Raw genomic sequence first — 474,073 nt, 5'->3', positions numbered from 1 at the left:
GGACCTATTGAAACATCATTGGAGAGTGTTGACTAGTGACCAGTAAAACTTGCAAACTCCGCTTTTATAAACCTTGTGGAGCTCTTGGCTCCCTGCATTACTGCTTCCTTTAGCTAACAGCGTCGTCGGGTGACTCACCTCCCGTTGCTGCACAGAGTCGGGGTTGGGGTCCTTGAGTGTACGGGTGCCCTGCCGCGTGCCCCATGCATGCGGAATGAGCTGGGGGAGCGAGCTGGAGGAAGGGAAGTGCTTAGGAGACCCTAAAACAAAGTCCTAAACTTTAGGACGCATGCAGTGCGATGGGAGACCATGCTCATTGTGTGTGTGATTGTTTGTGTGAATGGCATTTTATGGCTATGGCCCAGAATAGCCTGACACGATAAGACACCAAACACCGTTCAGGCCTGATGCTCACGGAGCCTTTGCACTGTGGCTGTGCGGTGGACACCGTGCACCCCATTTTGCAGTTGGAGGGACCTGCAGTCACAGAGGTGAAGGCAGAAGGGATGAGAGTTGAACTTGGTTTTTTAGTTTATTTATTATCATTATTTAATTCTCACTGGAGTCTATGTTTATTGAGCTTAGGGAAAGAGGAAGGAACAGGGAGAGAGAGAAAGGGAGAGAGAGAAATGTCAATGTGAAAGTTAAACATCAATCAGTTGCCTCTCACCCATGCCCCAACTGGGGATTGAGCCTGAAACCTTTTGGTGTACAGGACAATGTTCCAACCAACGGAGCCAGGGTGACCCTGGTTCTTTTATTCTGAAGCCCTTTGTCTTAGCCACTACTGAACAACTCCCTGGGTCTCAGCCAGAGCAACATGTTAAAAATCAAGTGTATCAGTCTGGGTTCCACCAGGGAAGCAGAAGCAGCAGGAGACAGACATGGAAAGGCTTGTTGCACAGGTTGGCTTTCTCGAGCAGCGCAGGGCTGGCTGGGCAGGTGTGAAGGCCATGGGGCCCTGCTGGGAACGGCAGCTGGAGCCCTCAGCCCGGGTTGCAGCCCTATGCACAGGCAGGATGGCTTCTTCCTTGGGGGAGCCTCAGCTCTGCTCCAAGGGCCTTTCCAAAAGTTGAATCAGCCCCCCTCCCAGACTTAGTTTCCTTTACTTAGAGTCAACTGATTATGGACTTGAATCACAACTACAAAATGCCTGATTAGTGCTCGATTAAATAAATGAAGGCTGTAGCTGTCCTGGTTCAGGCCACAATAACAGAACCCCAAAGACCGAGAGGCTTATCAACAACAGCAGGAATTGATTTCTCGAAGTTTTGGAGGCTGGGAATCCGAGATCCAAGGGTCAAGATTGGCAGGTTCCAGGGAGTGACCCCTTCCAGGTTCCACGCTGCGGCTTCTTGTTGTGTCCTCACAATTCTGGTCAGAATTGGAGTCACACGGCTGCAGTCAGGGAGGCTGAACAGGCACTGGCCTCCCTCCTGGTGCCCCACCCCTCCAGCGTGGTCTGCACACAGCTGGTCTTTGCCAGTAGACCTGGTAAAGCCCCCGTTTTTGTGGACGTGAGCCTCCCTCAGGAGACCAGGTAGGGATGAGGCGGAACCCAGGAAAGCAGCCAAGAGCAGGGTTGCCCAAGTTCATTTCTCCGTCGCGTGGGTAGGTGGTAGGATAGGGATTAGGGATGCCACCCTGGGACCATCAAAGTGTGTCAGAAAGGTGGGACACTGCCCTCTCACACGGCTTTTCTGAGGTTCACTTCCACCCTTTCCCCATCAGCCAAGGCCAAACCACACCTAGCTCCAAGGACCCTCCTCTTGCCCTCCATAGCAGGTGCCAAGCTGGACTCTCTTCCGAAGAGCTGTGTTCTGGGAGAGTGTGTGTTTGTACGGTTGATGGGAATGAGGGTAAAGGGCAAGAAATCAGAACTTGTCCTAGCGCTGGGACCTGAGCCTCTGACTAGAGAGTCCTCCCGTCTCCTGATTTGGGCTCCTTGCCTCAGAATTGCTCACTACTTCCAAGACAGTCCCGGTGCCCATCAGGGGCCCGCTCAGGAGACCCGAGGTCCCACATCCCAGGGCTGCAGCTCCCTGCAAGTCTCTGCAGCTGCGATCGGGTTCAGTGTCGTCTCCCAGGACACAGGGACAGTGTGTGAATTTCTTCCATCTCCCCTGGGGAGGGTTCCGAACGTTTTCCAAGGGCGCGTTCAGCTGCAGTCTAAATCTGGGGCTTTGGCTCCAGGCCAGGGAGGAGCCTCGTTTACTTTGGCACCTGGGCTCTTCCTGTTTGGTCCCAGGCTCAGAACGGAAGGAGCAGGGCTTTGCTGGGAGGCACAAGGTGTGATTCCGCACTGTCAGCACCGAAGGAGACTGACTGCCTTCCGGAGCCACCAGGGACCGTGTGTTCTTGCTTCCTCAGAATTGCTCCCTCGGTGCCTTTGAGGTTGAAGAGAACTGCCCACAGAAGAATGTTTGATGAGGGGTCCACGGTGGTTGCATCGTGTTACGAATACTCAAATTTTCCTTGCAGATATTTTTCCCCTCCAAAATTAGAGAAAACGTGTAGTGTTCGTTTTGGGTAATTTACTCAAGAGGTACATGGAGGAGTGATGTCCACCAATCAAGGAGTCAACATTTTTCTTTAGGCTCATGGTTACCGTAACCTGGAGAAGCCAAATCTGTGCCCAAAGCAGAAATGCTGGTTTTGCTCAGAGCGCTCTCGAAATGTGCAAATTGGACGATTAATTCACTCTTTCAGTTTTGGCAAGGGAGGGAAGGAGGACTTGCCAGCACCCGTTACGTTGCCACAGCCCCTCCCAGACATGTGGCAATTGCTTGAGTGCTATGAAGGCGACCAATTGTGCTAGTGCCCAAGTTATCAGCTCCAGCTTCTCTCTCCCTTTTTTTTTTCTACCCAGGAAGCAATGTGTCATTAAGAAGAGATCTCCGAGGCTGTCCCTCCATCAACACTGGTGGAGACACCGGCACAGTCACTGGGTGGCCTCCTCCCCCCATCCCCTGCTGGATGTGCTCAGGGAGCAGGGGGCTGGCCCACCTGGGTGAGGACCACATCGCCCCCCTGTTCAGAGATCCAAGTCTTTGTCACAGTTTATTTATTTTCTTTTTAAAATTATATTTTATTGATTATGCTGTTACAGTTGTCCTGATTTTTCCCCTTTTGCCCCCCTTCCACCCAGCAGCCCCCCAATCCATCAGGCAATCCCCCCCGCCCCCACTGTTCATGGCCATAGGTCATGCGTATAAGTTCTTTAGCTGCTCCATTTCCTATACTGTACTTTATATCCCCATGGCTGTTCTGTAAATACCTATTTGTACTTCTTAATCCCCTCACCTCTTTCCCTATTCTCCCATGCACCCCTCCCATCTTGCAACCATCAAAACCCTCTCTGTGTCCATGATTCTGTCTCTGTTCCTCTTCTTTGCTTAGTTTGTGTTTTAGATTCAATTGTTGATAGATAGGTATTTTTGCAATTTTATTGTTCATAGTTTTGATCTTTTTCTTAAGTCCCTTTAACATTGCATATAATAATGATGAACTCCTTTAATTTCTCTTATCTGGTAAGCTTTTTATTTGCCCTTCAATTCTAAACAATAGCTTTGCTGGGTAGAGCAATCTTGGTTGTAGGTCCCTGCTTTTCATGAATTTGATTTTTCTTGCCAATCCTTCTAGCCTGCAAAGTTTCTTTTGAGAAGTCAGCTGATAGTCTTATGTGAACTCCTTTGCAGGTAAATTTCTGCTTTTCTCTTGCTGCTTTTAAGATTCTCTCTTTATCTTTAACCTTTGGCATTTTAATTATGTGTCTCAGAGTGGGCTTATTTGCATCCATCTTGCTTGAGAATCTCTGTGCTTCCTGGACTTGTATGTTTATTTCCTTCACCAAATTAGGGAATTTTTCTTTCGCTACTTTTTCAGATAGATTTCCAATTTCTTACTCTTTCTTTTTTCCTTCTAGCATCCCTATGATGTGAATGTTGGAATGCTTAATGTTGTCCCAGAGGCTCCTCATTTTTTTTTTGGATTCTTTTTTCTTGTTGTACTGATTGATTGTTTTTTGCTCCCTTATGTTCCAAATTATTAATTTGATTCTCAGCTTCATCCACTGTACTGTTGTTTCCCTATAAATTGTTCTTTATTTCAATTAGTGAATCCTCCATTTCTGAATGGATCTATCTTATGCTGCTGAGGTCCTCACTAAGTTCTCCTTATAACCAGTGTTTTGAACTCTGCATCTGATAAATTGCTTATCTGCATTTCATTTAGTTCTTTTTCTGGAGTTTTGATCTGTTCTTTCATTTGGGACATGTTTCTTTATCTCCTCATTTTGGCAACCTCCCTGTGTTTGTTTCCATGTATTAGGTTGAGCTGTTATGATTCTCTGCCTTGGTAGCATGGCCTAGTGGGTGTCCTGTAGGGTCCAGTGGCACAGCTCCCGCTATCACCCAAGATGGGTACTCAAGGTGCACCCTTCACATGAGCTGAGTACACCCTCCTCTTGTAGTTGAGCTTTGGTTGCCATTGGCAGACCAATGGGAGAAATTTACCCAGGCCAGTCAGCTGCAAGGACCGGCTGTGACCACAGACCACCAACCTGCCCCCTCTGTGGAGGATCAGCTGTTCAGGGGCAGGGCAGTAGTCATTCAATGTTGTCTATAGCTGTCCACTGGATGTGCAGGCTCTGGGGTTTCCTGGGTGGTACAGGCCAAGGACATCCCCCACCTGTGTTTTACCTGGGCCCACCCTACATGAGCTATAAAGCAATCTGAGGTGGCTGCTACTTGTACTGGGCTTACAGATTCCAAGGTGAAGCCAAGCTGTGAAACTAGGCTGGCTGCTGCTAATGCTGGGCCTGGGGACACTTAGCGAGAGGGAAGGGGGCTGGGGGCTCACTGAGGTCGGTAGTTGCTTGTTTAAGAATATGTAGGAAGTTGTGAAGTGTCAGCCAAGACCAGTCATTCATATGGAAGCATCTGTTAGCAACTTCGGTGGACAGTCTCAGGGGATCTCCAGAGGGTCTCTAGGGGCAAACAGCGTTAGGTTAATGGAGTCCAGATATGGCACCCACCTGCCAGCTCTGTGGCTCTGTTAGGGGACGGTTCAGAAAAGGGACAATGGCCTCTGCCTGCCTTTCTGTCTAGGAGAAAGCTGTCTTCCAGCTCCTGCCTTGAAGTCAGACACCAGTTCCTCCCCATATGCTGCTGCTCCTTTTCAAGCTGCTACCCTCGTGCTGGAGCTCAGAGGGAGTGAGTGTGTGTAAGTCCATGTGTGGGCTCTCTGAGAGGCACTGCTTGGATGGACTCCAGAAGTTTCTTCCACTGACTGAGTCTCTACTGGTTTTTGCAGCCAGAAGTTATGGGCACTTATCTTCCTAACACTGGAACCCTGAGCTGGGGAGTCTGGTGTGGGGCTGGGATTCCTCAGTCCTGAGATAATCCTCTTGACTTTTTATCCAGCACATGTGGATGTGGGACCAGCCCGTTCCACATTTGCACCCCTCCTACCAGTCGGATGGATGTGGTTTCTTTAATTCCATAGTTGTCAGACTTCCATTCAACTTGATTTCTGATGGTTCTGAGGGTTGTTTTATAATTCAGTTGTAATTCTGATGTGGTTGTGCAAGGGGGTGAACCATGTCTGCCTACACTGCCATCTTGACTAGAAGTCCCTGTCACAGTTTCCCTCATTTGTCCTACCACTGTAACCGGCTCACTTCTCTCAGAAGGATGGCAACCAGAATTTGTTCTCAACTTTAATCGCTTTATGGAATTTTATACATCGTTTCATTTTTTTCTTGTTGGAATTTTTGTTGGCTTTGCAAGGGAGTGAGGCTGCAGAAAGGGGTGTTGGAAGCAGGGCGGGGTGTACAAAGGGTGATGACGAGAGACTGTGTCCCTGTTTTCTCCTCTGAACTTGATACTTGTTGTTGGTTTTTCTGTCTAGGGTAAACCCCTGCAAAGAAAAGCCGCCCAGGGCTTAGACAGTTTCATTTTAATAGTTTAAAGTAAAGCATTCGCATGCCATTTTTCTCCTTGGTGTGTGTGAATAAAAGCACTAACTTTGCATATATCTCCCTTACATGCATCCCTCCATTTTATTAGGATATCATTGACCTTAAAGCACTGTAGTAGTTTTAGGTGTACAACCTGGTGGTGGGATACATGTGTAAATTGTGAGCTGATCACAAGATTTTTAGTTAACATCCATCACCTCACAGTTACAACTTTTTACTTTGCCATGTGAACTGTTCAGATTTACTCTCTTGCCCTGGCCAGTGTGGCTCAGTTGGTCGCGGCCAACCAGAAGGGTTGCCGGTTCCGTCCCTGGTCCAGGTACATGCGATCCCCGGTCCAGGCGCACATGACAGATGCTTCTCTCTTGCATCAATGTTTCTCTCTCTCCTTTCCTTTCTCTCTAAAAGCAATAAAACATGTCCTCAGGTGAGGATTAAAAAAAAGAAGAGGAATTAGACTGATTCTCTTAGCAACTTTCAAATCATACCATTTTCTAAAAGTGGAGTTCTTTTTTAATGGAGTAAATAGGCCGTCCCACCTCCCTGTTTCCACAGCACTGGCTGGGCTCCTGAGCCTATAGAGTCAGTCATGTTACTGTAACTATTTGCCTACTTGGCTGGTTCTCTCACCAGACTAAACTCACAGAGCCTTCACTACTTCACCAGGATTTTCCCAGCACTCAGCACGGTGCCTGGCATGTGCCAGACTCAGTAGATACCAGTCTGGCAAACAGAACACACTAGTAAAGCATGCCAGGTACTGTGTGTGTGTGTGTGTGTGTGTGTGTGTGTGCAGGAGGCCACCCCAAGCTGGAGCGGCACTGGGGCAACAAGCAGATGCACAGCCTCTGCCCTTAGGAGTGTGGTTCCTCCCTCGCTGGCCAGCCCAGGCTCCTCCGCCCTGGACGCTGGGTCTGGTTGTTAGGACACAGGCTTGCCTGGTGTGTAACACAACGAGGGAAGTCAGCCTTGTCTCCATCCCCATCAGCCAAGGGGCCAGTGGGTCAGTTGTCCCGTCCAGCACCACCCGTGCAAATACACAAGCGTTTCCTCTTCAACTAACTCACTTGGCCAAGATGTAGGCAGAACCACGTGGCCCCTCCACCCCAAACTATGAAGTACGTCATTGTGTTCTCATGTGAGTGAGCATTGTGAGGCCAGGAACTTCCCCTTTCCTCACTTTTAAGGCCCCGTGGGTTTGTGTTTTGAACAGGCGCCCTGTGTGGGAGGTGGGGACTATGATGAGGGCAAAGTGGGAGGAGCCCCCAAGGCCTCCAGTGGGAGGCGCCCTCGGCTCCAAGCCTCATGTGTGCTTGGGAATGGCTGGTGCTGAGGTGGTTGGGCTTCCCGGCCCGAGCCTCGGAACCACCTTCCCGGGGCGTAGAGAGGTCTGGGTCAGCCTCAGTTGCTGCCATTACCTCTTCACAGGGGTTCTACCTCCGAGGGTCCACAAACCGAAATAGAAGACACTTAGAAGTAACCTCAACTGAAACTTCGCGTTTTCTTCGATCATGACGGTGAGCAACACCACCAGTAACAGCACCATCCATAACGTTGTCACTGGCACAGGCTACAGGTATTTTCATATCACAGTGCAGTGGTTACAGATACCCCCCAATGTCTTTTCAAATAGTTGCTCCTTAGAAATTAGGTAGCTGTTAGACTCACTGGTAGCTCTTGCTTTTTAATGCATTTGGAGAGACTTACCTGTGTCTTAGTGAGGGTCCTCTACAGAGACAAATCTATCTATCTATCTATCTATATCTATCTATGCATATATATATATATAAAGGTATTATGGGGAAGGAGTCCACATGGTTTTTGGAGACTCAGAAGTCCCATCATTTGCCACCTGCACACTGGAGACCCAGGAAAGCGGTTGTGTAGTTTTCAGAACTGGAGGGCTGCCATAACTAAGAACTATAAACTGGAGAACTTAACAGAAATCTATGGCCTCCCACTTCCGGAGGCTGGAAGTCCGTGGTGCAGGTGTCAGCAGGGTGGTTCCTTCTGAGGACTGAGAGAGACTCTTTCGTGTTTCTGATGGTTTTACTGGCAACCGCTGGCACTCCTTGGCCCGTAGAAGAATCACCGCAGCCTCTGACCTCACCTGCGCACGGCATTCTCCCTGTGTCCTTGTTGGTGTTCAGATATCCCCTCTTTGTGCATGACGGCAGACATGTCGGATTAGAGTTCCACCCTTCTCCAGGGTGACCTTATCCTAACCTAATCGCATGCAATGATAGTACAATAGCTTCTGGACAAAGTCACATCCTGGTGCTCTGGGCGTTAGGACTTCAGCATGTGGATTTGGTGGGACACAAGTTAAGTTTAAGTTTGCTCCTGCTGCACTACTCCCTCTCAGCCTGAGGGTGTTGTCTAGCAATGCTTTGTACCCCTTTATAGCTAACACCTCTGTCACTAGACAACTAACTATTCTCTTGTTAAATTTCTCACTCCTGACCGAACCCTGACAGGAGAGGGAAGGGAACTGAGTATGTGTCAGACACTTTGCTTCTTTTAAAAACATATTCTTTGATTATGTTATTACAGTTGTCCCATTCCCCCTGCTTTATTCCCCTCCGCCCTGCACACCCCCTCCCACCCTGCACACCCTCTCCCACCCTCCCTTTAGTTCACATCCATGGGTCCTACATAAAGTTCTTTGGCTTCTACATTTCCTATACTATTCTTAACTTCCCCCATTTACTTTCTATGCACCATTTATGCTACTTATTCTCTCTACCTTTTCCCCCTCTCTCCCTCTCCAGCTACCCCACTGATAATCCTCCATGTGATTTCCATTTCTGTGATTCTTTTCCTCTTGGTTTGCTTAGTTTGGTTTTTGCTTAGTTTGTTTTTTCTTTTTGCTTAGTTTTCTTTTTCTTTTTTTTTTAGGTTCAGTTGTTAATAACTGTGAGTTTGTTGCCATTTTACTGTTCATATTTTTTATCTTTTTTTCTTAGATAAGTCCCTTTAACATCTCATATAATAAGGGGTTGGTGATGATGAATTCCTTTAGCTTGACTTTATTTGGGAAGCACTTTATCTGCTGTTCTATTGTAAATTCATAGCAATGCTGGATAGAGTAACCTTGGATGTAGGTCCACATGGCTGGGTTTATGTACCTTCTAGGACCCTGTGGGTCTCTCTAATGAACAATCCTGGGAGGCTGGGAGTTTCTCCCACTGCCATCTCAACCCCCACAGGTGTTTGCAGTCAGAGGTTTGAGGCTTTATCTCCTTGTGATGGACCCCTGGGTTTCGTGGTCTGTCTCACTCCCCAGTTGTTCCTCCTGGTTTATCTGCACAAGAATGTGGGACCACCTGGTCCATCAGCCATCACCTTGCCATGAGTCCTCTCCACCATGCTGCTGGTCTCCACCCCTCCTACCGGTCCGGGTGAGTGTTTCCTCTTTAAGTCCTTGGGTGTCAGACTTCCATACAGTTTGATTTTCCGTCAGTTCTGGTTGCTTTTTGTTTTTAAATTTGTCAGCCTTCTTTTGATTCTGTGAGGAGGCACAGTGTATCTACCTATGCCTCCATCTTGGAAGTAGACACTTTGCTTTTAATCTTTGCTCAACATGATGCAGCAGGTGCTATCCTCACGCCTATTTATTCACAGGTTGTGTAACTTTAGTGACAGTGTTGAGGGTCAAATTCAGTTTTGTTTTTGTTGTTGTTTCATTCCAAAGGCCAAGGGCCTTCCACTGTGCGATGCTGCCTCTGTACTACAGATGCCTGCGTGCGTCTCCAGCAGGCTGCTCTGGCTTCACCACCATGGCCACAGTCTTCATCCACTGGAACTGTGGGCTTCATTCATTCATTTGCTTATTCATTCATCCAAAAGACATTCACTGTGTATATGTGCATATGTCAATGAGTATATGTTAAGTTCTGTATGCTCAGGGACATAGACATGGCTGAGGCCCCACTTTCTCAGAAAGTGTTCTGGAGAGCCAGACAAAGGAGAAACACATGTTAGATGCTGTGTGAGTGCATCTCTGAGAAGGTGGTGCTGGAACTGGAGCGAACCAGAAGGAAAAGGAGGGAAGGATGTTTCAGACAGGAGGAGCAGGGACAAACGATGGGTATAGTTGGTTGGGAAATCCACATCAGGAGTGGTTGAAGGAAGTGAGAAGGTTAAACCTGGAAGAAAGATCACTGTTCTTAATATGCAGGATTCCTATGTCCCTAAATTGCTTGGGGACCAAAACCAAGCGTAGTGGCGATAAACCAGTTATGATCCCAGAAAGCCACCCAAGTGGACACAGGTGCAGTGACCACTGCATTAAGACTGTCGCTTGACCATGAGCAGGAGGGAAACCCCATCAGGTGCAAGAGTTGGCCTGATTTCCCAATTTTCAAATGTAAAACAATCATACGTCTTAGGGATGGCAAGGCAGAGTATTCATGGGACAAAAGGATGGAGTTGCAAGAAGGCCACCTGGATGCAGAGTCTGGGCAGCAGAAAAACGAAAAGAACAGGTGCTTTGGAGTCAGTATGACCTGAGTTTAAATACAGACCATGTCACTTACAGTTACAGGATATGGCGCCACTTACTGAACCTCAAGGGTCCCAGTGTCCTCATCTGGAACATGGGACTAATTATTATTCACAGATGAGATAACGTATAAAAAGCTCACATTTGATGTTAAGGCCATAGCTGTGAACAAGGGGAGGTGTGGAGGGTGCCAGCCGGGAGAGCAGTCCGCGGGGCCACGCCTCACCTCTCCTGAGTGGTTCTCCAAAAGTGACACTTCGTGCTACCAGAGCCCCCCAGATTCTTTTGACCTTGTATGCTTGTTGGTTACAAAATTTCGAACACACACCACAAATACAGGGTTATTTATTTATTAACAGATTATGAAAGGGTGTCACCATACTAATGTGCTACACCCATTACAAAACATAAACAAGATTTAAAAGTGTGAGATTTAAATAAATGGTTTTACTTCATCCAGTCAGAAATGCCATTTTCCACGAGAGCACTCTGATGACTCATACTTTGTTTCTGAACATCTTGATTGACATTTGGTGACGCAGTGATTCGCAGGCTTATTTATAAGCTTGGACTTGATGGCAGACTGGAATGTGTCATAAAAGAAAGAACATCATTGGCTGAGCTTACATAATTATGATAACTATCAGTGGCTTAGTGAGGCCATGCGGTGCCCAAGGGCAATATAAAGATGCCCCATTTCCCTCAACTTGCCTAGAATTGAATAAATACATATAAAACTAGGGTGTATTCATCCTAGGGGGTGTGTTCACTATTCACCCAGTGGAAGAATATTAACTCAGTGCAAAACTGGAATGAAAGGTTCTCTGGTGGGTGTCTTCATTGCTCTCCCAGGGTTGACACTGGGGACAAATGAATCTTTACACTGTCTTCCCCATCATGGGCAGGGCATGTGTCTGTATACTTGACATAGCAACTGACTCCCCACAGAGCAAGCCAGTGACTCAAGACAGACAGGCAGGGGCCACGGGAGCCACAGTGCTCTCCGTGACTCAGCCCCGGACACACCATCCCTTTCACTGTCCTCAGTTTGCCACGAAGGTCAGTCCCGATTCAGTGTAGGAGGGGACTACACAAGGGTGAAAACCTCGGGGAGCATGGGCGGTTGGGGGCCATTGGAGGTTGGCCATTGGTGGCAAAAAGAAAGAGAGAGAGAAAGGGAGGGAGGGAGGGAGGGAGGGAGGAAGGGAGGAAGGGAGGGAGGAAGGAAGGGAGGGAGGGAGGGAGGGAGGGAGGGAGGGAGGAAGGAAGGAAGGGAGGGACTGGGGAAAAAGAAGACAGCACAGCCAGAAATCAGAGAATCCAACTCAGCACAGTACCAGAGGGGTCCCGGGCGATGCTGTACAGCAGAACTAGGAAGCAGCCCAGTCAGATCTCAGGTGGAGGTGTGGGGGATGGAACACGCTGAGAGGGAGGTCTCCGGGGAAAAGACAGGTGACAGAAAGTCAGAGAGACCATCTGATATGCTTTAAAGTGTTTTAAAAGTTGCTTGATGCTGCTAAAAGATGACCTGAGGCATATTAAACATTTTAAGAGTTTGAGCGAAAGTCAGCTCTAATGGGGCAGCACCAGAGCAGAGGCACTTAGGTGAGCTCCGCCCACAGGAGCGGGGCAGACCCTGGCCCAACAAGTGCGAAGCAGGAGCAAGAGAAGTATTTGATTGGCTAGGGCTGGAAGGCTGGTTGGCTGTTTGAGGTGGGTTGTCCTTCTTCTTTTGATTTCCTAATGTTGAGGCATTTATAGGCTTAGAATTTTTTAAATTGGTGCTCGTATTTTATTTTTTAATGTATGGGGGTGACATTGGTTAATAGAATTACATAGGTTTCAGGTGTGTAGCTCTATAACCCATCATCTGTATATTGTATTGTGGGGTCACCACCCCAAGTCAAATGTCCTTCCATCACCATTTATCTCCCCTCTACTGTCTTCTACCTCCCTCCACCCCGCTTTCCCTCTGGTAATCACCACACTGTTGTCTCTGTCTGTGAGGTTTTTTTTTTCTTAATCCCGTCACTTTTTCACCCCGCCCCACAGGTGCATACCCCGCTGGCAGCTCTCACTCTCTTCTCCATCTATGCGTCTGTTTCTAACAAACAAGATGGATTGGCTCATAGAGGCCCCCACCTCGTTAGAGCCACCCAGTCTGGCCTCCCTGGTTAATTAATTTAACACTATAAAATTTATAGGAGAAAATTAGGCCTTCAAACTGTAAAGGCAAAAAATAGACAAGACAATTATAAGTCCAGGAAAATAAAACACTTTGCAAGAAAGACAACATTATAATAGGTTGCTTAAGTTTTACAAGCAGATTATTTATGTGGACATACTAAAGTCAGTGCCTCACTGACCCAGCTCAGAAGGCGGCGTGCATATTGGGAAGACGGCAAGAGAGAAGTGGGGGCAGGGATATAGAAACCGTGCGTCTTGCTGTAGCAGAAAATCGATAGATAATGTCCAAGTTTTAAAACCTCACATAAGCGTACTATTTAGGAGCCTAGAAATACATATCAAACAAGACAGTTAGAGAATTTGAAGTGCTCTCCTCTGAGGGATAGAATCGGCGGTGGGGGAGGAAGGGAGGTGAGGACAACTGTCGGTTGTTATGAACCCGTTAGTACTATTTAATTTTCTTTCTTCCTGTAACAAAGGAGACTAATTCAAACAGTATGTGCAAAGTAGAGCTCCTATGAACCAACAACTAGCATTTCTGAGTTTCTTCGTCATGCTTGAAAGTCACAATATTGATGGCTACAAGTGTATTTGGAGAGGAAACTGCCACTGCGGCGGATATAAACATGTTTTCACCACACCACGTGTCACCTACACTTGGCTCCCAGCCCTCTCTCTGAGTCAGAAGAAGTCTTTCCTTCTGCCCCTCCCATAGCACTGGATCCACGCTGCATTTATGACATGCTGTGTGAAGCTTCGGCCTTGGATTGTTTGTGCCCATGTCTTGAGGGTGAGGAGTGTTTTCCCATGAGCACCTTAACCCTGTGAACAATGCATTTCTAAAATGAGGGGCCTCTGCAACAAGGTAACATTGACTCAGAGCAAAATGAAGACAACAAGTGACCCGGGCAGTGTCTCTGCTGCTCCCCCACAGACTGACACCTGGCACTGCGTGTCTCATTTACACCCCTTTGCTATATGTTTCATACCCATCTTCTAAGTTGCTGAGTTATTATAAGCAGCCAAATGGTGACCCGTGGTTAGTGTATAATGAAAAAGTAGCTTTGAAAAGTTATTATCTGGAAGCTTAAACTTCTTATTACTATTTCAGGGGAGTTAGATCCTCCTGGGGAACGTTTCAATGAATGCTTTGGTCAATAGCTGGCTTTCTTCAATGATAAATTCAAGGTCAACATTACTCCTTTATCCTTTAATGTGCTTAAAAAATGATGTACTTGAACAACAAGCCAAATACAGGCCTCTGCCTGGATTATGACTCTGAGTCCAATTTACCTGACTCTGTTGCACACACATGTGAATAAAACATGCATAGGTACAATGCTCTTAGGTGGACAAGATGCGAATAAATTATTGGGATGGAACAAAAGAACTCATGGAAATGTCTTGGGTGCGCTGCACTGGTCAAAGCTCACCTTTCCGTGAGACCCACCAGCCCAGGCTCCCTCCTCCTGCCTCAAGGATGTTTAGAAGAGACTTCAAGGTGAGTCCATCAAGGTGAACCCTCCAAAGACAGACCCAGGGACCCTCGCAAGGGACATCAAAGGCAATTCACTAGAATAAAAGGTAAAAATATTAAAACTTCTATTTAACTTTTATGTTAAAAATTATGAACCATGATGAAACATTATATGTAAGGCATCACTGATGTCATCTTGAGGTCCACATGTGAGATGCCTCACGTCACTTGGAACCTCTAGGAAAGAGTTCCACAACATGGCCTCTGTGTGTGTGTGTGTGTGTGTGTGTGTGTGTGTGTGTGAGAGAGAGAGAGAGAGAGAGAGAGAGAGAGAGGACGCCCTTATTTGTTCTTTGGAAGACTCTGAGGCGTTGCCTTCCCTCCATGACTGTGGAAGCAGTCAGTGTTCAGGCTGAATCACCCACCTGAAGTGAAATGACCCTCACAGAGGAGACAAGTGAGAGCTGATGGGGCAAGAACAATGGATCACCAGAAAAGGGAAGAGTGGACAGCTGGTCTCAGGATTTCTTGGTTGACTCTGTAACATAAGGTAAACTATAATGATTGTCTAGTTCTGTCTTATTAGAAATTGATCAAAAATTCAAAAATTTTAAGAAAGACTCAAAAGAGAGATTCACATCCACTATCTGTAATAATCAACCGTAACCTAAGTGCATATTGTGTCTTGGGATATTGGCTATTAGCTCAACAAAGATTCCTGGAAAAGTAAGAAATTTTCCAACTGAGCATCCAGAATGTGGAAACAGACCTCTCTAGTCAGTATACTGAGGGGAATGACTTACTTCCAGAGTTCTAAGGAGTATGCTTACTGAATTATCATTTTCCAAAAACTGGATATCACTCACTGACGTTCCATTAGGCCAGGTGTAGATGTGGTCTCCCCCATGTGCCCTCTGCCAGCTCCCAACAGGTTTATATCTCAGTGTTAGCTAAGCAGATAAAAGAGGTGTTTTCATTAGTACGTTCTTGTAAATATTCATTGTGAAGCCCAAGTAATTCACTATTATCATGTTTTCATTCTTGCAAAATGCTTTGTTTCCCTGGAGTTAGAATTGTTTTGCTTTCTATATACTGAAACAATTTGTTTCTCATCCAATTATGTATATATCAATTGACTTTTTTCTTTAAATGGCCAAGCCTTTCAGATGCTGGATCTTTATTATTGTCGCCTTTTCCTGGAGACCCCCTCTCCCGGCACTTTCCATCCTCCACACCCAGTGAGGACCGTTTGTTTTCTACACCTGCTGCAGTGTGCCATCCTGTGTTATCCCAGGCTGACTGGGGGGCTGGGTGGCAAAGGGATAGAGCAACATCGTCAAGGGGCTGGTTTGCTACAATGAGGAATTTGGATTTCATTAAATTATTGAAGTGCCGAGATGCAATCTGTTTGAGAGAGTCATTGCACCAGAGCGACCCAGGGTCAAGGACACTGTCCATCCTGAAATTCAAACCAGAGCTGCAAGTCATTCTTCCTTGGAACTACCATCCACACATACACTTGGGCTACAAAAACAAGGACTTGGAATAATTGAACAAATGCTGGTCCCAGATCTAACTTTGAGGCATTTACAATGGGAGAAAAACAATCTCTGATAGCAATTAAGTGTAAGAAATTTTCCATGTCACCGAAATTTATAGTTCAGGCCAATGTGAGTCTCAAGTGAATTTCTTTATACATTTAACTTTCCAACATCCGTGTAAGAATAAGAGTTTATCTAAAATAAAGCCAATCAGGACCATTCAAGTGACTACAAAGACAATTTGAATTTCAAAGGGCAGGGAGAGCAAGGGAGATTTGTTCTGCTGGCCACGTCTCACTCGGAAGGAAGAACCAACAGCCGCCCCTCCAAGGCCACCCTTCTTTGGGCCCCCTAGCTTACTTCTGACCTCTTCTATGCTTTTTTGCATTTACATTAGGAAAATGATATTATCATAAATATCTTACTGTCTTATGGTACTTTTAATTTTCCAACGCTGTCACAAAAGTCCTAGTAAGCCTTTTGAAAGCATGTAAAATAAAGATAAATAATTGGGCTGGCGGTTGGAGTCCCACTGTGCAGGTGCAGAGCTGAGACTACGAGAGGTTTGATGGCTTCCCGAGAGCTGCGTAGCCGGTGGCAGCCTCAACAGCTCTGATGGTGGGGCTTTTCCAACCGTTAACAGTGTGTCGAACTCTCCTACCACTCCTGGTCTTTCTTCCCCGTGTCAGTCCCAATTCTTTGTTATCTTTCTCTCACAATATGATATCTGTATTATCATAGCAGAAATCTATTGCTTTTTATATTCTTAACGTGTCGGTTATCTGTGGTCAGTAGTTTTAAATAAGTGATACAATAATTTTAATAATTAAAAATATTGATATACTTAATGAAAGTTTCTTATGCTAATATAAGTTAAATATGAATATAAGTGTAACACAATGGCAATTTATTTATTTCAATGATTATATACAATTTAATGATTTTAAATAATTATATAATAATTTTAAATAAGGGAATAGTCTATTCATTTATTTGTTTGTTTGTTTATTGGTGGGAGGAAATATGCCCTTTAATAGAAACCGACCCATTTAATCAAAAACGTTTACTTCTTCCAAGTGGAAATCCAGTGCCAAATCAATTTTTTTAAAAAATGAACATATAGTGCAGAAGCAGACACAGGATATTTTTATACAACACACGAATGTCTGTGCCAGGTTGCAATTATGTACTTTAAAAAATTGTTTTTAATTATGGTAACATACAGTACTGTATTAATTTCAGGTGTACAGCCTAGTGATTCAGCATTTACATAGTTTATAAATCAGTCACTGCAGTAAGTCCAGTAACCATCCATCTGCCCTGTACTTGGCTATCACGATATTGACTCTGTCCCCTGTGCCGTATGTCACATCCAGGGACCTGCTTTACAGCTGGAAGTCTGTACTACTCAATCCCCTCGTCCCTTCCCCCGAAACCCACCCCTCCTCTCTGGCAACATCAGTGTGTTCTCTGTCTGCAAGTTTGTTTCTGTTTTGTTTGTTCACGTTCATTTTTTTTAAGATTCCACATATAAATGAAATCATACGGTAATGTAATGAATAGTTTTAAATATAAAACTTTTTAAAAATAAAGCTCATTCTTTTTATTTGCATATGGTTCTATGCTTTCTTTCCCCACCCCACCTGGAGAGTCACGGGGCTACTGACCAAGGGAATTACCACTCCTGAACCGGAGTCCAACCAGATCGCCTCGGCGTCCCCACCCCTGCCCACACGTTCCTGTTTTAGGTTCATGGGAACCTTAGGTTCAGAAAACCTGGTTTCACAATTCTTAATGTGTCCCAAAAACGAGACGAGCTGAACTGGGGTCTGGTTTGTTCCTTTGCCCAGAAGATTCTTTGATTTACAAAAAGCTTGCCCACAGGGTTGGTGTGAACATTAACCTTTCTAAGTGTCTGTTAAATTCAATCCAATTGCCATAATTCAAACTGAAAAAAAAAATCACTTGCGTTTCTAGGCTTGTCCATCCCACGGATGGCGGCAGAGCTGACCAAACCCAACCACAGAGGGGAGCTGGTGCGCTTCGGGTGGCTCAGGACACTGGAGCCGCAGCTGCAGAGGTAAGTGTCTGTGCGACTCTCACCTTCAGGGGTGTCATCATGTCATGGAAACCAGGCAGCACGGAGCTCTGTAGACTTGGGGAAGAAGGAGGACTCCCTCTCCCCTGATGAAAATTTGTGCAGAGGTACACCGTCACCACATTAGCTTCGTCATTCCTGACTCCAGTGTACTGAGTCCCATGGCATCATTCCTGCTGACCCTCAGGGAAAGGACATCAGNTCATTTTTTTTAAGATTCCACATATAAATGAAATCATACGGTAATGTAATGAATAGTTTTAAATATAAAACTTTTTAAAAATAAAGCTCATTCTTTTTATTTGCATATGGTTCTATGCTTTCTTTCCCCACCCCACCTGGAGAGTCACGGGGCTACTGACCAAGGGAATTACCACTCCTGAACCGGAGTCCAACCAGATCGCCTCGGCGTCCCCACCCCTGCCCACACGTTCCTGTTTTAGGTTCATGGGAACCTTAGGTTCAGAAAACCTGGTTTCACAATTCTTAATGTGTCCCAAAAACGAGACGAGCTGAACTGGGGTCTGGTTTGTTCCTTTGCCCAGAAGATTCTTTGATTTACAAAAAGCTTGCCCACAGGGTTGGTGTGAACATTAACCTTTCTAAGTGTCTGTTAAATTCAATCCAATTGCCATAATTCAAACTGAAAAAAAAATCACTTGCGTTTCTGGGCTTGTCCATCCCGTGGACGGTGGCAGAGCTGACTAAACCCAACCACAGAGGGGAGCTGGTGCGCTTCGGGTGGCTCAGGACACTGGAGCCACAGCTACAGAGGTAAGTGTCTGTGCGACTCTCACCTTCAGGGGTGTCATCATGTCATGGAAACCAGGCAGCACGGAGCTCTGCAGACTTGGGGAAGAAGGAGGACTCCCTCTCCCCTGATGAAAATTTGTCCAGAGGTACACCGTCACCACATTAGCTTCGTCATTCCTGTGCACATGTTTTATGAAACTTGCAGGTTTAAAAAAAAAAAAACAAACCTCAAACAGTTTCTTAGTCCTGTTAATTTACTTTCTTTTTCTCCCAGCAAGCCCCAGGCATCAGGGGGATGCTCCCAGTGTCCCTCTACCCAAACAGGTGTCTTGTAGCAGTTACTGGGTAACTAATTGAAGATTTATGCACATCTAGTGTGAATTTCGAAGGCAGTTCCCAGATATGCCATAAATAGCACTGGGAGAAGACAACACACTTGCTTAAGACAGACTTCTCTCGCCTTTCCCAAGATGAGACATTCCGGGCCACATCTACAAGGTCCAGAGAGTCCCAGCGTCACCAGAGGCCTGGTTCATGGCAATGTCACTTCTGGCTTAGATGCCTTCCTGAGTTCAACAGTGGTCCGCCTTGCCTCTCTCTAGGTCATGCCACTCTCCTGTTCAGATCAGCCATTGGATCGAAGGTCATAATTGCAGGACCCAAGGTCACGTTCCTTAGCTTGGACGATACAGGCTTCCATCTGCTGCTGCCTGCCTGCCTCTTCATTGCATCTCCCACCACTCTTGTCTCACTTTTTCCTCAATGAAATGATACTAGAAAAAGACAAAAACTTCACCCATTTCACCTATTCTCACCCCATTTTTTTTCTGGATGTACGAGGAGTATGAGCTTAACTTTTTTGAGATTTCATGTATAAAGATCATGTGGTATTTGTCTTTCTCTGACTTACTTCATTTAGCATCACGTCCTTGATCTATCCACGTTGTCACACATGGCGAGATGTCCTGTTTTTAATGGCCGCGTGGCATGCCATTGCATACACACGCCACATCTCCTTGATCTGTCCACTGGTGGACACAGGCTCCTTCTGTGTCTTGGCTACTGTAGATAATGCTGCAACGAACATAGATGGAGGTGCACATAGCTTTTGGAGATAGTGTTTTTATGTTCTTTGAATAAATACCCAGATATATAATTGCTGGATCATGCGGGAGCTCTAATTGTAGGTGTTTGGGGGAAGCTGCATACTATTTTCCGCGGCGGCTGCACCACTGTACATTCCCACCAACAGCGCACAATTGTCCCCTTTCCCTTTCACCTTTGCCAACCCTTGGTAGTTCTGGTCTCTTTGATAATAGCCCCTCTAACAGGTGTGACATGGTGCTTCATTATTTTATGCAGTATCTGACATGCCTTGTTTAACTTGCAGTTTTTTTTAACATGGTTTAAGACAGGTAACAACCATTTAGAATGAATAATCACAGAAAGTTCTCATTTTCCATTTCTTTTGAGAAGTCAATATATCTGGCCACAGTGGCCCCACATTCTTACAGGAGCTGGACTGGACATGGGCTGCTCAGTTCACTGCTGACCTCCCCCCGCCCCCACCCTGGCCAGCCTGGCACATTGAGGAGCTTGACGGGTCACCATGAGAGTAGAGTAAGTGATTCCTGTCCTGAGGTTTTTTTGCAAGGGCCTCACCCCCTGCTCAGCCCAGACTGCGCCAGCTGCTGGCTGTCTGTCCACCCGTATTCTGGCTCTTGTTCGCAGGTATTTCATCCCCAAGATTTTCGCCATCTAGTCCTCTGAAATTGCTCCTATCACTCCATATGTGGTTCCCTGAATAAATCAGGGACCTTCTGCTAAGGCCTGAGAACAACAGGTTGCAACCTGGACCTTAACCAGTGGGGAAACTGAGGCCCAGAGCAACGCTGCCCCAGGTCAAATAGTGCTGAATGGTATCGGGGCTGACAGAAGCTGGGCCCTGGTCTCCCCCCAGCTCTTTTGCTGCTCCAGAAAATGGCATCTTTCTCCTTCCTCCTGAGAGCCACCACAGTGAGGGGACCCAGCAATGCCCGCAGTCTCCCTGCTTGGCTTTACCCATAATGTGGGCCCGAGTGGAATAAAACAAAGAAGACAATGAAAGTGGGAAAGAAGACAGTGAGGCTGAGTGGAAGGAACAAGCGCAGAAGTCAGGGAGAAAAAGGAAGGAGAACGAGTCGCTTTTGCACACTGCCTGCCTGTGCCACCGGCACAAGCAGCGTGGTCCGTGGATTCTGCCTTGAGGCAAGTGGCTGCAGAAAAGGCCGTTGCGGGAGGAAGTCCCCACCTGCCATCATTTAGCCTTCCCAGAAGTGCAATTAAATACAATTAAACACAGTAATTGCCAAGTGAGTTGAGTATGTTGTATACTCCTTTTGCGTCTGTCTCTATAGTGGAAGCGATGGCTCGCTGCCCACCCAACTTTATCCCCTTCCTCCTGGGCACACACTGGATTGCATTTCCCAGTGTCCCGTGTAGTTAGGCATGACTGGGTTTTAGCCAGTGAACTGTGAGAGGGCACAGGTCAGATAGGGGTCAGTCTTTTTGAACTACTTATTTCATGTGCAGCATTTAATAGGCTTACATCTCTTCTCTACTAGTAGGGGACAAATTATTTAAATTTTTTGCCTCAGTTTTCCTTATCTGCAAATTGGGAATATCAGTAGAAACTAACTCTTAGGGCTATTGGAATTATCAAATGAATTAATACCTGTAAGTCACCTAGAAGAATCCTCTGCTTATAGTAGGCCCTACATAAAGAATGTGTTAAATAAAATATTAAGAGCTTTATAAATATTATATTAGCTTTTCCAGTTATTCTAGACATTTTAATAAATTTCTTTAGATAGTAATATGAATCACCTTGGCTGATCTTTTTTTTTAGGATAGCATAGAAGCCACGAGTTGTGGCTTATCTGTCAGATGGACTGACCTGAGTTCAAACCTTACCTTTGCAGCTCATTAGCTGTGAGACATGAACAGTGGGTCTGCTCAGTACAGCTGGGTCATTTACAGGACTTGAAGTTCTCTAGACTGTTTATCCAAGTTCTAACATTTTATGACCATGAGGACTAACTAGCATTTGGCCATGAAATAAAAGCTGGAGTTCAAATCATCCTAACAATAATTGCTTCTCTCACTGCCTCTCATACTCACCAGTTCGACCCTGTCTTTGAGGGAGCAGTGCCTTCCTTTCCACCTGCTTCTGCCACGTGGAGAGAGGGGACAGTAAGCCGAGTTGCGGCCACTGCCCAGCTGCCTTGGGTCCCATCTAGGGGCCTGGCCTCTCAGGTCACAGCGGAATGATACTCCAGTCAGAAGCTGAATTTCTGACACATAAGGCCCTTGGCCAATCGCAGGGCATGATTTTAAAACAAAATAAAGTATCTAGAGAAAGACGAGCTCTCTCAACGCTTTAGTGCTTTCATTCAGTTCAAAGCTGAACTCTCACTCAAATCTCTCTTCTCTATCCCTAGTTATCTGTGCAGGTGTAAACTGTCCTTGAAACTGCAGCCAGCTCTGACCGGTCAGAAGCCACTCCTTTCCCCTGGCATTCAGAGCAGGTCACTTTGCAACTCAAAGTCACACTGAGTTCCACTCCCACTGAGATGAATTCCAACCTTTCCCTCAGCCTCAGGCTTTACATTCTACCACTCTCTTCCTGGCTCCTACCACTCTCCTGGCCCTGGCTGCTGTGATTACACTTGAATCTTTGTGGTTCCTTCAACATGGAAAGTGTCATCTGTTCTCAGGGCCTTTGCACATGCTGTTGCTATATCTGGAAGACTTCCACTCCAGAGAGCAGGATGCCTCCATCCTTCATCAGCTTCCTCCCCAGAGAGGCCTTCCCTGGCCATCTATGTACAAGTGCATCCCCAGTTCCTCTCTGTACTTGTACCCTGCTCTCCTTTCATAGCCCTTCCCTCCATCCTACATTCAGTGGTTGCATAGATTGGCTATTGCCTGCCTCCTTCCCAGGACAGCAGAGACTCAGTCTACTGAGCTCACAGCTGTATCCTTAGTTTTGGAACAGGGCTTGGCACGTAGGTGCTGAACCTGTCAAATGAACGATTAGATGATCTCAGCTGGTAGTTGTGCATCTGCATTAAGGTTACACACCCACACAAGCCTACAGGGGTGTGAGATGAACATAAACACATGCATAGGAGGAGTAAAAGGTAGTGGCTTTTGGCTGTTTGCATTATGTTCAGGTTTAACAATGCCTGCCTTTGTGGCCTTTTTAAAGCCCATGCAAGCCCAACAAAATAGACCGAATGAAATATGTCTTAACAAGCAGACTGCTGAGACCACAGTGCAATGGTCACACTTCTGGTCTCCATTCTTGCCTGGACTCTGTACTTCCCATCCCCTAGTCCTTAGCTTTGCATTTTCTTCTGATGGTATGCTGGCTTTGTATTGTGTCAGTGCGGCTCATTGGAACCACCTTTCCCAGAATCCTCTTCCCAGTGTGGTTCTGAGTTCATAGTGGCCTAAAGAAGGTAAGCCGGCCAAAGCACACTCTATGAGAAACAGAATTGAGATGCCGGTGACTGCCAGTTTGCCTTCACACTTTCCTACTCTGCATTCAGGTCATCTTTCCCAAATGCTGGCCCCACTCATCAAGAGTGACTCGGTCCAGTGCCTGATGGAGAAGCAGAAGAAGCTTGCCACAGACCCCCACTGTGGTTCCCTCCGCTGCCTGCATGTTCCTGGCCTCACAGACCCCTGCAAGGTCAGCTTGCTCCTCTGCACCGGTGTTTCAGGGGGGCTGGTAAGGGAACTGTCCCTGAATCTCCAGCTCCCCCTGTTGGGTTATTAGCTCCCAGCTCTTCCCACAGTTGTGGCAGGTCTAATTTCTACAGTAAAACCCAGTTCCACAGTACTCTCCATCATTTCTCTTTCTTGATGCAACTTCCACTTATATACATGAGAAGTGCCCTGTATTTGACCTGCCAGTTAACAATGGTTTCTTTAATTATCAAGATCACTTTGAATATCCATACCTTCTGTCTAAACACTTAAACCCCCTACCTTCTTCTTCTTAGTACCATGATCTTAATAATAATGTAATATAACATATAATGTATCTATCTGCCATTGACCCTCCATATCCCAAAGTTTTCCATCCATGCATTCAATCAACCACAGATCAGAAATATTTGGAAAAAAACCCAAAAATTTTCAAAAAGCAAGATTTGGATTTTCCATGTACCGAGTACTATGCTGAGCCCACGCAAACAAAGTGATATGAATGTGTATCCTGCAGTGGCCTACTTGCAAACATAGGTTACATGCACATACTATGTACGCAATTTTATAAAAGGGACTCACATTTTGGTATCCATGGGGGTTCTGGAACTAATGCCCTGTGGGCACAAAGAGATGACTTTGTATAATGTAACTTGTTATTTCCCCAGATATGCTCTGATGATTTTGGATGGAATGTAGGCAAATGCAGTTTAAAAATTATTTTAATAATTTTTCTGAAGCAGAAAATAGAACTAACATGGAAACTAATTTCATGGGTGTTACTGCTCAGGACGATGCCAAATTTACTTAGATTTTAAAAACGAGCGAGTGGAGAATTACTGTGAAGATAAGACAAAAAAGCGTCAAGATGCTGCGAGAGTGGCTGACTTTGGGATGCTTAGATGCAGTTCCACAAGCAGGGGACGCCCTCACCTGGGGCTGGCAGACCTCAGTTGTACTGCCTCCCAGAGGGGAGGCAGTTCCAGAAGCAGGAGGTCTCTGCGTGCCACGTGCCGGGCTAGCTTCTGGATCACCCGGACCCTCCTCCCAAAGGACCAGGCCATCTCTGCCCCCCTGCCAGCCCCTAAAGTTTTTGGCCTGCACATTCTTTTCACTCCACATTTCTTGCAACACTTGCTGATACTCATTCCTACCCGCTGCTTCTCCCACTACTCCGTGCCCCAGCCACCCACAACTCTCGTCAAACTGACCTTCTGTTTTCCCATCTTCATTTTTTTGAAATTAATATTTAAATTAATTTTAAATTAATATTTAAACTGGGGATTAAAGACAAAATATTCTTAATCGCAAAAGAAATAGATGCTCAGTGAAGAAATTGGAACAGTAAAAATAAAATGTAGAAGTTTATCTTTCTCACCCATTACTTTCCCTTGAATTCCATTAATCAAGGGCAACCTCTTCTCCAATTTGATGTAGATTCTTCCAGAATTTACTTCCTTTTTATGTATTTGCATATAGGACTTTTAAGCAGATAAAAATTGGGGTATTCTGTACTTAAACTATTCAAGATGATCCCTTTTGAATTCAGCAATAAATCATGGACATAATTCCATGTTATATAACTAGATGACTTTCTTTTAACAGCTGCATAGAATTTTGTGATCTGTTCTTTTGAAAATGACTCCTGAGGGCCATTGAACTACTCTCTACCTGACGACAGCAGGTAGCCCAAGTCCTGAGCCAGGCCCTAACGCCCTTAGGCACCCATCATGTATAGTGAGTGGATTAACTTCCTAAGCCTCTACTATCATAGTAGTATGTAACATCCATGGAAGAAATAAAAAAAAAAGTCACTCAGTTCTCCGTGTTCTGTGGCTCAGATGAGTCAGCGACTTGAGAAAAGCTAGATGTCAGACGAAACTTTGAATGTCCATCCCTCTCTTGCCTGAGCTTTCCCTCAGCTTTCTCAGTTCCGCCTCTTCCAATAAGCCATTGATTCTGTGACTTTTCACGTCCAGGATCGTTAAAGCCTCCCAGGGTCAATAGACGAGACCGAAGTCCCTCTGTGATCACATTTGCACACCCGTAGTATATACTGAAGGAAGGGAAAACACTGCCCTGTCAGGTGCCGTGAGCGGGGCCCTGAAAATTAAACTGACAGAAGTCAGACCAACAAGAGAAGAACAGCGTGTGTTGACTCCGTGATGAGTAACTCAAAGAGGTGGTTACAACCTGGGTTCTTTCTCGAACTTTAAAGGAGAATAAATGTGTGCAGAAGTGACAAGACAAAGAAAAAGCAGTTTAGAAGAAGCAAACTGTGGGGAGCTAACTATATGGGGGAAACTAAGGAAAGATAAAGGTTATCTTAGTAAAATGACTCATACAGATCCTGCCTCTCTGCTACGAGTCCCTGCTGAATAAGAGAATTAAGAGCTTCCTGCTACAGGGTAGGTACCTCTTCATGGGAAGTTCTCTGCAGAAGGTCACAGGGCCCTTTCTGCATCTGCTGTTTCTCTCAAGTATCTTTAGTGCAAAATAATCCCCGTGACAAAGTGGCGTATTTGGGGGGTGGCATTTNTAGATGTCAGACGAAACTTTGAATGTCCATCCCTCTCTTGCCTGAGCTTTCCCTCAGCTTTCTCAGTTCCGCCTCTTCCAATAAGCCATTGATTCTGTGACTTTTCACGTCCAGGATCGTTAAAGCCTCCCAGGGTCAATAGACGAGACCGAAGTCCCTCTGTGATCACATTTGCACACCCATAGTATATACTGAAGGAAGGGAAAACACTGCCCTGTCAGGTGCCGTGAGCGGGGCCCTGAAAATTAAACTGACAGAAGTCAGACCAACGAGAGAAGAACAGCGTGTGTTGACTCCGTGATGAGTAACTCAAAGAGGTGGTTACAACCTGGGTTCTTTCTCGAACTTTAAAGGAGAATAAATGTGTGCAGAATAAGAGAATTAAGAGCTTCCTGCTACAGGGTAGGTACCTCTTTCATGGGAAGTTCTCTGCAGAAGGTCACAGGGCCCTTTCTGCATCTGCTGTTTCTCTCAAGTATCTTTAGTGCAAAATAATTCCTGTGACAAAGTGGCGTATTTGGGGGGTGGCATTTTCTGATCACTTATATTGCATACGAGGTAGACTAAACTCTACCTCTAATATTAGCTCTTGCTATTAATACATTCGGCTAATACTCATTTAGCACACTCTGTATGCCAGTGAATGTGCCAAGCATGCCACATAATCTATTTCATTGAATTCTTTCAACAACTCTATGAGGCTCCAAGAGGTTTAAGTAAACTTGGCCACGATTACGCACTAGTAAATGGAAATAGACCAGGAGCCTAACTCGACTCTACATGACTGCAGATTACTTCTGGTTCCCCACAGCCTCACTGCTACCATTAGGCCAGACTTAGCCAGGACTTGGAGTGAAATGATCTTTCCTGGGTTTGGGTTTTGCCATGCCAAGCTACCCATAAACCTAAGAGAGACTCCTGTTATCCATCTTAACTCATTAGCCCTGAGAGGTGAGGAAGGTCTTGAGACACAGCGGGCACTTCAGTCCATTTGAATGGTGACTCTGTGGCCTTTACGTCCCTGACCGGAGTCCGGCACTCCCTGCGGCTCTGCTGCCCGATGAATCCCTGTCAGGGTGATTGCTGATGGCTTGTTTTCTTTCCTTTCCTGGAGTATTTATAGAAGAACTTTGAGCAAGCTCCAAAAATGTAATACCCTTCAGAGATACTTTTTGGACCTTGAAACTATAGTCTTGCAAAGAAAAAAAATATCGCTAGGATTTGGAAAAGGCTCAAATATTGATTTGTAAGTACTCTCTGAGAGCTCAGCTAGGCTCGGTTGAGTTCTGTATTATTTCTACCCAGTTCTACCAGTATTTTAAATAAGCTGGTAACATATTTAAATAAATTCTGACTAAAGTAAAAATTTTGAAATCATTTTAGTCATTTTATTGCCAAAAACAAGTCGTTGTATTACTTCAAACTCTCCTCAGGATCCAAGAGTCAAACAGGAAATTTACAAACCATGCAGTCCAATTCTGTTATTTTTCAGAATAAGACAGAGCTACAGAGAAGAGAGTGAATTCGCCTGAGGTCACAAAGCCAGTCTTTGTCTCCTTTATAAGTAAACAAATCAAACTCAATCTATAATAGATGCTTTTGGATGTAGTTGCCCTTTTCCTGAATTTATTGCTTTTTCTCTTTTGGTATCTTTGGTGCTTGGCATAGTACAGGCACAACACACAGTGCTCAAGAAATGTTTACTGAGTTGGAAAATGTGTTAAAATATGATGTATTTCCAGCTCAAATATTTGATTTTATTAGTTATTGATCTGAATTTTTAAAAAATAAAAAACCCACACATAGTGTAAAAGAAAAATTATACCAAACAGAGTTACCCAGTCAAGGAAGGCTTGGTTCAAGGCTATTGCAAGAGGGGAGAGAGTGAACTCCATCTGCTGAAACAAAAGGCGGGGAGAATTCTCAGACACTTCGGTGAGCCGGTGAACAAGTATCCGCAGGGCTTAGTGAGCAGGCGCGTCAATGGGATCCAGACGCCGTGATGGCTGCTGGACTTCCCCTACCCACAAAGACTGGGCCATGGGGGCACTATCCTTCTTAATGATTATATTTCAAAGGAATGATGCCCAGGTCCTTGAGAAAGACATTCCTGGGTGAGGCAAGGATCTGGAAGAAGATTTGCTCACAGAGGACAGGGAGAGGAGTCTGTGACAGCAAGCTTGCTGGAGTGAATGCTCTAAGCCAAGGGAGGTCAAGGGCCTGGAGTAAGCGTGTGTGAAGTTCAATGGAGCTGAGGGGAACACTGAGGTTACTTTGGTCAGTACCCCTTGGCAAAGAATGAAGAGTAACACAGGTGTTTACTTTTACTATCTCTCCATACCCCAATAAAATGGTAGCAAAAATATTTTTGTTAATGCTCAAAACCACAGGGACAAGGAGCACAGGAATGGAGACAACAGTAACAAACTTTTGGAAACTGGAAAGCAGAAGAAATAGCAGAAACTGATTCTTGAAGGGCAAGAAGCTTTATTCTTTAACTGGCTAGGGGAAAACCAACATGCAACCCTGTTTATGTTGCAAAACTCCCTCACAATGTTTAGGAATTGGCAATATCATGAATATCTAGATATAAAGACACAACTAAAAACAGTGATTGTTTGAATAGTGAAAAATGAAGAACTCAGTTAACTAGTTGGAAGATAAATTTGAGGAAATCTAATAGAAAATAGAAGAGAAAGACCAAGAGATGAAAAAAAAAGAGACAGAAGTAAATATAAGAAAATTAAAGAACTAATTCTTGAAGTCAAATATTAAACAAAAAAGGACAGAGAGTATAGAGGGAGGAAAGAAACAACCAAATAATTCAAGATAATTTGCCAGCAGCTTCCAGATTAAATGGGACTACTGAGTGCCCAGCACCATTGGTCAAAAGGCTTCCATGCTAAGATGCATCATTGCAAAATTTTAGAATATTAGATACAAAAAGAAAATACTATACACTTCACAGTAGGAACAAGACAGGTCATACACAAAGAATGATGCACCAGAATGCCGGCCACATTTGAAAGTGAACAGGAAATGGAATAGTGCCTTCAAATTCAGAAGGAAAAATAATTTCCAATGGAAAATTGCTGCCTAGTCAAGCTATCCATAATTAATACCTTAGGTTAGGCTAAGGGGAATTTTGGATGTTCCAAGTCCCCAACATTTTCTTTCTTTTTTTTTAAATACTTTTTTATTCATTTATCTTTAGAGGGAAAGGGAAGGAGAGAAGGAGAGAAATATCAATGTGTGGTTGCCTCTCGTGGGTCCCCTGCTGGGAACTGGCCTGCAACCCAGGCATGTGACCTGACTGGGAATCGAACCATGGTTGTTTGGTCCACAGGCCCGTGCTCAATCCACTGAGCTACACCAGCCAGGGCCCCAACATTTTATTTCCTATGTGATTTCTCTGGAGAAGTTAATATGCAACACCAAATGGGGGAAGGCAGCTAGAGAGAAGAAGGCATGGAATGTAGGAATGGGGAGAAAGAATATTTAGGAGAGGAGGGAAGTTTGATCTGAGGATCACAGGTGTGCCCAGCTTACATGGCAAATGGAGACTACAAATACTGTATGATACCACTTACATGTGAAATATAAAAAAGCCAAACTTGTGAACACAGAGAGTAGTGTAGGGGAAGAAGAAAATTTCCTCCACCTTTCAAGGTTCTTTCTGCTGCTCTAATAATTAAATTGACATGAGACAGATTAATAAGAGAAAGTGATACCCTATGATTGCATATGTATGTATGGGAAGCCCACATACATGATAGAGTCAGAGGCCCCCCACACATGAGACATTCAGAGACAGAAATGTACAATGAGGTAAGTATGATGTTTTGAACTCAGGGTGACGTAGGGTGTCTGAGGCTGCAGAGGAGAGGAAGTCATTCACAGAGCAATCAGAAGAGCAAATACTCAGTAATTAGAACTTTCCCCCGCCCTATAGATAGGTTATAAGAAGTTATTTCTGGTAATACCTCTTAGGCACAGCCCCTAATCCAAATTCTTTAAGGGAAAGGTAAAGAATTCTCTTGAGCCTGCAGGGTCTTGATTACCTTCAGCTCAAAATAACCGACAGGCCAAAGCGGCCCATCTTGGGGAGACCTGTTCTGAACCCCATCGGTAGAATGGTGATTTCCAGTGGCTGGGGGATCAGGGAACTGGGGAGATATCACTTAAGGGTGTAAACTTGCAACTTGTAGCTAAATAAGCCCTGGAGATGTAATGCTCGGCAAAGTGATTATAGTCAACAGTGCTCTGTTATAAACTTCAAAGTTGCTAAGAGATTAGGTTTTGATTGTTCTCACCATTAAAAAAATTATGTGATGGGATAGAGGTATTAGCTAAAGTTGTGGTGGTAATCATATTGCAAGATATAAATGCACCCAGTCAACACACTGTGCAACTTAAACTTACACGGTGTTATATGATGACTGTACCTCAATTTAACAAATAAATTTAAAAGGATGGACTAAAATATTCTCAGTAGTTTTTGTTGTGAAGATTAAAGATTACAGTGCCTGAGAAGACATTTAGCTATTTGATGATGATTTGGGGCTTAAATTAAGGATAGAGTTATAGAAGGTGGAAAAATTGTATATGCAAATGAATAATGGCCAGACCATATATAAAAGGCAACTCTGACCCATAGCCTGCAGCAACCAGCCCAGAAAACCAGCCCGTTAGCAACAGTCCCAGGTCAGGAAGCCGGCCAGCTGTGCACAGTCAGACTTGTAGGCGGTCAGACCACTGTCTCTGGCAACTGGTCCAGGAAGCCAAACAATCATCCTTATGACAATCAGCCCCAACCAAGGAGGAGGGGTTTACTAACGAACAGCTTCCCTAATTGTTCCCACTTCCAATTTAAGGCCAACCAAAGAAAGCCCACAACCCATCACAGGCTAGCTAGCCCACCACAGCTTCCCCATCCAATCAGGACATCACACCTGAAGCCTTTTCTTTTTTCTCCATAAAGCTTTCCTACTCCTTTGCCTCCCTTTGAGCTTCTGCTGAAACACAAGTGATGGTGGCTGACTCCCCTGCTACAGCAAACTTGGCATAAATAACCTTCACTTTTTCTCATTTGGTTGGTCTTCATTCCACAGACTCAAGCCAAAAAAAAAAAAAGCAGTTTTTACATGCATGGAAAAGAAAAAAAAAACAATAACAATCTACTATATGACTTAGCTGTAAGTAGAAATTTCATAGTGAAAAAAATGTAAGAATTAAATATTATCCCATATTTTTGTTTTCATTGGTTGAGTTAAAAAATGTATCTAGTCCATTGTATTGGAGGAGACAGAAGTCACTAGAATCTTTTACAAAAAAACCCACAAGATTATTGTGATATAATGTGTATACAATAAAATACATTCATTTAAGGGTAGAGATTAACGAGTTGTGACAAATGTATTCACCCACGTGCTCGGCACAACAATCAAGAACAGTTGAGCACCAGGAAAATTCCCTCCTGCCTCGTTGCAGCCAGCCCCCCTCCCACGCAGCCAGCTCCGGGCAACCACCGCTCTGCTTTCTGTCCCGATAGATTGGATTTCCTGCGAAGGATTTCGTATAAAGAGCCACACCGTACCATTATTGTACCATTTTACATCCTCACCAACAAAATGCAAGCATCGCTTGCTTCACATTAGCTCCAATCAGTCTTGTCAGGCTAATAACTTTTAACTCAGCTAGCGAGTGCCTGGAGGTGTCTCTTTGTGCTGCGGTTTTGTCTTGTTTTAGGTACACAGAACGCACTTTTGTTTTCAAGGTTTTCTCTCTCACATGGACGTTCAACTCCTTCAGCAGACAATACATTTTAGGGTGTTATTCCTACGTGTAGGGTTTAAGTGAATGCAATTGGGTTTAAACGGAAACCTTGTTTTTAATAGGAACTTCTGGACTTGTCCAAAGGTAGGATGAGAGGTACTCAAAGCATAATTTTGAAGGTAAGATCCTGTGAACCTTCATGAGTCTGCCTGGCTACCTATACTGCACCCATCACTCCATGTACTAACAATTTTCTTTTCGTAATCTTCTTTACTTTAAAGTTAGATTTCTTGAAATGGAATTTATAAACAGGAAATATACATTTTAAAGGTGTACTACAGTTAAATAAGTTTTGGCAAATATAGATAGTCCTAGAACCATCACCACAATCAAAATATAGACGATTTCTGACAAATACCACATGACACCACTTATTTTGGGAAACTAAGAACAAAGTAAATGAGCAAACAAAAGTAAAACAAACTCATAGACACTGACAACAGGCTGATGGTTGCCGGAAGGAGAGGGGTTTGGGAGGCTGGCTGAAAGAGGTGAAGAGATTAAGAACTACGCATTGCCAGTTACAAAATAGTCATGGGGAAGCAAAGTCCAGCACAGGAATTATGGTCAACAATATTGTATATATGGTACCAGGTATGTTCTAGAAATATTGGCAGGAACACTTTGTAAAGTACATTAAAATAAAAACTTAATGCTGAAAGAAATGAAAGCCCAACTGAAGCTCAGTTGCCATTGCTTATTAAAAATTTAAAAATAGATTTTATTGATTATGCTATAACAGTTGTCCAATTTCCCTCTCTTTATTCCCCTCCCTGAACACCCCCTACCACCTGCATCCCCCCCATTTAGTTCATGTCCATGGGTTGTACATATAAGTTCTTTGGCTTACATTTTCTATACTACTCTTAACCTCCCCCCATCTATTTTCTTTTTTTTAAAGATTTTATTTATTTATCTCTAGATGGGAAGGGAAGGAGAGAGAAGGAGCGAAATATCAATGTATGGTTGCCTCTTGTGAGTCCCCTGCTGGGAACTGGCCTGCAACCCAGGCATGTGCCCTGACTGGGAATTGAACCACGATCGTGTGGTTCGCGGGCCCGCATTGAATCCACTGAGCTACACCAGCCAGGGCTCCCCTATTTATTTTCTACTTACCATTTATGCTACTTATTCTCACTACCTTTCCCCCCTCTCTTCCTCTTCCACTCCCCCACTGATAGCCCTCCATGTGATCTCCATTTCTGTGATTCTGTTCCTGTTGTAGTTGTTTGCTTAGTTGGTTTTTGTTTTTGTTGTAGGTTCGGTTGTTGATACTGTTTGTAGTCATTTTGCTGTTCATAATTTTTATCTTCTTTTTCTTAGATAAGTCCCTTTAACATTTCATATAATAAGGGCTGGGTGATGATGAACTCCTTTAGCTTGACTTTAGCTTGGAAGCACTTTATCTGCCCTTCCATTCTAAATGATAGCTATGCTGGATAGAGTAATCTTGGATGTAAGTCCTTGCCTTTCATGACTTGGAATACTTCTTTCCAGCTCCTTCTTGACTGCAAGGTTTCTTTTGAGAAGTCAGCTGATGGTCTCATGGGAACTCCTTTGTAGATAACTGTCTCCTTTTCTCTCGCTGCTTTTAAGATTCTCTTCTTATTTTTAATCTTGGGTAATGTAATTATGATATGCTTTGGTGTGTGCTTCCTTAGGTCCAACATCTTTGGTACACTCTGAGCTTCCTGGACTTCTTGGAAGTCTATTTCCTTTGCCAGATTGGGGCAGTTCTCCTTCATTATGTTTTCAAATAAGTTTTCTATTTCTTCTTCTCCTTCTCCTTCTGGCACCCCTATGATTCACAAGTTGGGACATTTAAAGATGTCCTGGAAGTTCCTAAGCCTTCCTCATTTCTTTTAATTCTTCTTTCTTTATTCTGTTCTGATTGAATGTTTCTTTCTTTCTTCTGGTCCAAACTGTTGATTTGAGTCCCGGTTTCCTTCCTGTCATTTGTTGGTTTCCTGTATATTTTGCTTTATTTCACTTTGTACAGCTTTCATTTGTTCCTTTATTTTGTGACTGAGCTCAATCAGATCTGTGAGCATCCTGATTACCAGTGTTTTGAACTGTGCATCTGATAGTTGGCTATCTCTTTATCACTTAGTTGTATTTTTTCTGGAGCTTTGATCTGGTCTTTCATTTGAGCCATTTTTTTTTTGTCTCAGGGCACCTGTTATGTAGTGAGGGGTAGAGCCTCAGGTGTTCACCAGGGTGGAGCAACCCGAGCTGCTGTGCTGTGATGCCGCATGTGGGGGAGGGGTCCAAGAGGGAGCAATGCTGCTTGCTTAGCTCTCTGCCAGATTTCAGTCACTTCCCCCACTATCCACAAGTAAATTGGGCCCTTTTGGTGCTGATTTTTGGTTGGGTGGGTTTGTGTATGTTGTAGGACCCTGTGGGTCTCTCCAACAAACTCTCCTGTGAGGCTGGGAGTTTCTCCCTGCCTCAACCCCTGCAGGTGTTTTCAGTCAGAGGACTTGAGGCTTTATACCCCAGCACTGGAACCCTGGGTTGCTCCATCTGTCTCGCTCTCCAGTTGTTCCTCCCAGTTTATCTGCACACAAATGTGGGACAGTTCTGTCCTCCAGCCTCTACCTTGCTGCAAGTCCTCTCCACCCTGCTGCCCATCTCTGCCCCTCCAACCGGTATGGGTGAGTGTTTCTTCTTTAACTTCTTGGTTGTCGGACTTCCATACAGTTTGATTTTCTGTCAGTTCTTGTTGTTTTTTGTTTTTAAATTTGTTGTTGTCCTTTTTTGGGTTGTGCAAAAAGGCACAGTGTTGCTGCCTAGGTCTCCATCTTGACCAGAAGTCCTGCAGCCATTGTTTCTAATTCCAGTTTTAAATAGTGTACTTCTCGGATTCAGATTCTGGAGGTTAAACACAATAAATATGGCGGGAAAGGGGTTCATGCACTGAGTGACTGTAAGAACTAATTCTTTAATAACTAAATTGAATGTGTTTTTTTAAAAATATGGACTATTTATATTATTCTAAAAAGTTCTTTTGGGCACCTGTAGTCAATTCCCTTTCCCCCCCATTCAGCTACTGACAACCACTGATTTGCCTGCCTTTCCCAGAATTCCCCATATAACTGGGTGCATGCACTATGCAGTCTTTTCAGATTGGTTTCTTTCACTTAGCAATGTCTTTGAGATTCATCCATGTTGTCAGTATTAGTCATTTTTTTCTTTTTGTTGCTGAGTAGTATTCCATGGAATGAGTATATCATAATTTGCGATCCACTTATGTTGGTGGATATTTTAATAACTTCTGTTTTGAGAAGCTATAATTAAAGTTGCTAAAAATAGTTGCATACATGTCTTTCTGTGGATATGTACTTTCATTTATCTTATGTAAATACCTAGGAATGGAATTGCTAGGTCAAACGATATGTCTAACTTAAAAAAAAACATTCTCTGAGGTTATTACAGTTTTGTATTTTTACCAGTAATATATGAAAGCTTCTTTTGTTCCACATCCTCATCAGCAATTAGTACTTTCAGATTTTAAAATTTTAGCCATTCCAATAGATTTGTCACTGTGGACTTAATTTGTATTTCCCCAATGACTCATGCTATTGAGTATCTTTCAAGTGCTTACTTTCTAACAGTATCTCTTTAGTAAACTGTCTGTTTAAATATTTTGCCCATTTTTATGGAATTGTTTTATCTGTATTATTATTACTGAGTTCTAAAGGTTCTTTATATATCCTGGATATTTGCCAAACACACCTCCCCAAAATACCATTTTTGATGTGCGTTTTGCAAATATTTTCTCCTAGTTTGTTCCTTGTCTTTTAAATTCTTTTAAGGTAGCTTTGAAAGATCAGAAGTTTATAATTTTGACATAGTAAAAGTTATCAGTTTTTTTCTCTTTTGTTCTTGTCGTGTCATAAGAAACCTTTGCCCAACCCAGTGACACAAGGGGTTTCTCCCAGGTTTTTCCTCTAGAAGTTATATACTTTTACATTTCACATTTAGGACTATCACCCAATTTGAGGTACTTTTTATATTTTTGTGTATGATATGAAGTAAGAGTTGAGGTTCTTTTTTTTCTTTTGCACTTAGATGTCCTTTCTCCATTGAATTTCCTTAGCACCTTAAAAAATGAATTGATTGTGTATGTGTGGGTCTTTTTTTCTCTGAAGATGTCTTTGTCATAGTAACTCTGGTCTCAGAGAATAAACTGGGGAGCAATCTCTCCTCTTCAATTTCCTGGAAGAGTTTGGGTAGAACTGGTATTCTTTCTTTCTTGAATATTCAACAGAATTCCCCTTTGAAACCACATGGGCATGGAGTTTTGTTTATGGAAAAATATTTAAATACAAATTAAAATATTTTAAATAGCTATAAGGCCATTCAGGTTATCTATTTCTTTTTGTGTGATAAGTTTTGTATTTCAAGAACTTGTTGAGCTAATTAAAGTTGTCTAATTTTTGACATGCATTTGTTAGTATAAAGCAGTTCACAATAATTTCTTATTACCTCTTCTTAATACTTTCTGGTACCACTTTAGCTGCCTCCCACAAGTATGAGATTCTTATGTTTTCACTTTCACTTAGTTCAAAATATTTCTAATTTATCATTTAACTTTTTCTTTGGCCTATGGGTTACCTAAAAGTAAGTAACATGGTTTCCAAATATTTGAAGATTTTTAAATATAACTTTCTGTTATTGATTTTAAATGTAATTCTGGTCAGAGAATATACTCTGTATGACTTAAATCCTGTTCTATTTTTTGAGATTTGTACGGTGTTATGCACCCAGAATATGGTCTATCTTGGTAACTGTTTTCAGTGTTTGTGAAAAGAATGATTGACTTTCTATTCTGCTGTTACTCAGTGGGGGGTTTTGGAAATGTCAATTAGACCACTCTGGTTGACAGGCTTGTTTAAATTTTCTGTATCCTTACTGATTTTATGTCAACTCGTGTAAACATGTCAAGAAAGGAGTGTGGAACTTTCCAATTATATTTGCAGTTATCTATTTCTCCTTGTAATTCTAGCAGTTTTGTTCCATGTACTTTGGAGATCTGTTATCAGTTGCACAAACATGTATGATTGTTATGTTCTCTTGGTTAGTTAGCCTTCATCATTATGAAAACAAACCTTTTTATCCTTGATAGCATTTTTTTCTGTGAGATCTATTTTGTCTGGCATTAATATACAAAATCCAGCTTCAATTTGTTCTGATTTATTTATTTGTAGTATTAGCATGATATAGCTCCGGGTGTTTAGACTATTTATATTTAGCATGATTTTTTTAGCCTTTTGAAGTTTTCTGAAACTGTTTCTCCACACACTGTCCCCTCACTCCACTGCCAAACTCTGCCTCACAAGTTCTTGCCAACTCAGTCGTGTCAATCTCTATCTCTGCCTCCTCCAATACAGTAAGATCAAAAACTCTACTTGGGGTAGCTCTCTCTTTATGCTGCGTGGTCCAGAAAGGCACCCAAACTGATAGTCAGGGTGATCCCCAGATTCTCCTCATTTGTTTCCATTCTCTGAGATCACAGTCCTGTGTTGCCTATTGTGTTAATATCCTGGAACTATTTCCTTCCATATTTTGTCTAGTATATAAAAAAGATTCTATTTACTTACCTTTAGAGAGAGGGAGGGAAGGAGAAAAACATCAACTAGCTACCTCTTGCATACCCCCAACTGGGGGCCTAGCCTGCAGTCCAGGCATGTGCCCTGACCAGCGATTGAACCAGTGACCCTTTGGTGTTTGCAGGCCGACACTCCATCTGCTGAGCCACATCAGCCAGAGCTTGTGTCTAGTTTTGTTTTTCTTTATGGTTGAGAGGTAAGTCTAGTCTCAGCTATTCAATCATGGCTACAGTAGAAATCTTTCTCAGAATTTTTAAAAATAAAAACATAAGGAAATCTTGACGCGCATGCTCTCAAATGCTTAGTACAAAATGTTATAAACAGATACAAATATCAATTTAATATAAAACAATAGAAGTATGATACTACAAAGCTACATCACTATCATTCCCTCAGTTACTACCTGCATCTTAGCACTGGATTCTCTGCCAAGAGTCTGGGAGGGGGCCTCCCCTGGTCTCTTGCACCTTCAAGCATTTCAAGTTGGGGTGCGCATGTGGGCATTGCCGTCTATCCCGTTCTCAAGGCAAGCTTTTTCAGGGGAACGGAGCAGTATTCCTGTTATAAACACACTAGGAAAATCCCTTTAAAAACAAGATTTACAATATAAATATTTGTTGTTTGTGTTTCTGTCTTGATGAACGCATGAGGTCCTTAAAAGCTGTTTTTAAGTTTATCTGTTCATGAATCCAAAGCATTACTTTGGAATCAGTTAAGGTAGCCACATCCATGAAACATTAGATTTCTCCAGAGAATGTGCCTATTGGGGACATTAGTTCAGAATTTTGGACTTTCTTGGCCACTTTCTTATTACTTTTGTCAATTTCCAAAACCTTTGCACCTTCTGGGCAGGACAGAGTTAATGATGTTAGTAAACTAACTCAAAAATCACAAAGTAATCTGGCCTGCAGATGTGGGTGTGTCTAGGCTGCGGAGCACTTTTATAAAATGTGAATTAGCTTCAAAATTCAAAAGCCAGGAAATTTTACATAAGAACTAAGATTTTCACACCATCTTGAAAACCTTGCAACGGGTGGGTCCCCAAACCTTCATGATAACCATCAGCTAGAACTTGGATTTTGCTGCCCTGTTTTCATAGCCAGGTACCGCCCGGTCCTTCACAGCTTTTATCACGCTTTGTGGTCTTACCCTGGCATCACTTCACTCATTTACGTTACCTGCCTAAGTTGATGGTGTTGGCCACAGGCTCCCTAACTTTAGCCGAGACTAAAACATGTCTGAACAATCCTGGTGCCGTCTGTTGGTGAAGAGCGAGGATGGTGGGCTTTTGCTTTGAAAAGTAGCTTTGTTTATCATACAGATGGTTGTGAGTTGAAAATTTGTGAATAAAGAAGCACCTATAATGTATTAACTAAGAATATGTAGCAGCCTGGTTGCTTTTTATATATTTATAAAAGCCTGGCTGCTTTTAAGCAACCTGGTTGCTTCCCACACCTCTGCACCTGCAATGGACTGTAATTCAACTCCTGACCTGGACAGGCTGTTCAGGAGATTTGGGTACATGGATGTGTGTGCACACCCACATGTTCTGGGGGTGTAGGAAGCAGAGAGAAGTTAGCAATCCGCTTCTTTTGAGGATATTTTTGGAGCTCTAGCATTGCAGGAATTTGTTCATCTGGCTTTTTGGAAGAGTTCCCACCTTCAAGCATTGATGTTGAACATGACCCCCCAGTCACATAGCTCAGAGTACAATGTTGGTGTCAACCCCCCTTGCTACAGTTTTATTTCCACCATTCACTATTTGATCTGGATCAAACTACCAGGTTTCTGTGGTCTTTGGTTTTCTCATCTATGAATCAAGACGGTAACAACTGTGCACTTAGCAAGGTAGTTGCGCATGAATCTAGGTCAGATTTGAAACAGAGGTTGCGAAAGACATGTTTATGGCGGATTTACATAGTGCTTCAGGCTGAGAGGCTGACATATCCCATATCTCAAGTTAAGTTCTCTTAACTTGAGAACTTACTTTTTAAATTTAGCGGAAGTTAACACATTTTAAAAACAGTTCCCTCACAGAGTTTCAATAATGAAATGCCATTTGATCACGTGTGATAGGCCGAGGTACACAGTTCTGTTACTATAGCATCTCCTGGTGCAGGGCGGGCCTTCCGCGTGGACCACACCTGGTCCTGTCTTAAGGGATGAGAGCAGTGAAGCTTTGCCCTGGGCACAGGCTCTCTTTCTTGGAGTCGTCAGCAATTGCCATGGCTTTGGTATTACACCCTTGCAGGTCATTCTTTTTTAAAAAATTGTTGTTCAATTACAGTTGTCCCCATTTTCCCCCCATTACTCTCCCTGGCCTACCACCCCCCCCCCTCAACATACAATCCTCTCCCCTTCGTTGTCATTGTCCATGGGTCCTTTATACATGTTCCTTGACTTGACTCCTCCCTCCTTTCTCCTGTTATACCTCTGCCCCTCCCCTCTGGCTGCTGTCAATTTGTTCTTCATTTCCACGTCTGGTTCTATTATGCTCGATTGTTTGTTTTGTTGATTAGGTTCCACTTATAGGTGAGATCATATAGTATTTGTCTTTCACTGGCTGGCTTATTCTGATTCCTTTTTCCTTGAGATTTTATTTTTTATTTTTAAAGGGAGGGAGAAAGAGAGAAAGAAAAACACCTATAAGCAAAATAAACATCCATTGGCTGCCACTTACACACATCCAGCCAGGGGCCTGGTCCACAACCCAAGCATGTGCCCTGACTGGGGATCAAACTGGTGACCTTTCAGCTTGTAGGATGATGCCCACCCCACTGGGCTGCACCAGTCAGGGCACAGGTGATTTTTTTAATGACCTCTCACCTGAGCTATATGTACCTCTCTATTTATCTAAGAGAAATTTTAATTTCCCTTCATCAACTCACAATCCATGAATTTGAAGCCCAGTTCATTTCCTTTCCCACCAGGGGCGAGTTTGAAGTCATCTCTCTGTCAGTGGCATGAGTGTTGTCTCAATTTGATGGAACTAGATGTATTCCATGATTCCCATGAGCATCATGGCTGGGTCTGGATAAGCTATGAGCCAGTCTTCCCTTGATTCTTATGTGGTCCTGATAGATCTTTTTCAACATCATTCCCATCTCTCTTTCCTTTTCCATTGCACTTAAACCAAGTTAGTCTCAGGCCTCCTTAGTGCCACTTGAATCATAATGGAAGATCTTCTAGCCAAAGGGTTATGAAATTAAGCTTTTCATTATAAGCCTTCAGTGGTTCCCTGTAGACTACACCACAAAGCCTGAATGTTTCTGCCTACCTGAAGACATTCCGTAGGCTAACCTCACATAGCTTAATTTGGTGTCTCATTTCTCCCAGCCAAGCCCTCCCCTCCTTCAGCCTTGCCTTCTCATGCATGCCCACCACAGTCTCTTTGCTTGCATAGACTCTCTTCCTCCGTGTCTACCTAAGCCAAATAAGACCTTAGGGGTCTAGTCATAGGCCACCTCCTTGAAAAGTTTGTCTGTTTTTTTCCTGTAGTTGTTTCTTTCTCCCTGAACTCGAATAACAGTACCAATCAATGCCACATAACATCAGTTATCACGTTTATTTATCCACACTTCTTATTCACAGCCATTCATAAGTGCCAATGTGCCTCTTCAGCTACACTCCGAACTCCTCAAGGAGAGAGATTACACTGTGCTGAAGCTCCATCTCTCAAGTGCCTTGCACGTGATAAATATTGATAGAAGGAAACATTGACTGTCTTGTTGATTTATTAGGGATAAGTAGATTGAACAATATACTCAATTAGGTTTTTTAAAATTATTTAAGATTTTTTGATATTTAAAAGACTATTTGATTATTATTTAAGATTTTTTGATATTTTATTGAAACTTTAAGTTTCAATAAAAAGTAAAAAGAAGTGGTTTTTCAAAAACATTATATCAACACTTAAAACATAGCTTGGAAATGTTAAACATTAATTCTTAATTCAAAATAATGACACTGATTCTGGTATTGACTAATACGGGGTTGGCCAAAAACTCCATGGTTTTTCAGTAGAATAAAAGATGTGCTTTTCATTTTCACAATAACATTATTGATTTGGGTGTTTGGAGTATGTTAGCTATCTCCCATATGCTACAGCGTTGATTGTTCTCAATTAATGTCTTGATTTGATCACTATAAACTTCTGCTGGTCAACCTGACTGTGGAGCAACATCCAGCAAGAAATCTCCAGCATGAAGATTTGCCAACCACTTTTGACGCTTCAATCAGATACAGCACCTTCTCCATCCACGGCACAAATCCTTTTGTGTGTGTGTGTTTCAGTTGCATTTTTGCCTTTCATGAAATAATAAAGCATAATATGCTAAAATGTGGCTTATTTTCTTCCATTTTCAATATCAAAATGGCTACACAAAAATTTACCCATTTTGATAAGTTTTTTTAATGCACTTTGATATGACAACTGTCACAATACAATCCAACAAAACTGTTTCAAGTGAAGTCAAACATGACTAAGCTCTATTAAAGCCATCTTACAGAAAAAACTAAACAAACTTTTTGGCTAACCCATTATGAAGTTTATTTAAAGCTAGTAGTTTATGTAAGGTTAATCCCTTAATTCTTCCTAAGATTCAATTATTATAATCCAACTTTGTAAGGTTAAACCAGTGTTCTTTGTCAAATCCCATATAACTTTTTGAAATATAATACATTTACATCAGCAAGGAAATTATAAAAATGTAAATAAATTATACAGGGCTTGATTAAAAGGAAGCGCACAAAACACGTAATTGACTGTAGACACCATTCCTTTCTCTTGCACAGCAGACTGCATGATTGCAAATTGCCTTGTATTATGTATGAACTGGAAACGATATATGTTTTTGAAAAGTCCTTGAAGACAGGGTAAGCGGAACATGCCTGTGTTAAGGCAGGAACACAGAGGCTTTTTCCACGACTTCACCAAGCTGCCTGTGTGCAGCAGGCCTCCGGACCCCTGAAGTCACTAGCCTTAAAAAGACAGGATGGCCTAGATAGTGATTTCCAGGGACTACCAAGTCTCATCGTCCTTGATAACAAGCAGAGGTGCAAACCTGATGATGTCGCCAAGCTTTGGGTCAGTCCATTATCTCAGTCCATTATCTCAGAGTCAGTAATCTTTGGTCTCTCTGATAGCAACAACAGTACTTACAGTGTCAGAGAGGGTCGCTCCAGGGGTTCCCTTCCTAAGATGGCACCCACTTTGTCTGCATTTTCAGCAAAGTTTTCTTCTCTCAAAACCTCAAGGCATGTTGTGCCTGCTCGGCTGTCGAGTGGATTGTCCCTGTATATTGACCCGTGCTCCCCTGGTGTAATGGTCAGCATTATTTCCTCATCACACAATGCTGCAGAGACAGGGTGTAAGCCAACAGATAGTGCCGTTCCAAGAAGGACTAGATCAGGTCTGACATTTCATAATCAGTAACCAGCCATCTACCAGTTTTGTCCAATCCTGTCTCTGTTTCATCAGCAATAAACAGAACCTGATGCAGGGTGCAGAAGTTCTGCATGCCTGTTAGCTAGCCTGAATAGGAAAAAGTAATGCCTGCTTCACCCTGAATTCATTTTATCATGAACCCGGTGATGTCTGGATCCTGAAGAACATGCTCAAGAGCAGGCAGATCATTACATGGAATGATTCTGAAATCTGGCATAATTGGTCCAAAACCATCATAACGCTTGGGTGTGTGGAACTGGAGATAGCAGACTAGTTCTACCACAAGAGTTTCCAGCTGCAAAAATCATCTTTGCTTTGCATTTTGGAATACCCTTCATGGCATATCCCCATCTCTGAGCCAGTTTGCATGCAGTATCTCCAGCCTCCACTCCTATATTCATAGGAAGAACTTTGTGGTAGTTGAAAGTTTAGTAACATACTCTTCATATTCACCAAGTGCGTTACTATAGAAAGCTGAGTAGTTAAGGTCAACTTGTCTGCTTGACTTTTCAGAGCATTCACAGTCTTTGGACGACAATGTCCTTGGTTCACAGCACTGCTGAGCACTCCAGAAATCAAAATATTTTCTGCTTTCTACATCCCACAGGTAAATACCTTTCTCTTCCTCCGGGGCTATAGGTAAAGGGTGGTAGTTGTGCACACCATATTTGGATTATGGTTCAAAAATGTAATCAGAGGATAGAGGGCTTTGGACTGTGTTTGTAGTTGCAACACATGTAGCAGAAGTCACTGAGGAGTGAACTCGCTGGCGAGGCACAGCGACAGCCTGGAAATGTGCTGGTGTGGGAAACCTCGTGTCCTTCAGGCAGAAATGCCACTGATCAGCTCCCCTGTCTTCCCACAGTTCAGATGAGAATACAGATTGTTAACTTGAGATCCAGGGGTGGTCTTCAGGGTTCAATAACTCCCGGCGGCACCTTCATGATCTGCCCAGGACTCACAGCCTCGACTGAGCTGGAGCCTCAATGAGGTTTAACTTATTTTTCAATACATACATCCCTCCTGAGCAGGTTAGTTGCATTCTTTAATAAACTGAATAGAAGAAATGCTATAACGTATATTTAAAGTAAAAAGTGGGACCCAATTTAATGAATACAAAATTTACTTTAAAAGGCAGTGGGACAGGATATTGGAATCTAAGGATATTTGGAAATATATCAGGATATATTTCCAAATCTAAGGATATTTCCAAATCTAAGATATTTGGAAAAATTATTAGAGCTCTCAAATTCATTGTATTTTTAATACTTCAATACCCCTACCCCACGAGAGAGGAAATCAGGACAATATTGGCTTTGAAAGCTGACGATGGGATTGATTACCCCCCAAAAGTGACAGGAACCTTCCGCCCACACAAGTACCATGTCATTTTTCCACGAACTGGGCCTGCAGTGATGAAGTATGTGTACTTGAGTGTACTTCCAAGGGTTTGAGCAATCCATCTGGCAGAAGCATTCGGCACTATGGGGTTTGTTATTGTGCTGCTGTGCCAGCGCCAAGACTTATTTAATTGCGTTAGTCATCAAGCAGCGCTGCCACTCATCTTGGATCTTACCGAGCGCCGTCTGGCTTGTGTGTTCCAAAGACCAAACAAACAAAGCTGAAGCACTACAAATGCCTTCCACATCTGAGTCTGCAGCCTGGAGGTTCCAAGCCCAGACCCTGATGGTCCTATCGTAAGACTGGAGGGATGACCCCCATGCAAAAAGGGGCATCACTGAGGTTAGAATGACAAGAGTTGAAGCCTTCCAAAAGGCCTTGTCTACCGAAGGCACAGTTGCCCCCGGTCACGTGCCAAAGCTCTCCAAATTCTCACCATTAGAGTGACATTTGTATATTTGAGCAATGTCTCCAAGAAGCCCCAGGTTAAATGCAGATACTTTACCTGGAATTAGTTACAAAGTGACCCCTTAGTTCTCTGCTCACATCTGTTGAGAACTAGTTAGCTTCCTCAGGTTGGCTACTGAGGGAGTTGATGTCACGTGGGTTGGTTGTTTTGGTAGGCTTGAAAATGCAAAGGCTGTCCCCATGGGATACTGCTGGCTGGGGATGATTGGGTTAGATGTGTCCTGAGACGCTGGCCATAGGGCAAAACCAGAAGAGAAGGAAACTTCCTAGGTCATGACTTAGCCTACATCTGACTTGACATTGGTACCTTCGCATACCAGATATTAGACTAGAGCAGCGATTTCAACCTTCTTCATCCCATGGCATACATAAACCAGGGACTAAAATTCTGTGGCACACCAGAAAACATACCATGTTTTTTGCAGATCTGCCCAAAAAGTAGGTATAATTTTGATTCATTCACATTGGATGGCTATTGTTGTTGTGTTACAGGCTTTTGCCATTTAAAAAAAATTTGACAATCTAAGGAAAAAGAGCTCAGTGCCTTTAACTAAATAGTCAGGTAATGCATGTTTTTAAAAAAATTCTTGTGGCACGCTGGTTGAAAATCGCTGGACTAGAGAGTAGCCATTATTTCATGAAGCCCTTTAGCTTTGCCAATTGACACATTAGAAACTTACTCAAAACTTCCTCCCAACTCTATAGAAGTTCAGCCAAAAAAAGAAGTTAAAAGGGAAGGCATAGAAGATAAAAGAACAGACATTTTGTTTCCCCGAAAAAAACCAACCTTTTTTCTCCTAGAAATTCCCTTTTCTGCAAAATGCCCTGTTGTGAAGGATTGCGTGCTTCCGCCTTAGTGCCCCCGTGGATCCCTCCCTGCACTTCTTTGGGGTATCTCCAGGGTAAGAGGATGCCAACACAACCGAACTGCTGTTCATGTGCAAAAGAAGAACTAAAAAATATGTAGACATCATTGGGCAAAGTCCATGATGGAGGCCAACATGGGCGGGTGGTCTCCCAGTAGAGAAATAGTCAGCTAGAAGCGTCTGCAGGACTCAGATGGGCGAACATAAGGGAGAAGGTGGGGACACACAGCAATGAACAGTGAACAATTGCTTCTGTAGAAACATCATACCTGCCCACTGTTGACTTGAGACCTCTGATTTAAGGTACAGAATTGCAGTATCATCTGAGTATAAGATTTTGGTTCATTTTAGTGGATACATAGTTGAGGTAAAACATCAAATTTTGTGAAATTAATCTTCATGATATAAAGTAAATATTACCACCCACCTACCCTTTTTAAATGGCCCCATTTCTGGTTCATGATAGAAGTGGCTCTCCTAGCAAGGCTCGGAGAGGGAGAATATTACTGAATATGATTAAAACTATAATTTACATGCCCATGAATTTTTTTCAAAGTAGAAATCAAGGCAAATTTCATGCAGGAGCCCCCCAAATTATTTCTCCACAAAAATAAACTTTTAGATGTCCTGATTCCTTTAAGAGAGAGAAAAATGAACTTTTCCCAGCCAGTCTCCTCAAAGAGCCTCCTTTGGCTGGAATGGTGTGCTCATTTGCCCCCTCCGGGTTGGCCCACCTTTGCCCTCTCTGCTAAGCACAGAACAGAGCAGACTCTCGGCTGCTGGTCCACTGCAGTCACTGGCTCATCCAGGCAGAGCTTATGAAAAACTTCAGCTTGGATCTCTAAGATTTTTTTCCTCAAAATGATCCCACAGAGCAGTGGCTCTGACTATACCAAGAAGGTCTTTGAAAAGAACGTGGTTTGGAACACTACAGAATCGTATAAGTACTTCCTTTGCAACTCATCCTTCACCTTGGCAGACATACACCCTCCAGTTCAGTTCAGGACTTGCAATGACCAAAGACTGAGATGAAATAGATTTGGCTCCATGAGCCCGGAGTGAATTCCTGGCTGAAAACCCAGAGCCATGACTTGTGTAGTCAGATTCCCAAAATACAAAAGGAAATATCAAGGGAAAGGGAGAAAAGAAAATGGGGTGTGTGTGCAGTGTCAGAGGTGTGGGTGGGTGGGAAAAGAGCATGAAACAAACAGATCAGAAACCACCCCTCGCCTCCCACATTGACCCCCCTTATTCCCAATGCTGGATCGTTCCTGTTCAGCTCTCCAGATTCACTGCCCACTCTTCTCTAATGTGAGCTTGCCCAGGAAGGCTTGCCTTTTTGGATCTCATCAGTGGGTCTCCATGCCTTCTGACTTCCGGTGGGTTTGGCTGATGTAAGGCACTAGTGGGACTTCTGAAGCTGGAAGCGAGTGAAATCGCAGTTGTCATGGGTTGACTGTCCTGTGAAGAAAGCCACAGTTCCTGCCAGGTGGCTTCTCCATGCCACCTGCTCTGGGTTCTGATAACTTCACTCCCATTTTGCCCTTCAGACCTAGTGGTGGTAATGGTGATGCTGAATCCCTGCTCTTGCCAGTTCTGGCGTCCTGTAGTGTCCTCTGTTGGTCCCTGAAACCCTGCTCACACCTCTGTAAATAACACCTTTATCAAACTCTACCTTAATCAATTTACTCAAGTTGTCATTGGTTTTCCACCAAGACTTGGGCTGATACATGCTCTAAATGCAGAAGTTTTTGCAAAGAAAGTGATGGAGACCAAGCCTAGGAGAGGCAGGTTCAACCACAGCACAAAAGATACTGATGGCAATAGAACAGGCCAACACAATGGCAATCCTCTCATCCCAACACATAACACAACATAAACAAACAGAAAAAGCAGTGAACTAGGGGTCGGAAATCTCAGGATCAAGCCTGGGATTTACTCCACCTTGGCTATGTGGTCTTGGTCAATTAATTAAACTGTTGTGGGATTCTGTTTTCTCACTTAGATAACAGAAACAGTCTGCTCCATACATCTCACAGCACTGTTAGGAGAATCAAACAGCATAAGGCTTTGAAAAGAAGGCTTCTCTGTGCCTGCCTGTTGTAAAAATCTTGCAGGTTTTTCCAGACTTAGTCATAATACCAACTCCTTTGAAGATTTCTCTGAACCACTCAGGGGGCATTACTTCTCTTTTCTTTGTTTTCACACGGGAATTGATGCAAACTGCTGTGAAAGCACCTATCCCATTTTACTACAGATGGGTGTTTATAAGTTTAGTTTAGTGAGATGAGAAGTGCTTTAGAGGTTGAATTCAAAGCACAAGCATGGTGCTTGGTGCACAAAGATCTCAACACATGTTCATGGGATGAACGCATGTGCTCTTCTCTTTTTCCCCCACGTCTTACATCATGTTTCTGTGCTGCCATTCATCTCACCGTCACCTAGGTTTACCATTCAAACCGTCACCTAGGTTTACCCGGCCATAGCCTTGTTCCGTGATGCCTGTCCTATGCAGAACTTCTAGGAGTAGCCCTCATACCTGGTTTAGACAAATGCGTTCTCCCAGGAATTTCTGTTCCTCAAAATTTGGACTCTTTCCTACGTAGATTACTGTTTTAGGGGAGCTTTGAAGCAGGAAGGTACTAGAAACCTGAAACTCAGAGTGGGCATTTTTCAGACTGTGTGAAAGCTAAGAAGGGGAGAGAATGGAGGATGCAGGCAGAGACAAGGGAGATGAGGGGGTCGCACCGCCACGGACAAGTGGAGGGCTTGCATGACCTATTTTGGAGGGCTTTTTAGACCCTAGAAGGCAGAGTTATGTTTTGGTTAGCAACCTCACACCCTGGGACACTTCTCAGTGTCCTTCTGTGCTGCCTATGTCCTTGAGCCAGCTTTGCTGGGAGTTCTTGGCTACCCAGTGAGCTTTGATTGGAAGATCTGCTCTCAGTTCCCTCTCCTGACCCTGACAAGGCTGCCAAGGTAGTGAGTTAAGCCTGGCATTAGACCCACCCACTCTGCCCCTGCTGTAGTTACTTTCCACTTGTCATGTGGCTTGTGCCTTGCCTAATTTCTTTTTAATTCTCACGCAAGGATATGTTTATTTTAAAGATTTTATTTATTTACTTTTAGAGAGAGGGGGAGAAACATTATTGTGCAAGAGATACACAATGGTGGCCTCTCCATTGGTAAATGGGGACCTGGCCCACAACCCAGGCATACACCCTGACTGGGAATCAAACTGGTAATCTTTCTTCACAGGCCCATGTTTAAACCACTAAGCGACACCAGCCAGGGCTAGGGCTGTTTATTGACTTTAGAGAGAGAGAATAGGGGAGAGACAGAGAGAGAGAGAGATCGATTGGTTGTCTTCCATATGTGCTCTGACTGGGGATCACTCTTACAAACTAGATCTATGCCCTAACTGAAAATCGAACCTGCGGCCTTTTGGTGTACAGGACGAAGCTCCAATCACCTGAGACCCCTGGCTAGGGCTTACCAAATTTCTTATATTCATGGGCTTGCTTCTTGTTCACAGGGGTTTCACAGCCAAGATTAAATCTCTCTTGCATATCTGCTAAGCAAATGGATGTCCCTTGTCTTTGCCATCAAGTATCACAATCTTATCTTTAACCACCTTATTCCCATAGCTCGTTACACCTTTTCTCTACTTCATAGGTTCTTACATGTCACACAATTTCTGATACCACACAAGTCTCTAGCAAAAACAAAAAAAACAGGATAAGGCCCTGGCTAATGTAGCTCAGTGGATGGAGTGTGGGCCTGCAAATCAAGGTGCAATGGGTTCGATTCCCAGTCAGGACACAAGTCTGGGTTGCTGGCTAGGTCCCCAGTGGGGGAGCACTGGAGAGGCAACCACACATTGTTGTTTCTCTCCCCCTCTTTCTCCCTCCTTTCCCCTCTCTCTAAAAATAAATAAATAAAATCTTTAAAAAGAAAAAAACAGGGTAAGAAGAACAAGCAAAAAATAATGCCTTTAAGCAAATAGCATAGGCAACCCTCCAGTCTGAACCCTGTCTTCTGCATCTGAGTTAGCCTCTTTGTTGTTGACAATAATTCCAGTGAGCCCAGCCCACCTGAATCAAAACAATATGATTGATTTGGGCCCCCCTTATTGATTTGCCCCTGGGATCTGATGAAGGAAACTTTGAACCATGCCCCTGGGGCAGCTGAGAGCTACTTGAACTCCTTGGAGGGTTAGAACCAACCAACCCTTTCCCAGTTTTCAGGAAGTGCAAGTTGCTGGGGGCAGTTCTGGTACCCAGAGATGCTGAGAATCAGAACTCGCCATACAGCTCCACACTGAGCATCAATCTCTACAGCCGTGGTTCGGGATGTACTGAAACAAAGAGGGAAAGCAAGAACCTAGAAGAGGAAGAGCAGAAACACTGCTCATAGGAAAATGGCCTCAGGAGTGCAGCGTTCTTATTGTGAATGTGTTAACTTTTAGCAACTACATTGCTTATAATGTAGTTTCTGTGGGAAAATCACATCCTTTGAGTGATGGTGTAGGTGCTTGCATTTTGCTTTTAGAAACTTCACGCTAATGGTTTCAATAAATAATTATCCATAGTAAAAGATTCACTTAATATTTGATTAATTTTTAAAGAAATGAAGTCATGCCCAGTTACAGAGCCTGCTAATTACCTTTATAAATATTGTGAGTTGCAAACTTTCCGAGAGCAGTGGAATTTTTATTTTTCTTTCTTTTTGCTCCATAATGGTGTTCACAATAAAAAATGATAATGCAGAAAAAATATAGATAGCATGGCCACTGACTCAGCTTTACTTTCAAGGATTGTAAGTACTAATTGAGGGTAACATAATGGTACTTGAGGGGGGAAAAACCAAAGAAAGGGAAAAACCTAAAATCTTTGACCAGAAGACTGTGTTTGTCTTGACCAGAGCCTTTCACCGTCTCTTCCCCACGTCTGCGATCAGGGATTTGACACAAGCAGTTTACATGTCCTTTCCACATGTGAGCAAACCACAGATCCTTCGGACCACGGGGTGGTGCACGTCACCGCCAGTTACTAGGGCATTTGCTCCTTGCTTTCAAGTGAAGATCCAAACCTTGATGTTTATTAAAAGCCTTATTGAAGAAACAGTGAGTAATAAAATAAAGTTAAATGGCTCTTAAGAAAAAAAATACTGTGGGCATTTTAAAAGGAGGTAACAATAAATATGTTTAACCTATTAGTCCCTGGTGGCTATAAGTCAAGTCCCGAAATACAGAGCTCGGGTACTCAGGTGAGCCCTGCAATGATGGCACGGAGTCACATTCCGGCAACACCACGATTTCAGCATTGACCCAAGGCTAGTTAGTATGTAACACGTCTAACCCTCAGCTTCTTGATCTGTAAAAAGAAAAAAGAGGGAGAGTGGTAGATCATTTCTTAGGGTTATTATGGAAATGAAAATACACATTTTATAAAATTTCAATAGTTTGCCCAAGGAAATTATTCCCATATATATGAGGATATATTCCAGTTCATTTGAAGCACATTCAACTCCCTAAGTTATAAAATCTGAATAGTGGTGTTTTACTCCTTTTGAGCCGCCATACCAGAGAACTATGCTGTGGCTCATAACAACAGCAACTTACTACTCACAGTTCCAGAGGCTGGGAAGTCCAAGATCAAGACACTAAAGATTAGGTGCCCGGTGAGCCCAGCTTCCTGAGTCATAGTTCACTGCCTTCTGATGAGTCTCCAATGGTGAGAGGGATAACCCAGGAAGCTCCCTGGGGTCTCTTACAAGGGCACTAATCTCAGCCCTGAGGGTTTGACCCTCATGACCTCACTTAAATCTAAGTACCTCCCAAAGGCCCTACCTCCCCATACCATCACAATGGAATGTGGTCTCAACATTTGAATTTTAGGAGGACACAAACATTCATTCTGTGGCAAGTGGTCTCTCCTATGTACTCGGACAGTTTACCTCCTCTCCATCCTGGAGTCCAGTTCACAGAAGCCAAATCAGAACTTTCCTTGTGCCTGGGCCATTGGATCAGGAAGAAGGTGATTGGATTCACCCACTGGGGATCAGACAATTTTTGTGCCTTCTGTTCCCAGAAGGTTTGGTCCCTCTGTAGTTCATTTTATCCCATCTCAGCCTGTGTCCTCTATTTTTCTATGCCATCTCCTTCTATCCTATCTATTTATTGTCTTCCAGCTTTCTAATCATGGTTTGTAAGCATAAGAATAATTCTAAGGACACTTCTGTTTTTTAATGAAACCAAGTATTGGTTAACAAAAACCAATGCCACCATTTTATACATTTTTTAAAAGGTTGAACTAATATTTGCCCTGGCTGGGGTGGCTCAGTGGATTGAATGCTGGACTGCAAAGCAAAGGGTCACTGGTTTGATTCCCAGTCAGGGCACATGCCTAGGTTGCAGGCCACGTCCCCAGTAGGGGACACATGAGAGGCAACCACACAATGATATTTCTGTCCCTCTCTTTCTCCTTCCCTTCCCCTCTCTCTGTAAAAATAAATATATATAATCTTTAAAAAAAAGGAAAAAAAGGTCAAACTAATCTCTTCTGAATTACAGCAGAAATCTCCATCTTGCTTTCTCTCCCCTACCCCCAATGCCTCTTTTTTCTAATTAATTAAATTTTCCTCAATCATTAAGATGCAAGATAAAAAGAACATTTAGAACCTACTTTGTAACAAATAACGGACCAGGGAAACATCAATATGCTACGATAGACACTGAGCTTGGCCGCCTCAGGGATCTGAGTCTTACTGGAAAGACAGACAGTGACAATTCAAAATGACAAGTTCTTTGGAAGAAGTTACCATGGGAAAGAAGTGAGGGGATAATGGATGCCAGGCACAGTGGGTTGTTACTTTTCTCTTTTAAAAAAGGTATTTTTCAAAGTCTCCTTTGAGATTCATTATGGTTAAGATGGTGAAATGTAACCTGGATTAGAGAAATGTTAGCCAGTTTTGCTGCTGGCTGGCTAACTAGACCCAAAAGATATTAATGAATAGTCAGATTAACCTGTATAAATTTCTAGTGATGGGCCACAGGGCTCTGAGGCCTCGTCTTCCTCAGCTTTTGTATTAATAGTTTAATAAAACCATAGAAGTCATTCTCATAAAATTATGCAGAAGATACACATCTGCCAGAAACAACTCACTTAAATGATGACAGAATAAAGATTTATAATAATGTCAGTATGTTGAGACATTGAAACAAAATAAATCAGATCCAACTCAAAGGAGAGGAAGCCTTCATTTATGTGTACTATTGTATCCTTCCAATAAGCATTCTTATTCTTTGTGCTGATTATGCCAGTTTCTCTCCTTGCAACCAAGGGTTCCCAAACCCAAACAACTGGTAACACCAGCTTCTCAGGCGCCTGCTCTCAGGGGAACAGGGTTGCTGCTGGGGAGTGGAGACAAGAGGAAGTTGGACTCTGCGTCATGATCCGGTGGTCTGGCAAAGGTAAGGGAGGTGAGTTCATTAATTTTCTTCAGAGTTGAAAGTGACAGAAACAAACCTCAACAACAACAACAGCAGCAACCACAACAAAGCCCCGGATGTCATATGAATTCCAGAGATAAACCACCTTGTAGCATGTTGGAGCCAAGTGCTCACTGCGGGGGAAAAAATCTGCCCCTTTCTGGTCTGGACTTCTGTTCCTGTGTGTGGGAGCCACTGTTAGACGGGTGCTCACCAAAGGGTAGCAAACATCTCCCCAACATTTAGGACTCACGTTCTACTAAAGCAGCAGAATGAAGACCTCTCTCCCGTTAGTTCTAGCAAAGCCCTGAGGTGAACTCTCACTAACCTGACTGAGGTCACCTCTCTGAGCTAATCACTCTGGGTGGATGGGGGTGGCCTTATGTGGGCCCCGTGCTCACTCCCAGTTTGGAAGAGTTAGTTGCAGCAGATAGGATTATCACCATCTAAACCACAGGAGGTTGGTTCCCATGTGAAAGAGGAATCCACTGAACAGAAGCAGAAGGAAACGGATACCGGACAGGCAAACCCAACAGATGTTCATCCTGGAGGTAGTATTCCTATTGTACTATTCATGACCATCCTTCAGAAAATGAATGAAAAAAAATGGTTAGAAGAACTAGAGATGAGAAATCCAACAGGTTTTAAAGCTTGTGAAGGGTGAAGAGTCTTCATAGAGAAAAGGAGGCTGACTTGAGTTCTTATCTTCAGAGGGACAGAAATAAGATCAGTGAGTACAAGATTCCGAGAAGTAAGTTTTAGTTCAACAGGTGAAAAATCTTTTGTTCAGCAATGATTCAGTCACTGGTCACGCTCTCCAGAAAGAGAGGGACTAACTAACCCGGAATTCTTGCTGCTAAAGAACCTTCCGTTGCTTGGGAAGCTAAACTAGATGATCATGAAGATGCCTATTTTATCTTTAAGATGCTATAACTTTTTGATCTTTAAATGGCATGACAAGAATGCAATGCACTACCTGGACAGCCCCATTGAACTCTGGCTGCTTCAAGCAACCAAAGCCCATGGAAATTCGAGCCTTCTGACAAAGCTGATTATGGGTGTGGTACATAAGGGTGTGTGTCAGCGTTTGTGTGAGTGTAAATTTTATGCGACTGTGTCTCACTGCTGGGAAGGCCCAGAAAGCTTCTGGGAAGTTTTTTGCATTTCTTGGTTTAAATTTAAGCACTAAGAAGCCTCAGCAATGCATCCTATAGCCTGCCTTGGAGGTTTCTATTTATAAATACTTTGATCATATTATGAATAAAGGAAGTTGATTAACAGGGAAGAAGATTAATTTTATGTTCTGCAATGAGCAAGTCTGGTGGGTTTGGAAAACTCCATAACAGATGTTTCTCTAATTCACTTAGAGTCTCCGAGTGATGATAATGATAATAGTAATGATCATGATTACAGCTTTCATTTATTGAGTGCTCACCCCTGATATTCATAGCTAACATTTATGGCTATCTCTATAAAAAACAGCTCACATTATTTACTGGGCATGATTCTAAGTTCTTTCCATGTATCATATCACTTAACACTGACAAGACCCCTAGGAGGCAGGTACTGTGACTTCTGTCATGTTTTCAGTGAGCTGACAAAGGCACAGCGTTTGATAACTGGCCCAAATCCTGTAGTTTCAGCCGTAAGATGGGTGTACCCCACCTAGTTGCATATATGTTCTTTATAAAAGTTTAGTTTGTATTTATATGTGTTTCATATAGTTTATGGCAGCTTAAAAAGGGTGTCTGACTATTTGCAGGCAAAATCACCTCCAATGATATAGCAACATGTATCAAAAGAAGTCTGGAAAACAGAAAATGATGTGTGTATATTACACTTTTTCAGATTAAAAAATGGTACCATTGCTTTACACCTAGAGCTCCTTAACCTGAAAAGCTCGCTGAGGTTGAACAAAAGTATATTGAGTACATTCTTTGAAAATATAACCAATACGCTCTTTAAAAATAAGCTTCTTCGATTTCCTAACTCTTCAGGTGCCCTGTGTGTGTGTGCACAGGCCATTGTTTGCTGCAAACACACATGTGTTTAGGCCAGAGGTAGCCCAGAGGCTTTCCGGTTATTACATCAGATACAGATCTCAGAACACACATTTTCAGACATGTAACTACCTGGAGAATTACAGCTATCTTGTTTCATCCCTGTCATCAACTATATGTAAATGGCAAAAATATGTTTAAATTTTGGATGTTAAGTCAGAAAAGCACACCTTGCTGTTTTAGGTAATGTTAAAGCCTACTGAGTCTAAGAATAAGGGGATTTCCATACGTTCATGGAAAAAGGTCAAGGCTTCCCTTGCAAAGACCAAAATGCGTGAATATCTGTGTGGCTAGCACAAGTTCTGTTATCTTTACCCAATCACGCTGTAAAGAGCATATGAATAATTCCACTTTATAAATGATAAAATGGACATCAAGAAGTCACTTGTGCAAGGTCATGTCACCCAGTTAGCAAGCAGCAAATCAAAATTTGAGTCAGTCTCTCTCTGAAACTTGTGCTTTTGCTACTTCCCATGTCCTGGAATCCAGGATGGACAATTCACCTCTTCCTGAACTGGTCCTGGATCCTGGTGTGAACCACTTCCTTTTCTGAGGGGCGGATTCTGCCACACTGCCCCCTGCTGGTTTGGAGCATAGTGGGTGGCACCGAGTGCCCACTCAGCTTCTCCTGGTTCCAGAGTGTGCTAAGAATAATCCTCAGAGTTCTTACCTGCTGTGTCTCCCGGTGGTAAATTCCTTGGGTGGTATCCTGGGTTTTAGGGACTCCCCCCAAAGTGGAGTTTCTTCATTTTCTGCTGCTGAGGATTATTAACAAAAGGAACCAGGATCATTGCCAGAGTGACAGATTCTATTTTCCTAAAGCATGTGTTTAGGCAACAATTGACAAGAAGTAGGAGGCAGGAGTGAAATGTCAGTGACCATGACTCGTTAGAGTGTCTTATGTCTTGCAAGAAATCTGTTGCATTTTTAATCCTGTTCAGAAGAAAATGAAGCACCTGGCTACCCAGGGGTCTCCATATCTTTATAATTAATCTTTCAGTGGCTCTGAGGTGCTGAGCAATATTATATAGATGAAGAATTTACGAAATGAAATAATCCCCCTGAATTCTCATGGTTTATGTATCTATCCTTTATTTGCACATGTGGAAACTCTGCTAAAGTGTGTGTGCAGAGTTTCCGTGTGTCTGTCTGTTCTCCTCTTTACATTTCTTACTGCATATTTTATTCCACATTTCATAAATTTTATTGTGCTGAATACAATGACTTTCCCAGTGGACAGGCTGGAATCAGTTCTAAAGTGGTGATAGTGACCTGGGCTCTGGGGTGGAGGGTCATTCCTGAAATGGGGCCAGTTGGAAAGGGTCTTGAGCTGTGAAATAGCACAACCAGTGTGGGGAGTTGGAGCAAGGTCATGACCAGGGAGAGGAAAAGGCCGGGAAGGGGAAGAACAGAGGTAAGTAGAGAATGATCTGTGATATCAGCTCCCCAATAGTAAGACCCTACGACATGTGCCACAGAAAAAAAGTGCCTGACATCAGCTGCACTTTGCATTTGCATTTGTTTCTGTACTATAATTTCCTTAAGGTACAAAATAAGAACAAAACTTACGAGCTCTTTGTAATAATTTTTCTCTTGTGCCATCTCTACTCACATACTACCTTTCTGCCAGGCTCACTTCTTGTGGAAGACAGTTTTTTCAAAATGAAACTCGGTTCAGACCTTCCCAATGAAGGAACGAGCAAGTGCACACACACGAATTTATACTCAATACAAATAAAGTCTCAGCCCTTGATGTGTGGCTGTTATCCACTTAGTCCTGGCGATTGGTTTCACCGCAGGGCCATCTGGGCCTCAGAGGCTGTACCATTATGTGACCTCTGGGGGCCAGCTGAAGCCTTCGGAGAACACGGGTCCTTGTTATTTCCAGGGATCTAAAAAAGCACGTCCTACGATCATGAAGAAGGACAGCTCAGGTGCTGACTGCTAATTACTCATCCAGAATTGGTAACTAGGTTGAAAAATATAATATCATGCAGCGATATTGCAGAGGAGTTTGCCAAGTCAGTTAAGAGATACATGATACTTTATGTATCGTGATATTTCATCTCACCTTAAATCAATGGGCTCTTTGGTCAGCTTACTTTCACACTTTGTTTTTTCAATGTTTATCTCAGAGATCCTAAAGCTTTCTGGTTTTGTTTACAGGAGACATGGTACAGTATGGTGAAAATAAACCTGCTTTCATGTTACTGAAAATACAAGCTGTTTGAGTAACATTACTGTGAAATTTCTTTTTTTCCCTAAAGATTATTTATTTGTAGTAAGAGGGGAAGGGAAGGGGATAGAGAGGGAGAGAAACTTTGATGTAAGAGAGAAACATCAATTGGTCACCTCTCGTCTGTCCCCAACCAGGGACCTGACCCACATCCCAGGCTTGTGTCCTGACCAGGAATTGAACTAGTGACCCTTTGGTTTACAGGACAATGCTCAACCCACTGAGCCACACCAGCCAGAGCATTACTGTGAAATTTCCAGTAAAACTTCTGGCTGGCCTCTGTCCACTTATGCAGAGACTTAGCACTATATTATGAGTAATCACACTTCCTCCATGTCACTCCCTCCAAAATTACTTTACTTCCTTCGTTGTTAGTGAGGTTCAGATGCCGAATGGGATGAAGCGGAAGGAGTGGTTAGAAACAAGCAGCTTAAGGCAGAGTTTACAAGCAACCGCCACAACACGCTGCGGGGCTGGCTGCAGTGGTTACAGCACGCGTGCTGTAGATGAAGAGGAAACTAAAAGGGAGTCGTGTCAAATTGTAGTTACGTTTGTTGGTTCCTCAGTAAATGCAAGTGTATTCAAGTGCCGATTGTATGCCGATCACCATGCTCACTGGCCGGCGTGGTGACGCTTCCTGATGGAGTCTGGCAGGCCGCCTGCACGGTACACAACACCCTTGTGACTCGGTTGCGCATGCGCAGGGAAACAGCCTTCTCTGTCTTAGGGACTGTTTTGAGCTTGGTGTTAAAATAATTTTATCATTTTTTAAATTTTTCGTATGTGATTTGGTACTGAAGTTTGTTCTTTAATAAGTGATTGTCTTACAGTACTGTTTTTTAAATCATAACAAAAATATTACCAGGGAAATCAATGGTAAAAGCCGTGCAAAATAAGTATTTTTACATAAATGAACCACAGTTGAGCCTTGAATAAGATGGGCGGGTGTGAACTGTGTGGGTCCACCTATACACAGAGGGTTTTCTTTTAGTTTTGTTCTTTTTCGGTTACAGTTGACATGCAAAACTATATTAGTTTCAGGTGTACAATATAGTGATTAGACATGATATAACTTACGAAGTGATCACCCCCGGTGAGTTTAGTACCCACCTGGCACCATACATAGTTATTGTAATGTTACTGACTGTATTCCTTTTGCTGTGCTTTACACCCCTACACAATTTTTTTTCAATAAATGCAGTTGGTCCTTTGCATTCCTGGGTTTTGCTTCAGTAGATTCAACCAACTGTGGATGGAAAACAGTATTTTCCCCTTCCCAACTGTGAATTCTCAATCGCAGATCCCCAATCTTGGATGAAAAATGCTGTATATTTGATCCACTGTGGGATTCTGAATTTGTGGATGCAAAGGGTATTCGGTGGAATCAAAAGTCGTCTTCACAGTGACTGGTGCAGATTTCCAGCTCTGGGGGACTGGTTGGCACCTCTGACGGACCCTTATTCAGGGGTGACCCGCAACTTGAAAATGTAGGTGAGAAAAAAGCCAGAATGGGGTGAGAGTGCAGGACAGTTAGGGGCCGGCAGGACCAGTGAGCGTCCAGCTAGGCCAGCACCCGGAGCGCGGCTCCAGGGTCCAGCAAGAGGTGGGGGGCAGCACCTGCTTAGGACTAGACGGGCTTTGATTTATTCTGAGGTGAAGCAGGGATCCCGACTCCAGGGCAGAGGCAGAGAAGGCGCTTCGGCCACGTTTTGCCAGTTGCTGGAGCTGACTTCTGTTGGCCCAGTCCCGACTGTGAGTACACTCACCCCAAGTAAAGCAGATACGTTTTTCATGTCTATTTATGAAGAGTTTTCACATAGATTATCAAATCGAAACTTCACACTGTTGTGTAAAATGGGTGCCATTTCCCAAATTATGCCTAAGAATCTCAGTTGTGACTAAAGTTCCCATTCTAACTCAGGTACCCTGACTCTAAATTTAGTGTTTAGAGTTCACTTATGCTGTCCATGTCCCTTCGAAATAGCCATATATTAATAATTTAGGTCAATTTTGAATGTCTTTAGAAATAAACAGAATCAGGATGTCCCACAGTAAGGGTTATTCTTGTGACGTTGGTGCAAGAGCCTTCCGCTATGAGGAAAGTTTGCTTTGCAACAGAAATTGCTAACAATTTTATAAATTAAGTTAACGGAACCATTTGGATAATGTTAAAGAGTATTTACCTAAACATGTTTTAAAACTTCATTTCCTGGAACCCAAGTGTTTAAATGACTGCAGCATGGTAAATACACAGTGTAATTTTGCCAAAGAGTTTATTTTGGCCAGAAACCACCAGATTGGTTAATTGGTTAAAAAAAGAAAGAAAGAAAGAAAAGTGTAGTCTTTCGGGAGAAAGTACTTTAAGATGACATTTGAAAAACCTTTTTAAACTTCCATGTTAAATCTTTAAATATTTAGAGAGAAAAATTAGAGGCTTGTAACAGTGGGGGACTTGCATAAGTTTATCTGACTGAGCTCAAAATCACTGGCATGTATAATAATTCCTGTAATGTATCCAGCTCTGAAATAAAATATTAGTATGACGTAAATGCAGAAGATTGGATAACCAGAAGATTCCCTTTGGGACAGAAAAGATTTATTTTGACAGAACTTTTATTTGCACCAACGGCATTAATAAAGATAATTTTTGCATTTAAAAAAATTAGGAGGTTCTGACTTTTTTCTTTATGGCACAGTTGTCAAATGGAAGAACTTATGGTGCCCTCTTAAGAGTTTTTCATCTTTCAAGTTATGCCCACACTTTGTCTGTCAATCACTGATAGTTACAGACAGTGCAGCACTATGGCAACAGTCTGAGGTTGCTGTGATAACTGAGTGAAAACAAAATAACACACTTGAAAGCTCTGGCTACACACTAGACTCTCAATAATCAAGTATTCAGTTCTTCATAGAGCTGGAAATTTATGGGGAAAAGTAATTATTTAAAAATTTCACTTTCAAAAATTCTTAAAATGTACAACATGCTTCAAATGTACAATAGGCTCCAAACTGACAACACACATACATGGTGTGCTTATGCATTTAAAGATGCCTTGCCCCAAAGTGGTATTTCCCCATAATAATGTAGTTTATGTGCCAAAGATTAGCTGCAGACGTTGTTTGTTTTGTCTTCATTAGCAAGAGCTGATGAGACTCGGTTTGTTTAGCCTCAGCTAAGAAAAGAGGAGGAAGCTTTGATTAACTCATAACACTTCAGTTTCGGTGAAACAGTAACCTGGAGGCAAAGGCAGCCCAGGAACCGACTGTTTCTGGATTCATGCGAAGGCCACCTGGATCACTCAGGTGCACTACTCTCATGTACAAAAACCACGCGTAATTCTTAGCCCAGATTCTTTGTCCCAGTTTTTCCCTTTTATACAGAGAAAAGGAATCTATGTTTAAATGAAAAATTAATAACTGGTGACTAGCTTATTTAATTATTTTAATGTCTTCATGAAACAGCATGTTAGTTTTCATTTGAGAAATCAATTTAAAGTAAAATAAGCATACTCAAATGTGTATTGAGAAGAGAACTAATTTCTAATGAACAGTAAATTTTCACTGAACAGTCGTGAACAACAATGTCCAATGGCAATAACTGAACAATTAGACGATAATGTTCAATGACTTGTAACCTTGACCAAAATCCATCTCCTGAATCTTTCAAGCTGTATCAAGTCATGAATACAGGGTTTATACAGATTTCTTTTTTTTCTTTTTAAGATTTATTATTTATTTATATTTAGAGGGGGAGGGAAGGAGAGAGGGAGAGAAATATCAATGTACGGTTGCCTCTAGTGCATCCCCTGCTGGGAACTGGCCTGCGACCCTGGCATGTGCCCTGACTGGGAATCGAACCATAATCTTCTGGTTCGCAGGCCCACACTCAATCCACTGAGCTACACCAGCCAGGGCTTGTAGATTTCTTAATTTAAAAATATTAACATGGTATTAGGGAAGTAAAAATAAGTATTCCTCTAGTTTCAGTCCTGTAACAGCTAGATGTTAAACTTAAATATCTCTTATAATAAATCCATCTATCCATCCATTCCTCCACTTGTAATTAATTGTACTAGATAAAATGGGAAGGTTGAGGGAAATTTTAAGATATAAGACATGAAAAATTAGAGATCATAGTTTAAGGAAGGAAACACTTTTTAAAAAAAGATTTTATTTATTTATTTTTAAAGAGAGGGAGAAAAAAGAGGGAGAGAAACATCATTGATTGTTTCTTGCATGCCCTCAAATGGGGACCTGGCCCACAACCCAGGCATGTGCCCTGACTGGGAATTGAACCTGTGACCTTTTTTGGTTTATAGGACCATGCTCTAACCAGCTGAGCCACACTGGCCAGGGCAAAACAACCTAAGTTGACCTTCTGTTTTTTGTGACAATGCTCAACCCACTGAGCCACACAAGTCAGGGCAGGAAGGAAATGCTTTTACCTTACCCTCTTAGGTACATGTTACATGTGAGGTGAACTGATGAAAGTCAGGTTAGAGAGAATGGGTTAATACCATCTACACCTGTGGAGCCTCACAGAACAAAAATGGTTGGCCCTGGAAACTTGTATGCCATGTTAACAAAGGATGGTAAATCGTGGAGAAGTGACAAGGTCAAGGGGTTTGGGCTTCTAGGGCAGGAAATCATAGGGAAGTAATTGTATGGGACACACTAATGGAAGATGAGCGTTATCTGTAAGGCAAGTTATGCAGACTCAAGTCAGTACTTTCTCCAGTGACAAGTGTCTTTTCCTGACACAAGAAAAGGGAAAGGGGACAGCTTCACAAAGGGAAGTATAAGCTTTGTTTTTAGGCAGAAAGGGGGAAAACAAAGTTTCTTCTACCTGTCCTTTCTCAATTGCCATTACCTTAAAATAACCCCTATGCCAAAGTGGCATATTTGGGGGTAGGATAGTCTGATCCCCTTCAATAGCATAGTACAGAGGACAACAAACTAAATATAGACTACTCAGGTGTCATCACAGATATTGTTTAACTTCTCGACACTCAGCTCTCTTGCCTAAGGTAGGGATGATAGTGCTGACCCCACCTAAGAGGTTGCAATAAGGACCTGATGAAAACTGTGTGTGCACCCTTTGTAAACTGTTAAGAACTTCCTACATGTTGGGTATCACCTCGTAAGGACACCGTGTGGTGTAGACTCCACGTTAGTCTTTCTCAATTGGAAAAAAAAAAGCATTGTACCTGGAGATTCTGATACAGAGAGGGGTGGGTGTGAGAGAGACGAGCTTCTACTCTCTCAAGAAGATTGTTTCTTTTATATCCTTACAATGGTATTAACAATTTTTTCTTTTATTTGAAAATACACTGTGATATTCTTTTAAAATTATGCTTAAGATTCTTCTGTGCTTCTCCCCCCCTAACTCTTACCTCAGTTGACAACCTTAGTTTAAAATGTAATAAATAGTTCTCCAGAGAAGTGTTAGTGATGGGGAACAAATTTGGGGACAAGGTGCCCTAGAGGAAATGGCACTTTAAACTGGCCACAGAAGGAAGAGAAGCCTTGGGCCCCGAGGATGAAAGCGGGAGAGTGGGCTTCCAGAATAAAGGGAAAGCAAGGAGAAGGCAAGACCAGGTGTGCAGAGAGATTTAATGGTGAGAGTGTCTTAAAATATTTTAAAATATAACCTAAATGGTAATTTAACTCTTAAAAATGTTTCCTTCTGGAAAGTCAGTTTAATGAAGATTTTTAATCTACTTTTGGTCTGGCTATTTTGTTTTATTCTTTACCTTTTTGAAGAACATGATCTAATTAATCCACAATTTTGAAGGTGAAATTAAGTGTTAAGATGGCCCACATGTAAAGTCCTTTATAACAATTCTATTCTTTCCTCACAGAAGATAACCTTAATTTGGCTGAAGGCAAATTTGGTGATTTTTTTCAGTGAGAGCTTTGTGTTAAAAAAAAAGTTATCCATTCTTCTGAAAAATGCTGCAGACCTTTTAGAATCAAATGAATATTACCTTTTTCCACCCAGGCAGCCAAGTAATTCATGCAAGTGCCCAGCTCTGGTTTGGCACTGAGCCATGAAGATGCACTTTGACAGTTTGTTTTCAAGTTGGTAGAAAGGATATGTCAGTGAGACGCTGTCCTGTACTACGTCTGTAGAACGAATCTGTCACTTTGCCAGTCTTGATAATGAGATGGGCTAGCCTTTCTAGAGGCATCTGGGATATAAACTATTATGGCACACATAAATAGTATCCTTCAAGTCTCTGCATATGATATAAATTCTTCCTTTTCTCTGGAAGCTTCTGGGAGTGCCTGGCAAGAAGAGGCTGCTCACTGGAGTCCAGGACCAAGCTCATCATCTCTCTGAAGTCAAAACAGTGTGTGACCGATGAGCCTTCAGGCAGATTTCAGGAATGCAGAACATTTGGTGTATTTGCATATTGTACCAGGACACTCTTATTTGCTTTGCTGGTTAAACCAAAGCCAAGGACTTCCTGGGGAGCCAGAAACACTTGGGTCCTACTATGGTTGTTTGAAAAGCCCCCCTCCATTCACTTACTCACAAATGCAGAGCAGATTCTTACAGTGGAGAGTACATTGTGCTTGGGGCTAGGGATGACAAACCAGTGTAAACACATAAATCTCTGTGCTAGAGGACTGTTCAATTTCTAGGGGAGATGGGAGTACACACAAACAAACATAATAAAATTTTAAAAACCACTGCCATGAGACGTATTCATTCTATCTTTCAACAAATTTTACTGGTCATTTGTCATCAGCCAGAAACTCTGCTTGCTTTGTTAAGAAGTTGACACTTCAACTGGAAGCCACTGAAATGTTGAAACAAGGACTAGCACAACAAGATTATGCTTTAGAAAGGCCTGTCTTTGGCAAAATGGTAAGGTTAGAGTCAAAGCAACCCCAGAGTGGATGTTTCAATATCAAGGCAAGAGGTGAGAGTTGCTTGAACTAAGACAAAGATGTAGAGGTGGAGAGAAGGGAACAGTCTGAGGAAGTACAATTGGAGAACTTGGCCAGTGGTGAGATGACAGAGAAATGAAAAGGGGAGAAACCCTTGTCAGGGACTTCTGTCAGAAGAAGGGTGTGAGTACTTGTCTGGGAGAGACATGGACATGACATTGGGAAATGAAACTGATGGCGTGGTTCCAGTTGGGGCAGGAACTGGAGAAGTTTAAGGGTGCAGGGGAGTTTGTTGATTCTAAGACAGGGCAATGTTTTCCACAATGGACCAGGGTCCAGTAGTGGGTCAAGGAATCAATGTAGTGAGTTTTGACCAGCATCATTTAGAACTTTCTAAGCAGCTTTAATAGAGTATAATTTATATACCATAACATACACCCACTATCCAATGAGTTTTAGTAAATTTATAGTTATAAAGCCATCACCACAATCCACTATTAGAATATTTCCAACATCATAGCAAGTTTCCTCATGCCGTTTGCTGTTCATCTCTGCTTCCATCCTCAGCACTAGGCAACCATGGATCTGCTTTCTGTCTCTTTATATTTGCCTTTCTCAGATACTTCACATACACAGAATCATATAATATGTAGTCTTTTGGGTCTGGCTTCTTTCATTTAACATAGTGTTCTTGAGGATCATTCGTGCTGAGTGTGTACCAATAGTTTGTCCCTTTATTGCTGAAATAATATATCCATGGTACGGATATAGCACATTGGGTTATCCGTTCACCAGCTGATGGCCATTTTAGTTATTATTATCAGTTTGGGGCTGATACAAATAATGCTGTTGTAAACACTGGTGTGTCAGGCTTTCAGTGGACATGTCCTCGTTTCTCTTGGATATATCCTTACGAGTGGGCTTGCCATGTCATAGGAAAAGTTTATGTTTAACTTCTTAGAAACTGCTATGTTATTTTTCAAAATGGCTGAACCATTTTACGTTTCCAGCGGCCATGTGTAAGTGTTTCAGCTGCTCCATACTTGCTAGTTGATAGTGCTAGTCTTTCTAATCATAACTTTTCTAGTGGATGTGTAGGGGTACCTCAAAGTGGTTTCTAATTTTCCTGATTACAAGTGTAGTTGAGCACACTTTCATGTGCTTATTGACAATTCATATATCTTTAGTTCATTTGTGCATTTTAATTGGGTTGTTTTTCTTCTTATTATTGAATTTTGAGAGTCCTTGGTATATTTCTTTTTTTTTTAAAGATTTTATTTATCTATTTATTTATCTTTAGAGGGGAAGGAGAGGGAGAGAAACATCAATGTATGGTTGCCTTTTGTGCGCCCCCTGCTGGGAGTTGGCCTGCAGGGAACCAGCCTGCAACCCAGGCATGTGCCCTGACTGGGAATAGAACCGCGATCCTCTGGTTCGCAGGCCCGTGCTCAATCCACTGAGCTACACCAGCCAGGGCCCTTGGTATATTTCTTTATCAGAAACACAATTAGCAATTTTTTTCCAGTCTGTGGCTTGTCTTTTCATTTTCTTAATGGTCTCTTTAAAAGCACAGAACTTTTAAATGAAATCCAATTTATCAATTTTTCTTTTATGGAGTTTATCTAACATCTCTTTGCCCACCCCAAGGTCACAAAGATTTTTGTCTGTTTTTTTCAAAAAGTTTTATAGTTTTAGCTGTTATATTTAGGTCTATGATTCATTTTGAGTTAAACGTTGTGCAAGATATGAGGTAAGGATATGGCTTTATTTTTCTGTGTGTGAATATGAAATCGTCACACAACCAGTTGTTTTTGAAGAGATGGACTGTAGCAGGATTCTCTGCACATTGTTTTGTAAAATATGAATAAATTCCATGTGTTTTCTGAAAAGAAAAAGATTTCTTTTGTTGGTTCATGATCAAAATGCATTCAAAGCTACTGCAATGTGGCTTCCAGAGTGCACAGCACAAGCACCTGGGAAGGAGGAACGGGGAGGAGGTACAGAGCAACTGAGAGTGATGGTCACGAGAGGAGAAGCCCACGTGAGGACTGGCATCTGGGGCAGCAGTATAGCTTAGACGGATATGAGCTGGTGAGGGTGCTGTGTGGTGTGGCACTCAGCCATGGGGGTAAGAAATGTGTGGAAGTGTGATTAAGGAAGTGTAATATTAACATAGAGGATTAGGATAATTTCCTCAAGGGATAGAACATTGGAGCTGGTCTTGAAGGATGAAAGACTTTATCAGGCATCCCAGAGAGGAAGGCATATTACTCCAGGGAAGAGCAGGGGTCTGAAAATGAACAAATCCATCAGAAATAAAAGAGCTGTGGCCCACTGTGGTGAGAGAGGATAGGAAAGGAACTCAACTGTGATGAAAATTTCACTAAAGAAGAAGTCAGGGTTTGAGCTTTTTAAAACCGAAAGCTTCATTGTGTTTCAACACCCAGCAAAATAAGGATGAATATGTGTTTTTCAATAAAAGTGTGACTAAAAATAATTATTGTTTGTTATATATATGTGTAGAAAACTCTTTTATCCATTCACTGTTCAGTCATTCAAAATGTGTGTATCTTAATTCTCTAAGACTCACTTTTTTCCCAAGCAACAAGCTTCTTAAAATTGACATTGCCTGTAATGACCTGTTCATTCTATTATTTTTTAGTTTACAAAATCTACAGCATTAGGAGAAATTAGAGGCCCATCCCTTTATGCTGTCCTTCTTCCCCAACCTTGGTAACCTATGTCAATATTTAACCCCCTTTAGAACTAGGCCATTCTTCACAAAGTTAGGCTAACGGTCCTATATTTATGTAGGACCATTAACCTCTCCATTTGTATTTTGAATTACTTTCTGAAAGCTAATTTAGCATGGAGGTCAAGAAAATCAGAGGTGTGGGCAGGTGCATGCATTTTTACAGCTCACAAGTAAATTTTTTAATCCCTATTCGATAGCTATCTCACATGCAGATGTCTGCCATTACCTTACTCTTGACCTTGAACAGATATAATTACAAGGCCCAGATTGTCCTACCTATAAATTAAGACACATGGACTATTCTTAGTTTCTCTTGCTACATTAGAAGCGTGACTATTTTAGGCATTTCCATAGACCTCTTCAGTGTAAATCATATTCACTAACATAAGCCAAGATACAAAAGCAATGAAGAAATACACCTACTGGACAGAAAAGTATGATTAGTAAGAATAATGGCCATATACCATGTTAAGGAATAACCTATTCTCCCATCCTACATGTTTAAATGCCTAAATACATCAAGGATGTTGTGGGTTTGTTTGTTTTTTTGCAACTAGTTTGTAACAGACATGATTTTTCATCTTAGGCAGCGCACACTCAGTCATTTGTTCACTCAACAGATACTCCTGGGCCACTCCTGAGCACTGCCCTGGGTCCTGTGGTGGGCGCAGCACCTAGAAGTGGTCGTTTTAAGATCTCAGTAAGGGAGGTCGGACAGGGACATAGAGAGGGATGGCACTAGTCAGTATGTGTGGTCAGTAGAATAGGGGAGTCAGACTAATACCCACTCTAAAGGGAGTGGGGACTCATTTTCAGGTGTGACAAGGAAGACCCCAGATGGCAGGGCTTGAGAAAAGTCCTTTGCATCCCAGTAAGCACCTGCTCCGCGGAAGGATGCTGACCACCTGCAGGTGTGAGTGCCCTGGCCTAACAACAGCAACGTGGCTCATGTCGGTGTGAGCCCCTGGCCTGAAACGGACCTGATCCAGGTCCGGAACACCTGACAGTGTCCCCTCAGACCATCTGAGGGTGCCTCCTGTGCATGCCCCTGATTTGGGCGCTGCATTTGCTGCCCAGTATTTTCTCTTTCAGCTGTCAGTTCAGAGGCAAAGCTCTGTCACAGAAATACGGGAACTACACATAGAGGTTTAAAAATATTTATTCTCAATTGGAAAAAGAACTTAGGAAATTGATGATATTTTAGTATGCTGTTTTAAATATCACATTTCCTCTTTTTGAAGCTGGAAGAAGTCATAACTCAGTTATTTGAATGCCTTTAAAGAATCACACACAGTTTTTTTCTGACTTATTTTTAGTCTTCAAAAACAGTGCTTTTTTAAAATCCAAATTTGGAGTCAAGTGCAGATGATTTATAACCAGCATGTGTATGAACCTTCATGTATATTCTGGGCGTAGTACAACATGGTGCCATGGAGGGAGGCCAGGACTTGAAGTCCATGTCTAGTTCTGTCATTAACTAATTGGGAAGCCTTGGCTGAATTATCTAATTTTACTAACCTTGGGGTTTTTTCAGCCACAAAATCAGGGAATTGAAATAAATGATCTTTAAACCCCCTTGCAGTTCTAATGATTTTCATCTATATTTATAATTTATTCTGTGTACAGGCAAATACCCACGTTGTATAGATTAATATTTATTCATTAGTGCTCATACTGAGAAAGTCTCCTTAAACTGAAATAGATCAGCATGGGAGGGCTGCCGGCATAAACAGACATGAAATAATGCATGTGCTGGTATGGAAGAACTCGAGAGGGAAATGCAATGACTCTTGTTTGCCTGTGTCAGCCTGGTACTAATCAAATTGTTGACCCTTTGCAAATCATTATAACTCCTTTGTACACAGGGAGATTCTAAGGAAGCATTTGCTTGTATTTAGTTTCAGAACTGGAAATGGAATATGATGTAATTGCTCAATAATATAAAATAATTTATCTCACAGCAACAGAGTAGAAAGATTAGGCATTCGAAAGAAAAACAACCCCACAAAACACAAACGTGGTGTCTGGTGGGAGACAAAGCACTCCAACCACTTTCCGGGTACCCTGAAATCACCCCAGAGATAGCTGACTCCTCTGCCTACATTCAGGTCTCCTACTATCTGTGGGTTTCAAAGAAGCAGTGCAAAAGTTTCACAATGTGTTTGCTTGTGATAGGCTTGTACTCCAGGATTATTTTGCCATGAGTCTTAGTTGCAAACAATGTGCTCAACTCAGAAGAGGTATTTCTAGGGCGCAGTGCCTGGGGATAACAGGCATTCCTACAGCGACTGCCTCAGACTGTGGCGCCGGGTCCCTGGGCACTGGTTTGCTTTCAGTGCTGCCTGGGGCATCTCAAATGGGGACAACACATCCAAGGAAACTGCCTTAGCCAATGCCCTGCCCTAGTTATTGAGGGTGTTCTGATGGAGAAGTTGTTTAGAAGGGCTGAGGCTTTGGGTTACTGTAGGACAACAGCCCATTACTCTAGTGACAAGCCATTTTCATTTCCTCAAATCTGCTGACTGATTGATAATTTGATCTGGGAGTGGGCAATGGTACCAAAAGGACAAGTCACTCAGTAGAGGGGCCAAAAGGGGCAAGACACAGAGGAGAAGAGTTTCAGACAAAGCAAAAGTCAGGAATGGGACATGATGGGCTGGACATGGACTTTGGAGCTAGACAGAGCCAGCTGTTCATCTTGGCTCCACCACTCTCAAACTGCCTGACTTGGCATTTCAGTCTCCTCGTATGTACATTGGGAATAGGAACCCTGCTTTGAAAGACCCTGGGAGGATTCGATAAGGTGTGTAAAGTGCCCTGAATCCAATTAGCATTAAAAAATGACGTTTCTCTCCCTGCTTCAAGAACTGCTATTGAGTCCCCCCAAAATTGGTATTGAAGACTTAACTCCTAGTACCTTGGGATGTGACTATGTTTGGAGATAGGGTCTTCACTTAGGTAATTAGGTTAAAATAATGTCGTCAAGCCAATATGATTAGTGTCCTAATAAGAAGAGGGAATTAGAACACAGACACACACCAAAGAAATAACCATATGAAGACAGAGGGACAAGACAGTCATCTGCAAGGGAAGGAGAGAGGCCTCAGAAAAAAAACACCCTGTTGACACCTTGATCTTGTACTTCTAGCCTCTAGAATTGTGAGAAAACATATTTTTGTTGTTTAAGCCACCCAGTCTGTGGGAGTTTGTTACAATAGCCTCAGCAAAGTAATAGAAGTGCCAACCCCCACCCCACTGCCTGCAGAAGGGCATATGGCAAAACCTGGCTGCTGTGGGGGACACATCTAACATTCAGGAGCAGCTGTAAGTGGTAGCTGACAGTGTACTAAGGACCTAAACTCATGCCAGACCATTTGAGATGTACTGTGTGAAGGACAAATACTGTGAATGCGAAGCTAGTCAACGAGATCCTAACATGACGTAAGCCTCTGATAAAACACAAGCTTTTCCTTATGACAAAATAAAATAAAAATTTTGATAGTGAGCATGTTATATCATTTATATATAAAACCATACACTGTTGGAGTTACATGCTAAAGCAACTGAAGTGTTTATTTTTGCTGTTACTATCATGATGACGAAGAATGATGATAGAAATCTTGACTTAAAAATCCATGTGTGTTGGTTTAATAACGTGCCTCAATCTGAACCCTGCATGGACGTGAGTAGTCATCTGAGAGCTTTTTCTACCAGTCTCACTGATTGAAAATGCTCATTAACTTTATTTCTTCTTGGAGGGAAGGCAGGTAAATCGGATGAGTAGGGAATGGTTTTCAAAGCAAGGTCTTCCCATTTCGAACACACTTCAGGGTTAGTTATTGAAATGTCTTTAACTACATTTCCAATGTGCCAAAGGACTATTAATGAGCTCTGGGGGTCTGTGTGCTTTCTTGCTGATTTGACTTCTGCAGGTCTTTTTATGGAAACTGAAGCCAATTTTATTTTAATGATGGCAAAATGAGGCTGGAATGTAAATTCAGCTCTCAGTGAACATGACAGCCTCCTCAAGGAATGGCACCACCACTGCTTCTAACCTGCATTTAGGGGACTGTGAATCACTGAGATTAAACAGATATTAACATTTTGCCATATCTGCTTCAGAAAGAAAGAAAGAAGGAAGCAAAGGAGGGAGGGTGGGGTAAAGAGAGAGAGGAAGGAAGGAGAGAAAGAAAGAGACTTCCAGTCAGTGCCAACACGTGCAGAGCTTAGAAGTCATCACTCCCATCCTCACAACAAGAAAACCAGTGAACGAGCTGAAGATCAATGGTTTTTGTTAGATCCATCCGAGAGCTGAGGTCATAGGGCAAACTGCCTCCACAAAACTGGAGAGATGGGCAAATATTGAAAACCCAGGCCAAGACCAGGTTACTGGGAATGGAAGCTGCTAGAGTCAGTCACTTAGATGATAATTTTGGCATATTGCTAGAAGCTGAGTGGAGACTAGCTCGAGGGGTTCAGTCTTAGTGGTGGAGGGTATAGTTTTATAGGCTTTGCCTCCAGGAGTTCTACCAGGTTCTCCCGGGAAGATCAGAGGAAAATCCCTCCCTGTTTCAGGAAAGAGGAGGGGGAAAATAACCCTTTAAATCACTCCCAGAGGAAAAGTAATCATTTTGAAATGCATACAGAGTGTTATATCTGAAAAGACCAATCATTTAGGGCAAACTGCTTTACCACAAGGGACAATCCAACAACTCTATGACCCTCCAGCCTTCTTGTACTGCATAAGGGGGTGGGGGGGGGGGTTGGCTAAGAAACACTTCTGAAAGTCAAAGCCCAGTCAAAGATTTAGATTTAAGCATGAGATTATAGAAGCCTTCCCCTCCCCATCTGAATATCAGCAAGGCTGCAGTATAATCATGGTAAGCTACAACTAGGAGAGCTGTAAGGAACAGACTTTATGTAAGAAGGAGTTCATAGAGAAACCCAAAGACCACAGGGGAACTAGAGGAAAATGAGGCACTGGCACTAAGAGCTAAAGAAAACATTACACGTAGGCACATTAACATAAAACCTCACACTGAAAGCCTAATTGCTTCAGTTCCTATTACCCAATACATCATGCCTAGCGTTCAACCTAAAATTACAAGGCATGCTCAAATGCAAGAAAAAATACAGCCTGAAGAGGGAAAGCAAACACCAAAAACAGACTCATGTAGGTCACAGATGGTTGAGTTATCATATATCTAATTTAAAATAAATAAATATGACGAATGTATTAAGGGCTCTAATGGAACAAGTATGTACATGGAAGAACTGATGAGTAATATGAGCAAAGAGATAGAACTTATTTCAACAAGGTCCACATTACCCTAATGCCAAAATCAGATAAGACATTACAAAATGGGAAAACAATAGATCAATATCTCCCATGAACTTTTATGAGAAAATACACTCAACATGATGTTAGTAGATCCAGTCCAATATATTTTCTAAATGTAACACATAAAATCTGTAAAACATCTAGAAGACAACATAGGAAAAAATCTAGATGACCTTGGATTTGGTGATGAGCTTTTAGGTACAACACTACAAGTGTAAGGCATGACAAAATTGATCAATTAGACTTTATTAAAATTAAAACTCGAAAGACACTGGCAGGAGCCACATATGATTTAGAATTCAGGAGACAGCATCTATCTGACTGACTGAGCTTGGCCCCTGAGGGAGGGACTAAAAGGGCTCTAGCAATAGAGAGCGTCTTCTTTCTGAGCAAAGCTGTATCAATACAGCAAGTGGGTGATTCCCTCCAAGGCAAGGCTTCGTACTGCTGGCTGGTGACAAATGTGGAGAGTGGGGGCACAGAAAGCTAAACAAAACAATTGCAAGGAGCTCCAGAAATAAGTTTTTATCAACTGCATTCCAGCCTGTCCCTGGATTACCCTCTCTAGTCAACATGTTGAAGAAAAGCGAGGACACCAAACACAGGAGTGAATGACCAAGATACAACGTTTCTATTTGGGGACATTCTCATGAGTGTTTACATAGAGCTTTCTGGAGGGAAGTTTGACAATATATGCCAAAAGCCATTTAGTAATATATACTCAACTTAACTGCCTAGAAATGGAGAAAGGTAGTGTGACATTTCTGTATTTTCAGTTTGCCTCAGGGGTAGTCATGTTTATTTTTAACTCTTCAAGGATAAATTTTTTGTAAACTCAAGAACAAAGAGTGATTTTTTTGTGCTCCATAGTAAGAACATCACTGTGAGTGCTAAGCTGTGGTAATAAGCGAACTGTGTATTGTGTTAATTCACAATTTTTATTTTGAAACAAGGCAGAATTTGCTCTAGGAAGTACTTTTTTTTTTTTCAGCCGATCTGTTCATCAAGGTCACACTGTGTGATCAGTAGTTTGACGAGCTAAATGGCATGTTCTGTGGTTATTTGTCCTGGGCTGATGAGAATGTGGGTATATTGGGAAGGGCATTTAAGGAGTGACCCAAGAAAAAATTTACTGGCTAATAGTTGGTAACAGGAATGATTAGGGTATGTAATACACAGTTTTCTTGTTAAACCCAACATTTGCAGCATCTACTGTGTCCTTACTGTACTTAACCAGGAAGGTGTAGACAGAGATGAAATAGATACAGTCTCTAGTCTAAGGACTTTGCAATTTAGTGGAGAGGGCCTGTTCTTTTTGGGAGACTCTCAACTGCTATATTGTCCTTTCTATCTTCCTTTGGCTTTGATTATGGATGTGGTACCCAGCACTTCAATAGCCATGTTGTGATAATGAGGCGGCAGCCATGAGGATGCAAAGCTAACACACTAAGAACAGCAGAGTGGAAATTTGGAGTTTGGTTCTCTGATGACACTATTGAGCCGCTGTACCAGCGCCAAGACCACTGACCTCTGAAGTCAACAGCAAAAACCAGGTGAAGAACAAGCCTTCGGTTACTTATAGCTGAAAGAGTTTCTGACTTTTGCAGATGAAATACCTGCTTTTGAGACTAAAGCTATAATTTAAAATGGTATATTAGGTTTAACTTTCCCCAGCAACAACTTGCAATGTTTTAAAACATTTCTGCCCAACTCCATTGGTGCCGCTTTCGCTACAGAAGTTCCCTTTCTCAATTTGGGTACATTATTTCTGAAAAGACTGAGCCTGTTCCTTTTCCTACAGTGAATAAACTAGACATCTCAGTAAGAATAAAATAAATCTGAACAGAAAATAAAGCTGGAGATTTTTCCTTCCGCCATTAGGCAGATAGATACATTTTTCAGCACCATCCTTAGAATAAATCAATGAAAAGAACATGCTAAGTGTTCCCAAGGCTTGTTCCGAAGTGACTCTTTTAATTAGAGGCTCTTTGCTTTTGGCTTCTTGAAACCTTCCTAGTCCATTTCTTTATACTTCAGTGAAGAAGCTTTTACAATTTTCTGGAGCTTCAGGCTATTTTGCTGCCACAGCTGCCACACGAAGGGCAGAAGAGAAGTATCGAATAGATCCAGACAAAAATTCCTCATTTCCTCTTTCCCTTTTTGGTTTTCAAATTAATGACCCGTATACAACTAGATGGGCAGGCCATTTGGCACAGGTTAGCGTCTCCCTTCATCGCAGGTATCTCATGCTTACCCATGTCACACGGCAGGCTGGAACCTGCATAATTTTCCATTAATGATCCAATTTGGTCCATGTGAATGTCACCTCCTGTCTGCATCCACAGCAGCTCCTGCCTGGGAAGACTTCACATTTTGTTCATGACTGGGGATCACAGTGGGCACTACTGTGAAGACAGCTGTAGAAAAATGAAGTAGTGGGCCTCTAATATGCCTAATGGCCTCAACAGCATTGGAAGTTAATGTGCTTAATGCTCATCTCATTCATAGCTGCCCTTGCATTATGATGGCAAGACCATGCATTATGCTGAGATAAAAATGGCCCAAATGTCACTGCCAGTGCAGAGGAGGAGAGAGAGAAACAGCGCAGCAGCATTATGAAATTTCAGCTCAAACTCATCTTTATAGGAGAGAATTACATTATCTGAGGAAAAGGCAGCCAACCAAGAGACTGTGGCTGGCTTAAGGGAATTTAGCTCATGTGTGGAAGGGAAGACATCCTGAAAGGCTGTGCGGAGTCAATGATCTGTGGTTGAGACCTATCAGAGGTCGAGATGCTCCTGACAAACAGAGACTTTTCACTCGGGAGATCACTCTTCCCTTTAGTAGGTACAGGGTTTTCTCCTCCCATAGGGCTGTGTTTCAGGCCTTTCCGGAACTCCCCTTCTTTGTTCTATCCCATATTCTTAGGGAATGAGTAGTTATAAGTAATTAGGTTAATAAATTCAGATCCTACTTCATGAATTAGCCCTATGTGAGAAGATGTTTCAGATGGGGCTCTCTCGAGAAAAGCCTCAAGGATCACAAAGAGTCGGGAGAGTTGGTGTCATCACAGCCCCTGTAGGACCCTCGATATTTGGGCCAACTCCAGAGGGACTCCACGCAGGGACACAGGGATGGTCCTGGAGAAACAACTAAAAATAAGGTTTTAAAATCCGAAGATAAACTTTCTGACGACATCTCTGAATCCACCACCACCTCAACCCTCAAAGAACCCTAGTGGGAAGAGGGTGATCTTTCCATCCCCTTCGGGGATCTGAACATGGTCAGAGGCCCAGGCACAACATTGAAGAGATGTCCGCACCCACGTGTTCGCTGCAGCAGCACCACAACAGCTGGGCCACAGAATCAAACTCAGTGTCCTTCGATGGATGAATGGCTAAAGAAAATGTGATACACACACAAAAACTGAATTTTATCTGCCATTTGTAACAGCATGGGTGGGCCTCGAGGGCATGATGCTAAGTGAGATAAGTCAGACAAATACTGTGTGTTCTCACTTGTATGTGCAACCTAAAAAAGCCTAACTCATAGAAACCAAGAGGAGAACAGTAGTTCCCAGGAGGTAGGAGGTGGAGGAGGTGGTGGAGGGGGGAGGGGGGACGGTGCTGGTCAAAGGGTACGAACTCCCAGCTATGAGACAGATGCGTTCTGGGGATCTAAGGTACAGCATGCTGACCACATCAACAACACTGCATAGAGACCAGAAAATTATTAAGAGTGTAGACCTTAAATGTTATCACCACACACACACACAAATACAGTAATGAGATGAATTGATGGAAGAGTTAATAACTAAGTCTGTTTGGAGAATCAGTATTCAGCATACCTGTATTAAATCCTCACATTGTACACCTTAAATTTACCTATATTACATGTTGATAATATCTCAGTAAAACTGGAAAAAGTAGTTTGATTTGATATATTATGGTAGAAATGATTTTCTAAAGGTGAATAATTTATATATAGTATTGAAATGTTCTTTTCCACTCTGATAAAATCAAAGTATAAGGATCAATTTAAAAAAAAATTCTCAGAGTTATGGAAACCAATTGTGGACACCAAGGAACTTTTTTACTTACTGATAACAGGCATCTGTTCGGAAACGAACCGCCGAAGGTGGGTGCAGAGATGCAAGCCACCTGCCCAGCGCCGGCAGCCAACATGGCTGCCACACTGCTGTGACGCAGCTTTGCAGGGGGCCCGCCTCCTTCACAGCACTGCGGAATATCCCTTCCCATCAGTTCACACGGGGGATCACGCGGAAAGAAGAACTTACCGTTTTTCTCTCTTTTGAGCAACGTATGTAATTATTAGAATTTGTGAAATATTCAGGTTTAAGCCTTCGCATATGTATTATAGCTCTTGCTGGTTCAGTTCTGCAACATTACATCCCAATTTTACTTTGGCCATAGCATCCCTTACGCCGCTCAGCATTTGTGTTCACTCACAACTGCTCACTCCTGGGTCCTAAGAAAAGCATCCTGTATTGGTTGGCTTTTGAGGACAGGCAGTTCAGAAATTTAAAAAAAAATTAGGGAATAAAGAAAATGATGGAAGCAGTGAGTCTTCTTAATGGCTCTGGGTAACCTGAAAAAGCCATGCTACCACAGCCCGTCAGAACCCAGACACTTCACTTACTGCCCCACCACACGGAAACAACTGCGTTCACAACTGACACCCGATCTCATCATGTATGTGTTTCCTTTGAAATGAGTTTATAAATAAACTCTCCCAGGTGAAAATAAAATTGTCTTTATTGACTTTATTTTTGAGTAGTTTGTTGATACTCTTCACTCATCACTCAATTGGAGCACGTATTTAAAAGGGGGAGGTAGCCCTGACTGGTGTGGCTCAGTTGGGCGTTGTCCTACAAAGCGAAAGTCATCGGTTTCATTCCAGCAGGCCAAGTCCCCAGTTGGGGGTGTGGGAGAGGCAACTGTTTCTCACCCTTTCTTTCTCCCACCTGTCCCTTCTCTCTAAAAGTAGATAAAGTCTTTTAAAAAGGAAGCGATTATTCTAAATTAGAGAACAGTTGATATTCTTTTCTCCCAGCAACTATAAGAGGAGCTTCATTTTGTTGACGACTAGGAAAACAGTCACCTTCAATTTATAATTTAATAACGCTCTTCCTTTACTCGAAATAAAAGAGCAAATGAAACTTGGTGTAATGGCCCCTGTCTTCTGACACCTTCAGTTACTAATCTAGATGTTTGGAGTTCTAGCTGCATAGATTTAAAATTTAGAGAGGGTTTTTCTATGACCAAAAATGTGTGATTTAGTGAAGGGCAGCTAACCCACGTTAAGAACAGCAATTCTTTCTTTAGGTACCAAACACAAGCACATGTACTGTTTTAAAATGCCACCGTGAAGTGCAAATTGTAAAAGTGGAAAGACAAATGGGAACATTTTACAACAGTACTACATTTCTTTTAGAATCTTTAAACAAAATAGGTGGAAGTACTATGTGCCTAGTATTTTAATGTGTTATGTTAGTCTCCCAATTGCCATACAAAGGAGGTATCATTGATTCCATCTTACACAGAGGAAACTCAAGGCCAAGAGTGTGTAAGTAACCTTGTCAAGGTCCACAGTGTTACTAAGGATCAGGCTGGGACCCCAGCTCAAGTTCATTATCTTCCCATTACACCATGTTCTTGCTCATGGGAACAGCCACAGAAAAATCGACAAAATTATCTCTTTGTCACATACATTATATGAAATTAAAGGCAGAAAACTTATCAGCCATTTCTACCCAGAAGAAAAATTGGTTTTGCCTGAGCTGTCTTTCATCTCCGAATTTCTATGTTCCCTCCTTTTATCTGTCCATCACCATGTGAGGCATGTGGTGCTGCAGACAGGCAATGCCCTTGGCCTTGTGGTGGTACAGAAAGGCAATGCCCTTGACTGAAGAAGCTCAAAATATTAACAATGGTTGTGTTTAGACTAGGGCGATACTTATTCTGCCTGTCTCTATTTTCATATTTTACAATAAACATATACCTTTTAAAAATAAGATAATAAATGTATGTTTTTAATTTTTTAATTAAAAATGTCTGTTGATGAAAAATAAAAGATTAGATAAACAATTGAAATGTAAAAGTTTTGGGAAAGTCCACTGGTTATGAAAGCCCAACTTGTAAATATCCTCAAATGTCAACAATCAGCATTCACTTAGCTGTCATCACTTACATTTCATTTCTCTCACCGCCTTTGCATGTACTTGCATGGGTCTTGTGAGGACATGGGACCATGCTCAGTCCTCATTTCTGGGTATCAGGGCGCTTCTTGCTTAATCTTGTTGGCATTAACCTTCCTGCCCTTCCCAGATACTCATTTGCCTCCAGGGTTTTCCTGGAACAGTGATGGGTTGACAGTGATTTTTTTTTCTGTTTTGAAGTATTAAGTCAGATTATGTTCAGTAGTTCCAGAGTACACTCCTTCCTTAAACACACATATTTTTTCTCTTATTTCAAAAGTAATGTTTTGGAAACCTTAGAAAAAGAAGTAAAGCAAAGAATGCAAAAAGACTTACCTTGCCACATTTAATTTAATCACTCAAAGATACGTTGTGTATTTCCGTTTATTACTTTGCCTACTTAAGTATGGGTATATGTGTGAGTGTGTGTGTGAGTGATTCAGTCAAGATATAAAATGAAAACTTAAAATATTTTACCATGGTTTTATTTTACCATGATTGCTTTAAAAACATCCCTCTTTAATAGTTTGCATAAAGACAGCTCTCTAGTAGTTACATAAAGTATCGAAAATAAAATTTGCCTCTTAGCTTCAATTATTCTATTCTGAAGGAAGGTATTTTTCTTTCTTTGAGCTCCCTTTAATGGGGAAAATCAGAGCTTCCTTTCTCTGCATCCAAAAGTCCATCACCTCCAGGACTGAGTGGATGAGGGAGCTGCAGAATTCTTTGCACCTCTTCACCAGCTCCTTGCGTTGGAAGTGGTGACTTTCGTGACTGGAGGGATGGCACAGCCAAACAGGCTGTGAATTGGGCCAATGCCCAAGTGTCATAAGAAAAGATGAAATAATGCCTTTTGTGACACGATGGACCTTGACAATATCATGCCGAGTGAAACAGGTCAGTCAGAAAAAACTAAGAATTATATAATTTCACTCATATGTGGGACAGAAAACTGAAACTCATAGACACAGACAACAGTGTGGTGGTTACCAGAGGAAAGCGGGGTGGGAAGGTAGTAAAGGGTAAAAGGGGCCACTTATATGGTGACGGAAGATGATTTGACCTTGGGTTGTGGGCACACAATGCAACATGCAGATCATGTACCATAGACATGTGCACTTGAAACCTATATAATCTTATTATCCAATATTAGCCCAAATAAATTTAATTAAAAAATGAAGAAAGCAGGTCCACATCTCTATCTCCGCCCCCTTTCATCTTCGCTTGTGGTGAGAGCTGCAAGAAGGGCACGTCCTGTCTGAAGTTCTCACTTCTCAGCTGCAGTGCGTGTGGCTGCATGGGCGGGGGCGGGGTGGGGGCAGCTGTGTGGTTTAAGTCAGGTTCATCTGGGGAAGGGAAGGAAAGAAAGCCACACTCTCCCTCTGGCTATGCAGCCCCCTGGGTCCTCCCCTCTGTCGCCTCTGCATACAGCAAAGTGGTTAGAACCCAGAGGGAGAAAGGAGTAGGATTTGTCAACATCCCAAATCCCAGTGTTGTCCCCTGTAGAATAACTCTGTATTTTACAATGCACACCTGTTTTCTGGGGGAAGGGATTGTGTGTGTGGTAAGTACACATTATTTCTCAGAATTTGAATTACAAGTAGACTTCTGCAAGTTGTGGAGAGATGTTTCATTCCTTTAGACTCCATAATTAAGCTTCCTAGAATAGCTCAGAAAACAAATTTGCAGTTATGTCAAAGCAAAGCTCTAACTTTAGATAGAATTTAGCAAAATATAAGTTGAGTAAAGAGTCATTCAGATATACTCAGAAACCACCAACACATGCTCATTTAGATGAGAGCAACAGAGCAAATTCAATTTACTTCAAGTTAGTAGAGTTGTGTTTTAGTCAAGGGTTTGGCTAAGGCTCCTTATACCTCCTGTCTTCCTCACACCTCAGTGTTTCTAGAAACCATGAGGTGCTCCCTGTACGGAGCTGTGCAGGAACATGCCATCCCATTCTGCGACAGGAATTTCACATGTCAACTTGACCAGATCATGCCATGCCCAGATATCTGGCTAAATGTCATTTCCAGGTGTTTCTATGATGTTTCTAGAAGAAACTGGCATTTAAAATAGCAGGTTCAGTAAAGCAGTTTGCTTTCTCCATTGTGGGTGGGCATCATCCAATCCATTGAGGACCTGAGTAGAACTAAAAGGTGGAGGAAGGAAGAAGTCAGTCTTTCCTCCCTGGTTGCTTGGGCCGGGACCTCAGTCTTCTCTTGCTCTCTGTGCTCCAGTCTCTCAAAACCTTCAGATCCAGACTGGACGCCCCCCCCCCCCCCCCCCCGCCCCATCGGCTCCCTGGTTTTCAGGCCTTTGGATTCTGATTGAGTTACACCTCTGGCTCTCCTGGCTCTCCAGCTTGCAGACAACAGATCATGGGAATATTCAGCCCCCATAACTTTTTAGAAGTCTTCTAATATATATTATATATGAATATGTACCTCTAAGTCCCAAGTAGAATCTGTTCTTTTCAAAGAAAAAGGGAGCTCACCTGAGACAGAGCTGCCAGAGGTCCAGACTGAATAGATGCAGAAGTAAAACCAGAAACACTCAGAATTATAGAAATGAAATAAGGATGATACTAGGCCTATGTACTGACCCAGACCTCAGTGTGAACAGATGGCAGAGAATCTGAAAACTCACCTAACACGACTCTGGGCACATGGGGACTCAAGGGGAATCTGCACAAGGAGGCTCTGTGGTGACTGTCCACATTAGCAGGTGGACACTTGTTTCACTAGAACAAGAATTACTGCAGAAGCTACACAACTGGAAAACAGGAACATCCATACTACCTAGAAAAAGTGGACATGAGAGAGAGAGTGAGAGCAATTGTCAGGACTGAGTTATGACTGCAAACTCAAAACATGTTCTATTGCAGAGCCTGGCAGTATAGATTTGCCCATTTATGTAATTTAGAGTGTTTTGTTCAACCACGGTTTGCAGGTTGGGCAGAGGTAGAGTAGGAGACTGAAAGAGATTGATGGTCATTGTTGCATCCCCTCTGAAGATATCCTATTTTTCTAAGATACCTTGAATTCATCCTAATAGTGCATCTTAGATGGGACTGAGAAATATGTGCTTGGAATAGCCTGTGAATGAGAACTACAGTATAAAAGGAATTGTTCTTTGCTCTGGTTCTGTTTTCCTTTGGGAAATAAAAATAATATATGAAAATTCCAGCTGTCCCTTAGCACTAATTGCATTAAGCCTAAGCATTGTATAAAGTCACACTACAGTTACAGACAGCAATTTAACGCCTTGTAAACTTACTCATCTTTATGACTCTTGCAACAGTGAAGATCCCTCCCCCCTTAGGTCTTGCATTACAGGAGAACCTAGAGATCTTTGTGAACAAAAAGGATAAATTCATTGTCTTAACAAATTGTATAACTAGCATACATTATGAAAAATAAATCTCCTTAGTAAATTCTTCCCCTGAAATTTTACTTAGAGCTGGAGGATGTAAAATTTAATTTAATGTTACCAGGCTAATGCTTTTTATCTTAAAGTTACTTTGAGTAAATACTTTTTCTTCTTAACTACTAGAGAGACAGTGGTAGATTCCCAGCAGGTATCATGGAATCTTGTTGAGCTGTCTCTGAGCCTCAGAAGGTTTTTCATGTTGGGTGGATGGAGACGGGAGGGCAGCCCAGCCAAAACCCTCTTTAAATATCAGACTCCAGTCAACAGGGGCCAGTAGACACACACTAGGAGTTACAAACTATTTAAAATGCTAAAGATGATTTCTCATCTTCATATTTTCTTTAAAAAAAAATCTTCTTCTTTTTCTAGTCTCTCTTTTCTCTTTCAACTCTGGCTCTTACTTCTCTCTTTACAAATTGTTTTTACTCTTATTTTAGCTACTCTAAATATGCCACTTTAAGGTGTGATGAAATCACTGGCTTTAAAAATGTTGTGACCAAACTTTCAGGAGAGTCGTTTCATGATACCATCAAAGCCTCATGAATACTCAGTGTTTGAACTGGCAGTTCTGCCTGTAGAAATTTGTTTTAAAGAAATAATCAGAGCTAATAAAAATAATAGTATTTATTGAGGTCATGTCATGAGCCAGGTACTGGCTTTACAAAATAATTAATTTAATCTTTACAGCAATCTGTGATATATCATTCCTGTGTTGCACACAAGAAAACTAAAGAACAGAGAGTTTAAGTAACTTGCTCAGGAGAACACAGCTAGTGAGTGAGGGAGCTAGGATTTGAACAATAGAAGTTTAACTGCAAAGCCAGCACTCTCAACCAGCGCAGTCCTCAAGGTGTGCAAGTTCTAGGCAAATATTTTGATGGGGCCTTAGCCTATATAAACAATTTTATTAAAAAATGCATTCCACAAGTCATGTATTCATGTTAGGTACCACGAATAAAGATTGCCAATAAAGGGTTGGAATAATACATAGAGGGAAAGTCCTTACCTATGTGTTTATGGTCCAATCCATCCAATTGGAGAAAGGTTCTTCATAGGGGCCAGACACCATCTCTTCCTGTGCAGATCCAGGAACAATCTTTTCATCCTTTCTTATGAAATTTTCATTCCGGGCTAGTTTCTTGACTCACACCACAAGAAGAAAGGAGCCAGACTGTTGTTACTCACCATGCCATGGCTCTTCTGACATAAACAACACAAACCCAGTGTCTTCTACAGGTCACTAATGCCGTTTATTTAATGCCGTTTGCATTATTCCTCACAATGATGAACCATTATCTGTCCACTGCAGTGAAGCCTGGCTTCCGGTGCTCTCTCAACAGTTGTTACCGGGCCTTGTGGGGTGACTGAGTTGGGTGCCAGCTGCCGGGTATACACAAGGCAAAGGAGTCCTGCCACCACCCTCTGCCAATGGGTGGCTCTGTGGTTGAAACATACGTGGGAAGAACTGGAGCAAGCGCCCTGCCCTCCACAATTTGTCTTCTGTCCTCAGTGAGCAAGATAGCCCACTGTCAAAGTGGATAATAAAGGGGCTTATTTGTTCCACTACAAAAACATATGCTGCTCTATGAATATTTAAAGTGAAATTTGAGTACTTCTTGTGTACTTTGCTTAATTAGGTAAATTGCAGGGATTTCATATAGGTTAATATGAAGCTGCTGGAAGTCCTTCTGAGAAATCCCTTCCATGGTGTTGCCCTTGAGGCTGCAGTTGCTTTAGCAATTACTGCTTGTGTTCTATGTGTCTTTGAGGATTTACTTAAAAACAATTATTTGTGCACTTGCTATGTGTCATCACAATTTTAGTTGCTTTACAAATACTAATTCATTTAATTGTCATAACAACTATACTTGATAGTCACCATTACTATTCCTGTTTGTAGAGGCAAAAATGAGGCACAATATTTGATGGATCCAAACACAGATGGAAGTTGAGGGCTTATGCTAGCGAAATAAGTCAGATAGAGAAGAAAAACACTATGTTCTTGCTTATGCAGAACCTAAAAAAGCCAAACTCATAGAAACAGAAAGTGGAATGCCAATTTTCTGGTCATCAGGGGCTGATGACAGGGTGAGTAGGGGAAATGGGAGGTGTTGGTCAAATGGTACAAACCTCCAAGGGCAAGACGCATCACCTGTGGGGTGTAATGCACAGCATGGTGACTATCATTCAGCACACTAGAGTGTACACTTGAAGGTTGCGAAGAGAATAAACCTTAAATACTCTTACCACATACACTCCCACACACAAAAGATATTTATGTAAGGGTGTGTTAAGTAACTTTATTGTAGTAATCATTTCAAAATATGTATTTGTATCAAATCATCATGTTGTATACCTCAAACTTCTACCATGTTATATGTCAATTATATTTCTAGCAAGCTAAAAAAATTGTTTTTGAGTTGAAAAGGCCCATCAAAGAGCCTAGCCAAATGGTCGAGAATGGATTTAAATCATTGTGGGATTTCAAATCACTGGGGACAGAGAGAAGATCTTAAAATTTCCAGATAGATCACGTCACACATAAGTGATCTGAAATCAGAATGGCTTTGTAAGTTTTTTTAAGCATTTTTAAATTTAATTATTGTCCAAGTACAGTTTTCTGTCTTTACTCCCATTCCAGCCCAACCCCCCAATGCTCCCCACCTCCCTCCCATTTCCACCCCCCTCTGTTTTTTTTCCATGTGTCCTTTATACTTGTTCCTGTAAACTCTTCACCTGAAATTCCCTTTTCCTTGGAAATTCCCTCCCTTCTCCCCTCTGGTCACTGTCAGCCTGTTCTGTATTTCAGTGTCTTTGGTTACATTTTGCTTGCTTGTTTGTTTTGTTGTTTAAGTTCCTGTTAAAGGTGAGATCATATGGTATTTGTCTTTCGCTACCTGGCTTATTTCATTCAGCATAATGCTTTCCAGTTCCATCCATGCTGTTGCAAAGGATAGTAGCTCCTTCTTTCTTTCTGCTGCATAGAATTCCATTGTGTAAATGTACCATAGTGTTTGGATCTACTCATTTACTGATGGGCATCTAGGTTGCTTCCAACTCTTGGCTATTGTAAATTGTGCTGCTATGAACATTGGGGTGCCCAGGTTCTTTTGGATTGGTGTTTCAGGGTTCTTAGGATATACTCCTAACAGTGGAATTGCTGGGTCAAAAGGCATGTTCATTTTTAGTTTTCTTAGAAAATTCCATACTGTTTTCCATAGTGGTTGTACCATTTTGTAATCCCACCAACAGTGAACTAGGGTCCCCTTTTCCCCACAACTTCTCCAACACTTGTTGTTTGTTGCTTTGTTTATGATGGCCATTATGACTGGCTAAAAAAAAAAAGTATCTCATTGTGGTTTTAATTTGCAACTCTCTGATAGCTAACGATATTGAGCATCTTTTCATGTGTCTCTGGATCCTCTGTATGTCCTGCTTGGAGAAGTGTCTGTTCAAGTCCTTTGCCCATTTTTTAAATTGGGTTGCTTATCTTCTTAGAGTGGAGTCGTGTGAGTTCTTTGTATATTTTGGAGATTAAACCTCTGTCTGAGGTATATGCTCTGTAAGTTTTAAAATAGCAACACTGGTGACTAGAAGGTGGTGGTGGGACAGTGGTTTCAAAATACTGAAGGAAAACAAGTTCAAAACTTGTTCAAAACAAGTTCAATGGGACAACTGTAATAGCATAGTGGATAAAACGTATTTTAAAAATCAAAAAAAGTAAAATATGTACATATGGAAAAATGATCACACAGCTACAAAGGCAGATCTGGGACCCAGACCCAGAGAGTGGCTGCAGTGTCTGTGGGCTTCACTGCTGCATTAAGCAGTGTCTCTAGGATCCAGGGTGTCCAACTGTTTGGTGTCACTGGGCCACACTAAAAGAAGAAGAGCTGTCTTGGACCACACATTAAATACACTGCAACATATCATCACACAAAAAATCTCATACTGTTTTAAATAAATTTACAATTGTGGGCTGGGCTGCATTCATACCCATCCTGAGAGGCATGCAGCCTGTGGGCTGCAGGTTGGACACCCCTGATTATGTCTTCCCAAGGTCACTGACAAACCAGAAGTTATCTTTCCTCTCTATAGATACATGTCAAAGAGAAAGGCTCACATCCTGCCATGTTGAAACAAGTTCACAGCCATCTATTTTTCATTACAGGCTCTTTCTTTCAGCACTCTTAAAATTTACAGGGCAATGCTATTTAGAATAAAATAGCCACATTGGAAATGTCAGCAGACTATGCTAAAACAAAATAAAACTGGCATGTCTTTCAAAGAATACTCAGTGTGTTTTTTTCATTGTACAGACTATCTCTTTCTATGGCAATGTAGAAAACAGATTCCTTTCCTTCATATTGACCGACTTTGGAAAAAATGTGCAGAGTAGAAAAGATCAAGGTTTTTCAATTACTTTTTAATAGACGGGCAAAGATGCTTTGTTTTTGGTAACAACGGCTCTGGGTCTTTCCCCATCCATCCACACTTCTCTCAACCTTTCTAGCATGCAGAGGTATTCTTATTATCTAAACATTTATTACCGAATCCCTAATGTTCTGAGATTGCAAAACAATGTCACAACCCCAAATTTTTAAACAATAAGCTGACCGCATTTATAAGAGTTCCTACTCAGTTTTACACATGTTTCAATATCATTGGTTATTTCAGTGTCGATGGTGGTTTGATTTTATTACCATTCTACAATATAAGGCAGATGAACTCCAAAGAAACCTGGTGAATCTAGCCAATTATGCAGAGTTTGATGATGTCATTGAAGAGAGCGCTTGGGAGGTAGGAGAGCACGAAGGGATAAATGGTGATGGAAAGAAACTTGACTTGGAGCAGGGAACACACAGTACAATACACAGATAATGCCTTATAGAATTGTACCCCTGAAACCTATATTAACCAATGCTACCCCAATAAATTCAATTAAAAATGTAGAAAGAAAAGAATGCTAAAGAACCACTCCACTCGCGCACAAAGACATTGGCAAGTAATGATCTGGCAGTAACAAGACTTGACAACTGAAGAAGAGGAATTTGACAAGGATGGTGATATTTTGAAAAAGAGTGACCTGAATATGAAAGGAGTAAGAAAAGGTCTTATGAAATATGAGGAGATCCTTGAATATATTGGCAGAGAATAATGACTCTTTTTTAGTTTGCCACAGTCAGTGTGAAAAATGTCACATTGTGCTATCAAGTAACTTTGCTGGAAAAATTACAGCCATCCTCCACCCAAGGCAATTAATACTTAATTTCTCCTTCATCCTAAAAATTATCACATAGATGTAATTTTAGCCCAAATTTTTAAATGTAATATAAAACTAATTGTCATAATTTTAGCTTCATTTTTCAAGGTAGGATGCTAATCAAACTTTTTGGTTTTCTATTTACTACTAAATGTTGGTTCTCATTTGGTACAGATCCTCTTTTTTTTTTTAAGTGACTCTTCTCTGGTACCAATTATTCTTGGATAATGAGGACTTTCTGTACTTTATGCTGACAAGGCAGAGGCTAAACGGGGTTAGCAAAGCTAGATTGCTTCCTCATCTTCAACTTCAATAAAACAAACAAACGACTCTGCTAAGGACCCACAGAGTCTGGAATCCAGCAAGTTGACTCACTTTTCACCTTGTTTCACATCCAAGGTTTATCTCCTCATGGCCATCGTTGCAGAAAAACCCTACAGCCCTGCAGACACAGTCCTGGACTTAGAAGAGAGTTAGTAAACACCCAGCTCTCAAGAATGACCCTGGTCAAGGTCAGGGTCCTCAGTTAGAAAGTCGTCCTCCTCAGAAAATGCTTCTAACTAAACAGTCTGCATTGCCATACACATAGAAATATTGATTAAGTGAATGCTTAATGCTCCACACTAATGCTCCTATTACCTTCTTACATACCATGGATATTACTACAAATGTGGATGAACTGTTCCTCTGGTTAAATCAGATATTTTAATCGCTTACGGCTGCATGATGGTGCTATCGCCTTGCAAATAACTTAATAACAGGCAATTATTTTTAAAACTATCTCTCAAAAATGATTTATTACAAATACATCCAGTTACGAAAACCACTATATCTTTCTCAAGAACTAAACCTTCCACTAAATTTTACCATTGATATTTTATGCACAATAATCTTAGTTGACAAGGAAGCATAACAAAAGTGACCAATGTTAAGAATTAATCCTCAGTTTAAAAAATTTCTTGTTTAAAAAACATTTTATTTATTTTTAAAGAGAGGGGAAGAGAAGGAGAAAGAGTGGGAGAGAAACATCAATGTGTGGTTGCCTCTCATCTATCTCCTACTGGGGACCTGGCCTGCAACCCAGGTACATGCCCTGACTGGGAATTGAACCAGCAACCCTTTGCTTCACAGGCCAGTGCTCAATCCACTGAGCTACACCAGCCAGGGCAGTCTGGGTAATTTCTTACTCGGGACAATTCTATTGAAACTGAGTGAATACCTCTTTTTAAAAAAGAAAAATTATATTTAGATACTTAACAAACAAACAGAGAAGTGGAAGTCTTTCATTTGGTTATAGACAGACTGTTTCTTAGTCAATTTAATTTTTTTTCCTTTTTGGCTGCTAAAGCAACATGTGACTCATATGTCTATAGCTCCTTTCCTAAAAAGCCATTACCAAAAATTTAATCTTTGTTTCTGCTGAACATGAATGCTTTGCGTTTCTTGATGACAAGCCATGCTACCTTTACATCTAGTCAGAAACTACATTGCATGTTAAAGAAAAGTTAATATTATAGAGGACCTGGAGGCAACAGTACTTAAAATGACATCATTGAAAAAGGATCCTTAATTCAGAAAATGGAGATTGAAAAAAAAAATCCATTCAGAAGTAGAGCTATAGCTAAGCTGTCACTAGTATTTATCAGAATACAAGTGGTGCTTGCATTAGAACATCTTAATATTAGCTTCCAGTAATTTAGATGTTGGCTTGCCAGTCGGCCAATTATCTTGTCTGGTTGCCAGTAGGCTCCACCCTTGATTTTCTTTCTTCCTAAACACATGGCTCATTAGAACATCCATTAGGAGGATAGAATAAATAAGAATTAAAATTTGAATTCATAATTTCAACCATTGTCTCTAACACTAATTCAAAGAGCTGAATTTAAAATGTTAATAGATTTGGGACTGTATTTATGCACTTCAATCATTTGTTCCATCCCTGGTGAATTTCCTTATTGTGTGATTGATGCCTACCCTCCCATATCAAGTATTATGAGATGAAATACATCATTAATTTTATTTTTCCAAAAATTAAATTAAATCTCACTATGAAAGTTAATAACAGTCACTACTGGGACTCGATTCTCTGTTACCCACTGTCTTCCCACACTGACAGCCACGTTCTTTTGAGGGCTACTGAGGACTTACAACAAGGGACATTTGGGAAACTCCAGTGCTTTGCGGCCCCATCCTGACCACACCTCATATTACAGTTGTCTGTGGCTTCAGAGGCTTTGGAAACTGCTCCACAGTTCCAGTGCCACCCTAGGGTGGGGGACTCAGTGCCCAGGACCCAGCTGCCAGGGGCGGACCCTCACTCATGCTCTTCCAAGGTTCTGTACCCTCCTTTAGTCACTAAATTAAAGTCTAATGACTGGTCCCTTCTTGGGTGAATTATTTTCTCTTGTCTCTCATCTTCTCCCTTACTCCCAAACACCTGTCTTTCTTTTCATTTTCAAAATCTCTTAATTTATTTTTTATTTTAAAAATCAAGAGCCACAAAGAAAGGTTGTCTTCAGGAAACTTCCACTTGATTTTGAAATATAAACTCACCTGAAAAAGAAAAATCCCAAAGTCCATATTTCTTCTCGGAAAGGATTAAAAAAATAAAGAGGAAGAGCCAACTCTAATAGATCATAATAATTATTATTTATGATGTGTTTGTAATTAAGTAAAAAATAAGAAACATACAAATGCAAAATAAATGTAATGACTTCAGATGATGAATGAGGGTATAAAATGAAATTGAGAAAAGTTCTTGGCAATTATTAAAAACTAAGATGTTTTTATTTAATCTGACCTCAAATTGTCGACAAAGATTGCTTGCATTAACAATGACTGTGGGATCCCCATCTCTTCCCCTCCTCCCATTCGAAGGGGACTTTCCAGCATTGGTATTGAATTTTCGGCCTCAAGACTCAATTCCAGCAACGCTGACTGCAGGTGGGCATGTAAGACCAAATACCCTGTTAGAATCACCAAGTATAGATTCTTAGGCCCTTTCCAAGACTATGGCTTCCTGCAATAGTGATGACTAATTTTTTATTGACTTTATCAGGGCAACATTGATTAATATAATTATATAAATTTCAGGTGTCCAATTCTATAATACAGCATCTATATATTGTACTGTGTGTTCACCACCCCAAGTCAAGTCTCCTTCCATCACCATTTATCCCTTTTTACCCTCTTCCTCCTCCCCTCCCTCATTCTCGTTCCTTCTGGAAACTACCAAAGTTTTCTTGGTCTCTGAGATTTTTTTTTTTGCTTAATTCCTTCACTTTTTTCACTCAGTCCCCACATTCAGGAGCAACACATGACCTAGTCAAAGACGAGTACCTTTTACTTTAGTCACTGGCGGGTTAAAACTTTCCACCTCAGGACATCCATCTTCTCAAGCCTATCACCCCCACACCCCTCTGGTTCTCCTAATTGTGTGGGCTGTCTCCTCGTCTGATGTCAGTCCCTGAATTGCCGTGAGCATTCATCTGTCTTACTCATCTCATGAGTAAGTCTTTGCATATTCGGGGGGAAAAAAGCAAAATGAATTACCCACAGAATTCTTAACTTGGACTCTTTATCCCAATCTGTCCACCTGACCCAGGACCATGAGCAGGCGGAGCTCTTTCCCAGCTTCTCCCAGGAGATGCTCCAGGTCCTGGCTGCCCTCGTGTCTTGCGCCTCTGGGAGCTCACCTCTGGGGGCAGCTCTCCTCTTGATGGCTCAGCTCCATTTTGATATGGAGAGTTGTTTGCTGTTTAGGGGTGCAATCCTGTGTACAGCTTTGGGAAACTGTACACAAAGCATTTAAAATTGAGTAGGGGTCAACCAGAGTGTTTTTGCCATTCACCCAACTTGGAGCTCTGTGGAGAGGGAAGTGACATTCACCTTCATGGTAACAGGCACTCTGAGAAGTGCTACCATGGCCATTTTTTCTTGATTTTTTAAAAATAAGTTTTTATTTATTTATTTATTTTTAGAGAGAGGGAGGGAGGAAGAGAAACATCCATCAGTTGCCTCTCACACACCACCAATTGGAGGCCTGGCCCACAACCCAGGCATGTACCCTGACTGGGAATCGGACCGTTGACCATTCAGTTCCAAGGCTTACACTCAATACAGTGAGCCACACCAACCAGGGCTCTTGATTTTTTTTATAACTCATCTCAACTTTTCTTGAAGCCTCTATTTCTGCTGATAGTTGGGGAAAAAAACCTCAACTTTTCCATTTAAGAACTTGATGCCAATTTAAAACTTAACCCAGTCTCTCTTGGTGCAAATGCTCAAGCTCTGAGAAATTCTCGCACATCTTCCCTTCCCTTCTCCTGGTAACATCTGGGTGTTCCTGAAAATTGTGCATTTAAGTGAGGATCCTCTTGTCCAGGAGCCATTTGGACGTCCTTTCTGTCCTCGTTGACCTCTGATGGGTGAGCAGCTCAATCCTCTTAGTCATCAGACCTGGAGCTCTGTCCCTGCTACGTCTGCTGCCCCGTGGCTGCAGTGGAGTGCTTCCCACTTTGTTCTCGGCATTCGTAAGGCATACACCACACTGTGTGTATGTGGTCGCCTGCCCTGTTATCTCCACCCCATCTGGGCCCCCACAGTATGCAGTCCCTCTGAGGTCCACCCGTACTTAGAATCAGGCCAGCTTGAGAGGGTTCACCTCTCAGTCCTGCTCTGGGGTCCTCTTGACTTCTTCTGGAGTACTTTCTGGCATTCTACTGTCCAGTTAAAGTCTGTATACCCTGCCAGGGCACAGCAGAATGTCTGGACCTGCTGAGGCACATCCCATGGACTCTGCGTGGAAAGGGTGTGTAGAAAGTATGTTGCTTCCTAAGTTGTTAAATCCATGATATACTGCTCATCAGTGACGTGCTTCACTGTTTTAAGGGAGTTTCAACTCTTTTAATCTTCACTGCAACCTTCTAGCATAGGTCCTGCAGGTTATGGATGAAGAAAGAGGACAGAGAGTAAAAAATTTGCCTGAGGTCACCCAGCAAATAAGGGTCAGAGCTGGAATTGGAGTCCAGGAAGCCTGATATCAGGGTCTGCACCCTGAACCACTATGAACCACTCTGCAGGGAGAATTTGGGGGTTAGGCTGATGAAATGACTATTAAACCAGAAGTGTCTCATCTACATAAATTACTTAGGTGTTAAAAATTCTTCTAATATGAATAGATACTGTGACTCTCAATCTTTTGGAGAATCTAGGTCAGCCCTTTTACTTTGTTAACTCAACTCTGCATTTAAAAACAGCAATTACTGTCATTATTACTGATAATGAAAATAATAGCTTGATTGACTTTCTGCTTATAAACCCCAGTGCTATGCTAGTTAAAGAAATAAATGTGATTTCTTCAAAATGTATTTAAAAAGGTATAAATAAATTTATTTAAAAGGTATAAATAGATAGATAGGTATGCTGATCTCTGGTGGCTTCCTCTTATGATTTTAATTAATGGGATGCTGGCAAGTACAGAATGATTTTTAGTACTTTCAAGAAATACTTGTGTTTTCCTTCCATAGCAAAGCAAATGGGTATTTAAAATACAGAGAAATCAGTTACACTGTCATAGATATCCCCTGTTCTTTACATGTCTAATTTAATCTTGTACTGATTCCAAAGAATAATTGTGAAATTTCTGGATCTTCTGAAATATGCCCCATTCATTTCCTGAAGCCTTGGAAACTTGATTTCTGCATAATGCTCTCCTCTACATACCTCATTCATTTTTTAATTCCCTTTCTGTTTTTGACCAAAAGTTTGTCATTCTCCCAAACCTCTATGTTTGTAAAATCTTTCAGTCATTGGGTAAGTTTTATTTCTACCATTTTTTTCCCTGTATTTTTTCCCCTGAATTGTTTTGGTGATTCAATTTCTGGGTTTCAAATACATAATTGTCCCATTTTTACTGTGACTAACTATAAAATTCTGTCCAGGCACTAGGCTATGAAAAAGCAGAAACGAAATTGCTCCTACTGTCTGCCTCCCATCTGTGTGGCCCCAGGGCCAGAGTCTGAGAGCAGGAACCTGTTCCACATGCGTCATGTATGGGACCACCCGATGACTGCCTATAGATAACCACCTAGTGCTTCTTATTCATTTAAATAAAGTTTCGTTTTCATTTTGATTCAAACTGCACCATGCTATCACATAGAGAATGTTATCTTTTTTCCATTAAGTTGAAATAGTTGTCATCCTGACCCCGCAGGTCCAGAGAAGTTATCATGGTACGTGGGAACTTTCAAAATAAGCAATATTAGCTTGCTGAGCCGCGGCTGGAATTTGGAGACCCAGACCTGGAGCCCAGGACAGAGTGGCGCTCTGTGGAAGACTTGCGGTTTAGAGCCTATTGACAAAGAGGCCGGTACCTGTGCCAGGTCACTGCCTAATACATTGGAATCCAACGTTCTCTGGCTTCAGGGCCTTCTACACACTAAGTATTCTAAGGAGATTGGGACAGAGATTCAGTTTGCTGGTTTGGGGTTTTTTTTTTTTTTTTTAGGATTTTTCTATTTAATTCATGAGAAATATTGGCCTACAATTTTTTTCTCGCAATGTCATTATCTGGTTTTGGTATTAGGGTTATGCTGCCTTAGACCTCATGTCAAAGAGCAGGGACAACTATTCACTTTACATCATTTTGTCACGTTAGGTTTCAGTACTGTGACTTCTTTTAATAAAACTCCTCTTCAGGCCAGAGTGTCTTATTATCAGCAATGGCATAATAAAATTTTTCTGAGAGTCATCCTTGCCTTGGCCATGGTCCTGAGATTAATTGTCAATGAATATCCGTTTGTTTGGTGTTACTGTGAATCAAGCAAAGCATCTTTCAGAAAATGTCCTTTTATAACGATCATGCTAGACTGAGGAGATGTATACTCAGATAATAAGCTGCCCTTTGTAAGAAAAAATTTCTTGGAATAAAACTGCCTTCCAAACACTTTGCAACAACAACAACAAAGAGCTTCTGCTGGAAAAAAAACAAACCAAAACAAAACTCTGACTCTAATTCCAAGGCCAGAGACACCACACTGTATGTATAATACAGTTTCTTTGTGCAAAAGTATGAGCACGAGGACAAAGGGAACATTTATGAAAGCCAGCGGGATCAATTTGAAGAAAATGGCAGCTAGAAACTGCAATCCAATTTTTTCTATGTGGAAAATCAATGAACCACAGGCATCTAATAAATTGGCCAATTATACACAGATACCAGGCTCTACAGAAGATGTAATACGAGGTTTTGCAAATCATTACTGTCTCACAGAGGTTTTACGACAGTAAGTTCCACTGATTAAAATGTCAGTGTAAAACACTGCCTTTCATTCAGATAGCCAGCACAGGCTCACTCTGTAATGACGGAATGTCATAATTAGACAGTGGGCAAAGCCCATGTACTAGTAAACAACAACAAGAACGAATCAGACTTCCCAAGAAAATGAAAGAGTTGGTGAAGCACCACCGAGGTGGTTTCAGACCATTTTTTTCTCCCAAAGGAGAGAAACAACCAGAGCAACACTCAGGTACCTCGGTTGGCGTGCACTGGGCATATTTCCATAGCAACTGCAAGGGCTTGGCTAAGGACTTATCCCTGGGGTTGCAGAGTTGGGATTTCTCTCAAAGGGAGATTAAATTCATTTTTAATTAAAGAATTAAAATTCATTTTTATTTTTTAATCTTTTAAAGATTTTATTTATTCATTTTTAGAGAGAGGGGAAGAGAAGGAGAAAGAGAGGAAGGAAAATATCAGTGTACGGTTGCCTCTTGTGTGACCCGTACTTGGGACCTGGCCCTCAACCCAGGCATCTGCCCTGACTGGGAATTGAACTGGCAACCCTTTGGTTTGCAGCCTGTGCTCAATCCACTGAGCTACACCAGCCAGGGCTAAGATTCTTTTTTAAAGAAAAAATGAAAGTGTATCCCTAATTTTTAAAATTGGGGATCATTTCTAAAGTCTTTGAGCTCTTCCTCAGCCACATTGTCCGGGGCACCACTGCACTGCATAGTGAGTTCCCCTTTGTGTTCTGTAGTCAGACCTTCTAGAACTCATGCAGCGGCTTTCCGAGTTGACAGCAGGGTTGGCTTCCTTTTGACTCACTAGCCGTGAGGCCCTAAAGGGACTCTGTCTGGGCTGAGGGAAGAGTCCCTTTTGCAGGGGTGGGTGGGGAGGTGGGGGAATGAGGTGGGCAGCGCTCCAGCAATGAGGGAGCAGACCAAAATGGTTTCATAGGGTTCATCCTGGCTCCACCTTCGTACCTTGTCCCTTTATTTATACTGTCTTTCCCCATCGTCCTCAGTTCTGACTACCCGAGAAACGACAGAGAAATCTCTGTCTTCAGTCTCTTCTCTCATTCCATGAGAAAACTCAGCTGAAAAGCTAGACTAGGACTCATTTTCAATAATGAGGGGGGCTGTGCTCAGTGCTTAACCCCACTTTGTGCATGAAACTCATCCCAGACAGGGGTGGACAGTGGCTATTAAGGATTAAATGTTGGTGTTTATTTGTTTGTTTTTAATTATATTTTTCCATTACTATTTATCTCCCTTTTATTCACTTCTACCTTCAACCACCCCCAGTCACCACATTGTTGTCCATGTCCATGAGTTCTTTTTCCTTTTTCCTCAATCCCTTCACCCCTTAACATCCCCCACCCCTAGCTGTCTCTCTCTATCAGTCTGTCCCCTTTTGCTTGTTAATTAGATTTCACATATCAGTGAAATCATGTGGTATTTGTCTTTCTTTGACTGGCTTATTTCACTCAGCATAGTGTTCTCCAGGTCCATTTATGCTGTTGCAAAGGGTAAAATTTTCTTTTTTAGAGCCACATAGTATTCCATTGTGTAAATGTCCCATAGTTGTTTTAGTCACTTATCTACTGATGGACAGTTGGACTGCTTCTAGATCCTGGCAACTGTAAATAATGCTGCAATAAACATTAGGGTGCATATGTTCTTCTAAATTAGTGTTTCAGGTTCCTTCAGAAAAATTCCCAGAAGTGGAATCACTGGGTCGTAAGGCAGTTCGCTTTTAAATTATTTCAGGTATGTCCATAATGCTTTCCCACAGTGGCTGCACCAGTCTGCGTTCCTACCAACAGTGCAAAAAGTGTTCCCTTTTCTCCACATCCTCACCAGCACTTGTTGTTTGTTGATTTGTTGATGACGGCCATTCTGGCAGGTGTGAGGTGATATCCCATTATGGTTTTAATAAATGGTGTTGGGAAAATTGGACAGATATGTGCAGAAAAATAAAACCAGACCACCTTCTTAGACTACACACAAGAATGAACTCAAAATGGATTAAAAACTTAACTGTTAGACCCCAAACCATACAACTTCTAGAGGAAAACATAGGCAATAAAATCTCAGATGTTGCTCATAAAATATTTTTTTCTGATATATCTCCTTAGCCAAGGGGAGCAAAAAATAAATAAATAAATGGGACTACCTCAAACTAAAAATTTTTTTGCACAGCAAAGGAAACAATCAACAAAATAAACAGACAACTCACAGAATGAGAGAACACATTCACCAATACATCTGATAAGGGGTTACTATCTAAAATTTATAAAGAACTTAATGGGCAAAGGACCTGAATAGACACTTCTCTGAAGAGGACATACAGATGGCCAATAGACATATGAAAAGGTGCTCAACATCACTAATTCTCAAGGATTAAATGTGTCTCTCCAAGATTCTTATATTAAATCCTGATTTCCTAGTGTGGTTGTGTTTGGAGATGGATCTCTAAGAAAGTAATTAAGGCTGAATTAAGCTATAAGGGTTGGGCCTTGGTCTTGAGGATTAGTTTCCCTGTAATGCACACCACAGTGCCCGTTCTCCCTCTCCCCCTCTCTCTCTCCACGCATGAGGACATAGTAAGAAAGCACCTGTCTGTAAGCCAGGAGAGTTGTCTTGACAACAACAACAACAAAAAAACAAATCACCTGGAAGATTGATATCGAACTTCTTGTCTCCAGAATTGTGAGAAAATAAGGTGCTGTTTTTTAAGCCACCCAGTCTAAAATGTTTGCTTAGAGCAGCCCCAGCAGACTAATGTAATGACATAACATTCCCTCAGAAATGGAGATAATTATCGCTTAAGATTCTCTCTGTCAAACACAGATGGTATCAGCCTAGAATCCTGCAATAAAAAAACACTATATCGTTGACCTTCATGTTTGGATGGTATTTTCTCTCATATGTATAAATATGTCTGTAAATCCTAAGGTGAGATAGCATTTTTAATATGACTCCTGGGTAATGACTGCCCTTGTGTCTGCTTAGATTGCTACGGCAGGTGCTCAAGCCTTATGACACAAATGACACATTGAACATTGTCATAGCATCTTGCAGATGGGACACAGATGGTCAGAAACTTTCACCAAGGCTAGGAAACCTGTGAGAGAGAGGGGAGAGACCAGAAGGGATAGGATATTGAAACTCTGCTTTTCTGTTTGGTCTTGGGCGTCACTTTTGGCAACAAAGTAGAGATTTGACATTTTTACCTCCATCAAAGCTTGTGGTTCTCCCTGATATTCCTCGCCGCCTCATCTGTTCTTCTGCAGCCTGTGCTAAGGGTGTGATTGAATGGACCCTACCCATTAGGAACAGCCCCGGAGGAGTTTCCACAGGTTGTACAAGGGGAGAGAGACTCGCATGCTTTGGGCTGGTTGTGATTTGTTTATTTTTTAGAGTTATCAGTGACATCTTGGTTGATTTATCCCTATTTCGGCACTCTGGTTTTTACCGCTTTCTGAGAATATTTATTTCTTCCATTTTTGTCTCCTTCCTGTCTTTCATGCCCAAAATGAACATTTCTAAATAGATTTGTTATTCTTAAGATCTTGTGAGCCTATTATGTATTGTTCATGAAACCTAATGACTTGTATTGTGAAAGTGTGCTTCTGGGGACACTGCTCTCGTTATTCATTTAAAAAATTCCGAGGAGTTTGAGATTCATTTTCTTCCATGACTTTCCAGATGTTAAGTGAATAAGCACAATAGAGATACTGTTGGGGATACGGTGTCAGGTTTTACATAATAGAAACACTGTGAGCGAAGCCCCTCCATTTCCATGCTAACAATACTCAGTAGATAGTACACCCACCTAATAGGCAAATGTTTAACCATTGGTGTTCTGGAGGCATTTGCCAATTTCCTTGGTGTAAACACTCCCCCATGACCTATTTTAAGCCACGGATATGTTGTCACTGAATGTGGAGTTGGGAAGTGATACATACAGTTAGCTTTCAAGCTCCTACTCGGTGCAGGTTCCAGGCCTAAATATTTCATAGGAAAGGAAGATTAACTCTCGGCACCTTATCTTTGATTACAGCCCTGGCCCTAGGGGTTCCTGTCCCTCTGAACCAGCCTTTGTTACCTAGCCCTGTGTTGCTGGTTCATGCACTAGTCTCCAAACATGATGGAAAAAATATAACAAAGCTTTAAAAACGCAGCCAAATCTGACAGTCCTCCGGCATCCCTCCCTTACACCACACCTTTCACCTCCTTGGTTCAAAAACAGTATTTCACCATACAGAACCATTTCCACCATGGCTCTGTGAGCCAATGTATTCATTACACGCTGATAAATACGACTTTCTGTGTCAGTGGAAAATGGAGTGCCACTGTGAATGTGATACATTGTAAATTTGGTTTTTACAAATATTTAAAAAAGAGTAAGAGAGACTTTCAGTTGTCTGCTCATGTCAAAAGTTAAAAAAGGTTTATTACACCTCGCCTATGACACACCCGGTGGCCAGTGGTGGCAGCAGGACAGTGGTTTCTCACCAGGCAGCGCCGCACTGTGGTTTCGCGGATTGTTCCCGGCTCTCGGGCCTTGCGTCTACTTCTCAGCCTTCACCAAAGTTCTGTGGGCTGCCCACTCTTCTTTGAATAAACTTCTCTTCTGCTGTATTGAACAAAATCGGCTTTTGCTTGCTACCGAGGGGAGCTCAGCTTCTAAGGCTAGACAGCTTTGGTTCCAACCGCCAACGTGCCACCTACTAGCCCGTGTCCTTAAGGAAATTCTTCTCCCTGATTCAGGTTCCTCGTCGGTAAAAGTGGAATAATACCACTCATGGAGTTGTTATGAGGCTTAAGTGACCTAATGCGTGTGAAGCCTTTAGAATAGCACCCGGCACATAGGAAGCCCTCAATAACAGTTAGCTATTATCATTGCGCCAGGCACATTGTAGCAAAAATGGGCTGATGTCAACCAATGCCAGATGTAAAGGAGGCACAAACAGCCTTTAAACCATCATCTCTTCTAGCGTACATTTTACATGTTCTCCAACATAAGAAATGTCATCATACCATAATAGCTTCAAAGCTAATACAGAACAGAGAATATGTATTTAGTTTTTCCATGGTAATCAGCAGTTTAGGATTTGATCACTCTTTAAATCCAGCATCTGTTAATGTTTAAAAAAATTCATAGTTTTCCTCAGAGCACATGATTTTGGACAAAGACGACAACAAACCGAAGTGCCAACACGGGCTAACCGGTTGGTTTGCATATAACGAAATGATTCGAACAAAATCTCTGTGTGAACTGTACTTATTCAGTCCTGTGTTAGCAAAACCTTTTCTTCTCCTTCTCAAAAATTCCCCTGATGTTTGTCTTTTCAAATTCTGGAATGCCTGTGCTAATTCTAATGTCACATTCTTGTTTCCTTCTTGGCGAAATTCATTGTTTTGCTTTAGTGTTCAAAAATTGTTTTAATGTTTCCAACATTTTTAACACATGGGCAATTTTTAAAACTCTGGCCTTCTACTTTTTTCGTCGGTTTGTTTTGATTTCAAAGAGTAGGAAGGTGGGGACCCTTTGCATCTGTTAACGTATATCTTACAATTACCACACTTGCTACTGGCTCTTCTAGAGACGATTTATTTATTCATTGGACAAATAGACACAGGGTTTTTATCTTGAACAGTACTGGGTTGGCTGCTGGATAGATGTTGGTGAATAAGGTATGACCCCATCCTCAAAGGGTTTACTGTTTGGTAGGAAGAGAGACAGGGAAACAGGCAGATGGAACACCCCTCCGTGAGAGGTCAATTCATGGTGCTAGGGATGCACAGCAGAAGGCACCTCACCCAAACGCAGGGTTCAGGACAGGATTCTCGCAGGAAACAACGTTTAAGCCAAGACTTGTACAATAAGTATGAGTTACCCTAGTGAAGAATAGCATTTTTCTTTCATCTGTTTGTGGAACGGTGAATAATGAGACCAAATGATGCTATGAATGTTTTTTATACATCTTTTCCTTTAATAAAAGGACAATCACAATTTTTAACATCCTATAAAGGTGATTTCTTTTGACAAGCAGGAGGTGAACATAGCAGATTCCAAAATTGAGAGCTTTACATATATTTGCAAACTAAATTGTACTCCTGATTTCAAAATACTTCAAAAAGTTCTCTTAGGCAGCTTGGGCTGCTGTAACGAATACTACGTATATTGGGTGCCTTAACCAACACACACTTGCTTGTCACAGTTCTGGAGGCTGGAAGTCCAAAATCAGGGTGCAGTTGAGTTCTTGGTGAAGGCCCTCTTCCCCTCGTGCTGTGTCCTCACAGGGTGAAGACAGAGAGCTCTGAGCTTCTCGTTCCCTTATAAGGGTGCCGATCTCATCATAGGGGCTTCACCCTAAGTATTCTTGTCTAAACATAATTGCTTCCCCCAGGCCCAGCCTCCAAATACCACCACTCTGGGGATAAGGGCTTCAACGTGTAGATTTGGGGAGTTCACAAGCATTAAGTACATAGCAACATGTATTGTGTAGTTATTCTTATATTTTATTTTCCTTATGTGAGAAATAGATGTTCACTTCAGTCATATAGTTTCCTAAGAATAAACCAAATTCATTAAGAACTAAACAATAAATGTTTAGGTCTAATAAACAGAATAAACTACAAAGCAGATCCTTTCACACACTTTGAAAATTCATACATAATATTAAAATCTATTGCTTCTAAGTTACAAATTAGAGGTAAAAAATTATTTTCTATTTTTGCACAAGATATTTCTAAAATGTACCCAGTGGTTATTTTGAAAGGATAACATCCACAAGGAGATATTTTATCCATATCTTATATTTATTTTGAAACATTACATTGCATTTTTCAATTCTAATATGCTAAAACATGACATATCAAAATTGTCAACTGTAATCGAACTTGCCTCTCTCTTCTTCTCTTTGTACAGTGCTTCACTGGCTAACCTGTAACCTAGGTCAACCTTCTCACCTGCAAGTTGTTGAAAATATTCTCTCTACCAGGTTGGCTACTGACACTTTATCTATAACCATGGAACTCCAAAGGCACTCAGTACTGCTCAGGAACCCTAGGTTTCCCTAGAAAGTTTGTTATTCTCCTCTGTTATGACTGTTTTAAACCTCCCCTCTAAGCATCCCATCCTCCCCTCCCCGTCCCCATTCTCAGCTGATGACCTTGCCTTATTTTTCATCGAAGCAACAGAAATATGGCAGAAGAAACTCATAATCACAAAAGCGGTGTGATACAGGACTTATTTTTCTATAACTGAACTGAGTTTGACCTTTAACTCTCATTGCACAGGTAGCAGAAAAATGAATTCCGGGTTGATTTTCTCAGTCCATTTGGGGCTGTTGTTTTTCCTTGATTCTTCCCAGATTTGCCCTTAAGATCCAGAGCTGTTATATGGTACAACCAGGAAGAACCATGCACTGCTGCCCTGAACACTAAAAGGACTGGAAAGAACGTCCAACCTAACAGCAATTTTGACTTGGAAATAGTGTTTCCTACTAAAAGTTATCAGGGCTTCTAAATGGAAGACTATAGAGTTTTAATTTAATTTTTTCAATATAAAATTTGTTTCCCCTTTTACACAAACTACAAATCCAGATTGATGAACAATGGAGATGATGAATTAGAATTTCACATAATTACTCATCTGATTTACTCTCAAGTACATATACAGTGATGTGATATTAATAATACCAGTTTCTTCAGCAATATAATTATAAAAACACTTAAAATTGTTTTTGTAAGTACTCATCCCATTTTTTAGTGGTACTATTATTTCTGTATTGTCAGACCATATTGTTATTACATTTTTATTCTTTCCCTTCTATTTTCAATTAGTGTTAATTCATTTAAAGCTTACCATCATTCTTTATGTTAATGTCTTTCCTACAAGTTGGTTGTCTGAAACACATTCTCCAGTTTCTTAAGAAAGGACTCAAGGAAAGAGTAGTGCCTGAGTTCTTTAAATTTAGTCAGTTCATCTATAGTCTTTAATACTTGAAAGTCATTTTGACTGGACATAAAACCCTTGGCCCATATTTCCTTTTCTTGAGCACTTTAGAATGTTATTCCATTTTTCTTCTAGCATAGAGCACTATTGTCAAAATTTTATGAAAAATATGGTTGAAGTTTTTACATATAAGTGATTTATTATTTTGGTGGGTGCCCAAAGGACTTTTTCTTTTTTTAAAAGTCTAATAATTCTATTAGAATATACTTCAATATTTGTCACTCTTGTTGAGTTTTCCTAGGATTGCACTAGGCCTATTCAACATGCTATATCAAATATATTATTGTTGTTATTTAGTATAGGAGAGTATTTCTTCTTCCTCTTCTTCTTCTTCTTCTCTTCCTCCTCCTCTTCCTCCTCCTCTTCCTCCTCTTTGGGTAACTATTCTTATTTGTTCTGTTCTCTTGATTTAGTTTTCTTCTTCAGAGCCTCCTAGTATATGTATGTTGGGTCTTCATTTCCTTCCTTCTAGAGTTGTTATTTACGTTGTAATATTGTTTCTTTAATTTTATATTAAAATTTTACCCTCCAAATTTTTTTCTAAAAGCATTATATATTCTACTTATTCATTCTATGTTTTTTCTGGCTTAGATTTTATTCTTTTAAAAAATTTTTATTCTCTCCTTTCTGTCTCCTCATTCTTGAGTTTTTATTCTCATCTATTCATTTGGATATTGCATCATTTTCTTAATTTTTGTATTGTTTTAAAATATTTGTTTCTATTTTTACCTGTTTGAAAACATGTCTTTTTAGCTTGCTTTCATTGTTTTCAGGGATATTATCATGCATTTTTTTATAACAACTGTATGAGATTTGACCTTAGTCACTTTACATCACTCATTTTTATATGAAACTCATTTTCTTGCACTTTACATTAACTTTCCGACTTTACAGATGTAGGACTCTCTCTTGTGTTGCTTTTGTGATGTATCTGGGAATGTAATGTCTTACCTTATGAGATTTTTCGGCTCTGTTCTCTTTTTCTATTTCTATCCAGACTTTTCCTTTTCCTAACTCTATTGACCTTGTTCTGTTCAGTTCTGATTTGATTTCCAAAAATTTTACCCCAGTGTAGGGTGTTGTTTTGGAAGGGAGCTTTTGCTAGTTAGTTTTGAAAGTTCATAGGTTTAGACTACTCCAGCAACTTAACACATTATAATCGACCTGCTATCGTAGTGTGAAACAGTTCAACTTTTCAATGCTATTTTCAAATTGCTTTACAGAGCTGTCAAGTGAATGCCTATTTGGAAGTGCTTAGATCAGTCAGTTGCTTCATTACTTCCTTCTGATTTCTCCTTTATAAACTCCAATTTCATGCAGGTTTTCAAGTTGTCAGGGTAGAATTTATCTATATTTTTGGATTCATGAGGTTACGTTTTCACTTAATTTTATCATAGATGCTGTCCATGGATTTTTGTTTGTGCTATTCTAACTTCTGTATGCTTTTATGGGGGTCATTTGAAAAGAAATCTCCCTAAAACAGGAGTTTCTTCCATAGCTATCTGTCCCCATTTCTATCAGTAAAGTCCTTCAAACTTATGACTGGAAATTGTTACTCTCTTGCTGATAACTATTTAAAGACTTTGCACTCTATTTAGAATAAAAGGCAAAGTCCTCACCATGACCCAAACGATCATACATAATCTGGCCTCTGCCTACTTCTCCAAGTCCATTTTTATACTCATTTTCTCATAGTCTCCATACTACAGCTTTCACTGATCTTTTCTATTTCTCATGTAAACCAAGTTTAGGGTTTTCCACTTGCAGTTTCTTTTGTCTAGAAAGCTCTTTACTCAACAGTTCTCATGGTGGAATCTTCCCATCATGTTCACATTGGCAATTAGTCCAATTGTCATTTCCTTAAAAGGATCTTCCCTGAACACTCTTTCTAAAGTATTACTTCCCTTCCCATTGAGTCATTCTCTGTAATATCATCCTGTTAATTTCCTTCATAAAATTTGTCCAACATTATCTTATTTCTGTGTTTAGATATTTATGTTCTTATCTCTATATTGGTATACTGTGTTGCATCTCCAAAAATCACCTTTAGAAATGAAGGAGTTAGTGGTCCAGTTAAGGAAGTACCTAGAGAAGAACAGCCCTCAGTTTCCAGATCTGTTCGGGAAGTGCCTTTCTAGTCCTCCAGGGTCAAGTCTAAAGGACCATCTCAGCTTCACAGGTCCCTGTAGGGTCAGCTCCACTGAGTTTCCATTGGTGCTACATCACAGCCTTACTTAGCTAACCTCTGTCCCCAGCCACCTTACTGCCAGTGCAATGGGGACATTAATATAACTGTGATGGGGACAGGGACAGAGGGTCTGCATGAGTTCAACAGCGTGACCTCTGATTTACCAAGTCTGGCCTAGCTACTTGTATAGCCTGTAGTCCAACTCATCAGGAACAAAAACTAACACCACTTCTCCAATAAAACATTGTCTTCCAGAAGGCCACATATACACTGAATCAGACCTTTATATGGTGCTGTGTCCCCATTGTCAAAATACAGGGTCCATGAACCAATGAACAGAAACAGAAGTGGCCCTGCTTATCATCATTCTCAGTGATCCACTCAGGGAATCTGGGCTTCTCATCTCCCCAGTTCTGTGCTCTGTGGGCTTGGAGATTCTGGTTCACAAAGAGAAATACTTCTACAGGTGACATATCAATTGTCCCCATGGATCTACAAGCTATGACTGCTGTCCAGGCATTTTCATATTCAGGTGCCAAGGAATCAGCAAGAAAGTAATGTTGCTCTTATATTTTAGAGACAATTGACCCTGGTTATTAGAAGAGGGTAAGGGTACTCTTACACAGTGAGGAGAGGGAAGGAAATGTTTGACACTTAGTGATCCACTGGGGCATCTCCTGGGAGTCTCCTGTCCAATTTTGATGATTAATAGTCACATGCAGTAATGCTCACCCGAGGAAGGCACATGGGTCAGCAGCTCAGGACCCTCATTGATGCCAGTCTGGGCCACACTGCCAAGTAAGCCACTGAAAGCAGCAGACATGCCACCTGGGAATGATAGGAATAAAAATGGGTAGTGGGGAAAAGATTCAGTGAGCTTCAGTTGTAAATCCAAGATCAGTTCTCCTTCTCCAACAAATATTTTGGGAGCTGTAGAGCATTCCATTGACTCTTTGCTTACAAAGTTCTCTCAAGAAGAGAGGCCTAATGGAGTCCCAAAGGGCTGTTTGAGGAACTTATATTAAAACTTGTATAGAGGGCCATCTGTGGATGCCCAGATTTTCCTTAAGGAATGAAGGGCTTGCTCCTTCAGTTGCTGGCAGACAGCCTCCTCTGGTCGGCACTCTTTATGAAGTGACTCAACTGAAAGAGCTGTCATTTTTTACTCCCTTTCTAGGGCAACCCACATGTTATTACTGGTCATTGTGAACATACAAAGACCCAGCCCCATCTACACACCTTGGACCATGCCTGAAGGGCTGCCCCAGGCTCAAAAATAGCCCAGCTTTTCCATCTACCCCATCTGTAAGTGTTAGTCCCAAGGGCACTCCCTCATAATCTTCCTGCAGGAAAATCACTTTTTTCTGAGTCTGCTTCCAGGGAAACCAACCTGCAACACTCAGAGTTGCCCTTAGCTTCATATGACAGAAACCCTACATCCATAGATACACCAAGCATGTGTTTATAGATTTCTAAATAAGCGAATAATTTTCTCCATCCTGGCATCAGGAACTAGGCTCCTCATAGCTTCCTGCTATACCATTATTAGATGGTGGCTTTTATTCCCATATAGGAAGACAGCTGCCCCACTTCCAGGTATCACTTTCATGTTCAAGGTGAGAAGAGTGTAGAGTAAAGAGCAAATGGCAAAGGAGCATGCTTTAAAAAGTTTTAAAGAAGTCTTGCCTAGTAATTTATTTTTTTTAATGGACAGAATGAATCACTTTGCCATCCTTAGCTTCATGGAAGACTAAGCAGATATTTTCAACTGGGTATATTGTTGTTCTGAATTAAATCAAGGTTCTGTGAGTTAAGAGTAAGGCAGAATGAGGTTACTGGAAAAGCAACTAATTGGGTCCTCCTTTCCTCATAGGATCAAAACTCCCAAAGGGCGGGGACTTTCTCTGTCCACTTCATCTCCATATCTGCAATGTCTAAAACAATGTCTGATCTGTGATGATAGACCAGTAGTTGATGAATGAATGATTAAATCACTTTTACTTTGGTTAGGATGGGTTTCCTATTGCTACATCTCATTGAAGATATAACAATCCGAAGAATGTGTTATTTGACAAGGGGAGAGAAGAAGAATAGCCTCAACAGAAATTAAATTTAAAATATTCCTTGAGGAAGTGAAAATATTACGATTGAGTAATTTCATTTTTTCTTTGTTGTTCCTAAATAAAAAGCATTGGAAAATGTCAAATCAAAAACAGACAGTATACAAAGACTTTAAGCAACTTATGAGGAGTCAGGATGCTTTGACCTTGTATTCCTGGCAATGGTGTAACAGGGAGCCCAGGAAGATTGTGGTGAGCGATGACAGAAGTGAGTGTTTAACAAATGAGATGGAAGTAGTCTGGCAATTCTCACGTTCTTTTGGAAAATAACCTCTCAAATATTTGAGAGAATGCATGTAGAGTTTAGTATTATAAATTATAATATGAACAGGGATATAAGCCTAAGAATATAGGAAATGGAAGGCAAGTTGACTCCAAGAACTTTGCATTAATAGAACATTTTGAAGTTTTAATAGGAATGTATTTTTATAAAGATGTGCTAAGTAAGATTTCTTCAAAATCTTTGCATCTTATTCCAGTGATATAAAAATAGGAGTTAGTTTAACTAAAAAGGAAAAATGAGGACAGTTAATTGGAAAACTAAAATCTCTCTCTCTCCTTAATATCTCGAAAACAATTGTTGGCAAGAAATAAAAACACTGAAAAAAATCAGATTTATAATTCATCATTAATAATTCATGAAAATGCAACTTATAAATCCTTTAACTGGGTTTGTGTTTAGGAAAAATGAGAAGAGACATGGGGAAAAAATATTTTGTACCAACCAATGCACTTAGTTTAACTTTAAAAAACACTGTAGTCCTGGTTGGTGCAGCTCAGAAGATGACTGCCAGCCTGTGAACCAAAGGGTCACTGGTTCGATGCCCAGTCAGGGCACATGCCTGGATTGTAGGCCAGGTTCCCAAAGGGGGAGTGTGGTGCATAAGAGGCAAAGACACGTTGATGTTCTCTCCTCCCTTGCCCTCTCTCTAAAAATGAATAAATAAAATGTTAAAAAGAAAAACCACTCTAGTGAGTGCTTTTGTTTTTTCAAACTCCTGTATATTTCAGTGAGAGTTAAATTTGTGTGCTTTTGAATGATGAAAACATTAATCATCAAAATACAGCTTTGTAAGATTTAGTTCACATCTAAAAAGAATTCCATTTTATAAGCAGTTGGCTTTGAATAACAGGGCATTTAATCTACAGTTTGAGAGCCTAAACCTAGAAGGCTTTTTTTAGATCAAGTTTTAAATTTGCAACCACAAAAATTAGTGTTTGTTAAAAACTTTGGGAAATGTCTGCTATTTCTGTTAATAATTTTCTGAAGTTGTATTTGAAAGCAGATGCCTAATGTATTCAAACAAACTAGAAAACATATTTAGAGTCAGGAATCTTGGACCCATATGCAGCTGGACTTCAAACTGTGGGCCTGAAAGATGTAGATTCAGAAGTCCTCACCCGTCTGGGCACCGGTAAAAGGCACTGTCCTTTCCACTCTATCTCTGGGCAGATGGCTGTTCTCAGAAGCTGAGGCCAGCAGTTGTTGAACTCATGATCTGTCCTTTTGGCTCAGACTCTACTTCTGGCACCACTCCTCATTTTGACTTAGCTTCACCTTGGCTCCTGCATAACCTCAACCTTTGCTGGGTTCTCCAGCCAGCCAGCTAGAGGGGCTGTCCACCTCCAGTCTTTATTTTTGGGTCCCCTGACCCATTGCCCACCAGCTACATTATTCATTTATAACTGAGGCCAGCCTCTTCCTGATCATGCTGCAATATTCTATGGTTACTTGATAAAATTCTTCTAGAATTTGAGTTACACACAAGCTTTAACTCCTATTTAAATGTTCACTTTTAAAATCAATATCCAGAGTTAGTCATTGACCATTTACTCTTTCCTTGCCCCCAAACTCGAAGACTCTGAGCACATTTTCCCTTTGTCCCTCTCTTGGTTTACCTGTGCCTAACAAGACTTCAGGTCCTCTGGCTCATTCTGATTTGTGATCTACTAGATCTGTCTAAGCTTCATCTAGAAATCAGTATTTTTAAGAAGTTTACTGTTTAATTCACTCTACTATGCCTAGGAACGCTTCCTTATATGCTTGAAAATTTTTAGTAAAACTAATGAGCAATATTTATGGAGGGAACATTTGTAGATAACCTGTCACGAGCTGAACACTGTGGTAGATAATGGAGAATACAGCTTCTTACAAGATAGCTAAGGTCTCTGATTTCACGGAGCTTATTGTGCTCTTTTTCCTCAATGAACAACCACCACCATCATGGCTTACATTTCTAGTACTGATTAGTAGTTCCTAGGCCTAACCACTTTTAACTTGTTGATAAAGGGTAAACAATGGTGAGTTGATTAAAGTTCTTTGAATATGGCTACTCTAGGAGCTAGGGTGTTTTGGCTGTAAATTATGGACCATTCAATTAAAGATATTACTCATATTTCAAGAAGTCTGATGATAGGGTTATGCTAGCGTTGGCTAATGCGGTAGTAGAATAATGTAGAGAGACTCTCCTTCTTGGTTTTCCTAGGGCTTAGAAGTTTTCTGGGACATATTTTCTGAGGGACAATTTTGGGTGAGACAGGATCTTTATTTTTCATTTGGGCATATATTTTATTTTCTACCGTCTAGTGTTTCTACAGGTGTTAATTTGGAAGTGGCCGATTTTAGGTGACATCACTTTTTCCCATACTCCCTGCCCCCCAGATACAAGAAGAAATATGTTATTTAAGTGATGCTTTATCTTAGTGAAGTTGTTTAAAGTTTCTTTTTTTAATTGAATTTTTGAGGGTGACATTGTTAATAAAATTATATAGGTTTCAGCTATACAGTTTTATAGTACATCTTCTGTATATTGTCCCGTACGTTCTCCACCCCAGTCATCTCCTTCCATCACGATTTATTCCCCTTTACCCTCTTCTACTTCTTCCCACCCCCTTTCCCTCTTTTGATCACCATACTGTTGTCTGTATCTGAGTTACTTATTTATTTTATTTACTTATTTATTGTATTTTTCCATTACCACTTATCCTCTGTATACAGCAACCCCCTTAGAGCTATCAGCCTGCTCTTTATGAGTCTATCTCTATTTTGCTTGTTGGTTTAGGTTGTTTATTAGAGTTCACCTATGAGTAAAATCCTATAGTAATTGTCTTTCTCTGACTGACTTACTTCACTTACCATAACGTCCTGAAGTCCATCCATACAGTCACAAAAGATAATTTTTTTTTCTTTTTTAAGCCAAATAGAATTCCATTGTGTAAATGCAGCACAGTTGTTTTATCCACTCATCTGCTGATGGTCACTTGGGCTGCTTCCAGATTCTGGCAATTGTAAATAATGCTGCAATGAACATTAAGGTGCCTATATTCTTTCAAATTAGCATCTCGGGTTTCTTCAGATAAGTCCCAAGAAGTGGAATCAGTGGGTCATAAGACAGATCCATTTTTAATTTTTTGAGGTATGTCCATGCTGCTTTCCACAGTGGCTGTACCAATCCGCATTCCCACCAATAGTGCAAAAGTGTTCCCTTTTCTCCACATCCTCACCAGCACTTGTTGTTTGCTGATTTATTGATGATGGCCATTCTGACTGTTGTGAGGTGATATCTCATTGTGATTTTAATTTGCATTTCTCTGGTGATTAGTGATGTTGAGCATATTGTCATATGTTTATTGGCCATCTCTATGTCCTCTTTAGAGAAGTGTCTATTCAGGTCCTTTGCCCATTTTTTAATTGAATTGTTTGTTTGTTTGTTGGTATTGATTTTTATTAGTTCTTTATAAATTTTTGATATTAACCCCTTGTCAGATATATCACTGGCAAATATGTTCTCCCATTCAGTGTGCTCTCTTTCATTTTGTTGATGATTTCCTTTGCTGTGCAAAAACTTTTTAGTTTGATGTAGTCCTACTTGTTTATTTTTCTTTTTGTTTCCCTTGTGTGAGGAGAAATTATATGAGAAAAATTATTGCTATGAGCAATGTCTGAGATTTTATTGCCTATGTTTTCTTTTATTATTTTTATGGTTTGGGGTCTAACTTTTAAGTCTTTAATTCATTTTGAATTTATTCTTGTGTGTGGCATAAGACAGTGGTTTAGTTTCATTTTTCTGCATGTATCTGTGCAGAATTTTGTGCACATATTTCCAACAGCATTTATTGAATAATCTATTTTCAGCCCATTGTATGTGCTTGCTTCCTCTGTCAATATTAATTGGCTGTAAAGGGGTGCATTTATTTCTGGGCTCTCTATGCTGTTCCATTGATCTATGTTTATTTTTATGGCAGTACCATGCTGTTTTGATGACTATGGCCCTATAGTATAGTTTGATATTAGGTTGTGTGATTCCTCCAACTTTGTTCTTCTTTCTCAACATCGCTGTTGCTATTCAGTGCCTTTTGTTGTTCAATATAAATTTTTGAAATATTCGACACCTCTCCTCAAGCTATTCCAAAAAGTTCAAGAGAAGGGAAGACTCCCAAGCTCATTTTATGAGGTCAACANGGGACATATTTTCTGAGGGACAATTTTGGGTGAGACAGGATCTTTATTTTTCATTTGGGCATATATTTTATTTTCTACCGTCTAGTGTTTCTACAGGTGTTAATTTGGAAGTGGCCGATTTTAGGTGACATCACTTTTTCCCATACTCCCTGCCCCCCAGATACAAGAAGAAATATGTTATTTAAGTGATGCTTTATCTTAGTGAAGTTGTTTAAAGTTTCTTTTTTTAATTGAATTTTTGAGGGTGACATTGTTAATAAAATTATATAGGTTTCAGCTATACAGTTTTATAGTACATCTTCTGTATATTGTCCTGTGTGCTCTCCACCCCAGTCATCTCCTTCCATCACGATTTATCCCCTTTACCCTCTTCTACTTCTTCCCACCCCCTTTCCCTCTTTTGATCACCATACTGTTGTCTGTATCTGAGTTACTTATTTATTTATTTTATTTATTTATTTATTGTATTTTTCCATTACCACTTATCCTCTGTATACAGCAACCCCCTTAGAGCTATCAGCCTGCTCTTTATGAGTCTGTCTCTATTTTGCTGGTTGGTTTAGGTTGTTTATTAGAGTTCACCTATGAGCAAAATCCTGTAGTAATCGTCTTTCTCTGGCTGACTTACTTCACTTACCATAACGTCCTGAAGTCCATCCATACAGTCACAAAAGATAAATTTTTTTTCTTTTTTAAGCCAAATAGAATTCCATTGTGTAAATGCATCACAGTTGTTTTATCCACTCATCTGCTGATGGTCACTTGGGCTGCTTCCAGATTCTGGCAATTGTAAATAATGCTGCAATGAACATTAAGGTGCCTATATTCTTTCAAAGTAGCATCTCGGGTTTCTTCAGATAAGTTCCAAGAAGTGGAATCAGTGGGTCATAAGACAGATCCATTTTTAATTTTTTGAGGTATGTCCATGCTGCTTTCCACAGTGGCTGTACCAATCCTCATTCCCACCAACAGGGCAAAAGTGTTCCCTTTTCTCCACATCCTCACCAGCACTTGTTGTTTGTTGATTTATTGATGATAGCCATTCTGACTGTTGTGAGGTGATATCTCATTGTGATTTTAATTTGCATTTCTCTGGTGATTAGTGATGTTGAGCATACTGTTATATGTTTATTGGCCTTCTCTATGTCCTCTTTAGAGAAGTGTCTATTCAGGTTCTTTGCCCATTTTTTAATTGAATTGTTTATTTGTTTGTTGGTATTGATTTTTATTAGTTCTTTATAAATCTTTTATATTAACCCCTTGTCAGATATATCACTGGCAAATATATACTCCCATTCAGTGTGCTCTCTTTCATTTTGTTGATGATGTCCTTTGTTGTGCAATAACTTTTTAGTTTGATGTAGTCCTACTTGTTTATTTTTCTTTTTGTTTCCCCTGTGTGAGGAGATATTATATGAGAAATTATATGAGAAAAAATAGTGCTATGAGCAATGTCTGAGATTTTACTGCCTATGTTTTCTTTTATTATTTTTATGGTTTGGGGTCTAACTTTGAAGTCTTTAATTCATTTTGAATTTATTCTTGTGTGTGGCATAAGAAGGTGGTTTAGTCTCATTTTTCTGCATGTATCTGTGCAGAATTTTGTGCATGTATTTCCAACAGCATTTATTGAATAATCTATTTTCAGCCCATTGTATGTGCTTGCTTCCTCTGTCAATATTAATTGGCTGTAAAGGGGTGCATTTATTTCTGCGTTCTCTATGCTGTTCCATTGATCTACGTTTATTTTTATGGCAGTACCATGCTGTTTTGATGACTATGGCCCTATAGTATAGTTTGATATTAGGTTGCATGATTCCTCCAACTTTGTTCTTCTTTCTCAACATCGCTGTTGCTATTCAGTGCCTTTTGTTGTTCAATATAAATTTTTGAAATATTCAACACCTCTCCTCAAGATATTCCAAAAAGTTCAAGAGAAGGGAAGACTCCCAAGCTCATTTTATGAGGTCAACATTATCCTAATCTCAAAACCACATAAAGACACTACAAACAAAAATATAGGCCAATATCTGTGATGAACATAGATGGTAAAGTCTTCAACAAAATACTAGCAAACTGAATGCAGCAATACTTCAAAAAGATCATACACCATGATCAAGTGGAATTCATTCTGGGAATGCAAGGTTGTTACAACATTTGCAAATCAATAAATATGATATACCATATAAACAAAATGATGGCTGAAAATCACAGGATCATATCAATAGATACAGAAAAAGTATTTGATAGAATCCAGCATATATTTATGATAAAAACTCCTAGCAAAGTGGGAATAGGGGGAACATACCTAAATGTAATAAAGGCCATATATGACAAACCCAGTGACAGCATCCTACTCATGGGCAAGAACTACTAATGTTCCTCTTAAGACTGGGAATAAGACAAGGATGTCTGTTTCTACCTCTCTTATTCAACACAGTACTAGAAATCCTAGCTATAGCAATCAAATAAGAAGAAGAAATAAAAGGCATCCAATTTAGAAAAGTTGGAATAAAATTGTCTTTATTTACAGGTGACATGATATTGTACATAGAAGACCCTAAAGATTCTTCCAAGAAACTACTGGAACTAATAAAAGAATTCAAAAAAGTAGCAGGTTACAAAATCAGTATCCAGAAATCAGTTGCATTTTTATATGCCAGTAATAAACTACCAGGGAGGGAAATTAAGAAAACAATCCCATTTACAATTGCTTCAAAAAATACGTAGGAATAAATCTAACCAAGGATGTAAAAGACCTATACTTGGAAGATTATAAGACACTAAAGAAAGAAATGAAAGAAGATACAAATAAGTGGAAGCACAGACCGTGTTCATGTATAGGAAGAATTAACATCTTTAAAATGTCAATAAGTACCCAAAGCAATCTGTAGATTCAATGCAATTCCTATCAAGATACCAATGAAGTATTTCACAGAACAAGAACAAATATGAGTTTTTTTCTTTGCTCAGTCCCTTCCCCTTTTTCACCCAGCCCCCAACCCCCTTCCCTTCTGACAGTTGTCAGTCTGTTCTCTGTATCTATGAGTCTGCTTCTATTTTGTTTGTTTGTTTATTTTGTTCATTAGATTACATATAGAAGTGAAATTATATGGTACTTCTCTTTCTTTAACTGGCTTAAATTTTCAAATTCAAACAATTTCCCTTAAATTCCTCATTTGATAAGTAGATTCACCTTCCAAGTGTTTTGTTTTCTGGGGAGAGTGGGAGGTGACAGAACTATGCTCAGAGACTGATTCTGCCTTTGCCAGTGACTTATTTATCACAGGTTCACTGTGGGAATTATGATAATTCCACCAGCTAATAGTATATGGGATAGCATTTCTTAATAAGCCAAATAAACAAATACCATACTCCAAACAAATGATGGATCAATCACAGTATTGCTGCAGGCAAGGGAAAGTGAATGAATAGATTAAAATTTGACATGAGGTGTGCCTTTTTTTATAGGAAGGAGGCACTCAACAAGGTAGGGGTTGAACCAAAAGATGATTTCCAGTTCCCCACAAAAGCAAAAGTCCTCTGCTGCTAGAGTAGCTTGGGAATGAGACACCAGTGTTGGTGTGGGGCTGATCTCTTTCACTGAGCCGTTGGGTGGGGTGTCCCCAAGGTCTTCTGCTTGTTCCTGCAGGGTTTTTGAAAAGTTGTTAGGTTAGCAAAGAGTCACCTAGTGCAAAGTGAAACTCATGAACAGTCCCCACAAACTCTCAGCACTTATAGTCTAAATGCCCACTTACTATAGTTGTTTCTCCACTATGTTCTTGTCCATAAGCCCCCAGCAGGGCTTCCCAGCAGCTGGGCTGCTGACTGCTTTTCAGAGAGGACAGATGTAGAATGATGACATCCCATGATGGCTCAATACTATTCATACGTCAAGGTGACATTTTTTTCCTTGTCACAAAGAAGTGGATTAAAACAATGTCACTTAAGTCATAAACAAGTGGATTTGAAATCATATTAAACCTATACACAATACCCAAGCATCTAATAAGACAATATGATAAAATGAAGGTTCACATTTAGATTCATGTTAAATGGTGAAAGATAATTTGTTTTCTGCTGTTCTTGACACCTTCCTAGTACTTCATTACCCTTCGCTTTCCAGACTGTGTGTGAGCATCAAACCTTCCTTCTTTCTCTCACATTTCATTAGCACCCTAAGTAGACGGCTAAGCTGGCTTTAGACACTAAACCAGGTCAGTTGTATGTTCCAGTGAAGCAGCCACATTTTATCGGGCCTCTTGGAAGAACTCAAGGGGAGATTTTGATGTGCAGAATTTCATGTTGATCTGTGATGCAGACATTTCTGAAGAATCAGGTTTTTGATTGCTCTCATAAAACAAAATGGAGTGGAAGTCCACTTCGAGACAGACAACTCAGGCAGCAAGGCAAACCCTGTAGAGATTCAATTAGACCCTCCGTATCACCAGCACTAGCTGCTACACAGGGCTGTCCACATTTTAAGCAATCTAATACCCATGAGCTTTTTTAATTCATTTGCTCAGTTATTCAGGATGACATTACAAAGTACTAGTATAGTTTCCTTTTTCTATGTATTTCTCTGCTCATTTCTGCCCTCACTTATACCCCATAGAAGGAACTCCAAGGCCATACTGAAGGAGAAACCGAGTCTTAAAGAAATTTTTGGTCCAAGTGTGAGACCCAGAGGTTTGGATTTATGCTTTTCTAGCCAATCTCAACCTGTTCTCCTTCCTTCCTACACAACACATACACCACACTAGGAGGGCAGGTAGTGCTGGGACCAGAAGGGAAAAGTAAGGGACAACTGGAGAAGCAAAGGAAGCTGGGCATGGACTGGACTTCTCAGGAAGGGCAGCAGTCCTTCAGAATTTCATCGGTGCCTCTGATCTCTTGGTCCCAGCCAGAAATACATTTCTCCAAAAGCTAATGAAGCCCCTTTCAGAGCCCCACCCCAGCATGCCCTCTGCCACGCCTGGAAAAGGCCCCAGCAAAGTATTCACACGGTCAGATGTTTCTGTGGTGAGCAAGTTCCCAGAGTGACTTTGGGGCCATACTACATGTCTGAAAATATACCAAACCAAAGTGTTAAGATTGATCACACTTAAAAATTAATAAGGAAAATGACAGTCACTTCAAGGGGGGGAAAAAAGCCAAGGACATTAACTGAGACACTTCAGTAGAAGCTGTTAGATGTTTAACAATGCCAAAAAAAGTGATGTCCCCTTCACTCTGTCTCGCCTGCTATCACAGTTCCTTTTCAGTAAAATGGTGTTGGAGAGGCTGTGAGTATTTTTAAGACAAAGCTAAGGGAACATTTAGGGGGGTGTACATTTATATTGGGTTTAGCTGGGATATAGGGTTCACAATAAACTATGAGTATACATGTAATCACTAGCTGTTCTAATGTAGTATGACTTCAAGATCCTCCTGCTGCCTGAAACATCATCTCCCCTGGGTTCATAACAGGGGACAATTGCTACATGATCTTGTGCCACAAAATGTGAACTCTGAGAAAGAAGACACCTACTAGGAGGAGTTCCCGGTGGCCAACTGGCTAAAATTTTACAAAACAGTGCCCAGCGACACTTCTATAGAGGGGCCTGTCACTCAAACTGCACTTCAGGGAGAAGCCTGCTGTACGTTTCTGCCATCTGAGGCAGCGCTTAAAAATGAGTTCCTGGAATCCTATTTCAACCAATAGGATTGAGGCTTTCCCCATCCAATTGGAGACGTATAACTCTGACCAACCAGAGTGGCTCTATTCTGTACAATTAGGACAGTGCCTTTGGACCAATCAAACTTAGGTGACTTGGAGTCCTCTTTTGCATAATGAAGGACCAGTCAGGGACTAGGGGCGGGCACTCCTGTCCACATAAGCTCCCCTTGGGCTCTGAAACAGCACTTTCCATTCCCATGATGACAGAACCTTGTGTTTCACTGGCCGTGCTGAAACAAGGAAGCCGTCTCACTGGAGCAGCACAGACCTCATCATTTGTCTTCTCACTCCACTGAGATTCCAGGGTCCAATATCATACTCCTCCTTTGCAAAGACACTAACACCACTGCCTTCTCCCCATTTCCCTAGTAAACTCCAGCCAAGACTAAGCACAACTGAACACCTACTCAGTCAGCATCTGCATACAAACAGCTACACTGGGCCACACAAAAACAACACTGGTGCTGGCTTGACTCACTTCGAATCAGAACCACCCATTCCAATGAGATCGAAGCTGCTCAGCAACCCAAATGCACTTCCTTTGCATGTGTTTTTCACACTCTGAAACAATCATGCCACAGCGTGTTTTCTCTTTTTAGCGATTTTATTCATTTATTTTTAGAGAGGGGAAAGGAGGGAAAGAGAAAGAAACACCAATGTGTGGTTGCCTCTCACGAGCCCCCGACTGGGGACCTGGCCCACAACCCAGGCATGTGCCCTAGCCTGGAAATGGAACCAATGATCCTTTGGTTCACAAGCTGGCACTCAATCCACTGAGCCACACAGGCCTGAGCAACGCAGCACATTCGCTGTATTCAAATCTCCTACCCCACCTCCTGCCCACATCTTCGCTCTCAGCTGCCTCATATTTCATTGATAAAACAGATGTCACTACACAAGAATTTCTTTATTTCTTCATTGGTAAATTTCAAACACATGCCTCTTTTTTCAATGGACAAAGTGTCTTTGCTCCTATTAAAGATCAAACTCTCCACCTAACTCTGCATCCAACCTCTGGCAGATAACACCTGTCTTTCCTGCAACATCAATTTTTCCCTTTCTATTCAAACATCCCCATCACCGCACAAGTTCTAATATTTCCTACCTTTAAAAGAGAAGGGGGGGAAGAGATAGAGTAACAGAGACTTTCTAGCCCCCTATACACTTCCTAACTATTTCCCCATTTCTTTGCTCCCCTACATAGTAAATCATCTCAAAACCATTTCTGTAGCCATTCTATAGGCAATCCCAGCACACACACTCTCCAACTTAGACCACCTCTCACCACTGTTGCTTAAGTCCCAGCCACCACTGTCACTAGCCTGGATCACATCAGTCAATCAACTGCTTCTACCCTTACACCTGCATCCAGTTTTTCAAATAATAACAAGATTAATATTTTAAAATGCAAAATCTGGTTGAATCCTCTCTGATTACTCCACAGGCTTCCTATCATGCATATGATAAAATTAAAATCTTTTGCCCCGGTCTACAAGAAATGTCATGACCTTGCATCTTTCTCTCTAGATTCATCTCCAGATTCTTTCTATCTCATTCACTGTGCTCCAAAAATAATCTTTTGTTTTCCAACTTAGGTGCACCGGCACTGTAAAACTGTATTTGGATTCATTACTGAATGTTAAGTGCTTTACTGCAACTTGGAGATAATGACAATGAGGCTCAGAGCATAGCCAGGCCACTAGCCCAAGACCTCATTCCCCAGGGAAGTTCTAGACCATGATCCATGCTTCTTCCTCCAAACTCTGTGCTCTTTAAAAAAAGTTTGCTCTGCTATACACTCTGCAGCCCAATTTCCCTAGGGAGGATAATTTCTTGGAGCACTTCACTGCACGCACTCTAGAAAGAACAGCAGCTAGCTGACAATGCACTTTTCCTACCAGGTAAGTCTCACCCGGAGCCAGTCAGGAGCCCTGTGAGCCCAAGAGTGCAGTCCTTCTTATCCATTTTTTTACAACAGTGAAAACTGAGGTGCCAAGAGGTCAAGCGTATAATTGACATGAGGTCAGAAAGCTAGTAATTTGCAAAGCTGGAAGATTATACTTCAAGCTCTATTATTTTCTCAAATAATCTATTAAAATGACCTTGAGAATCTTTACTGTGCAAAGATTTTGAACTGGAGAGCTGACTCTCCAGTCTTTCCAGTTCAGTTTTTGGCTGCTCTTCAAAAAACTATTTTAAAGTACTTCACATAGCTTGAGCAATATTTTTCTCTAAGAGGACAGGAAGGTATGTGATCTGCCCATTGAACAAGAACTAATGACATTGTTATGGAGGGAGAAAAAAAAGGATATCACTTCCATATCACTTTCAGCTCTTACACATTAACAACAAGCAATGACCTTTAAAATGAGGAAAGTACCAACTTAACGTGAACTGACAAGAATCTCGGAAACGAAGAATTAAAGTTGGCCAGACATTCAGTTCTGTGGGTACATGGCTGAATAAGAGGAAATTAAAAATAACAAGAGAGTAACTCTTGAGTATTTGACTTAATTTTTTTTCTTTCACTCTATCTATACCAGTAGTCTATTACAATTTGTAAAAAATGGAAGAAATATTAAGATGATACTAAGACATTGGCATTTAGGTAGCCGATGATACCATAGTGGCCAGTTCTAGGGAATAGCTGTGCAGGACAACTTTTGATTTTAAATACATTTGTACTTAAGTAAAAGTTAAAAGCTATTTTTCATAAGTCATGGCATTGCATAGAGTTTAAATATAAGCAACAGCTTGCTGGTCATTGAGTACACAGTTTTTACTGTCCTTCCATGCCAATGTACCTCTACGTTGCATAATTTAGTCACTAGGCTTTCCAGATACTGTTCAAAAAAGTACAAGTGTTACCAGCTCCTGACTGATTTCAGTCCATTTCTGACCCATATACCAGGGCAACTCCCCAATTCCTTCCTTCCTTCCTTCCTTCCTTCCTTCCTTCCTTCCTTCCTTCCTTCCTTCCTTCCTTCCCTCCTTCCCTCCTTCCTTCCCCCCTTCCTTCATTCCTCTTCTTCTTTTGCTTCCCTTTTCTCTCTTTTATCAGTGCCTACTGAGGAATAGCCTACTCTACTGAGCAAATAGCTCATCCACTTTATTCAACTGATTTACCTAGAGACACTTTTGTCCATCTCTATAAATTAAATCAGTCTTTGAAGGATGGAGGTACTTTTCTTTCAGGTAACTTCCAACACAAATAGAAATTCAGAAATAAAAGGCTCAAAAGTACATAATGAGGGTGATATTGTTTGAACTAATTCCCTGGCCTTCAAGTTTCTTTCCCTGCAGCTCCTTTGTCAACAGTGACAGAGAGAACACTTCAAGTTTGTGGGGGCCGAGGAGGGGAGGACAGAGAAAGAGAGAGAAAAAGGGCATGTCATGAGAAACAGCGGTCATGGTTGTCCCTCTCCAGGTCCAAATACTGCTGGGCAATAAATCCTATTCATCTTGCAATCCAGTTCACATGCCATCTCCTCCCAGGAGCCTTCCCAGACTAGGTCTCCCATGTTGAGGGCAAGGGGGTACTAGCCAGAGCGTAGCTATAAGGAAGTAAAAGTTGTTTTGCTAACTAATGCAAAGAGGCTCCGGGACACACCCGAAGAACAGGGTGTGCCAGAGCAATGGTCAGTCAGGCAGATAGCCATCTGGACAGTCACTAGGGGGAAAAATTTTACCCCTGTGCACGAGCTCAACTGACCAATCAAGTAAAGGATCACAAGCCAGTGCACAAGTTAACTCACCAATAATCAGTGACCCTATTGTGCCCCTGAGCCAACCACTAACCGCCACATCTACTTCTGTATCCAGCTTGCTTGCGTGCCTCCATAAAACCCTAAGCCTGTAAGCGTTTGGTGCGACTCCCGTTTACAGCCCTCGCGGGCACCGTGTCCTTGGATACTTTGAGAGTTCGCCCCTGCGCAGGTTAAACTTGGCCAATAAAGTAACACCTTTGAAACCCTGAAAGTCTCCGACATTTGTTCTCGCGGTTTCGAATGCAACATCCCATAGTTGATATCCACTAGTCTTATTGTTTTTCCCCTCATGTGTAAAATGGGGAAAATAAAATAACCTGAAGCATGAGAGTGTTGTGAGGATTAAAAGACTTCATCCATGTAAAGTGATTAGATGATAAGAACATAGTAATTCTAGCTGATAATTTAGTAACTGTTATTTATTACAAAACATCTGAGATTTTAAAGCTGTTTTGTTTAACGCTTTCCTTGTTGACTTGCTTGTTTATGTGTTTATACTTTGTTCCCTCAAGAGAGGAGGCAGGGAAATGAGGGTGCATAGGTGGAGAGCACTTCTTACTCTTTATGTGTGGGTAGCTATGTTTAGGATGCACACTGGGGAGCACACGGAGAACCTGTAAGACCAAGTTGCCATGGTCACAAGGACCAGATATCCACAAGACTGGAAACAAGCGGTATTTTAATCTTGTTATTAAAACCTAGTCTCTCATTTGAGTCACAATTTCAAGACAGAGAAACAAATCATGGTAGCTTGTGATTTACCATTATTGTGATACGGGTATGTCAACCTAAAAACTTTCCTAAAACAGCTCTACTCTTAGCCACACAGTAAAAGGAGAGGGTTGGAGTACAGCTTTGATGGTCTCCTGAGGCCAGAGCACAGAGAGCTTGGCTTTCTGAGAGACTGAATGCCCCAACCCCTGAACTGGGCAAGAGTCCTGAAGATAAGGGCACTTCTGCAAAAGTGGATGGTGGCACCAGGCAAACCCCATGGATTCATATCCTTTCATGGTTTTATGAAGTTTTCATAATCCCAGGGAATAGCTGAATTGATCATTGGACTAGATTTCTTGGAGATGATGGATTCTTTCTTTCTTGTGGGTCACAAAGGGCCTGGAAGGGCACTTGAAGGGCCTTGAAAGAAGGAGTTCAGCTTTTACTCTGAATGCGTTGAGAGCTATTGACAAGTTGTGAGCCAGGAGTAACATTCCACTGTTGTGAGAGAAATGGAATATAGACGGAAAGGCTAGAAGCAGGACTGAGGATGGCTGGCGGGGACTGCTGATTGGCAGGTATGAGTCATCTGTCCTTTCTTCCTTGAGTAAGAGCAAGTTTTTACCCTGATTTTTGGTGGCTGCAATGTACCCCACTGAGATCTCTATCTATTTCTTGGTCCTTATAACCAAACACATTCCGGTGACTATAAGCTGGCCAAAGAACTTTAAGAAGATAATTGATAGCATTTTTTGGAACCCTGATTAAAAGGAACTTTCATGCCTGGGAGCAAGTCTTCATTCTCCCTTTTGGTTCCCCCTGTTGCCAGCCTGGAACATAAATGTAATGGCTGGAGCCTCAAGGACCATCCTGAATCATGAGGTGACCTTTAATGAAAGCCCCATAATGGGTTCAACAGAAAGCCCCAATAGATCCCTGATGGGAGCGTGGAGACGCCTCACCAATTCTGGATTGCCTGTTTCTGGACTTGTTTCATATGAGACAAATGAACTTCCATTTTGTTTAGGCCATTGCTATTTTGGGGTCCTTGAGTTTCCATAGCTAAACTTAAGCATAACTGATGTAGGAGCCATTGCAACAATCTAGGTGAGAGAGATGGTTTCTCGGACCAGAGTGGTAGGTAGGAAACGAGGTCAGGTTCCGGATTTTTTTTTTTTTTTAAGTAGAACCTATAGCATTTATAGATGGTTTAGATACAGAGTGAGGGAAGGGGAAACACTAAGAAGACTTCTGGGTTTTGCGCCCCAGTGACTTGATGTTGGCATGATTTACAGAGATGCAGAGGCAAGGGGAGAGCATGTATGGGTGTGGGGCTAGGGTGGTGGCAGGTGGGCCTTGCTAGAAGCAGGGAGAGACACAGTAAAATGAAGGGAGAGGGAGACAGCGTGGGACATAGATGGTGGGGAATGAGGGAGCTTCTGTTTTCTCAGGAAAGTATGAAGCCGGGTCCTCAGCTGAGACTGCAGGGATGAAAAGCCGTGGGTGAAGAGAGAGAGAAGTGTGAAGAACTCATTGTAGAGCGGAATTTCTGGGCAGTAATGGCTGAGGAGCTATTTGAATTTGTGTTTATTGAAAGTGAAGCAGTTTGCAATGTTGTGTGTCTTTCTACACTCCTGCCCAGGGGCCCTGTTGTGTTTAACTGGGTTTTGCCAGGCCAGGACTATACATAGAAGAAAAAGGGAGTAAGGGACTGAGGGGGTGTTTGTAAGACAAGAATCAGAATGATGGATCGGGAATTGAAACTGGATAAAGAAGGAAGGAAACACTCAGGATGGGCGATGGATTAGAAAGTTGAGGTTCTTGAAAAGACTGAAAATTGCCAGAGTGTGGGCACTTGGGAAGCTATGCAGAAGGACTGGAGGTGATGATGGTCAGAGGGTGTGAGAGTTAAAAGTGAGTGGCTTGGGCAAGAGAGGTGAAAAGTCACCAGAAGAGGAAAGGATGAAGAGCCCTTTGGAAATATTGGAAAGCCTTCAAGGTGTTAAATAAAGTACATTAAATAGTAAGACTAATAAAGAAATTTGTTCACCAATTACTATAATCAGTAGATTTATTAACTGGTTTGAACAAATATACCATTCATCAGCACAAGTACTTTAAATTAAAAGGTGTTTTTATGAAGGAACATTTACAGGACTTCAAAGAACTAAGTTTTAGCCAAACATTTAAGCTTTTATTGGGTGAAAATACAAAGCATTTTTTCCCATGTGAAACTTCTTTGTATTTAGATGGGTATCCTTTTTTTCTTCTATAAGGTTTTTTTTTCCTTTTCTTTTCTTTTTGGCAACTAGTCCATTAAATTTTTTTTAAACTAACCTTTTTTTCCCTCTGAAATTATTCATCGTAACTTGTTTCTTCTGAGTTTCAACTTGCCCCCTTGTGCTTTCCTAACTATTCACTCTTTAAAAAATAACTTTTGTTCCCATATTTACTTTTTTAAATTATTTTTTTCTTTTACTGATTCTAGAAAGAGGGAAAGGGAGGGAGAGAGGGAAAGAAACATCAACGTGACAGAGAAACATCGATTGGTTGTGTCTCCTACCTTCCGCTAGGACCGAACCCTCAATCCAGGCATGTGCCTTGACCGGGAAGCAAACCCAAGAATTTTCTGTTTGTAGGATGATGCCCAAGCCACTGAGCCACGCAGGCCAGTGCCTTTTTTTTTAGATGTTTATTTCCCTTCTTCCTGTTACCACCTCACTGTTTTTTTGATTTCTGACCTTAGGAGAAAGAACCGGAGGTTCTCAATGCATTCTGTGAGAGCAGTGTCTCGACCTGGGGTGAACCTCGTGAGCACAGCACATCTTGCGCATTATTTTCTAATTGAAAACCATTCACGTTACGGGGCCAGGCCTCAGGTACAAGTCCTATTTGACAAAGGTGGTTTTGAAATATCATGGAAATTGCTTTGCTCCGTTCATATCTTAGTCCCTTTTCATTAACTCAAAAATTACTAATGGAGAACCTCTTCTGGCCACTCAGTGTGCTGATTCACATTAGTGGGCAATGACTGATTGGCTTAAATCTCTCCAGGGCATTCACATTTCTAAAATGTGTGTATTAATCTAACCGAATTTCTGATTCATGCAATAAACGTGAAACAAATCATTAACACCCTATTTGGGATTTCCGGGGACAGGACAGAGGCTTCCTTCGTCTGCAGGCCCCACTCAGCCTTTCCACCCCTGAGAGAGTGGTTGGAGCAACAGAAAACTGGAGACTTTGTGTGCACACCACCGCTTCATTTATAAGTCTCTGTGCTTCGTGATCTATATGTCCCTCCTCCTCTTTCAAGTCAGGAACCAGAGATACTCGTGCATGTATTGGGGTTCAAACAATTTTTTCTTAAATTGTAAGCTTTTAAAAAAATTTTAATTGTTGTTCAAATATCGTTTTCTGTCTTTTGCTCCTATGCCAGCCCACTCCCCCAGTGCTCCTCTCCTCCCTCCCATTTCTACCTCCCACCTAGTTTTTGTCCATGTGTCCTTTATACTTGTTCCTGTAAACCCTTTCCCCTGAAATTCCCTCCCCTCTCCCCTCAAATTGTAAGCTCTTGACCTCAGAATCCTAATGCCCTATTTTTTCACAGAAAATTTTGAGCTACCTAATTTGATAAAGGTTTTCAGGAGAGTCATAGAGCCATCCTGGTCACTGGCTCCTGGTTCTTCCTTATTCTGGTGTCAGTCCCGGGAACGTACCATACAGTGAGTAGGGAGCCAGAGATGACAGGCACCAGTGATGGAGGTTTCCCGTTTCTCATTGTGGCCTGGGCTGAATGAGTTATAGCTCATCTTCCAATCACCATGCAAATTATGAGGAAAAAAAGGATCCTGGCTGGGAGACAGTACTGTGCAGTGGGTGGTATAGTGAGGTTGAGGGTCGAACAGGTAAGAGTGAGTGCATCTCCCAGCCGGATTCCTAGTAGTTCTGTGACCCTGGACAAGCCGCTTAAGCCTCAGGTGACACAGCTTCTATGCATAGCAATAAATTGTTCTCCTTGACACTGTGGCTGTTGAGAGCAGCCCTTTCCCGCATCACCCATCCCCATCCGCGCATCTGTGTTTGATGCAGCCTCGCTGCCCAGGAGGTCCCCTTGGAGGGAAGGGAGGCCTCGATGGCATGGGAATGTAGGGGCTCTTTCCCCTGGTATCTGCCAGCAGCATAACCTCCTCGAGTCCGCTCTGCGCCCCTCACCCCTGTCTCTCCGGTAGCGACCGTGGATGAGTAGCTGCAGCACGAGGGACGAGCAGGAAGAAAGCTCTGTGTCTCCTCCCCGAGTCGGTCGAGAGCCTGGGCGTGTTGAATTCCGAGTTACACCACTTGTTCCTTTACCGTCTCAGCAAGGTCTTGACTCTCTATCCCAGGATGTTTTATCGGTCTTTTGTGAAAAGCTCGGGATACCGAAAGAGAATCAAGTTTCTGAAATGAAGAAAAAATTATATATATATGAAAAAAAGTCGTGCTTCTTCCTGCCGGTGACTGTTTACGAGAGGGAAGTCAGCGGGGCCCCCAAGAGGTCGCTGGTGGCGCAGGAACTGAGGCCACATTGTAGAAAAAGGGGGAAGGAAAAAAAACACCCAGAAACTTTCTTCCTTGTTGCGAATAATCGCCGTGCACCCCGCCCCTCCCTAGGCAGAGGCAGTAATGTGACACCGGAGAGAAACCCGGAGACCCAAGCTGGGAGAGGGAGGGAAGAAGGAGGGGAGAGGGCTGCGGAGAGCCGGAGGGGGAAAGGGGAGGAGAAGGAGGAAAACCCCTGTCAAGGAGGTGGAGCGAGGGGCTGGTGTCCGCCTCCTGTTCCTCCCTGCCGTTTTTTAGAGGAGCCTAAACCGGGACAAAACACGCCGAGACCGACAGACACAAAGCCGGGGGTCCACGCTGGCGCTGGAGGCGAGCCCCGGCGGCCGCGAGCGAACCCGAGGCACCGCGGGACGCAGGGCGCGGGGGCGCTAGCGGGCAGGGCGCGGGCAGCGCCCCCGAGCCGGGGCCAGGCACCTCCGCTGCTCAGGCCGCCGTGGCGCGGACCATGCCGAGGAAAGTCTCCTGAGCCCGGCAACTTCGGCCCCTCCCCGCCCCCACCCGGGCTGCCCTCCGCGCGGCCCTGCCCATGTGCAGACGGCCGGCCGGGCTCTCCTGCTTGCAGACGGATGGGTGACCTTTTCCTGGCACGGGCAGACTGTGCGAGGCGGCGGAGCAGGCGATGAAGAAGAAGCAGCAGCATCCCGGCGGCGGCGCAGATCCCTGGCCCCATGTGGCCCCTCTGGGGGGCGCTGCTCCTGGCCTGGGCAGCTGGAAGCGCCGGGTTTCCCAGCTGCCTTTCCTGCGCTTCTCCCTCCGGGACTACGGTTTCTGCATGGCCACCCTACTGGTCTTCTGCCTGGGCTCCCTCTTCTATCAACTCAGCGGGGGACCTCCTCGCTTCCTGCTCGACCTGCGACAGTATTTGGGTAAGGAAGAGAGGCAGGCACTAGGGGGACGCTGGCCGGGAGAAGTTGTTCCGGGGGGTGGTGGGTATGAGGCGCACCTGGGACTTTCGGTGCTTCCCGCCCCCGCCCCCCCACCCGCCTACCCGCTGATGCGAGGCTTCCCAAGTGGGATGCCTGCGAGCTTCAGTGAATCAGCCCGAGGCGTCTGCTCCCTCCCACGTGGCTGTCTGCCTCGGTCGACAGGCCGGACAGGTACCCCAGGGCAGGGCACTGCCTACCTTCCCCGCCTCCACCTCCCCATCTGGGCGGAGTGCCGGAGTGTGTTTGTGGGTGTGTGCGAGTGGGTGTATATTCAGTTCTGCCGGTGGGGAGAGAGGCAGCATACTGCCCTGTCCAGCTCTCAGGGTCGTGCGGGTGGGTTTAGCTCCTTTCCATGGTGGGTTCTGCAAATTTTGCCCCTAAGTTCCCCTTCTGCCGTTGGTCTGGGTGACCCAGAGGCAGTTTTCAGGTTCTGCTCTGTCCCTGAGCTGGCTTGACCTTTGGCAGCCCCTGCTCAACCCGTGCCCAGCAGAGAGCGGGACTTGGGGAGCGGGCTGTGCAGGCAGATCTGGGGCTGTCGGAGGGCATCAGTCAGGCTGACCGGCAGTGTCGCCTGTCTTGACTCCACGGTCCTCTGCGCTCTGTGTGTTTCAAGTCCGAACTTTTGTAGAGGATTGTGCTTGTTTTTTTAGGAGCAAGGCTGACTGTTTTTAGCAGAGGTAAGGAAGAGGTTGTGCCGCGAGAAAAGAGAGGCTTCAGAGAGAGGGCGTGACCCGCAGCTCTCGGTCTGAGCGCCGGAAGCTAGCGGTGCCTGCACACCCAGGTCCCAGGTGCTGCGCTGGCTCGAGTGCCCAGGCCAAGGCAGGATGCAAATCTGCCACAAGTCTGTGGCCAGAAGAGGTCCTGCGAGGAAGACGGGAGAGTCTGGGAGGGCTCCAGCTTCTTGCAGACATGCAAGGTGATAAAACCAAAGCCACCAGCACACATCCGGCATCTGACTGACGCGAGCGGGTGCGCAAAGAGAAACCGCTAAAGCTTAGGAACCGTAATGGGCCAAATGACTCCAGCGAGCTGCAGGCTGCCACACTTCCCCACCCGAGTCCCGTTTTCAAAGGAAAAAACCACTTCAGCAAAGTGACACGTGTTAGAGCTTTTTGAAATGTAAACTCAGATCAAATAATGTTCTTTCTATGTAGAGAAGCTCAGATTTTAAAAGTAGCACTTCCATTTCTGTAGAAACTTTGGGGAAGTATGGTTTTGTAAGATGCTTTAGGGAAAATTAAAGGAAAATGTTGTCCAAGTAGAATTCCAAAACACGATCTTAAGCATCTGGTTTTTAAGGAGACTTGGGGTCATGCACTTCTAGGGGGTCGGATCTCTTCTTTCCCCGAGTTCCGGAGTTTGGAGTCTCATAGCTTCACCTGCTCTCAGACACCTGCTAGTGCCACAAAGGTAACCATGTTTTACCACCACCAACAATCACCGTTATCTGGCTTGGGAAAAGTGATTGCTTTTGAAGCTCGGGGGTCCTTGTCCATAAAATCTGATAATGAATTCTTTGGACAAGTTTCATTTCAGCCAAATATGGAGACCAGTGGTGCAGGGAACATACAGGGGATGGGGAAGGAAGACATTTGTGTTGAGTGTGCTCAGCAGCACTTGGCTTTGGGCAGGGTACTCCAACGTCACGGGCCTCAGTGTTTTAGGTAAAATTGGGCTGGGCTGAGTTGTCTCACACCTGTACCTGGCTTCTGAAATGTTGTGGTTTTGATATTCTTCTTGGGGTGGACAAATCTGGGAGGAAGAAAGAACACAGGTATCATTAAGGTAAGATGAAGAAACTTCAATATCTACCACATTAATCGTCTGAAAATTCAGATACATGTTGTATCCAGAATTTAGTGCATTCATTACATATTTCAAAAAATGACACCCCGTACACTTGGGCTCCATTGGTAGAAGGGTAAACGCACAGCATTCACTCAGGGAAGCAGGAAGAACTAACGGGTTACACATCACTCTTATTACGAACTGATCATTAAATTTCTGACTGACGTGATCCGTTACAAAAAAATGACATCACTGTGAACTGAAAATAGTATGTCCTTGGCCAAATTTGGCCTTTGTTGTTTTGTTATACAAATAAAATAATTTTGGGGCAAAGTGGGCTTGTGGTCCTTAAGAGGGTCTAAAATATGCCCTTAATAATCTAAGGCCAAGGTATCTGTGGCATTAGTTTCCCCTTACTTCCTCCATTCTATTATTTTAGTGTCTGTCAAAACAAAATTTGCTGTTAGTAAACATATCCTCTCAGTTTTGGAGGTAAATATTTTTCCTAAATATAAGTTCATGTAAAGCCATAATTTTCTAAATCAAAATAACATTTATAACAAACATTTTTCTTGACAGGATATTATTTTAATATACTTATGTAATATTATGCATCTGACATAGAGTTATTTGATAGCTATTTGTTGAAGTAATGACTGAACCTGTTGTATCAGATTGGCAGTGTACTTAATATATTGGATATTGACTATTCTCATACGGAAGCCAAGAGATAGGACCACTCACGAGAAAAACTACATTATGGTTTATGTGCCAGCCCACGCAGGAGCAGGATGAAATTGTCTCAGCACAGTGACACTATAGGTAGGTTCTACTGCTATTCCCATTGTTTATATGGGAGAAGTAAAGGCAAAGAGGTTCACTGACTTGCTGGAAGACACACAGCTCGTAAGGCAAGACCTGAACCCAAATCTGAGTCAGGACTCACTGTATAGCACTGAGAAGTTTCAGAGATAAAATGGAAATACAGCCAAAATGCAAGTGGGAATCTGAAGAGCTGACTGGCAAAAAAAATGGTCATACTTATTTGCCTAATTTCACTTTCCTTTGCTTGACATTTTTACTAAGTATCTTGAGGGACCAACAGAAGAAAACTAATTCAAGCAGCAGGTCTAGTCAAACTCCACCTTCCTGTATTCGTCTCCGAGTTGCTGCCTCCATGTGCTAGGGAACTCGACACCCCAGCGCCGCACAACTGGAGGTGATGTAGATTGGAATCGTGAATTCTTGATCTTTCTCTCTTTGTTCTTTGTCTGGGCTAGTGCTTCTCAGTGTGGTCCCTAGGCCTGCAGCATCAGCATCACCTGGGAGCTTGCTACACATGCGCATTCTCAGGTCTCATCCCAGACCCGAGGAATGAAGGAGCTTGGGTGTGGGACTCAGAAGTCTGTGCCTCAGCAGTTCTTCCAGGTGATTCCAATGCCTGCTCAAGTTCAAGAACCATTGTTCTGGAGTACGGTATTGCTTTCAGGCAGCTTCCTGTATATTTGAAAGGGGAGATGAGAGAGAGGAGAGATTTATAAACTATTTTAAAGGTGCTGTACATGGTTTCATTGTTTAAATTAACTTTTGAAATATTTTTAATTGGTTGATTTTAGAGATGGGGTTGTGGGGAGAGAGAGATTTATTTGTTTGTTCCACTTATTTATGCATTCATTGGTTGATTTTTGTATGCGCTCTGACTGAGCGTGGAACCTGAAACCTTGGTGTATTGGGATGATGCCTTTACTAACTGAGCAACCCAGCCAGGGCTAAATTTTGACTTTTAAAAATGCATCTTCTTTGCTGCTTTAGCTCCATTGTTTCAAGGAAAGGACCAGCCAACAGCTGCAGTCCCAGCTGGCTCTAGACATTCTGAAGTTGGGGTGAAGCAGGGCAACCAGCAAGTACAGTGTGAAGAAGGGGGGCAGAGGAGTGAATAAGGATGCTTTTTCTTCCTACAGGAGCCAGGGTCAGACAGTTCCTTCTTTCTAGTCACTTTGGGGGAAGGCAAAGTCTGTTCTCCTTTAAGATACTTTCTGCTACAGCATATTCAAGAAATGGGAAAGCAAGTTAGGGGAAGGAAAATTATGCAGGGGTAACTGTTGCCCTGACTTTTTCCCTCCCTGAAATGGGTGGAGAGAGAACACAAACAAAAACCAGGGGTAGTTAGACGAATACAGCAAATTGCTGTACTTAGAGACCATAGTCTCTTCAATTCGGTGAAATGATTTCTTTTTTTCTAAGCAGCATTCAGACTTTGATTTGCTATGGCAAACAAACCAAAAACTGACATCTCCCCCAGAAATTAGGTTATGTTTTAGCCTCTGCCAGTAGCCTCATTACTTATGATCTGTGAAAATATCAAAAACTTGGAATAACACTCACTACCCTGATGTAAACTGAATAAGCCAGATGGCTTACTACTGATCTTATACAACCAGCAAACTCTAATGATTTATCATCAAGCCTTGGATTTGTGATTTAGCCTTTATGGGAACTGAGTTTGTTGGGTCGATCTCAAGTTAATGTGCTTTCCTTTCTATTTTTAATTTATACTCCTTTAAACGGGGGTATACTTCTCTAGTTTCTAGAATTGCTGATATCGCGTGCTTTCTCTCTTTCCATATATATATATATATATAACACATAACTATCGAATTTAGAATTTTCTACATTTAAGTGAATTTAAAGAAAAATATGAAAATAAACATCCAGATCTGTCACAAAATAGTTTCTCTAAACCTTAAAAGCCAAATTTAGTTTTTCTTCTGCACCTCACGTATGGATTAAATATAGTACTCCAGGCCCCAGACAGCAATCCAGGAAGCCACTGCATAAAATATGATGTTATCAATACAAATTGTTGACATAAAAAGAAAATGACATTCTTGTTCATAGCTGAAAATTTGTCTTATAGTGTTGGATGGGGACACAGTAGCACTGTATTAGAGGAAGAACAGAAAGTAGAATTTGACTGTGGTGGTCTGTTCCATAAACACACAGAATGGATGGTGAAAAGCATTCCGCCTTGTAAACTATTTTTAACGTAGACTAGTCTTAGTATGAATTGTTTAAAAATATGTATAAATATGTATTATCCGGATACCTTCTTTCTTCAAATTCCCTGTCATCAAGCCAGGCTTAAAACACTAGTTGGTTTTGTATTTGAGAAACTGGAATAAAAGCGCTCAAGTGTTTTGAGTCCCAAGAGAAACGGTATGTTTTGCTTCCCCGACGGGAAGCTGCAGGAGAAGGACAGGAGCTGGCCCTGCAGTAATACTCAAAGGTACAGTGACGGGCAATGATAAGGCCCTTTATCTGATGAATTGTACCCACTAAAATTACTAAGAGTTATAACTTGCTAATTTGTTTTGGAACAAAGTAAGACAACGACAAATGTACTTTGCTTTACCTATATTCATTTTTACTGTAGAAACTCAACTTTAAGCAAACAATGATGAATGTAAGCCCCTTTCTTTATCAGAAATGGGGACAGAAACACTAATATTTCACCTAGAGTTCTTTGCACAATTGAAGAGTGTAGCAATTATTGTGCAAGAAAATGCCAAATGGAGCACACTTTAGTATATGCTGGTCATGATTAAGCAGCTTGACATATAATTTGCAGACCACACAATTCACCCATTTAAAGTTTCAATAGCTTAATAGTTTTTAATAGTTGTTTTTGGTGTAGTCACAGGCCAGTGCAACCATTGCTATAGTGAACTTTAGGGTATTTGATCACCACAAAGAGAAACCCGGTACCCTCTGGCTAACTCACTATTTCTTCTTCCCCCTTCCCCACTCCACCCTTAAGGGCTTACTAATCGACTTTCTGTCTCCATAGATTTGCCTATTCTGGATATTTCATAGAAATGGAATCACATAACATGATATCTTCTGGGGCTTGCTTTACTCACTTAGCATTTTGTTTTCAAGGTTCACTCGTCCATGTTGTAGCAGGTATCCACACTTTATTGTTTTCATGGGTGAATACTATTCCATTGTATGAATGTTGTTTATTCATTCGTTGACGGATATTTCCATCTTTTGTCTATTTTAAATAGTGCTGTTATACATATTCATGTACAAGTTTTTGTTTGAACACTCATTTCCTGTCCTTTCGGGTGTATACCCAGCAGTGGAATCGCTGGGCCATATGACAATACTGTGTTTAGCTTCCCGAAGAGCTGCTAAGCTGTTTTGCACAGTGGCTGCCCCATTGTGCATCCCCACCAGCAGAGTATGAGAGTCCCAGCTTCTTTACATCCTCACCGACACTGGCCAGTTTCCATTATTTTGATTATAGCCGTCCTAGTGAGTGTGAGCTGGTATCTTACTGTGGTTCTGCTTTGTGCTCCCCTAGTGGCTAGTTACATCCAGTGCCTTTCAGTGTGCTTGTTGACCACCTGTGTATCTTCTTTGGAAAAATGAAGATACACAGGTATCTTCACAGTATCACAGGTATGCACCTCTCAAAGCACAAGAAACTCATTTCATGCTTCAGTCACTTTCGAAGTGCTAAGTACAGTGTCTAGGGTGATATAGTAAAACCTAAGGAAATTCCTAATAATTGATTGAAAGCAAGAACCTCATAGAAAGCATCTGGGGGGTCTTTTTTACAGTACTTCAAATCTTAAACACTTTGGCTGTCTGCAGTTAGCTGTAACATATGATAATTTATGGATAGCTAGCACTTTGACGTCACAAAGATTCCTGCAACTTGGATGTGGAATATAAGCATGGCCAATTTTGAACAACAGATTACGGTTCAGTGGATGGGAGTATTTGTCTTTGTATTTGTTCATGAGAATGGAGCTGACGAGCTCAGCAGGGGAAAGCATTTGGGTGCATTATGTTCTTTATACGATGTGCTACAAGGCTACCAAGGATCTTGAGTGCTCTCATAAAACTGGAATTCATACACAATTCATTTTGTATTCACATTGTTTGTGGTTTAGCGTACAGGACAAATATATAAGGACAATATTTCCTGTCTCTGTTTCTCTGAAGTAGAATAACTTACAAACTTTAGGAAGAAGTGTTTTCCAAAAGTGTTTGAATTTTTTAGTAGGTTTTAAAAATATATAGTGTCAAAATAGGAAGCTTTAAAATAAGGACAGCCAGTTCCATGCCGCTTGGTATAGCTTCAATTTGAATAATTTGTAAGTTTCATATTAGTACTTACCAGGGAGCCACATTAGCTGTTTAGCATTTAGGATGTGCTATTCCACTTGAGCTGTCTCCAGTTTTCTATCACCTATCTGCACTTTCCCAAGATAGCCACCAGCTCATTTTTCTTGCCCACCTTTGCCTCACTGCCCGCCGTTGCTTCTGCTGTTGCTTCTGTGTTGATGGTTTGGGGAAACTAAAGTTCCATTGACGATCTCTGAACTCCTGTGGCGTTTATGTCATGATCACTTCTGAAGTTTTGACATTCTACCTTGTACTATGATAATTTGAGGGCGAGCTCCTTGAAAGGAGGAAGCTTATTCAGTGCTTTCCATCTCTCCTCTGACCTCTCTCTGGGGCGCTCTGCACAGGCCTGCTGTAAGGGTCTGTGGATTTGGTAGAGTATTCACGAAGCAGACTGCTCTTTGTAGGGTTCCTTAGCCTGTTTTGTTTGATCACTATTTTAAGCAGACAACATGGAGAGGGGTGCCAGGAAAAACTCAAACTCAGTTGATGTCTACAGCCCATCTCTTCTAGGCTGTTTGAAGTGTATGCTCCAAGCAAAGGCATTAAAACCACCATGACATATAGTTTGCTAAACGTTGCCTTCTGTGCACAGGGATCATGGTCCACCTCTGACCTGTAGGGATTTTGAGGTGCATTCGCAGGGCTATCCCTGTAATTAAGAGCATCCAAGGTCAACCTAGAGCTTTGGCTGCATACAAACAGAATGCAAAATTCTTGTTTCTTGTCATTTTCTTGAACCCCAAGCCAGCTGCTTTGGGAGTGTGCAGAACAGCAGTTTATTTCTCTCTCTAGGTCAGTGTCTTACCTGGGTAGCAATTTGTTTTAAATTAGCTAGTACATTTCCAGCATGACTTTGAGTCTTTAAGCAGAGGAAACCATAAAATGATGTGATTTTTGATAGCAGCTGCATGGATTTTAACCTAGAATTGCAAAGTGGTAGACTGTATAATTAAGGCTCAGTGCACAAACCCAGTCACCCTATTTTGATGAAAGATATTAAAATAACCTTAAGCCATGGCTTTAAATAATTCTTTCTCCATTCACTAATAGATGATTTAAATAACCATTTACATTCAACCATACTGCATTTCTGGGAACACCACTGATATTTTTCAAGTTCAGTGAGCATTACTTTCATAGTCTTGATGAAAATAAAAATGAAATATTCTGAAACATAAATTCCTTTGTTCAAGAATCATTCATCAAATATTCATTGAAGGCCTTCTGTGGGCCAGAAGCATCAGGAATTAGAAAAAGTATACTTTAGAGCGGTGACCTTGGCATGAATCGTTGTGTTACCACTTACGTGCTGTGAATATTTGTGCCAATTTTTTGATTCCTCTGAAACGTTGGTATTTTGATCTATACAATGGGATTAATAATTGCTATTTATAGAGCGCTCTCTAACTCAAGGCCCAGCATCCAAATTCAATAAGTGTCCATTTTCTCACCTTACTCTTTGCCTCTCTCAGACTCCCTCTTCTTCTGGCACACATGAACTTGTGCACATGTGCACACACATGCACACATACTCATACAAACATGCATACTAGTACAGTATGCAAATTCACTGTGGCTTGGCTTCTATTGAAAGGACCATGGTGACCAAGAAATATGAAATTACCAAACTAGTCTATTGTTTTGTGGTTTATCTCGTCACTCTCACCCTTAGATTGGCAAAGGCTCTTCAGCAGCTAATGAACTCTTGTCATTTGCCCCATTAATCACACACACACAAACCTTCCTGCTTTTTATCTTCTCTTCTGCTCCCCAGAAACAGTCTTGAAAAAAACACATTCTTTTCCCAGCCTACTTTATTTCATTTTGAATTTATACACACAGTTTCCCTGCTGCGTTCAAGAAATAAAAATAGTTGTGCAGAGGGAGTGTGCTGAAGTTTACTCTCTGGGATCACCAGCTGTTCTAGGGCTGGACTAGCGATCCAAAAATCACACCTTTTCAAACAATTGTAATGCCAAGCATACACTATGATGGTTTGAGAATGGCCACTTATGATGGACTTACTACACCCAGTAGTAAGGACACTTTCTTTCCTCTGCTTCCGCAGGAGGTCAGGGCAATAGCTGTGAACCAAAGCAGTAGATCCTGTCTTTGTCAAGAGGCCGGTGAACTTGCTTCTGTTTTCCTTTCCCACTTTGTGTTGCTTTGACCTGCTCAGTCTCTGATGGGTGTTGGGGCAAGTGAGAGCTACAAGGCCATTACCAGCCATTGCAGCTGGTCACCAATCCCTTGAGAAGTTGAAAGCAAAAGTGATTTTATGTTATTTAAGAGAAAGTTAAATTTTGTCCAGGGAAACCATGACCTTGCAATTCTAGCACAGAACTTCCTGCTTTGACAAGAAGGCTTCTTGCCACAAATGCCTTCCCACTGGGGTAAGAGAACTGTCAGGCAACACGTGTGGGTTGATGGAAGAGGAACTAGACCTGGGTCTGGAACGAGTCCCTGAAGAATTCAGTGGTCAGTGCTGTTATGTCACACGAGCCTCCTAGGCTTAAGTTTCTGAATCTCTAAAATGAAGAAGTTTCATTATGTCTGGGATTCTCTGTTGGTTTTTTTTGCCTAGGAACCCTGTGAGCAGCAATATTTTTATGTGGCCCTGATGGTCCATCTGGGAATATGTCCCAGTACCAGGAAAGGGAGAATGGGTTGGTTTGGGGGTTCCTTAAAGAAGTTTTCTAGGTGATTTTCACAGACAGCCCCCAAGGGCTGGTGCCTCTTTTTCTCTTTAGCATCACTGAATTAGATGTTATCTGAGGTTCCATCTCCTCTTAAAATCATATATTGAGAGACAAGAAACAACTTAACTATAGCAAATGAAAATGTAAGGCTATTTCTTTTGGAGCCAGATGCTTATTTGAAAGATGGCAAGAATCAAGTGACTAAGACAAACTGAATATGCAAAAATATTTTAGCTCAATATTTTCAGAGTTTTAATCATAATTGTTTTTTCCCAAAAACCCACCAGTTTGCCCCAGCCTATCCAGGCATCCATGGGAGAATCTCGCTCTAGAAATTGTGGGGAGTAGAATGTCCTTAGCAAGGCAGAGTGAGAGAGAGAGAGAGGAGATAGACTAAGACATGGCTTTGCTGAATCCAGGGTCTACCAGGATGGTAGGAACAAAGAAGGAAAACAAAGAGGATTAAGTAGTTTGTGTCGTTCAAAGAGGATTCTCACAACCTCAACTGCTACTGGTCATCCCATTCCGTGGTGGACAGATCCACTGGCTGAGGGGATTCATTACCATGGGGTGAGCTACTTCCCCGTAGCTTCCAGCTACTTCTCCAATTCTTCTTCTGGGAACTGTGTAGATTAGTCTATTGGATTTCTTCCTCTTTCAAAGAATTGAATATATGATGATGATTGTCATTGGTAACCCCCCCAAACGCATAAATCTTGTCCAGACAAATAGGTCTATTTTTCAGTTCCTCATCGGAAGTCACTTTCAGATGCAGAAAGCACAAAACAACAAGGAAAAAACAACATTAAAGGGAAACCTTCTGAACAATAACACCCCATAAACAAAGCAAAAAATGCCAAGATTGGGGACAAATATTTCTCTAGGAAATGGGATTAATATACAGGTGGATCAAGAAACCAGTAAGAAAAAGAGAATTCACAAGATTAATGGGCAAAGGATATGAGCACGCAATTCACAGAAAAGGAAGCTCAAGTGGCCAATAAGCATGTGAAAATAGGAAATGATGTTTATTCCCTTGTGCATCTTGTTATTTTGCTTTGTCGATCTGGTCCTTCACTGGCCTGAAGAACTGAGAAATATGCCAGTTCCTTTTATTGGACAGCCTACTTCGTGGACAGAAGTTGCTACCAGAAATGGCTGTCTTGGAAACTGTCTTCTTTTGAGAATGACTGCCACATTCACCACTGTCCTGTAGTGATGACGGGAAGTAGACCCAGGTTTCAGGACCTAAGTACAAAGTTTTGTTGAGATTTTGGGGGCCACACTTGTGTTGGGCCATCTGCCAATGGAGATGCCCTTCTGTACACCAGGAACCACAGCCATCAAGCAAAGGGCCCTTTGCCTTTGTCCCTGCTTCCCTCCACCCCTGAGACTTTGATGAGTCAGCAAGAAGCACGGGAAAGAAGGAACTGACGTAGTGCTTAGACTGCAGCATCTTATCTTGCCGGGAAGTATTTTCTCAATATACAAGAAAGCGTGGTTGGAGCTTTCCAGAAACGGGACTGCAGATTTCTCGTGAATTCATTCTGCTGGAGTGTCAAGATTCATCCAACGACGTGCCAAAAAATGTGTACAATCACGTACAGATTTAGTCACCTCAAGAGGAAGTTATTTTTACCACAGCAGTGCAGAAACCAATGTGGCAACTGGCAGACAGGCCGAGCCAAGGCTGAGGAAGGTGTCTGAGCAGCTGGGGCCTGGGCACACTTGCATCTCCAGTCTCGCCAGACCGTCCTCGGGATCGTGGTCTCCTCTGAGCAGGTTGAGTGAGGAGTTCCCGTGTGCAAGACCTGCCCGGAGGAGCGGAATGTGGACGTGACTTCAGAGTGTGGTGCAGTTGAAGCAGTGCGGGGCTCACACTGGTTACTCCTGCAAATGTGCCGTGTGCCCTCCAGATCGGTTCTACAGAAGCCACTCTCTACCTGAGGTCTGCAGAGCACATGGAGATGAAAATGGAGGAAGAGATTCCGGAAAGCTACATACGTATAAAAACTAAGTGGCGCAGTGTCTTTATTCTGCTTCAGCAGATCACAGGATGGAGGCTGTATTATTTTCTTTGCCTGTGTTTTTCCCAGCTCCAAAGGTGGCTCTTGTTTGCTTGCCCAGCAGAGATCCAAGGCCTTAAGGAGTCTGCAGTGTTTGGGGTTATGTTCCTCCAGTCCTGCTGCGAGGTGAAGCAGTTCCCAGAAATTAGAGGGAGGGAGGAGGAAATATCTGTTAGCATCCCCAACCTCTGTCTTTTTGTTGCCCTTTTCACCTAGACAAAGGATCTCTCGAGCTACTACTTAGGCAAAATATTCTGAGTCTCACAGTTTTCTCGCTTGACAGTGCACTTTTCAAATGCATTTGGACAAGCTTTATTCAAGTATTCTTGGGTTTGCTCTCCTGTTTCTCATAGTGGGGGAGAGGTCAGCAGGTTCTATGTGCTTGTGTCCTGATAATTAACAATGGTGTCACTCTCTGACCTGCCCTCTGGCCTAGTGAGTGTGTGTGTAGGCGTATTGTTAGGTTTGCTCCTTAGCTTGGTAGGGAAAACATACTAGAACATGCTTTGGTTTCTGGGTGGGCTTCTGTCTTTGTGTTTTGTTTTTTTTTATGGCATATTGCATCCCTGTTTCAAAACACAGCCCCCTTATGCCAGATTAGCCCTGGCTATCCAGTGGGAATGATAGGCGGCTTTTTGTTAATTTTAGAGTAAGTCTTGCCCACATGCTTGTACTTCATTGAAGTTTCACATCAAGGAGACATAGAGGCTCAGAGAACATATGTTTTCCTATTGCTTTCATATGCCCTCCCTCAAGTGTGCTTGGCGGTCATCCTCTCTGTCCTCTTTTCCATCTATTCAGGTTCATTCTTTCAACCCGTGCTCAGCAAATCCAGTCATGTGCTGGGTCCTGGAGATAGTGTGACTTAAATCTATAAGCTTTTATTTGGCTGTGACTTATGACACTTTAGCCTTTAGCTTCCCCATACCAGCTCATCTCAAACTTTAATGTGCATTCTGATCACCAGGGGATTTGTTAAACTGTGGATGCTGTAAGGTAGGTCTGAGATGGGAGGGTGGGGTGCCGAGATTCTGTGTTTTCCACTAGCTCCCAGGTGTTAGCAGTGCCCCAGGTGGAGGGCCACACTTCCAGCGGCAAGGGTCCACATGGTATCATTCCTGGAAAGCCATTAGTACCCATAAACAGACAAATGGGTCAGGGTTCAGCCTAGCTTGTTAAACACTGTGCTATGAAACACTTTGTAGATTTTTTTAACAGAATTTTCACTCACCAATTTGATCATCTGAATTTAAGAACGTTAGATTTTTCTTAAGGGATTTCACATACTTGTCTGATTCAAGTTTAGAAGTGCCTGTTTTTATTAGTTTTGGCAATCCACAGTATTGAAATGCATGCAGGCTATTTGGAGATTTGGGAACATACAAATTTTGATCTAATGTCAAGTTCATTAGTAATTATAGGAAGTAAAACAATTGGTCTTGAGTGGGAAGTTTCTTCAAATAGTTCCTGAAGATTCTCGCACTGTTTTAAAATTTGATGTTTAAAAAAAATTAAAATTTGATGGTGAGGCATAGTATCAGGATTCACTGCCAAGTGTCCCTACTATCCAAATGTCCCAGGTAAAGTTTTCTTATGGCTAGAGCAAATAATTGGATGCAAACAGAGCAAATAATTAGAATGACTTTGTAGAATACTTTAAAAGCACTATTTAAGAAATAATGAAACCCATTAATACCCGATCATTGGAGAAAACTTGGAAACAGAGAAAAGTACATGAAGAGAATAAAAACATGTTGATTCCTTTATCACAATGCGTTGGTTTGGTTACATGGTTCCTTCCTGCACTTGGCAGTGTCGCAAATGTGATTCCACGTGATTATGTGTTTCTTTTTACATTGGTTTTCCTGGTGGCAGAGTATTTTGTGAAAGTACAATAATTCCTTTCACAAAACTTTTTTTTATTTTTAGCCCAGTTCCAGTTTTTAATGATTCGAAATAAAGCTGTGGTGAACATTATCAAATTTTTGCACACTTCTCTGCTTCCCTGGGATAAATTCCTAGACTTAGAATTGCTGGGTTAAAGTGCGTACCCATTTTTAAATTGCTTGTAGCACAAATTGCTGTATTTTGGGTGTATTTCACCAGCAGCCTATAGCCTGTTTGTGCGCATACTCTTATAAGCACTGGACACAGTCTTATAAAACTCCTTACCCATTCCACTGGTAAAAAATAATATCCTTATGCTGTAATTTGCATTTGTTTGAATATAAGTGTAATTGAGCAGTTTGATGATATTTATAAGTTTATAAGACATCTTTTTTGAATTACAGCTTTGCTCTTTCCCTTTTTCCCCTATAGATGTATTCTTTCTTTTATCAATTACAAGAGTTCTTTAGAGATGTGTATTTGCCCTTCACCATATGTGCAAATAATAATCTCCTTATTTTTAATTGCCTTTTAGGTTTTTTTAAAACAATATCTTTTTTCCTGTGCACTAATGAACTTTCTCCATTTATTATTTTTTCTTTGGTATTGGGCTTAGAAAGGGCTTGTATTTTGATGTCAAGTGCATAATCTTTATATTTTCTTCTAATTCTTTTGTTGTTTTATTTTCATTTAGTTTTAAAATCCTTTCAGCTTTTATTGTGATGTAAATTAACTCAGTGACTTTCCAAGTCTAGCTAGAGACAAAGTCATCATATCATTCTTTAGTAGTACATTCATTTTTCAAAAGTCACAATGGATTGACTTGAGCTTAACTCTTTTTAGAGGATTTGTAACCTCCGTGTACCATTTAATACTAAACTTTCGGGGATAGGAGGGCTTCTCAGACCACCTGGGACCTCCTCATAGCACAGTTGGTCCTCGGCATCCACCAGAGATTGGCTTCAAGACCTCTGATTACAAAAATCCTCGGATGCTCAAGTCCCTTAGCCTGCCCTCCATGACCATGGGCTCCGCGTCTTGGGATATGGAGGGTTGACTGTACGTGTGCTAGGAGCTGGGCCTGCGCCTCTTCTGTTGCTGCCCTCCCTGCTGTGCTTTGCAGCGGTCCCCCAGCCCCCCGCCTGCTGCCATTTTGTCTGGAGAGAACTTCGTGCGCCAGTGCATTGCGTCGTGGCTCCCGTGCTGCCAGGTGGGTACGACCAGTCTCCGCTCTCCACTCTCCTGGCTTGCCCTGCCTGCTGTCCAAGTGCAGATCTCTGCCTCTTGGATTCCTACTGGGTCTCAAGCAAAAAATGAACCAGCACCCTTCCCATCCCCCACCCCACTACCTGCCACCCTTCTCAACAGTCACGTGCGCCCTTCTCAGCTTGGCTAAAAACCTTAGCTGGGAGTGATGGGTGAGCTCCTTAAGGAGAGCCTGGCTCTAGCAGCCCTCAGCCCTTCACCGCATCTGGGTAATGGGGGCAGCTTTCATTCTAACACTACTTTTATAAGCAGCCTGATGATAAGCTATTTAGTTCTCCTAGGCTGTTATTCTTTTTAAAGCTTGCAATATTCAGGGGACCACAATTTGAAAACACAGACATTTATAGGTCAACCATATGGTCTATATTTTCTTTTTATGAAATCACATTTCTCCTGTGAATTTGTCCTTAACAAGATGTTTAATATCACAAGAGGCAATGCAGTGTAACAGGGCATTGAGCTGCAAATCAGGGGTCCTCTGTGTGAATCCTGGCATGGCCACCATGCAGCTGTGTGACCCTGGGTAATTCACTTAACCTCTCTGAGGCTCCCTTGGAACTTTAGAGGGATTCTTTCAATTCTAGAACAACCACCACCACATAAAGACAATGCTATCTGGAACTCTGCTGCCTGGAGCACTGTGAAATTTGCATTTATGTGCGTTTGCTAATACACATCTTCATTGTAATTATCCATCCAGAAGCCTAGCTAGAGCAGGTGCCACTCCAGGGTATGGGAGCCAAAGGGATGTTACTTACTGTGTTGTGTGTGTGTGTGTGTTGTACCAACAAACAAATCCATCAAAACTCTGCCTCTAGGCTTTCACAAACAGGGGTTATTTGTTGTGTATATTCCTGCCCTTTCTGTCACAATTTTTTGTAGGAAGAACCTCCTAAGATAATGAAATTATTTGTTATTTTATTGGATATTTTTCTTCTTTTCCCTATTCTCCTAAAGGACAAAAGATGTTGTGTGTGTCTTAAGACCTCTGACTTCTTCACTTTAAGTTGTGAAGAATAATTTAATGATTAAAAGTTCTAAGATATCTACCTTGTCATTATTTGATAACATTTTAACTGTTAGGTATTTTTTAAAAAATACAGTGTGCTGAACACATAAAGGTTCTCACAAGAGTTGCTAGTCTAATCTCTGATATGTTATATAAATTTATTATTTTCATGCATATATTTGTGATACTAGAGATTCATCCACATGCCTTGGGAAGCACAGAGGAGGGAATAAATCAGGGAGAACAAGAGAACTTCATGGAAGAGGTGACACTTGAACTGGGTACTGAAGCATACATAGAAGTTTGCTGGCCAGAGATGTGGGAAAAAGTTATTCCAAACAGAAGGAGCAACATTGGCAAAGACAAGCCAGTGGGCAAAATGGTGGCACCTTTGGGTACACCAAGCACTGCAAAGTGGCTGGTGAGAGATTGTGGCAAGAGAAAGGGAAGGGGGGGGGGCTTGTTGCAAGGGGGGCTCCTAAGGTAAAGAGTAGACTGTGAGGGTACTCACCTGTAATGGGGAAACCACTGAACATTTTCAGCCCACAGATTTGTTGTTCATGAAGATAAGTCTGGGAACAAAAAGCCATAAAAGGGCCTCAGCAGGTGTCAGAAATGGTCCGCAGATTCAAGCAGCGTGTTCAAGCTCACTAAGCGCTAAGTGCTTGCCCACGTGCTATCACACTTGCTTCTTCGCTCTCCAGAGAGGTGGATGTTAAGCTCACTTTGCAGATGAGGAACCTGAGTCCAGAGGTGTTTGAAGGGCTCTGAGTTGCTCAGCTGGTAAGCAGTGGGGAGTGTGGGTTGGGGGGAAGACTTCTGCACCTAGTCTGGGCCTCCTTTTCCTTTTCATCCCTTGCCTGATGGAAGCTTACTATCTCAAAAGCACGGAAGTATTTTTCTAACTCTTACCAAGAACTCTCAAAGGTGTTTTCATCTTGATAAAGCAAGTTTGATAGGAAAATCAACTTCACTCTTATCAGGCTTTTATTTATTGTAATATAGGCATGTCAGTTTGCCTCTTTGCTGACATTTTCTTATGATAGTATGCTCCAAGTTGATTGGTTTTTTTTTTCTCTGATTAGCTAAAACGGGAAGAAAAATCCCCACCGCGCTTGTATTGGGATAGGATAGGATATGCCATTATCTTGAATCAATGTTCATTTATTTCAGTAACTTCGATCATGCCATTTTGTCATAGATTAAGTTGGCATTTAGGCTATAATTTCTTGCTGCTTTAAAAATGCTGTTTTCTGAGTATTGCAGGATTTTGTTTTCTGTTGCTTTACGGAAAGCTCTTTAGAGGTGCCTTCGCTTACATCTTACTCGAGTTCCGTAGGCTGGGGCTGCCAATCCTGAGTTCTGAATGTGACTTTTCCCGGGGCAGCTCAGTCCTCCCACCCCTGCTGGAAGACGTCCAGCCTACCTGGGCTGCCACCTGCTCTGGGGGGTTCAAAGCAGAACGGTCTAATTATTTTGTTTTGGTTTTAACCAGAAACAGGACCCTAAATCCTCAATTTTGTTAAAACACAATAGGAGGAGCAGGGTGTAGGGCATCAAAAAAAAAAAATAGAACTGTGCAAAGATTGTAGTAGGAGGGTAGGCATTCTTTGAAATGACTCTGTGCCCACTTGAATTTCAGGACACCTTTTAAGAGGGGAGGTGCAGGGGAAAACAGAACCCCAGATGGGTGCACCATGCCCTGAGTGGACTTGTCTGAACTTGCCCTGGGTCAGGCCCTTACTGGGTGATATATGTTTTATTAAGGTAATTGTGACATCTGGAGTAGAGAGGTTTTGTAGCTGCACATGAAATAGATACCAAGGCAAAAGGGGAGTAAAATGTGCCATGTTGTCCTTACCTAATATGAGCAGCATACCTGTTCATTGGGAAAGGACAGCCTGCCTTTTCCCACCCACAAATAATAGGAGAAATCTATTGGATCTTGTAATAGACAATATCCTCTGCGGCGGTTCTTTCTTTCCGTCCCTCCCTCCCCCGGCCCCTCGAAAATGACCCATTTTCATGAGGCTGGGCCAGACATTGGCCCTTTATAAAAGTAAAAAGCATAGTATCCAATCACAGCGCAGTGATGACATTTCCCTGGAAGCTGAGCTGCTACAGTTTGGGTGTCTGCTTTTCAGTGGGTTTATGTGTTCAGAAAGTGGGTATTGAACGTGGCCCTGTTGTTTCTCTCGAGTATCAGTTTCTTCAGCTTTACTTTTGGCAGGAATGAGGGAGCAGTGGGATGACTGATGTCGAGTGCTGAGGTGTAGAAATTCAGTGTGGCTGGGAATGTGCACGCTGTGATGGTGGATGACTAAGCAGCAGGAGCAAGGTTCTGGCTCATCCCCCTACCCTGGGCAGGCTGCAGGGATCAACTGGGCCGGCGGAGGCCTCGCCTTGGATGAGATCCTCCTGGACTCTCTGCATTTTTTCTGATCAGGAGGATCTGAGCCCTGGTAACTGAGGCTGGGCCAGAACCTTCCTCAGAGGCAGACGTTCCGAATAAACATACTCTGAATGCCTTTACAGCTGACCTCTTAGCTGACCTTTAAAATAATACATCTAACATCCTTACAATTGTCAATGAGGAATTTGTTTTACTGGCTTTTCTACAACTTTTAAACTTATTGTTATTGACCCCTTTAACCAATTCAGCCAACTTTTGTTAGTCTTGCTGTATTTTAAGCATTCTTGGGTATATGATCTCACAAAAACATGTGAGGAATTTTGAAAAAATCATAGAAAATAAAGGATGTTATGAGATCAGTTATAATGTGCGTTATGTAAACTGGAACTTCTATTTCTTTCCATATGTTTTAATTTCACCTAAATTTATATGAATTAGAAAATGGTAGCTCTGGCTAGTGTAGCTCAGTGGATTGAGCGCAGGCCTGTGAACCAAAAGATTGTGGTTCGATTCCCAGTCAGGGCACATGCCTGGGTTGCAGGTCAGTTCCCGGTGGGGGGACACATGAAAGGCAACCATACATTGATACTTCTCTCCTTCCCTTCACCTCTAAAGATAAATAAATAAAATCTTAAAAAAAAGAAAATGGTCAATTTTTGCATGTTTGGAATAAGATGACATGTATATTAAGAGTCTAATGTATTTTTCAAGTGTAAATAAAGTAGATATATGGAAACAACAGAAGACAGACCCACATACTCACACACACATGTATGAACACATGCATGTGCACAGATGCACAGGCACATTTTTAATACACAAAATGGTACATATTCAAGTCCTGTCCATTGGATGACACCTTGTTTAAATATTTTATAATATGTTCATGCTGATTTTTACCTTTGAAAAGACCATGTAAGGGACAGGCAGGAGTAAATCTGTGAATTAGCACCAAACACCAGGTGTCAAGGTCTGCAGCATGTTAAATCAATAGGGTTTTGTATACCTTTGGTCACCGCGCACTCAGACTCTCCAGGGGGAATTGAGTGGGGGTTGTTGGAGAGAGTCAAATTCTCAATGGTCAGCTGCCTGATTATTCCTTCCTAAAATCGATCTCCCTGAGAACTTGTCACCCAGGCTCTCCTTTCCCACCAGTCCTCCCTCAATGCCCGGCCCACACTTGGCAAAGAGTTTTGCCTGAATTTACTCTGCTGGTGTCAATCCCACCACCTGCGAAAGGAGGAATTCACAAGACTGGTGCTGGGAAAGTGCGTGACTATTGAAGGTCACACATCTCACTGCAAGTCAGGGCGTTTCAGTTTTTTGCTTTCAACCCAAGTGTAGGAGTTCAAGTTATTCAAGGAATCAAGATCACTACAGGATTTAGAAAGATGTTAAAAGAATGAGTGATGTCGCAATAATATAACTGCTTCAATTCCCATCTGCTGATTTATGTCAACAAAGTTTACTGGCACTCATGTTTATTATAATGAAAAACAGGAATAAAATTGAAATAAGTAAAATTTAGTACAGATATATTAAGTGGTTAAACAGCATAGGCCTGTTCATCTCATTACTATATTTATTTTCAATCAAATTTTACTTTTTAATAATTATTTGCAAATTCTGTATGTAGTTTTGGTCAATTATGAACCAGTGGTAATCTCTATATTAAATTCAGAATATATATTTTAAGCTCTTCGAACATGAAAAATACCATGGGGTCTCAGCTATGAGAAAAATCTAATGAACAAAATAAACTAATCAACAAAATAGAACCACAAGCATGGAAACGTGGAGCAGACTGACGGTGACCAGAGGGGAGGGGGAGGATTATGATGGAAAGAAGGGGAAGAGACTAGACAAAGAACACGTATGAACGGCCCATGGACATGGGCAGCAGTGTGGGGACTGACTGTGGGAGCAGGAGGTGGGATGGGTGGAGGAGGGCAAAGGGGGAAAAGTTGGGACAACTATAATAGAATAGTGGTAAAAAATCTTTAAAAATGAATTTTAACTTACATACATATTTTTGTTGTACAAAATAGAATAGAGTGATCACATGTAGTCTCAAACATGAAAATACATTTAGTTAGAACAAAGGTCTGTGGGGGAAATGGAATGAAAATACAAATTACTAAAGAACAATGAATGAATGAAAGAAGCCTGTTAATTCCTCCCTCCTTCCTTCTCTCCTTCGAGATGACTCACCTCTACCAAGGATATTCCTGTACTGCAGGCATCTTAAATGTACCTGTGTTTATCCTCTTCTACGCTCTCCTTCTCTCCCTGTACTTGAGGTAACTAGTGTTTTCAGTCTTGTGTTTACTGTTCTCTGTCAGGTTGTGAATATTCTGCAAAATTGAAAGCTTTTTTAAGGAAAAAGAATAAACAATTATGGGCTTAAAATGCCCAATCAGTGCAAATGTCACCCAGTGTGAGAGCGAATAGGAGGAAGGGGAGATTTGAGTGGAGAAAGTGGTCTTAACTAATTATACTTAAATAGCTTATCTTTGCAGATTTTACCAAAACATGTGACTAAGTGAGGTTATTGCTTAGTTTATTTATGCAAGTAGAGGCTCCTGAGGTTTAAGCCTCAGTAATTTCACTGAATCTTACCTCTGTGTGCGTGGTGTGTGATGTACACAAACATGCACATAGACACCCACACACACCTACGTCCCAACTTCAGTTGATTTTAACTTTATATGAAACACATTTTTTAAAGATTTTATTTATTTTTTTTAGAGAGGGAGGAAGGGAGGGAGAAAGAGGGAGAGAAACATCAATGTGTGGTTGCCTCTCATGTGGCCCCCACTGGGGATGTGGCCCGCAACCCAGGCATGTGCCCTGACTGGGAATTGAACCAGCGAACCTTTGGTTCGCAGTCCGTGCTCAATCCACTGAGCTACACCAGCCAGGGCTGAAACACATTTTTATATTCACAATGGCAGGTATCGTATCTCTTGTGTTTGTGTGTGTGTATGTATTCTGTTACATATGTGTATTAAATGATATAATTGTTTTGTTTAAAAATGTTGATATGTATCTTGCTGGAAATTATACCCCTTGCAGCTTTTTAAATACATGGTGAAAAATTCTGGAGGTTAGCTTAAACTGGTCTAGGATACAGAAGTTCTTCACAATTCTTATGGGGTTATGTGAACACAGAAGTTTAGTGACCATCACAGTACTCAGTAACTGTCCTTGCTGTTCCAACATGTGGGATTCTGTTGAGAGAGCACCTAGTGGGCCATCATAGGTGGAAATGAATCCTGCGGTGTGTTCAGAGGTTTCTGAATGCAGGAAACTGCCCTGGTCACCAGAGGCTACGACAAGTCTTGGGACCTGAGAGCTTGGCTGCACTTTGAGAAACGTCCTTGCCAGGGAGGCCTGGAAAACCAGTTTCCTCCGTGCGTCTCCCCTTCTCCTCTCCCTGTCTCTGTGCTTCTCTCTGTCTCCCCAACCTGCCACTGTGCTGAGTTACACCCTTGATTAAGAACAAGAGATCAAAGGATTCGAGCTTCTATCCGCAAGGTTATTTGTTCTCATTTGGAGCGTTTTAATGCTGAGCACTTCCAGACTTGACATTCTCACACCCATCTCTTCACTTAGAAAATGGGAAGCCATGGGGTTGCCAGACTTTTTTAGGGTGGTAGGGATCATGTAAATAGCACATCCCTTTTTTTTCGTTGTTGCAGTAAAACTCATGTTCCATTTTGGTGGTGGTGGTGGTGGTGGTGGGCAGAATTTAACTGGACCCCACCAATATTTGTTGGGTGTTATTTCACTGTGCTACGCACCTTATTCCATTTATGTTTATAAATTCTTTGATGACAGCAGAGACTGTGCCTCACACATCTTTTCTTATTTGTCATGGCATCTGGGGTCATATTAGTACTCAGCAGGGAAGGGCAACACAGATAGAATGTTGTTGAATTAAAATCTTATTGATACCGTCATTTATTCAAAAAATATTTATTGAATACCTACAATGTGCCAGGGGGCTTCAAGGAGGTCATAGTCCAGTGGAGAAAAAATTCTAGTGTTAATTGGTTGACTACTCTGGGCTCAATCACTACATCATTCATTTTATTTGACTGTTACAAACTCCTCAGTTATTGGTACTCCAGTTTACTGATGGACAAACTGAGGCTTAGAGATCTTAACTAGTTTGCTGGGCAAGTGGAGAGGCAGGATTGAACCCAGGCCCTATTGCTCCAGACCACACGCTGCTTCCTCAGCAGTCCCTGGCAGGGAAAGGTAGCCGACCATGGTTTTCACCTTCTTGGAAAGGAATCCCAAGTATGGGGACTGTTTCAGGATGTCACAATGAATTGTTTACACTTGGTAAGATAGGAATTTTACACTTAGAAAGCAGAAATCTCCAAGAACACAACATACATCTACCTCTAATTGTCTTTTCTTTTTTTAACTTGGAGGAACTCAGAGCTGAAACGTTTGTTATGTATAACAAACTCTTTTTTTGCATATTTTAAAGGACACATGAGCTTCAGAGAATGGCTTTTGCTTATTTTGGCTGAATTACAGGGCAAATTCACTTCATCTCAAGGAAGCAAATGACAAGGACAGATTCTGTCTTTAGGCTCCAGCACAAGGCTCTCCTCTGGGCCAGAGCAGCCGTGCTGTCTGCGCTTGTTGCTTCTTATTCAGCGTGAATCTTTTTCCAAATAAAAAAAAAATGACCATTAGCTCACGTTTTACAACACAATCAACTTTTTTTTTTCTCAGCAGAAGTGTTTGTGGTGGAGTCCGGTGGGTGGGAGTGCAGTCAGGGACGCAGCCGGAATTCAGGCCCTGGGAACTGGAACTGTTCTATCAGACTACTGGTTTTGCACAGAAGCATCTGGTTCTCTGCGTGTGGTTAAAACCTACATTTTAAGGAGATACAGCAGTTGGAGTTGAACAATTTGAAAAGAGGTAGAGAGACCTACTTGTAATAAAAGGCAGCGTGAAGCCTTAGTTACCTACAACCCCAGTTGTTGGGAGGCCCGCTCCAGGAATCTGTTTTCTAGAAAGTGAACGTTTGCACCTTTAACCCTCATGCTCTCCCTTTTCTTCAACTATTTTTGTTGGAAGTCTCTCTAAAACATGTTGCACATTTTTTTTTTTTACTTCTCAAATGGAACTGTTACTCATCGCTTGGTTTTTTGAATGGCCCACAATCCTTGTTCAGGCCCCACGTGGGGCTGGTGGCTGTGACTCAGCTGTGGAGGGTGGGGCTGGCTGTTCTCACCATACCTCCCCTGGGTCTGCTTTGCTATGTGGATTTGGGTTTGTCTTCATAGTTTTACAGGCTCCTGTCTTGTCCTGGGTGCTGTTCCCGGCTGTCAGATGGCTGGCAGTGACAGCTGTTCTTCCTCTGCTAGCTTGCTGCCTCTAAAATGCAGTGAACTTAGAGAACAAATAACAGCTTGCTGGAGTTGTTCAGAAAAAAGGGGACTCGCTCTTAGTAGAGCCCAGTGCACGTGAACGCTGTCTCTGTTATCCATCGTTTCATCCTCCACACATGTCCGGCTCACTCACCAACCCTTAATAACCACGCTATTCAACGAGTAAGTGAACAGTATTCATGACCTTTATCTCTGAGACTGTAGGCCACTAGCTCACAAGAAGCCTTTTTGTTCACGTGTTTGTTTAGCGCCTATGTTCAGTTGTGTTTTAGATGGGCAAACCTGAGGGATAATTCTGAATAAATAAATACATACAGTTTCACTGACTGGTGCAATTTCAATAGATTTTTCCTAAGGGAATACTGAATCAAACATAAAGCCAAACAAACAAATGGTTCTTCTTTCTAAACTAAGGCACGGTATGAATATTTTAAATCAATGTATTTGTGTTTAATAGCAACAAAATTAAAATATCAAAAATAAAAAGAGTGCAAAATACTTTAATTAACGTTCAGTCTAGAAAGCTGGCAGGAGACGGCTCTCTGGAGCAGGGGGCAGGCCTCGTTTTTTCTTTTGCAGGTCACTCCTGCAGGGCTGTTGGCTTCTTTATTTGTGCTCTTAAACAATAATTTTAGAAGCATGTTAAGAAGATTTTTGCCTATCAGAGATCCTTTCTGTCTTATTTTCTCCCATCAAGTGATTTGACTAAATGATTTCAAGTCCTGAGGCTCCCGGGCCCCTATTGGACATTCTGTACCTTTGTGGAAGGTGGAAGATCACACCCCTCTGCAACTAATTAATTATGTGAGGGTGCCTTTCCCTGGAGGCTGTAGGAAGCATGGCCTGGTGAACAGAGTGTGGCCTCCCTCTCGGCCCTGCCCCCACCTCACAGGCCATCTCACCTCGGACACACAGGTGTGGGCAGTAGTCCTGCAAGGGTCCCAATGCACGGTGGGGCCTGGAAGGAGAGTCATCGTAGGGTCACAGGTTTGAGTCTACAGGCATATACGACATCATCACTGACATTGTGTTGACCTAGGGACTGAAAACCAGGGCTTTTAGGCAACTTGCTGAGGATTATAAAGCCTGAACTTGGTGGGGCCTTGAGCCAGAGCTCTTCTTCTCTGACATCACCCTCTGTCTAAAAAGCTCTCTTCTCTGTTCTGCCCCCTGGTGGGCACAGTATCCCAGCTCCTCTGCCCAGCTGCAAGGCCCTGCCCCAGCCCCAGGGGCCCCCAGCCCACAGCTGTGGTTGTCCTTACCAGCTGAGGCGCCACTGGGGGACTTATCTCCTTTTCTTCTGAATAACTAAGCTTTTACTTCACCAAAGAATGTTCTTTGTGGAACATATTTTCTTTCAACCACAAAGTGCTACCTAAAACCTCCTGGAAAATTCCTTGCTACTTAAGAAACAGCTCTGTACTCAATTGACTCAGCATTTTTTGTCTAATTTTCAAGGATGGATTTCAGGCTTACTCCATTTCATTGAGGAAATAAAACAAAGACAGGAGGGGAAGCATTATATTATTTTTTTAAATGTCATTACATGTTTTTGTTCTGTTTTTAGATTTTATTTATTTATCTTTAGAGGGGAAGGGAAGGAGAGAGGAAGAGAAATATCAATGTATGGTTGCCTCTCATGCGTCCCCTGCTGGGAAATGGCCTGCAACCCAGGCATGTGCCCTGACTGGGAATGGAACTGCGATCTTCTGGTTTGCAGGCCCGTGCTCAATCCACTGAGCTACACTAGCCAGGGCCGGGAAGCATTATATTATTAAAATACCATCACCCTAACCCTCTTTTTGAGAGTTAGGGTGTTTTCCAGGACGTCTTCTTAACATTATTTCCTCCTCCGGGTTCCTCACTGGGTGCTTTCAAGGAAATCTCCAATTTTCTAGAGGAGATAGGCCTGAGGGACAGGAGAACTGAGTTCACGGACACAGGGAGAATGCTGACATTCGGAGGAAAAAGCAAGGGCTGTGGGGGTTCTGGTCCTGGCCCTGCCTCTGTTTCTTCCACTGTCACAGGGAAATAATCACTTCCAGACAGCCCGTCCCAGGAGGCGTCATGCACATGAAATGGGATGCAAACAGTACATGCGAAAGCACTTGGAAAATTCAAAACTTAAAGGAGCTCCAGAAATCATCATTCCTGAAGACGTAACGGTGACAAAAGGGTGATAAATTGTGGGCAAGGGACTAGACAAAGGAAAAGGATTTGGGCTTCTAGGGGAGGGCTGTAAATTGTGAGAAGGTAACTGGGAACCATATGGTAAATAGGGTTGTTTAGTAGCGTCTGTTACACAGACTTAAGGACTTAAGTTGTCTCTGGTGGTAAGAGCTCAAGTTTTAATCAACCTTGCAGAAACTATTTTTCTTCTGGAGTCTGGCTCCTATATACCTCTTCCTTAAAGAAGCAAAACGACTATTATTTTTAACACTTCTTCCTTGTTTAGAGAAATTATGGGCCTATCTTATTCTCCTAGCTACCGAATGGCCCTCATATCTTAGCTCTAACACTTACATGTAAAGTCAGAGCTTCTTCAGGTTTTCGAGCTGGAAGAAGCCATAGAGGTTGTCTTGTTTGGTGATTCTCAACTCCCAGGACATGACGTCAACTCACAGGACATGTCTCTTCTCAGCATGACGAAGAGAGTATGCTTGGGGGTGGAACCCTGGGGAACTTTGAAAAACTACACATTCTCTTCTAATCTAATTACTGCTCACTCTACCAGCATTGCCAATAGTGAAGTCACTCTGCCCCATGGGAGCGTATCATATGCCGGGCGGGGCGGGGGGGGGGGTTGGGGACAGAAACATGTTACTCAGTAGATTACAGAATCAACAGATTGAGTTAATAGTAAGTTGCTATGTTCTGTCCAAAGTCACCTTGTAGCATCCTAGCAGTGGACATGAAGTGTGGGAGACCCCGTAAGAGCGGAGAGCGGCCATGAATATTTAACTCACTGTGAAGAGCCCATGCGCATTCCAGCACTAAGAAGACTTAGGCCATTAGCTTTTATAGTCTGTGTCACACTTCCCTGTATGTGATCTTGGAGAGGCAGTGGTGTGTTGTGAAGACAGCAGTGGCGAGGACCCAGATGTGAATCCTGATTTTGCTACCCAATAGTGTGATAAATCATCGAATCTGGGGTGAACTGTATAATCTCTTTATGAGACACCTCAGATCTAAAACTGAGGATGGTTATAATGCCTACCTCAAAGGTGGTCATGAAGATTAAATGAGACAGTGCATATGAAAGTCACGTTTTAAGTACTGAAGTACTGTACTGATTTGTCTTTATTGAAATTATATACTATTACAATGACTAGTAAACTGCTATTTATACCAAATGGATGGACACTGTGGCATTCTCATTGTTTGAATATTCTGGATAATAGAAGTAGAGTAAATGCCTTTCTAGTTAAAAAATATTACAATAAAATATTCTTACTATCAAAGCTATACTGAATACAATGAATCATTTGAATGAAAATTCAAGATATTTCTATATATTCCATGACCAGCACTTGAACACTAGAATTGAATTAAAGATATAAAAAACTATAGGAAAAGCACTAACTCTAAATGGGTGCTCCAAACAATACACTTAAAAAGAGTACTTCATAAAACACATATTCATTAATTATTAATTCCCTGATTATAAAAAATATGAATTGAGGAACTGACATATCATAGTAGAATGGCAGTATTTGCTTTTTGTGGGGTGAAATTTGACAAGAATTGTTTTATTTTGACCTGTTCAGACAAGAAAAAAATTATGTCAGTTTTCTTCATAATATAATACAACTGAAATCCAATCTTAAGACTCTTTTCTTTTGAGTGATATAAATTCTGCTGTCACAAATCTCGATAATTCAGGTAGTCTCAGTGCTATTTAAAAAATTATGATCAAAGCTGCTCATATTACACGGTCAATCTTTGTGATGCTGTCCTATTGGGCGATTTTAATAGCTTATCTTCCTAAAGTTTTGTTAAGTTTTAAAAATAGATTGTTCAATTAAGTATATACACACACATACTTAGTGCTAGTTATTTTTTATTAACTGGTCAGGATAAACTTTATTAGGTGTTTATACAATATAAATGTGAGTCACTTTGAAAGGAAGGGTTGTTGTATAAACAGATCTCTAAAATGCATTAGAAGTTTCTTTTTAAAATGCTGTTATGCTATTACTCCTTTCAGAAAGTTTTCATGTCCACGAAGTCGAATCATTTTCACAGAGCACTCATCATCCTCATGTAGTACAGTAATTACCCAGCACAGTCCATCTGGGCTGTGGTAAAATGTGATCCAAGATGCTGATTTATAATCTACGAGCTCTTTAAAACACAATGAGATTCTTGAATGATGCTAGTCATATAGAATAAAACTGGCAAGAGAAACTCAACTACTTTTGGCTCTAACAGTCTTTGTTCAGTTTGAAGATCAAGTCTTACTCCTTTATTAAAAATGTTCAGTAACTATCACGTCTACATCATGTCTGTAGCAAATTATTTTCACTGAAGGGCTCAGCTCTGACACTTGAAGAGAATAGCCGTGAACGCCCGTTCGGTTCAGGAAAATGCTGTGGTTAAGGGCTGGCGCATTCTCACAGGGAGGAGCATTATGCAGGTCTTGTTTTGTGGTATTTATATAGTAAATAATATATCCACAGTCCATGTAACTACCTGTGTCTGCCAGCAAATGGTACCTACCTAATGTCACCTTAGATCCAGACCCATATTGTTTAAATGCTGAAGGAAATATCTTTGGTTTGTGGAAAGTTTTAATTAGGGTTTGCTTTGCTACTAAGATGCCCACTAGATTCTTGGTGCGATATTGTCTCTACATTTCTTTTTCTTTCTAGGATGCTCAACTATTTTTTCACCTGAACCTTCACAACTAGTTGAGCTGAATGACCTGGAAACTGGCTCCTCAATGTGTGGTCTGAGAATCCACAGCATCAACGTCATCTGTAAATTTACTAGAAATGTGGACTCTCAGGCCCACTCCAACCCCATTGAATTCGAATCTGCATTTAATAGAATCTTCTATATAAAGACTGCACTATTTGGACTACACATATATTTTGATACCACAATATTAACTTTATTATAAAACACTGTTTTCTTTCCCCCTAGTGCTGATAATATGTAGAAAAAAATTGGCTTGGTGTGAAGATGGATTTTTCTCTTTAGAATCAGCAGCTTGAAAACTTTAACAGTGTCCATGGTGACTATGATTGAAGTGTTCTTGAATCCAATGACTCTGTGTGCCAGCTTTTTCTCAAAAGTAATGTTTCCCAGGAGTGGAAACACCACAAATTTCCACTATCTATGTTGCTCCCTCATCTGTATTAGCACCCAAAATAGCTAATCTGTATTTGGATAATAAAGAGATTGTATGTTTTCTTTATTAGTGGGTGACAGTTAGCATGAGAGACTGATAAGTGGAAATCTTTGGTTGCGTTGGGGTTTGGGTTGAGGCCTCAGCAGACAAAGTCGGGTGATATGTGCACACACGTTATAAAGAAGGAATGTCAACATATCTAAGCAGAGCTTCAGAAGCGTGACGCCATCCCTCCCCTCCTGCCGTATATTTGAGTAGCATGCATCTCGGACTCTTTCACAGATTGCACACACAGGCACTGTTTTCCAAAAGTATTTCAATTTTATTTGTCTTGATCAATGGGTTCAAAGAAAAATGCGACACTGAAAATATTTCAGTAAGAAAGACTCATAAATAAATATAGTAATCTCTCCTTGTCCACAGTTTCACTTTCCATGGTTTTAGGCCCCCAAGGTCAACTATGGTTTGAAAATATGTATTAAATGGGAAATTCCAGAAATACACAATTCATAAGTTTGAAATTACATGCTATTTTGAGTAAGGCAATGAAAACTTGCACCGTCCCATCGTGCCCCGCCTGCTACGTGAGTCATCCCTTTGTCCACTGTACCTACATTGTGTGCGCTGCATTGCCATTCACTCAGTAGCCCCCTTGGTTATCAGATTGACTGTCGCTTATCACAGTGTTTGTGTTCAAGTCACCTTCATTTGACTTACTCATGCCTCCAAAGCTCTTCACATAACTTTTATCACAGTATATTGTTACAATTGTTCTTCTCATTTATTATTTATTGTTATAATTCCTCATTGTGTCTCATTTATAAATTAAACTGTCTTAAGTATGTATACATAGGGTTCAGCGCTACATGTGGTTTTGGGCACCCATGGAGGGTCTTGGAATGTATCTATCCCCGGCAGATAAGGGGGCACTGTTGTGTCACACAAGTCAATCAACAGCCAGATTTTTTTTCACTCATCAAGATTTCGAAGTATTTTCAGCTTTAAGCTCCTACTGCTTTTCTCTGGGAAAACCTAATACCTTTAGCACTTTCCTTTGGGAATAATAAATTCACATTTTCTGTCACGTTGATCTTTAAAGTGGTTTCAGATTTAGCCACACACAGTGATTTCTTCGCTGATAATGTTCACTGTTTCTTCCTCAGGCTGCAGCCCATCTGGGTTCCCTTAGGTCACTTCATGCCCACGCTAATCTCACTCCTTGTCCCTTTATGTCTGCCTGCTAGGATGAAGGCTTCTGGGAGTAGAGACTCTATTTTGCCCCCTGAGATATCTCCAGCACCTGACAATGCCAGGCACAATCATCACTATATATTTGCTGACTGACTGGAGTAGTAGAGACCACAGGGTCCAGTTCAGAGGGAGACAGGTCAGCATGCCCAGTGGGAGCAGGCGTTCCTACCTAGCTAATCTGAAGTCCTTGCTCTTACTCCCCTCCATGAACCTCTCGTGCCTGGTGCCTCTGACTTCCGCATCATCCAGATGCTGTAAAGGATGCTGTGTTGCGCCACCGTCAGAGAGGCATTCAGGCCTTCCAGCCCTTAGGTGCTGGCAGCTTACGGCTCACAGCTGGGTCCCTTTTTCACCCTCACCCTGTGCTCAAGGTTATGTCTCTTCCCTGGGGGCAGCCCACTTCCAGTGCCTGGTTGATGTGGGATGCAGAGTCTTCATCCTTTTGCCTCAATTTGGGACAGTTCTGCAGGGCCATCCCAGTTCTGGGGCTCCCTGGGGGGACCAGATGAGGTCTGCATTGCAACTGCTTTTCAGTTGACCTTCTCTCTCTGCCCAATCCTTCTTCCCTCGGTTCTTTGTAGGTCATGTCTGAGTGCATGCACATCTCTGCCTTCCAGTCTGAGCATCAGCCAAAACAGATGCTCTGACTGAACCTCAATGACCAGGGTATGAAACCAGTGACGCTGCCACAACTAGGCTAGAGCCCTTCTCAGTAAAAGCTTTTCCAGTCCCATCATTCTGACTCCCTCCAATGCTGTGGTTCTCAACAGGGGTGATTTTATCTCCCAGGAGACATTGGCATTGTCTGGAGACCTGGAGGTTGTTGCTGGCATCTAGTGGGCAGAGGCCAGGGATGCTGCCAAATGTCCTAAATACATAGGACAGTCCCCACAACAAAGAATAATCCAGGCCCAAATGCCAGTAGTGCTGGGGTTGACAAACCCTGCTCAATGGATGAGTGAGACAATTGAATACTGCCCTTCCACCATCTTTTCCTAGGCTGTGGAGTCGATGTTTAAAAACATCTCTCATATTAAAACTGTTATATGGACAGTTGTATTTTTTGTTACGCATGCTTGCATAGTTCACATTTACAAAGGCCTGTGTGTAAGAAGTGGGTAGGCTTGTAGCAATGCCATGGGCAGTCAGCATTCCTACTCATGTGCTCTCTGGGGGGCAATGGGTTCTACTCTGTAATCCTGAGGTTGGCAGCAGTTCTGATCACTAAGTACCCTGAAAACGCACATTTAAATACAATATTTCTGTTGTCATAAGTCTTATGACTACTTCTCCTAGATTTTCTGTTTTCCTTGGGATGGAAATGGTGCTTTCTGTCTCATGTAACAATAAAGAGTAAATGGGAATCCAGGAATGCCACATCAGGATTCTGGAGCTGAAGTTTCCTTCTTTTTCTTTGTCAAGAAAATGCTTGACAAAGCATTTGTCATGCTTTGTCATTTCTCATGCTTTCTATTCATTAGCACAAAGCTCAAGAAGTGATCATTGAAGAAATGAATAAGCCAGCACCCAAGCTTCATTCATGGGACACAAGATGCTATAGCTAAGCCTATGGGTTGACATTCAAATGGAAACTCCATTCTCAAACAGTTCATCTAATTCTTTCTTCGGTTCTAGAAAGAGGCCTCCAAGAGGGAATAGACTGCACAGTCCTCCAAGGAAGGGGACAGAGGGTGCCTGAGAAGAATGTCAGGGCTGGAGGAGTCAGCAGGTAGCCCAGAGGAGAAGATGGGCAGGCTCTCTCTACTTCCTTTCAGATCTTATCAAATTTCAGCTTATTGGGGCTCACTACTGAGGATGACCTGAAGGGTAACCTGCTTCCCAATAGTGGGATTGTAAAAATATTTGTCACACTTATATAAACTGGCCTTGGTACTGTACAGATAAAAATATAGTCACGTTGTATGAGTTTTATGTCTGCAAAAAGCAAGAGGCTGCGCTTTGTCCGGAGCTGATGCAGTGCTGGCAGTGAGGATGGCTTGTGAGCCTGAAGTGGGGAAACTCCCCAGCCTCCTAGAGGCTCCTGATGGACGGATAAGACAACTAGAACATCCTCCAAAAGGGAATGGATGGGTGAGGGCCTTTGGATGTCAGCTGCCTCCCTCACAGCCCTTTTCTTGCCCTCAGCCTGTGACTCAGAGATACTGTCCAAAACTGCCTGAGCTCACGCTTTTGGCTAAGACTTACTTAAGTCTCATGTAGCTGGTGTTTTCAATTTGATGAGAAACTTTATGGTTTAACTTTTTAAATACATTTTCTGGGATCTAGCTTTAAAATCTTTCGTGTAAGCTGAAGAAATCTAATATGTGAAGCAGCCTTCCTAGGACTGTATTTTGTTGCATTCTTCAAAAATTAACGTCATCTGAGTAGGAAGTCTCTTTATTATTTTATATTTTAAATTTTACTTCACTCTTGTTTGTTCTATTACAGTTGTCCCAATTTTCCCCCTTTGCCTTCCTTAGCCCCCCACACCCCTGCTTCCACAGGCCACCCCACACCGTTGTCCATGTCCATGGGTCATTCATACATGTTCTTTGACTGGTCCCTTCCCCTTCTTTCTGCTCTTCCCCTCACATCCCTTTTCCTCTGTCAGTCTGTTCCCTGCCTTTACGCCTCTGGTTCTGTTTTGCTCATGAGTTTATTTTGTTCATTATGTTCCTCTGTAAGTGAGATCATATGATATTTGTCTTTCACTGACTGGCTTATTTCACTTAGCATAATACTCTCCGGTTCTATCCATGCTGTTGCAAAGAGTAGGAATTCCATCTTCTTTCTTTCTGCTGTATATAGTATTCCATTGTGTAGCAGAACCACAGTTTTTTAATCCATTCATCTACTGATAGGCATTTAGGGCATTTCCAACACTTAACAATTGTAAATAGTGCTGCTATAAACACTGGGATGCGTATAAGTTCTTTTGAATTGGTGTTTCAGAATTCTTAGGATATATTCCCAGCAGTGGAATCACTGGGTCATAAGACAGTTCCATTTTTGATTTTTTTGAGGCAATCCTATACTCTTTTTTATAGTGGCTGCACCAGTCTGCATTCCCACCAGCAGTGGGCTAGGGTTCCCTTTCCCCACATCCTCTCCAGCACTTGTTCGTTGATTTATTAATGATGGCCATTCTGACAGATATGAGGTGATATCTCATTGTGGTTTTTAATTTGCATCATTCTGATGGCTAGTGATGTGGAGCATCTTTTCATATGTCTCCGGGCCCGCTGTATGTCCTCCTTGGAGAAGTGTCTATGCACATCCTTTGTCCATTTTTTAATTGGATTGTTTGTCTTCCTGATGTTGAGTTGTATGAGTTCTTTATACATTTTGGAGATTAAACCCTTGTACGAGGTATCATTCACAAATATGTTCTTCCATATGGTCAGTTCCTTTTCATTTTGATGATGGTTTCTTTAGCCATGCAGAAACTTTTTAGTTTGATGTAGTCCCATCTGTTTATTTTTTCCTTTATTCCCCTTGTCCTAGGAGATACATAGGCAAATATATTGTTACATGGGATCTGAAATTTTACTGCCTATATTTTCCTCTAGAACTTTTATGGTGTCATGACTTATATTTAAGTCTTTTATCCATTTTGTGTTTATTCTGGAATATGGTGTAAATTGGTGGTCTAGTTTCATTTTTTTTTTTTGCATTTACCAGTCTAGTTCTCCCAACACCATTTATTACAGAGGCTGTTTCTGTTCCATTGTGTACTCCTGCCCCCTATGTCAGATAATTGACCATAGAGACATGGGTTTATTTATGAACTCTCTATTCTCTTCCATTGATCCATGTGTCTATTTTTTATGCTAGTACCAGGCTGTTTTGATTACAATAGCCTTGTAGTATAGTTTGATATCTGGTATTGTGACCCCTCCTAATTTGTTCTTCTTTCCCAAGATTGCAGAGGCTATATGGGGTCTTTTTTTTATTCCATATACATTTTTGAAAATGTTTGTTCTAGACTTGTGAAATATGCCTTTGGTATTTTAATAGGAGCTGTGCTGAATCTATAGATTGCTTTGGGTAGTATAGACTTTTAATGATGTTAATTCTTCCAATTCATAAACATGGTATACTCTTCCATTTATTTGTATCTTCCTTTCTTTCTTCAGTGTTCTGTAGTTTTCTGAGTACAAGTGTTTTACTCCTTGGTTAAATGTATTCCTAAGCATTTAATTTTTTTTGTTGCTATAATAAGTGGGATTTTCCCCTGAGTTTCTTTTTCTGATATTTCATTGTTGGTGCACAACAATGCCATCAATTTCTGAATATGATTGACTTTGTATCCCACTATTTTGCCAAATTCACTTATTGGGTTGAGTAGTTTTTTTGTGGAGACTATAGGGTTTTCTATGTACACTATAATGTCATCTCTGAATAATGACAGTTTCACTTCTTCCTTTTCAATTTGGATGTCTTTTATTTCTTATTCTTGCCTGATTGCTGTGGCGAGGACTTCCACTACTATGGTGAATAAGAGCACTGAAAATAGACACCTTTGTGTTGTTCCTGATCTAAAAGGAAAGCTTTTATTTTTTGCCTGTTGAGTATAATCTTGGCTGTAGGTTTCTTGTATATAGCTTTTGTTATGTTGAGGTATGCTCTCTCTATTCTCACTCTGCTGAGTGTTTTATCATAAATGGGTGGTGGGTTTTATCAAATGCTTTTTCAGCATCTATTGTTATGATCATGTGGTTTTTGTCCTTCACCTTGTTTATGTGGTGTATTAGTAGGAAGTCTTAAACACAGCTGTCGGGAATATAAATAAACAAAAATCCTTTCTGGGGATAATTAATATTTTATGTATCATTTGATCCACACTGTCTTTAGGGAATTTATATTAAGGGAATAATTACAGATGTAGATAAAGATTTATCTAATTAAGATATGTTGAGTTGTTTTGACAGTATTGATTATAATAATGATGATTAACTTTAATAACCTAAATGTATAGCAAAGTACGTATTAGTTAAATGATTTATTGTACATGTGTGGTATTGGTTGTGATACAGCAGCTGAAAAGATGTAGTAGAAGATTATTTAGTGACATAAAGTGACTTCTGATATGAGGTGCAATAAGATTATGGTGATAGGGAATGCTTTCTGTGTAGTTACTCTGAAAATGTAGCTAGTGGTTAGTTACCTCTGGGTGATGGGATTTTTTTTCATCATCTGTATTTCCTGTATATTCTACATTGAGTAAGAGCTTCTTTTGAGTACGTATTACTTTTTTGGTAATACTAAAAAAAGTATTACTCAAAATGAAAGTCGTCTATGTGAAACACATACAGAGAAGTTCACAAATAATTAAGTGTTCAGCTTATTGAGTTTTGACAAAATAAATGCATCCCTGCAGCCAATACCCAGCTCAAATAGGATATACCTCAGGGCCAGGAGGCGGTCCTCTTGGGCCACCTTCAGTCACTAATCCTCCCTTCCTCTTCTCTGTTAGGGATAAGCACTGTCCTGACTTCTGAGCTGCAGAGCTTAGAGCCTGTTGTTGAACTTTGTATAACTGACATCATATATTCTATGCCTTGTTGGGTTTATGGCTTTTTTCTGTTCAACATTATATTTGTGAGTGATTCATATTGTCATGTGCAACTGGAGTCTTTCAGTTTCATTGCTCCACAGTTTCCATAGTGTGCATACACTACTTTTAATGCATTCATTCTACTGTTGACGGACATCTGGTTGTTATGCACAGGGCTGCCATGAACACTGTTTTGGTTAACATAACTACACATTTCTATTGGAGAACCTTAGGAATGGAATTGCTGGTTCACAGGGTATGTGTTTACTCAGCTTTAATAGAGATACTGCCAAACAGTTTTCCAAACTGTCTGCACCAATTCACACTTCCACCCTGCATTTTCCCTCTATTTTCTAATAGTGATCACAAGATTCCCCCAAGCTGTTTTTAGCTCTCCTGATTCTTTGATGCTGTTGAAATAACTTCTACTTCTAGTATGATTGTGGCTATACTTTGAATATCAAATAGATGTTCTAGAAAACTCTGATGTCATTATCTACATTTTTAGGTAAGTGGTGTTTGGTGGTTCAGGATGAAACTCCTCTTTGCTTACAGTGGCTTTAAGTCTCTTATGATTAAAGAACAGGGGACAAAGTTTTTCCTCTAATAACTATATTGTTTAACTTTGAAGAGAATCACTGCTCTTTCATTACCACTAGCAGAATTTTACTTCTAATGAATTTGCTCTTTAGAGGTAAAAAATGCTAAAGTGATATGGTTACGGGGACAAAGTCTTGTAAGATTTCTCTCAGATTAGGAGCCAAAGATTTGGTGATCTCGTAGGTGACTTTATTTTTTAAGCAGATGGTCCCCCACTTAGAAGTAGAAATACTTGATACACTTCTGGAAGACCCGCAAGACCCCCCTGGCAGAAGATTCACTTCATCTAATGCTCACCCCAGACCCCCCAGCCAAATACGGCCCTGCTCTGCCAGACCCGGAGAGAACTGGCTGCGGGTGTCATGCACAGAACCTCCGATGAACTAACAAAAGCTGTATGTGGAAGGTCTTTCATCGGAGGCCATAAATACATGGAATGATGAATCCAGCATGGAGGTTGGGGCACCTACTCCTTCTGGTTTTACGATGTTCTCTGCACTGCCGTGCACATCCTGCCCCCTTTTAAAGCTTCTTTCCGTCTGAGCGTTCAGATCTACAGCTCCCTTTGAAGGCTGCGTGGTCTTTTCCACATCCTAAGGAAAGGCAGTCGGTCATGCTAAACACTGACTCATGTGGGTTTTGGCTTTTAAATATGAAAGGGCATTGGTTGTTGATGCAAAGCCTAACGAATCCGGGAGTTTCCTGGCTTCTGTTCCTAGTCAAATTGCAACAAATCATTTCCTAATTTTCTGTAATGAGATTTGTAATACTTTTTTCATAATGGAAAAATAAATCTCCCAACTTTGCAAAGGGGCCATAAGAAATATTTGAAAGTGTCAGGGTCGGGATGGAGGTGGGGGCTGAGTAGGGGAGCTCTGATGACAAGTGGGTGTTACTGGCTCAGGTGTGAACACAGGGTGTGGAGGTCGGACATGACACGAGGCCCAGCTGGTTGCGGGCCGCTCCCATTCCCTGGGAGTTCACAGCTGAGGCAGGGAGGGGCCCTTTCTCGCTGGTTGACTTTGAAGGTTACCTTGCTCATGAGTTCATGCTTGTCATGGATGTGCTTTTGATTTGTAATATAAAGTGCCCCCTTGTTTAACTTTTTGGACTTGGTATGAACATGTTTTCATAAAGAGTAGGTTTTGGGCAGGGCTCAAACCTCTGTACTAGGGTTTAAGAAGTTTTTTTTCTCTACCACACCTAAAAAAAGAAATCCACACCTGCTATATTTTACCCAGGGATTAAAAAATGAAACAAAAAAACTATACCCTTAACTGGAAGGACCTTTTCAGATGGGATTGTAGAATGGATGGGCAGAGTCTGTAGTCTATGATCCACCGTATCTTCACTCAGATTATGCATTTTTGCATTCTAATGGAGCTATAAAACTGTGTCCTATACTTGATTTGTGTAACTGTTATGTCAAGTGTGAGCAGTGTTAATGTGGTGATACTGATTCATTTATTCTGCCTATTCATTTTGGGCTGGTTAAGGCAACATGCGGCCACTAGTTTTATTTTACTTTGGAGGTAGCTTATTATTATATAAGCAAACGAAAAGGTTGGCTCTTAACTATGCCTGTATATACTCTATCATCAGGAAAATATTTATAGTTCAGTTCATCTTGTTTAGGCCTCAAATAGCCATGGTTTAATCACAAGAGAAGCCATTGTGGTGGTTAATTGTGCCAATATTCCCGCCGAGAGGCAAGGGCAGAGTGCTCCGGGGACCTTTCCCAGCCCAGGACACCAAGAGCTGGGTGTGAATCCTTCTCCGGGAAGAGAATCGAAGTGAAAATCCACTTAGAGCTTTGTTCTTTTCTCCAGCACAGGCATCCACATGCCTAGAAGGGAAGCAGAGTTTTGCTTTAAAGACATGTACGTATTTCTTGATAATTGTCTGCAAGTTGAAGTTCTGTAAATCATGGCCATAGTTTACAAGCTGAAAGGAAGACAGTGAAGTGTGCTGAGATTAAATGGCGTGTTCCTAGACCTCAGAGGTGAAACTTGGGGACACTTGGTTTCAAAGTACAGGCTCTGTCACCATGAAGTGTTGCTCCTTAGGAACTAATATAATACTCTGTCATAATTTAGAAGAGTTTAAATAGTACTAGCATATACACTGTTTGTTTATTTTAATCCTCACCGGTGAATCTAAAGATTAATACATTAGAAAAGCAAAGGGTCATGCTTAAAATTTTTTTAGCATTTTCTTCATTTATTCAACAAACTTATTGCACACCTACTATGTGTCAGGTATTGTGGCATCCATTGACAATGCAGAATCTAACAAGATTCAACACCTGCCCTGAAGAAAAGACAGTGAGATCCCTGAGGGCTCGAGGCACAGACTGATGAAGTATATGGTGGAAGATGTGTTTACAATGTGTCAGATGAACACAGAGGGGTTGTGGGCTTTTGTGGAAGGAGAAGCAGGGAGGTATTCCCAGAAAAGTTGATACCTGCATTGAGCTTTTAGGATGAGAAGGAGGTTCCCATATGAAGGAGGGAAAGAAGGCAGTCCTACAGAAGGGATCTGCAGGTGAAGGTCAAGGTGATGATCTTTGAGGACTGCCCATCATTCAATATGCGCAGAGCCTAGTGGCTGAGGAGGTGGGTGTCAGGGAGGGGGGAGTGGTGGTAAGTGAGGAGGCTGGATAGGTAAACAGTGGCCATGTCGGGAAGAGCATGCCGGTGTGTTCCAGTAGGAGCGAGGGCTTTGCCAATCATCCTAAACGATGGCAGACCTCTTCAAGTGCTTTGAAAGAGGCTGGTACAGGGACCGAGAGCAGATACAGGAGTGGCCCAGAGGAGAGAAGGCAAGAGCCTGAAGCGGGGCAGGCGTACTGGTGAGAGCAGAATGAGATAAGAAAGAAGTAGAACTGACAGGGCTTGGGGGATTGAAAGTGAACTGGGGACACATCTGCACCATACAACTCAGCTTTGAGCTGCCTCAGAGCCAAGATGAGAGAGTGGCTTTTCTTAGAAAGAAGGGACTTTGTTGGTTTGTTTTCCCTTTTGATAAGATAGGAAATACATTAAAAGAGGCAGGCTAGACAATGGGGAACAGGAAGGAGACTAATGGGTTGTATTTGGGGGATATTAAATTTGAGGTATAAATTGTTTGGAGGAAATGGTACACAGGTGGTTGAGTACTGGCCAGGAGCTCAGAAGCCTGCCCTGCCCAGAGATACCATCTGAGGAGACATCAGCGTAGGATTGGCATGTAAATTAGAAGAATGGATCCTTGGAGACAACGCACTTTTAACTGATGAGCAGGGCAAGAGGAGCCCCAAAGGGGCATAGATGCAGGGGTCAGCCAGGACAGTGGTGTTCTGGAAGCCAGGGGAGGGCAGAGTGTTGATAAGAGATGCTCACCAGGGTCTGACACTAGCAGGTGCTTGCCCTGTCTGAGCACAGTATGAATGCTCATAAACATGTGTTACCATTGACTCTTAAGATCACAGAAGACGGAGGCATGACAAGCTTGGAAGGAATGGTCAGGAAGAGCAATCAAGGAGGATATAGGATTGAAATGAAGACTTTAAAATATGTACAGAATTTGGATGATGGAGGAAAGGCAGGCTGACACCCCACGTCGAGGTAACAGCACAATCATGGAGGTGACAAAGTGACAGTGGTTTATGGGGAGACTATTCTAGTAGGAGGTGAGGACATATATTGGGATCTGTGGGAAATGAGGACCAGCTCTGTCCTCAGAGCCACTGCAGTCTGAGCTCTTATGTGAAGTCTTCTGCAACCCCCATCTTGCCTTTCCTCTGCTCAAACTGGAAGCCATCTGTTCTTCCTGCTTGCCCATCATGCTTCATTCAGACCACCACTATGACATCGACCACTTTCTCTCTGTGCAGTTGCTATTTGTTCACACTAGGTCTCCGCAGACCTAGTAGGTCTCCCCAGACCTAGTGTGATGATCTTTGAGGACTGCCCATCATTCAATATGTGCAGAGCCTATTGAGTGTGCTGAGGCTCACTCAGTATGTGCTGAGGAGGTGGGTGTCAGGGAGGGAGGAGTGGTGGTAAGTGACCCCACCTCCCCAGTAGCCAGGGCGATGGTTCTCCTTTGTATCTTTCATCATGTGGCAGTTTTGGCTCTGAGTGGTCCATTAATAGATGCTAGTAGAAAGACTTGATAAAGTGGGAGCAGGTGGAGATAAAGCAGAGGGGAAGCACTCAGCTCCCATGGTTTCCTTCTTGGTCAGGAAGTCATTTGTGTGCTCTACCTACCATTTGTGTGCTCTCTACCATTAAAAAAAAGACTTGTTCTATCCAGTTGCCTCTTTTATCTGCACTTTGTCTCCCTCACTCGTTTTCTCTCTTTCCCTCTCTCCATTTCTGTCTTCTTCCCTTCCTCTCTCTCTTCCCTCTGTCCCCACCTGTCTTTCTTATCCTTTCTATCCCCTTCCTCTCCTTCCTCCCCCCTCCTTCCCTCTCTCCCTCTCTCTTCATTCCTAGTGTCTTCTGTCTCTCTTTCCTCTTATCCCAATCGCTATGTGCATACTTGTTCTTATCAGAATGTGCCCAGAAACCCATCAAATGTGTACTCAATCTTTATTTGGCCTGTACACATGTATAGGTGGCGGCCCTTTGTTGGGCACAGTGTTCACTGTGAAATATTTTGGATTTCACTTAGACCTATATGTGACATAGAACATTAGGAAGTAATGGGGCATTTCTCTCCCTCTCACACACACACGTTTTGTTTGTTTGTTTATTTGCTTGTTTTGTATATGTGTATGTTTCCAAACACCTTTGGAAGTTCTTATCAGAATCTCTGTGTGTGTTTGTTGGGGGCTGGGACAGAGGAGGAGGAGGCTTGTGGACTTTTAATGGTTCTCCAGGTGGGGCCAAATGTCATCTGCAATGGAGTGCTACCTTCGGGAGAGACTGAGGGTGTGCGTATAGGGGAAGTGGGCTTTTGGGTGCCCAGAGGTGTGAGGGGAAGTTCCTAGTTCATCTTCACTAGGATAACGTTTTACCAAATCTGAATCAAGCAGGAATGTGGGGAGAGTGTTTCAGGGAGCAGTCCTTTTCAGCCAGGCATCCAGGGTCGCTCACAGAGACAGGCAGATGCCTACCCTGTCTCATGAAAGGTCACCTCTCAGGTATGTTTGTCCATGGGCTATCACTAAGTAGCCTTTCAGAGTGTGACTCAGGAGCCACACTTCCTGGATTTCCATCCTGCCTCCCGGTTAACCAGCCATGTGACCTTCAGGAAGTTCCTTAACTGAGTTTCCATATCTGTAAGCCGTGGGTTTGTCATAGTGGTCTTTATTATGTTAAAGTATGTTCCTTCTATATCCAATTTGTTGAGGGACATATATGTTTTAATTAATATAACTGATATCAAACCTGTTGGGTATCAATATAAAAACACTTTGTTAAAAATAAAACTCTAAAACAACTATCTGAGATTTCTGAACCTGGAAGAGGAAGAGTTCTTCCCACCACCCCCACCCCCCACCCCCGCAGCCTTTGTGAAACTTTGGTGAGAATATGGGCTTTATGGACAGAGTGGAATGAAAATCCTGGATTGTGGAGTCAGAAAGACCTGGCTAAGTTTCTGTCACTCAATGTCTGTGGCTGTAGGCCATCACTGAACCCTCCCTGGGACCCAGTGACTCTCACCTGTACTTTGGTTCAGAAACCATAGGATTCTGCAGGGATTTGGTGGAAAAATACTTACAAATTATTACAAGGTAATTTGTAAATTTATAAGCAGCTCTTCAAGTCCCCTTTTGTCCCTCAATTTACGTTTTTCCTTCACCCTTCTTTTTCTCCCATCTTTGTCCTTACTTAGAACAAACCATTGAAAATCGGTCAAATAACCTTTTTATTCAGGGAAAAGCCTCCCTTGCCCCTTATTTACTTAAGGATCTGGCTTTGAGTTTGAGCTGGAAAGTGTCCTGGTCTTATGGTAGCCACAGACTTGAACCATTGTCTGTGGCCTGCATTAACAACTAAGAGGAAGGATTACAGTATATATTTGTTTACAACAAGCCTCTTTGGATTTCTTCAAGGGATATTTGTATCTCTGTGATTCACAATGACAGAGATTGCCAAATACAAAGGAGTTGAGTTTTTCTGGTCTAGTTACTGTTTTGCTTGGCAAACAACGCAGCCTCCTCACCCACCCTCTTTTTTATTACAGCCAATGATTGCATAACATTTTCAGATTAGATTTTTTTTGGAAAGCTGATTGAGACACGTGGCTCTAAAGGAATCCTCATAGCAACTTAGGACTCTAAGGGAATTCAAAAGGAAAACTATTCCTCTTGCTTGTATCCAACGAGGTCTGCCATTAAATTATCTAAGGAGGGTATTGACAATATTGTTAAGCCCTTCTCTTTTTAAGATTGAAAGCCATGTCCACTTTCTCCTTAAAACCAAATTCAAAGAAACTTTTTTGAATAACTGAATAGATCTTTTAAATTAATGACATAGAGCATGGCTTGCATTTCCATGAATAATGTGGTTCAGGAGTGAAGCTACCTAATCACCTTGGTATCTTTAAAGTTAAATAGCAGGAAGATGCTTGGACTTTGAAAACAAGGATCTAGTTTTGCAGTTTATTGTGTCTATTGATGCAGTCATAGTGGAATTTGCACCCCTTTGGTATTCCACTCTTTTCATTTGTGGGCTCATCTTCAGTGGGCTCTCTCTGTGGGTTTTCTTGTGCTCTGGTTCAGAGTATTTCTCTGCAGAGAGATTTTACATTTACTTCTGACTGGGGCTCCATAATATGACTGACCTGGGACCACTTACATTTAGTCTCTTATCCCAAGGGTTTCTAGACTCACCAGTAATTTAGATTTGACTTTCAAACCCTATGAAGGTCAGCTCTCAATTGTGAATTCTCAGGGATACCTTTCCTTTTTCTTGTCTTCTTTTCCACCCAGAGTGCAAACAGAGACGGGCATCCTTACTATCTCATGTGCTATTGGGTCGACTTTGTTTCTAGTTCATTCTTTCAAAGTTGCCCTGGGAATTTCCTGGCTTTGCATGGGGCTCTCAGTTATTATTCCACTCTACTTTTGGGTCCAAGAGTAAACCCTCAACCCTCTTCAGCCTTTAAAACCCAACTCCTGGGCTTTCTGCCCTCATCCCCCTGGGCTTTCTCAGCAGTAGCATGAGCTCACCACTTACTTCCCTCTTTCTTTTTGGCTCCCGGATATGTCCTGTTCTTTCTCTGAGCTCAACCAAGATTGTAAAATGATTTTTATTATCTTTTGTCCAACATTTCTCGGCGTTTTCTTCCTGAAAAGTTTTCAGGGTGTCAGATCGAATATGCAGAAGTTGAAGTTGGATGATGTGGGTTAAATTACCAGCACTGCTGAACCAAGGCCCTGGCTGGTCTAAGTGACTTTGCCTCTCTGAGTTTCAGCTTTTGCCTCTGCCAAGGCGGAGGGGCTTAAGAGCCTCACAGGTCACCCCGCATGCTGAAAAGGTTCATGAGAAAGCAAGTTCACACTGTGAAAACGGCCTGCTGTGTGTGCTGTTGTGTCCTGGCCGGGCCTGTCTCTGGGTGGGTGCCCTCAGGCCCCAGCCTCTCTGAGTGTCGGCTGCTAAGTCTCACAGCTGCCCTTTTCCGAGGAACTGCAATCCCAGACGCTGCCTCTTGGGAACTTAACCCAAGGCATCATCACAATGCTTATTTAAACAAGTGCTCATAGTTCTCTAAAGTTCAGGCGGAGTTTAATAAACCAGTGAGTCAATGAGCTACTGTCACAGTTTTGTAATTATCCGAATTTTTGCTATCTTAATGTTTTTACTCATGAGCACACATGCATGTGTGAGTTTATTTGAGATTCCATAGAACTTGGCTTTGGTGGGTCTGGGCATAAAAATATATGCAGGAAAGATGATCTAGACCAATTCAATTCAGAATTAAGGACTAAGGGGTTCTAGAGACCACTTTAAGACACACAGTAATTCTCTTTCTGTGTGTGTCTCTCTCTAAAAGATGAAAATTATGGAGAATTTTTTATATCCTCTCTTGGACCTCAATTATAGCCAGACTGGGAAAAGCTCTGTATTGAGGGCCACGGTGGAAGGAAATATTCATGTGCCTGGGAAGCACCAAGAGCTTCAAAGGGTCAAGGTATGTGTACTCAGGCGTGAACATGGCCCTTTACCCAAATAAGCAAGAACAATTTTAGGGCAGAAATTGTGAAAGAGAACTTGGAGCTCCAAGATGAATGGTGGACACAGAAGGAGGCTGTTTCAAACCTTTACCAGGACAAATTCTGACTAACATCTCTGCATTTCATTTGCCTCAGAATTCTATTACATGCTAGTAATTTTATAAGGATTAAACACCCCTGATCCATGACTTGCTATAGGCACTCAAGAAAGGGTAATTTTTTTGTTATCATTGATGGTCATAATGGTATGAAAAATTTCACTATCATCACCATTTCCATCATCATTTAGAGACCACGTCTTTGCAATAAGCTGTAATAAAGGCCTGCAGCTCTGGCTTTGGGAGTCTGCAGAATAAGAGAATGTTGTACTTGCTGACTTTTCTGATAATAGGATTTATGCCGGGGAAGCCTGTTATGCCATTGACTCATAGACAAGAATAGTTCCGTCTCCCACCCCCTCCTTTCTCAATTTATTTCTACTTCCCCTCTTGGAAAGGGAAGAGTGAAAGTTTAGGTACGGTACCAAACTGAATGCAGGATCCTGATTTCCAGTTCTTTGCCTTTAATGTGTTGTTCTGAGATGCTGTGACAGTTCTTCATATATTGCCCCAAGTTCACATTTATGTTTGGAAATCATTCCTAACAAAATGTATACACAGTCTATCATTAGTCCTGTGGATTTTACTTCTTAATTACCTCTTGAGTGTCATTACTTTTGTCCAGTTTTAATTTTGACACCACAGTGTAAGCCACAATATTCTCTGACCTTCAAGACAATGGAACGGGTTCTGCCAGGACCAGCTCTGCCTACCCTGGTGTCCTGGCACTGGCCTTCTTGATTTTGCCCTGCTCTGTCCTGCCATGGGGCCTTTGCACATGTGGTACCTCTGTAGGAAGGGCTATTACATTACTTAACCCCTACTTGTCCCTCAGATTTTAGGAGGCTTCCTTGAATTCTTGACTGGATCAAATTACCTAATTATATACCTTCCTAGCTCCTTATCATCTTCTCCACTTGATTATATGCCCCATGAGGTCAGAGAAGATGTCTGGTTTGGGTCTCCACTCTATCCCCAGGGCCTACAAGGGCCCAGCACCTAGGAATCAATCAGTATCTGTTCATAAGAAAATTAAAGGTAGTGAGGGAAATGTAGGAGCTGAGCAATACAGCAATTGGCTCACTCTTGGGCACCCCTCCTGTTACAGAACAGGGCCAAGAGGGGTACAATATACTATTACCAAAAGGACCCCCACTAGGTTCATATTGTCCACCACCAGAGGAAAGACATCTCTCAATGCCAGAGATTTGTGAAAAGGAAAGGAAATGTTTATTTAAAGCTATACAGACTTAAAGTAGTGACCCAATGTCTTCAATAAAATATTAAAGTCTTTTAGGATACCCACAAACACACACAATCCTTCCTTCTCCCTCTGCCCTAATCGGGGTACCATATCTCAGGAAAAGAAGCAGAAGTCCGTGATTCAGGCTCCCAGCACCATCAGCTTTGTCGCCGCCAGGATCTCCAGCTAATCCAAAGCCATGTGGCACCTTCTCAGGGCCCACCAGCAAGAGTCCTTTCACCCCTTTTCTTCCAGGCAGTCTCTCCCACTTCTTAAGCCACGTGGCCAAGGAGAGCACCCCAAAGCCGTGTGGTGATTCTCTCTCACATGGCTGTGGGAGTCCCCCCTCTGGCCAAAGACACGTGGTTCTTCCTAGCAGGGCTGCTGCATCTGGGTTTAAATCCCCTCGCCAACCTTCCTCTGCAGCCCCATTTCCAACTCCTCCCACAATCAGCTACACTTGCCAGCATTCCCATATCCTTCCAGCTTTACTGGGCTGCCATAGTTGAGTCTGGGCAGGTGAGGCCCAGTGGCGTGAAGCCAATCATCTCCAAGCTCTCACACAGGCACTGTAACCAGGGGGAGTTGCCTTCCAGTTACATCTTGGGTAGAAGCCACTTCCATCCCCCTGGCTCAAAGCATGGCCACAGCTATTCAACATATCTATGGAACCAGTTAGAGGCTATAGATGCATTAAATGACCATGCCAGAGGTTAGCTGCAAAGCTGTTGCTATGCAAAACAGCTCCCAATGGCCCTGCTCCATGTGTCCCTTCCCCCCAACTCACACCTGTGAAGGTGCGGGGGGCGCATCATGAGAACATCCTATATATCTTTCTAATATTTCCTGGACACCTTGAGTTCTGTACCGCATTCCAAATCCCTATTTGGTCCCCCTCTTGGCTGCACCCTGTTACACTCCTTCAACTCAAGAGATGACTTCTGTGACTCTCTGGGCCACTCGCACATCAGGAGGGGTCAGGCGGAGTGGCTGGTGTAGAGCTTTGTCGCTGGTCCTGCTGCAGTCTCAGAAATGGAGTGGTGGAAACTCCTCTTCCCTTCCCATTCAGGAGACTCAGTTCAGTTGTGCTTCTCAATTCTCCCTGTAAGACTGTCCCTTCTCAATGCTCCCCCTTCACCATGCAGCTCGGTGTCCTCTGCTGGCTTCCTGCGCTGGGAACTTGGGGTCACAGGCTTCCACACCTTACCCTGGAGCAGAGCCCTCTTGATCGCCCGCTGCAGGGCTTACTCTGGTGACTACAGTGTCACACTCAAGGGCAAGGTGGCCTGGTCCACCTCTACTTGTTTACAAGGCTTAATGAGTGAATATTGCCTATAAACAACTTGCATGAAGTTTGTGCCATGATTATATTTAGTCACTAAACAGATGAGGCTTTTTGGAAAAGTGTTTCAGAGGGGGTAGTCATAGCTGGAATTTTATAATTTGTTTTCTGATGAGTGTCAAAGACATTTGTCTTTAACATTTATATGAGCATACGATACACTTCCAATGTAGATGATTTCACATTATTTTGAAACCTGAGTTCAGGTTTGTAAAGCAAATATTTAATAGGAAATATATAAAATTATAATTACTATGTGTTTTTCCAGTGTGCTTGATGTTTGCATATTACATAGGTCTATGTGATTCATAAAATAAAACATTTTTGAATATTGTGAAATGATACTTGCAAATGTGTGAAATTTTAATTTTTAAACATAGCATTTTTTCAGCGTGCTGTTCCTCATGGATGTGTGTGTATCCATTTTTAGATTTTCCCTATGACCAGAGTCCTCTTATAGAGAGTTGGTATAAATATGTGCATAAAACATACCATTTTATGGAGCCAAGGGTTTCAAAATGATCTCCCAGATCATTTTGTTTGTTTCCTGTCTCACTTTTGAAGGGTATTCTTTAGTATCCCAAAGTCATTAAGCAGTTTGGTTGCTTATGTAAATGGCTTCAAGGGATTCTGCAGAAAAATTATTTCGGTGTTTGTTATGTTTTGTAGAAATGTTCATAAATCATGTTAATTAGAAAAGGAATGGGGAATGAATAATCTGCCTGCAAATTTGATTCCGTGATCAGTCATCCAAAGTCAAGTGGGATAAAGCTCGAGATACCGGGGAATCAGTGGAAGTTTTTTGTTATGTTTTGCCTTTCTTCTAAAAGGTATGTAGAAAAGACATGAGATAGGGGTGGTGGATAGTTTTCCCTTAAAAACAGAGTTTTAGAAGTCATTTGATTGTAAATGAAAATACAAATAAAGTGGTGAGGATTTCTGGTATAAGTTTCCCAGCACAGGGACCTCATCTCTTAAGGTCATTCACATTTGGAGAGGAAATTGAAAGTTGATATAATTTTCCAGCACTGTTCAGAATCCAGGCTTTAAAGTTTCATTTTCTTAAACTTTTCATATTCCTTAAAATCAGTTGGCACTTCGGAAATTTTAACTTTACTCTGTCGTATCTTGAAACCTGAGTGAATATCTAGAAAACTCAGATTATGAAGGAAGTCGGAGACATGTTTTGTAACTTCAAAACATTTTTACAGTGTTATCTCTACAAGGAAACTTCATGGAGCGAGGGAATGGAGACTTTAACTACAGGAGTCTCCTTTGGGTGCTTTGAGCAATTCCTGTTCGCTTTTCATTATCTTTACAGAAATACTAGAGCTTATTCAAGGGGAAAAATGGGGACTCAAGTTTGTAGGACTGGAAATATTATTTTTGCTAGCCTCAGTATGCATTTCAAGAAATCTAAGGGACAAGTTTTCTTCTTGTTAACGTTTGCAGTGTAATTGCTGGTTCATTTGAAAGCAAAGATGCTTAATTGTCTATAATCTGAACCAAGTTTATTTGGATTGAATTTTGAGGAGAATATTGAATTTGGTTAACTTTTACTCTTGTGGGCCCATTTAAAAAAAATTGAGATATAATTTATATATAATAGTGTATTAGTTTCAGGTTTATTCGGGTTGAATTTTGAGGAGAATCTTGAATTTGGTTAACCTTTTTGTTCTTGTAGGCTCATCTTTTTTTAAATTGAGATATAGTTGACCCATAACATTATGTTAGTTGCAGGTGTACGACACAGTGATTCAATATATATACACATTTCGAAATGGTCACCACAATGAGTCTAGTTAACATCTGTCACCACACATAGTTACAAATTTTTTTCTTACAACTTGTTTTCTTCTTTTAAGATTGACTCTCTTAATCTGGCCAATTTTTAAGCATTTATTCTGTCATTAAATGATTATAAAATATTGCTATCCAAGCTTATTCTTGAAATTAAAATGGGAGAGGATTTACCTTCCCAATATCTCTAATGTGTTTCCTTTTCTCTTTAACTTCTTTGTGTTGAAAGTAGCTCAGTATTGGAGTTTTGAGGATATAAGGGAGGGAAGCAGTTGAGAGACCTCTGAAATGAGGGAGAGTCACTTTGTGGAAACCCAGGGAACCTCTCTATTTGGGTCTGCTCAGTGCCTATTCAGCTGCCCAGGGAGGGATGCACTAACTTCTTGGCAAGTAAATTGATGCTGTGATTTGGGCAGGTGGCTGGAAAAAACATCTGATGAAGTCTCTGCTGCGTGGCCTAGTTGGGATGGAGAGATGCTCTGTTTTCCTCATCCTCCTCACCTCTTTGGGCCTTCAAAGGAGATGTGGAGGAGTGGAGGGAAAGTTAAGGACTGGAGTCAAGGGTTTCAATTCCAAGTCTCTACCTGAGCCTTTGTTTCTTTGGGGCAGAACAGGGACAATAATGAAGTTCTGAGAATTTAATGTCTGTTGAAAGCAGTTGTTGCCTAGTTAGTACGTGTACAGTAGATACTAGCTTTCTTCTCTGCTCTAGAGGTTAGCAGGTCAGGAGTCAGGAGACAGGGGGCTGGAGTGGCAAAATGAATTGTGCCAAGGGAACTCAGGGTAAGGTGTCACATGGGGACATTTATAGAGGTAGCTGTAGATATATTTAGCTAGGCTGTTTGGGTGGTTTGGGTAAGAAACAGGAGGGAAAGGCTATATTTGCATATTCAGAGATAATGATGGGTGGCCTGTGACCACAATGTCACATATACTGTATATCTGAAAGAGATTACAAGGTCCCCATGGATGATTGTGTATGAAGACAAGATGTCAGGGATGGATATCAGTGCTGAGGTTTTAAAGACACCAGAGAGGAATGTGAAGAGGCCCACTGAACTCAATTTCTGCCTGAGAAGAAGCCAACTGACAAGGAGGATTAAGATACTGTGGGGATTTATAGCACTGTGCTGTGGCCCACTGGATGAATGCATACCTGGAGCAGTGGACAGCGGGTGCTGAGGGGGAGCCGCGTTGGCAGGCAGGGCTGAGGCTGCCAAAGAGCAGGCTCCCTCATCCTGGAGGGCTGGAGTTCCTGTGGGTGTTGTCGAGTGGATAGATGTCAGGAGAATGAATGCTGGCATCTGTGGGTGTCAGCCCACAGAGAGGGTGTTCCTGGCAGGCCTCGAGGGAACCAAGTACCTGTGTTCCAGCAGGGTCTCCATGGGGGTGGTACGTCTTCTTACCCTGTCACTCCTGTCCTCTGACTGTAGGTACAGCAGGCACCTTGGTTTTCCACCCTCCTGGGCCCATGCTTATCTGCATTTTCTCTGATGTTTTGTGCCAGTACAGGGCACCCAGGGGCAATGGCTTTTGCTCAGTCCCAGTGAGGGGAGTGATTTTCCCCCACTCCACAGTGGAAGCAGCCATCCTTACCTGGGGTCGGTGGAGAGGTGGCTGAGAGGGCTTCTTGGTCCTTCCCTGGTGGCATGCCAATTTTGTCGTGCCAAAGCAGGGTCAACTCTGGAACGTGGGCAGTTTCTTACCCTGTCGCAGCAGCAGATGGCTTTTGTTTGACTTTTATTTGATATCAGAGAGGGTTTGGGACACGGGCAGGTTTTGTGGCAGTCTGTTATGGACTGAATGCTTGCGTAAGCCCCCTCATGCCAATTCGTATATTGCAACTCTACCCCCCAATATGATGGTATTAAGAGGTGAGCCGTTTAAGAGGTGATTAGGGTTAGATGAGGTCATGAGGGTGGAGCCCCCATGAAGGGATGAGTATCATTAGAAGAAGAGGAAGAGACACCAGAATGCTTTCTCTCTCCACCATGCGGGAAGGTGGCCAGGAAGAAGACCCTCACTGAGAACCGAATCTGTTGGCACCTAGCTCTTGGACATTCCAGCCTCCAGAACTGTGAAAAATAAGTGCTTGTTGTTTAAACTCCCTCGGTCTGTGATTTTCTGTTCCAGCAGCCCGAGCAGACTAAGACACTGTCCTGCATGTGCATTTGGTCACCTGTACTCACAGAAGTACAGGTGACCAGCCTAAAGGGCTCATGGGCTTCTCCAGAACCCCCACACTGCATCACACCTCAGCAAGCTGTAGACATGGAGGGCATCTCTCAGGTGTTGGCTGTGTCCCAAGAGATGAAAATGCTTCTCATGAGCATTTCAGTGGAGGCCTGTGAAAAAGTGTTGGGAGGTGGGGGCCAGACAGCTGTTTGTAGGGGTCAGGATTTCCTCAACCATCCCACTAACGCACACAGAATTTGCTGAAATCTCAGTTGTTTGCTTCTCCACTGCTTTTCTGGCCACCCCTCATCCTGCCTAGCTTTATCAGGGGTGAGGCACTTAGTGTGTCTTTCCCCCACCCCCCAGGAGGCACGTGCCTCCCTCGTGACTCCAGTTCACTCAGATGCCTTTTGACTTCAACATTCTATTGAGCTCCAAAAATGATGATTTTTTTTTTTGTGGATGACCTGTTTTTCTTTTTCTTATGGTTAGGTGGGAGCGGCATTCTCTGGCAGCTGTCTATACCAAGCAGAAACAGATCTGGGGATGGGATTTAGAGAGCAAGAGCTCAGAGCTGCGATAAGTGCGTCGAGGTATCGTTGTTTCCGGCAGGCCTGGCTCTTCTTGAGCATCTCAGCCTGATGCAGGCTCTCTCGCTTCCAGGCTCTCTCCTTTACCACTCCTGTGGCTAGTCGTTCGTCAGTGAGTCTCAGGGTTGGAAGACCCCAGGAGTGTCATTTTGAGCATTCCCACACTTGGTTCTCATGTTCACTTGTACGGCCAACTGGTGTCTTTCCAACAGTTGTCTCGACCTGTTATTTAAATCTTACATTGTTCGGGATAGTGCATACATCTACAGCTCTGCTGCTCTGTATCAGTTGGTGTCCGCAACGGGGTCATGTGCAGAAAATTCGCAATTGGTTTGATTGGGAAGGAATGTTCCTGCTGGAAGACAGGGAGGGAACAGAGCCATCTGATCTGTTTTGATCGCATTTTTAAATGTATTGCCAGAGTCAATTTTGGGATGTTGTTGGGTTCAATTAGTAGCTAGAAGAGACAACCCAGTAGCCAGAAGTAACTGGAACATTACAACTTTTGACCTCTGACCATAATATTGAACATTATGGCTGACCATCTTGGGGTTAAAAGGTTATGGAGAGGGTGGACTGAATGGCGATGTATTTTTAGTCTGTTTAGAATTATAGCTGCTTTGGAAATTTTTGGTACACTGCCATGGATCAGGATTAAAATAAAGGCCATAAGTGTGGTTCCAAAAATGTCTTTTGACACTTCATTATATGGTTTGCTATTGGTTTTAGCAGTAGTGCATTATCTGAATCGATGTAAATAGTATTTATGTTTCTCTTGCCTGTGAATAATAAGTATTGTATGTAGACATTTCCGTTTCTATTACTTAAATAGATCACCACAGCAGTTTGGTACATAGTTGCCACGCACATAATTACTGCATGGCTATTATAAGAAAAAATGTGTGGGTAAAATCAACCCTGCTATTTGGCTGTGTCTGAACCTTACTGACCCACTGCTAAGAAATATGGGGTCAAAATACGGGTAGTTCTGACATTGGCCTCTTTGGAGACGGGGTCAGTTCTCCTCTCTACAATCCCAAAATTGCCCTAGTAGGTGTTACTAGAGAAAAAGCAGTAAATAAAACCCAAGCCCACCAAATTGTTACTTCCAGTACTGTGCTTTGCCAGTGAATCTTACTTTGAGGTTAAACTACTTCTTTTAAACTATATCCCTTCATATACATCATTATGAGTTACAGATCACCAGCGAAGCTACAAAATGACCCCCCAAACAAAGTTGGGAGTGTTGTATCCTAATTAGTCTGCATTAAGTCCTAAAAGAAATTTTGGCATATATAATGTAACGTTATTGAGCTTTTACGAGCTCCTGACGTTTCCATGTTGTAAAAGGGTACACTGGTTTGTCAAAGACACTGCCTTTATAGGGTGATTGTGTCAGGTTCCTATTGCTGCAGGAGTGCTGTGTAGTACCCAATCACAAGCACTCGCTAATGGTCAGCTGGGCAGTTTGTCTGGTCTCATGTGGAGGGCTCGCTCATCTGTTCGTGGTCAGCTGGGAGCTGGTTGTTCTGGGAGCATCTGGGACCATTTGGTTCCCCCCTACAAGGCCTTTCATCTTCAGAGGACTGACAATGGGCTGTTCTTCTGGCACTGCATATTGAGGGTGTGGAAGAGTAGAAGGCCATTTGAGGCCTAAGCTTGGAACCAGCATACTGTTGCTTTCACTGCATTCTCTGGCAAAAGCAAGCCACAAGTCAAGCCCAAGTTCAAAGGTGGGGAAAGACTCTGTTTCTTGATGCCATATGGCAAAGAATATATACATAATAAGATTGGTGGGAATTGGCACCAAATTTACAATCAAGTTGCTCTGGTTACTATTGCTGCTTAACACATTTCCTAAAGCTTAAATGATATAAAATTATAACTTACTTTTCTCACAGTTTTGTGGTTCAGGCATTTGGGGAGGTCTCAGATGGGCAGTTCTCCTTTTGGGGGTTATCCAAAGATTCAGTGGGACACCCGGTGGCTCCCCACATGGCTAGCAGTTGGTGCCTCTGCATGGCTTTCCCAACATGTAGGTATCGTATGTCTTACTTGATGATGGCTTCCTTCAGAATGAGTTTCCGAGTGAACCAGTCAGAAGCTGAATGTCCTCGAATAATGTAGCCTGGGGGAGGCCAAATGTCTTCACGTCCAGTGCCTTATACTGGTAACAACAAGCCACTGATGTCAGCTCAAGTTCAAGGGGAAGTGAAATAAACACCCCACTTTGGTGCAAGGAGTGTTGGAGAATGTGCAGCTATGTTTAAAAATCTCCAGAAATCTACTGTAGTTATTCGTGGAAAGAAATTAGTCTCTCATTCTGAGATATTAAATCACAGTACTTCTGTCTTTCCGTCTTTAGCCCTCTTCATTCCCATTGTAATAGTGCACTCACAATTTACATGCTCAGATTTTTTTCTTGTTTTGTACAGTTCTATTAATTATAAAGTAACCCAGGAAATGACTAAGGGTAGCTGTTTATTTCATTCCAAATTCCCAGTGATCTTTAAGAAAATGCATGCATCCATGCTTTCTATATAATTTAATTACTGTATGTATTTGTGCTTTAGTTCTTTTCAAGTTATTTTATGTACATAAAATGCTTGTAATTTTTATTTTAATTATCCAAGAGTTCATCAAGTTAATTGGCTTAGCAGTTTCTCAGCTTGGGTATCTTGATTATTTGCAATTACACTAACTTGATAGCACCGTGTATTGGATATCCATTGCAATGTGGTCAATTACTCAAAAACAGCAGCTTAGAACAATAACCGTTTATTACTGCATGTGGTTTCTGTGGGCCAGGAATCCAGCCGTGACTTAGCTCCTCATTCCGTCACTCATGAGTTTGCAATTAAGCTGTCACCTGGGCTACTGTCCCAGCCTGGGCTGCACTGGGGCCACAGGATCCACTTCCACCTTCACAAATGGGGCGGCTGGCAGGGGCCTTAGTTTCTGACCACACAGATCTCTTCCTAGTGCTGCCCGTGACATGGCAGCTAACTTTTCCAAGTGAGTGATGAGAAAGAGAGAGAGAGAGAACCTGAATGGAAGCCGTGTGTTTTCTCAATAACCTAATCTTGAAAGTGATATACCTTCCTTTCTGTCATATTCTATTAGTCACAGACCAATGCTGGTTCTGTGTAGGAGGGGACAGCTCATGGGTGTGATTGCTGGGAGAGGCGGCTTGCCGACGGGGTCATCTTGGAGCCGGGACACTATCCATTGCTGTTGCTATAGACAACGTCCACAGATTGCTTTTTAAGGATGAGCAGGAAGAAGATATGGACTCTGGGCACATCCTCTTAAATGGCAATCACCACATCAATAGATATCAACAATTCAGTGGGACTCTTTTTACAAATTGTAAAGTATTCTTAAAATTTTTTTGCATTGCAAGGTATTTTTGTATTTTACATGACTTCATTACATTGTTAATGCGTACATAAAGTGCTTCAAAACATTTTACAAAGCACATTGTAGCTGGCAGACTTCCAGAAAGTGCCCCAAGCAAGCTCTGGTTTGGGAGAAGGAGAACTGAGAGTGAGGGAGACGGCTGGGTTCCCTCATCCCCCAGAACCTTTCCATTTTTAAAAAATTTAGTGCCTGGTTTTCATAAATTAGGCCACTGCCCCCAAGCTAATATAAGTCACTGCCATTAATAGTTCCTTTAACGGAAGAAATTTTAATTGGCAAGAAACTTGACCATTACAAAATGTCCTTCAGCATTTATGCTAAGTTACAGTGAGGCCATCTTGACCACTGTGGAGGCAGCGCAAAGGAAATGGGCTCCCGACCTGTGCACAGAAAGGGCTGCTCTGTGGCAGGTGATTTTTAAAGCCTTTATTACAATCTGTGAACTAATTTAATATGTTATAAATGAACACTCGGGCGTTTTGTGAGTTCACACCACCCCCTTGGCCATTTATGTGAGATAAAATATAACGGATTCATTTTCATGTCTGTAAAAATCTTTTCAGCCTTTCTCTCCAGAAATACATCTGGATTCATTTACATGATGCACTTTCAATCATTTCAAAATTTAATAAATTTTATAGCACCTTCCGTGTTGTGGGCGCTCAGTAAATTGCCATTACCAAGTTAAATGATGGGGTAATAAGGACAGGACTCCGGTCGTTTATACTAATGACAAGGTTTGCATTTATAATGAAGTCCTGGCCACCGGGGGCAGGAGGCGCACCTGTGAGGGGCCGGTGTGAGGAAGGGCTGCCTTTTAAAGCTTGCCATAAGGATTATGCTGTGCAAATAAACCAAACCGTGTGTGGGTGGTCCCCTCTCTGCCCCCTTCTGCTTTTAAAGACTTAGAAGAGCTGCCAAAGTACCTATAGAAGGTGTTTGATTTAAAAGGTTTAAAAGGAAACACTCCAGTTTGCTTTCTTGTAGGGGCATGCAAGCTAGCAGTTTGCAGCTGCCTGGAGGGGGAAAGAACAACTCTGAGTATTTAACAGCATTCTGAAAAAAAAATCATGCCAAGAGGGCCTTTGACCAAGAAATTCTTACAGATTTATGGCTCCTGGTGCCTGAACTCCATCTGTGACACCAGAGTTACAATTCTGCAAGCACCTCACCCCGAGGCTGATCCCAGGGGCTTTTGGCTGCACCAAGGGCCCGATGCAGTTTGCTGCGGTTGTCTGTAGACCTCAGAAAGCCGAGATGATTATTTGCAGATTTGCAGAGTCTATTCTTGGTTTTTCACTTTCGCTTTTTCACAAGGAAACTCTCCGGGGTACACAGTACAACGGGATCCGAACGGCACTGCGTTCTTTTTGACCCAGCTCCTCAGAGAGTTGTGGGAGCTGCGCCCGTGCAGAGTGGGTGGGCATCAGCCCAGGTCGTTTCTGCTCCTGGGTCAGCGACTGCCCACCTGGGCCAGCGACTGCCCACCTGGGCCAGGAACACAGTAAGCCACTCCATTAAGGATGGCTTTATACACTAGCAGAATGTGAATGATAAAATGTGTGTTAATAGTTTGTAGTAATAAGATTGAAAGCAACGTAACTGTCCATCAGAGGCACTTGTTAAATAATGCCCACACTGTGGAATACTATGCAGCTACAAACAGCATTTACTAGTAATGGATGAATTTTTATACTCATCAAGTATAAAGAGAGGAGTATATACTTATTTGCTTGAGTAGTATAACACATTCTAGAAGATTGTAGGAGGGATAATACTGGTTGCCTCTAGGGAGGGATCTAAGTAGGCGGAAGACAGACATGAGAGGCATACTCTTCATTATATAACCTTCTATGACCTTTGAATCTTGAACTAAGGAAATAAAATGGAAAAATATATTGAAAAAAGTGTTGAAACAAAGCTTGGTGGGAGTGAGACTTGGGATGAAAGTGAGCCCCAAGGTGCGGAGGATAAAGCAGTCTTCCCCCCTTTTCTTCTTTTTACTGTCGTATTCCCAGTGCATTGTGCCTGGCACATGGCAAATCTTCAACAGATATTTATTAAGTGAAAAAATACTGTGTGGAAGAGCACCCTTCAATTTTATTTTAAAATATATATGAATTCTTTTTTAAAGATTTTATTTATTTATTTTGAGAGAGAGGAGAAGGGAGGGGTAGGGAAAGAATATCTATGTGTGAGAGATACATCAGTTGGTTGCCTCTTGCACGCCCCCAGCTGGGGACCTGGACCACAACCCAGGCATGTGCCCTGACTGGGAATTGAACCTGAAACCCTACAGTTCGCAGGCTGGCACTTGGTCCACTAGGCCACACCAGCCAGGGCTATATATTAATTCTTAAAAATCAGTGCCACTCAATATGAAAATTGTCTTGGTCAGACAAAAATAAAAAACAAAAATTGGAATTTGCGATGACAACTTGTTTGGTCAAAAGAAAGTGAGTTTGGGTTTGGAAACAATTTTTTTTTCAGTGTTTCTCAACAGTTTTCCTATTCTGTCCAAAGTTCTGTCTTCAGATTTAAATAGTTGATTATGGAAACTGAAATTATAGAATGAGAGAATTTTATTGCCAACTGGGTACTCATAGACTTTGTAGTTACAGGCAGGCTGACTCCTGAGTCCACTTCTTTTTTTTTCCCATTGTGCTTGAATTCCCACCTTCCTCCCCACCTCCCTGCCTGGGACGTTTCATTGCTCATGAGCCATAGACATGATGGCCTCCCATGGGAGTAAACTCTTTAAGGGGGCTTGCCTATGACCTGCCTGGTGCCATGATTCTGCAATGCAGGGGACTGTTGCAGGGTGCCTTGGGATGGGCTGGCCCCATGTAAATGGAGTGGTTGAATTTGCATTCTCTGTTGTCTTCACCCAGATTTGCATGCTTGAGTCGAAATTCAGTTAAAATTAGGAGAGGCCAGACCACTTCCTTATTGGTCCCACAGTGTGAATTCCGACCAACCAACCAGTCACTGTTGATGGGGGAGTGAGTGACAGCTGATACTGACAAGGTGAAGTACAACTGTGACACCCAGGCAAACAGGTGGACTGCGCAAGGAGGGGACACTTGTACCCACTTGAGGAGTGTTTTTGCCTTGGGTAGAAGAAAATTAAGTTCCAAATTAAACATGCATTACTGAACAAAGAGATAGGGCACAATGGAAATGTTCGCTGTGACCTCAGGGGAGGGCTTTTGTACTAAGTCTAACATGTAAAGCAAGTACAGAGAGTTCTATGCAGCTGTCTGTGTATGTTATGCAGCTGACTTTAGATGAAACAAAAGTGTTCTGAATGGAAAAACAAAGCAGAACAAGAGTGATGCTACCAAATACATAGTCATGGGTGTAGGAAGAATGGATTATAAAGTATTACACAATTAAGATTTACAACTAGTTATTTACATACAAGAAAACCAAAGCTGAGATTACATGACTATTATATAGTAGGGACTGAGAATAGGATATAGAACATTGATTTCCTTTTTGTTGAATTTAAATTTCTTAAACATTCAGTTCATTAGTGGGGTCATGAATGGTCCTTAAGGTGATGGTCAATCTGTCTTTCGGGCTTAAGGATGGAAATAGAGTTTTACTCTAAACTGTTACCCACAGCAGATGCAGGATTTTATAATATATACTATCTTACCTTGAAGTCATGGCTGTTAAGGTCTTAAATTTGGTGCCGTCAGAGTTAACTGCTTGTAAACTTGCAGATTCCCAGGCCCCACTGCTCGGGATCCTGGTTCAGTAAATTAGGATTGAAGACCAGGAATATGAATGGTCTTCAAAGATGTGAGGAGGTTGGGATGCAGGTGATGTATAGACTACTATTTCAGAAAACCTGTTCCAGGGTTTCTAATTCTTTGTTGTTTTCCTCTTTGCTATATAAAGGCTAGCCTTTACTAGACGACAAAGCCAAGAAATATTAATGCTGGGTCAGCAAGCTATAGCCTACAGGCCAAATCTAGGCCTTCCTCCTGCATTTGCAAAAAAAAAAAAAAAAAGTCAAGTCTCATTGGCACATAGCCATGCCCCTTTGTTTATGAATTGTCTATGGCTGCTTTCCCGCTGCAAGCCGCAGAGATGCGTGGTTGGGACAGAGACTGTATGAGCTGCTAAACGTAAACTATTTCCTGTCTGACCTTTTACAGAAAAAGTTGGCCAATCACCATGGTAAAGGATGAACGCGTACCTTTATGTATAGGTTGCACTGATTTTCCTGGGAACCAATAAGACCTTGACCAGAAGACTTTGATATTTAGCCAGTCAGTCAGTAGTTTGTTTCCAATAACCACAAAAACTAAAAAGACCCAGAATGGAGCAAATTCAAAATAGGAGAGTAGTGACATAGATCTTGAAGGGGAATATCTGTTTCAGGCTGCTAAAATGAATGATTTATTTCATTTACCAAAGTGTGACTTGAAGTGAGGGGCACACCTGGACCTTGCTGGGGTTGACCCTTGGTGTGTACACAAGACTTGTACTAACCTCACTTTTCATTGGGAGCGGACAGGTGCATTAACTAATCTAGAAAGGGGGTAATACACAGGCTTCATTTTCCATCGAGAGAGAATGCTGTCCCTAATTCAGCCAGTGGGAGATGGATTTCTTGGCTTTGATAATCAAGCTGGCAAAGCAAATTTGGTTCCAACATTTTAATGAGAGAGTGTGGGTGGCCAACAAATTGCAGGTTCAGACATAAATGTTTCAAACGTGGGTGGCTGGCTTTTAACCCCAGGGCAAATTCTGTGATTGGTAGGAGGTTTTAGGCTGGTAGCCAAGTTCAAAGAGTATTTGCCAAATATTAAGAAAAATGTGAACTACTCGAAGCAATATTATATAATTTGAGGACAGGATTATGTTACACATTGAATATGGTTGGGATGATAAAGTACTTGAGCCCATTCATATATTTGTGTGAACATTCACACGTGTGCATCTGTGCTTGCACTTCCCACACAGGGGTTATCTCAAAGGATAAAGAGAAGTAAGGAGCAAGGAAAGAGGTGAATTTGCTCCTCTTTTTCTATTTTCTAGTGCCTATGGGTGAATGTATTCAGACCCACGTAGTACTTTATGTCTGGCTCTGGTTTTCTATCTGGGACGTAATCAAAATCTGGGCTCTTATGTAATAGTGTAAGACCACTGTTTGGAAGAAAAATGAGTTCAGACCAAGAAATGAAGGGTTCATTGAATTTCCACTTCTATTGGGGAGCCACATTTGAAGCAGAATCCTGCTGGGTTCTGGGAGTGAACCTTACATCAGAAAGATAGAGCAGATTTGCAAAAGAAAGTAATAGATTTCAATTTAGGTTGCTTTTCATCCTGAAAAATAGTCTGAATTCAATCTCTGATCCTGTTAGCAGAGATTATAATGAAATGCAAAGCAAGTATGGTCTGAATGTTAAAAGAGACTGCAGAAATGCCACTGTGAGTTCTTGATTTACTCTCTCTCCTATTACTCAGTAGAACAAAATATGATTTGACATAATGATCATTGTGTACTTACCCCAGGGTCAGAAAACTAAGCCCTGTTACCATATATGCCAAGTAATCAAGACTGTGACTTGAATTGGACTGGAAAAATCTATCGACTTAGAGACTGAAAGAAATTAGGCATTGAAATATTCAAATTTCTAATCTTTTTTCTTAAAAAAACAATTATTTAGAAATAATTTCAAACGTATGGAGAAGTTGCAAGGATAAAAGTTGCAAGAATAGAAAGTTCTCACATACCTCTCAATCAAATTTCCCCCAAATTAGCAGTTAACCACGCTTGCTTCTCTCCTCCATCCCTCGCTTTTTTTCTTTCTGTGTATATATGTATGTGAGGTCTGTCTGGAAAAAGCCCAGCCATTATTAGTGTAAGAGAACGGTTTGTGCGACATCAATATGATATAACCTGGAAGCCAAGGAGAGTGGACTGGAATGCACATGCGTAAACAATGACAACTTCATTGTACTAGTCAGTGGGGGTGGTAGATGCTGTTGAGTGAGCATGTGCACTGTGTGGCCATCACATTCAAAATGACTGAGCGAGTAGAGCAATGAATCTGCATCAAATTTTGTGTTAAGCTTGAACATTCCTGTGCGGAAACTATTCGGATGATTCAGAAGGCTTTCGGGGACAATGCAATCAGTGTGGCACAAATAGAAGTGTGGCACACATGCCTCAAAGCTGGTCAAGAATCTGTTGAAAGCGAGCCACATTCTGGAAGGCCTGCAAGCAGAACACCTGAGAAATGTTGAACATTTCTCCCACTGACAGTGGGAGAAATAGAAGCTGATCTGAGGATTCCCATAACTACCACGTCTGCGATTTTGACACAGGATCTTGGCATGAAATGTGTCGTGGCAGAAATCATTCCACGGCTTCTGCTTCCAGAGCAGAAGGAGCATGGGGCTGCAGGTGCTAATGACTTGATTCAAACCACTGTCAAGGAATCAGATTTCCTCAGGAAGATAATAATCAGAGGTGAATCAGGGGTCTATGGCCATGATCCAGAAATGAAGGCCCAGTTGCCGCAGTAGAAGTTGCCTGGTCCTCCACACCCAAAGAAGGTGCAGCAAAGTTGCAGCAAGACCAAGACCATGATGACTGTGAGTTTTCTTTTTGGTATTGGGAAGGTGTTGTCCATCACGAGCGTACCCATCCACGCCAAACAATTGGTAAGAAGTACTACCTCCATGTTCTTTGTCAGCTGAGAGGTGCACGATGACGAAAACGGCTGCGGCTGTGGGCAACTGGTGATCGGCAGCTTCACCACCACAACGTGCCTGCTCATGCATCACGTCTTGTGCAGAGTTTTTTGGAGAAACATCAAACCACCCAGGTGACTCAGTTCCCATACAGCCCAGATTTGGCGTCCCATAATTTCTTGGCTTTTCCCAAAACTAAAGTCATCTTTGAAAGGGAAGAGATATCAGACCATCAGTGAGATTCAGGAAAATCTGAGAGTGCCACTGATGGTGATTCGGGGAACCATTGGAGGTCCCAAGGTGCCTACTTGGAAGGGGACTGAGGCATCATTGTCTTATGTGCAATGTTTCTTGTATCTTCTTCAATAAATGTCTCTCTTTTTCCACACTACCAGGCTGGACAGTTTCTGGACAGACCTCACATATACATATTATCTTCTCTCATTTAATTTTGCAAACTAATAGCGACTTGGTTGAAGATGTAGTGTCCATGCTTTTTTTATTTTATGGTCCAAAAAGGTGTTCCAGGCTCATCTTGTTCTTTCCCTGCCTTGGAATCAACCATTCTTCAAGTGACCTCTGATTATTTTTGTAGAAAATAGTGTTTCAAAACCAAGGTCTGGGTGTTAGGTACGTGCATTGCACCTGAGGGCTGTTGCTTAGTCTAGGCCCTGTCGGTGAGCAGAGCTAGAAAGTGTGTGATGCCACCCACACCTACACATGTCCGTCTACTGATGCCCACATCGGCCTACCTATTCAAAAAACCCCGTGATTACACCGGTATGCCAATTTCAGCGGAACACCCTGGGTTTATTCTAGTCAAATGAATAATGCCCTCCCCATGCTTATAACTCCTTCTCTGACTGAGAAGCAACTGACCCCAATTATCTTCAACATAGAGCCCTCCTTGCTCAATTGTGATTAACCACTCCTCACACCTGTGGGCTACCTCCTTGCCTCTGGCTCCACTGGCCTTGAACTCCCATTAGAAAAAAAAATGTAGTAGTCTCTAATTGGCAAGATTTGTGAAATAGAAGTGTGAGAGAGAGAATATAGTATTTTTCACAGTCTGTAAAACCAAGTCTGATGTATAGCCTCAAGGCAGGCTTTTGACATAAAGAGCCTAAGTAACCATGAAACACTTCTGTAGGGAAATATGAATAATTTATTATTTCTTAAATGATACAAACAAAACTAATTTCCTTTGGGAGGATGTTTGTAATATCAAAGGTAAAAAATAAATAAATAAGCATAAAACATTACTTTTGCATTCAAAGTAAAAATTGTACTAAAAAAACCCCAAAGCAAACTATATCATACATGGTGGGGAAAAAAACCTTTTTGTAAAGAACAAATAAGGTTTTAATTGTTTTATTAACAAGCTAATTAAATAAACTGACCGTCACAAAGAGCTGATGAGCCTGGAATGACGCAATGTAGTCATTCATGGCTCTTACATGACTCATGGGTACTTGCATTTGTGTGCTGTAGGGGTAGGAGGTGGACCTGAACATGTGCGCTCACACTGAGAGGAGGGTGAGTGTTCCCACATCTGCCTTTGTTGCCAAAGAGGTCTAGGTAATTGCCTTTAGTTTTAGAGGAGGGTGTTGTGAGACGCCGTCATTTTAGTTGAAAAATGTGGAATATCATATGTATGTTGATTTTGATGTTCTTTTTTCCCTGAAAACTGCATGCTTTTCAGACTGTATGAAAGTTGACAAAATCTAAAAGAATGATTTAGAGAGCTTTCTAAAAATCTAAACAAAAGAAAGGAAGTTTATCACTGACAATATAAAATTATCCTTGGGGAAAAAACATAGCCTATAAAATAAGCTGTGGGCTTTTGCTCTACAAATGCCTTTTCTATCTCCAGCTAACATCAGGTATTCCTGAAATCAATAGCAATCCAATTGCCTAGAGAGAACAGTTACCCTCCTGTGTTTTAAACTACAGAGGACCTGTGCGCTTTTGTGATAAACATAATTTAGATGAGGATTATATTTTCTTCCTTAATGTAATAGCTACTGGTGCTGCCTTATCCTGTTACCCATATTTCTTTTTCCTCATTGAACTGCCAGTACAGAAAAAGAAATGTGATATGAGGGCTGGTAGCAGTGCACCTTAAAGTGGCAGGGTTGAGAAATAAAAGCTCTCTTAAAGCTGCCTTTTTAATTAGTAGAACTTTTAGCCTGTGTGTTTAGAGTTTTGTTAACAGTGCTTTCTGATGGATTCTATTCTGCATATTGTAGAATGGGGATAGGATTCTACAGTAATATAGACTTTTGGATTCAAAATAGAGTTATATCACCAAGATGATGGACTTGGGAACACCATCCTCCAGCCCCCAACAAAAAAAAAACAACAATGAAACCACAATCCACAAAGCTCTGAGAGAGTTCTGTAGTCCACTTAAGAAACTTCAGCAACACAGTGGAACAAAGCCAACCAACCAACCAAACAAACAAACAAAAAACCCTTGAGAATAACCCCACAGAAAAAGAGGGGGAAAAACAGCTTCATTTACCCTGCATCATCCTAAGCTGGCATTACCTGTATCCCCTAAGCTGGCATTACTCAGTTTCAAGAGGGAAGCCCCAGCTAGAAAAGATCTCTCACTGGGAAAGAGAGAACAAGGTAAGCAATGAGCTTTCTAGCCTTTCAGGACATCACATGAAGAACCCATTTCAGTTTCATTCCAGCAGCCCTTGCAGCCTCTGTGGACCATCCACAATGTTCCCTAACGGTTACACAGTTGTAGTTGCTGTGGAGACCAGTGGCCTGAGGCGACAAGACACCATGCCTCTCTGGACTTGGAACTACCATGCCCCCCACACTTGGTATGCTGCATCAGTAGACCCCAGGTAACAGCACATTCCAGTATGCTCTCAACTACCATGTAGGTCTTTTCTTACCAAAGTCAGTCCCTAATGTCTGCAAGAGGTGACTGCTTCTTCAAATGCACAGACAGCATCATGAAGAAGTGAAGAAACATGACTCCACCAAAGAAGTACAGTAAACCTTTGTCACTGCCCTAAACAAATGGAGATATAGGAATTGTATGACAAAAAAAGTAGAATAACTATTCTAAAGATGCTCAGAGAGCTGTAAAATTTATAAAATAGGAAAACAATACAGGAATAGAATGAGAATTTCAACAAAAAGAAAGAAAACATTTAAAATAATCAAACTGAAAGTTTGGAGCTGAAGAATACAATGAATGAACTGAAGAATTCAGCAGAGTTTCAACATTTAGCTGGACAAAGAAGAAGAAAGAATCAATGAGTTCAAATTCAGATCATTTGAAATTATCCAGTCAGAGGAGCAAAAAGAAAGAGGAATGAAAAGGAGTGAAGAAAGCCTATGGGATATAGGGGGCACCATTCATTGAAGCAACCTACATATCAGCAAAATCCCAGAAGGAGGAGAGAGGGAGAAAGGGGTAGAAAGCTTGTCTAAAGAAGTAGTAGCTGAGTATTTCCCAAATCTGGGGAGAGACTTAGACATCCAAGTTTTCAAAGCTAATAGATCACAACAAAATTTCAATTCAAAACAATCTCCAAGATATATTAGAATAAAACTGTCTAAAATCAAAGAAAGAATTTTAAAAGCAGCAGAGAATTTTGAAACTTATAAAAGAAACTCCAATGCAGTTATTAGCAGATTTCTCAGCAGAAACCTTGTACCATATTTTGCCGTGTATAATGTGCACTTTTTTGCCCAAATTTTTGAGAGGAAAATAAAGATGTGCATTGTACATGGGTAGTACTAATTCTACATCTATATAAATGTTTTCGATTCTTTTATTTATGCTTATGCATTAAAAGTGTAACTCTAGAAAGCAATAACAATATCTGTATGCAAAATAATAGCCTGGAATATGATCATTGGTTTTGTTTCTAACTATAAATAAATTAAAATTGAATTAAAACAAATTACTTTTTTTCCTGAAAGTTTGGGCCAAAACCAAGGGTGCACAGAATGCATGGGAGTGCATTATACACAGCAAAAAAAAAATGGTAGTTAAGAAAGAGAGTGGGACGGTATATTTGAAGGGCTGTAAGAAAAAACTGCCAACCAAGAATACTTTACCTAGCAATGTTTTTCTTCATAAATGAGGTGAAATAAAGACATTCCCTAACAACCAAGAGCTCAAGGAGTTCATCACCGCTAGACTTGCCTTATAAGGAATGCTGAAGGATATTCTTCAAGTTGAAACAAAAGGATGCTAAATAATAACATGAAAAAATACAACACACTGGTAAAGGTGAGTATATAGTGAAATTGAGAATACTCTAATACTGTAATATGGTGATGTGTTAACCACTTCTCTCTAGTATAAAGGTCAAATGATAAGTATTAAAAATAGCTATAGTAATCTGTTAATGGATAAACAATATAACAAGATGTAAATTGTGACGTCGAAAACATAAAACATGAAGAGGGGGAGTAAAAAGGTAGAGTTTTTGTATGTGATAAAAGGTAAGTTGTTATCAGCTTAAAATAGACTATTATATCTATGTTTCAAGTAAGCTCCAGGGTAACCACAAAACAAAAATGTGTATTAGACACACAGGATAAAGAGAAAGGAATCAAAGTATACCACTATGAAAAATCATCAGTTCAAAAAGGAAAACAGATAGAGAGGAAGAAACAAATGACAAAATAATAAACACTATGGTCATAGTAAGTCTTTATGTATAAATAATTACTTTAAATGACTATACATTAAGTTCTCCAATCAAAAGGCATAGAGAGGCTGAATGAATTAAAACAAGAACCAACTATATGCTTCCTAGAAGAAATACACATAGACTTAAAATGAAGAAATTAGAAAAGATATTCCACAAAAATGTAAAACAAAAGGGAGCAGGAGTAGCTATACTTGTATCAGACAAAATAGATTCAAAATGACTGAAAGAAGAAAAATCTAACAAATAAATCTTTAAGTGATAATATGGTATATATTTCATGATTTTACTCTTCTAGGTAGATTTATAGTCTTTCACTATTTGCCTGAAAGCAATTTTCCTTTCACTTATAAATGTTAGATTTAAAGAGAGGATTTGGAAGCCTGAGGATGGTTTTGACTGATACAAGGAAATAACACAAAGAAGCTGAAATAGAGGAGGAAATTAAAATAAATGACCAAGAGTGCCAAGGAAATCTGAAGATGTACTTAATGTTCAGAGGATATTCCCACTGTAACTCTACTGCTTGGCTTTTTTATTAGGAGCATCTGAGCTCACTTTGCTTCATAAACTCTAGATCATACTCCTGGAGCTCTAAGGTACAGTTATTTTGATGAAGTGCATTCAGGTGATCTGGGGAAGTTAGGTTTTGGGGGCTGAATCTCAATGATGTGTTGGATATACCTGGCTGTTGTCTAGCTCTTAAAAGGTGAATTGGGACAAGGTCTGTGCCGCAGCTACTAGGTGACTGTGCACAGATATAGTAAGAGGCAATTCTTTGGCCTCTTGCTTGACAAATTTAGGGCCACCATACTCTACCTGATTATCACCAGTGTACTTTGAAAGTTTCTGTTGTGCAATATAAGCAACTGGCCACTAATGGGGAGCTTCAGAGATCAACTTCTGCACACTCTACTGAATGGATGGGCTGGGTCCCATTTTGAAACATCTAATCACCATCATGAGGCGGTAACACTGATACACTAAAGGAGCCATGGCTACCGGGTGATGGTTTTTTGTTAAAAGGTACACTCCTCTTTTATTTTCACCTTCTGGACAACTGTGATGCAGATAGATAGTATTTTCTTAGCAACAAAATCTGGTCAGTAGAGTTGCCTGGATTACCCAAGCCATTGCATTGTATAAGGGTACAGCATCTTTTTTTTCTAGATAGCTGGAAGCCTGGGAGACTGAAAGTAAGAGAGATGTGGGTTGGCAGGTTGGTCTGACTAATATGTCCTGTAATGGTTGGCCAGTACATTCTGCTACTCTAGTTGGAGCCCAAAGAAATTTTATTGGGCAAGATGTCTTGAAATTGCTTATTTGGCTTCAAACATGCCAAATATGGGGCCACATGTCTGATCTAATCCCCTTTATATTAGCACATTATTTAAGCAATGAGGGCCTACTTACTACAAATAAAGTTGAAATGTGATACAAAACATTATTTTAACCTAGGACTTGAGCCATTTAGGCACTTAAGGCAGAAGATTATACCTTGGCATGGTTGCTAATACTTTGTTGTTTATTTTCTTCACTTTCCTGAGTCCCAGTTACCTCCTGGGACTCACAACGTCTCTAAAATTGTCCCAGGAGAGATTTCTGCTGGGGTATTATGGAACTATCTCTCCATCGACCTGCTAGTATCCAAATGCCCTGGACACTCAAGCTGGTGAGACATTGGCTAACATTACCAGGAGCTCAGCTGGAGCTAACTCGGACAGCTTTTGTGCCCAAATGAGATGCATTCCCAGCCTATGAGATGCAGAGGAAAGTGACCAGCATCTCTGTTTTCTCCTTGAAATGAAGAAGGTTCTCTAGAATAAAGTAGAATCTGACAAGAGAGGAAAAGCAGGGAAGGGCAGACTCAATGTGGATTTTCATAAAGGGGATCTATCTCCTTCATGTGGGTTGTGAGTGGAGTTGTGGATGGGGTGTTGTGTGGACAGGGTTGGGAAGGGGGCAGATAGAACTCTCGAGAGACACAGAACTACCAAGCTGTCCTGAGAGATATCATTGATGGAGTGCATCAATATTGAGACATGGGAATCAGAGATGAGAATAGATTTGACTGTGGACAGATAAATGAGTTCTATTCTTTTAAAATATTTTATTTATTTATTTTTAGAGAAGTTGGAAGGGAGAGAGAAAGAGAGGGAGAGAAACATGGATGTGTGAGTGGTTGCCTCTTGTATGCCCCTAGCTGGGGACCTGGCCAGTGTACCCCAGGCTTGTGCCCTGACTGGGAATCAAGCTGAACTCTATTTTTATTCATCATGATTTCTAATAGGTCACCTACAATAGATAGTATCAGCATTTGCTTCACTGGATATCAAAAAAGACACGTGCTAAGGCCCTGACTGGTGTTGCTCAGTGGATTGAGCGTGAGCCTGCAAACCAGAGTATCATGGTTCGATTCCCAGTCAGGGCACATACCTGGGTTGCAGGCCAGTTCCCAGCAGGGGACACATGAGAGGCAACCATACGTTGATATTTCTCTTCCTCTCTCCTTCCCTTCCCCTCTCAAGATAAATAAATAAAATCTTTAAAAATAAACAAATTTTAAAAAGGACACATGCTTTTCATATTAGAATGCTTTACAACTTTACTCTCCTTGGATCAATTGCCTCCTAGATATGCAAACTTCATGAGCTATTTGATTCTCCATGAAATCATTGGCCATGAACCTAACTTTCCACTTTATGTGCCTGTATGAGGTGTATGCTGCTGTAACAAATTACCACAAATTACTTAAAACAACACCAGCTTATTACTTTACAGTTCTAGAGGTCAGAAGTCCAATGAGAGTCTCCCTGGGCTGAACTTAAGAGGTCAACAGGCCCGTGTCCCTTTCTGAAAGTGTCCTTCTCACACTGCATCCCCCTCACCTCGCTTTGTTCATCACATCTCCTTCTCTGCTTTCTCTTCCACCTCTCTCTCTGCAATGACCTTAAATCCACCTGAATAATCCAGGGTAGTCTCTCCACTTCAAGGTCCTCAGTTGAATCACATCTGCAAAGTCCCTCTTGTCATGAAAAGTAACATAGTCACAGGTTCTGAGATTATAACATGGACAATATTGATGGCCATTATTCCCCTACTCAATAAATGCCAATAAATAAGGGCATTGCTGATAATAACTAAAATGCAGATGAGCTCATTTGCTTTGTTGTGTAATTCATATATATGGCATACTTTGGGACTGGCTGGCAAAGAGACTTTTGAACATCCCAATTCTCATCCAAATAGGTTCAATGATTTAATTATACTTATAGAGTAGAACAAGATTCTGAATAAAAAGAACGACGTAAGATTTGTTCCTTCATTCTGAGAGAGGAGTTTGTGGCATCTTATTGAAAAAAAATAAAGTCTACACTTCCAATGAGATGATCTCAGCAAGAATATTTGAAGAATATTTGTCATGATCGCAGAGACCTCATTTTTAATTGTAAAATTATTCTAGTCTATAAAAGAATGTAGTTATGAGTTAAAGAGTTTACTCTCTTATCATTTAAAAGAATAATCTGGGTATAATATTATGATGAACATATGTGGTTTTCTAAACATATGAAATGGAATTTTTACACTTAAGCATATACATTTTTAAGTGTTTTTTTTTTAATGCCTTTTTTGAAGGGATTGGATTAAGGAGAGGAGGAAATTCCTCCTCTAACAATGAAGTTTTATTTTGTGTGTCGGTGGGGGGGCTTTTTCACAGAGATGGCCAATTGTTTCCATACATTTAAGAATGAGTTTGAGCTGCCCACTTTCTGGATTTGGGTCTCCTGTGAATCGTGCCGGGTTTTGATTTCCGTTAAATCATCCATTTATTTAACTTGGCCAGACAGATGGATGCTCCCAAATACTTTGCTAGTTCATATTTTTTTTAAGAAAAACCTGTAATTGTGCTGTTCAGAAATTTGATTCCTATCTTAGCACCAGATTTGAAGTCAAGATTATATATAGGAAGAGCTGAGAAAGAGCAATGTCAAAGCTAATAATGCTATTACATTATTGTTGGAAAAATTAAGCTGTGGGGCTAGAAATATAATTTCAGGAATATACTTAATTGTATGCACCTTAGGTTTAAAAATTCTGTTTCTTAAGAGGGACAGGATAATGTGACATGAAGGGCTCAGACTTTGGACCCAGATTGCCAGGGTCAAAATCCTTGGCTTTGTCACTTACTAGATAAACTGGGCAGACCATTCTACCCCACTTGGCTTTATTTTTCTCACTTGTCAAATGGAGAAGAAAACTAAACCAATTGATGTACATAAAGCACTTTGAGAAAAGGCTGATCCACAGTAAATAAAAGTGTTTGCTAGGAGGGTTATTGTTGTCATTATTATTAAGCTTTAGGGCAGAAGTATTCATTAAGTAATCATTACTAAGCATCTACTAAGTAGTAGCCACTTTTTATGGCTTAACAAATCATTAAATTAACCAGATTGGCAGTAGAAACAATTTAATGTTACAATAACATTTCATAACCAGTAATACATTGCGGTTACCTTTTTATTAGTACCCATTTAAATAAGTCAACTAAAAACAGATTTGCCTCTTTCTTAAAAATTAGAAAGCAGATGCTTATTATTTGGGAGGGAATAAGCAAGAATTACTCAAAATATTTGTCATCTACCAGAAGCATGGTGCCACCCATTCCTTAAAAGTAGAAAATCCATTTCAGATCTGTGTCCCTGATCAAGTTGAGGGTTTCAAGTGAAGCCCTGGGATTGTTTTTTTAATCCTCACCCAAGGACATGCTTATTGATTTAGAGAGAGAGGAAGTGGGGGGAGAGAAATATTGATGCAAGATATGCATGAAATATTGATGATTCAATATTGATGAAACATCAGTTGGTTGCCTCTCATACACACCCCAACTGGGAATCAAACTCACGACCTTCCGGTTCACGGGACAACACTCCAACAAACTGAGTCACACTGGCCAGGGTGAATGGGTTCAATTTAATTGTTAAATTGAACACTAACTGTGTTTAACCATGGCAAAGAAAGTAGATCCCAATTTAGGCCTTTCTATGTGTGTGCATCCTCTGCTCCCAGGCTCCCTTTGCCCATGAAAGCATGTCACCTAGTTCTGCCTTTCCAACCCAGCATGAGAAGGAACAGGGCACCTGCACTCTAATGACACTCTGTGTGCCTGGCTTCCCAACCTGGGCACAAATGCAAGCGTTGCCAGCCATGCCCAGGCATCATAGCGAAGCTGGGAGGGCACATGGGACAACAGCATACTGCATGAAAGCCCAGGTGCTAGTATTAGTGAATGTGCTCTGTTCTGTTCATCTGCTTCCAAAATCCAGCTCTTCTGGTCTTTCCTGTTCTCATCATCTGCACCTGCTTGTTTTCAGTCCGTCATTTCTTTCCTGGGCCCTGCACCAGCCTTTCTTTCCCTCATGGTCACTGTGTTCTCCTCATCTTCACTAGTTTTCCTAAGTTCAAACACATTCATGACTTTATCTTATTCTTTTCTGTGTTCTTCTTCTTTCTAATACTGACTTGGAGCTGCAGTTCCCAAAACAAAACCATCTCACCACACCCATCATTATGTATTTCTCTACTTGACTTTGGCGGGACCTACGGAATATTATTTTGGAAGTTTTATTTTGGAAGCTGTTATTTTTAGCCATTTCATAGTTTGTGACCTACAGTGCAGAACATGCTGGAATTAGTAGCATGGATAAAGATTTTCACACCACCTCCAAGCCATCTAAAAAGCACTGGGCACAATACTTCAAATATGTCTGATTAACCATTGCATGAAGGCCTACAAGTTCTGAAGCACCCTGCCTGTGAGGCTGGTTATTTAAGAGTTGAGTGCACAAGAGGAAGGCTTGAGAATTATGGCTTTTAAAGTAATTGGAGGAACTGAGACCTCCCTAAAAATAGTTCCCTTAATGAAGCAACTTAGTGAATTGTTCAGAGGCAGCCATGAGGAGGTGCTTTGGAAACTTCAGTGTGAATTAGATCAAACCTCCAATCTCCTCTGGCCAGTTTGTGTTTAGAGGCAGTATTTTCCATTGCCCTTCCATTTTTTCAAGTATAGTATAACTAGTTTAGAGCATAAGAGAGATATGGTAGTTAAGATGGGAGGTGATGGACTCAACACAGGTTCAATCCAGTTCTACCCCCGGAAAGATGACAGAGCAGGAGCCTCCGGGACTTGCCACGTCGCCACACTATTTCACGTTTATTGAGCACCTAACACAATGTGGAAGTGTGGCAGTTGGCCTTGATCATGAGCCTGCAGGAGTGCCACATGAGAAGTTAAAGGTTTTCCAGTCCAGTGGGTTCCCAACTTTTGGATGAGAAACTAGTTAAGAACATTACTTGGGAGCTGTCAGGTACATGCAGAAAAATCTGATTTTGATGATACTAAGTGAAATAAGCCAAACTCAAAGGACAAATATAGGATTCTGCTCACATGATGCACTTAGCCTAGTCAGATTTGTAAAGACAGAAAGTAGAGCTGTGGTCGCCAGGGGCTGGTGAGAGAGGAGAACGGGGCGTTGGCATTTAGCAGGTACAGGGCTCCCATTTGCGATGGTGAGAGCTCTGGAGGCGGATGGCGGTGATGGTCGCACCACAGTGTGAATATGCTGGTGCCACAGAACTGTTCGTTAACGGTGCTTAATTTTATGTTATAGATCTGTTTTACCACAATATAGAGTCTACCATCCACTTTCATCACTTTTGCCTAAAAAGAAGTTTTCACATTAAGAAGAAAAGGAGGAAAGACAAGAATGAAAGGACAAAAGAAAGGAAAGGAGGGGTTAAAGAACATTCCTTGAAAATTATCAAATGTAACTTTATTAAAAAAAAACAATTCATTGGTTTTTATTTTTCCTCCATGTCACAGAATGGATCAGCACTTACTGATTCATGACCACAAACCTGCATTTAAAAATTATTATTGTCCAATTCTCTCATTTTGCAGATAAAAACTTAGGTACAGAGTGAGAAGGTGTCTTATGCAAATACCACAGGGTATATTTGTGGCTGGGGTAGTCATTCCATGACTTACAGAAGAATGTTTTTTCTACTACCCTACCTATTATTGTAGGAAATTTGCTTTGTAGCTTTAGTGTTTTATTAAGGCTGCATGACTATTGGTTTTATTTATTCTGTGTGCCAGACATTGTGAATATTTTGTCTTTTCATTTAGCAGATGTTTATATAGTGCTTATTAGGAGTAAGGCATTGTTCCAAGTGCCTTACAAATAAATAATAACTCACATATTTATAATAGCAGCAAGAGATAGGTACAGTTATTAACCCCATTTCCAAAATAAGGAACTGAGGCCCAGATTGCTTGGATGTCAAGTTTCAGTGTATGTCTTAGTCATCTTATGATGCCATAACAAAATACCATAGACTGGGTGCCCTAAACAACAGACATTAATGTCTCATAGTTCTGGAGGATGGGAAGTCCAAGATCAAGGTGCCATCAGATTGAGTTCCTGGTGAGGGCCCACTTCTTGGCTTGTAGATAGCTGTCTTCTGTTGTGCTCTCACATGGCCTATCCTTGGTGTGTGCCTGGAGAGAGCAAGATCTCTCAGTTTTTCTCCTCTTAAAAGGGCACTAATCCCATCATGAAAGTCCTACTGTGACCAAATCTAACCCTGATTACTTCCCAGAGGCTCCACTTCCTGATACAATCACACTGGGGGTTAGGGCTTCAACATACAAATCTTGGTGGGGCGGGTGGGGGCACACACACATTTAGTCTGCAACAAGAGCGTACATATTAATTTTCTGTAGCTCTTAAGAAATCCATAACTGAACTGTTGCTTACAGATGTAATTTACTTATCTTAGTATGAATATGAAGCCTTTAGGATCCCAGTACAGTGGAGGTCTGACTTAAAGGTATAGTTTCAAGAGACCTAAAAACAAATCCTACAGAGTGAAAGGACAACATACAGCAAGGACATCCACAGGTCTGTGCTGCCCAGTTACCATAACACGGTGGTAGAGGAGTGAACGTGAGTATCAAGACCATTGCACATTGAGTTGGCAATAACCTTGATGGTGACTTACTGGTAATTGTTTTGAGGAATATTTTCCAGGAGGAAAAAGTCCAAATATTCTGTACAGGAAAGTGAATCAGAAAATGCAAACCCAATTGCATCCGCAGAACCCTCTGTTTTATTAGAGTTGGGATACCTAGTGGAGAAATGTAGCCAATTTATATCTGGACCTCTGTCAGATGAGGTTTTTTAATTGTTTTCATCTTTTGCTATTTAGGCAAGGATTCAAAACTTCTGAAGTATTCCTTGATTTTGTTTTCAACTTGCTTCTCATAACCAGCAATGCCAAGTCAGTATTATTTTTCTGTCTTTTCTTTGTCATAACTGTCAGAACAAATAATCGGTAGAAAAGAATGAGAAAAAGCCTTTACTTGAGACATTCATAAGAAGAAAAGAAGTTGCAGGCATTCACCTCTCCAATACCATTTCATGGAATCGTTCTTGACCTTCCTGTTTTTCCCAGAACAAGCATCAGACTATCGGAGACCTTCTCACACTGGTTTATTTAGTTCAGTGAAGACAGTATTGCCAGTGTGTAACAAAACAGTTATTTGCAATGATAGGAAAACATCGCAAACATCTTTAAAAACCTGTGGAGCCTATAGAAAGAAAAAAAAAACAGACACCCTGGATTTTATGAAATGAGAACCAGAAAGTTCCCAGTAGAAAAAGCATGTGTCCAAGATTCAAAGGCTACCTTGTGGTCAAGGAAATTTAGGTGGAGGACAAGTAGGCTATAGACGTTCTAAGCTTGCTGGAAATATTGTCACCTCTCCAGCCAGCCGCCCACCCATAAACTTCACAGAGTTGTCCACTGTGCAGACCTCCAGCTCCAAAGTGGAGTGAGTGATTGAAATTCAACATGTATGCATCCAAATATTGCTTTTAAAAAACATACCTTCACAACCAGCCATTTCATCAAACAGGTTAAAGGAAAAAACATGTTTTCCAGATCTAAGCACAGTCGTGAGAGTCTGTGTCGATCTTGGTGGTTGGAGAGCAGAGCCCTTCAACCATGGAGATATGAAATGTCCATATCTATATGGATATTTTTGAAGTGGCTGATTCAGGGGGAAAGGGTGGCCACGTTGACCTTTTCCCATCTTGTTTTTCATTCAGAAACTGGTGCCGTTACCGGAACAATATTGGTAAGAGTCTGTCTCAAACGTGTAATTTTTTCCACCTATTGTCTCCATGGTTTTACATTGTTTAACAGCTTTTAAAAATACCTCAGAATAGCAGTGATACAGGAGGGAAAAAATCACAACTGCTGTAAGATTCATTTCATTTAACTTTGAATGGATTCAAAGAAAAAAGTATCCAATGTTGAAATAATTTTACTTCTTTGACCACCTTATCCAAACATTTATTACCATTTAGTCACTTCTTGCAGGAAAACTCTTACTAATAGGTAACCTTTAGATTTCCCAGGTAAAAGTAAACCATTTTGAGAAAGTGTTCTCTTTGCTGAAACAGCATTATTTCCAATAAGCAAGCCACTCGTTCATTTAGTCCATTTAATAAGCCATTGCTGAGGGCATACTACGAGCTTAGGGGCTATACTGTATATGAGATACTTAAAAACATGGATCTTCATATCATGGAATTCCCTCTTCAAAGATAAACTTCATGTGAATTTTGCTAATAGAAAATGGCTGCTAACATAACCTATCAAAGTGTAATCCCCAAAGTATACAAATGAATAGTCCATCTATGAGGTGGTGTGTTGCTACCAATTAGAAATTCCATCTTGGGGAGCTCAGAGACATTTTACTGCATTAAAGATGAATACAAAATGTGTAGCGATTCCTGTGCCGTACACAGAATGTGGTCAGTGGCCTTTCCAGTTGGGAGAAAGGTAAGGACTTGGTAAGCTTTCCCAGAGAGAACGAGTCTTAATCAAGCACGTCTCTGGTCCCCGGGGTTGGCCCTAGTCATGGCTTGTTAAGATTTAGTGGATTTATTAGTGACGTGGTCTTGTCATGAAGGGCTCAAGTGCCATCATTTCCTGAGTCTCCAGTCTGTCACTTGCCATGTTACAAAATGGGCACCTTGTCTGCAGTGAGCAAGACCGGCCCCTGGCACCCATAGATTTTGGCCCGCCCCCATTCTTAGTGGGGGGCCTTCAGGGTTTTCCAAGACAACGCCTGGTTGATTCATTTCTGAATCTTAAGTATTGACACTTGTGTAAAAACATGGGAGTGTGTAGGGGCAGGAAGTTCAGAGCAATCAGCTTTCCTCGGAAAATATTTTTTTCAATGTCGTGGCTATTTTTAAAAAGGCATGTTACAAACTGTAGTTAGTTTAAAGATGAGTATGTGTTTTCCTTTCCCGATGCCACACAATCATTTTCAGTAAAGACTAAAAGAAACCACCCTTTTCGTTGTCTGGCCCAATAACTGACTAAAATGAGCGGTGCTGATTTACAGGTCTGGGATGTGGTGACGGAAAGCAGAACTGGGGAGGTTTCGTTTATTTTCCTTTGCTGTGAATGATCGGAGTTTGGGATGGACCAGGAGAATGGGTCCCGAGCACACACAGCAGGGGGTGGGGTCTGCTTGACAGCCTTCTCCGTTAATCCCCGCAGCTACATGTGCTCACATACGTTCTCGCCAAAAGCCAATGCTAATTTAATGTGTGTGGAAATGACCTATTCTGAGTCATGAGTTACTTTCCTTGTTACTGGTCCTGTACTGGCCTGGCAGCATTTCCCCCTCTTACATCTGGCTCACGTTAATGTGTGTTAATTCCATCTCACAAAAACCCAAACAAACATAAATTGGCATCCGTCAGTGTTTCACACAACTACCTAATTCATTTGTTGAGATTTATAGTAAAGATGGCCCATCTTGAGATGATACAGTGTTTAGGCCCTGCCACACTCTAGCTGGTTTCCCTTGGGCGAATCTCTTAACTTCTCTGAGCTCTGCATTCCTGATGTGGGATTAAATGAGAAAATCTCTAAATGCCATTGAGCTCCTAAGGAAATCAGAGATTTTGGACTTCATGTATCTATTCCCATTGCTCCTAGGTTATATCTTCAGCTTTCTAAGAGTTGTCATCCTTTTCAAATGCCTTAGGAAACACTGAGAGACCCTGCAGAAAAATGCACATTGGGTCCACCAAATAAATATTTAGGATGGGAGGCAGGAGCTGGGGTACACAGGTGATCCCTTGGGGAGGCAAGACGTTTTCCCCAAGGTGGGTGAGAAAGCAGGACACTTCTCAGGGAAAACAGCTGCTCCCCAGAGACACTGGTCTAGGGGGCTGCATTACGCCACAGAAAAGAGATCAGCAGTTCTCTCTAGAAGTCACGGGAAATCACTTGAATCAGGATCATTTTCCTCAGCTGATAACTCACTAGGACAGTTTAAATAAATTGGAGGTGAAAACGGAGTTCTAGATAGTTCCGTGGATGTTTGAGTAAGATATTTAACTCTCTCATGATGCCATTTATACTAATAGCTATTATGAGTATACCTAATACAAGTTGTGATGTGCGCTAGGACTTTAAAGCAGTGTAATAAATAATACTGCTTTAGTTCTCTTCTGCATTCGGGGCCATTTTGAACCACTGGAGACTAGAGTATTTCAGCAGATACATTGGAGACAGGCCACTGAAGATCAAAATGGCTCTAGATTTGCACCCCGGGGGGCTTGCTAACCCCCCTCCAAATTGGAATTATCCTCTGAACCCATGGCACTTCCCCACCCCCTTACTGGGACAAAGCCTGCTCCCTGAAGAGAAGTTAGGGACAGAGGGTATCAGAATCAGGGAGATAGGCTGGCTCCAAAGGCCAAAAATGTGCAGTTTTTCCTTTTAAATCTCATCCATCAAAAAAGTTGCTGACAGGCGGTGGAAGAGTTGTCAGGCCAGGAATGTTCTCTGGCTAAAGTTCCTTCACTTGGAATTTCAAGGTGTGGGGAAAGGAGCTTCCTTCTAACAATTAGCCTCAAACTCATTGTACTGGGAATTGTGAAGAAAAAATATAAAGGAAGTAAATATTCAACAAGTATTTATTAAATGCCTACCAAGCACTTTTCTGGGCTCTGAGATATAACAGAGAACAAAACACACAAGGCCCCTTTTCTTATGGAGCTTACATTCTTGGGTGGGAAAAGGTGGTAATGAATAAGTAAATATATAAACAATTTCAAATATTCATAAGTACCTAAAGAAAGAAAAACAGGATAATCTGATTGAGAACAACTGGACATAGGGTGAGGGAAGGGGACTCATGATACAGGGTGACCAATGAGCTGAGGAGCCAGCCACATGAAGGCCTGGGGGACAAGGGTCAGAGGGAGCAGCCAGTTCCAAGCCCCTGAGACAGGGATGGGCTTGGTGGAGGAAGGAAGGAGCGGAAGGAAGGCCGGTGTGTGTGGAGCACAGTAAGCGCTGGGACTCAGATACCCGGTCAGTTGGGGAAGAGGGTGGGGGCAAATCACCTGGTGTTTGAGCTTCCCTTCTAGTGTAACAGAAAGACACTGGAGGATTTCAGCAGATGCATTTGAATCACCTGAAGAACTCATTAAACTGGAGACTGGTTCAGTAGGCGTAGGGTGGGGTCTGAGATTCTGCATTTCTAATGGCCTCTAGGTGATGCTTCTGCCCCTGATCCACGGACCCACGTTTGCAAGGCTCACTTGGGCTCCCTGCAGAGAATGGAGAATGATTTGCAGAGGAATAGGATAGGAGATAGGAGCTGCTGTAGCTCGTGTGAGGGCACCAACTGTCAGGATCGTACACCTCCCAGAATGGAGGTGCTCCTAGGTTCCACTCAAGGGTACTGCCCAGGTGTGCGCCTGGCGTTCCATTTCAGTGAGTGCTCATTGCTGTTCAACAAGTAGGCTACTTGTTTAATAAGGCTACTGTTGGTCCCCAAGTGTCTTCTGTGGTCCAGATCAGTGCCCCTCAAGCTGGCGTGCACATAGGTATATCACCCAGGGGTCTTGTAAAACTTGCATTCTGATAGAATGGTGGGAGGTGGTGCCCTGGAACCTGCTTTTGTAACAGCTGTTGTGGGTGCTATTAGTTTGCAGAGCACACACTCAGCTCTACCCTAGGGCCTTTCAGATCGTTCTGTGAAGGTGAGTCACCTGGGGAGATTTGAAAACTTCCAACATTGGCATCACAGTTGAGAGGAATTATCTGACTCTCTGGGGGAGGGGCCCGGCGTGGATTTTTAAAAGCAGTTCCCCACATGACACTAATGGGTAGTCAGGCAGAGAACCTTGGAGCTAGAAGCTTTCACCCCATTGTCCTAGGACATGGCTGGTACTATTGTTTCCCCTGCACAGACTGGGTAAGTAGGGGCTAACTCACTTGCAAACATGACCCATTAAGTGATGGAGAGAAGAGTTCAAATTAGCGTTTCTAAACTCCAAATTCGGTAATTCCCTACTTTCCTATTTGGGGTAAAACTCACCATGCTAGGTAGTAAGGAACACAAGGTATGAGGCAGGATCCAAGGAAGAGAGAGAAATACAGGTATTTCAAACACAGGGTATCTTATACAGGAGGTTGGGTTGAGAGGGCCACAAGGACAGTTGCAGAAGAAATAGAAAGGAAATGACAACTGTTGCAGAAGGGACAAAAGGAAGGGACATTCCCAGAGGTCAGGAAACCACCATGGTCTTGGGCTGGCTATGAACTTGCTGCTTCTGATGGTCACACTGTGACCTCTGGACCCTAAAACCCCAAGCCCTACTTGAAGCCAAGCCCTGTTTGAAAAAAATGTGCCAGTAGGAAGATAGGATTTGACCTATGCATTTGGTGTGAAGGTCGTGTATCTGGGGCACGCGTCTCCTGTACATGGAAAAATGGGTTAGGTGCTCTGAACATTGAAACTTTGAGCTGTTGGTTGTGTCCTAGGGGTCACCAGCAAGACAAAGGTGGCTATTGTTCTTTGGCACCTGAAGCCGGACCCTCTTCTGCTCTGGGCCCTTCCCTTGTGAGCCTTCCCTCCCCTGAAGCCCCAGTGACTGGACTGCCAGCTCTGCCATGGTGCCTTCATCCTACATTCCTGGTCTTGACCCCTTTGGAGAGCACCCTTCTCTGCCGTCCCCTGCCGGTGTTTGTTAATGACAACTTGCCTTTGTACTTGACCATGCCTGCCTTCTGAAACTTGAAAATCTTCAATGACCAAGAAACTTTTGAAAGGAAAAAAAAAAACTTTAAGATGACACTAGCTCTTCTTGTTATTTTGGTGGATTTAAAAAAAAATAGACTAGTAAAATTTAAAATAGAATAAAATGTCTTTCTTATAACTTGTGGACAAAATGCTTTCTTTAAAGCGGGAAAAGATNTGACCCCTTTGGAGAGCACCCTTCTCTGCCGTCCCCTGCCGGTGTTTGTTAATGACAACTTGCCTTTGTACTTGACCATGCCTGCCTTCTGAAACTTGAAAATCTTCAATGACCAAGAAACTTTTGAAAGGAAAAAAAAAAGAACTTTAAGATGACACTAGCTCTTCTTGTTATTTGATGGATTTAAAAAAAATAGACTAGTAAAATTTAAAATAGAATAAAATGTCTTTCTTATAACTTGTGGACAAAACGCTTTCTTTAAAGCGGGAAAAGATCACCTTTTATTAAGTGATACATTAAAAAATGAAGTTACAAGATTTCTTATGGCATCAGTAATTAATTTGTATCCATTGAAAATTTCTATACCTGCATTTATTTACATGATTTCCTTCTCAAGATTAATTTAATACTTAGGGAAAAAAGAAATTATTGCAGTAATATATATATACACACACATATGTATGTCTGTATATATTTGGTCAGAATGTCACGCGGTTGCAATTTCTATCTTTAGGAAGAAATTCTATTCCTTGGAACTAGGGAGAGAGAAAATTCTCAATAAATTGATAGGTTTCCTTTATGGTTATATCATGTCCCACTTTGATTGATAAATCGTTTGATAATTGCCGTCTAAAAGTTTTAAAGGACTTTTCACTGTCCTCGCTGTGCGTTATGATTTGCCCAGGAAAACCTGGTTTTGCTCATCAAACGTCTGAACAGACAGCGAATGGCGGCCAGCCTTCCCGGCTCAGAGGCAGCGAGAGCTCCGCCCCTCCGATGCGCACGTCAGAGAGCTCAGATGTGTGCGTCTGAGCAGTTTTCCTGAGTTCTTTTATTCGGCCCACCCAGAACAAAGAGCAGTCTAAGAGGAATAAGAATGATGGCTTAGCATTTAAATACTCTAAGTCAGTTAGTGGCAAGTCAGTCCAAAGGGCTTCACAGATCGCTAGTGGGTGCTTTTGGACTCATCTCCAGGATGTTTAAAGTCTGTCATCAGGGCAGAGAGAACATCAGCAAAATAGTGAAGATTTGTTTTCATTGCTTTCTGTGGGGAAAAAAGTTAATTTGTTGTATAGGCAAGAGTGGGCTTTCTAACCATCCTTTCTCATTTGAGTTTTGAAATACAGGTCAGACAGTCCCATACACGTACCTACGATAGGCAATTGTCTTATGCCAATCACGGTCTTAGTCACAAAATATAGCCGTCTGTGAGATATTGTTGCAAAAACTATGGTTTTAGTTTCTTCTGTTTTAAGTGAGAAGAGCAAGACGATGACACAGGTTCTGACCACTCGGAGTTGCGGAGACAGTTGGCTGACTGTTAAGATGATGCGTCACCTTTCTGAAGGGAACTAAGAGGTGCCCTGCCTTTAAAGGGTTGAGGAGCCCAAGGAAGGCCGTGGGGAGCTCCTTCCCATCTGCAAATCTCTCCACCTGTGGTCATCCTAACAAAGCGAGATGTTATTTCAAGCATGTACTTTATTTTGCCAGAGTACTTGATATGTTTAAAAAGTGTAAAGCCGTTTCCTCGGTAGGCACATGCTTGCACTTGGCCTTAATTCATACCCCTGGAGGCAGCAAATTCAGCATGGCCTTAGTCTGTGTATTTTAAGAGGTTTCTTATAACAGGGCTGGTCTGTGGCGATACTGGTGAGTAGCACTTAGAGGGTTTACAAACCACTCTGTCACGGTGATGACATACCCAGTGTGGTTCTGGAAGCTAAATTAAACACAGGAAAGAGATATTAAATAAAATAAAGAACACACCTATGTAATTATTGCCAGAAATGAAATTTTGAAACCCTAAATTTGAGTGTGGCCCGGGCACCTGAAGATTCCTGTAGATAAACAAACTTCATTGCCCATATAAAAATTTCAGGAAAGAAACATTATATATCAAGAGGCTTATTTAGATCAAATATTCTGAAAGCATTTTGACGGATCCCAGGAGAAGCAGGGAACAGAGGTGGCGTGAGACAGGTGCTCACAAAAGAAAGGGTCCCTTTTAGTGACTTCGTTTACTGTGGCTAAGACCACAGAGCGGCCTGCCCTTGCCAACGCCACTTATTTTGGGCCAATTTTGGTCAAGAGATACTGACCCTTTCAGTAGAACGGTTTTGTGTTTTAAAATACAAGTCTCTTTAAAATCTGAAACTGCATTTTTTTCTTTCGAGGGATTAGTTCTTTAATGACAGGGATCCAATCAGCACTATGACAGGTGGAGGGGAAGGGACACCCTCCTCCTGCAGTTACATTCGAACTCTAGTCTGGAATTTTCTGCAGCCATTTCCATGGGAAGTTTGTTAATGTAGTTCAAGCTTCTAGTGTACTAAATGCCCTACTGTACGGGCTGTTTTCCGTCGGGTTATCTCACTTAATCTCCAAGATTTAGATGTTTTGCAGGTAAGAAAACTGAGGCTCTCAGAGGTGAAGGGATTTGCAAAATGCCACAGAGCACATAGGTGCCCAATTCCAGATTCCAGACCCAGCTTTGTCTGCTGAAAACAATACACTCTCCCTTAAAACGCCTCGACAGCCATGATTCAGTGTGATGTGAGCCTGGCCGGTTCAAAGACATTCATAATCTGGCCAGGTTTCCCATTGCTCCTGAAGGGAGCCAGGCTTCCAGTATAATCAGTGTCCATGGTCACGTGGTGTTTGATCGCTCCCACTGGTAGTACAGAGCTTGATGTGCTGATTAATGAATAGTGGCTGAATTAACCCATTCGCAAATGCCTTGAGCTCCACGAAAGCTGCTGAATTTGCAGGGGTCAGAGTAACTTGGTTATAAGAGGTGCAGGGGTGGGTCACCTCCACCCCTTCTCCCACCTGGGGAAACCCTGTTTCAAGGACTAGTTCACACTGTCTCCCCATTCATAGAGCTTTCTCAGGCCCGTTTGCCACTGAGGCAGAGTTGCTTTTTCTGGGTAGAACCTAGCACTTTATACATACTTCATGGAGTTGTTTTGAAAGTAAGAAGGATAATAGCTTTTATTTATTGTGCCCATGTGCCAGACATGCAGTGGAAGGCTCCACAAATGTTACCGCGTTTGAATCCTCAACACACCCTGAGAGACGGCAAACCTTAGACAGTGTTACCTGTGTCCCAGGTGAGAAAAGGGAAGCCCCGAGGGATTAAATAATTGGCCGGGTCACGGCGAGTGTATTTCAGAGACACAGCAGGAACCTAGATCTGATTCTTAAATCCTGTGCTTTCAATTTATTCCTTTGTTTTGAACTGAGCCAAAATTCACGCACAGTCAAGTGCAACCCATCAAAGGGTATAACTAGGGCGTGCCATTTGATGGGTTTTGTTGAGTGTGCACATCTGTATAGCTGTCTGCCTGATCAAGCTGTAGAACCGTTTCACTTCACAGGAAGCTCTTCATGCCCCTTCTCTGTAGGTTCCAGCCACTTAGGAAGACTAGGCTGCCTATCCTTGCACTTCATAAAAATTGAACTAGAGAGTATATGTATGTTCTTATTTATCAGTTTTTCATTCAATGTGTTTGAGAGTCATCTACGTTGTGATAGGTGCTGATATCCACCATATCAGTGTTTCATTCATTTTTATTGCTGAGTAACATTCTGTTTTATGACTGTATCACAGTTCGTTTGTCCATTCTCCCATTGATGGGCATTTGGAGTCTTTCCAGGATTCGGCTATTGTGAATGAGTCCCCTGCAAACATTCTCGTACACGTCTTTTTCGGGAAATGTGTTTTCATTTCTCTTGGGTAATTGCCTAAGTGTGGAATCCCTGGGTCATAGCGTAGGGACATGCTTAATAAGGAACTGCTCATTTACCACAGTGGCTGTACCATTTTACATTTTCGTCAGCAATATATAAGAGTTCCAGTTCTCCGTCTCTTCAACATTTGATACTGTTGGCCTTTTAAAGTTTTATGCTGCCTTTTACAATGCCCCTTTTCCTACTTGACTGAGCCTCTCAAGGTCAGGAAGGGGTGTTCCTGGATCCTGTATCCACTGTGCTTAACTCATGTCTGGCACAAATATGATGCATGTGAAACTAATTTGGGGGATTGCAAAAAATGGTTGTCAAGGTTTCCTTCTAACAATGAAAATCTATCATTCCACCCCCATGCTACACGGCATACACATAATTTTAAACTGGAAAGGCTTTGGGCAGTCATCTCCAGAAGGTAGCAGCCTTTCAAAGGGAGGTGGCAGATTGGCCCTCCTTAACAAGGACGCAAGTGTCCAGCTTACTAGCCTAGCTTCTCTCAAACCTCACGAAACGGAGGTACTGCCTTGCCTCCTGGACTTTATTTTTCTCTCTTCTCATTCACACGGGTATTCCAGTGACACTCACATGCCCCTAGCTTTATGTATTGCCAACCACAGTACTAAGGACCTTGACACCAATTAAAGCCCTCACTTCTCTCTGCTGGCCTCCAAAGAGTCTTTTAAACTCCCCATGCCAGGCCACGTAGGAGGACAAGTGACCTCAGGAAAATGATCAACAAATATAGAGAAGGGCTGACAGCATCTTTTGGGAGCCATTATACATTCTTCCCTCCAGGGTCTAACAGTGCCAATACGCACAAGCCTTCTTTTTAAAAATGCCTCTTGAGACTCAAGGCTTACTTGGAAATTGAGCTGGCCTAAATTTAGTAATAAGCCTGTCCTCTAACCTCAAGGTCAACTAAATGTCTAGTCTCTTTTCACAACGTGACCAAGTCTTTTATCCTGTTGGTGGGGAAAAGCTTATTCAGTGTTTATATTATATTCTTAAAATAAACCTGAGCTTACGAAATAACATATAACTCCATTCCTATAACAAAACATGGAAGAACTGCTGAGTGAAAAAGCTGACCAGAAGCAGAAAAATGGAGATCGGTGATCTGCATTGGGGGAGGAAATAACCAGCCAGGCATCACCTGTCCTGAGCAAGGTGGCCTGCTAGGCCCCACTATTTGCTGGGAGGCTGTGCTTCCTAAGCATGACTATCTGACATGGGAAGTCCACTTGGATAACTGGATGTCACTGAAAGCACAAGTGTCAGCCTCTGACCTATTATTGTCTTGTAAGATGATGCTTTGGTTACGTATGGCCACACAACAATATGACAACGAACTTGGCAGCTTTAAAACCATGCGTATTTATCATCGCATGGTTTCTGTGGATCAGGAGTCTGGGCTTACCTGGGCCTTCTGCTTCACCGCGCTGCAATCCAAGTGTCAGGTGGGGCTTCGCCTCCAAGTTCCCATAGTTATTGGCAGGATTCAGGCTCCCGTGGCTTGTTGGATGATGGGCCTCAGTTTCCTGCTGGTTGTTGACAGAAACCAGCCATAGTCCCCTGCTATGTGGGCCTCCCTGACGTGGCTGTTTTCTTCTTCAAAGCCAGCAAGAGAGCATCTCCTAGCAAAGTGGACATTAGAATTTTATGGAACGTAGTCACTGAAGTGATGGCCTGTCACCTTTGCAATAATCTATTGGCTAGAAGCAAGTCACAGATACCACTCTCATTCAGAGAGAGAGGACTGATTACACAAGGACACAATACCAAGGGGCTGGGGTCATTAGTGTCTGGCTGCCACAGACGGTCAATTGAAATTTCTTTTAAAAAGCGGGAAATACAGATACTGTGAGGGAAACAGTTGTTTTGACCCAAAGAGGGTATTAAGTTTTCTACTCCTCTATTGAATAGTTTCAGAGGCTCCAACTTTGCCCCAACACAGAGATGCTAATCTGGATAAATTCTCTGCAGTTAACGTCCACCACGACAGAAGACTGATAGAGAAGCGTGAAGTGATTACTGAAGAAACAGTTCTCAGTGGGTCCTTTCAGTGTAGATGAATTGAGTCTTTTCTGTGATCTGCTACTGGACAGAGCTTCTGGTCTGAAATTTGCCATGGATTAAAGAAGTAGAGAGATTGGAAGTGTGAGCTCTGTATTCCAAACTTTTTGGCAATGAGTTGCTTATCTGGAATAAAATGATTGACCCACACCAAATGCAAAAGAAACCTTAGGGTCATATGAAACTAAATTGTCTGTACATTTTGAGAGAGCACTTTTAATTTTAAATGTAAGTCACATGTATATAGATCAGTGCAAACAGAATGTTGTAGTTGTTAGAAGATTCCTGGAAGATGTTCAGGAGTTAACCCCCAGCTTTGCTGAGTTTAGAGAGTCAAGGAAGAGCCCAGAGCCTCATCTGAACTTGGCCGTCCAGTGTTCATTCTGCCTATCCTCAATCGTTAAGGATTTTGAGTGCCTTCAATGTTTCTCCAAATTTAAACCAAGCACAAAATTTCACTTCCAGAGTCTTGAAGCATCATTATAATTCTTTAATAGTTTAGAAAGCTTTGAAAAACTGAAGGCTGTGGTCCCCACCGTGGCTGGGCTGACTCCTGTTCCTGGACATCTTGAGCCATGGACAGCTACTGTCATGGACATTTAGTGTCACTTGTCCCTGAAATGCAGTCTGGGAATGGTCTAGCCAGCTGCCTATTCAGAGTACCCTAGTTTACTTTATTTACAAAAGAAAACTATAAATAAATTTTATGATTATACATGCATAAATAAATATGTGAATATATACATATACCTATTTATTTATAGCTTTAATAAATATATCTGTTTATACATTAAAATTTATATATAGTTTTGTATATCTTTATACAATTTATTTATCTTTTTTTATTTACAATAAAATAAAACATTCCCATCATAACAGTTCAAACATTGCAGAAATTTATAAAGAAAAAAAAGGTTAAAATCCAGCCACTCACAAATATTTGCTTTGTTTACTGAACTAGAAGCATTAACATTTAAAATACCTTTCATGCAAATCTCTATGGACCTATACCTGCATTATAAACATATGCCTGTATGAGAATTTAACCAGACTAAAACAGCTGCTGGTAAATTTTCCACCCAGCGAGGCATGTGGAGTTCTCTCATGGTCAGTAAATATTGATACAAATCATCTCTCTAGTCAACAGGAATAAGAAGATTGCTGGGGCTAGGCTTTCCTGGTGGGGAGGAGACAGTGGAGAATTGTCAGAACATCTAGTCATGTGCAGATTTTCTTTAATCTTTGAAAACTTCCTGTGTGCATGGGGACGAGGAAGGGCCTGCAGGAAGCCAGAAGGAGCCTTCCGGCCCCCTGGCTGGTTGCTTCGGGGCCAGCGCATGAAGAGACAGAAGGTCGATGTTCACCGAATGTTCCATGTAGTGCTGCCCCAAAGCTGGCCCTGAAGCTGGCCCCGCGGTATGGAGCCAGAAAACATTTGCGATGGTGACTTTTTACTCCTGTTCATACAGGACACGACGAATCCTGGGGTGATGGCTGTACCGGTTTGATTATCCGCAGAAGGAATCAAGCAGCTAGACCCTTTCATCTCCGTCCAGTGAGGACCTGTTTAGCTGTACTGGTGTTATGAGTCCGTGATAAAAGCCACTGTTGTCGTTAGGAAAGGACCAAATGTAAAGCAGAGTCAAGACCATTGTGTTCACAATGTTTAGAAACGAAGGGGAACAAAGACCACCGATTCTTCCTTTGGGAAAAAGTGACACTTCATGTAAATAGATAAATTATACCGAATCTATTAAAAACACATGCTGTGTTTGGGGGAATGCGAATCTCTTGTTTTCCCTCCTGCTGCCAAGGCCTGTGGTGATGTCCTGGATCTGAACGTATGTTTAGACTGTTGCCGTTCAGGAAAAGAGCCACGTCTCGTTTATGTTACACAGAGGCTCCTATTCTCAAACTGACTCGTGTTCAACCCGGGGATTCCACTGAGATAGAAATGATCGTGTATCACTATGTAAACCAAATGCATATTGTTCTTCATCCATTTGTACGAGGAAACATTCTAATATTCAAAACTCCGGAAGTTTAACAGATTGCTTCCAGGGTATATAAGCTGCCCTAGCAATCTCGGTTCCCTTTTTCTTGAACATGCTTCCCTCTCACCAACCTCCCCCCCACTTTATCTTTTAATTCTTTTTATCTTATATGTTTGGAAAATAGTTAAAAAGTTTTCTTTTTCCATTCCAGCTGACATATTATATTTGTTTCAGGCACACAACATAGTAATTAGACACTTACATATAACTTATGAGGTGATCATCCCAATAGATCTAGCATCTATCTGGCATTGTACATAGTTACCACAATGAGATGTCACCTCGCACCAGTCAGAATGGTTATCATCAATAAATCAACAAATAACAGGTGTTGGCAAGGATGTGGAAAAAAGGGGGACCCTTGTGCACTTTTGGTGGTAAATTGGTACAGCCACTATGGAAAATAGTATGGAGACTGTGAAAAAATTAGAAATAGAACTGCTTTATGATCCAGTGATTCCACGTTTGGGTACTTATCCATAGAAATCCGAACAGTAATTCGAAAAGATATATGCACCCTGTGTTCACTGCAGTATTATTTACAGTAGCCAAGCTATGAAAGCAACGTATCTTTCTCATCAGAGCACAGCTAGCACTTTGCCCAGGAAACCTTTATGACCCCTCCGAGCCTGAGTTGGCTATCCCTCGTCTGTGTTTTCCCATTCTTCCACTTCTCACACCTGATTACAAATGCCCGCAACCCGTCTCCCTCTTTTACCAGGCAGTTGGTCTGTTAGGATCAGACGCACATCACCTAGTACCTGCCACACAATCTCAGTAAACATCCTCAGTGAATGAGGATGGTGATCTTCTCCAAGGCACACCACTGGCACTTCCCATGCCTGGGGCCACTCCCCAGCCCATGTGTGGAACCTTGGCATAACAGTCGAGAAGATTTCCACGCTGCTAGATACATAAGGACAGAAATGTGCAGCTTTGGCATCAGGTAACAAACTCTTTATTCCCTAATGATGTCGGACATGATTAAGTCTGAAAAGTCATGGCAAATATTTGATCAAAACACTCATACACGAAACTTTAAGACAAAAGCAAACCTGTGGTTTTCATGATAAGATCATTTTGACTAGATTATAGAAATATGACTTGGAAACATTGCAGTGGATATTCCAAGTCCTGTTCCTCAGCCGCCTTCTGGCCCGGAGCCCAGCACCTCCTCTGTCCCACTGAGCCAGTTCTGTGGGATCTCAGAGTTGGGGGCTGGACCTGGGGCATTGCATGGACATGGAGGGTGGACATGGTTGTTGGGCGGCTGGGGAGTAACTTGCCCAATCTATTTCAAGATGATAAATTACACGCTTACAGAGATGATTCCATTTCCTCCAGAAGATCTTGACTGTTCTTTCTTTTCTCTTTTTGCAGAACTGAGAATTAAACTTTGCCTGAATGTGCTCTACTTCATGGTTACCTATGCTCATAGTGCCATGTTAATCCCATCTAATGTGTTAGTTATGACCCTGGTTTTGTCTTCATGTTTTATTGCAGGAAAAGGTTATTTGCCGAGGGCCAAATCTTCATTTTAGCATCACCTTGCTTTGGGAGAAGTCCATGTAGTGAAACTTTAGACAAATATTGCACTGGCACAGAAGTGTTGGGGCGGAGGAGGAGCAAGGGTAGTGGGAGATAAAAGGTCCTTATTCTGATTAATTATATTAATACGTGGATGGTATAAGTCCCCATGTAATGGGCAACACTTGGGTGGAGAGGGTAGAACTTAAAGGTAGAAAAATCTTCTAGTAGCCTCTGTCGTTGAACATTTTGGCATTACGCTTGACATCACTCACTGTTCGATGACAATCCTACATTAGTGGCCTTTCCAGTCTTTTGCACTGGGCTTAGAGGAATCGCTCTTTTACAACCTACCACCTCAGATCCGTTCCTTATCTTCTTTCTTTGTATTCCAGCCATGGCTCTCAGAGTACTCAGTTCTCCACAGAGGAGGGGTTTATGGCTTGAAAGCAGCAAAGACCATTTTAGCTGAAAGGTACCACCCCTTGGGAAGGTTGTGGGGAAGACCAGCAGGGATAGGCGGGAGTAGAGGGATGTGTCACCTTCTGGAAGGGTCTGCTCACCTGGAGAGGGTGTATTTGGAATCTGAGAGCCAAGTCACTAAGGAAGTTAAATGTCAGTTTCCATTTTGAGTGAAGAGGAGTCTGAGGCAGGTGGGAACTTGTATGTGGAAGCAATTTTGGCAGAGCCAAACTTCAACCCTTAATGCACATATGCACAAGTGGAAATATATTTTTTTCACCTGAGTTTTGGTGATGAATGATTCTGTTACTCTAGGCAAACAGTTGACTCCTAGAGACAGATTAGCAAGAAAGCTGAGCAGGGCATGGCCCCTGGGGTGAGGTCGTGGGTCCCACCGAGGTACGAGTGGTGTTGCGTGACTCCTGTGTGCTTGAACAGGCAGCACCTAGGGCAGCACTCAGACCTGATCTTTTTTTAAGTCCTTTGACTGGGGAAATGTTTCTTCTTTGTATTTGGTGGGGAGGGGGGGAATCCAGTTTTCTGCGATCTAGGCCAATTACCACTTTGAAAACTATCTTTTGACTAGTATTATATTAAGTAAATGCGGTAAACAGTCACAGAAATGATTCGTGCTAAACAGTAAACAAAACCAGAACCAAGTGCATTAGCATAATGTTGTGCAATCAAGGTAGGAATAAGGTAACTTCACAGGAAGTTCTATCCAGAGGAAGCAGCCAGACCTGAGATACATGCGTGGGGTCCCATGTATGTAAATGTCCTCAGCAGCAGCTTTTCCTTCAGTCACATAAACGTCAGTGACTAAGGCACAGCCACCTCTTGAGGAGACGGGACTAGAGCTGGGGGTGGGCCTCCCATGTAACCCCTTGTGTAATATCAGGGATTGATTAGGTAAAGCAAATATTTATGCATAAACTGTTTGACCTGGCTGGGAGCACTTCCTTTGAACTGATTAATAGATGAAGGATGAGTCAAGACTTGCTCTCAGCTCCACTTCAGGTCGGTCTTCATACCAGAGCTGATTGAGAGTTGGGATCTAAACTGCATTACTGTGTTCAAATCCCTGGTTTTTTATTCTTTTCCTCCTTTTTTTTTTACTCCCAGAGATAACATTTTATAACAAGTAATTTCTTACATTGAATTAGAGAAATACCGACATTGAGAACTTGATGATACATATATGCTTTTTCATATTTGAAGAAGGGAATGTCTCTGAATGTTATGTTTTGAAGGTTTTCGATGTTTATAAAGAACCTCGTTTAAGAACATCTTGAAACTGGCTAACACATTCAGTGAACCGAACTTGGCTTCAAGGGTAACTTTTCATCCACAAGCTCCAAGACGAACTGTAAATTGCCCGATGAAAAGCTGCAGATGCTATTTTGAGTTCATCTTTCCTTTGCAATGTATCTCCGTCTGTGTGCTCGATGTCCCCCTAGCCCACAGACACCAGCCAAGCTGATACTGCCTGTCATTCTGGTGGCTTATGCTGTTCCCTCATTGTAAATGCTCTTCCCTTTGTCACACCTGCACTGAGTCATGTCTACCCTTAAGGCACAACTTAAGCATTGTATACTTCCACTAAAATTTCTGCCTACATAGACCTCTAGCCCTTCCTGTGAATTGAATCCGTCAGTCCATTAACACAGCTTGATAAGTACAAACGGAGGCTCTAGGCAGGTGCAGAAGTGGTGTTTACATCAGGACTTTAATTCTATTCCTCTGAGCCCCATGTTTGCATATGAGGAAGGGGAGACTCAGTGATGCTAAGTGGCCTGGCCCACATTACACAGCTTGTTAACAGTGAAGCCAGATCCAGATTCCAGGTGTCCTTGAAGGGCTTTCACCTCTTACAAAATTTCCCAGATGTTGTAAGAGGGTAGAAGCACAGCAAGGCTTCTCCACCTGTGTTTGTTTTCTCTGTCTGATCCGGGCCTGGAGACTAGTGGTTGAGAAACCACAGGGTGGTGGTTATGCTGTCAGTGGACAAGGATACTCACCAGACGAGAATCCAGAACCCGGGTGAAAATGGAAAAACCCAAGTGCACATTGATTGCGAAGAGTAGTGTTTACCGGCAGCCACGTGGTGGAATGATGTTGTGTAAAGCAAACTCATGTGCTCCAGGGGCGCAGCGAATCAGCGTGCGGTCCTCAGGCGGCAGTGCGTGTGCGAGGGAGGTGAGGCTGTGGGTGAAGCAAACTCCCGTGCTGACTGACTTCTGAGACCGATTCTGCAGGAATCCGGTGGGAGTTCTAGTATTGATGTAGTGATTAGTACCGCCCCTCGCCCGCTTCCCGGAACTTCATAATCATGTCATAGCAAAGGAAAGGATGGTAACTTGGCATCAGGGTGGCCCAGGGCCCAGGTTTCTGGGTGGTGACGCGGGTCAGGAATTTTTCCTCTGGTTGCTCTTGTTTTTCCCTCAGCCCACAGTGTTCCAAATGGTTGATGTGAATTTTCTCTGTCAGTGCTAATAAAAATATTTATAAATCGGTTTGCATTATGTATATTATGGTTTTGTTCTTAAAAGATTTAAAATCTAGATTTTAAAGATTCTAAGTAAAAGATACTACTTCATACTTTGCAGTATTTAGGTCTAGAAGCGATTCTGATTGTGAACGTCCTGTGGGCTCTGAACCTTTAGAAATTAATTGGCCTCTACTATAAGTGTCACTCGGGTGGCTCAGCAAAATGTAGGTGATGCATTTAGTGCTGGGATGGCTCTGTTTGGTGCCGCCCCTTCAAAAATGATTGATGTTAGAGGAATTTGGCTCAAAATACAGCCCTGTCTGCTGGTATTTAGGCAATTTTTGTAACATTAATGATTGGAATAGGTGTTCGACATGATCCCTGGGGAGGCATAGCAAAAGGACCCACTTTTAAAATTGTCTTTCAGGTGCCCTTTGGGGCATGGGATTGTGGTATCCAAAGCTTAGGAATGACTCTCCATAAACATGAATTAAGCATTGAGTTTTCAGTGTGGGGTTTAACTCTGTGGTACAGCAGGGAGAAATCAGTTCTTTTTAAAAAATTCCTTGACTCTCAGGAAAAGTTGTTTACTTTTCATTTCTAGTATAAAGAATGTAAAGAAAGAGAAAACACTTGGTTTTGGGAACAGCTGGGCCCGTGCCTAAGTGACATGACACACGCAGCAATCACATCTAGCTACTATCAGGACTAGTGCAAACCCTTCTCTCCTTGTTGGAAAAAGATACTTTTAATGTATATACTTATAAGAATATGAATATATGAAAGTATATATAACTATATTTATATAAATATTACATTTTTCACCAATCTCCCTTTCTCTTTCTCCCCTCTCTCTCCCTCCCTTTCTCTCTAACGGTGGAAATTCAAAAAAGAGATGAGTGAGTGTAGCTGAGTTTTGAAAAGTCACCTTAATCAAAGAAGTAAGATGGGGTGTGAGTGGCTGAAATGTGGGTGGGTAAAAAGTAGTAATAAAACACTTTCGATGAGGAAAAAACAAACTATCCACTGTGGTTGCAAACGTCTCTTAAATGCCTTATAAACTTGACTTAAATGTTTTGGAGACTGTGCGTGGCACTTATTTGAAAATAAAATGAGTCTCTTCGATTGAAACAAGTTATCTTCCCTAGACAAATACCTCTTACAAATATGTACAGCCTTGTGTGGCATTAGTTATATGGCTTCAGACAATATGTGTGGTACGTAGCGGGAGTTTCAGAATTCATCCCCACTTTGTCGCAAACATTGATTATTGTTTGTGTTAACTGAAAAAATAAAATGACATGCTTCTTAAAGCCGCCAAAATCCCCCTAATCTTACATCCTTCGCTGATTTGAAAGACTTTTCGGACTCCCCGATTTTATTTAATCGCCGGGGTTCGGCAGGCAGAACCAACAGCATGTCGCAGGCCTGAATGTGTGTGTGGGGGGGGGGGCGGGGGGGAGTCTGCAACGGGCTCTGGAAATGCACTGCTCCAGGTCCCGGCCCTGCTGGTGGCTAGCGCTCCCTTCTTAGGACAGGGACAGCTAGCCAGACTGTCAAAGGTTTTGACATCCCCAAGGCTTTGTCTCCTCCTCTACAACCTGAAAAAACAATATCCACCTGGAGACGGAAGAGAGAGCCACATGTAATGATTTGCCCAATGCAGCATTCGCAACTGGCACCCACAAGATATTCATTTCCTTCCGTATTTTTCTCTATTGCAGAAAGGATCAAGGGTTCCCTACTGAAAAATCCATTTACCACTGCTTCCTATTTCTATTAGGTAGTATAACCTAATGCTCTATTTCTAGCTCTCGTTGTTAGAATTTCATTAGCATATTCAATATCTCATATTATTTATAAGCCTGCATTATTGTTTTTATAATCCTTGTAAGTTATTTTTGCTCCAGTGCCTCCTCGCTCCAGCACGAAATCTATTTTCTCCATTGCTGAGTGGTTTCTTCAATTATTCTCGGCTACATGTAAAAGCAGTCACATCCCCTCCTGTGATTTATCTTTTCACAGCCCTCAGGGAGCTTTTTTCTTTTTTTGTTTTTAAGGTTTGTAATGGCTTTGCTAAAACCTGAAGTGTCCATTGTCTCTAGACCAGCCAGAGTCTTGTTCATCACTTTGCCTGGTCTGTGGCTTCTCTTGTAAACTCTGAGCTACAAAATCCTTAACAAGAAGCCTTCGGTCCTCCTTACTCTTTCCATCCCACGTCTTGAAGTTAGACTAGCCCCTCTCCATGCGGCACCAGTTCCTACCACCTCAGTGGGCATCAATCAGGGCATGTTTGCCTGGCACTCACAATAGAGAAAAGTCTATGACACCTATGTCCTTTGCCTGGCATAGAGTTCCTGACAGAAAAATACGTTTTGCATTAACCAGGTTTCCCCTCCTTCCCATTCCTGCCTTTTTCCGAAGCACAGTTGAATATATATGTGTATATTCAACCTTATCTGTATTATATAAAAATATATTAATATGTAGTATTTACATGTAATATTAATATATTTATAAAAACACGTGTTGATTATATTTGTAATAAGTATATATACATTTACTTTTAAAGCCATTTCATATATCAAATACTGTGCTAAAAAGAGCATGCCCATATTCAAATGACTTCTTGATATTATCAATATCCCTATGTTTTATATTATTCACACTTACTTGTATGACTGAAATCTATGTGATAAATAAAGTGACTTTCAAAGTCATTTGCTTCTGGCCCTAAGGGGCCTTCAGAGGACCTGAGAGCTGGAAGGACGGCCAGGAGGTCACCATACACTTCCTTCCGTCCAGTCCAGTGAGGGGGTCTTTCCTGTAATGTCAGACGGCGCTGGTCATCGTGACTTCATCTCTGCCACTAGGAGGACCCTGCTCTGAGACACATGCCACCACAGACAGCTCCTTAGACGGAAAGTTCTGTCTTTTGATGAGCTAATGCTCCTTTGCACTGTAACCATTAAGTTATTTGGGGGAAGCCCAGATTCATTTATGTGATTGTTGTTTTCTGCTGTTGGAGAATTTTTTTTAGTAAGAAGTGACCAGAAAGGAGAAGGGAGGGAATTTCAGGGGAAAAGGGGAAGGGTTTACAGGAACAAGTATAAAGGACACATGGATAAAAACTAAGGGGGGTGGAAATGGGAGGGAACTGGGGAGGGCTGGGTGGGTGGGCTGGGATGGGAGTAAAAGACAGAAAACTGTACTTGAACAACAATTAAAATAAAATTTTAAAAAAAGAAGCATTTTCCAACAGGCAAGTTAACATTAAGTAGGCTTGAATATATTTGGCATTCTGAAGTGTGAAGACCAGGAAACTAGCTGTGGGATTTAATGCAAAGGTGAACCCTGCCCAATTTTCTTCTAGTGGAACTCGACCTTTACTCCCAAGTCCCATGTCTGCCTCTGCCTTCAAACGCAGCCCTGCAGTGGGCCAGCAGAGAGGCTCACTGACGCTTGGAAAGACCGTCGCTATTTCCAGATCTGTGATGAAGTCAACTCATCCAACCTCTTAGGAAGGATTCCTCTTCTGAGTGGAAGAAAGCCCACCCCCCAAACCACTTTGTTGGGGGAAAGCATGAGTAAGACTTTGCTAGAAAAGAAACTGGTCTACTCTGTGCTAGAGAATGTGTATGACCTCCAGTGCACTTTATCTTTCAGGATAGTAATGCAAGTGTAGGAATACCTAAATCCTGCCAGGGTGTTAAAAATCACGTTTCATTCATGCCCAGGTATAACCTCCCATCATAAAACCTGAAAAATGTGGAGGAAGGCAGTGACAGGCCATTCTAGTGCATAATGAGGGATGTATATTTCAGTATATTTCAGCCGGGCTGATGTTTATGTATGTAATTACTCAGAAGGGGTGTTCTTTAACCTACCATGTCTTTAAATTAAAGTCTATTTTAAATATAATCATAACAGCTACACTTTATTGTGTGCATGCCATGCAGTTTATAAATGGTAATTCGAATCTCCCCAGCCCTGTGAGGTAACTTTTATTCTTCTTGCTTTACCTATGGGGAAACCAAAACTCAGAAACTTGAAGGCCTTGGCCAAGGTCACATCCAGTAAGTAGATTTCACTGCAAACTGACAATCTTTCTCTTGCATTTTTCCCCTTGTACCTCAACTCATTTTGGTGAGGATTTTATAATTTTTAAGCATCTATTTGTTTAGCTTATTTTTTTTGGAAGGAACAATGTGTTTATCTGTGCCTACAGAATAACATATGGAAGTATAAGAATCCACTTTTATCTTCCAAAACTTTCATATTATAGTTTTACCAACCACAAAATCTTGCCTAAATCCTATGAAATCTGATACAAAACTAGAACTAGAGAGATGGTAGAAAAAAGGAGAGAGATTGCAACTTTGAACTTACTCTTTTTTAAATAGATACCACCATTTTCATATGATAGATTGCTAGTCAATTTTCTGAGGATTAGTGTTCTGAATAATTTCAATAATTCCTGCTCCTCTATTAAAAATCCTTTTCAGACTTGAAGACCTAATAAAGTAGAAACTAAGGCCCCTTCCTGGTCTCAGTTTATAGACTTGAGGGTTTATGGGAACGCCTCATGCAGACGGGGTAGCTGTGTCCGCACCGCACCGCGTGTGTGAGACCGGCTTTGCCCTCTGCCCCTTTTCACCTGCACGCTTTCTCCATCAGCCTCAGCATTTAGGGGCCACTCTTCAGGTCTCTTGTTGGCGTGCATAGTGTTAGTGCATTTTATTTGGAACATCCTGTAGCATGTTCCTTCTGACTTGTTTCCCTAAAGCATGAGGGCAATTGGCAAGTGATAAATAATTTCTATGTCAAACATACTACGGTTTCACGTAGTATATGGAAGACACACTCATTTAGCAGTGGCCTTAGGCCATGCCCTAGAAACCCATAAGGCAGGAGGCAGAGCTAGGAATGGAAAGTCTTTTTTATCCATTAAAAGATATGTTTGGATACCAGCCTTCAAGCAAGCAGTGATCTGTAACCCACCAAGAGTTATTTTGCTCCTGGAATGTCACCAGGGCCTACTGATGAGTTTCCCATGGGGCTTCCTCACTTAGTCCTCACAGACTTCTTTCATCACATTGTGGGTTCAGCCTCCTCCAGGCTCACAGTAGTGATTGATGTTTTGGTCCACGTGGTAGGTACCACAAGATACTCACCAGTCTTCCCATTGTTGCACAGAACCCTGAGGTGGTATGCTGTGGGGTTCCCAGGACCTTCAACTCAAGTCCAAGTCTAGCTCTGACACCTCCCACCATGTGCATTTGGGTTCAGCTTTTTTCCCCGTCCTGCTTCTCTTTCAGGGTTGATGGGGATGCTGCGGAGATGACGCAGAGGGACATGGGAGCTCCATATACACATAGCTTATTTCAGATGTGCCCTGAAGCCCTTGGCTTTGCCCTAACTTCCCTTTGCCCCTCGAATGAAACTTCTATCTTCTTTTCTTGATTTTAAGATCATGAGGATACTGTGAACTTAGACTTGCCATTCTGCAGGGATATGCAGATGCCCTGCCCATCTCCGAGTATTGCATCCCAGGCACTGGGCACCCTGGACAGGGGTGCCTGCCACTCTTTTAAGACTTAGCTGGGAGACATCCTCTACATGCTGCTGTGCCTGACTCCATTACAACAGTGCAGCTCACATTTCTGCACAGGGCCAGATCTCATGTGTGTTTGATTCATTCATAGAAGTTGATCTGCACAAGTATTTTCAACAAAGCATGTTAAGACTTGAACATCTAAATGCATTAGTCTTGAGAGGTCGTGAGCCCCCTGCAGCCACATGCAAGGCATTTAAACTATTCTCTTTGGGAATGTTCTTTAATGTTGGAAGTGTATCTTCTTTTTAAGTTTTCTCGATGATGATATATCTTTTTCCTGAGGGAAAGAATTTGATTATGTAAGAACAGCCCAAAGTCATTCCTCTTCAAGTTTGGAGATTAAGCTATGTGATCAAGCTTGAAAATACCATTCAGGGTAACACATGGCAGGTACAATGATTATTAGACTGTTCTGTTGTGGAAGGAACACCAGGGACCTGGGTTGATTCTTAACCTCTGATACTAACCAGCCATGTGTGTTGACCTCTCTGTGATTTAGTTATTTCCTCCATAAGCTGAGGGGTTGGACTATATGATATCTGTGGTTATTTTCCTTTTCTGAAATCATATGGGGGGGTGGGGTGGGTGCATGGTGTAGGTGTATGATTAGGTGTGGCCCACACTGGCTCTAATAACAAAGCCAATGATAACATAACAAAGCTTATGTTATCATTTGTCTAATAACAAAGCCAAAGAGAAACTCTGAATTTAGATCGATGGCAATTTGGTTGGACTGAAGCCCTTCTTCAAAGACAGCCCTCTGTTCAACTGAGGCCTGATGTGTTTGTTACGTAGAGCAGTGTGTTGCACCTTTTCCAATCATGAAATGCTTAGGTAATGATGGTTTTAGGGTACACTGAAATGAACTGGTAAGGACTGGCGGTGGCGGGGTGGGGTTTCTATATGAAGCCTGGTGAAAGTATTTTATTACATTTTCTTCATGTTATATAAATTTCTAGAAAAACAAAATGTCATATATTAAAGGAGATACATAGTTTTGAAGTTGTGGCAAACTTTTAAATGAAATGATCATAGAGAGTTATGAGCTTTTTTTAGGTTTCAAACTTGCAATGCTTCATCCAATTCTTTCTCTAGCATTTTTCATGAAAATTTCCTCAAACTTTTGACCGTCACCACTGATGAGAAACTTTATTCATATAAAGAGATTTTTTAAATGTGCAGTTGTTTTAAAATTGTGTTCATTTCCTCTTGCTGTTATAACAAATCACCACAAATTTAGTGGCTTAAAAACAACACAAATTAACTATCTCACAGTTCATCTGAAATTGATTCTAATGAGCTCATATCAGGGTGGGAGCAGAGCTGTGTTCCTTCTGGAGGTTCCAGGGAAAAATCTCTTCCTTTCCTTGCCCAGCTTCTAGAGGTCATCTGCATTCCTTGACTTGGGGCTGCTTCTTCCCTCTTTTGAGAATGTCAGTCCAACCTCTTCTTAGTGTGTCATGTCTCCTTCTGACTTCGACCTTCCTGCCTCTCTTTTATAAGGACCCTTGTGATTATATTGGGCCCATCTGGATAATCAAGGGTAATCTTCCCCTCTCAAGATCCGTAACTTAATCATATCTGCAGAGTCGCTTTTGCCATGGAAGTTTACATAGTCACAGGTTCCGGGGATTAGGATGCGGGCAACTCTGGGTTCCATCCATTATGCCACCTATCACAATTTGCATCAGTTTATTTAAAGAATAAAGCACTTTTGCATTTAAAGAATCAAGCACAGCTTCTGTTTCTGTACTTTTATGTAATGTTGACATTTCTTACAATAATATGAATGGATTTCTAAGACAAGCTACCTTTTTCACATCAAGTATTTCAAAATAATGATGACTCTGAAGAAAAGCACACACTCACAGAGTGGACATCTCATAATTAACCAGGACCCACTACGATGGAACATCAGTTAGAAATGAACCTGTGGTAGCCAGAGGTTCTGAGTTGCCCCTGGAATCTGGGGCCACTTAACTTGTCCCCTCCTCACACCTGAGTGCTATGTTGTTGGCTCCTTGGGCTCTTCAGTAGCCTGCAGGCTCATGTCCTCAGTGGGTGGGTAACCCTCTGCCTGAGGTCCTGAGAACTCAGACCCTACTCTGCTTTGGCCACCCCAAGTAGCCCTGGGTGACCATTGTGAGTTTCCCTGAGAATTGAAGGGTTCCACATCTTCAAACCCACTGTGACTCCCTGACTGGAATCTCTGAGCGAGGCAAGGAGTGTGTGGGCGCAGCTGTGGTCCAATCCAGGAGCTCCTGCTGATTAGCTGGCTGACATCCTGCAGGTCACTTCACCTTCCTGAGCCTTGGATCCCTCTGTTGATAATGGGGGGTGATGGTAGTTCCTACCCCAGAGGTTGCCATGGAAACCCAGTGGGAAGAGGTGTATAGAGTGCTCAGCACTAAAGCCTCAATCAGCATGATGCTAAAACCACAATGGTGATGCTGGTATTTTGGCCTTTTTTTGTTTGTTTCTTCAAGGTTAGATGCTTAATTATCTTCATCTTGCCTATTTTTCACTATAGTTATTAGGGGAGCTTTATACAACAAGCATGTGATTGAAAATGTCAGTTCTCATGGTGCCTGCATGGTGGCTAGATCCTGATATAGAAGAGGTCTTACCTGGCTGCTGGGTAGAGCCTCACAGTGAGCAGGGATGGGGCTGTGTTATAGTTACACAGCGGGTCAGTGGGCAGTAGTGATTACTCTGAGAGGAAGGCCTCCAGGACCGAAACAGAAGCCGAAGTGTTTCTGTCTCCCTTTGCTACTTCATTCGTATCTGCATGAGATTACATAATATGATCGTGATGGGCTCCAGAGCTAATTTGGCAATCATTCATATTTATATTTATAGGTTTTTATTACAGCAGTAGTGCACTGATCATTTGATTCCTAAAGTAATTTCCTTCTGCCAATGTACCCTTGGCATTCTAAAATGTATATTCACATTTAATGCAAGAAAGATATGTTATAGAAAAGGCAGTGTTTTTGAATCAGGAATACAAAGAGAGAAGCATTAATTTCCTTTTAAAATTTATTAGAAATGGAAGCCACTTTCTAAATCATAATTGGTAAGTTTAATTTGCATCTTTCAGTGTCTGATATGCTCATTTTTACCATTCAGAATCAAGAAACATTTTCAGGATGTTTTTGCCTTTGTTAACTCATCAGGTGGACATTCAAGATACTTTTAAAGGTATTTTAATAAATATATTTAAGTATTAATAGTTAATAGAGCCATTGGTCTGAATTCAGTGGCAAGTAATTTTATTAAAGCTTAAAGAAAGCTGTGCAAACAGTTTTCTTCCATCCCAGTGTCTTTGGGCGGCGTTAATTATAAGAACTGGTGCTATTGGAGATGTTTACCCAGCATACAAACTCCTCATTGTTAACCGTGGCTGGTGCGTGCTGACAGCTGCCTCTCAGAGAAATGTAACCCATGGTTAATGGGGGAAAGGCTGGCATTAGCATAATTTTTTGGCAGAGACTAGCTGGGGTTTCAGTGTTGCCTTCAACAGTGAGTCCTTCATTAACAGTGTCTTATCAGGGGCCCAGACTCCACTGGGGCTTGGGGGACAGGGGGAGACACAACCTTCTGATCGTGTGGTAGGTAACCAGAATCCTGTGTGAAATGTCTGCTTCTGAGTCACAGGGAAAAGGATTTCAGTTGCGTAGGATTATAATTTGAAAAGAAGCCCAGGGAAGAATGACTCTCAGAACTGCTGATGCCTGATCAAAACTGACACAGTGTAGAGGTGGCTTTTTTGATATTGACACTAATGCATATTAGGGTTTCTATAAGAGGAATTAGAATTAAAACATTTTTGTTCCTCAGGGACCAATTCAGACAAAAATAAATCTGCTAATGCAAGACTTAAGAGTCAAGAATACATTAATCCCCTGAAGGTTTCTGTAAGTTCATTTGCACATTGCTAAAGGTATTTCAAATGATTGGGGGGAAAATTGTGTATCTTTGGAGACATATTAAGCTAGTTTCAGAAAGTAATAGGAAAGAATAAATAATTATGTTAATATTCATCCCTAAAACAATAAACTACTCCCCAGGCCTCAGGAGTCTCTTTGATTTTCTCAATAATAAAAAAAATACAAAATTAAATGTAAATGAAAAAATTGGGAAATATATGATGAGGAAGTAGCTGTCATCCATTGAGCACTTACTGTGTGCCCAGTCGGGGCTATGCTAAGTGCTTTTATACATGTCTTTTTTCATTTTCATAACCACAAGTGGGAACATGAAACCCCAGGGAAATTAGTGATATTTCCAAGGTCACTCGACTGGCAAAGGGCAGGATGGAAATTTGAAGACAAGTCTTTTGTTCTCCAGCCCGCAGTGCTCCCTCTGTCACCCTGAACTGTTGTCTGTCATCAGTGGCAGTCACTTCTATTCACGGTATCTTCCTGAGTCCATTAAATGACTCCACCCAGGGCTCCCTTCCACTCTTCCTCCCACAAGAGCCACTGTTGCTGTTGCACGTGCCTGGCACCCTGAGGATTCTATGCAATAGTCCTTCTTCATGCCGGTGCTTCTAGCAGTGACTTCTTCATCCAGTTGTGTTGGTTTCTGCTGGGCTTACGTGGGCATGTGTTGACCAGGTGCCCCCCCTCCTCTCCACTCCGGGGAAACAGCCTGGAAGAAGGGGTGCCTCACTAGACTGGGACCAGGCCGTGTCTTTGCTTCAGATTTTCTTGAGGCTTCTCCTTTCAGATCCTTATGGACCTTTAACGTGTGTGTAAGGATCAAATATTAGTGTCTTCAAGGACTAACAGCATGTCCTTTGTTTGTTCTGAGAATACTGTGGACAGATGGAGGATTATGCTTTTATTTCCCCTTTTTACCTTGAAACAACAGATCACAAATATGTCCTGAAACCATAACTTCTGGAATTTAGTTATGAAAAGATGTGTGGAGTCTCAGGGAGTTTTGGGCAACCCGTGTGGTGTCAGGGGTAAGTCAGAGTGCCCTGTGCCAGCCCACTTTCGGGAAGCTTGTGATCCATGGCTCTTTTCAGTTGTGTTATGTCCCCTGGAGCAGGTGCACCCCAGAGCTTCCCAGCCAGCCTCCTCTGTGGCTGGGAGCCCTTCCGTGAGCATCGGCACCCCGTCAGCATTCTCCTTCATGTTATACCATCTCTCACCAGAAATGTGGGGAAGACCAGTGATTAGGATCAGCTTGAATAAGATCTGTTACTTTCTACCTCTGGAAAATGAGATTTGACCTGAATTGTGGAGTACATTAACTTGTATTTTATAGCTCAGTGATTCTCAACCTTGGCTGGACATTATAGAGTTACCTGAAGAACTTCAGAAAATACCAAATGCCAAGTGACTTGTCTCAGAATAATTATATCAGGATAAGACAAGGACCTGTATCGACATTTCTTAAAATCATTGCAGGCAAGTGGGATGTGCAGGGGAGTAGGAGTTGAAAACCACTGAGTAAGAGGATGGAGGGACTGTGAGGAAGGGTCTTCGACTGCTCTGGCTACTATTCACAGTAAGCTAGTGCTGCTGGTGGACTTACCAGGTGCTGATTCTGTGCAGGTTGGTCCTAAGTATTTTCCATGGAATGAAATTACCCTCGGGTACTCCTTACAGTGATCTATGTGCTTATTTCATCTTTATTGATGTGTACATGGAAAACTTTAAGAAGGTAGAATTATTCAGAGTAGAATGACACGTCTTGGCAATATTCTCTATTATAAGTGAGATGTAATCTGTATATGTAAGTATATAATACATCTGTTTTCTTACTGCTTTTGTCACAGAAGACTTAGACAATTTTTATGGTTAGCATGCCTTGGCTATGCCAGCTGAGATCCAAGTATACTATAATAATTGAGGAATCTTCAAATTCCACATCACAAATGTTGGCCTCCTAACTCCTACTCAGACTTCACATGAGTATCCTGAAACACTTCTTTGTGGCAAATAGTTTATATGATGCCTAAAGTAGGTAGACGCTGAAAACATACTGTTTGGCAAAGACTCTGGTAATACATATATGGTCTAGTAAGTCCACAGATTGTAATCCCATGTACTTGGATTTAACCCCTTTGCATGTTCACACACAATCTCTAAGGTTATATTTACAACCTTTCTGTGAGGTCTCCACCATGAAGGGTTGGATGTGTAGGGTGAGATGTAGAATGTATTGTGATTTAGCTTGTTGCAAAGGCTGAGATCACTGAGATCAAGGCTGTCTAACCAGGGCATCTTTAATGCCATTAAACCACAAGGATTTTGTTGGTGGTGGTTTTGGTGTATAGCGCTATATATTTTAACCACATACAGAGCCACATAACTACCATCAGATTAGTTCAAAGGGCTGGGGTGTTGCTTCAGGTCAGTAGCCATTCGTGTCCTCCACCCACCTGAGCATCCTGGACAAGCTTGACTTCTGTCAGAGGGTTAAGTCTACGCCAGCTCGAGCTAGCAATTTCTTGGCAGTTTAGAGACAGGCCCTTCTGAAAGTTTACTGATGGTAGGAGTAGAAACATGGTGGGTATGCTGTTCCTTTTTGCTTTTCTGGCTTGACAAGATGCTGTAATCCTTGATTCCAAAAGAATAGACTTCAGACACAAAAAGGAAGCTAGAGGCAGAGTTCTAAGGGCATAGGAATTTTCTAAAAGAAAAAAAAGGAATGATGGAGGCCTCTCTAGGCCTCCAAAAATAAGAGGTACTGCCTCGCAGGGTGCTGGGACCTGGGATCGGAGACTGGGGTCAGAAGTGGAGATTCACAGGGCAATGGAAGTGGGTGGCAGGTGAGCACTTATCCTCTGTCCTGGCTCCAGACCCTTCATCAGCCCTCCTCCGCCTTTTCTTCTCAGATTTACATCCTGACCGCCAAGCTCAAAGACCTGGAGGGCTTCGGTCTGATCTTCCTTCCCCCAAACTTGACAGCCGCACTAGAATTCTCTGTAAGACTGAACAGCAGGAAGTGTCTTTGATGTTCCAGGGAAGCGCGTGTGATAACAGCATTCATCCTTTGATCTCTACAGCCAAAAAGCTACCAGCTTCAGGTCTGAAAATTCTGACAGTTTTGTTTACTTTGCACAGGTAAAGCGTAAGACCCTAGGGTGAAAAGCTCTACCTAAACACCGTATAATAATGTGGTCATACTCTAGGAAAAGAAATACTTGCTGTCTCCAACGTAAGAAATTCAGGGAGCTTTTCATTTCCCTTTCTGCACCTCTGTTATGAGCAAAGGGCATTTAGAGCCTCTGTCCTAAGAAGATGCAGGAACACAACTGTGGATACAACTCCCTCCTGGTCAGGGAGCTGCTGGTAGAGAGAGATAACGATGTGGTCCATGGTCAGGTGATGACACTGGTCAACCCTGTTCTTTTCTCTGTATAGAAAGAAGTGAAATCTTCTATAAGGGAAAGAGGGAGAGAGGACATTTGAGCTGAGCCTGAGTGAAGGGGGTGAAGAAGAGCTTTTTCCAGCAGAGTAAAGAACTACGTCAAAAGGTCCCTGGCTGACAAGAGGCTGGTGTGTCCGGAGCAGAGAGAAGGCTGTTGTGGCTGGTGGTGGGTGTGGTGCGAGGCAGAGCTTGGGTCATGTAGGGTTATAGACCATACAAGGAGTTGACTGTTTTGTTCTTAGAGAAACAGATTTTAAGCAGAGGGTTAACATGGTCTGATTGATAAGGTTAAAAGATCCTTCTGATTGCTGTGTGGATTGGGAAAAAACATCAGTGATCAATGAAGAGACCCAAGGGTTTTCCTTGGTGGCCCAAAGGGACGAGTGAAATGTGATCAGACTTGAGGAATACTGTAAAGGCTGAGTGCATAGGACTTGCAACTGAGTTATGTGGATGGCATAAGGGAAGGAGATGAATCAGGGATGGCTCTTGGGCTTTGGAGCCAGTGGGGAAGGGGTATATCCTGTAACCCAACAGGAGAGGCAGAACTTTGTGGGGTGGAATCCAAGCAAAGAAAGAGTTCTGTTTGGCCTGGCAAATCATGAGTTGCCTGTAGACAACCAAGATGAGGTACTCATGAATCAGGGGTACTGACTTTGGCATTTGAAGTAGAAGTCAGGCATTTGTCGGTCCTTTCTGGAGTTTTTAGTGACTTTGGTTCCTATGGAAACTTTGAGTACTTTAGAAACATTTAGAAGTTTGAGCCCTCTCTGATGCTTGAGATTGAGCCCTGGAGGGCATGCTGGAGCATGCTGGGATTTCTCACATCCCTCCTGGGAAGACATATTGATGGGGTGAGCACGCGGGACCCCTCTGCAGCTATCCCCATTGCATGATCGATGAACAGTTCTGAATATTTCTCTAGACGTATGCAATCATTTTTCTGAATTATTTCATGCACCTCCTCTTTATTTAGTCAGATGTAGATATCATTTCCTGTTTGTGTATGTTCCCCAGAGAGGCCAGCACGGTCATTTGGATGTAACAAATTGTCCACATTTTGAAGGTTCCTGAAAATAATGCAATCACAAGTATGCCAGGTGTTTGTGCTTAAGAGTCTTGTACATGAATGCTGGAACCTGTCGTCCTTTTCCCATGCCCAACTGGCCAGTGAGGAAATAGCCCTCCTTGACGTCAAGTGGGTGATACATCGGTAGATTACAAAGCAAAGGGGACAGATGATGCCTCAGTACAAAAAAAAAAAAAAAGACTTTAAGCCAAACCCACTTACTTATGTTTGGATCAGTTTTCCCACTTGAACTGTTCCTGGATTAAGCTCTACTTCCCTTTTTTATTCCAATTTCTTAAGTCACTTTTGTTCTTTCCTGAAATATCATCTTTCATCTGCTCCAATGAGGGCATTTACCTCATTCCCTCAGTTACTGTTCTAACAATCCTGTGTTTCCTGTATTTTCCATAGTTTGTTTCTGTTTTCTTCACTTTTTGTGGAGATGATTCCCCCTGGACTAACAGGCATTACCCTTTTGGAGAAAAGTCTCCGATTATAATGTCCCTATCATCGGCCCCCCCACGTGATCAGGCGTGTTGCCGGGTGGTCACATTGGCGGTGCCCAGGCTGCCAGAGATGTGAACACCCCAGCAGGCTTTTTGGATATGCAGGCACCCGAGCACCTTCTGGAGAAAAACAGTCTTCTCTCTTCTCTGCAGTTTAACAGCAGTGTGACCATGAGCAAATTATTGGATTTCTCCAGGTCTCTATTCTCTCCTCCGTAAGCGGGGATAATTCTAACCCACCTCTGATATTTGAATTCAGTGAATGAATACCTGTGAAACACTGAGCTGAGTACCAGCTACCTAAAAGGAACTCAACCTTTAGTTCCTTCCCTAACCCCTCTGAGTCCTTGTATATCAGGAAACAGTAACCACACTCTCTGAAATCACACCAGCCAGACAGTGGCTGTTAGCGCAAAGGCCGGTCGAGCTTCGGAAGCAAACTGGACTGGAGAGATGAAGGAAGCTGACAGTCCAGACGAAGTGGGGAAACAGTGCAGTGCCTCCCCAAATGTGGCCCTAGGATCCGCAGCCTCCACGTCACTTGGGAGCTTGTTAGAAATGCAAATACTCAGAGTTATGGAATCAGCACCTCCGCGAATGGGGCCAGGCAGTCTGTGTTTTAGCAGCTTACATGTAACTCTGATGCCACTGGTCTAACGTAAATTCAACAGATATTGGGTGAAGAATAACGCTTATTTCTGCATGTGTGTGCCTGTGTGCATACACACCCATGTACATAGAATGTTTGTAAATGCATATGTAGTACAGCAAAATCCCCCTACTTTTCTTTGGTACAGTTGGCTGAATAGAAACATGTCTAGAATGCTTCTTTGCCATGATTTTGTCCTGAATTCATTTGGGGGATAAAACTATAGACTCATCAACTTTCCTCTTTTTCCTTTTTCCCTAGGAAATTCCACTTACTTGGATGACCACGGACCACCTCCCAGTAAGGTAGGGTATCCGCTTGTGGTGTAAACCCTCTTTTCCTTTTCTTCGCTCCTACAGCTTCCAATGACCCCAACCAGATCCCCCCTGGCCCCGAATTGCTCGCAAGAACATAAGAGCTGACAGATGTCAAGTTAGTCTTTGACGTACAGGATGGAGAAGAAGAAGCATATGGAGGCAGCCGAAATGGTGAGAGAGGAGAGCTGTTGTTTCATCAGCAGCTGTAGCTGCCCCAGCACTGGAGCCTTCGGCTGGCCTAGGTCTTTGGCAGCTTCTCTTGTTTGCTGCCTCCTTTGCCTTGGCGTCCGTGCTGGCCTACGATGTTATTCCTACAGCCTGGCCTTACAGCCTTGGCCAGACTCATCTCTGCCCACTCCTCCCTGGCCTGCCTTCATTGGGACACCCCACCCAACGCTCAGCCCCTTAGACCCAGATTTCTCTGCCAGTGCCCTCTCCAGTTTATGTTTTTAAGGCTTAGAACCATCCAGTGAAATAGTAATATAGTTCCCCACCACTGTTCACTCCCTTGAAATCAATGAAAATGAAATGCCTATCTACAAAGAGAGAGCGAGAGAGAGATATAGTGTCTTTGACTATTGAAGGTAATGCCTATAAGGTACAGCTTTAAGTGCATCATGAGAAGAAAATCAACCACTAACCTTAAAGGCTGGGAATTTGCCCTAAGGTTCGCTTTTCAGTTTTGGATTTGAAGACCCCAGTTAGGACCATGAGCTTCTGAAGCAGGCGTTTCTGGGTTCATCACTGGCTCTGCCACTTTCAGTGTATGACATTGGGCAAGTTACTTAATGTTTTGAGCTTGAGAGTTTTAATGTGCAAAGTAGGATTAAAAATACTGGCCACAGTGCAGGGCGTCTGAAAGGGCTGAACGTGCTGATTTATGACAAGCACTCAGCATCTGGCGTGCTAGGAGCATTAAATAAGTGGTGGTGAATGTCAACTAGCCTGGAGTAGCATTAAGCTCATTGATAAATGTATAGTAGCACTTAGCAGAGTCATGAATGTCTCTGCCATGTGGTCCACCGCATACCAAGTGTCTACAATGATATAGGCACTAGGAATAAGTGTCCACAATGATATAGGCACTAGGAATACAAATATGAGGCCAAACAAAACAACAGCAACAAAATAGCCCCTACCCTGGAGGAAAAGAAGGAATATATAGGATTTGATGCCATCTGAAGTTAAGAACCACATCTAGCTCATCTCAGGATCCTCCTGTCCTTACATTAGTACATCGTGGCTATTCATTCAGTTTCACTGAGCTGGACCGTGCCATCAGAGCTGGGATCTAAACTAGGTCTCCTGGCTCCTATTCTGGGTCTTTCCACTAGGCCAGTGTTCTCAAACTTAAGGTTGCTCCTGGGTTTCCTGGAGGCTTGTTAAAACACAGGTTTTGGGGCTCAGGCCTCTGGGTGTATGATTGGTAGGCCTGAGATGGGACCTGAGAATTTGCATTTCTCATAACCTCTCAAGCAATGCTGGTGCTGCAGGTCTGGAGACCACGTTTGAGAATTTCAGCTCTGAAGGCCACAAATATAAAGAAACTATTTCCTGGATATTTTCTGTGTTGGGTTTTTTACTGCTAATAGCCTACAAAGAGTGGTATGGCTTGTCCTATAAAAGCTATTTATTAATATCACAGTGAGTTCCACTGTAACTTTTCTTGGAGTGAAAACATTTTGTTTGGTCAATAACCTGCATAGGAGGGAGAGTAAGTCGGGGTGGGGTAAGTTGCAGATGGCCTGCTAGGTTCCTTTGCCACCAACTGTACAAAAGTTTCCAAGTGGGGCTGAGTGCTCTCCAAGGAAGAGGAGTTGGGTGGGACCCCTAGGAATTAGCTGTTTCTCTCAATGGCATCTCAGGACATTGCTTTGTGTTCCAGGTTTGATACATGGGGTTTTGCCTGTTCAGAGGACCCAGGCCCACTTCATATAAACTTGTGTTCTTGTACTCAATCTTCAGTGACCGGCCCGGGACCACTCCTTTAGTCTGCCTGGGGCCTTACTCTTGCCAGAGTGGCCATCCTGTCTGTCCCTTTGCTAGTCTCCTCAGTGCCTGGGTTCTGTGTATACTGAGCTTTCTCCGGTCCCCTGATGTTCTTTCTCTGTCAGTGCGTCTCCCTGCATCCCCCCTGCCGTCTGTTCTGCACCCCTCCCTCTTCCTCCACCCTTAACTAAGGCTCCCCGTGATGTATAAAACCCATCAGGTCATATCAGATCATTTTAGACCACTTTCAGAGCAGAAGAGTTTAAAGACTTTCCCAAGTTTGAAAATTGTGAATATAATCTCTTTAAACAAGCAGAAGTTTATATAACACAGATTCTTTCCCTATAACTGCATTTTCATCATCTAGAAGTGGAGTAGCAAAAACCCTCTTGACTTTCTAAGCAGTAGCCAAAATAAGAATACAAAAATGGATAAAAATAATACCCGTATGTGAACATCTTTTCATCCATGCTTATTGTTTCTGACAGGGTGGAAATGAGTCCCAGCAGCGATGAGGTCAGACTTCCAGATGAAGGTCCCTTGGGTATCCCCTGCAGTGGGGCTTTGGTTATTTAGGTCTACAGACCACTGGCATAGCCACCACTGGACATGGTGGTGCCCAGGGAATAGGGACTGACACTCGTGCGCCTCCACAGTGAGCCCCCACCCAACAGGGGACTGCCGGACTGAGTCCAGACCCACAGTTCTCATCTGTGTTTAGCTTTCAGAAGCCACTTTTTGTGCCAAGACCGAAAGAGCTGTGATCTAGATAAATATAAGACTTTTAAGCCCTGAAAATGCACTAAGGTTTATAGGCGAGTTCTCATTTTATTAAAGGTACAATTCTACAAGATTCATGTTTCACAAGGAAAAACCATTTGGGGAATGGGGTATGTGCTGCATGGTGCTTACGGGGCCCAGGTCTTCATTGTCTCCGGTGTTTTCATGGAAAAGGACCAAAGGTTTCTGATTTTTACTTGTTTTTAAAATCTACTTGAACCACATGGCTCACCTCAGTTTTTAAGCTAAGTCGTTTAAAAACAGATGTTAATATTTCCTTTTGTTGACCACTTTTTTGCTAGCATTTTATGTGTGCACCAAATGCAGCCTTCAAGATTAGAGCCCTACGAAGTATGAATATGTATATCTATCTTGAATTAAATAGAAAGATATTCACAAGTATAAAACAGGCATGAAACAGCTAGCATAGTGTGATCGCACTTCTTATAAAATTGTCTGCATGTCTGGGTATAGAAAGAAGCCTGGAAGGATAACTGTATTTTTTCCAGATGATGAGATTTCAAATTTTTATCCTATTTCTTATGCTTTTCTGTATAAATTGAGTTCACTAAAGTAATGTCCCCTCAACCTGATGACCAGGAAAAATATTCTTGTGTAGGATTGAACTTGGGCTTCAAAGTCTTCGGGACTGTAGTTCCTGAAGCACCATTTGCAGTTCTGTGAACCCTCCTAGAGAGGCCTCCCCCCAGAAGGTTGACCTCCTCCCCCCACCCCAGTTCACTTCCCCTGGAACATGAGCAGCAATCATCAGTCCCCGTGGTACCCAAGGCAGCCACCATTGCACGTGCGCTGGGCTCCAGATCTGACAGATAAGGAGAATCGGTCTGAACAACGAGGAAAATAAAATCACACTCCATAGCTGATGTCTATTATTTCCTATGTGCCAAGGACTCTGCCAAGCACTTTGCATGCACGTCTAGGTTTTATAAAACTCTATTAAAAAGGAAGTAATTTTTTAATGCTAATTTTAAAGATGAGGGGACTGGATCTTACAGAGACTGAATAACTTGCCAAAGGCCGCGCACTAAGTCTTGGCCTTGGGAATCCAGCCCAAAGCTGTGTAGTTTCAGGGTTCGTGCTTTTAATCATTTCAAGATTACTAATTTAAGTAGAAATACAATAACTTTTACCTGTTTATGGAGTTTGCTCTTTTATGTAAGTTATTTTGGACCTTGACTACTACAATAAACAAATTTTAGCCTTCAGTATACCAGAAAAAAATAGTCATCACCATTTACTACTTGGATCCAAGGGACTCTTTTAATTTTTTAACCATCTAGTGAATTTTTTCTTTTCTACTTCATCTTTTTCCAGTCACCTTTGGGTATATACAAACCTTCAGTATATGTCCATTAACAAACTGTACATAAAATAAAATTTGGTATATACACATCACAAAAAGCGAAAGAATACTGTCCCATATTCATTGAACCAAATGGATGAGCCAGGTTCTTGTTGCAAAATTCTGATGAAGTTCTTCCTCTTGATGACTAACGGCATGAGAAGACCACCCTTTCCTTTTGTCCCTAGGAGTGCAGTGCATAAAAAACAAAACACAAATAAAATTGAAAATACGGTGAACAATAATAAATACAGTTTTCACTCACTGACTCGAGTTTTACAGAACTGACCTAGGAGGTAGCTCATCATCTGAACATAGCCTGAGGTTTCGCTCTCAGCGTCAGCTTCACCATCATCGTTAGAGTCCTGAGTGCTGTTCTCTCCAAGTCTTGGCATTCGCCTCTGGTTCCGCTAATGCTGTGAAACTTCTCCCTCTCTTTGTTGTTAGAGGTAGGAATGAGAAATCTGGAATTCTCCGTTCTCTTCGGTGGAAGTTAAAAGCAACCTACAGAGTCAGTGCCTCTCACCTTTTACATCTTTCAGAAAGACGTGCAGTATTTTGGGTGATGCCATAAGAGATAGGAAAGGCGATGCAACAGTGACAATTGGTTTCCCTAATGACTCATTCTTCTATGCCTACGCTGTTCAATACAGTAGCCATTGTTCTCCTGCAGCTATTTGAATTTAAATTAAACTTCAAAAAATAAAAATTTTATTTCTTTCACTAGCCACATTTTTAATTCTCTGTAGTTGTAGAATAGCATAGTTCAATCATCACTGAACAGAAGTGTAGTTCTAAGACATTCCCTCATTCTTCCATTTTTCTATTAACTTTGTGTTTTTAAAAGCATATTTGGGAAGAATTGATGCATAAGTTGATAGGTAATTATTCTAGGCTGACTAAATAACAAATTGTTTCAAGATACTAGAAAAATAAAAGTATTAAGTTCTTCTGGTGGATCTTAAATTTTTAAAAGAGACTAATGGACTCTACTTATGTGCTAATTATAACACTTATTATTATGATTTTGCAGTTGGAATTATATTACATGGGTCTATTATGCAATAATTGAAATGTAACATGAGTTTTATTCTTTTTATTTAAAAAAGTATATTTTCTCTGGAACATCTCTAAGAATAAAGTCAAGAAATACTAATTTATGCAAATAGAACTGCTCAAAAAAACCCAAAACAAATGGGTCCAATGGACCCCAATGATTCGTGGAGGGATAAGAGTGATAGCTGGTGTCTACATTTGCATGCAAAAGCATTTTGACATATAAGATAATATTTATACATTATTTTTGTATATAAAGTAATGTACTAGCTTGTGTTAGTATTCAAATTTTTATTTTAAAATGGATTCTTTATGAGAGAGCTTACAACTTATGCTGAACAAAAGCAACCTCCAAATGAACAAGAAACCATAATCTTAATTGAGATAACATGCATAGGACCTAGCAGTGTCTGGCAGTGAATAATCACTCAGTAAAGTTTGGTCCTTCTTACCTACCCCTCCCTCAGAAGCCAGCTTTCCTTCAGTATCAATCAATTATTGAGTGCCTACTTTGTGCAAGGGATCAGGAAGACACACAAAAAAAATGAAGATAATCTGATATCTAACTCTTTAAAATCTCATTGTATCTCAAGTTCTCAAAGAATCAAGGACTATGAGAACACATGGTTCTGTATTTTACATATTCTGTGGTCTAAATGACCATATACAAACAACCATTCATTCATTCGTTCATTCATTCAAGAGTTTACTAAGCATTGAATTTGTGTCGGGCTCTGTGCCCAGTGCTGTGGCTATAAGGCTTCAGAAGACTCAGTCCCTGCCCTTATGGAGCTCAGAGTCCAGTGGGAAGGACAGACTAGTAAACAGGACCAATCTAGTATACTAAGTCATTTCTAGGTGTTGATAAGGATGAGCACGAGAGTCTCCACCAGACCTCCTACTCTGCAGGTGAGAGTCCTGAAGGTTGCGTAGCAAGAACTTACTAGGTCAATGAGTCTGGGATAGAGTGGGTACGGAAGGATGGGCCTCACTACTGGGGTTTAAGGAGTGGTGGGCAGAAAATGGAGACATGAACTTCCTTGAGGAACTTGACTGTAACAGGAAAGAGAAAAAATATGATAACTAGCCCTGCAGAGGTTGTGGCTGATCTGAGAGATACAAATAAACTCTTAAGAGATGGGGACCATGTCAGCATAGTTGAAGAGTAAGAAAGGAATGGCAAGTCACAATTCACTCTGAATAATATTATGGATTGAATTGTGAGTCCCCAACCTCCAAAGATGTGTTGAAGGCCTAACCACTGGAATCTCTGAATGCAGTCTTATCTGGGAATAGGCTCTTTGCAGGTGTAACCAAGTTAAGGTGACATCACACGGGAGGGGATGGACCCTGTAACCAAAACGAATGATGTTCTTATAAGAAAGGGAAGTTTGGACAGAGATACACAGAGAGAGTGCCATGTGATGACGGGGACTGAGGCTGACCCTAAGTTTCCGAAATTGAGTTACCAGAACCTGAAAAAGGCTGTATACAGAGAAGACAGCACTAAGGACCTACTGCTGGGTGCTTTCGTGTGCCTGGAATCATGCTAAGTCCTTTCCATTTATTGCATGTTAGTCTCACAACTCTAAGAGGAGGATCTTACTAACCCCTTTTCGAAATAGAAAACTGAAGCTCAAAGGGGCCGAGACTACAGTTATGCTTCCCCAAACCCAGGAACACCAACCATTGCTGGCAACCACTAGAATCCGGGAAAGAGGCCTGGGGCCGATTCTCCCTCTGAGCCGCCAAAAGAAATTAATCTTGCTGACAGCTTGCTGTCAGACTCCTGGGCTCCTTAACTCCGAGAGAATAATTTCTATCGTTTTAAGCTACCCAGTTTATGATACTTGGTGTGGCCCTAGGAAGTAATTCAAATGGGTTGAGTTTAACATCTTTTTGATTACCAGGATAGCACTGACTGACTGTTATGCCCTGTTAGACATTATCTGGTTTGATTTAATAAACATTGAAATCTTTAGAAGTCTAGTATTAGGATAATTTAAGTGCATTTTCATGTGTTTTTTTTCAACTTTTAGTGCTACTCAAGTTTTTCCCCAATATTCCTTCTTCACTTTTCTTTGGATTTTTTTCTTCATAACTTTCCATCTTTAGCCACTTTAATATCCCCAATATCCTCTCCAGTCTCCTCTATTTGACATTTATTTCTACTGTTCAAACTGTGTTTTTTAATATACAAAAATCATATTACATTATATTTTTCTCTGAAAAGGACCTCAGCAACATTTTATTTAAAAGAAAGTTACTTAAAAGGAGCTTACTATTTTCACAAGATCAGGGGTGTGAGAGCAACAAAGAAAAAACAGTAAAGAAGTCTGTTGCCTTTTTAAAAATAGGCTCCTATTTCTATAGGAGACTTCTCAGCCTACCGCTTAACATCACTATCACTGAGTCCTAAGAAAGACTGCATTTTCATTTCTGTTTTTCCCCTTCCAATTAACATCACTATCACTGAGTCCTAAGAAAGACTGCATTTTCATTTCTGTTTTTCCCCTTCCAATAACTCCTTTAAAGTTGGACCTAATTTGCTGATTGGAGATATTTTAATGTTCTCTAGTACAGAAACCATGGCTTACATTCCTTGCTTGGAGCCTAGAGAAGGAAACCACACATCTAGTAATCATAGTAGGTAAGTGACTTCCGGAAGCTACTGGGAGCACAATTACTCTCAGGTGTCTTGGCCAAGCATTAGTCATGTTGGAGAGCGTTTCTGGATCCAGAATCCCCTTTTCCCTGAGGGCAGCTTGCTGGAGCTCTCTGTGTACATACCATCTCCTTTGGTCAGAATCACTTTTTATTTGGAAGAGTGGGACTGAGATTAAAGAGGAAAATCAATGACTTGTTTTTATCCCCTAAAACCTCCAAGCATAATTTTCAGGGTATACATATGGCATCCACCTGCTTTTCCTCTTGTCTCTGAGGACTTGCAAGAAGCCAATAACTCTCCAGCCCAGAATTGGGTTGTGTGCTGGGCCCGCCTTAGCTGACAGCTTCCGTTCCAACATCAGTTCTTGAAGCCCTTGCTGTGATAACCGGCCCAAGTTTACAGCTCTCGTCCGTCCTGCTGAGAATAGCATGAGGAGTATCTTTAAACTCACACTGTCTTCTCTCCCCTAGGGCAAAAAACATATGGCATTCTTAAGAGGTTTAAACCTTCTTATGTTTATCTAAGGCAGAAACAATGAAGTTTCTCCACAGTATTTTTTTTAACTATGAAGTGTTCCAAACACACAAAAAATTGGTGAAATAAATGAAATGCATATCCCATATACATACCCAACATACCCATACCTTAGATTTACAGCAGGTTACTGTTTTAACTCACCAGATTCTCCACTCCGACTTTCTTTGTTGTTGGTGGCAAGAAGGCAGAGGATCACAGATGTCGAAATCAGATCTCCGTTTAAATCCTAGTGTTGTGACTAGTTCAGGACTGCACCTCCCTGAGCTTCCATTTCCTATTTCTGAATGAGATGAGTAATGCCCATCTCTTGGAGTTTTGAGACTTAAATGCAATAAATGGAAAATACTTAGCATGATGCCAGACACACATAAGCACCCAGCAGTGGGTCCTTACTAGTACTTACTAGTACTTACTAGTACTACAGGTGTTTTCTTTCCAGGGCCTTTGACAGATCGGAAACCCAGTTTGGGAAAACATAGAGTAAGCCTCACTTCCAATTCCCCAACTCCATTTTCCTTGGGTTTTTAATATCAATTACTCTCGTGTCAGTTGGCCTACCAGATGCCATCTTCTCATTTATAAGAACTTTCAAGTCCCCCGGCTGTCCCTCCTTTTATTCCTCGGGCTAGTTCAGCACACCAAGCGAGGCCTTCCCCAACACCTTGCCGTATAGCTTTTCCTAAGCTTGTATTGTTCTCTGTGTCCAAAGCTGACTTTACCCAAAGTCCTTAAAAAATAATACCTACAAAAGGGAAGCCGCTTTTCATTTTATGGAAGAATCAATTGCACTGGGTAATGGGTTTGTGTTTAATGATTCATGGTAAATATACTAGGATTAGAGAAAGAAAGAACCAGCAGGACAGAATGAAGCAGGGAGTTAGGAATGTTTCACTCTTATGAGCATGACCTTGAAGGAGTCCCTTCTACCCTCTCATTTTTTGTTTGATCATTGCAACTGGTAGGAAAATTAATGACTTGGATATTTTATTTTTAAATAACTCTTAGGGCATGTGCACTTAGTGTGGGCTCTAAAGAACTCTATGCTTTGGTATTTTGTTTGAGATGGGTAATTAAAAGTTAGAAGGTTAAAAGACTCTGCAAAAGGCAAATCAATTAACTTTACATAATAGAGGTATCGTTTCTGATCCCAAAGTCACCTGTACTCTTGCTTCACTTTCCTTTGCACTCCTCACAGCGCTTAACCATGACCGTGGAAGAGTTTGGCCCACCTAGTAGCCTCCTGAGATTTCAACTTTCTGTGGAGATCTATGTCCAAGTTCAAAAATAGTACATCTAAATTTATTAATTTTATGAGCATTTAATGCATCCACTTTTTTCTGAAGAACAATATAATGAATTCATTTTTCCCCTCAACAAATGTTTAATTAAGTACACTTAATAAATGTTTAATTAAGCTATTAAGTACACCTTTTCACTTCTGTCTTTTTTTTAATTAAAAAACTCTGTGAAGCCATAGGTCTGAAAATATGTGGTTTATATCATTGCTCTCTCAGCATCTTCCCATCCCAAGGCCCAAGGGCCAGTTATCATTGCTACGATATCCTCTAACCCTTACTGGACCCGACACTGGTTATGGTCATGGACTTGACAGGTTGATGGGTTTGAACTGCCTTTAACAAAAACAGAGAGCTTAAAATGAAGCATGAAATTTTATGTTTGCACATCGTTGTTGGAAAGCATATTTAATTAAAGAATTGCTTTAGTAAATTATAAAACCCATGCCACCATTCCTGGGGAATGGGAAGGCAGGGGAAGTTAGTTGCCTCAGGGTTTTCAGTTGTTAGTAACTTAATCATCTTAGCAGCTCCCCATACAGTGACCTAATTCTTTGTCTGGTTTTTTGTCTTCTTTGACCATATGATCAATGTTTTGGTTTTGAATGTTATACATGTGCCTATTTTGTTTTGATTTGGAAAGTGCAGAACATTATAGAGCAGTGGGAAAAAATAATCACCCATACTGCCACCCCTCAGAGACAACCAGAGAGGCAAAAACTTCTCTTAATTTTCTTTGTCTTTCTGCTTTACCATCTGATAGCATTTCTCATCTTTGTCTTTCATTGTTTCTGTTGAGTTTCTCCCTTATTGTTCTCATGTTCTTATTTCCAAGAGTCTGTTATTGTTATCGCCCTCTGAATGCTTTATATTATAGTATTCTTTATTTTTTAAAGATCTTATTTATTTATTTTTAGAGAAAGGGAGAACAAGAGGGAAAGAAGCATCAATGTGTAGTTGGCTCTCCCACACCCCCTACTGGGGACCTGGCCCGCAACCCAGGCATGTGCCCTGGCTCGGAATGGAACCTGCGACCCTTTGCTCTGCAGGCTGGCACTCAATCCACTAAGCCACACCAGCCAGGGCTATATTATAACATTCTTTAGTTCCATAAAGGGTCATTACATTTTTTACAAAAGGTTATCCTTGGATATATTTTTTGATTGTTATTCTGAATGGAATATTTTCCACTATATTTCAAATTAATTGTATAATATTGATTTTGTGTTTTATATGTACTCATGTGGCTGAACATTTTATTTCAATAATTTTTCAATTTTTTTCTTAGTAGGGAATCACATACTTGACAAACAACATTCATTTTACCTCACATATTATTCTAAGTTTTATAATATTATCCAGAATAGTATTAGGTAACGTGAAGTCTGTGGTGGGGGACTGCATATTAATTATCACCATGTCGCACATTTATAACATATACCTGGTACATAACAGTACTCAATAAATATTTGTAAAATGAATGAAAGTTGGTTATAGGCAACATCTTTGTTTGAAGTTTTAGTGATAATTCTGCAAGTGTTTTAATCACTATGCTTAACTTTGACATTGAGGTTAATAGATTTTTTATTATGTTAATGAAACATTTTTAATTTTTATAAGCATATAACTATTTGAGGGAATTATATTTGCTTGTGATCCTGTACTTAGAAACACACTGAAATTGAATTAACTTAATTTATTTTTAAAAATTAATGGGGGATATTTGATAAGTATAATCAGATGCTTTTTTAAGTCAATGCTCAATTTCTCTTAATCTCTCTACTTGTGTCCTGGAAGAGAAAGTGCTTAGAAAAATCTCTGAGTTTGCAGGTGACTTGAGTCTCTTTCTCTCTCTTTTTTTTTTTTTGGTCTCAGGAGAGAGAGGAATACTGGTAAACCGCAGCACTATCTCTAAGCCTAGTGTGTTTGTCAGCCATCACCCTAGGGGCTTCCACTCAGTGTGATACTGCAGCCCAAAGAGACTGTCAACACACCGGATACTTGTCAGCAGGGAACACGGTTGTGCCATGAGCAAGCTGTGGCTCATCTACACCTGAAAGATTATACGCCCCTTTAGTCAGCAATGATGAAAAGAGGCACAACAGAGCTGGGGAACATGCAGAAAGCAACAACTAGAGTGATCCTGCAAGGTGAAAGAAAAAACTAAATTGGTTACAATTCTTGTCAAGAAAGACGTTGGCTGAGGGAAATGCTCAGTCTATAAAACCAGGAGCAGGACTGAGGCGAACACAGCACTGTTGGCCAAGGCCTTGAACACATCTCTGGTGTGAAACGAACAGGCTCCTTGTCCCTCAGGCCTTATTAAGGTGTATCAGAGACAAATGGCAGGTTGTTCTGCATCTTACAGTGGACAGCAAGCAACTGGACATCATTTATCCAGATGAGAGTGCAGGCCAAAACGAGGAATCAGTCCTCATAAAGGTTTCTACATTTCCATTCATGGAGGACAAATTCACCTCCTGAATTCGGATTAGGAAGTGGATTAGGAAGAGAACAAGGTTGTTTGGAGGAAGAGCCTACTCTTTCAGAGTTGATGTTCTTGAATGCCCGAAGATCATTCTTATTTTATATGTAAAGGAAAATGAACATTCTATTTTCCCCAATAAGATAGTAATTGTTGACTCATCTACAATTTAGTAACTACTGATATTTATCTCCAAATCATTCTCTAGACCCGTGGGTTCAGATGACCCATCTCGTAGGGCTCTGCTTAGGTTCTGCACCCTCTGGAGTTGCCCCAGCTGGAGCTGGTACTGTGTGAATACCTTAGAACTAGGAGTTTGAAGTTCTGGGTACAGCCCTGTTCCAACTCTTACTAATTCTTAGAACTGGAAAAAGCCAAGTAGTCTTTCTGAGTTTTGTTTTTCTCATGTATAAAGTGGAAAGTAATAATGATTTCTCTGTATTCCTCACATCTGCATTTGTGAAATGTGAAGTGATGTTTGTAAACGGGCTTTGAGAACTGTAAGGTGCTGGCCCCCATCGCTGATGGGTGGGTTAAAGATGGGAATACCCTGTCTCCCAAATGGCTACGTCCCAGGGTTCTGCGAGGACACCCCGCAGCAAACAAACCCCAATGTGGCCTACTGCTCTGGTGAGCAGGCTTGACTCTGGGGAGCTAACAGGGTTCCTTTTTGCCCCCTGAAGTCTAAAGTCTGGTGAAAGGCAGGCTGGGTGACATCCAAGCAGTTCTCTTCCAGGTTCTCACTGTCATCTTGACCTGTGCCTTCCCCACCCCTGAGGGTGACGGGAGGCGGGAAGGGAATGGTTGTTACCTTCCTGAGGTCCAGAGCAGAACAGAACCACTGGACGCCCCCCCACCATAGCCTTTCTCCAGGCCATCCCCAGACACCCTCTTGGCTGTTTCCCCCCAATAAGAGGAAATTTGGAGCCATTTACTTCTTCCCTTAGCTGTATGCAACATAATAGAAGAATGAGCAACGGGAAACAGGCCAAAAACAGGAAGAAGCCAAGGGAAGGAGCCAAGTGGAAAACGCTTTAAAAACCTTAGCCGCTGCCCCTTGAGGGCACCACTCCTTGCCACCCTGGCCCAGTTTTGTCCTTGAGGAATACATGACCTTAAGGAGCGGTCCCCCTCCATGGGGAAGAAGGCAGCCTTGAGTTCCTGCTAGAGATCATAATGTACAAAACTATGCAGCACTAAAAGTAGTCCTTAGGATCTTACCATACTCTCCCATAACAATAGTTGGCACATGTCGTTATGTGTTGTACTGTCGCCGGTATGTATGTATTTTTATCTTCTCGAAGATCATTGTAATTCCTTAAGGGCACAGAACATGTTTTATACATCGTTTTGGCTTAAGAGTTATGTACTAATTATAGGTACCTAGAGGAACCCTTCCATCTGGCAGGCAGAGGTAGCCAAAAGTGTGCCAGTCACGTGAGCCGTACCCAGCCGGATCCCGCCATGGGTCGCAGCTCCGCAGGGCGCTGTGGAGCCCTGACAGTCAGAGGCAGCCTGGAAAAAGCGGGTGCTGCGTGCCTAGACTCACTTCTTTCCCTGACTTTGATTCTCATTTCTCTCTGGGTTTTTTTTTTTTCCTCTTCAAAATCTGATGCCCTTGGTTGTGTTGGGGGAAAAAAATGTTTCAGTGAGGAAAGGCATCATTAGCCTGGCTGCTATCGTGGGGTATAGCTCAGCTTCCAATGCTTAGTGAACCTGCATGAGGATTAAGACTCTGCGTCTTGTTAGTTGTGTGGTTTGGGGCAGGTTTCTGAATGTTATCCTCAGTTTCCTCATCTGTGTGACAGGAACAGAAGCCCTGTTTGATAGGGCTTTGAGGATGGATTGAAAGAAACCATAGAAAATGGCTAGCACAGGCCTAGTACTAATTGCATTACCCAAGTTAGATTCCCTAAGGCCAGGAGTTGATGAATTGCATTTTCACTGGGGCCTGATATGAAGTGGTAATATTTATAGATACGATTTTAACATCTGTCCATTTACTTTAGGGTAAATGTTTTAAATCAGTTTGGTTGTGTATGTTTTCTGATGTTTGGTTCAAGCCAGATCAGTTTGGTTTAACAAGTTTTTTCTTTCCCTAGCAGAAGTGTTTTTGTTACTAAACATTTTAAATAAGTATACATGATATCTCTTTAATCGGTGATATATTGAGATACCTCTATAGGTTACTGTTTCATCCAATCAGAAACATAAAGGACTACCTGGTTATTGTTAGGTACTCAAAGCCAATCAGTACCTGAGTAAAATGTCCCACAGAAGAATTATTTCTTTCAACATCCTGGACTTTTGAGGGTATATTTTCATCCTGGTGTCTGAGAAAGTCAACCACTGTTACCCAAAATAACAAAAGCACTCTTTTACTTATTATATTTAATTGTTTTATTTGTGCCTAAGCCTTTTAGATTTTGAATATGTGTAAAACATATTCACGTATTTATAATTTTATACTTTAATCATAAATATTAAATGTCTTTTAATTCTATGTGAACATGAGTAATTTGCATGATTGAGTTATATAATAATATATTTTCAATCATATTCATAATTCAAAAACTACAAATAAAAATGAATTTTTTCATTGTAATATCCAAATGGTCTTATATTTTGTAATGTAATTTTTGAATTGAAGAAAAAAATTTTAGAGCATCACAAAAGCTATTGATGAAAAAGCTGCACCATCCTTTCCTGGGGTATCTAAAAACTTATTCCATAATTCATATCAATTTCATTTTTGACCTTATTAAAAATATTTTCAATAGTGTTTTCTTAATTTTCTACTTCTTTTTTTTTTTTAAAGATTTTATTTATTTATAGAGGGGAAGGAGAGAGGGAGGGAAACATCAATGTATGGTTGCCTTTTGTGCATCCCCTGCTGGTAGTTAGCCTGCAAGGAACCGGTTTGCAACCCAGGCATGTGCCCTGACTGGGAATCGAACCTCGATCATCTGGTTCGCAGGCCCGTGCTCAATCCACTGAGCTACGCCAGCCAGGGCTTAATTTTCTACTTCTTTACAGTTTGTATTATGGTTGCGTGATCTTTGAATGCTTGAGTTACATCCCAAACCTATAATTTTTATTCAAAATTAAGGTTTATAAGGATGGGTTTTTATATATTCTTTTATGCATATTTTATATTTCATAATTTAAAAAACTTACAATTATCTTTTTATAAAACTTTCTTTCAATGTTATATAAATGTATTGTTTTCCATATTAGTTCACTAGAAATTACATTTATCTCAGAATGTTCTCTTTGAGCCTAAGTGTATTTTAGTGAAATTCCTCCTCAGTTTATTTTGTCAGAAACTCAAATTTAATGGAAAGTATTTCAACCTTTTATGTTTAAAAAGTTCTGGTTGTAGTTGATCTTAAAGTATGATAGATGGGTAGTGCCATCTGCTTTTGGCCTTGAATAGTCTGAGACAGATTTCCAAAGGTTCCATCATCAGGGCAGGCGGAAATGTGCTTCCTACTTCTCAGAAGTCGCCCCGTAAGGCACAGAAAACTAAGTGCTTCCTTAATAAGTGTGCTAATGGCACTAAAAGAGATGATTGATTTTTTAAATGTATAATTTAATATTTTTCCACATATAAGCAAATATAAAAAGATTAGAATTTCTCATCTCACTCTGAAAAGGCTGTACTCTAGTGTCAGGCGCCCAAAGGCACCACTCTGGTCAGACAGATACTGTGGTTTTTTGATTGTTTTGGCAGTGGAGCGCGTGCGTCCTCAGCGACGCCTGAGCACTCAGAATCTACAGTGTTCCGGCAGTGTTGTTTAGCAGTCCTGTCCTCAAGACTGTGTGCTAGCTGAGAGGAGTGTGCTGGCAGACCCCCTCAGTTTTCACTTAGAAAATTGTCACCCTGTGATCCTGCCTTCTAAGTGATTACTTTGCTATGGTCAGCGTACCTGCAAGAAGATAAATCTCTTGCTAGATAGACATTTCTTAAGTACTTTCCCCCCATCAAAAATAATGGCAGATGTGGTGAGGCAGGTTCCATTTTCACAGGATATAAATGATGCTTAATGGTCTAAGAACTAATGTCTTCATTATGCAGCTATAGAAAAAACTAGGGAAGATTTCTGGGGAGAAGCAGAAGGCCACTGTTCTGCTTTATTTGGGGGAAAGGGGTGTTATCTGTTCATGATTTAGCAGTTTGTGTCCTGTTAATGAAGCCTAGGATTATTTGATTGCATTGGGAAAACATGGGTACATTTCACAATCAAAACAAATTAGGTCTCCTAAGGTAAACTTGAGTGCTGTTTGACACTCCCTCTTACCTAGTCTCCCTTTCCTTCTTCTAGACTTCTGTTTCATTGTCAAGGACAACTTAAGCCATCTCCTGGTTCTGTCATACTACAGCCCACCTGCTCTTGAAGACTCCTCCACAGACTCACAACTTTTAAGAAAGTTAATGAATTTACTCAGAACGATTAGATGGGCTCCTTTCTCCCCTTCTCTCTATTAACCTGAGTCAGGTTACTTTCTAGTAAATTTAACTGTGTGTGGATAGATAATTAGGTAGATAGATAGATGGATACAGTTGGTTGGCCTTATGAGCGTGGAAAATATGTGAAATAAAATGTTACATTGTTGTTGACACGTACCATGTCATTAGGCCTACGATGGTTGTGTCTGTACTAAGCATGTACAGATAACTTTTTCTTGCCATTATTCCCTAAACAGTGCAGTATATCAGCTATTTTCATAGCATTTACCTTGTGTTAAGTTTGTAAGTGACCTAGAGATGACAAAGTATACAGGAGGAAATGCGTAGGTTACATGCAAAGAGCATGCCCTTTTATATTAAGGTCTTGAGCATCCATGGATTTTGGGTATAGAACCAGTTCCCCACACATACCTAGGGACAGCCTGTGTGTGTGTGTGTGTGTGTGTGTGTGTGTGTGTTTGTAAATATTATGAGGTGAGGTGTGTAAAAATGTAACATTATAGATTTTGCCCTGCTGTAAAGAAATCTAATGTAAGAGTCCCCATCTTCACAGATGGTAGAGAAGTATCTCAGTTTCTTCCAGCTTCAATCACTTTGTCAGGGGTCTCCCCTCCTTTTCGTTCATCCCTTGTCCTTGTGGCTGACCAAGTTCCCTGGTGGTTTCCAGTGGCCTCAGGAGAGTGGCACTTGGTCCCGAGGCTGTTCTGTGTTCTACGTTGCCCCAGGTCATTGGGCCTGGTCTTGGGTTTCAGTCTGCTGCTTCTTTGTCTGAGTCACAGCCCCTGGCCACACCAGGGCCTCTGCTCGCCAAGCCCACGTGTGCCGCAGCCTGCTCGTCCTGACCCCAGGTCCCTCAGGTCCGTCCTTCAGCTTCAGAAAACACTCTGAGAGACTTGGGATTTCTGTAAACTGTCCCAGGATCATTTGTCTACCACAGCCATTGACACCCTGAAGTCAAGCAATGGTCGGAACTGAGGTTGCTTTATGTGGCACAGAGGTGTCCAACCTGTAGCCCGCGGGCCATGTGTGGCCCAGAATGGCTACGAATGCGGCCCAACACAAAACTGTACATTTACTTAAAATGTTACTTACTTTTATTACTAAGTTTTATACTCAGTTTTATAGCTTAGATATGTACATTTTCTATATTAGTGGTTGCAAACTTGAGACCTACTCAATGATTTTAAAAGATTATTGAAAGGGCCGCTGCATAATGAGGGTCATTATATGAGGACTTTTTTGCTCATCTGTGGTGGCGGAGATCACAAAAACTATGTATGGACCTTGTTTTGGAGGGGGTTTTTTGCACATGAGTTTTTGTTAGTGTTTGTGTATTGAATGTGTGGCCCAAGACAACTCTTCTTCTTCCAGTGTGGCCCAGAGATGACAAAAGTTTTGACACCTCTGGCCTAGAGCCTCGGAGGACATACTCTGGAAGGCCACCCCTTGTTCTCCAGGATTTTCAGCAAATGATTGGGGTTTTTAATTAACATGCCTTTCTTCAAACAACTTGGCTTGTGGGGTGGAGGGACCCAGGCAGCTTCTAAGATTTAACCTTGTCCCTCTTCATCCACATTCCACCAGCCAGCTGAACCTTTCTCTCCTTTTGAGGAGCAACTAGTTCTTACTCTATTCTTTATCAGTCTTTGATTTTGTTGGTTAACTTGATGTCTTCTTCCTTCAGGCCTTGTTCTTTAGCATTCCCAATCACTCTTCCCTCAATCACTTGGGGATGGAAAAATTTGGCTTTCAAAACAAATAGCTTTTCTAAGAAGTCTTAACTGAAACCAAAAAAGAAACATAAAATAAAAAGAAATTATCAGAAAAAATAATCAGGTGTGAAACTGAAATTGTCTTCCTATTCTATATTGTCTCCTTTTTATATTTTACTTACTCGGATTTTGTCCTGGTTTTGGTTGTCTTATTAATTTTTGAGTGCTTTTTTAAAAATTGATTTTTGTTGCTGTTTTATTAAGTGCTCTTTTTCAAGGGCAGGGTGTGGAGAAGACTCAAATTCTTTTTGGCAGCCAAGAGTTTAGAACTTAAAAGTAAATTCAAATGCCCCAGGTATGGGCTTCTTGGTGGCCTCTTGCATGCATTTCCTGAGTACATGTAATTTACAATTTTAATTCATGAATTGTGTCTTTTCATCTCAAAACTGCTTATCAAAGAACATACGGTAACATGTGATCGAGACAGAATGGACAAAGGGAGAGTGAGCTGGCATCACACATTAGTCCTGACCTGTGGTTCATTATATTCTACAGTTCAGGGAATTTCAGACCTTTCTGTTGTTAATAACTTCAACCCTGTGGTGTTAAATTTATGAGAACATGAGGATTGAGGAGAAGCAACTCTTATCTACATCGCCTTTGCTTGTAATGGCTTCCATAATTCACCCCCAGGGAGCAACAAGCAATTGGAAAAATTCCTCTCTCACTGGTCACAGCCTGTTCACAGATTGTTTGGCAAGAAATGAAGATAAACAGTTATCAGGTGTAACAGATTCCCCCTGAGAGTTTTATTTTTATCTCACAGTAAATCACCCTGTGATAAGCACAGATAATAGCACTTAAAAAAATCTCTTTGGAGAGTATTTGATTTTGTTACAGAATGCCCACTTGATCGTTGCACAATGACCAGTTAAATACCCATTGTTACAGAGCAAGTCTGTATGCCTAGGCTTATTCAAAGGATGGGTTATTCGATGATAATATGCATCTGAATCAATGAAAATCTTGTTAAAATGCAGTGGGCCTGGGGCGGGGCCCAAGGTTCTGCATTTCCTGATGAGTTCTCAGGTTACATAACTGCTCTCGGTGCCTGGTTCTCACTTCACACAGCAGAGTTTTAGAGAAACTTAGAAGTCTCGAATAGAGTTGTACAGAAGTTTCTTAATGATTTAGTGGAGCCATTAGGGACTTGCAATGCCAATGGCTTTTATGGGCCCCTTAGCTTGCCAATCATTAAAGAAACTGCCCAACTGGAAATTGATAGTTTAAGCAAGGAGAATCTTGTAATGTTCTGCTGTGGCCAGAGCAGCACCTCTGCAAATGTCCATCCTGAATCGGTTCTGGTGTTTTGGCCTGCCTGTTGGAAGGGTTGCTTGAAGAATGCCTTTCTTCTAGACTCACTCCACCTTCAGGTGACAGGAGTCCCTTCCAGAGCTATGTAAAACGCTGCTCTTTCACGAGCAAGCAATCTCTGCATTTGCACAATTTTATAAGGATCTAAAATCTTCTGCAAAGATTGGGGTGGCCCCAAAAACCAACTGGAGGGATTAGATGTAATTATGCTAATTCATCAAAAGATAGTTCAGTTGCCAGGGATGAATGTCTCAAAGGTTTGAACACATGATAACAAGGAATTTTAGGGGAAACCATAACAGGGAGTAGTTTAGACATTTCCTGGGGTTTTGATTCCTTAACAAGAGATCCTAATTCCAATGCTTGGCATTCCCATTCCAGTGCAAGCAAGCTTCTGATTCTATTAAATATTAATTCTTCACAGAAAAATCTGTATATTAGAAGAATATTGTTCCATCAAACAAAGAAAAAATATTGAGTCTACCAAAGAATACAGGAGTTTTATTGAATATTTGTTACCAGACTAAAGGGGACCATTCGCCTGGGCACATCAAACCCCAATCAAATGCAAACAGGAGTTTGCAGCCAAGAAAGTAAAAGTTTATTTTTAAGGAAATGGTGCCACACCTGTGAGCCAACGCTCACAGACCTGGCTGCCAGGTGGCTTCCACGGGGTGGGTTTTATAGCAGGGGAAATCATGGCATTGTTCGGTCTGGTTTCCAGGTGTGGTCCGTGAGGCCAGGGCTGAAACACAACTGAAGTCTAGATATTGTCTTGAGCTTGACCAAAACTTTCTGTGGTCCACAGACCTGAAGCTTTGTTCTTAAGACAGTTTGATGTTAAGCAGAATCTGGCGTCCTAAGGACTAATGATTAAGGTAGGGGATGGACCGATAGGAAGGAAAAACTGGAAAAGTCAGCATCCGTGCTACCTGTCACTACCAGAACCAGTAAGTAGAGACAAGGACTGAATCTTTATGGGCACTTTATTCAGATGCTGATGATATGACAAGGCAGTAGGTCATGTACCCTCAAAAATCATCTTAGCATCTAAACTCAAGATGACCTTTTTATAAGGGAAAGAAAGTGTAGGTAAGCAGTTTGGGGAAAGGCAAATCAGATAAGAGTTGCAGTTTGAAGGCGGTTTTCCTATTACTTCTTTATCTGTTGATCAGAAATTCTTATCTGCTATACTAATCTTCCCTCCAGGTACACAGTGGCTCAGCTTACAGACCCCCTGGGACACAAAGATTGAATTGCTTGCCAGCCTCCTGGAGCTGTGCATTCGATTTTCTGGAATAATAGTTTTCCACATGCATTAATCCTTTACACCTACCAACTGAAACTAAAATCTAACTTTTGAGTTTCCCTGTCAAAACTGTCCTGTTCAAAAGACTTTCTGTGGTTACATCTTGTCTTCAAATCCTTCTTTCAGATTATGGAAAGTTTTAAACACATACAAAAATTAGGAAGACTAGTTTGAGAGCCCCGTGTACCCGTCTCGCATCTGTACCAGTCACCAACACATGGGGCTACAGATTGAATGTTTGTGTACCTTCAAAATATATAAATTGAAGCCATAATCTCCCAAGTCATGGAAGGTGGAGGTGGGGCCTTTGGGAGGTAATGAGATCATGAAGGTGGAGCCCTTATGAATAGGATTAGTGTCCCTCCAAGAAGAGGTACAAGAGTGATGATTTCTTGTACCTCTTGCATGTTTTTATCCTGTGTGAGGATACAGTCAGAGGCCAGGAAGAGAGATTCTATCAGGAACCCAATCAGCCTGCGCTTGATCTTGGAATTCCCAGCCTCCAAAACTCTGAGAAATAAATTTCTGTTGTTTAGGCCATCCAGTCCACAGTATTTTTGTTATAGAGCCCCAATTTATTAGACGTAGGGTCTACTTTATTTCTCAACTCCCCATCCTCAAATTATCATCATCATCATCATTTCATTCTCACCCAAAGATATGTTCATTGATTTTAGAGAGACACGGGGAGGGGGGGGGGAGAGAGAGAGAGACATTGATCAGTTGCCTCCTGCGCATGCCCTGACTGGAGATCAAACCCACAACCTAGGGATGTGCTCTGATCAGGAATCAAACCTGTAACATTTTGGTGTGTGGGATAACCTCCAGCCAACTGAGCTACCTGACATGGGCCATCCTTGAGTTATTTTGAATTAAATTCCAGATATCAGGTCATTTCCTCTAGAAATATATCAATACCTATCTCTAAACATGTGCGTAAGAACTTTAAAAATACAACTGCCTTATTATTTCTAGTTTAAAAATGAATGGTAATCCCTAATATCATCAGAAATGTATATACTATTTGTATTCCTCTGATTGCCTCAAAATGTTTTTCAGTTAGTTGTTCAACTCAGTATCCAAAGAAGTTTTTCCACATTGCATTTGTTAAGGTGTCCTAAATCTCTTTTAATTTGTAAATTCTTTTTTCTTCTCCACCCTCCCCGCCCCCTACCCCTTGCAATTTATTTTTGAAGAAAATGGACCATTTGTCCTGGCAGTTTCCCACATTCTCGATTTGGATGATCTCATCCCTGGGGTACTGTAGAACATGCTACTCTGCTTTCTGTATGTCCTGTGAGTTGGTAGTTAGATGCAGAGACTTACTCAGATTTTAATTCAGTGTTGTGCTAATCTGTGTCACAGCTGGTGTTGCGTGCACCTCATTGCATGATATTAGGAAATTCATAATTTCTGTCTTTCTATTTGTTTTAATATTGCTAAAGATGATCTTATCTTTCATCTGGGAGTTCAGATGAAAGTTCAGAAATATGAGCATTCAGAAATCCTAATCAAAAATTTGATTTCACCTTTGATAAATGAAATATGGTATAAGGGTTAAATATGGGCTATATAATTTTACATATATGATAAATATATGAGATTAAATTGGGCTACACATAGTAAAAAGACAAAATGAAAGTGGCCTATGTAAGATAGAAGTTTCTTTTTCTTTTTTAAAAAATAAATCCAAAGATTGCTGTTCTAGACTGTGGTTGTCACAGGCACATACATCTATGACAGTGTCATGTCATGGGCATGACAGCCACACTGTAGTCATCCAGGGGCACGGCTTTTTGAGCATTACCTCTATGCTTAAGATTACCACATACCCAAAATGGCCACTAAAGCTCCAGCCATCACGTCTGCTTCTCAGGCTGGTAGAAGGATGGAGGGGATGAGGTAGAAAGCAATCTACCTCCCAGGTGAGTCAGTCTACTTTAAGAACCTCAACCTAAGTTGGGGAATTCTGAGTTTTTCTAAATGGTCACCCATAACCTCAAGAAAAGCAAGAAAAGTTAGAAAAGGTGGGATTCACACTGTAGGAAACTATCAAAATACTGATAGAGCATTCAAAAGATTTCAGGCTGCCAGAAATGATAAATGGCTGTGCTATATAACAGAGGACTGCATCCTGGTATAACCCATTATCATGTAGACATAATTCCCAATTTCTGAAAGATATATTGATCCAGTAGAAAAAAGAGTCATGCATAAAAATGCAGGGAAATTCTTAGCTAACATATTGCCAGCATTTGATAGGTTTTTGTTGTCAAAAGACGGGTTTGAATGATTGTATCCAGGAAAGCCAGGCCGAAATGGGAACTGCAGTTCATGTTTGTCCAAGGAAAGGAAGGACACTTCCAATTTGAAGGGAGGGGTGAAGGCTGGTTTCCAGGGATTCGTGCAGGAGGGTCGGGGTGGGGGGAACGGGTGCTTAAGCCAGGTTTGGGGATGTAGGTGTGACATAGACAGACCCGCCGCTGTAATGGAATACAAAACACACAGCTTCTCCAGGAACTATATTCAACAATACTGTCACTTCTCTGGACAGGATGTGCTTTGAAAGGATGTGCCTCTTGTTCCACTGAAGCTGGAACATTCGCGCACTTATAGTTTCAGAGTAAATGGTCTGTTGAGCTGTTTGTTTTCGTAGGAATTTGGGAAAGGGAAAGAATAACAGCTAAGTTGAATTGGATGCTTACTGTGTGCCCCACACTCTTTGGGATAGTTTACGCTTAAACCTCACCACCCATGAAATGGGTACTATTATTAGCCCATTTTGCAAATGGAGAAACTGAAATGCAGAGGTTAAGTAACGTGTCTAAAGCTACTCTGCTGGTAAGATGCAGAGTTGGCATTCGAACCCTTTCCCTACACAGATCAATCATAACACATATTCTCGGGTATTTTTTGTGAATAGTTAGAAGAAGCATTGGCAGTGAAAAGGCATCTTGTGTTAGTGGCAAGTTGGACCTCAGTTCAGCAACCTTGTTACTTCAGTTCTGGTTAAGAAAGAATTTGGAGACAAAACTCAAATACAAGGAAAAAAAAGTTTATTTTGAAAGTCACAGAGGTAGAGGAAGTGAGCCAGCTGGGTTCTGTGAACTCGGGAAAAAAGTTACAGAGGCAAAAGAAGACCCTTGGAGCTTAGAGAGAAAGAAATGCAGAGAAAACAGGTTTTGAGGGAAGGAGAGGAGGAGAAGCAGGGGTGTACTCCAGAGAGAGGGGTCACCCTGGGGAGAGAAGAGGGTGGGGAAAGGCGCAGGCATGCTCAGCAGAGAGAAAGAGCTTGTGGTGGGTTTTAAGGGCAGAGGTTTTTAAGGACAGATCTCAATAGAATATCCATCAGTTTATCAGGGGTGTCCTCTTTAGGGTCAGGGTCTCCACTGATTGGTCAGAGCCAGGGCAGGGGGTCATTACCCATCACAGTTAGTCCTGATGTCAGCCATAGCATCACCCCACCTGGCCTTGCTGCTTTTCTGGACTTGGAGCTAAAACACAACTGAGGCCTAGATGTTATCTCTAGGGCATAATTCTTAAGGGAGTGGTTATGCCTGGGCTTTATAAGGCTCTGCTCCAGACCCCTTGTTCCTCCTCTAAGGGGCTCTGCTCTTGTGGCTGGGGACAAGCCAGGGGAGGAACAATTGCCCTAAGGGCAAGGTCCCACCTTATGATTGTCCGTTGCTGGGCACCTGGGGCTTTCTGCCCAGATGACCTTTCGTGCCTGGCCCACTGTTCTTGCTCCTCTCATGCCCGTCTGACTGCCTGCCACAGGAGCAAGGGGGAGGAGGTGAAGTGATGGCACAATTTTGCTTCGTCATAAACAGTGAAATGGAAAAGAGATGGTCTGGGTCTCCCAGTTGAGTGCAGACTTAGTTCTGGGTCTTGGGTGCCCCATCGTCCGTGCTGTGTGTAGGGCAGGCACTCTGACAGCTCTTGGTCCAGAAGTTTCATAATAGATCTTAGACCCTGAAACTTGGGTCACTTCTGTGCTCTCCGTTCTTGCCTCTACCACTTCTTCATGTTCTCCACTTCTAGAGCAAGCTTGACAGTCACACACCTGCTAGGGGACACAGTGACCCTGCCTTGAGCCTGACCCGCCTTGAGCCTGACCCCACCCACATACTCCAAGAGTTTGCATCATGTTTTGTGTACAATGTTATGATTTGTATTTGGCCTGTGGACTGCCCTGAGAGCCACCAATAAACAATTTTAATTTAGCTCTTTGGCAGGACCCAACCTTGGCAGAAAATACAGACTAGAGCAGAGGAAATTACGTCCTGACTTGCTCATCCAGTTGCACAGTTAGGGTCAATCCTTCAAGCCCTCCCTCTGTCTCTTCTCAATTACCTTATGTGCCCCTTTGATCTGATCTGACAAATGTGGTCCAGCCTCAGGTGCAGTGTAGGAAGTGGTGAGGGGAGTGCAGGGAGGTAGGAGAAGGAGAGGGGGCTAGCAGGGATCAGAGGCAGCATCCATCACCCTCTGGGCTCCAAGTTCAAGCACTGGCTGGAGGAGGAAGAGCTCTAGGCCAGCAGCCTCCACTGGCTTTTCTACTCCAGCCCTCTGCTCAGTTCTCTGGAGAACCTGCATCTCTCTCCTTTACCAACAAGTATACACTCCTTTGGGAGCAGGGCCATCTTGCACGCATTAATGTCTGCCTTTACCCCTATGCCTACTAGCACAGGGTCTTGCATATAGCAGGCCCTCAAAAATTTTAAAGAATGAAATTCATTATTGTCAGAGTCCTGAACTCAATGAAGTTGAGCTCCCATACTGAGTCTACATAAAACATTGACTTCTAGAAACACCCGCACATTGCCCCATGTTATCCCCCTGCTTCCTGGACCTCATAATCACCTGGGAGCTTGTAAAAAATACACCCCAGAGAGCCTGATTCAGGAGCAAGCAGTGGGGAGCTCACAAATCTGAATTTTTCATAAGTGCCCCCAGTGATTCCAGAGCAGGTATACTGAGGAACTCGGAGAAACAGCGCTGCAGCATTTCTCTATTTTTCTGACCAGAGTTCACTCCACCAGGGGTGTCCAGCCTTCTGGAGTCTCTGGGCCACCCTGGAAGAAGAGGAGTTGTCTTGGGCCACACATTAAATACACAAACACTAGTGAAAACTGATGAGCAAAAAAAAGGTTTTAAGTAAAATTTAGGATTTTGTGTCAGGTCGCATTTATAGCCATCCTGGGCCACATGTGGCCGGGCCTGCGGGTTGGACACCCCTGCATGCATTGATAACTCTGACTTCCCGGTTACCGCAGGCCGCATGGTGCACACCCGACTCACACCTTTGCCATGGAGGCCCCGTGTCCTTAAGAATAGAATCTGAGTCCTTGTGAGTTTAAAATTCCAGGAGGGCTTGAGTGTTTGCAAAATACTGTGCAAGGAGGAAGAAAAAAACAAACAAAAATGATTGCTGTATGAAACTTGAATACTAACCTGGAACTACTCCCAAATCAATTGAACTTCCGTTTCCCATTTTGAATCTTCATTAAATGCCCTTAAGTAAGTTTTAAGATACCATTTCCATGTGAAAAGCTTATAAAGACCTGTTTTCTGTAAGACTGTGCTTAAAAAAAGAAACATTTCTATCCTGTTCTACATATGTTATCAAAACTAATAGGTTTGCCCTGGCTGGTGTAGCTCAGTGGATTGAGTGTGGGCCAGCCAGCCAGACAACCACGGTTTGATTCCCAGTCAGGGCACATGCCTGGGTTGCAGGCCAGTTCCCAGGCAACCATACATTGATATTTCTCTCCCTCTCTCCTTCCCTTCCCCTCTAAAGATAAATAAAAATAAAATCTTAAAATAAAACCTAATAGGTTTTTTCCACCCTTTCTCATCTACTTTTAGCTATGAAATAGCCATTTGCTCCAATACGGCTCCTACCCCTGACTCTCCAGTGGTTCTGTATCAGCCAGCACCTGAATTTGTCTGTGCTCGGGATACTTCTTAGAAATTGGCCTGTGCAGTATGCTTGGCATAAATTTTATAGAGCCATCTTCTTCAGATTTTTCTTTGTCAAACAAATTACTCCCTGTTTAATTATTCTTACTTTCATACGATGATTAAAATATCACAGGAAATGTGTGTGATGAACTTCATGTTTCCTGAATACATTTTATGATGAGGCCCAGACAGATGGCTCCTGCCATATCTAATAGAACACCAGAAATCCATCCGTAATGTCTTCATGGGGCACGTTTTAGCTCCAGCTCCTAAGCACCACGTTGGATCCTAAGCCTTATCCTTTTTTCCTTAATTTATTTTTTTATTAATTTAAAGATAATGAGTCCTATTTTTCATTTGTGCTTCTTTGCTCTGTGGTAGATATCTTTATGAGCTACCCTGTTTCTGTGCTGGGATAAACTAGCATTATGGGTAAATAAATATCATTCATACACATAAATAAAGGAAAGTAAGATACTCATTTATATTCATTTAACTTGTGGTTCCTTTTCATTCACATTATGTTTGCATGGACATTGCTGTAAGCCTGTGACCCCTGCAAAGCACTCTGATCTCTTTCTGAAAAAAGGAAATCCAGCCCCCTTACTATCTAGCCACCTAATTACAAATACTCCCTGTTAAAAATGCTCCCCCCCACCAACCACTCAGGGTGTCTGTCTTCACCCAGCATCACCACCACCAGGGGGCATCCCACCTCCTCTCCAAGGTTCGCCGCCTCTTCACTGCCCCTGGAACCTTCCAGTATGGCTGCCTGCCACTGACCAAGGCCTCCCCCACTCCCCCGCACCCCACCCCCCGCCCAAGTCACGCCCAAGTCACGCCTGAAGTAGTCCCTTCTGCCCCAGACCCACTTCAGCCCAGCAAAGGGAAAGGTCTGGACCATCTCGGAGCTGGGACAGCCATCTTTGGAATCTCCCGAAGAAGGTTTGCCCCTCACATCTAAGGGAGAGCAACACTGATTGCTTAACTCTATGGTGGGCTTTGTTTCATTTTTAGGGGCTTGACTTGGTCTTTAGAAGACATGTTAGCACCGTGATCCTCTTGTTCCCAGTGGCTGTTATGTTTTGAGGGAGATCTTACAGACCTTCTGGGCTCCAGCTTCCTTTCTCCCCACCAGTCTGTTCTGCACACTGTTGCATGCAGTCTCCCTTGACCCAGGTGTGGCCTGGACACCCCTACCTCAGCTGCTTCTGGCGCCCCTCGGGATGAGCACCCAGAAGCACTAGGGCCTGGGCTACCCCCCACCTCAGCACTTCTCCCCGCCCTGGGGAAATTTACAGTCTGTTTGATTTTTTTTTAATTTTTTTAAAGATTTTATTTATTTATATTTAGAGGGGAAGGGAAGGAGAGAAGGAGAGAAGTATCAATGTATGGTTGCCTCTCGTGAGTCCCCCGCTGGGAACTGGCCTGCAACCCAGGCATGTGCCCTGACTGGGAATCAAACCGCGATTTTTTTTTAAATAGCACACTGGGGTTTCTTGCCTGCTCCTTTTAAAAAATGAGACAGACTCTTTACAATGTGGTGATTAGAGACCGCTTATGTTTATCAAATCTCTGTTTGTTCCTTAGCCGCATTCCTATCAGGTGTGTCAAATGCACACACAGCAGCCTGGGCGTGCATGACACACCACTCTGTAAGCTTTTCTCACAAGGCCCTGCTGGCACCTAGAATAGATGGCATGAGAGTTAATTAGATGCCATTACTTGCAGAAATCTCCGAGGCTTTTTTTTATTGTACACAAGATGAGTCTATTAATTATTTCTATCAAGGAAAATTTAAATAACATCAGTTAATGGCCACTTGCAGCAGCCACCAGCAGGCAGAATGAGGAACCCTGGGTCGGGTGTCATCTTCTTCCCTGTGGGGAGAAGATCTATGAAGACAGAACCACTGCCTCTGGGAGTCTGCAGTCTACGGGCGAGGATTAAATACATGTAGAGTAAAGGGTTGAAATAACCGAGGGTAGGGCTCCATACTAATGATCACAGCATTAGCACAATGGGTGAACAGGGAACCCCCTAAGACCCAGAGAAGATGTGAGGATTTGAGTCCAGCACAAACACCAACTTGCTTCTTTCCTAGGGCTTTTACAGTTGTACAGTAGCGCAGTGTTGTGAAAAAGTATTCGACTCTTAATGGTGTACCTAGGTGGAAAGCTCACCCGCAAAGTTTCTCCCCGCCCAGGGGCCCTCTGTGTCTGGCATGTTGCCGTGAGCAGGAGACAGTGTTACAGTTAAGCATTGTTCTCTCTCTGGTCCTGTTCTGGAACACTCACCCCTGAGAGGAGAGACCTCACTGAGCCTTCAGCACTNGCCACTGACCAAGGCCTCCCCCCGCCCCGCACCCCCCCCCCCCCCAAGTCACGCCCAAGTCACACCTGAAGTAGTCCCTTCTGCCCCAGACCCACTTCAGCCCAGCAAAGGGAAAGGTCTGGACCATCTCGGAGCTGAGACAGCCATCTTTGGAATCTCCCGAAGAAGGTTTGCCCCTCACATCTAAGGGAGAGCAACACTGATTGCTTAACTCTATGGTGGACTTTGTTTCATTTTTAGGGGCTTGACTTGGTCTTTAGAAGACATGTTAGCGCCGTGATCCTCTTGTTCCCAGTGGCTGTTATGTTTTGAGGGAGATCTTACAGACCTTCTGGGCTCCAGCTTCCTTTCTCCCCACCAGTCTGTTCTGCACACTGTTGCATGCAGTCTCCCTTGACCCAGGTGTGGCCTGGACACCCCTGCCTCAGCTGCTTCTGGCACCCCTCAGGGTGAGCACCCAGAAGCACTAGGGCCTGGGCTACCCCCCACCTCAGCGCTTCTCCCCGCCCTGGGGAAATTTACAGTCTGTTTGATTTTTTTTTTAATTTTTTTTAAGATTTTATTTATTTATATTTAGAGGGGAAGGGAAGGAGAGAAGGAGAGAAGTATCAATGTATGGTTGCCTCTCGTGAGTCCCCTGCTGGGAACTGGCCTGCAACCCAGGCATGTGCCCTGACTGGGAATCAAACCGCGATTTTTTTTTAAATAGCACACTGGGGTTTCTTGCCTGCTCCTTTTAAAAAATGAGACAGACTCTTTACAATGTGGTGATTAGAGACCTCTTATGTTTATCAAATCTCTGTTCCTTAGCCGCATTCCTATCAGGTGTGTCAAATGCACACACAGCAGCCTGGGCGTGCATGACACACCACTCTATAAGCTTTTCTCACAAGGCCCTGCTGGCACCTAGAATAGATGGCATGAGAGTTAATTAGATGCCATTACTTGCAGAAATCTCCGAGGCTTTTTTTTATTGTACACAAGATGAGTCTATTAATTATTTCTATCAAGGAAAATTTAAATAACATCAGTTAATGGCCACTTGCAGCAGCCACCAGCAGGCAGAATGAGGAACCCTGGGTCGGGTGTCATCTTCTTCCCTGTGGGGAGAAGATCTATGAAGACAGAACCGCTGCCTCTGGGAGTCTGCAGTCTACGGGCGAGGATTAAATACATGTAGAGTAAAGGGTTGAAATAACCGAGGGTAGGGCTCCATACTAATGATCACAGCATTAGCACAATGGGTGAACAGGGAACCCCCTAAGACCCAGAGAAGATGTGAGGATTTGAGTCCAGCACAAACACCAACTTGCTTCTTTCCTAGGGCTTTTACAGTTGTATAGTAGCGCAGTGTTGTGAAAAAGTATTCGACTCTTAATGGTGTACCTAGGTGGAAAGCTCACCCGCAAAGTTTCTCCCCGCCCAGGGGCCCTCTGTGTCTGGCATGTTGCCGTGAGCAGGAGACAGTGTTACAGTTAAGCATTGTTCTCTCTCTGGTCCTGTTCTGGAACACTCACCCCTGAGAGGAGAGACCTCACTGAGCCTTCAGCACTTCCACGCAGACTACTGGACCAGAAGCTTCCTGAGTGGGAGGGTCCTGGAGCATCTCTGTGGGTGGTGGAATCACAGAAGGGGACTGGGGATGTCCAGGGTCCAGCTCAGTCAGGGAGGGCCATTCCCCTAGCCCACCACGGTCTGGAACCTGTCCTTCTACAGCCCCGTATTTGTCTGCCTCGCTGTCCTTTCCCCCCTCAAACCCCACTTCTCTATGCTGAGCTCCAGCCCTGTGAGGGTATTTTGTTTCTTAGTGCTGGCTGCTGCCTCTGCCCAGAGCACATCGTCCCACGCCAGCATAATCAGAGCCAGGGCCAGTAACTCGGACCCCCGACACAGGACACACGATCTCGGATTGGCGAAGCATGACAGGGGCTGGGGAAGAGAGTGTTGGGAAGCCCCCTGGTGGGGCGCGGGGAGAGAAAACTACACAATGGGGTTTTTATTAGTTGAGATATAATTCATACCCCACACAACTGTCCCTTTTAAAGTGTACAATTCAGTGGTTTTTACTACAGTCAGAGTTGTGCAACCATCACCACTATTGGACACAATTTCAGAACGTGTCCATCACCCCCCAAAAGAGCTTTGTGTTCGTTGACAATCGTGCCCTCGTCCCCTGCCCCAGCCTCTAGGAGCCGCTAGTCTACTTTCTGTTCCTATGGTTTTGCCCATTCTGGGCTTTATATAAATGTAATCATACGATATGTGGCCTCTCATATCTGGCTTATTTTCCTTAGCATATGTTTTCAAGGTTTATTCATGTTGTGCCATGTATCAGTATTTCATTCCTTTATACAGCAGAATGCTATTCCACGGTATTACATGGGTATGCCGCTTGTTTATCAGATCACCATTTAGTGGACATTTCTGTCCACTTGTTAGCTGTTATGAATAAGGCTTCTATGAACATGCATGTACAAGATGTGGTGGGGCGTATCTTGGGGGTCCACCTAGGAGTGGAAGTTCAGGGCCACGGAGTAACTCCATGTTTACCATTGGGAGGAATGGCCAAACTGCCTTCCCAAGTGGCTGCTCTGTTCTACATTCCACCAACAGTGTGCGGTGGCTCCAGTTTCTTCGCATCCTTGCCAATATTTGTTATTGTTCATCTTACTCATTCTAGCCACCCCAATGGGTAGGAAGTGGTATCTCATTGTGCTTAACCCAATATTTTTTAAATTAAAGTGTTGGTATGTTCTCTATTTCAGAGATCTAGGCAAAACCCTAGTGTCCCTTATAAGCTAGCTACTTCCTAGTTACAGTTCTTTGGGTCAGTTAGAAATAGGTGCCCTCCCGACCCCTCACCAACGCAGCCTCTTCGTGCACGGCTGGATGAGTAGCTGGTACCTCTGTGCAAAGAGAAGGGTGCCTCCTCCCCCTTCCTCGAATGGGACACAGCTCCTTAACCAGGCTCATGGCTGGGCCTGTGGGACCCACCTCTTCTGCATGTGACTTTGTCCAGGGCGCAACCTAGACAACTGTCCTTGGCCTGCACTTGGCCACTTGAAATGAAAGTTGGATTTGCATGGATTCTAGTTTCAGCTGAACTTTGGAGCTGTGACCTGGGACAAGTGATTAAATGTCCCGGGCCCTATTTGCTTGTTGGTAGACAATAATGACAATAATAGAACTCTCTTATAGTATCGTGATGATTAAGTGAAATGAATTTTATAAAGTAGCTAGTCCATGACCTGGCAAATCAGAGTGCTAGCCAAACAGTTCATTTTATGTCTTGCCTTTAGGGACTCAGCACAGGTGTGATTTATTCATGTGGGTGTCCAACCTTTTGGCATCTCTGGGCCACATTGGAAGAATTATCTTGGGCCACACATTAAGTACATTGCAACACCTAATCACAAGAAAAATCTCATCATGTTTTAAGTAAACTTACGATTTTGTGTCGGGCAACATTCACAGCCATCCTGGGCTGCAGGTGGCCTGCGGGCCACCGGTTGGACACCCTGCTAGAAGATGGGTCCGAAGACTATGGCCCACAGGCCAGCTCAGCCTGACGTCATATCTCCCACAGGGTGAGAATGGGTTTTAAAGGGCTGTGACACAAAGAAGAACATGTGACATAGGAAATACGCCCTCTGTGACTGAAAGTATGTCCCCCAACACTTCCTATCTGGCCCTTTACAGAAAAAAAGCTCACTGGCCCCTCTGATGAACCCCTCTCTGCCAGCCCCTCCCACCCCTACCCTGTCCCACCCCTAGTCCAGGGCTGGCTGTTCCCACTCATGGCTCCTCTCACCTTGGACCTGTCTCAGTCACATCCCTATTCACACAGGACCCCCTAAGAGACTGTCAGCGGCTTCTTCACCCCTGAATCTCTTGCCACATATAAGGAGGGTAGGCAGGAATAGAAAGGCCAGTGAAGGGGGGACTCGAACAGTTTTTCCAGCTTCCCAGTTTTGCCTCAGTCCTGACTGTGAGGAGAAACCATGCCTGCACTCTGGATGACCGCCCATCATTGCATTTTAACTAAGCGACCCCTTTGACCCCAACTATATCCCAAATAGGAGGGAATCCGTCCAGTATGTTAGTGGGCGGAGCCGTTCTGAATTTGCCCCCAGCTGGGGTGGACTTCCTAGGAATCTGTTTCTCAGTGATTCACAGCCCTCTCTGGAAGGCAGCTTGGCCTGTGGGGAATGGGCCTGTATCCAGCAGAACTCCTGCCAGTCCCAGGAAGAAGTGCCCCTGGCATTCTCTCAGCGAGGCTGAGTGAGTTCAAGATCCGCACCCCCTCGGACGGGGCTGGACTGAATGAAGGCACAGCGAGTGTTTTTTTGAGAGTCCAAGAGCAGCAGCCATGTGTCTGCCTGCCTGATTCTAATACTTTGGGCATTAAAAAAGTTTCTTAAATATCGATTTTTCTTGCGTTTACGCGTCTGTCAAATTCCTCATGCAGACACAGGTGCTTTGCATTTACCGCAAAGCTTTTGCTGCAGTTTTATGGAATTAGTCATGCAAACAATTAGTCATTAGTCAAACAAACTATATGCCTTCATTTTTTTTGTTTCTTACATGCTAAACATGAATTTTACAACTTATTTCTATGAACTTGAGCTCTGTGTGTATGAGAGAAAAAGAGGGATTGGTTTGTGCCCTGACGACTTGTCCCTTGAAGAAAGGCCAGAAACGTCTGTGATGTCAAGACATTGACACGAACAGGACAGCACAGGTCTGAGCGGGCAGATGTTCAGGGTGCCGTCGGGGATCTGAGTTGAGCTGTCTCCAAATCTCAGAAAAAAACATGCACTTTTTTCCCCTGCAGATAAGAAAACCTTCTTAAAAAGGAAACTTACAAACCTAAATGAAGGATTTGCAGCTCACAATGATTTGTTAACTGTTTACCAAGAAAAAAGAGAAGGAAGGAAGGAAGGAAGGAAGGAAGGAAGGAAGGAAGGAAGGAAGGGAGGGAGGGAGGGAGGGAGGGAGGGAGGGAGGGAGGGAGAAAAAAAAGAGAGAATAGAAAAGAAATCGCTCAGTTTGTGGCAGGTTTTCTCCAAAGACTCTCAACGTGTCAGTTGTTTGCAAACACACTGACCAGTGGAGGGAGTATGAGGAGGTTTCCAAGTCTCAGCTCTAAATAATTTATGTCAAAGCTTATCAAGCATTACTCCTCTGAAGCTTCAAAGCGGTTGTTTATAAATTCCTGAAAAGTAGAGTTGCGTTTCTAGCCTTGGATGTGAGTGATCCCCTGGACGAGCTCACTTCCTGTGATGGATTGGAGAGCAGAGTTTGGCCTTGAGAACATCTCACAGGACTAGGGCAGGAGTTGTGCGTTGACCACATGATCTTCCAGGTGCAAGGGGTGCAGAGTGTGTGCTGAGTGCAGTTACAGTCACGTTGGGGGAGGGGGCCCAGGGGCTGGAGGACTCTTTCGATGTGCATCTGAGCAATTAGTGTGCTGCGTGAGTTTTGTTTTGTTTTCTTTTTAAGTAAACATTATACATCTTCAGGAGGGAGTTTTACCATAACATAGCAGATTAAAATCACTGCAGTGGGTTACTTGGCTGCGGGGGCAGACGGATGTTTATAACAAACGTGTCTCCGTAGCCAGCTCCCTTTGACTCCCAACCATATGTATTTTATAAACTGCCCAGAAAAGAGAGCATCCTGTTCAATGAAGGAATTTTAAAGTTAAAACACTTAAAGAAAGCAGGCATACTTTATGAGAACTTACCCGATGACATATGGGGATCATAGATGCAGGATTTTTAAGCTAATGGTGCCGTTATTGCAATGTGATGTCCTGTGGGATGAAAGGAGTGGTGTAAGAGTTTTAGCCCTAAAACCATCAAAAAATTAAAAAGGGAAACGTCTGTATCAGTGAGAAATGTGTTTGGCAGAAAGCGGCAGAAAACCTAACCGCACTGGCCCAGACAGGGGAAGAGGTTTATTTCGGTCAATGAGCGGTGCAGCGAAGTCTTCGGAGTCCTCTCTCTCTTCTTGTACTGTCCTCGCTGGCTTGTGGATGGCGGCCTGTAGGGTGACAGTCATGCTTGCTTCCTCATGGTTACACTACGGCTGCTGCACTTCCTACCATCCGCTTTCCACGAAAGAGAAAGGAATTGAACATGAAGGCAAAGGATTGAAAAAGGATGTCAGATAAGTCTGTCCATTATTAAAAGATTTCTCAAAAGGCCATTTTGGCTATATCCACTTACATTTCATTCATGATGTTCAGTGATTGGATGTGCTGGTTGACCGTAGCTAGTTCAAACACTCCCTGGAAGTAAGAGTTAAGGGCAGCCCTCCACCTTCTTAGGGACAGAGCAGGAGGGTGATGGTCTGAGAGGAAGTGGAGATACTGCTGCTGACAGAAGAGGGGAGGGGGCAGCTGTTCTTGTTCACTGAGTCAGGCTTGCAGTGCATTTACCACGAGGTCGTGGATGGTCGCAAGCAGAGAAAGATAAATCATGAGCTGATGTTTTAATAAGCAACAAGATAATGAGAATGCATTGTATTTGTCAGTGGATTTATGTACTACTTTGCTTGTTCTTCAAACAATTTGAAGCCATTTACAGAAAGTGTAAAATAAAATGATAAAATATCAAAGCCATGAAGAATATAAACTATGAAAGAAACTTCCATATAGAGAGACCATAGTCCCAAAATATTGCTGTAGTTGAATAACCTTCAACTGCAGTTGAATTGCCTCGCAGTCGACAGGAAAATGGGTCCATAAGGGTTATGCAATTCTCATTTTCCACGAAGCGGAGAGATACTGGTTTCTCCAGAGAGCGTAGTGGATTTGAAAGCATGTGTGTTGGTTTGAATAGCTGCTTGGCAAGTGACCTTGGATAAATCATTTAATTCCTCTAATTCGCCATTTCTTCATCTTTTATATGGGAGTCCCTATACTCAGGGTATTGGGTGGTTTTACAAATTAAGTGAGATAATTGCATGTGAGGTTCCAAGAAATGAGAGACCTCAGATGAGGAAAAAATGAGATGTCAGGAGACAGTGTGGCTACCGACACCCCCTCAGAAGCACAGAGCTGAGCTGGGTGATACTGTAGCTTCCAGTGTCCCCTGGGGGCTCTCGGGCTGTAAAGATGCCTGTGCCCTGTAAGCCGTCTCCCTCTTTTTCTGGTTCTGTCAGATAGTGAAATCTTGAGGGATGTCAAATATTCGTGTCCATTTAAAATAGAGTTGGGGGAATAATTTGGAGACTTCTGTTATTCAGCTGTGTTTGATAGCTGAATGTAGTAATAGCTCCCTATAGAAAAGAGAGTGCTTCCTCTATCCTAGGGGAAATTTCTGAAAAATCCATGTATCTGATACCAGAGAACAAATGAAAATAAAAACCAGTGCCCATCAGTAAACGAGTGGGTCACAAAGCTGTGGTACATTTACATGAGGAGTACTACGCAGCCAAAAGAAAGAAGGAGCTCCTACCATTGGTGACAGCAGTATTGTGCTAATGAACTTAGCCAGCAGTGAAAGACAAATGTTTTATGACCTCACCTATAAGTGGAACCTAATCAACAAAACAAACAAGTGAGCAAAGTAGAACCAGAGACATGGAGATAAAGAACAAACTGACAGTAACTAGAGGGGTGGGGGAGGGGAACGACGGGGGAGAGAAGCGGAGAGGTCAAGTCAAGGAATGTGTACAAAGGACCCAAGGACAACAGAGGAGGGGGAGGATTGAATGTGGGAGGTGGGGTGGGTAGGGCAGGGGAGAGTTATAGGGGAAATTTGGGGACAACTGTAAGTGCGCAACAATAAAAAATAAATAAAAATTTAAAAAATTTCATAGCATTACCAGTAAAAAAAAAAAACAAAAAGAAAAAGAAACCCCCTAAACAGCCTATAGATCATGTGGAAACACACTCCATGATGAGATCCACGCTGCTCTGGTGAACTGGTCTGTATTATAGGCCACACTTTTAAAAATTAATTCATTTATGAAAAAGTTATACTTGGGAAAAGCCTCCAATACGTAGGCAGTATGACATTTCTTCATCTGAGAGCAATTTAAATATCTTATTACCATCTCCAGCTAAAAATACCTTGTGAATTTCAGATTCTTGTGAGGAGTTAATCTTCCAGCTCAAGTTCACCTTGTTGCTAAATCTCCATCTCATTTCAATTCATGGAGGCGGAGCGGGGAAGAGGGGGTGATGTCATTTTATGTCTCCTTCTCCAGCTTTCAGCACATCTGTACCAGGGAAGGGGGCGCTGTGGGGGTGTACTGGAACACAACCAGCAAATGGACCCTTGTCATTGTTCAGAAATGCTCTCTGTGTCCGTCACTCTTACTCCCTTTTCTGCAGCTGAAATTGTAGTTTTCTTGAATGGGTGCTTGAAGAATCAAGAACAATAGGGCCTTTGAATACTCTGGTATAGCAGGCCCTATCAGTTGCTTACCCAACATCCGTGTCTCAGTATCCTCCCCAGTCTCCTCCTCTTTGACCCCATTGGTCAACTTTACCCTGTGAAGAAAGTAACCCCATCCCCAGCTCCAGGGTGAATCCAGTCATTTAAGCTTATCATGACCATGTCATTTTCTTTGCTAATGGGTAGTTGAGTTGTAGGCTGGTAGCTTAGATCTGGCCAAGAAAACACGAGGGAAATTTTTCTCGGAGTATAAAGGAAGGTAAATGTTTTCAGATCTTAAAGGAAGTACCCAAGAAATAGTTTCTTCTTTTCCTGAACTCTGTCACTCCGCACGTGATTGTACTCTGCTGGAATTAGAGTCGCCATCATGTGACACGAGGAAAGCTGGTGTGAGAACAATACTGACGCACCAGGATAGCAGAGCAAGATGGAACAAAAATATGGAGTGAAATAAAAAAAATATGGAGTGAATCCTGGATCTCCATACCTAAGGACGTTTGTTTTGAATGAGAATATAGGCCACGATTATTTATTTATTTGTAAGAGAATATGTTTTTCTTATTGTTTGAATTGGGTTGGCATTGCTGATGCCTACAGACAAAAGCATCCTTTTTAATACACAGAGACAGGACACTGACACGGAGCAAGCAGGGGAATTCCTTCGCCATGTCTAAGCCAGTTGTTCTCAGATGCTGCAGCTCCTCCGTTTTCCTGCCCTGTCTCTCTAAGCCCGGTGGGCGTGCGGGACAGCACTAGCCCAGAGAGTTAATGAACTTTGCATGGTGTGTTTTCCTTGCATATTACACACACACCACACACATTCATGAATGTAAAACATGCCAAGAAGCCAACTCTAACATAGCCAAATAAAGCATGGAGGGCCAGAACGTTCCTTATTGATTCAAACCAACAAGAATTAAGGAGGTGTACTTTGGCAAAGGGGAAATAACTAAACTGAGACTACTCAATGTCAAAAGATACCACAGCCGTGCTCTCTCTGTGAAAGTTCTCTGAGGCACCCAAACCATTACCCCTTGTCCCCCTTCTCCTAACACTGTGTTCACATCTCTCCTGGGGCACTGGCCGGACTGTCAGTGCACGCGGTGCCAGTGTTTGGTTCCCTTATTAACCTGAGAGTTCATACAGGGGACATGTCATGTCCTTTGTCATAGGCATCCATCTCACAGCTAGTTACTGAACTACTACTATGTACTGGTGTCTCCTCGGAGCTGGGTACTGAAGATACGACAGTGAGGAGGAGGAGCTGTGCTCCAGTCGTCATGGAGTTCAGAGTCTAGTCGGAGACCGTCATCGTACCACAATCATCCATTCATTTGCTGCTGCTTACCAAATGCTGGCCCTCAGGAAGGGCACGGGAATTATCGGTTGAATTCAGGCACAGAATTTTCTGCATTCCACATTGTCTCCTACCTCACAGTTGTTCACATAGGTTCATACTGTGGGGGAAAGGTCCCCAGAAGCAAGCAAGGCCTAGCCCAATGTGCAAGCTCTTTCTAAGCCTCTGTTCGCAGCGTGCTTACTGCTGTCTCACTGGCCAGTCACATGGCCAGGCCCACGGTCCATGTAGGAGCAGGTCACACTCTGCGTGGATATGGGAGGTGGGATGGGATGGGGCTCTTCACTGCCATGCTATTTTAAAGCGTGGGCTATATGATAAAAGCCTTAAAATCAGCCAAGGAATCTAAACAATGGTCATCTGAATCCAAGAATAAAGTTCTTGCTACAAATTCACACAAACTAAAATCGTTTTCAGACATTTTAAATGGAAAATGATTACATGGTTCACAGGGAACAGTGGATCTACACCTTTGGTCTTAACATCTTGAAAGTGCTTTGCTGAGAGGGAGAAGCGCAGACAACCAGGTGAGGCTCAGCCCCAGCCTTTGTACTGTTCTCGGTGCAGGGCAGGCTTCCCTTGTGAAGCTTCGGATGAGAGTCACGGACTCTGCCCCTCTCCTCCACATCCAGAGGAGACCATTCTAAACGAAACGGTTGGCCTGTGCCTGCAATGCCTGCTGTGAATGATGGCACTTACAGCCAATAACCAGCACTTCTCCTCGGTTGCATTGTAACAAATGAATTGGTTAGAGTGAGCTCAGAGTATAAATTCTTAACTAAAAAAAAATGGAACAAGTACGAATAAAGCTTAACTTTAAGCAGACTCTTAAATCTTGAAAGCCTATATAACATGCCTGTGCATGCTTTATTTGGAGATGTGTGTAATTAAGAGAAAATGTGTTGCAGTTCTGACTGAAAAGTTAAACTAAATATGTGGGTCTGGTGGAAAATTTATCTACCCAGAATTATCTGCATAATTCCGTATTCTGGTCCAAAACTTAATGTAAAAAGTCAGTTGGATTGATTAACACAAAAATGGAACAACTCCAAATTCTAGAACTCATTAGAGGACAGTGAGATCTCTGTTCTAACTGGGAAATCTGCGACTCTCCTTTTCAGAGTTTTGTTTAAAAAGGACTTTTGGATCGCTAAATGCGTAGTATATAAGAAAGTCCCAGAAATAGCTGGAATTGGTGCAGATTCAGGGCAGCGATATTACCTGTGGTGCCTTCGAGCTCAACAAGACATACAAGGCACTTATACATAAAGATGAGGGTTGAATAGGAGTGCCAAACTCTTACTGGGTTTCCCCATTCCGTGTTGATTATAGGAGCCATAGAGAAACCTTAAAGGGCTCTTAGGAGACCAGGCAGAGGCTCCGTGCACGGTGCAGTGGGGCTGTCACACATGTGCGGAGACAATGCCAAGTCCTGTGTAAACATCTCGAAATATTCCTTCAGGATGATTTAGCCTTTGCAACTTTTGCATCCTCCTTATTCTGCTCATGTTTCATGCATGTGGCATGTGGGCTTCATTTCTTTTTTCTGTCAAACATGTGAGTATTCCATGGACTCAGTTTTCTATGGACTAACCCCAGGTTTGAGTTTTAGAAAACTGTAGAAATAAGATACCCAGGTTATGGGCCCTGGCTGGCATAGCTCAGTGGATTGAGCGCGGGCCTGCGAACCAGAAGATACCCAGGTTATGGACTTCTTGTCTGTGGTTTGTGTGCTGACCAGAGAAAGAAGCCTAAAGAATGTGGTAAAATTAAAAGCAAACCTGTATTTTTTCAACATGTATTTTTTTCACATTTGTCAGTTTGAAGTTTGAAAGTATTCATCTTCCTGTCCGTGGATTCTACCAAGGTCACCTGAAATATGAGTTTTTAATCAAACTGGAAGGCACATTTTTCAGAAGATTACTTTAAAGTTCAACTATGATAGTTTAATCATCGCATCCAAAAATTATTTCTGGCTCCTTGAGAAAATTGCTTTTCTCTATGAGAATTCCATTCCCACATGCAAGGTACCACATGCCTGGGAACAGTGTAGTGACGCTGTGCATGGTAGAGATAAGGACAGAATAAGATAGACCAGAAGGGAATGAATATTTAGAAGTGCAGGATGTCATTCAGATAACTCCCTGAACACCTGTTAATATTGTGTAACCCTGTCCTAACATCAGGGTTACACAATATTGCAATGTCAACAAGAAGGAGCTCTGAAATCCATGGATTCAAGCACCCCAATTTACACTTGAAACTTTTGCCCAGAGAAGTTGGTCACGCTTACTTGTTCAATGTCACTCAACTGGCTTGACCAAGGGGAAAGCTAGAATTTTATGATTTTCAGTCCAAGGAACTTTCTCTACTTCTCCACACCTTCTCTTTTGTGATACAACAAATAACAGTGTTTCAAAATAAGAGTATACAAAAAAACCCTGATGGAGTCTCCTTATAATTTTAGGCGACAACCAAAAGATAAACGATAACTACGACAGCAAAACCAAATGACAAACATAACAGCACTGATTGTGAAACAACATTTAATAGTATTTTACCCCGACAGTCTACCTCTTTAATAGGCAGATAGATATTTACTATTTATCTACTCTGCACATGGCAGATAGACCCAGTCTATTAGAGAAACAGGACAGATGGATTTGTAAAGGATTTATAGCTCTATTTGTCATTCAGTAGATAGCATCAGACTCACACCTGTTTCCAGCAGGAGCAGGAGAAAAGAAGGACGCCTCGTCTCTGGTTTGGCAAGGCTTCTGGGTTATGAATAATTAGGGCCGTCACTTGAGGAATGACAATGAGGAAAAATAGAGCTCCTTGGCGGGTCCTCTGTCTTCCTCCTTCCAGAATGGAAGGCATGAGCCCAGGGGTGTGGAGAGTTGCTGATGAGAAAAGAGATGAATCTGTCAGAAAACCCAGAACGGCTTGCTTGGCAAAGCCAGCGAGAATCATGGCCAAGTTCTGGAAGGTACTGCTGGGAAGCTGAGCTCTGTGCAGCCTCTGGCATTTGGTGATGGCCTTAAAAAAATGACGGAGAGACAGCGCTCCAAGTGATTAAAGCTGTAGAAGAGAAAGGGAGCATGAGATGATCATAAAGGTAGATTTGTTCTACAGCAAGCCCAAACTCGATTGGGACGTGAACAGAAATGCGCCAAGTTCCCCAAGAGACCCGGAGCACCCTTGGAGCTGGGACCCGTGTCATCCGCACAAATTACTGGAACTCGTTTTTTCCCTACTCTTCTTATGAATGTATTTGACAAGGGAAATGTTAGAATTCAGTGTTAATTTTGAAGGCATTTCCAGATTGTATCTTGATAACAATATAGGTTAAAACTAATCATTCAATAGCCTCAAAAGAGAGCATCCTTTATTGGGGTGCCCTCCGGCCCTCTCCTGTTACTGGTGGGGAAACTGAGGCTCCAGTGCAGCACGGAGTCCCAGGAAACTTCACCCCGAATGGGTTTAACTGCCCAGAACCTTATGGACAGCGAGTAGCAGAATTCTTCCTGAGTTCAAGCCTCAGAAAGCCCGGAGGTAGTCATTCTTCCTCCCCCCACACCTTCCATTTCACAGTGCTGTAAGCTCACGAAGTGCTATCTTATTTACCCCAGAAAATCGCTTCTTCTTCAGCATAGTATTAGTATAAAGGGGCTAATGCTTTTACAGTGTGGGTCTAAATTTCAGCTAATCTAATCAACCCACCTGCACACCTGCTTTCTAGTCATTCCACATGAGTTGACCTTGACTGTGGTGTGAGCATATTTGTCAGGTTAATCATGGCTTTTAACCATGGTCCAGAGGCCATCAGCATTCCAAGGAGACCCCAGAAAGATGTGACAGTGCCTTTCACCCAGAGTCCCCTCCAGGATCGCACAGGCAGCCCTCTCCCTGACTCTGCTGCCCCGGAAGGCTGCGTGAACCACTCCACAGCTTCACGGGGAAGGCCGGGAGCCCTGCACAACAATGGTTCCTCGGAACAGACGGTGCGGCCACGGATCCCCGGGTAGCTCTGCAGAGCTGGACTCCCGACCCACATCCTACGACCCTCTGTTTCCACTGCCCCTAGAGTGGGGCCCGGGAGTCTTGAGTTTTTAAAGTTCATAGGCAATTCGAATATATAGCCATGTGGGAACCACAGCTCGTAACCTACTATATTAAATATCATTTTGCAAAGGTTTAAAGCAGAACTGACATTGATTCTTCTAATAAGACCAGTCCCCAGAGAGTTCCGTAAGCGTAGATTATGAAGGCCTTGGTCCAGAGCAACTTCGCTTCTTACAGAAAAGCTTCTTTGGTCCCCTTCCCATGTCAAAGCTGGGACCATCTACTGAGACTGTGGACATCATCTGGGGGCAGTTGCTGTTGTGCTCAGGGTTTTGGAAAGACTTCTGTCTATTCGGCACGCTCCCCACAACCCTGTGAGGCCCTGGGGCTCTGTGGTGTGTGCAGAACTTACAAAACAGGTGACATAAAATATGTACTTCATAGAGTAAAGCATTCTGGAGCTCCCTTCATGTCTACAAACAGGCTGTAAAGTAGAAACCACAGGCATAATACTCCATAGTTATCAACAATGAAGACTCGTCTGGGGCGGGGGGAGGGACTGGAAGGGTGAGGGCTCTTGGTGTGTACTTCTTCGTAGGACACCCAAAGAAAGGACATTCAAGTTTGTGTGCAGATGATAATAGGAACGTTTAAGTTGGGGTGTCATTTTCTGCTTAATTGGCAAGCATCTGTTGAAGAAAATGGGGATTTTGAGGTTGATCTTAAGAGGTCTTTAGAAGTCCTTTCACAGTCATTAAGTTTATTGTTGGAGGGAATGGTCTTACCTTTATAGACAGGTCAAGTGCATTTGGGATTTCCTAAACTCTTTGTTGTGACTACTACTCCTATTTTTCCCTCTCGCAGTGGAAATGGTTCGAGGTATCAGAGGCAGCTCTGACCACCTGTGAGAGATTAGAGAGGGAGGGAAGGGAAAGTACACCCTTCTGTTCTTTGCCTCCTATTAGCTGCTTTGACACACGCTGGGCTTACATTGGCTTCTAAAGTACGGGGTCCAGCAGAAGTGACGCCTTGGGTTGGTAGGATAATAGTATAGGTGTAATGAGTATGGCTTTAATTTGAACACTCCACCTAAAATGTCATATGGTGTGCTTGGGTGGGATATTGCTATAGTACAGAAGTACATGCTTATAATTTTGTAATAAGAGATTTTGTAATAAAAAGGGGGCACATTATTTGTGCCGGACCTGGCACACCCTCGGGAAGGAGAGAGGCTAATCGACTCCTCTCAGTGCCATCTGAACATCCCAGGGACCCGAGTATTGCATGAGAAATGGCCAGTGACGCTGGGTGTGATAGGTAGCTGGTGAAAAATAACATTTCATGAGATTGGGTACATTCGAGACGTAACAAAAGGAAATAGTATCTCTGTCTCAGAAATCAAACTAAATATCTTTTTCACCCTTTGATGTTATAGTGTATTATATAGAGTGTTGCCTTAGAGCTCAGGAGAACTGGGGACTGAGTTTTAGTTGTTACACGTTTTAGCTTGGTGACCTTGAAATTGATGATCCCTCTGGGCCTCAATGTACTCATCTAAACACTAGTCCTGTACATACCTCACAGAGCACTTGAGAGAATGAAAGGACAATGTCAAGGCAAGTCAAGCCAAGTCACACCCAGATTGGGCTGGAGGCAGGTGAGGCAGAGTGGTAGCGTGGGAGTGGTGAGGGGATTGTGGGAGGGACGGACTATCCCAAATTTCATCTGGACCTCAAACGCTGTTGTTTCATGAATCTGTGATCTCTGGGGTGAGTGGGACACCCAAGAGAGTCACTTAGGTACTGTTAATGATGCTTCAGTGATTTGGTCATTTAAGCTCCTAGAGCAATGCACAGCTAGAGTGAAAACAATTGTGCTATTTGACTAATTATCATTAACAAGGATTAAAAGGATTTACATGGCACCTAGGACAGGGTCAGTCAGGGTCAGGGTCAGCCCTCCATAAAAAGCAGTCCCTTTTCCCACCACCATTCCAGATGTTTACAGCAGACCTTCGGGAGCAAATCCATTGGTCCACCAGAAGCAGGGTTGAATCAACTTGTTGCTGTTGTTCATTTTAACACCTTCTCCAGCATCAGCACATTGACTTGGTCCGCCTAAACTTGCCAGTTTCCAGGGCATTCCATAGGGTTCTTTGTAAAAGTGACTTAAAAGCCTCCACCCATGTTTGAATGTTATTTTGTGATGGGGCATGCTGTGTCCTCAGGAGTCACCAGACTGGGTCCAGAAGCTCTGTGTTTTTGCTCTGTGGCTGTGTGAGTGTTTAGAGAAAGGGTAGAAATGGAGCCGCAGGGGGGAGGGCAAGCCCTCCTGTCTTTTTAGATATTAGTGTAGATAGACCTGAAAGAATGATGCAATGGTTTTTGTTTTTCTGTGTGTTCTTTTTAAATAACAAATATTTATAACCATTATCTGGGAGCTTCCCACAAGACTAATGAAAAAAATAGAAGTGAACATATTTTTAAAATCTAACTAACCAATAACCTAAAGTTAAACAATAGCTTTAGCTATTAGCAAAAGGGAGTAGATAGACACTAAGCCTGCTGCTGTATTGATTACCCAAGAAATTCAGGAGAAATTAAGTGTTTTCACCTATAGTTTCTAAGGAAGTGCCTCAATTTTCCGCTGAAGTCTTCTAAGGCATGCCTGTGCTCCTACCATGAAGTCGTTCGTATGCTGTAACTCACACTTCCAGGTCATCAATTCACCATAAGGAATTCTCGCTGGCTGTTCTGGTCTGTGCTAGAAGGCAAGGGAAAATGCGTTCACCCCGATCCTTGAGCAGTTTATTTATCCCAAGACATTGACACTGTGTTTACATCACAACCATCATCTGGGCCCCAGCCTGGTTATTATGGGAAGTCCAGGTCTGATTCCCTGGGTCATCACCTTGTAACCAAGAATGCGGTGATTTGTCTGAACATCTGTCTTGAACTTCTGTAGTTATGACAGAGAACAGGCTTTCCCAACACTCACTGATAGAACCGTAATTAAAATGACCTATTATAATGACTATCTTTTTACCTTGATGACTTTTATTAGCATTTGACCAGAGAGATCAGCTGTATTTGAAGATTCTTGTGGTCTCATATTTTAGCAGAATCATTGTGTTAATTAATGCTAAACAGTCCATTAAATCCCACAGGCTGCCAAGAACCAATCCATGTCTCTTGAGGCTTTATAATATATTTATATATTATATTTATATAATATATAATATACTTATATAATATATTATATATTATATTTATTTATATTTATACTTTACAAGGTGGGTTGTAGACACTGTGAGGACATTTAATAGAAGGTTCTGATTGGCCTAAATAAACAAGGCTTTACTCATTGAAAAAAAAACATACTGGAAGAATTAATTATATCAACATGGTACATGACTGGTTGCTAAATGAGTGATATAGATAATATTTATGGTTTACTTCCATGACAATTAGCCTTTAAGCTCAAAATTTATTAAATGACATTCTGTATAAGAAATATTTCAAGAAGAATACCTATATTTATGGACAAAATTTCAAATGACATACCATAGACAAGTTTGGGGTATGTTTGTGTTTATACTGTACTATATTCTTTAGCTTTGGGCCTTTTTGTGGCCTTCTGTTATTAATATATGTTGAATAAAGGAAATTTTGAATTATCATTTGTTATTTGTTGCTCAAAGCTAGAATTCAGAAGGGAAATAATATCTTTACTGGGGATATAAATATTTAGTGAGATGCATTTTATACTAGCTTCGTAGTCTATAAAGATCATTATAACTGAGCAATTAGAAAAAAAAGAAATAAAAGGCATCTGTATTGGAAAAGAAGAAGTAAAACTATCCCTGTTTGAAGATGACAAGCTCATCTATATAGGAAATCATAAAAAATTGACATCTTCCCCCCCAAAATTATTAAAGCTGATAAATGAGTTCAGCAAGATTGCAGGATACTAGATCAATGTAGAAAAATCAATTGTACTTCTATTAATGGCCAATCAATCCCAAATGAAATTAAGTAGACAATTCCATATATAATAGCATCAAAAATAATAAAAGGAGTCTAAGACTTGTACACTGAAAACTGTAAATCATCAGTGAAACAAATTAGAGGAGAACCAAATAAGTGGAAAGACACCCTGAGTCATGGATTGGAAGACTATTAAGATGGCAGTAGTCCCCAGGTTGATTCACAGAATCAACGCTCCCTCTATCAAAATCTCACTCCCTTTTTTTTTTTGCAGAAATTGACATGCTGCCCCTAAAATTCGTATGGGAATGCAAGGGATCCAGAATAGTCAAAACAATCTTGAAAAAGAATAAAGTTGGAGGGACTCATTCTCCTTGATTTCAAACTTTATAACAACGCAAAGTGGTACTGACATAAGGATGAGCATATAGATCCTTGGAATAGAACTGAAAGTCGGAAAATAAACCCATACATTTATGGTTAGTGGATTTTCATTTCATAGTTAATTGGAGAAAGAATGGTCTTTTCAATAAAAGGTGCGGGGTTAAGTGGATATTCACATGCAAAAGAATGAAGTCAGAGTACCAGCTCATACCATACACAAAATTAACTCAAAATGAGCCAATAAGCGCATGAAATAGGCTCAACATCATTAGTCATCAGGGAAATGCAAATCAGAACCATGATGAGATACCACTCCGCACCTGTTAGGATGGCTATAATTAAAAAACAAACAAACCAAGCAATAATAAAGGGTGGCAAGGATGTGGAGAAATGGGAAGTCTTTGATGTTGCTAGTAGAAATATAAAATGGTGCAGCTGTATTAAAAAGAGTTTGGCAGTTCTTCAAAAAATTAATCATTGAGTTACCATATGATCCAGCAATTTCACTCCTCGGATGTACTCAAGGTGAATCAAAAACAGATATCCACATCGAAACTTACACAAAAATGTTTGTAGCCTCATTAACCCTACCAGCTAAAAAGTGAAAACAATTCAAATGTTTAGCTACCAATGAATATATAAAGAAAATACAGTCTATCCATACATGTAGTATTATTCAGCCACATATAGGAATGAAGTACTTATGGATTCATACGCCAACATGGGTGAAACTTGAAAACACTTTGCAAAGTAAAAGAAGCCAGATATACAAGACCACATATTGTATGATTCCATTTATGTGAGGTGTCTTGAATGATACAGGCAAAACCTCAGAGACACAAAGTAGATAGTTTCAAGGGACAAAAGTAGTGTGGGAAATGAACAGCGATTGCTAATGGGTACAGAGTTTCTCCCTGGGTGAAGTGTTCTGGAATTAGATAGCAGTGCTGATTTGCAAGTTTGTGAGTATACTAATTTGTACACTTTAAAAGGATGAATTTTACTGTATGTAAATTAGGTCTCAACTTTTAAAATTACTCTATTTTTCCTTGAGCACTCTATACACAAGTTCTAATAAAGCATAATTATAACTTGCAAAAGAATATTATGAATGCACATATTTATATATTTTGTTCCTAAGGGGAAAAAAAGTTCCATGATCAGCCTTGTAGGTGGCATGAAATGTTACCAGTTTTAGGTGTCAGTGCAGATGGAGAGATGATGAGTCCAGCTTTTGTCTCGAGTGACACGGTGAAGGTAAATACAGTTCATTGCTTCCATTCTCTCGTGAAGTTCATGTGATCCTTTTCATTAGACTGATGGAACATTTGTTGTTCTGAAGTGGAGGGAAGAATCCCGAGTGTTTTAAGCCCAAAGTCTCACCTGTGCTCTCCCGTTCTTCCCCAGGTGCTGCCTTTCCCGAGCCAGGTGGTATACAACAGAGTGGGCAAGTGCGGGAGTCGGACTGTGGTCTTGCTTCTGAGGATCTTGTCGGAGAAGCACGGATTTAATTTGGTCACGTCAGACATTCACAACAAAACCAGGCTTACTAAAAATGAACAAGTAAGTTGTCTTTGACCCCTGTGCTTCAATTCATGTGTGTGATTAGTAGGTGCCTTAAAAGACTTCCTTCAAACTCCTGGCAAATGAATACCAGAGCGGCAATTTCATACTGTTATTTTTGCCAGAATGTGGAAGGAAGTTTAAGTGTTCTGGTGGAAGCCTTTGAGACAGGAAGTTTCCATGAAGGAATACTTTTTTAGGACTGAAAGACCATGTATACTCATCATTGTCTATTTAGCTAAAAATAGCAATGCATAAATCTCAAATAGTTATACCTCTGGCAGCCTGATAGCAAAAATAAGAAAACTTTATTTTAATATTACTTCTTTTGTGTTTGCTCACAAGTATTCTAGGTTTTTATGGCTATAATAGAGAGAAAACCTCCTTTGGACCAGGAATCTGACTGGTGGGTGGGGACGCAAGCTTCTTGCCCTGATCAGCTCAGGGAGCCTTGAACTTCCAAAGCAGCATTAGGCACATTCAGCAGTAGCAAAAGAATTACCCCATTTCCCCGGAAACCATCCTGCCCCAACACAGCTGAACCATGCACGTGGACATCCTGGTGAGAGAGAGTAGGGGTCTATTCTCTGCCCAGAAGCGGTGCACATAGTCACTACTTTGTAAGCAGATCTCAACATAAGACAGTGATGCAGCCAATATGCACATTCCTTATACAAAAGCAGGGTCAGCAGTCTCCACTGGTGCTTTGCTGATGTAGAAAAGTCAGGCATTGTGCTCTCAAGGTCCTTTTAGAGGGTCAAGTTTGTTAACCCATCTCACAAAGCTGCTTCTGTGTCCTTAGATACTTAGGATGGATGAGTAGCTGCCAGCACAAGTCAGGGTTTCCCAGAGAACAGAACCAGCAGGATGGAGATGTCTATCAATCGATCAACTGGTTGATAGATACAAAAAGGGATTTATTATGGGGAACTGGCTCATGCATTAACAGAGGCTGAGAAATCCCATCATCTGCCGTCTGCTGGCTGGAGACCCAGGAAAGCCAGTGGTTCAAAGGTCTGAAAACCAGGGTAGCCAGGGCTATAAATCCCAGTGAAAGTATTAATAAGATGAGATGTCCCAGCTTAAATAGTGAGACAGGAAAGAAAGGAGCTAATTCCTCCTTTCTCTACATTTTGGACTATTCAGGCCTTCAAGAGGTTAGGTGATACCCCCCACACGCGGGCGAACAATCTACGTTAAGATGTCCATGAATTCAAATGCTAATTTCATCCAGAAACCTCCTCACAGACACACCCAGAATACTGTTTAATCCGGGTGCCCCTTGGCCAGTCAAGGTGACACATTAGCCACCACACCATCCAGTGAGCACATACGTTGGGGAGGTAAAGAAGGCACCTGGTTCACTGTCCTGTTGAGACCACAGTTATGGAAATTTCCACCCACGTCCGCTTCTTTCTGACATCATCCTCACCTTTGAGCCATTCAAAACCTCACACGTAAAAGGGAACTTGCAATGGCCTTTATTTCTCTTTTAGCATTGGGGACAGTGGGGCTCTTTTTAAGACAGTGATGCAGCCAACACTACTTGCTATAAGCCAATATATTCAGTGTCTTCCACAATATAGAGATCAATATGCCCATTCCTTTGAAAATTTCCAGTAAAGAATCTCTAAGTTTCATGTCTAAAGAGTCATTTGCAATCAACAATAAATATGTTGAGATTAGCCCTTGTAGATTCGGTAGCAGGTACTATATAGAAAAATTATATTTGGTGATATTTAATGAATAGCTTGAATAGTGGTAGGTTCTCAGATTTCTTTACCTGACTGACAAGCTAACATTTAGTCTGGTCATGTCCTTTTGACTAGTTGAAAAAACATAATTATACATTAACAGCCCATGTCATTGCCATTTTATCATAATGATGAAGTTGGGTATTCCTTTGCGTCTTTGGGTCCGTTTACCAGATTAGACTTCAGCATTGCTCATGGGTGGGAACTATGCCCAGTTCTCAGAAGCCTCATAAAACACAGCAGTTCGATTCCGGTTCCCACTGCTGGTCGGGTGTCAGCAATACAGCCAGGTGACCCGAGTATTAGACACAAAGATGTTTAGGAATGCCCTAGAAGAGGGAGCACATTTAAATACTTTGTGTGGTTTTTACACGAATAAGCTTCCTTGGTTTCCTATGAGGAAGCATCTTGAGAATGGAAACTATGGTGGCAACCCTCAAGAGAAGGATTTAGATGAAAAATTAACAGTGATTGACGACAGGTGTGGAAATTGCGACATCTAGGAAAGGGTTAAAGACGAAGTCATGTTTGTTCTCTAAAGCTGGAGTCAGCTCTCATGTGTTTGGAATGACTGGCTTGTCTGGAAGCCAGGGAATAGACTAGACAATCTTCTAAGGTCCTTTCCAGCCCTGTGATTCGGCGATGTATTTATCCAGCTTCTAGCGTGATCTGTGTATAGTGTAAGTTGAAACATTTCTGATTCCTGTGGTCAGGGTGACCTACAATATAGTTCATTACTCAGTTACTCCAGATTCCTGGTAAATTATAAGGCAAGTTTTACAAACTCCAGGGGAAGGTAAAGATACAGTAGGAAAAACAAATACGCAGTTTCGATGCGAAACCCAACAGTAACAGCTGCCTCTGTGGCACTCGCTGACCGGGCGGTGACACACGCAGGGAGCCGGGAAATGCCATGGCGAGAAACTGAGTTTGAAGTAGTTCAAGAATGTTTAAAGAAACTCTTTTCCTTATTATATGTATCCTTTTACCAAAGTTTCAAGATGGATAGAACAAGCGGAGAAAAAAAATATTATTTTAACCTAATATATTCAAGAAATAATTTGTGGTATGAATAGCTCTTCCTCTTGGTAATTTATTAAAGGAAAAGGGGGTGTGATTTAGCAGACGAGTTAAAAGTTTCAAGTGAGTGGTTCTGCACATTAAACACCAGAACTCTGAGAATGTGTTCCCATGGAGACATTGTTCTCTGGTGTTAATAACTGTTTTACTTCAGGTGCGGAATGAGGTAGCCTGGCTCCTGTGGGCTGGCCGGGGCCTTGACCACCATGGAGAACATTCATTCCATGGGAAAATGTGTTCTCAATTCCAAACGAGTGACCTACAAATGAGCTGTAGAATGGTATTCACTTATAAGACTTGGATTATCTATACCATTGTATTCATATACAACTGCATCTCTCTGGTCAGTTGCAAGAGTCAAACTCACGCACATGCATGCGTTTCACACCAAGAGGGCAGCTGTCACCAGATATACACACACACATTCCCTCTCTCTCTCTGTCTGTGCTAAATTTTAAAAAAATTATTTAGTGGAATAAGACCCTGAAGGAATTATTAAAGAGGCAAGGGACTGTGAAGACACCAAATGTTCGAATGCCTATAAAAACCCCATCACATCTGCCCTTAGAGGAACAGAAACACCTTAGAAGTTAACGCTTACTTGAGAAAACTCCGCGCCACGGAAGAGTAGGCACAGCCGCTATAGGCCCAGCACCGGCCGGGCTTTTGCTGGGTGCGCAACGCAAACCTCTGGGGCCCTCGTTTCTTTTATGCTCTGAAAGCAGATTTCAGTGTCTCGGGCTAGTTTAGATAATCTCTTGGAAAATAGAGACTTCATACAGTTTGAAAGATAGGGAACTATTTTCCAGAAGACATGGGGTAGATTTTCAAAAGACTTATACCCAGCTTTGCTAATGGTCTGGTGCTATTTTTCTGAAAGTACCGCTCTTGGAACAATCAAGGCTAATGGGTAGCAGGCATATCACAGACATGAGAATCCAAGACTGCTCATTCTTTCTGGAGAAGGGCAAAAATGGGAGCCCCAAAGTTTGAGAAAGCAAATACTTTTCCTAGTTTTATTCATATTGAAGCTCCTTAGGATTACAAATTGGAAGCAACATCTACTCCATGCTAATTGTTTAATTACATTATTTTATTGAACTCTTCTGAACCTAAAACCATACCAGTGAGTGGGTATGAGTTCCTATCTCATGAATGAGAAAACTGAGGCAACCAGATTGTCCCTTTCAGGATAGAATAGGATACCATAGGATGACTACCCATGGCACCTGAACTTGAACTTAGGCCCTCCGGAGTCCAAGGGCCATTCTCCTAAGGTGGTGATGGTCTGTTCTGGCTGCACCGCAGAATCTCCGGCAAAGCCTTTTGAAACAGAGTTGCAATGGCCCTTCTCCTGAAGTTTCCAGGGTAGAGTCCAAAACACATTTAAAAAAATAATAGTAAAATGTCACATGATGTTCTGTAGTACAGAGAGGGTTAAGAATCCCTGTTAAAACTATCACATCATTTTCCTGAGTGTGTTCCTGAGCAGCTAAGAACTCTCAGACACTGAAAAGAAGAAAGAAAAATATCGTGATTATATAACCAAGGGAATGCTGCCTCTTTGTCCCCCTCTAGGAGAGCTGCAACAATTATTCACATTTTTAAAGACTGGGAATTCTTTCAATTAAAAACATTTGAAAATCTGTTTAACTGGCTTTCATCTAATATTTCCCAGTCTTAGTTGGCCAGGAAACTTTGTATAAGTGTTTGTGGCTCTCCTGTGCATCGCCCAGCTGCACAGCACTCCTTTCAGCAGCTATTAAGATGATCGAGATCTTGAAAAGTAGTCAGAAGGTGAAGGAAACAGAACCTATGCTCACGTGCTCTCGGTGGCTTTAGCCTCCTGGTCAAAGACAGAATTTCTTTACAATGCCTTCAACCCCCCTCTCCCTTTGCTCTGCTCTCTGCAAGCTCTAAGTCTGACTGTGGCTATAAAGCAATTCAACTCTCAAAAAGAAAACCGCACCTAAAGAAACCATGGCAGGTTTGGAAAAGGTCTAGTGGCCACAGGGATTCCTCCCAGCCTTCCCTGAGTCAGGGGCGGCCAGCCTTCATGCAAAGGAAAGTTCCCTCATTGCGAAGCAGGTCTTTTTACTGTTTCTTCATTTCGATGGCTATTTATCATTAATGCTGTGTATTGAGTATGAGACACCACCCTAGATATGTGTGCATCTTGTCTCCAGCCTGTTGAGCAACATTATTAGGGAAGTATCATCACCCTATTTTAGGGGAAGCAACAAGTGTTCTAGAAGAGTGTGGAAGAACGAGACCAGAAAGTGAAGTTGGGTCAAATCCTGGAGAACTTCGAATTATTCAGTGGACAGTGCCATTAAAAAGTGCTTCTTTGTCAAAATCTTCCTGGGAGATTCTTCACAACACATGTTTCTCAGTCCTACTACAGAACATTGAGTTAGACTCTTAACAGCGGAGACCAGGTACTTGGGGGAAATCTTTTGAGGGGACCCCTACTCACCTTTCTAGTGAGGACTCATTGCATTGAGTCCTGATTATTAGAAAGTTTTCATTTCATTAAAGTGAATCTGTGGCAAAGCAAGGAAAAAAGGTTTTCTTTCACTCGTGAATCCTTCAAACCTCGGAAGATGTCACGTATCCACCGAAGTCTTCCTTAGTGAGTGGCGTCTCCTCAGGAGCCAGGAACCTTACCCTTGCTTGAGACCTTTGGAAAAGTCTCCTTACAATGACCCTCAGAGTTTCCTGACTTGAGAGTAGGAGGGACAATGTCCACAGGACGTCCCACTGAACCTTGGAATCAAACCATAGAAATTAGCAGAGTCCATCCCCAGGTGCCAGGCAGGGATGCGTTCACCTGGCTCTACAAGCAAGGTCTGATCTTGGAATCCTATAAACTGAGTCTGTTAATGGGAACTCAGTAGAAATAAAAGGAAAAAGAGGAAGAAGCTACAAAGCCTGAAAATTAAAACACTTTCTCCTCTGTCCAATTACAGCTGGCAGATTGATTTTCTCTACTATTCAGACCCAGCTTCTTTGCTTTGTTCATGTCATTCTGCCCCCTGGTGGACATCGTCTTCTTTGCAGGCGTTGTTTGTTGCATGGACTGCACAACCCTGTGAAGACCATCCTGCCCCTCCCCTGCAGGCCGTAGAGAGAAAGGTCACCTGAGCCTACAGCCATCCTCCTGATCCCTAAGGTCAGAGAGCCGCAGAGTTCCCTGGGCTACTCCTTGCAGAGCTTTGATGTNTTGATTTTCTCTACTATTCAGACCCAGCTTCTTTGCTTTGTTCATGTCATTCTGCCCCCTGGTGGACATCGTCTTCTTTGCAGGCGTTGTTTGTTGCATGGACTGCACAACCCTGTGAAGACCATCCTGCCCCTTCCCTGCAGGCGGTAGAGAGAAAGGTCACCGGAGCCTACAGCCATCCTCCTGATCCCTAAGGTCAGAGAGCCGCAGAGTTCCCTGGGCTACTCCTTGCAGAGCTTTGATGTATTAGAAATTTATCTTTTCTTCCATTTAAGATGTTTTGCCAAATTATAGGACACCTAGATCTAGTTATTCCTGAGAGACATAAGAAACCAGACCAGAGCGGGCTCGTTACTGTGAGTGCGGGCAGGCTTGTCCTAAAGAAGCCAGGGGCCAAGCTTTTGTACTCGCAAGCTGTGTTTGTAGCGCTTTCTCTTCTACCTTCCTGGTGAGATTGAAAGCAAAAAAGATTAGGAACTCCTTCCTAGCACATCCTCCGCATTATAAATTCTGTCTGATTCTGGCCTTTTTGAAGAACCTAAATTCTATATCATCCTCAGATTCACTATGATTTAACTCCTTCCTGCAAATACATTCCATTATGTGGTTATCTCCTTTTTTAAAAGCATTTTAAGCCCTGGCTGGTGTAGCTCAGTGGATTGAGCACGAAGCAAAGGGTTCCTGGGTCCATTCCCAGTCAGGGCACATGCCTGGGTTGCAGTTCAGGTCCCCAGAAGGGGGCACATGAGAGGCAACCACACATTGGTGTTTCTCTTTTACTCTTTCTCCTTCCCTTCCCCTCTCTAAAAATAAATAAATAAATAAATATATTTTTAAAAATAAAAGCGTTTGAAATTCATTCCTGCTCTTGTTATAAGATGTGCTGTTTCCCACCCAAGAACAAATATCCTCACTGATATTGTAATGTTTTTCCTTTTTATTATTAATGTTTTCCCACTGCAATAACTTCAATTTTCAGCACCTTACCTGAAAGGTCGTTATATTCCTATAAACCCTCTTTATTCTCCAGACTTACTTTGCTGACCAACCCCCACCACCTGTTGTAAGAGGTTAAGTATGGATCAAGTAACAGTGGGGACAGTGAGGGGATTGCGGCTCAGTGACAGAGAACAGGGTTTTTGGTGTCGAATGGACTCGAATTCAGGCTCCACTGTTTCTCGCGGTGAAGCTTTACACCATCTATGTAGCCTTTCTGTGACTCAGTTTCTTCACATGTAAATGTGAATAATAATGCTTAACTCATGGAGTTGTGTGAGAATAAAAATGACGGCATGCATATAAAAAGCTTCTAGGTACAGTCACTTCCAGGTACAGTGGGTGGCCCAGGGGACACTCAGAAAATGGTAGTTTGTTTGGCATTGTGTCCTAGGTGTTGTGATCATCAAATGATTAGCTCCACAGGGGTAAGGGGTGTACAGGTTTGTCCGAGGAAGGCTGAACTCATTGCTTGGCTGATAATTCTGCCTTTGGTGAACGATACATTTCTTGACTCCAAAAACACTTTTTAATGGGGGCATTTTGATTGCATAAACAATTGTGGGGGGCATATGCAGGTGCCTGGGCGTGGTTTGCGGGGGGCGGGGGGATCAGTCAGGCCTGCCCCCAGCCCTCCAGGAGCATCCAGTCTAGTGTGAACCTGGTTCACAAGCTCAACTCTAATGTGACGGAAAAAGCGCACGTCCTGAGAAACCCTCAAAGGGCTGGGAAAAGTCAAAGAAGGCAACATCATTTCCAGCCAAAGATGTTCAACACCAAACCTGTTTCCCCTCACTTCTGCAGCCAGATTTGATTCTCCTGCAGCATTCCCCGTCCCCATGAATGGCACCACCACGCGCTCAGATCCAAGCCAGGGCTCTGAGAAGGGAGCTCTCCGACAGCCGGTTTTCCTGACTTCCTGCTGCCAGCGGCGCACTGAGCTCAACAGATTCTTCCTCCTTAACATCCCTAAACCTCTTCATCTGTCTTCATTTCATTGACCTCGTTCAGGGGTTCTTAAATTTTTATGCCTTAGAACCTCCCGGAGGGCTTGTTGAAACACAGATTAATGGACCCAAGCCCCAGAGTTTCTTCTAATTTCGTTGGTCTGGGGTAGGGCCTGAGGATTTGCATTTCTAACAAGTCTCCAGTCGATGGCCATGGTGCTGCTCTGGGGACCACAGGAAGAAGTGTGTCTTAGTTCGGGACCTCATCATTTCCTGTCGGGATTGTTGACCTGTCTTCCCAGCTAGGCATTCATCTCTGATCCTCATCTTCATTCTTCACATTCATCCCCCTTGACCTTAGACCTGGGGAAAGAAGAGAAAATCCTCTGACTGTGGACCACTCCTTACCACTAGAAATGGGGAAAGTCTTAGTGTTTGTGAAAACCACCAACGGACAGCCAGAACATGATGCCCTAACCCTGTGCTTGCGGTTCTTCACAAGTGGCTTCACCATTTGGTGCACAGGGACGAGACGGACGACAGCTGCAGTGACCACACCCCCCCACACTTCACTGTACTAACGCAATAAACATGCACATGAATACCTTTACGCAATGTTTAAACATGTGTCTAGAGAGAGTTATGCATTGTCACTGCTAATCAACTTCTCCTTGTGAAGCAGACAGCTTTATGCCTATTATGACACTGTTCTCAGAATCTAACCACTACTGTTATATCATTAAGTTTAACACGTTGACATGTGTTTGGGGAAGGTAGTATAATGTTGAATACATGAAAGAAATGGTTTTTCATGGGATCTGTTTTTCCAGCCTTCTCGTATAATACTGTGTGGCTTTCTCATATTCTTCTTATGTGTTCAGAGAAATACCTGAATAAAAATAGTCTAGAGATGGTGTTTTCTATTCACCATACACCCAGGAAAGACTTATGTTCCTAAGCAGACATCCTCGGGGACATTTGAGTGTGCTTCCAAATAAATAATTCTATTGGTAGAGCCATCAAAAATCAAAATTTGCGGTGTGACCAAGCAGGAAGATTTATTACCAGAAACAAGTACCAGGGCATGGGGTGGGGGCTGTAGAGAATAAACAGCAGATAAAGAGGCAGAATTCAATTTCCTTTTATGCTCAGGCTCTGGCAGAGTGTTATTTACCTGTGCCTGCCACGGACAAACAAAAGCACAGGGTGTTGAAACTGCAAGCCGTTTGCTTTGAAAATTCAATTTCGTACCTTCAAACAATTGCCGTGTGGATCTCTAATAGAAGGAGCAGGCACTGAGAGTAGCATCGGTGGGCGTTCATTGACTCCACAGATACTTCCTGTGCATTTGTTTGTGTGCGTCACCCTGCGCCCGGCCCGAGGGGCGCAAGGCAGGCCCAGCGCTCTGTTCCGCGTGAGGCAGCCAGGGGTTCCAGGCTCGGGTTTTATTGTTGCTGCTGCCGTGGTGACCACGTGAATGCCCAGGTTTGTTCCCAGTTTTCAACCTGAACTAATTCATAAAATATGAAACGCTGCGCTTGTGATGTGCCTCCAGAGTAGCCGTTTTCAATGTGCCTCTTAAAAATTCCACAGCTTGTCCGTTTTGATAGGGCCAATTAGAAAATTGAAGGAAAGTAGGCTTCAGGAAGCCAGGGAGTTATGAGAATGCTTGGAATTTCTAACAGATTTTACCAAATGCTTTCTGCATCATGACATGTTCCAGAAGACCATAAATGTTAGTTTATGCCAATATAAACTACTCTATGCCTTGCTGATAACTGCAAATAAATAGTTCAGATGACCACCCACCAAAAAAAGCCAAGAAGTTCAGGAGATTTGCATGTTTCCTGTGAGATATTTGCTTTACCGTAAATGTTTATACTCAAAGAGAAAAATAATAACATGTTGCTGCATTTTACTTGCACTTTTCAATTCTGCAGAACAAGTTTCAAATATGTCTGCATACCCCACTAGATCATTATAGAAATATAAAATAATGATTAACCTCTTGTTTTGATTTGACTTTAATGGGAGGGGATTAGAGGCATTTTCTTATTTGCATTTTTGAACAGCAATACACTGATGTTGCCAGTTAAAATTAATTCATCTGTCACATTGTTTTCATGATAGCAATCAACTATATTAAATTCAGGGCTATAAATCTGGATAGCTCTGTTTTATTCAGTGAGAAGCCTTAAGTGAAGTTCATAAATGTTGCACAAAACACAGCTGTTTGGCTCTGGTCCAGGAGGTAATATATGGCAATGCAAGAAGTTGGGGAGATAACCTTTAGCTTAATATAGCTTGGAAAGTTAGATCCTACATATGCTAATTTTGTACTTTTTTTAATAGATGGAACTGATTAAAAATATAAGTACTGCCGAACAGCCCTATTTATTTACTCGACATGTTCATTTCCTCAACTTCTCAAGGTAAGATATTTTCCAGTTTAATGGTTCTTTCATTTCTTTCCAGCACTTCCACTCCTTCTAACAAACAATTACTTTAAAATCTACCTTCATGTCCTTGAAAAGACATTTTTTAATCCTGTTATTTTCGCTGTGAAGGGACCAAACTTTGAAATATTTGGACACAAGCTTCATTTCTTTCTAGAATACTAATCTCAAATCTTAGAAAAAGTTGAAATTATTTTTAATAAGAAGCCGTTTGACCTGATAGGGTTTTTTTGTAAGTCATATTTGGTATTGAAAGAATAACTTGAGAGGTAAGATGGTTATTTTAACAGAAGTATTTTATTGTGCATTTTTGTACAACTTGAACCCACACAGGACTCGGGGAATGACCGAATGATGGCGTGATGTGTATTTTATAGAATCCAAAACACTGGTAAACTGGCCTCTTTGCCTACTTTTCTCATAGTCTGTCCAGTTGTTCTAAACCTTGCGTGTTTGATGGCGATGGGGTATTTTAGGAAGCTCTTTTCTCTCCAGCTGCAGGGACTTTCTGATAATAATGCAAATCCTTCGAATTTAGGAGACCCTTGGATGTGTAGTGGCAGACTGTGAGCCCTGGGTATTTTCTCCCCCAGGGACTCATTTGCATGGGTTCCCTGGTCACCATGCTTTGCTGTGAATTGGAAGTTCTCACATTCTTCCCCTCTTCTGGCTGGCCCATGTCTGAGCTCACAGTTGTATCCCTGGCAGAGCACTGGGTCCAGGGACAGATCTGCTGACCATCCCAGGACCCTGGGCCTTCCTCATCAGTCAACTGACTGGCACAGCCCTCATGTTTACTCACAGGTCTGTGGGAGAGTGCCAGATTGTCCTGGGGGCTGGTGGTGGCCCAATGGTCCTCAAGAGCCAGGCACCCAGGCAGCTCCTGAGTGTTCCCAGCTCCCGAGTTCACACAGGCTGGGCGCAGCTGCCTGGCCACTCACACAGGCTGGGCGCAGCTGCCTGGCCACGGGATGCCTAACCACAGAAGGGGGTGGAAGAAAGGTTCAGCCTTCAAAGGACTTCCCTGCTGTGCAGCCGGCACAGTGCAAATTAAGTGTGAAGAGAATGAGCTTCAGTAAAGCAAGTCACTGAGCAGCAGAGATGAGTTGAGGCCTTATCTTTGAAAGCAAGCTTCCCCTGGTGCCCGGGCTGCCCAACCGATAACCAGGGTCCCCTTGGACAGAGAAAAGGTGCCTAGGACACCTGCGAAATTATCCTCCCCGGCCATAGTGCTCCAAGCTGGAGAGTGTTTCCAATCACATTTATAAACTTCCTTGCTACTGGATTATCTGAGGTATGCGCCCTGCCTCTCACTTCCACTTGGCCAAGAACATATGATTCAACATAATTAGATAATGAGGACTTGTTCGCTATTTCAGGCATTGCAGTTTATTATTGTAGAGCGCTGGGCTTAGCCCCTCTGACCCTACTCTTCTTGTGAGCTTCCGTCTGCATCACCCAGGATGTCCTACAACCTCATTCATTTAACTCTTGCTACAGGGTCAAATCTTGACAACCAAAACAAATTGCAATGCAGCAAATTTTAATAATGAGCTCAGGACAGTGCAACATTCTGACAACAAGCCAAAGCCCATATCTTAATTGGATCAGCAAAGCTGGGCACAATGTGGGGAACTGTATTTTATCATGGCCTCCAATGTCAAAAATGTGTTCAAGAGTTTAATCTTGATTAATTTAATTGTGAAAGAAAAACTGTCGATAAATATCTTTAGAAAACACCCCATCTGCAGAAAACAGTGTTGGCCCAGGTGTTAGACCTTCTCACCGACCATGATTCAGGACAAGTGATTTAACCTCTTGGGGGAGGGTCTCTGGTTTTCTATCTATGGAGTAGAGGCATTCCTGCCCACTACTACCTTCTAGGGATGCCCTAAACATATGAAGGAGAAAGCGTTCCAAGGTCTTTGGAAAGAAAAATATTCTGTGTATTTGAAGTGGCCTTTGAAAGGCGTTTGGGTTAGGAGTAGATCTGAGCCCACAGGGTGGCTCCTGTGGGTCACCCCACCCCGACCCCCACCCCATGTCTCTACATAACCCTCGAATACAGGGCCCAGCACTTGCTGGTATCTCCTTTCTCCATTCCGTTTTGTCCAATTGAACATGTGTTTATGGAGGACCCTCTGTCTTCTGTATACTGCCCTAGGACTGGGCTTCTGCAGGGAACAGGAAACGTTTTCTTTGCCTTCATGTAATGGTAAACTCTTCTTCCATTAAGGAAGAAGTGGCGATAAAGTGTGATGAATTGAAGAGAAAGAGTCACAGGGTCTCCCCGAGAGGAAGTGGAAGGCAAGACACCCTCCCCAGAAGAGGAAGTCTGGAAGGCATTGCGAGCAGGAGCCATTGCTACTGGGATGTGAGGGGTGGGTCAGACAATCTGAAGGGGAAGGGCCTTGGTGGCCCAGGAACCAGCCTGAGCCAAAGTTGACAGACAGAAGGATGGAGAGGAACTGAGTCCATGGAGCCAAAGTGGGGACACCCTGCAGGGGGATGGCAGCCCAGAGCTGGAGGCAGGAAAAGGTAGAGACCCGCCTGATCAGCTTTGCCCCTTTAACAAGCTCACGACTGTGGATCAACCTCACACCCTCTTCCCACCTGGTGGGGCCTTGAGTGCCTGACCTCCATAAACAGGGCCGAGTGACAAACTGAGCTTTCATATGTTACAAGACAATGTGATGTGATACTCACGAAATGTGGGAAGTTAAAAATCATTTTTTTCTTTTTCAAGGCAATAGCTTTATTTAAGGAAATGGTCTTAGGTATAAGTGGTGAAGTGTGAGCATACAAAGAAAACCCCAAAATGCACCATTAGAGAAAAACAACTAAGTTGGGGCTAGTTAAGAGGACTTCCACGTGATTTAAAAATGAGTTCTGTGTTTTGAATGGGAAGGCACAGAAATAACTAACTGCCCCTAAGAAACGTATCCTGACCTGTGTTGATAAGAATGTTGATAAGCTTGTTTCAAGAGAATGTAGTTAAGAGAAGAATATTTCACCCAATATTCTTTGTTGATGTTTTATTTCCAATCTTTCTGACATTTTTAACATGTCACAAGGTACTTGCCTGTGAGCAAAATATAAGAAGGTCTAGCTTCTCTCCCAATGCCGCCTTTTGCACCTAAATGTCCTAAACTTCTAAAAGGTGTGGCATTATACCAAAATGAGTTGCCCCGTAATTATTTTCCCCCACTAATTTTGGCATTCTTACCTTGAAGTTTAGACATTCTGAGTGATGCAAAATATTATCTCACGAGCTTCTGGCTCTTCAACAGGTGAATTGGTTCATTCATTCATTATCTAGGCATCTTTCTCTGTCCCTCGTTTTTCCTTGTCGTAGAACTAGAAGGAACCATTTCGCCACACCCAGTCATATTAACACAGCTATGAAATCCAGTAGGATCAGACCAATGTAGTGTGTTTGTAGTCACATCAGGGTATGGATTTGGGAAGTCCTCCACGGTAGTGCTCTTCCACATGAGCCAGACAAGAGTTTTCCACCTGGACCACCGGATAATTGAATCCAAATTACCTTGCTCTAAAAGAGAGCTCTTTCCTGTGGTGTTTAAGGAAGAGTTTTAACATTTGCTTACCATGGTTTCATGTGTCCATTCCCAGTTGTCAGAGTAACTTCAAGAACTATAACTTTTGAAAAGGTTCAACTTCCTGACATGGACGTTGAACATCTCTTTAAGTTTGTCTTAGATGGACATGCTGGAGAGAATGGGATAGAATTCAGTTTGTCTTAGATGCCCCAGCTGGAAAGAATGTGGCAGACAGTTCGACTTGTCTTCCCCCTGCCCCCACTTTTTGTTTGTTTGTTTTCCAAGCCTTTGCAGGGAGAGTCGGTCATTCTTTTTCCAGTTTCCAGTTCCTCTTGCCCCCCAACTTGGATCTTTCACAGAAAACACTGTGAAGCTTTGCGTCAGAGCTGCATGCTATCAAAATAGTCCAGGCGAATTGTAGGAGATAGAAATACACCAAATAATTTCAAACTGTCGCCTCACTGAGCCACTTCTCACCCATGACCCCCTCACCCTCCCGCTCCTCTGCACCCATTACTATTTAGTCTTTCATCTCAGATGGTGGCTCCAATACCAACACTAACTTGCAAAAGCAAAACATTTAAAACTCAATCAATCACTAGGGAAGCGGGCAGGGCTCAATGAGCAAGGGGGGGGGGGGCCTTTTGTACACTTTCTCTCTTTCTCTAAAGGCAAGTCTTAATTATCGACATGAATAAAGCCTGTCCTCTGATGGCATTACTTAGCAAAGCAAATCAGACCTTGCTAATTCTGTAACTCGTTCGGGTTTCCACATCTGACTTCTAAATGTTGGCTTTGTTTCTCTTCTCGTTAGCAAAGTGATCATTTCAGTTCTGTGCCCTGCAGATCATCTGTAGCAGTAACAGAAGCCTCCAACTTTGATGACAACACTACTGCAGGTTTCTTTACCTTCTTCAGCAGAGCCCAGAAGTTTGATTGGGAAATGAGAGGTTTCTCCCAGTTTACCCTATTGAAACACAGCAGAACTAGTCTTCCTGAAATGGCCCTTCCTTCCCTACTTTTCTCACCCCACTCTACAGGAAGTGGCCCTCCACCGCCCATCAGCCCTCTGGCTCTGCTGACCCATTCAGATTAGCATAACCTGGACTAGCCCTGAGCTCACCTGCTCATGAGAATGGATCTCTCTACTGGTCCATGTACTTACTTCCTGTCTCATCAAGTCAACTTCCTGTCCAAGCAAGAACCCTAACTCCAGTGGCACAACTGCCCCCCTCCCCTTACCCCATTGGTCTCCACTTCCTACTGAGTAAATGTGCCCCCAGCCAGGGAATAGAGAGTAGTTCAGTCTCTTCTGCTTGTATTTTGTGATTGGCGGCTCTATCCTGGGCAGCCAAGATGAAGTGACCCCTTATTGGGGTTGTGAGGACAGAGCATGGACCACCCACCCCATGAGTCGGCCCATTACTGGGATTAGCTTCCACCAAAGGACCATTTAGTAACCATCTCTACTCTCTCCCCAACCCAGGCAGCTCCGCATCCTGCCCCCCCATTCGTATCCTTTCCCACCTTCAAGTGTCTTCTCCCTCACTGGCAGGGATCAAAGCAGTGCACCTCCATCCTTGGGTACCTTCCATCTTTTACTGTAGGTAACCGGGCAACTTCCACTTTCAGGCCAGAGGTTAGAACGAAGACGAACTTTGGGCGGAATGGTGGTTACTACAGGCTGGGAGGAGGAGGGCAAAGGGACTTACTGTGTAATGGGCACAGAGTTTCTGTTGGGGACACTCAGAACCTTCCAGAGATGGTTGTTGACAAAAGCACACCTAAAAATTCTCAGCCAAGTGTTTTATGTAGCTAATCAAAAAGGTGACAAATGTCCATGTGTTGATCAGTTGAGGTAGCAGTGTGGGACAGAGGTTGAAGAAAATGCTCAGAATTTAAGTATAAAAAAATGAGAAACATGCAATTATTATTCCTAGAGAATTGTATGCTGCTTTGGATCTTTGTGTTCTCAGCAATAAAAAGAAAAAGAAAAAGAATATGATAAATTTGCAGTGGGTCAGAAGGAGACCCACAGGGGTGATTTGAGCGTTGGTGAATATGACCTGTGAAGAAATAAATGTCAAAGAAATTGGAAATACCTGCTATTTTAGGGTGATTTAAAAGAGAACTTCAGACACGCAGGCATTATTGTGGTGACCAAGGGACAAGCAGGTGTGTCATTAAGTGAGAAGCAAAACTGTGGCCTGACTCTACGCCCTCCTGTTCGCACAACACAGGGCCTGTCATCAGCTGTGGCCACCACGGTTGTTTAGGACTCAATAAAAACCGAACGAGAGCCATAGATTATAACTGGAAGGGAAATAAGTCTCAAGACAAACACTAAAGGAGTTAAAATACACATACAAAAGTTCAAGAAATTGAAATGGAAGCTGAAAATGGTAAAAGCACATGAAGAGGAGCCGATCCTTTGTGCTGAGTGGAAGAACTGTGCACAAAGGGAAGATTAGGGATTTGGAGGGAGCACAGCAAAGACTCCTCAGCTGTCAGGATGACCTGTCAGGTGGACTCCACGGTGAGGAGTGGAGTCTTCTCTCCAGGGTTTTAACATTAAGGCGGTGGGATGTGGGGGCGGGGCACGGACTGCATTCCCCTCTGCACTGAAACCCAGCAGTAGACAGTAGGTTCAGGTGACTCAGGGACCTTCTAAGAGGGACCAGGGATTCTGCATAGAATTGAAAGTTACTGAGAGGTAAAACTGATGCTGAGAGAGAATGGAATTAGGATGAGAAATCGGTTTCTCTTCCCGGACACTGAGACACGGAGCAGCCGTTTCCCGCCCTCTTTAGCGTGACTGACACGCCTCCCTGATGTCAGCGATTTGGGAGGGAGCCCTGTGTCCTAGAAAACGGAAGAGGATTGGCAGGCCAAAACTGTCATCACCATCACTTTCTGGACAGGGCAAGGTGTATATCAGACATTTCTCTGGCAGAAATTTCTGGAGAGACTATTATATTACCTGATACTGGACAACAAATTCTTCAACTGTCTAAAACTTCTGTTTTGGAAAATTAACCTGGAATTTTTCCATTAGGTTGCAATTGCAAACAGGAGCAAGCCACCCATGCTTAGGAAGCCTCGTCAGGCAGCCCAGCTGTGGCTTCCCAGGGGAGACCGCTAGGGCCAGGCCGGGCAGGTCTCAGAGTGGGGAGCTGTGATTGTGTCCCCTGAGTGGACAGCTCTGCTAACTGATGGATATAATCATCCTTCGCGTGGCCTGGAAGTACAGTTGGGGGTTTTAAGAGCATGATACAACTTCTGAGGGCTTAACTACATTCACATCTAGTGTTCATGCTTCATCATCCTGTCCCTAGAATTATTACTTTCATCACTATTTACCGTAGATAGGAAACAGTCTAATTTAGAAGGTGCATCTAGGATGGTGGTGGTTAGCTGGGGGTGGCACAACTGACTTCTGGAACGAGTTCGTTGTTCTTCAGGTGGCATGAATGTCACCTTGTGTACATCTGAGAACTGACGACTTTGCTCTTGGCAGAGTTCCCCTTATTCACGGTAGCGAGCTTTCCAATGTGGGGATATTCAGGGCTCCAGAATACCATTCACATGTCCTGGTGCCTGAAATGCCACCATTGAGAGTCATGTCTTTTTCTTTGTATTCTTCTCTGTGAAGATTTTGTTTTAAAAATGCAAATGAGCTGAGGGCAGCACTATGTGAATTAATACAGGAGAAGGGATTGGTGCTGCGTGTCTACTTTTTTTTGTTTTGACAGCAGAGCCCTATAACATTGGCAGAAACATGCAGGCATTCATTTCCTCGTGGCTGAGCACCTACTGTGTGCTGTGCACTGTGCTCAGTGACATCGTTCCTGGCTCCAGCAGGCAAAACAGTCTAATGGGAAAGGCTAGAGATAGGACTTGGAGCCAGAGGATGGACGTTAGGACAGAGTTCGTTGCTGAAGGATGTGAATGTGGTTCTGGGCTGGGCTCTGAGGGTGAGTGGAGTCTGCCTGCTGGAGAGAGGCGGGGCCAAGGTTATGTCGGCGTGTTTTCCCTGAGCTCTCTCTGACCCCTGACGGAATGTCCAGGCCTCCTCGTGAGAAGGTCACAGGGTCATAGGACGAGAGAAGCCCTCGGGTCCCTCTGGAGTTCTCCAGAGCAAGACCTCTGCCCAGAGCCTGGAGCGTGCCCCCCAGGCTCCTCCTCCATGCAGAGCTTTCGGGCAGGTCCGCGAGAAAGGGGAGGGACCCTCGGGACAAATTCAGCCAACCCAGTCATTTTGTCTTGGGAAGGCCTTGCCTTTGAGCCAGCATTCGGCACATCTGTCTGATTCCTGGGTGGAAGGAATCAAAATGGAATACCTAGATATTTGGTGTGTTTTTATCTATAACCACTTGCCATCACCCAATGGAAACTACACTGAGTTTTGTTGTGGTTGTGAGATCCCTCACACTTACTTTTCTCAATTCCAGAATTTTTTTTCCATGGGTCAGATGACAGATTCTGTAGCCAAACTGCTTGGGTTCCTCTCCTGGCCCAGCCACAAGTGACTCACCCTCTCCCTGCCTCAGTTTCCCTAAATGTAAATGGGGATAATTATGGTTTCTACTCTGTTGAGATGTTGTGAGTTTGCAGTGAGTCGGACACATAAACTATTTGCAAGGTAAACAGTGAACATTTAAGAAGTGTTGACTCGTATTAATCCACTTAGTGCAGAGCACCTTACCTGGGACTGTCTAAATTAGAAGGTAAGATCAGTCCTGTTTACCTGAAAGACAATCAGAGTTTAGCCGTCACTTGAAATGTCTACTGAGGACCAGCAGGTGCCAGTGGGTCTGTGCAGGACCCTGGGGACACAGCATCCAGTGCAGCCTGGTCCCCCCTCAGGACCCTTCAACCTAGTAAGAAAGCAAGACGTCTACCATCACTTCAACAAACGCTGTAGTTTTTATAGTGCTGTCCTACGGAGCAGAACTCACAGCCTCTGCGCAGGTGCCTGATACAAAAGGCCGACCAGGAAGCGTTGACCACACTGTTCACGTTGCCCTGGCAGAGGAGCTCACCTGGTGATAATCTGTGGACCCGGAGCGGGGAGGGTGGCTGTCTAAGAGGGCTCTCTTCTCCTGCAGAGGCGACAGGTGGTAACCGGCTTGTGTTCCTGTGCTCGTGTCAGGTTTGGAGGAGACCAGCCCGTCTACATCAACATCATCAGAGACCCCGTCAATCGCTTCTTATCGAACTACTTCTTCCGGCGATTTGGAGACTGGAGAGGAGAGCAGAATCACATGATCCGCACACCCAGCATGCGGCAGGAGGAGCGCTACCTGGTGAGTCCTGCAGCGTCTGAGGTGGGCCGCTCCCCTGCCCCGCTGCCCACCTGTGGCATCCCCAGGGCACCTCCACGGAGCCCTCTGTGGCGAGGGGTCTTCCTCGGGGAGGGAGTTTGTGCCAGTGACAAGTTGTTCCAGGTGGCACAGATCCAAATGAACGTTTTCAGGGCACTGTTCTCACCTTGTTTTCCTCGGTTTGTCTTTAGTGTTAGTGTTGAGGTCCCAGGGGGAAACGGTCTCTCCCAGGAAGGACACAGAGCGTATTCTCACACCTCATCCCATCCCATTCCCCTGGCAGTCCTATGAGGGAGGGGTGTTTCAGGCGAGGACCCTGACTTTCCAAAACGATGGGGGCCTTGCCAAAGTCATGCCCCCAGAAAGGCTGGAACTGACAGTCTCTGGAGCCTGTTGACCGCAAGTCCAGGGTTCTTTCCACCACAGCACAACAAAACCAGGTCATCTCAGCAAAAACTGGTTTGCTTTTTCTGCACTTTGTTGTGGGACCCGCAGCTCCAGGGAGATGTGGGTTTTGACCTCAGTCATTGTTTCCAGGGTGCCGTGTTGGTGACAGAAATAGAGGGCAGACTTGCGTCTTTGGGACAAACCCAGATGGAAACGGACACTTATCACCTCTTTGTGACCTAAATTGACCAGAGCTTGCTGAGTAGCTGGGAGCATGGTGTTAAGGAGCCTGAAACCCTGGTCTCTATGGGTGAGGAGCCCTTGGGGGTCACTCGGACCCACGCGGGCACAGACAGAAAGAGAAGAAAGTTATAAAGGGACCCGTGTGCCTATCCCTTCCCATGCTGGAAACCGACCTAGAGTCTGCACCTGCTGCGGGCAGGCTGCAGCAGCATCCAGGTAGCCAAAAAAAGTGCCATTCAGCACAGTTCTGGTACAATGCCAAAACTCCCACTTCCTCAGTTAATTTTTAAAAATGTAAAAAAGTATGCATTTGGAGGGTGGGAGGTTTGGGGATGATGCAGAGAAGGGAAGTGTCGTGTCCAGTGCTGCACATAGTTCGTGGATGCGCCAAGAGCAGAACCTGGGCCTTTCGCTCACCACGTAGCATTTGCTCAGCTACCGAATGCTTCAGTGAAATAATTTGATGGCATATTTTGGCAGTGGTTTTTAGTTTTGATGGCCACAATCTTTTTTTAAACTGCATGTTATGAATATGGCTACATATTTTTCATTCAGTGATGAGTATGTATGCAAAGTGTAGAACCGCTGGCTGAAGGAATAATGTCGACTCAGATGATCTTTGTATTTCAAATGAGTCTTGATTAGCATTTCTATCATTTTCTGAAAGCATAGAGCCTATTCCATTTAATCAAAATCTATTTCAAAGTTCCTGATTTGATCTTGGTATTGAGAAAGTTAGAACCAAGTTTTAGCAGAAGATGCTGGAAAACCGAAGATACGGAAATGAGTCTGATGAATCCTGTGCTTCAAATATTAATATCAGTGAATTCACAGTCTGCCAGAGGGTGAAAAGTGAGACAGTGGAGAGACCCCTGGGGATCCCAAATACCTGAGGGATGGGGAAAGGCTGTTACTGAGGGGGTCCAGGAAGTCGTGGAAGTTGTGGCATCTGAGCAACTATCAGAATGAGAGATGAAGCTGCTTACTGGTTGGCCGGGGGAACACAGCTCCAAGTGCAGCCGGGGCCTGCAGTGGGCACGTGACTTGTGTGGCTCGTTCAGAGACCAGCCCAGAGAACAGTATGGCTGGTATACAGTGACGGGTGGGGGCGCGGAAAGAGGGAAGTGACGGGAGGGGAGTTGAGAGAGGGCACGGCTGTAGGCAACAGGCCACACGAGGCCCTGGGACTGGGAAACCACACGAATGACCCCGAACTGAACACACCTTCATCAGCGATTCTTTCTCCTTAGTCTCCACTAGAAAGCCGAGCCCTTCTCGCAGCAGGAAATGCCTCATTCCATCACGCTCAGCAATTCTTCCCCTTCTTTCTAGCAGTGGGGACTCCTTCTTCCTTCCGTAGACCTCTAAGTTGCTGACACCTGGATGCTTGTCCTGGAAGCCTCAGAAGTCTACTCACACTCGAAGTGTCCAGGGGGCTCCATAGAGACTGTAATTTGTGGGGTGGAGACCCCAGGGTTGCAGATACACCACACCACCCACACAGCCGGACAGGAGGTCCTGGTGTTCTCCCCCTGCACTCCCACTGAGTGCTGTGCTGGCCGTGCCATTTCTCTGGGTGATAAAATGTCTTAGGTTCTTTCACCTCTTCCCAGCAGTCTATAAGCTCTTTGGGGACAAGATAGGATCATAGTTCCATCTATGTCCCTTGTACCTCGGTGAGGGGCTAAAATACTGGAGACCTCCATAGCACTCTGCTTAATTAATTAAATAAAAAAACAACCAAATATTTTTAAAAGATTTTACTTATTTATCTTTAGAGGAGAAGGGAAGGAGAGAGGGAGAGAAATATCAATGCATAGTTGCCTCTCGTGTGTCCCCTGGTGGGAACTGGCCTGCAACCCAGGCATGTATGTGCCCTGACTGGGAATCGAACTACCATCCCTTAGTTCTCAGGCCCGTGCTCAATCCACTGAGCTACACCAACCAGGGCAACAACAAGTGAATATTAATGTGGGAGTCGCTAAATTTTCTACCCCATCAAGTTTTGTCGTCCTATAAATCAATCCATGTAGCATAGCCTTCACACACACAAACAAGAAGTTGTAATCACTACTGAGAGATGTTATAAACATCAGAGGAAAATAATGGTTTAGATTTTTTTTTGAAAGCCCATAGAATGTTGAAAGTTGGTAGGGGAGGTAGGTCTTATATGTTTGAGGAACTAGCAGCTGCCTTTCTGGTGTGATTTGGCAGATTCCAGGGAAATTTCCCCCCCTGGCATCCTACCCTTCAACAGATCAGCAGGGCCTCCTTTCTGAAGGTAAGCACCATGTCCTGGAAGGGCCTGTCAGCTGAGCTCATCAGATCCTTCCTCGGCAAGGCTCAGCAGGGGAGCAGGGGAGCAGGAGAGCAGTGGTCTCCCTGAAGCCACAGAGGGAGCAGGGAGTGGAGAGGGGGGCCCCAGGGACACGTGACTCCTTTACAGTCTGGTCCCAGCCTGACCCTGTTAGGAAGCTGTTTTCTTGTTCAAAGGATAGTTTGTTTATTTGGAAGAAGAAGGTCTATTGCCTTTTTTTTTAATAGATAAAACTTTTTATTTCATCCTCTTGGCCCCAGTAAGCCCTTGAAATAAAACTGCCCCCTTTCAGAGTCTGTCCTCATTTTGGCAAGCCTGGGTGGTCCGTTGTTTGCCTCAAAAGAGGGTGTTGTTTGTGTCTCCGTGGGGTGCAGGGCAGCTGTGAGGAGACCACAGTCCCCTCCCCACTGCTAGGCCCTGCTGGAGGTTGAGAACCTGAGAGGGGACTTGCAGGATGTCCCCTCTCCCAAGAAGGCAGGCGTGGCAGACCACGCCCTTGGGGACCTCGCCACGAAGCCCCTCCCTGCATACCACATGCACACAGTCACGAGGGAGGCCAGAAACAGGCCCACTGACAGACTCGCATGATCCGGCATCACAGTGCCCTGAAGTCACTTGCTTTATCCAGTTGCCAAAAACCAGGCGATTCTGCTCCTGGCCCTGAGCCTCGCAGAGCTGCTTAGCATACAGCTGAGAAGGGGCCAGGGCCTCTGAGTCTGCTCTGGGAGGGAGCAGGGCGGGGGAACAGCATCATCTCGTGATGCTGGTTGGTTTGGAAGAACATGGAAGAGGGTAAAGGGAGCCTAGAGTTTGCAGGGTCTCGGGAGGTCATGAAGAAACTAGGATCACGGGTTCAGGGATGGGGCCTGGGTCGAGGGGGCGCCTTGGGGGGGCCTCGGGACCCCACAGGAGTGGAAGCCAGGCCTCCTGATTCTACAACTGTGCTGTTTGACCACCTGGGCTTTATGTCTTACTTCCCGAATGGTAAAGGGAGACAAGGACTGGGCCAAGTTCCATGCTCTTTGAGCAAAACCATTCTGTCTGGCTTTGTACATCCCTAATAGCTGTCCTAGCAGTTGGTTTTTCCAAGTACACAAGAATCTTTTCTAAGCTATTCCTTATATTTTCTGGGAACACTGAGATTTTGTTCATTATAAAAAGTGTCCATTTCTTTCCAAACCATTTTTTATTTGTATTTACCAAAAAAAAAAAAATCTTAAGATGAATTATCACTAGAATGGGTGCTGATTCAATTTATAGCACTGTGAAAAGACTCATTTTCTCTCTGTTCAGAGCCAGAAACTCAGCTCCCGGGTGCCGAGGCGGTGGCCTCCCTAGCGAGTTAGCGAAGCGCCCGGTGAGGCAGAGCCGAGCCCAGGCACACTTGGAGGCGTCCCAGCCCGTGAGCCTCCTCTCCAGCTGGAGTCCAGGCGTCTTTCTTTCCAGGGCTGAGCAATACCTGGCACACAGAACCTAGCTGATGAGAGAATGAATGACTGCTAATGAAAGGCCACTGTGGTGATTTATGAGCGAGGGAGAGCATCTCATTCCTGCTGAAGCCTCTGCCGTTTCCCATCCCTGAGTTGCCCTGACAATGGATTTCTCTCACTGCCATCGCCACTCGGGCAGTTAGTTACCTGCGTGTGATTGGGGCTGGGTGTTCTCCTGAAACCCCGGCCTTAGGAAGCAAATGCTAAGCAATGTCAAGTTGGGTTCCTTACCTGAACTTACTGCCACTTCCCTAGACGACCTCCATGGGAAGAGCAGGAAGAGAGGGTAGGAAGTTTTTCCAGAAAGAAAACTGCCATGGTGATACTATTTATTCAGCTTGACTATAAAGATGGAAAGTAATGCATATTTAAAAGAAAAGATGTGTAATTTACAGCTTCTTAATTTATAAAGAATTCAGTGAATCATGTTGGCCCACTGGGTTCTGGAGAAGCTTGAAAACTGTCCAGAGCAGGAAAGGTTTTCAGAAGCCTGCGCGTTTCCATCTGCTTGTAAGTTTTGGACCTTGAATGTTCTTTTGCTATAGAAGTATTTATGTGAAATACTCATTTCTGGAAAGTTCCACTCTGTTCTGACCAGCTGAGGCCATCCCATGAGTAAAAGTTCAGGCTCTGCTTCTGTCTCTAATGTACCATTTTTAATTAAGAAAACAAATAAGAGATTTGGATCATCTGCTCTTTGAAGTAAATATCTGTGTTTTCCAAATCTTCAAAGGTGAAAAGGTAAAGTTCTTTGTCTCCAACTGGTTCAACTTTGGTTTACAGTTGGGGGCTGAGAGAGTGGTCTGGGACATGGTGTGCTTATATTGCCTTGTCTGCTCCTCTAGGTGAGTGACTTGGCCAGTGATTCAGCCTCTATGAACCTTACTTTTCTTGTCTGTGCGATGGGCCCGTATTACCCACCTTTCCTCTGTCGCAGTGATGGCTGGAGAATAAACTGAACACTCCACACAGAAGTGCTCTGAAAGTTAAAACTCTCCCGAATGTGTTTTGGCATGATGCTTTCATCCTTGGCTCTGTCAGTGGCTCCATATAACCCGAAGGGACCATTTTTCCTATGGAGGGTGGCGGGGGGGGGGGGGGTCTTCTCTTCGCTGGGGAACCAGCAGGAGTGATTCTTCCCACATGGCTAAGGCCATGTTGGCCCCTGCCCTGAATCTCAGCCCCACCTTTGCTGAGGTCTCAACTGGCCCCACTAGACCCCATCCCCTGGGAATTTATTTCCAAGGAAACTGCTTCTCTCTGTGTTCCCAACAGCTGGAGATCATTTTGATCCCAGCCTGCTGGCATGCCTTTGTCCCGCGTGTATTTACTTGGAAACCTAAGCTGGTGTGGGCGCAGTAAAGCTGCAGAAGTCACACAGACTCACCCCCGGGGGTGGGAAGGAACGGTGTGCAGGGGCCGGAATGCTCTGATGGTCTGGGCGAGCTCTGCAGAGGACAAAGAAGCCCCCGCTGGAGAGAAATGTATTTGAGATTTGTATTCCTGAGGTGTGCTGAAAGCAGCATCACAGGTATTTTTAGAAGCAGGGAACACTTCGGGGTTTAGCAATACATGCAAGTATCCTGGGAGCTTCCAGCAAGGAGAGAAGGTGATGGGTGTAGCAGGGAGAGAGGCTGGAGGAGCTGGTACACAGCAAAGAGATTTGGGAGAAAAGGAGAGGCCGGGAGAGAGCGGCAAGCTTGGTGAGGAGAGAACAGAGTGCTACCAGCTACCAGCCGAGAGGCCACCAAAGAACAACAGCGACATGTGTGGCATGCCATGGTTAGCGTGCTGTCCCCATGTTGACTCATTCACCCTCCCGGCATCCACTGGTGCAGGTATTACAGCTGATTCCTTTTCGGAGGCAGGAGGGGAAGGCCATGTCTTTGTTCTCTGGGGTGGTTGACAGGATTTGTGTCCTAGGTTGTAGGACTGACATCCTATTTTCTTGCTTGTCGTCTGCTCAACACCATTTCCACTTTCTAGAGGCATCTACATTCCTGAAAATGTGCCCCCTCCTCTGCCTTCAAAGCAACCAGGGGTGGGTGGAGGCCCACGTGCTCCACATCTTCCCTCCTTTCATCTCACATCTCTAACCCAGGTGGGAAGGGTCCTCCACTTCTGAGGAATTCTAGATTGGGCCCCCCAGGTAATCCGCAAGAGGTTCCGCATTTCAAAGATGGTACCCTTCATCACATCTACAGAATTCCTTTCACCACACAAAGTACCACATTTCCACATCCCAGGGATAAGGGTGCGGACATCTTTGGGGTCCATTATCTGCCTGCCACAGTGGCACCAGAGACAGCTTCCTCAGCAGGGACTGAGGGGACTGTGGATGAGAGTGTGGGCATGACAGGCACTTTGAACTTGGCCTGGGCCATCCACAGAAGGAGAGCCCACGTCTTCCCACCGCGCCATGCTGCCGCCCAGTGGCACCAAGCTGTGGCTTTCCCGTCCCTGCTCTGCAAAACCAAGTGGCCGCTCATGCAGTTGGTGTTTTCTCCTTCTACTAGCGACTCACTCATTCACCCATCCTTTCATTTGCCATTCATTCATTCACTAACCCGGATTTAGTACTTTCTGTGTAGCAGGCACCGTAGGAGGACCTGCAGATAAAACACTGAGCAAATACAGATTCTGGGGCTGTCGTCAGAGAGCACACATGGGCGTTAACCCCCAAACCACACAAATGCATGTCCTTGTGCACGGTACAACAGAGACTGCCTCACACCCTGTAAAGCAGGCAGATGTGGCACCGTCTGGGCATAAAATGGGGCAGTTGGCAAGGCTAAGGGTCAGAGGTGTGATAGTTGAACCAAGATCTGAAGGGAAGAAGAGGAGGAAGAACATTCAGACATAGGGAACCGCACATCCAAAGGTCCTGTGGCAGGAGGGAGCACAGTGAGCATGGGGAGAAGGGCCAGGGAGGCTGACGCAGGGTGAGCTGAGAGCGAAGGAAAGCGCTGAGTGCCTTCGTGTGGGCAGGCAGGGCTCAGGCAACCCTCCCAGGTCCTGTTAAAGAGAACTGGGAGGCCCTAAAGAATTTAAAATAAGGGGCGGGGGGCACATTTACATGGGATCCTCAAACTTTCCTGTTTTGAAAACGATCCTTCAGCTACAACATACAAAACCGAGAAGGACTCCAAGTATATGTGGATGGCCGGTTAATTGGAGGCCACTGCTGTGATCCCAGCACAAGTCAGGAGGCCCGATTCATGGAGCACTGACCATGTTCCTGGAGCAGCTCCGGGTGGGGGCGGAGCAGGGGTGAGGGAGCATTTACAAACAAGTGTAAGACCCCTCGCTGCCCTCCCAGTGGCTAACTGCCTGGCTAGCAACAGAAGACCCAGACTTGAAAGGCCGAGAGTCAACAAGGAGAGGGACAATGGCTCTGCTCTGCAGCGCGGGGGTTGCCACTGGTTGGGGGGCATGTTGAATTGGCAAAAAAAAAAAGTGAATAAAATAAAATAAATGATGCGGACACTTACAACCTGAGAATTCAAGTAAGGAGAGAAACCAGTGGAGTTGGGGGTCTTCAGGGCAGGCTTCCTAGTCCAGGTGGGAGCTCGGTCTTTATGGACGATGCTGATGAGGGCATGGGTCAGGGTCCAGAGGACCCAGTACGGGGAGCGTCTGGGAAAAAGCCTGAGTGACCGAGCCTGCTGTACAGCGAACAGCCCAGCTTGGCTGGAACAGAGGGTTTGGGGCGGCCAGGAGCTTTGGGCTGTGGAGCAACTCTCCAGATGTCCAGAGGAGGGGAAGCAACGGTGCTCCCCGGGCTGCCAAATCGGGTTCGGCTGACCTGCTTTCTCGGAGGAAGGTCCCGTCAGGGGCATCAAACCCGAGGGCTGCAGAGCAGGGCCAGGTGCATCCTGCTGTCAGCCACCTGTCAGCTGAGCTCATCTTCTCGGGCCCCAACCCCTCATTGTGAGTCAGTGGCCTGGCTGCAGCTGCCTCCTTGCAGGGACTCAGCTGGGATGGTGGCTCGTATTTACCAAGGTGGTGGTGGTGGTGGTGGTGGTGCTCATGGAATCACTGTGAGCCGGTGGGTGGGGGGCAGCTCATGGAATCAGGGGCTTTAAAAACTATATGTGACTGTGTCCCACACCCAAATATTCTGGTTCCAGTGGTCAAAGGTACAGCCTGGGCTTTGGGGGGGGGGGGGTTTAAGCCCCTGAAGTGATGCCAACATGTAGCTAAGGTGGAGGAGTAACACAACCAGTTCTGGGCTGTATTAGCAGGAGCCGTTTTCACTGACAGACGCAGCTCCCGAACACCTTCTAAAAGCTTACTTTCTGTATCCTCTGCCCATTTGGAAAAAGCTGTATTTGCCCTCCCTTTTTCTGTTTGTCAGGTTTTTAATAGGTGTGTGCAAATAAGTGTCTCTAAAGAAACCTAAAGATGTAAGATTTCTTGTATTTATGAATACTCTGCATATGTCTTAGACCAGGTTTTCTTCTAAGTTGAAGTGGGTAATATTTACTATTCAGACACCAAAGAGTATATTATACCATACAGTTAAGATCTCACTTTAGGAAGCTGGGCTTTTGGCAATAAACCAGAGAGTGAGCACACTTCAGTACATGAAATCTTTCAGCATGAGGCCATATTTTTGTTTGGTCGATGAGGCATTTGGAATCTAGTTGCCATCTCTTCAAGAGACATGTGTCACTCTCCGTGAAGGCCAGTTCATACAAGTACATCTAAATCCTCAATCAAAAGACACAGGTGAATAGAACTACATTTTGCATTTCCTGCAGCCAGGAAATGTTCTTTAAAATAATGTTCTTTAAGTGCAGTCAGAGAGCTTGCTTACCAAGATGCTATGAAGTTGTATATATAGAGTGCAAAACTAAAGACTTTATTTATATAGGTTAAAATTTTGAATGTCAGACCCTATACTTGTTTTTCAGAACCTGGCCCACCTCTATCGTTGTCCTCAATTTGCTTTGCCAATGGTGGTTTCCCCCTCCGCTCAACTGGTTAGCATACACAGCAAAAATTCCCCAAAGGCAGAGTGACCTCCAAACATGTTCTTAAAAATATTTTGCAAAGTCTGAGGACAGACAGGAAAAGTAAGTGTAAGACATCTGGGAGATTTATTGGAATCTCAGCTTGAGTTCTAATTGCAAGTACTTATGAAAATGTCAATGTTAACATGAAAAAGCTGGCAGTTTTTCGACCGAATGTAAATTGGATTAGGGAGCACGTAATTGGAAAACTGCTTGCTTCTCTCAGGCTCTCACCAAACCAGTCTCAGAGCCTGTTAGCCACAGCAGCCTTGCCCTCTAATGGCTGGTAATTGAAGGGCAAGACTAAGTCCTTTTTTTCCCTTGCTTTCTTGACATACACCCTGTATGACTAAATACTTTTGACTACAAGGAGGACAGAAACTAAGAAGACGGAATGGCTGACCATCTGTCACCATAGTAAAGCATAGAGCACAAAGTAGACGTTAGTGTGACCACGTCCTGAAATGGCAACAGCTGGATAGGAGTCGAGGGGTGAGGAGCCGAAAGCATGTAGGTGCCTTGGAGATGCAGGGCCATCTTCCACAGAAAGGGGTATTATAGATCTCCTGAAATGCTCACCATAATAGTTAAAAATGTAACTGCCTGCAAAAGTTATACAACAACAAGCCCGCAAATTGGGATGGTCCTGGTGCATAACCAGGACCTTTTACCGAGCACACTTGGCACACCACTCGAGTTCTCTTTCATGATTGACTAATAAGTGTCACAGGCTTGTGGTTGGCAGGAATTTAATGAGAATTTCGATTTTATCCCATGTGGCATTGTTATTGATCTTCTAGGAAAGCAGCCAGGAATGAATGGGACAACTCGCTCCAGAACTATACAGCCTCTAGGCACAAGCCACTTTTGCTCCAACCCTTAACCCTATTCCTGGTTGAATGAAAGAATTTTAACCAAAGCCTACTCAACTGCATGACAAATAAGGCTTTGACAAATAGCTCAGCTCAGCATTTCAGATTACCAAGTTAAAGCAATGGAATCGTATCAACATTCAGCCGATTGTTTCTACACTCCTTTCCTATTGAAGAGGAAGGTAGCCCTGGCGTGACTTTTATAGTAAGGTGGCTGCCCCTTGGCCACCCTACAAACGTAAACAATCACTTCCAGTTTTTGAAATAAGCTGTTAGAGGCCTAGAGAAAGAATCAGCAGATGTGTAAAACCAAGTTACCAAGTTCAATAAGAGATGGAAGGAACGTTGATGACAGTAAATCTCAGATATAACGAAGGCATTCTCTCTCTGACCGCTAGTGGTGAAAACCCTGCGAAATTAACAGAAGCGACCTGAAGCCAGTCAATAAGGCTAGCCTCAACCAGGCTACTGATTACTGATTACTTACTGATTACTGATTACTACTGATTACTTTGTTGATCTTTATTTCTGCAGGTAATTAGAGCTCCTTGAGGATTATATTTATTTTTTACTTGTTAATATATTGCTTCATAAATCCTTCAAATTATTTCATGTTTGTATAGGTTTTATATTCTTAACTAAAATGAAATTCTCTATGATGACAGGACCTGATGTTTTATGACCTTAGCCCCCATCACTGCTCACTGGGTGACACCCAGCCCAGCCCCCAGAAACAAAGTGTACAGAGCACCAGCGATGTTTGCTTCTTCTCCCTACTTGCGCATACCACTTTGGTATCGTTTGCACACTTACTGTGTGCCAGGTACTGTGCTGGGAACAGCTGTGGCAAGGTGGGCATATGTTCCTGCTTCCTGCCTCTAGCACAGAGAAATCCGCCTGTTCCTGTGTTCTGTTATCAGTGAGTGGCACCGACCCTGGTCTGTTGCCCAGACTGTGGAGTCATCTCTGCCTGCTCTCTCTCCCCAACCCCCAAGCATCCTAGCCAGCATCTTAGCCTGGAGTCTTCCTGAAAGCAGAGCCTGAGGCAAGAGTTTGGGTAAAGGGTGTTGGAATTTGAACAGTGATCCCAGAAATGGAGGACCAGAGACAGAAACAGGGAAGGACAATAAACAGTGGTGTCCTCACACTGGTCACTCCTGGGAAACTAAGACCCAAGCTTGGTAGGACTCTTTGAGGACAGTATAGGATTCACCCAGAAGACCATTTATCCATTCAACTCCTCCTTGGTTGTTCAGCTTGCCCCACAAAGCCTTACCTCCCTGTCATCCGGGCTATGTGTGTGTGTGTGCCACATGGGTTCCTACGGGTGTCACACAGGGAACAGAAAGCAAGGGATGTGTCCAGCTGCCTAGGCAGGGCTGCTCTCAGGCTATTTCTGCAAGAATCTTGTGGCTGCAGCCATGGTTGGAGTAGAAAGTAGCCAAGAGGATGTGAGGCAGGACATAAGGGTGCCTGGCTGCAAACTTGTTGCTTCTGTCCCCTTAACTTCTCTCAGATCAACCCCTGTCAGTGGTCATGAATAAAGGTCATCAATAGAGGTCTCATCACTTTTTACACAGATACCTGCAAAAGCCATGTACATGATCAGCCTGTCTCCAGTTCATCTTCTTCCTACCCATTGTCAAAGCGCCCAGTGGGCAAACCTGACATTGTCATTCACTGTTCAAAACTCTTATTTCTCTTCCCTAGATTTAATGTAAGCTATTGATTATTATGATAGTATCACTGTTATTTGTTCCAAACACATACAGCTATGAATCTACAATGATCTCGATAAAAAGTTCAATTGAAATGAGAATCATGCCCTGGTTGGTGTGGCTCAATAGATTGAGCACTGGCCTGCAAACTAAATGGTTGCCAGTTCAATTCCCAGTCAGGGCACATGCCTAGGTTGTGGGCCAGGTCTCCAGTTGGGGGTGTGCGAGAGACAACCAATCAATGCATCATCTCTCACACACTGGTGTTTCTCTACCTCTCTTCCCCTCTCTCTAAAAGTAAATAAAGAAAACATTTCTTTTTTTGAATGAGAATCAGAAATACAATTGAGAAGGGACTGGTGAATCAATGAGTAGAGTTGGAAAAATGGAAACGGGAATGCACCTGTTCTGGAAAGAAGATGTGAGACGCTTGCTTTGAGGAGCATGCGTCTGGGAAAGCAGTAAGTCAGGGCTGGAGGGATGGGTCCAGATTATGGAGAGTCTCGAGGGCCACAGATAGACTTGAGAACTTGTCACAGGAGGCACGAGTCACCAAGCCTCTTGAGCAAGAAATTGAATGACATTGTGAAGTGTGTTACTCTTAGAAAGGTCTTCTTTACTTTGAAACTATTTTTAAAACTTTCTCCATGGTTTCTTCCAGGCTGTTTGTTGTAATTCATATTGTTTAAATTAAAATATTTGATCCATCTGAAATTTATCTTGCTGTCCAGGATCCATTTTTCCCAGATGGCTAACAAATTATTCCAACAACATTTGTAGAATAATTCATCTTTTCAACACTAAAGTGTCATTTTTATTATGTAATAAATCCCTATTTTTAGAGGGACCTCTTTTTTGACTTTTTATTTTGTTCCTTTGATCTGTATCTTTTGATACATAGTAAATTGCCAATTAAATATGTATATATTAAGTATGTGTATTTGCATATGCATAAACTAACATATAATTATATATTACACATTTTATATAATATATAATCATATAAGTAATACAATGTGCAATACACAATAACTATTATATAATATCTATCTTATTATTTGGTAGGATCTAATCTTTTCTTATTAACCTTTTCTTTCCTAGCTCTTTGTCTTTGTTACTTTTTCATAGAAACTTAAAACCCCTGTTTGTTCAGTTCCCCTCCCCCCACATACATACCCAGAAAACCCTACTGCTATTTATTGGATTTATAGTAAGTTTTAGATTAACACAGGGGGAATGGGCATGTTTATGTTGTGTCTTATTATTTGAAAATGTATTTTGCTTTTCCAGTTATTCAGAACTTCTATCTCTTGAGAGTGTTTTAAAGTTTTCTTCATTTAGGGATTACACAGTTCTTAAGTTTGTTTCTAGGTATTCTATCGTTTTGTTTTGCTATCGTTGCATATTAGTATACTTCCATTAATTTCTGTATATATTTTTAAATTATTTATTTATTTATTTTTGGGAGAGAGGAAGAGAAACATCAATGTGTGGTTGCCTCTTGTGTGCTGCCGATGAGGGGCCTGACCTGCTTTATCCCTGCATGTACCCTGACTGGGAATTGAACCGGTGATCCTTTGGTTCACAGGCCAACAATCAACCCACTGAACCACACTAGCCAGGGCAATTTCTATATATTCTTTTTAACTCAACCACCTTACTGAATTCTCTTACTGATCAACCATAGATTTTCAGGAGATTCTTTTCAGTTTACCAGCTGATACTATTTTTTTTTTATTTTTTACAATTTTTATAAATCTTAGCCAACTGTTTTTGTTAGTATCTCTACAACAATATTAAACATGTTACTATTATATCTTATCACTAAGAATTGGTTTTTTCACTTTTTTTATAAAGATTTTATGTATTTATCTTCAGAGAGAGGGGAAGAGAAAGAGAAAGAGAGGAAAACATCAATGCTTAGTTGCCTTTCATGCGCCCCCTAGTGGGGAACTGGCCCGCAACCCAGGCAGTTGTCCTGACTGGGAATGGAACTGTGACCCCTTGGTTCGCAGGCCTGCGCTAAATCCACTGAGCTATACCAGCCAGGGCTTAGAATTGTTTTTTTCATACAAGCCAGATAATTGAATTAAAAATTAAATATCCAATTCTCAATTTTTGTTCATTTCTAGTTTTTTTCTACTAGAGTATAATGTTTAAGATCCAGGCTTTTGGGGTTTTATTTCTGAGAAACTATATGCAGCATAAAGCTCAGTGTCTAATGATAGAAAACCCTAAGGAAAAAGACAAAAAGAAACTCATTGACCATCCACCCCTCCGCTTATAACTTAGATGTCATTATTAATAACCACCAGCCCTAGACTGCATCCTCAACAGCTTCTCTCGATGATCTGTGAAAGAGAGACATCAGGCAGGTGGTAAATTCTGGCGGTCCCAGGGCCGAATGCTATCTGGTTCCCTTTCCCATGGGTGTGGTTTTCTGGCAGCCAGCTTGTCAGTGACCACATGTAATGAACTGCAACAAGTGCAAATAGATTTATTACTCACAATTTTGCAATGTAAGGGAAAGATGAGAGACAACTAGAGGCTGAAGGTAGAATTAGATACACATTTTGCTTTGCTTTTAATTATGAGCAAATGTGAAAATGAAGGATTTCCAGGGCAAGACCATCTTTGGCGAGGTCTGGCCCATCTTTGATGCCAAGGTCATGTCTACCCTCACTTCTGTTGTCCAGTCTTCTCTGACTTACTTCTGGCTGCTACAGTAGGGCTGGAAAGGCCTAGCCAGTGAACCCAACATTGAAAAGGTGAGGAAGCTTCCACAAGGAACCTGTACTTTGAGAAAGTTTAATCCATTCATCTAAATACAAATGTGGAAGCAAATAAACCAAGACCTTTAAGGGGAATCTTGACCATAGACACTTGGGTGGTTGATGTTTCTGGTTGCTTGAGAAGGAAGCACTGTGGGAGAATGTCCAAGAGACACCCCCTTCCTCCCATGCTCCCTCTTAGCCCCTTGCGGTCTGCAAGCTTGCGGATAACCAAGACTGCCATTTCTCCTTTACTTCAGGAAACGGAGTGGAAGCGAGGGAATAAACCTTCTCACTTGAACTGTTGTGACTTAACACCGATCTGAGACTTTATCTTTGTTGTCTCCAGCTGCTCCCCTTCTTAAATTTAGGTCATTCGTGTAGATGAGTGTACGTCTTTCACCTTCACGAGCAAACCCCAGACCTGGAGGCTGAGTAATCATTTACTTGGAATGGCGGGTTCTGTTTCTGGCCCTTCATAGATGGCTTCTCCTGTCTCAGACTGTTTCTTCCTTTCCACTGATGCTTTGGCCCTGTGTCCCCATCAGGTGCTCACGTTCAGTCTTCCTGGTCACCCTACAAGAGTTGTAAGCGGTCAGTCTCATGCATCTTGATTATTCTACTTTTGCTCAGTCTGATCATTTATGTTATTTAAAACTTTTGAGTAATATACATCACCATTATACCATTATCCTGATTAATTTTTTTCAAATTCTTTATCCGTTCACTCCAATCTGTACCTTTTATTTTTCCTTTAAAATGTCTCTCAGTGCTGCTCGCTGCGCCTCCCTGCCATGGTCAGCACCACAGGTTTTAAGGACTTTCAACTCTGCGGTGGCCCCCTGGCTGATCTCCTCTGATCTCGGTCACCACTGTCCCTCTCCATCACCCTGCACAGTGCCACCATGGCCATTTTCCAAAGCAGCGCTTCACACTGCGCCATTGAACTCCTTGCTCAGGAGGTTTGGTGACTCGTGCCTTTTGTGATGAATTCTCAAGTCCTTTCTCGGTCTCTCAAGACTCTCAATAATCTGGACTTCTTATCGCTTTCCCAAATACATGCTCATCAAGCCAAGCTTCTCACATCTTCTTTCCAGAACAGGTGCAGCGCCATTTCCATTCTTTTAAAAAAAAAAACGTTGCTTTGAAGTTTCTGGGAAGGGCAAGCTGGAAGGCCTTCTCTTTGCTCTCTCCATCCATATCATATCCATCCTTCAAAATTGCATCTCCAGTCTCTCTCAATCCCAAGCTTCGGGGAGCTGTCCCTTCTCTAGAATTCCACTTTCTCATGCACCCTATCTCTCACTCTTGAGTTCACACTATGTTCCAGTTACTATGTAGTGCATGAATACTTAAATTGATCCTCATATTCTTATGAGTTTATTATTATTATATTATTATAATCTCATTTTAGAAATGGGGAGTCTGACATTCCGAGCAGTTAAGGCCTTTGTCCAGAGTTCAATTACATCCACGAAGTGATGGAACTAGGATTCAGACTCAGGCAGGCTGGCTGCCGAGGCCATATTCCTAACCACTAGGCCAAACGGTATCCCTTTGTCCTCTGTGCCTCTCTCACTGTTTCCCTGGTCCCTCCCCAGGCTGACCCTTAGCTCCTGTAGGGACGATGTCACCTTCCCTGCCTTGTGTTCATCCCATTCACTGCTTCCCTGGAGCCCACCATCGTGGGAGGTTCTAATAGACCGCACTGCATCCAGACAGGGAACTTACCTGTCTCATTCAGCAGCATTCCTTCAGCACCTCAAACAAACAAATAAACAAACAGACCAGGGGTCTGACACAGAGCCAGTGCTCAAAGATCATTTGCTGAATAAATGACTAAATGGCCATTTGAATGATTCACAGTTTGACAAAGACACACTCATATTGGTACATCCTTCTCAAGTTTTTCTGTTTACATAAATTTGCGTATCTGTATTTTCTTACAAGTCTCTAAGTGGTCTCCAGGACACCTCTGATGAGGAAGCTGGATTTTCTTCTAGACTATAGCATGGGTTCTCAGTTGCCCTCAGCTAAGGTAGTTGTCGCCTTTATGCATCTAGAGGGTTTTGGAGTCCACCTCTCTACTAGAGCTGATGAAATTAAGTCACACTCATTTAATTCAACTCATATTTTATTATCGGGAGGAAAAAAGGACACTTCTGTTAGGTTGATCTTAATAAATGGTACTATTAACTTGCTTATTTATACTAAGTAAATAAAATGATATCATTAGTCCAAAAAAGCTTTAAAATTTAACTTTCACAAATGTTTCTTCTCTGTGAGAAGACTCGTTCACACTGGCAGAAAGCACTGCTTGTTTGGTTGTATACCCTAAACCTGAAAATGCCTTCAGTGTTCATTTCTCATCCAGCCCTGACTACACTCTTTCGGATAAAAGACACCCCACTTAATCCTCTCTCCATGTTATTAGTGGAAGTCAAGTTTCTGCAGTGCGCAGTCTGTATTTAATTCATCTGCAAAACCACACTTAGCATGGAGAATTTTAAAAGTCAGTCAAAACAAATGATTTTATATCAAAGGCTATATTAATACCACATTTTCAAAGGGCTTTTCTTTTGAGAAATTCAAAGCACCTCATTAAGTCTACAGCCTCCCAAAATGTGCTCTTCTCCAAGATAGCCATATTAATTAATCCCATTTTGCAAATGACAAAGTTGTGGAAAGAAGCAATTAAATACCTTTACTAAGAGCTATTAGAACGGAGTCAAACCGGGGGGCCCTTGACACGTGGACTGACTGTCCTTGGTAAATTGGAAGAAGAGGCTCATGCAAAGCTGGAAGGAAAATGATCAGTGAGGAGGAAGCCAAATCAAGTAAAACCAAGGTTTTTCACCAGGGCCCTTTTAGCATGGGGTTCCGAAGACTTGAGAAAATAAGAGAGAGAGAAAAAAACCCAGACTTCAACTAGTCATTGTACTTCAAGGGAGAAAAGAAGCATAGAACTCAGCCCTTATCGTGATGCTGTTGACGGCAAAAGCTAAGCCCACCTGGGTGTTTATCAGAGAAAATGAACTTAGGAAATAGAATGTCAGGAACAAATTTATGAAGCGCAGGAAGGTGTGCATTAGGCTCTAAAACAAAATTATAAAGCCCAGAAATGATGGCTGTCTCCTACACTTTTCCAGTCTGTTGTTCACCATTCTATCTCCTGCTACAGCCTAGTTCAATTCCATGGCTGTCTAGAAAGGGGAGTCACAGTCACCTTGAGGTGACCAAATCACTGTGGGTGGACCCTTATCACCCCCCACACACACACACACACATACACTCAGTCACACCCTTACACTGATTAAGATTTAAAACTCCTTTTTAAAAGCAAAATCTTTTCTTCCTATGTCTTTCTTTAATTATAGACAAAGCTGCTAGGTTTAGAATTTTGTTGCCAATATCTTTTAACGAACCCACCCATCTCCAACTGGTTATGTGCACTGTGCGCGTCCATGTCTGGACTCTAATACTCTGATATGGTTGATTCATTCTTTCTGTCAACGAATACTCAGCACCTCGTCTGTAGTCAGCCTTGGGCAGATACGGGGAATTCCATAATGAAAACAGATGTGGTTTCAGCCTTGATGGAGTGTAACCTACCAGGGAAAACAGGCGTAAAACCAGCAACTGGGAGAGGTGGCCAAGCTGTGGGGATAGTATGTACACAGGTCACAAGTCTCAGGTACTATGGGGGTCTCGTACAGATGGAGTCCAGAAGGTAGAGTACAACGGTGCGATATGAAATGGGAAAGTGGGCAGGGGCCAGGTCATCCGGGACCTTAACAGAGATACCATAACTATGTGGGGCTCTATGCTGAAGGCAGTGAGAAGTCGTAGATTGAACGCGATTACATGGGGATGGGAGGATGACAGGGCAGGGTCTGCATCTGAAATCTGGGGCAAGGGGAAGACGCCTGGATGAGAGCAAGGTAAATGACTTTGGTACAGAACAGGGCTGTCGTGGTAGAAGAGACAGAGGTGAGTGGGTGGATCAAGACACACTGATGAGGTTGAATCAACAATGGCTCCCTGAGGGATTGGATGTGGAGGAAGGACAAAGAGGAGTTGAGGAAGATCCCAGGATCTGGGTTAGAATGATTGGATGCACGTGCTGCTGAGGGTGGGGAGTAAAACGACAGGAAAAGTAAGGTCTTGCTTTGGCTATGCTGAGTTTCAGGTGCCTGAAGTACGTGTAAATGGAGACATCCAGCAGGCCAAAGAGAGGGCTGCGCTGGAGGTATGGAATTGGCAGTTTGCAGTACCCAGAGAGAGGGAGAGGGCAAAACACGTGTCCATGAGGGTGGATCCTGTCTGGAGCAGTGCGGGTGCTCAGTCATTATTTGCTGAAGCCATGGGGTGAAATTGAGGGTGAGGACAAGAGTCCTGCAGGTCACCCATTCACGACGCTCTTTAAGGAGCTGAGAGCAAAGGAAACTGAGCTGAGTCTCAAGAAAAAGACAGCATAGAGATGCAGCATTGGGACCAGAGGAAAACACTTTGGGAAGGATTGTTCATCATTGTGGATGTTTCTAGGAGGGGCCAGCCAAATAAAAAGAGAAATATGTGGCTATTGGGCTTAGCAACATGACAAGAGCAAGTGTCCTTGGCAAGAGCAGTTTCCAGATGAACTGGAGTGGAGAGCAAGAAAGACATGAAAGGATGGAGACAGTGATGGGAAGGGCCAGTCCGCACTGTCCTGGCGAGGCACGCAGAGGCACACTCGGGGCCGTGGCCATCGTCTCTGCTCAAAGAGGATGTTCTTTCTCAGGGTCACTAACCAGGAGAGGAGGTAGGTCCTCAGAAACTAAGGAGCAAGGGGATTCCATATCCCTTTTCTTTAAGAAAAAATTGCTTATTGGGTACTTACTAAATACACAGTCCAAAGTGATTAGCATGCTAAGATCCTATGAGAAGCAGATATCAAGATCAGATGGGACATTCAAGAGATTTCTTGGGAGAAATGCCTATGAGGGGAAAAGAGAAAGGAGGTGTCTAGGGAGAGCCTTCAGTCCCCTGTCTGACCCCTGCGGAGAGCAGGGGAGGGAGAAGTGGCTAGGCTCAGGCCCAGACTGCGGTGTAGTTCTGAGAAAGTTTCAGCACAGCCAATGGGGAGTGCCTGTGGGGTCTTTACATTGCAGTCACTCATCAGAGGGGTGTTGCAGGAATGATCCTGTCTGAGTCTCCTTGCTGTGCTCAGTCTGGGGCTGAAAGAAGCCTGTGGGGATCGTATTTTGGCATGAACAAGGTGATAGATTTAGCAGATTCGAAGCAATGCATCAGGGACCATGGGTCAATTACTCTCCCTGTAACAGGAGAGGGTCATGGCTACCAACCAAGCATTATCTCACTTAATCCTTCTAGCATCCCTCTGAGATAGGTGTCATTATGCCCCTTTGGCAGATGAGACACCGAGGATTAGAGAGGTGAAGTTGCTTGCCTAAATTCACACAACTGGTAAGAGATCAGAGCCTGGGTTTCCACCAGTGGTGAGCCAGCGCTGGCTCTCAGCGAGTGCTGCCGTTTCAGAGAGTGCGCTCTTCAGTTGACATCAAGGGGAGCTTGAACTTGGCTACAGTAGGAGTATTGACACCATGGGAATCTGCAGAGGCTACAAATCAAGCCTTTGTGCCCTTCCCCCGGAGAGGTGGTTGCTACACACTTGCCAGCATTCCACCGACTTGAATCCCAGTCATCGGACTCCAGGGCTGCCCCTCCAACCTTTGTTATGTGCCACTGGCTTTGTGACTCCCTGACACAGTTCTGAAGCCCACCTAGACAGAAGGTTCTCTAGGGCAGGGAAAGAACTTGCCTTACGCCTTCCTGTGTTCCTAGCCATGCACACCACCACGCTGCACCACTCAGTAAATATTTGCTGTTGAAGGAGACGCTGATATGTACATATACTCACCTCTCTGAATGATTAGGGATCAGTAGCATCTGTGACATAATATAAAAGTTGTGCTCGGTACAGTTGTATCTGTTTACACTCAGATTAATTCCTGAATTTGTAATAGCAGACACTACTGGAAAGTGTGTTTCAACCCCAAGGTGGCCTTTTAAGAGGACTGCACCCTCCATTACAGCCCAGTGTTGCGACCGATGTGCTTCCTACCTACTACCACCCACAAACGAGGAGCCCTATTAACTACGTGTCTCGACCTGGCCCCAGGCAGCTTTCCGTGAAATTGTTGATCCTCCCAGCTGTGACGCTGCGGCCTGGGAAGTCACGTGTGCATGCTGCCTGGAAGTGGAAGGTACAGAGGAACTTTCAGAGCTGGACTCTCCCCTCACTACGTCATGTGCACCCGTGTCCCAGAGCCCAGCGTCTGGAGGGAACGACCCAAGAAGGTTAAAATGACAAGAAGCTGCCCTGGGCTCCAGCCAGTGTAGAAAGAGATGTGCCCGCCCTAAGTGGTCTGAACCGTAAGAAGACTCAGGTGCTGGGAGTCACTTCGAACTACATAGTAATTTGGGAGCTACTAAGAATGTTTCCAGTGCACGTGAGCAAGCTGTGGAAGGAGCTTGGCCGTGAAGCCTGCTTCCAGATGCAGCCGCGGGTCTCTCAGGAAGGCAGCCCTGGCCCTCCCGCAGAGCCCTTTGAAGTCTTTCAACATTGCAGAAGAGTCTGTAAATCACTACTTTTTCTGCACCGCTTCCAAAAATGTTTCCTCCTTATTAATTTATTTTTTAAAGTACTTTTTTGACTGCCTACTATGCGGGAGGTAGGCCCTTTTCTCAGCAGTTGAGAAACATCTGCAACTAAAGCGAAACCTGTATGGCTGCGGAGCTCACATTCCAGTTCACTGCTCCAACCCTCTTGATCTCCATCGCCCTCGTATGTGTTCATTCATCAAACGTGCGTTCATTCAGCCACACAGGTGTCGGGCCTTTCCTCTGTGCCACAGGGGGAATGGGGTCCGGTGCTGCAGAAACAGGACAGACTCTGCTCTCAGGAATGCAGTCCATAGCCCTTGGGTTATAACACCAGGGCATTATCTGCAGTCATCAGTGGACCCGTTATGAGGTGAGGAGCCCATGTCCATGAGGCTTCCTGGAGGAGGTAATACCTGAGCTGAGTCTTGCAGCATGAGTATAAGGCAGCCTGGCAGAAAGCGCATGGCAGCTGGATGCATGGGAAGAACTAAGAGCAGTGAAGGTTGCTAGTGTGTAAAGTGTGAGGTGGAAAGTAGCAACAACCGAAACCCACAAATGGACATTTTGGTGAGCCTGTGTGGTGGGCCTCTTCCCTAGTTCATGCCATCTGTTCAAAATACAGCAACACCCACAACTGAAGGCCATCTTCTGGCTAGTGTCTTTGAAACACAAGCAGGGGTTGCTTCCCTGGTCTCTAACCAGGAGGTGTAGACCTACAAGGCCACCATACTGCCCCACACTCCCTGTCTCCTCCCAGCAATACCCTCATCCACTCCATTTCACCATTTCCTGTCAGCCTTTTTTCATTTCCAAAGCCACCCTTCACAGGAGACTTCTGCCTATTCCTAAAGATGCAGTTCCCAAAGATGGGAGTTCCTTCCCTCCTCATCCTCGTTGCCCTGTGTTACTAACTCACTGGTAATTCACTGGCCCGTCAGGCAGCTGCTGGGAGCCCTTCAGTCTCTCTCACCCACATTCCAGCCCTCCTTTATCACCCGAGAGTGACACAGGCAATGAACTTTACAGCTGCCTCTGCTCCTCCTGGAATGGCCTTCCCGGAAATGTGGGAACCTCATCAGTCCTCTGTCAGCCAATAAAAGTGGGATAATAGATGTGCAAGAGCTTGGAAAAGACAAGAAACATATCATCTGCAGTGTTTTTGTTATCTTCTGAGGCCTCTAGACCTCTGAAGAAGCTATTTCTGGCTTTGTAGAAATTTCAGGAAGGAGAAATTTACTGGCTTCAATAGGTGCTCACCCCCTACATAATCAAACTTTCATTAAAAAGTTTTAAAAGTTCGCCCTGGCTGGTGTAGCTCAGTGGATTGAGCACAGGCCTTTGAACCAAAGGATCGAGGTTTGGTTCCCAGTCAGGGCACATGTCTGGGTTGCAGGCCAGTTCCCAGCAAGGGACCCACAGGAGGCAACCATGCATTGCTATTTCTCTCCTTCTCTCCTTCCCTTCCCCTCTAAAGATAAGTAAATAAAAATTTTTAAAAAGTTTTCAAACTTCGAAAGGAATTGCAATGGTGACGGAGGGAAGAAGTGAGAGTGAAATGATGTGCTCAGAACTCTCAGAGCCCTCCTCTTCAAAGGGGGTCTCGAACCCACAACACACCAAGTCCTAGGTCTCTGTGACTTTTCACAAGCCTTATTAGCATTTTACCTGCACTTACAGACTGATTTGATGGAAGGCTAGGGCATTAAGGAAAATGGGTAACCCATCAGACTGTTCCTAAAATAAAGGGAAAACAGAAGTGGCCTTTATCCTCCTTGGGGTGAACTGAAACCAACTGGGATTGCATTAACAGAAGTATCTGTTCAATCAGCAGCAAAGGGAGATGACACATGTCCCCATTCTGTCACGTGTCTTTCTAGGTGAGCAGGTAACTCATTAAGTTAAGGGAACCACATTCCCTCTTCCAAAAGAAGAGGCCTTCTCACCCTGAGACACAAAAGCCCACCCAGGGCTACCATCCTTCCGAGTTTGAGAGGACAGGTGCTGCCTGTCTTCCCATCTCTCAATACAGGAGTTAATAAGAAGTTGATGGTTCATACGGCAAATGGTGAACTTTCCTGAGCTCTTGGGTAACCAGATCAGTTTGGCGTTATTAATCCATTCCTCCCCATTTGTGAGTTAGGTGGAAGAACATCTAAGGCAATGAAAATCCAACTAAAGAAACGGCCTCTTTTGAAAGAAAACTCATATTTAAATTATTTTTTAAAATAAGTGTTTAGGGGAAGAAAGTTCAAAGACTTTTGCTTCCTTTGTTCTTCTTAATATTTTATTTGGAGTTTGGCATTGCAAACAGGACAACCCACAGTAAGAAAAATAAGCCTTCATATAAAAAATATTGAAAAGGGCTAAACACCAAAGTATTTTTCTTTTTTCTATTAAGTTTTACATATTACATAATTGCATGTTTCTATTACATTTTCTATTTATTCCACATCTATTTTATCTTTAAATATTTATTTCTGTGTGGCAGATTTAGGTGTGCTTTTTATTTTCCTCTTTTTGCTTACCTAGCTATTCTCTAATAAATATGGGTTGATGTTGCAATAAAAATATTTGAGGAGAAAGAGTGAAGTTTAATACCAGTGAAATTTTTTTTTGCTTTTGAATTTGAATAGTTGACCAAATCAATGTATTAAGACTGAGAAACCAAAGAAAACATTCGGTGATAAGTTAACTGGATGGTAGGTTTCTCTTTAGTTGTTTGGGTTCTTTCCCAAGACACGGGAGTGTTTTCATGGTAAAATTATAATCCCAGATATTCAAACTTTCAGGTTCACATTTTCCACTTTACCCACAGAAGCTTCACTTTAAGAGTTTTGCAGAAAATTCTGGCTCATGTTCCAGTCTTTCTCCTGCGGAACCCAGTAGATAATCAATCATAGCAGACTCAGACCGTCCCCGGACCTTCAGCCATCAGTGCTCAAAGGTTATCATTCGATAGGGAAGTTCTTCTAAGGCACCAACTTCTTTCTAAAACAATTTAGATTAAATAAGGAGACTAGCTACAGACCACACTCTTTATAAGAGGTATAAACATTGGCAATCTGCAGCGATGTTCTATTAGGGTCTGACCTAGAAGTGGGCAGAGAGAGAGTGCCAGGTAGGCTCAGGGGGACCTGGAAACTGGTGGCACCTCCTCATTTCCTTGAGAAATACTGGCTGGGCATCTACTCTGGGCCAGATACCCCTCCACGCTCTGGCACAGCAGTGAACACAACTAAGTCCCACCTTGCTTGGAGCCGATGCTCTAGCTAAGTGAAACCCATAGCAAACAAACAGGCCAGTCATATATAGTATGTCAGGTGGTGATAATGGCCATGGATAAATTCCAAGTGCCTATGAACTTCAAGGGGGGGCACGGGGGACACATCCTTATTTTCACCAGCTCAGCATTTTCTTTAGTTTTGAGTGTAGGCAACAAACAGCAGTATTAACAGTACCTATACTGTTACCAAAGAATTCATAGATATTTTATATCAATTACTATTATTGAAGATGTTTCAAAATAATCATTCACACTAACACAATACTTGGATTGAAAATACGGTAGATATTAAACCCATTGAGAAATCTTACTTAAATACAATAAACAAACATATACATATATTACTTACCAGAACTTTTTAGTATTTTGATAAACCCATATATTTGTTTCCCTTTTCAATCCTGTTTTGTTTTATACACTTGAGCACATTACGTTTGAGAAATGGCTCCTTAGACTCTACCTCCCACCAGAGGTCAGGGGTGCTTTATGCAGACTTTCTGTGTCTACTTAAAGTGTAAAAAGGTATGTACTCAAGAGCTGAGATTTAGTACAATCAATGACTTTTACTACTGTATCAAGCAGTTCTTAAGGGAAATGTGTTCTATGCCAAGTGTGTGTGGTGGTGCGGAGTACCGTGCCCGGGCTGGTTCGGTCCACCGTCTTGCTTCACATGAAGGAGCCAGCCGTTTGCCCCCAGTTCCGCACCATCAGCACACATGTTGGCACCCTTGACACCCTCAAAAGGACAAACGATAGTTTAGTGTTGTTATTGTGGAAATCATTTCTACTGTGTGGACCCCTGAAAGCATCTCAGGATCCCACCAGGGATCTGGGGACCACACTTGGGGCACTGCTGAGCTAGAATAAGTGGCAAGTCCAGGAACCCTCTCAGGCACTTGAACCACCTGGGGGACTCTATTCACAGAAAAATTGTGTTGTTGGTAGTTGTCGTTTGCTGTCCAACTCGTTGAAATAGAAGTTCTACCCAAGTTTTTAAGGGAGGATTTTAAAAATCTGTCAAAAGTAATCTGTTGACATTTTTTTGGTGGCCCAAAAGAAGCCCAACACTGAATACAGGTGAGGAAATTCCTTTTACAGCAGAGACGTGCGGTTCCTGCTCAAGAGAAAGTGTCCAATACAAAGGGGCTCTGTGCCCCTTTCATTCATGGACCCTGTTGGCATCTAGTGGACCCTTTTGACCACCTCTCAGAATAATGCTTTTAAATGGAAAAATCATTAGGATTACAAAGAAACCAAATTATATCACATCGTACTTACAGTCTCAGACCCTCTCAAGGGGCTCTCTCTGCTCCAGGTTGGTGACCACCTGCATGTCCCAAATGCAGGTGGCAAAAACACCTGGGGTGACAGTTACTTGAACTGCATTTTTTTCCAGGTTAATTAATCTATGAAATCCCCCAAATTCTGACTATCAAGAGAATAGATCTCTAGACCAAATGAGTCTGGGGCAAGAATATGGAAGAAGAAAAATGAGTTTCTTCTTTGCCTTCTCTAAGACCGAGTGGCACACATCTCCTGCTAAATACAACCTCTTTGGAAAGGAGCATGGCCCTGGGCTGGAGGCAGGAAGACTTGGGCACCTCCGCCAAATGGCCCAAGACTGTCAAGAATTCTCCACTGGGCCCTTGCTGGTGTAGCTCAGTGGATTGAGCACGGGCCTGCGAACCACACGATCGCGGTTCAATTCCCAGTCAGGGCACATGCCTGGGTCGCAGGCCAGTTCCCAGCAGGGGACTCACAAGAGGCAACCATACATTGATATTTCTCTCCTTCCCTTCCCCTCTAAAAGATAAATAAACAAAATCTTAAAAAAAATTTTTTTAAAAAGATTTCTCCACTGGGACTTTCTAAAATTTTGATTGCTCTTTTTGGAAAAACGTATCATTTGATATCAATAACTCCCTTCTTTTTCTCTGCTTCTTAAGTCAAACCAGCATCCTTAGGCTTATTATACTTCAAGAAACTATGTAGCCCTTAGTGCTTAAAATTAACAAGCAAAAATGTAGTCACGTAGTTACCTAAAGAGTGAAGCCAATGGCAACCCCATAGTGAGATTTTTTTATTCCCCTGGTGAAAGGTTTGTGAATTATCAAAAACATCTTTTTATCCTCTTTCATAGAAGAGAATGTTGGTGCTGAGGATGGTAAACAGCCAATAATCCACAAATCACTGAATTTAGTCTTGGAATTCATCAAAACTACTCCAGCATCATGATCTCCTCTGATTGTTTTTCTTGGGCTGATGGTGAAATGAAGTCTTATTCTTTGACTTCAGGGTGGAGAAGTAAGTGGTGGTTTGAAAATATCCCAAGGTAGGGAGCCAACCTGTGATTTTAAATTGGCCACAAATAATCTGCCAGGTGGATATTCACCACTTTGTTAGTCAAGGGGTTCATTGTGGGCTTTCTAGTCCCGGTCAGTTTTCTCATGAAGGAAACCCTGCTCCTCGAGACCACAGCTCTCCTTCCTGTCCCACCACGGGCTGTCTTCCTGAAGGGCGAGTGGAACCGTCAAGCCCTTGCATTTCCGTGACTGCCATACCCAGTGGCTGAATCCTTCAGAGCCCTTCATCAGCACATTCAAAATTCAGACCACCGGGTCAGTCTGGCTGTTGTTGTGGTCATTTATAAAGCATTTTCAAATACAATTTCTTTAATCACCATAGCCATCCTGTGAAAGAGGTATTACTCCCTGTATTTTATAGGTGAGGAAACTGATGCTCGAAAAGGGGAAGTATCTTGCCGATCATTATCCAACCAGTTAATAAGAGACCAAGACTCGAACCGAGGTTACCTGATGCCAATCCCAGTGTTTTCTTCTCTGTCCCACAGGCAGCTCTTATCTGGTTCAGGCTCATTACAACTTTCACTTGTCCCTTATCTTCCAACATTATTCTTGTTAGAAACACAGCACAGCAGATGATGAGATTTTAAAAAAATATTTATTCTTTATCCTATTCCAGTTGTCCCATTGTTCCCCCTTGTCCCCCTCCACCCAGCCAGCCACCCCCACCTCCATAGTCAGTCCCCACACTGTTGTCCATGTCCATGGGTCTTTCACGTATGTTCTTTAAGAACTTGTGTGTCGGGGGCTACCCAAATTAGAAATGGCTGCATCTAAAGACAGTGGAGCATGAACTGGAAAACTGGGGGTTGTATTTGACCTGCAGACATGTTATGTTTCACTCACAATTTTTGTTTTGTTTTGTTTTGATGCTAACATTGACCAATTCACAGATTTCACACAAAAATCCAAATAGCTTCTCTTAAAAATGGGGCAACCCTGGCACACATTCCATGTGGCAATGGTCAGCTTTGGCTGAGCAGCAGCGGCCCCCTGGGGACAGGAAACATCCTTTTCCAGTTTGCTCCACGCAGACCGTGTGTGCAGGCACAGAGCCCCACTCTCGTGTTCAGGTCACCCGACAGGCTCCTGTATGCCTTGGTGCTGGCTACCCTTGCTCTTGAACGTGAGTTCTGGGGTAGGCAGAGCAGGAACTGTATAACACAGTGCCCAGCATATATGGGGAGCTCTGTAAGGCCAGGGTTGAATGACTGCTACGGATCTTGTTACATTTATTGATTGTTACCCCTTGAGTGTTGATTGACGGTGTTTATTCTGATCATTTCAAATGGTTATAACCTCCTGACTTCTTATAGTTGATTGGGGCTTAATAAATTGTTTGTAGTGAGTGAGAGAGACACAGACAGAGAGAAATAGCCTCCCTCCCAAATTCGTGTAAGCAGTTTTTCATCAGATTCTTTCATGTCTGTGTCTACATGATAGCCGTGTTACACACTCAGTCTATGGAATTGACCTCTTCATCACTCCTGTGCCTCTCGTCTATTTTACACTGAGTTTGTCAAGTGTTTGCTTTTCTTTGCTTCTGGTTCTCAGTTTGATCGACTCAAAGGAAACATCTGGGAAACTGTTTCAATGGCTCTTTATTTCAATAAACACTATACTTATATATGAGTAAATTATTATAGTTATTTAAATTTTCAAATTATTTATAAAGACGTGGGCTGATCCCTGGCAAATGAGAAACTTTTGAAAGGGTTTCCCATCTTGTGTTCTGTGCAGTTGTGTTTTGCTCTAGAGCAGAAAGAACCCTGGGAGCAGAGCCCATGACAGGGTCAGAAGTGAGGTTTCCAGAGAAACTTCAGACAGAAAATTATAAAGGGGAAAGTCTGAGGCTTCCTAAAGGCCTCCTACCCCCTGGAAAACAGTCCAGAAAGCCTTCAAGTGGTTAGAAAAGATAAAGTCTGAATGAATGAATGGCCTAAAAAAGGGACCAGGTTAAAAAAAGAAGGCAGAAAAAAACTGAGGTATGTGGTTGTGGATACAACTGTACTTATAGTTTCTGGAATTTTTTGGTGTACTTTTTACTATACCTTATGGAAAATTTCAAATGTTCATAAAGGAGAGAAAGATACATGAACCTCCATCACCAAGACAGCTCTTAGTCACTTGTGATAACAGTGTTTGAGAAACTGAAATTCCCAGTTAATCTAAAATAATTTTTCTGACTGTTTAGTTTTAGCTTCCCTTTATTAAATCTATTGTGAATTCTTTATGACCTCCTAAGTGGGGAATATGAGGCCACAAAGAGGAGAGGCTGTGGGCCTAAAAAAAAATCCACAAACATGCTGTTTATATCCTGGATAACCAGAAGTTGCAAGTGTGACTTTTGTGGTTTATTTTGGCCTCCTATGCCAAAACAATTAGACTATTGGAATAGAAAGAAAGGAAAAGCAACTCTGAACCTCTCCAGCTGAGAAGGCAAAATCATCAACATTCTATGAGGCTAAGCCATTTCTGTGGCTTTTAGAAACTTGTGTGGCCCAAAGGGGTCATAAATCACTTTTATGGTATAATACTCTTAAAGGAAATACTTGGTTCCCCAGGAATTCCTGCCATTCTTACACTCACAAAGGCTCACACTGGTGGAGATCTGTTCGAGCCTGCTTTTCCAGCTCAGGACTGCCTCTAGGAGATTCCAGACAATGTTGAGACTCGGCCTACCTTCTGGGGTTCCTTTAACTGGTGAGATGAATGGCTTCGAGGTGGTGATTCATGTCTCTTCACTTCATAGTTCGACTTTTAAGTAAAATCTTCACTGGTCCTTCTGACCCCTGGCTTGTTACCATCATCTTTTCCTTCTGGTGTCACACAGAGAGCGGTCGAAAGTTAAGTGCGTTTCACGTCTCTATTAAGATCTAGGCTGGTAAAGTGTAGACCCCACAGGATATACTTGCAGTCCATTTGAGTGATGTCACACAGCCACACTCCCAGAAAGCCCATGGTGACCTGTCCATTGTCTATGTGACTAAGTCAGAAGGAGGGGAGCGGGACTCTCCATAAACCCGACCTGTGTATTTTAAGGGTGCAGTCAGCATCTCAATATTAGTCATGTTAGGGCAGATCGTCCCACTGACTGTAAGCTTTCAGATATTATCAGCACAGCGTCCTCTGCAAAGGCCACTGCCAGCAACGCATCAGGCCGAGTGCATCCGGCAAAAGAGCTCTGGGCTGCTGTATGCCTGGTTAACCAAGACAGCACCTTCCGAGCTCACAGCAGAGCTGCTGGGGGCAGATGCCCAGCCACATGGTTTTCTCTGGGCCTTGGAGACTAGAATCCCAAAATCCCAGTCATTATTCCTCTGGGTGGAGCCCACATCTGGAATGCACCTTGTCCCGCAGGGAGTAGGTTATAGGTCATTTAATGACATTTCAGTCATGTGGCCATCTACTAAAAATAAGTATCCACAATGATATATTTTTCTATCATATCATTTAAGTACTTTTCATATAAAATTTATCAGTGTTTGCATTCCTGGTTTTACTCTACTGGTGAATTTTTCATAACGTTACTTATTGCAAAACGGTGAATCTTCTGAAAGCTTTTAGCAGATTCCCACGGTGATGTGCTAGATATAAGCAAAGCACAGTTCGAATGAAAATTTCATCATCCTCAAAGGCTACTTTTATAAGCTACAAGAGAACACCTGTCTGGCCCTGGGTGGGTACCAGAATACAGAGAGGAGACATGAAGCTTTTCTTGAAGAAATTTAGAGTCTAAACAATAGGCATAAAGACTATGCAGAGCGATGACTGGGCCCGTTTTGTATTCATAGCAGACTTCAAATATTGAAGCTTTTGGTGACACACTTGAAGCAATTAACAGATTCAAAACAACAGCATTGTAATAAAGTCAGTACTATGATGTAATAATGTCTTGCAAGGTCTGTAAGAAGAATCCTTAGGAATCATGCTTTTGATGTCCAGCTTAAACTGTGTATTGGCCCTATGCTCTCTGGCATACTCATGAAGCAAAAGTTAGCACATTTCGATAAGCATGTGATCTTGCTCCGCAGACTTCACATTTCACCAAGCTTCTCTCCTCCCACTTAGCAAGGTACACTCCCATGCTCATCACCACACCCTGTCCTCAGTGTTTCTTCTGATAAATCTCCCTATGGGGGGTTGGGGGAAACATGGATAACCCATCCAGAACCGTGTCAAGGTATGGTATAGTGATGTCACACTCCCTTGGCTCCAAACACATAGCAAGTATCAGAATGGGAAATCCAAAGGAATTGCCAGTTTAAAAAGTAAGAAAAGCATCCCTGTGCTTGGAACAGTACCAGCGTGATGAGCAGTGGTGACGTCACAGGCCAGCTGAGGCTGCGGCTCAGAGTCGTGCAGGGGCAGCCAGGGATTGGGCTCTTGTAAGGTGAAGGGGACTGAAAGTGCTCCTGTCAGTACGGGGGCCTGAGCCAGGCCCCACTCTTTAAGGGCTGGGGTGGGGGTCCGTACCTGCCCTCACTCTGAACAAAGGAAGCTGAACAAAAGGACTGCTGACCTGTCCCTGGGAACTGTGGCTATAGATAAGTGTCTGTGGATGAGAGAGGCTGGAAAGCCACAACCTCCCAAGTGGGAGGTGAATTACAGTCTTGCTGCTTGGTAACCAGATCTGTAATAGTCCCACTGTTCTCATAGGATGAGAACTACCAGTAAGACCTGCTCCTGGACTAGGTGCCAGGAGTCCAGATGGTAGTAACCACAGAACCACCCAAGGAAGAACAGAGGGAGGGAGGGAGGAAGAAAGAACAGGAGAGGAGGAAGGGAGGGGAAGAAGTAGCCTAATTATGGTTCCTCCTTTGGTCATCCACTTTTCTTACTTTCCCTTAATATCCTGTAATTTCACTCTAAAGTATTTGGGTATAAATTTACCTTTGTTTATTTTGTTCAGTACCCATGGCACACTTTTAGCCTAAAGAATCACATCTCTATTTTTAGAATATTTTATTTTTAATTGAGTTTCTTATGGTGATATTGGTTAATAAAATTATATAGGTTTTAAGTATACAATTCCATTTCTTAAATTTTTATTTCAATTACCATAGTTTTCATCTTAAGACTTATAATTAGTTCTTTATGAATATCCTCACATTCTTGATTCATGTTATTGTTTCATAATTTCCTGCCCTTGTATAAAGGAAGTTATTCATTCTTTTATCTTTTCAACATCCTAAGTACACTTATTTTAAAGTCTTTGTCAAATTATTTCTTAAAGCCATCTGGAATGAATTCACGTTCCAACAGAAGATTTTGCTGCCTTTTTTGATATTAGATTTTTTTTCATGTGCTTACAATATTTGTCCTATAGGCTCATTTTGAGAGGAAGATTCATTCTCATTCTCACATTTTAAAAAAGATTTTATTTATTTTTTAGAGAGGAAGGAGTGAGAAAGAGAGGGAGAGAAACATCAGTGTGTTGTTGCCTCTAGCACAGCCCCTAATGGGGACCTGGCCAGCAACCCGGGCATGTGCCCGGAGTGGGAATCGAACCAGCGACCCTTTAGTTCACAGGCCAGCACTCAGTCCACTGAATCACACCAGCCAAAGCTCATTCTCACATTTTAACATAAGGCAAAAACATTAATAAAAATGGATACCATATACAAATAAAGGGAATCAGCTACCAAGAAGATATTCTAAATAAACATTAGTAAACTTATATACTATAAACTACAAATAAAGGAAGATAGATACAATTCTTTGCCAGCTACTTAGCACCAGAGTGCTTACCATGATTCCTTATATACAGTAGCTGCCTTAATTCATAATATGAGTAAATGATCTTAGCATTGAGTTGTTGAAGATTTCAGCTTGAATTGTTTGAACATAATGAGCAAACAATTGTGAGCTACTCCAAATTAGGGACTTCTGAAATAAAATTACATTATAGATGTAAACTATGCAAGAAAATTCTACTTGAAAATTTAAAATTACAATTCCAGGTAAAGCTCTATTTTGTGTTTTATTTCTAATCAATAGCATTAAAGAAATGATGACCCCACTTGAACTCTTTTTCCTCACTATTCCTTCAACCAATCACTGAATACAGTCCTCATAATTTGTGATTCTATAAAATATGGGTCTGTCTGGAAAAAGTCCAGCCATTGTTAATATAACAAGAATGGTTTACAAGACATCAATGTAACCTGGCAGCCAAGGAGAGTGGCCTGGAATGCACATGCATGAACAATGACGACTTCACTGTACTAGTCACTGGGGGCAAAAGATGCTGTTGAGTGAACATGTGCACTGTGTGGCCGTCAGATTCAAAATGACTGAGGAAAGCAATGAATCTGAATCAAATTTTATGTTAAGCTTGAATATTCCTCCGTGTAAACTATTTGGATGATTCAGAAGGCCACACTATGGGCAACTAATGATAGGCAGCTTCTTCATGACAGTACACCCACTCATGCATCATGTCTTATACAGATTTTTTTGTGTGTGTGAAATATCAAATCACCCAGGTGACTCAGCCCCGCTACAGCCCAGATTTGGTGCCCTGCAACTCCTGGCTTTTCCCAAAGCTAAAATCACCTTTGAAAGGGAAGAGATTTCAGACCTTTGATAAGATTCAGGAAAATACAACAAGGAAGCTGGTGGCGATTGGGAGAACTGTGTGAGGTCCCAAGGTGCCTACTTTGAAGGGGACTGAGGCGTCATTGTCCTATGCACAATGTTTCTAGTATTTTGTATCTTCTTCAGTAAACGTCTCTATTTTTCATCCTACGTAGCCGAATACTTTCTGGACAGACTTTGTACATATACCCCTGAAAGTTTTTGTCAAGATAGACTCTCATAAAATGCCCCACTTATACAAAATTTAGGGTATCTAATAGTTTCTTAAGTAACTCTCACTGCCACTAACCTCTGCTTAAAGACAGTCTTTGTGCTAATGTTCCAGACATCGTATGTAGAAGGAAGGAAAATGATGATTAGCCAAAAAAACTATAATTTTGAGACCTACTGACTGATAATGTATTCCACTTTTACCTTTGAAAATGTTTTTATAAAACTGGGTTGGGCCCACTGTTTTTACACTAGAATCTGTAGACACTTATCCGCTTAATAAAATAACCACACAATCTGGCAAAACTCTGCATATTTGGCAGCCCCTCCTGCCCTGAAGCCTGGAACAGCATCAGACCCAGCAGGTGTGGCTTTCAGAAAGTCCAGAGAACTGAAGTCGGGAAACCTGCCCAGCACCTCACCAGTGAGCACCATGCCTTCCCAAAGGCCAGGCTGATGCCCCAGCTTTTAATAATCCCAAAGAGCCTCCATTCATTCATAACCAATATTGAAAACTAAAGTAACTACGGAATTGACACTGGAGACCTAGATGACAGTAAGTTAAATTTCTTCTTAACAAAAGATACCATGTAATTTAAAAGATTTTTTTGACATTTAAAATGTAAACACTCCATAGCATTGAACACTTTTATACACATGAAAAACCTACTGTTCCCCTTGTTAATAGCCCCGTTTTTTCTTAAAGGGTGGAGTTGAGAGGAGAGTAGAACTCTCAACTAGCCTGGACCCTAGGAAGGAGAGGAGTAGGAAATATGGTTTCTCGTATTTTTGTTTTTTCCGTAAGGTGCTCTTTAATTGTAAGGTCCAGTTAGTGAGATCAGGCTCCCTGGGCCCTACAGTCAGAATCACCTGCTTGTATAGGGCAAAGGGAGGAGCAGTGTGATAGGGTGGGACTCGGACCCTTGTGCCTACTGTGGGCCATGATCCGTCCAACAGGCAGAACATAAGGCAGCAGTGGGCAAGTTGAAGTAGTGACATGATGACATGCCAATCGGGCCCCAACAGAGCCTGGTGACAGACGTGGTATTTAGAAGCAATGTGCTATGCCTTAGAAGGGGGCTACCTGGGAAAAGCAAGTCCGAGCACCCTTGCCTGGAGGGACCGGCAGGGCGGGGGGGGGGGGGCGGCTAGGGAAGCTCCTGAGACAGAAAGAGGCTCCATCTGACACAGGCAGCAGACCTGGCCTCAGTCACCAGAAGCAGGCAGCCTGCTGGGCCTGCACCTTGGAAACGAGGAACGAGTCCAGTGATTAGATGGGCTCCCAGAAAGGGATCATACTAGCTGGTCTAAAGCAATGATTTACAGATTTAGAATTTTTTATCAAGTGAAATCCTCTATACAACTCAATACAGAAACTGAGGCAAAGCCCAGCTCTTCTGGCTTCCATAGGACCTGGAGTCCCACAGCCCCACCCATCTGCCATTCCCTCCCCCACCACAGACACTGTATACCTTAATTTCTCCCTTTCTTGGAACTCCTAAATCCCTCCTTTTTGGGCTCAGGATTAGCCATAGGATTGGAGAGGGTTTATGATGGAAGATTGTGGAATGACGGAGAAATACACAGGAGATTTGGCTTAGTTCATCTTCTGTGAAATGAACAAAGTTCAGAGACCTCTGTCAACTAGGTGAGAGGTGGGCAGACTTTTTTAAAATGGAGACTGTGGGTGTTGAGGATGCCACAGACCACACTGTGCAGGTTCTGCATACCTTGTTCACTCAGAAGGCTCACCAGGAGTCCCCTTGAACTTGCTGTCAAATCCTGAAGTCTTCTCCAGCTTCCGGAGCCTTCCTTTCTTTCTAGACGGACTGGTGGGTGCCAGTCCTTGTCCAGGCAGGAACTGATGAGCAAAGGCATGGAATTACCTAATCGCACAGTGTTGGTAGCTCACGGAGAGTGACCGTCTTCTCAGAATCAACAGAGGGTCTGTTTTAAAATGCAGTTTCCTTGCCTTTTACTCCAACCCTGTTCTATCACACACTCTGGGAGTTGGGTCAGGAAATTCGAGTTTTTCATAATTGCCCTAACTGAACATTATTCTCACTGGCTTTTCAACAGTCCTTCAACGTGTTTGAACAGGAGAGTGACTGGGATGGATTTGCATTTCAGATGAGTTACTGGGGCAGCTACATGGAAAATGCATTCTGGGAGAAGAGAGGAAGAGATACTAACTGGCTGGGGAAGAGCTGAACAGGGGTTTGTGGGGTGAAATGGGTGGGATAATGAGGGTTAGGAAGCTATTCGGGGGTCAAATTTCAGGGCCAGACTATTGAGTGCAGAGAGTAAAGGTGAGAGGGGAATCAGGAACGACCCCACAAAGGTCTGGCTGTGACTGGGGTGTCCTCTGACCCACTGGGCCCTTTGGCATTTAAAAAGTGAGTGTTGTTCATCACAATCCATTCTATAAAAATGTTCCAGGAGCAAATCAATAGATGATTTCGCTGTAAGATCAAAGCGGAAGGCGACAAACCCACCAAGAAGACCTAGGGCATATTAGTCTATGCTTTTAAAAATAATTCAGTTTGAAATAAATTTTTTAAAAACCCTCTATTTTTTGTAGGTTTGCCAATTAAAAGGATTCTCTTAATTATAGGGAGCCCCCATTTCCGTAATCACGTGGGAATAGGAGTAGAGTGGGACCTTATCTTCATACCTAGCCTTGTAAGAGGGCTGGGCTCGGCCGGGAAGAGCACTGTGGGGTGTCCGCAGTTTAGGCCGCCATCCAGGGGCCAGATGAGCAAATCACAGGCCCAGCACTGGCAAGCGGGTTGGCTTGGCCAAAGTCACTGACCATGATGACAAACTTACAGTGAGGCGTAAAATAAAAGTTTTCGTTAAAGCAAACTTATTCTAGAAGCACTGCGTGAAAAGGAAAAACAAATGAAGTTGCGTAGCTATGTAAAAATAAATGTGTACTATCTGCAATGGAATATTACTCAACCATTAAAAAAATAAAATCCCATCATTTGCAACAGCTTGAGTGGACCTAGAAGGTATTATGCTAAGTGAAATAAATCAGACAGAGAAAGACAAATACCATATGATTTCGCTGATATGTGGGAACTAAAGAGCAAAATAAATAAACAAACAAAGTAGAAACAGGCTCATAGACATAGAGAACAGACTGATGGTCAACAGGAGAAGGGGTTTGAGGGGCCGGGGGAAGAGGCAAAGGGATGAAGAAGTACAGATTGGCAGTCACAAAATAGTCCCAGGGACGTAAAGTACCGCATGGGGATTATAGCCAATAATACTGTAGTAACTGTGTGGGTCCAGATGGGGACTTGGAACATCACGGGGCCCTTGTAAAGTAGATGATTGTCCAAAGACTGTGCTGTGCACCTGAAACTAATGCAAAATAATACTGAATGTAAACTGTAATTGAAAAATAAAATTTAAGAAATATATATACTATATATACTTAATATGTATACACTGTTTATCTATACACTTAGCACGTACATGGAGAGAGAGAACTTGAGTATAAAAAGGGGATTGTAAAACAACCCAGGAGAGTGAGGCCTGGTGCCAACGATAAAACCATCAACACCAGGGGAAACTGGAGTCCGGGAGGAGCCAGACGGTGTCTATCAGGGCAGAACAGTGTAAGAGCAGCTGTGCTGACACTTGTCCCGTTCAATATCCCAGGGCACTGAGAGGTCACTCGCCGAAGGTCTGGGTTCCAATAAGAGTGGACCGTGTGAGTGGCCGGGAGTAGCATCCTGTCGCCCTTGTCCTTGAGCTGCTGGGAGGCAGAGTCACTGTTCCACAGTGGCTGAGCCAGAGGCAAACAGCTGCAGGGTCTGCACAGCTCCGGCTTGGTCTTCCACCTGCGTCATCTCGTATTTATGTCCTCCTCCAGCAAAGGATGGCCGTGGCCAACACCATTCATCAGCCTAATGGGCTCAAATGGAAAGCTCTCAAATCCCCCCAGGGACATGCCTTGATCTAAGAAAAGAAGAATTGTTAACAGCAGTTCTTAAACTAGGAATTTATGTCTTCCCAGGAATTGACCTTGTGCGGTTATTTGTGGATCCCAATTGGGAACTGGCCTCCGGGGCCCCTGCAGCTCCTCCACCTTCCCCACCCCCACCCCAGCCAGAGGCTGTCCTCTGCCAGCCCCTGCGAGCCCAGGCCAGGCTCTCTGGGGACAGAAGCAGGGCTGCAGGTCATGACTTTTTCCTCTGCCATTAGTTCATTTATTTATTGAGTATTTATCACTTCCCTGCTTTTTCCAGGCGGGGTGCTAAGTGCTTGAGGCTCAGTGAACAGGCAGTCTCTGCTCACGGACTCACCACCTATGCAAATACTCAGGACACGAGCTCTTCTATTTTTTAGTTTACAAAAGTTTAATTACGGTGTACACTCAATATTATTTTGTATTAGTTTCATGTGCACAGTGGTTGGATAATAACATACTTTACAAAGGGTTCCCCCTGAATCCCTGGCCAGGTAGCACAGTTGGTTAGAGCGTCATCCCAATATGCCAAGGTTATGGGTTCGATCCCAGCTCAGGGCACATACAAGAATCAGTCAGTGAATGTATAAGTGGAAAAACAAACCGATGTCTCTGTCTTTCTCATACTCTCAAATCAATAAAAAATGTTTTAAAAAGCTGTTCCTCCAGATATTTCCAGTACCTGCCACTGTAAATGGTCACTGCAGTACTATTAACTACGTCCCCTGTGGTGTCGTCCCTGGGACTGTCCTGTAACTGCCCATTTGGACTCCTCCATCCCTCCACCTTTTTCACCCAGGTCCCCAGCCCCCTTCCCTTCTGGCAGCCATCGGTCTGTTCTCTGTTTCTATGACACTGTTTCTGTTTTGTTGGTTCATTTATATAGTTCTTTAGATTCCACATGTAAGTGAAGTCATGTGGTGCACTGTTGGTGGGAATACAGACTGGTGCAGCCACTGTAGAAAACAGTATGGAGGTTTCTCAAAAAAAATTTTTAAATGCATCTCCCTTATGACCCAGGGATTCTACTTCTGTGTAAATATCCAAAGAAACCCAATATACCAATTTGAAAGAAAGAATGTATGTACCTCTATGTTCATTGCAGCATTATTTAAAATACCTAAGTTATGGAAGCAACCCAAGTGCCCATCCTCAGGGGAGTGGATAAGAAAGCTGCGGTGCCTATGTACAAGGAAATATTACTCGGCCATAAAAAAAGAATGAAACTTTCCCACTCGTGATAGCATGGATGGATCTTGAGGGCATTCCGCTAAGTGAAATAAGTCTGTCAGAGAAAGACACAAGTTTTTTGAAGACCACTGTAACGGGAACTCTGGAGAAGTGCGGGTGCTATGAGAGTCCCTGTGGGAGAGCTTTGTGGTCCCATCCTTCCTGTTTGTACAGGTCTCGGGGGGGCTGACTATTTATGGGACAGATCTCTGGAAACCCCCTTTAAACCACCACCACTTTACCCCACCCTTTGGTGTGAAGCCCAGGCCTCAGGGGACAGACCCTCTGCCTCTAAGCACACCTGCTCGGGCTGGAGTTCCCCTAGCTCTGCTTCTTGCCCGGCCCCTGGCTGCCCCAACTCTGACTGCGGCCCACTTACAGGCTCCCTCTGACCTCAGGCTCAGGCTCTTGGAGGAGGCCAACTGCCAGGGGACCCCCAGAGTGTACAGGACAAAGAGAGGTCTGAGCATCCTCCTGGCAAAGCCAGGTCACCCTCCCACCCAAGCTCAGATTTGTTTTACATGTAAATATCCTTATAGTTTTCTGATGGTGAAAGTGAAATACGTGCATTATAATAAAAGCTAACATTTCCAAAAACGAGTAAAGTATAAGTTCAATGTATTCCCATATACTTGTACATCTACCACCATAAATAACACTTCAAACAGTTGGATGTGTGTCCTTCCAGATAGGTTTGTGTTTATGTAAGCAAATATGTTTTTATATTGTCCTACATGTTCACATCGCCTTACAATTGGCTTATTTTCACTTGAAAATTCATCACGGACACTTTTCAGGGTGGTTCATGTAGCTGCTCCTCGCCCTTCCTGGACGCTCACAAGCTTCACTGTAGGAAAGTGCCCAGTCATCCCCGCAAACCAGTCTCCCAGAAAGGAACGCTTAAGTTCTGCCATGTTTTGTTGCAATAAATCTTTTAGCAATGAAGACCCTTATCTCTCTGTCAAATTTTCTTAGAACGGTATTTTGGGTTTGACACCACGCATTTTTAATGGCTTTCTATACACAGTGAGGCACTGTGCATTCAGTAGAAACCACATTTTGAATTTTGAGTTTTGATCTTTTCCTGGACTAGCAATGGGCTATACGGTACACTCTCGTGATTCTGGGCAGTGGCAACAAGATGATTTTGTCCAACTGTAGCTGATGGAAGTGTTCTGAGCATGTTCAAGGTCGGCTAGGCTAAGCTATGATGTTCGGTAGGTTATGTGTTTTACACACACTTTTGACTTACGATATTTTCAACTTCTGATGGTTTATCAAGACATAAGTCAAGGAGCAGTTGGTCTTTCTGAGAACTGTTTACTCTGCTTCCCATGGTACACTCAAATGCTTGGAGCGTGTTTGCTGCTGAATCTGCTTGTCCCAGTTGAACTTGGTGTTGTGATTGTGTCGTTTATGTAATCAGTATATAAACCAAACAAGCATGGTGGGAGGGGTGGGGAGAAAGGGTAAAAAAGTTTAAGGTATATTTTCCTTATTCCAAACTTAAACAAAAAAAATGATAATAGCCACCTACCCTACCATATCAGATGCAGTGGCTTCAAATGACTGACAGACTGCATCAGCCATGTGACTATGACTGCGAGTTAACACCCTCTCCTGATTTGCTTTCATAGTGTCATCTTTGGAAAAACACCCATAGTTGTCGGTGTGTTTGTAGGTTGGATTATCTTTTCTCCCTAGAATCACCTGAGAACCAGTGTCTGAGCTAGGTTCTTGATGGAGGCTGGTGCTCAGCCCTTCTGTGGGTCCCCGGCAAGCCATGGTAGGCTCTGGTGATACTCACAGAGAGTCCATGTTTAACGAACCCCATGGAAGAGAGGAATAGAAAATCAGGGAATCGTAACAGCTATCTGTGAAAATGAGAGAAGTCTATATACAAACATCTTGTCACCTTCTAACCGAAAACAAAACTAGAAATGATTTTACAGCCTTTCCAAATTGAACAAACCCTTTATGAGGCTGTTATAGGCACTTAGTGATTATTTCTTGGGTGTATGGACACACAGGGAAACCCATTTCTACAGGACTAGAGATCTCAGGTTAAGTTGGAGTGAATTAAGAATTAAGTCATGCTGAATCCATTCAACAAGTATGTGTTAAGTACCAACTGTATACCTACCAGTTGGCTGGTAACTGCTATCTGTGGCCACAGCAAGCCACAGGGACTAGAACTGCCCTCTAGATGTTGGATACAGCAGAAGGCTCCGGGCCCCTGGGAAACGCACAGGTGCAGTTTACCCACCAGAACCAGCACTCCCCGAAATGTTCTGACGATCTGTGCACCAGGCCAGTGGAACAGGAGGATGTGAGGGGGGAGGAAGCGTTCCCACACAATCTCCAAGTTCTTGACATCTCCTCGGGCTTACTCGGGTCACTTACACATTGATGCTACTCACACTGTGTGGCATTTGACAAGGCGCTCACAGAAGCCACAGGGCATCTCACTGCTGTGTCTTCTCTTCCAGGACATCAACGAGTGTATCCTGGAAAACTACCCCGAGTGCTCCAACCCCCGGTTGTTTTACATCATTCCGTATTTTTGTGGACAGCATCCCCGATGCAGGTAAAGACGGAAGGAAGGCTCATGGGGACAATGGTGGCAGAATCTCTTATCTCTCAGCCTCTCGGAATTAATATGTACTGTTAGTGTTTGAAGATCTTATTCAAGATGCTGTGTGTCCTATAAATAAAAAAACCCAACAAGTCCGGTTCTGACAGAGCCCTTGGGACCACCCCATAAAGCTATGCCCCTGGAGTGCCAGACAGACTCTTGTTTTATACTTACTGCTCCTGAGCCATGCGATAGCAAGGACTAGGGGTGGGTACCAGCCTGCTCCTCCGTAGTGACTGTGCCCCATCAACACCGGTCCTGGCCTGTGTGGCATGTCTGATGGGGTCTGAAAGCTTCATACCCAAAACTTGATAGCATCTCTCTCATAAGACTTGCTTAGTAGAAAGAGAAGAAAGTACTTCCTAGTGACTACCTTCTTTAGAGAGTGACTTCCTCAAATCGTAGGGCCCTCAGGGTGCTGTCTGCCCACCTCCTGCCTCGGCGTCCCTGGGGCGCTTGTTAGGAAGCCCCTGCTGATCTCATTCTCTTCGGGGTGGGGAAGGCCTTCGTGACCACCTCCCGGGTGACTGTGATGGAGCTGTAGGCGAAATCCGCTGTGCTCGATAAATGTGCGATCTGGAGAGGAAACCTTGGTGACAATGACTGCTCTCTTTGCCTGGTGGAAAATGAACCCTGTTACCAGGAGTGATGTTCTCCCCCAGAGGAAACATTAATTAGAAGGCCCTTGTGTTCCTGAGGAGACCGAGGGGAGGTAGCTGCTTCCCAGTTGCAGCTCATTCACTGTACTTGTCGCCGACACAGTGATTATTGTTGTTGTATTGAGTTTACTGCACACGAGAGTCTGTTTACAGTCAGGATTCCGGGACCGACATTGTCAGTTTTCTGTTTCACCCTGAACTTCCTGAATTCAGGGGGCCTCCCCACCATGCTCGACCCTGGAGTAAAGGACACCTGGTTCGAGATCAGCACTTCAGACACTGGGACAGTTTGGAGCCAAATGACTCATTTTCTGTCACAATGAAGATATTTGTTCCAGGAAACACGATACTAACTTCCTCCAGTATTTTCTTAATTATCTATGCCCTAATCTTGGAGAGAGCACTCATGCTGCCTTATCTTGGTTCGGATGCAAGGGGTTTCAAAACCTCTTTCAAAATGTCGCTGTGTCCCACCTTGACAACAATTATGTGAGCTAGGTAAGGGTTACTATTACAATTTTCCAAAGGAGGATCCTGGCTGGCCCCCGTGCCCTGAGACGTCTCAGGGCAAAGGCCAGCCAGGCCTGGAGCCCCGCCCCTGCGATCCCCTCTTCCTCACTCGCCCATCACTGTCCACTTGGAGAGCTGCTCTGCCAATGAGACTAGGCTCTTTTCCTTCTTCAGTTCTAAGACAATTCAAATTGTCTTTAAACTCTTGAAAAGAATAAGACAATTAGCGGCCATGACCTGACCCCTATTTTGAGTCCTACCAGAATCCAATGTCAGTAAGTTTCATATTTCAAAAGTTCTATCTTCATTTTATTGGTTCTGTTTGGTCTTTAATCCCTGTTTATTAGGACTAAGGCCTAACAGCCTGTGCCTGTATCCTTCTTCCAACAAATACGCAGGCCGGGGACAGTAAGTTCAAGGGCCTGAGCGAGGCCTGTCACACAGGGGAGAGTGATAGTGGGGAGCAGGCGGGGAGGGCCAGGGACGGCTGCTGCTGGCGGCTCCATCGGAGTCGGTCTTCAAAAAAACGGGGGTTGGCCTTATACAAACAGGGGGGTGTAGGCAGAAGAGAGACACTTTCAGCATGTTGTTGCTGCATTGCAAAAATGAATCTCTGATTTTTTAAATGATTTTTCTGTCCATAAGGGAGCCTGGCGAGTGGGCCCTTGAAAGAGCAAAACTGAACGTGAACGAAAACTTCCTGCTCGTGGGGATTCTTGAAGAGTTGGAAGATGTGCTGCTTTTACTGGAAAGATTTTTACCTCATTACTTCAAGGGCGTGCTCAGTATCTACAAAGACCCAGGTAACTGTACGCAAGCTCTTCCCTGTTCCGAGTGTTACCCACCTGGAAAAGGACTCAGGATCTAAAGCAGTGAAATCAGCTCTTCTGTTAATGAAGGACTGTTCCCCTAACGTGCAGAGCAAGGTTGAAACCATGAGATACAAATGCAAAAAGCCCTGAGCTTCAGGTCCAGATATAAACTTGCCATGTTTTCGAGGCTTGGTGGGGCCATTTCTGCCTTTGGAGAGTGAAATTGGCCCCACGTCCATCAGCCTGGTCCTGAGCGTGTTGCTGGGTGAACTGATGAGTGGGCTGGTGTGTGCCTGGAGGGGTGTGGGCGAGTGGGAACCTCTCCCAGCACAGGAGCATCTCTGGTCTGTTTCCATCTGACAAAAGCACTCAGGCAAACAAAATCCTGGCAAATACAATAGACAGAGCAGCAAACCGAAAATGCAATTATGATTTTATCCTGCCAAATGGACTGGCTTCCAAATTAGAAGCAAGAAAGAGAAGGCAGCAAGGCAATTTCAAAGGTGGCCCATAGTGCCACTGTAAATAGAATTACCTTCGGAAATTTCTTTACTTTTGTTACCATTGTTTTATCCCGAAAGAAAGACAAGCAGCATTGTTTGTTTCTTTCCTGTCCTCCTTAATCTCCTGCTGCCACAGCAAGCCCTGCTTGTTTATTCACCAGTCTGTTGGTTGTCTTGTTGTTCCATCGTTCTGAAATGGGAGGCTGCATTCTGCCTTGGGGAAGAGGGAGCAGCCGGAAGGCCCTTCCGGTGCAGCCTGCTGCCTCCCACCCCACAACGAGGCAGGGACCCCACACCACACCTGCATCACCGGCAGGTAGGTTCCCCGGGATATCTGGTCTTTGCTTAGAGGAGCCTTGGGTCCTGTTCCGTAAGGTGACCCCTACCACCTGCAGGGTTGTGCTGGAGCAAGGTGGCTGCCTGGAGGATGCATCCTAGGCTCCCAGGTCTCGTTCAGAGATAAATCCTGACGCACCTACATGCAGGAACGTAACCGGGAACCTCAAGGCACTCTGCAGGGGTGTCTTCTCTGCAGGAAGTGTGTTTGGAAGAACTGGAAGCCTAATGAACCCTAAATAGTCAGTTTGGGGAACTAGGTCTTCCCTCGTCCTTTTAACAATGGACACTTTAAAGAGGTTAAAGAATGTAAAGAAACCTGCTGTGACCAATGTTTAGTTCTGGGAGACAAGACAGCTCTGGTCTTTGTGCAAGAAGGGGGTCTTATCCTAGGTTAGATTCCTTTCCTGAGAAGGTTCACATCATTCTTCATCTTGTCATAGAGCACGTGTGTGTGTGTGTGTGTGTGTGTAAAGGCTGACTGAATCCTGAAGACACACAGTTGTCAAATCAGATGAGCACGCCCTTGTCCCAGCCTCTGGGGAGAGTGTCAGTGGCCCTTGTCACACACATTTTGGGACCTGGACCCAACACTGTTCCAGGTCCCAGGATGCCACGCTCAGCACACTGGAGTTGACCTTGGGGGTACGAGCCGAGCACTTAGAGGACATTTTTGTCTTCATCCTTCTTAAATACAAGTAAGCCAGGAACAAAGCTCACCCCGTTTCACTGTTGTCACCAAGTTGTATCACCTTGGCCTCCCACCTGTTTTCTTCACTTAAATATATGACTTCTCAGAACCTGTGGGCCTTGGCCTGATGACCTGTAGGCACATTAATTAAAGGAGAACATATTTCTGAAAACCTAATTACTGTTAGCTCATTTGCCTCCAGCCTCAGTCTTTCCACCTATAAATCAAAGACTGTTTTCCCTCCGAGTCCAGCATAGCAATATGGTAATACTCTGAGGCTTTCTCTGAAAGAGAATGAGGGACACCCGATACTCCTGTGTGGCGGGGTGAGAGGTTTCTCACTCCCAGGGCCCCCGCAGGCCAGTTGACACCACTCAGCTGTGCTGGTGGCTAGAAGAGTGAAACACCCCTATACTGCCTTCAGCACCCACCCTTAGGTGCACCCGCCTCCCTGGCTGGCCCTCACCACCCCCCAACAATGAAGTAATGAAAGGGGTAATTCACGGTACAGAGAGGGTCTTCGGGACCCTGGCCTGAATTCAGTTCCTGAGTGGAACCAGTTGTTAAATATTTTGACTCTCACCCCAGAATCAATCTTCAGCTGCCTCATATTATGTACACAACCAATGAACCTCTGAGTGGTTCTTTCTTCAGTCACTTCCACTGTTTCATGTTCTGAAACGGATACACTGTCGGCTATCAATATTTTTCTTAGCCATGATTTCCTTTGGAGCTAAAATCGCAGTGGTGTTAAAGCTGAAAATAAATAAGCAAATCGAAGACAGAGATGATGTGAGTATTTGTGATAAGAACAGTCATGTAAACAGCCCTCACATAAACCTTTGACTTGGCAAAGAACTGAGCTGTTCTAGTTCAATAGCGCCACCTAGCAGCCAGACGTGGAACGAACTATATGACCTAGTATTAGCCCTTACCTTCCTCCTTCCCGGGGATCTGAAAGCACCTGTGTCCAAACCTTTAAGCTTGTATTTTAAATACTTTCTTTTACTGACATTATATTAGCACTTATTCTCAACCCATTTGCATTACAAATGTAAATATTGTCATGGAAATTTTTACATTACGGTAGGGACTTTTGTGGGCTGCCTCGAGGAATCAGGCCACCAACCATTACAAAGGAAAAATGTGTAATTCCGAACAAATGCCTAATTTTTGACATTTCAAGTTCATTTATAAGTTGAGTGCTTTGTTTTTAAAAACTGTTGCTTACTTAAATGTTTTATAAACAATGCCAACAAATAGAGTACACATTTAAATATTATCTTTTTACTCGACAGGAATAATAATTAGACTTCCCATCAGAAGTTTTATAGTACACACTCGGAGTTCATTTGCTGTGCAGTATTTAAATCTGAAGACATTTACATAGAAAGTAATAGCAAATATGTAGAAAGGAAATTTTAATGTATTATCCTACAGGAAAAATACAAGTTCTCATCTAGCAATAAAAAACGTCTTTGCTAAGTTAAAACAAATACTACATGATTAAAACTTGGCCTGTGTATCATAAAGAATAGTCATTCTTTGAGGAAAGAACAGTGAGGTGGGAGTTAGAAGAGACTTCTCGTCTTCTGTCTGCCCCAGTTCTGTCCATATGACCCAGGGCAAGTGCAACTTTGGGCGGATGATCTCTTAGGTCTGAATTATCACAATACTAAAATATCACATAGAATGTTTTAAGGCTGCTCTTTCTACCTGACGTAGTGATTTCAGGTTTAGTTTTGTAGGCTATCGCCACCTAGAGGACACAATGGAATCTTGGATGGAGTTTTATGTTCAGAATCCGTTCTTCCCCATAACTGGTAATGTTGCAATGATCCACAAGGGGATCCCATCTCAAACTCTCTGGTCGCGATGTCTAGCCCCTTCTCTGCATGCCTTATGCATTTCGTTGAGACGACAGGGTACCAGAATGATCAGAGCACAGGCTCTCAAGCAGGCAGCCTAGGTACAGCTGCCCCTCCACTCCTCAACTGTGTGGCCAGGGGCGAGTATAACCCTCTAAGCCTCAGTTTCCCCAGCTGTTTAATACACAAAAACAGCCCTGTCTATTTCACAGGGTTGTTGAGAGAGGTACCTGACCAACTCCACGTAAAACCCTTAGCCCAGAGCTCAACAAGTGATGAGGATTCGATAATTATCTTTGGGGCTGCCAGTCAAAGCAAGGGAGAGAGATGGGACTTGTGTCTGTGAGAACCTGGGGCATCAGGCTCTCTTGTAACCTCTGAGGAGGGGTGAACCTTGACTGACTTCACCAGTTACACCTGACTTAAGGGTCAGGGTCCACTCTATTGTGGCCACACATCTTGTCCCTGAAACAATCACAGGGAGTAAATTCACCGGAACTGTTACTACAATGACACAGTTGAGGACTTACAAAACACACATCATCCAAGTCACTGTTTTTTTAAATTCTCTGTTTTTATGTCTGAACTCTTACCAGAAATATCAGGGAGTAAAGATTTCACCATTCAATGAATCCCACTGCTGAGATAGGATTGGGGCCAATTACCATTAACTTGTGCTGACTGCTGCATTTCCAGGCTGTTATATATTATATTATTTGTTAAACAACAAATATCTGTTCATTTTGTATGTGCAGAATTATGCTGTTAGTGAATTAAACTTTGTCCAGCAGGTGGCAGTGCCTCTCCATTTTTCTCCCGGCCACGCCTGTGGTTTCCTAATGCAGAGTTTTTGCATCTGCATAAGGTTTAAACACAGATGTACAGTTAGGCTCAGTTTGGGGCCTAAAAATGGGATCCTGAATATCAAAGGATTCCAAGTACAATTGAATGCAGGAGTTCAGATTGTGTTATATGAGAGTTAATTGGGGGTGGGGATAGGGTTGTACAATGAAATAAGTTTATGTGGGTTAAAAAAATATACAGTAATGCCCCCTCTTATTCATAGGAGATACCTTCCAAAACCACAATGGATGTCTCAAACAGTGGCTGTTACTGAGCCCTATATATGCTATGTTTTTTTCTCTACATACTTTCCTATGATCAAGTTTAATTTATAAATTAGGCTCAGTAAGAAGTCAACAACAATGGCTAAAAATAGAATGGTTATGTCAATAACAGTACACTTTAAAATGAAAGCTATGTGGATGTGGTCTTCATCTCTCCCCCTGAAAATATTTACTGGACTCACCCTTTCACCCAAAGGGCGCGCTTTCCGGCCTTTCTTTGGCGGATCCGCATTGAGTTTTGGGGCCATTACTGAGGAAGATGAGGGTGACCTGAACGCAGGCCTTTGAAAGCCCAGACTGTTGCTAAGCAGCTAACAGGATAGCGTATACAGAGTGGGTACAGTGGACAAAGGGATAATCCATGTCCCAAGCTGGATGGAGATTTCATCGTGCTACACAGAACAGCACACGATTTGAAATTTGTGAATTGTTTATTTCTGGAGTTTTCCGTTAAATATTTTCAGACTCCGGTTGACCGTGAAACCGTAGAAAGCAAAACCGTGGATAAGGGCAAAGTACTGTGTGCCGTCAACTCCAGTTTTATAAAAATAATCCATCATTCTACGATGTCTGTATTAACCTGGTGCTGTCTTTCGCCTTTCATTTCCATTTTTATTGTCTGTCTCCTGTTGCTTTTGTGCTGTAACTAAACTCCAAAACATTTTGGAACCTGACAGAGATACAGCTCCTGGTCAGGAGAAATTTGTATTATATACATCTACAGACGCCAATGAAGTTGTTCAAAGAACTCTATTTATCATTTGTAAAAGTAGGTCTGAAGGCCCTGGCTGGCATAGCTCAGTGGATTGAGCGCGAGCCTACGAACCAGATCGCGGTTCGATTCCCAGTCAGGGCACATGCCTGGGTTGCAGGCCGGTTCCTTGCAGGCTAACTACCAGCAGGGGACGCACAAAAGGCAACCATACATTGGTGTTTCTCTCCCTTGCTCCTTCCCCTCTAAAAATAAATAAGTNTTGGGGCCATTACTGAGGAAGATGAGGGTGACCTGAACGCAGGCATTTGAAAGCCCAGACTGTTGCTAAGCAGCTAACAGGATAGCGTATACAGAGTGGGTACAGTGGACAAAGGGATAATCCATGTCCCAAGCTGGATGGAGATTTCATCGTGCTACACAGAACAGCACACGATTTGAAATTTGTGAATTGTTTATTTCTGGAGCTTTCCGTTAAATATTTTCAGACTCCGGTTGACCGTGAAAACATAGAAAGCAAAACCGTGGATAAGGGCAAAGTACTGTGTGCCGTCAACTCCAGTTTTATAAAAATAATCCATCATTCTACGATGTCTGTATTAACCTGGTGCTGTCTTTCGCCTTTCATTTCCATTCTTATTGTCTGTCTCCTGTTGCTTTTGTGCTGTAACTAAACTCCAAAACGTTTTGGAACCTGACAGAGATACAGCTCCTGGTCAGGAGAAATTTGTATTATATCCATCTACAGACGCCAATGAAGTTGTTCAAAGAACTCTATTTATCATTTGTAAAAGTAGCTCTGAATTCCAGGCCGGCCTGCAGTTGGCTCATCTGCATCAGTGTTATCCCTAAAGATTGGTTTTTCAGCAGCCATGTCCTGGGCCAGAGTCTAATCACGTTGGCCCCAAGTTGTGTGTGTGTGTGTGTGTGTGTGTGCGCATCCGTTCATTCAAACAGCTAAACTCCTTGAAATACAGTAGTCACACCTGAGTCTAGAGCCCTGGGTCACAGGCACATTAGCATCTCCTACATGATAATTTGCAAAGCAGTGTACAGTTAGAAAGCACTTTCAGATGGAATCCCCTGGAGGTGAGAAAGACAAATAGTCTTCACCTCATTTTCTGAAGAAAAAAGCCAAGATTCGAAATGTGTGAACAGCTAATTTGCCCCCAGTTCCCAAGTCCTAAGTGAGCACAGACATCTACACGTCTGTCCCCAGAACCACTACAGACACCAGGAACTGTGATGCTCCCAAGATTCCTCATATTTAATTACTGACTCAGAGGTTGTTAAGTGTGAAACTCTCAGATAATATATTGCAGTAGAAGGCAAAAGCTTAAAATGAAATTTAGAGGTTATTTATTTATTTATTAAGATTTTATTTACTTATTTATCTTTAGAGGGGAAGGAGAGAGGGAGAGAAACATCAATGTATGGTTGCCTTTTGTGCATTCCCTGCCGGTAGTTAGCCTGCAAGGAACCGGCCTGCAACCCAAGCATGTGCCCTGACTGGGAATCGAACCACGATTGTCTGGTTCACAGGCCCAAGCTCAATCCACTGAGCTACGCCAGCCAGGGCCAAAATTTAGAGGTAATTTAAAACATTTTTTTACTTATAGCTCACATTAAACATTATTTTGTTTCAGTTTCAAGTGTACAGCACAGTGGTCAGACAGTCATATGCTTTACAAAATGTTCCCCCGATATTTTAAGTACCCACCTGGCACCATACATGGTTGTTACGATATTATTCCCTGTGCTGAGCTTTCCATCCCTGCGACTGCTTTGTAACTACTAATCTATAGCTCTTCATCTCATCACCTTGTTTACGCAGTTCCCTTCCTCTGTGTTAACCATCCATTTGTTTTCTGAATCTATGAGTCAATTTCTTTTTTGTTTGTTACTTTACTTTGTTCTTTAGATTTCACATCTGGGTGAAATCATCTGGTATTTGTCTTTCTCTGTCCGACTCATTTCACTGAACGTCCTACTCTTTGGGTCCATCCATGCTGTTGCAAATGATAAGATTTCATTTGTTATGGCTGAGTAATACTCCACTGTGTAGATGTGCCAGGACTTTCTTGTCCACTCGGATATCAGTGGGCGCTTGTGTTGCTTCCATGTCTCGGCTGCTGTGAATAGCACTGCGGTGAACATGAGGGTGCATATGTCCTTGCGAATTAGTGTGTGGGGTTTTTTCAGATATATACTGAGGAGTGGGGTCACAGAGTCCTAAGGCAGTTCCATTTTCACTTCTTTGAGGAAGCTCCACACGGCTTCCCGCAGTGGCGGCACCCGTCTGCACGCCCACCAGCAGTGACGAGCGCCTCTGCTCTCCGTGGCCTCGCCCACACTCGTGTGGACCATCTTGTTCACGAGGGACTGTGAGTTCAGAAACCCTCATCTGTCACTAAGGTGTTATCTTAAGCCAGTGTGTGGTAATCCACACAGAAGAAAATAATTTTTAAAATGGATCTGTGTGACAGCATTCGACGTCTTTCTGGTGGGGGTGGGGAAGTGGGAGGGAACAGTACCGCCAGGCTTTGAAAGTAGTGTCTAAAAATGAAAACCGAAAGCATATGACTGTTTTAACTGTGTCTGTTGAGTGCATAGTGAAAATTCACACAAAATGCAAAGACCCCTTTACATTAACTCCTACTTTCCTGAAGGGAACTCTCTAACCACAGACTGGGAGCTTATTCAGCTTGTGGCGATGTCACCGTCTCTCAAGGGCTCAGCCTCTGAATGTGTCCAAATGTGTTCAATGGATTTTTTGAGAACTTCAACTGCAGCCTAATTTTATAGATATAAAATATATATAATAATATATAAAACATATATAATGCATGTGTTAATATACATAATAAATCCTATATTAATATATAGCAAATGATATATAATCATATATATATGCTTTTGACCCATTTCAGCGATAATTGTAAATTCTGTTGGAAATAATAATTACCTTGAGTTATATTTTTAATGGCTTTTCCCTTGCCTGTCAGTTTACTCTTGCCCTGGGGCCATCCCGTCCCCAGGAGAGGGCACCGTCCATGTTATTATCTATGATTAACAGGAAAACAGGACTTCACTTACAGACATTAATTTTCTAGTTACCACTTTCCCCAAATAGTTCTCATCTGTGAAAACTGATATTTAAATAGCAGATATCATCTGAAAATGCCAGAACAATTCAACAAACACATTCCACAAGTGTTGAGGTGTGTGCAGCGGGCTGGTGCTGGGGAAGGGCCGTCTTGAGGCAAAGAAGGCAGTGACCAGCCTGGAAGCCACCAGGCTCAGGACTGGGGGAGCCCCGCCGAATGCGGGGACTTGTGCCAGGCCTTGAAGGGCACACTGGTGCTCACTGAGTGGATGTGGGAGGAGGCATTTCAGGCCTGAGAAAACATCGCGAGTGCAGGCGTGGAGGCACGAAGGGCCAGGGGAGGCGTAAGGAGTGGTCCGACTGTCCCCTGCTGACCTTGCCTCTTGGAGCTGGGCACTCCAAACTCTCACAGTCAGTCAGTCCCCCTGCGGCCAAGACAGCCCTGCTAGAGGCCGGAAAGTAGCAGTAGCCTCAGCTCTCCCTGTGTGGCACAGCCTGGAACTGAGATGCTCACACCAGTCCCAGAGCCAGTGGCCAAGCCACAGTTGTCAGAGGTTCCTGTGTCACTCCCCCCCCCATTTCCTGCCCTCTGCTAAGCCTGACCACCACCCAAGGACCCCACACTTCCCAACAGCGCCTCAGGGATCCTGCCAGGCACCCAGGCCCCTATGCTGGGCTTTCTTCTAATCGCTTATTTCCCAGTCTCTTCACCTGAGATCCAGCCTGGGGCACCCATTGGCTCCAGGTGGCACCACACTGTCCCGCAGGGGATCCCACGCCACCCCTCCAGACCCCCACCACTTCCCTGCCTGACTGCCTCGATTCCCCCTTTCCCTCCAGCATGGACTCCCCTTCAGTTACCGGTCACTCCCTCACCCAGGCATGGCTAGCTGGGTCCCCTGATACTGACTCTGGTCTTCCTGGCCTCCCTCACTGGGAGCCTTGGGATTGCTGGCATGTCCTCCAGCCCCCACCCCCCACTCCATGAGTCCTGGGAAACTGATCTAGTCTGCGTCCCAACCTCATCCTCTAGAGAGCCCCGGATGCCCCCCACACGTACGCACACAGTGTAGCTAGGCATGGGGTGCGCACTCTTCTCTTATGATTCACTTCCCCAAATGAAAACCTGGCTAATAATATCTGGGTGTAGAGGTGAATTTTCTCTTCTTAAGAATTTAATCACTTCTCAGTTTTTAGTTGAGGTTGACAGTAATATGCTTTGCACTGAGTAAGAGTATTACTAAGAGTAAAATTAGTCACCACGAATTTCAGTTTCTGGACTTTCCTGATAAACTCTGTGAAGCTGAAATGCTTCTACAGCCTGGACAAAGCCGATTAAAGAGACCTGGCCCCAGAGAGTGACTGTAGTTCTGTTATAAAAGATGCTGTGACCTCCCTGCTCCCTCTTGCCTGAGGCCCCTGTCACCACAGGGGTTCCTGTGGTGAGGTGGGAAGAGCAGTAGGCAGAGGTCTCAGAGCTGTCTCTGTGCCCTTGGCTCATGGCCTTGCCTCTCTGGCATTCTTTGCTTATAAAATGTACCCCCAGCTGGGGTGAAATACAATCCTTACCCATTTTTGCATGACTCAACAGTTTATCATGGAAGCTTCTATTTTCGTCTGCCTAAATCTTTTTCAAATTAAAACTACCACTTCCTGGTCTGTATTTTTTCAATGCCTCCGACATTTGATCAACATATAATGCCCGAGCTTTTCACATCTTGCAGACGGCATCAGACCATGAAAGAACACAGCAGCCCACGGCGAACACACCTGCACCCAGAACGCTGCTGGCTTGGCAACTCCTCGCAGGTTGTATTAAGCACATGCGTTTCATTGTGCACAAACCCACCGAGAAATCCAGTGTAATTCCCCACGGGCCGGAGTGGGAGAGGCTTGCTTGTTGAGTAGATGCTCTGCTCTGACGAAAAAGTCTCACCTCCCCTGCTCCTACCCGGTGCTTCTCGGTACTTCTGCCCTGTCAGATCCAGACACCCTGTGACTGTGTTTCAAAGCGTGATGTGCTCCCAGAATTCCACCTCCCTGTTTCCTAACTACATTTTATGTATGATAGTAATGTGTGCATGCAAGTAAAAATCAGGTAGTACTAAAAATGCCTCATGAAAAGCAGCAGCTTCCCACGCCAGCCGGCCCCATCACGGAGTCTGGTTTCGCAGAGGCAAACCCTCTCAGCCCAGTTAGCAGCTTCTTCTGAAAATCACCACACTATTTATAACTAGTATGTGCGGGCTGCTGCTTCTTGGTTTATTTATTTGAGACATTGTTTTCAGCTCCCTTATTCCATCACCCTTACCTCTCCTCCCCACCCCCAGTCTCCCTAATGTGACCACAGCCACGTTTCCGATACATAGTCCCTGTTTATGGAACTGCGATGTACCCATTTGTTTGCTGTCGATCCAAGGAGCCTGCAGTTGTTCTGTTTCATTTCTTGCATACTTTGTCAGTTTCCCTGGAATTAATTATTGCCTTGGTTTTGTTTTCATTTGCTTAGATTTATTTCTACCTATCAAAATTTTCATATGTGCCATTGGATCTGTTGTGTCCATATCGCTTTTTGTATTTTTCTAATAGTACCACCCCATTGCCCCCACCCCACCCCGGACCACTCCCCTCCTCCACCCAGAGCTCTGCCTTCCTGTTTCAACCTGGCTCATGACGCAGAAGCTCCTTGACAGCTGTGCTCTGGCAACTTCCCTTTACCACGCGGCTGTGCCGGGTCCCTGTTCTCTTGAATCCTGTGAATCCTGTTTCTGGATTTAATAACTCATCTTTTTCCGAGCTATTTTCAAGTCGCTTCCCCACCAAAGGTGCATGGGAGGAGGTAAATTCCCTGAGTTTCTGGCTGTTTGAAGACTCAGAATTCCACTCTCTCTCTGAGTCGCCCACTGTGGCTGTGGGTGGATTTCTTCGTGCCCACATTCCATTTTCCACCTCTTTTTCTCTGACTTTTGGTTTTCTCTCTCTTTCTCCTGGAGTCTTCTTCCCTTTATTCCTTTCATGAAATTTTATAACAATAGCCTCAATGTGCTGAGTATTCAGCAGACACTTTTAAACTTAACATTCATATTTTTCGATCCTGGGAATGAGTGCTTCTTGTTTTATTTCTTTCGTGATCTTATCACCACTGTTTTCTCTGTTGCATTTCTGGAAGGCTGCTGGTCGGATTTTTGATCGACATTCTCCCCCACATTCTCCCTTTCTATGCACTTTATTTTCTTTTCCTCTCTAAACTTTTATCTCTCCAAATGTTTGCCTCTGGAATAGTTCCACAATTTGTATTCCTATCAGTCTAGTGAAATTTTTCTTTTCCAGTAACCCTTTTTAAATACTTTTTCTCTTTACATAGTATCTTCTTCTAATGTATTTGATGCAATATTACCGTAAAGGTTTGAAAATTACAGAGATTTAAAAAAAGGTTACCATTCTTTCCCTGCATTGTTTCTATCTGCTCCAAGTTCCTCTTCGCTGTTTTCCTGGGTCTGGACCTCTTTCCCAGTCTAGAGGCTTCCTCGGTGACCTTCATCGGGGTTTGCATTTGAGGGTGAGGTGCCAGGGAGCTCGTGGAAAGGACTGAGCAGTAGGAGAGGCTTACTGGCTAACAGACTCCACTTGGCATGACCAGGCAGCACTAGAAGGTTTGCTGGGGGGGTGAGGGGGGGGAGATTTGTTAGTGATTGTACATCTTGTTTCTCCGGGGCTGATTCAGTTTTCCCACCAAAGAATTTCCCAAACAGTTGCTTGGGGGTGGGAGGTAAGGTGTGGGGAGGGGATGGGGAAGGGGACATACGTGTGGTTGCTGGTGTGGGAGCAGGAGCTGAAGACTCTCATTCACTGCACCATTCACTTAATTGTCCTCCTTTCAGTCCTTGCCTCTCCTTTCTCTCCCTTGGGTTAGCAGATCAGTCTGGAGCCTCTGCCCCAGTTTTTTGGAAACCAATCCTAAGGTTGGCTGCTCCAAGGCCATGGAGAATGCCCTGCAGAAAGGGGGAAGAAGCTTCGCAAGATATCTGGCTGCATGCAGCTGTGGGGGAAGGTCAGGGCCCAATAGCTTCGTACCCAGACTGCCTGCCTCGTGCCCAGCTTTCCATCCAGGACGCCTGGTGCCAGCCCTCTGCGCATCAGGGGTTCTGCAGGGAGCACTGTCCCCCCTGACGTAGGTCCCCTTCCACCAACACTTCAGATGTTCTTCTTCAGATGTATTCCTCCAACCACTGTTCACCGTCCAGAAGTTGTTTGAGGTCCTTCTCTGGCTTCACTTTCCAATTCTTTGTTCTTGTGATCTTGCAATCACAAAGAATAAAATTATTATTTTTTACTGTCATTTTTGTGAAGGTTTTCAAAGGATAGGAATTGAAGGCATGTAATCAACCTACTACATTTAGCTGGGAACATCCTACACACCTGAACTTTAAGATTCTGATGACCAGTTTTGTGTTTATGGCTCTTAGCTGAATCTCTTCCCTCCGCTTGTTTCATATGACGGCTGCGTAGCCACCGTGTGCATCGGGCTGCCTTAGCGCCTCTGCCTACAGCCTCTGTGTCTTGGTGAGATGGTACTGGTGAAATTCCAAAAGCAAAACCAACAAGATCCTCTAGTGGTAATTCATTAATTAAACTCCATTGGGTTGGTACTGAATGATGTGGCAATCATGAGGCCTCAAACTACTATGGCCCCAAACTACTGTGCCTTTCCAATGACTTCGAAGTCGGATCAGGGCCCTGTTAGCCATCTCTTTGGTGGAAGAGAGGGTCAGTTATAAGAAACAGTAAAAAGACACTCTCGTGACCCGAGGCGGGGTGCGCAACCATCCAGAGACACATTCCAGTGTAACCTGGTGGGCGCATGCGTCTGCATCTCAGGCACTGTCACGTGTCACTTCCCCAGTGCAATGCAAGGATAGCTTCGGGTGGGGAGAGTCGGGGGGCCTCGGTTGGAGGGCGCTGTCAGACAGCTCCTGGCCGAGGAAAAAGCAGCCATTGAGAGGGGTTCTCGGCAGCAGCTGCCTGAGTAGCGGTAGCAGCAGCTCGTATAACAAATGTTTCATGACGAATGCAAACAAAAGCCAGCGCTGAAATTCCAGCCACGCCATGTCCAAGCCCGTTCAAAATCGTATAACCACTCGGTTCGACTTTTTTCCCTCTCTAAATGCGTTCCATATGAGCCGTGGTGTTGGGACGGCCGGGATCGCCTGCGTTCACTCAGAAAGTGGTTTTGAAAGCCCAGACTGAAAGGAAAGTAAGTCAGTGGGAAAACAAACTCAAAGTAAACACTGGGGCTCAGGTGCGGGAGGTGTGTTTGTTTTCCCAGCCAGGCTCACCCCCTGGAACGGGCTGGAGGCTGGGAATCCGTTAGCGGGGCCCCAGGGGCGGCAGTGGCCCTGGCGGTGGCCCGAGCTCCTCCCTGCGCCTGAGCACTGGTGTGTCTGCAAGCCCTGCCGTTGCCTTACAGCCCGTGAGGAGACAAGGGCAGCGATGGAGCTAAGCCCTCAGAAACTCGGGTGGCGAGTTGGCATGGCTGGGTTTTTTTTAATGACTTACTTTTATTTTAGTTTATAATCATCGATCTGAGATGGATTATAGGGGGTGAATGTGAGACCCTTTGAGAAGCACTGGCGTACACTCTCCTCCTGGCTCAGGCGGCCCAGGTGGGCGAGCTGGGGAGCCGTCCTATCCGCAAGAACCCCCCCACCCCCTCCCCCGCAGCATTTGGGGCTTATGCGTCACCGCGATTCTTCTCTCTGCTTTCACTTTATTGGCTTCAGAGTCGAAGGTGCTGCTCCGTAGAAATGGTCAAACTTCCAAAGGCAAAGAGGTGGGATGCTCTGAGACTGCCTTCCTAAAACTGGTGCCTTTTGGAACTAAAACCTTTAAAAGTGGCAGTTCACACTGGGGTAGCCCTTGTACAGCCCATGAAGCCTTGTGCCTTAAGTTTACTCCGGCTCACCTCCTCCTCACAAGTGCATTAGGTAGTGTCCTAAGTTGAATTGTGCCCCCCCCCCCACAAAAGATACAAGTGTTGACACAGTAACCCCCTGTACCTGTGACTGTGACCTTCTTTGGAAATAAGCCCTTTGTAATCATGTTAGGATGAGGTCACATTGGCTGGAGAAGAGTTCAATCTAGTGACCAGTACCTTTATGAAGAGAGATTCAGAGACACAGGGAGGAAGAAGGCAGAGATGGGAGCTACCAGGCCACGGCCAGGGATGACAAGGGTTGTTACAGGCAAACACAGGAGCTAGAAGGAGGCAAGAGGATTCCTCCCCAGAGCCTCCGGAGGGAGCACAGCCTTGACTTTGGGATTTCTGACCTCCCTAACAGTATGAGAATAAATTGCCACTGTTTTAAGCCACTGGTCTTCTGGTAAACGTACAGCAGCCCTGGGAAAGGACTGCAGGTGAGAACCCCCTTCAGCTCCACTTCCAGGTGGAAATCCGAAGACTGATCTACAGTCTGCCCAGGCTGGAAGCAGCCTGCGGGCGGCACAGGCTAGATCCGAACAAGGAGGAGCACGGCCCCCCACGCTAGGTCGCCTCCCCTGGTCGGTGGGAGGAGGGGAGAGAATCCTCTAACATTCGGAGGGAGTGAAATAAGCGACTTCACAGCGACACAGTGACATATTATGAAGCCATTGGAATTTATGTTGAAAAACTATTCATGACATTGGAAAATACTCTGAAAAACAATATAAAAAATCAGACTCAGTATTATATTTATCTTTATATTCTATAATACTTATACATGTTTATAGCACACGCACTCATAATATGGAAAGAAAAATACACCAAAAGAATAGCAGTCGTTAATTGTGCTTGTGGATTCTGGGTGGTTTTTCTTTGTTCCTTTAGCCTTTCCTGCATTGCCTGCCTTTACTGTAATCAGCGTGTATCACAGACAGCCATGTGGTACGTCCTAGCCACATCCAGGCACTGTGGCCTGGGCTCTGCATGCACGCTCTTCATTGTCACAGTGGGGTGGCAAGCTAGATGTTATCATCCACCTTCCACAGAGGAGAAAATGCCCCTGACAGTCTAGGGACTGTGCCTGAGGTCTCTCACTAGAGGCGGAGCCTGTCTGGCCCCAAGCCCTGTGAGCTTCCTGCCAGGCCTTGTGGCCTCTTCCACTTTGGAGATCAGAAGAGGGGGGAAAAAAGATAGTAGGAGGGGGAACAATTGAGCAATGAGGAAATGAGGAAGCAAGAAGAAACTGGCCTGGGGCTCTCAGGCAGGGCTTGCTCAACCTCAGTCAAACCTTAAGTCATTTTCAAAATAGAGTATTGAAGCAAATTTTATCCCTTTCGTACATTATATGGTTTTACCACAGAATTTCAATTTCCAATGGTCTGATTCTTTGCGTCCATTATTTTGATCTGATTTTTATTTCTATTATTTGTGTTTCTGCCTGAAAAATATCTAGGTACTAGCAGATGAGCATTGTAAAATGGAATCGTAGACGTATATTTTTTTGACTTAGCTCAGCCCATGAAGAGCCTTCGATGGGTGGCGTGGGTCCCTGTTAGGCAGTGTGTCTATGTCGAGGTGCTAACGACTCAGCTCCACGGCACAGCTTTTGAAGGACTCAGGGCCATCAGGGCAAAGACTCCCAAGGTCTCTTCTTACCAGATTCTGATTTTATGAACTGAGTGCATTTCCTTAGCCATGTTACTAATATGCTAGAGCAGAGATGCTCTTTGGCCCAATGAATGAATTGTACTCCACGGTCCTCTTTGCTCTGAGACCTGTCTGCAGCCTTCCTGTAAGAGCCTGATGGGTGTCAGTTGGGCAGAAATGTTACCTTCCTTAGTAACGCGTAAAGCCCATCTTTCCCAAGAAGGAAATTTCCTGACAGGGAGAGGCAACCGGGTCACTTATTTAACAAACACTGATATCACGTGAGCACTTAGAGACACTAACCCACTTCACAGTCGTCAGACTCGTCTCTGGGGCTCCTGGGGATGGCCCAGTGCACCTCCCTTCTCCTGAGTCCTGCAGACCCCATGGTGGTGGAGAGTGCCGACAGTCTCTGGTCCATGTGAAGTGCACACACCACGGTTACAATGTCAGTTAAGTATTTGTTCTCTCCTGTAAGTGAAGACCCAAGTCCATCTATCTATCGGTCACGCTTTGACCACAGCCAGAACGGGCCCTGCTCGTTGCAATTAAATGAAGTTCCTCTGCTGCGCTTCCTACTGCATCTTTCTAGATAGATTTGCCCACTCCATCCCTGCCTCCGGGCTCCCAGTATCCCTGGACAGTATTCCCACCCCCTAGACAGCCCACTCCACACTAACAGTCCTGGGCATCAGAACCATCCTCTCCCAAGAGGTAGCTGTCCTGTGGCCCTCTCCCTCAGAGATGATTCTAGAAGTAGGAAGATATTAACAGCTGACAGTAACACAATTTGTCTTGTCCGGGGGAATTTCTGCTACTAACAACGATAATAGTAACTTCTAGAACAGTGCCTTGCACATTGTGGGAATTTAATAAAAACTCGTTGAATGAATAGTGAAGGCATGTCCTGTGATAAACATTTTATGTGGACTCCCTAATTTCATCTTCAGAACTACCCAATAACATAGATACTTTTATTATTCCCCTTTTTCAGATGAGTAAACTAAATTTAAAGAGTTATTAAATGACACATCATTGTTTTATGGGGAGATTCCTTAGAAAAAGAATCATTTTAGATATTTTTTATTATACATGTACTGAAAATGATTTTAAAGAGCTTTTTAGGAGAAACTATGTTGCTTTATTCACCTAAATTTGGTTCAGGAGAAATATGGGAAGGGGAAATAAACTTTCGTTGGGGTCAGTCCATTGTCGTACCTTTTTGACACTTTCATTCAGCACATGAACGACAAGGGCAGAGGGTGGACCCTCGGTGGCCTTAGGGTGTGGTGATACACTGCGCCCCAGCAGCCTGCCCTGGGTCCCACAGCACCAGGATTTGGGCCCAAGCACAACCCGCACTAACCGCCGCCTGCGGTTTCATCTGAGGTGTGACACTCCACTTCAAGGGGAGAACTGGCCGATGGTAGAGACCCAGGCACGGGCCGTGCAACCAGACTGAGAGCTTTCTCCCAGGAGTGGACTTTGAGCAACCATACCATTTACATGACTCTCCGTTCTTCCCACAGCACATGTGCTCAACGTCAAGGGCACTATATGGTCCTGAGGGACCCCTTACATGGGCCCATCCCATTTACTTTAAATGAAAAAAAAAATGTGGTGCCTCCTTTCTTTTTCTGGGAAGTGTTTTCAGATCTTCGTAGGCAGTGCCAACCCCAGAGCAGTCAGGATCACAGACTGTGGTGAGTCCAGCTCTCCAGGTCTGCCCCCCCACCCCCGCTCACACCTCCCCCCGCCTTTCCAGGGGCTGGTCTCCAGGAGGGTCTGCCCACTGACAACATGCTCCTTCAGTGGGACTGTGAGCCCCACCAGAGCGGTGTAAGCCCCGTGGGTGTGAGCCAAGACACGGGCAGGCGTGACCTGATGGAGAATGACTGGGAGGGCTATTGAGCTGGCTCTCAGTGAGAAGACGTGGCCCTATATGGAGTGAGGTCAGCTGTCTTCTTCAGAACCAAAATACCGAGCGGACACTCCAAATGGTAACGAAGCCTTGTGTTTGTTCAGGGTGGTGTTTGGCTCTGCCCCACTTCTGGACTTCCACATTATAGCAGAGGATATTGTTTGTCTAAGTATAACAGGGCATAGGAGTTGGTTCTTGGCATTCGTCATGGAAGATTAGCTTACTTTCCCCAACCCAGCATCAGCCCCAATGGCTATCAAGAAAGACCACACAACTCCCAGAGTGTCTATAAGTAGATACCAAACCACATGTGTTACTGGTCTTGATCTTAGACCATATTATGATTAACTTTGCTTTGGTGGAAAGAGGGCCCCATCATATTGTTAAAATAGAGTTTCACGGCATTTAAGTGACTAGGGTACGTCACTTTTAAGCTGTTTTTCCCAAAGAAAATGTTAAATCCCAAATACATTTTTTTGGCTGAAGAGTTGGTTTTAATGGTCCGGAGTCAAAAACTGTAACTTAATTCCTTGTAAAACTAAAATCAATTTCATGAGGATTCTGCTAAACAGTTCCGTCTGCTCAGCTGGAGATTCCCACTAGTTCCTAACCCTTACAACGTATTAATACATTCCTTTGCAATACCAATGCTTTTCCATTTAAAAGAATTCTGTTGTCAGTATCTGACTTCTGTTGACATACAGTAGCTTCTTTGTGGCCTCAGTCATGGTTCTGTGGTTACAGTTTCCCCTGTCTCTCACTCCCTTTTCCTTGGTATCCGTGAGGGAACACGGCGTCCAAATAACAATCTACATCTGCACTTTCCCAGAGTCTGCTTTCTGAAGGTGATGATGGCTGTGTGTGTTATTCAGAAGTCTGCATGGCTAGGTCGAACTTAATGCTGAGTGTGACTGGTATCTTCCATAGCTCATTCATTCATGGGCATCTGCTACGTGCCTGTGGCTCCCACTTAATACCACCAGAGACAAGAATGCTGAGCCCCGCTGAAATGCAGTAATGTGTCTGGAGAACTCCTAATACAGATCCAAGTCGTTTTCAAATGTGCTTAATAATGTTCTCAGAGGTCTAATATTGAGGACACAAATGGCAAAACTTCTTCCAACAACACGGACTTTAGATATCAGATTAATGTAACCCTTGCAAAAAGGAATCCACCCAAAAGAAAAAGACCAATACGCCACCATCAAAGGCTTAGTGTTGTGTTTTGTTTTACAAAATGAGAAAGAATCTTACCCCAAAGCCAGCTCGCATTGCTGAAATAATCGATGTCTCATCAACAGTACGACAAATTCCGTAAGTTGATAAGTGCCATTCTTTCTTAAGCGTGGAACAGATGTAGTACTGTTTTCCGATTTAGATTGAGGAGTTCCGGGGTTGAGTCCTGGGACACAGTCTTTAGATAAAGTATGGGTGTGTGGGCAGCTTTTCTGGTTGTTAAGTGTTATTTATAAGAAGCTCTTTGGGCTCAGAAACTAGATCTTTCAAGTTTATCCTTTTATAGAATTAATTTAGTTTGAAAAGTGTTCCTATGTTCCTTATTTTTCCCTAAGTTCCCCTTCATTTTTAAGTAAGTTTCATTTTTTACTAAGGATACCGTGCTACAGAGAAATATGGAGAAGGAATTTATTGGTCTATTAACTCAATTCAATGTTGTTGATCACCTGTTATGCGTCCAACCCAGCTGGGTGCAGGAAAAACCCACCAGGAAGCGCCTCTTAGTGCATGTTTGGGTCCCCAGGGACAGTGATGGACACCCTGACTCTCCTGTTCACCCAGGGGACTTATGGGAGGTGCTGGCTGGGGAAGCCCCACATGATTTCAGAGCAGTGTAAACACCTTACACACTGAGCCACTCTCTGCTGGGGTTGAAAGACTGACCTTAAAGTCAACCAGATTCTCTGAGAGAAAGCAGTAGGGTCTTCAGAAGCAAGGCAACTCCTGGTTCTCTGTTTCCTTTAATCAACTTTGTGGGACTTCATATAATTTTTTATTTAAAGAGACATTGATCACCCTACAGCTCCATCATGTTGCCAGTCACCCAAGTTTGGAAGCTCAGAGTCCTTTCGGTTATAACTAAAGATAACCATCCCCCAGAAGTTCTGCTTGAGATCACTATAGACAATCTTCAGCTCACCTTAGCATGCACGGATGCCAGATTGCTGGGTGCCAGACATGTGTCTCTCAATAATTATTGTCTCCTCCAGGTCACAATCAAGACATATTCCATAGAGAATTGGAAGAGATTTCCCTCTTAAATCCATGCAGAGCTTTAATGAACGTGGATGTGCTCATGCTTGGAGAGCACCATTGCAGCCCTGTTTCTGGAGCCCAGAGTTTTACTTGGAGGAGAGAATCTACTCATAAATGGCAATAGCTTCAGCCCTATCCTAAAAATTTAACAAAACTAGGCTCACAGGTTTCTTTGGGTTGGAACTGGACAGGCCACACACCGTAAGTGTCATACACTGGTCCCAGAGCCAGCTACTGACCAGAGTTTGGGTCCTTCAGCAGGCCAGGGAGTTAGCTGAGCCTTTGGAAACCTGGGCCACTTCACCTTGTCCTTGACAGTATGTTAGGAAGCTAATAGCTGCACTTTCACAAAGGCTTCTCTTAGTAAGATCTCCTTTTCCTCTCTTGAGATAAGGAAGCAAGCAGTGTCACACAGAAATCAAGGTCATGGCCTTTGGAGCCAATACATGGTTTGAAGTCAGCTCTAATTTGTAGCATCTGTTTAACCCCAGGCCAGCTCCTTAACCTCTCTGAGCTTCAGTTTCCTATCTAAAAGAGGAGGATAGTAACCTGAGCTAAGGATTAGTAGCGATAATGTCCTCATGCACAAATTTATAGTTTCCAAGGCACTTTTAAATTCATTTTATTTGATTCTTCATTTTCAATCTCTAGTACGGCAGGGTTTTCAACAAGTGCTCAAGCTGGTCCAGTCTTTGAGTTTCAAAGGAGAGCAACACGGTTGTTCCCAAGTCTGTTTGGCATACTGTTGAGTTCCAGTGTGCCCTGGCATGATACATGCTGGTGGGTGGCCTGAGACCTCTGCTGGCTTCAGCCTTTCTTGTGGTAGTGGAACTGCCCATATAGTGCCTACTGATCTGGGCAGCTTCATGGAAGTGGCTCTGTCTGGAGTTTAGGAGGAATTCTTGTCCTTCTGCATTGGTTTGAAAATCACTTTTGATATCAATAGAGTTATTTTCTAATACAAATGTAGAGGTCACTTAAAGTTGACAGACCGCATCCTGTGAAACATTCCCACTTGCTCTTCTAGTTTATTTTTAATATAAACCAAGAGTAAAATGACACACACACCCCAACTCAGATGTAAATTGAAGCCAGGCTTTGTTTCCTGACATCTGTGAAATGGAGCAAGTAAGCTAATGGGGGGGAAATGGTGCTAATGCCTAGTCGTATTCTACTAGTACTTGCGAATGCCTAAAACACTGAGTTTTCAAGAATGGTTCTGTGATCATACCCCTTATTTCTTTAATGGACTAGAACTAGGACTTTTAACACTAAGGCTCAAAGGTCAGAGTCATGGAAACACATGTTCATGGCCATTTATGGAGAATTTCAAAATGCAAAGTCTTCTTGGCTTTGTGAAATCTAATCTTTTGTGCTTTCCCACACCCAGGCCATTTCTGTGCTGTGTGCTTTAAGTGAGCTCAGAATTTTTCATCAATAGTTCTAGCTCTTGAGAAGCCCCAGAACACCAAACTTTATCCAGGGAACAGCAACTACCACAGAAATGCAAAACAAGGGGGTAATGCAGATTCGTGCATGGAAATGTAGATTATTGTACAAATACCATTTTTCTTAAATTGGCATATCATTTAAAGAAAAAAATTTAACGTACAGTGATTCTCAGGCTCATCTGGAAAAGTAAACTTGTGAAATGGCCAATGATTTACAAAACAAATCAAAGGGTATTTGCCCTACAAGATTCTAAAGCATTAGAAAGCTCCCAGGCTTAATATAATTGTGTAAAGGCAGAAGCTTAGGCAGAAGGGTTGATGGAATGAAATCCATGCCAGTGCAGAGGTGAAGTGCCCCACTGTTCGGTAGAGATCTCTGCGAAGAAAGAGTAAGAAAAGGTCTGAGATGGTTGGTTAAATGTTTACAGAAAAAACAGTCTCCCATTATACCCTGGGCCTTAATAAATTTCAGATGGCCAGAGAGTGAATTTTTAATAAAAAAAAAAGAAATAAAAAATTTATAAATGGCCATTTCTGCAACGATAGTGTTTTGCTAAGGATTTACTAGGCAATAAAACACATATACATACAAAGAGAGTCAAGAATATATTTTCCTAAAGTTTGAAGTAAGCACATTTAAAACGACTTAAGTGAGCAAAAACATTTGCAAAAATGATAGGATATCATATAGTTAATATCTTATTGTTAGTATATAGACAGACTTTTTCTAAATCCATAAGAAGGACACAGGAAAAAATAGAGAAAAAGAAATATAAGTGGCCAATAAATATACTTGAAAATAGGCCCAGCCTCACTAATAATCTAGGAAATGCGCATTATAATGAGACCTTATTTTCTATTAAATTATTGTTGTCTGTTAAACAGAGAAACACTAAGCAGTATGAGTGCTCTGATGATGGGGAGAGTGCAGAGAAATGGTATTTTAGGAAATAATTAGGAGACATAATTAGGAGATTGCTGGAGGGAGAGCAAATTGGTACAATCTGGGGTACAGAATAATTGAATGACACAGAGTAAGACCTGATGTCATGGCTGGGGAACTGATAGAAATATCCTGTATCTTGATTGTGGCAGTGGTTTCGTGTGTGTATAGCTGTCAAAACCTATTGGATTATATTAAATGTCTGTGTTTCTTTTTAAGATTTTATTTATTTTCAGAGAGGGGAAGGGAGAAAGAAAGAGAGGGAGAGAAACATTAATGCATGGTTACCTCTCAAATGCCCCCTACTGGGGATTGGCCTGCAATCCAGGCATGTGCCCTGACTGGGAATCAAACTGGCGACCATTTGGTTCACAGTCCAGCGCTCAATCCACTAAGCCACTCCCTCCAGGGCAAACGCCTATGTTTCTTAAATGTAAGTTATTCCTTGATGTTTTGATATATTGATATATATTCATTTGATCCAGTCATTCTAATTCTAGGAAAAAAATCAGACAAGTTTATAGAAACTATTAGAAGATGTTCTTCACAGTATAGCTGACAACTACAAAGCAAAATGGACTTAACTGTTTACAAATTGAAAAACGGTTAGATTTTCATATATCAATTGGAACAACAACACACTAAACTATGAAAATTGTGTTTCAAAATATTTAAAACATAAGCAATTGCTCAAAATATAATGGGATAGGAACTGTGGGAAAAGGGGGTAGCTAAAAGTATTTACAATATGGCACCAATTTTATTAGAAAATTACGTAAGTACCGGAATATAATGAAATTGAAATATCTCATAGTGTTCACGCTCATGAGTTATATTCCTGTGTGGTAGGATTACTAGGGATTTTGGAAAAGTTATTCATTTGAGGAAAATAATTGAGTGGTCAGATAAAAATTACACGTGCCAGAGAGAAGCAGAAACAATGTCCACCAGAACACTATGGCATTACCAGAATCACGCAGACCTCAATCCCCTCTCCCTTCCATGTACTTTTTTGCACACGCAGCAACATCGACCCCCAAGCAAATGAAGAGCGTCACTCTCTGGGGGCAGTACAGACTCATGCAGATGCAATCCAGGGTTCAACATTTTGTCATTGGGCTAGCCTCTCTGAAGACTTCCAACCTCTTGCCAGCAACTCTCCTTTAGATTTCACAAATTGCCTACCAGATTCTAGCCAATGGTTCTCTGAAAGTTCATCTCTAGTTACATACGTGCACACACAGCCTTTTCTAGATGTATATAGGAGCTGTGAATTTGTGTGAAGATTTCTAGCCCTGAAATACTAAAATTCGATGACTCTACTTAACTCTTTAATAGTCTTGAAATTTTTATCTTGCCTTATGAACTATGGTGTAAACACTGTAAGGGCAGGGATTGGCTTCCTGGGTCTGCATCCTTGACCACATGGGGCAATCATACTTAAGACGGTTTAATTACATGAGGGTAGCTCATAGATATTTCCTATTGCAGCATGACCATCCTTAACCTGAAAACAAATTGACTTAACTCTGCAGTAGCTGGCTTGACTTCTCCCCACAAGTCATCAGCATTAAGATTAAATGTTAGTATGACAGTTTAGCCAAACCAGATGTGAACTGTGCAACTCTTTCCATGGCCGGGACATAGGTTTAAATATGTTTAAATATGCATCCTTCACACGTATCTTTATTGAATGATTACAGATGGCACGTGATAGAGTATCCATGCTCTGATAGACTGAGGTCATTGATTTGTTAGGTTTGTAGGTGTGGACACTCCGAATTCTGCTCAGCATCCCCCAAGTCCTGAAACACAATTCTAAAGGGGTGTGAAAATGGTATTTCCCTGTTTACTTTTCCTCTTGGCCGATGAGGATTCTTTCTGGGAGGTAAACATGGAGACTTTTCAGGAGTGAGGTTTAGCCTTTATAGATATTTTTTCAATAAAGTAGATTTTCAACACTCCTTCAAAACTAAGTAGCAAAAATAAAAGCCATGGGCTTTCTTTAGAAACATATGAGCCATAACCATCACACTTCTGGTGGACATAAATTGATTCCGAATTTTATAAAAGTGATGATTATTTGTACAAAAATGTTGAGAGTCAGGAGATGTGGGAAAGTGGAATATGAAGTTGGATTGATTTGTATTTTCTTCCATTTGACTTGGACTACTGGGTGACTCTCCAGCTGTCTCCTCCTACTTCTTTTCTGCTCTGTTTGGAGTATTTGTAAAGGCCAACAAGTCAAGGAGTCGAGCCAAGGCAACAGCTAGGCAGGTGCTTCTGCCAGGCTAGAGTGGCAACTGGGGCAGAAGGTGCAAGCAAGCCAGACTCTGAGCACATGAGGTGGCTGCAAGTCTGGAGACACAGGTGAGGCAGGCAGCCCAGGGAAAGATGATGGTGTTGGAGGTGATGACAGGAGTGAGGGCCACAGCCAGACATAGCCCAGGGGTCTCCACGTTGGAATATGGATCTCACAGGCTGGGACTTAGTGTCCTGGAAACTTCCTGTTTAATCGTCAATGAAATGTCCATTTCACATTGAACAATAGATCTTACACAGCCATAGTCATGGAGAAACACTTATGTTCAAGACTAGAGAACTCCAAAACTGCCTTCAACGGCAGTGTGGTCAGCCCTAGAGACAGTGGGGTATTTAGCTGACCGGAAAAGGCCCAGAAAGTCAGGCAGCCCCTCTGTACCCTTTGGGGGCCTCCACAAAGTAGTGGTGAATATTCTGGAAAAAATGGAGAACCAATGCAGAAAAGGAAAAGACCTGGAAGTAGACTCGATTTTCCTAACACAATAATTCCTGCATATTGTTGGGTCTTTTGATCCAGAGCCTCCAACTAATTCTCTTTGTAGTTCATTATTTACTTAAATAGCACTTTTATGCCATAAGAAATGAGTCTGAATTGGTTTGAGCCCAGTTACATAACCCAGGGAATTGGGCAAAGGACCAAATGTCACAACCCCTGACCCGAACAGGGCCATGAGTTGTCCATCATGTCCCCACCACCTCTACACCTCCCATCTGTTCTAGTGATGGTTTCAGGAGAGTTTCTCACAAAACTTTACTTTTTTTCTTTTTCAAAAAACTGTTTAGATGCTGCAGCCATGAATTCTCTTTTGAAAGCTTTTATTGTCCCAGCTCAGGCAATAGATAACAGAAGTGACAACAAACAGAAAAGACATTGTTCCTATCCAACTGGAACTTTGGGGAGAGAAAAATACATGAAACATCCAAAATATATTTCTGACATTTAAAGCATTATATAATCAATTCTAAATCGTGTGGTATTGGTAAGCAATAGAGGCACATTAAGAAAGTGGTAAAGCTAGTGAATGGGTAGGTGGGGAAAATCTATCTATAAATGTACATGAGTAGGAAATAGGATATGAGTCTTTGCTTTCCCTGAACCACCAGGTCTTGAACTGTTAAAAGAGCAGAACACCTTGAAGTCTTAATATCTGTCATTGCAGGAAGTATTATATGTCCACTAAGTTTCAGTAAAATTTAAACTTAAATAGTTTTGTCTCAGTTGGGAAGATTAGCAGTTTTTAGTTTAATAGCAAGATACTGATGTTCTGGGAGAACAGATTTTGAGAAAGATAACAATAACATTGTTGTTGTTATAGTTTATACTTAGTAGGAATTTATTGTATACCAGGCCCTTTTTAAGCTTTTTAGATATTTCATTTAACCCTTTTAACAGTCCTATGAGGTAGATACTATTGTTATGTCTGCTTTGGAAAGAATGGCATTTCCAGGTGAGGATACTGACATTAGGGAGGATTCAGAACTTCCGCAGGTCAAAAAGCTGGTCACTGGCAGCGCCAACACCCAAACCCGCCCGGCTCATCTCCCACACCCCTTGCTCTAGGCCGTCACCTGCCACTGCCTCTCCACGGAAGGAGCAAAACCAGAAAGAGGAAGGTCTGGGAGAGGCAGGGTATAGTTCATAAGGCCTAAGGTTCTAGGAAATTTTATTTGGCTAAATTCTTAAGAGCCCAGTGTTTCTAGAAAGCTTAGAAATTCTGTTGCAATGATGTTCATTGACATTGTAGATATGCTATTTTGTTTATTTTTTCTGGGAGAAAGACTTTAATAGTCGAAATGACTAAAACCGACTGCTTCAATAAAGTGTTCCAAAGACTCTCTCTGGTTAACAGTAAAGCCGTTTGTTTTCGTCATGTCAACAACTTCGGCTTTCCTAAGGGTTTTAATGACTCGCGGAATGGAATTTAAGAAAGCAAACAACCTGGAGAAAAAATGCTTATTTTTCTAATAAGGCAGAGCCAAAATAGGAATCCTTTCCAGTCCAGCTGCTGCAGAGTCTTAAACATTCTTAGAATGTTTAGGACAAAGGGGTGATTAAGAAGCACTTTTTAAAAAACTTTTTGAGGGTTCTATCACCATTATTCTAATTGTTTAGATAAAAAAAATATATTGTAATGTATTCACTGTCAAAATTATAATGAGTTGACATTCGGTAACATTTATTTTTAAAGTTATTTATTGAAATATATAATCTACTAGAACTAAATGATGACCAGGTAATAAAATCAATTTAATATTAAGTCAGTTTTGTCAGTCTGTTAAAGAGAATTATTGCCTTTCAAATATTTTCACAAAGCCCTCTTTTACTTATGAATACCATTGAGATGATATGATTAAAGGCTGTGAATATCAATAAGCCTGAAAACATCCCTTGCTAATGTTGAGGCTCATATTTTTTCTCTTAAAAATTCTAACATTCTTAAACTGTTTGCCCTGTTGATCTTTCGTGTCTGTAGATGCAAGCTCCTGTGTGCATGGGTTGGCGGAGGGGGGAGTTCCGCAACAGTTGTGGACATAATGTATTCACTGCTGCTGCAAGGTATAAGCTCAGATGTCAGCTGATTTCTACTATCTGACAGTATATGTATTTATTGCACATTAGGAAAAATAGGCATTCATATATCTAACCAGTCAGGAGATGAGCCAATGAATGGAACAGGAAACTGATTCCCTCCTAAGCTTTCTAAGTTCACACAAAGGATGATGGGCTCAGTTGCAACCATTGACTTATTAAAGAATTGGACCTAAATACCTCAAGAAATACACAGAGAGCAGGATGGTCTATAAGCCTTCAGCCAAAAAGTGAAAGAATTGGGGCTTATGTCTAGTACTGATTTTGGACAACCAGTCATGGTGGCCAGAAACACAGGCTGAGGATTGTCAGGCTAAGCCCAGCTGTGACCACTGCCATTGACTACAGAGAGGGGGATTGGTGGCACATCCCACGATGTGTCACTCCTGGCCAGGGCACCCCAGAATTTAACAGCCAGAGGGATTCCATATCCCACCCTCAGCCCATCCCCACCATGTCCAGCATCTCCCCACTCTCTGCTGATTTGAACTCTGTGGGATAAAAAGAGAAGGAAGGAGACAAGCCATTCGGCTCTGGAGAGCTTCACAGCACTAGAAGAGGAAAGTGGGGTTCAATCTGCCCCAAGAGTGATTGAAGGTGAGTGAAAGAGCTGGGCAGCTTTCACTCACCTTCACTTCCAGCCAACAGCTCAGGCCCTCATTTTGTCCCAAGTAAACTCAGGACATGATGGCCGAGCTAAGTAGAATGAGGTTAGGATTGGCTCTTTTTTGGTAGAGATGGGATGAAAGTTTTCTAGGAGGACATGCTAATTCCTGTTCACATGTTCCACAGCCTTTGAGGTTCAACCACGTCCTCTCCTTGAGCCCAAAGCAAAAAGAGGTCACACGCACACTAGCATTGTCTTTACAATCCCTTGCCATTCAGATTACCTCGTACATCTTGCCTGCTGGGGCCAGAGGGGACACCAGTACTTACTGGGAAAGGTAATGACTTCATACGGGTCTTATTTTTAAAAACCTGCTCTTTTAGGTGACATTCAGTAGATCCACTTTGTAATGTATGAGAGGAAGTTGGCGAGTGAAGACAAGAAAAAAGGAGAAGCAGAACCACAGAGCTAGCAAAGACTTGAAATAAGCAGCCTTTTGCCAAGGCCTGAAACCTTGGCCACCTTACATGATTGGCTCAGAAATTGTCAGTGGTTTTCTCTTTTCTCCAAAAGAACTGACAGGGCGGGGGGAGCATTTTAAAACCGAACCCAGGACTCCTAAGTTCTCTGTGTAAGAACCCACATTTCCCACAGAAACTCAAGAGATGAGTTAGTGAGGGACTCAGTTCCTTAGACTCAGGGCTGCAGGATTGCAGACAGACCGGCCAGGGGGCTACCTCAGCGCAGACCAAGTAAATAAACCATTTGGTGAAAGCCATTAGAGAGCGAATGTTGCTGGAAAGTCATAAATCAGCCGGCCTGTCTATGTAGGGTTTTGCTAGATTGGAGGAGCAGTTTGGAATTTTAAAAAAATTTTTTCATGTGTGAGTTGAAGACAATTTCTATGACATCACTAACCAGTCTCTATTATTATATCAAAATAAAAATGTAGATTATGGTATGGATTGAATGCCAGTCCACTTACTCAGTTTTATGCAGTCAAGTTGTTTCTAGAATATCATGAAACTTCATTTCATGCCCCAATAAAGCTGAAATGTAATGGGTTAGAGCTCTTCTGTTTGTTGACTTTTCGCCTTCAAATATCTTTGATTTTTTTCCATCCTTTGAACAGATTTTTAAAGAATGTCTTGAATGTCCTTCAAATCATCCTTTTCCTCTGTCCCCTCCCTGACCTGTCTTTACACTCTTTCTAAAGTGAACCAATCCCCAGTAGAACCTAATGATTTGCTATGCTGTACTATAAGCATATTTTTTAAATAGTAGCACCTCTTTCCTGGTTGCTTTCTAAGCCGCAGCATGGTCTTCCCAGCATCGGGAGACTCTTCTTACATAACTCCTTACCCCATCTTCTCTAAAAGGAAGGTGGTGCACAACGGCACACTTTCTGGCTTGCGTGGCATAAAAATTTTCCTGGCAATCTGTCCTCTCCCTGCATCTCCCTGCAGGTTTCTGCAGCTTCTCACAGCCATTGGCCATGAACATTCATCTCAAGACATCACCCTCAAAAGCCTTCCCGTATAACCTGTTGTTGACGTGGTGGTGCCCCTCCCCTTTTTCTTTCATATGTCAAAAGGGTAAAAGAGCTTAATGTTTCTCATCGGAGGAAGCTAAACTTCTATTCCACTTTAATAAAACACCCCTCCTCCATTTCTATTTTTTATTCTGCCTTAATAAAAATAAAAAGCACCCCTCCCCCTATTTCTTTTTAATAGCAACTGCTCCAACGGCAATTACCATGTACATGTCTTCTCTTAGAAACTTGCAATTTCTATTGCCCTCCGATCTTTCGTTGGCAAGTTCCAGTACCAAAAACAAGTTTATACGACAACCAAACCTTTCAAAGTGTATCATGAAAGAAACTTTGATTTTGATGCCCAGATTACATTCGTAAATGTTAGTGTACCTGTAACGTGTTTACAGCACTTACATGTGCATATGAAACATTTACCGCTGCTCCCAAAAGTAATAGTCATGGCACCTGGGTGTGGCTGGCTGCTGGTCGTGGCGTCTACTGGCATTGGCTTATCAATTTTGAACTTTCTGCAAGTAAACAAATGGGCCTCTCATAAACCTGGACAGATTGTGATTTCATCTCGTTATTCTTTCTTATGGTTTTTGATTAAAGCACAGCAATTTGGACGTGCTCCTAGATAGACACAGTGTCTTACAGAGTGTGCGTGCAGCTGACAATCACCTGACAGGGAGAGAAGGAGGAGGAGACGGGGCTGTTAAACTATAACCTCCTAAGACCTGGTACTACCAACATAGTGTAGGTGCCAGAGAAAGTAAATCTTAATTTTAAAGTAGCATTACGAACCCGCCCGGAGGAAGTGACAGCATCCTTGGAACTTCATTTCACACTTTCCTGACTTGGGAATGGTTATTTTGAGTAGCACCTCTTAATAACTTAACTTCTTAATGCCTGGGCAAGAGGTTAAATATCTCACTTATCTACATGTTTGGACTCCATGAACAGCTACTTCACTCAAAGCTCTTCAAGGGTTTATCAAAATCATGTCTGACATTCCAGAGACAACATTCAGGTTGCTGGTTCTTGGGATTTACCTTTGGTTCACCCATCAAGGCTGATCATTGTGATAAATATAATACCCAAACAACAGGAACAATGAGATAAACTATACTCTATTTTTAAAAATGTATCTAGCATGAACTATAACAAAAAGGAAAACCCAGGCTCTGTGGTAGCCAGTACTGAGCACCCCATTTATAGATACAGGAAATAGGAACCATTTAATCACTGTCATGGTTGTCATCACGTGGTATAATTCACTAAAATGTTTTGTGCACTAAAAGTTTTACAAGCCACCAGATCCCCATATTGAGTGCAGTACTGTAGGCAGCACATACAGGATCTTCAAAAGCCCTGTGCAGGGTGAAGATTGAGTAAATTAGGTTAAAGTTAGGTTACATCCTACCTTTAAAGAACATCCTAGCATTAAAGAACATGCCTTCAAATTTAGGAAAGTTGTATTACACATATTTCAAGACCTCTGGCAAAAGGAAGCAATATTGTCTTAAAGCTGTCAGAACTGAAAACCTTATCAGGTATGCACAGAAAAGACACCACTCAGTACCAAAAGTTGTCATTTATCTTAGGGAGACGAGCAGAAAGGCACATGGTCACTTATAAATGACGATGTTTATCTCATATTATCTAGAGTCGTAGAAACTGAAAAACAGCTCAGTTATCTCATGGTAGCAAATGGGCTTGTGACCTGCCAGGTAGCCATCAGATAGAACACTTTAACACACATCGCAAAACATGACTTGGGATGATTAATGCTGTAGGAAAATGCTTGCCATCAGTTAAGTTTTAAAAGAATATAAAATTGAACAGTATAGCGAGATCTTATTTTTATAATTCACATACATAAATAAGAAAAAAACTAGAAGGAAATACATTACTACAGTAATGAATGTGGCTTGATTTAAAGTCACTTTATCTTCTTAATCTTCCCCCCAAATTACCATCTATATGTGTGTGTCTATATGGTATGTACATATTTATGTGTATCATAACCAGAAAAAATGTTTAAGTTGTCAAGTTATTTTGCTAAGGATTAAGACTTAAAGCCAAAAGGTCATGAGCTGCCCAAGAGCTTTGCAGTGACCCTGTGCGTGACTAGACAAGTAGCTCAAATGACCTGAGACCCTGGAGAAAATAAAAATAGAACAACAGAGGAAAATGGGTCAAAGAACTGTCCTGTGGGCATGTCACCATCTGTGAAGTGCCCAACGTGACTGTAGGTGTCAGCAGTTGGCTTTCCCATCGTCAGGGCTAGATTTAGAGAGTGCAGTGTGATTCCAGGAGAGGGCCCCTTCCCCGTCGAAAGAGGTGCATGTGTGTGTGTGTGTGGGGGGGGGTCTGTCTGGCTGTCTGTCTGTAAGAGAAGTGGCCTCGGCCTGCTAACACAATTCAGGCTATGAGGAATAGAAAGAAGAAGAATCTTGCATATAAAGTAAAAGCAAAGCTCATGAGATTGTCAGATGCCAAAGAAATTTGGACAGAACCACTGGACCGATCCCCGGATCTTCTGTGTTCGAATCAATGCATTTGATCAAGATGTCCTCATCAGTTATTGGTAAGGGCCTCCATAATATGGTTCCAAATAAAGTAACAAATATATGAAGAGTAACAAAAATGCATTTCTCAATAATGACTTCAAATTTAAAAGACATGTACTTCCAACAAAACATGCATTTTATTAAAAACGCCACCAAAGTTTTCCAGTTCGTTTTTTTTTTTTTTTCAGAAGTAGATCTTTGCAGACACAAGTGTTTGGCTCAATGGTTGCAGTGGCGAAGCCAGATCTCATGCCCAAGCCCATACTGTGACGGCGAAGTGCAGCCAGGGAAAGTGTGTGTGTGTAATGAGGGTGGCATTTGTTTTCAAAGACATAGAGCAGCCTTTTGAAGATTTGCGTCACGATGCCAAAGTTGGGGAGCAAAGAAATGGGAGCATATGGCTCTGTGGCCAGTGAACCAGGGCAGCAGGGAAAGCCGGAGAGCTGGGTGGAGCAGAACACAGCGAGCCGGTCCCTCCCAACACAGGAGTGTCTGAACAGCAGCGGATGAGCTCTGGCGCCTCTTCACACCCTGCTGGCAAACGGCAGTGATAGGAGGCTGGTCATTCTCACACTGAATTCTAAGTTAGGACCCCAGTGTGGCTGGACAGCTCCTGCACCGGAATCAGCCAGTTAAAAAGGCAGATTCCAGAGCACTGTCATGTCAGGTGCCTAGGTGATTTGTTTGTTGCATTCAGTTTGTCTGGCAAAGTGTCCACTTGGCCCTACTGAAGGGCCCAGAAGGTGGCCCTTGATACCCACACCTTTGTGGTCTGTGCCCCTTCTCTAATGTTCCCCTAGGAGAGAAGCCCTGCCTGGACTGAAAGGAAGCCCAGATGATGCATTGCCTGGGAAGTGATTGGAGAGATCATGCATTTTTCTCTTTACTGTTCACACTTCCCCTTTAAGGAGGAAGCCTGTGCTTGCAGCTCTTAGCAGTTCTCTTATTCCCTGGAATCATGCTTGGTGCTCAATGCAGAACCGGGGATTGAGCAAGGGGAGGCCAGGCAAGAAAATATCTAATTTGCCCTGGCTGATGTAGCTCAGTGGAGTGAGCGCGAGCCTGCAAATCAAAGGATCGCTGTTCGATTCCCAGTCAGGGCACATGCCTGGGTTACAGGCCAGTTGGGAACTGTCAGGGGACACACCAGAGGCAACCATACATTGATAGTTCTCTCCCTCTCTCTCTTTCTCTTCCCCTCTCTCTAAAAATGAATAAATAAAATCTTTAAAAAAATAAAATATCTAATTTTACCACCCCCAACCCCCAGCAGTTTGGGCACTGAGGGTAGTAGCGTGCAGTTAGATTGCCCAGGCAGTAACTTGGAAGCTCCTTCAGTGGGGGACCCTCACCTCAAGATTTGATGATGTTAGGATCTGCCTGTGCAGGGTTTCTGGGAAATGCATGCCTCCTTACAGGGCTGGTTGCTGGCTTCCCTTCCAAAGGGGGCAGTGCCTTGGGCTTTGTGGGCCCTCCTGACCTACCCCACACGGGTCAATCACTTTCCCCCTGGTTCTTTATGTCCTGTTTATGCTTCCAAAAATCAAAGCGAATTGGGAGCATTATAAAGGCTTCATTTTCTTGCATCAAAGGAGCCTAGCACTTTCAGGCATTTAAAAAAAAAAAGTAAATCCTGTACCTTTCACTTGGCTACACAGAGAAAAGGTTCTCTTGAAATTCAAAGTGAGCTTGATTTTTAAATTATATATATTTCCAGATCTGAAAAGAAGATTGCAAAAAAGAGGAGGGAAATACCTCTGTTTACTTTACCAACCCCAAGCACCGAATTAGCCATGAAGTGCTTTTTGTCCTTCCCCCGCTAACTGCCATACCTCCAAGAAGCTGGTCTGAATATGCCATCGATCATCCAGGGGCAAATCAACACTGGCCCTTTCAGCCCTGCATGTCGCTGTGGGCCACAGTGACACACATTCATTTCCGGGGACAGCCACTGCCGGGGAGCGACATGTGTTTGAACTGTGTGGCCTCCCTGCATAATCCAGGAAACGAGCGCGCTCTATGTGCGACAGCATTGTGTTCGCACGGTTTGGGGAGCAGCCAGCATGGTGTGGGGCTCCGCAGGAGTGGTCGGGAGATGCTTACGGACGCACTCCGCCTTCTGCACCTTCTCTCGTGCCCCAGCCCCACCCCACCTGACCTTGGCTATCATCCCACCTGTCACCTGAGAAAGTATGCCTCATCCCTTGTGTGCTAGAAATTTCTGGATGTAACCTAACCCAAGATTAGTAAACCACAGGTTTTCAGACCGAGTGATTTTTAAAACAACAGGGCCTCTGCGTTGATCACCACTCAGCACCCCTGAAGCTGAAGAGTTGATGCCTATTGTTGGACGATGCTTTTTTTTTTTTCTGCTGTAAACTTTGGCCCCATTTCTGGTTGTTATTCAACTTGTATTCATTTCTTGCACATAATCTCTGCTGGACCAAGTTCAAACAAGCCCCGATTGGTGGGGGCAGAAGGCTTTGGTCCGTGTGGAGTGTGCATTCACTTAGATCAAGGGGAGGAATGCCAAAGCCAGCCCAGCATCAGCAGAGACTGCAGGCCGGTGCTGAGGTTTTGTTATTTTGCATATGGTTAACCATCTCCAAGGTCGTAAAGTGGGGCCTCTGTCCTCCAGTGCAGCAGCTGGGTTTACACAGTATTTCCAGGCTGTTTACTTTGACCCAGGGCCAGGGCTACATCGTTTTTCCATTATGCACGTTGGACAGATGAAGAGAGGTGGGAAGGGGGACTTCATGGGGCAGGTCTGTGATTTCCTTTTTATTTACATTAAAGGGACTTTGAAGAGTTCTGAAAATTATAACCCAGTACCTATATAAGGCCCGCGCCACAGAGTTAGAAGGAGTTACCTCTTTAGCAAAAATGTTCAGATCTTGGGCAGTAAAACGAACTTTGTTCATGGCCTCCACTTGAGACCATGCTGGGAGCATTATGCTTGTCACTGCTCAATCTTGCATACAAACTGCTTACTGGTAAATGGTATTTACCCCCGCATTCAGAAGTTGGACTCCCAGTGTTTGCTCGGAGCACCTTAGGGGAAGCACTGGGAATCAGAGCCTGCACACCTTCCACTGGCAAGTGCACTGTGTGCAGACGGGTGTACTTGGCACCGAGTAAAGGTGTGTCCCCAAGGTCGCCCTAGAACTCTTCCTTCGTAGTCTGTTCCCCAAGATGCCTGTCTCCAGAGGATAGTACCGATGTCCTGGCCTCAGTTCTTCCACCAGGGAGCGTTCAAGACCGGCTGAAGAACCGCAGTTTAAATGGCATCCCCTGCAAAGCCCTTGGCACTTGGGTCTCGTGCCCGGGACCTGAGTGAATGTGTTACTTCTTAGTAAAATATGTTCTTTTGCTTTAGCAGCACTTTAAAATGATGGCAAACTAAGTAATTGAGCAGTATTAATGGGTTATACAGATACCTTTTTGCCTCTGCCTTGTTTAGATTTCCTTAGTTAATGGCTGTAGTAAATAACACAGGTGGCATAAATTCTCTACCTACCAGGTTGCAGTGTATCATATGTCTTTCTACATAGGTATTCGTATTTGTGGCAAATGTCCCTTATCACAGTATGTCTTAAGCTTTGCTACACATGTGTAAGTGACCTGTTGCCGTAACACAGGGTTCTCCAGTTAAGCAGTTAAGCAAATACCACTGCCTGTCTACAATAACCTATGATCCTAAACTCCTATATCAGCGTCTCTTAAATAAATTTAATTCCTAGAAATGGAAAGGTTGTTCAGGGAGCACCCTCACCTATGCAAAGAATTTAGAAAAACAAGATATGTACAGACAAGACCAAAGTTGCCCTTTGGGTTAATCCAGTCTTACAGATGGATTTAACACACAGGTTTCAGGTCAACAGACTGTTACGGAGGGTTGCTAGGTGCCAGGAGCTGGGTGCTGGGGAACGAAAACTGAATAAGACACAGTCCCTTTCAGCCTAGAAACATTTTTGCTGGCTTGCAGTTTTTTCACCAGATCCTCCCAGGCTTACCAAGCATTCCCCTGACTTAGAACACTCGGACCCTTCTTTTCAACCAATCCCCTTACTGCCAGAACACACACAGGGGCAGGGGAGGTGGGCGGGTATAGATTTCCACTCAATTTGTGCCCAAATGGTGCTAGGCTGGGAATCAGAGCACCCACTGTCTAGTCAGGACTGTCCCATACAGGTCATGCAACCTCGAACCAGTCTGATGACCTCTCAGCCTCTTGGTAACTGTAGGTAAAATGGGTGGCCTTGAAGACTGTGAGAGATCATCGGTGTGGGGGGTGAAAACACATCAGTCCAGGGAGCTCTATGCAAATGAAGGGCTCTGTGCAGAATATGCTATTCTGGGGATGGGGGGTGGGGGGACAATGAGCTGTTTCGACCACTCTCTATGAAGCTTTAATAATGCAGAAAACTGACCCAACTCAGCAGTTACCCACTGATCTATTTTTTCTCTACCATCACTGGGTGACTAATTACAGATTTTTTTGTAGTTGGGGGGTCAAAGATATAAAAAGGATCTCCATCCAGGGCCACAGTGACGGTGGGGCCTCTGCTCCTCGGGGAGAGTACAGAGCCTGGAAGCCTCCAAGAGTCTGTCCACACACCTGTCTACACACTGTCCTGCCTCTGAAGCTGCCTTGGGATGGGTCTGTGTGGAAAAACCATCTTTCCTTTGCTATTCAAGTAGACAGATCAGAGGTTGGTTTTTTTATGTGTTTGCCTGCCTTCCCTTCTGATCATTTCATAGCTCAAAACCAGTATGCCTGCTTTGAGGCGCTTTTCTGCAATTATTGTGAAAATAATTTAGGGTATTCTTTGGCCAGTTCCTAATGGTACATAAGAAAAATGAAATAAATTGAAAGCATCCTGAAATCACAGCTTCTCTTTGCCAATATGGGCGGATTAATTAAAGAACAGGGGCAGAAACACCGGACAGGCCAACACTCTCATCCCAAAAAGGCAACTGAACCACAGAGCTACACACTGGAATGAACAGACCCCAGGGGAGCCCAAATGTCAGGGTGGACCCCACATTCATGGGCCTCTTGGGAATTTTCTATTAAGCACATTTTGGTACTGTCTTTGTCCCCGCTTGGCTATATCGGCACCTCACAGACACAGCCAAGCCTTCTTTGGGTCTGACAACACTCTTTTCCTTCTGTTGGTTTCTTTCATTCATTCAACCAGCATGTACGGAGGGTACTGTGTTTCCCCAGGTGCTGCGCTGTGGACGTACAAAGATGAAGGGGTTATTAACCTTACCCTGAGCACTCTCAGCATAACAAGCTTCATGGAGAGAACAGCTAGATGAAACTGGTGAGGATGTTAAGAAAAAAAAACTAGGGAAATTTTTCAGAAGTTTGATAGTGTCTTAGAGGCCTCCTAAAAGTTTGTCACTGTTTGGTTAAAATATATAAACCTGCCCTGTCCTCTCAGACACACATGAACCACAGATCTATATGATCAAATAGTCAAACAGTAGTTATGAAAGACCCAGTGCCACACGGAGAACTTAAGACAAGCCCTTGAGTTTTGGTCTCCCCACGAGGGACTTCTGACGCCGAAGAGGAAATGTCGATGCTATCAAAACAGCCAGAGCGGAATGCCCTGTCCACCCCAAGGTGACGAGGTTGTGAAGAAGAGTTCTCCCCATACACCATGAGCCCCAGCCCACCATAAGCAAGCAACGTGAAGGGCGAAGAAACTGGGCTCAGCGGTCATGCTGTTTCAGACCCAGCTCCCTGCTTCCCCATGTACCAGCTGCGCGGTCTTGGGGAAGTTACTAAATTCCAGTATCCCACCTGTAGAATCGTTATAAGAAAGAGTAAATGCATGTTAGCTCTCTCACAGTCCTCAAGAATGCCTGTGATGATGAAGCTAATGCCCCATTCACTGCTTATACCTCCTGTGCCTACACCCAAAAGTTATTCAATACATATTTGCAAAAAAAAAATGGTGACATTGGACACACAAATGAGGTCTAATTAGAGCCTGAATTCTTACACAAAGCACTTACTTCCTGGTCTATGAAACCCAGAATTTCAAAACCTTTCAAGCAGGAGCACAAAGCTCACATTTATTTAGCAGCCAGGCAGGTAACATGACAGAATGAACTGGCATTTAGCGTCTGAGACAAAATGGAGAGAGCTGGCCTCTCTCAGGGGGACAGCCACACTCAGCTCCAGAAGACTATGGCCTCACTTTGAGAGAAGCCAGAAATCCAGACTTCCACGTGAGATATACCAAGTCTTAAAACAACGAAGTCCAATTCTTAAAAAATATCACACGGGCCAAATCACACACTCTGCCCGTCAAATCTCAGGCTGCATGCTTGCCATCCCTTCCTTAATGGAAGGAGCTCTGTTTTTGTCTCTTGGCTGTTGAACTGTGCACCAGTGGACGCAAGAGACATGAGCCCCTTGAACTCATGTCTCGGTTCCCACTAATTTCAGAAGAGGCTCATGGAGTGAGTGGTTACATTGTCGATGGTTACATTTTGCTGTATACGCTCACCTACCAGGGGCTACTTCCCTTCCCAGAGGATGCTAATAATAATAGATCTTTAAAGCATGATTGTTTTGTGGCTGAAATAACAACAGTCTCCAAAAAACACCCTAACAACTTCCTCTAGAACTGCTATTATAGCAATCTGGAGAGAGACTGGTTCCACAGTTCACATCATTTTGTTTTGTTTGGAGGGAAAAGTCCCACATTTTACAGAAGTACTTAGCAATGGAATGACTTTTCCATAGCACTGATTAGTGTACAGCAAGACACATAACCATATGTCTTTGAAATGTGGTTTTAAAAGTTGTCTACAAGCACTACAAGGCAAACTGCCCTCCAGTCTTTCCATATGAAGTTGACAATTTTCTACAGGCTCCCAAAAGCTCCACTGGTTATGACCCCATACTTAGTGAGTGAAAACCTCAACACAAATGCAAACCCAGGCTCAAATTCCAGCTCTGTTGTTTACTTCCTAGCTGTGTGACCTTGGGTAAGTCATTTAATCTCCCAGAACTCTTACCTCCCCATCTTCAAAAGAAGGGGTCATGACACCTCCCAGGGTTATTGAGAACATTAAGTAAAATAACACTCAGAAGGGCATAATCCAAACCCCTAAATGGTGCTCGCCATCCATGGTGAATCTGAATCTCTGTTCCTCCTGTCGCAAAAAAACGCTCCTCTTTCTAACCATGACTTGCCCTCTAGCAATATCATTAACCTTCCTATTAAATTCACCAGGTCTGTGAAAAACAAAAGGACCAAAAGACTATAATTATTTTAAATAAACTTTTGGTTTTGTGTCCACGATGGCCTGAAACCTGAGAGGTAGAGGATTGGGTGAGACCATCCAGAGAATAAGGAAGGGAGAAAGGCGGAAGTCCGGACCAGAATCCTGGAAAGTAGTTGCATTTGAGTCATGGGCAGCAACAGAGAGCTGGGTGCGGAGAATAGGAGACAGGGCAGGAGGCGATCAGAAGGAGACCAGGACAGCCAGGAAAATGGTGTTACAGACACCACAGAAGAGAGGATTTCAAAATGGAGCACGTGGCCAACAGTCTTGTGAGGTCATGCTAAGAAGCAGTGCAAGGCCTGAGAAATACAGACTGAACTATCAGCAAGGAAGCAAGAGTCATTTGAGTGGAATATTGAGGGAACACAAACCAGGTTTTGATGAGTTCAGTCATGTGTATAAGTAGAAATTTCATGATAACAAATCCATACAACTCTTTAAGAAGTTCAGCTGTGATAAAGAGGAGGGAAAAAAGATAAAATATGGAAGAGAACACAGAGACAAGAATGTTATTAAAGAAAGAAAAGACTTGCACACATCTGAATTTTGGTGAGGAGCCAGTTGAGGAGAGGTTGACCATAAAGAAAAGAGAAGGCAGATTGAGAGCAAGACAGAGAGAAAGAGGAGACAGATGGATGAAGCAAGAACTCAATATTCATGTAAAGCTAGAGCTTGGTGAAAAATTAGCTTTACTAAGAATCCTCTGAACTAGCTGTCACTGTCCCTTGGGTTTAAACAGGGAATTTAGGGAGGAGGCGAAGAAGAGGAAGGAGGACTGAGGTAACTGAAATACAATCCCTTGGGTATCTTTGCTATCTGAAAAAGGAATCTTTCAAAACTTTGTCTTATTGCCCCAAATGAAAATTTCCCCTTTACTCTTACCTAACAACCTGCTTGGATATGTAGAGTTGTCCAGCAAACACAGAGTTTGGTCTCCTACTGGTTGTTCTGACTAGTACTAGCAAGTAGCCAAAACACTCTTACCAGTATACTGAGGTGTTGTGTAAAATGTAGTTGAAAAGGCCACTTGGGATATCAAATATGAACTTTATTAGCTATCTCTCATTACCTTATGAAATTTGGATAGCATAAGTTAGTGTCAAGGGGTCACCAGAAATCACTTGAGGGAGAACATTACTAAGTTCAGATGCTGGCCATCACAAGAAGGCTGACTTTTCCCAAATTCTGTAGGTCTTGGGTCACATAATTACAAGTTCAAGCTAAATAAGCACTCAAGAAAAGTTTTCCTGGAATTGAGAAACTCACCACATCACGATGGTTGCATTGGTTTCCATCACTGACTTAAACAAATGGTCATAAAAGAACTCTTCACAATAATCAAAAGATAAAAAAAAACAGTGTCCACCAATGGATAAATGAATAAACAAGCTGTGCTATATACATACGATGGAATATTGCTCAGCCATAAAAAGGAACAGAGTACCGATGCATGCAACGACATGGATGAACTTTGGAAGCATTATGTTAGGAGAAAAAAGCCAGACACAAAAGGGCAAATATCCTATGATTCCACTTACACGGGGTACCTGGAATAGCCAGGGACACAGGTATCACTTACAGGAGGTACCATTCATAAGCAGAATGAAGAGTAGCTAGATAAGGGATATAGGGAGTCCACATTTAATGGGTACAGAGTTTCTGTGTGGAGTGACAGGAGAACTGTGGCAATAGTGGGGACAGTTGCCCAGAGTTATGAATGTAATTAATGCCACTGATATGGATACTTTAAGACAGTTGAAATTTTGTCATATAAATGTATATTACATTTATATACAACATATTTATGTTATTAAGCATTAGTATAACATTAAACAGATTTTAGCTATATATGTTACCACTATAACAAATAACCATTTAGAATGTACAGCAGTTCAAGTTGTATTTCAGGAATCTAACGGTCCTTCCCTTATTTTTATTGACAAATGCCCTCCTGGAGGAGTAGATGCAAAATGGATTTTGCATCAAGTTAAACTATCGTTAATAGATGTCAATATTTTACAATAAAAAAACCAAGATGATTAGAAAGTGGCAAGGCAGCTTTTTCTGTGCTTCCTTCTGAAAGCAACGCCCTTTACATATATAGCAGGAAATAAAAGATGAAAAATGGGTAGATTTAGCTGTTGAAGAGAATGTCTAACTTAAAGTTAATAACGGAATGGTGGTCCAACTGCTGCACTCTCGCCCCGTGAAAAGGATGCTGGGTAGTTTATGGTTGGCCAACTGATGGCGATATTTCACGGTGGTGAAGTCTTTCCAAGTCATGTTGGGAACGCATTTCGCCTTCCACTCCTTGACTGGTGAGTTTCTTTCTTTAGGAGCTGCGAGTTTTATGCAGGTCACACATGGCCTCGCCCGTAATCCTTTCCAGCTAAAGCGTCCTGTTCAACTCGGTTCTTTTCCAGAGCATAGGAAACTTGGAAACATGACTGTGACCGTGAGGAAAACCGTCCCCTCCCCCGAGGCCGTGCAGATTCTGTACCAGCGAATGAGGTACGAGTACGAGTTCTACCACTACGTCAAAGAGCAGTTCCACCTGCTGAAGCGCAAGTTCGGACTGAAGTCGCACGTCAGCCCGCCCCCTCGGAGGCCCCAGTTCTTCATTCCAAGTCCCCTGGAGACCGAGGAGCCCATTGGCGACGAGGAGCAGGATGACTCGAAGTGGCTCGAAGAGATTTATAAGAGGTGATGGTGCCAGCCCTGTGTTGCTTCCAATGGCTTTATCTCCCTTTTCCAGAAGTGTGTTTCTGTCTGTTCCTTTGGGGAAGGAAAATCCTGAAGGGACTCAGTTAATGCTCGGCTGCATTAAAAAGAACAAGACATTCCCACAGGTTGGGGTCATTGGGAGATGCCCGGTTTTGCGGGTTTTATTTGTTTAATTTTATTCTGTGTTTTTCCTGGCTCCTCGGGCCCTTCCCAGGTATGCTAAGATGACTCCATCACAAGGCATCTCGTCATAAAATAGCTTCATCCTCCCCCAATATAATGAGAGAAGGGGGGAGGGCAGAATATAGCCCATAGCCCAATAACTTATCATTTGTAAAAATGACTTGTAAAAATGTTACCTCAGTGGTAGGAAACACCCAGACTTGTGTATCTTGGTAGAAATACAAAACCACTTCAGAGACCAGGGAACCCACTCTAAAAGAAAAAGGTAAGACAGATGAGGACGTCCCCGGATTAGCATCCCTACCCACCCAGATAGAATCCTGCCTCTGGTCCATCCCAGGGGACACTTTCACCAAGAGTAGCATGCTTGCTATCTCTGAAGGAGTCAGCTTGTGCCACAGACACAGCCCCCACCAGTCCAGAGCCCCGAGGACCTTTCAAGGTCAAAGAACATGCCAAACTTTCCTGAGACATTCCAGGTCCAAGCACCATTCTGACTGATTTCAAAGTGGCACAGCAGGGAAAAGAATTGATTTGTCATGGGAGAAGGCGCATGGGCAAGGCCGGTCAGCTCTGGAGGTCGTGTGGCCTCAGAAAACAGTGTGGTCCCATCCTTTGCACCCAATATGAAATATTCTCTCTCGGCATTGTTTTAACTGGATACCCAGGAACCAATTTAGCTCTGACACTTAGCCCCTGGCAGACGTGCTAAGCCTGATTAGGCAATGCATCCACAGCCATCAGGCACACTCATGGCCAGGGGGGTCCCACAGTATCTGGGGTCTTGCACCATCTAGTCCCTTCAGAGGTGCCTATTTTGGGTTAAAAAAGGGGGAGGGGGTACTGGATTCTGTCCAGGCAGCAGGGAAACTAGGGTCTTATTTCTCATGGGAGCAGCTCACGCCTGAGAACCCTTACTAGGGTATCAAGAAGAGGAGAAGCAAGCGTTTCTGGATAAGAGACCGCTCGAGCTGTTTTAGGAGAAGGTGTCTGCCCCCAAAGTGCTCTGAGCAGATGTCGGGCAGTGTCATGTCTCCAAAATATCTCCTCCCCCCCTTACTCCCATCAGCCACCATCTATCCATGATGCCTGGATTCAATTATTAGAAACCTATCTCTCTGGATTCCAAAATGTTTTCCTCTTTAACTGCCCCTCCCCCTAAAAAATACATATACTCCTGGGAGAACAATACACAGCCAGCTGAGATTCAAGGGTGCAGGAGGTGGTGGCAGGCAGGACATGCGCCACAAATTTTGTCTTCTTCATTTTTTCTCCCCTAGAGCCAGCCTTTCAAGAGCAAAGTGTGAGTTGGGAATACTTAATAGTAAATAAGACTCTAACTTTACACAAGCTACACATTTTCTACTTTTCAGAAACCAACAAGTCTCTCTAGAGTTTTTTCTGCGTTCACTAAAGTTGGACGGTAGCCAAGATATAAAGCAAGTCATTTGGAACCTGTCAAGTGTGCACTAACGCTACTTTATCATGAGATGTACTGAGAAGGCTCCACCCCTCGGGAGTCCAGTGAAGGCTGGGACCACAGAGGCACAAAGTCCAGCATTTGGCCACTTGTGGCCTCCTTTCTGCCTCAGAGAACTGGGGCAGTAACATGATTAAGGGACATGTAGAATTGTGATCAATTCTAAGAGAAGAGGAAATGTCCTTGTCCCATTTAGAGAGACCAGGGCCCTACCATTCTAGATATACTTTAAAAAGCAACTCGAACAATAGTTACCGTAGTCAAAACAAGATCAAGAACCGCCACCTGGTATGTTGTGAGCCCTTTCTATGAAATTGCACAGAAAGAATGATACTTAGTTGACACATGTGCAGTCTCACTATCTAGAAACACAGTTGAGTTGGCTGAGAGTTCTCTGCTCTGGTCAGAATATTGGGACAATTGGTCATTTGACAAATGTACCTTATCTCTTAGCACAAGTTCACGTGAGTACTTCTACCTGTGTGTTCAACGGCACAATGGTCAGCAGTGGTCATTATACATCACAACAGAAGATGCTCACTGATGGACTTGTAGGGCCTTACTGTTATTTTGTCCCAACGAACAGCCTTTAGGTCCATAAAGGCAAAGCACTTCGTCAGTATCCTTAGCTAAGATGAAAACATTTCTTTGGCCCTGAGCCCAACACAGTTTGTACTTCATGAAATATATTGTACATTTTACATAGTTTAATTTAAAAAATACATTTTAAGCTGGTTGATCTTTGACTGCCTTATTTATTATAACCTTTCAGCACATTCCAAGGTTTTAGTTACTCAGGAAGGAGTTAATTAAAATGATTTTATTTTGGTCTGATGGATGTTTTTTAAAAGGAAAATTATTATTATGAACCTTCAGCCTACTTTCCTTGAGTGCCGTAAAAGTGCTTGTAAATTTTTTTTAAGAAGAAGGAAAAAAATGGTGTTTGACATTGATGGAAATTGAAAAATATATATGCAACTGAAATGAGCTGAGCTGAAATAAAAGCAATCTGTGTTTGAGATGAAGTGCTCCTTAAGTTATTCATTACCCGTGTAAATAAATGAATGTAAATAAGTTGAAAACGTTTTCCATTTTGTTGATACCTGGAACGAAAGTGCCTGCAGTTCCTCAACCTCCTTAATTGGCCAAGCTTTTTCCCTCAAGGTGTCATTTTTAGAAAGACGTATTTTTAAAAACCTATAAACTCTCATTCCTATAATCATATGACACTAAAAATTGAGCTAACCATTCATTCACCCAGTTATGTATGTAATTCCCCAGACAGCCGCTGACTTTATTGCTATGCCCACTGGTTGGTTAGGCTGCTTCACTGGAACTGCCAATCTCTGATACCGGGTACCAAGGCGGCAGGTCTGCGATGACTGGGAAAGCAAGGCCATGCCACCTGCTGGTCTCTTTCTCAGACATGTAGAGCCTCAAAAGCCGGGTGATTCTAACCTCCCAAGGGAGCAGTTTTGATCCAGAAATACTGTCCCTGGGAAATTTCACCATCGCATCAAAGGGAACTTACACAGAGAGAGGGAATCCCCCCGCTTTCTAGACCCCGGACACTGCCTTCCAACCTCACGTGACTACTTTGTAAATGAACAGAATCGGAATCTTGGAACTAAATGAAAGAAAAATCCATTTGGGTGATAACATGCTTTACTTCAAAAAGAATCTGAGAGGCTCAAACAGCAAAGTGGTATGTGGTTACTGTTCTTTATCACTTGATTTGTTGTTCTGTAATCCGGTTACCTGACGTTTGGCTCTGTGTGAACTTGAAAGGCAGAAGCACTAGACCAACCTGGGCTACGCTGCCCCTGGAGCTGCTTGTTTGGTCTGACGTTCTTTTTTTTAAATGTCCTGTGACCTGCGAATTTATCCAGTGAGCTACTTGGCTTTAAATGATTTTTATAGATGACGTCCATATTTCTTAACAGGCAAAATGATGATCCATAGCCATTCAGAAAAACAGTTCTGTGGACCAAAATTATGAAATTCCCTTCTAGTGAAAATAAAGAGGGTTCATTTTACTAAACTCACTTCACATCTGATGACAAAGAAACCGATTTCTTAAAGGTATTTTGAATATTCTATGAAAGAAAAGATTATTTTAGCTGAACCCAAGATTAAGAGTCTTTTAAGAAAAACACGTGGAACTTCATTCACACACAAGTCGTTGTGGTGTAACCCAGCCTGTTAGTTTGCCGGGGCTGCCATGACAGAGGCCCCCAAACTGAACGGCGTGACCAACAGAAGTGTGTTTCCTCCCGGTGCAGAAGGCTGGAAGTCTGAGATCACAGTGTCCACAGGGTTCATTGCCACTGAGGCCTCTCTCCTCGGCCTGCACGTGGCTGTCTTCTCCCTCTATCTTCACAAGCTCTGCCCCTTGTGCATGCTCATATCGGTGTCCAAATTTCCTCATTGTATAGGGACACCATTCATATTGGACGAAAGACCACTCCACCAAGCTCCTTGTGGCTCAGTTACCTGTAAAGGTCACATTCCAAGGTACTGAGGGTTGGGGCTTCAACATATGAACTTCATGGGGACACAGTGCAGCCCGTAACACCCAGATTACAGCGGAAAAGTTATAGCAGAGGAATAAAACCCTAATGAGGAGAGAAGCCAGCTTGAAATCACAGACCCTGGGGCTACCGTGGGGCTCTGCAGTTACCTGGTCCTTTCCCTCATTTACAGATGAGGGAATCAAGGTCAGGAGATGCAAATTCATCCCACATTTTTTTCCAATGAGGGTTTGATTAGCTTTGGAGTATCTACCAAATTAAAATTTCAAAATGCTGATGTAGTCAGGGTCCATCTCCTGTCCTAGAATCCACAGCGGAAATGAGGAGGAACAGCCAGCCAAACCCAGAACCACATTCCACACTGAAGCCTCCTCCCCATTCATCTCTCCTCAGACTGTTCGCTACGGGGTCCCCTTCCCCAAAGGGAGGCCCTATTGGTTTTCAATTGCTTTAGTTCTCAAAGAGAGATGTCAAAATAAATGATTTATTCTAGATTTTTCTGTCTACTGAAAGGGCACAGAGAAGTTCTTGTTTCTGGATAAACAGATCAGACCACGTTTACCCATCTCAGATTATAGAGTTTTATTTTTCTTAAAGGCAAAATAAAGATTCATGTGCTACTTCCTGTAGGGGTTTTCGGATGGACCCCCCCCGCCCCCCAAATAAAGTCATGTGAAGCTCATAAAACTAGATGAAGTCAAGTGCAGACGTGCCCCTGGAAACCAGAAGTAGAGGATCACCAGGCCCTGAGTGCTCCAGGGCCTCCTTGCTCACTGGCTGTTTCACTTGCTGGAGACTTCCTTTCTGCCTGGGCAGGCCTGACTCAGCTCCGAGTGCTGCTGATTTCCAAGGAACACACAGGCCTACAGACGTTCATGGGTCACAGAATTGTGAACTGACCACTTGTGCATTTTGGATTTCAATGTGTAAACATGGGGATTCCCTTTTCAAAACAAAAAAGAAAGAAAGAAAGAAAGAAAAAAGTGAAGGGGGGAAAGGAGGGGAAGAAAAATCACCATGCAAGGGAAAAATGTGAGCTAAGTTTTTCCTTTTGGACTCTTGGCATGTGAGTGTAGCTATCTTCATTCTGGCTTTCGCCAGACACTGTATGCTTGGAGCAGGCATGGAGCAATCTGCCTTACGCTGCAGAATGTTCAGAAGTAACACACTTCCTACTCCAGGCCTGAGCCCGGCAGGCTGCGCCAGACACAGCTTGCCGGCTGCGTGGAACAGAGAGACGGCTAAACCAGGAAGCAGAGAGGTTGACCGTGCACCAGCAAAGTCCCCAAGTTCAAATTCCAGCTGGTCTATTTCACTGGGTGCTTGAGTAAATCACTTGACCTCCCCAGGCCTGAAGTCAACCCAGCTGGAAAACATTAGAAAGAAAATCGGACGTTCACTGAGAACCCAGAGCTTCTTCTGGGATGAAACTTGTCCCGCCCTCCACCCCTGTATGCTAAGAGACTAAGAGCCACAGTTCTGGGGCTGAAAAGATTTGTTTTTCCATGAAGTGCTGTGTCCCCAGAAAGGGAGAACAAAATTACACATAAATCCAGGTCCGCGGATGTCGCCAGTCCCTCACATTGGCAAGCATTGTGCCCAGCTGCACTCCGGAAATGTGAGTGGAGGCGACAGGAACAGGTGCGCTGTGATGCTGTAGTCTTAGCAGTCTGTGCCATCGCCCTAGACTAGCCACTCCGTGGATTTCCACTTTTCTCTAATGCTCTCTTAGGGAGGAGTCGACCCGGCCGTGTGTTACAGAATCCATCACTACCTCATAGCTTCTACTAAATGCAGACTTCCTCTGCCTTCTTCAACATGCCCTGTGCATCTGTGATGATGTTAACAACAAGAAGCCCAAACAGCTGGGTAATTTAGCACAGGTTGTGTACAGGACATGTCTTAATAAAAGTCAAAAAATTGGACTTTTTGGAGCTCTGTTTCTCATTCTCAGAGGCACCGTCGCTGCTCTGGTGCTGCGGGAGAACTGTGGCAATGACTTTGTGGGCCAGTAGTGAGTTCAGCATGGCTGCTCCTTCGGAGCCCACTGCAGGAGAACCGAGGGTTGAGATTGCACCATGTGGCGTTACTAACGTTTTTCCTGAAAAAGAGAGTTATGGCACTCACCACAAACTTCCGTACAGCCACCCTGTTTGCATCTTGTAACACACCTATTTTCTTTCCTCCCTTGGTACACTTTTCTATTTGTTCTCCCTCTTTGATTGAAAGTGAATGAAATTCTCCCTGACCCTTGTGGCTCAGTGGGTTGGGCATCATCTCACAAAGAGAAAGGCCCTGGTTGGATTCCGGGTCAAGGCACATGCCTGGGCCGTGGGTTCGTCCCCAGTTGGCAACCAATCGATGTTTCTCTCTCTCTCTCTTTCTCCCTCCCTTCCCTTCTCTAAAAATAAATAAATAAAACCCTTTTATTTAAAAAAAGTGAATGAAATTCTAATCCACTGCATATTCTCGAAGGATAATTCACAAACCAGGTGGACAAGACAGACAGGAGAAAACAAGGACTGAGTTAAATTTGGGAAATGCTGCAGTTCAAAGTCTAGTGTCACCTAGCACTGTGGTAATTCAAGGTCATACTACAAACTGGGAGGAGTGGTGCCGTTAAAAAATCAGTTTATCTTTATGGAACTCCACATTTCTCAAAAACTATCTGCCGTGAAACCCTTGTTAAGACCCATTAACACTGGGGAGTGAGTGTTCCATTCATCGTGCTTTGGGAAACGTTGCTTTAATATCGGTCGTTTTTTCCATTAGCGTTTCTTGCCTTCTGCCACGGTTCCATTGTTAGTCTTCCAAATGGTCCATGTATCCTGCTTGAGAAAAATATATTTGCAGATGGTTAACATGTTGATAAGCACAAGACGAGGCTGATAGCATTTTTAATAAAATGCACAAGGAGCCGCCTTTCAGTTTGGCTTACTCTTCCTAATCACATTCTTGTACCTCGTGAGAAGCTCGTTTTAGAAAAAAATCTTCGTGCTTTTTAATACTATTTGGGTACTTCTAATGAATTCACTACTTCCATGACGACTGGTGCTGCAATCACCTTGGATAAAGGACATCTGCCCCTTTTCCTCCCTGGCCTGTGGTTGGCTGTGCAGTGGGAGGTATACAGGGGCCCCGTAGAGATCTCAGGTTGTTCAGGTAAGATTGGTGGTAGGAGATGGAACGCTCAGTCTTGAGTTGAGCTCGCTGTTGCTCACTGCGGTACCTGTGTTGTTCAGTACACTAGGGGGAGCTGTATCCACAACAATTTACTCAAGAAATCCCAAGGTCGTTCCAACCTAATTTTTCTCCCATACCTGCTTGTTTTCCTACAATGCTTTAGAGCAGTGTGGCCCAGACAGAATTCATGGTCTGAGTACTTAAAGCACAACCCACATGCCATCAATTGATCAGTAAATTATCACCTTTCTCAGGTTGTGGGACCTCCTCTGTAGTGGGGTATTATTTTTAAATTACTATGGTATTATTACGATGGGTTTTTATCAGCTCATCTCTCCTGAGTGTGTTGTATAATGACGACATGATTGAAATTCTGACTTGACAATCAGGAGGGGACTCATGTGGTGGCTTGATGGTCACGAGAACCCTCAAGCGATTATTGCTGTGGCAGCTGCAAAGGTGAGGGGAAAGTGAGTACGTGAAACAAACAAGGGGGTCAGAGGAAGTCAAGGACTGCCTGTTATCAGGGCGGTCTGAACTAGAAAAGATTCAGATGACTCTCCGTTCGATTTTTTTAACATACAAGAATTTCCTGGCACGCCTACGGGCTAAATATGGAAAAGGTGGTTGCTCAGTGAGGACTTGAACAAGGAGGATTCGTGTGGGATGCGTCCCACTCCAGGGACAGTGGAATTTGCAGAAAATAGTGGGCAGATATAAAGCAAGAAGAAAATCACTCTGCTCTGTCAACAGATTAGCAAAAAAAGATATCGCACCCTGTTTGTGTAACAGGAAATTAGGGCCCCATACAGTTAAATAAGGAGTCCACGGTTGCCTAGTAAGTGGCAGAGTAAGGCAGTGTATTTGAAAATTCAAGATAAGACTGAGCCTCACTGCCACGGATTTTGAAAGCAATTTTTATTTTACTCTAAGGGCAATGAGACTCCCTTAGACATTCCAGAATGAGAGCGGAACATACGGAAATTATTTTTCTTTTTCTAAACTAATCAGCAAGCGGGCAGGTATCACTGGGCTCCCTGCCTTAGTACCTACCTCTTAGGTGGGCTTGGCCAGTGGGCGGTGTGCGAGGGATGAGGAACATCTGAGTGAAGTCTGCCTCAAATTATGTAATGGGTGAGGAAAGATAGCCAACACCCCATCAGTCTTCCCCACATGCACCTGGGGTGTGGGCTGGGGAGCTGACCTTGGGATTGGAGAAGGAGCAGGACAGAAGCTAGAACCTGAAGGTGGCACCATGACTACCATGGCTGATTTTAATTGGTAGGAAATAGTGTCCTGCCCAAAGGTGCTCAGAAAATATTTGTTGAGTTGAACGGACCAAAAAGAGCTAAGGGAAAGCACAGCATTAACTTGAGTATTTTCAGCTTAGCTGGAGATGCAAGTGACATGGATGAGACGACGGAGTGAGAGAGCTGACTTAGCGGGCAGAGGCGTTCGGTTCGGGAAGTGTGGGCGGACTGGGTCCAGCGTGCTTGCTGGAACCTCCTCTCTTTCATAGTCCTCAGAGGCAAGGCTCCCGTGGGCGCTATATGGAAGCCCTCAGCCCTCTTTGTGGCCACCAGCAGCTGAGGCTGGGTCCCAGATTCCTTCAAGTCAGCACTACAGTGCTATACAACCCTAACCATTTTCTAGATGTGCCATGATGTAAAAAGGTTTGGGAAACCCAGTTTTAATTTATTAAAATTAAATACACAGAGTTTTTTATTTTGATTTTTTCCCCCTCAACACAAGTCTTTTCTTTCCAGGTCCAGCAATTTTTCTTTTACACTAATCATGATTTGCCTTCCAGATAAGCACGTTCAGACATCAGAGCACTGATGCACTATCACTAAGTGGATGACCCACCTGTTTAATTTTTCTAGCGAAGACCATAGGTTAGAAACCTACCCATCTTAGACTGCTTCAGACCAATTAGGGTGGAGAATATCTTAGAACTAACTGACCTAAAAACAAATCTTTGCCCCCAGCACCAGCCTCAAGCAAACTGGTCAATCATATAGACCAAGAGAAATAGGAATCAGACACTATTCACCATTCTCGTACTGTTGGTCATTAACCTGAATGTCTACAGTCTTCATTTCACTGAACTGATTTAAAGGTAAAAGGTTTCATTAATTATAAACGTTCTTTAGTATTGACAAGCTCAACCCTGACCAATATCCAATCTGGATATTCATCCCCAAACAGGGTTTTGTGTGTAATACTAGGTATTGAAATAAAGATATGCTAAAATTAAAATTCTAAAGAAATATTTTAGAATTCTTGAATTAAAAAAGCAAGTGGTATTTTGCATTGGTATTTGATTGGATAGTTTAGAAGTCAGAAGCAATACTTCATTTCAGTTGAACATACTATGTTGCATATTTGCATGGTTCCATGTCCTATTTTAAAATGCTTACATATATGTTATATCAAGCCAGTGTGTAGACAGGCACATGGATTAGGAAGTTGAGGCTCAAAGAAGAAACAGATTTATACGAGGTCATGTGGTACCTGAACTGATCGATTCTAGAACCATCTGATTCCTTGTTTAGCACACCTTTGTCTAAATTATGACTCTGAAATTATAGGAATTAATTTTTATTTTTCTTCATTCACTAGATATGTTTATCACATCATAATTTCAGGGCTCCCCCGGGAGCGTTTGCAGCATCTGAGCCCGTTGCCTTTGAGTTCCATTAAATATAATAGAAATGGTGGCTCTTCACCGGGGCATGTTTGGAGCTCTAATTCCAGACGCAAGGCTTTTATGTGGAGATTCTACAGAGTGAGCCCTGTATGTTACCTGGTTTGATCTTCACCATGTTCTACCTGTCACTTGTAGTGCAAATCTTACTTTCAAGGAAATAGAAAATCACAGTGTGGTAGATTAAGACCTAAGCTTGGTGGTGGGAAAATGGAGACAACTGTACTTGAACAACAATTACTTAGTTAATTTTAAAAAGACATAAACTTGGTTGAGTGGAAATCTAAAAATGTCTCCTTTTCCCGTTCCTTGTAAAGTAGTGTCCAAGTCTTGGGGGCAGCGTGTAAGAGGGAGGAAGGGGGAGGTAGCGTCAGAAAGAAAAATGTCAGGAACCAGGCTTCCCAGTTTCCTCCCCTTCCCAGCCCTCCCTTCCCCCAAAGACTCCTCTTCACTTCATCCTGGATTTCCAGGCACTTCTGTGATGGTCTGGCGAGATAGGAGAGATTTGTGTTTCAGTTGTAACTCACACTGAAGCTGTTGTTAGCAAATCCAGGCCTCGGGCTATTTTCCTGACTGTGGCCAGAACGTGAACCTGAAACCCAGAAACACTGGGGGGTGGGGGCGGTGGGCAGGCAGGTCTCTGCTGGCTTCCCTTCTGCACAGACTCAGATGTAACCAACATTCTGGGATCTTGGGGACGGTGGATATCTTACCCTTCTGTTATACCCTCTTTTCATCTCTTTAAAAATAGCATAAAAGATACTATTCAAAATGGAAATGATTTTACTTTATTACCCTAAATATGCCTCCACACTCCAATGACTTGACCGGATTTGTGTTATATTGTGCAAATGGACACAAGCCATAGAAAAATCTGGTTCGGGGAGAGGGAAGAACTGTAAACATAAGCACAATGAGAGAAATCACACACACACACACACCAAAGCATTAAGAGTTTCTGAGATTCAAAACAAAACAAATCACATTTAAAAAGTTAACACATGGGGAAATATTTCTGGCAGAAATGGCAGGTGAAAGATGCAAATTGCTCTGTAAAGAACTTACCTAGTCAACAAAGGGAGTAAGGAGTATAAAGGACATGTTCGTTCTTGGAGCCTAGCTCTGCACAAAGCTAAGTAAGACACAGGGAAAAAATGTTCATCCTCATTCATCATCAAGGAAATCTGAATGGAAGCAATGTGACACCACCGTTCGTCCTTAGTGACAGACACGTTTAAGTGTGTTAATGTCCTGGGGATCAGAGAGTACAGTGAAACACTCACTCCCACTCTGCTCGTAGAAATGAAATGGGTAGATTTCTGTAAAGAAATTTAGCAATTCATATCAAAACCCCCAATAAAAATAAATGCTGAGGTGCTCACTAGTTTGAAAGCCCTGCTGAAAAGTGCTGATTTCATAACTGGAACATCAAATCCCCAATCTGGAACCATCTAAAGACATCAGGAATATATATGAGCTCAAAGGACAAAGTCTCAGTCTAAACTACTGTGAGAACAGCTCTCCACCTCCAAGAAACATAAACATAGCTTTTACTTGAATTAGAGTGTGTAGGTTACTGTATGTTGATTTTTTAAAAAAATTTAAATTAGTCTCATTATCTTACAGTCAATCTGGATATAAGCTCAAAACCCTTCCCTTCAGCTGTGTCACTCTAACCAGCCCCCCAAAGATGGAACTGTCTCCATTGTGACCTGCTTACCACACCAACCAGGGCAGGCCATTTCCATACTTAATAAAAGCACGTTTGCCAGTGGAAAATATAATTTTCCACACTTTCAGTAGGGATACAAACAGGATTGGATTTGAAGTTAGAGCTTCTCACTTGCATGAGTTATGTTTTAATTAAGAAGGTTGTTCTAAAATTTCACTACGTCAAATCTTCCTAGAATAATTGAGCCATGTCCTAGAGTTTCTAACAACTTTCATTAGAGTTAAACACTTGTTGAAATGGAATTGGCTATCACATGTAAGGTGATTATTCATATAAACCATGACTACTAGTTTGCTGAAATTTTTCTTTCTAGCAGAGTTCAGATATTTTCAGATTGCCAAACAATTGCAGACATTATTTTCTAGCTCATTGAGTTGGAAAATGTATTTATCTTTCATTGGTTTGTAAGTTTATTATCCCAAACATCACATTGGTAAATGAGAGAAGAGACTTGTAGTTTGCATGGTCATAATCAGGGTTTGAATAATTCCATTTTTGCCTGTTTCTCCATAGAGCCAAGAAGACAAGTTCCGCCTCCTAAATGACAGAACGATCTAAAGATCTGAACCAATAATCATGATTTGTCTCTACTTTGTAAATTCCCTCTGTCCTGCACAGAGCCAGCCACTTCCTGTGTCAAGAAATGTTGATTTCATTTATTTCACAACTGGGGTCAAGTTTTATTCTTGAGTACTTAAAAATATACTTTTGTAATTGTGTGGACTTGTTGGTTTCAAGTGTCAGAAACCCAACTCTAACTTGTTCAGACAAAAAGGAAATTTGTTGGAAGGATGAAAGGTATAAAATCAAAGGAAGAATTGAAATATGAAAATGCAGGAAGGACTAGGGTACAGCTGGGCTCAAGGGCAATGGGAACCAGAAATTGTCTGGTGTCTCTCTGAGTACAGATCAGCAGGAAATGTGACACTCGCCCCATACTCCACGCCCACCCCCAGACCTCAATCAGCTTCTGTCACCACAGGGGAACTGGCTCCTTGCTACAGTGCAGAAAAATCTTAGGGAAAGACACTCACTGGTATAACTGAGTCAGGCCCCCACTCCGGGCCAATCAGAAAGCCAGGAGGAAGGGTCTCATGGTATAGATGGCATGATCCCAGAGACTGGTGAATATCGTGAATGAAACTGCTACCCTAAGTAGGGTCCACTAAGGTGTCCTTTGAGATTTGCTTTTTAAAGTTCTGCCCAGTATTTCTATAATCAATCAAAAGAAACAGCTACTTTTGTGAAAATAAACTGGTGAAATATTTTCAAATGGGAACACTATAACCCAATCCAGAAAATAAAAATCAGTTGTAATCTCATCACCCAAATATTTACATTTTAGTACACATCCTCCCAGTAAATTTTTCTATACATATTGTGTCACTGAGATCATGTTAAATATATAATTCTACATTCTGATGTGCACATAAATGTCAAAAGGATACACTTAAATAATCACATTTTATATTTACAGGTCCCTTTAGATCAGGAGATCTATGACATGTCAGAAGATCTGTGACTTTCTTGAATTTAAATGCAAAAATCTTATAGGTATATAAGCTTATCGGCATGCCTTTTGCCTGGGAAGCACTCCACATTTACACCAGATTCTCAAAGTGGTCTGTGACCAAGAGTTGTGGTATTCAAGTTTTCAAAGCACTTCCCCATAAACGAGGGTAGACTCATAGCTGCTGCATATTTAATATTTTACTTTCAACTAGTCTCAAGTGACATAAAGGTTCACAACACATGTTACACTGTAACTTGAAAAGGCATGAATTCGAACCCCTGATGTCCAAGCCAGATCTGCAGTGTGGCTGAGCCACACCGGTGGTGCTCAGCATCTGAGCTCAGCTCCCTTCAGAGAAAGAATAGAAGCTCCGAGGATCGCATCATGGATATCGATGGTGAATTGCAGAGGCCTGGATAGAACTGACCAAAACAGTTTAGCAAAACCAGAGCTACTTCGCTGCCTGAATTACTAGGGCTCCTGCTCACAGAGCTTGGAGCCATGACTTCAGGGCAAGATCATTCAAATAACAAAACCAAAAATGAAATTTTGAGGCCAGTTCTCAAGTTCCACCAATGTAAATTACACGAAATAGCCAACTACCACTCACATCTCCTCCCCAGGGTGGACGGTACAAACCGTGAGCGGGTCATCTCCTTCGGAGCCAGCTAAATTTACTCCGTAGTGGCAAACGTTCCTCTTCCCTTTGTGCAGCCTAGTTCTTCCTCTTTCCAGAAGCCGTTTTCTCTGTCCCAAGGCACACCTCCTCACCTTAGTCTGGGATGCCCTTGCGCGCTGCCCTGGCGCTGTGGATGCAATGGAAGCTCCGGGCGTCTGGTGTCTGAGTTAGCCCAGGGGAGCCCTGGAGCATGGGCAAGCCCAAGCTGCCCCTTGAATAGCGTGTTCCAGGTCAAGCCAGCACCTCTCCACCTGCTGGCTCCGTGTCCTCGATGCCTCCATCCATTCAAACCCAGTCTCTCATTTGTCATATTTTTAGGTGTCCATCACGGATGGTCATTTCCTTCAGAAATGGGAAACTCCATTTCTCAATTATAAAATTCTTGTAAGCCTCTCCAGGTGAAATACCCTGTGTTTCTTATTTTCATGTAGTTAATTTAAGAGGTGCTTCATGGGTATTTTACTTAAACCTTTAAAAAACATAAAAAGAAAAAATGAAAAGAGAAAAATCGTTCGGTATGGGAATCTTACTCTGAAAGAACCAAGCAGGTAGCTCTAGTAAAGCAGGCTTTTCCTCTGCACCGAGGTGTGTGGAACGATTTACTACGTCCATAAAGGAAATTAAAGGACTTCGAGCTCAGAGTCTCCCCAGAGGCCCGGAGGTGGGAGGGCGCACACGGGGCTGGAGCTGCGTTTGAAGACGTGGCTCCAAGGCTCAGGGAGCTGACAGTTCGCAGCTGCCCCGAGTCTGTGGGTCACGACGTTCAAAAGAACAGAGGAGTCACAGGCAGCTCTGCCCCACGGCTGATTAACACACTGGAATGTGGAGTCAGCAAGGGGGAGGCCGTGGATCAAGCTGCAGACTGCTCAGCCCGTCCCGGACTTTCAGGGCTTCATTCCAGTGTGAGGGCTCTGTCGTATTGACCACGGCCCAGTCATATTGACCACGGCCCAGTACAATTTCATCCTGTTGGTAAAAATCCTTAGAACACTTGAAATAGGAGAAATATAGAGTCAGGCTTCATCACATAAAGAAAAATATTTGCATACAATAGAATAAAAATAGTTTCACAGAATGTTAACTGACTTGCCCATTCTAGCGATTCAGAAAAGCAGATGCATGGAGAATCCAGGAAGGAAAATGGAAATCTTAAAGAGATAGGAGGCTTCAGCCTACAGGAGAAATGACCTTTCACTGAGATGTCCCTAGGAGTCCTAGTTAACGTTTATCATCAAACTGGAACTAAATATGCTGTGTCAGTGAACCCTCAATCACCTTTTCAGCACGTTGTCTGGGCCGTGGCCGCGGCCTGGACTCCGGAGCCACGCTGGTCCCCAGAAGGATGAGTTACTTCGTTTAAAGCCGAGCTCCCAGACCTTTGGAATTTATGAACCAAGGAAAAAACTTTAATGGAAACATGGAACCAAAATAGAATTGTCAGGCTTTGCTTTTTTTCTCCTTGGTTCAGTGAAAACAAGAAGAAGGAGACAGAGGAGAAGAAGAGGAAGGAAGCAGAGGTAGCAGGGAACTATCTCCCGTTGCCATGATTTTTAGAAAAGAGTGGACAGTTCAACACCAAGACACTGAGAACACAATCATTAAATGAAAATGGCATGCATCTATATTTTCGGAAAAAGTCACTGAATTTTATTTTCTCACGGGCAGGCTTTGGAAGCAGTGGACAGACCACTGTAGAATATGGGCTCGGCCATAGCACAGGTTCAAACACCAACTCTACCACCTACTAACTGACTAGGGCAGGTGTTGCTCGAGTTCCCAGGGATGGTTGCCCAAGGACAGTTGTGATAAGGGAATGAGCAGGGCACAGCAGGGCCTAATGAACGGTAGCTGCTGTCAATCTTGGGCGTGGCAAGTTGGTCCTCTTTCGTCTTTAAGACAGGGTGTGAGTCTGTTTGTGTGTTGAGTGTTGGGGTCAGGGCAGAAAGGAAGGGCCCCACCCCCAACATGAAGCTACCCCTCTTTGGGGCCACAAGGGCCCCTCAACCTAGGTTTTGTGGGATCTCATCTCCTTCCCCATTATAAAGTCTCATTTAAACCTGACATCCTCTGACTGAAGATGTTTCCTGAAGAGACGGCTAACGTGGGGGCAGGCCTCGGGGTCCTGCCCACCCCGGAATTCCTGGGCCAGCGCTGGAAGCCCCCAACAGCTGCTAGGAAACCCATCATTTTGATTTAGAATGAAATTGATGTGTTTGTCGACCATAAAGACAGATGGAGCACGTGCTGCCAAAAAAATAGAGGATTTGGCCATGAACTGCTTCTTAGATTCCGTAGGCCTTTTTAGCTACGAGATTTATATCAGAGGGTAACATGTGGCCGTAAAATGTAAAAAGAGTGAAGTGTGATCTCCCTCCTCCCTCCTTCCCTCCTGCAGACAAATGACTCTGGATGTGAGAGTCAAACGCGAAGGACAAACTGACTTAACCTCCTCATTGAGACGTTCTGAAATGCCGTTCGAAAGGTTGCTTTGCTCAGAGTAAGAACTGAACTCTGAAGCTCCATCACTAAAGAGGAAAACAGAGCACGGAGAACAAAAGCCCTTCCTCCCCAGGGTGACCTTGGGGAGAGAAAGCTCCCTGGACCAGCTGTCAGGAGAGCTACGCTCTGAACTGCGCCTTTATTGTTCCTGTCTCTTTGTGCCTCAGTTTCCCAACAGGAAGATAAAATTAATACCAGCCCCTTCTCTCTGACGAGACTGTGGTAAAGATCAAAGAACACTAAGTTCCGAAAAACATTCATAGCAGGAGTACAATATGGCATCATTGTGATTACGGTAATATTAATGGAATTCCAACTTCATTCTTTCTTTAATGGCTGAAGGTTTAAAATAAAAACACACGAAATAAAATAAATGCTTGTCTAGGTATTCAAGACCTCATGGAAAACTTGGCTTTCAGGCATGAAGTAATCGGATGCTCCCGAGGGTCTCTCGCCCCTTGAAACTTAGGGCAACAGGGCTCTAGCAAGGCCATGGACCCCAGTTCTGCACCCTCAAAGCCTGCAGACCCTCTGCTAGCTTCTTGTGCTTTCCAGAGAGCTCTGTCCCCTTGTGACCTCTTCTCCTGGGCTCCCTGTTTCTCTGTGTTGCAGGGGGTGGAAGGGGAACAAAGATAGGTTTTACAGCACACAGCCCAAAAGCTTGGAGAAGAACGTCTGGCTCCGTACCCCACCTGCTCCTTTTTCTCCTGCCTTCTCCCCCCTCCCCTCCAGGAACAAACCCCACAAATTCCTCACATTGTCTCTTGAGGAGTGACTTCCCCCGTCCTCATATCTCAGTGCTGGCTGACATCCAAAGGGTCCAAGCAGGTTCATCGAGGCATTTTTTTTTTCAAACAAAGGTGGATTCTTCCCTAAGGGGAGTCCAGCTGTTAAGGTAATGGCATTTGGAGAAAACAGCACTGTCACTAACTGCTATGAGAATAAACCAGTTCTCAAGATGTGGCTGCCCCACCTACGGCATCGGCATCGGCATCACCTGGCAACTTGTTAGAAACACAAATGCAAACTGGGTGGGGACGGTGGGGAGGGGAGGGAGGGTGGGGACGGTGGGGAGGGCGGGGAAGGTAGGGGGCTGCAGACCTATTCAATAAGAAACTCTGCATGAGCAGTACAGTGTTTGAACAAGCCTCTGGGGTAGACTGTTGCCAAGTAGAGTGTAAGAATCACTGATGGATAGCTCTAAAGAAAAGTAGCATATGTATCCCAATTAGCAGTCACACCACATCCAGAGGAGCACCTGGTATACAGCAAAGGTACAATAAGTGCTCTTTAAATAAATGAGTAGATGAAACACCGAGTGCCCAGTTCTCTGATGCCATACAAAGAGGAAGAGGAAACAAAATATAAAGCAATTTTTGTTCTTGTGACTTGAAACCAGCAACAATGAGAAAGTAATGCATGGATTTGAAGTCTTAGCAAGAAGTCAACTTAGACATATTTAGCCTGTGTTTCCAATGATTGCACATGAGAAAACGAACACAGCACAACCTGACCGAGCTGTGAGGGAGCAGAGCTGGCCCCAACCCCCAACTCCCACCCCATGTCCTGGGGTTTCCTGGTTCCACACACCCTTTGTAGGGGAGGCTGATTAATGCTAGATTTCCTGGTCCAGGCCTCACATCTGCAGGGGCTCAGAGGGTGAAGTCGGTGTGGGCTGGAGGAGCTGGAGGAGATTGTGCCACGGACGGAGAACTCATTCTGGGCTTCTCTTCAGAACAACAAAGATCTGGATGAGCAGAGATTTACAGGATTTTTCCCCCCAGTTTTGGTAACATTCCAAACCATGGAAAGAAAATGCAACATGTTTTTATTTAGCGGACATAAATTGTATTTGCCCAAAGAAGGAAGCTAGATGTGAACAGCCAACCCAAGATGCAGGCGAGGCCCCAACGCCTAGTATGAACCTGTGTCTGGGGTCTCATGGGCAGCCCCTGGGCAAGTGGGCTGGAAAAGAGGCTGTGTTTGGAGGAGCACCGTGTCCTGGAGGGGCACCGTGGGGCTGAAGTACTTCTCTCCTTTAACTTTGAAGTTGTTCTTGGTCTTCTCCTTTTCTCTCTTCTTGGGCATGTCCCTCTTCTCTTGTCCACCCCTCTTGGTAAATTCAGCACCAACAACAAAGTCTGATGGTTTCTTCGAATCAGAGTTTCCCCCACCCACATGTCTGTGTCACTGCCAGCAAAAGGTCCTCTAAGTAGTCCTAACCTTGGAGAACTTGTGGTATGGATGAAGGAGAGTGGGAGGTGTGAAAAGCCAAGTGAGGCCTTGACTGCTTCCCTTCAAAGAAAGTCAGCTGGAGCTTGGGGAAGTACAAAGGAAAGAATGGTAAACTCACTAATTGTGAAAAGAATGACTAACCTTCAACCTACAGCATTTTAGAAACAGCAGAACTTATAAGTGACGTGTATCTTAAAAGCTCCAGCAGTAAAATCCAACACAGTGCATGAATGAGTGAATGAATGAATGCATGAATGAGTGAATGAGTGAAAAGTGGGAAAAAGTGCATGTAGGGCTTTTCAAGCACTTGAAGTATAAAACACCCATGAATGAGCTGAGAGTTGTCTCTCAACAGTATTACACAATAGTTTGGTAAAGTAGGGAACCCACCTAATTGTCAAGAAATGGCTTTATTAGAATCTTTGTTAAACTAAAGAAAATTACTCTGTCTTTAGCTACTAAGATGATAACCTAAACTATTCTGCAATGGAAAAGGTTAACTGAAATCAGGACTAATGACAAATCCTCTAGAATTTCAGCTGATCCTCTTTGTTCAAAGGTCAGCTGCTTCATCCCAGATTTATGTCCACGGGGAAGGTTGGGGGGGGCGTGTAGAAGTGATTTTCTGTTTCACAGAAAATCAATAAGTTAGTAGAGCTTCTACAGAGGCCAAAAACCTTTCTGTGTTAAACCACAGAACAAGCCCAAGCAATTACTCTGGTCACGTGACAAGTAAATAAAATACTTGTGTATTCCAACTTCAGCAAATGGAGTTTTGCTGTCTAGTTGTGGGAGAAGGGAGAAGCCTACTTCTGAAGGTCACCAAGCATTTTGCAACGGGAAATCTAGATTTTCTTAACAGTTAAGCAGCAGTGTACTTAAGTTGAAAACGACTATTTCTTTCATCTAATTTTTTAAGGTCAGCTCACTCTGCTTTTTTGTGTGCTCTTTGAACAATTCCTGGAAAGAGGTCAACATCCCAATAATGTAACTGCCAGGGAGCTGGTGTGCAGACCGGCACCCCTGATTCGAGTAATCGCAAATAAACTTTAACACCACCCAGAATGCATGAAGCCTAATTTTCAGCCTGAAAAATGACCTAACGTTATATAACTTTCTACTTTGGCTCACGGCCATATCAGTCACTCAGTGGCAAAGCACTTCATGTGTGTGCGTGTGTGTACACATATTTACATGTGTGTGTGCATATATTTATATGTGTGTACATATATTTATATATATATGCAAATGTACATAACTTTTATAATTTTAAATAGCACTAAGTAGACATCCTCAAGCAAGAACCTAAGTGAAAAGCTAAGTATTTTGTTGAGCTGCATCTATCAAAGCCGGTCACTAAGAAATTTAAAAGGAAGTTGAACATTAGCCCTACAGATACCAGGTTGCCTACATCCCCATTAGTTAAGGAGTAATTGGGGTCCAGGAGTCAATAAATCCACACGTTACTAATCACTGTCGCCATATAAGGAAGAGAATACTGCACAGGAAGGCCACTCTGACTTAACTTGATATCACACTTCCATGGAAATTACAGTATTTGGATTTTTAAGTCAACATAAGAAAAAACAATTTGTTCTGACATTTATGAAATCATCTTGGAGCACGAATCAATGACCCTATGCTTGGCAATGTTTTGTGAGATGATGAAAGTTTCCTATTGTTCCTAGGTAGGCGAAGTGTAGTTGATAATGGTGGGTGCCAGCTGTCTATGGATGTACATGAATACAGCATCCAGACCAGATTGGCTGGTGCTCTGAGCAGAGAGACCAGTTTCCAGTGCTGAGGGGGCTTACAGCATGCTGGGGACTATGTGTTTTCCCCTCGTTGCTTAGGCAGTGCTGCACTGGTCCCATCTCCCTGCACATCCTCACATCTGCCTACACCTTCAGGAGAGGGACACTCTCACTGTCCATTCAGCTCTCAATTAAGCAGGAGACAATGCCCAGGCTTAAGGACCCTCCAGGACACTTGACTAAAGGTTGCATGGAAAGTAAGAGAAGGAGCATCCAAAGCAGACCTTCAGCTACAAGGAAGCACTAATTGTTGAGATTTTAGGAACTAAACACATTCAAATGAAAGTTCAAAAGAGATTCTTCAGTTTTCTGACTAGTATGTGCTGCTATGGGCTGTCTAACTGAGGATCCCAATTACCCAGGTGTCTTTGCCCTTCTTCTGTATGAAAAGCTCAGGGATTACAGATAATAAACTCCCACTGATCCCAAATGACTGAGAGAAGAAGCATTCTAGCTATTCATTTCAATAGCACCTACTCAGCTCCATTGGTCTCATAATAGCTTGTGTTCTTGTCTGGTTTCCCCAACTACCCTACAAACTCCTGCAAAACATGTTTCCTCAGTGCCCTTCCCACAGTACTTGGTGCCTAACACCAGGAGACATCCGCTAAATGTGTAGTAATTAAATGTTCATTTTTTCACATTCTACAGAAATGTGGAAATATTACATATTTCCAAACTATTACTTCATCTTTGCTTATTCATTTCAAGGTATTAAACAGGACAGTCTCTGTGTAGTTGATCATGCATTAAAAAATTTCTCTTCTATGGAAGTTATTTGTGTTAGATGCTGGCAAGTTTGAAAAAGCAACAAAACTCTTAAGAGTTCCAAACCTAGACATGATAAAAAAAAAACTAGCATTTTTCAGTGTGTACTGTCTCATTGAGTCCTCACAGTAATTCTGAGGGGAAGACATTATTCATTTTACACATGTGTACAGCAAGGCTCAAGAGGCGAGTCCAAATTACTTCAAGAGAAGCAGAGTTGGGATTCAATCCAGGTCTTCTGATTCTAAATCCCAGATATCATTATCTCTTTGAACTTAGCGTCCTCAAGTGCAGAAGACACTGCTAGAATAAGGGAGTTCACTAAAATTTCATCCCGAAGCATGTTTCAGAAGGTGCTTTTTAATGAGCAGTCCCACGTGCAGACATATCCACTCGCTGTTTCTCTTCTCTTCTCACCTTTTCCTTTCTCTCCTCCACTGCCCTCCCCTGTCCTGGGTCCTTCTGCCATCAGCATGCCTTTCTGACACATATCAAGTAGTAGACCACAGAGGGAGAAACATTTCGTTTAGATTTGTGATAAATGACAATTTTCTTTTGGAAACCATGTTGAAAAACACTCATTCTAAAGCGTTACCACAGAATGTTCAGTGATTTAAAAAAAAAATAGTATTGGCCCTGGTTGGCGTAGCTCAGAAGATTGAGCGCGGGCCTGCGAACTAAAGGACTGTGGTTCGATTCCTAGTCAGGGCACATGCCTGGGTTGCAGGCCAGTTCCCAGCAGGGGATGCATGAGAGGGGAGCCATACACTGATGTTTCTCTCCCTCTCTCCTTCCCTTCCCCTCTCAAGATAAATAAATAAAATCTTTAAAAAAATAGTATTGATGACCCGAAAGTGCACTTAAGAAAGTGACTTGGTATCCTGTTACAGGACTGAACTGAATTCAGAGCAAGGTTCCTGATGTTGGTTCCCATTTGTCAACTAAGTTACAAAGGTTGGGGGAAAGCGAGGTTGGACTTGGGCCTCGGGTCTCTGGGCATTCACCCTACAGGACATACTTTTGCATCTCTCCTTCCGCCTAGTACGAGGCAAACTTTCTGACTGCACCTGCCCAGCTCTAACAGGTTAGGTACTCTGTTACTTGAAAGAAAATGGTGATGATGATGGTGATTTTCCAAGAGCCAGCAAGGAACAAAAACATAACGTCACCTTAGCCAAGTCTTTACTCAGTTGAGAGTAAGAAAATTCGAACTTCAGAGGAGAGAAATTGTGTTCTTGCCAAGGGGATGGACACCGTAATAAAAAAATAAGGTGTTGCAATGCTTACATCCAGATTAAAGTATAGTTTTTTTTCTTTAACTTCCCAAGCTCTACTGCAAGTCACCATTAATCTAATTTTAGCTAATGTATCCAAAGGATTCCATTCTGCATTTTATACATTTGGCAGTAAATTTATTTTTTAAGTCATCCTCAAAAAATCCTTAGCCCTCAGCAATCATGGTGGTTAAAGAAGAGGCAGGAATGTGGAACAGGTTATCTCTGGCTGTGTTGGACCAAAATGTCATTTGAAACATAGGCCCAGTTGTTCTCCTGTGTGAGACCCAGAAGTCCATTCTTAGTAGGGAAAGAGAATGCACAGGCAAACTCAGTGATCCAACGGTCTCTGTTCCAAACAAGTAACAGCCCAGTTAGGTAGGCGAGATCTAAACAGAAGAAAAATCAAATAACGATACAAGGATCAAATGACGAGGAAGACAACAAAATTAAAATGACCCAGAATGAATGTTTTCCTGCCATTCGTTTAGGAAACAGGAAAAAGGTCAATTATACCCTATGAAAAATGCATGCAATATTAGCAGCTTTAATGGTAGCCACATAGTTCATCCCTGTGCAGTGTGTAAGTTTTTGCCAAAGGGCTGTAAGAACATCACGTATTCTTTTTTAAAATTAATTTATTTATGTTTTTACTTTTAGAGAGAGGGAAAGAGAGGGAGAAAGAGATGGAGGGAAACATCAATGTGTGGTTGCCTCTTGCGTGCACCCTACTGGGGATCCGGCCCGCAACCCAGGCATGTGCCCTGACTGGGAATTGAACCGACGACCCTCTGGTTAGCAGGCCCACACTCAGTCCACTGAGCCACCCTAGCCAGGGCAGAACATCGTGTATTCTTTACATGGCAGTGAGACCTAGGTTTTGGGTCCAATCCACTAAACGGAGCCTGCCGTTCAAGATATGGGGAACACTATAAAGTACTGTTTTGCTACTGCTACTCACCATGGAAATCGCTAAATCCATTACCTGATCCTCTTTCACTCCAGGCCAGTGTCCCAAAAAGACCAAACAATTTTTTTTCTTTCTAGCACATTTGTTCTTCTTTACATGTCATGAGAGGAAGAAGCAAAAGCGTTTCCTTTGTCCTGTTTTACTGACAGAAGGAAAAATAAGCAGTTCCCACATGGTTGGTTGGCAACGTGCCAGATGGTTCCTGTGAGGACCGGCCCTGCTCTGGCACTGCCTTTAGCACCTGCGGCCGGACAAGCCACGTGGGCTCCCTACAGCCATAATGACCTTTATGGGCCACTCCCATGGCTACGGCTCAGACCTCAGATACAGCAGCTTTTTGACCCTCTCTCCTTTCCCAGACCATCCCCCAAATCTCCTGTAGTCTAGAGGGAAGGAATGTGTTTACTTTTAAGACTAGGACCCTGATTCTGAAGTGTGATTGGCTGCCCTTTATAAAACAGAAATTCAGGCCAAACAGGGCCCATCCAGAGAGAAATGTATGATTTTTAATAACTAAAAAACATGGACAGTTGATTGTGAATGCTAACATACTAGGATGTTTTCAAGTAACTCCCAGACCTTTCTCAGTTGGAAGACTGACTACCTTGGCTATTTATTAGATCCAACTGCAAGTAGAAACTACTCTTGACAAAAACTACAGCTGTCCATAGTCCAAAACCATGGAAACCAGCTCTCTCTGCAAACAATGAGCCTGCTTCCAGCCAAGGCAGCAAGAGATTCTCATTTCTCATGATTCTCTTCCAAATCCCAAACAGCAAATGCCTTTAAAATGCACAAAAGAGCAAGGAGCCTACTGAATTGGCAATTACTCCTGTTCTTTTTTACTAAAGGAGGGGAAGGCATAAAAAAAATCTATTTTGCTACTTTGGGGCTTCCAGAGACAGGATGGCCTTGGGACAAGTTAACCCTCAGCACAGAGAAATGTTTGGAGCTGCAAAGGGAGAGTGATTTTGCGTTTTCGTGGCCAAGGTATGTTTTCTTTTTCAGCAAAGGCCCTGTTCCAGGGGAAACTGCAGTGTACTAGCTCCAGAATGAATCCCGGAGAAACCACACTGCTTTTCAACATGGTTATAGTCAGCACATAGTTTCCGGGTTATAAACCACCCTCCCCCTCATTCTCCAGTCCCAGCCAGTCCACAGTCTAATTTCCAAACACTCTTGCAACAAATAGGGAAAGCCCATAGATGTTGGAATTTTAAATATGCACCGGAACTCAGGTCATGTTATCAGGACCATCCTACAAGGCCTGCCCTGTTCACCCAGGGGCTCACCCAAGAGAGACTATGAGACAGCTGAGGCCCAATGCTGGAGGGGGTTGTCCCACCACCTGGCCCTGCCAAGTCCCTGGCCCAAGGCGGTGTCCTCATTGACCAGGATATTTCTGTTGATGCGGGACAGTCAGCTGATGCACACAACCACGTCAGCTCAGCGGGGGCTGCCGGCCCAGGATGATTTGGACGACCCTGCTGCCCTGGAATACATTAGGTGGCCCCACAGTGTTCCTGTGAGATCCTGCATTTCCCCCATCCTAGCAACCCTCTCCCCTCCACATCCCCTCCAGGACTGAGAGCACTGTTCTGTTCACTGCCAGGTCCCTGGTCCTCAGTCCAGTGCCTGGCATTCAGCAGAAGTTCAGTAAACATTGTCTGGATGTTGCTGGAAAGACAATACCCAGAGAGACCCATGCTAACCATCCATTTGTTAGCAATGAATCTCTGCTGGTAGAATTTCAGTGAGAGAACTCTCTGAGTAAGGGAGAGATTTAGAGCAGAGGTAGCTTGTGAAGACCAGTTAAAGAGGGTACCATCTACTTATCAGGCCTGCCCTGTGGGTGGATAATCTGTAACTTTCACCACATCCTGGAATCTTTTGAGAATGTGACTTACTAACTCTATATACTCCTTAGCTACAAAAAAACCCCAACCCCCCCCACACACACACCAGGCACACACATGCACACGTATGCAGACGTGTGCAGTTTCAAGAGCTTATGGGCTCCACTGAAATACATTCCTGGGACCCCAGGCTGAGGACCTCTGCTTCATCTTCATTGGATACTTTTCTCCAACTAAGACTGTTTTAGACTTCTACCTCCCTGAGAGTAGGAAAGAAATGTCGGCTAGCCCTGTATCTGCCCGAAGTACCGCAGTCTCTTGCACATACATAGTAAGGAGAAAAAATGCACATGTGCAGAGTAACAGTGAACCATTGACTGTCAAGATTTAGGGAGAGCACTTATTTGAAGCAATCCACCATTGCCTTCTGTGCTTTTTCTCCACCCATTCACCTGGCCCCCGAAGAAATGGGAGCACCCCTACAGCTTGCAGAGGGAGGAATAAAGGGTGCTTCTGGCACCAGTGCAGAGAAAACAACCCAGGGCGCCTGCCCCAGGCCAGTCTGTCCTCTGTGGTGAGGCCACAGGGTTGCAGAACTGCTGTGGGGGTGATTTGAATGTCTGTGAGGACACTTTTCATTCTCACCATAATTAGGGCTCACCGCGAATGTTCATTGATTGAGACACCAGACGTTTTGTGATATACAGACAAATTCTACATGGCAAAGAGTTGTCCAAAGCCCCACATGACCTCCAAATGTGCCATCAGATGTAGGTGAAAATATGTTTATAATCCTGTGATCTTAAACCCTAGCTCTGCACTATATATCATCACAAAGTAATTCTCTTTGCATGGTTTTAATGTACGTTGAATTTTCCAAGAATGCTGCTACCACTTAAGTCCGTGTAAGATTGTACATTGTTTGGTTTGGAAACCTACCAAGAGTTGTTCACCTTTTGAAAAAGCACAATACTGGTGTCTACACCTCTGCTGGAGTTTGAGTCAGCAGCTCAGCACAGCTGCGGCAGGCTGCGCATGAGAGCTGCTGCACTCACGGCGAGGCGGTGTGGACCTGCAAGCTCCCTCTCATCCTGTCTTTTAGTACAGCCATGCCTCAGCGCTTTCACATTGAAATGTATGTTCTTCTTTAAAATCACTTTAATATTTCTCCTTTACATCGCAGTAAGGACGGTCCATTGATTTGTAAAAATTAACATGTACGGGTAAATTCTATACAGATTAAAGATGCTGTGAGCAAAAAAAGAGAACTCTCTGCTCTGCTTTAATCCCCATGGACCATGCTCTGTTCAGGACCTAGGATGCGATGAGGTGCTAGAGCCAAAAGCCAAGAAGGGGTGATGCTGTTACCTCCAGCTGCTGCGTGTAAGCATTTGGATGCCCTTTTGGTGCTGAGCATTGGAGCCAGAGCTAAAGCAGGGATGACCGTGTGCCTGCCTGGGCCTGCTGCAGAAGGTCCCCGTCTCCTCCTCTTACTTCTACCCTAATTGTGAATAGCACTTCTCTTGTTCTCAGAAGTGCCCTGCCTTGGGTGACCAAGTATAAACGACCACCCTTGTAACCGACTTCAAATTTCTAGATTATAAACTCCAACTCATGCCCAATCCCCCAATTTAGAGTTGAAGAAAGAAAAAACTAAAAGGAGAAGTTTATAGTGTTGGCGAGTTGGAGCAGAAGAAGATCAAACAGGAAAAAGAGAACCCATTAAAACAATTTTAAAAAAATCAAGCCCCCCTCCTTAGGAAGAACAAAATCCAGAAAGCCATTCCTGCAGGTATTGTCCTCCTTGGCTCCGAGGACTGGGGGGCAAGACAATTTCACACAGCCCCGTGAATGGTGGGCTTGTTTCCCTCCAAAGAGGCCCACAGCTGGACACCAGTAGTCAGAATACTCGTCCTATTTCTTAGGCAGGCTTCCAGGGCCTCCAAGTGTTACAAGCCCTTCATAGAGGAGCAGATTTTAAAGGTGAATTGAAACTATTTTAAGATCCCCCTAGGGCAGCAGACGGACAGAATGACGGATTGTTACTACGGAGCAGTTGTTTTCGTTTCTGGCCCAACCGTGCACACAGTGCCGTGTTCGTGACTGGCGGGGTTTGTTCTCTCTGCAAGCGAGATGCGTTGCAAGAAATGTGCAAAGAGCGGAGGGCGGGAGCCAGGTTACATGTTCTTCTAAATAAAATAGAAAAATATTGACCAGGCTATAAAAAGACTAGTTCTCTGTGGAACTTTGCTTTGGTACTTACCTTGGAGATGCAGTTAGGAGATGGGGAAGTGACGTGTGTGTGAAATGATCCTTTGAGGAGTTTCCTTCAGTGAGTCAAAACTGAGACTTCCTGAGATCGGTTCAATGTCACCAACTTCTTTGACCAAAATACTAGTACACTTTAGTACACTCAGTGGTTAAGAATTCCAGTTCTGGATCAGAGTACCTCGATTCGAATTCTGGCTTCACCAGTTAACAGTAACTATAGGCAAGTTTCTTCACCTCTTTGTCTCTCAGTTTCCTCATCTGTAAAATGGAGATAATTGTCTTACCTCATAAGGTCGTTGAGACGAGCTGATGATGGAAAGTGTTGAGAACAGTGGTGCTTGTCAATGTCCATTGGGGTGGCCTTCATCATTTTTAAAAAGTGCAATTGCAAGCTTCCATTATTAATGTCGTCAATACACAACATGCTGTGCTCAACTGCATGAGCCAGGACAACTTTTTCTTTAAGACGACAAGCCTGTGCTATTTTGATGAGGAGGGTCCCAGTTTCCCTGCCTTGAGCAGGCCTGGGAGAAGGGTTGTGGGCGATTAGAGCTATTACAGTCACAGGGTGGAGTAACTCTAGGGAGCTACTGTGCTGCCCTGACCGCAAAACATGGGAGTGACAAGAAACTGATTTCAATTAGAGAGGGCTCCCAAAACTGGGACATGAGGACCAGAGTGCTTTCATTCCGAACAATGTTATCAAAGCATTTGCCTGCACAAAGCTCCTTACTAGCCCCTCTCTGTGCTACTTGGGTGTATATATCACTCAAGGAGTTCATTCCTACATTCACTCATTTATTCCACAAATCCTTGGGTATTTATTATGGGCCAAGAGCTGTTTAGGGGCTGGGGATAGATGACAAATACAAGAGGCTCCTGAGTTCAAGAACCTCTCAAAACAGGGGGTGCTGACTGAGAACAACCATTAGATCTGGGCTAGATGACTAGTGATGGGGGGCACCCAGGGAGCACAGAGAAAGCTGCCAAACTCAGTGAGCGATGTGGGAGAAGTCAGTCTCGGGTTCTGGCACAGCCAGAGACTGTATGGAAGGGTTTCAAAGCAGTAACTCCTGATTTGATGTCAGGCTGAAAAGAACACGAAAATTTCGAAGTAAATTTAGTGTGAGCAGCGAGGGGAGAAAGGAGTGTTAGGAGAGGCAGGGAATGCATGAGACACACTGATTCTTTGCTGACCAGCCAGTGAAGGCAGGGTTCCTGTTGTCCTTTGACAGATGAGGATCTAAAGCTGAATGCTTAAGTGGCTTGGTGGAGGTCTTGAGCTGCTTAGCTATGGGGCTGGGTTAGGCAAGTGGGTGTGTCTCAAAGCCCCGGTTTTTCCACTGCCCAACAGGGCCTCAGTTCCCGGAAGACTGATGGAGCCCAGCCAGGACCCTGTGGAAGAAAAACTAAGAGCACATTGTTGCATTCAGAGTGACAGTAATATGTTTGAAATTAGACTGTATTAGAAAACTGGCAATGCTGGATGTCCCTAGCAGTGATCAAGACTGGGTGAGGATTCGGGCAAATTAAACCCGTCAGTGATAGCCTGATAAGCCCAGGAACAAAGTGTTCATTCACTCCGAGGAATAGAACTGCCCCATCAATTAAACTACCTGTGACATCCTTCTCCCTGAGACATCCATCTGCCCAGAGACTTATGTGAATGAGCTCCAGACATACATAAAATACCCATCTTCCTTCAAATGCACCCTGCCAGCCATCTACCTCTTCCAACCCAGTTCTTCTCTGTCTAATCTCTCTCTGCCTTTTGATTGGTTAGGCTCCTCCCTGCCTGGGACTTCCTTCACCATCACCCTCTCTTGGGTCAATTAAGGTTCATATTCAACCCCAAGTAACAGAAAACTTGGTTAAACCATGACTTCAGCAAACCGGGAGGTTTAATTTTCCTTACTTGCAGTGCTAACATTGGTGGTAAGGGAGGTAAAGGTTAGGGAGGTAAGGCTGAGATCTCGGACATCTGGTGCTGCAATCTTGTATCTCTACTCCTAGCAGATAGAGCTGGAAGTACCAGGAGCAAGAGACAATACCTGTATTTGGAGAGCAAAGCCTGTCCAGAAAATTCCAGCAGATTCCTCCTTACGTCTCATTGGTCAAAGCTGAGTTTCAAGCCTCCCCAATGGAAAGAGAGGCTGGGAAGTGTAATTCTTTTTAACTGGGCTGCCTCACTCACTAAGGAACACCTTCACAGAAAATAGCATCAAGCCAGGATAGCTATAAAACGCTGCCAACAAAAATCATAATTGGGGCCTGGCTGGTGTAGCTCAGTGGATTGAGCACGGGCCTGCGAACCACACGATCGCGGTTTGATTCCCAGTCAGGCCACATACCTGGGTTGCAGGCCAGTTCCTATCAAGGACTCACAAGAAGCAACCATACATTGATATTTCTCTCCTTCTCTCCTTCCCTTCCTCTCTAAAGACAAATAAATAAAATCTTAAAAAAATCATAATTGGTGCCGGTCTGCGGGGGAATGCACTTCCCTGTAGAGTACTGGAGTGTCTCTTCCACTCACCAGGTTTGTTCCGAGGCCTACTGTGTGCCAGGCACTGTGCAAGGGTCCTGGCAAAAGCAGTGGCCCTTGAGGGACCTGCCGCCCAGCGGGGCGGTGCACACCCGCACAAGTGATCACAATATCCTGGGCTCTGACCTACAGTGCACTGCTTTGCAGACCATAGAAGTGTCAGGTAGTTCATAGAGATCTAAATAGAAATTTCTACTTTTGTGAAAAATTAACAACGGGCTGAGGTACCTTCAAGCAAGCTGAAAATGTCACCTGTTTACTGGGTCACCACATTATCACAACTGGTAGATAAATCACTTATGGAAAACAGAAGTATGGAAAGTGTTTACTTATAAAATCAGCATCTTAATTCACTAGCCATGTCTGATCCCATCTCAGATCATCCCTCAGCCGCAGCTGCTGGGCTGTTCTCCACAACCTCCACTCTAGGAATGTTGGCGCAGAGGATTCCGTGTTCCTCCAACTCCGCTTTCATCTTGGTGCTGTCCTTCGGCAAGGTGAACTACGAGGTCAATGTCATAATCACTTTGCCTTTTTCAGTGCAAAATTTGTACTGACTTCAGTCATTATTATTTTTCACTGCTTTTCAATCTCAGAACCCTCCCTGCAGGGTTCATTGGCAGTTTCAGGTTATAGAGGCCCTCAAAAATATTTTTAAAAAATGTGAAAACTCTCAAGAAACATACATTCACAGAGCACAGGCCCCTGCCCAGGCCAGTGACATTGTCATGAGAGGGAGTGGGTCCAGGCCAGGCAGTCGCCCTGCTAGGCTGGCAAGTCTCTCTCTCTCTCCAAGGTCTCTTCCCCCACCTGCACCAGCCAGCCCGGCCATTTAAATCACGTGCCCCTTAGTTGTGTGTGTGTGTATGTGTTTGTCCATAGGTGTTCATCTTAGATTTTTACTCTTTTAAAAAACTACTTTATCCTGAAAAGGAAGCACAGGGTGTGATATTTCTGTGGGGATAAACAGTGCTGTGGGAACCCAAAGAAGGTACATTCAGTTTGAGGGGTCAACCGAGGCCCCTCAGGAGACACGACATCTAAGCTGACTCTTGAAGGATTTCGAACTCCCTTCCTCAGACCACCACCCTCCTCCTCTACCTGCAACCCCACCCTGAGATCTGCAGCCGAGCCTCTGCAATGGAGACGCGGGCGGAATGCCGGCCTCCCAGGCAACAGGTCTTCTCTCCAAGCAGGCTCACTCCACTCTGTGCTGATGGCTTCAGCCTGAAGTTCAGGCAGTGACTTTTCTGAGGCTTCCCTAGGGCGGGGCTTCTTGTGCAGGCCATCGGACCGAGAAATTGGGAGATTCCATCTTTGCACCTGAAAGGGTAAGATTTTTCTTTCCTTCTGTACTGGAATGGCCTCAGCTCATTATCAAGATTTCTATGACAGCTTTTACATGTCAGTTTTATGAGCTTTAATGCAAAACATTTGAAAACAGTTTTTCCAATTGGCTTAGCTATCATGGTTTGAAATGAGAGTTTGGTATATGTGCTATTTTCAACCATGTTAACTTCAGAAGGCCTCACCGTGGATTTCTTTTCGTGTTATACTAAGTATTTCAAAGGGTTTAAATATAGGCTCGAGCTATGTCCTAAGAATTATTTGAAAAGAAAATACATTCCTGGGTCAGCATTGTAACTGCTGCTGCAGCCAGACCAAGGCCCTGGACACAGGACAGAGCAGCCAAGAAGTGAGGCCACGAGGGGGCACGAGAGGCCCCCAGACAAGTGAGGGTGGGACCAGGCGCCAAAGTCATGATCATAGCGAGTTGCCTTTGGGGTTCCCCCACATGTTCAGAGTGGCAAGAGGTTAAAGGGTTCTTCAAGAATCTCCTAATTCCTCATTACCCATCCTGCTAACCGATTCCCTTGCTACCACCTTCCCCACCTTCCCTGTTTGCAACAGGCAGCCACTGTCCTGGGACTGTGGGGTGTCCAGACGGTGGCTTCCTATGGAGATAATGAGGAGATTTATGCCCATCGCCAAAGAACCTTGGGTCCTCCCGTATACTTTCCTATTGATTTGCTGGTGTGATCTGTCGCTACTTGGATGTCTACTGGTTTATAATTTCTTGTTTTAATATCCAACCTAAAGGAATAAAAAGCTGTGATATTATCCAAATAGGGATGCTCCTTGAGTGATCGTTTTCAAGAAGCTGTAAGGATGTCCAAGTGCAAATGTCAGTTCTATCAGAAGGCCAATTACTCCCTCAGATAGGAGGGTACACAATGCTGCCCTCAGCCTCTAGTCACCGTCCTTGATGGGAACGTTAGTGATTGTGACAGGCCTCTGACTGATGCTGGTCCCTGTGCTTCCTCAGCTGGCCTGGCTCTAGTCTAACCCCACTGGATTCAGGGTCCCACTGGGCCAATCTGGAGCTTCTGCAGGAAGCTACACCTCTCTCTGATGGCTCAGGATGTGGACTCTGGGTCCGTTCTGAGCTGCCCTCAGGTGGTTGGGTGGAGTCCTAATAGCCCATCTTTTGTTCTCTCTCTTCTCTCACTCTCCAGGCTCTGCTGAGGGCACAGAGAAACTGTGACCTTATTGAAAGCCTACTATATGTCAGGCTCTGTGCTAAGTGCTGTAGACAGTTGCTCTCAGAAGCCTCAGAAAGATCTATAAAATGGATCCTATTGGGACTTCCGTTTGGTTGATGAAGTCACGCATCCAGAAAATTTAAGTAGTGATTTATACAGCTAGTAAGGGTCAGTCTGATTTCAAAACCCATGTTCTTTCCAGTCATACTGTGCTGAGCCCCAGAAGTTCCATATTATCCAAAATTCCTTAGCTACTCCCACTGAGGGTGGGGAGGGGTAGAGAGGAGAAGGCAGATCGAACCCCATCTCTTAGAGCACACGAAGCCAGGCCAGGACACCAGAGAGTGGTGCTACGGAAAGGAATGTTCCTGGAGCTCGTCAATGCCCCAAATGAGGGCTGCTAGTGGTCACCCAACAGCTACGGCTCCCCCAGAGGGCCAGTGTCTGCAATGGCAGTAACAGAGTGAGCCTCAGCCTGTCTAGACATTTGGTGGGAGCTGAGGGAACTTATGCCTTGCTCTGTATCAAGGTTAGGCAAATGACATTAAAACACTGAGCTGCTCTGCTCCCAGAGGAACTCACCTCAACTCCAGGAGTTTATTAAAACCACCATTGGTGGTTGTCTCTTTCTTTTTCTTTTTTTCCAAAATGACTTAAATGTAATCATCAGAAGCAAATGAAATTATTTACAATAGAGAAGAGAACCCATCGGTGACAATTGTCAATGGCACTGGGGCAGAGAGGGCCTGGGGGTTGCCCCTCGAACGGATCCCCACCAAGCAGAGACGCCCACAGTGGTCCTAACAGTCTGTCCCAAGAAAGGAAAGGTGAGCATCAGCTGGTCCTGTGGGCTCGGGTCTTCCTGGTCATCACTCACTCCTGACCGACATCAAGAGCCCTCAGCTCCACCTCCTCTCTGGTCAGTACCCTTTGTTTCATGGCTTGTGCCAAAATCATCAGCCTGAAGAACAAGACTGCTATGTGCACAGTGGTCTTTGCAGTCTCTCAGCCAGTGGTTACTAGATGCCCGGTTCTCTCATGACCTCCAAGGCAGTTGTCCATCTCTGTCTATCTCAGGTCTCCCAGTTCTCCCGGGGTGGTTGTCCCTAAAGGAGGTAAGCATGAGGATTATCTCTGCCACTCCTATTTACAAAAATGACTTGATGTGTGGAACTCTAGAGAAGAACATATAACTGAAGGGAAGGTTTTATGCACAGAGGCTCTGAAAAGGAGAGTCAATAAAACCCAAGCTCTTTCCAAACAGTGTTGGGTGGATTGTACAACTGAACTGGAGGGAATACGGCCTGTTAGAGTGCTCCCCACCCTCTCTGCTGTCACAATGTACAGAGAATGTGGTCGTGTTTGAACCTCACACTGGAGCACAAAGTAAAGAGATGTGGCCACTCACAGCCAGAAGTGATAGGCCAGGAAGCTCTGGGGGCCCTAGACCCCACCCAGCCTCCTGAGAACTGGGGAGGTGGCCAGTGTCTGGGCACCCCGTTGGGCCCGCCAGAAAAGTCAATAGCAGGATCTGGTGACCAGTCGGAGGAGCCCAACCTTAGCACTACCGCTGCAGGTGCTGCCCCCACCCCACCCCCCCACCCCCCCGGGAGCTCAGGAACAAGCACAGCTGTAGGGGTTTGGAGCAACCTCCTAAGCCCTCCCTTGCCTGATCCTGCACCCCACCTCAGTCTAACTGCCCCCAGTGAGCTCCTGATGGTAAAGGAAGGTCATTTTGTCTCCGGTCCACACCCTTACTGGGTGTTTTTGAACATGAAATCTTCCTCCCACGAAATCTTCAGAAGAAATTGGCTCTATTTTGAAATGTGACAGACATCCCACCAAAAGGTTTCCAGAATATCTTCTATTTTATTTTGTATAATCCCCACCTTCCCACATTCTGGGTCGAATGTAAAATGTTGACCTATACATTTTTAAGTGAGCATATTATAATTTATTGTAGCTTCAGTTAAATTTATGCTATAACTAGATATCACAGAGAAGTGATATTTCTGACTGAAGTCCACAGAACCACTAATAAAAAATAGCCTAAACAAAGAGAAAAGTGACCTCAACTTGTGTATATCTGTTAATCAAACTTAATAAGTGGTTTTGATATGACCCAGCAATCCTATTTCTAGATTTATATACCCAAGAGCAATTCATGCATAAATCTGCCAAAAGACATATATAAGAATGTTATAGCAGCTTTATTTATAATAATCCCCAGTTGGAAACAACTCCATGTCCATTAACAAAAGAACGGATCAGTAAATTGTGCTATATCCATGTAATGGACATTACTCAGCAATAAAGGTTGAGGCACAAACTACCCATACTTGCAAAAATATGGATGAACATCACAGACGTTATGTTGAGCAAAAGAAGGCAGACACATATTGTATGATGTCACTTATAGGACATTCAGGAACAAGTGTCTGGAGTAGTAACCTTCAGGTGGAGAGGCAGGGATTGACTGGAGGAAGAACAGGAACTTTCTGGACCCATGTGCCAGACATATGCTATGTCTTAGTCTGAGTGGTGGTTACAGAGGTGTTCTCATGTTTCAACACTGAGCAACACACATCAGATTGGTACACTTCATTGCATAATATATACCATATCTCAATAAAAAGGAAAAGGAAAAATAGATTTGACATGCATTTAGTGCCTGGGAAAACTTCCTTAGGGACCTAACTTCTTGAATTTAAAAAAAGTGTTGAATGTGACCTAGGAAAGGCCAGGGCTCTCTGGGAGAGAAGCAAAGGTTAAAGGTCACATCAGGGTCAGCTGGAAAGCCACTTAGTGAAATCAGTAGGTACTTCCTCTGCTGAGATGGACCATCCTGAAGTCTCAACATAGGGCTTATCCGACCCTGTTTGTTTTCCACTTTTACCTTTCCTATCTGAGACTTGATATAAGATGAATCCTATATCCAAAATTTGTATGTTGAAGCTCTGACTTAAACGTGATTCTGTTGGGAGACAGATCTTTAAAGAGGGAGTCAAAGTTAAACGAGGTCATCAGGGTGGGCCTTAATTCAACCTGACTGGTGTCCTTATAAAAAAAAAGGAGATTAGGACACACACAGGGGAAGGACCACGTGAAGACACAGGGAGAACACAGCAACCTGCAAGCCAAGAAGAAGCAGCCTCAGAAGAAACCAATCCTGCCAACATCTTGATCTCCAACTTCCCATCTCCAAACTGTGAGATAATAAACTTCCGTTTCTTAACACTGAGTCTGTTGGACTTTGTTATCTCAGGCCAAGCTAACGAGGGTAGCTTCTCCCCAGGTTGGGATAATCATTTTCCCACTCTTGCATCCAGCCAGCTGTGGCCGCTTCACCTATGCAGCCTTAACTTTACCCTTAATCTGTGTCCAGACCTCAGTTCCAGAAGTTATCTGGCATTCTGGACCCAGGACGCACTCCAAGAACAAACCGCTTTACACAAACACAGGAAGCTCAACCTTCATTTTCCAAAAGAGGGGGGAAAAGGAAAGGAAGGTTAGAATGACAAAGTTTAACAAACTTACAGTAACCCAAGCAACAGCTCAGTCTCCTTAGCTGTAAGCTCCCAAAGAGAAGGGATTGTTCTGCCAGATTTGGGGCCTTTAAAAAAGATAGAAGTGAGAGATCAAGCAGATGAGGTCTAGAAACCGAAGATGCCTCCTGTTCACGTAGTTGATGCCAGAAGAGACTGACTTCTCCCAGGGAGATGGAGCCGAGGTAATGTTCTGAATTCCTACTGCTGAGCACAGCGAAAAACTCTGGGCATTTTGTACAAAACCATGAGCTGTGGAAAGAAGAGGGCATATTGACTGGAGACCCTGGGACCCAAAGATTGCCATGGTGGGGAATTCCCTGGGTTCTCTTTTTGCCTCATGTATCCCAGACTTGGAGCTAAAGAAGCAGGCAATTGGCAAACAGCAAGGGGTGCAAACCAAACAAAGTCCCAATGAACACCTGCCCGCTCTAACCAGAGGACCAGGAAAGAGGCAGCTTTCTAGGCTTACTAGGCTAAGATAGGTTGTTCTATACAATAGCTATTCTACTCCAGTCAAACACCACAGAAAATAACTGTGGCCCCACCTGTGCCAGAAAAGGCTAAGCAGGGAACTTAGACTTCCACCTTTGCAGGCTGCAATAGGTAGCCCTACCCCACTCCCTCCCCTGTTACCCACCAGGGTGAACTCAGAGAAGGCTGAGAAGGGAGCCTGGACCTCACCCTGCTGGATAGTAACAGCACCACCCAGCAACTGTAGAACGCATGTTTTTTTAACAAGTGCCCAAACCACAGAACAGATCTCAAGATAAACTGTATATATCCTGGGCCAGGAAAAAGCTCAATACAATTAAAAGAATTGAAATGATGCAAGTGTGTTCTTTGACCATAATGTTATCAAACTAGAAATCAGTAAGAAAAAGACAACAGGAGAATCTACAAACATATGGAAACTAAATAACAGTGGATTATTTTGTCTTCTTAGTACATTGACACTTTCATCATTATGTTATCTGTTTATCTGTCTTCGGTAATTTGCTTTGAACTCTACTTTATCTAATACTAGCATAGCCACTCCTACTTGTCTTTGGTTAATGCTTGCATAATATTTCTTTTTCTACCTTTTTACTTCCAACCTGCCTGTATCATTATATATGAAGTAGGTTTCTTGTAGACAGCATACAATCAGGTTATGTTTTTTTAATTCACTCTGTCAATCTCTTTTGATTGGTGTATTTAGACTATTCATAGGCACTGCCTGCCTTCCCCTAAGATCGGGAGCAAGGCAGGGATGCCCACAACCACCACTCTAATCCAGTATATGCTGTAATGTCTGGCCAATGCAATAAGACAAGAACACAAAATACAGACACAGATCTGAAAAGAAGTAACAAAACTGTTTTTACTTGCAGATGGAATGAGTGTCCACACAGACCCTAGAATGTATAAAGTTCTCTCAAAATTCAGCAAAAAAAGAATCTCATTGGAAAATGGGTAAATACATAATGATACAGTTCACAAAGGAGATCTATAGATGGCAAGCACACAAAAGATGTTCAACATCTCTAGTTTTCAGGGAAATGCAAATTGAAAGCACAGTGAGCTGTAACTACACACCTACTGATATACTCAGGATGTAGTTAAATTGTATCACTCGTACAATGCTTGGATTGTATGTAAAATGGTAGGGCCACCTTGGAAAACAGTTTGGCATTTTCTCCTTAAAAATAAACCTGCAGCTACTGTATGACTCAGCAATTGCCCTCCTGGGCATTTATCCCAAAGAAAGGAAACTATGCACACACAAAAACCTGGCCACAAATTTTTATAGCAACTTTATTCATAATAGCCCCAAACTGAAAACAACCTATAAGTCCTTCAATGAGTGAGTGGTTGAACAAACTGTGATATACTCAGCAATAAAAAGGAATGAGCTACTGTACACAAAACAACCTGGATGAATCTCTAGAGAATTATTCTGTATGAATAAAGGAAATCTTATATATGATTCCATACATAACATTATTGAAATGACAAAATTAGAGAAGTGGAGAATAGATTAATGGTTTACAGTGGGTTGGGAGAGAAGGAAGTGAATTTGGCTATAAAGGGTCAACGAGAGGAATTTTGGTGGTGATGGAATTGTTCCATATCTTTACAGCATCAATATCAATATCCTGGTTGCGATACTGATTGTCCTGTCGAGTTCTGTGGGATATTTCCATTGGGGGAAACTGGGTACAGGGTACATGGGATCTCTTGATACTGTTTCTTACAACTGCAGGTAAAACTTTAGTTATTTCAAAATAAAATGTTTAATTAAAAAAAACATGAAAGAAAAAAGTTCAAACAACGCAAGGAGAAAATTCTCAAATAGACTCTGGTTCAGCATAATTTTTATGATTCTAGTGCATTTTATAAAAAATCTCTCTTTGAGTTTAGTTCGTAACCATCCAATCCAGAAAGGAAGGGCCTAGAATGACGTTGGCAGAGAACCTTCATTTAGCTACAGCAAATTCGCTGCTCAAGGCAGCCGGCCCCTCAATGGAAAGTAGAGGGCAGCCCACAGTGGTACTCAGAGTCTATCCAGAAACAGTCCTCTTCTGTTTGTTGGCTTCTCTTCCTAAACATGCAATGAAGGAGGAGCTAATAAGTGTCCTGCTTTTCTGGGCCCCTGATTCTCAGAAAGGAGGGAAGTACGTCCCTGACATACTTCAAGATCTGAAAAGACTCTTTGTCAGTTAACGTTGGGTCCATCTCTGCTTCTTTAAGTGATGGAAGGAGTTCATCTTTTGCCTTCTGCGTCAGGGGCTCACCAGCAAACAGTTGGGACAGAGCGGAGCATAGAGGCAGAATAGCTCCTCCACTCTGCCCAGCACACGGGAGGAAGTGCGGCCCAGCCGGGACACCCTGGGAAGGACACAGGGATGACTGCCCGGTGACAGCACACCAACCCTACTTCTGGGCTGTTGGACACACGGTCTAAGAAAATGTTCCCCACTCGCCCTGCAAGTAAGGGCGGGGACATGACCTATCTCTCCCCCCTACTTTCCCTTGACACTGCCAAGAGGAAAGGAGGCAGAGCAAAGGTCCAAGAAAAATGAGAGATTCTGAAACCAGCACCTGACATCTGACCTCTGCCCTATGGCTTTAACGCAGAAGGACTAAAACCATAAAAAGATGAGGTACACTACACTACCTATTAAGCTTTTTGCCAAAGTGCCTGCCCTAGACATGAAGGAAAGGAAGCATGCATACCCTCGGAAAGTTCCCAGGGTAGGGTCTGAGGCAGCCTACTTACTCCACACTGCACACTTCTCCGAGGTTGCATGTGTACCTAAGACACCGCACCGTATCTATCACAGTAAAAAAAATGGTGTGTTGACTTACTACTCACCATGAAGCAGGTAGTGAGTAGTAAGTAAGTAGTGAGTGACCCTTCAGAGGTATGGCCGCGCTCAGCTCATTTTTTCAGGCACAGAGGTCATGTCATACTGGGGCCGAGGTTCCAGAACCAAACTGCCTGGATTCAAGTCTCCCCCCTGCCTCTTGCTACCCGGTGACCTTGGGCATATTCCTGCTCTTTCTGTGTCTCAGTCTCCTTATTTCCATAATGAGCATAATGGCAATGCCTACTTCATAGCAGTGTTGGGAGGGTTAAAAGGGCTCACACCCATCAAATACCTGCCACGCCTGTTCTTTATCTAAAACTTAAAATGTTAGTTTTATCATTATGAGTTACTCTCTGACGTTTCACACCAGTATGTAGATGCCACTTGAAAAGCAGTTGATAATACAGCAGAGATAAGGTTTTAAGGTAAAACAAACAACAACAACAAAAACCCCGAAAAATTGTTGCTATGTCAGGATAGTGAATTTAGAGAAACAGCCATGTGTTTTTGCTGTGTGGGCAAGCATGGGTGGGCGCAGACGTGGGCCGTGGCCACTTGAAAGTGAGAGCTCTGAATCCATTCAGCATATAAACCCGTCTCCCTTTATCCCCCATTGGAGCACAAACAGAAGGTTGTGTGCTCCGGGAAACACAAATAATATAAAGGAGACGACTCAGCATGGGACCCTGCAGTTCCGTGTGTCGACACCCTACAGGCGGACCAGGGGGGCACTGTCCATGTCTTCCACCGAGGCCACTGTGTGGGCCGCGTTTGGGAAATCTGAAAGGCTGTGGGGAATGTTAACAGGGTCAAATACGGGCCTTCGGGGCAGGCTGTTAGCTGGAATGTCGTGCCAAGAGACCTTTCTGAAGCTCGCCCGAGTGAAACACGGGCTTTGTCACACATGTGGCAGTGACATAAAGCTGGTGTGGGATGGTGCCCTGGTTTTCCTGAAGTGGGAGACCCTGGATCAGCCCTCTGAGTTAGGGCCTGATAGGTCTCTCCTGGGGGCGGCTACTCTAGCCAGTTACCTCTGAAACAAACAGCCTTAGAAGCCACAATCCTTTCTTGTGTGGGGGGAACAGTCCCCAGCTGTTCTCTGTTTCCACTGAAGGCGGGACAGGAGGAAATAAAATGGATCAAACGACACAGACAGGATCTAGCTTAGATACAAAAGAAAACGTCCTGTTGGTGAGGATTATTGAACAGCAGGGGAGAGCTGTGCAGGAAAGCAGAAAACTCTCTTCTCTGAATAGCTTTTGTTTTAAATCTCCACATGGTCTGAGGACAGAAAAACTCTCTGAACTGGTGACTGGCAGCCCACATTCCCAAAAGGGAGGTACCAATTTACCAATGCCCAGTTTTCTGCAATATTCCTGGAGAATAAAAGGCCCTTCCGACTAAAAACTGTAGCACGCGTTCTACTAATCTTGGTTAATGGCCTTGTCTTTTGAAATGTAAATACTGCCAAGTGCTCAAATCCCTCAGCCGCTCCTGTTGCTGTAAATCACCAGAATCAGATAGCTCCCTAAAACCCAACCACGTGCTTCTGCCAGGGACTGAAGGTTCCCTGAACTCAGGAGAAAAGGCCTGGGTCAATCGTGGACAATAAGCTGAGGGGAGCCCTGGGTGCCAGACGGAAGGGGTGCTCATGAAGTCCACGAGGATGAAAGAATAGCAGGAAGACGCCCAGATCACTCATCGTCTTGTTCATGGTTGTACTGAGGTTTCTTCCAACCCATACAACTGCCAAGCAATGAGAACAGCCTCTGCTGCCTGTCTCTGGCGTGATACCATCAATTCCTAAAGTGGCAATTGGAAGATTGTCAAGATTCCCTCCAGACCTGTCGTTTCCTGATCCTGGGATGTCTCTGTTTCCCAAAAAGTCGCATGCTCTACCTTCAAGGGAAGCTCAGAGAGTCCTAAAGCAGAGGAACTCTGGCATGAATGAGAACAAGTGGAATCAATAAGAAATTCATAGTATTGAGCCACCATAGTAGGAGTGAAACTTTCAGTAGGAAAATTAAAAGATTATATGTAATTTAATAACAACTGCTGACATGTAGGAGAGCTTAATATATATGTGTTGGGGAAATATTTCAAGTGCTTTTTACACTCTATTTCGTTCAGTCCTCACAACAACGCTTTATTATGCCCATTCTAGGAAAACTTTGCCAGGAGGTCGGAAACTGTTCAGTCACCCAGGCAAGAAGGAGTGGGGGAGTGGGACTTGCAATCATTGCACTCATGGGATGTCCTGGATGAGTCTTTCTTCTGTCTTTCTTGAGTCACTTCTCCGTCGGTTCTTTCCTCACTGGTCTCTTCCACCAAGCCTGTGGAATGAGACTGGATATGTCCCCATTGGGAGGCAGCAAAGGAGCCCCAGGAAAGAGAGCAAAGAGTGATGGATGTAGACCAGCTCAGTTCTGGGAACTGAGAGAGAAGGCTATAACCTTAGCCATTCAACCACTTCCTCCTCTGGCAATAGAAGGGGTAAGATCTAAAGGGCAAAAGGGTCAAGGGCAACTCTTGCTACCACTTCGCTCTCCCAAACCCACCATGGATGACCCCAGCTCGCTGAGCCACAACTAAGCCCCCAAATCTTTGTCAACACAGTACTGAAACCGGCAACCAAAATAAAACGTTTTTGTTACTCCTGAGCTGACACACAGCCTGTTTTCTTTGAAGACATCTCAAACCCATGTATAACTAAGGCATAGCATTCACCCCAACAGAACTGTCCAATTAGTAAATCATGAGAACAATGACAAAGGTGTGACCAGCTGGTCACACACAGCTCTGCAACTTCTTCCATCTTTAGAGCATCCCCTGATAATGCTCAGAATCCTTTTTCAAGGAGCACCTTCCACCCTTTGTTGCCTGGGTCAATTAATGATAGAGGCTGGAGCAAACTGCTGTGTAAATAGAGGGATGCTGGAGGAGGCTGGAGATCTTGGGTGCTACTCACAACCCAGGCTGGGATGGGATGCAGAACCTTGCAAAGGATTTTGTTACCCATCATGGGCAGGGAACTCTCTCAACTTTTCAAACAGTGTTCCCCTTTTTAAAGGCCATTCAGACCCAGTAGAACCAAGCTGGACTTTCCAGCTTTCTCTTTTGCTCTATTCTTGCCTCCTTATCTCAAGAAGGAAAAGAAAGTCTGAAGAGCCAAAGAACACCCACCCACGGGAATACCAAAAGGACTGGAAATTGGTTTGTAGAATGAGTTTGCAGAAGTGACTGAGAAGTTTTTCTAGACATTGAAGAGGAAACATTTTGGAAGAATGAAGAGTCCGAAAGGAGAAAATACAGAAGAGAAGAAAAGGGTTAGCAACAACCCTTGGTCATAGCAGAATAGAGCAGGGTCCTCTCTCTGTCTTCCTACAAGAAAACTGAGTGTCTGGAAGTCTATGGTATTTCTTAGGGGGACAAAGTAGAACTGTTGTGGTTATTGCTTTGTCTTTCAAGTATATCTCCTCAAAGAAATATGTCAATAAAGCAGTTGTGGATGGGTTTTGAGTTTTTCTTTCTTTCTTTCTTTCTTCTTCTTCTTCTTCTTCTTCTTCTTTTTGAGTGGCTAACCAGCTGCATATGCTACACGTGGGGTTTTAACTCCAAGCTTACCTCCTCACATGAATTCCAGAATAGTAACAGTCAGGCTTTTCAGTAAAAGAAAAGACATCTTTTTTGCCCCTGAGATATGAATTAAATAAAACTGCACAAAAAGAAGATGTGGGAAGAGAAGAGTTTCCATGACTTTGGCAAGATGCTAAAAATGAGAAAAAGAAATATAAGCAGGAATTCAGAAAAAGATCAAGAAAGATCTTGAAAGAAGAATAAGAACAGGATTGTGGAGCATGTCTGAACATTAGGATCCATTATTTGTTTTTTTAAGTACATTTTACTGATTATGCTATTACAGTTGTCCCAATTTTTTTCTGCACTTTATCCCCCGTCTGCCCTGCATGCCCCACCCTCCCAAATTCCTCCCTACCTTAGTTCATGTCCAAGGGTTGTGCATATGAGTTCTTTGGCTTCTCCATTTCCTATACTATTCTTAACCTCCCCCTATCTATTTTATGCCTACCAATTATGCTTCTTATTTGTACCTTCTCCCCTGCCAACTCTCCCCTTCCCCACCCCCACTGATAACCCTCCATATGATCTCCATTTCTCTGATTCTGTTTCTGTTCTAGTTGTTTGCTTATGTTTTGTTTTTGTTTTTTAGTTTCAGTTATTGATACTTCAGAGTTTGTTGTCATTTAACTGTTCATACTTTTTTCTCTTTTATTTCTTAGATAAGTCCCTTTAACATTTCATATAATAAGGGCTTCATAATGATGAACTCCTTTATCTGCCCTTCCATTCTAAACGATAGCTTTGCTGGATAGAGTAATCTTAGATGTGGGTCCCTGCCTTTCATGACTTGGAATACTTCTTTCTGGCCCCTTCTTGCCTGTAAGGTTTCTTTTGAGACGTCAACTGATAGTCTTATGGGCACTCCTTTGTAGGTACTCTCTCCTTTCCTCTTACTGCTTTTAAGATTTTCTCCTTACCTTTAATCTTGGGTAACTTAATTAGAATGTGCCTTGGTGTGTTCCTCCTTGGGTCCAATTTGTTTGGGATTCTCTGGGCTTCTTGAAGTCTGTTTCTTCACCAGACTGGAGAATTTCTCCTTCATTATTTGTTCAAATAAGTTTTCAATTTCTTGCTCTTCCTCTTCTCCTTTTGGAACCCCTATGATTTGGATGTTGGAATGCCTAAAGTTGTCCCAGAGGTTCCTAAGCCTCTGGTCATTTTTTTGAATTTTTGCTTCTCCATTCTATTCCACTTGGATGCTTATTTCTTTGTTTTGTTCCAAATTGTTGTTTTGAGTCCCAGTTTCTTTCCCTTCAGCATTGGTTCCCTGTATATTTTCCTATATTTCACTTTGTATAGCCTTCATTTCTTCCTTCATTTTGCGACCAAGCTCAATCAATTCTGTGAGTATCCTAATTACCAGTTTTTTGCACTCTGCATCAGATAGGTTTTCTATCTCCTCGTCGCTTGGCCCTTTTCCTGGACTTTTGATCCATTCTTTCATTTGGGCCATATTTCTTTGTCTTGGCAGGCCTGTTCCCTCATAAGGGGCAGAGCCTTAGACATTCACCAGGGCGGGGCAACCCTCTTTTCTGCGTTTTGGTGCTGTCTGTAGTAGAGGGGTTGAAGGGGGGAAAATGCCACTCAATCACTCTGCTCCAGCCCCACTTTCCAACCAACTCTCCTGTGAGACTGGGAGTGTCTCCTGCCTTTGCAACCCCCACAGTATTTTACAGCCTTAGGTTTTGAGTCTTTAGTTTCCCTGTCAGCCAAGCCCTCCTCGCCCCCACAGTCTGCTGCCTTGCCCCAGGTCCTCTCCACTTGGCTGCCTTGGTTGTCAGAGACCTGTGCAGTTTGATTTTCTAAGCAGTTCTGGTTGTTCATTATTTTAAAATTGGCTGTTACCCTTCCTTTGGTTGTGCAAGGAAGCTCAGCGTTTCTTCCTGCCCCTCCGTCCTGACCAGAACTCCCAAGATCCACCATTTGTTTATTCCTTCTTCTATCTCTCCCATGTAGCAAGGCTGAATTCAAGAGAATTTAGTGAGTAAAATAGACAAGTACTAGTGTTTTAACTACCAAATGGAACCTAGTGTTTCATCATTATCATCATCTTCTGTACTCAGGTGTCTATTTGCTAACATGTCTATTTGCTAGCACTTTCTTCCATAATAATTTGGAGAGATGAGAAAAGGAAAAATTCTTGAAGGAACCACAGGAGATGCCACTGCCTTAATTTTCATTTGACTGTTGAAAGTCAGAGTGGAGGTGAGTTCCCTCAAATTTACGGTGAGTCTAGGAGGGAGCTATTCAAGACGAAAACACCCTTGGGTGTTCTCTCTGGGGCTTATGGTTAGGTTTCTGGTTTGAGGAACTAGATTTTCAAAGAAGTATTTCAGATGAAAACAATGCTCCTTGCGCAGGTAACCAGGCAGCTTTCATGGGTGTACAGTTACCAGGAGCTGAAGCCACTGAAGAGGGTCTTGACATGATCTGGGGGCCTCAAGAATGTAAAACAGTCTGCACACCAGGTCCTGTGTGGCTCTTGAGTGGAAGAAGGGGCAGACTGGGGGTTCTGGGGGAGAGAAAGACAGGTTGGTGACAGGCAACAACAGCTGAGCTTCTGAAGTTCATATAGGGGGCTTGTCCATCTTACATGTGTACAGAGATACAGTAGCAAGAAAAGTAGCAAGAAACAAAGACGTGGGTTTTCTCCTGGTGACTTCTTAACCTATCGAAACAAACAATTAATGAGAAAAAGCCTATATGAACAAAATTCTCTTTAGGCTAGCCCATTAAAGAAATCACTCATTTAATCATTAAGTCATCCATTTAATAGCTGCACACCAATAATCATTCAAAGAAAAGATAAGAAAAAGACCCCCCAAAAGGGGGACGTTGTAGAGGAAGAGCCACATTTCCGACACAAGAATTTGCAAACAAAACAGACCAGGCAGGAGGCACCAGAGAAAAAGAGAAGGAAGCTAAACAATGGCTTTATTGATTTAAGACATGTGGATTTCATCAGGAAGCTGGATGCATAAAATGGGTTGTGGATTTCATCAGGAAGCTGGATGCATAAAATGGGTTGTGGTATCTGAAGCAGGCAAGGAGCAAAATTAGGTCACAGAGCTCCTTGGACAAAAGGAGGGATGAATCTTTATTAGGTAATTGGACTGGGAGGTAAGAAGAGGAAAAATAACTTTTTTCCTCCCAAACCCCCGCCCCTTCGGATAATTTTCAAGCCTTCAAAGGTAGGTCTACACGAACTGAACTGGCGAATCCCAGGACCGCACTCCCCGACAGAGCATGCTCACCGCCAGAGAACCCCTGGGCCAGAAACTAGAGACTCCTGGGAAAACACTCACGCTGGTATGGAGATAAATAACGGGGAGATCAAAGCAACACATGTAAGACGTCCCTATGGCCCCAGTGCAAAGCTGTGGCTAAATTTGAAAGTAATAAGGTGGCAATAATAATATATATTTTTACTTGGATAGGCATTCTCCTCTTAAGAGTCCATCCCTTATGGTAGCTTATATAAAGCTGATATGTTATTCACACAATAGCCTCATTTCAATAACAGTGGACGCAGAAGAAACAGTCGCTGAACTGTTCAAATGAGAACATTTGTACTTCAGCAAATACGTAGGAAGTGTGCCAGTAATCTTTTGGCATAAATCGCTTTGTTCAATTATGACCCTCTGGTTTGGCATGCTGAGCCTGGATAAAATTTGTAATTATGAGAAAGGGTCTTTTAAACCTTTACATCTTTCTTTCTGTCCCCTTCCCTCTGTGCATTCCTTTTTTCTGAACTTTCTCACTTAATGTTGTGACCTAGCTGCCTGTTCTTGCTTCCCACCAAGATTTATGCTCAATCTCATAGACTAACCCTTCCCTGACAGTCTCGTACACCAGGTCTCCCCAGGGTCCTGGTCCCCAAGGACCAGCCCAGGGAGGGGCTCTTCACACCAACGAACACGGGAAAGAACTAGTACTGGCCTAGTGTTTCATCTCTGCCAGACAATGTTTACACTTAAATGGCTGCTTTAGATGCATGTTAACCCTCGGTGTTATAATTTGAGCTAAATAATTATAGATGAATTTACTGACAGAAAAAGACCCTGTAATGGCCTTTGATATTTCAGAGGGGGACATAAGTTTTTAGAGTACCTGATCATGCAAGGTATCCTGTTAAACTTTTTGAAACTACATAAATACAACACCTCACCAACCTGTCTCCAAGGATTTAAGATGTAATGAGAGAAGCAAGTCAAGTAACTTCAGTGTGAGGAAGGTTTGCAAACGGGAAGGACTCTGAGACCTAGGGTTGGGAAGGCTTCTTCCCTGGGTAAAAGGATTAGGGACAGATACACAAAATAGTGCCTTTGTCTGTTTTCAAGAAAGGTCAGATTTCAGTAGGTAGGACAGAAAGGATTAGGGCAGACAAAAGCTTGAGCAAAGGGAGGAAGAGTCCTGATTAGACTTGTTCCTTAGGCAGCCTTCAGGGGTGTACCCAGATGGAAAGCCAGGAGAGGGATCCAGAGGCAGCTTCTGCCTCATGGCTCCCCTGCCCACCAGCATAGTCCAGGCTGGTGCTCACTGGACTCCTTCAGGAGACTGGAGAGGAACAGGTGTAGAAGCAACAGCTAGAAAAACATGTTGGAATTCCACGTGGCAGCCAGGTCTCTAATGCCAAGCCAAGGGGGGTGAACCTAATTCCCAGGGCATTAGGGAGCCTCAGAAAACATAAGTGACCTTTCCAGACTCACACATGTGCACAGGTGTGCGTGAATGGTGGGTTGTATGTGCCTAGGTGTGAGTGTAAGGTTATGTGTAAGAGCCTATGTATGTGTGTGAGTCTGTGTGTGTATGTCTCTGGGAGTCTGGGTGTAGATTGCACGACTGTGTACAAGTATGTATGCATGCTTGTGTGGTGTGTGCAAATACCAATGTATGGGGATGAGTGTAAGGATATGTGTTCATGTGTGAGTAGGAATGTATGAGTGTGTGTATGAGTGTGGGAGTATGTGAATGAGGTAGGGGTAAATCAGTGACTGCAACGGGTTAGTCAGAGCGGAGGGACTGCTGAGCTTCCTGCAGCGGCCATTCCATGGGCTCAGGTAGGAGACAAGAGTCCACCTGACTCCAGACCAAGCCCAGCCTTGGGCAGGAGGCTGTCAGTCCAAGGGCCTCCACTTCCCTGGCTGGGAGCCAACCCGGCGCTGAACTGAGAGGGATGATGCTATGTGAAGGATCAGTGCTCTTGCCTCTGGGTGCTTCCTCCTCTCATAAAAGGTAAGTCTTCCTCTTCTCATTTTTGTGCCCCCATTTTTAAAAAATCTGCATGTGTGCACTTATGTAACTTTTAAAATATAAGGTACAAGGAAGATATGTTATAAAATGCCAAGTGGGTTTTACTTGAACCTTTTATTCTCCAACCGTCACTTATTAGCTTTGTGACCTTGGACAAGTTATTTCTTCATTCAACACATGTTCAGGAAACGCCTAATATATACCTTAGCACTGTGTTTCTTGCCGGGGTGATTTAGGGACAAAGCAGGGGTGGAACTTTCTAGCGAGGGAGCTGGATATTAAAACAAATCATACAAATCTATAACCATGCATCGAGAAAGTGCTGACTCAAATGTCCAGGCTGCTCAGAGAGGGTGTCTTTGGGGCCTTATTTTCCTTTGGGGGAGTTAGGGGAAGTCTCCACATCTGTTAACCGGGGGTGTTGGCACCAAGCCAGAGGGGTTGTTGGGAAGATTAAATGTGATCCCATGTGTGACACAGTGCCTGACCAAACAGTGGTTATTATTATATTATTGTGGTAGAGGTGGAACATTCAAGGCTGTATCCTGTTGACTCAGGTTAAGAACAGAGGAGGATTGGCATTGGATGCCAATGGCCTCTTTCTTGAACAGAGAAAGGCTGAACCCCTGAGAGGACTGGCTGTCAAGGCCAAAAAGACCACTGAGCTGTGACTTACTGGAGAGCACAGCAGGGACAGATCGTGGCTCAGAAGCACATGCATCTAAGGGCTGAGCCAGGAGACCCTTCAAGGTCATGGTTGTGTTGGAGGTGGGTCGTGTGCTTCCCGCACAGGGAGGGAGCTGCGCTGCCACCGGACTCCGGACTCCTGACTTCCGGGCCAGACCCTGCTCAGGAATCTGGTGTCCACCCACACCCAGTACAGTCCTGAAACACACTGGCTGAAATGTGCATGACAGAATCCAACGGAGGCACTTCTCCCGATGGTCAGTATCTCTCAGGTCAGTCCCCCAACCTCTTCTGAAGTGTTCCAAGAAGCTGGGCACTATTTTTCCATTACCTGGCTGTTCCTAGAGACAAGCAGATACTCGTGTTCACTGAATCACGGCCTCCTTAAAGAAAATCCGAGTGGGAGTTTTTTGGAGGGGGTGATGTGGGGATTCACATTTTTGTATTGTGCTAAAATATACATAATATAAATTTAGCAATGTTAACCGTTTTTAAGGCACAGTTCAGTGGCGTTAAGCACACTCATGTTGTTGTGCAACCATCACCAGTTCCAGCTCCAGGACTCCTTTTGTCTCGCTAACTGAAACCCTGCACTTGTTAAACAACTCCCCATTCTGCCCCTGGTCCCCGCCCTTCAAATTTCCACCTCTGTGAGTCTGATTGTTCTAGGCACCTCATGGAAGTGGAGTTGTACAGTACCTGTGTCTGGCTTAACTGACTTAGCTTGAAGTCCCCATGATATTTTAGAAGAAAATGCAGCTCCCATGGGTGTATGAGTCTGGGAAACAGGTTAAATGCAAAGCAGGTCTGGGCAGAGTGGTTTCAGAGAAGAGCGTAAGGAGAGTGAGTGGGCCTCTGAGGCAGACTGCCTGGGTTGGAGGCCCAGGCCCAGCATGACAAGCTGTGTGATTTGGAGCAAGTCACCTAAGCTCTCTGTGCCGGGGCTTCCTCACGTGGAAAAAATGGAAACAATGACAGTGCATATTCATGGGGCTACTGCGAGATCAAATAAGTTACCTGTAAAACCCTTGCAGCAATGCCTGGCACTGGGCAGCATTAGATGGATATAAATATAACTTAAAATAAAATGATGAAGTTGACATTCTCAGGAGACAGTTAAATATTTAGAACTGATTACTAAAGAAAGCAAATTTACTCTCTTTGTGTGTGTACTCTCACAAAGTATACCTTATTTACATTCATTTGAAGGTGAAACATGAATTTTTTATTTGAGACACAGAAATATATTTGTTAAATATGGCAGCTCTCAATATTAAGAAAGTATGAGATTTGAAAGGATCATGGAAAGGTTTGCAAAACCCCCATTTGGCGGACTCCGCAATCAGAAAGGGAGCTGAAGCGAGTGCCACGGAAGTGAAAAGTAAACCTTAAATCTCGGGGTGGATGACACAGCCAAGTATCTTAATATCGCTAATGTTCAGAGGTTGATATTTGGAAATACTATAAGCAGAGGACCCTCAAAGAGAGAAAATAATTCTCTACTAACATATATTTATAGAAGAAATTACCCCATTGTTGAACAAAGAGATGGCTGCTTATTCTAGAAAAGCTCCTATTTAGGATTCTAACAAGCCAAAAAGGTTATGTTGCGTGTAGATTTTGCAAACCAAATCTCTTGTTTGCAATATGAACTTTCTCTGCCAGGTTTCCTTTTTCTCATCAGGGGTCATCACTGTTGCTTTAGGGCCTAACTCTTCAGATACATCTTCTACGGTCCTGGCCTTGGTGAAATTTGCAGGAAGGCCACGCTGCCTCCACCATGGGCCTCGGCCTGGCGCGGGCCTCCTGACCCCATAGCCAGGTGACGTTCGCATCCACTTGCAGACTGGTGTCTTTCCCCCACCCCTTTCATAAAGCTGGCATGCAATTCGCTTTGGGATAGACCAGAATCACAAGAGCCTAACACAGGTCACTGGAGGCACACGGAGAGCGTCATGTGCGCCAGGCCCTGGCTTTCAGAGCGGGACAGCCAGCCGTCAGGTCCCTGTTCCTGCGCAGAGTCTGAAATCAGGGGGGTCTTCACTTGCCGCAGGACTGTAAGGAAAAAGAGGTAAATGCTCTGACCCCGACAGAGGCCGATTCAGAGAAGCAGCTTCCTTTGTAGAGAGATCACTCCTCATTCTCTCTTCCTGTAAGCCTGTACTTGGCTCTTTTTGTCCTGTGTTGGCCCCACTACAGTCTGTTGTCTTAGAGAGTTTTTTTCTGAAATGTTTACTCGGGAAGCACATGGAATGCGCTCCCACGACCAGAGTCCCCATTTCCACTCTCTACTGAGGCTCTTTGTTTTCACATATCAAGTATCTCATGCCTTTACCCAAACACTCCGTTTGCCAATGAAGATTCAAGACTGCAGCTGCAGGGAAGGGCAAGGGGAGCCGATGGGAGTTAGTGGAAGCCAGTCAGAGGGGAAATATTTTATTAATTTTGTTTTTAAAAGCAGGTTTTCGAGAGTACCAGAAAATTCCCCTAAAGTCGTTTCATTAGAGAGAAAGCGCGACGTGTGTCAGGGCACGAAAACAGGAAAGGGGCGAGAGAGGAGCCGCTGTTTGATCATCTCAGTCAAGGGGAAATTTGTCTGAGGTAAACAGTTCTCAGAAGCAGCCATGGTTTCACGAATTCGATTTGAAATGGTCGTGGCCTCCTCCGTGTCAGGCCTGGACGAGAAGTCCGCGCCGGGTAGGGCTCTGCAAGCCAGTGCAAGTCAGTGGGACTATCTTCAAACTTGAAAGAACTGACTTGGGACCTAAAGTGATGATGACTATTAGGGAGTAGTAGAGATGGATAATATCTAATCTGTAGAGACTAGAAAATAAAAATAAGGCAGAATTAAATATCTGACATAATAATATGAACATACTTGGGTTATGCAAAATAATGAATTTTAACATTAGACTTGTTCATTAGACATTTATATAAAGTTTCTAGGAGAACCACTAAAAGCCTAGAAATAGAGTTTATAACTTCCAGACTAGTAGAGAGGGAAAAAGCAATACACAGAAGGAAATTTATTTTATAAATTGATATTGTAATTTTATTCCTTATGTTAAAAGAAACTGCTGAACTAAGTGTTCAATTTAGTTAACTATGAAAAACACAATAGAATCCACGCAAAGAAAACGGGAAGACAAAAGCAGAAATTAATAAAATGGGAAAAATAAAAACAATAAAGAGTATCAAAATGACAAAAGTTGGATTTTTAAAAAGAGTAATGGATAAACAACTAGCAAAACTGATCAAGAAAAAAGATAAAAGGTAAATAAACAACACTAAGACTTAGGGGAAAGGACCAAACCATAGATGTAGCAGAGATTATAAAGATAAAGAAGAATATTCTGAAGTTTTTAAAAATAAATAGAAACTTATATGAAATAGACAAATTCTTAGAAAATATAAATTACCAAATATGACTCAAGTAACAGAAAATCTGAATGGTTTGATAACTACAAATAAAATTAATCTGGTAGTTTAAATCTTCCCATAATAAAACTCCACGGCTGCATGATTCCACAGGCGAGTCCTCTCTAAATACAGGAACAAATGCTTTCGATCTGACCAAATTCTCTCAGGAAGCAGAAAAAGAGGAAATGTTACCTCAACTTATTTTATAAAATTAGTATAATTCTCTTACCAAAACCAAAAAAAAAATAACCCTCACACATGAATATAGAGGCAAAAACCCTGAACAAAGTATTGGAAAACTGAGTTCAGTGTACTATACATTATATTATAATCAAGTTATATTTATTTTAGGAATGCAAAGTTAGTTCAACCTTAGAAACTCTATCAATATAATTGCCATAAAAGATTAAAAGGAAGAAGAGATGTGATCATCTTCACAGCTTCGGAAAAAGCATTCATTGAAATTCAATATACAGCAGACTAGGAATGAAAGAGAACTTCCTTAATCTGATCAAAAGTGCTCATAAAAGTAACTGTAATATCTTATTTAATCTTCAGATGTTAAAAAGTATTTTTCCTTTGAAATCAGAGACTCAAGGACATTCGTTCTCACTTTTTTCAGTATTGTTCTGGAAATTCTTTAAATTTCCAGATAAGCAAGACAAATAAGTAAAAGATATAAAGATTAGAAAGGAAGAAACAAAATTATTCCTATATGCAGATCATATGATTGCCTGTATAGGAAACCTGAAAAAATCTACAAATTATTATATTAGAGTTTCTAGCAAGATTACTAAATATAATGCCAATTTATAAAAGTCATGTATTCTATACCAATAACACCTAGAGTTTTACATTTTAAAAAGATACAATTCACAATATGAGAAATTATATACAACACTTAATAATAAATCCAAAAGAGATATGCAGTTCCTTTCTACAAACAAAAATCTATAAATACGTATTAAAAGACATTTCAACATACTTGAATAAGTGGAAGGACATACTAACTTCACAAAGCAGAAGGTTCATCATTTTGCAATGATGTAATTTCTTACTAAATTAATTTATAGATTTAATGAAATTGCAGTCAGAATTCCCAAATGACTTTTCTTGAAAGATGCCAAAAGATTTCTAATATTTATATGAAAGGTCAAATAGATTATAGTAGTCAAAACACTCTTAAAGAAGATAAAGAAGGTAGGGAACTTTCTCACCCAGATAGCAAGGCTTCTACAATGCTTTAATAATTAAGATAGTGCAACCTAGCCCTGGCTGGTGTAGCTCAGTGGATTGAGCATGGGCCTGTGAAGCAAAGGGTCGCTGGTTCGATTCCCAGTCAGGGCACATGCCTGGGTTGCAGGCCTGGTCCCCAGTAGGGGAGACAGGAGAGGCAGCCACACATTGATGTTTCTCTCCCACTCTTTCTCCTTCCCTTCCCCTCTCTCTAAAAATAAATAAATAAAATATATATTTTTAAAAGATAGTGCATTCTATTTTAATAAGACAGACAAACAGACCAACGGGACAGACTAATGGGCCAGAGCAAGTCCTACACATGTGTAAAACTTTGATACTTGTTGGAAGTGACATGACAGAGGAGTGTGGACTGTTTGTTTTCATACAGTGTGGGACTCTTACTTATTGCTGTAAGAAACTGTGTGGAATCTCCACCTCACAACTCATTCAAAAGTTAATTCCAGAGGTGTCAAGGATTTCAATGGGAAAAGCAAAATTTTAAAACTACTCTTAATAAATATACACTGCAGTATGTAGGGTAAAGCCAGAATTTATTTACCTTAATTTTAAATGTTCAAGAGAGGAAGAAGAGCAATAGAATGCAAAAGAAAATGAGGGTAAAACATAAACAATGTGTGAATCTAGGTCTAGTGTATAGTGGGGTTCTTTGTACTATTTCTATCCTTTTAATTAAATAAGCTTGCAGCTACCTCAAAATAAAAGGACTTGTTAAGCAAAATCTTTAAGAGAATATGAGACAATCTTCATCACCTAAGGGAACAGAAGCCATTCTTAAACCCAATTGAAAGGGTGAAAATATAAAGGAAAATATTGACAAAATAAATTAGATTAAAATAATTTCTGTTTATTAAAAAATGCCATTAAGAGAGCAAAAAATAAATACATGAAATCAAATGGGAGAGGCAATTTGCCATGTGCAAAACTGACAAAGAATTAAGATCATGAATATATAAAGAACTATGGTATAGTTCTTTACATATTAAAAAATACATGCATATTTATATATCTTCATACACGGTAACCTCTATTAAAACTAATAAACAACACAATGGAAAAACATGCAAAAAATAATGAACATGTATTTTACAAAGGAAGGAAACCAAATAATAAACATTCAAAGATGCTCTACTCATTTGTAAAAAAAAAAATGTTTATTAAAACCCCAATGAGACCTAACTTCAGACTCACTTGACTGGCAAATATTAAAAATCCTGACACTATCCAGTGTTCGCAAACATAAGAAGCACAGGATGTCTCTGAGGGCAACGCAGGCGGAGTCAGGACACCCTTTGGCATCGTTTCTTAGAGCTGACTCATCATTTCCACTTCTAGACACTTAAACACACTGGCAAGCACACTAGTAAAAATCTTGTACATGTACACCAAGAGACAAATACAAGATCTTTTTAACAGAATTGTTTGTAATAAATACGAAAGACTAACAGCAACTTAAAGTCTCCATCGACCTTGAAACGAATGAACAAAATATGATACATTCATGGAATGGAATAGCAAAAAGCCACATATAGCAGCAGGAGGTCCTGAGAAAACATACTCAAAGAGCTGTGAAAAGATGAGATTTTGAAAACAGAGGAGTGAGTTAGGCAGAGAGAGGAAAGGACATTGAAGTCACAGAGACAAGGAACAGCAGGTGCTCACGCCTCCCCTGTCACATGTGGGGCTCTGGTCTGCATGAACTCATCTCTGGACACCTTTTCATGAACCGTGAGAAACTCGTATCAGGTGAATTGATCCTTAGGAATAGTTGCAGAAGGAGAAGAGTGAGGTTGGAAAGCCAATAAAGCAGGCAAGGTAGTTAGGAAAGGAACAGAAATGTTTGCTATTACTGTGGTTCCTCTGTAGAAAGCCAGTTGGGCAAAATTAAATGTCATGCTTCTGCCTGCCCTCCAGCAGCATCCCCAGGGCTGAAAGGAGCCAGGGTCAATGCAAGGCCTGCTTCAATGTGAAGATGACAAAGACAGAAGAAGGACTACATGAACCTGCTTGTTGGAAAGGGATTCTAAGTTAAAGATAGCTAAATTCAGGTTTCTCTGGAGTTTTTTCCAACTCAGACACCCCGTGTCTCCGAGATCAAAATGGGAATGATCAACTGAGATTTTAAAAAGTCGGGAAGTTTTTCTGTGCAGAAAGAAAGATTTACTATAGCAGGGCTTAAAATGAATATTCAATTTATTAAAACTATAAATTAAGGATCTCGGTTTTCATTAACGTTAGATCTCAGTTTGCAAATCTTGTTTCTTTTTTACTTGGATATAACTGCCAAAAACTAAGGAAAGCCACGTTCAGGTCTTTGATTAATGTTTAAATTAACATGCAAGTTAAAAGGACTAAATTCTCCTCCCTTCCATAACTAACAAGATTTCCTTGACATTTCATACTACAACTATGCATTTAACACACCCATACTTAATACATCCTGTCAAATGCCTTTCATGTAAATTTAACAAATTTAATAAGTCTTTCCTAACATTTAGTCAACTATTATTGTGAATTTAATAACCTTTAAAATATAACAAAGCTAATCATTTTAAACTTCCGTCTCTTAAAATCAGATAATGCATGTTCAAATTAGCAGAGTAAAGACCAAACTTACTGCATTGATAGATATGCTTTACAGAGCAATATCAATATTACAGCAACTTTTTTTGTCCTGGGTTTACAAAACTATCTAATGAACACCAGCATCAGCACCTCTGGTTGGATGCAGCAACCAAGATACAGTCCATTTACAGATCTTGTCCCCGGACTGGCCTGGACAACACTGCCCCAACCACAAGCCAACAAAGGGAGCACTGGTTTCACTGTGGGCTCTGTGTGTTTACCCAGTCATTTACTGAAATACTTTCACAATATTTTTCTGCATACCTACACTTCCCTCCAACTCTCCGCCCCACCCAGATTGCAACACATTTTTTTTCTTTTCTTTTTTTTTTTTTACCCAACAAGAGATCATGGAGACTTTTTCAAATCAGTTTATAAAGAGTTTCCTCAATCTTTTTAACGACTGCATTGGTTTTCATTGTATGCAATAAGTAAATTATTTACCCAATTTATTTAAGTATTCTTCTATTAATAAGTATTTATGTTGTTTCTATTCTGTCATTATTACAATCCATGATGCAATATAAAGCCTTGTACATATGTAATTTGTTTGTTCCAGCTTTATTGAGATATGATTGACAAATAAGTATGTATTTTTAAGATATACAATGTGATTTTTGATATATGTTACATTGTGAAACGATCAGCACAGTCAAGATAATTAACATATCTGTCACCTCACATAGTTACCCCGTGTGTGTGTGTGTGTGTGTGTGTGTGGTGAGAACACTTAAAATCTATGCTCTTGCAAATCCAAGCTTACATTCTGTGATTAACTATAATCACCATGCAGTACATTGGGTCTTCAGAACTTACTCATCTTGTAACTGAAGGTTTACTTGCATCAGAGGGCAACACTTTATGTCTTTCCATTTATGAAATTCTGCTTCCCCTCAATATTTTTCTTCATCATCTGTTTTATCATTTATGTAATCATCTATTTACACCATACAAACCCAGATTGGGGAAAATTAATGCTTCAAATAATAAATCCAGAAAGGCATTGAACACTTCATTAGAAGATGAGCCAGAGAAGAAAGTTATTCTAGAATATAAAGTATGTACAATAAAAACAAAAGGATTTACAAACATCTTGAAACTATGGGTGATGGAGTTTCCTAATCGTTTCTGACAGATAGGGGGTTGGTAAATAAAAACCGCTTCAGCGCTGTGTCTTAGTCAGTTGGGGGCACCATAGAAAACTACTGTAGACTGGGTGACTTAATCAACAAGAATTTATTTATTTTTTTTCATATAGGACACAATGTATTTTATTTTAGACTTTTTTAGAAATTATATTTTATTGATTATGCTATTACAGTTGTCCTGAGTTTTTCCCCTTTGTCCCCCTCCACCCAGCTACCTCAGGCAATCCCCCCACCATGGTTCATGTCCTTGAGGCATGCGTATAAAATCTTTGGCTACTCCATTTTTTACATTGTACTTTACACCCCCAAGGCTATTCTGTAACTACCTCTCTGTACTTCTTAATCCCCTCACCTCTTCACCCATTCTCCTCCTCTCCCCTCCCATCTGGCAACCATCTGGTAACTAACTTCTTTTCTTGCACTGCTTTTAAGATTCTCTCTTCGCCTTTAACCTTTGGCCCTTCTAATTGTGATGCATCTTGCCAATGGGCCTTGTTGCATCCATCATAACTGGGACTCTCCGTGCTTCCTGGACTTGCATGTGTAAGAGAAATTTTCTTCTCATAATTCTCCAGGCTGGGATTCCAAGAGAAAGGCAGAGAGACCCAGGGTCTGGTGGAGGCCCACTTCCTGTCTTGTAGACGGCCACCTTCTCTCTGTATCCTCACTGGCCAAGAGAGATCATTTCTCACACGTCTCTTTTAATAAGGGCATTAATTGCAGCATGGGGACACCACCCTCGTGATCTAGTCACCTCGCAAAGGACCCACCTCCAAATACCATTACACGGGGAATTAGACTTTACCATCTGAATTTTAAGGAACACAAATAATCAACAACAGCTCATTATCTCTTGCTTAAGATGTTTAAAATGTCACTGCTTTTGCCTTTATCTAGCCTCCAACTCACCAGGGGCGGGGCCACAGGTGCTGTTAGAGTAACAGTAATAATCTAAGTGCAATGAGTTGTTGCACTGGCCTGATACTGGAAGACTTCAGTGCCTCTAAATTCCACCCAAATATTTTGGGGGTTCCCCACACTTGTCTCATGTTTTCACAAGCAAATTCACTCATGCAGCTGAGACACCATCAGTTTTAGTTTAAATGGCCTGCCACTGGCTTGCTTGAGACCCCAGCACAGACATATCCAGCTGTGGCTCAGGTACACATGAGGAGGATGGGTAATACTCTGCCTCTGGGTATAGAGTCTGGAGAAATAATGAAATGATTTGGCTTTTTGTTTTAGCTCCTGAGGGATCCAACCAAGATGAGGCTTTTCCAAGAAACCAGACCTAAGACACTGCATGCAGTATTGAATTTTGGAAGAAGTCTGAGAAATGACAGTTTCTGCTTATGTCCTTGCCCTGCTCCTTGGAATTTTCCTCCTAAAAAAAAACCACACCACCATCTTCTCATCTCTACAGAGTCTTATTTTAGTATATATATTATCCGGGTAGCGATAAGGGGGAAGCTGACATCCTTGACAGCGTGTCTCAGCTGCCCATGTCCGGGTCCACTATCTTCCACGCACAGACACCTTCTCAGAAAAGCCTGAATAAAAGAGACACTGGCGACTTCCGCCAAGATGGAGGCATAGGTGGAAACACTGTGCCTTCTCCCACAACCAAGTTTGAATACAACAAAGGTTTGGAGAAACAAAGACACAACCAAAAGACAGAAAATTGAATTATACGGAAGTCCCACTACATCTAACCGTTCAACGGGGACGGTAAGAGGGGCGGAGCCAGCAGCGAGCAGGGTTGGGCAGGACAGGGCCCCCGACCCAGGCGCACAGGCAGACGAGAACCAGTTGGGGTGCGGGGCAGACCGCGGGCGCATATTCGCGCACAGTGAGACAGACCACGCAGGCCCCAGGGGGCGAGGGCTGACAGCGGTGGCACACTCGCGAGCAGTGGGACGAAACGCGTGGGCCAGGTGACGGCAGCAACTGCGGCACCGGTGAGGGCCATGGCGGCAGGTGGGGAACAGGACGCCATAGTCCCTCTTTGACCCCGCCCCCACATACAGCGTCACAACCCAGCGACTTAGTTGCCCTGTTCTAGTGAACATTTTAGGGCTCTGATCCTGCCATGGAACAGGCACAAACAACCCGAAAGATGGCACAAGAAGAACTCAAAGTCCCAGAGCCAATAACTCTAAGCGACCGAGAAATTGCCAGCCTCTCAGAAGCACAATTCAGGACACTATTTATCAGGATGCTCACAGAACTGGTAGATTATAGTCACAAATTAGAGGAACAAAGTCACAAATTAGAGGAACATATGAAGGCTAAACTAATTGAAATGAAGGGAGATGCACAGGAAACCAATAGTGATGGAAAGGAAACGGGGACTCAAATCAATGGAATGGACCAGAAGGAAGAACAAAACATCCCACCAGAAAGGAATGAAGAAATGAGAATTCAAAAAAATGAGGAGAGGCTTAGGAACCTCCAGGACATCTTTAAACGTTCCAACATCCGGATTATAGGGGTACCAGAAGGGGGAAAGAAACAGCCACGAGTGGAAAACGTATTTGAACAAATAATAAAGGAGAACTTCCCCAGTCTGGCAAAGGAAATAGACTTCCAGGAAATCCAGGAAGCTCAGAGAGTCCCAAAGAAGTTGGACCCAAGAAGGAACACACCAAGGCACATCATAATTACATTAGCCAAGACTAAAATGAAGGAGAGAATCCTAGAAGCAGCAAGGGATAAGGGGACAGTCACCTACAAAGGAGTACCCATCAGACTGTCAGCGGATTTCTCAAAAGAGACCTTACAGGCAAGAAGGGGCTGGAAAGAAGTATTCCAAGTCATGAAATCCAAAGACCTACAGCCAAGATTGCTTTATCCAGCAAAGCTTTCATTTAGAATGGAAGGACAGATAAAGTGCTTCTCAGATAAGGTCAAGTTCAAGGAGTTCATCATCACCAAGCCCTTATTATATGAAATGCTAAAGGGACTTATATAAGAAAAAGAAGATGAAAAATATGAACAGTGAAAGGACAGCAAACACACAGTTATTAACAACCACACCTAAAACAAAAGCAAACTAAGAGGACAGCTAGATCAGGAGTGGAACCATAGAAATGAAGAACACATGGAGGGTTAGAAACAGGGGGGTGGGAGCGGGAGAAGTGGGGAGAAGACACAGAAAACAGCATAGACAGTAGGTAGAAAATAGATAGGGGGAGGGCAAGAATAGTGAGGAAATATAGAATCTAAAGAACTTAAGACGCGTGGTTATAAACTAAGGGGGGCAGAATGGCGGGGGAGGGAGGGTGTGGGTGGAAGGGATTGAAGGAGGGAATAGAACAACTGTAATGGTATAATCAATAAAATATACTTAAAAAAAAAAAGAGAGAGACACTTGCCCTGGCTGGGTAGCTCAGTCATCCAGAGAGTTGTCCTGATGCACCTAGGTTGCAGGTTTGATCCCTGGTTAGGGCACGTACAAAAATCAACCAATGAATGCATGAATATATAGAACAACAAATCGGTCTCTCTCTCTCTCCCTGCAACTCCCTCTCTCTGTCTAAAATCCATAAATTAAAAAAAATTTAAATAAAGAGAGCCTTGCTCTTACTATTCTAACTTTGGACTATGCAACAAGTACTTTTGAGCCCCCTGCTGCGTTAAAATCACCAGACTAGAGAGTATGCAGTTTATTACAACGCTGTTCCCACTGGGTAGCAGAAGCAGCTAACAATATTATTTTAAATATATTAAAGCCAGGTTTTAAGGGTTTTTTTTAGTACAAGCCAGGAAGACCAACTTATTTCTTTTTTATCCTTCAGAACAATTTGGAGGTGTTTGGGTTTTTCAGGGGTTTTTTGGTTTTTTTCAATCTCAACTGATTCATTTGGTGGAAATAAATTCACATGCCAGCATGTGGTCTGACCAATATGACTTATCCATTACAAAAAAAATACATAACATTTTCGAATTAAGGTATATTCAGCAGTTATACATTCTTGGTTTAATTTTTCCTCATTCTTTAAAATTTATTGATCATAGAAGCAAAGAGCACACACCTGAGATTGTCACTGTAGAAAGATTGGCCAACATCAGTCCCGTTGTTCAAATCAAGATAATTCAGTCATTTCAGCCAGCTTGAGTGAAGGGTGTATTATGAGAAGAGAGGAATGTTTCATGAAGCTTGAAAGTACATGCCCAGGCAACCCATATCTATTGGTAACTAGATGTTTGCTTGCTCTGTCTCTTTCTCATCTTTCCCAATCCCATCTGGAGGGTCTGTTTTCTCTAGTTTCCTCTGTCCTTTGCTCTATGTTCTGGCTTCTCTTGGCAGGCTGGCTCTCTCCGTTTACTCACCAGTACACACGGCCCCAGCTGGCTGCTCTAATCTAGTCCGGGAGATAAAGGAATGTCCGTGAGTTCTTCAGGTAGAGTCAGAAGTCCATCACCTGCTGTAATAAAACTGGTTGCCCAGCCCCACCCTCCAGCACACCCTTTGAAAGTACTTGTATGAGAATGAGGGGTAGTGCTTGCAATCATCCCCAACATGTACACCACGCTCCTTGCATTCACATGTGGACCTCTTAGCACATCCGACCCTGCTCCCCTTGGCAGATAGTACAGTGAGTGACCAACTGGTCACGATCATGTCTGGTTTCCCCAGAGGTGTCCAGCAGAGGTGGGATTGGTAACCCCAGTGTTAAATGTTTATTCTTGGAAATAAAAGTGAGGGGAAAGGATTATAGTATTTCTCAATATGTTAGTAGAGGCCTCATTTATTTTTAAACAAATACATATGAATTAAAAGCATGCAAATAACTCCTTTGACCACTTCTCAGAATGTATGGTAAGAAAACAATCATACCAGGACACAAAATGTTATAGATGAAAGTGTTCAGTTTTAGACACATATAACTGGAGGAGCAAGGCGCCTATCTCCCAATAGGAATTTCAATTACAAATGTATGTTCCATGCCTGGGGCCAGCTATCACGCAACCTTTAAAAATCATCTTTTTGAAGACTATTTACTAACATAGGAAAATATTCATAATATTGTTACAGAAAAAAGCAAAACATAAAATTATATGTCTGCTCCTAATTTTTTTCTAATTTTATCTTACATTATTTGCATATAATTAATTTAAAGAAGATGAGCAGGGAAACACATGAAAATGTTAACTGATTATTTCTGAATGGTGGGAACATGGGTAATTTCAGATTTCTTCTTGACTGTTAACTTATTTTCTAGTTGTCTAAGAGGATTATATTGTGTTTATAAGATGGAATATGTTTACAATCCCTATTCTACTGGCCTTGTTACCTGAATTTTCTGATTAGGTACTTGAGCCTACCACCTCACAGCAGGGCCTTCAATAAAATGAACAGTAAAAGGAAAAAGAGAGAGAAGGCGATAAAAGTGAACTCTCATGAAACGTGGCCAGAGTCTGCTCTCAGTTCGTCTTGTGCTCCTGTGGGAAGGGCCCCGTGGAAGCCAGAAGTGTCTGTGGGACAGACATCTGACTGTAGCTGTTCATTTCCTCACCCCTCGCCATGAGCTGCAAGCGCCCCTGCCTCGTGCTTGCAATAGCCAACTGTAATTGGTGCACCGAGGCTCCCGCTGATGTGTGGTAAGGCTGATAAGGTTTGTGAATGTGGTCACACCCACTGTTTGTTTTTTTTTTAAGAAATGGTTAAGAGTATTATTACAGTAGAGTGTTGACAAGCATGGCAAAGATTAAAAGCGTGGTTCCTTTTTGAAATAAATTATTCAGCATTTAGACTGGCCGAAGATTTATTTGGCAGTAATTTCTCAGTTAAAATTCCCTGAGGTTTGTTTATATGGCTACGTTGGTTCTTTATTTTAAGTATATCAGCATTTTTCCACAGCTTCAAGCTATTCTCATCTCAGCATGTAGGAAGTTAATAGGTAGCACAGAAGCTCATTATTTTAATTCCAGTAAAAAAACAGAATTAGCTGAAGAGGCAAAGGTACTAACGCCATCTCTTCTGGTACCCTGAAGGACCCACAGGGACAGCCACAAACTCAAATTCCTCATGGCAATTGGGACCCCTGGTCCAGGTCACCAAAGGAATGGGCTCAGCCAGACGCAATTCCAGATAATCTACAGACACTGTCTGCAGATATGAAATAAGGACCAGATGGAATTTTGTATTTCTAATGTAGCAAAAATTCATATTTTTAAGACGTATCAAAGAAACGTAGTTTCAGTTAAGGCGGATGCCCACCTAGATTATACATTTCCAGCAGTACCACCATTCTTCAAAGCATCTGAGGAATTCCGGTTTGGAATTGCAAAATGCATCCGAAAATTAGTCTTGCTAGTTTCTAGTCACATATGAATGAGATTAAAAAGTCACATTGCTCAATTTATTTACTAGACTGGGCTCCAGATGCCTTTTGTATTTTCTAAATAGCAGATGCTCTCACACAACCAAAGTTCAGCACCAATAAATCCTTCAAAACCACATTCCTTGGGCTAACACAGGAATTCCAATAAGAGAATTCCAAAAGGGATTAGAATAATGGTAAAATCACTAGAATAAGTGTATAGCTTTCCTACTTAATAATTTGGAACTGGGCATTTGGATCTGTAAGGTCAGGCACACTTTAATTTTAAAAAATCTTAACACTCTTTCGTTCAATTAATAGCGAGTGAGTGCCAGACCTGGTCCCAGGAATTGCAGCAGAAAATACGCAGTGGGGTCAGCTCTATGGTAACACCACGTTTCACAGAACGGACTGTAGTGGTCTCAACATGCTGTCTTAGAATTGTGCTAACTTGATCTAGCTCAGTCAGAAAAGAATACGTGTAGAACAAGGTGCATCAAAAGTTGGAAAGCGAAGAGCAGGCCTGTGAATCAAAGGATCGCGGTTCAATTCCCAGTCAGGGCACATGCCTGGGTTGCAGGCCAGTTCCCAGTAGGGGACCCACGAGAGGCAACCATACATTGACATTTCTCTCCCTCTCTCCTTCCCTTCCCCTCTAAAGATAAATAAATAAAATATTTTTTAAAAAGTTAGAAAGCAAGAGGGATCCTTTGACATTGCTTTCACAGGTACTTGTGTGTGTTTGTGTATGTGTGTGTGTGTGTGTGTGTGTGTGTGTGCAAGACTTTGAAACAAAGTGGGGAAGTACATTTGTATTCAGCTAAATTTAATTTAAGTGCCGACATAACCCCTGAGAATTTGGGAGGCTCCCTCAGCTGGAATGCATGACCGAAGTTACTTACGTACCTCACAGTGGTTGCTACAAAATATAGGACTAAAACCTTACTGTGCTGTTTAATTAAAGTATTTTTGCCATCATCGGTAGCAAGAGCAACATTTCTTCTGGCTGAGGGGTGTCCCAGGTTTTACCCCTTTGACCAAAAAAAAAGGCAAAAATAGTTCAGGAAAGCCAGTTAAAGTTAATTCCATTTCAGTCAACAAATATAATTTAGACACTAGGAATGGTGCCAAGACATGAGGATACAAAAATGAATGTTTTGAGGAGATGTCCGCAGTGGCAACAAACTCATCCAAGTTACCTGAACTTTGGGGTCTCACCAAGAATGTAACGGAGACACACAGTCTTCCAGCTCCCACTAGGACCAGCTCCGGAAGCTCACTGCCCTACTTCTGCCTCTCTGGATACCTGGAGATGCCCTAAGCATAGTGGTGCCTTGAGGTGGAGCAAATGATCTTGACCAGGAGATGACAGTAGCTTGGCAGAAATATCTAGAGAGACAGGCAGTTTGGTGTTCCCATCAGAAAATGACCAGAATCTTGGCAAAAGAGAACTTCGTTGCACAGTGAGCATAGTAGGGCCTGTTGTGCCACAGAGCGCCATCCCATGTTGGGCGAAGCCCTTGGTCCCTTGTGGGAATTCAAGGTTGTCACTCAGAACCCTCTTCCAATTTTTCAAACCACTCCCAAATTTGAGGGGTAAAGGACATTCAGCAGGTGCTGTAAAACTGGTGTTTCCCCTTTCTCTGCCCCATTTCCCAAGCCCCACTTTTCTCCTTTAGGCACTCAGGGACTGGTCCATAGCAGAGAACAAATTTATACAATTTTGTTCATAAGCGATGTCGTCATGACAATGATGTGGTGGCTCCCTCCTGCTGCAATGCCCCCCACCACACACACACACCCCTCCTCGATGAGCAGGCAGTACAATGCTGGTACTGACTCTCAGACTAAAGAAAGTTACTCGTCCAACCCAAGGACCCTCTTGTTGGTAGAAACTATAAGCCAATTATTCCCAACTCTAGAAAGATTGGCCATTATGCCCAATTGCCTGAAGATTCACACCTAAAATGTCATCAATGTAAATGAGTCTCTCCCTACTTGGAACATGAAGATGTTTTGCCTCTGGTCCCTTTCAACATGTAGGGTACACCATCACTACATAAATTCCCCTTAAAGTTACCACCACATAAGTGAGTAGTAGGTACAACTGAAATTTAGGGATATATTGGCACTGTCTGTTTTGGTCATTAAATTAATTTGAAATAACAAATGTACATTAAGTAAGCTTCAATTTCTGGGCTTCATAGTTCAAGTCAGGTAAGAATTCAACATGATGTCTTCTCATTTAAGAAAGAGTTGTGCGCCAAAAGAGAAAACCTAACTTGATCTGTACTGTTGGCTTTTTCTGTGATCTTATTAATATCCCTAAGAGCTTTAGGGGTACATTTTTAAATCATGAAAACATGTATTGCTTTCGACATTCCAGAGAACTTAGGGGTCAGGAATTTAGAAAATAAATGATTGGAACAGAAATTGCCCTAAATATTGTTCAACTCTAAAGATGATGATGTCTATTTTTCTTCCGTTGCCATCCAGATAGAATCTCCTGCTTCTTATCTTACATCCCATCACAAAATGCACCTGCTTTGAATCTGTGTGTGGTGAATGATGTACGTTCTCTTTCAAAATATCTTGTAGCTGCATGATCAGCATTAAGTAGACTTTAGTCATTGGTTTAGACGTTTATTCTTTAGACATTATCTAGTGTCTACTATATATCAGGCATTTCGTTTGGATTTGGGAACATAAAGATGAAGACATTCTCCATGCTCATGGAACTTAAAGTCCATCTGGAAAGAGAGAGGGATAAGTGAATAATTATGACAGAATGTGATGAAAACATTGGTGAAAATGTGGGCAAAGTGCTTTGGAAGCACAGAGGAGGTATGAATAGTAGCCTTGAAAAATTGAGAATTAACCAAAGTACTACCTTTGGAGGACACTGGAATGGCAATTGTAACAGAGGGTTTGTGTATACCCACACACACCACCATCAGCATACAATTTCAAACTTCTGTATGAAGTTGAATTACATTCCTATTTCATAGCTGAGGAAATCAAGACAGTCTTGGTCAGTTTCAGGGTCACTGAGGCCGACCCTCCCATAGTCTGGCTTGTTTATTTGTTTTCTCTGCCCTTTTTGCAAGAGAATATTTACAACAATGAACCTTCATGATTTCTGGGCGCTCAGAAAAATGCTGTTTGACCAGTGAACAAATTCTTCTTGATTGTTTTGGATTAAGAGTTGCTACTCTGCTGAAATTAAGCCAAAATCGCCTTCAGAAAGCAAAGTATTTCATTGGAACAGAACAAGTCAAAGTTGGAAATAGGGGCTGTTTGGGTGCCCTGTGCCGAAACCCTCGGAGTCTGTGCATCCCAGCGCCAAACTCTTGCTTCCAGAACTCGGGAACATGGCTTCCCGGGCCTGCCTATTCCAAACTCACACTTCTGGCTTCTTCTGTTCTGCAGCTCCTAGGCCTGTTCCTAGAATGCAATGTGGCACTATAATTTTATGGAATAGCAGGCAACTCTTTCTAATGGAAGGCCACTAAAATTATCAAATTTCATTCATTACTAAGCCATGTAAGTAACTGACTGATGGTTACAATTTGAATGGGCCATAGAGGGAAGATAAATGGAATGATTTCGGACTAACAGGTCCCTTTGTGGCTTTGGGTGGGGTCATCCCTCTTGGGAATGGTACACAAAGAACTGAAGGGTGACTAAGGAATAAGAAGCACTGTTACCTCCGTGTGGTGTCTCTCGGGTGAACAAACCACCCCGATGCGGCGGTGGCCAGTGAGGCCTGGAGGCTGCTTTCGCTCATGGTGGGACCTGGGCTGAGCTACTTTAACTTCTTCCTAGCCTAGATAAACCTCCTAAAAAATGAGAATAAAAATATATTAAATTTTAAGCACTCCTATAAAGGAGGATACGAGTAAAGAAAACTCATTCACATTTCATTGAAATATAATATTGCTATGGACTGGATGTTTCTGTCCTCCTCAAAACTGACATGTTGAAGGCCTCATGCCATGCCATTTGGAGGTGGGGCCTTTGCAAGGTAATTAGTTCACAGGGATGGGGCCTTTGTGATGTGATTAGGGTACTTAGAGGAAGAGGAAGAGAGCTGGTCCCCTCTCTAGGGAGAATCAGTCAGAAGACACCATCAGCAAACCAGGAAGAGGCCTCACCAGACATCAGAGCTGCTGGTACCCTGGTATCCCCATATCCCCACCCCCGGAACACTGAGAAATAAGCACTCGTTGTGTACGCCAACCAGTCCATAGAGATCTGTTAGGGTGCTCTGAACCAAGACAAGTGGTGTTTAGCAAACAAATGGATACGTTAGGTGAGAGATTCTCCCACTTCTGAAATTAGAAACTCTTTTTGAGGGGGTTTGTTGTGAGAGAGAGAGGAAGTAAAATGACACATGCTAATGGTAGAAATGATACACTATGCCACATCACCTCTGCAAGACAACATAGACAAATGAAACAGGTAGGTGATGAACTGGGAGGAAATACTGTAAACACTTGTAACTTACATGATGGTCTACATAAGAAACCCCAGCCAACTGGCAGGGGAGCAAAGAGGAAAACCTGAACAAAAGTGGGCAAAAGATACAAGCAGACAATTCCCAGGAAACCCAAACAGCTAACTAGTATGTGAACAAACACTAAGACTAGTTAGTAATTTTGAAAAATGCAAATTTTTGAGAAGGTGGGCTTCACTGGACTTGTGCCAGCACCTCCCAGACGCTGAAGATGTACAAAAGAGCAAATAGATGCACTTTAACAAGAAGTGCACGCCTTGGCTTTTTGCCTTGCCTGTGCCTCATCCAGCCCCAGACAGGAGGCACTGCTGAGGCTCAGGCCGCACTTTGGACTTGACCGTCTCCCACCGTAACATCTACAATTGAATATGGTTTTGTTATCTTTGAAACTCCTGAAGTTATTTGCTTGTATCTTCCCTACGGCACTAACCATATGTTGCCTTCTTCTATAGTGCTCCAACGTACCTTCCCAAAGCAGGAACTCTTAGTCATCTAGAATCATCGGCAGTACTAGCATATTTTGCATGTAACAGGAGTCCAATAAATATTTATTGAAGTGAATTAAGTGGCAGTGAGGGATGCTAAGCTCCCAGCTAATAGTCAGGAAACCATGCTGGCTTTGAAAATGAAGAAAAATGAAGGGAAAAAAAATGACCCAGTTGAACTAGCTCAGCAGTTTCTGAAGTATGTTCCACAGAACACAAATCCTGTAAAGCACTACCTAAAGAAAGGGTCCTGGGTCAAACTATTTGGAAGAGTACCACGTGATGTATCCCCAGACACCAGACCCCATTGAGAATCATTAGCAATGGTGTGCTGGGTTGCACACCATTGCCTGGGGTGCAGGCCTGGTCCCCAGTAGGGGAGAATCATTAGTTGTGCTGGGGCCAACTAATTCTGGCTTGCAAGAGTCTGTTCTTATGTTGTTAGGAATTTTGTGAGTCAATTGTTAGACCATTGCTAAATATTAAACTGTATAACTTACAATGAAAGAAATTTTTTAAAAAATAAAAATAATAATTGCTCAAAACAATGCTTCCTAATTATTTTACTACCTTTTGCTCTTGTGCATGCTCTTGTGCATGCTCTTGACGTTATATGCATCTGTCAGGTGGATGGTGGAAGTACCTGGCCGGCTCGTCCCAACCTCACAGTCACTGCTCAGGGCCGGGGGCGGGGAGGGGGGGGGTGGGAGGGACAGGGTTTGAAATGGACTGTAGTGGGAATCTTTAAACCTGAGAAATCAGCACATGCTACAAAGCCATGTTTTTCTCCAGAGAACGAATTGTTACACATTTAGCAGCACACTCCTGGTCCCAAACATATCAGTGAGAGCCCTACAATAAACACACCCATTTAACTGTCTAAATCACTGCTCTGAACTTCTTTTGACCATGAAGTTATTTTAACACATAGTATTTATTAATGTCCTGAGACACGTAGTTTGGGAATGACTAGACTAAATGATCTCAAAGGCCTTCTGTAGTCCTAACGACCTAGGTAACCCACAAGCCTCCACGTGCAAACTTACCATGCTCACTTCTGAGCTTTCCAATTCATTGGGATGCGGGTGAGGTTAAATCAGTGCTACCCTTAAAAAGAGAGCCAAACTATTTAAAAGGACTCCTACTTCCTAGGAAATACTCATTGATTTATTTATGATTCCTCAGTTCAAAGCAATTTGGTGAAGGGTAGACTACCGTATAGAAAGATGTGGTGTTTGCCCCATTCGTGAGCAAGGAACTCAAGGTCTCTAAATCTCATTTTCTTCACCTGTAAAATGGGGCACTGCACAGGAGTTTTGAGAAAGCAGACAAGATTATTTATGAAGAGTTACATGGAAAGCTATGCAGTTATTACACATAAAAGAAAATGCAATTTGGGTGTTTCTTTCTGAAAGTGGTACAATAAATATGGTCTATAAACTATCTTTAGCTGAGTTTGCCAGATCTCAGAAGTCTTCTCTCAAATTCCCATAACAAAGTGAGTAAAACCCTGGCTCAGACTCCAAAGTAACCTAACCATGCTCCAAGACAGCTCAAAGGTGATCGTTAAGATGCCTCCTGGCTTCATAGTCAAGCTCACAGGAAACTGCAGCTATGTTTTCAAAAGATCTAATTGAAGCCAATTGTATCCAGACTGATAGTAAATGTGCGTGCGGCTGGGTGGTCCCAGTACAGACGGAGCTCCTGGCACGGCGCTTCCAGGCAGTGGCCCTTATCATTAGGAGCAGTCACAGTTCAGAGAGGCCACGTGTGACCAGACTGCTGCCTGGAGAAAGGTGATTTTTATCTCTCAGATCAGCTTCGTATGACCCAAATCTGATTGGGAATAATATTTTCATAAACATAGACATTTTCAGGTTTCTGCTAAAGGTCTAAAAATGTGAACCTGCCTCTTAGGAGGTCACTTTCCAAGGTGAGGATGAGGAGAGGGAGGAGAGGAGAGGAAAGAGGAAACCCTGACTAGCTCGCTCTCTTTCTCTCTTTGATCCCTAAAACACATAAAAGGATGGCAGAATGCCCAGCACGTGCTTCCTGTTTTGGCTGGCCCCCGCCCAGGGATCTGGGGTCTTCATCCAAGGGCCACAGGCAGCCCTTCTGCTGCTTCTGCCCGCAGCAGTGACATTCCAGATGTTGAACAACTGGAGCAGCACGGGCACTGACACATGCACACCAGCTCCAGGGCCGTGAGGAGCATCCTAGAGGCCTAATATGGGTGCTGCGAGTGACAGAGGCCATGGTGGGGAGTGAGTCTCAGGGAAAGAGTTAATTCTCAACCCGAGTGGCCATATTTTATGGTTTAACAACAGCTATGAGCATACCAGAACATACTGGCTAAGGGTCAGCCCTGCTTGTCTATATATCCCTCTTCAGAAACAGGACTTTGCTAATGACACGTCTCCTGATTTCTGATTCTCTCCCATGTAGAATGAATCAGGCCTGAGCTACTATGGAATGACTGGTGTCGTGTCATAATGCAATGACCAGCTATGTCTTGCTTAGGAATGAAAGGGACACTGGTAGGATCTGCCGTTTATTTACATGCCTGAGTGTTCAGTGCTTTCTTTTTAGGATTCTCATCTTATTCTATCCTAAGGACAGCCCTATTGGAAAGGGACTGTCATCACCCTTATGTTATAGGTGAACCCTTATAATATAGACCTTCAGGTTACTATCAAAGTCGCACAACTAATAATGGGTAGGGTCAACTTTACACATGGGTCTGTCTGGCTCCCCAAAGGGGGCTCCCTGTACTGTACAAGACAGCAAAGTGGTTGAATCCACAGCCTCTGGAATCTCGGTGTCTAGATTGGAAGCTCATCACTGTCACTTAGCTAGCGGTGTGGCTTATAAGTTACTTAACTCCCTGTGCCTCCATCTTCTTATATTTAAAATGAAATAATAACATTTGCCTCAGGGTTGTGTTGGAGTAGTAAATGAGTCGTTAAGTCTTTGGAATAGTCCTGGCACATAGAAACCACCCAATAAATGTTTGACTTTTCTTGTCCTTGTATCTCTCAAAGCTGCCACCCATGTCCCGCCCATTCATGGCCTGGATCTTTCTAGGTCAGTGGATCTAAAATCTACTTCATATCACCCTCTCAGATCAAACATTGTGTACCTAAAAAATAGATACTTTACACCTAATGTCAGCCTTAAATATATAACTTCAGGGATAATATTAGGCACTTTGCTACTGGATAACTCTCAGGTACACTTTAATTTTCACTTTAATTTCACGTAATGGCTTACTTATCAACTAAATGAAGTCTCTCTTGCTGAGAGAGAAAGGAGGAAACCAGAGACAAAGGTGATTTAGGAGTATGGGGACTTAGGGTATCAGATGACTTGGGTAAGGCACTGGCTTAAGAAATTTTTTTTGGAACTGAATGTTTCAATAGGTTTTATTGTTATTGGGGTATGGTGCCACTGACAAGTTAAGAGATGATTACCATTAATAAGATAGTGTGTCAACAGTTTGCAAGAGGAGGAGGCACGTCTTGCCAGCCATGAGGGGCCACACGGGAAAGCAGCAGGGTTGGTCAGGAGGAGGGACGAGCTTCAGGTTATAGTGGTTTTTTGCAGGAAGGACCAAGCAAGGCAGGGTGAGCTAGTTAGGACTGGCTAGTCTGAAAAATTTCTGGGGACTCTGGGGCTTAAAGTCTGTCCCTAGTTTTCTTGTACCAGGCCTGGGGGTGATTGAGGCAGGCAGCACCCCAGTGTGGGAGCCCAGTTAGAGAGGTGCTGGGTAAGGGCTCTGGATCGGTTGGTTTGTATTGAAAAGCACACTTCTGGATGAGTCATTTACCGTTTCTAGGACTTGACCAAACCTGGGACAGTCAATTGCTACCAGGTCAGCAAGGCTCCCCAATTCAAATCATCAGAAAATAAAAGACATGGTTAACATGCGAAGCACAGGGCAGTAGACCCCTGTGGTAGAAGAAGGGGAGAAATGAGAAAGGGAAGGAAAGGAGCCCAGCCCCATAGAAGCACCTGTGCAGGTGCACTCAGTCCTACTCTTGTCTTTCTCCCTCCTCCATCACCCCATCTCCTGTGGACTAGTGCTTTATACTCAACCGCCTTTCTGTCTCCATGCTCTGCACCTTGCTACTCCTGTGCACCTCGCACCATTCTTCTCCAGAATCACCCTGTCACCAAGGCTCCAGTCTCCTCTGGGTGGGCCCCAGAAAGCCTAGCTTCTTCATCCTTCCTTTTCCAGAATGCAGCAACTCTGTCACACTTAGATCCATTCAATTAGTATATACCAACAGGCTTCTTACAGAATACCCACAGGCAGCAAAGACACACACCAATTCACAACGGGTGTATTTGTCAGTGAAACATAGACTTCTGGGCGTGGGCTTATGTTTCGTTGGGCTTTGTCGAATATTGATCTGTTCGACAGAGTGATCTGTTCGAACAGTGATCTGTTCTGCCTTCCTAAAAGGGCAGCACCAGGACAGAGCTCTGAAGCTGACCAGTCTCAATTTGGGGGCAAATAGGCTAAATGCCTCCTGGGGACAGTGGCAGCCCACTGAGTCTTCCCCGTGCTGTCGCAGCCAAGGCAGAAGCTCCAAGAGACACCCAGGCGACACCTCAGAGGTGCCATTTGCATTCTTCACTTTGTGGTGTTGGGACACTCTGTGTGAATCTTCTGCAAAGTTAACTGGAGAAGGACAATACCTTAAGGTCAGGATGGCAAGCAGTTTCCATGGATTCTGGAGCCTTTATGAGGTCTGTTTGCTAGAAGCCAGTTAACATGGAGCTGTGCCTCACTCCCATTGACATTTCCGAAAACTAAAGGAAGCCCTAGATCTAAATCCTTCAGTTTCCTCTCTTTTTAGTAACATTCTGAAGTTGTCTCGGTATTGGAGAGATTTCCAGGAAGTTTTCTCAGCTTGACACCTCACTTCTAGTAAATTCAGGCGTACAGCAGCAAGGCAAACATAAGCATGCTTATATAACTGTTTTCTCATAGAGAAAACAAACGTGAGATATTTCCCTTGTGAGATATTTCAGACTACTTTGAACAAAGCAACACCTCCTTCCATGTTTGAAAAAGAAAATAATAAAATAAAAAGATCCAACACAAAAAGTCCTGGCTTAGGACAAGAATTATACAAGAATTATACAAGAATTGGCTTTTAAAGTTTGGGTTTTTATAGTTCATATCCCAGGGTTGCTGCGTACAATGTGAATTTGAGGTTTTACAATAAACACGCACTTAGACACCTCTGCAGTGAGTAAGCCCTGATTATCAGCAGTTATTATAAAACCCAGACTTTGTAGAATAGATTTTTCTTCCCATTTCACTCAGAATGCTTATAAAATGTGAAATCCACATATCCGAGCTTTCCCCAACACCCCCACACAATTTCTACTTCTCCTGACCGCACCTTTCAGCCCCCCCTCTTTGCCCTCTGCCCACCTATTCTGCCCACCTGAACGGCCCCGTCTTTCCCCCGCCCTGTGGTGGAGCTCCACTTCTCTGGCCATCACAGTCTGCCCTCGTGGTCTTCCTTCCGATGCAGAACACTGTCTGCTGATAGGATGGCTTTGGCCAGTAGCCCAGGATTGCCATCGCTGTCTTTTACAATGTCACAGAAACACTCCCGTGCTGTTTCATGTTTCCCTGAGTTACGGCTTACCTCCCCAACTGGACTATAAGTTCCTAGAGGCCAGCAGGACGACTTCCGTGTTTTGGATTTCTCAGAGGGCTCAGCAGAGTGGTCCTAGGAAGTCCGTTCACTGCAGTGGTGCCTTGTTTTGGCCATTTCGCCCTTCCCTGCCTGTTTCCTGTGAGTCCATATCAACTTTCATTGAGTGCCAGATGCTTTCTTTCTGGTAATCTGAAACTCTCGGTTTGTTTTGGAACCTGGAGCACATGTAAACTGTACTGTGACGAACTTTCTTTAAAAATGGGAAGATTAGAAGATCTGAGTAAACAAGTTCATTCCCATCAAAGGCTCCTAAAGATTTATAGACCTATGTATGTTATAGCTTGGTCAGTGTTACTTCTCAAATATGTTTAACTCATATTTCCGTATCCTGTCGTAATCAAGCTTTCTTCGGCAGCAGAAATGAGCCAAAACATTTCCACAGCTGGGGTTCCATGAAGGCCAGCAAGACGCCATTGGGCTGGAGAGGCTGAATTACTCCTATTCATTTCATCTGCAGAAATATTAGAGGGGTCAGCTAACTGCACTTACTTGAAATATACCAGAGAGACCCGATCTATGAAATTGTGAGAAAAATTTTTGTTTTATTGCCAAACTTGAAACCAGACCTGAGTGGTACTTAAAATTTCAGTTACATGAGCAAAGGGGTTTCTTTACACTTGAGGAGGGCCTCTTACATCTCGAGCTGGAATCGGTTCAACAAAGCAGGCCTAGGAGCCATATGTCGGCTGCCTCAACTCGTCATGAAACAGAGTGTGTGCTTCAGCAGCTTAAACACAAAGTAAAACGAGCGAGCATAAACCTGTGGATCTGGCCTTCACAGTTGGAGAGGCAGAGCCGGCCTGAGTGTGCTGGGTGTGTGAGTGCACGCTCCCACCACCGAGGCAGCCGCCTTGCAGGGCAGAGGCATGACCCTCCGGGCACGGCACAGAATGCCATCTAACACGGCCAGAGTTGCTGTAGGAATGTGGAGAATGCCTCTGAGTTCCTCCAGGCTCCTAACTGGGTGGGGGCTTCACCCCAGAAGAACCAGGGGCAGCCTCCCTGCTGTGTTTTGAGAAGCCTTGGTGTATCTCAGGAGCTTGCAGCCAAACTTCAAATGTCGCCATTACAGAGGAGGCCCTTTGCTTAGGCCTCCACCTCCTAGTAAAATGCAACACACACACTGCACATGTGTGCACATTTACACAGCCCTGGGACCTGAGGAGATTCACTTGCACAGCTGGCATCCCAGGCCTGACCTTCACAGGGCCTGCTCTGGAGCCCGCGTCAGACAGAGGGCCTGAGTCATGCAGAATCTCTTTATAAGGCACACGTCTTGGTCAGCTTGGGCTGCTATAGCAAAATACCGCAGGCGGGGCTTCGACAACAGACATTTATTTCTTATAGTTCTGGAGGTGGGGAAGTCCAAGATCAGGGTGACGGAAGATTTGACTCTGAGTGAGAATACCCTTCCTACCCTGCAGATGGGTAACTTCTCATTGTGCCTTCGCATATCAGAGAGAGAGAGAAAGCGAGAGAAGGGAGAGGGTCACTCTCTGGTGTCTCTCTTTGTACAAGGGCGCGTATTCCATGATGAGCACCCCACCTTCATGACCTCATCTAAACCTAATCCCCTCCCAAAGGCATTATCTCCAAACACCACCACATCCAGGTTAGGGCTTTGGTACATGAATTCGTAATGGGGACAGGAGGTGGGGGACACAAACATACACTTCATAGCAGCATGAGAAACTAATGACGAGAACCTGTCAGACTTCTGGCCCGAAAGGAAAAAATTCTGTTGTTTTAAGCCACCCAGTTTTTTGGTCATTTGCTCATTTGTTACAGCAGGCCTAGGAAACAAATAGATCAAGAGGTGTTCCTGGAGAGGAAGTTCAAAAAAATCACAGAACCCTGGCTTTTGCCCCAAAATAGCAGGTGTGGACAGGTGCTAAGCAGGATACCTTGCATCCAACATTGTACAGATGCCGTCTGCCTGCCTGTTTGAGGTGGGGAGGAAAAGGGTCTGTGACGGATGCAAAGCAGGATCCACTAGACATTGCCGCCCCTCACCCCTCAGCACTCACAGAAGTGGCAGAATGCCCAGCGAATGTACAAGGGAACAAGGAGGAGGAGGAGGAAGAGGGGAGGAGGAAGAAGGGGGTGGAGGAGGCAGAAGGGATTGGGCAGGGGGAGGAGACAAGTGGAGGGGAAAAGTGGGGAGGGAGGAGGGACAGGGATAAGGAGGGCCTTTGCAATGGAAATTAGCATATTCCCTGGTCCAGGGATTAGAATTTAGATAGCTTTGGGGGCCATTGCTCAGCTTACCACTGAGTCTTTAAGTACATATGACACAGATATGTAAATATGTCTTTCTCTACAACAACTTGAAAGGGGAATTGCCTTTAATTTGGCAAGGCCATAAAATGAACCTGCTTTCCACATTTAGTCTACTCCTTTCTCTCTTCCACTGCCTGTACAATGCCCCAGAAAAAGAAACAATCGCCTGATAACCTGGATGGATAAACCACCTCAGCCACTGACTTGAACAAACCCGTGCTGAGCCAGCATCCCGGCCTAGCCAAGTGGCTTTGCGTCATTGTTCACACAGGAGCCTGCAGAACCCTGTAATCACCAGTCAAGCATTGCCTTAACCTGGCAGGCTGCACCACAGTGTTGCGTCACCAAACAAAAGGTCGATTCAGAGGAGAAAAAATTCAGTCCAGTTGGTTGTTTGACTTTCGCATAGGCAACACAACCATTTGATGGATGGACTCTTTCATTTTTCATAGTTATTTTAGCACCTTGTAACCGCAAACTAAGTGTGCCATTTATATAACTGTACGCTTATGTATTTACAGGGTTATCAAATGTTTTAATTCATCTATGAAATCAACATTAACCACTCCCTATACTCATATTTGCCTTTGGCACACCCACCACCCCCCCATCTCCTGTTTTTCTATTTTAGCCCACAGCAGAGTTCTCTGTCCAATTGGGTCACTATTCTTGTTTAAGGTTTTAATCAAACAGTATTCCCTGAATGCTTATCACGTTCCAGGCACTGAGCTTGGTCCACAGGCAAAATTGTAGTAAGGTATGAAATGAGGCAGACTGAACATTTTTTAGCAAGAAAATGTAAAGGTCTGCCGGTCTGGGTGAACCCCACGGTTTGGAGAGGATTTGGAGAGGCTTCCTGGGAGTTCAAAGAGGAATCACGTGAGTGGCTGTTCTCTGCGTCCTTAGGCCACCATAAGGTGGGTAGGCACCACTCACGTGGGGAGGGCAGTGCTAGATTTTACAAAGGTTCGATCCCACTGTACCCCACAGAAACCTCCTGGGTACACAAATGGGTAAACTTGCCAAAGTGTTCCAGATCTCTCCCAGGATAGGAAGCGTGACAAAACTGGAGGTCTGACCCATGAGCTAGCTCCTGCAGTTGTATGTTCAGGCTCAGAGAGGTAGAGATCTCAGATAGAGGAAGTACACTAGCTACACAGCCTGAGAAGAAAACTCAAAGCACCAACCAGAAATAAGATCCTACGTGAAGACACGTGAAGAGCTATGAGGGGACATTAATCAGGCCTTTCAATCTGCCCTCTTCACACAACCACAGTGGTTTAGGCCCAACTCGATGGTTTGAGTCTTGGAGGAATCCACTCAATGCAGAACAGCCAAGTTACTATGCATACATTCGCACACATCAACAGCCCTGGCTGGTACGGTTCAGTGGATTGAGTGCCAGCCTGTGAATGAAGGGGTTGCTGGTTCGATTCCCACTCAGGGCACATGCCTGGGCTGCAGGCCAGGTTCCCAGTAGGGGGAGCATAAGAGGCAACCATTCATTGATGTTTCTCTTCTTTCTAGCTCCCTTTCCCTGTCTCTAAAAATAGATAAATAATTTCTTTTAAAAAACATTTGCACACATAGACAAATATACATGATAATTTTATATTCTATTACCCCCTCACCTTTTGTTCTTAAAAAATGTTGGTTGATGTTTCACCTACTGTCCAATGCTCTTACTATATATGACAAAGCAGAACATATAAAAAGGTGGTCTCACAATTCCAAGAGGCCTATGATTTGTTTTAATTGTCTTCCAGGCAAACAACATACATGATAAAGCTTTCTGGGAAGAGTTTTGTTGATCATGCTGGGATATTAAACTGATGTATATGGAATACTGTGCTAAAATTGGGCAGTTCTGTTCCTAGGTCTCTTGTTGGCCAGCTGTTTGCCTTTATATTTCTTCTTCCTCTCTAAAATAAAGGCCTTGGACTAGATAATTCCTCATAAGTTCACAGATTGTGTGGTTCTCCTCACTGCAGGAAAACAACACTTCTGAGGTTCCATTTTATTGGGAAGTTATCTAATGGACTGGAAGTCCCTTCACTGAGGTCTGTTGGTAGGAGAGGAGCCTTACAGTCTCAAAGGGGAAGCCAAAGGGAAGAAATGCATAGTTTGAACTGACAACCCAGACTCAACTTCTGCACCCAATGAATGGGGAAAGGAGAATGGAGAGAGCAAGGATGCCAGAGGCTTCAGACTCATTCAGACACAGCCCTTCTTGCAAGGAAGGTGGCCTCTGGGATCACTTGGTTAAACACGGCAGCATAAAATTATTTTAAAAATCTGTACCAATGGTGCCATCAAGACCTGGCAGATGTAGAGGAGAAACAGCATCTTTAAAGCACTAGATGAGACACATTGAACAGTGCAGGTCCTTTTTCAATAGTAAGACCACTGTAGGGCAAGAAGGAATCACAGAAACCATTAAGGGACACCCACTGCACAATCATCGGACTCGCCAGTTGTTTGCCCACTGGAATTTGGGAGCAGAATAGGCCCTCTGGACTCAACTAGCCTCCAGAATACTAAGGTAACTCTGGGAGTGGGGATAGGTTATCAGGATGATTGCTGTTGCTACCAAAATATCTTAGGGCCAGGAAAGAGAGTGGCCTGTATCAGGAATGCAAGTCAGAGTGGAGAAGGTGAGGCACGCACGACAGCGGGAAAGGAGAGATGAGGGTGGAGATGGCGGGGCCCCAGCAGGACCACCTTCTGGTTTCCAGGATGTGCAGGATCCTCCTTTTCTGGCCATAAAGAGGGACTGAAGGTGCTCTGGGGCCAGAACTATGGGTTGTAACTAGTGTCCATGGATGTAGCTGACTGGTATCCATTACTTTATGGATAATGTGCACTCTGGAGACCTCCAGTTCAATAGGTGTTTATCTCAAAGATCGCAAAGTCTCTGTACTAGGTAATTAGTCCCCATACTAGGAGAGTTACCAAGAACATTTATTTCTGGGACTCAACTGACTAAAGGGCTGTAACACCAAATTATTCTTGAATAAAGACACAACCACACCATTGGTTAAAAGGTCTGTTAAAGTAAGTCCTTTCAAAATGGGGGCCAAAATTTTACACTAAACATAAAAACAGCTTGGTAAAAATTTAATCTTAAATAATAAAACTAAATTTTATAAAAAGTAAAATTATACAACATTTTTAAAAGTTTAGATGAAACTGCTATTATGCCTTAATTTTTTAAAAAGATAAATTGCCTAAGGGTTTTTTGTGTGTGGGGAAGGTTATTATTTTTCAATTAAATTGCATGATACCCTAGTAAGAGATAGTTTATATTTATGTTTATTTTTTTCAGTGTGGTCACAAAGTAATGAGAAGAAAATCTGAGACATCATTAATTTTCCCCAGGCTTCCCTTGATCCTTTGATCATCAAATCACTGCCTGCCTAGGAATATATTCTGGCCTTAGCTAGACTAGATTTTTCTCCTTCAATTGTTCATCAGCTTAACTCTGCCAGACTCTCCTTGTTCAAAATTGTGACTATGATTCCAACAATTCTCCACTATTATCTTCGTCAACTTTATGAGTTCCTGAATATTTTATATTTGTATTTTATTGTTGTATGTTAACAACATTTGAGCATCAGCAAGAAACAGGCCACAGAGGCCTTGATGTGATGAGCTAAGAAATATGCTCGTGTTAAACTGAGATGGTTGTTCGTCTAAGGACCAATTTCTCAAGCAGTCAGGTCATTAGTGAATATTTTCAGACTTTGATGGTCTTGCTCCCTTCTGACTTTGGCTTCCTTATGCATCCTGCAGCCTCGTAAGTATCAAGACTCCTTGGATGAATATGAGGATAACAAGGACCCCCTATAGTTTGAAACTCATATTGCCTCAAACTAAGCTCCTCATCCAACCAGAAAGCCAAGTTAGCCCTAAAATATGCAAACTGGGGTACGATCATTTGTTTGCAACTGTACTCACTCTCATTTGTGAATAATTTTCATGAAAAATCCGTCTGGGTTGTGAGTATACCAGGAACACATCTCCGCTTCCAGCCACAAGGCAATAGCTACAGTAACAGCCTCCTGGGCACACACACACACACAAAAACCATTGACTGTACTATAATAGGAACCAGAACACTGATGATAATTCTTTCTAGCACTGAAGTGTCATGACAAGGTGACTCTCTACCAACAGCAGAAGTCACCCTCCAGATGGGTCATTCCGAGCACGCTGCAGCGGATAGCCATGAGCGTTTGGTAACACACATAGATCCTTTTCCTTTTCCTGGTCAGAAATGACTCATAAACTCATCACTATCTGAATATTTATTTATCTTTGCTTAGTTTCACTGCTAGATTTCTTCAGATGCCCTATGGTCTGTTTTTAGGCACTGGGAACATGGAAAATTAATTATTTATGGTTAGGACATGATCTACTGTGATCCTTTGGTGGAGACTATTGATGTGCACAAGGTATTTAAAGCAAGCAAACCGGATATGCAGATGAAAAAAGGGAGAGAATTACCAAATTCCTTAATTAGTTTCAAAGGTTGGTAGTTTTCATCCTAATTATAACTAAAGTTTGTTCCAGTTTCTGTTCTTTGAGCTTTAGTTTTATTGTTGTAATAATTAGACAAAGTGTTTCTTCCATATTAATGCCAAAACTACTGTTATTCCTAATAGGGTGCAGAATGTCCTGTATCTGAGAGTTCTGGTAACCACAGAATTACAACTAAAATGGCTTTATGTTTTAAACTATAAAAAGTCAATGACCTTACTTCTATTAGGCAAAATTTATTCTCTATTTATGGAAATCAAATCCGTGTCATGAAAAAAAAACCGAATCACAAAATAAATTAAAAACCCTGATAATGTTTATTTCACATACATTAGAAAATAATAATATAAAAACTACATGAAGAGGATTCAGAACTACTACCCAGTCCTAAACAACTATAAAACTAGACAAAAATATAGAAAACATGTGTTTTAGACAGTGTACAACAAGCAGTGCAGGACTGTTTTTCTTGAGAAAAGGAAAATAAATTTGGAGAGACTTACAGTTGACAAGGCTTTCTGCTTGAAGAAGCTTTCTGGACTCCAGTGCAAGGAAGTAAAATGCAAAGAGAGCCTGGCTATCTTGCTGACTTGAGGAGACAGTAATAGCAAGTTGGGGAATCCAAGGCAACTGTGTGGGGGCAAAATATATGAAAGGAGGGAGCCATGCAGAGAAGGAACTAAAAAAATTGCATGGGGTCAGTCCTCTGGAGTCTTTTTCTTTAATGTTATTTCTTTATTTTTAGAGAGGAGAAGGGAGGGGGAAAGAGAGGGAGAGAAACATCAGTATGTGGTTGCCTCTTACACACCCCCTACTGGGGACTTGTCCTGAAACCCAGGTGTGTGCCCTGACTGGGAATCAAACCAGTGACCCTTTGTTTTGCAGGCCAGTACTCAATCCACTGAGCCACACCAGCTAGAGATGTCCTCTGGAGTCTTTATCTCTAAGTACCAGTCTGCGCGTGTACGGCGATGAATAATGAAAAGGCAGGCAAGAACAACTATCACCAGAGAACTGTGCATGCACTATCCCCAGAGTTTAATCAAGGATTGGTAATATTTCAGGCAAATGCATTATTAAAAATAAAACAATTTTTCCATTTTACTCTTTTTAGAAAATAAGTCTTTAAGGTAAAAATAATGACAATGTATTATCAAGCATTAAGATGGCAGAGTAGTGGGGCTAAATTAGCTCTAGAACAAAGACTGTTGTGGCCCCACCAAAACAAACTTAAAAGAAAGTCTGGGTAAAATTGATTCTGAGTAACTTAACTGCTTGTCAAGAGAAAAAAAATCAACACTCATTAAAGAAATACAGTAAAACAAGCATTCAACAACATAAAATTCACAATGCCCAACATCCAACCAAAATTCACAGAACATAAGGAAATGAGAAAAATCTGACCTTCAACCAGGAGAAAATCAATCAATCAATGAGAGCAGACATGACAAAAATAATGGAATTAGTAGACAAGGACCTTAACATACATCTGTGTATGTTCTAGGACCCTCTGGGTCTGTCCAACAAACTGTCCTATGAGGCTGGGAGTTTCTCCCACCATCTCCACCCCCACAGGTGTTTTCAGTCAAAGGCTTTGAGGCTTTATACCCCCAGGTGTTTATACCTCAGTAAAACTATTTTTTATTGCATATGCTATTAGAGTAGCTGCTTTTTCTCAGCTTGCCCACCTCCACCCAGCCCATGCTCACCCTTCCCTTTGTGAGGGTGTTGTGTCCATTGGTTGTGCATAAATGTTGTGTGTTCTTTCATCCAGTCCCCCATCCCTCCCCTCCCACAGCTGCCACTCTGTTCCATGTATCTGTGCTTCTGTTTCTATTTTGTCTGTTAATTAATTTTGTTCATTAGATTCCACACGTGGTATTTGTCTTTCACTAACTGGCTTATTTCCCTTAGCGTACTGTTCTCCAGGTGCATCCGTGCCATCACAAAGGGTAAGAGTTTTTGTGGGGGGGTTTTGTTTGTTTGTTTATTGCTGCCTCGTATTCCACAGATTTTTTATCCATTCATCTGTTGATGGGCACTTAGGCTGTTTCCAGATCTTGGCTGTTGTAAATAGTGCTGCTATGAACATATTATACCAAATGAAA

General features: G+C 42.9%; 1 protein-coding gene, 2 long non-coding RNA genes and 1 pseudogene across 3 annotated transcripts; 2 read left to right on the top strand and 2 right to left on the bottom strand.

The window, feature by feature from the left end:
• Window positions 1-42,277: 42,277 nt before the first annotated feature.
• On the bottom strand, window positions 42,278-43,131 carry LOC118978953 (ornithine aminotransferase, mitochondrial-like; annotated as a pseudogene).
• Window positions 43,132-126,195: 83,064 nt separating this feature from the next.
• On the top strand, window positions 126,196-393,108 carry UST (uronyl 2-sulfotransferase). The gene is made up of 8 exons (XM_037034745.1): window positions 126,196-126,897; window positions 235,899-235,942; window positions 284,899-285,054; window positions 295,407-295,486; window positions 304,223-304,376; window positions 346,028-346,125; window positions 347,988-348,145; window positions 390,071-393,108. The coding sequence occupies exons 1-8, from the start codon at window positions 126,651-126,653 to the stop codon at window positions 390,352-390,354; spliced, it is 1,221 nt and encodes a 406-aa protein (XP_036890640.1). The 5' UTR covers window positions 126,196-126,650; the 3' UTR covers window positions 390,355-393,108.
• Window positions 393,109-438,186: 45,078 nt separating this feature from the next.
• LOC118978985 (uncharacterized) lies at window positions 438,187-449,497 on the top strand. The gene is made up of 3 exons (XR_005064820.1): window positions 438,187-438,926; window positions 439,502-439,888; window positions 449,327-449,497. It is a non-coding gene; the product is annotated as an uncharacterized LOC118978985 (long non-coding RNA).
• Window positions 449,498-457,037: 7,540 nt separating this feature from the next.
• On the bottom strand, window positions 457,038-465,248 carry LOC118978991 (uncharacterized). Its single transcript, XR_005064823.1, has 3 exons — window positions 465,075-465,248; window positions 458,115-458,246; window positions 457,038-457,157 (listed from the first exon to the last, which is right to left on the bottom strand). It is a non-coding gene; the product is annotated as an uncharacterized LOC118978991 (long non-coding RNA).
• Window positions 465,249-474,073: the final 8,825 nt, after the last annotated feature.

Source organism: Sturnira hondurensis, unplaced genomic scaffold (genome assembly GCF_014824575.4).
Source record: "Sturnira hondurensis isolate 20B ecotype Veracruz unplaced genomic scaffold, ASM1482457v3 Scaffold0022201, whole genome shotgun sequence".
Classification (NCBI taxonomy): domain Eukaryota; kingdom Metazoa; phylum Chordata; class Mammalia; order Chiroptera; family Phyllostomidae; genus Sturnira; species Sturnira hondurensis.
The sequence above is the reverse complement of the archived record's forward strand: the minus strand, read 5'-3'. Positions and strand labels throughout refer to the sequence as shown.

Excerpts from the sequence above, each read along its gene's own strand:
- UST (XM_037034745.1), top strand. The coding sequence starts at position 126,651 with ATGAAGAAGAAGCAGCAGCATCCCGGCGGCGGCGCAGATCCCTGGCCC. Across the intron at positions 304,377-346,027 it reads GGCAGGAGGAGCGCTACCTG|GACATCAACGAGTGTATCCT; the intron begins GTGAGTCCTGCA and ends CTTCTCTTCCAG. Across the intron at positions 346,126-347,987 it reads GGACAGCATCCCCGATGCAG|GGAGCCTGGCGAGTGGGCCC; the intron begins GTAAAGACGGAA and ends TCTGTCCATAAG.